Here is a 576716-nt window from a genome sequence, read left to right on the forward strand (position 1 = left end):
CTTGGGAACCAGTTTGTTAGAAGGACAGAGGATTTGCTTGATGTTGTGCAAGAAGTGTTGAGGCGGCAGTTGCCTCAGTATCTCCATGACTGTACCTGGTGCTGCTTATTCCTATCACACAGCTGTGGCAGGGGCCACACTTCCCTGCCGTTCTCCATTGCTCAGAGACATTATTCCAGCAAACCAATCTCTCTGGCTTAATTCAGCCTCTACAGATGGAAATGAAGTAATCCACAGGTTTCTACAATTGGAAATTATGCAAGGCAAAGCAGTCTAGAAATGCAGAATCTTTCTTTATAATGGTGCTAGACACACTGGTCAGAGTCTCACCAGTGACTGTTAATCTGAAAGTGGTTTAAAAGGATGAAGGTCTACTGGCAGGTACTCTGGAATTCATTCCCTCCCTTTTTCTACCAGACCCTGGAATGTGTAACTTTCTGTAAGTGCTGAAATGCTAATCTTCCCCATTCATCCATTTGGGCAGGGATGGGGATGTGGAATCTGTGTGTTTTGCCACAGGGTTACTTATGGTGGCTTACGCATTACTGTACTGTCACAAAAGCAGGCTGATACTTCATGCTTCATACTGTACAATTCAACTATTGTCAAACATCAAATCCCAAAAATATAACACAGCCCTGTAAGGAAAGGGAATTAAATGACATAATACATAGAATATGAGCAATGTCCAAAAAAGGATAAATAAAAGCCCAAGAAACACTATCTTCCATCGAGGCCTAAAACCCACACTATGTAGCAACCCAAAGTGGTTACTCAGAGAAAGAACAGAAAAGCATGTCAGGCCTAGAGTGATCCTTCTTCCACCTTCCAGCTTCTGGCAATCTGCCATTTAGGGATTTCCTGAGCCAGAGGTTGCATCTGCATCAGCATGTTTAATAGCCCCTGCTGGACCTATTTTCCATGAATTTGTCTAATTGCTTCTTGAATCTATATCTGTCAGCAATAAGTTCCACAACTGAATTATGCACTGCGTGAAAAAGCACTTCTATTTGTTCTGGTGTAAAGTAGCTGCCTGAAAATTCCCTTCATTGCCCCTTTAGTCTTGTGTTATACCAAGGGATAGCCATTTCCAATTCACTTTTCCCATGTCATTTATGACTTTACACACACCTGTATTACTTGTCTCTCTTCCAAGATGAACTGCCCTATTTTATTTAATCTCTTCTAGGAAAGTCATTTTCTAACTCTACTCACTCTACTAACTCTACTAACCTTGCTGCTTTCCTCTGTATCTTCTCTTTTACTACCATTCCTTTTAGGAGAGGATGATCAGGACTGTACACTTGTTCAAGACACGGGTGGACCATAAGTTTGAAAGTTTCATAAGACCATTTTCTATTTTGCTGTCTACTTCTCACTTAATCATACCTAACATTGTATTTTCCCCTTTGTTCTCTGGCTGCAGGCAGGTCACTTCTCGCATCTGTTTATGCTGTAAGCTCTTCAGGGTAAAGCTGTTTTCTGATCATGAGTTCGTACAGGGCCTACTGCGCAAGAGAGGGCTACAAAGTGTGGACACTCGTAACCAATTTCTATGCAGGTTGCCAGAACAACCTAGGTTAGCTATCCTTGCTGCTTGCTGATGGTGACTTATAGGAAATGGTCACACTGGCCACATACTTGCGGGGTTAATCCCAAAACTGCATTCTGCATGCAAATGATGGTACGTAATACAAATGACAGAAACCATAGAGGCAATAGTAAACACTTCTGTTTCAGTAAAGTGCTAAAGTGCCCAGCGATCGTGGGAAAACTCCATTATGAACAACTAATAATTGCACTAAAACTCCATTTCTGGCTCAGGAAATCCTGAGCCCCTGCTAACTTATGCCAGCAGAATGCACCAAGGAATTAGTGTCATAGTTTTACTCTCCTCAGAAGCTCTGTTGTTGGCCACTGTTGCTAACAGATAAAGCAACAGATACATTTTTGGTTTCATTTAGCATGTCTGTCTATACATGTATAATTTGAACCATCTTAATCGCCATGGCATCCTGTAGAGACAACTGCTTTGTGAACCCTGACATAAGGCAGCTCCTATGTGAATACATTTCATTCTAAGGAGGCACAAAAAGATCCAGACTTTTGTGCATTGTGGCCAAATAAATTTCTTGTTTGCTATAGAACTGCACTCATCAGAGCTATACTTAGCCTCCACCTCCTGACCAGCAGTCCCCAGCCAAGCACAGTGTCTTATGTTCATTCAAGCATCTTTTTTGGCCAAAACTCAACCCTTTACACCCAAATGTTCTCAACCATTGCTTTCATACTCAGCACTGTCTATCCCCTGCCTACTCATTGTCTCCAGCAGCCTCAGACTATATCTGTACTTTAGAGAGCAATTGCAAAGAGAATCAGAATTAATTTTTTGAACAGATTAGCAAAAGATACATTGAATATCTGTGTGGACATACTTATTCAGAATTAAAGTAAGCCTAATTCAATTTAACTTACTTCACTTCCAAAGTGAATTAAGGTAAATGTAATTGAGGCTACTTAAATTCTGATTAAGAGTCTTGACATCTGCTGCCAGTGAAGCTATATTATCCACCGGGAGTTAATTCACCACCACAAGTGTGGAAACACAACGAACTGCATACCAGGAAAGCCAGAGAAAAAGGAAATCGTTAGTCCCTGAATTGCAATAATCACCACAGTGTATTTATGCTAAATGTCTATTTAATTTGGGAGGCAACATTCTTACATACCAGAAAGGGAAATAGACTTACCTTGCTTAGAAGTGCGATCCTATAAAATCTTCCAGTTAAATATTTTTGTAACAGAATTATAATTGTGTCAGAATTCCAGAAAATTGGTTAAGGAAAAAAAGATAAAGTTTCATCTCAGTAAATGCAACAGCAATCAAGTTTTCCTTGCTAACTCAGTTGTGGGGGTATCCATCTTTATGTGGGCATAGTAGAGAATGTCTTAGAAAATGACAAAATGCAGTTTACAAAATACATCACAGAAAACCCATGTGTGCCCTGCTGTGCTTTTCTTCTCCCTGTCAATTTGATCGTCAATACACTTGTTTTCACCCGATGACAGAATCAGAAAAACCTCAAGCTCTTGCTGCCTTGATGCTGTACCTGTTTCAGGCCACACTGTGAATAACTCTACTGCCATTGACAGTAAGAAGCCTGTGGATGTCCTTGAACACCTCGTGCTTTCAGCTCTTGGTTCAAGGGTGCCATCCCTGCACATGATAGAATTACTTCCTATGTGGTTGGTGAAGACGCACATGCTAGATATAGTTGAAAAGGCTGTTTCTTCATGATCTGCTTTTACTATATATCAAGAATTCTGTTATTTGAAAAATCAAGGTTTATTACACTTTGCACATTATTCAGTTCACCTCATGCCATTATAATGCTGATTTTTTTGTGTACAGCAGCAGTTATTTACAACTGAACTGTGAATCTAAAACTTAAAAGCAGTTTTCCAGCTTATGTTTCACTTCCCTCTTGACAACCATAGCAGAAGTAGAATTGCTAGAGTTATGGGCCCAGCCTGGGCTTAGGAAGATCAGCAAGTGCCTGAATTAAGAGTACAGCTCCAAAGCAGCTGCCTGAGACCAAAACAAGATAGGGGTGGCCAAGGAAATAGGTACCTTCTTTAGACTGTTACACAGCCTAGTAATCTTCCCCAGCTCTCCCCATTTCTGCAGGTATGTGAAGTCCTTGTGGTCTTTGGCCAAGGCTTTTATTGTCCAAGTCCTAATTAGTGCTGTTCCATATTCAGACTGGAGGGGCATGCGTGATTCTAGAGATAAGTGAGAAGGAAAGCTGTGACCTTTTCTATCAAGAAATCTAAGACCTTTTCTGGACCAGCCCCAAACCCTGTATTGAATGACCAAAGTTCACGTTCTGTCATACATATGCATTTTTTTCTAATTTTATCTTCTAAAACCTTACAAGGTTTGACACTTGTTCCTTCCGGTACATCTCATCCCAACAGCTACATCACCAGTGGAAATTTCTCCATAGTCTCTAATATTAACACTACACATGTTGAGAACATGGGTTTCGGCCAAGAAATTTGCTTCTCTCTCCCTTCTGCTAGATTTCAGTCAGTTAGCATTGCACTGCAGAACCAAGGGTAATTTCATAAGTCTTGTGAGAAATTTTCCATAGAAATCTGAAGGCTTCTTGCTTGTCTTTCCTGCACAATTTCTCCTCAGAAAGACAGCTTAGAGATACTGTAGATAGTAACTCAGAGTTACCATGTCAGCTTGATGGGATAAGATGTAGCAAGCTCTGCACCAGCTCTCCTTGTCTACCCCACGGAAAGAGCATCAAGGATATGGCTCCGCAAGTATACTGCTCTCCTCTACAAATTCCCCAACACAGTCCAGCTCATTTCCACATAGTCCTGGAACCTTCAAACTACTTAACTTCTCTTAGCTACCTTTCACTATCAGGATATTTCTTTTAATAAAAAAGATAAATAATATGCATTTTAAATATACTGTTTGAAATCGAAATACAAAAAAGTTGGCTAAAATAATAGGGAAAAAAATATTCTTGTCCGAAACCAAAACATTTCATTTTGAAAATTTCCTTAACAAAGTCCACACTGACATCAAGTGAGAAGAGAAAAAAAATCTGCTATGTGGTATTTCCAAGAGATACACTCCTCGGAGAAAATATTTGTTGAAAAAGACAGTGAGAAAAAAAAAAAGCAGAAAAAAACTCACACAAAAAAAAACCAAAACCCAGAAAGACATGGGGGAGAATACTTCAGGGACATAAATATATAAGGTATATGAGACCTTCCTACCTCATCCCCAGAACATTTCAGAGCAAGAATAATAATACGATTTTAATGATACCCATGTAGGAATCAGTTTTCCTACCTGGAATTTCTTGCCTGACAAAGTGATCAAGGCCTCAGCCTCAGGTAACTCATAGAGAAATAATATGTGAGAAAAATATAATTTTAATGTCTTCTACCAAAAATGATGACCAGCTGTGCCCTCTAGACTGGCGTTATTACTTCATTACTTTCAGATAATGGGGAAGTAGCTTTGCTGTGTGGTCGTAAGTGAAGTAGACTGGAGTAGTGAGTTCAAAAGTGACAGAAAAAAAAAAAATTCCAAGAACTTAACTGAGAAGCTTACTGGAAAAGTGGGGCTGAAGATCTAAATGTAGGAGGTGGATGATTCAGTAATGAATGGAAGGCTCATTTTGACAGCTTGGGCTGCCATCCAAGCTAATTTGTTTCCAAGCCTTCAGTTTGCCAACTGAAGTGGCTGAGAAATAATAGGCCCCAAAAAATATTTCTAAAGAAACACAATGGCCATTATCACTGAAGGAGAAAGAATCTGTACATTTCAAAGTGAAAAAAAGAAATTCGAGATCTGCCAACTTTGGCCAGTTCCAAATGACACAGGAAAGAGCAGTTACAATGTAGTGAAAAGAAAGAAGTATTGTTAAATAAATTCAAAGTAAAAGTCATCATAAAAAATAGACACAAATAGAAGGATGTTTCTTTCAGAGAGAGATGATTTTATGGCTGAGCCCATGCAAGCAGCCCATGATAAAGAAAACAGTTAGGGCATAGGAAAAAATGAAGAAGAAATTGGTAAAGAGAAGTAATACATAATAAAATGAAAAATAATGAGATATCTTTATGTTTGACGTGGTAACCATAGAATTTCATATAAAGCAGTTTGGATGTTTTATAAATATATTTTATAAATCTTAGAGACTTAAATTTCCCCACACAAACACTTTGTAGGGCTCACTAAAGTCAACAACAGCAAGGAATGTTTTGTATTTGTCACCAAAGTTCAAGCCAGGGCTTCCTTGTCCTTCCAGCCACACAGCACCTGAATGATATCAGGTACATGTCTACATCAAGCACTGTGCAGAAATACCCAACTTAACAGGCCACGTAGCACAGGACAGAGTTGTGTTGGTTTAACACATTGAGTTGGGAAACGGAAAAGCCATGGTTCTGTCCACAGGTGAGCTAGATGCAAAGACCAGACCTGCTGAACGGGTGCTGCCTATCCCTACATCAGAGTTGAAAATATATCCAGAGCCACTCTCTGCCTTCATATCCTGTTTCTTCATGTTTACTAAGATGACAGCTCATCTAGAAAACAGAAGAGAAGCAGGAGATTTGATAAACGTTTTCCAAAAAGTGAAAGGCTTTTTTATAGTAGAGCAACCAGATGTTCCACACTAGAAAAAAAAAGATATAGCTTTATGTGCAGTTAAGCAGAATAAGAGATGTGTTGAGAAACCACTTCACAGCTACCAGCAATACCTGTGGAGGTTGAATACTATTTTTCACCACAGACTTCTGTGAAGAGGCTAGACATGGCCAGCATATATATATATATGAAGCTTTTTTGGTTTAAATTTATGAGAACACATTAAAAATGGTTATTATATGTAAAAATATTTCCTTGTTATACTTCTTTTTTCTCTGTAAGGGTGCAAAAATCCAGTTTTCTGGAATAGTGGTATCTCATCTCCTTTAAGACCTACTCAGCAAAATACTGAAGTCAGCCTTCAGCTTAGGTTTTCCTAACATTCAGCAGCTGCAAAACTCACTTTTTCACATGCTACACACTTGACACTACAAATACCTTCTCTTTTTGACAGCATTGCACAAAAAAGCAAACTAACTGTTTACTAAAAGACTTGCCAGCCTTCTGAATGATACCATCTCTGTGATGCCCCAACAACACATGACTATAGACACAGCTTTCTTGGCCTCCTAACCATGTCCCTGATTTGAAACCTCCTCTTTTCTGTAAGGTATGTTCAGCCTGCATTTTTACATGAAGGAAGGAAGAATGAAACTCCTGTAATTTTCTTGCACTAGACAGATTTCTAAGTCTCAAGTGGTTTTAGATGCACTTTTTGTGGCATTGAGGACCATTCCTAATAGATTTATACAGGTGCCCACTAACTTCATTTCCACTGGGAAGGGAATCTAGCACTGAGTTATTTTTTCTATTCTAATACAATAACACTACCAGGCTACTTAATTAAATGGGCATTCAAAGATAACATGTTCCCTCAGGGTAAATTTAAATTGCAATGGGAAGGTATGACTGCAATTTATGTAGGCATACCAAGCTGAGCTTCCACCTCACAAGTACCAGTAGCAACAAAGCTACACCTGAGCAGCCTTTGTTGCAGACTGTATCACTACACACAGTCATACAGCTGTGTCACCTCTGTGTTTTTTACAGCAGGTACATTAAAACTAGCCACAGCAGAATCAGGGCCTGCATTGGACTCATGAAATATTTGAGAAGGTAAGGTACAGAGTCCCTTCCCCTTCCAATCACCCACTGAATTTCTACCTAACAATTTCAGAGCCTTTGTAACTGTCTTCATAGCTTGCCCTTAAAGCCAATCGTGTTTCCATGTGCTCATTTGCAGCAAAGATGCACTTCTATTAAGTATGCACTGTCATACCTTGTGGTTTTTTCATGTCAGTTGTTTTCATGGGTGGTCACCTCTCCACAGCAGAGCCCAAGGGTTTATTCAGTACCTTGCAAATTGATTCTTCCTCATGAGAGGTTACTGGCTGGATGCCACTGAAATAGAAATAACCATGTTTCTAGAGGTGAGATTGTTTGCATTTATTCAGTAAGCTGCATCTTCACAATATTCTGTTATTTGAAATCCAAGTATTTTAAGAAATTAACCTTTCAACACAATTCCGACAAGGCAGGATGTTTTGCTGATAGATGAACAGTATCCTGACACACTTAAACAGATTAATATTTGTGAATTTTGACATAATTACTGATTTCCTCAACAGATTTAAAGTCTAAGTTTATCTTCATGTTAATCCAATTTCATGCCTAGAACAGAGCAAGCACAACAGAATGTCTTTCGTAACCTTCTGATATCATTAATTATTGCTACATTGGGAGTTACAGCATGGAACAAACAGGTTTTTAAATGGAAATCATTTGTCTCTCAGCAGGGAGACTCAACAGTTTTATTTCCTTCAACACCAAGCTGCATTCAAGTAATCTTGTTTCATGGTGATCCTCCCTCGACAACCTGCAAGTCAATGGTGAAATCCCATCTATTTTATCCCTGGATTGGTCAAATATGCTGCCCATAAGGGGAGGTGTCTATTTCCTCTCCTAATTGTGGAGGAAGGGTTTTCTATATGTTAAGGCCACACTTTCCCCAAGCTGTGGGCATTTGGTCAGGTTTCCTGGTGATTTTCCACAAAAGGAAATCCCCTAACTCATTAAAAAAAAAAATGGATTAATTGACCGGTTCAGTAACAAGCTGCCCCAGGACCCAATAAACTTTACAAAGGGTACATTCCAATTATGACTGGGCTCAGCATGAACCTGATAAGTAAGCCAGTGTAATCTTTCTCCAGCATTAAGATTTTTTTTTCCTTTTCCCCCATTAATTTAACTCTTTCTTGGCACTTGTGGATTGACTAACTTATTTTCCTTTTCCCTGTGAATGTTAACCCTACTGAACAACTCCCAGCAACATAATCTGACAGGTTCGATAAAACCCACCGTTGGCCTACAGCCACTTTCTTGGCACTGCTGTGGCCTTGTGAGAAGGGTTAGCTACAGTGCTGCCTTCTTCCACACTGCCTGATGTCATAGAATGGATCCAGACCTCAGATCAGGACAGGGAAGAGGGAAAGTGATCTTCTCATAGCAGAAACATCTAGTGGAGCAATCGGAGCCACTTGCTAGCAGAGTACAGCTACAAGCCTGCCTTCACTGTGTGAGAGGGCTGGGAGGGATACGGGGTCTTGTGGTAACAAATGGCAACAGCAGGAGAAGGAAAGAGAAGGCAGACATTGAGTTAGGGAGACAAAAGCAAAAGCTACTGGCTACAAAACAACAGTTGTTTTATATTCTCCTGTGTTAGTCCACCACAGCATTAGAAAATACAGACACATAAGAAAGAACATCTAAGGCTTGAGTACTCCTGACCCTTTTGCAGGCGTCCCTGTTCTAAGGCACTGTCTAGAAAAGTCTGATGTTTGGTAACACATACGCATCGGATGTGAGCATCCTGGTTAGCCAAGAGAAGAGCTCCTAGTTTTAGGACTTTGCAGTGGTTCCCCACCTGAGGCACCAAGCTGCATTTGGATTCAGAAGACCATGTGCTTCAACTCCATCTCCTCTTTGCCTCTGAGGAATATTGTGGAAGCTCAGGCTGAGCACAGGGTTGCCCTCAGGTACAAAAGAAATCATTTGACCACTCTGCCAGCATCTGGATGTGGCTTGAACAGTCACTGGGCATCTCCTCCAGAGACAGGACAGAAAGGTCAGATGGAAATGTCCCACGAATAGCATCTGCTCTGCAGAATGCCCAGCCTGACCCTACTGCCACGCAAGCCTGGCTGGAGTACGGAACCCAAAGTGTTCCACCGGACTGAACACTACTGATGCATGACAGCCTTTACTCACAGAGGCTTATTCAGAAAACATCCAGTGATTAGCTGACTAGTCATGTAAAGCAAATGTACACACCTGCCTGGTAACTACGGCTACTTCTAACACATAAAAATGCACAGAAATTCCTGCAGAAGACACTTAAACCATTTGGACCTACATCTACTTCTGTTCAGGTTTAGAATATCATTTTCATACATTTATTATGCCTAGCCTGCACTGTATTTCTTATAGGAACAAGAATAGCTGTAATTATTGTTGTCAATCAAAGTTTCTCTGAAGTCCTCAGCTTTACTGTTTCAATAACTCATTTTTACCGGTGGCAAATGTCTTCGACAAACACTAGAGCCTAATTTGCAGTTTGGTTCCCTTGTCATTTTCTGAGTCATCTTGGTGGAATGCTGTGAGGCAAGAGATTAGTTTTAGGACTTTTTTTCATCTTTCCTTTCTTTACATCTGAGGGCTGTTAAGAAGTTTGGTTTCAATAGCTCAGACATATCCAAGGCGTACTACCGGTACCGAAGGTGCAATGAAATACAAAGTTTATTCTACTTCAGTACAAAGAGAATACCTGATAAACTGTTCCAAAGTCAGCCTTAGCACATGCAGGTGCAGCTGTTATTGGTTTCACTGGAATTACAGTTGCTTACAACTGGTGCTGAATTTAGCCCTTTACAAGTAAAGTCCTCAGCATCACATAGGGCTCAACTGTGACTGCACACCCATTGGTGTAAATCAGAAGTAATTCTACCAACAATGCACAAACCTCGAGGTAAACATCAGCCTCCCAAAATAGCTGAGAGGCCAAAAATAAACATGATACAAAGCTGATGGATTTATAGGTAACTGACAGTTTCCTCCCCAGATTCTTAATCAGTTGTCACTGAAAGGTGCTAATATAATTAGGGATGAGATATGGATTAATAGGAAGAAAATATCATAACCTCACTCTTACAATAAAAGAATCTGTACACTATACTTGCCCACAAACTGCACCATTCTTCTGGTAGCATGACATTTGCTAAAGCAAAAGCCTGTTGATAATTCTCTATAGTCCTATATAGCACTCTGCCATGGCTGCTCTTCAAAAGTTCATATTTATCCCCTGGGAAATATAGCTGTATTAATATGACATTTTGTCACAAATTAATCTTAAACAGGGGTAACATTTTTGACACTGAGTTGAAACTGGAACTAAAAGGCAGTTCAGGCGGTTAAAGTGGCAATATCCTGTAGCAGACATATTCCCTGAGATAATACTGTTATGGTGTAAGTACCAATGTACTGGGATGTACCAAGGGGGAGAACTGTGCAAGTCTTTCTTCATTTTAACAACATAAAGGATCATTTGCCTTCTACTCTTTATTACAGCTGGTAGTAATGCCCACTGATCACAAACATCAGAGCCTATGGTGCCTGGTGCAGTACAGATTAACAAACCTTGTGCTCAGAAAAAGCAGCCAAGACAGATAATTAGCACCTCATCCACCATCACTATGGGCTGCACCATAGAAAAGTAGACAGTTTAAAAAATACTATTTAAAAAAAACTGTTTTCTTATTAGAATGATTAAAAGTGGCTTCGTCTGGATTTTAATTGAAGTCCCATGGCACAAGTCAGTTGTAACGAAAGGGATTGCCTGTGATGCGCTCTCTTTTTACTGCTGTAGAAGCTCCAAGGCTTTGTGCAGTTCATCAGTGCTAGAGTAAGTAACACAGTGTAATCTTGCCACTTACACCCATTTCCCAACTCATTTGCACACAGCTTCCACTATTACAGAAAATTCAGGGTAAATTCATAATCCAGATTTCCACAGGAGTTGACCCTATTATACAAAGGATGCTGTTAACATTTTTATTCCATTCCTCCAAACTACATGATGCTGATGGTCACCAAAGATGGCAGGTGATTTGTTGTACCCAAATACTACCTTATGGGCACTTCAGTGTACATCTCAGTTGTTTTTCACCAATTGCGTATCATTTGCCTTTAATGGGATCATTTTCATTAAGACTCATGTCTCCTCCCTGGCTGTTTAACTCAATTCCCTCCTGGACCTGAAGGCTGCAGCCAGAGGCCATGCAGAAATATTTGTGTTATACAAAAGACTGAAATACCTACACTTCTGATCTGTTTAATATCTATCTTTGAGATGTGATGTGAAGCCCGCTGACCACTAGCAGTCATTAAAGATCCTATGGCACTTTTTGCAAGAGCAGAGCGTATTATTAACTCCAGGATCCTGGCCATATTCCAGTTTGGATAATTACATTCTACCGCACTAAATTTCCCCCTGCAGTCTCAGTTGGGGAACTTCTGTTCTTCACTTCCACCTTTAACAACCAGAGCAAAGTGTTGCTCATGCTGAAATGCCAACATGTTCCAGCCCTGAGCTGGGATACGGGACTCAGCCCATGGGTACACATTCTGCAAAATGCTCTGGGACTCGTTAGTAAGGAGGTGCACACCACGTGACCTAGAAAACCATAAAAACATAGGTCCAGCCTCAGTGATACTGCAAGTTGATCACAAAGCTCACACATTGCTGGATTTTATTTCTGGCAAATGCAATTAACATGAAAGGTCTGGTCTGGGTATCTGTCAAAGCTGCCCTGAAAGTCCCCAGGCTGGGCCAAGAGGTTTTGCTGGTATTTTATCAACTGCTCAAGCAAGTGTAAGAATCAATCCAGGTGAAATCTAAAATCCAGGCCTTTCTATGACTGCATAATAAAAATTGGTTGTACTGAGTGCCCACAAGTTTTTAGGTAATAATTGGATCTTCTGGAAATAGTAAATACAAGCACCCCTCATTTCTGTAGCGGGGAACACGAGAAAAAATATTGATCAAAGGGCAGGATTTCTTACTTGAGCAGGGAGCCATGTTTGATTATCCAGCTGGGTTGCTTGTTCCTTCTAAGTACTATTAGCTAAGAATGAAATGCATCTGTAGTGAGGCAACGAGGGTTCACAGGGTTACCATTTTCACAACCCAGAGAGATAAAGGGAACAGAAAGAGACAATGTAAGAGCTGGAAGCACTTCTGTAACTTTGTTGAGAGAGGCAACCCACCACCTGTTTAGTTTTAAAGGTTCGTTTCATTGCTTTCCATATGAAAAAACAGTCCAGGGAAATCTAAGTCTGGGACTCAGAAATTCTAATGGCTGAATGGACCAACTCACTGAACTATTAAAGAAACCTTAAAAATACTGTTTCTGTGTTCATTTGAGAGCAGACAAAATTCTCTTCTCTGAATTCTTCCAGCTTAGCATAAGAGAGATGATACGCTGTAGATTCTGTTGCTCCAGGCAACTGATGAGAAACCTCTTTGATGTGCTTTGATTAATGCTGGCTTTCTTTGATTCAATGATATTTGGTTCCTGCTCCACTTCATTAAAAAAAAAAAAATAAAATCCTTGCTACCACAGGGAAAAACATGAAGGACACTTGCTTGGAAAACACTTGGGCTTACGTTAAGAGTTCTTATTCAAGATCAGAAAGTTTTATTGCCTGTGTTTTTCTCTCTTCTTTGAGCTCATCACCTTGACTGCAAACCTGGACACCAGGTATACTGTCCTGGGGTACCACTTTCCGTCTTTAAGGATGATAGAAAATAGAAAAACAAGACGGAAGGGGACTTCCAGAGATCACGTAGCTCCCCCTCCCTCCCAAACTACCTGATTATTTCTAGCAGACATCTATCTGTCTCTGTGATGGAGGTTTCACACTCCCTCAGAGTGATCTATTTGGGGATTTGACTATCCTACCCACTTACCCCTTCAGATAAAGGGATACTTTCAGGAAACATTAGGTCTCCAGAGAAATACAGTTTCTGTAGTAAACTGTGGAAGTTGTATAAAAACAGAGAGCAAAATCACCAGTAATGTTAGATTAAAATATGAAAATGGATTACGTATCCAGCCCAGGTGGAAAGCGATTCAGTTAGCAAGGGAACAGCTGGAACATACCAGGATTCTCTGGCTGTTCCACAACTTTGGGATTTTATTATTGTTAATTTCGAGTCCAGCAGTTTTGGATTAATCAGACCAGATCCCAATACCAAGCTATCTTAGCCTGATGTCCATTTAACAGTAGAAGAAACAGAGACAGCAACCAGAAGGAGGAAGAGGACCACCTATCGTGTTTCATTCACAGGGGCAGACATCCTCAAACTGTCAGTCCAATAAAACTCCCACTTGTTTCTGAGCGAGCAGTTCAGAAGCAGTATTTTACTGAATGGATCACCACAGCTCATAGACTAAATGCTATTCTAGAATGAGCCAATGGCATTCTGATACTGCTCTGAGTTAATATCAGTCTGCACTGCAGTGTGTATTTTGATAGTGCTTTAAGTTAAGATTTTTTTATTATTATTTTTTTTTAAGAAATGTGAATTCCCGTATGCCCTACTTTGGTAGCTTAAAGATTGTAGGAGGTCAAAAAAAAATAGGTCAGTGAAAATAACATTGCAACAAGAAATTAATTGCAAAGAACGCTTAATATGACAGGGGACTACATAAAATCCTATTATATTTCTTCACTATCCTACTCAGTAGTCTGTACTATTGCTATACTCAAAGGCCAGGGCAGTCTCCCCGGGTAAATTGCTACATTAGTTTGACATTTCTGGCTCCAATTAACCTTATATTTGAGCTATTTTCCGAGGGTTTTTAAAAAAAAATCTGTGATAAGGTTATGTTTTTCTATTAGAGCTTCAATTGCTTAATGGCCTGTTCCTGATGCCCATCCCTCTTTAAACACACCCTAGGTAAGAAAATTAGGCCATAGTTTGACAATACATTGTTTTTGGCAGCAGCACCAGCCTAAGGTATTCCAACTTCTTCCTCCTTGCCCCTGTCCTCACAGGACAACACACTGCCATCTCCTTTGCACCCTCTTGACTAAGTGCTGCAGTACAATCCTGGAACTAACCTGGCTTCAAAAGCTTGCCAACCCCCCTTTCTTAACAAGTCTGGATTGTGAAGGGATCAGAAGAACAGAGAGAATCTCCAATTTGACAAGGAAAGCAGAATAACATCCCAGTCTTGCAACTAAAGGCAATGCATCAAATCCCAGCTTAGACACTGCAGTTAGCCTGGATGTAAATATTCAGTATGTACACCACGAGAACAGGTACAGACAGGACACGTGGCCAGGTGGAGGTCACTGGGCAGGATCCCACAGCACTGTCCCCCTGAAGATAGCAAAGCCAGCAAATTACAGCTGTTGTAGTTCTGGTCTCACTACCTTTTAGCAGTACAGATACTTATAGAAATAAAATATTGTAGCTTCTGCCGTGGGATGGGCTGTGCCAGCGCTGCTCTCTTTCCCCGAGATTTAACATGCAATTGCACTACAGTCCTGATGTGGTACCATGTTACCATGAGGGAGGATGACTGCCGTATTCCACTCATTTCTAGGCATGCCCTCACACATACATCATAGGGGATCATGCAGGAATGGCATAAACTGGATTAGAGAGGTCTTCCACGTGGCAAAGTAACCTTGATCAAGAACAAACAAGATTTATCTCCCAATCTACACATTAGAACAAAATAACATGGAAACAAGTAACGCAAACTATCGTCTCAACAAGGAAAGAGCAGGACACTAAGGTCTTGCTTATACCTTAAGAATGGAGTAAAAGTACATTCACTCTGAAACTACTTGCAGCTATTACTAGCATTTTGAATAGATATCTCCAATTCAGAAAATGCTGCCAAGAACGTGCAAAAATTTGTTGGGAACCAATGAACCCTGCCCACAGCTGCAGATCCAGCTAGATCAATATCTTCTGGGTACAAATCAAAGAAAATAAGAAATTCAAGAAAGCTTTCTCAATGGCCATTTGCCCAAATAATGTTCAGTGAAAAACACTACCAGTGAAATTAGCTTTCTCCCTCTCCACAGACACAAACATATATTCACTATTTGAACTTCACCAGAAAGTAGTTCTTGGGAATAAGTCCTGCACTATAATTTGCTGGCAAGTAATTCACTCCAAGTATAAAATTTTCAAAACATGAAATTCAAGCTATATGACCTACAGTTTGGCAGATGAGTCAATTTTAATGCTTTAATCACAATTCTGATATAAATGCTTACATTTGTGAATACAAATTCATTAGCTATGAACATTTGCCAAAAAAAAAATACTTTTGAAACATTCCCAATGTCATGTCTGTTTATTTTAATGTTTCCAGAATAAAATTACTCAGGAAGTGAAGCATCTTAAATTTTATTTTTATTTTCATATTAATGTATTACAAATGGAAAGAATAATAGCTAGATTTTGCAGATCCATCCAGCTCCAGTATTAAGTGAGGGATAATAATACGGCACAAAGCATCATAGAGACAACTACAGAAGTGCGAGAGCTGAGATATGGTTGGCAAGGAAACCACAATTTACAATAGCCTGGATTTTTACATGCAGAACCTACAGCACTGTAATGTTAATTATGTACAGGAAGGCAACGCTCTGCTTTTGAAGTCAAGTCACTCCGTTGACTACCACATGAGCCAAACTAAGCAAATACTGTGTACCTCAGCACCACACAGAATTTCTCCGATAGATCCAATGGAAGTAAGTGACAAAGTTCTCCTTTATTTCAGTGGACAAAGATCAGGACCTTTAGTTAATCTCTTCTCAATACTATTTACTATCCAAAACTGAACAGTATGGTAAAATTCACATGACGCAATACAGTCCTCTACTTAAAAAAAACAACAGATTTTTGGACATACACAGTGAGAAAATAATCACAGCTAAGATTTTCAAAAGACTGATACTTAAGTTCGGTAACATAATAAGTCATGGTACGGTCTTTTAAAGCACAGGAGCTCTTGAAATCACATAGCAAACATGAGGACACTTATTTAGGTGCTTGAAGAAAGTTCAAGTTAGAGGTGAAGTTTTAGTAGCCGTCAAAAAAAAGAACACTAAAATGATACTTCAGAGCTACAAAAATCATTCACCTCAATCCTGAAATTCTGGTCGATATTTTATCAAAATAAAGTATATACAGAAGTTATTAAACCAGATTAAAGCTACTGTTGAAACACCAAGTGCAAGTGTGACTCACAGCCTATGTGGAGACGTACAGACTTACAACAAACTTCAGGCAAATTTCAGCTGCAGTTGCTCAGAGCAATTGGTCGTTGCTACTCTCCCTTCTTCTCAGGACCTCAGAATCAAAAAGCTCAACCCTAAAATAAATAAGCTCCCACTTAGAAAAGCTTTTCCAGAATTTAACTCTACACCACACACTGACAGTGCATTTCGAACGCAGCAGTCTGAGATACAGATCCTGCTAGCAGACCTAAAGCCACAAGAGATCCTGCCCTCCACGCAGACTTGCTGTGCTCTGTGGGCTGACCCCTGAGCGAGCGAGTCGTTCCTGCCGGGACACGAGGAGCCCAGCGCTAGACCCAGGACACCGCTCTCCCCTCCCTCCTCACGGCTGCCCAAGACCAACAGAGCCGACCATTATGTAATCTTCTGCCCATTTGCATTGCAAATGCCATATGAGCACCACTTTATCCATCTGGAGGTTACCAGCATATGATTTATTTATTGTGTTGTCTAAAAATTACCTTTAGAAATATAAATGCTAATTTAACTGTAAAAAGATCGCATCGATGCAGAGATTTAGACTGGGGGATGTTTCCTACATTCATTAATGCAAAATAAACTGCTCTGTTTTTCAGGAGCTAAGGATCAAGGACCGTCTTTTACATAATTAAAACTCTGAAATTTTAATATTATCTTCCCTGCACAAGATTCAGAATTCAGGAAACACCTCTCTGAGTATTAATTGTGCAGAATAATATGGCTGGCTGGCTGTATGTTCTCTCTATCCTTTGATGTTTAAATTGATCCTAGTATTCTGGAGACAGCTTCTGCAAAACTGATTTCCTCGTCTTTATTTTAGCTAGGTTCACTCAAAGGACAAAATATCTAAGCATTCAGCTTTTGACCCTACTAGCAAATATTTAATGTATGAATTAAACTGGACAGGGCTTTGCCAGAAGCTCTCTTCATGTTTTATTTCTGAAGCTATTTTTAGCAACATTTAATCGCTTAAATGTAAGGAGATAAAGACATCTCTGACAAACTGTGTTTATTGAGCTAAATGCCATCAAGGAAAACCCTTTTATTTCTTTATAATGGGTTCAGCACACTTTGCATCTCTGGCTTTATTCTTAAATACACTGTTACAATCCTAGAGGATGATATAGTAGCTAATATTACCACTAAATAAATGCACAAGTGGATGGACACAGGAGGCAACTTGACAAAGAGATGGATGGATAAACTGGAACTGCCTTTAATAGGCTCCCAGGAAATAAAAGAGTGGTGTACAATCTCCAGTTACTCTCCCGCCCTTTCTGTATATATTTACAAGGGATGGTTCTGTAAAAAACATCAGCAAGCAAACAACAGCCAGACACCTGATTAAAGGTCAAACCAGCAGCAACAAAGCACAAATTAAAAGGGAAAATCCTGAGTTTCACTCCCCCTCCCCTGCTCCCACCAACCAGTAGGCATTAGAGACCAGATTGCTGGGAGTCAGCAAAATCAAAAAAAATTTTGGACATCCAGATATTAATGATGAACTTTGGGATGGCCAGGAAGAAGAGGAAGGCAGTGAGGAGAAGAGGGTTTTAAAAATAAATAGCCAAAAGGTGGAGAGGGCAGCAGCAGAATGGAAGAATGACAAAACCAGGTTACCACCAGGTGAAAAGGGCATTGGAAGAGAACGTGATCAAGTAATTAGCAGGTGGAAGGGGAAGTTAGGGGTCAAAATCAATCTGTCAGGGGGCAGGAGGGAGGTATTACCACTGCGACTGGCTCTTGACAGAGCAACACAAGAGGAGGGCTGCAGGCTGCTGGGAGGAAATTGCTGCCTAGCGTTTGCCTCAACTCTGCACTGGCTACAGCACACTCCAGAATGGCCCAAACTTTTACTGCACGCCCACCATCGCTGCTTCTGATAGACTTGCTCATTTTTGAGGGGAAACAGGACTTCACTTGGCCCTCGGTAAGCAGACAATGAACAGGCAGTCTGGTATGACAACTAGCTTTTTGTTCATCTAAACAAGGGGACAGACATTCCCAAACTAATTCCAGTCTACAAACCATTTTAATGCAAGTAATTAAACATAATGATTCCTTCACTTCCCAGCCATCTTGGACTCCAACTTGTTTCTTTTAAATTGTTTTTAGCAGGACTTGTCACGGCAAAAGGAGCAACACAATACAAAAAGCAAGCATGAGCTAGACCCATGCGGGAGGTTTTTCCCCAAAAGAGATAAGGGGAATTTATACACTCTTCTGATTTCAAGAACACAACTGTGTCTCTGTCTTTCTGAACTACCCATCCTTTGATGTCCAAATCCATCCTCAAGTATGGGACAGAGCACTGTAGAACTGATTTCCTTGTCTTTTTTGCAAGGTTCATTCAAGGGTCAAAAATCCAAGTATTCAGCTTTTGACCCTAACTAATCTGACGGGCAGTACCACAGACAGGAAAACTACGTCTATAAAAAGACAGAATGATAAGTGCTGAGCCAGACTTCCCCACCACATGTCCTACAGGACAGATTGTTGACAAATTTCCATTTACTGTCAGGGAGAGAGCAGTGTTGTGGCAGGTGAAGCCTTCCACCACTGCCCACTCGCCCTTTGGTGCCCCTGTGGAGGCCAATAATAGTGGTGATTTTTGTTATGGGGTACTGATCTGTAACTTAAGTGGAGACATTCATCATTCAGAAGTCACAGTGGAACAAACTGCTCAATGATGACCCGAGGGCACTCCCAGTCATGAAACCAGACTCAAACAGCAAGCTGGGGATATAAACGCTTATGTTTACAGATGAGTGTTTACATCCACTCTCTCTCTCTCACTACTTCTATTGTTTAATAAATGGGTTGAGACCTCATGTGATGTTCTTCAAGAGTCTGTAAAGAGCTACACGAGTTCAAGCAATCGAAAGAAAAAGGAGACTCTGTTAATAGTCCATACCAATGATCCACTCACATTCATCATAAACAGACAAAAAAATTAAGCGTCCAAAAATCCGAAGACCAGCTACGCTGCCTTATTCTACACAGGTGCATTAATCAATTGTTCTCTTTCCTTAGGAGCCGGTTCCCAAATACTATTATTTCAATAGCACCTGCAGAGCCATGTGCTGTCTCCAGGAAAATAGAGGAGGAAAAAAAAAAAAGTTGGGGGGGGAGGGGAAGTGAAATCTTTTCCCCAAGGGGCCTCTAAATCCATTTTCAGGCAAGACCCAGCAAGAATGCTGAGATTTTTCATGGAGAAGGGCTGGAAGTCAATAAAATGCTGAGAACATTTCATGGCCAGCACACCATACGAGGGATGTTTGCGAGTAGATGATGAGGCATCTTTATGACTGTATAGTTACCGTGCCCATCTAATTACCTCTTGGAAAAATTCTATCCATCATCTACCATCTACCTTCAGTGAGAACAATGCTACTGTCCTCTCCAGTTTCCCAGTCAGAGCAGATTGCCAGGAACAGTAGCAATAATGACATCCCCTTCTGTCCTCACAGGAACTGAACACAGAAATACAGCTGCTGCGATTCTTGTGCACATTTTTGCCAGCTCTCTTGCCAGGATCTAGCTGTAAGGCAGACTGGATCCAGAGATGGCTTCATAAAGGCAGGGGGGATGGGACAGGGATGGGACCAACACCAAAAGCACCCAACGACCAGATGTGCCAAATAACTGAGAAGAGAGACCCTTTCTCTCATGCAGCTAATAAGAAACTTACAGCATTATGTGAGAAAAAGCTTTAGCTAAAATATAAAATAGGACATCAGAACTCTTGGGATTTTGCTCCCACCACTGATCTTTGTGCAATTCACTTGTCTAAATGGGGATAACAATATGCTCCCATGCCTTGGTTTTGTGAGGTTTAATCCTTATTAACACTTGCGAAGCAGATTGGGACCACTAAATGGAATGCTGAAAAGAATTTTCAAAGATTTACTACTTGAGAGAAAAATATTGCAGGGAAAAAATATCCCAGTTAGGAGCAGAAGACTGTTTCCCTTCTTGATGTGGCATTATTCAACTCTCTGGGACCAGTTTAACCCTGTTCTGTGAGGCCGTCCTCTGGCTCAGCTGACTCTGAACAATCATGCTCTGCAACCACCTCTTCTCATACTCATTACAAAAGGTGAGCAATATTTATTGGTTCAAGCAGGGCCAAGGGCTGACATTAAGCAAATTTCAAGGGTTATTTGAAGTTAATTGAGTTTAATCATATAATGATTTTATAATTAGTCATAGTTCCCAGTCTTGTACTGAAAAAGTCACACTTAAGAATTATTTAAAAGAAAATTAAAGCCAATTTAGAATAAGCAGGAGGAAACTGCATCGGTGATTGGTGAGACTGAGTGAGGGGATCAGAAAGTGTGCTGGCTAAATGCACTAACTGCTCTAGTGCACTGAACCTCTGCCTTCAGCTGCACTGAGCTGAAGTCCCAGCTGGGGACTTGCGCTAAGGGTAAGGGCAGCAGTAAGTTTCCGAATGTTAGTCATGCTGACTTGGTGGTTATTTCTCACTGGCAATGAGTTGGATGGATCCTGCCCCAGGGGAAAAGAAACTTCAGACTTTTTCCACCTCATTGGAGCCAGGTCCACCTAGATGTTTCAAAGGCAAAGACCAGGAAACTGTGTTTATACATCCTTAAGCAGGACTTGCCAGTGGAAAACTATACTCCTCAGTTATATAGGACCTGCTCTTGTTCCTCAAGACTAAAAGGCACCCAAAGTCTTACCTATGCAACTGAGCAGCCTCACAGGGGTGCTGACTGGCTCTGTGTCTTGTCCTGCTGCACACAAGGCACTGCAAGGTTTCACTGCATTCACCTTTCGGTGTGGTGTGGAAGCGCACCATCTCGTCTTCCCACGCATGGCAGCATGGCTGTGTTCCGGGCAGGCTCCGAGGACTATATGACTCGTCTGGATTTAAGAAGTCCTCCTGAAAAAGTTAAGCATACATAGGTGCCAGTTTGATAAAGATACTTATCACCCTGCATAGCAATGTAATTATTGATAAAATTATACTACTTCTCATCACCCTCTGATAACTCTTCTATAATGGCCTTGCTTATTTTTACCAAATTACAGAACTGGTGTGTGCCCAGGCACTTGGCAATGATAAGCCACAAGCAAGACTAGTTGGGACAAATTTTTTCTTTCGCATACTCAAATCAAGTGGAAAATTCAGTCAAGGAAAAAGAATCAAACGAAAATTCATAACACAAATAAAAATTAAGTAAAACACTCTATAATACATTAAAAATTAAATTATTTGATATTTTGCTTCAGAAATAAGATTTTGAATTGATCCATTCCTAACTTTGCTTACAAATAAGCATTATAAATATACATATATTCCAACTTGAAATTACTGGTTCTGCTTTTACTGAGGGAGAAAGGATTTCAGTGATAAAGCTGAGACCAGACTTTCAGAGCGGCCCAGGAAATATCAGGCCTTCATCCTTTTAAGCAAAGGATTAAATTGGAGGCAAAGCTCTATGTGTGCTGCTGTAGACCTGAGCAGTTGTAAAGCCTGACAACACTGTAGCATCTGCCCAGGACATCATTGCCATCAATGATTCAAAACATCATAATGCTGAGTGCTGCCTGATGCAAAACTTTGGTCCTTCTTGTGAGAAAAGTCAAGAAGAGGAACAAAAGGTCTGCAAGACAGGGGTGCGTTCAGCAGGGGCTGCGGCGTGGGACATGTGATGTGCCCAACAGACAGCAGAATCAGAGACAGTCAGTTTGATGGGCAACTCTTCCAGAGCCAATCCGCCTCCCAGGACAATTTCCAAAACCTAATGCCTTGAATCCAGAAGGCAGTGTTTAAAATGATGTGCATAACACCAGCTTCTTTTAAACACAATCTTATCCACTGTATTCTTACCCTCTCCCTACACCCATAAATAATACCAGTGTATTACTTAATGATATGACTTATTATTTATTTAAATAATTTATGTAGAGCCTATAACCTGAACAATTATAACAATAATGATTCAAAAACCAGAAGTAACATGAAAAGGAGAGCCTTAAATAATTAAAAGCCTCTCTCCTTTCCCGAAAGAGAGTCGAGGAGCAGTGTGGGGCTTTCTCTTTAGGTTTTTAGTTCTCCTACAAGTGAAAGGGCAGAGTGCCATTGGCTAAATGCTGGCTTAGCAAAGGAAAAACAATAAATCAGAATAACCAGTGTTACTGTAGCTCTTGTCTAGCCTTTCCTATCCATGCATCGCAGAGGAGTGTAAGTACCACAGGACCTATTTTACAAAAGGTGAAACTGAGGACAAGGAGGTGATACAAATGGTCCATGGTCACCCAGAAGTTCACATGCAAAGCTGGGCATAAATCTTTTCTTCCATCTGCTAGACCAGACCTCATCCACCAAGCCACACTACTTTCATATTTTCTCTTTTTGATTTTTTTTTTTCTTTCACAATTCTCTGCTTTTCAGGATTTACTATGTTTCTTCTTTACGCCCACCTCTCTTCCAGTGCCTCTGTTCTCAGCTTCAAGCATTCCTCCTTCCCGGTGGCCTTTCCCTCCAAGTTTACCCCTCCTGGCATCCACTTTGTACCCAGTTTTTCCAAATAGTTTTTATCCTCTGCAACTAGGCAAATACTTCGCAACTCACAGCACAAGTGGGTAATTGAGCACAGTTGTAAGTGGATTATCATTGAAATGACTGATTTTACACAATGCAGAAAGCTCAAGGCAGCAACAGGGTGCTTTGCAATTTAAACATTGTAGAGAGGGAAAATATTTTCAGGTTTCATTTTAAAACTTTTTAAATGCAAAAATGGAAGCTGATTCCCCAGTGGCAAGGCATAAATACACGTTGTAAACTCAAATCACCAAATGTTTGCCTAGTTGTATTAAGGGGAACAGATGAATTATCAGAATCAGACTTTACAGAGCAGCTGGAGCAGTAAAAAATAATGTAAAATTTTTAAAGATATTCTGGACTACTCATCAAACACGCCAAAATGACAGAAGTTCCTTGACATCAGTCTTGGGGTGCAATGAAAATATTACCGAAGTAGATGGATGACTATCTCCAAGAGAAAACACTAAATACTTAAACATTGAGATCTCAAAGTTTACATCCATGTTGTAGAGCACTCACAAAAATAGCACTGGGAATTCATGGTCTTGACTGGAAATTCCTAAAGCCAAACCCAACAGCTCCCCAATACAGGGAATCTCACTGTCAATTTAACACAAAACTAACTCCTTAGCAAAGGGATTTTTTTTAATTCTTCACTGATTTAATTGGGAGTATGGGAAGATAAATGCTTATGGATGTTTGAAAGTCTTTTCTTAAAAAAAACATATTCAGAACACTGAACCGAGATTTGGTAAACCAATTCAATACCTAGCTCTGCCACAGACTTTCTGTGTGACCTTGGAAAAGTCATTTAGGTCTATGCATCTACATCAGGAAGCTAATCCACATAGATAATGGAGAGAGACACAGACAGGCACCAAAAGAGTGGGGATGCAGACCACCTAAATAATACATAAAGATACTATTTTCCTCTACTCTTCATCTCCTCTATTGAGTATTGCTCGTTCGATGCTACATTATCTTTATGGCATAAGACTTTTCTCCCACCCCCAACAGGATCCCAATTTCATATACCATATTTAAGTATTGCATTAATACAAATAAAAATAAGAATGCAAATTCCAGACTGTTATATTTATCTCATCAGAGCTGCTTACATTTAAAAGATATAACTGTCACAGTGAACAGCTCACAAGCAATGTGCAAACTAAAAAGGCAAATAAATGTTTTGTTAAAAGTTATTTGAGGAATGATTCTAAAAACCACAATCAACACAAGAAAACCACAGTCTGCTCAGTGACCCATTGAGAACATGAAGAGATATGAAGTTTGAATGAAAAAATTCACAACTTAACCTGCCAAACTACCTTCTTTATTCTCAGAATATCAAATAAAGGAAAGCATTTGTGAATAAGGACTATTCATGACTGGAAGCAGGTACATTAGATATGGTGGACTAAGAAAGCAGACTCAGTCTGCTGGAGACAGACAGTCGCAACAATTTCCAGTGTCAAAGAAAAATCTGGCACCTTGTTAAATATTAATAAGCTGTCAGGGTCAAAATGTTTAGGTCCTTCCAACTCAATCACTTACATTTCTACTTCTCAGAAGCCATTCAATTGGAAATACCCTTTCCTGTCTTGCCCCTCCTCATCCTGCCTTCTCACCAAGAACCACACAACATCAGATGAAAATGGACAGTAAATGAGTTGGCAGCCAAATGATGTTCTTGCCTCCCCTGCCTTTGCTGGTATGCATTCTGTTATTTTTAGTGAGGCACAGAAAACTTAAATACAAGAAAAAGAACAATGTGAAGAGTTGGTTTAGCAAATCTCTGCTGCATTTTCTGCAGGTTAGTGTTATTGATTACTGACACCTAAGGGTCTGACACATAATCGATAGACCTCATGACCCACATATGTGACATGGCCTGTGGGGGCTTTAGAAACAAGAATGAACATGGCAGCTCCATCCGAAGCTTTTCATATAATATTTATTTATTTATTTGGAGGCAAAGCTGTTTCTACTCAAATTACTGTCATGGCAAAAACTGGTGTCAGAGGGGTTTGCTCATTTCTTCTCCTGGTACCTGAAGATTAGAGCAAAAATACAGTAACAGTGAAACAAAAATCTAACTCTACATCAGCGATCTAGGAGCTAAAACTCCCCTTCCCTCCCAAATTTAGTTACTCGGAATGAGAACTAGTCATCTGAAGGAGAAAGAACAGCTCAAACAAGGGAAAGAGGCAGAAGCTGTCTCACCAGCTCACCTTTATCTTTTTGAAAGGCGCCAGAGAAGCACAGACTAGCATGGAACACCAGTCTGACTTCAGAAGGCTGGAGGGGCTCTTTTCTGGTGCACAGTCCTCATAGGTAGATGGTGAGAAAAGCTTTTGTACTGCAGTTTGCAGGTCACAGTCTTCTCCAAACATAATCCTTTGTTTCATTGTTGCCTTCTCCCAGTACAAAGTGGTCACTCAGGATTACTACCGAGTCTCAAAATGCTATGACAAATGTGCTCATTTCCTTGACTGCAGCATTGTTTTTAGGTGGGATTTTATACCTCCAGAGCTTTCCTCCTTCTCGCAGGTCACTATTTGCTGTTTCTGAATGTTGCCTTCTCTCAACATTGTTCACTTTTAGTTTGAGGAGTCTCAGTGTTGAATTCCTATCTATGCAGTATTCAAATAAAGGCAAACATCTGAAACTCTCCATCTGGATTTTCAGACATTATTGAAGTTTTACCACCCTTTTCTTCAGTCTATTCTATCAATTGCCAATTACCTCTGCAATTTTTCTAGTTTGTTTGGGGTTTTACTGTCTATAGGGTGATTGCTATAAATTAGTTATTGCTTGTGCAATATTTTAAGATCAGCCCATACACATAGGCCATATGCAGGCTGCATATGATGGCACCTAAGATAAATGGAGGCATGTAACTTCATGAGCACAATGACCAATTGAGAGCACTAATGATATAGTTAGTGGATCTTGCTGGAAGACAGGAAAGCAGGAAAGTATAACATGATCAGATGGTCTGGATATGGCTCTGGGTATGCACCCTCACCCACATAAACTGATACTGCCATATAGCAGGGCTGACATCAAGGCTGAAGATCAGCAGGCATAGTATAGTCTCATGTTACTGAAGTGTGCTGCCAGATGATGGCCAGAATCTTCACAGCCTTGGAGACTTAATGTATAGAGCAGATAACGTCCTACTACAATTAGGCACCCTGCCCAACCATGGCAACTTAATTCTTTCCTGGATAGGCAAATCCACGACAGAATAGCCTAGACTTTTTCATAAGCAAGCCATGGGTTTTGTACAGTTATTGACCTTTTTATAGCAAGCAATACAGCTTGCTTTCAAGCCAGGCCCCAGGAATCACTTGTTGAGACTGTCTGAGGCCACAGGACGCATCCTGCTGTTCTCCTCCTGCAGAGTTTTTACCTCACTTCTGTCACATCGACACTTCCCTGGCATATTTTGAAGGAAAATATATTTCTGACCCAAAGCTATGTGGACTTTCAATGCTTCTTCCAAATCACAAAAAACCAAACTGCTTGAATGAAAAGAGTTCCTACCAATAGCAAATAACCAGGACAGAAGCTAAGATCTCACAGCAATCCTTTCTTACATTAAATGCCCTACAATAGCACCTAATCTTGAAATATCAGTCAGCAAAAGTCAATTTGAGAGGCTGTTGACAAGTCCCTCCACAGTCCTGTTCTCTATGCCAGCTTCTGTGTAATGCTGGAAAGAGTTCAGTTCTAATAAATCCTTTGTTCACATAAGCAAAGTTTTTATTAGGCCAGTGAAGCATGCATTCAGCAATGTTGTAGTGTACCGCACTGTCTGTTGTGGAGGAGCAAGTGCAGCTGAAGACAGAGGCAGAAATGAAACATGTGAGGGGGACACAGCCCACACTCACCTGATGGCCTTAAAACCACTACAGTTCTACAGCAGCTCACTACAGCTCTTGGTTCTCAGGACAGTAATTATTTCAAATGTTAGTGAGCAAAGTCTGGCAATTCAATGTTTTCCACTCAAATCCTTTCCTGAACATCTAACTCCAGTGCTTTTCTGCCCTCCCTTAATAAAAACATCGATTTCTGATGCTGGGCAGCTTCACCTCAGTGTTGTGCTCCACCTCAAGCTGGCTGCATTTAAGGGAGAGCAGCACGTAGCATTCTTGGTCTGTGAGGTGTTCTGAATCCTTCAGGATAGAGAACACTACACATTTTACACATCACCCCCAACCCCCCATCTTACACAAGCCAATAACCTACCTTTTTTTTCCCCCTGCAGTTTTCAATACCTTGCAAGACACTGTTATTTTATGGAGAGCTGACAAATACCCATAAGTAAGTTAGAGGCAAATAATAATCCCCAATCAGTTCACCACTAGAAACCCTATGAAGATTTTCTCTTTCCACAAGACCCAGCAATATCCTGTGCAAGAGAGATGGCCTGCTGCTACCATTTTAGAGGTGCAATCTCTTCTTTTTTTTTCATCCTTCCTGCTGCAGAAAATTCTTCATCAGCTCCTGGTAAACACTATTTCTGTTTTACCCTGTTGTGCTGCATGGGGAAACACACTGCTGGGTGCAGGATCTTCCTGCCATCTATTTTACGCCTCTGGGAGTTTTCCAGCAGCTGGCAATAATATAAAAAAGATCACCATGGACTGTGATGTGACCAATTACAGCAGACAGCAGTTATTTATAGAAAAGTCAGCAGCACCGAAGCTTTAACACCAGCCAGCAGACCCCTCTGCTTCCCATCACTTAGTGTGTGTGCTAGCATCCTGCAACACCCTGTGTAGCAAGGAGTTTTAAGGCAATTACCTTGGTACCTCACAAAACTGTAGAGACACATGGCATATGCCCACAGGACAACGAAGGACTAGCACTTTACATACACCATATCTTCGAACTGCCACAGCATATTTCATTTTCATAAATGGCTGACCTCAGATGTCACTTTCATTCTAAAATCCTTGTCCACCTACTCAGCGGCATAGCACATTAGGGCACAGCACAGTCAATGTGTGTAAGAACCTGTAACACACACCTTCCCGATTCCTGGCTCTTTGCAAAGTATCTCTTCCTCATCTTCTCCAGGACCTGCTATAAGGTCTGTCCAAACATTACAGTACAAAGAAAGACAACATGTTACCCAGCTACCTTTCTGAACTTCCTCAGTCATGATATAAACTAAACTAGTTGATACAGCTTTCAGTCTCTTGATGCAAAGATGGAAAATCCACCAGAAAGCTGGACAAATCACAGTAACCAAGGGGCAAATGTTACTTCCAAGGGTCATATATTGCCTCATTGAATGCCTGTTACAAGACAGACAATGTTGATGGTCCCCAACATGCAAATGCTCATTCTCAGAGCTGACATGCAGGATCAGGACCGGTTTGATGCTGCAGTTTGTAACTTAGGCACCTGCCACCAGTCACTGCAAAAATTTGGATTCAAAATGGAATTGCGAATTATTTTGCTTCTGGAATATTTAAAACACTATGTAAGTGCAAACCCACTCTTGGAAGCTGAGGGAAAAAGTTCATGGCCCCTTTCTGAGGTGAGCATTTATAGCAGAGCACACTGCAGAATGAAATGCAATATTGCCATCTATTGCCCAGACCTGGAACCAGCCCCTCGCTGTCTGACACATTCAGCTGAAGATGAGATCAATGTTTCAGGACAAGGAATCTTTTAATCATAATGAAAATGTGACCTTGACTGATCCGAGGTCACGTTACATTAATGCAGTCTTCAAAGCTTTTTTTAATAATACAATTAACGATTTCTGCCATACCAGGAAGAGAATTAAAGACCAAAAATCTTAAGGAGTATTGACCTATTCAGTTTCAGTTTTTAAAATAACCTCAAAGCAACATGGACTTTTTTGCTTTTTTTACCCCCCCACCCCCCTTTAAATTCCCAGATACGTAACTGTTAGATATTTTGTTCTATTTGTGTTCACAGGTATCACACTTCTAGTAAAGATGTGGATAAGACAGTAGGAGGGATCTCCACTCTGATTAGCTAACCCTGTCTTGAGAACCAATAGGTCAGGCTAGGACACCTTGCACTACACTAAGAACAAAACCAACAACATTAATTAGGAAGGACGCAACTACAGTTTGATGCAGAAAGAGACTTACTTCCACAAAGGCGCTTTAATTCATCACTCCCTTTCTCCATACCAACAGTCTCATTCTCTTCCTTAACGTACCATGTCAAGAAAGGTCTCATCTGTGCTTTTGCAAATGACTTGGAAATCTTTAAAGGAATTTAATAAAGCCCAAAATATATCCTGTCTAATTTTTGCTCAAAATGCATTCACTTCTCAGCACCAGAAGCCACAGATTCAAATGGCATTTCTCAACAAGTAGTGCTATTAGTTAGCTACTAACTTTAGTCTGAGCATCCTTGGTTCAAACTGCTGCCTTAGCAGCAGTGCACAGCATGTGACGCTGGCTCCCATGAAGATCCACTATCAGGACACAGTGGGGCCCAAACTACCCAGAAGCTGTGGTCAGAAAGGCAGGACTGATGTGCATCAATATGATTGTGTTTCACCCTGGATGAGTTGTAGCATTCAGGAAAGATTTTAGCTAAACCGGCATTATATCATGTAGAATCATAGAATCATAGAATTGTTTAGGTTGTAAAAGACCTTTAAGATATCAAGTCCAACCATTAACCCAGCACTGCCAAATAAGTGCCTCTGTATCAACTGTTCTGTTCTGTGCTTGGTCGCTTTCTTTTTTATTATTATTATGATGTATTCATTTTCAGGCATTATATATAAAACCTGGCAGTTCACGTCTATTTTTAAGGATGGATGAGTGAATCCAGGGTAAGTCATTTTGAATCAATTGAAGACACTGGCAGGGTTTTGTGAGGGAAAGCAGACTCATCTGAGACTCCATGCAGGGTACAAGAGGAGAGAAGCAGAACTGCGCCTGTGCATGAAAAATTTCAGATGAAACCAGGGGACTGTGAAAAATCTGTAACAACAATGAAGAATACAACTCGGCCCATGTCATCACCATATGAGCTTATTGTCCCGGGCAGGGGTTCAACTATGGGATTTGTCAAAGATGATCCTTTCTGATCAGTTACACCAATCCACTGCTACAAATATAAAGAATACTCTATCATCAAAGCTGCCAGGGTTGTATTTCCCTGCATTTCTAGGTCCTCAGCAGCAGAATACTGGCTGCCTCCCAGATTTCTAATACCAGTGGCTTTTTCCCTTGGCTAGGGCAGGCAATATTGTTTGTCCTGACCCTGCTAAGTTTAGAGGTGAATTATCAGAGTGTGTCTTACCTCCTGCTCCAGATACCATTGCTGGAATGGGAGGGGACAGGGAATCATCTCTGTCATTGTAATTATACTGCATCAAAGAGACTGGCTGGTCTGAGAATAAGCCACTGGAAGGCTGTGACCAGGCAGAAATACAGCAGCAAAAATCAAGCACTGCCATTGCTTGTAACTGATGTCAGCTCTTTTTGGTAGAAACCTGCCTTCCCATTCCTCTGCACGACCACAGCACCACTCCGTAAGCTTAGGCCTGCAAGTCAAAAGCCAGGCAAGGACATCGCACAGCATGGTATATCCATCTGTTGGAAGCAAAGGCTCTCTGAAGCTCTCAGTCTGAGTTACCTCAATGAGAGAAAGACGTAAGGTCCTTCCCTCCCATCCACAGCATGGCCGAGCAATGTGCTTTGCGATCTATTTGACGACTCACAAGGATATTACCTATCGAAGTGCTAGTGTCTTTGATGCCTTAACTGTTCAGGCAGGACATGCTAAATATCATTTTGCAGAAACTTCTGATGTCTACAGGGAGCAAGACCCCTTCTTGACCTTTTCTCTTGCTATTTTTCTGGTTTTGTTCTGTGCTTCTCGGAGCTGCTCCTCCATTCCAGATGCACAAAAGAGGTCAAACTAGCAGAGGTGGCTTGTGCCAAAGGCTTTGGCTTCTACCAAGAGACACTTTAAAAGGAAGATATTTGTGCTTGTGACATAGAGCAAAGAGGAACAATATGTCTTTCACTCCAATTGATTTACCCACCAACCTTCTACGCAAACAAGGATAAAAGCAGCATTTCAGTCTGTATTACAGCAGATGGGCTCTGCATGCAGCACAAGAGAAATAGCTTTAAAAAAGATTGAACCAGCCCCAAGATCTGGAAAGGGTGGGGGAATCAGAAGGCTCTTTTATATCATGCAGCTTGAACACAGCATTTACCTAAAATGCATCTTAGTTAAGATACTTATGAAAGGCTTGGAGGAGAGGGGACATGCCAAGCAAGGAGAAACTTCGAAAATTAATCAGCTGAACTAATCCTTTTAGGAAAGGTTTTTCCCTTCTCCCCCCTCCCCAGCTCCTTGCAGACAGCTGGGATGAGATTACTTGTTCCAGGTAGAACTGAAGGTATGCTGCACATCTGTATCTTTTAAAAGCAGCATGAAATTAATTCCATTAAGCCAAGGCCACTCCAGTTGACCAGAGGGCACCCATAGCTCTGAAGTGTTTCTTCTCTCATGGTCACTGACCTTTAACATACCACAGCCCAGAGAGTCTGAGCTATTAATTTACAAATCAGATGTTAGTGAATGAATACCGACATCCCCAAATGTACTCATCATGGTGAATGCAACCTCTGATCTCCTCCCCTGAGAATTAAAAATAAAATAAATTAAAAAACCAACTTCATCTAAATGTCAGGTGGCTGGGAGAAAAGAATTCTTCCAGATGGAGTTTATTGATCTTCCAAAAATGGAGCCTTCAGTTTAAATTAAAACCAAAAAGATTCCTTTTAAAAAAAAAAAAAACACACACACAAAAAAAAGACAAACCAACAACCTTCAAGCCAGAAAAATTCAATAAAGCAAGGATAAAGTCTAAGGCAAATAGAGAAGATTAAACTGAGACTTTACCATCAAGTTGGATTGCAAGAGGAAACAAATTGAAAACCAGGCTAATTACAAACTCCTAATTTTGTCTCCTGTGTACTTAAACTTTATTGCATGCTCATCTGTAACAAGAAATATATAAAGGAAGGCCTAAGTCAATACTAAACAACTAACTATAGCTGGATGCATTCTTTGTTTATACAATTGAGAAATAAATTAACAAAAGAGAAATTCTATTTGGACATGTTAATTTCACCTTTTTTCTGCAACACCCTTGATATGGAAATGTTAAGAAGGATCACGCTAGGTACTGAAGTTTAGCCTGTTCCCTCACTTCTTCATCTGTAGGAAAGGACACTAAAATGTGCATTTGAACACCCCTGTGACTCCAAATTAACTGCTGTGTTTTACTGACGTGCCAAGGCTTTCTTTAGGAACATGGGTCACTCAGAATCAAACCCAATTATATCAGCTAGGCACTCAGCTCTAAGGATGTCACTGAGCCTTTGTTTGGACACAGTCAACACAAAGGTGCCAAGTTAGTCTGGTTTTCAAACTAATGAGTTCAGACACGTTAGCTGTTTTTTCCTCCTTTGGCACCTACTTATAAGGCAGCCTTCTGGATGGCCCAACTCTCATAATCAAGCAATACAAGTGAAAAGTGGTTATTTAGAGTGTTTAATTTGTATTTCTAAACCTCTAAAAATTTTCCACAAAAACCATAGCAGAAAGAAGGCACCAGAAGTTTCTATAAGTTGACTTCTAGCTGATCCTTGAGGAGCAGTCCGTGAGTGTCCAAACAAATCCCATAATACATTAATGTCATCACAGAGGTGGGAGGGATGGATATTGGCCCAAGTTACTGATGTGATGAACTCTTACGAGTTGCACAGTGCTGCTGCCATTCAGCAGACAGATGTATCATGCCACACTAATCATGGAGAGTGATATTGTAGCCTGGAAGACTGGGAAATCACCCCAAAAACAGAGTTAGCATTGGACTTTCTAGAACCAAGTGAAAGAACAGAGAACGAGTTGCTTTGAAATGTTTGCATTACAATCTTTGATTAGGATGGAGAGCTGCCTTTAATGTACAATTTTATCTTTGCACTGAAGTTTTTATTTTATCAGTGAAATGAAACATTAAACATTTCAAAAAAATTAAGAAGAAAAATTAGATTAAATTGTCTGCTTACTAAACCTGCTCTTCTCTCCTTTGGAATGGTCACATATAAACCACTTAGCCTTTAGGGGCAAATATAGACCACCCCTGCTTTTCTAATGCTGAGAATATTAACAGCATATTACATGGTAGCTGCTGTCACAGGAAAAGAAGTCAAAGAAAGTGCTCAGTGGTACTCTGATGCAAAGTACATAGTAGACAGAGAAGGGACAGAAATGGAAAATTAGATGTTCAATTTAACCTTCAAACAACTGAGACAGAACCATCTTGCGATAGGAAACCATGAAATACAACATGGAAAAGTCCCACCCAGGCTTCCTGATGAGACAAGAGTACAAAGGGACACAACCTGGGTGCAGTTTGCATTTTGTGCTACTCTATGACTTTATCTTGGCTTCATGAATATTTGAAAACATCAACCCAGGCCCACCCGAGATAAACTCCACACATACAATGAGACTGGATGGCAAACACAAGCCAAGCCTTACCACAACCTCACCTTGCTTTCTCTGAACTGGTAACCTTTCTCTGAAGAAGTCAAGCCAACCAGTGATGTATTTAAATCTTGGGCACCATCCCAAGCGCCCAAGAGATGACAACGACGTTACGCTATGTCATGGTGCCATCTCGTGGTAATAATAAAGATGACGCTGGACAGACCGTTTTCAGTAGTATGCTGCAGCCATTGTGGGCACTAAAGACAACACGTTAAGATAGATACCTCTTAATTCCTCCGCGTCATCTAAGTTTTACAGTGCATGTTCACCATTAAGACACCCACAAGGTCAAAAGAATCCCATGACGATTACAACCACGGGTCATAGCAGCTGGGAAGTGCTAAACCATAATGGCCAGCATGATTGTAACTGGAATTCGGTCTCTGATGATGTCCAGGCTTCTAAGAGGAATTTGAAAAATTGAAAATCTCTCTTGAAGGACAAGAATTAATCAAGGTCAGGAAAATCTGCCTCACAGAGATAGATCCAAAAACCAGTGCTGTTCACTGATGCTATGATGGACGACAAGGTATCCATCCCCACACTGAAAGAATCTTGGTAGTACCAGAGCTATAGCTCAGCATTAAACAGAAAAGCAAAATCCATCTTAGGAGACTAAACCAAAATAAATGCAGACTGAAAAAATCAGGTGCACCTGTAAACACAAAACTTGAGAACAACTTGCCAATGGATGTGGCAGATTTCCCACTGCTCAACACCTGAAAATCAAAACTATCAAATCAAAATAATCTTTCTAAAAAATGGGTTGTTTCAACCAAAACCAACGATTTTTGATACAGCAGCCATACATGAAATTTTCTGGCTTACATTATGTGAAAGAAACATCATGACAGATTAATGCAATGAAATTTCTGGCCTTAAAATCCGTATGTTTACTTGTCATGAGAGCAATTAAATACCTCATTTTGTTGGCACACACACACACAGATCACGGCTAACACTAATGCTGATGTCTAACATCTTACTTGTAGGCCACACTTAAGTGTCTATGCTTATATGAACAATAGGTACAAATTTCCTTCCAGCAGGTCTGCCATCTCTCTCACACGCACACACTTACCTTGTCTCCTCAGCAGAAACAACATTGTGTCAAGCCAGAACCATCTGAGTGTAGATTCAGAAAGGGATTAAATCCAAGGTTTTGAAAAATTAACTCCAAACACTGGAATGCTCTTTTAAGCCTTTGCCAACTTTTCCAGCACTCTGAAACCATCCTATCCTTGAGCCAATGCAGATTTCTTTTAAATAAAAACTTCCCCTGTGAGAAAAAGGTGATTGTGCTGGTTTTTTGGGTGGGGTTGGTGGTTTTTTCTGTTATGTTGTATTAGACAGTGAAGATACTGGATCTGTTTCTGCTTCAGACCCTCTTAGGTTCTTGTGATCTCACTAAGAAGCGCTTCAGATTGCCAAGAATAAGTTGCAGGTCTAAGCTTCTAAATTAATCAGATACCTTAAATCAGTAATACATCAAACAAACAAAAAAAAAAAAACAAAATCAATATTCAGTCTAATTGTTCTTTAAGTCAGCATTACTGAAATAATATGGAACAAGTCATGTATACTCATGTAGCCCATGAGCTTAGTACTAGGTAGGACCTCAGAACTCCTGAGTCTAGCTCTGTACTGGATACAGATAGTGGGCAAATCTCTGTAACCTAACCTCTTACTCTACTGCTTCTGCTCTGTGTGTTTCATTTATCAGGGAGGGCAGGTGAACTGAATGTAGAACATCCCTAACTCTTAAGTTTTGATTAGAAGGATGATGTGATCACTTTCTTTGATTAGAAAGTACTGAGCCACCTGCCAACACCACCTCATCAAATGTACCTTTGCTCACTTCTATAATATGCCCAGTTGCCATCATGAGAGTTTTTGATGAAAAAGCTTTACTTAGAAAACAAAAAGCTAAACATGATCAAGGAAGACAATTGTTGCACAGAGGAAAGAAGCAACTTTTCTGCGAGAACAGCCAGTAAAGTAACTGTGGAGCAGCCACTGGATCACTGGGTAAGAGAGGTGAAACAGAAATTCATTTTGAGGATATTGAAAAATTGCTGGGTTTTTTTGTGGCTCAAAGTGTCCCCAGATACAGAATGAATTTAATCAGCTTAGGTGTCTGCCCATTCCACACACAGTACCTTATCCATCTTCTTTATTCTATTACAAATTCATATAGAGTTTCCCGGAGCCTTCTTAGAAAAAGTTTTTTTGAAAGACTTAAACCAGATTAAACTTCTTTAGTGCCCACTTGCTAGAACAACTCCAGTTTACTTCACCCTGGCAATTATAATACAGGCTGTTAAGTGCAAACTAGACTTGAGGCTAGTTTACCAGGCTACTGCAACTCCAGAATCAGATTACATCTCTTGTCATGAAAGCATTTTCTAATTATACTTAGAAGCAACTGGTATTGCAGCTTTTCACAAACATTGTATTTAAAAAATAAATAAATATAAAGGTATATACTTAACCATACATTAAGTAAGAATATAGGCTGCTGCACAGGAGGGCACACAGCTTTTAGCAGTCTTTATAGCACACCCTTTGCAACATGATGAATTAACAACCTGAAGATCAACTGATTATAAACTTGGTCCTAAATGCATTCTCTTTGAGACAAGAGAACCATAGCAACACGATTAAGGTTGGCACACAATTCAGTGTTTTAATTCTCTTGGCAAAAACTTGTAAGTTCCAATTATAGCATTTTTTAATTTTTTTTTTTAAAAAAAAAGATGCCTAGAAAGGTCTGATTTTGATGTGTCTGAGGCATATGGTTTACTGAGCGGCTCAACCAAGGAGGAGTTACTTGGATACACGAATAAATGCTATGTTAAATCACAACCTTAAACAAATACCATGGGACAGGGCTATGTGTGAGCAACTATCCCATACAGGGGGAGGAAATATACATCCCTACAGTGTATCGATAATGCCTGCCCACGGAACTGTCTCCCTGGAAATGCTGGATTAGTTTCCTGGGGGGAGGGAAGCTACCTCTCCCTGTTTCAAGTCACCCGCTTAAGAATTACAGGCTGCTGGATCTGCTCAGGTTCATCAAGACCCTACTGCTGGTCACCACTGAGCCCACCTTTTTGCAAAGCCTTCTCTGCCACTGGACTAACGATCTGATCCTTAAGAGTTTCACCTGTAATCATTAATACAACATTGAAAAAGTAAAAAAAAAAAATAAAAATAGCTAATATAGAAACAGCTTGTGGTGACAGAACAAAATTTCTTTACCAAACCATAACATGAGTAACCTAGTGACACATGTTATACTTCCAATTGAATTAAATGCAAAACATTAGGAAAGAGCCTACAGGAAAGAAAACATGTAATATGTAATCTACACAAAGTTCTACACTCTGAACTTACACATAGCATGATCACAGAGCCTGAATTTAAAGGCAGTTTAAAGCCTGTAGCTCGCTCACTGTTTTTTCTGCACCAAACTTTTTCTGCGTTAATGGAGTTTGTATGCCACCCTGTCCACCACAGGGTTTACGGCAGATTTTTCTGCTAGAAAAGATCAAATGAAAGCAATTCAGGATCAAATGTTCACTTTGAAAGGAAGGTTACAGCTGTCATTCTGATAGCGATGTGTGTTGTGGTATCTCTCTTCCATAATGCAAGATCTGGTTTCCATAGAAATAGCTTCTTATATCAGTATCTACAAGCCCTCCAATTATCCCCTTTTGGACATCTCATGCAATCCAATAAAATATTTTCAGAGCAGGGAAATAACTAGGCTCAACTACTACTTAATTACTTGGTGAGAAGAAAAAGAAAAGGACAATTAGCAAAGAAAAGCTTTATTTAAAACAAAACACAAGATGGAGAACGTGTCTTGCAAAAAAAAAAAGAAGTATCTTACCTGAAGAAATCTCTCCAATGTTACAAATTATGAACAGTCAATTACATTCTTAAGACTATACTGAGATTTTTCTGATTTTTCAAAGTGCAATTATGCTATAATTCTAAATTATTTGGTGGCCTTGTCTCCAGCTAAGCCCTCAGGGTCTGCTCTGCTCATTTTCTGAATCCTTTGCATTGCTAAGTATTGCCTGCACCTTGTTCCAAGTCCTCTTGTTCAGGATCCTGTGAATTTAGAGTCCTTGCTGCTGCTGTGTCATCTTATTTTTCTGTGGCATCTCCTGCCACTTGCGCATCACCAGGAATGTATTCAACACCCTGAAATTAGAAACGACAGAGGGAACACCAAATTACACACAAACAACATAAACAGTGTGTTGATCCTAATACAAAATGCCTCTGTCAACCAAGGCCACCATAAACAAGCCAGGCAAGAAACTTAGCTGCATTGCTTGTATAGAACAGCTTCATTCCTGCTGCTCTGCCCGAGTTCCCAGAAGTGTTAGCACAAAGAAAACTGGGAATACACGGAGCCTTGATCTGGCTGGGTGGGCTCCGCAGCCATGACCACAGCACATAACGCAAGAGTGTGCACCACAGGGGCCAGTGCTGTCATAGTTCCCCCAGGAGACCCATGTCTGAAGAAAACAAACTGATTTAATTGTGTGGCAACCAAAGTGTGCTGGGGAAACAACCCCTACAGCTCTTTGTTTTGCTTCCACTCGTCTCTCCTTTTTCTTTATTACTTGAAAAAGCTTAATTACTGTGATTTGTTTTCTCAGATACATGTACCCCTAACTAGGTTTAAGCTTTATTCAAACCTCTCAGTCTGTTTTAGGCCTCCGTCCTGCAAAAAGCTAACCATAGTCAGATCTGCAGCTCAGTAGCGAGATAAAATAATTAGGACTGTAAAGAGCTTGGCTTACTCATTGTAAAGGTGTCAGACTCAAGCCCCTGTACAGGCACAGGAAAAATCACAGTTCTGTTCAGAAAGCCATTGCATACGTATCCTAAAAACCCATATCCCTTCCTCTCTTTCAGAAAATGCAGATCTCTGACCAATTCAGATACAGGATTATAAGTAATCATTTAAAATTGATTTTAATTCTTGCTCAGTCTGCTTATTTTTTGCATTAGCTTCACAGTTACATGCTTTGTGTATATTACTAAACTACTTTAAACACCTCAGTCCACTGCCTGGTAGATTTAGCCACTAGGATCAAATCATGTTCAATGATTTCAGCTCCTCCAGTTCACCCCAGAAGAGAAACATCACTGTGTTCCTATTACTGAGACTATTTGCTGTAAATAAATATCTTCATTTTTCAAACAATAAGAATTAATTTGAATGAATTATTGCAGCTCTGTGTGACAACATGCTAAAGAGCTTTCTTTTTATAGATATATGTATACATGCAGGCAGAAATACGTGTATGTATATGTATGTCTATGTACCTGTGCACATCCAGATTGAACTATCAGTTGCAGTAAACAGAGTGCTGCAGTTTACCTGTACTGCCACTAGATGCAGCCACATAACCTTGCAAAATTTAAAATTCTGACCTCAGGGTTATAGAAACCTTTTTTGGAATATCTATGATTGCAGAATTCTTACAACAACGTTAATAATATTCAATCCTGAGTACTGGTGGGAAAAAATGTAATATGATCAGAATTTTCAATTTTTCTTCTCAATAATTTTGTTCCAAAGCATAGCATTGCAAAAGTCGATGGAGATCTAAGGAAACAGAGCAGAGTAAGACTCGTCTGTTTTCATGGTTGTTGCCATAGATCCAGATTGGAGCTGACAATATTGAATTACATTGTGTTTTGCTTTCTACATAACAGAGCAAGGAATGAAGCACTATGTTCCCAAGTGACCCCCTAAAGATAGAATCATAGAATCATAGAATAGTTTGGGTTGGAAGGGACCTTTAAAGGTCATCTAGTCCAACCCTCCTGCCATGAGCAGGGAAATTTTCAACTAGATCAGGTTGCTCAGAGCCTTGTCCAACCTGACCTTGAATGTTTCCAGGAATGGGGCACCTACCACCTATCTGGGCAACCTGTTCCAATGTTTCACCACCCTAACTGTAATTTTTTTTTCCTTATATCTAGACTAAATCTACCCTTTCTTAGTTTAAAACCATTATTCCTTGTTCTATTGCAACAGGCCCTGCTACAGGGTTTGTCCCCATCATTCTTATCGGCCACATTTAAGTACTGAAAGGCCACAATAAGGTCTCCCCGGAGCCTTGTCTTCTCCAGGCTGGACAACCCCAGCTCTCTCAGCTTTTTGTTATAGGAGAGGTGCTCCAACCCTCTGATCATTTTTGTGGCCTCCTCTGGAATCGCTCCAACAGGTCCATGTCCTTCTTATGTTAAAGGCCCCAGAGCTGAACGTGGTATTCCAGGCAGAGCCTCACTAGAGCAGAGTAGAGGGGAAGAATCACCTCCTTTGACCAACACTCTTTTGAAGTAGTCCAGGATATGGCTGGCCTTCTGGGCATGGCCCTGGCTCATGACCAGCTTTTCATTCACCAGTATCCTCAAGCCCTTCTCAGCAGGGCTGCTCTCACAGTCCCTTCATCCCCTGCCTGCATTGATACAGGACATTGCCCCAGCCCAAGCGCAGGACCTTGCGCTTGGCCTTCTTGAACCTCATGAGGCTCATACAGGCCCTCTTCTTAAGCTTATCCAGATCCCTCAGGTGCGGTTGACATTTAGCCTGGTGTCATCTGCAAACTTGCAGAAGATCTAAAGGACTGTGCATGTATGGAACACATAAGCATATAACTCAGTAGCTTCTATTCTATGCCACCTCACTTTCCTCTCTGCACCCCTATACCACAACTCTGGAAGCACAAGCAGCACACTAGGTCAGATGACAAAGTATTCCTGCACACAGAAAATGCTTCTGCTTTAGCTACTATTAAAGAGACAGCATGAAGCCCTGGAAAATTCTCTTGTTATTTCCTCACCAGCTATCAGACAGAGCTACGCAGGAGTAATCCTGCCTTTAGGACAAAGCAAAAACAGGGAAACTCTCCCCTAGTTTTAGCAGGCATTCTCTGTCCCGTACTCTCCCTTGGTATTTTCCTGGGTGCATAATATGCACGGTACTGTGATAATACAAGCACAAGAGAAACACAAGTAGATTTCATATGTAAAACATATATAATAAACGTATTACACACTGGTTTAAATACTGTTTTTACAGTGGGTTGATTTTCCACTGAAGATAGATGAAATAAAGCCTGTTCAGCACATTCAGTGGAAAGGAAAGTGATGCCCAGTGAGCTGTGCACCAGAGTGGAGAATATAATTTAAAACACAGATTTTTGTTACACATTTTAGTGCCAAATTCACTTGCTTCTGCTCCCTTCCACTATAAAGATCACATTGTAATTCACGATCCATATAAATATATATACAACATACCTCTCCCCACCCCACCCCCATTTCTGGTTTATACTTTCCCTCCTTCCTGTTTTTGTAGACATATCTCATTTACGTGCATAACTGGCTAAGGCAGCTCCAGGCCTTACACCTATTTTTTACTGACAGCCACTCTGGTGGAATTATATTTGCCCATGTTTTGGCTCATTTCTCTTTGTTTGTTTGTTTGTTTTTGTAGAAGACAGCAAAAAGAAGAAAGAAAAAAAAGGAAGTATACTGTCCTCCAGGAGCTGCTTTCTCTTTGCTGATCTGATCATAGCTCTCTTCAACTGCCATTAATAAACTGAACTTAGCAAGATGGATTAAAGGAAAGAGCAACACCAGTTTTTGTTGGTTTAAAGCATGAAGGAACATAAATATAATGGCTTCAGAGGAGCCCAGCCTAGGGCTAAATTCTGACTTAACTCTCCTGTGGGGTGCTGCAGACAAGATGAAACGCAATGTCTCAACTGAAGGTCCCCATGCCAATACAAAGCAGGATAGATGTGGGAAGGCATGGGAGCAATTTGCTCTGCAGCACTCCTTGCTGCACTTTCAGAAAGAGACAATGTGTGCCCTTCTTTTGTAACCTAGTGTTTATCACAGCTTGTGTGCATGCAGCAGAGGGGCCTGTCTGGATGCCCGAGTCAGCTGAACAGATTACATCAACAAGATCCCCATATGAACTGTCAAATGGTTTTCCCACTCTGTCACTATCTTTTGTGAAGTAGGCAAAAAATTCTCCCAGCATGAAGGATTTACCCTGTAGAAGAGTACTTGGAATCTTCCAAAAGCCATAATGAAAATGTTTGTGTTTCCATCCGAGAGTGGTATTGGCAGAAAATTGAAGGTAATTAAACACATTGCCCGGTGGCCATACAAATTTCTTCTTTGTAGCAATTTCGGAGAAACAAACCCCTCTCTATAACCCACACTTCGTGTTGTGCAACAGGAATTTTTTGGGCTAACATCTACCCTGCTGTAAGTGCACTGCAATGGGAGTTACAGCCACTTTATGCCAAGACTGTGCTTTGTTCAGTACCTCTCAGATGCTCTGTAGTTCAATTTCATTACTTCAAAATTTGTAAGAATTGTCCTGTTTACTGGGAAAAGACCAGTGAACTAGACTGCACACTCAGTAGTTCCGCCATGTGCAAACAACAGAGAAACGACCTATCTATTATCGCTACCTAACCCTTGATTTTCTTTCTTATCTTTATATAACTAACATGGCCAATTTCACAGTTTATTTTTACTCACTTCCTGAAGGGGATGACTCCATCTGAATTTTTAACCAGATATTCACTCGTTGGCTCCAATCTCCTGGTGCTTCCACCTCCCACAGTCGCTTCTGCTCCTCAGGATAAGTCTGCAAGAATTTCTGGCAAACTGAATAGGAGAAATAAAGGGGTAAAAGCATGAATGAGTGAAAAGTACAGTTGAAGAGGGAGTGTATTCTACCCCAGAAATGCTCTCAGACCTACTTTCATTAGTTCCTTTGGAAATCTTTTCTTCTCTCTTCTCACCTTCCTTTTCTTTCTTTTAGCTGGGGTTTTTAGGAGAAGTCTATGTGGAAACAACCTAAACAGGCACAAGTGAATCCTGTCCATCTGCTTCAGTCTAGATTGCTTCCTTGTGAGCACAGAAATACAGGGCTTGAAATTACTTACTGATCCACCTTCTTCTGGCATTGCATCACAGAACTATCTCCAGGCACTTAGGTTTTAGACGAACAGAAATGCAGGTTTTTTCACCCTCACCACTCTGTGATGAAAGGTGTTTCAGTATCTTCCAGCTTTAACCATTAAGAATGCTACTCTAATTTCTATTTATAAACAAAAGCTTTGTATCGGTTTGTTCTTGGACCAATAACACCCTCCATTTTACTACTTCTACCCTGTACTCCATCGCTGAAGTTCACTTACTTCTTTGGGTGTGGAAAACAGGAAGAGCTGACAGAGGAGTAATAGGGGTACCTGTGTCAGATGTACAATTGCCTTTAGAAACCATATACCCACAGACTCCTACCACTGTCAGTACACACTTAATGCTAATACAATTTGGATAAACAATCAAATTTATGTTTGCTTATGTTGTCAAACTGAAATCTGTCTTATTTAGAGGTTTCTTTAGAATGTCTGCAGAGCCAAGAGGAGGCATATGTTGTAGAACAAACAGTTCAAAAAATTTAAAGGGCATTTTGAAACTCCTTAACCACCATTCTGTCAGTTCCATCAACTGTACTCAGACAGCAATCTGTAAACAACAGAATTATTTTCATGCTCTCTTCTGTCCATTATATTTCATCATACTACAGAATGGGTAATTTATCTTCAACATTCCGTTGACTTTAACAATGGGTTATTGAAACAAAAACCCTAATTCTGGTATGTAAACATTTGCCTTACAGTAATGAGCAGATCATCATTAATTTTATTCAAGGATATCCAAACTATAGTAACCATTTCAATAGAAGCTACTGAAAGTAACGTATATACCAAAACAGAGATATCTGATAAATGTCTTTTTACTTCCTTTTAGGCCTCTGTAGCACATTAAATAAGATACTAGTGCAAACTGTATTTAGTACAGAGATTTAGACTAAAAGGTTGCACTTAAAAGGTTTGTTAAAAGTATGAGATTGTGGTTCAAATGAAATTAAAAACAGGCAGTGACTTCACTATACTCAAAACTTAACTTACAGCATTAGTATAAAAGCAGGACCCAGAAAATCTAATTAGAACACGATACAAGTGAAATTTATTCACTCTTAGCTTTAAACTTCATTGAGATGAAAGCAGAGCCTTGCAGTATATTGGCTAGCATTAACACAAGAAAATGCAGCTTTCTCATCTATAGTGTCTGAACCATTAATGCCTGGTGTAGGAAAAATGAACATTACTGGGAGAAGAGAAAGAATGTTGTCAATACTATTCCCTCCTGAATTTAGAAGTAGCAGTATCTAAGAAACTCCTAGAGTACATTTGTATGCATTCAATGGCACATACTGACCAAGAGAAAGAACAGATACAGTCAAAATGTTGTTGCCACTTACTAGGAAATGGCTGTAAAGCCATAAGTTAAGAGAAACATCTCCCAGAAAATTATAGTAAAGACTGTATACCATACAGAGAGCAACTTTGGGAAAAAATGCTTTCCTGAAGAAAACAGTTTTATAAATAATGTGAGCACAGATATTTTGTGTAAATTTTACTAGCAAAACCAGAACTTCAACCTGAACACAGAGAAGATATATAACTACTCGGTGATCTTTTAAAAGCACCAAATGTTCAAAGACAGTCAATACAAAACAAGTACTGATGTGACTAGATGAATGAGCAGAGTCTAGGTATATGGCTCATTAAATCTAATTTCTTATAAATGCGGTATCTACAAGAGCATTAGGTGCATAGTGTAGGCTTGACAAACATCTTACAATTCTTTTCCCTCGTGTCAAATAAAATGGGTACGTCTGTCTAGGGCAATGACACAGTTCTATTTCTAAGAGACAGTGAGATAAGTGAGATGAAAATGTCAAACAGGCAGTATAAGTTTTATGCTTCCCATTGTTTTACACAAATATTGGCCTACGGGAAATTTGTGATGTCTTAAGAAAAGTAACCAGTTGCACACTAACAACAGTTCAGTTGAGTTCAGACAAGTGCACTGAACTCTTACACAGTTAAGAAAATCCTGCCAAGACCATATTGAAATTTATACATTATACATGACCCTTACCTAACGTTTCCACATCAAATGATTTACCTTGATACATGGCAGCAGAAATAGGGCAGCTGATCCCCAAGGCATCCTCAGCCACGAAAGACTGACAGAAATCATGCAGCATTTTCATCCCTAGGCCACCTCTTCTGTACCTTCTCCGGACAAAAATAGTATCCAAAACCGGCAGCAAGTAACAATGATGGGTTGTACCATCACATAGGCTCCCTGAAAGCAGGCAGTAAAAACCACATGAATTTGAAATCAAAATCGGTATTGCTACACTAACTGCTGTGTGATTCTAGCCACAAATATTGCTCTGATACTTTTCCACAGGCTACGAGGACCCTAACTGAAGTATATTTGCATAGACAGTAGAACACTTTCCAAGAGGAAGATTGGTGCCATCAAACTGAGAGGCCTGCTTAACACGTGGTTGACAGGTCTCACCCTAGTATTTTCCAGACTGATTCTTCATAATCAGACTATCTAGGTACACAGCTAATGTACAGAAGAAAGTTCACCAAAAAGATGTAACTGGGCTGCAGCCCAAGAGGTATAAATATTCTGAATGTAAACTCAGTATATTCCTTAAGCTTTTTGCTATTCTGGTAAATCATCCCAAAACCTCTTTTTATGAAATACACTGAACGACACAATGCAGCATGATCTAAATGCTCAGAAGGTCCATCCTGCCTGATGCAGCTGGACAGTGGAGAAGGCCTCCAGAAAAAACTCCTAATACTGTTTAAGCTATAGTGACTGCAGGGAGGGAAGAGAGGCTCTTTTTGGCCTCTGCATACATTGCTGTTGTGTCTTCCCAAATGGTATAATAATACTCCTAAAGTATGAAATTTGACTAGCCCCATCATGTACATCTCTTTCTGACTTTTAGGGGTCAGAATGTTATACAACCCCTTTACTGCATATTCAGTCTTTGATCCAGTCCTAGTTGACTAAATTCCGTGCAAAAGAATATTTCTCTCTTTCAGTTAACTGTCAGCACATACCCAGGAGTCGTCTTCAAGCCTTTGTTGGTAAAAGAACCACACAATAAGCATTGAGGTTGCTCCACCTGAAACTGGAAACAGACCCCTAACTGCTCATGCTCACAGTGACTCCAGGCCAGAAGGGAAGTCCATCACTCGCCTCCTTCAGAAAACAGAGCAGAGGCCAGGCAGCCCCAACAACCCAGGACATAACAGGAAGGCAAATGACTTTCCAAAGAGGAAGAATCATGTCTGAGAAAGCAGCAAGTAGAATCCAAGTGACAGCTAAACTCACAGCAGCAGCTTAGGTTCAACCTTACACTGCAGCACACAAAAGTCACATCTCTGTAGGAAGATGAGTACAGACACTAATCAAGGCATTTGGGTACAAAGCCATAAACAACTGAGTGGTGCACTGTAAAAAAGTACTGTAAGTGCTCCTTTGTAAGTCACTTGATTTCTACCAAGTAGTAATTTATCACACATGCATGTGCTTCTAGTCCATCACCTGAATTACTATTTTCAGTGTTAAACTAGGGTTTTCACTCAAGGACAGTCCTTGCTAATAAACATATTAAGTCAGTCACTTGAAATCATGGGGACATGACATAATGCTCTACATGAGGACAAAATACAGAGTCCAGTATAAGCCTCCAAACTATTAAAACTCAGTTCTCAGCGAAAACTGTCAAAACCAATTAGAACCAAGGGATTTATTTTGCAATCATGTATAGTAAACTCAAACTGGAGTCAAGAGAAAGTAGATTAAAGACAGACATTCAGGGTCCACAATTTTAATGTTCTCCCTAAAGAACTTTGGGTCCTATTGCAGAGATACATTAGCAATTCACTGTTCAACCTCCATTGATTGCAGAATACCATAAAAACAGAACCTCAAACTACTTGACAGCCTAAGCCATTCAACCCTAAAATGAATGACCAACATCAGTTCACCAATTACCTACATACAGGATAAGGTCACCACAGAAACATCTCACTGATTTATTTTCACTTGAAAAAAATATATTTACAAAGATTTTACACTGCTTCTATCTGGGTCCATGGCAGTTTAAACAGAAACGGATATCATGCCTTTGTAACAAAAAAAATTAAATTTTCTTAATTTGTTGCTTAAATCTCACCAAGACCACCTCAGTTTTCTTTCTTACCACTTACAAGTGTACCACTCAATCTAGTTTTCAGTGTCTTGAGACATGAAACTTCCATCACTTCATTAAGACCTATCCCACAGTTTCACAGATCTCCTATTGAATGGCTGTTCCTAAATGCCAGTATAAACTTTTTACTTAATAGATCCCTTTTTTTCTTTATCACATCCCCATAGCTATCTTAAACTAAGGTCTACCTCTCTTCCTTGAGTTGGTGTTTAGCACCTTTTGCTGATAGTCACCAGGCCTGACTTTGAGTACTTCTTTTCTAGGATGCCGATTCAGCAAAGGATGCATGACTATATTTAATTCTAGACCCTGATTTGTCAAGGCTGTAGCTCTTCATTTAGCAAGAATCCACCATCATACATACTCAGCCATACAACAAGAGTACGTAGCTACATAACCAATCCATTCACATCCAGGCTTGGTCCACCCCTCTTAATCAAAGTGCATGCTTAACTTCAAACACATGTTCAAGCACATTGTTGGAAAAGGATGGTTTGTGGTGGCGTTTATAACCTTTCAATATTTGTAACACATGATGAGTAGTTACTCTTTTTTCATGAGCCAAAAAATTGAGTATATCCCCAGTCCCATTGTTAGCTGCCAGCCCAACAGAGATGTTGGATTCCAGCAGTATTGCACCATACATTCTAAGAAAGGGACAAACTCTTCCTCATGAAGTCAACAGCTTTAAGAATTCCGGCATGTTCTAAGTGTCCTTATAAGTTTATTATTATCTCATATAGTCTGTCTCCTAGAAATCCTGATGAGACTGCGGTGCAGCAATCCCAGGAGCTGAGTGATTTATGTCTGCGCTCCTAATTTTGTGTTGAGGACAAAAACTTGCAATGTCTAAAGGCACTGTAAATAAAGAAACCATGAAGCCATTCTTCACCTTGTCTCTGGGAAACATATTAGAAGAGTCATAACCCACAGCCATTTGAAATAAAATAAACAAACCATCCAACCTTTGGAACAAAGGCCACTTTGTCTCTAGTTCCCATCCAATGGCACAGAGGTTACCGTAAGCTAATGGTGGCCTAGAGGTGACCACTAGGTTCTCAAACATTTGGTTCAGAGGTTTGTTTCATTGTTGAATCACACAAATAGACTAAGTTTTGGGGTGAGGGAGGAGACAGGGAAAATAAGGGCATTGGCGATGGAGATGGAAGTATTCATACAGTCTGCCCTTTGAAAGCCTTTGATCTGTTTGGTTAGGTCACGGGTGCCAAACGACCAACTTATGAGCCAGCAAAATGGTAAACAGATATTACAAGGGCAGGAAAGCAGACAGCCATTAGCATTCCCAAAGAGCCACAAACTAGAAAAAACCCAATCCAGTCCCCACATCCAACAGACCCAAACAAAACAAGGTTGTGCATACTGACTATTTCCCTGCTGAACAAGTTGGCTTGGCACACACATGTTTGGACAGGCCTTAAGCAAGCTGAGTGCTTGTGTAAAGGGTGGGGAATATTTCTGCTGAATAGAACTCAAGGTCAACCCATTGTGTGAGTTTGTATGTGGGAAGGGGAACAAAGGTTCTGGCTTCAATAAAATTAAATTAATTCATGTCTTGACTGGTATGTAGTCATTTAATTTTTATTACAGCCAGGACCTTCAGTCTGTCTCAGAAATGCACATTAAAAATATTATTGCTAGAAAACAGAGGGAGACAAAAGCAATTATCCAACAAGATTTCAGCTAATTGTCAGGTTAACTTTAATTTTGATTTCATTTCCCCCCCCCCCCCCAAAAAGAAATGTATGTAATCAGTGAAAAAAAAATATTCTATTTTCTTTTTAGGGATCTATTTCTAGAGAATACCACCTGGGCCACCAAAGTATTAAAAGAAATTTGTGAAGACATGTATGAAGAAAGTTGTTAGCTTTGGTAGCCACTTCCAAAGACCATCTCTAAGGCTTTGGGGTAGGAAAAAACAGAGACTGTGCCAGGGTTGCTTTGCTGCCTACTTTGTATCATCTTAGAGTTTCTGCAGTCAGGTGTTCCCAAACTGTGATTTGTGGAGCATCTCTGAGGAATGAATGGTAAGCCAACAATGCATTTACTCTTGATTCAACTGCATGTTTTACAGTCTTCTCAGAGGACCAAATTTTTTAAGGCTGGTTTGACTCCCATCACAGAGAACACCATTTTTCTCCACAGTTTTACTACTAAGGTTTGACAAAAGGGACACAGCAAGCTTGCGAGCCTGGGAAGGGACAAGCTTTGACAACCTGACTCCTTTGCTTTTTGTACCACAGGCACCTTGGTCTGCAACTGGGCAGCTCCTCTGTGTTATAGAAACAGTAATACATAATAGTAGGAAAAAAGCTGTACATAAAAAAGGGGGGTTGTTCTGTTTTGTTCTTGAAGGGACTAAGACACTCCTGGCTCATGGTATCCTCCAACTTCCTTACTGATTTATTTGTGTTATGAATCTTCTACATTCTCCTGACATTTATGTGAAGGTGGTAAAAGCCCATTTTCAGTAATTACTAGTCCTCAGTAAATAAAAAACTTTCAGGGAGTTATATGGTCTCATTACACAAAAACAAATAGTGTCAGTAACCATGGTCATTAATCCTACATCACTACACAAAACACATTCTTTCTGAGGTTTTCATACAGATTTAGGGCATGCCAAGAAAAAAATCTGAAAGAAATAATTAAAAGAATATAAAACAGATCTCAAAACCAAAGAATCTATATGAAGGCTTTCTGCAAAATATTTCATTTTCATGTTGCTGTCTGCAAAGAAATGTACTGGGACAGGGAAATATCATTTCCCATTGTACCTTTAAGTAGTTACATTTGGTGAGGTCTAACTCCTCAGCTGTCTAATATGGAAGCTGCTGACATCGATAAAATTGGAGACATTTATCTTGGCACGTGACAAAGTGTCTTATCAGCCTCATTAGTGGCTTAGTACGTCTCATCAATCTTTAGTACACCCAGTGGTAAATGCTGCATGCCTGTCATTGGACAGGAATAGGCACATACCAGAGAAGCTAGGTTGATGATCTGTGTAGTCATGAATAAATTTTGTTTTAATAAAGGTGTTTAATGCTCGTGAAAAGCGATAGCCTTGAAGAATGAGTCTTCTGTTTATCTACACAACAGGTGCAGGACGGCCAGTGTCAGTAGTTGCCAAATTGTCTCAAAACCTTGACTTGCAGTTACTGCGTCTCTGAGCAAGGCGGGTGCTCAAGACCATCTGTCCCTCTTCAGCTAGACTATCAAAAGAGATCCAGTTAAGGATGTTTATAAGATGGATGGATGTGTGGAACTGGACCAAAATTACCAAGTTCACTTTGCACAGGCCACCTAGGAACTGGCACATGGAAATGACTTTACAATATTGCCAAGACAGTTAATTGGAGTCACTGAAGTACATTGAAAATTTAGTTTGCATAGCAGCATACTAAATCTGTAGCAAAGATAGAACAGACTACCTCCTCCTTGGTCACCAATTCTATGATTCACGCAGATGACTTAGGTTTGAAAGAGCCATGCTCTACAGCTCTGTTCTGGCTTTTTTGACTCCACTGATGCATGTTTTTTGTCATACTGTAGGTAATGGAAAATTCACAGATGAGAAATACAGTTGAATATAACATCAGCATGAGAGTCTCAATTACCTAATGAAGGAAATATAACTATAAAGAATGGCCAGGTAATTGCAGAGTATGGAAATAAAGGGAACCAGAATCACATGGTGGGCACACAGGAAAATAATTTCTTTGTCAGACCAGAAGCTGTAAAGAGGTCCAGCACAACATGAAGTCCTGCACTTAAAGCTGCCCCTACTAAATGTTCTGATCAGGACAGTAAAAGGAAAAAGATCTTACATTATAATAAAAAAAAAGATAATATCTAAAACAACCATGTGAAATACAACTTCTAAGACAGTATATTTATCTTAGCCTGTTTTGGACCTAATAAATCCATGGCTCTTCTAGAAAGTAGAGAGAATAGGATCAGCCAGAGCATGGCTGGTATGAAATTGAAATCACAGAACTTCAGAAAGCGGAATTATTTTCTAAATGCATACAGCAAAAAGCAAAAAGGGGCAAAACCAATTGGTTTCAAGCTTCCCGAAAAGGCTTTGGCAAAAGACTGCAGTAATTTGTGACACAGGCCAAAAACTAACAAATATAGCTGCCCAGAGAAAAAAAAAACAAAACACTGGCAACAAAAGACAGATGCTGACAAAGCTGGACTTGAAGAATTTGTATTTTATGTGGACCTGGTTTAAAACCAAACTGTGACTCTCAGCTTACTCAGAAATGGTTTCAACTTGGCTAATACTCCACCCATAACAGACTACTGTGCAAATTTATTTTACTGGAGCATGAATCATTACAGCCTATACAAGTGTTTCTTTCCAAAAGCTTTGCTCAGAAATATTTATGGACTTAAAGGAAAATGTACTAAGGCAATTGAAGTGTTTGCCAATTACAAACCAGTTAATCAGCATATTCACAGATACATACGAGATTCCTTTATCATAGCCTGTGACTTGAGTCATCACTGATACTACAGTAGTGCTGTACCTGCACAGTGGTGTACAAGCTACACCTCAGTCTAAGTATTTTGCACATCCCAAGGCAGAGTAAGAGTAGAGCATCTCTTATTGTTGCTGGCCTTTGAGACTCCATCAGACAAGGCACCTTCAGACTGTCCTCTGGAATCCAAAGCAATCCATATTTGTACAGGTGTCCAGCTGTTTCTTGCTCTCCTCTTTTGGACAGATAGCTACTGATTGCTGGTTGAACAACACATTTATCTCCAAAGATACCAACTTCTTTAGGTTTAAGCTGATGGTATCAAGATGACACCCATGAATCTTAAACACAGACGGGTAACCAGCTCCTACATGGGGGTACATACTCAGCTGCATACCTGGAGTTATTCTAATGAAACCTTTTCCACTCTAGACTTAGAGTTAATAGCAATGTACCTGCATTAAAACAAACGCTATTTGATAAAAGACTTTCACTAAAGCTTATACCGGTGCAAGTATCCCTAAAAATCAAATGCATTTTGTTTTTTTTCTATGCTAGTTCATCAATTAATGATTAAATCAATTAAACATCCTTTAAACTGGGAGTACCACAACTGAACAAAGCATTCCAGGATGGAATTAGTGCATACACCACCTTCCTTTACACACCCCAGCTACTGCCCCTTATGCATCCAAGGACATTGCTACTTTTTGACACCATCCATTCCTGATACACTGGTTTTCCACTGTGAACTGTACTCCTTTCTTCAGATATCATTCTTTCCAGGATGCAGCCCTCCTTTCTGTGGGTAGGCCCTACATTCTTTGTTCCTAGATGTACAACCTTCTACTTGGCTGCATTAAAGCATATTTCATTCAGAATAAGCTAGTACAGTACCTCAGATCACTCAGTGTAACTGAGAATAGAGTTTGGAACCATAGTGTTTAAATGAAAGTAATATGGATGGATTCCAAATTCTGGGAAGGTTTGTTCCCCAGATTCATTCTGAGAGAGATTTGATATAAAAATGTAAATGAGAGCCAGGGTTATTTATACTGAAAGATAAACAAAAGGATTACATTTCTAGCTATTAGGAACCAATGGAAACGTGTCTCTAAAATGACCTTACCTTTCATCTTGACCGAGTAAAATGCAACAGCCTCGCCATTTCTCCAGAGTATCTTGGCACACTCAGTGGCAGAGTGAGGTAGAAAGAATGCATCATTAGCCGAACTCCCTTCCAGCATTCCAAAAATAATGTAGTTCAGAACAAAGAGGACAATCCTTTCTCCAAATGTCTGGACCTTAGAGAACAAACAAAAACAGACCAAGGAAAAATGAAGCAGAGAATAGTATGTTGTGTTTCATAAAAGGCTTTAAAATTAAAAGGGGCTGGGAACGAGGAGGTCAGTAAACATGTGCACTTAATGTGGTGAAAATACCTCATGAACTGGTTCAGATGGAATAGCAAAAACAGTTTCTCCCAGTGTTCCACCCTATATCCAGAGGGCATAGAATAATTTAGTAACAATTTATAAAGCTTGACATATATCTTCTTGTCACAGAGAGGAATTCTAAAGCAGCAGGAAAAGAAGTATCTCGACTGTAGTCACAGTGAACTAGTCACAGATTCTGAAACAGGATCAAGGCAATCTAATCCTACCCAAATGTGAAACAAACACAGGATTCACTGTGCTACCCTGGTCACCTCTCCCTTACTACGTGTCTTGCCACAGCATCAAAGAACTTTAGTGGGCCAGGACCTTACTGAGGTAGACACTACACAAAACAGAATAAATACAGGCTGTCCCAAACAGCTTAGAATCTAGGTGTAACATGAACAATTAGTTTTTATGCCATGCTTCTTACTAGACAACCAACAAGACAGGGAGATGAAGAAATATAAAGGAACAAGACTGTATTGATAATCAAGGTTAAAAGTAGTGCCAACGTGCTTTATATGAATGCTGAAAAAGAAAATGTGTTTCTACAAATAATGATAAACTACATCTTGGCAATGAGCTAGAAGGGGCAAGTTGTCTATTTTCAGATATCTTTTCATTCTCTGTTGATTCAGCAGATGCTTGAACGCCTGAAGGCCTGTGTTTCTGCTCCTAAGTTCTATCTTGCAAGGATTTGTATCTCAAAATCCCTCCAGTCCAGTTACCCACAAAAAAGCCTACTTAATTCTGTGAATAATTAAACTTTATGTATGGCAGATACTAGGGAAAGATGATAAAGGAACAGAGTCGTTAAGGACCAAAGCTGGACACAGAGGGTTGGATAGGAAACAGAACTGACTTAATACTGTCAGGGCAACAAAAAGCTCACATGCAATAGGCATCAGACTTCTTAGCTGAAAACAGACTATAGGCTACCCAAATCTCTCAAATTATGAAAAAGTAGTTGTAACCCACTAAGATAATTTATTTGGAAAAAGGATTACAGATATAGAAACTGTTCAATAACAACCATTTCATAAAATTAACACAGTATAAACATTATCCAAGGCAAAAAAAGAAATTGTAAAAGAAATCATAACTAGCTAGTAAGACATTGTTCCAGGGGTAGTAACATCTCCCATCAGTCAGTCAAGCAACACTGACATGAAGAGTTATTACTAATGTAGTTCATTCAGTTTTTCTGATTATTCCTTTATTAAGCAGTAAGGGTAAACTAAAACCAAAGCAAAATAAATCCCACAGATTAATCAAACTGCATGCAGAAAATTGTTTGGAGAGGGTTAATGCGCATGTCACTGTGCAACGGGAGACCTGAAGTACTTGGTGAACCACATAGCCCAAATCCCACAGGTTATAAAGCATTTGCTGTAGGAGACCACAGACAACTACATACAATTGTTCTAGCTGGAAAGTTCCAGGATAAAGGCAACTATTTAAAATAGCATCCTTACCAAAATCAGCCCATCTCTAGAAGGATCAGCTGTCTTGACTACTTCTTCAACAGGCCACCAACACTGGTTCAAATAAACTGCCAAAACTACAAAAAAGAAAAAGACAAAGGAACATGTTACCAGCAAATAAATACAAAGTTGGTTCTGAACCTCTCCACAAGCAGCCTCAGATCTACTTCTCCCCACAGCTGACTCCAGTTTGATGTGCTGCAAGACAGCAGAACAACAATTGTATTTCGATTTCATCTCCATGTCCCTTGACATCCAATTTTCAGTACTGCACAAGGCATAAAGTAAAGGTAACTTTTCTCATGAATTGATGTGACTTTGCTGTGACAACCTGTGTGCCATATGAATAAACCATTTCCTGCGTAACACCTGTTCAGTAGCACAGTAACTTGAGTGGCATTTAGGACAGAGAGAGTACCTAGTCAAAGGTTACATTTTTGAAGTTTTTTTCAGACTTTCCCCTGTCCACATGCATACATGCCCGTATTTGTACCCACACAAGTCAAACGCAAAAGTTTTCATATGTGCTTTATCAAATAGCTTTTCAGCTGCCTATGTGATTGGATTTCTATATACCTGTACCTTTACAGTACAGACTCCTAAATCTCTGCATAGATAAATATTCACAGAAGTTCAAATCATATAGAGAGGTTTCTATCACCACAAGACAGACATATACATGTAAGAAAGATACACTTTGCCCTGAAGCAAAAGTGTATGACCAACCTACACGTAAGTCAAGTCCTTGTGTGGATGTTATACAAAACTTGCACCCCACTTCTTCCCATCCTTCCTGAACTTTTCACACATGCAGAAATAAGTATTTAAACCCTACTTCTATGTGTTCATCTACAGAATTCATTGCCTGCCGTTAGATTTACAAGAGAAAGACTGAAGTAGCAACAGTGACACTGAAATTGCTCCCAAGCCCTGTTCAGAAAGAAAAGGTTTAACACAGGGTCATTTCAAAGCATATAGACGAGATTTGAAGAGTTCACATCACATTTTAGAATAATCACAGAAATATGATAATTTATGACCACGAACACATCAAGCAGCAAACATTTCAGCAAAAAGAACTTTATTATTAGCTATACAGTAGTGAAATCCAACTAAAGAAAGTACATGGCCACAATTCCAGGACTGCTCAAGAACACCACTATCTTTACTATCTTCCAAGAGGGCAGCTAGCATCCCTATTTTTAGACAAAAAGATAAATTATTATATAGGAATTATGTTGCAAGGAACAGCATGGAGTTCACATCTCTTGAGTCCTAAAAGAGCGTGCTGTCTACTGGTTTTCTAAGCTACCCAACTAGGGACAAACAAAAGAAAATTTTAAAACCATCTATGAGTGAGAGACAAATTCAAACACAAGGAAGTGAAATCACTTTAACAGGATTTATCTGTTTTAGCCTCAGGTTATACAAATCACACTGATGCACACAGGTTAGCTTCCCTTTTTGCTTCAGCCTCCACCAGTTCCCACTGGCTTTAAGGCTGGACATTCTGCTTAGCTAACTTATATTTAAAATAAATTATTAAAGCATATGCCAAAAAGCATTACAATTTGTATACTGGGTTAACAATGAAGAAAGTATTACACGCAAGGGCAGATGCCTGTTTATAGCACCAGATTCAATTCATTAAATATTATGCACTTACTTGCATGGGAGTTTCATACTCCTTCTATGATGGATTCAGTCTGTTCCCTCAGTCCCTTCACTCTGCTTTCAAATGCAAGCAGCCACTGCTCCATTACATATCCATGAAACATGCAGCTACAAGGGGAGCTGAGTCAGACAAAGGGGACATAATGCGCCAAATGCTGACTTTAATGGGAGCTGCACAGAGGTTTGGCACATAGTTCAGACACATACAAGACACACAGTAAAGGTCAGAAAAGTTTATAAAAGCTTTGAGGAAAATAGAAAGATAAATAACTGTGTTATAAGGAGCTACTTTTATGAACATTTACTCTGCTATTCAATAATTTAAATGTGTGAAAGGGAACACTAGTTGACATAGCAACTGTCACATCACATTACTTGAGCAACCTTATCTATATGGATGCCTTCCTTGAAGGAAAAACATTTCTCCAGATTTCACACAAAGATATGTACTTTGCTTTTTGTTATCATTTTTCAAGTCAACATCTGGTCTGCTGTTAAATCCATCCATGCTTCCCCATATTCTCATTTTCATTTTATAATCAACTTTGAGGAACACTATTTCAAATGCAAACATGTTTTGTGAGACCACATGTTCCTTCACTCTCCTTTCCCAGTCTTGCTGTTCTTTCCAAGACATTTGGTTATGTTCACTTGATCATAAGAGATCAAGCTATTGTGAACAGTAAGATAACACGCATCAGCTGAACCCTGTGAATCGTGATGCATACGATTACAATGATCTTGCAATTGCAAGACTTGATGTGCTTGATCTTGCAATTGCAAGGCTAGGTGAAATGGATTAAGCCCAATCATTTCAGTTCACTATTAATGGAGTATATACATGCTCACTTAGGTGGCTTGCCCTGTAAGCACTAGCTTGCTAAACCTCAGTACTTTGATCACTTGCAGTCAAACAAACATATTCAGAGTGCTGCAAGAAGCTGAGAGCCTGTGAAGCACACAATTACACACCACTACGGGTATCTGGAATACAGTACTGAAAAACACTGAGTTGAATTAGGCACTAAGCAAAATGCAATTGTGATTATAAAATGTATGAAATGGCTCCTTTTGCTAGGCAAACATGGATCCCTTCCCAATCCATGTCTGGATTATATTTTTACTTTCTAGGCTATGCTGGCCAAATGTTCCCACACTGGTGTGCAAGTATTTAAATGAAATGTGCACATCCCAGGACTCTACACACAAAGTAAAGCAGAAAAATTAAAGCAACATCCAGCTTGGTACTTCTTTTTCCCCAGCCTTCATCTGAATTGCTGAAATGCATTCCTCGGTCACAAACTAAATTAAAGGCAATGCTCTATCTGAGATGTAATTTGAGTTTGTTTAATAAAAATAGAGTGTACCAGTTCTTTATCTTAAGTCATCTTGACTTTAATTTTGGCAGTATTTCAGATTAATGACACCCTTACAGAGGCTGTTTTTGCCAAACTTCCACCTTGGAAGGAGAATGGTAAATTACCCCAAAAAGTAGTTGCATGCAACCAAGCCTAAGTCAGCTCTGATACTGCAGCAAGCTCAGAGATCCTATATTAAACAGCATCCTGCAACACTGACATACCCTGAATAGCTGTGTCCCTCAGTTCCCTGTCTTTAAGATGGAATAAGAGCATTTCTCTCCCTTTTCCTAAGAGTCTTATCAAAATAAATACATTACATCTTGGGAGGCATGCAGATGCTGCAGTAATTGCAGCCATTCAAGTATCTAAGATAGATATCTTTCCTGCAACCAATTACATTTCCTTCTATAATTTGAGTTTTACTCAGTGATTTGTTGCAAATGTCTTGTGATAAATGTTCCATGGCATCTAACAGTTATTGTAAATTATTATATACAGCATACAGAAAATGCCACAATAGGGTATGTTTATTTAGTGTTATAAAGATGTTAATCACCCATGCTATGCTCTGGAAGCCCTTACAACACAATTTACATTCTCATAAAAATATCTGTGCAGATATACTAACAGAACAGAACACTCAGCCCATCAAAAATAAATTAAAAATGCTCCCAACCAAGACCAAGTCCTGTGGAAAAGCTGCCATACCCATATTCTCTTTGAAATATGCAGGTCATTTCAGACAACAAGCTATGCATCACTTCTGGACAACCCATCTGATCAAGATGTTGTTGGAATCAACCCTCTTTAACTTAGGTTCAAGAATTAAATGCCATCAAACTTTACAGCTCTTCACAGGCAAACTTATAGCTAGACTGCTAAACCCAGTATTTTTCCTGAGTCTATATTATTTTTCAAACATAAATTATTAGACTTACAATATTTTCTTTGGGAACTGGGGGGAAATAAGTATGAAATAATATCCACTGCAAAATAAGAATTATATACATCATTTTATCTATGCAATACTTAACCATTATAGAGGTAAACACATATGAAGCTAAAGAGGAAATCCCATCACATATGAACTTAAGACACAGAAGGTATACAGCTTTCTCATGGAGATTACAGTACTACCTAGGTGAGTGGCTACCCCCAGCAACTGTCAAGGCATTGTAAAAGTTCATTTTAGGGGGGTGAGGGATGGTGGGGAGCTACCAGAAACAAAGCTGAAGGAACTGATGGTGTCAGGGATAGAGCTAGAGAGGAGAACTAAATCAAAAAAGGCCACCAAGGTTTTGGCAGTCACCAGTCAGCAGAACCACTGGAGCAGAGGAAGGTTGTGGTTCGCAGGAGCAATACGATATGGTCTTAGAGCATCATGTGAGCTGTGGCAGAACAAAGCAATGAGGATTCTAACACTTGTTGCTGCTTCACTATCCACACTAGGACCTGAGAAATATACAACTAAACATGCCCTACACCCTCACTAGCTGCACCTTCTACTCTGTTTCCAATTGCTTCTCAGTAAAGCACATCTGCCCCAGCATATCCTGGGACACCCTTGGCTGCATTCCCCCACTGGACTTTGGAAATGTCCAAATGCATTGCAAGAGGAAAAAATCAGTGGGCCATGTCTGCATTAGCAAGACTGAATTCACAGAGCAAAATAATTCGGTGCAGAGAACCTGATGTTCACAAATTCTACCCTAATGCTGGAAACTAAAAGCCCATCAGTGTGCTTCTGGAATGCATCCTCTAATTTCATTTCAGCCAAAAGTAACCCAGTTCATGCACTCTGAGACAGCCCCTTGATATGAAATAAAGCACAGTACAAGGGACAACTGGGAAATCTGCTTCTAAGAGCACTCCTGGTGTGAAGTAAAACTAAAATGCAGACACATTGGAGAAAGCACACGAGAAAGAGAAGAGATCAGCTATAGCAAGACTGTTTGCCTGTCCCATATGAATGAAACTCAAGTTCACAAGAAAAGTGTAAAGCTCAAGGGAAGAAAAAAAAAAAAAAGAAGTCATGCAACCTGCTTAGTGTTTCAACTTTCTGCCCATGTCCTTGAGTAACAATGACTGAGTTAATAAATACTGCTTTTCTGTGAAGGAATTAGTTTTGAAACAATTTGATCTGTTTACTAGTCAGAACAAAAGGTCATATAGGCAAGCAAATCCACATGGACTTTGCCACATTAACAGTCTCCTGCCTTAAGAGTCAATTCCAAATCTGTGGGAAAAATATTTGGACAAAATACTTCAAATGTATATGCCCATATATATAGGTATGTATACACACCAGCAGACTTTAGATAAGTAATGAAAATTTATTAAAACTCTAGATCTAAAGAAAAAAATCACATCAGTCAAATTTGATGTGTGTAGGAAGGCTGGCCACATGTTTATAGCATATAAAATCCACAAACAAAGAACTTTTAGTAAAATCTTTTAAATCATGCTTTTTAAAGGAAATACTAAAAGCCAGTGGATGTAGGCCTTACTTAAATAACTAGATTTACTGATCTCTGTGAGACTGTTTCTGTGACTATGAGCTGGTGACTCAAGGTGAAGTTTTGCGAGGGGGTCACAGTAGTCAGTCAGTCTGTTATAATATAATTTATATTATTTATAATATAATAAGATGTTTATTCTGCTAGCTTTAAGCTTTTAATGTAGATAGCTATCATATAATTTAGGCTCCAATGTGGACTTGCTTGACTTGTTCCTGTGGGAAATCATTTTCTCCTTGTGAACATGTATCTCATTAATACTTGTTGTTCCTAATATTATTAGATCATTTAACTGAAGATTTGTGCTAAATGCACTTTCACCTGCATTTATTTAATAATTCTTAATTTTTGCATTTGCATTTTGAAGTTGTTGCAGATCCCCATTCCTCTTGCGTAGTCTAAACTAAATGCAGTTTTCCACTACATTCCTGTGAACATACAACTGCGTTCATAGACGCTTCCCTCCTTTATCACACTGTACCTATCTCTCTTCAGAAAAAATGTTAATGGAATATATAAATTAATGTCAGGAAAGTAATGCTACATCAATAGTTTTAGACAGACCAGAAAGTCTTGACTACACTTGTAACTTGGAAAGGTCTCCTACCTTCAACTATGTGAATCACAACCCGCTAACAAACATCCAATTGAAACTGTATGTAAAAGGAGCTGGAAAACCGCAGAGTTCACCTCTAACCACAGATTATTTTAATCTGTTTTTTGTTCTCAAAAGAAATTGCCTCATTACAGGGTTTGTACTGAACAATGAACATTACTTACACTAGGAGTGTAACATCGGTACCTGACACACTTTAGAACCAAACACAGAGTGCTAAACTTCTTTGCCTTGCCTTTGTTGTATTGTTAAGAATATTGGCTATTAAAGCCTTTCAGGCATAATTTATACCTTATCCTTTAAAAAAAATATTAAGTTTTTAATGACAGATGTCATTAATTTGCTGCCTCATTTGGAAGCTGAAAGTTTAAAAGGTTTTGTGTATTCTGTATTCCCTGACACAACGGGTCAATGCATAGGTTCATGTCTTTGTCATAGACAGTTCATGCTTCACAACAGTTCCAACACACCTCATTGAATTTAGGTGGGTCACAATGTGGGCTTTTAGTACTATGCAACTTGGAGTCAAGTCTCCTGTCAATGACAGTGCTATCAAGAGTTGTTACTTGTTTTACATTGCATTTTTTCACATTCCATAGTCAAAGACACTGGAAGAGTCTTTGCCTAAGAGTGTAAGTAGGAAGAAATCGGGCTGTGTCTGAAGATCCTGATTGATAGCAGTAAGATAAAACTTAGGCACAATTATTGAGCAAATCTTTAAAACGTGTTGATACTCTAAGCAATGACTCGTGAAACAGAAACAAAAGTAAGCACATGCTGACTTCTACTGCCAGTAACACAATTGTAGGGTATCCCTGTCAGGCTGACACAAGGCTGTAATAGGAAAAAAACAGCATTACTAGCAGTAAGCAAGGCAAAGCTGGTGGAGTTTAAAGAATATATTGGGAAAACTGCCAAATAAAATGGATTTAACTCAATTGCTGGGTAGGGTATCACTCCAAATTTACCCCTCACACACCAGTACTGGAAATAGGAGGCAACTAAACCTGGGACTGAAGAAGATATCAAAAAGTAAAAATAATATGAATAAGAATCAGTAAGACCTAATACAATTTCACATATATATTTCCTCTTGTTTAAGGATTTCAGAATTCTGTCCAAATTATAATGCATTAAATTTCTCATCATCCTGAATTAGCAAAATACTACCCCATTGAACAAACTCAGAAAGAATAGCTGATTTACCCAAGGTGATTTTTCAGCTACCAGCAGAGAATTATGCACAGAATTTAAAAGCCCTGATTGTCGATCCTCCCCCCTAATCAGTAACCCACCAACACAAATCCTGACAGGTAAACTGAATCCACTTCATACTCAATACAAAACCCAAAATATTTAAATACAAACAAGCAGACCATCTTAAAAGTAAACAAAGTACAACTACTCAAATTTCAAAATGTTTTGATTAATTCTAACCTGTCTTTTTATCCTTTGGATCAATTAACAGCAACAGTTTGCGAGTAGGATTATTTCGGTAGAGGGGGACAAAACACACACAGGAATCTTCAAGTTTAACCTAGAAAACAAATAAGCTGTTTTGTACTGCAGAGCACGTGAGAAGTATTTCATGTATTACATGCACTTATGATGTGTTTTACTAACATACATGGTGTAAGCTTAGCACAACACCCTCTCAGTCCTGGACTTTGAGGCACTGAAACATACCTAATATTCTAATATTATCAGTAAGTAATGTTATTTTAAAAGAAATCAAGCTACCGTAGTGAAGACATTAATGCCAACTTACTACGATTAGTACATAACCTAGCTTTGAACACTGTTACATGCAGACAAATGGTGTTACGAAAGAGGAGACACATCAAATAAAAACAAATACAACTTGCACTTCTTACAGCATTGTCCAGCTGAGTACTTGTGGTGTTTTGCAAACAATGAATTAAGCCTCAGGGTACAGGGAGTATCAAAGCATTAGGGCAGTGCCTGGGCAGTTTATCTGTGAGGCACAGGGAGGGTAGATAATTGGCACAAGGTGGTTAATGTTGAAGGCAAAGCTAAAATCAAAATTCAGCTCTCATGCTCTGTCTTAGACTAAACTTCTAAATGATGTAACACATAAACACAAAATTACTGTGCTCAAACAGTTCTATATGCATAGAGATTACGATTTCCATATGAATATCGCAAATGCTCTCATGTAAGTTTAGGTACAGGCAAAGAGCGTGCATAATTTAGCACAGTATGTACTGTACTTTCAAAAATCTGGTCCATTGTATATGTGTGGGTGTGCCTCTCTCTCTAATTGCACCCATTTGTCAGTTTGCTATGAAACTCAAATCAGTCATGTGATACATTTAATATTTCTTGGTGCATGGAACGAGTAGTATGAATATGGATTATACAAGATAACAACTTTAAGTTGAAAACAGTGTTCACTAGTTTGAGTGCCAGAATCCTGGGATCATCTATGCAAACACTGGACTGCAGGAAAAAAAGCTGAAAACTGCCTGAAATCTGTATTCATGAGCTTTCCGAAATCTCAGTATGTTCTAGGGATCCAGTCATTCTTTGCATGCTTCAAATATAACAGCACTGATGTCATCACGTCACCTGGGAGCATTACTGTAATGAAAAGGGCAGTACTATTTCCAGTACTGCTATGGTTGTTACTTTGTTTTATAAGGTAATGTGCACTCTCACAGGTGCTAACAACGAGCCAAGTATAGCTTTCTGTGTATGAATGCTGCCAATGTGCTTCCATCCCGACTTGCAATAATCCTTGCTATTTGTGTACTGAAGGCTTGACCAAGAAGAAGTTCTGTGACTGGAGCAAGTGGGATGACAGCCACTTAACACTTGCTAAATAATTATTCACGGCTGCTGATCCTGCCACTTGAAACCTCCTTTAATTCAGATGCACAGAGAAAAAAAAAAAAAAAAAAAAAAAAAAAAAGCCTGGTAACCACAGCCGTTATTCAAACACCAAAATCCTCATCCTTCAGGTTGTGGGCATACAATAGAGATTATTAGCTGAGATGTTCACTGTGGATGGGAGCTCTATCTTATTACATTTATTTTATTTTTAATTACAAAATATCAACATTCTTTGAACTACTTATTATAGAGCATAAGGAAAAAAACAATACAGCAAGAACATTACCATTACTTATGTCCTTGACTAGCTGTCTGACTGCAGATTAGATTAGCCCTGAATTAAATGAATGCAAAGGGAAATGTGTTGCTATGAGACTCAAATCAGTCATGTGATATATTTAAGGTCTGATGACAAGCCACAAAAGACAGTTCTGAATCAAAAGGCAGAAGTCCACCTTGAACTGATCTCACTATGTCTAGCTATTGCAGAAATATGCATAGGACTGCTTGGGATTTTAACTTACTCTCCCTTCTAATGGAACAGTAAATGAGCCCCTAAAAATACAACCAACCATGAAAGGCTGAGGTAAGGGCACAGAAGCCCTAAACTGGGGGGACCTCTGCATTTTCAGGTTTGTTCGTATTTAACCCTACCTGGCCCACTAGAGGGCATTAAAAGAGTATTTAAAGCTGGTTACATTCATGGCTCAAAGATTAAGCTACCCACCTGAAACAGCATTTTTCTGGAAACTACTGCATATTATTTTCCTAAATTGTAGAAAAGCCACCATATTCCAACTAATTAACTTACTGGTTTGATAGTACAGTAACAGTTAGCCCAGTACACGTTTTATGATCTAGAAAATACCCAGAATGCAAAGTTTCATTGGTTGACTGAAGTTAGAATTTTTAATAGGCCTGCTCAGTCATCTCCAATGCATTCCACCCAGGTGGCTTAGGAATGGATCCTAAAGCTTTGGCACCTACAGTATCTATACCATCTATTAATCACATCTGATCAGAATTCCTTTGGGACAACCCATATTCAAAATTGTCAGTATAAGTATTGGAAAGAATGGAAACAAAAGATAAACTATATCATAATACCTGTGTGTAAACTGTGCAGTAGAGGCAGAATATAGAGCTGCACCATGGTATAAAGGTCTATCAAATTCATTCTTGATCCAGTCCTATAAGGAAGCAGATCAAGATGCGAAGTTCAGCTAAGTACTTCAAACCCTCATCCACACTCAGAAGGTTTTAGACTTGTAGTTTAAGCTTATCTCTCATTTGTAGAATGCAAACTATTGGAAATAATGCAGAATTTGCTGATTTTAGGAGATTTCTAATCTGGCCACACCAGTTTACCCCCATTCACAGACAGACTTATGAACACAACCAACAAACTAGTTGGCAAGTATCTAACTTGCAGTATGAAAAACATCAGCCTACTACCTTTTCTCCTCCAGGCCTCAAAAAAACATCAGGAATGGACAATGATTTCTTCAGGAGTTTTTCATAGTACGTTTCAGCATCTACTTGCAGAACCTCTGGATCTCCCGCTAACGTATCTACCAAGTAAAGGCAACCTGTAGTTAAAACAAAACACAAGATAGATTTACTTTTTGAATGAACTAAGAAAACATAAGCTTTAAAACCTCTATTTCCCCAGCAGATGCTTGGTGTAGTTGGGCCCTTATTGTTCCCATTAGATCCTTTTGTATAATCCTAGTTTAAAATAGTAAGGCTGCTAAAAAGTCATCTATATGTTATTTACCTCTTGCAATGCAATTTTACAAAGTAGAACCATGACAACATCAAATCACATTTGTGTCCTTCGAATTGAACAAGGACAGTCTCAAATTTCTTTAGGTGTAAGTAAATTGCTTTAAAGCTGCAAGAGTAAAAAAGCTTCTTCAAAACAGAGCCCGAGTTTTAGTACTGTCCAGAAACATAACAGGAAAAGAATTCCAAAGCTTCCACTCTTACTTGGAAGACTGCCCTTTTATGGGTCAGTCCGCGATCTGTTGTATATCATTAGCTTTTTCTTTTTCTTTTTTAAGTAACTTCAATTGGGCACTTTCAAAACAATGAAATAATGTCAAAAATATTAAAATATTTACCTACATAAGAGTTCCCAAAATAGTAATCATCATCTTTTATGCAACCTAACTTTTAATCCATGTGACTCTATGCTGAAGGGTATTCACGCAAGTTATTTGTTAATTGCATGGAAACAAAAATTACATACATCTGATGCCTGTTACCTAAACACAAAGTCCAACTTGGTGCTCATGAGGAACCAAGCAACCTCCTTCCGATATAACAACCCAGATTCATTGGTGGTTCATCACCAGCTCAAGGTAAAGAACATCAGAAGAAACGGGTTCACAGTCTGAATAGGCTTCTGCCAGTCTTCTATCATAGGAAGGAAACAGTTTCAATTTAAGAGGCTTTCAATCAACAAGCTACACTTGGAACTCTTGTGAGGCCCCAACTGAGGACAAAATCTGCTACCACATTGCTACAGTTGGAACCTTATTCTGAATGCTCAATTTTTAATCATAGCTTGCTCTCACATGGCTGCTCCTGTGACCCAAGTTTAATGTGAGATAACTGCATTGATACTAAGTGCCAAGTAAACAGCTGAGACAATGAACAGTCCTACGAGGGCCATTTCAAGAATTGTCTGTATTAAGATTCAGAAACTATGAATCATAAAAGTACCATATTGAAAATGATACCTTACCATGTAAAAGTAGCATGGGATTTGCAGTACCAGGTCAGAATATTCACCCACGGTGCCACCATTTCTCTGGCTGTGATCAGTATCAGATTCCTCAGCAAAAGGGTAAGAAACTAGAACTGATAATTCACCACCACCCAGCACTGCTTAAAATGCTTTAAACACTCTTTTCCTGCCCTTTGCAGGCAATCAGCTCACATCCTGAGGCTTGACAGCAAAGCTATGTACTCAGAATGCTGAACAGAAGCTACTCTCTAAATGGTTTTCATAGTGTGTTTGCATGTGACAAAATGGGAGAGAAAACAGCATTGCAACACTGGCAAGTTGAGTCACACAATAAAATCCCAGCCAGTACTTAGCAGTGGCAGTTTTCTTCTGCAGCAGCCTTCCCGAGCGTGCTGTGTAACACCACCAAGCAAAGAAGCCATATAAGGGAAAGAAAGTAAAGATTATTATTAAAAACTTCAGTAGTTTACTGCAGTAAATTTACTAGTAAATTAATTCTTTGCAAAAGAGCAGCATGTAAGACTTAAGTTTAGCACAAAGAAAAACATTTGCCATGCTAATAAATACTATTCATGAGATGGCTGCTTACAAGGCTGCTTACAAGGCTGCATCCTGCCACTGTTAAGCCAAAGCAACTTAATAAGCACAATCATGTTTTCTCCTCACTGAACAAAACAACTAGTGCCTTCAAAGTTACACTAACTTTCTGGTACATAATATGCTTGTCTTCTAAGGTAACAGTGACCATTTGAAGGATGAAATAACATTACAGACTAAATAAAGAACCATTAAGAGAAAACTTCTGATCAACTTTCCATTAATACAGCTTTCCACAGAAGTAATTTTTTCTCTACAAAATGCTTTTAGACTTTCAGTTAACTTGTCTTTCCTGTGTAACACTCTGAAAATGTGAGCTAGGAGCACATATCCCAAACCTGTCTTGGCTTCTATACATAAGGGAGGCGGGGAAAAGTGTGAGAGTGAGATTCTTTTAGGGACAATACAGAGAAGAAGCCTAACTTTAGGTGTCCTGGAGTGTCCTCAAGAAGTCAGTTGTGCTAAGGCTAGCTTTTGGGAACATCCCTCCAAAACTTGCACCCACATGCACGTAAGACTAATACTGTTCTGCTGCCATAAGCAGGAGAAAAATCACTTCGAAATTTTTTTGACGTTAACTAATGTGTTTCCGAGTTTTCCCCAGTACAAAGTTACGAAATTATATTTGCCCTCCTGTATATGCCCTTTTATCTTTTTTGTGTATACAGAAACAAACAAACAAACAAACCCCTCGACAAAGTCTACCCATAACTATTGTTACTAGGCATTTGACTACAATGATAATTATTGCTGGCTAACAGGATGTTATAAAGGTTCGAAAATCAAACGCAAAATAATCTGTTAACTTCACTTTAAAAGACAAGCAGTGCTATTCTTCTGTGAGTGCTGTAGTCCGAGGCCCCTGTCAGCATCTTGTGATACCAAAACTGCAAACTTTCAAGAACAGCCTTTTAACCTCATTTGAATTACAGCATTTCATTCGAATTTCATCTTACCTAGCGGCAACAAAAGAGCACATTGTGGCAGCCAATCTGCTAGACACCCAGCGAGCACTTCTTTCAAACGGGCGATGTGCACAAAGGGTTACCGTCTGCGGGAGGGAGGGAGGGAGGGTGGGAGCAAAGGGGAGCAGGAGGGGGGAGTCATAAAAAGGGGGCCTCTTGCTGCAGCCACAGAGGAGGGGCCATAAACCCTAAGGAGAGTAAATTTAGAACGGGAGGCCTACTGCATTAGAGGGATTCCTGACATTCGCGCTGAAGTGGCTGACATCTTAAATAGCCAAAGCTGGTAAACAAGGTCAAGACATCATCTAGGTGGATTCTACAGCAGCAGTGACAATGAAGACAGGCACCAGAAGGTCTTTCACTGGGCACCAGCATTCAGGGCAAAGGAGGAGGATTTGTATGCAATTCCAGTGAAAAAAACTTACCTAGAGATAAATAAAGGAGAAATCTTACTGGCCATATTTCCATTTCAAGCATAGAGAATAGATTTTAAAGCAAAAGCTAACACTGCTTCTGCTTCTCCTCTCTTTTGTTTCCATGGAGCAGTCTGGGCCACATTCTCAAGCAAGGATGTGTTAGTGCATCTCCTCTCACTCTCGTGATCTGTCATCAATTTGCACTAAGAATCTGATTTCTCAAATGAAATGTGACAGCTAAAACTAGCTATACAAACAAGCAGCCACTGCCCATACAATTCAGTCATCTTTATGAGGTACTACCCTCCAGCACCTATAGGTACCTCAGCATAGAACATCACGCAGCTCTGCCAAGAAGGCATACACCAAGGCCCCTGTGTCAGTCCAGATCCCTAAAGTCAGCTTTTTTTAAACCCACTGCTATTCCACTTCTGATCTTCTCTAGAAGAGAGAGATGAGTTTTATGGTGGTTTCATGAAGTGGACAAATATTCCTCTTGAGAGGTAAAAGTCAGACAAAGTTCACTTCACTTAAGGTCCAAAAAGATCAGTATGTGGGAATCCAGATAGATCTGATTAACATACTTATGTTCTGCATCAGGTAGATAAATAACAAATGCAATCACAAAATAGAAGACAATATTCTACCTTAAACTAGAAACTAATTTTTGTAGATTAGAGACAGACCCACATCATTAGATTCAGCAAGAATTTCATTCTATCAGTTATAGCGAGCAGGAAATATTTTTCTGTGGGCAAAAGAATTTATTCTCAATACAACAGAAAACACATGGTGGACACACTTGTATGTGAAATTCCACAAGTGAAACTACAGACTGCTGTAAAGGCCAAAGGCAAACGACATGCTTCAATCTAATCAGATATTCTGAAGGTTCTTTTTGGTGATCTTTCTATAGCCTCTGCAACTAAACCCTGTGCCATAATAGAAATAATTTACCAGCTTATGGATAGCCACACTTATTAATATAATGCTACAGCAATTCAAATAGTCATTATATCCCCTCAGCTCTCTTTCACTAGACTAATCATTTTAGTACCTATGTATTAGTTTTACTATTTTGCCATTATCTAACAAACCAGTTACAACCTGGGACAATCAACTCTGTCTCTTTGTAAAGATGGTTTAAATGCTCATTTAAGTTTCAAATGAGTATGTACTGCCAATATACTTAAGTTCTTTATGACCATGAAGCCAATGCACAATTTATTAAACAAGTGATACCTGCTTTCATTGTCAAGAATTTTCTATTCCTGCATTCATGTGTAGCTTATTAATACTATTTCCTTTAGCCATGAAAGTTGGTGATACAGTTTTTTCAGACTAGATACACCACTGGGTTGATTAAGATGCATTGAGGTATTGCTGGTACTCCCAGGAAAGACTTACTTGTTGAAAAGCCCATTTCAGAGATTTGTAAGGGTGTTTAGAATGCAGCCAGATTGCAAAGCAAAATACATCAACCTCACCACAGATGAAGCATGAAAAGTGTTACGTCTGAAGTGAATTAATCATTTATCCTACAACTACTTTTTCATGTTCTACAAACACAGAGAATGATACTACACACATCCATTAAGAATTGTATGTTTACAGAAGAGACATCAGTCACCACAGGATTTGAATCTGGAGTGTGTATCGTTGTACATTTGTGTAAATCTGTGTATAATTTTACATGTAAAAATATGAAAAATACTTAAGCCTGATTTCTAGTGGTCCAGAAACAAGGTAGATAAAAAGAAATTAACATTTCTAACTTTCAAATTTCATTACTTCTTATTGTTTTGCCATTTCTAATGCTTGCAAATAGCAGTACTAGTTTTATTTACTTTATTTTCATGCCAATATGTTTCACAATTTAAAACAAACAAACAAAATTTCAGCAGGTTTTAAGTGTTTCTTACAGCATTGTGAGGGTTTTTTGTCCAAGAACTACTCCCCTTCCCCCCCGCCCCCCCCCCTTTTTTTTTTTTAATCAAAACCCACTTTGCAATATGAGACAAGCAGGTACCAAAACAAAATGACAGTATATCATGCCAATATTTAGGAAGGAGCATTTTTGTAACCAAACCAGACAACTGAGACCAGAACTCCTAAGATTTATTCTTAACACAGGTGTGCTTTTGTGGCTCCCAACAAATCACTTCATCTTCTGTCTGGTTTCTTATCAGTTAAGCGTATGCCTTATCTACCACTTCAAAAGGGTGTGACGTTTTTTTCCTTATCAGTGCCTCTGAAGTCACAACATAAAAAGACAAAGAAGTCATAAAACACGAATCGTTCTCTGTTCCCCTGTGGAATTCACTGCCACACTATGGCAGCACAACCATGACAGTGCCTAGGATCTAAAGACAACTTCTTCTGCCCTTCTAAATCGTGCACATACAACAAAAGTGCTTTCCATTACCCTCTCACAGGAATGGAAGCTCTGTGTTTAACAGCAGTGCTTTACATCAACTCTTCTTTCCTTCCAATGAGCTTGACCAACTCTATGCATGTGGTTATCATTAGGCAATCATATTTGTTTAACCTTTCAAAGGAAGGAAGAGGTCTTTGGCACGTTCCTGGGAGTACATGCAGAACCCGTCTCTCATGTCCTGAATTTAATTGAGCAAGTACATGTTAAAACCCCAAGTTCTAGTGTAAGTGAAACTTCAGTATCATAATGTGTGGTGGCAATGGAACTAGTGGGCAAATGCTGTGGTGTGGTGTCTGTCCAACGCAGCAAGGCAGCTCTTAACCACACGCTGTACAACATTAATGAAAACAATGTTCTTCCCCACTGCATTGCTTTTCACCATTACTAATAGAGCAATCACTCTTGAAATAAAGGACAAAAACAATGCATTAGTGTTAACAGGTTTCTACGTTTCAATCCAAAGATGCCATTTGTGTACCATTTACTATTCTATCTGTCACTTATACTATCACAATTCAAACGGCAATAAGAGTTTTAGAAGACAAACTAAATACAAGTTTCTGCCTGTAAATAATTTTCTGCTGTGGAATCAATAAACGAAGGCAGAAGGCAAATAAATAATCCTAATCCCATTCCCAATTAAGAAACCAAACAGATTAAACAGATGAGTTTAGCTGTAGCTATACATGTCATCACTACAAATTCTGTCACTCGAATGAAGGGCAGACCAAATGTCAGGCATCTCAAATGCAGGATGCTACCATATTAGCCATCCCATTCCCCCTAACACATTTTTTCTACTGATTTCAGAAAAGGGAAGAAAAAAGCTTGAGGTATACGTATATATTTAGAAGAACATAGATGAGCAAAGGCAGAGACTAGACAAGCCTAACTCTGAAAAATGTCAAACACCTTCAATTTCCACTTGCTTCAATGAGCTCTGAAGGCCCTCAGAATCTCCTATGACCAGGGTCTATAAAACACGTTACTTGTTTTCCAAAACTTAAAATAATCCACACCTTATGAAATAGGGGGGGGGGGGGGGGGGGGGGGGGGCGGAACTAAAACAAAAAAGGGAGTTAATTTATTTAATGATTTAGCTCTTTTTGGAAAAATACCTAGATGAAACCACATTATTTAAAGTGTTTTCAGAGCTAGAAAAGCAAGTGCATCTTGAAAGAATCACATAATAGCAAGTGCATATTGAAGGGATATTTCCCCCACTCTAACCTGCAGTACTCCTGTACTGAAAGTTTCAACAAACAGGTTCCAACTATACCCACTTTGCCTCAGTCACTTACAAAAATAAAGCCACACCCAACTCATAGTACAGATAAATTAAAATACATCAGTGTAAACAGGCTATCCCCTGTCCTATTATACACAGAACGCACATCTGGACTGGCATGTTTTGCATAGAACTTTGCAAAGTTCTAATCTAATGTAATTGAAAAAAGCTGAGGTGGTATGGCCCGGAAACAGACTTTATAAATAAAAACTGTAGCATACTGTTAAACCATGGAAGTGCTACCAGCTGTAACTATGACATACCAGGAATTCATACTTCCGCACATTTAACTCTCTTTTTCACAGAGCTTAGATATAAAAAAGGAGGACACTTACAGCATAATTAAGAGAAGATATAGTCCTAAAGAAAAGGGATATTCAGGTTTGTAATTAATTAAGGCTTTAAGGTTCCTGTTCACATCAGGTTTTCATCAAGGAAATTCCATTGATTCAGTGGGATTGCTGCTATTACCTGTGAACCTGTGAACATCAGAATTGAGTTCTTAACGTGTACTGGTTTTCATACAACCAAGAAATGGGTAGAAATGTTCCTGGAAAAGTCCAACATCAACTACTAGAGGCAGTGGTAAGGATTTTCTTGATTAGGTAAGACAAAAATCTAAATTTGACAGCTTAATTATTTGTCTACCCCCTAAACAAAATAAAATATACAAGAGAAATATGCAAGTTTTCCAGAACAACTGTGTCCATATCAGGGGCTTTTCCCAACAGTTAGTTATGTCAGTGCTACAACTCACTTCATCATATCCATAGCCAAAATAGCTATGCCAGAACAAGTTCATAGTCCAGGTGCGACCTCAAATTAAAGTCTGACTCTTAAAATTTAAGCAAAGAAGAAATGGGAGGCCCTGAATGACACTGAAATACATCACAGAAGTTTCTCATTATTCAAAGAGACTGATTTGAAAGGAAAATGACAGAAAAGATTCTGTGAACAGCAGCTGAGCTTTTATGAATCACAAGTTCAAATGCAGATAGTGGTAATTCAATCCTTTATAAAGATGGAAGACAGAAAGGAGGATGCACTGGTCAGAAGTCATCCTACAACTTAAGGGAAAAGAGGAAGACAATATCTCTCACAGCAACAGACAAGGAATAGTGAAATGGGCAGGAAATGACAACTGAGTTTGGCAAATGGTCTAGCATAAAGATGATTTCACTCCATAGGGAGAAGCCAGACAGACTGACAGGACAGTTTCAGAAAACAGCTGTATTTTAAGATCAAGGAGCATTTGAAATTATTACTGAAACATCCGCTGTCACAATCTGGCACCAGGGCCAGTATTTAAGTACCACAAGAAATACATTTCCTTGTTACTACCATATTCAAAAGGTGGAGAAACCTAAGGCCGTACTAAACACGGCCTTTATCTTCATGTCATACAAACTACATGCAGTGTGTGGCATACCAAGAGTACCTGAAAGCCCTGGTTTCCTGCCAGAAAAGACAATGTTCCCCAAACAAATGAAGTAGTGATGAAAATACGAGACAACTGTCTAGATTTTCAGGGATACCAGTTTCAGATACCACATAATTTGAGTTGCAAATGCTCCCACCAGCAGAGTGCATAAGTCTGCCTAAAAAAGCCCAGCAGCCTTTCTCCAAATTACTTGCAAGAAGCAATTTGTACAGCCAGAATAATCTCCAAATAAAGCAACTAGTTTGAGAAAAAAAAAGGAAAAAAAAGAAACAACAACAAAAAAATCCCTTCCCCCAGTAATTTCCACTTTGCTAAGTTTATTATGTGGCTGCAAATTAATACATCACCTGCACTAGCTATCAGAAGTCTCTTAGCCTGTCTCAGACCTCACTTTAATAAAAGGCTGCAAGTAGTGGAGGAAGTATGTAAACATCTCTTGTGTGTGCTGTTGTGTCAGCTATTCTACATGTCTTTGAGGGTGCTCCAAAATCAGCATGGCTCTGCTTTTCCCTTTTTCTCCTTTGGGGAGAAAGAAGAAGCAGAGAAGGAAGGACAGGCTGGCAACAGAAGACTAACTCTTTGCTTGTTGTGCTCTTGACAGTAAGAGCTGAGAGTGTTCAAATTCAGCTTACACAGGTTCTTCTGTAAGGACAAAAGAAACCACCGGTGGTGGTTAAAAACGCAAAAGATTTTGATTGTAATGGCTTGACAATCAGCCAAAGATTTGACCAGGGAGAAAAACACAGCAAGGCAGCTATGACCAGAATGGAAGAAACAAGGAAAAACACATGGCTTGACTTCAGAGCAGAAAATTGACTTAGGCTTTGCATAAACGACAGCATACCTCCAAGCTTGCCTGATCCACAGTCTGCCTGGAATGAGAACATGCAGTCTAAAAGCAGAACCTATTAAAAGGCATAATGTTTCTAAACGGCATCTGTTACGTACTAATAAGCATTACTTAAAGGACACAGGCCTTAAATTGCTACCAAACGTGCACTTATCTAAAACTGCTGCAAGGCAATCATTACAAAAATGTCACATGACACCATGGGAATTTGAATAATATAAAATGTTTTTATTTAGTTTGGCTTGAAATCATTATGCAGAAAAAATATGGAGGCACCTTCTGAGATTTTGAAACTCTGCAACTTCACAGGAATGAAACACTAGCAAGAATTACATCAGCGGAGCCATTTGCCATCTGTTGTCAGTAATACTATAAAGACCAGCCACCAGACAGCAGTTTCAAAGGTTATGAACACAACGTTTTTAAGCATCCACAGACCTCTCAGTAGCTGAGCAGGACATGGTTTACTTCAGATACGTGCAACCTGAGGGTCTGCCAATCACTTTGCAAAGACAACACACCAGAATTGTGAATTGCCATGCAAAGCGTTCGGGAGTCTCTCAGTATGCAACGTGGAAAATACATACCAGGCTGTTCTATATAGGTTCTTATAACATACAAGCATAATGTCTGCACACCTCCCACTTGCAAATTTAAACTGGCTAGACTTTCTCTTGTGGTGTTTGTTTTCTCGTACTTTCCCCCAAGGGAAGAAGTGTATTCACTGCAATGCTATTATGCAAAAAGACTCAGGTTTGTTTGCTGGGTTTTGGACTGTATTTTTCCTTTGGGGGAAGTAGTTAGGATTTGGCTTCCTGTTTTCTTTCCTTCTAGAACCTAACTACTTATTTATGTTAAAAAAAGCAAGGTTTCAATAACTTGCCTTACCTGGAACACAGAAAGCAAGGAGGTTATAACTCCTCAGCGTGAGTAAAATTCTACCTGTTCCATACAGGAGATTTTAGTTATACTGAAGCAGTATGCTTGTTGATAAGCCCCATCTCAGATGAGTAGCTTTTCCAGATGTGGGGACCATATTCATGATACATAGCTCCTACATGCTACCTGAATTTTGTGGTTCTACCTTCCAGGCTGCTGACCCCATGCCTGTAAATTGATTTAACATGGATTCCACAGAGGGCAGGGAGATTTCCATCTTCCTAGAGAGACAGATGGAAATTTAAGGCTTCATTAATGCAATTGTTAAACTAGACATACAGGTTTCTCATCTGGTAACTATTTCTCAGGCTCCAGAAGTCACACATACGTTGTTACTCACTGAACGTCCTTCACATACAAATCTGACTTTCAGAGTGTTCTTAAGAGAAAAAGAACTTGTGACAAGGTGGAATTGAAAACAAGAACCTCAAGTTCTAGGTCAACAGCTGGCCTGCTTCTTAATGGTAACATTTGCCTAGGCCTATTAAGGGGCTTAGAAACCTGGAAGTATAAGCAATCTTGCCCTGTGAGAAACAGTTACAGGAAAAGACTTCAAGATCTAGGTGTAGCATCTCAATTACAACATAAACTGAAAAGCATCATTTGCACAAGAAGAGCTAATGGTGGACACCCATATGCTCTTAAAGTGTGGTGTATACTCAGCCTTTTGCCAACTGTTCCATAATTATTTTAAACATAAGTATATACAATTAAACAACTAAGCCAAAACTTGGACAATACCTAAAACCCACAGCAGCTGTCCTAAAAGAGGAAGGGGATAGAAGAAGAACTGTTCTAAACATTCAATGTCAGAGTAATGAAAAACTCAGGGGAAAACCACAGACATTAACTGAAGTGCCCAACAGTACAACATTTGCTTGGACATGAAAAACCAAGGCCCATTCATCTAGAGATATTTTATTTAAAAACATCAGCAGAATTCAGAGTCTTCCAAAAAAAATCCAATAGCATTATTACAAATGTTTGACTTTCCAAAGTGTCTGATAGGAAGGCAAAAATAGAGCAATCTGACTATGGCACATTTAGCCATGAGCAGCGAGAGGAACTAATGAACAACATCATTATTTTACTGAAGGGGATGAAGTAGGTGCTTTAGATAAATGGCAGCAACTTGAAATGTGTTTCAGAAGATAAATTCACTTTCTCTCCATTTACCTGCTAGCGTGACAAATTAAGAAAGAGTATAAAAACAGAGCAGGAGGGAAAGCAGTGCAAAAGCTAACTGAGGTGATGCAATGGGCCCTTATCCAAACAAGTGCGTGAACAAGAGATTCTTGGAAGTGCTCCTAGTCAAATATAAACCAGGAACACTACACACGCCAGACTCCCTTGGAAATCCATGGCGGAACATGTGCAGAAGATCCACCTGTCTTAAAATCAGCTCCCTTCCCAAGCACTAAGAGTGTTGCCATTTGGGAAACTAACAACGTTTGCTCATTTCAAAGCAGTGTAAGTCCAGCACTTACTGAATGGCTGAGCTCTCTTTATTGGCCTCTGCTGGGCAGAGCAGCCCTTTGCCTACTGTCAGAAACACCAGCAAACTAACTTCTGCCGAAAGGAGATGAGGAGCGAGTGGCTTCTTTCCCAAAAAATTCATCACTGAAGAACATGTATTTCCCTGTTCCGCAGTCAGCTCATGATCAACAGATTTTACTGAATGCTTTTTAAAGAAAGGGTAGTATAGAAAGTCTTTTACATCTCATCTGTACACCACAATAATCCAACTAATTATTTGTCTGTGGTAAAGAAGCAATGTTTACTGCTTCTGCCCGTCAAACTACGCTGCTTTTGTCAAACCACGTTCTTGCTCAGTTTGGGTAAACACTCGCTGACACTGCCTGAGATGGTAGCCTTAAAAAAAAAAATAAAATTTTTTACACAGTATTGCCTCAGCTCATTAGTCGTTCTCAAGTACTTGGCCATTAAAAGTGCCAAAGTTGTGCACCTGTGCTGTGAGACCTCTGAAGATGCCCTGGTAGCGGGCACTCTGAGATGGGCCTTTCACCGGCATCACCTCCCGAGCCAAAGCTGATGGAAATCATCAGGCCAGGCCCCCTCTACTTCAGGACAGGTTTGGACTAGCCTAAAATCTGGGAAAGTTACCCGTAGGGTATCTTGGGAAGAATGCAAAAACCCCTGTGGCGGCCAGCTCTGGTTGACCCTGCCTTGTGCAGGGGGTCGGGGCTAGACCGTCTGCCCCTGGCGACCCCGTGAAAGCAGGGCGCTGGGAGCACGGCAGTGCAGAGCCCGCTCAGCGCCGCAGGCCACCGAGCAAAGTTCTCCTGGAAGGGCCCGAGCGTGCCGCGGCGTTCTGGCCGCCCCTGGCAAGCCCGGCGGCGGGGAGCCCGCCATTTCGGGGCGGCGGGGGGACACAGGAGGCGCCCCCGGACAGCCCGGGCGGGCGGTGCGTCAGCCCAGCAGCGTGTCCAGCCCCTGCGGGCAGGCGGCCGGCCCGGCGTGAGGGCCGGAGCGGGAGGGAGGCGAAGTGAGGAGAGAGACGGGGCAGGGCCGGCGCGGGGGGAGAAGAGGAGGCCGGGCCGCGGGAGAGCTCCCGAGCGCGCTCCTTCCCCTCTTACCAGCGGCGGCTCTTCCTCCTCCCTCGGTCTCCATCACTTCCTCTGAGGCGGGCTCCCGCCGCCGCGGCCCGCCCCCGCCCGGACGGGCTGGCGGTGGGGCCCGGGGCAGCCGCTGAGGGCGGGCCGGGGCTCGGTTGACTGGAAAAGTGGCCGTCGGAAGGCCGGGATGGCGGTCGGGGGCCGGCTAGGGAAACCAAAGGACGGGGGAGGCGCTGGTGAAGTCTGGCGAAGTTTCCGTGGGAGCGAAGGCCGGAGGGCGAGGGAGGGCGGCGGCAGGCTGAGGGGCGGCCCGCGCCTACCGCCACCGGGGCCCAGCCGTCGGCAGGTGCTTAACTTACAGAACTCCCACCACCAGTTCCAGGTTCTTCAGAAATCTGGAGACATAGAAAACATAGATTGTGACAAACAATCTATGTTTGTCACAGAATAACAAATCATAGAGCTGAAGCCAGTGTCTTTTAACTCGGGTGGCACAAGGCAAAAGGTCTGTGAAGGAAAGCAAGTCCAAAAATGGCATTTTTATAGCATCGTTCAGCCACATACTTCAGTGATCACTGTAAATGTGAAAGAGGCTTTTGGAAAACCTAGGTGAGCAGCCTGCCGTTCATTACTACAAACGGTAAAATTGAAGTGCAGAGATTAAAACAAACACACAGTTGCCAAAATTAGAAAGTAGAACCCAGGTGTTGACTCCTGGGAGCCTTCCTATCCTAAGTGTTCCAGGGCTTAATTATTTTTAAAAAAGGAGATACAAGTATCAAAGTCAAAGAGGTGAAAAGTACATGGAAATGACAGGATGTTTGCAAAGAAACAGACCGACCTTTGCACTTCAGTCAGCTGGGAACACAGCTGCGACGTGGCGACAGGGTTTGAAGACAGCGTCCCGAGTGCCTCACATAAGTAGGCGCTCCATTGCCTGTCAGCACAGCCACCAAAAACTCCATAAGGTTGCCTCTCCTTTCGAATGGTTTTAAACACATACTAAAGTAGATTTGTACTTTCTTTACTCAATAGGACAAAGTGATCTCAGCCCATACAATGACACTCCCAAAACGCAGATGTCACACAACCGCACTGCACATCATTGGATTTCAGCACATTGTCACGATCAGCTGAAGCTGTGCACTTTCCCCGACTCCCCATGTCACACACAGACCAGAGGTCTGGCTGTACCATGCTCCAGGGCCTAGTCTGATGCAGCACTGCTGTGTGACCTTGCCAGTGTTTTACTGAGAAAATTCTTAAGCTATGAGAAAGTATCCAAGCTAAAGTCATGAAAGATAAGAAGCTAAAGACGCAGAAGTGCTGTTGTTGGGATGACAGTAATTAGCTGGTGAAAGATTCAAGAGAAAAGATACATAAGGAAAGAAAAGCAGAAATGCTAAGATAGCTCAGTAATGCTGAGGATCAGCTCATACCAACAAATGGCAGAGACCAGCTTTCCCCAGTGTATTGGAAACTTCCTGGCCAGGTAAGACTCATCAGTTTTCTTAGCAAGAATGGTAAACATATTACTGTTTGGCCCAGTAATCTGTTAGCCCTAGCTATCTATTTTGCATATTGGCTGATAAATAATTACTTAAATTGTGTGTATCCTGCTTGCAGAGTCTCTTTGTGCATGATAAATGACACCTGAACAAAAGCTACCCATTGATCGTGAGTTGCATGCTCTCTTGCTAATGTACTTTCTCCCTGCATTAAACTATTATAAACAATTAAAAATAAAATTTAAAAGTCTGTCCATGCACAGCAGTTAGTTTTTGCTAATACTGCAAGAAGACCAGAATAGAAATTATAAGTCACCCAACAGCTTGACTACAATGAAATGATATAAAATTTCAAATTTTTCATTATTGCTAAGCACTGGGTATACACCAATGGTATCAATTGCAGAAGAACTAATACAAATAAGGCAGCAACATAAAATATATAACGTTTTCTATCCAAAAAAAAAGGTAAACGAAATTGCCATTACATTTTTTCATTTACATAGAGTTTGTTATAGAAGAGGCATTGGTCCACAGGGAATAGCAAGTTTTACACAAAAATCCTGTCTCCTCTCTCTTTTTGTGACATTGCATTCCATCTACCTAAAGACCAGCTTTAGTCTCTCCTGAGGATCATTTACTTTTATTAGAAAAGAAATATAGGATGTTAGATCCCAAAATTTCTATTTAAAGTCCCATTATAGTATAATGTTCAATAGCCTCTCCCTCCTCTCATTGAATGTTGAACAGCTGAGATAAAAATTGGAATATATTAAACACTCCCACTTAACAGTTTGAAACACTGGTCAGTGCCAGTCAATAACAAGAAATTAAACAATCTATATGTAAGTAATAATAAAACAGATAAAAATTAAAGAGCTGTTTCTAAATGAAAGGCCATATTCAGTTCCTGTTACCATCAGCACTAAAAAGCTCTTCAAGCAGTATTCTGGCAGGTCTGCAATGTGGTCAGAATGCATTTGCAGAAAATACGTCTTTCTCTTACTCGGCAGTTGAAATAATTTTTAAATGTATCAGACAACTGTACAGAAAAATACTCAAGGTGATAACCAGGGCTTTCATAGTTGAGTTGCTTCCATTTCTTCTTTACCTCAAGATGAGTGCCTTGCCAATCACATTTGTCTATAGCAAGAAAAACAACCAGTGTTCAGCTGAGTCAGCTGTGTCTCTGACTTGCCTTCAAATACCCAGGGCTTGGTTTCTTAATTATGGATGGGGAGATGAATTTGCACAGACCTCAAATATCCAGTGACCTGGGTAACTATTGTTACAGTCAATATATGCATATGACTGCTAATATTAAAGCTACAATCACACTTTCACAAAAATTTCAAGCATAGCTTTGACTTCAGCTGAAGAAATGGTAAAGCAAAAAAAAGGTTTAATTTCTGAATAAAATTCTCGGTAGAACTTAGGCCTAACCATAAGATTTTTAAATTTTTTTTTGAACTACCATATCCTTTATTTTCTGCTTGCTACAGAAATTTAATGCAGCTGCAATACATGCATTATTCCTCCAAGTATACTACCATGCACATAAAGCATGAGAACAAAGCAATCAATTAAATCAGTGCAAAAACTAATTTCAGTGCACTGTCAAATTCCTGGTTTATTCAAACCACCAGCATTCCTCCCACATTTCAACAAGTATATAACAACACTGGAAAGGTCTTGGAATCTCTACTACCATATCACCAAACCTCTAATTTTGGAAAGGGACTAAACTGTTGGAAGACAATGCTTAAATGAAAGTCATTAAAGTGTCAGGGTGTGTGGGTGTGTGTGTGGATGTCCCCCCAATTTTCTGCTATCAGCTTCTTCATGAAGGATTACTGAAATAATCTTCCTTGGTTTATATTTTTTCTACTCTCTTTAGAGTAGATAACAGTTGTTTCAGAGTGCATGGATCTAATAGACATATCTATGCTACACAAGAGTATCTAATACAATACCTAGTACTTTACAGCATTCAAGCAATACCCTTCATATATATCTACAAAGCAGCTATAATGTCCCAAGCAAACCACATAATTTCTCATGCCGGAAATTAATTAAGCAACTACAGACCTTAAATCTTGCTTTATTCCTTGCATGTGCTTTGTTCATTAGACCACCCTGTACTTAGATTTAATCACCGAAAAAAAAAAGGCAGCACAAATCAGAAATAACTAGAAGAAGACTGGTATGTCATTGTCCTGTTCAGTGTCACAGGAAGAGTTTTACTAACTGGTCACACAGAAAAATTATTTGGTAAAAACTGACACAGGAGAATGAAAGATGAATTTTTAGATGTAATTCACAGATGTCAGTGGCAGATTTTGCCTTATTTAAAACTGCAGAAAAGTCTGTGTTTATTGTATTAGCTGCTCCTTCAGCCTCAGTAGCTAGCAAAAGTTAATTTTGCAACTTGTGTTAGTCAGGGAAAGAAATGGATGGAGGAATCAGGGTCTTTATATTTAAAAGAATACACCAGTTCCTTTGTGTCTCAGAATAGGAGGATTTAAATGACCCACAGCTCATAGCTCCAAACCTCATTCAGCCACCAATCAATCCGAGAGGTTTCTTCAGAGATTTTTATTCTTTTTTTCTTTCCTAAGGTCTCACAATTACCAGCTCTCTTGAGATTATATAGTGGCTTTCTATTCTTAGCTTCCCTTCCCTCTCTCTCTCCCTCACATGCACACACATACACTTCCTACTCAAAACAAGACCCAGCGAAACCCTCTGCCCACATAGTTATAATTCCCAAGAGAACTTTCATATGCTTTTGTTTTGGGCAGTGACAATGTGCATATGTTTTGATTTCAGGCCCCCCCATTGGTTCTCATGCTTCAGTTTAATGAAGACAGACCAGCTATTAAACTCGCTAGTTTCAGCAAGCTATAACCCAGCTTCTGGAGTTCCTTTGACCTTGTGAGATTTTTGAACACATAGCTTATTCAAGGATATTACCGAGTAAATATTTTGGTTTAGCAAATATACATGTTTTCCTATTGGTGTTTGGTTTTAAAAGTGTAAGGTGCTAGAACTCTTTTACAAAAAGCATAACATAAAGATCAAGATTAGTAAATTAGATAACTGGTATGAGAACGAACAGTAAAGTTACCTCTGAGTTTTTTAAGTAATAAAAAGTTTAAGAACAGTTCAAATAGATATGTTTTTGTAGTTGTCATTCCTCATTATTAAAGTGAATTACAACTGTGTTAAAAATAGAATATCCACAGAGATATAATAGAATTGATTCAATTTTCTGTTTACTTGTACATAAATAGGTTTCTGATGAAAAATATTGCTGAATATTTTGCAAGAAGTTTCTTTAAGCCTTTCCTCCTCTTGCTAAATACAGTTGCATGCCTGAAGAAAGGAAAAGAAGTTTGGGGCAGTCCCAGTCAGTCAGCCGGTCAGTCAGCCTTCTATCTTTAATACAGAGCCGTAACAATTTTTGCTTTGAAAGTTACATAAATCAGAAATCATCCCTTTCATTTGAATCCAGACACATCACAGCTTGGAGAAAACAAGGTGCCCCAAATGAAGAAGTTTGCCACAGACACATGAATTATAATACTGTTTGGAACTGAAAGACAACAAGATTTCACCTTCTGAAGCATAGATTTAATGGATTCAAATTCCAGCACTGTGGTTGTAACTGGTAAGATTTTTATTTTTATTCATCTTTTAGCTAGCTACAGTATGCACACATGCTTGAACTTTGTTGTAAACAGTTCCCTGGAGGGAAAAACAGTAGCAAATGGTCATACTAACAACTCCAAATGGAAAATAAGTTGCTGCTGTGCCTTCCTCAGAAAAATCAGATGCATGTCAGAGGAAACAGACTGCAGTCTGCCCTCTTTACTGCCATCCAGTTTGGTTTGTTGTTCATTCTCTCCATGTTTTAATCTTTGTTGACATTCTCTCTGATCCAAACCACATAGCTCAAGGCAGTGCAGGCTAGTATTAGATAAAGCTTACCCAAAAGGAGCTCTGAAGCAAGAAAACCGGGTTGCATCACAATGTCACATAGTCAGTGTCCAGAATTAGAGCAACACATGGCAAGTTTCAGGGTCTCAGTTTCATGGCAAGGTAAGGCAGTTTTAAACAGGAGATGCTGCCTCATCACTGCTAGATCATTAAATTTAAATATACCGAAGGAGCATGCCTGAACATGCAGCACACGCACAAGGGACCAGATTTGGCATTTCTCTTGCTGGCTATAACTAGTGCTGAATCACAGTGGCAGAACCACCAGCTAGAAACTTCTGAGCTTTAAAATGTTAAAGCTCTTAAGGAATGCTGCAACTCGCTGTTCCTCTTGTTGCCACTGGCTCATCTAAAAGCAATCATTACACATTTCTTGACATGTGAGTTGCTGGATAATTTTCCACTGCAGGTCATCTGAGGACATAGGAATGAGGTTGAAGCTACATCAAAGAGATTTGCATCTTGCTGTTTTCAATTAAACACTTTTTTTTTTCTTTTAATAGCTGCAAGATGGGCAGAACTAGTTTGGCTTGCTCTAGACATAACTGGCATTGAGCTGAATGGGAGTGCAGGAGACAGCAAGAGGTATTTGCTAACCTCTTAAAAGGCTGATAATCTGGTTCTATCCCATGATATTTACGGCACATACCCTTGATGCGCACACTTCTTAGCATCCTAGTAGTTTTTTCCCCCCCCTTAGATAGTGATTTAGGTGCAGAAATATACTTGTTCAAATAATTGTAGACTAGTGTGTTCCATTAAAGACACAGGTGCATCTTTAAGAGATTAATTACAGAGATCATCACAGCATGCCTCTTGTCACATTTTCACCTGCCCATAATATAAACCTGCTGGCAGTGAGCCCAGTTTTTTATATAGTGCCTGATACTGTTCACTCAATTAGGTCTCCAAGTTGTTGCAGGTATTTCAGTACTGTAAAACTCTTACATTTAGTAATTTCTTTTCATAGAACAATTTTATCCTAAGCAGTAGTTTCTTATGGCCACCAGTGAGATGCATGCGTTTCATTGTGACCTTTATTGTTATAATTCTACAGTTCTGCACAGAAACACACACAACAACTACAGCTTCAAAATGGAGTAGGCATCACCCTAATTTTGCTCTGAAAGCAGAGTGGGACCAGTGAGGTTGTGAGGTTTTATGTTCCCTGTTAATGTGAAATGAGTCCTGTTTCCCCGATTCCCTCTCCCATAGTACCAACTCGAACCTGGGGAAAACACCATCAAAAATATCAGCACCATCAGGCTTTTCATAATATAAAAAAAAGAAAAGACTGAGCAGTTATAAGTATTAACAAATTGAGAAATGCTTAAAGCCTAGCATTAATTTTCCTGCCACCCAGCCTTGGCAATACTCTGCATTAAGAACAGTCATAGAGATTAATAAAGATAGTGGGAGATTACCATCAAACTTTTTCATGACAAAATACCCATCTAGCTCTAAATGAGATGTTTTGCCTTTTTATTTAAAAAAAGCATTTCACCAAAAAAAAAAAAATGCATAAAATTAAGTGTAGTACTTTGGACTCAAATAGTCCTTTTACCTTTCCTCCTCTCTTTTCCTGTGGGAAAAAAGTGAAGGAAGAGATTTTGCCCCGCACCACAAAAAGCCCATTTTCCCTGACAGAAAAGTTAAGTTTCCATTACTTGGGGTTAAAAAAAAAAAAAAATCACAAACGAAATAGTATTTTACTCTTTCAGAAATCTTCATTAAATATGCATATCTTCATCTTCATGAGCTTTAACAATAAGAATGGCACATTGACTGTGATCTGGGAGTATTTAACACCAGATCTTTTAGTAGCAGTATTTCTATGGATGATGATCCTTGCCCAAAATAATCATTTACATTGTCTGTCCTATTGGCTCCAGTATATTTGCCAGCTTCAGTTAAGGTAATCTCATAAGAAAGCCTTGACATGAATGAATATTGCAGGATTAGTTCTTATGTTAGCGCATATAAAAAATGAAAATACTATTCCCTGAAGTGTTATAAAGGCTAAATCACTCCATCTCCATAACCAAAAAATATGAAGACAAAGAACAAATACGTGTGTGCATACATGCCGGCACCTAAGCTACAATTGCAAAGCACACATGGGTTAAAATCACCTTTCTTTCTTTTCAGGTTTTGGTCCGTTTAGACAATACCTGGTTAATTCTAGCTGGGAAGCTGTGAAGGTAAGCATAAAAAAGCGGAGGGAGGGATTTCATGAAGATCCCAATGCAAACTGTTTTCAGGCTTTCCATTTCCTTCAAAAAAGTCAATTTTCATGACAGAATTGTGTCTTATGGAGAACACTCCCAACATGGAAGAAAAAGGATAATTAAGAAGTGAAATGTTATTTTATTTGCAAGATTTTTTTTTGTGCTATTTAAGCACTTTTCAAAATATTATCTTTGATTTTTAAAAAAAGGGTATTTTTTTAACCCGGGTGCCTTCTCTGCAGTTAATGCATATGCCACAGGTTATCTCTCTCTTTAGTAAACACATCATCTCATACCGCAACGCATTGTATCATGCCTGTGCAAGGTGATTTCTTTCTCATACAAGTGTAACCTATTGAGTTCTTACTGCCTACTTCAGGAACACAAAACCTAAAGCATGACAATTCTAAGTATGTGTTCACATTTCTATGTAGTCTTCCACTTTCAAATGACAGTGAAGTCTGCAGTTAAAACTGAAAACAAGATGATTTGGATTCCTTCTTCCTCCATACAGCTTGAAAAACAGTTACAGGTCTAAGAGTCTTGAAAGTTCCTGCGTATTTCCTAAATATATGTATTAGAACAAATTTAGCTGGGTGATACAAAGACGTGGCTTGGATACTTGGCTTTCAGCATAAACTTTTCTGTATAGAATTGTTTATTTTTAAATTATTCTTTGTGTGAACCCACATTTTGTGGGACACACCAGAAGTTACTATAGATAATTTTTCAGGAACAATGTTACTTGTTTTTTAAAGTATTATCTAAGTTTTAACAGTAACGTAACTTCTGTCTTTAAATATGTCTCACAAAATAATACATACAACCATTGTACGTAAGAGTATGTCTGCTGCAATTAAATAGTTTACTAGTTTGCTATTTTAGTACTCTAGCTCAATATAAAGTATGAAAGGTCATATCATTGCATATATGTTCAGACAGTTAGGAAGAGCTGCAGAGATTTGCTGAGTATGCATACAAGTCACGTGCAAGGTTAATTCATTCTCCCTAGCCCAGACAATGGCCTTTCCTTGAGTTCAGTTACTCTCATAAGGTATTTATGAACAGAGTTATTTTGAGAGGGTCTTTCACACAAGTTCTCAGCAATTCCAAGGTAGGAAGAAGGTTAACACAATGAAATCTGAAACTAGTTGCAGAGTAGTCAAGATAGTAAAACTGAATTAGAACATTGGTCCAATATCTGCAAGAAACAATAGATACTACTGGTAAAAATGGAAAGTAAGACATTTAAAACAAACTGAGGGGACTATGTTCTATTACAGAGACTGAAATTAGCCCATAAATATTTAAATTCTTCTGGACACTGAAACGAAAAAGGTAGCTGTAAGAAAGCATTAGTAGTGATAGAAAGATAATCATATTACAAGTTTTGGTGACAGCTACTGAAGATCTGTCTTGAAAATTAAGTGCAGTCGCAGCAAGAAGACTGAAAAACAAGGAGCTAGTACATTTTTCCAAAGACCAAAGCTATAGCAACTCTACCAACCCATACATATTTTTGATTCTAATTTTGTTGGGTGAAGACCACTGCGTGCAACTTGGTGTTTGGTAGAAGAAATCTATTACCCACTCAAAGTCATGAGGGACATTATCTTTGCAGGCTAACAAGAAACAAAAATACTTCTGTGATACCTTTCCATACCCCAGTCATCACAGGAGACCCATAAATTATCTTAACTCCAACTTAACACGTGCCCTAAACCGCAAATATTTGTCAGTTGACAATGTTCTCACTCATTATTTCTTGATCCCTATTGGTTTTAATTTTGGGTGCAAGATCATCCTCTTCCGGCTGAAAATAAAATACGTTCTTTATCTGCAAGCAAAACAGCCTAAAGCGAAAACACAGGATGAGATGAGTTTTCTGTAACAATGCCATGTGCTGGCTACACCAGGAAGTTAAATATCAAGGGCTACAGCATTCCATAACGACACAGATGTCAGTCCTTGCGTACGGAGGAGAACAAACCCTTTTCCCTCTGATGCGATACCCTCTGTGTGGAATTAAGTTGCATTCATACTAGGGATTCTGCTTTAGTTTCCTATTCCCTGGCAAAGGTGGTTAATCCAGACAATTCAGAGAAATTTGCTGCAAATCTGGAAGTACTTTGAATTTTGATAGGCTTCTCCACGCTAAATAGCAATCTCACGGTATTGTTCCATTGGCCTGGTTCATAAGAGTAGCCCTATGGTCTTTGGGAAGCTTATGCACATCTATTAAAGATAGCAAAATTTAGTATTTACAGCTGGAAGTAATCCTGTCTTGGCTTGGGGTTCCTGCATGGATCACTAAATTGACACAAAGCCCTCCTGCCGAGGATCTTTTCTGAGAACCAAGCAAAAGTGCACTCAGACTCATCCTTGAGAAAGTACTGAGCAGCCAGAGCTCAGCTACTAAACATGATTGCTCAGGCTTAATGCCTTTGTAGCATTACCCAGAGCTATCTTAATTAGAGCATCAAAATGAACTGGTCCCTTATCAAAAGCTTGGATACTGTGGCACACTCAGTGATGTTGTAACGCTGATACATGTAATTCAAGGGTTCACATCCCAGAAGGGTCATACCAGAAACATCCAAAACCCTGTAAAAATACATGTAACAGGAGTTCCAGGGCCCTAATTCTCAAAGCATAGCCTTGCTTCCCATGTTTTTTTGCAGTCTTTGCCAAAGAGCAATAGCTTCCCTTCTGTGAGCAACACTTAATGCACAACTGCTTCTTTAAAATCCCCATTAGCAGCTTCCCTGCAAGATGCTGTTGCACTCTGCCTTGCCGATGGGATCAGCTGTTTTCCTGAACCTCTTTTCTTGCCGTAGGGAGGATCAGAGGTCGATCCAGAGAGCACACAGACCATTCCAATGGTTGCATCCCTTCTATGACCTCCTTGGGCACTCAGAAAAATACTTGTGTGATATTATTTCTCTTACAAAGTAACTATTCACTACTACTGTTTTTGGTGAATAAGCCAATTTCCATTTTCTGAAATCCCCGGGAATCAGGTGATAAATGTTAATTTCTATTTCTGTTGTTTTAGACAGCGTATTTGTTCTGCATTCTTGGATTTCTTACCAATACTGTGTAGCAGTGCATTGTCACACATTGCCCGTTTTATCATATGAAAAAATAATTGTGCAAGAACGTGAGGAGCACCCTGGTTTTGCATGAACCCAAGTTCTCATCACAGCACCACCCAGTTCACACACCAGGCATTCACCAGCATGGCATCCACAGAGTTGGAGTCCTCATTCCTCAGCAAGTACCCCTCCAGCATTCAGGGAAAGGAGGATAGTCCAATGGCTCTGAAAGAACAGGTGAACGTGTCAGTTCAGGGTGATCGAGAAAAGCTTCAGAGCTTTTATAGACACTGTCACATGGCCCAATATGGTTGTCTAGCACTAGTAAGACAGCTTCACCTTCAGAAACCTGTCTCGCTAAGTTCTTCATGGTTCTCAAACTCCATTCACCTCCTAAAACACGCAGGAAGGCTCCACCACCAGCAGCCTTAACTGTGGAAGTGCAGGACATTCTCTCTTAAACGAAAACACCACCAAGTATTTACTTCACTTTTGCTGACAGATCATGTTGAGTTACCATGATGCGTTAGTTCTTCAGCACCATACGGGACCCTCAGAATCCCACATCCCCCAAATTATTTATTCCACATTCCACATTGATGGGGTCATCTAATAACCCTTGATCTGACCCTGCTTCTGTGTAGCCTGCAGAAACTCCTGTCTGTGACTTGGCAGCTAAATAACCTATCAGGGCAGTCTACCATCAAGGTCAGAGTCCCCAGTTAATAGGGCACAAATGTAAGTTGAGTGACAACATTCATAGTAATTAAACTATTAGTGCAAAGAACAGGTCACATTTCCAACTGCTTCTGGGAACTGTGTTTGCTATCGGGAGATGAGGATCAGATCTCTGGGTGCAGTTTTTCATCCTGCCACTAACCATGTGGTCTTTGGAGATTTGTCATTTAATCTGTCTGTCTCTCCCTCTCCGCTTTAGTTTCATCACCTGTGAAACTAAAGAGACATTGCTATTTAGTGCCTTCATTTCTGTTCTGGAACTGTCTGACATCCCTAAAGCTTTAAAAAAAGGTTTCTGCAGGATTAAAAAAAAAAAAAGAAAGAAAACAAAAAAAGGGAATAAAACCACTGAACAAACAAACAAACAAACTTTGTTAGCAACATACTTGCAGACTGACTGGGTCAACTGGTAACTTCTGGTTTTCTTTCTGCACCAAGACAAGCCTTTTTGAATGAGGTTCACAAAATTAACACAGGCAGCCCCCTGTGCCCCTCCCCAGCAACCCAAACTGATGAAAGCTCAGGCAAACTCAGTAAAATTTTCTGGAATTTTCTAGAAGTTGAAGTTGCTTCTGACACCCTGTGTGACACAAACCCACTGCATCTGAGCACTGTTCTGTGCAAATCACTTCTCTTTGGGGAGGGCCGTGTAACAACGTGGGCCAGAAGTCCAGTAAACTGAGCCTATAACCAAAACTCACCAGCAACTCAAGGTCATCAGCTGATAATGCTGGATTTGATTTCCCTTTTAGAAGAAATTACCAAAGAATCTTCATGCTTTCTTTTGAACCACTTTTCATACAAAAAGGTCCTCCAAAACTTTTGTCCTCCTTTGAAGTTTCCTTTGCTGTTTCAACTACAAGACAAGCACTTGTTTACTGAACTAACTGACCAGTTCTCATTTCCAGATGCAGTTATTCTCCTTTAACCATCTCCAGTCTCTCACCTTAAACACAAAAATGGTTTTGGTTAAGGCTGAGACTTGGCCAAGTCAAGGAACAACCCTTGTTTTTTCTTCCACATTTGCACAACATCTGGTTTAATGGGGTATAAGCCCATAGTTAGGATTCTTAGACAACAAAGTAATACACATTATTGGCAACACGCTGAAAGTGCTTAGGACATAGTGAACTATCTTCCTTTGACATAAATTCTCAGCCCTTTGCTATTAGCCAGCTTCTGGTTTTGTCCTGCACAGAAGTATTTCTGCATGTTTCTCCCATGACAAATGGTGACAAGAGAGCCTGAGTCCAGAGAGCACGAGGAGAACATCCTAACAACTTACTGCAGCTCTCCACATTCTGTACCAAAGTTATGGGTAGTCGAGTCCTCTAGGCCTTACATTTAAAAAGGAAGAATCTCATTAAAATTAATTTTAAGAATCTCATTAAAATTAAAGATGCTTTAGAAAAAAAAATGCTAATTGTGAGCCAGCTGGGGTTTTCTTTTTTGGATGCTAAGACACAGTACATCATTCTTAAGCAAGATGATGCAATGGTCTCTTAAAGACTGTCAGCGCCCAGAGGAAAAAAGGCTGGCACTGTTCTCTAAATGTGTTTACTTCCCTGCAGGCATTGTTTCCTTGCTTGTGTCAAATAGTGTATTGAGCATAGCTAATCAATGCTTCCGCTGACAAGAACATTGGAACAGTTTATATAGGAAGCCAGTGTTGAAGGGCAAATTTCCCAGTTAGCACAGCTTAGAACTGTGGGCCTCATCCACATGAGTATCCACAGTGAGTAATGAAAACTGAAGACAACAATGACATTCAGTGAGAAGTTACGGGTTTCTTGGGCTAACCAGGTACCTCTGCTGCTGACGTTTTGCCTACAACCCCCTCAGAAACTTCATCTGTACTCTCCTTTGGTAGTGATCTACTCAAACGCAACAGAGATTTTCAGCCATCATTTTACTTCTGTGGGACCAAGCTTTCTACCTCAGATGCATTCCTTCTGCATCCTGCCATTGCAGCTGCCTGTCTTCTATTTAGAGGCTTATGCCTTGCTAGCCCTGTTCCACCAACAAAATAAATTCCAAGTCATTTCCACATGACATTTATTCTTCAGAACATCTTCCAACAATGTGGGCAGTCTGCTGCTCTGAAGGGTGCCTTAGTTCCTTTCACTTCAATTCTGGGCATAATTTTTTGTTTTCTTTAGGAAAATGACAAAGAAAAAGAAAATGGCAGAGAAATAACATCCCAGTATGTAACATTTCCTTTTACTAGAGAAACATATTCTAGACCAAAAAAGAAATTAAACTCATTCTAAATATGACTCTCCTTGGCAAGTCACCACCAGCACAGCTTACCTGAACCAGTTCAAGCCAGCAGGTCACGTGTCACTGGAGCAGACAGCTCCTTTGTCTCTTGATAGTGCAAGTTTACCTACTAGAACTTTCAGAGGAACATCTCGTACCTGTATCAAAGCCTATTTAGATGCTTTCAAGCGCGGACCTTTTCTGAGAGATTTGGTATTTCATGGCTCCCCAGGCAATACCACTCCCACCCATTGGAGACCAAGTATCCCTTTGGAAAACACAACAATGGCTCCACATGGATATAACATTAGGAAATTGTTTTGCATATTTTAGTCTCTTCCAGCTAAAAAAGGGGGAGCTAGCACAAAACAAATGAATGTCACTGCAGACCAATGTTTAGAAGCACAGGTTTAGACAACATTACATTGCTCTTTCAGATGTTTTCTTAGTTGGATCAGCCTCATTTCTTTACCACAGTCTGAGAAATCCAATGCTCCTGTAAGTCCATGGTGGCTTTTTTGTAAACACAGGAGCTGTCCAAGAGAGGCCTTGGTAAAAACATCAGTCTCCATATCATGCAGCTACCGGTGGTTTACCAAAAAGCAAAGGAGCAAGTCTTCAAGATATGGACAACTCTTCAGCCACTGGTAAGTAATTGGAAAGTTACAGAAATTGTTCCCTTCATGAGCATTACTGTTCTCTGTGGATCTTTAAAAAGATCTCCGAGAGAGTACCGCACAGTATGTGCATCAGACAACTCTGAAAAGCAACTATTAAAACTGTGATAAAGGTTTCAAACTGAAATTTGGAGCACACAATAATTAGCATGCTGGTTTAACCCCATGCCATTTAAACAACATAACCACATGCTGAAAACAGGGAGGGGTGGGGGGGGGAATCCACCATAAACTGCAGAAACAATACCGCAGCTCTGAAGTCCTGAGCTGACTAGACACAACAAAAACAAACTACAGCATAATTTTGTTCTCATTTATAATATCTTATCGAAGCTTTCTTTAGGCATCAGCTAAAGCAAGACTCCCTACCTTGAAGCTTGGCACTATTGCATTACATGTTTTTAAAAACAGGTCTCATTTTTAATTTCCTGTTATTCACTCTGGTGGGAAAAAAACAGCTTACTGTTCACGTTGGGCTGGCTTCATCTGCCAAAGCACTCATCATCCTTGAGCAGTGTGGGAAGAACAAAGGCTACCAAGAGAGAGATGCTTGTGGTTTTCACCCAGAAGGTGCCTGTTGCATGGTAGATGGCCCAGAAAAGATTGAATCTACAATTAATATGAAGACTCTCTGGAAAAACATTTCAGTGGAAGGCATTGATATCACCTTTTCCAGAGATGCGGGAAGGTAAACCTTGCATATCGGGGTCTCACAGTAAAAGCAGAAGTAACTCGATCAGCCCATTTAACCTCAAAGAATCTTTGCAATGACTTTTCCTTCAACCAAAATCACTTTGAAAGCAAGGTCTTCAGAAAGGTAAAAGTATGAAATTGGGATACATTTAAATGTTATGTAAAGCAGCCTTCATGAAAAACTACAGCCAGTAGATTATTTTTCCATGGATTTGTAAATTCCAAAAGAAACAAGTTTCAACACAGCATACCCTGTGATTAACAACCCCAGTAAGCCTGAGCTATTAAGAAAGTCTGAAAGCAATACTGACTAGTAGCAGATTTTAATCTATTTTTCCCAACTGGGAGGGATACCAAATGTAAATACATACACTGAAGAACAGAGCAATTACACGCACCTTTAGAACGATGTCTGTGATCTCATTATGTGTTTCAGTAGTACTGAGGCAATTTTCTATTATGCTGGCCTTCATTTAAAAGGAAAACAAAGAAAACAGTAAGTGATCTCATTTTAAAAAATCAGCTAAATCTCGGCCCTTAATTTCAGGATTTGCACCTGCTAGTTAGAAGGTAGGGTGATAAGAAAAAACCCCTCCAGATGGTGAGGCTGTATGACTTACACAAAAAACCGTATTACTAGGCTGTAGTTTCCAGTGGGCTGTGTTACCTTTCCCATCTCACACAGCTTATAGAAGCTTGTAAAAGAATGGATGTCTTGTGATTTTCTTATTTAAAGTTCCTTCTGGGTGGGTGTCTGAGAAACCAAACCATCAGATAAGGAACATTTGTTTCTCAAACGAGGTTTATTTCAGCATTTCTTTTATTTGCATGTTTTTAGTAATTTAATAAACCAGATCTGATTTGGCTACTTAATGAATATTTAAATTTAATCAAAGTTTACTGTTCCTTAATTCAGGTTTCTGGTTTTGTTTTGTTCATAATATTGCAGGTATATCTGTGATTACACCTACTACACTTCCCTGTATTATGGCAATGGAAGAGCAGCTTTCATCCATGTGCCTCCATTATCCAGATCAGTAACAGCAGACTTTCTAGGAAAAGCATTACAGACAATTATCTTAGAGATGTTAAAACAGTGTGCAGAAGAAAGAGAGTAAGATGGATGACGTAAGAAAGAAAGAACAAAACCCCGAAAGATTCCTTACCTTTTAAATGAAGTGAATCCCAAAATTTTGTAAACCCCTACATAAAGGATTTTACATTCTGTGTTATTTTCAGTGAAATTTCCTTACAAAAACCAAACAAGTGCTTACAGCTCTTGGTGGTGTAAAAAGCTTGAGAGAAAAAGTAAATGATTAGCAGTCTGTATTGCTAACAATGGTAAAGTTGCTTCAGATTTAAGATACCGTGAAACTGGATTGAAAACATTTTAGATGCTTAATCCCAGTTCTGATAGAAAGACATTATTAAAGACCTGCTGAACCAAGCTGGCTACTTACAGCCGTAAGGACCTTCAGCACCGGATGGATGGAACAGAGGTTCCCCTCAGCCCCTGTCCAAATCCAGAGAGACAAGCCAGCCATATGAAGTGCCTACATTAAAAAAAAAAAAACTTAAATATGGGGGAAAACAAAACACATGTAGGGATCCTCTTATGAAGTTTTACAGTTATCTTCGTGACCTGCTGTAAATGCTTGTTTCCACATCAAAAATGGGCTGGGAACCCAGGGCAACTTAAAAAAAAAAAAAAAAGTAAAGAAAAAGCTGGAACCCGGTAAAAGCTATAAAGCTATTAGTAACTTGGGCTTCAACTGCTTGAAAACACCACTTACCCCAAATTCTCAGTGCCTGTCCCAAAGGAGAACACCATCGTCCTTCCACAGAGCACAGCACAAAGACAAGTCTTTCAGGAGAATGGGTCATGGCTATTCATGGACCTGCGCGTCAAAATCGGAAAGCTACCTTCTCCCAGGAAAGGCAAATGCTGAAGGCTGGTGCTGTGGGAAGCGTTACGGCATGCAATGCTACTGACAAAACAGGAACCACATGAGATCTCAAATTGTAAGACGTGGAACGGGTCAGGGACAGACCACTGCTGTGCCTCCCACGCCAGGCCGGGCTCCTCCCTGCCCACACACAGCTCTGTACAGGAGCCCTGCGCCCTGGAAGCTGGGCACAGCACAGGAGTGCTGCACCACCCCTTCGGTGCACCGGGAATGTCAACGCACGCTCTCTTTGCTGATCTTGCTAGCACCGTGACAAGGCAAGGACGAGATAAAATGAGCAGGCAATTTTCAAAAACGGTCACTACAACAGGACAGCAGCAGCTTGATCTGGACACCTGGGATTTCTCCAGGGAAACAAAAGCCCGTTCCTCAGGCATCATGTCAGCAAAACGGACAACCAATAAACCCGACAGCGCCGACAGCTGATGAAGCTCTGGGCTACCACTGTACCTTATTTTAGTCAACACTTTGATGGCAAGAGCCAGAGGAACCAGAAACACCAAGATAATGCTCATTTTCTTGCCACTTGCCTTTTCCAATGACTGTTACAGAAAACTGATAACCACATGCTGGATGGCTGAATGCCTCATCTAGGGATTGCTGTAAGGGTAAATAAATAGGCTTTCTTCAAATAAATAAAAAATAATGCAAATGCTTACCTTATTGAAGGGAAGTACCTACTGCAAAACAGTACTCCAAGTCCCGTGGAAAAAGCGCCCACAAGCTTGGTCTCACTGGACAAAAATACTTTTCATTTCAACACAACATAATGGCAGTACTGACCTCTACAAGATTTATTCAGAGTAGCTCAATTAAATGTAACTAGAAAGGGTAGAAGAAAACCAGAGAAGATTTACTCTGAATTTTCTAACCTGTACTTGCTTTGGTTAAGGAGCAACAAATTCAGAAACGGGCAAATGCATACAGAATTCTTTTATTTAACTTAAATCATGTAGTACTGAAACTACTAGAAAAAAGCAGAGTAAGAGAAACTAAAGGAGCCTTAGCTTCAGCCATTCAAAATAGACAAAGTTTCTTCTTTTCATAATGTAAAGAATCCCGAGTATATCGCAATAACAGGAATAAATTCTTACAACAGAATATACAAAAACATTTTGAAATTTTTTTTTTATCTACTGATTCATTTTAATATAAACACAGGAATTTCTTTAGGAATAATTTATACACAGCAAGTCTTTTCATGTAATAAATTGGCCATGTTATTGTTTAATTTTCTCTTAAAAAAATTTAAACAAGAAAAATCGGAAAATGTATTTGCAACTGCATCCATTCCTTAGCACTTTCTAGTTTTGTTTTTGTCCCAGAGGTAGACAACTCTGGCCAATCCTTTCATCTCAAACCTCACTGGTTCAGAAAACAGAAGAGCTGATTTTTAAACAGTATCTAAATCATCAGAACCCTTCAGCAATGTGGTTAGTCAAATTTGGGAGGGCGAAGGTGAAGGGATCTTCAATATTCTTAAATAAAAATAAATAGGGACCCTGCCCTGCTCATTTCAACAGAGCTTCAAATGGTGCTCAACATCTTTAGAGGCTGCACACAAACTCTTAAAGTGATATCTGCAAATAGTTCTTCAATAGTAATTACGAAAACTGTCTTCCCTCTTTCTCTTATGCAGTCACATCCTTCAAACCACATGGCCACCGTGAAGCAGGTGCTGAACAGCACAAGTGAGACTGGGTAGCAGCAAACCCCGTTCTGTTTCCCTGACCAGTGAGGTTCTTGTAATCCATTAAGTTAACTGCCCTAGACAGTAAAGTGAAATGACCAGTTAAGATGATCCCACCCCAACCAGAGGGCTCTGGAAGACCAGGATACTGAAGATACAGAACATTTCCCCAACTCCTTTATATTCGTTCGCTGTATACTGGGACACAAAGCTTGGGCGGGTAGGGGGAGAAGGACAAGCCATGAATTGGACAAGTTAGCGATCCTTTTTGGCATATTGTAAAGCTAGCTAGTAAACTGGTACCATGAAAAAAACCTGATAACAGACAGACACACCCATACACAGACACAGAAAAGTGCCCTTAAATTATATTTTAGGCATTTATAAACTACAAACATTTTATAAAATTATTCTACGTACTTACAAAATGCAATGAAACATTTAATTAGTTCTTGTAAACCAGATCTTCGTCAACTGACTACCCGTAATCTACTGGACTTAAAGCCCTATTGAAAATGCTAATGGATTACTAATCAACGAAACGCATACAAAAAAAAAAAAAAAAAAAAAAAAAAAAAAAAAAAAGGATGAGCACACACGCATATGCACACACACAAACTAGTGATAGTCTTAAGGTACTTGCAAAACAGACCAACTGCAAGTCGAGACCGATTCATACAGACTGATGGCAACAACCGTCACACTCCTGGTAATGAATTCAGCGCTCCAGCTGGGAAGTCCAGAGGTTTATTTACAAGTACCAACGATCAGAATTGTGATACCTGAGCTCTGATGCTGTCCCACATATCAAGCTCAGGAAACTACCTCCAACTCCTGCCAAGCCCTGTGTCTCTGTAAATACCCATCTCCATCTCTTCTGTGTTCGCGTGTCTCCACGCAAACACTTCTCAATTCTGATTTACCTGGCTGGGCTCTATTTCGGGGGCCGTCCACCGGCCCTGAGCACCCAGTGCCTGATCTGAGGCATCCTTCAAAGCCCTCCTACCTATTTACAGTTCTGTATCTTCAGCACCCCTGGCCACTAGTGTTGTTTCTACACACCGTTCTTAAATTCTTGTCTGCACAGCTACTCATGGGTTAAGTTGCAATATCTGGCTTTTATCACTGGTTAGTAAGGAGTGGATCCCTTGCACCTTCCTCCACTGTTGTTCAGCCCAGTGATTAAATACATGGTTGACAAACAACATAAGAATAACAGGAAACAAGTGTTACTTATCCTAATGGAATGAAAAGGGTTTCAATATATATCTATATTATAGATATACATATGCAGATATATATATGTATATATAGATATATATGTATGGAGTTATACCAACAATAGGAGTGTCATTCACTTAGACTCAGCTTGTACCGAACACCCCTCAGCAGTTCCCAAGGACCTGGCAGCAGTTCCACCTGGTGACCAGTTGTCCTGGGCATACTGGGCTTGCTTTCCTTTGTTTTTAAAGACCAAGAGGAGCATCAGTGCGAACAGGCCTAGAATCATACATCACTTAGAACCAGCTTTAAAGAGCAGAGGCATCACGCTGAGAAAGGCTTGGGCTGGCCTCGCTTTCCATGACGCTCGGCTTGTGTGTCTAGTTTAGCGCTCCCCCAAAAGAGCACCTTATTTAGTACCACGCAGCTGACACTTCTGTGTTTACATGGGAGCCACATTCCTTTGCAACCAAACTACCTTCTGTGCCACCGAGCAGCTTTTAAATGCGAGTCAGGTGAAAGCAATGGCCGAGCACTAAAACCAAAGCTGCCTGCTCCCTGCAGTGACGCCAATTTGTTATCCTACTTCATTAAAACATCTTGGTACCATTTGTCACAATGCTGGTTTTCAGGGCTGGGTGGGCTTTTGTTTTCAATTTACAAACAAACTGGATTACTTTAACTTTATTCAAACATAGCTGAAGTTCTAAATAAATTTTCCATACCAGACAAGCCAGTGGTCTCAGGGAAGAACAACATTACAAACCATATTATGACTCTATCAAGCCAACATTAATTCTCAGTTGTTCACATGCACAAACAACTTGATTTACTGTCCAAGGGAAGGCTGCATGAAAAACCCATGTGAATAAAGCTATTCAAAATGCACAAAACACAACAACAACGACAAAAAAAAGCTATGGAAACAAACAGAACAAAAAAGGAATTAAGCTTGAATTGCAAACACAGAACGCAATGGTATCATGAAGGTGGTTTGGTCCAGGAGAGCTGACTGCCATCACGCGTGCGTATGTGATGCCACGTGACTGTCTTCTACTGAAGTGCTTTTTGAAAAGTTTATCATGATGGGTGCTAAGTCATTAGTGTTTCTTCCTAATGCATTTTAAAACCACCTACATACAATTATAAAAACCAGTAACTCGGACAGTTTTAACAAAACCCTCCTAGCCAGCTGAAAGATCTGAGGATCTCCAGTTGTGGTAATCAGTATGTGCAAGAGAGGGGAAGAGCCACTGCACCAAAAGGTCACTGGAACTTAATATAACATGGCAAACCAAAACAACCTAGGAAAAACTTTAAATTTTGCCGGGTTCTCGGGGCTGGAGAGAAATGCTCCCTCTGAAAACTCTGTAGTCCTTAACCACAGCACTGTGCATGCACGAGGCCTCATACAACCCGAAGTAGCCAAGCACCGCATTATTCAGATACCACAAGCAACACCTGCACGAACAGCTGCCAGAGCTGGAAAAAGAGAAACATTATACATCAAGTTGATGGCAAGCTCGTGTTAGTCCTGTGTGCTTGTAAACCAGTTACACGCTGTCAGAGGGCAGTTAAAACGCGATGGCTGGTCCATCAGAATCCACAGTTATGAAGCATATAAATGGGGGAAGAAAAGGGAACTGGATTTTTACTGGCACGTTAAAAGAAATCAATTCAATGTTAGTTGTGAAAAAAAAAAAAATAAATCAGTGCTCTCGTCAAACAGAAGCAGCAAAGATCCAAAGCTGTAAACTCGATGTAGTAGTATCAACAGGCAGCCTGTGACAGGTTTTTTCACTGTTTTTTCGGTCAGGAAAGCAATGCTGTTGCTGTACGAGCCAATTTATTTTTAGGTGCTGATTCAGCCAAATGTCTTTTTGGTGCTTGTGGCATCTGAGGAAAAACTGGCAGGAATGACTTAGCCCATTCTATAGGCCAAACAGGAAGACCATTCCCTTTACTCCAGTACTTCTTCTGGACCTTCAAACATTGGAAACAATAGATTTCTGTAAAAGATTTCATCAAACGATCTGAAGTCCTCTTATCAGGTCAGCTACGCCTCCGGCTCATCTAAACACACAGCATTTTGTTGCTGACCTGAGGACTGCCGTGACAGCACATTAAAAAGCCTTCGTGTTTCCTTAAAAGAATGGTCACCCTAAGTCAGACAGCTCTTGGATTTCTCCACACAATGATGAATCTGAACCAAAAAGTTGGGAGAAACTCCTTGGAATTGAGGCAAATATCCTGAAGTGACCCTTTGTGACAGGCAGTGACTGTTCCCCTCCAGAACCTAGAGCATGTGGTATATGGAGTGAGAGGTTACCAGTATCAACGGCATTTATTGGCTGCTGAGAGATGTGAGATGTATTTTTTTTATATACACACATATAAAAAAAATAAGAGTGAGGTAGATAAATGTTTGAAAAAAATCAAAAACTGTCCCCTGTCATACTCAAAAACCCTTATCTCAGTATTTAGATTTATTATGGGGCATCTCTACAGTGATTTAAACTGATATCACAAAAATAAATAAAAAATCCTACATAGAATACCTTCTTAATTAACTTTTTTGTCTTTTTCATTTTTAAAAGGGAAAAATAACTATGGGACAGAGGCAAGAGAAGATAATGGGACCTAAACTACACAAGCAAAAAGCACTACAAACTTTTTAAAATCTCCAGTCAAAACTAGCAATCAGTATATTTTAATTCTTTGTTCTTACTCAAAAGATTTAAACATTTCCATCCCAGAACCACCTCTTCACTGCCATCATTTGGTTGGATCAGTGCTAAACAAAGGCTTCGATGCTGTAACTAACGTAAGATGAGCAACTGGTATGGCTCCTTGGTTGTAGACTGTCTGATGGCCCCCTCCTTCCCCTTTCACCAAGGCTTCTGCAACTGAACAAACAAGCTTACTCATTTTCTTTTGTTCTGAGGTTTGGTCTATGATTTAAGCAACGAGCTTGCACTTGTACAGGTTTCCATAGCTGCCAACACTTAACCGTTTGCCAGCCAAGCCACTGGCCCCAGCTCCATGCTTTCTACCCAGCCCCATGGAAATGGCATGGTGGGTTTGGTTTGGTTTTGGTGGCGGGTTTATTTTGGTGGCTTGTTTTTGTCACCAAGGGCATGAAGTGCAGCCCAGGGTGCCCTCCGTGAGGGCTTCCTCATTAGGAAGGTGAGGAGCTGGGTTTTCTGGAGCCAAGCGTTCAATGGCCACCCTAAGAATGCCTGGCATCACCAGCTGCAACTGGTATAGCTCTTGTCCACAGGGTGGAAGGGTTAAAATAGTCTTCTGAAAAAAATCAATGACCCAAAAGCCTGGTGTCTGCTGTTGTACCCAACAAATTTTTTTAAAAAAACCAACAAAAAAAAAAAAACCAACAACAAACAACATATACTTGTGTGTGTGTGTCTGTGTGGGGAGTGTGTGTGGGGATGGGTGGGTGGATGTGTGCCACAACCAAAACAAGCGGGGAGGGAAGGAGGGGTAGGACCCTTGTACAACAATGAATATAAACACTGAACAAGAATGTACTAAATATTTAACCTTTTTTTTCTGACCTGAGTTTGTATCATGCCTTGCACTGTAAGAGACTCGCATGCTGTCTGGGCAGAGGTTAGTGGGAAGGAAGGAAAACCAGGGTTTAAAAACACCACAGCACAGCACAGCTTGTGTTTCTGCGTGGGGTGTCCCTTCTTTCTCCATGTCCCCCTCAAAAGCCCTGTAGCCCACACAGCCAAGATGTTGTAAAACAACTAAGGGGGGGGGGGGGGGGGGGGGGGAAGAGGAAATGTATTTATAAAAAGGCATTAAACAGTTCATGGCAAATCATATGAAAGGTATCAGTTACTGGGAAGGAGGAAGTAAAAGTTACACACTATAGTAACAAAGCATAAGAAAATTTGTTGAAGTGGGAGGGAAGGGAAGGAGGGCAGACCTGAAGGTTTTCATAGATTAAATCCACAAAGATAAAGAACAAAAAAAATAGCAGCTTTTTTCTGTACAGACATATAGATGAGTATCTGAACCGTAAAAAAGTTATAAAAGTGACACAAAAGACAATGTGTATGCAAATGATCCATGGTCTAACATAGAACTGCAAGACCCTTCGAGAAGTCTTAATAATAAAGAGAAAAGGTCAACAAAGCATCATATACTTGAATCCGGTTACTGCTTTTTTTGTCTTCTCCAATTTATGTTTCTAGGTGTTTTTTTCCTTGCAAGCCTGTGAAGGAAGGCAGGCTGCAACGATGGAGATCTCTGCCGGTTATTTTCGTGTTTCATTTTTGGCGTGCAGTTAATTTTTTTTTTTTGTAGGAAATGTACGTGTTTATTTAGCTCACCACTGCCAGTTTTGTCCAGAATTCATTGGGATGGGGACAGGAGTGGAGGGAGGGCTGTTTCTTAACCCCATCCCTTTTATCTTCTCCATCACAAGAAAAAAAAATAATCACATTTTGTCCAGTTTAGAAAAAAGATTTAGACAATTTGATTTTTTTTTTTTTTTTAAATACCAGTGTATGATTGAATAGAATGTATTGGTCAGGATCTCTTTTAAACAGAGCAGTTGATTACTGTGCTCCTTCTATGCCTATAAAAAAAAAAAACAACAACAAAAAAAACAACAAAAAACCCAGAGAGTTCAGTTTTTTGGCAAAATTTGGCAGCGTTGAAAATGTTAACAACCTTGGACGAATGATGGCCCTTTTTATTCTTTTACATGTTCCTAAAAAGATTAAAGAGCAACATTAAAAATCCAGTCTTTTTTAGTTTGTGGTGGGTTTTTTTCTTTTTTTTTGTATTTTTTTTTGTTTGGGTTTTTTTTTTGTTTTTTTTTTTTTTTTTTATAAAGACCTACAGTGTTAGGCAGGTGCTTGCAAGGGTACCAGGGAGCCACCTGGCCTGCGATATCTTTGATCTGATAAAAGTGCTGTACGGTTGAACTTGCACGCAGATATGTTTCCCATTACGAAGCAAAGAGAGAGAGAGAGAAAGAAAGAGAAAGAAGAGAGAGGAGAGAGAGACATCAGATCTCAAGTTTTCTGTTGCTATTAAGTGTTAACATTAGAGTTTTAAAAGGCCAACTGTGCGCCCCATGAATGGAGTCCTTTACTGAAACAAACATCTGCTTGCATATTGAAAAAAGAAAAATACGATAACTTGTTTACTGAAAAAAGGGTTCTCCCAAGTGCAGCTATGGCAGTTCTGAAGATCCACTGAGGTACAGTAGGCTTTTGAATATATTGTAATTTTCTTTCTTTCTTCCCCCAATGCACGTGTTTTTCTGTGTTTTATTTCTGTGAGATTCTGGTTCTAAGGATCAGCAGGCCGAAGACTGGGGCAACGGTAAGGCCCTCTCATTCTTGCGTCCCCCGTTCATGTGTGCGTACGGCTGTCTCTCCTCGAAGCTGGCCCGAAGGACCACCACACCTGGGCCGTTCTCGGCTTTGTGTCCTGAGTGCTTGTCAGTGGGTTGGAGGGTGGAGGAGGGATCTAAAGGAATGCTCTCCATGTTTTCAGTCTCCAGGTCAAGCTCCTCTGTATCCGGAGGCTTGTTCTCTTCACTGTAGAAGAAGGAGACCTCTTTGAACGCTGGATCCAGCTCGTCTTTAATGCTACCGATGATCTCCAGGAAGGAGGGCCTCATCTTCGGATTGTACTGCCAGCACATGCGCATCAGTTCAAACCTGCACAGGAAACACACAGCAAAGCCCGTTACTGAGGTGTTTTACAAGCCCTGGCTGGAGCCTAACCATCCGTGACCCAAGCGGACCACGCGCTTTAGAAGATTGTTCAATTCTGATGGAAGACGAAGTGACAGAATTTTTACAGGCTGAGATCCCTGTGTCACATCTCGACCTCCTTTCCAATCACTGATTTACTTCTATAGCTCCTAGCGCAACCTCCTCTGCTCCCGTCCACACGCTCGCCCATAAACAGTCTTGTGGGTGCCTGACATCCAGAAGCATTTTGTACTTTTATTCTGAACTGACATTTCTCTCTTTTTCCTCCAAAATATCCTGTGCTTACTCAGCCATACAGCTACATGAGAGTGCCTCTCAGAGTATCTTTTTCAAACTACCAGTCCCTCTCCTATCAGTGTTGTCTTGGAGAGAATTAAAATAGGAAGCACACAAGGTAAAGCACTCCTTTTTTTCCTCCTGAAGAACAAAAAATTACATTAAAATTAATTGTAATCCCCAAAAGACATTTGCCAATCTCAAAGACATTCTCTAATCTTTCATTTGAAAATTATGTTGTTTTCATTTATGGCCAGGGATGCATTAATATTTTAGGGAGTGTGAGATCATCTGTTTAAGCACATCCATGATTAGATCAGTACAACGTCCCATGCTGGCAAAACAAAACCACAAAATGAAACAGTAATACATACATAATGAAAACAGCATTTTCATGACACAGCAAAATTGGATATTCCTGAGAGATCACCCTGAGCTTTGAACACAACACAAGAAAGGATTTCACTGTTTGTGAAGGTGGAATAAGGATGACTTCTGTTAAGGCAGCACAAGTAATAAGACAAATTTAAATAAGAAAAGGAAGATTAACATTAATTCTTCGAGCCAATCCTCTGTGTAAACAGTACTCAGAGGAACATGCCGTGTGTAGGAAGTCACCACTGGCCAAAACTACTACCTTCTGTACTAGAATAAGAACGGCTCTGAAAAAAACCACCGAAGACAACTCTTTCAGTTAAGGGAATGTACTGGAGAATCCTTCACGTACCCTCCAGCACTGCGACCTGCAGTCCCAGTACAGCCCCTTTCCTTGCCTGGCCAGCAGCCTGGTCCAGCGGCCAGCCTGGGTGCCTTTCCCCATCCCTGCCAGCCTTCCCGTCTAAGGTTACCCAGGGTCACCTAAGTCTTTAGGTTTGATTCTATAAAACAACAATACCATTTTCCTACCTGCCACAGATTTTCAGAAAGCAAGCAAGCAACTCGATTTTATGCTTTCATTATCTCTCACTGCCTTATGCCCCGGCAGCAGTTTACTAGATCTCTGCATCAGTGCACGGAATGGCTTTATTTCTTAATAAAAAGACAAAAACAAATGAACAAAAAAATCACTCCTTTTTTTGAGTAACACTTCAGTCCACCACAGAGTAACGTCTTACACAGTCTCCACAGTCCCTGCTCCAGAACAAACCTTTTGACAGAACTGTCATCGAGCTGGAAAACCCTGGACTCTGAAGCCTGTTGCTGTGCACCACTGCCCACCCACAGTGGGTCCGGAGAGTCTGGGAACCCTGGCCTGAAAAAAACCCAAAGGAAAACAATCCCCTCCCGCCAGAACCTCACTCCTTGGGGAATGCGTTGCATTTCCTCACAGGGTGCACTGTTCTCAGCTGCTGCATTTGGGATGCAAACACTGCTGAGAGCCCGTAACCAAAACAAAGGCAATCTCATTTGAAGTGCATTTAAAGTCACAAATATTCCTGTTGGAGCTCAGCTGGCACAACTGTGCATGAACAAAAGTCAGCCACCTGAGCACAGCCTTGTGTCACCAAAAAAGAAGCTGGCAAAACCAGTCTGTGCTGGGCGAACTCCCCAGGTGCTCAATCCTGTATTGTAACAGGCACGTAGACACGTAAACACTGCTAAACCAACCGCTTGTTTTTGAGTCTTTAATAAGTCTTTCATAGCGAAAGTGAAGCCGAACTATAAAACCGCACTATACCCTCACCCACAAACGAGGAGGAAAGCTTGAGACATAAATATATAAAATCCATTTCTGTTACTTCATGGCTGTTTCCTTTCCAGCTGACTGCTGCGTCCCTGAATAGAAGCCTTAGCGGGAGCCAAGAACACTGGGTATTCGCTGGCGCTTCGCCCTGAGGCCTAAGGGCAATGCTAAGGAGATACCACAAGCAGCGGAGTAATGCATGTGACATCAGCACAAACAAGGACACGTGATGTTTCTTGTAAGCCATTCCAGATTTAAAAACCCTACAGAGTTCCCATAAAAGGATTTTTTTTTTTCTTTCTAACTCTGTGGGTTCAAAGGCCTTGTTTACGTTATCTTACACAAAAAAAACCCCAACTTTCCAGTAGACAATGGAAGAATTTACAGGCTGTTAATACGACCTGAGCAGTTTTAACAAGTATGTTTCTGACTGGTGGCAAGCGAGCCCAAGGAAGCTGGAAGCATCATCATGAGATACAGGAATAGCCAGCATCTCTCTCATGCATCTTTTGCTCAAAGAACTGAGCAGAAACAGAGTTACTTTTTGTACCGAGAAAACAAAAAAACCAGAACATGCAAAGTTACTATAGAAGCTGCATTCCATTTGAGTGTGGTGTTCGTACTTTGCATCAGAACCAATTTGGTGGGGGAAAGTGAAAGGATCTCTCCCATTCTGCTGTTGCTACATGCTGACATTACCTCTGCACAGCAGACCCTGCTTTCTAACAGAGTGCTCACCAGAACAAAGGGAAAATCAGCAATGCGTAAATAGTCTAGTCATCTACAATACATGTGGGGGAAGCAATTTTTGCTTCAAAAACAGAGTGGAATTCCAGCCTCCACAACTTTTAAAAGCCCCATGGGAACACACTGTCTGAGAGCTTCAGCTGTAACAAACCTTCTTGCCACACAGCCATCACCTGATGAACACTGCCATAACAATGGTAGTACATAAAAACAGAATTTATTACACAGGAAGAGAAGAAAAACAGCAAAGCTTCTCCTGGCACTGTCTTATTGAACCATCTGTCTTACTGCATGGTTCTGTCTGTAAAACCATGCAAACTATGCCAAGAGGGTGTAGCATAAACAGAACTGAGTCTTGTTTCACCCTGTGCACGAATAAAAAGCCTCTCGAAATACCGTCCCCCCTGTGCTTAGCCCTTTGACAGGGATTTACCACCTCTCTGAACTGCGAGACAATTGTGCCGTAAAATCCCCCTTTGCACAAGCCCCCGATACAACCAGGCTGCAGAACAGAACCTCTCCAGTTCTTCAAGTTCCTTGGTCTCTAATCCAGCTAGAAGCTACCGGCGCGCTGCTGCCAGGGGCTAGGAAACACAGCCACTAACAAGCGTTACTAACATCGCAGTCTTAGGAGAGATGGAACATCCAAGACTGCTTGCACCACCTAGCAGTTACACGGGGTGGGGGGGTGGTGGGGGCAACACGAGGCCCGTATGAAAACCGCTGCGCTGGATGGAGCGTGCACGGCTGTGTCCCCACTCATGTGATGGTCGAGGTTAAAACCAGTAGATCGTTCTCTCTCTCATCTATCCGTTCTCATCTACGCTTCCCCACAGCAGCCCACCTCCTCCAACCGTTCTGGAGGGTTTTGTCTGTCAGTGTACCCCCCTCTCTACAGAAAGGTAAATTTGTGTTCTGCCCGTAATTTTAGTTGTTTCCCAGGCAAACCGATTTAAAGAAAAAAATAATCTCTACATTTGTAGCCTACCACATGAGATATTTGGAATTGCAGCTCCTGGCCCCCTTTCTCACTTGCTTTCACACGGTACCGAGCACAAGAAGCATACTGACTTCCCTGCAGCAGGTGGGCTTCGCTTTCCTGAATTAATGAACTATCACAGACCAGTCAGCCTCCAACAGTGAGGATCTGTGCTAAGAAATACCTTCCACTGGCACAGACATGCCCAGAAACCTGTCTTTCAACAGAATTTTTTAGCAGCCTCCAAAAAAAAAAAAAACCCACCAAGAGGACCCCCTATTTTACGAAGGGTTTCATAAAGTGCTTGACAAAGCCGTTGCCTGAAACATGCTGGGGATGCACGGCAAGATCCACACGCCATTTCAGGGCTCTTGGCAACTCTGTTCCAAGCACCCTTCTGTCCGTTCAGTAGTTTCCCTGTTACCTGAGGTGCTGAGAAGCCGGTTATCAGACAGCTGGAGAGGAACTCTGCCTACAGACCAGGTCTCCGGGCCTGCCAGCAGCGACACGCGCCAGGCTCAAGACTGGCAGCAGTTGTCAGGTTACCGAGTGTTGCACAGCATCTTAACAGCATCTTGGGAAAACGGGATGGAAGACAGGGAAAGAGGCAAAAACATGCAAAGAAAAAAGCACCATAGTAACGCAAAAGCCGTTCTTTGAGGGCCGAATGCATGTGCGTAGGACAAAGGTGAAGATTATTCCTGGAGCTCCCTACTGTTATTCCTACAACTGCCTATTTGAATTTCAGCAGGCTTAGGGGTCTGTCCTAATACATAAGACCAAACAAGCTGAAAGGGAGCTAAAGCAAGTCGCAATGAGCTTCTAAGCTCAATATGTTCAAATGTATTATTATTTTTTTTGCATTTTTGACAGAGTCAGGACATTTTATACACAGCTATATCACCAAAGAAAGATGCCACACGCCACTGGATGTGCCTTAGTTCCGAATTCAGCACTGTTCCTTGCTCTGATGGAAAGAAGTGGCTAAATCCAAAGGAAGATTCTATTTTTTTTACTCTGTATCTCTGCAATGTCAGGGTAACGTCTTGGTAGACACAACTAACATGTGAAGAGCTTCTTCATTAAAATCAGCACAAAAAAGGCCTTTGCTCTTAAACACTGGTGCAAAGATTTGCTCTGCCAGACATTAACCAAATTCTCCCGCTTGCAAGCCAGTTTCCCTGGAAGTGGGTTCGTCCAGAAGCAACACCCAGCGGGCAGGGGGTGTCTCTGAGGAGGAAAGAGAGCGGCCGGCGGGCTGCAGTAAAGAGCTTCTCGCGGTGACCCCCCTCCGTCGCCCTGTTCATACCACACCCGCCCCAGGTTAACGGGGAATTTCTAATGCTGAATCTCTTGCTGAGTTCATTCTCACTGTAGACTTGTGTGTTTTTTCCTGTGGTCTCGGGGAGCTGACCCCCTTCACACCCCCTGTTGTTCCCCCATTTCTGCCTGCTCCCCCCCTCCACTACACCGCTCTGTGTTAAACAATCCCCAGTCAATCCGACTGCCAGAAATTCTCCACAGCGTCGTGGAAGGGAAAGAATGTGAAACTGAGGAATCACATGGCAGCTACACCTCCCCCTGCATATACCACCCACCCCCCTCAAACAACAAAACAACGCTGCCTGTCATCTGAAACCAAAGCCAGCGCGCCAGCCAAAAAAGCTCTTTTCCTAAGAATCCCAAGCAGCTGAGGCCCTTAAGTGATTGTATCCCTTCTGTGGGCCTCCAACAAATTTCAATAACTGCAAGACGCAGTATTTCCTTCCCAAAAGCCAGTTTGGGAAGTATATCAAAGTAATAAAGTCTGAACAACCGAAACGGCTGTACACAAAAGCCAGCAGAAGTATTTCAACAATGTAAAGCTAAAAACCGAAGCCCGCTGCATTGCACCCCTCCCCGGCCGCAAGGCTTTCTATCGACTCCAGGGGCAGGCAAAGGTTTTTCTGTGCGCTGCTCTCTGCGCTTACGGGAAAGGGAACTGTTACCAGGGGAGATTTGTTTATCTCCATGTGATGAGCACTGTGACTGAAATAGCAGATCCAGCGCTGCTTCAGACAAAGGAACGATAGATTCATTTATCTGTGTGCTGAACTAAAAAGTTGAATTCCACAGCATTTATGCACAATGCATTCCCCTTGTCCTATGCTCTTTTTTCTCTTCACACTTGACAGAATTACTTTAAGCAGAAGAGACAAGATTGAGACACAAAGTCTTCTGCTGTGCAAACGTCGCTTATGAACTTGTATTAAGTCTAATTTTATTCAGGAACATAAAAATTAGGTTTTGTTTCCTTATTAGAGGAGATAGCCCAAAGTGAGATTCTGGCCCCAAGCAAAATTATTTTCCAGTATGTCTAACTGCTATAAAATACTAGATTGACGGAAACTGTTCAAGCAGCACCTCACATTATGATCACTCCTTAATAACCCCTCCTGTGGTAGACAGGGCAGAAGAGGACATCGAAGGGATCAGGAAGAATAAACGGCACTGAGCACAGCAGTAACTGGTGACACTTACAGCATATCAGGGCAATTGTCTGGCTTTTCCAGCAGACCTCCTTCCATCACAAAGCGGAGCACTTGTTCATTGGTCATGCCTTGGTACGGCTGCTCCGCTAACGTTGCGATCTCCCAAAGTACAACACCGAAAGACCTGGAAAACAAATCAGACCTTTAGAAAGCCAAGCAATCTTTACAAGGATATTTTTCCTAGATGATGCTGAGCAAGTAGGTGTCCATGGGTATTTTCTTTTACCAAAAAATTCCAACTGCTCAAAAATATGCAACTATGGCGACAGCCACATCACCTAGCGTAAGAGACTGTTGACTTCAAACACCTGTAGCTGATGGTGAGAAACAGGCTTCCAGTTCTGAACGACTCTTCAGAATGACCTCTGTAAGAAAAGACTGGTAATACTGTATCTCCATTTTTCACACCATACACCTCAGAGCTGGCCATGATTACTATCACTCAGTGGTCCAACACCATTTGGTTACACTGGTTCTGTACAGGTCAATCACTGAAAACAGCTCACTGCATTGACCAGAAGCCTCCTAACCCAGAGGAGATTTAAGCTGTGAGCCTGACAAGAATCAGCTTGCATCTCGCCTCCCTCTCCCATGGCTTTGAGTTCAGACTTCAGGCATACCGCGAGGTGGGAAGAACAGTGGAGAGGGGAAAAGGAAAAATGCAGGTATGGGGCGAAGAAAAAGAATTTAAAAAGCTCTGTTCCTATCTCTGCGCTTCCTGTACAGAGGACCTCAGACTGGATAGACATCTGATTGTTAAAGTCCGCAAAAAGATCCCTGTGTGGCTGGGTGCAGGGAATCAAACCTTCCAAGCAGGTGGAGAAGTTGCAAAGACTGGTTATTGAAAGGGAGCTCAACAAGCCCTGTTCCCCCAAGCCCAGAGACAGCAAGAAAAAAAATCAACATATTAAAAAAACCTAAACTCAAAATCTTCATGTAACATATCTCGGGTACTCCTGATAGCCGTTGAGAAGGCAATAAACACAGAACTGTAAGTTCTCATTCCAGTGGAAGCTGCTTTTCATCCGAAATACTTGAGTCACACAAATCCGATTTGAAAGCTGCGTCTTTTCCCCTACCGCTCGAGCAAGCCGAGAGCTAGACAGCAAATGCACGCCACACACCTGCGCATCCCGCCGCCCTGGCCACTAAAAGCAAGCAAACCAACCAACCTCTGCTCCCCAGACACAAACCCACTTCCTTGGGTAATACTTTCCACTTATCCCTCTGCTTTGGTTTCTTCCACACTCTTAAGTCAAAGGTGCAAAGTAAGGATCAAGGCATTTGGCACAGCAGCAAGCAACAAAACCAATTTTTGAAAAACACATGGAAGAAACGTGAACGTTCTCTGGCTTCTTGTACCAAGGGCCTAAATTTGCTGCTTCAGCAGCAAAACATGTAAGCCTCCAGAAGAAACTCAGTTATCCCTTTTGCAACATGTATGTAACTGCTCCTGAAAGGGAGCCTTCTGGCTCCTTCCACTAACCACAAAGGACCACAGAAGTGAAAAAAGAAGCTTGTCTAATAATAGCAATTGATTACTGGTGAAGAAAGATAAACACAGTTATGTAATTGGGTAGTTTGAACTTACGTATCGACACTTTCTAAAAATATCTCCATTTAAAATTAGTTTATTGAGCAGACATGGCTCAAATTGTCTGTCCTGCACTGAAGAGTCATCTACTTTTAGAGCTGCTGCGTGTGCAAAGAAAATCTAGATGCAGTCTTGCCTTCTGTGGCTAAAATGCTGAGTCAAGTTTAGAGAAAAAAAAGCGTAGTTTCAATGGGGTATTGTTATGAAAACAGGAGTCCAGTATTATTAGCTGGCAGTTACGGTAGAGTGGTTTTATCTTTCAGTTATCCACTGTATCTAACATGGTTTGTATTTGGAGCCAGAAGCCACAGACAGGCTTGCAATTGTTTGCCTTCCAGGGGAGGGAGGGACAGAGGGTCAACTCAACATTCTGGTGCCTTTGAAGCTGCTTTGATCACTGCAGGAATAATGAGACCAAGCCTTGCACACCTACTAGTCATATTATCATAACAAACAAACATGTTGCTCCTTCAAGATAACTACCAGCCCTGAAAGAATGCAAGACGCTGAAGACTTATAGAAATACACCCTCACCCTGAACAGTATTACCTTAATTTTAAAATGTTCTCCTTCCCTAACTACAACAGAAACAGTCTTGTTTAATTACCTCGTTCTTCAGTCTGAAAAGCAATAAAAGAATGAATTGCTAAAATAAAGCTCCACCATTCAAAACCTCCAGATATTCCTTTTGCAGTTCGCATTTTCACCTTACAGCTAGTAAATACCGGGCTCTGACCACTCGCGCAGTTTTGTCTTTTTGACATTCTGTTTCCTAAAACTCATCTTGAAGAACACAGAACCAGATGTCAAAATAACCTACCAAAAAGGCAGGAAAAAACAATCTCAACATTTTTTACTGTTTGATGAAAAAAAAATGGCCCCCAAAACAGCCAAGCTACACAGTTTACATGAAGCAGCTTCAAAACCTGAACCAATACCAGTAGTCAGGTGATTTTTCCTGGCACGAAGAGACCTTCAAGGTACAGTGTTTGGTCAAAAAGTTATCGAGAAGTAAACTGGAATGATCGCTTTGGGCATAAGCAAATCGGGTAAATAGACACTATTTCATGAGAGTGATGAGTCAAGCTCCATTACATTTCAAATTCAGATTGAAAACTCTGAATCTATAGCTGTAGATACCCACGGCAAACGCAAATGTATTTGTGTTCTAAACAAGCAGCATATTCCTCACGCTGAACCAGGGGGTTTTTGTACCTTAAGATACTACACCTCTGTAAACCAAATTTCAGAATAAGTCACTTCCAACAATTAAGCTGACAAACCATCCCAAGGGGTAGCTGTCTGAAATACTGATGAGAGCTGTGGAGCTAGTCTCCATAGAACATTTTCTTCCTCTCAATGCTTTCAAGTCAGATTTTACTCCTCCTCCTCCTCTTAAGTCTTCCAGCCTTATAATCAGTAAGCTACTTTCCTTGATGTGATTCTGGCTAGAATATTTCGCGCAGACTGTCCCGCTGATAAGCTGCCATACTGTTTGCTCAACCCTGCTTTGGACCGATGAATGCCAAATCTTGTTCGCACTGCAAGGAGAGCTCAGGTACTTCCTGCAACAGCTAAAGCACTAATTTAACTCCTGGTGCTTGATTTGGCATCGTATCTGGGGGGGTGTGTGTGTGTCTAGAATTTGAGTTATGTTTAAACAATAACGTCACTTAATATTTAGAGGTTAAAAGGAAAGCATGTATGGAACAAGTGCAGTATGTCACAGCTGAACACCTGACCCGCTGCAGTCCCACTTTTGATACAATGGCTGGAGATGACGGCTGGACTTGAAAAGTTATGGTTGTGCGGTAAGAACAGGCAGGTCTGCCAGCTCTTCAACTCCAGGCTCACTCAGCTTTACATCTGCAGATTTTCTAGCAATATATTCCAAATTTACGTCTGCTTTGTGAAGCCAATTACAAGTCCCAAAATTCTTCTCCTGCAGGGGGACTGCCAAAAGCATGCCTGCACTGTTCCATTAGATAAATGGCCGATACAGGGCTTCCCCCCTTCAACTCCAAGTGGTTATTTTCATCTATTTCCAAGTTTGAGGGTTACTGGATTCATAAATAAGTTACTAGCCGTACACAAAAAAAATTAAAGTAATGTTCTGGTGCTGTGTTTTTTCATGTGCTACATTAATTCCTCTTATGACCCTTTCACTTGAAGCCAGTGCTGTGGACGACAGTCCACTGACTCCCAAATCCTCAAGCTGTTAAAGAAAATGCAGTTTACTACTAAAATACCATTCCTACTGACTTCTAGCCATTTGGAGGCAATCAGCTGCCAATTCTGTAACAGATCAGCAGTAAAAAGATCTTGTTAGGAAGGCAGAGAAACCATAAAAGACAGAGCAGAGGTTTTGCCAGTACACGTTCATCTTCTGCCAAGTTCTCCCTACCTATCTGCAGAAGTTTGGGGGGGTGTGTGGAGGGGGAATTGTTCCAGAGTATTATTTCTTCTAAGAAGAATATTTTGAAAGCTCCTGAATGCCTCTATTAATAACTTCACAAATACAGCAACTAGGCAATGTGCTTTTAAAGAAAAAAACCAATTTCTGCATTTTGCGGTATATAAAACAAGCAAACAAAGCTCCAAATGGATATACGCAAGGGAGAACTCCCCAGAAAAAACCTGCTAGTGTACACAAACCATCTGCGGGAAAGCGGAGTTATTTACACAGAAGGTTTTGATAGAAAAGCAGGTCAGCACTATGAACCTTTCTATATTCTTGGCAACTTTTAATGCTTTTCTTGAAGGAGGGCAATTTGAAAAATGACAACTTGCTCTTCCAGGTGAAGGTAATGTTTTTCACTGCACAACTGATTTTACAACCCACAGCAGGAAACAGGCCGCCACTTCCAGTTTTGGAAATCCATGTAATTCTGCTCTCGGATTTAACCTCACAAGTTTTTGATTTTTGCAATGTAAACACAAGATATAAAGCAGAAAGCTTCACAGTGGAAAAAAGTTACCTTTGAAGAGACAGGAGAAGCAGTATAGTTAAGTCTACTAAAACAAGAGAAGAGGCTAGAAAGAAGAGGGACTAAAACAGTTTTTCGAGGCCCTTTTTTTGTTACCAGACATCGGAGTGCGTTGTGAAGACTCCATCTTTCAGTGATTCAGGGGACATCCAGCGGACAGGCAGCAAACCTTTCCCTCCTTTACGATAATAATCTGTCTCGTAGATATCTCTTGTCATGCCAAAATCTAGAAGGTATAAATGTTTTGAGTTTGCATAATAACACGATGAACATTTCCACTTATTACAAGCCACTGTGGCCAGCAGAGAATCACAATTTTGTGCAAACAATCTGCAATCCGTTACCACAACACTTTACTTTGCAGGCACTTTAGATGCTGCCTTAGGGCTGGTTAGCTTCCCTCCCAACAAAACCAACAGATGTTTTTACCGCTGACTTCAGGGGGTGAGAAGTTGGAATGACTTAAATGTATTAATATTAAAAGTTCCAGGATTTATGCTCAAGCTTTGCAGTAAGCTAAATCTTCTGAAGGCCATGTAATTCACTACTCTGTTCCCTACATTCAGTGACTGACTTTCCTTTTCGAAGAGTGTAAAGAGCTCCTTTAGCACTTAATACTATTGTCTTTAACTGAAGAATCTCACGTACAGAAGTAAATGCTTCTCTCCCACTTTTTTCCTCTCCCCAAAGGTAATTTCCAGTTCCCATGTAATACACCGTTCCAAATACTACAGAGGATTAGGCTATTCATTCGTGACTAACACAGACGATTATTAAAGACATACTTCGGGTTATAAGCATGTCCTTATCTGTAAATGCATAAGCATTTGCAAGACTTGGATGTAACAATGCTCATCTGATGGTAACTCAGACTCATTCCAGCATTTTCTGTCCGTACAATCAGTTTGATGCACACATAACTGCTGGGTCTTGGACTAGCTTATTGAAACCAGTTACTAAGTTTTTGGACACGAATAAAAAAGTTAATAAATCAGGTGGCATCACATCTCTTGCTAATATTAAATGCTGTGTGCTAACATAACAGAGCTAGGGCAAAAAATTCATTTTATCAATAGACCTGTAGGTGCCCATTTTTTTCCTGGGAAAAGTGGAGTGGCAAGAGGACAGGACTCCTCCAGTTCTCAGTCGTTATTACCACTGCATGGATTTCATTGTTACCAGGCTTGGATGAGTGATCCAACACTGATCCTCCTCATTCCTGGTCCGCTACGGACACTGGTACCCTCAGTGATTATGACTAAAAAACCCATCTGTGCAGCTATTCCATCACTCCCACATACCAGGGTGACTATCCTGGCTGAATGGAAAATTCTTTAAAAATGTAATGCAAGTAAGAAAAAGATACACAACGAGCATAGGATAGTGTAGCATAAAGCTCCTCTTCTGAGATAGAAACACTCTGAGTTGGCGTGTTCTAGTCAAGATGCTGCTAAACTGTTTCTATACGAAGGGATTTTCAATACTAGTACACAAATGAGAGCAGTGCAGCATATTTCATGAAATGCTTTCGGGGTAACCATGTACCGTGTTAAAGGGAAGAAATACACCATCTTCAGTTCGAAGAATTGTAAAACATGCTGGGGAGGGGAGGAGTGGAATGGGAAGGATTCAGGCTGACTTCCCTCAAACCTGCAGAAAATGCACAAAATCCCCCAAAGACCTTATTTCCTAATTAACTGACTCAAAATGAAATCATTTTTTCTTTTTCCCAAATGACAGGATTACTTACACAAATTATCAAAATAGCTGAGTTAAGCTTAGAGAAAAAGAATTAGTTTCCTACAGCAGAAGGCTGTTGCTATACATGTTATTTTAATATGCACAACTCAAAAACAGCCAAAAGCTTAAAATCACCCTCTCTGGAGAGAATTCTGAAAAAACTCATCTGACACTATTTTGGAGGGATGGTGAAGGGAAAAAAAAGTGGTGTTCTAACAGCAGAGCAGAAGAAAAGCCATTCTGTTGCCCGGAAAGCAGAACTTCCAGTTCAGACTGGAAAGCACCCAGCTGAAGTCAAGCCTTACATACCACTTCCAAATCAGATATGCTTTAAAATACTCCTAAAATTCTTATTCCTGAATCAACAAACAGGAGGTGGAATTATTTTTGCACACAAACAAAAAAAGCGAATGACACACCAGTGGCAACTACGCCATCCACCCAGATGTCTGCAGCATCTGCACCTCAAATCACTGCTGCACTAGCTCTTTTTAAACCCCCACACTATACTATTTCCTCACTGGAACGTAGAGGTATTCCAAGAGCTTCAACTCAGTGTTGACTGCTCACAGGTCTTAAATCACAGCAAGCCTTCATAAGGAACACATTTCGTTCTGCAGAAATTTAAAATAGAGCTAAGTTGTAAAAGCTCTTTCAAGCAGCTTTCAAAAAATTAAAATGCCTTCTAAGATACTGATTTTTCAGGATGATGCTTTTAGTTTGCATAAAAGTCACCAAAGCCCACCTCCAATTTTCACCGTGAAGTCTTCTGCCACCATGCAGTTTCTCGCAGCAAGGTCTCTGTGAACAAATTTGTTGGCGTTGAGGTATGCCATCCCATCAGCAATCTCTCCTGCCATCTGAATCATCTTCTTCAGAGTTGGAGGTGTCTGGCCAGGATTATTCTGAGCAAGATTAAGAAGATAAAACAGGTGGGGTGAAAGAAAAAGTGACTATTTCTACATCAAACTGCAATGTATTATTTTTTAAAATTTTTACTTACCCTTACCCCCCTTGGAAAAAAAAAAAATTCACATTATCACAATTCAGCCTGCCATGATCCAGGCTGAAGAGAACCTCATGATTACATACACTATAGCATCTGCTTAGTGGGAAAACTGGCCATACCAAGCTGGGTTACAAACTGAACTCCTAAACAGCTATTTTATAACAGGCCATTCTGTTTCACGGAATACAAGCCAGAAAGACTTTTTGGTATAGGGATGTTATCTTACGCCGATGAAATGTCCGTCCTTCTGCCACACAAGTTCTGAGACACAAAGCAGAGGGCTTATTTTAGAGACTTCTGCTGTTCTACCATCTTCACAAACAACCGGATAATGTTAAATGATTTTATTACTTGCTCCCCATTTCTCCATAACCAGATGTCTCCTGAATTGTTTCTATTTGTAAATAGGAAAAAAAGCTTATGGGATAATTTCTTCTGAAGCCAATTCACTCTTTAGTACCATGGATACATGGCTTCTGCCATTCTCATCTCATGGATGAAGGAGTTCAGGTACTTATACGCAATCAGTTAAGTCCCACCATCCTTACCAGTATGAATTTGCCTAAGCCTTACACCCCCTGAATAACTATCGCTGACAGAGTAAACCGCAACCATGGCGTTACATACTAAATGCTGCTAATGACAAAGATCCTAAAGCGCACAGATCGAGTCACTGAACTTCTTCACATTCCCACCCAGAGATTAAACAGTCCCTTACCCAGCCTTCCACGGAAAGTGTTCGTGTCCAGTCCCGCAACCACTTTCAAACTGGGCTACTTTGTGTTGCGATAACGAGACATACCCACCACTTCCAGGCTCCCAAGAGCTGAGTGCAACATACCTCATGGGAGCCAAGAAGATCCAAGCAAGAAAGCCCAGATGGACCAACATGAGTTGAATCCCCAGGGGGCATAGGTATGGAAGCTGCACGGTTAAATTATCAGTAATGCCAGTGGTCAGGCAAGTCCTCCATCCACACCTTGTTGAAGCATCCTGCCTTCCTCCTCATACAGGTCTCAGATGACTTTATTCCATGCTTTACATGCATATCAAGGAAGGCAAGGAATTTAGGCACAGGCCTAAATTCAGACTGCTTTGGAGAGCATCAGCATACAAGACAGAAAAGCCAGGTACAGAGCTCTTCGTTTTGGTAATTCCTATATAATGCCACTGTCTTTTTTATCAACTTTGTTGAATTCAACCAAAACTATTTCGTATAACCTGAAACATTAATAATAATAAATGCTAGTTGTTTACTTTGGCATTTTCTGAATCCTGTACTCAGTATGGTTATTTTCTGTATCCAATCTCTCAAGCAACTGTTCTTGCTACCCGCAGTGCCCTCATTCTCTCATGCACATATAATGCTCGTGTTCTGTTCCTTTAAGTTACTCACATCAGAATTTCTAGACCAAGGACAAAAGCTGCTGAGCTAATTTCCTATATAGTCTACTATGATTTCAGTGACAAGTGACCTATGTGTCATCTATATTCTTCAGACCCTGTATCATATGTGGCAATTGTAGCTGTTACACTGATGGTCAATGTGTTAGACTAGACATATTAGCTAAGGTACTAGATTTTTACTTTCCAGCAGAGACAGTAGGCAGGATATACAACATGAAACAGCTACCCAAACATGCACCCTTCATATAGCCAATTTTTTGTTTAACATCTTGACGAGAAATTAAATTAGACAAGAGACTTAATCCAAATCTGGAAAACAGGACGCAGTAACACAGGAAGGGACCTACTCCATGCAGTACATGACTGTTTGCAACGGCTAGCTCATGAAACAAAGGTGTTGCAAATCAGAGCAGCCCATGTTTTGTTATTAAAGCTTAAGGAGAAGGACAAGAAAGGGTAATTGCCTGCTGCTTCCAACGTGATGCTGTTTCATTCAAGACGATTCTAACTGAAGAAAGAAAAAAACATCCAGCGGCTCACGACTCACCTCTGTGTCTGGCCTCAATGATCTCAAGTAACTTTTGAGGTCTCCACGTGTCATCAGCTCCATAATAACCAGCGTAGGCTGGCCCTGAGAAACAACGCCAAGCAGCCGAACCTGGAAGAGAAAAACAAATGTTCAGTTACAAATACAGCTAATTAAACTGCAATAATCGTTACTCATGTTGATATGTAGCCCCAAATACCTGCGAACCTGTGGGAAAGGTTTGAAAGTAGGTTTGATTCCACCTTCTGACTCCTGTTTCACAATATTATCAAGTAGCGCAGAGCTGAAGCTAGAATTCCAAGTTCCCACTTCAGTGAGCGAAGACATGCCCTGGCCGCCCTCACGCCAATAAGCACCACAGCCGTAAGGACCACAGCCTCGTTACATTTTCATGACTTACCACGTGGTGACAGTTGAACTCCTTCATTACCGAGGCCTCGTTTAAGAACTCTATCCTCTCACGCATGCTTGCGGACTCATTGACGGTCTTGATGGCCACCCGGGTCTCCGGCTCGTCCTTCACCACTCCCTTGGCTATCCCCTCGTACACCATTCCAAAGGAGCCCTGCCCAAGCTCCCGACACATGGTGATCTTCTCACGGGGCACCTCCCATTCATCTGGAACATACACTAAGGAGAGAAAAAACAGGCCACGTGTTCCACTTCTGCGGGTGGTGCGATCACTCACTGCTTTACGATACCAACTGCCCAAACAATTTTACCGTAAAAAACACTACGCACAATGCTGAGACCTTGCACCATACATGTAAATAGTCCGTGGTCTTTCCCAGACATAGGTAAGTAGATGCTTGGCATGCCAATAATCTTGAAGAAATGTGCAGATGGACCTGAAGTGGCCTCACTAGGCTACTGATGCAAGAGGACAAAAATAAGGAACCACAAAGCACAAAACAAGGGTGGGAAAGAGGCCTGAATCAATACTTTAGGCCTGAGCTTTTCTTGGGATCCTTGATTTTCTAATTCCTCCAGACAGCATCAAACATACTTGATCATCTGTATCAGTTCAGTGCCTGCTGTATTCTCCATTAACAGATTGATTTTATGACTAGAGGGAAACAGACTCTCTGATCTAGCAGGCTCTTCGCATGAAACTATTCTAATCACTTGCACACACACTGTTGCACCAGTAAAGGCAGAACTTGCTGCCGCTGCAAGTCTTTGATCTGAGGCAGAAGAGAGATCTCAGAAGGTGACTGCCACGAGGGAGGACTGCCTCAGGCAAGAAGACATCCGAGTAGTCACTGATGCTGCTGCCTATCAGTCACTGAAGGAGGGGGCAGTTGTGTCACATGCTCTGGATGGGTGAAATGACAGGATGCAAAAATAGAGGATTATAGCATGAACACTGACAGACCTTTAACCCTAATGGCGCTGCTATAAAAAATAATCATAAAGTCTTCCACTGCTACTCCAGCTCAACCCATTAGCCTCCTGGGGGCTTTTGGAAACACTGTTCTGGCAAGAAGCCTACAGCAGTAGCACCAAACTAAACCACAAGCAGAAGAAATGACGCCTGAAGGAAATTAATCTAATATTCCAATTTCCTCCTGCGCTCGAAGAGCTCCACAGGTACATAATCCATACAGTACAGGCACATGCTCATTACAGACAACCACACCTCAAGGTGGGGGTGGGGATTAATTATCTAACAAGCAGGGGTTCCAGTAAGAACACGGTTGCTTTTTGTATTATTTTTTTACTTCATTCATTTAACCAGAAAGCTGAATTTCCAGAGTTCTCCATTCTACAACAATCACAGCACAAGGGCTTTCTGGAGACGCCGAGGATCCCTGGACTGCCAAGCTATTCAGGTCCTGCTGCTGCTCAGGGACAGCCAACACAAGAACTGGCAAGCTCATCTACACCATCAGCAGGCACAGCTTCCCGCAGTGGTGAAGTACAGGAAAGTAACACAGATGTACGGAAAGCAAAACTAAGAAAGCACACTGTTCTAGGAACAGCAATTTTGCTTTAAAGAATTTTTATTTCCTGGATGGTTTTAAAAACTTGAGCATGATCCACATTGTGTCTCTCACAGAAAACTTTAAGAAATTAAAGATGCCCCCCAAGCCCCCACATCTGATTTTAGAACTATAGTTATTTCGCTCTGTTAGCGGAGCACTCAGCACCAATACACCAGCTGGGATCTAAACACTGCCACAGTCTAATACCTCTAAATACTGTCATTGCCAAATATATACATCAGTCACAAATACATTAGGGCAGTCTGAAACTACCTTTAAAAACAGTTTGCCAGCTAGAGACAAACAGGGTTATCTATACTCCAGATAAGAGAAACAAATATGAATTACACTAAACATCCAAGTTCATTTTACGACAAAATTTCTGCATGTGGTGTGTCTAGAAGTCCAGAATATTGCTTTTCTCTTTCTCTCACTATGAAAGGTTGTTGGAGAGCTTTATTGACATGGGAAGTAAGGAGAAAGTATTTTTTTAAGCGCTACCCTTTTCCACATGAGAAGTACACAGAAACAAGCAGCGGGTTTGTTCCGATAGGTCAAAACAGGGCTTAAAAGGGCAAACATTAAAGATTAATTCATGAATTCCTCCTTCACTCCAGTGAAAACACCACTGGATGAGTAGATAATCTGACAGTGAAACTAATGCATCCAAATTAGCCTCAGCTGAATAATCTACAGAAAAAAAACCACCAGAAACTCCCCAGTTTCAATAGACAGGTGACATTCACTTATTATCAGTGATGGATTCCATGGCTATGCTAATAAAACAAAGAGAGAAAGGGGTTTTACAACATCCCTTTCAGAGTTTCATACCTTTCAAAGTCAGATACAGACTACGTGAAAGTAAAAGCATCACCAGCGTACGGCCACACTTACCATCTGAAGCGCTGAAGTACTCGGGGTTCACAGAAGCATAAAGTACTCCATTGCCCAGCCTGTCACTGTTCCTGTTGAAATATATTTTTTCTTTTTTAATCTTTAAGCCTAAGTAAATTTCAGACCACCTCTTCTACAGCTTTTCCACCATTTGCTCAACCACAGAATATTATGTACTCTATGTGGAGAGCTTTTCAGACAAAGGGGACAACCCAATTTCTTATTTTACCTCACATAATCAATGGGAAAACATCCCAGAATAGCTTTCCCAGGAAAACTGCAGCCTTCTCTATGCCAAACCAGTACCAGAAAAACGTAAACACAAGGTACTTTGAGCTGCTGAGTAAACTTCGTTTAAGAAAGGCTGCTGTATGGTAACACAACCCAGGAGACCTGGGGCTGAGAACACACTTCGACATCATCTGCTCTACTGTGGGAGAGAGGTGATCTAGCGAAGTGCAAGGCTGTTTCCCATGTGAAATCCCATTCAACTATTTTATAAGTGTTTCTATTTTATTTTACAAACACACACATACTGTCCCTAGCTGCGTCCCTCCCCGCCCAGTTTTACTGGGGTGATCCGGGGTGATTTTCAGAATAAGATTTATTTATTCAGTGTGAGAGTTCTTGCAGAAGGCAGGCTGTAGAAATCACATTATCAACCAGATGTCAAAAAATCAAAGACAAAACTTTCTTGTGGGTTAGAACAACAGTTTGAAGAAGTAGCTATCAGGCATTTCACCTAGGAGAGCCCAAGGGAAGGCCAAGCAGCTATTGTACTTCACTAGATATAAAGCCCTTTCTAGAGTACTTGAGAAGAACTGGTACTACTGTCTGCGATACTACAAGTGACTTAAAGCTGGAAATAACAGGATACTCAATGAGCATAATTTATGAGTGTAATAAAAAATCTCCATACCTAGAAAGTTGCAAGGCTGAACATTTGCACTGACTTCTATTAAGTTCTCATTATGTATTTCAATTAAATAGATTAAAAAACAAACTAGTTACAAAAAAGAAAACGGAGGAAAACAGATTAATAGAACTGCTCCCAAGACTGCTCTGTCCAGAAAGTAATTTTTCAAGTGGATATAAAGACTTCAAAAAACCTCTAGAATTTGCAAGAAATCAAATTAGCCTAAACAGAACTAAGTTTCTGTGATTTATACTGACTCATACTTCAGTCAAATCTTCTGATGATATAGGTTCGGTGTCTGCCATCATTGTCCCAGTAGATATGTTCCTGACAAGCCCTCCTCTTCCCTCTCAAACATGATACTGTAATAAAAAGCCTCTTCATATCTCAAGCAGCAGCCAGATGCTCACTGGTAACTCTAAACCACCCCCTTTTACACACCAACAAGGCAGAATCTACTTCAGCTTCTCGAGTCCTCTGAATGCCATTTCTCTTTTTAATTTGTAACTTGCTCTATGAGCACAGATTTGAAAATAAGCATTCCTCTCCTGCAGTTGTAATGTAAGCATATGCAACTCACCTCTTTTTGTTAAAGACATACAGCATTATCAGCAGTCCCCCAATGATGAGCAGGAAAGCAATAGGGAGCACTATTATCAAGTGCAGGAAGTTCCCATAGTTTGCTGCTGCAACCAACAAGAAAACAATTGTATTAGGGTTTGTATAAAATCTCCATTAACAAAGAAACATTCAAAACCCACTCAGTATATTTCCATACAGGGAAGAATCAAAGTACTCATTTCCTTGTCTGATGTGGAAAAAATGTACTCAGAAACGCTCCCTGACTGCAGATGAGTAGAACAAGGAAACAGACAGTAAAAAGCATCAATTTTGTACAGAACAGCATCTGTCTGGGGTTTCACAAGTTATGCTTAAGGACTTAAGATTCCTCAGTGAACAATATGTAATTATTTACTTGCATATTCACCTTTTTTCCACCTTTTGTTCAACTTGCAAACACTGATACTTATATTCAGAATATACACACACTGCTCTTTACTTCAAGTTCTTCCAAGTCCAGCAATTCGAAATCCAAAAAGGGACAGAAGATGGGGGGTTCAGTTTTCTGTGGGTACATCTGCTCTACAACTAAATACGGAAGTTCTTGATGGGGTCTCTGTGGACACTACGGTGGTGTTCTTCCAAAGTATAAACCATTCCCACTGCCAGGACCAGCATCAGGATGTTATCTTTATGTAACATCACTCGGAGTAGGTCATATGAAAAAGCGTTTTGATATTAAAAAAAAATCTGCCAGCCAAAAATCTAAACAAATTATTTGCTTCTTGAATTCTTTTGCAATTTAAAGCAGGTGTGCCTTATTGCCAGGGTTTTGTACAATCCAGCTCCATGTTATGGCTAACATTACATTCCCAACATAGCTGCACATCACAGGAAGCTACAACAGTGTGGAAATGCATGCATTTTGCACAAAAGGACCACACCTCAGATACACCTCCTGGATTGTCAACACTTGCCAAAAAAAATGGAACAGGAAAGAGTTCCCAAAGAACCATCAGTAAATAAGAGGAGTACTCAGAGTATAGGCAAGAGGCTCATGCACCCAGCTACATACGTAAACATCAGGAATTATTAAAAAAAGACAATAGACCCCCAGTTTGACACAGCCAAAACCCATTTGTCTTACATTTGGGTTGCACATAGAAAGAGACTGGCTCAGTCCATGACCCATTTCCAGCCAACGAAGTGGCCTGAACTCTAGCAGAATAGTTTCCAGGGTTCAGATGAGTGAGTTTAGCTCCTCCAAGCTTCTTGTATTCCTGCCTGGAAACACATTCCCGCTTTTCCTAAAACAAAAAAAGCAGTTTACAGTTCATGTTAGTATCTTCACATTCCTTCACTCTTGAGAAAACAATACAGCTGCAGGCTAAGCTGGTTTTTCTAAGCAAAAAGCCCCATCTGATTAGCTGTTCTTCACGCACCTTAAGGAGGTAAGCGGAATTAAAAAACCGTCAAAATAAACAAAATGAAGGGCACGCTGGTTGGTGCTGGGTGTTTGAAATCACAGTTTCTATCTTTGGTCTGCTGCACTGCACAGAAGCATGTTAAGAAAGATCCCACCTTGTGTATAAATTATGAGTTACAAGACGTAACTCTTAACAGACACATGTCAAATCCTCACCTCTCCATGCTGACCATATTTGATTTCATACATTAGTATCAGCCCATTTGGATTCACAGGCTCTAACCACTTCAGGTAGACAGTGTTTTCTTCTTTTGCTTCCCATGCTACTGTTCCTGGAATGTTATCTGCTCCCTCTGTAAAATATTTACAAGCAATGTGAGAAGAATACCTATGTCTGAAACAGGAACTTCGGCAACAGCTGAGGAAAATAAGAGGTTCTTAGTACTCTGTAGGCATCAAAGCATTGCAGTGGGCACTATTCAAAGATGCAGAGAACAAAACACATTGGGCTAGGGGCCCACTGGAGAGATTAGCCGTCCCTGAACTGCTGGTGGCCAGAAAACCAGCGCAGCATACACAGCTTCACCAGGTATGGGCTCTGTGTTAGTCACTGCGCTCAGGGTGCCAAACCCCCCCCGTTTATCAGCATCTGATTCTTTCTTCCAAACTTTCCACCACACCAAAACGGTGCTGGTGGCCGTTCCCACCAAATGTGGGAACCTGTCTGCAAGCAGCTATCAACGCGCCAGGTCTGCCCCACGGACATCCCTTTCCTAAAACACTCCATCTTAGGAAACCTAGCACAGCTTGAAGCCAAGTCTCATCGCAATTCAGGAACTGCTTTATCCCTATTTAATTCCTGATAATTTTATGTGGTTTATTCAAAATTTAACAGAAATATAAAGACCATTTCAGTCTAAGAAAAAAAGACCAATTCTTAAAAAATACAGTTGATAAGTTTAGAAGAAAACAGAATTGTTTAGCCTTTAATTTTCAGAGCCATGCGCTAAAAATCTGGGAACACTTATTTCCTTTTCCCTGATCTCACAGATTTCCTTATTTCCTTGAAATAAGCAATACTTTTTGCTTTTTTACAGACACAGCTGGATCTGGATTATGATACTCTTTCCTTCCAGAAACAAAACAAAATTGCTACCATTCTGCATCAAATATTCCCAGACATCTGCTAGAGTCAGAAGCTCTTTGCTGGATGCAATGAGCTTACACTAAAATCATCTCTATTCTTCTCAGAAGAAGTACAATCTGTAGAAGTCCCAAACATGAGTAGAGCATTCAATGCCTCCTATTTGAAATACTCTAGATGCCAGCGATTGGGCACAAAGCAACACAGTAGCCCTCCTGTTTCCAGGCTGGACAAATGCATGGTCATTCTGTGACAGAAGAAACATTTGGCAAACATTCCCACCAGCAAAACTAACATCTGCAAACAGTTCAGAGTGAACACAGCAAAACTAAACATTAGCTGAGCAATGTTCCCCTGTCTCCATTCAGCGTACAGGGAACTGCAGAATAAAACCTTTGAACCCACCATGTCTGTGGGTCTCACCTGTATATCTGGGAAACAGATTCTCTCATAATTGTCTCAGTAGTCAATGCACGCGCTTCGACCCTTCTCCCGATCACAGGACAGACTCAGTATGTCTCGCTCAGTACACACAAGAGACCAGTCAAGGACATTAAACTACCGTAACGAAGTTTTATATAGTTCCAGTTTATCTTCTTGCATAGAATTTTTTTATTATACCCCAATGTTTTCCTGACTCTTTTTGTACAGTACATCCTCCCCGAGGTGGATCTCTCCCCAGAAAATAAAACGAAGCTGTATACTTGTGAGAGCGTACCTGAAGGCATGGTTCTTGCAAAGACAAAGTTGGAAGCACTACAACCAAGCGTGTCAGCTTCATGGTTGCAGCTGTGAATATCAATGCGGTACAGAGTAAAAGGCTGGAGATGGGAGATCACAGTTCTCTCCTTGCCATCCACTTTGGTCTCAAAGAACGGGTATTCCACCTCACTCTCCTCTGCGTCAGAAGCGTTGGTGAAGTGATCTGTCCCAGTCGCATTCCTGTTTCGAGCGGCCAAAGTGGCATTTGCGATTCGGAACACGTCCCTTCGCTTCCGATCGGGTCTGTGAAGCAGACAGGTAGGTACAGAAAAGGTCTCTTTAGAGAGAATCCGGTTTTTCGCCAGCTCCAGGGAAACTGTGCAAAAAGACCCGGTAAAACGGGTAACTCTGCTATTAAAAAAGATAAATAAAGGAAACTGCAAAAGAAGATGAAAGCTTTCTCTCAACCTGAACCTGCAGGACGTCAGTACATCCCATTACCCTCTCGTCTGGTCAGAAACCAACCAAAACTCTGAAGCTCACACTGTGCCCCAAGATTCACACGCAAACTTCTGACCTCACGCAATAAACCAAATAGCAAAAATAGCTTCACTGTTGCCTAGATTAGTATTTAATGACAGTTACGTTGATGCTTAATATAAAAAAATCAGATGCTAAAGGTTGAAAAGGTTTGAGGAAAAAATTGATTTGAGGTTTGCTGGATGAGCAAAGCTAACTCTCAATAGGTTGAACTTTCTTTTCAGCTGCAATGAAATCACAGACCTTTGAATGTGTTGTGCTGAGAAACGAAACTTTGGAAGGCGGCTGAAGACTGCGAATGTTAACGACTGCTAACGTGTGGTAATCTGTATCTACTTCTCTCACCCAAAAGCTCTGCAAAGGAACAATCTTCTTATATGAGAAAATACAGCACTAATACTGTGTATAGCAAAGAGTTCACCAAGCAGTTTGCTTTGCTTTACTGGCACCCGTACGAAATTTAGGCAGAGTTAAAAATTTGAGGATTTACAGCAACACTACTACTTTGTCATTCTAAGAAACTGTTGCAGTGGACTGGATCAGCGCAAGCGTCAATATGAAAATACTCTTACAATCATCTGGATGGTATTAGCTAACCAACACATGACTGCCACACGTTTGACTTGTCACTTGGTCTTGTGTCAGATCCAAGGCTGTTTTGCACAGGGGCACTAACTACAGAGGGCAAGCTGGCTTCTCCAGCTCCTGCTCTTTCAGTCTCCGTGGTCTGCAGGACTGCTCACACCTGGAAAGCAATGCACCTGGGGAGTTAAAGAAGAGTGTAAGGGTCACACTACAAAAACAGCTCTGGCTTGAATCCTAGCCCACCTGAAATCCCTTAGCCAGTGCCCCTGTAGCACCAGGTCAGTGCAAGGTTATCAGGGACAGAGGTGAAGCCTAACACATTTCTATGAGAGAGCGAGTTACAAACCAGGCAGCTAGGGCCTCCCTCACACAACAGGAAGATGACTCAACAGGAGAAGTTCATTCACTGTCAAATATACTGTCTTAGTACATTCAGCCACAAAACAGCACGCTGCAGAGAGAGCCAAAACCAGGCTGACTTGGTTTTGAAATCTTCTGGCAGAGGTTGGATGAAATTTTTTTTTAGGACTTCACTACAAAATTTTCCAAAATCCTTTTACTATGTCTTGAGTAGTCGTTTTGACACTCTCAGATGCCATGTAAACCACAGCACAGAAATAAACGAAGAGAAGGAAAAAAAGCTTCCTAAGTTACTAAGAAATTGTTTTTAAGCAACATACAAGCAAATGTCTTAACTTGTCTGTGGGGTATGGGGGAATTTCATAGGAGAGGTAAGCACTTGCACCTCCTTTACACTGGTATTTATGGACGTTACTAAACCTATTCACCTTGCTGAAGATGAGTATTCATTTACTGCTTTAACTCAGCGAAAAAGAACTTCTGAACCACTAAAAGTGCACGGGATGCCAACAACAAAAGCATATGCCAATGCAAGAACCCAAAAGGCATGACTTAACCTATTACTGCTTTTATGGGATGCATGAAGTTTCAACCCTTTGGTGGTATCTGGGTGGAAGAGGAAAAAAACCCAGAAGTATTACAGGCCTACCTTGCCTTTGGGGAAAAAGATAAAGCAACACAAAACTTGCTGAGAAAACTACAGTTCTATCAGAAAGAAAAAAAGACCTGCAGGATAACCACAAGGCAAACATGATTAAAACATCAAGAGATTTGACACCACTGCTTTTTGGTCAAGCAGCTTCCTGCTTTCATGAAAGGCACAGATAAAGACAAAAAACAAGCATCCAAGGAAATAAGAAAAAGTCTAGAGATAAAAACATGAAAATTCATCTATACTGTTAAGGGAGAGGAAGGAAGAGAAATGCAAGACAAAAACTAAAAATAACACTATAAAAAACAAAATCAAATTGAAAAAAAAAGTGGGTCATTAACATAAAACTAGGTCTTCTCATACTTTATGGCAATTTTTACGTTACTTCTCAAATACCTTCTGCTACACACAGAGGCCGTCTCATCCTGCTCATTAGAGAACCAAAAAACTTGAAGAATAACTCCTCCTCCTGTGGTTGTGACTTTTCAAGACTAACCAGTCCTAATGTTTGAAAGCTACCTCACCACTGCAGTAATACACTTGGGGTCATCCAGAAGTTGCACACAAGATTAGATCAACAGGTTTTTCGAACAACCTTAAAGCCATTCAGTCAAATATTTTCATGCTGTATTATATGCTGCATCTCTTTCATAATTTCCTGGAGACAGGTACAACACTGGAAACAAATACCCCTATTGAGGCTTGCATTAACACATTAATTACAATCTCCCTTGGGAAAGAAAGTGAAAAGAACAGAAAAAAAAAAAAAGGCATAAGCAAGTAATGAACTGCTTAGATTTGTCCCATGGAGATGTCTCACTAGCTCATAATCTTTAATTTCCCTGACATACAGCCTCTTTAAAGTTGCTTAGCTATGCAGCTGTTTTCTCAGCATTGTACCTTCCTTATCTGCCCTTGCTCTTAACAAAACACACCCTTATGACAGTAAGTTAAGAAAAAAGGGAAACAGACAAGTTATCAGGAAATTCTTTGTGAATTGGACAGTTTGTTTGTTACCGAGTTCAAGGTTCTATGAATTTCCTTTGGGAGGGGGGGAATGCAAGAGAATTTGAGCGTAGGTAACATTTTAAATGACAAAGCTTTGGTGAAATAGAAAAATTCCTTTGCAACAGACTTGCAAATAGTTTAGACCCGATATGTGCCTTTCAAAACTCCTTGCAGTGCTATTTCATGAAGTTCAAAAATCAGATCACATTTACAAACTTTTCACATTGCTCAGGAATTACACCCTGGCCAGTTACGGTGGCTGTTACTTCTCTGTACCTCATCTTTGCTGCTGGTTCTCAACATCAGTAGGGAAACGCTGCACAAGTTCAACCACAAATGCTAAGTGTGACTCAAACCCAGCTCAGACAGAACACATACCACTCCCAAAGAGAGACAGTACTTAGTTCCTAATTTTCTGGATAATGCTAAGAAGCTCTGCACATATCACAGTCCCGACCCCAAACAAGTCAACCCAACACATCCTTGAATAAAGGTCCAAAAAACCACAACAGAGTGTAGTATCAACCATTTTTAATGAGCAGCAACCATACACTTTCGAGTTCTCAAACACAGCACTACACCATACACTTCACCTGCCAACAAAGACAACAAGATAACATACACGACTAAAATCTGATTGCTTATAGACTGTAACATAACAGCTACGCACTGTGTGCTAGGCCCCAGGATCCAATTATCTAAAGCAAGAACAGCTTACATGAAGGATAAATTGGAAACTCAAGGATCAAAATCGCCAATTAATTCAGTAGTAACTACTCTATGTTGCAGCATAAAATCATTACTATTCCACTTAAATGTGTAAGCGGTTGTGTTTATCATGGAGGAGTGGGCGTATTTAATACTTCTCTGCAGCACAGACCCAGGAAACCAATACGCCCTTTGCAATTAGTGCAGTGAGAAAGGAAGACCAGTTTCAGTTCTGTGAGGTGACTAGCCCTCCATTTCAAAGCCAAATAAATCTTCAGATTAGGAACACAAGCACTTAAATGGCTATTCAGAGAAAGATCACATTTGAAACCTTTCGTCTGCCACATGTTGCTCACCTCCGAAATCCTTATAGACAAAGAGCTCCTCAAGTGACTCTTGACTTGGAAAAGAAAGCATCACTAAGGTCCTTCAATGACACAGCTAAGAACACTCACTACTAGCTAAAACTGAGAAAGATACAAAAATAGTAAAAGAAACTGCAAAGTAAGGCTGCGGATTGTATCGCATAAAAGGAAAGGTGATGTCTATATGTTTCAGGTGTTATCTATGTATACTTTCATGTCCAGGAAGCCTCAGCTCTAGGAAATTCTCATTATTAGCCCCACTTGCAAAGAGAAAGTGTCCAAAGTCCATTACCTGGGGACAAAGATGGAGTTGTGAAGGAAGTTCTCAAAGACTTTCCGGTACTCTGCTTCTTCCTTCTCAGCTTGCTTTTCTGCCTCTGTCTTGGGACAAGCACAACAAGGTCCTTTTTCTCCACCGCATCCCTCTGGCTTGGTGGGTTCAGTAGCTTCTTCTGTATCAATGGTCCCATCAGCATATCTTCGAATTGGGACTTTATCTTAAAAGAGAAGAACAGAGGCAGCTCGTTTCTTTTCTCTCTGTATTACAAATACAGCAATAATCCCATGTTTACCCATTCCTTTCTACTTGCTGTTACGCACAAAAGAGTTGCAAAGCAGGGTACAGGCTTTAGCTCTGGTCAGTAAAAGCGCACCGGCAGGCTGAGTCACAGGCATTTCAACACAAGCGTGTTTTGTTTTCCTACCTTTGGAGCAGTAATTGTGTCTGTAAAGGTAACTGTCCTGAGGCTGCTGCTGCCATCGCACGATGTAGTATGAAAGGTTGCCATTGGGAAGAGAGGGAGGATTCCATTTCACAATCAGTTGGGATGAGGAGTTGGATGCCGAAATAACATCCAAGGGAATGGAGGGCACTGGAGGATGAAAAAGAAAAAGGGAAGTATTTACATCTACGGCATCTCCAGTGTATTTCGATGCAAGCTTTTGAAGTGAATCCCATTCCATTTCTAGACTGCAAGAAAAAAACACTATCCTATTTCAAAGAAAAGATTTTCTACTTATGACCCACTAACAACACTTACTAAGGGTTCGACTGCAACCACACACAGCTGCAATCCCAAGCTGTACTTCAGTTTACCTTTACCAGCAGAACAAAGTCTGGAATCCTAACTCCAAAACACTCACACAGTTCCCAATGAAAATAAAGTATAAACCACCACAGTTCTAATTCAAATCTTAATGCTGCTTTCATAATTACTGAAACCTTCTAGCATTATGCATGTCATCTGCACATAAATTAAACTTCTGTATTAACAATAGAACTTGCATAATAATACAATAAGCAAACTTGCAGCATTACCAACCTCTTACCCAAGAGCCCAAGATCTCACCTGCAGCATTGGTTCGGATATATACAATTTCACTTTTTGCTCCATGAATATGGTGGTTTTCCATCATTGTGAGGGTAACAGCCTTGACATAAATGGCATATTGAGTCCAAGGTTTCAATCCCTGCAGTAGAATTCCAGGGTTGTTCTCTTTGTTTGGTGGCAGGTCAACATCAACCATGTTCCAGCTATTAGAGCCACACGCATCTTGCCCATCGTACTCTGTCACATTTTTGAATGGTCTGAAACATTAAAGGTAAAAAATAGTACAAGATATTTATTTTTTCCTTAAAATTGTCATATATTTGTAAGTGTGCCTCACTACAATGTTGCTCAATAAAACAAATAAAGCTTACCAGCCTTCCATAGCAGAATAGAACAGAATAAAATCTGTATTTATTTCCAGGCAATACAAAATCAGAGTTCAGCTTTAGCTGCTTATTGCAATAAGGTAAAGTTCTCCATGAAAAGACTGAATTTACCTTTTTTTATCCAAACAGACAGTGAAACGCTTCAGACATATTTAGACTTCAGCTAAGCATATATGAAACAGAAGCAGCTCAGAACAGTTATTGATGGTGGGTGAGCTTTTTACCATAAACAACGCTAACTTCCATGACTGGACTTGACAAGTCCATCCAACAGGCTTTTTTCCCCCCCTTTTATTTCCACACAATACAAGCACATTATAGTAGTCATGCAGTCCTACTTTTCCTACCTTGCAACACTGCTGCAAGAGGACATAAAGTACTATTCTTGTTATTAGTTACTATAGACTCATCAGCACTAAGTTTACTGCACCACAGTACACCATCACAATGACATTCTTTTTCAAGCCATGCTGGACATAACGATCTGTGCTTCTGTGTCTCGCAGCCTTGCTCCGTATGTCATTACCAGCATTCTGAACCTCCCTTTTCACACCTCCATACTGCTTGGAGAGTATTGGTGTGCTCATTTTTATTTTTTACTACTTTAAATTTGAGACACTACGAGCATGTGCAAAGGCAGAGAGACACCTCCCAAGAAATCAGGCTCTCTCCATTAACCACCTCGCTCCTTCATTATCAAGAGACAGTAATACAGAAAACTACCAAAGCTAGATAATCTAAATAACCCCAAACCCTGAGCAGACATGTCGTCAAGATGAGCGGGCAAACTCCTGATCTGTGGTACTCTCTAGTCAGTACTACGACTTGAGAAGGAAATATCTCAGTGAACATGACTTAGAAGAGCTCCGCATTAGACCCCTGGATTTGGAATCCATTTGTAAGCTTCAATCAAAGCAATCCTCTCTTGCTCCACCAAGAAAAGCACTTGAACAAAAGCAGGACTTGAGGGTGAAATATGCAAACTGGACGAGCTATCCAACAGTCAGAACAGAATTGTCTACTACCTCTCGGACTGCCCCAGTTAGCCTCTGACGACGTCTACTTACGCTTCTTTGTAGTAAACAGTGAAACTAATGAGATCTCTATAATCTGGAGGGCGATACCGTTCCCATGTTAGTTTAATCCGATTCTTGAGCGTAGTGTTGGAAACGAAACGCAGAATGTGGCTTTCACCTGCAATACAGAAGGACAGGACAGGACAGAGCATCACATCACCCGTCAGTTTTTCCCGTCTCTTAGGTATCAGTTTTAGCTAATTAGCCTTTCCAGTAACGCCTGTGATAGCACAGTATACAGCAGCCTTTCTCTCTGTAGAGCTTCATATTTCATCCTACTACATTTGAGTGCTTAAGGGTAAGCAGTGACCTGGGCAATCATTTCAGAATGTGCTGGAGCTACTTGTTATTTTCTCTGAAGTAGATTTTCTTTCAATGCATCATCAGAAAGCTCTTGAAAACTACTTCAGACTCTCCCCGAGTGAGGAGTGGAAGTCCTGTATATTCACAGGACTGATTTAAAAGCACTAAATTCATCACTGAACTCCAAGGCACATGCAGAACTGTAACTGGCCTCTACGTTCTCACTTTCCGGGACAACTTTTGACAACTACAATTTGTTTTGCTGGGGAATGGACAACACGGAAAGGACAAAGGAGTTCACATTCCCACTCATGAGGCCGGACCAAGAACTCCAAAACTCAGTTCATATACGGCACAACCATTTGATGGCAGCAGCTTCCAGCTACTCTTCTGTACAGAGCTGGATGGAAGCCGGCAAGCTTTGAAATGAATGGCTTCCCACTACCAACTCACTGAGCTTTCCAATTCAAAACAAAATAGCATTTTAAAAACTAATTCTTGGATGAAGAAATAGTGTTCTAAGTGTCAACTGTGAGTTAGTTTCTTATGTTCCACAGAAACCTCTGAAAATAAAGGGGTTTTCACCCTCATGTACACTGGCACTATTGGTGCTATCTTTTCAAAGGCAGTTTAGCTTTTGTTGATTCTTTTCCCCTTCTCAGAGTCAGAAAGCTTTCTGTAATGGTTTTTTTAAAAAAAACAGGCAGCGGCTGGCACTAGCCTCAGTGATAGTAAGGACTGGCTGTGTGTCTGTAACTCCTCCAGGACTGCAAGCCTTTGCTCTATTGAATGTGCAAAGAATGGAGTGTGCTTACAACAAGGATCCATGCCATCTGCATTTATGCATCATGCCTAAAGAGACATTCAGCAGAGTACGTGTCCTAGTTTTGTAAACACCAGCCAGGACAAGGGGACTTGACTTATACACAAGATCCATTTTAATTTACTCGGCTCCAAGAACACCACAAATAGACCAAAGAAAAATGCACCATCAGTTCTAACAGTTTGATCATGAGGTCAAGTTTGTAAGCGTTCTGTCATCTTAATTCCTAGATGAGTGACTGCTTTTAAATGTGTTGGTTACACCTGGAGACCTGATGTGCAGACCACCAAAGCCAAAAGAGGACTTTCCAATAGCTTTAACCGTTGCAGAATCCAAAATTAAATGCAGAGACACTGAAGTTTAGGAATAGTGCAGAGCACTAAAAAGTGTTACCAATTCAAAAGCAAATAATTTGAAAATAAAGCACAGAAAACAGTTTACAAGCATTTCTAGCAACCAGGTACAATATTTGGCAGGAGCTGAAATTAAGCTTGAACGTAACAGAAACAGTTTGTTTTGGTGTCTATGCAATCGTTATTCAGCACCCTCATTAGTATCAAGAAACAGTAGATATCAGAGAATAAAATAGCTATAATGATGTACATTTGTGATGGAAACTGAGGAACTGTTCCTCCTTGGATATACCAAAACACCAGATTTTATTTCTCGTTTCCCAGGTATGTTCCTGTTGTTATAGGATGCTGCTGCCACAAAAAAAAAAGGTGTTTGGAAAGCTGTCATCTTCATTGAATGGTTTTTATAGATGAATTGGTGACTACGTAACCACCTCATTTTCCACGCATGCAAACATACTCTCACAGCTACATTTTAAAAACTGAAAAAGTAGAACAACTGAAAGTCTACTGTAATTTCTAAACTTTAACTATTGCAATGGTCAGCAACATGGCAGTGTGTTTGGGTGTTTTTTTGTGACACCTTCCTATGCAGTTTACCTTGAGATTTTTTTTTTTCTTTTTTTACTTACAAGATGCTCTCTCTCCATTGTTCCTTGGATTTATATCTCCTTTGCTTTGTCGTCCCTTGGTTCCTGAAACTTCCTCCATACGGTAAATCTCAGAAACACACAGTTTAGGATTAAATGCAAAGTACATTTTCCCCTCCTTGATCGTCAAGTTATGATGGTTCCAGTCCCACAGCTGCTGAAGATTGTGGTTGTCAAGCACATAGAAAGAATAATTCCTAGAAGGAAATTTTTGAAGAAAAAATACTGGTTTTAATTCATAGCAAATTCCAATGAAGAATACCTTAATATAAGAAAATTTTAAAACACTGTGTTTCCTCTTAATAACAAAGAGTTAAATCAGTGTTTAGCAGAATAAAGGATTTTCTTCTCCCACGTAGCAAGCTTTCCCTGAGTGCTTACTTTGGTCAGAGCGCAGGGAAATGACTGTAACACAGGACTCCAAGGCTGGCACCACACCATGTAAAGCCCGCTCCAACATGCGTTTTAATAATTGTATAGAAGCTACTATGAGAAATATAAATTCATGTCCTCTGAACAGCAGATCTCTACACTGGATTTTCCATGTTGTGGCAAACGGGGAACAATAACCTCACATACCTTATGGGAGGAAACAAACGGTGCAGTTCTGCAAATACAATTGTGAACACCGCTGTCTTGCTTACATTTACAAAAGCAACTATACCAGTGACATTTCTTTGCCTGTCTTAGCTTACCTCTTGGCTCAATGAAAATTTCCTACAATGTGTCAAGTACAATTGCACCTACACATCAAAACCTGACAGTAAACAGTTGCGCTGACTGCACAGCACAGGATCCACGCTTCAAAGTACAGAACTAACAGCGCAGGCAGCAGCATGTGCTGAGCCCAGTCCCTAAGCACAACAGTGGAATAACATGGACATCCTCTATTTCCACAGACACTACATGCAAAGTTATGTGTGTAATCCTAGTATATATTAAGAAGAAATTCCTGGTACCACTCAATTGTGCTGAATTAGAAAAAAAAAAAAAACCCAACAAACACTAACCAAACAACAGCAGGTGCAGCAGAAGATTATAAGCTCTGTATCAGCAGCAAGACAACACCTACAAAGACACTTAGATTTTGGAATAGTAGGAACAGGAATGCACAATTGCAAAATGAGTTAAAGGTCTGTGCAGCTGATGAATCTAAATCAAACCAACCCATCACACAGCATTTATTATACTTTTGTAGAAAGTCCCACCAACGTTAAGTACATCAACGTAAAAACCATTATTAACACAATAAAGCCTTGCAACTTCTGCAAGCCACTTTGCATTGGTAAGCCCACATCAACATAGTTAAACTAGGCTTTCTACAAATCCTTTTAACTACAGTTAGAGTTTTTACTGCGTAACATGTTGGAAAACCCATGAGGCTCAAAAGAAGCTGACATACTACTCATTTATCATTTTCCTTCAACTACCTGATTTAAAATTTTTCATTAATTCCTCCCTCACCCAACCTCAAGTGAAAATTGTACATTCTGGTTGCAATCTGTGTAGACATAGTTGCAGCTTCTCGTAACATACCAAAATGTTGACTGTGTTTTCAGAATAGTGTGAAAGAGATTTTTTTTTTTCTATTTCTAACTGTCCCCTAACTATCTGGGACTTGATTGCTAATGAAGTTGATATACCTGGTACTGCTTCAGATGGATGCTGAGAATAAACATGCTCACAGTTGACAAGGGAGCACACGCATACTTGTGCTTTAAATGCATCTTGCCAGGAGAGAACAAGGATGCTAAACTGCATGTGGGATTTGACAGACATCACCAAAACCTGTGTTTATTTGAGACACACACTACTCTTGTTACAGCTGACTAAAATCCCTGCAGCTCCCTGTGCACTGCTGAAAAGATGACACTTCACCATAATTAACTGCATGATTAAGCGATGGCAACTAAGCTTTCCAGGGAAGACCCAAAAAGCTGGACTCAGATTGAACACAATAAACAGAGGTGTGTATAAAAACCACCTCAGATGTTTACTGACAGCCTAGCCTGTCTCCTGCTCACAACTGTGGCAATTATGCTTTAGACAGTAGAGATAATTCTTATATTTAAGCAATGTGACTAAGCTTTCAAGAGTGTGAATAAACGAGGCAAATGAAGCACGTAGCGCTTTACACAAGTGGGCCAGAGTTGGGAGCTGCTGCAGCTCATACTTTAAAGCCATCTACACCAGTCTGAGCAGCCATCTGAGACAAAGGAAACAGGTCCTAAGGCTTCATATATACACTGAAAATATCAATTAGTGGAAGTTATTCTAGCACCATTCAAAGAACCAGGGAAACCACATTTAGAGGGCTATACACAGTCTCAGTCACAGGAGAGGCACAGCGCTGCATGGCTTGAAAGGTGGAGCAAAGGGCAACTGGAGTGCACTTAGGGCTTAGGTTATAAATAAAGATTATATCAGACTTCGGCTCTAACAGCTGCGGAAAAAATCAGGATGCCAAGGAAGATAGCATGGAAAGAATAAAAGATTCACTGTAGGAAAACAAAGCGCTGCCAATCAAACCCTGGAGACGGTAACTAAGGCAATGACTGGAGATTATGGCCTGAAGGACGGGCTAAACCTCTGAGCAGGAACAGGAGGCACATCTGGTCCCAGGCTTGCCATAAAAAGCCTCAAGGCAACCTGCATAACCCATGTGCCCCCACAGGAGAGAATTCCCACAACACGATGCGTATCCCCCACTGCACAACACCTGCAGCGACTTCATTACTGACTGGATACATTAAAAACCTGCTCACACTGTATCTGCACACGATGCTACACCTGTGCACATTCACCCACTGTAAAGCTATGAGGCAGAACATGAGAGCCAAACCAAAAGGAGATCTAGGTGATGAAAACATTTCAACAAGCTTTCAATCATCCCTTATCCCCCTCCACAGTGTACAGGACACAAAAAGCTCCTGAAAGGGGTAATGACCAGGTAGGTACACTGTTAGCAAGAGAGCAATGTGTAAAGACAAGTGACTTGCACCAAAAAGGGAATGAGAACTGACAGAGGACTGCGAATGAGAATGGTGGATGAGCTGGCTACAGAAGATGACCAGGCAGTAGAGGTTTATGGCGGACTGACCACTGTGGGACAAGATGAGCAACCCTACAAGACACACAGACCAGAAAATGTTCCCTTCTCAATGCCACAGTGATGAGAAAGACAGAACATCCCACTAGAGTGAAGAGCTGGGACATCAATCAGTAAGGGACAGGAGAAAAGGAAAACCCTTATTGCTTTACATACATGCAACATGCCACATGTTGGCTAGAAACTGTCTATTAACATGGTACATATTCTACACCTGCATCACGGGGTGACCCTGATCCTTCACGAGGACATGACAACAGAATCAAACATATAGAACACACCACCCCAATGGAGAACAGTGCAGAGGACAATACGTGAACAAAACGCTCCATTTCAAGGTCTCTCTAAAACAGGTTTGTTCTTCAGCATTTCTCTATAAGCCTGAAATTTATCAAATTTCCAAAACATTGTGGATGTTTTAATAATGCTGGTATATTCTTTTGCTTGTGCTTGCCCACCAGCACTTCAAACAGAACCACCGAAGTTACTAACAGAATACCTGTCTCTAACAGATACGTACGCACACCCTGCTAACGTAAATTTTAAGCAACTTAGAAACAGCTGGTTTTGGCCAAGGATCCCCATCTCCACCGGCAAATAAATGGGTAGGAAACTAGAGGCTTTTATATTAACCCATGGATTTGGAAGCAATGCCCCTTACTGAAGTTCTGTGTTTTCTTGTCCAGTTCGAAAAGGTAAACTGATGAGTTACTTAAACCCCCACACAAACCCAGGCTCACACCGCAGTGTACAAACTTCCCAATTCCCTTTTTGAAACTTCACATACACATCGACAGGTGAGAAAGTGTCTACACAGCCTCCTATAAAACAGAAACAAAGACAAGGAGCATTCCCCCCTGGGACCCTGCCACTGCACACATACTTTCCACCGCCTTTACTACCAGCCCAGAGGGCGTCACTCGTTCCTAAAACACTCTCACACACAGGGTGACTGCTTTGTTGAAATGCTGCGGCTAGAACAAGCCTTGCTGCTGTCGTGCTGACTGTCTGAATTCACCATAATCAGGAAAACAAACCGTGAAGTCTTCAGTGAGGAGCCATACAACAGCTACAGAACCTACTCACACCTTCCCACAAGCCTGACAGCTACTGATGCCTCTGCTTCAAAATGATGTAGAAAATGGGTGGGGTGGTGGTGTGTGTTTGAGACTGTCCCAAATTTGCTGCAGAACTTGAAACACAACATCAGCAGCTGGTCAGTGTCACAACAGGAACTCTTCCACAGTCACCATCACCTCACTTGCTCTTGAAGGCCACAAATTACTCATTTTCCAGATACCCAACCTGGAGATGCTTTGAGAAGTGCCTCACAGCAGCCACAGTTGATGACAGCAATGCACACACAGCAGCCCAGCAGAGGACAGAGGGGTCCAGCAGCATGAATGCCAGACTAGGAACCAAACTCCTGCATCAGACACTGAGACCCCTCCAGCACATCTCCATTTCAGGTTCCCTACTGCAGAGAGAATTTTTTTCCTTGTTGCGAGAGCACATGCACTACAGACAGGGTGTGCAAAAGAGGCGATGAACACTCTGAAAACAAAGTAAATTCCCTCTAAACTTTCCATTTTCTGTGATAACCAAGGCAGGCACCAGCAACTGAATAAGGAAGGAAGAAACTGTTTTGTTAGCCCAGTTCAATTAAAAAAAAAAAAAAAAAAAGGACAGTGGTGGTGGGGTCAGTTGTGTAATGAACAACTATCATAATGGACCTTAAGTTAACCTCCCTCTCATCCCCAAGGCAATGCTGGCATAAACAGCTACTATTCCAGCAGCCCAGTACTTCCCAGGTTAAGACCCCCCTCCCTGTGGTTCATAACTCTGCCAACGGAACTGTTCAAGCTCAGTCCTTCCTTGCCAGGTGCCTACTTCCACCTAGTATTTTTGGAAACTCTGTTTAGACCGTGGTGATGCCTAAATCACATTAGGCATTTTCCAAGTAAAAAGACTGCCCCCGACCCAAAATATGCAACTGCAGTAATTCCCTAGCATGGGTGAATTTTAGCACAAGTAGCTCTTTAGTATAATCTATTTTACCTCCCGCAGCCCGCCCTGCTTCCCTCGTCAAAGCTGCACCTATTTACTTCTCTGTTTGGGAATCCGATCGAAGAACTTGCCACTTCCCTTCATATCAGCTCTGCCTGCTGACATACAAGGTACCATAAATGTAATTACTACTTGAAACACAAAGCTAAACTCCAATTTGAAGAGAGCAAAGGAGAGAGGGGGAGAGAAGAAAAGACAAATCGGTAACTGGAGTATCTGTGAGAGCATGCCGCATCCTAAGTGGGCTGAATGAGCCTTGTGCTCGGCAGCGACAAGCCTCTAGGATTTGCAAATAGAAAACAAGCTTTTCTGCAGAGCCAGTGTTCTTACTGAAAAAGACAGCGTGCTTTTCAAGTGCAGGATGAAGAGCTGCCCTTTGACTTGCTCTGTCAGATGGTGGAATTTGAAGAATTTAAGGCTGACCAAAGACCAGCCTGAGAGAACGACAGAGGTTGTGAAGAATCCCTCGCGCTGTAACTTTACCCTGCCAGGGCAGATAAATCAGACAACAAGTAGCCTTTCCCAGGACCCTCCCACCACTTTTTCTTACAAGACTGCCCCAAATTGTTCATTTAACAGTACTGTCATTACTGAGGGAGGCTTAATTCTCCCAGAGAACACTGGTTTAAACCTGGGATGACTATTTGATTCAGGAAGAGGAAGAGCAAGGCAGTTTGCTGGAGGATCATCACCACACCTAAGCACTGCAAGTTTTGCAGAGATAAGAACTTTTGTCCCTACTATCTCCTACCATCATAGGAAAACAGGAGTTAGATACAGCAAAACATATCACACACTGTGTAATTATACGAACATATAACCCACAGATCAACTTTACTTTTCCTGACCAGTCTTTTTTCTGCTTGACAGATAATTCATTTAATATCAGCATTTCAAGGAGCTGCAAACAATTGCAACTTGTAAACTATTGGGTTACTTCCAGTTGCACTCCCTGTTAAGTAAAGTTCAAGTTTCCTTCCAGCAGACATTCTCCATAAAACTCTGATAAAAGCCAACATTAAAAAACTGCAAGGAAATCCAACAGTTTCTGAACAAACTCTTTTCTCAAACAGACCAAAAAGAACAAACGATAGAAAGATGCTTTCTAGAAAAACCTAAAGTGAAAAGCAACAGCAAAGTTTCCACAAAAATACTTTTAACATACTGAATTTAATATTTTAATTTGGATAGTAATCCAAATGAGCGATGACTGCACAATGGTATTCATTAGGAGAAAAACACTGCATATTAGTGGAAGAAAAGATTCTGTAAATGGTATGTGAATATTTTTTAGGAGATTTATTCTCTCTGGCTTTCTATTAAAGTGAAATTGCCTCTACAAATGTCTGAACACTTACCCGTCCACCTGTTCCTCTCCCAGAATATACCGCAGGTTCTTCAAGAAAGACAGGGAGACTAATGCATGGGAATGACGAATTTTCACATAACCCGTTACTGTCTCAATCAGACCCATAAAATTCTCCAGTTCTGAGGCGATGTTATCTACAGCAAGAAAAACACAATATTATTATTGTAGAATTCATAGCTTTAGCTGCTGTTCTGATTAATGCAGTATTAGCTCAGTAAGAGAAAATTTATTTGTTGCTTTTGAAAACGTGAGACACTGGTATTCCCTCCCCCAGTAAGAGTTGCCTGTGTGGACAGATGGTTGGAGGGCAAACTAAAGCCACAGAGCAACAGTGGAAAACCAGTCTTGCTTTTCCATACTGGTATACCTGCTTTTTCCATGGACATTGCACTTTGAAGCCAGCACCAAATGTTGAGCCAGCATTCTGGCAGGGATGAAAAGACCCTTGTATAAGTGTACACATCCATGAGACTGGAATTGCTCTTCGGCTACAGAGCAAAGCTCAGGCAGAAAGTTCCATTGGAAAACAGAGATGGAGACTGAAGATGAAGAGGTGGAAGTATACTACCGCTCTTCTCTGGGGCAATAAAGCATCGCTTTCAGTGACCCTTAAAAAGCTTTGGCTACAAAACCGAGGACTCTTGATCAAACAGCAAAGATAAAACTGAAAGGATGTCCTCAAGCCATGGAGCATGTTCCACATAGCTCGCTAAAGGTGATCTTCTATAATAAATTATTAAAACAACTGCAGACCAAGCTCTACTTTTTAATGCTGCCCCCTCCGTAGGAACTGTTCTGTTCCTGCCTAGGTCTGCAACACCCCATCCTTCACAAGGCTCAAGCTTTGCAGTCTTTAGCACCCAGCAAACCCTGGCCCATGCCCACTGCCTGGTGTCATTCTCCTGTGAGGTTACATGGCAGTTGTGAGGGTAAGTTTTTAAGCACTCGGGATGGGAGAAGCTGCTATGGGGTATGCTGCCATAAAACCCCCGAGGTCCTAACTGACGGCTGGAAAGCCCCATTACCAAATGCCAGTGGTTGGTGCCTGTACCAAATAAGCTGGGAGGAAGCTGATGCTCTTCAGTAGTCTAAGGTAACACTTCAAAAATCAATAAAAAATATCCCACACTTGCCCCAGGTAACTGAACATCTCTCATAAGGGGAGACTGTACCTGTAGCAGTGGGACCATGAGTGAAATAATCCACGTGCTGCTGTTTCTAAACTCTGAAATTTTCATTCAGCAGGAGAAAAGGAGTCAAATATATCTCAATCTTTCAACCTTATTCATGAAACCAAAAGGGACGTTCCATAGGGAGATACATTTCCAATAAAAACTAACAGTGATTTTCACTCTGCTTTTAAGAGCTCATCAGCTGTCAACACTTCCCTGACTGATGAATCACTACCCTGACAAATTTAATCCAGAGCTTGTTCAAGACATGTGACAAAGGTAGCCTGCTCGCCAACGATGACCATCCAGAGGCACAGTGCTAGGCTTTATATGAGCTCTCAACACTCTGGATTCCATGTTTTAGCAAGACACCGCACCTTGCCTTGGAAGGGGAGGATATGCAGTCTTACAGTGCCCTGCCCTACTTGCAGCCGAGTTATTTACCTACCCAGATGCAAGGATTTTCAACTTTTCCACCTTCTTAGGCCTTTATTATTCCTTTGGGACTACTGCTCATCTCACTGCCTAATCCTGGTTCCCTGTCCTGCCAAAACCCCCAACAAAAATACTTTCACTGCCTTATAACTTGGTAGCTGAATACCTATTCCATCCACACGTTGGAGAATGGTGCTACAGTCAGCAGGCCAAACCAAACAGGAGTACTGCATGGGGCTGGACAGCAGTTTGCTGAGTTTTTAATGTTCTTATCACTATGCTGACAGACAAAAAGAAAAATATTAAAAGCAGCCTTATCAGAGGTTCATAAAGAGAGGGTAACCACTTACTTCCACGACGGATGTTAATCAGCAGATTTCCCTTCAGAATTGTGCATCCCTGCAACATTTGTGCTGACGTGACGGAGTCAATCGTCTTTGTTTTCCCATCCTCACATATTTTGGGGCAAGGCCCCTCACAAGGGCTGCAGAACATGCTGTTAGGAGAAAAAGGGAGACTGAAAATATGCAATGATATCCAACTCTAAGTCCACAGACTGCTTTGAGTTAAATTTTGAAAGACATTTCCCTCTAAAGCTTAAGACAAATCCTTCAAGCTAGAACTAAAGTTACCACGCTTCTCCAGAGGGCTGCAGGTAACATAGTACACGTGGCTGATCGACTCCAGAGAGGCTGGTGCATCACAGCTCCTGTTTACAGCACCACAGGAGTGAACGAATGGACCCGTATCCACCACCTGCCAGCTTCTGAAAGGCTCTGTGGTCCTTCCAAAGTTGAAGGCACTTCAGGTAAAACCCAGCACCTTTGCATCTGTGCATTTACTCTAACTTCATTATACCCAGAAAGACCACCCTTCTCATTTTCATTTATACAGACAGCCTCAGAGTGCTGCGAAATTTCGTGCTAATCCAGGCTCAGTCTCCAAAAACAGGCCAGCCAGGAATCGGAGATGGGAAAATACTCTTCAAGTTCTTATGACGCTTGTCTCCGTGCCCTTAAACCAACATCTGAAGCTCAGCACAAGGGAATTCCATACTCCTGGTCATTTTAACTTGGGAAAGAAAACTGTGGGAGCACAACACGTTCATTCATGAATGACGTGGAAAAAGGGAGCAGTGATTTAGTCACTATTTCTTATAACTTAAGAGGTATTAAAGCAGCAAGTTTAAACAAACAGAAGGATGCATCTTGATGCAAGGCAAAAGTAATTTTCAACAGGAATTGGGAGAAACAGGCTGGAAGTCTAAGCAGGTTCAAAATGGATTATACAGATGGCAGCAAGAGAACATGTCCGCTAGTGACTACAAAACACGACGGCAGACACAACCCCGAACTCAGAAATCAGATCGCCAGAAGCTGGAAGGAAACACTGAAGCACAGGATCACTTCTCCTGCTTCTATACTTACAAGCATTCCTAAGTATTTTTTAGTGGTCAAACCTAAGGAACAAGAACTCAAGCCAGCCTAGACTTTGGCTACAACACGTTTTTAAAGGCTCAATATTATACTGTCTGCATACCCACCTCAAAACTGAACACTTCATGTGTGCACAAAACATGCCCTCTGATCACCCCTCCTGGTAGATGTCTTTCCCGATTTAAGATAACTTTTATTTTTCAATTTATTCTAGTACTGTCCTTTGTATTTCATTATTACTTACTCCACCTTATCACTTCAGAGGGGAGAAATGAAAAAGAAAACAACCCAAACCCAGCTCCAAAGACAACAGTAATGAACATGGACTTACTACTTATTCTTTTAAAAACAAACTGAACCCACTTTCTTCTGAGGCTTAAAGAAACATGTAAATTGATAACAAGTTCTTCATGCATAAACAATACAAGAAAGATGCCTCCTTTACTTAGTAGTAAGCTCCTATTTCAAAATCCTGCACTATAACGTGCCATAAACCACTAAAAGCTGCAGACACAAGCAAAAGGCATTCAGCTAAACGTACAAAGAATGCTGGAAATGCTTTCCATTCACAACTATTTGTTAGCATCACCTCTGGGAACAAAACATTCACTGGCCTTGAGTTACAGCTCCTTTCAATCTTTGCAGCAGAGCACACCACACCACCGAGACAAGATGGCCATGCGTTTCAGCGTAAGCGGTTCAAACAGCTGGTACTACAACCTCAAGGAGATGACAACAGAAAAATTCCTCAGGTGAATATCTGCGTTTGAGCAAAGGCAATGTTAAGGTGCTTACATTCAAATATCCACCAGAGATTGCCTTACTATTTGATCAGAATGACTGATGACACACAAGCGGTGCTGGTTATCAACACAACGGCCTATCAAAAAACCCCCAGCATCTTAGAACAGCCTACAAGGACATCTTTTTAGCACAGTACTGAAGCACTGTGAATCTTAGCACACTACCCTTTACTCAAAGTCTATGACTTCCAAGGGTCAATAGGCAACTAAGGCTGCTTGCTTAAACCACTGACAAAAGAGGAAAATCATACGCATGCATCACTCCAACTGCTAGAATTAAGAGCAGATGAGTGACAGTCTCACAAGAAATTATGCTGTATAATGTTGTCAGCTGCTGCATTATTTTTGTCACCATCTACATGATTGCTCCCTTTTAAAACAGCATTGTTATCTTCTGAAAACAGTGAGAAAAGGGAAGTAAAATTAAATACGCTGAAGAATGGATGTGTCTAAAATGCAAGCACACATAAAACAAATAATATGCGAAGCTAGATAACTCCTTATGGTTTGTTCTGTGTGATAATGGTCATCAGCCAACCTCCAACCTTGTGTTCCTGGGCTTTCGCCGTGATTTTGCTATTGTCTACTTGAAGATCTGGTTCCGCATTGCACTGACCTTCGCAAGTCCTTCACAAGAATCAGGGGCAACTGCTAACGCACAGGACCACAGGCAATCAGACCTTTCAACAGTGAATTCGCCTAAGCAAGCCTTTACCAGGAAATCATGCAATTCTCCATCATATGTTCTCATATCTACGCAATAATTTGCATCATAAGCTGCCACAGAACAAGGGGTGGAAAACCCCAAACGTGACAACTTTCCCAAAACCCAATGGACTTTCCAGAAGCTGCATTACCTTTGGCTCCCATTGCGTATGAATCCAGAGGGGCATTCTGCCATGCACTCATCGTTGTGAATCACAAATCTCTCATATTCACTTGTTTCGGTGGCAGGGACTTTGGAGCAAAACTCTTTAGTCACGCAGCGCCAGCCCTCGAACTTGTAGGTGTTGGGAGGGCAGGTGGGCATGCAGACTCCTTCGTAGTAGTAATTGCGGCAGGCCACGCAAGCGGTGTTGTTGTCGGGTGCCGTGCAGCTCCCCAAGCATTCGGGATGGCAACACTCATTTTGGTCTGTGCAGGCTCGCTTGCCACATGAGCTGGGGCACACTACAAGACAGAAGGCAAGGTAGCATGAACAACAGCTCTTAAATAAAGTGAACGGCACCAAAGCGAAAACCCTGACCCATACAACTCTATGCTTTCATTCCCTGGGCTCTAGAGTATCTCTGCAAAAGAACAACTCCTGTAAAAATGACAAATTAAATTCTCTTTTTCTCAGTTTTAGTAGCCTGAAAATAATTTTTCCTCAAATCAAATTTATAACATAAAACAATTAAATAATAAGGAAAACTGCTGGAAGCAAGACCAACATAAGGATAACGGAAACAGGCAAGTACTGGAATCTGCTCCATAGCCCTAGTATTATGGGAAGTTTCTTTGTTTGGGTTGGTGGCTGTTTTTTGGTGGGATTTTTTGTGGGTGTTTTCTTTTTTTTTTTTTCCTTTTTTTTTCCCCTAGTGCTGACTTACTGTCTTTCTAAGCATTTCTTGTCTTTCCTATTTGTACTTCAAATTGGTCTTTTACTGGCAAGAAAACAAGCTCCCTTTAAACTACTTAATTACACTTGTACAATAAAGCACTGCTATACTGTAGCACACATGGTTAGGTTGACCCCAATGTAGCATCCCAATGTTGCTTAAGTATGCAAAATGAGGTTTAACAAAGTACAGATGGTACACATCAAATACTGTGGAATCATGGAGCTACTATTTTCCCTTGAAGAGTGTAACAGAATTCTGCCTTATCCCCAGTTTCTGGGTTCAGAGAACAAAATATGAAAGGGAGAAAAAAAAAATGGGGTGCAAACTTATGGAGACATTCATTTCACGTGAAAGCATTTCAGCTTGGAAGACATGAACAAAGAGCAGAACTGTCAGCAGACAAGCTAACCACCGCTACATCAAAAGAAGTGGCAGCATTATATTTATGTAACAACAACATTTTGATTACAGCATTGTATGGCCTTTTAGCCATGTGAGTTTGTGTGCCAGAGGCTCTGTAAACAAACACAGATAGGAAATCTGGTTTGCATTAAGTAACTGTTTTCCACTTTCTTACTTAGCTAAAACACAGTACCAGTAATAACAGCATAAAACAAAATTTCAGTAGTACAACTATAGTGAGATCCAAGCAAAGCACCACAAGACATTTAAACTGAACAATTTGAGCAAAAAGCATACAACCAGCAAAGAAGTTAACATCGCAGCAAAGAAGTTAACATCGCAGCAAAGAAGTTAATAGCCCAAAATGAACACAGAAGCAGCAGAGCCCAGCCTGTAGAGAAAGACAATGTTTATGAAAAGTTCTGCACTGCAATTTATCGCTCAGTTTGCAACTAACTACAGTGTCGTTCTAACGCAGGGCTAAACACCCTAAAATCTTGAACCCCTCCTCTTCCCATAACTAAGATCTAGGCTTTCCAGTATGTTTTTACAGTGCTGTTGAGCAGAGCACCACAATCATGAGACAGGACCAAATAAGCCTGACAGTGCTATTAAGTAGTAATTTAAAAAATAACACAAAACCCCCAAACTCTGCGCTGCGTCAGGACCTAGACATCCTACACCACGTTTTGATTGTAAGAAGCCATTTTCTGCCAGTTTTAAGGTAGTGCCCATGTTGAAAAGGACTCGTAAAACTGCCATCGGAGAAGTTTGACCCTCTCCCATCAAAATGGTTCTACATTAATCTTGCTTAATTTTATTCATTTCGTTGGTTTTGGTTTTTTTTAACCCTAACTGCCAACCTTGCAAGTTCAAGCTTCTGGGTAGGAAGCTGGGTTCTCCTTACACAACCAAGGCTAAGAAAAGCGTTGTGGAAGAAATTCCACCTGCACACAGTCTCCAAGTAACCCAAGAGCCTGTATTAGCAGGTAGCTATGAAGTACCGTCAGCAGACCTGCTTACAACATCTGACAGTGCTATTACTTGTATATATGTAGCTGCACATCGCTAACACAAGAGGCTTGCATTCAAGACAGCTTGGATACACTGGATTGAATGCAGCAGGTCTACTGCGTGAGAAGATACTACTGAAGTTGCCCAAGAGCTCATCTGTCTTTTCCAACTAGACAAGAACCATTACTTATCCCTGCAGCCCTTTCCTTGCACATACTGCTATTATAACCCAACAGCTGTGCTCTTACCACTACCGCTCCGTACCTGTACAGTCATTTTTTCAGAGTGAAACCAGGCAGAATAGCACAGAGGGGCGGAGGGGGGAGACTGTGGAAACAAGAAGGTCGCAGCATGAGGATGGCTGAGGTTTGCCCAGGTAGCACATGTATCACATGCAGGCCAAATTAAAGAGAATTTTTGCAGACCCAGTTACTTCTAAGACTACTGAGAGCAGGAATGCAGAGGAAATCACTGCTAAATAATGATTGTGTAAAGATGCTGCATTTTTTTTTTCTTCATGAAAATGAAAACAACATATGCACCAAACTGTTACCCGAGAACAAACAAGCATGTTAAGTGAATATTCTTTTCTCAATGGTAACCTGCAATGGAGCAAAGCCTGCCCCAATGCACCTTAGTAAGGCTTCATCAATTGCCTTTCACCTTAAGATATACAGTACTACTTGCATTTGCGACTACAAAGGGATTAAAAATTAAATAAATAAATCAGTGTGCCTTGCTAGCAGATGGACTGGTGTTCTGAGCGGGTGCCAGAACTCGGATTTCACATGGTAGCTACATTCCCAGTTCAAAGCCCTAAGAAAAATAATACAAACACATCCCTGATGCCTCCACAAAGTTCATTGCTAGATGCATTGATTAATGACATAATCTTTTTGTTTTCGTCTAGACTATGTGCTAAAAAACAAATGCTGCTACACTAAGTATTGAGATGAATACAAAAGTTTTTTCTAAGAATGAAATAAACTCAGTCTTTTTCTGCTGTGTTTCCTTGAAGTCTCTGCCATTCATGAACAGTCCGCTACATAAATAGGATTCCCTGCATCTCCTGGTAAATCTGCTGACTCTCGTCTACAGTAATATAAATTGAAGTACAGAAGGATACACAAGTTCACAAGAAAAAGGCAATCAGTGAAACAGGTTTTCCAAACCACAGTGATATTTTAATCACAACCATTTTAAAAAGAACCGTTGAAAACTTTTTAAAGATAATTTTTTAAAAGCTCAGCAAACCTTGCTTTTCTCTCAGTCCTATTTTTTGCCTGTTCTTGCTAACATTGGCATAGTTTTCAGCCTGGAGACAATACGGGTATCCCGTTTCTTTGAAGAGGCAGAACAAGAACTTTTGTGCGCGTAGGATACATTGTGAACAACAAAAAGCCTCACCTGCCTTACACCCAGCTTCCCTCAGATATTCCCGTCACAAAAATCTTACTAAACAATACTGGCTGGCCCTACAATCCCATGGGCCCCATCTACCCTCCCAGCCTGTGCTACTTGGGCTGCTAGATTTGTACCCAAGCATTTAAAATGCATGTTCCAAAACACTGTTGCCAAAGAAAACCCTGAAATACGCTCGGTAACTTGTTGACTTTAGTCCACAAGAACATTAGAGACACAAACATGAGCAAACAGTGGGCTGACATTTGGGGACAGAAATTACCAGCCAGGTACAACAGTGCCTTGGATCATGAAGGCTGATGACTGCATACAAAAAATACCCCAACCCCCTGAACAAATCCTTGCTGACAAGTACAATGGCAAAAAATGCTTAATTGTCATCACATGGAGCTAACCAAGATAATGGAAAATTTCAGAGACCTTGGAGGGCAGCCATGGAAGAAGTCAAAGCAAGACCTGGAGAAGGGCAGACCTAAAGCAGCTTCATGACTTTAATAAAGAGATGATAGTGGCTTGACTAGACCCGAGTGTCCACTTACATTTAGGCAGTGAAAGTACTGAAAAATCATCAGATCTTCAGAGAAGGACATTACAAGAGTAGCAGTGGCTAAAAAAATCCAATTTACTGGAGCAACACCAGCAGCAGTAGTTTCTTTGATCATCCATGCTTCACCTTCTGATTCCTTCAAATAAGCTTGCCTCATCAACAAAATTCAGATATTCCAAATATTATTAAAAGACTATGATCACACACAAAAAAAGGCAACACATTTCATTCCAAGGTGCCCAATTACTTAGCAAATCAGATTCAGACCTCACACACAGAAAGGAGATACTTTAAAACCAAATGTAAAGATCTTACAAACAAGAGGAGCTCCAAGAGAATCTGACTCAGAAACTCATTATTCTCAATTAAAATCCCCAAGATGCTAAACCAAAATTGCAAACACAAAGCAAGGTTGGGACACCCTCAAACGCAACTCTCCAAAAAAAAAAGCAAGAAACAAATCATCTCTTTGTATTGACGGCAGTTCCTTTCTGGACAGCCTCGCACTAAGGAGGTGGCAGTTCATCTGACATCTAATACCTCCCTGCTATTGGAAATGCGCACAAAGCTAAAGCTTGCTGCAAACACTCTGCATTGACATCACGGCTACTGTACAGTTTGGACAGACCAAGTGTTCTTATCTCCAAGATGCCATGACTTCAGCAATGCTGAAACAGAAAAATCAGGTGAATAAACAATCAGTCACAGGGAGTGAAAACGCAGCCAGAAGAGGAAGACTTCTGGCAAGCTGAGGCACCAGCCGCTGCCAAGGATGGCACCGTGCCAGTCACATGTGGGCAAGCAAAAGGTTGCCAAGTGTGGGATAAATATTTTTTAAAAATACTTTCTCTCCTTGTAAAACGATATTTGATCCTTCATTTTTTTATACTGTTTCTGCTTTTTTAGAGCATCCTTCACATAAAATAATGTTTCAGAAAGAAAAGGGGGGAAGAAAAGCCTAGTTTTGAGCAGAAACCAGGGGAGGAAGGGAGTGTTTTCTCCTAGCCAACTACCAAAACAATCAGCTGTCTAAATTTATCCACAAAGACAGAAAAAAACAGTCATTTTTGGAATGTTAATCCCTCTACAGGACAGAATTTTAAAAATATTGCATTTCAACGGCCTAAACTTTGGTACGATCCTTCAAACAGCTGACTTCAAATGCTCAAACAGCCTATACAGGACCCGATCTCTTGCCCAGTGTACTGTGAGAACAGGGAGGCTGCAGATATGTTACTTAGAAAATCCAGTTCCAGTGATTCATGGCCAGGACTGGAATCGAATAACTACAGAATAAAGGCTGCAATAAGGAAATATATGTATTAAATACATGCAGAAATGTGTTCCAATCACAAAAATGTGGGTACAAGTTATCTCCAAAGAACTGAAGAGGACCACTTAAAGCAGTTGTATAAAATCTTTATATTGCTACAGAAACACACATTAGCTACATAGTAACAACTGTACCCTTCTTGCCTTTTCTGTTTCCCCCCAGCACTCAAACTTGGTCTCTCACATTCAGTGAAATTCTGAAGGAAAAAAACCACCGCTGTATCGAACTGCTTTCTAGTAGTTAATGCATAAACTTTGGGAGATTTTGAGATTAACTGCCAGATCTCAAAGGTTCAGTCCAACCCAGCACCGATACTAGGACCTGGAAGTGATCATCTCCTTCCTCTTTAAACCCCTAGTACGTAACAACCATGCCCACCAGTGAATTGTTTGGACAGGTCTATACAAACTTCCACCAAGAAGCAAGAAGGCGGCATGAAGTCTACAGTCTACAAGCTACTTCTGACTTGAGATCATCGCACTAGTCATGTGTTTCTGTGTTTACATCCTAATCACTACCATCCCATTTTTGTCTGGCAGATCTTTCCAAGGACCTTGAAATTATTCCGAAATTGTTTTGGGAATTACTTTCTTGCCACAATACAAATACAGCTGAAGTTTAACTATATGTGGTTGGCTTCCACAGAAAGCTCTTTGGCCTTTTGCTTCTTGGTATTTCAGTTTGTCACAGATACCGTACACCACACCCCGTAAGTGAAGGGGTAGGTGTGATGGAACATCCACAGCCTCAAAAAAAAACTCAGAAGATTTGCCCAACCTGACATCAGTCCACTAACTGCTCAACTTATGAAAAATCGATAAAGGAATCTACTCTTGCATCTCTTTCTTCAGGACTTTATGACTGAAAAACACCACCACACTAAATGCCTGCATAGTGAGCTGTGCAGCAGTTGGATCAATCTGCTCAGATCGAAGCACCTGTAGATGAGTCCTGAGCAAAGGAAGCAGAAGAAAGGAGGGGAGGCAGGTTAGGAGAAGAAAGCCCAGCACCACTCAGTACCTGGAGACCCTCAAGATGCCACCAGATGTGGTACGGTCTACGCAACGGAGAGGAATCGTTCATCATTCAACGAAACACTTTGCTAGGACATACGTCGTGGTGAGGTACTCCATGCCCTCCAGTTTTACAATTTCTTTCCTTCTCCGTTACCATTTTCCCTTCTCCTCATAACAGTTTCAGTGCATAACGCATTTCAGACTAGCACACCCATCAGCACGGCCCCGACGAGCCAGAGCCCACGGCATGGTTTGTAACCCCTCAAACACACAAATGCCTCAGCATAACATAACTGCAGCTCTCCTTCCCTGCTGAAAACAACAGAACAGCCCATTAAAACAACAATGAAAGCGACCCAAAGCATGTTTCAGTTGGATACATGGGAGTTTGATCACACAACCCCCCCTCTTTTGGCCACCTATCGTTCATTCCTTCCCCTAGAAGTTACCTCAAAACAGCTTCCGGGCTTCCCAGATGAGACAGGTAACAACATGTGTACTAAAACCATTTTCTTTAGAGTAACTAGAGGACGTGGGGACACTATTTGGCACTGTATAACCTCCCATCCCTTCAGGTTTTCTGCAAGTGAAGCAATCAACCCTGCTAAAAGCTCCAGCAGCGTTACAGCTATTCACATTGCACCAAAATTAGAGCAAATGGAAACCCAAGTGAAGAAAACAACTACCTTAAGAGCACAGTCAACAGGAACCGATAGATAGCACAGTTACTCCATTTGCTCCAAAATGCGTAATACTAACGACCAGGAAGGTGCAAATAAACATGACTTATTGACAAACCTAGGCAGCACAAATTGCATTCTCTTTCAAAGCAGTTTGTTGCTCAGCACAACCCAGACTGGCATCATTGCAGCTGGCACTGGAGAGAAAGAGGAAAAAAACAAGTCCATTTTGTCCCTTCCCCACCAGTATGAATTCAGTACATAAACAAACCCAGCTGAGGCATATACACAAGCATCTATCAGGCCTTCAGGCCAGTTTTACTCTATCTTCAACGCTAGCTAAACAAATCAGTTGGGAATGTTTTACCATCAGTACTGCACTGTTCTAGAAATATTTCCTCTACAAAAAGGGAAATTTCCCACTGGAAGTTGCAAATCAGAACAGTAATGTCGATGCCAGTGGGGGTGAAAGCAGGAATGCAAGGGTGACCCCACAGCGGTGAAAGCTGCTCCCCATCCACTGCACTGACCCACCACGAACGCTCACAAATTTGTTCACATTTCTGAAAGGGCAAGTAAAGTTCCTGAACTCTTCAGTAACACCCAAGGAAAGAAAAGAGCTGCTGCAGAATAGCTCTGAAGCAAATGACTTTTCTTTTTGCTTCAGATTATGAGCAATATATTGGGGCTTTGCTGCTTGTCGCTTAAAGCTAGATTTAATCTACCTGTCTTCCAAGTGCTGCAAGTGTAAGGAAATAAGCTTTAGAGGATTTAATTAATATACTGCAAGCAAGGAGTGCTGGTCAGTCATCTCCTGGCAAAACTCCAGCTGGAGGAAGAATACTGTTCACATTTCCAGATTTATTCTGAAGGAGGAAGACAGTTTGATAACATTTATCGTGCTGGCCTAAATTCCGTAGTTCTCTTAACGCTGAAGAATAACAGCAGTTTAATCTTGGGCAAAAAAACATTCAGCGGTTCAGAGGGATTCAACTCCTGCTTCACTTCAGGAATGCCCTTTGCATTTATGCATTAAGCCCATCAATAGGCTTAACCATGCTGGCACAAGCAATGAAACATAATGCTCGTCTTAGAGGCAGACATCAACACTGCTCCAGCCGAAGGCTAATTACTCTAAAAATGAAGAGAGAAGAGGGGCTGGAAGCACTTTGGTAAAACTACTGTTTACAATATATACAGTAGGGAAAATGTAAAAAGATTTTGCTCATCTCCAACTAGGACACCCCTGTTAACAACAAACAACAAAACCTGTTAAGTTTTCATCATCAAAATGATTAAAACTGAAGGGAACAGCCAGAAAGAACAAGAACATGGAAAATATTTCACTACAGAGTAAGTTTTTTTCAAGCTGTTCACCTGCTAGTGGGATAGCCCACTAAAAAAAAGATTAAGATCTAGATACCCAGGAACCTGAGAAAAGAAAAGAATTACAATGGAAGGGCAAAACAAGATACAAGAACACTGATGGTTTGGACAGTTATCAGTCACACCTGGGTGCATTTGTTTTAAATTACAGACTAGTAAGTCTGGGAGTACGTCATCACTTACGATGTTTGCACATTCCAAGTGAAGGCATCCTGCTAAGATCAACATCACCTCAAACAATATTCAGGCAATTTTGTTCAAAACAATTAAACAAAGTATTTCCTTCATGACTTCCAGAAATACAAGAGAGTGTAAACAAGTCTGACAGCTACTGAAGGTTGTGCTCTTCAGATCCACAACAAAAGGTGAGCTCTTTCCTTGGTTTTCATAATCATGAAATAATTTTTTCATTCTAAATCATTCCTTAATTATAAACACAGAGGGAATACAGGTGCCTGAGTTTGGAGGACCCAAAAGCAGACTGGAAGATTGCGCATTAATCCACCTCTTAATGCATTTTAACAAATTTACAGACAACACGGACAGCAGAAGGAATGCAACTGACCTGAAATCTGTATTACAATTAGTTTCTACTCATACAACACAACTGTGGATAGAAGTGTTTCAGAGGAAAACATCGAGTATCTTTTCAGACTCTATGCAAATTGCTTTCATAGTCTGTAAATCATCAACTGCCTGGACAGGAATTTGTAACTCTATCCTAAAAGGTTCAATCTCCAACAAACAAGAACTGCTGCAATGGCTGCCTGTTTGCTTGTGGGTTAATGAACAGCTCTGTGGCTAGAAAAGGCTGAGCCGAGTCGCAGAGCCTGCTTTGAAAGTCACAAGGATGCTCCTGCTCCAAAGGCACTGGACATCTCTGCGGCCCCAATGAAAGCCCCAAGTGAACTGCTGCACATCCAGCAGCTCCGGATCCTCAGCTCGCTCAAGCCAAGCAAAGGACTGACTGGAGCAACTGAAGTAGAAGACACTGGAAAGAAGTGACTTGGGTCAGTGAGATGCACTTGATGGGAAAAGGACATAGGCTTGCTCAGTATTTTCTTCTAACCTCAGTGGATGATACTATGCTGTCCAGACTGCACTTAGTCCACTGTCTTTACAAACATCCTCCTTTATGAGATGGAACTATTTCAGTTCTTCCAACACATTTATAAAATAGACTGAACAAGGAAAACCATGCTTGACTATGCCACCTCCCAGAAACTGCACACAGCACGATATACTCGGGGGACAAATGACATAGACATCACTGCTGGCCATGTACTCAAACACACGGAGTTAATACTTAGATATGTGAATTGTCTCTGCTCATACACATGCTTTTGAGGAATTCCTGTTAGTATGACTGGGAAAAAAATAACATTGCTGCGAACTTTCTAAATCCTTTCCCGTAGTAAGGATTTGTGATCAGATTAGGGAGTATCAGGCATTTTTATTTATTTATTTATAGGAAGGACAGTCAAGGTGAGCTGTATCACTGGATCCGATGGGCTCCAGCCTGCAGCAAAACCAGCTCAGCAATACTGCCCAGCTGCTCTGAAGTTGGAGACGGCATCAGATGGCACTTATTAAAGAAAAAGAGGGGATTCACATTTGTGATACTGGCACAAAGTGGAAAGCACGCTGCTTCCCACTCTGTTTCTGCTAGAGTTTGGCACGTTTGAGCTACACTTTTCTCCTCCGGTACCTTTTTTTGTCATCTCAAGTCACATTCACATGAACATATAAATACACAGATCCTTACGCTCTGTGTATAGCAGATACTTACATGGATGGTCTCAAAAAAGAATATTCTTTTCACACACTAAAAAAATTATACAGAGTTATTTTAAATTCAGAACTGTTTGTATATTCCTTATAAGTTTATAAAACTCTCACTGTCCTCCCATGACTAACGAAACTGGAATTGAGAGAGTATTCTATATTTATAACTCGTCTGGTTGCTCATGCCTATGGCCCTATTTCCACCCTCCGTTACTGTACACAGAGCTATGTGAGGTATTGTGGGTTCCCAAACTTCACCGATTTCCTAACAAGGCAGGCCTGTGTCCCGGAGGAACAAGCTGGGGGCTGTTTTGCTCCGGCATTGGCCGAACTCAGAGGGAGAGGCCTTGAGCGCTGTGGTTTTGGCAGCTCTTCTTGAAACTGGTATTAGAGGCCATTTCTGCGCAATTACATGCCTAACTGGCACCGGATTGTGTATCGATGCTCCTGATACACCATCTACAGCCCAGGTCCATTTACAGCCCAAACCGTACAGCTACTGCTACACACCCTATTTATTTCAGCAGCGCCTGCAAGCCAAGGCACTTGGATGCTTAGCTGAGTAGCTCCGTCAGTCACCTACGTTACAGACACGCCAAAAGTACCAGGCAAACCCAAACCACTGCAGCAAAGTCCAACAGATCATTCGTCGCTCTCTCAAAAACAAAAGGAGACAAAACCCTCAAACTTTATCCAAAATCCACCTGAGACCACGCAGTGTTCAGGGATGCTGGTACACCACAGGCCTCAAACGGGCAGCAGAGAAAGAGACTGTATCAGGTATCTACAAATGCAGCAAAATGAGGAAAAAGATGGATTTCATACAAACGAGCGCTGGGTGGCACTTATAATTTGTACGGATGTCTTAAGGTCTGCCCAAGAATCACACAACTACATCTCAACTTCTAAACAAAAATGCCTCGCTGGGTAATAAAGAAAAGTCTAAGACTTCGTCATAATAAGAGGCACCTTGTAATCAATGGATTTTTAACATGTGCTGGGCACCTGTGAGGCACAGAAACTCTTTCTAATTTGCAGGTCCTAGGTATGTTCAATATAAATAAATATTCGTACAGAAAGCAGATAGACATAGGCAGATTTTTTCAAATTCAGAGTATGTTGTGGTGGCTGGGATTAGGGTCTAACTCTCATGGAGTTAGAATAATTACGGTATTTGAGCTATAAAAATTAGGAAAAAAAAAATCAAAAAAGCCACAACTCTTCCTATGAAGCTTTGGAAAGTCCAGAGACTCTGTCAAACCAGGAATTGAAAGAAAGCAGAAAGAGTACTGGCCAGCACTGAAAGGGAAAGGAAGCATGGAGAACATTTTTCTCTTTCCATATCATTGCCTTGTACTCTAGCCTCCACCTAACAACTCAGGTCATTTCCACAACCCCCTCGCCCAGTGCAGAGCGGGAGTCAGACCACATTCAAGTTCAGGACAATGTATCTGGGAATCTCCGCACATCACATATGAAAGCGTAGAAAGGTCTGAATTATGTGTAAGATGATAAAGCCTCCATACCTACTAACCAAAAAAACAAACATTACCAGGAAACAAGTGGCCACAATGGCTAAATTGATTCAACTCAACTGAGAAAGTTTTGCTCTAGCAAAATAAATTTGTCTTTAGAAAATTCTAGGTGAGAGAGAGACAAGTCACCTAAATCACCCTATAAAGTAAAATGAGATTTCAAAAGGAAAAAAAATGGCATAGGTCAACAAAGAGACATTTTGGTTCAGCCAAAATAGCTGCTGCTTTGAAAGCTCAGCAGAGTAACACACCGCACCTGAAGACACAGATACTTGCAACATGGAAACATTACCTTAAACCCTCATGGCACGCGGTGTCTGGTTTGTTTGCACATTATACCTATGCTCAGAACAAGTGCTGGCATGGGGAGAGCCGCCAAACACATTTTGCAAACAATTACAACAACCCGAAACAACATGCTGCGGCGGAAGTCATCTCGGCAAAGGCCCCAGCCTCCCGAAGTGGCACCATTTGCAAATCCAGTTCTCAAAGGCACGTAATGGGAACACCCGCCTCTCCTTCCCTCTCATCCCAGAGTCACAGTCTTTGCTGCAGGTAGGCAGCAGTGCTGCAATTTTTTTCCCAGTTTATTCAGCCGCTTTCTTTGCTTTGCAATAAAGCTGTCAAGATTAACGGACAACTCTGGTGAGTCAGATGTTCAAAGAAAAAAACATAATCCGTACTCTCACCATCTAAACAGTAATGCTACTGGTGTAATTGCTTTCCGTCACTTTGCATACCCATAACACAAGACAAACTTTTAAAAGCTATTAAAAAGTCCTCCTACTTTACAAGGAGAAAAATTATCTAAATTTATCCCAAGAAGCTAAAGTTCACTTCACTTTGAGGGAAGGATTTAAATATGGAATATTTTTTCTTCAATCAAAATCTGGGAGGAAAATTATAAAAAGGTCTTTGAAGAACTAAATACAGTAAAGCTTAGTATTATCTTCTGAAATTATAAGAAAAACAGGTTCCAAATATTTATACTTTTTTAAAAAATAAAGTTTATGTTCCAGTAATTAAAGTACAGATGTTCTTCCACAAAAGCATTCTAACTTGACTGACCCTTTTCTAGAGTTTTTAGAATTATTTTTTACTGTTAAAATCCCACTAAGCATTTAATATATTCTGCACAGGGCTAGTATTATGGATATGAAAAGATGCAGGTTCCCAAAACAAATATGTACTATACAATTCAGTAATGAAAGTTCTTACAGCTTCTTCGTGCAGAATGTGCAGACCCCAAACAGACTGTAAAGACTTCTCACAACCTCATTTACCCTAGAAATTATTAATTTATAGGACACCTACACACAGAAAATTTAACGAATTTAAGCTTTATTTCTCAATAATACTGCAATAAACAAGATGGCAATTACCTTTTCTTCCAGTTACGGGTCTCCTTGAGCCAATATCTGCAGATATCTCTGGTTATAGAGGTCAAGTGGGTGAAAGCAGCAGCATCCTTTCCATTTTCAAACTGCTCATGATGCTACGCTGTCTTTTTACTACACAGAAGTGCATCCTCCTCCTTTTACCGAACTATTCTGAACACACCAGCCATGCCATTCAGTAAGCTCTCTAGATGTATACTTACAACACACAAAGCAGACCAAGAACAAAATATTTCTGGCTGTGCTAAGAGTTATCAATACGATATCATCCCAGAAACATTTAACGCTAACACTGAAAAGTACTGTGACAAAGTTAACTGCCACCTCTGGTCCAGATACTTGTTGTTACAGAATGAGCCCAGCAGTGGCTGGGTTTGGGCAGCCGCAGGGGGACAACGCAGTATTGCCATCAGATCACACTCAATTTGAGAAACAATTTCCAATTCCATCATTAAGAAAAAAAGATTTCTCTTTCAATGTTTACAACTGCAAAATGAAACAATGGATCTGTGTGTACTTCAGGCAGGGAAGACTCTGCCCCCTCTGCAGTTATATGAGCCTAAACTTCCATACGCATTAAATACTAAGTTTTCTGTAATTATGCAAACACTAACCTGAACACACTTTACAAATCACACTGATATAAAAAAAATAAAAATCACAGAAATCCAAATTTACAGACAGAATCTTCATTGAAAAAACAGTAAAAGGGAAGTACCAAATAATAGCAAATCCTGCTTGTTGATAGTTATGAAACAAGAAACAGGGAGGGGAAAAATAATTAGTATTCCAGGATGTCCCACACACCCCCCCCAAAACTAAAAGCGTTACATTGGATGGGAATAGAACAGCTGATTTTGCCTGCAGTCAAATCCCTAGAAGTATCATTTAAATTGCAAATTATAGAGCAACAGATAATTGCACAAAGTTCAAGGGGTTTCAGTGGTTTAGTTTTTATGAATTAGGAATGACATGGGGAAAAATAAGGGGGTCGGGCTAGCTACTACCCTTAGTACATATTTCAGCTTAAATATTTCTCAGATTCATTTGATGCACTTGGCACTGCAGCTTGTTAAAGTGATAGAAAGTAAAGCAGCTTCTCAGAGATCATCCCTAAGGATGTAGTATCAGCTGGTGGCCACGCTGGCGCTGGAGGATTAACTGCTACAGATGGATCTCCAAACTGACTAATTACTCCCTCCTCCCCACATCATGTCCTTCCCCACAAGGGAAACTTTTAATCCATTTATACCTTTCCTGGGAAGTGCTTTTCAACCAATAGTTCCTTTGACAAACCTTCCATTTCCCCTTCCTAGGTTTTAAATAGCTCCTACCTACTAATACCAGCTTCTTGGCTGGGGTTCCTAAAAATTAAACTTCACAAATGCATAGTGACAGAAAAATATATACTTCACATTTGTACGGTGCTTGTTAATCAGCAGTTCTCAAAATGCTTTACAAAGCATGAAATCTAATAGAGTGGTTGTTTTCGACACCCATTTTAAAGCAGGGGGGAAACAGATGCAGTAAAAAATGACCAGTTACTCAAGGCTACAGCAAAAGATTTAGTAACGCAGGCAGCTGTTAAGTCTTGATATGCAAAAGCCCCTGACACTACATGACTGTAATAATTTTCTTTTAAAATATAACAAGTCCTGAATTACAGACTTCAGTACATGATTATAGAACACTATTCAGGGGGCCAGGGGCTCACATATTTCCTTGCCAGGCTGTTAGTACATAACAGACAAAAGACAAAGCAGAAGTCAGATTACCTTTTAAAAATTATTTTCAAAATCGGCTTGTTTGGGGGATATTTGCAAAAAAAAAAAATCTACCAGTGGATACAGCAGTAACTACCAACAGTAGACCACAGCCTAGCCTGATACGTAAAATACCTTTACAGTATCAGAGTTGGGTCCTCTGTGACAAACCATTAAGATATTCCAGTGAAGCTTCTACAGACTTTAAAGGGTGACAACAAATTATCAACATCTTCAGCATGGAAAGAAGTGACACTTGTCTGACAAAACAGTACTGAGCCAACGGCTTTACAGTGATACATGACAGATCCACACAAGCCAGCACCATGTCACTTAACTGTGAGATTTCGCTGGAAGGAGTATTATAAACTGCATTAGTGAAAGGGATGTAAAGCAGAATCTTGGGATTCTTATAAGAAAATGTACACAAGGTATCTCTTCCAAAAGTTTTTATCTTTGATATTTTGACTCCAGGGCTTTTGGTTTTTGGAGGGTTTTTTATATAGTAAGCCAAATGGCTTAACAACTTATTTTCACTTTTTGAACAACATGGTTTCATTTGTTTTGTTCTCCTGTTTTAAGTCATTGATGCAGATGATGCCACCTGGGCAAGTTTACATGCTTACCCCATAGAGTGTCTTCAAAGTAACTTCATGCCAATAATTGTTTTTAAGAGGTATCACTGCCGAATTCGGCACTTGGGAAAAAAAAAAAAAAAGGTTAATCTAATCCTGCTTTTTGTGCTCACTGGAGAGAGATGGTGGCCTCTTCCATCGTGGGATGGACACACGTATGCACAGCATTAGTTTAGCCACCTTCAGACACACATGACTCCCATCATCTCAGTCCCATCCTTTTACCTCTGGTCCCCACTTAATTCCGCTGATCAATGTCTGATACAACCTCTACTACACAACCAGTGTCAATCAGATTTTCTCAGCCACGGCACTAAAGTACCCTGCAGTCACTGGTACCCTGCAGTCACTGGCAGATTCATTTGCCTTACTCGACACACTAGTGGTGAAGTGACAGGATTTCACCCACGGCATAAATAAGGAACCTGGATTCTATGTGACCTGCCCACAGCTGCACAGCTTTGGACACAGTCCAAACCATCTGCATCATTAACTGGGAAGATTTCTCCAAACAGCCTTTTTTAAGATTAACGAATGTATCTGGCTTGAAAATTATCATTTAGGGAATGACACTACCAGGTCAATGTGTTCCTGAGCATTAAGTACCTCCGAGAAAAGACAATTTTAAAAAGCATCTTCTGGTTCTTGGTGCAACGGATAACAAAAAAAGAATAGGCTCAGCACAAATAACTTCATAGCAATGTCTCTGGAAACCAAAATCTTTTTAAATGTAGTGTGAAATCTGCCAAGCTAAACTTGAAAGAAACCTCCAAGTCCACAAGCCCCTTGGACAGCTTCTCATTCCCTCAGATTTCATCTTGTTTGTGCAGCAGTGTATAGCTTTGCTCACATCTGTCTCATCTCTGGATAAATGAGGACCGTATGCTGTTTACTCCACCATCTCCTGCTGTACATGAGCTTTTCCCCTGCTCCCCTGTTGGCCTAAATTTTCCTTCAGGAGCTTGTACACTTTGCAGTCTCTTCCTTGAGCTCTTAAATTGCTCCTCAAGCCTCCTCCCTACTCCAGACTCCTAAAAATCCAACCTCATGAGTTATTCCCTACAAACCACTAATAAAGTGAACCTGGTACTTCCCAAACGTCAATGCAGTCTACTGGCAACCCTATCAATAACCAGAAGCTACAAAGTTCACACAAGTGCGCATCTAGTTTTTGCTGGTTTAGATCAGGCTTAGCTTGGCCAATCAGCAATGTTGACACATATCCAATAAACTAAAGGATTGCTGAGCTCCAGTATCTAAAGATGAAGTTTACAACTAAGAAGTATTCAGCTGTAAGTCTGATCTCATGATCTAAGTTGCGCTCTTAGTGAATTACTACAGCCTATATTGTTTTATGGGCAGTATGCTACTCGTTTGTAATATGTAAATCAAAAGACTTCACACAGAGAAACTGAGCTATAATTACATTTTCAGATAAATGCTTGTGAAGTCCAATCCTTCCCAGACAAAGGTTAGAAGACTGGTCCGAAGAATCACCTCGCACCCAGAGTGCTGCGGCTTCCACCAAGTAGACAGCGGGTCTAACGAACTACATGCCAGCAAACAGAGAAATCCATTTTTAATAAAACCTCTACTAATGCAAAAGAAATGGGTTAAATAGGAAGAAAAAAAATGAGATGCATGGAACAAAACTCTTTAAAATCTCAAGTATAATAACTATTTTATGTGCACCTGCATACTACCCCATGTGACTGTAAGCGTACAGTGCTTGCTCACGCTAACGTATTTTTGTCACGAAAGAAAAGCAGGCTGCAGTGCAAGTACCTGCATTTAAGAAGCTTCTTACAGGTTCAGTGACTCTTTGTGCATCCTAAACCCCACAACTGAGAAGGGAAAATAAAAAGAAAAAAAAAAAAAAAAAAACAGGAAAAGGCTGGGGGGAGGAGGCACCTTGTGTTGTTTCATTCACCGCTCTGTCCAAAACATTCAAATCAGCACCAGCTCGGAGAGGAAATCCAATAAGGATAATGCTCTCGCTGTCTATCCCTGCCCGCACGCCGCTCTGCAGGGCTGTGCAGCCACGTGATGGTTTGTTTATGAGTCTGAAGCAGCATCACATGAGGCACATCCCTGCTGCACCCCACGGGGACCTGCTCTGCGGGCAGGGGACAGCCACCGCCCCCACACCAAATCAAACCAAGGTGGCACAGCAGATCTTCATTAAAAATATCTGTTCAAAACTTGGCGCATCTACCCAGTACGTTATTACATAGGATGGAACGTTTTCATAGTGTTAACTTTTCAGCACACATTTCTTGATTTCAGACTTAAAATGAAAAGGAAGCAGAAGCAGCCATTCAAGGCATGGGGGGGGGGGCGGGGGGAAGTGCTTTTAAAAAGCACACATGCTTTTTAAAATTTAATAAATAAATAAAAAAAAATAAAAAATTAAAAAATTTAAAGGCAAATCTTACCATAACTTCAGTTTGATTCTGCAGGTACAGATTTCTCTCCATAGAAAAAATCAATAAAAGATTCTTTTAAGCCATTTGATTTCATTACCCTGTATCAAATCTCTGCTCTGAATGGAACATCTGAATCAATCTGTAAAGCTCCTACAGGCTATGCTGTTGTAGGCTTTCGAGTGTCTTTTCTCTACCTCTCTCACCACAAAGGCAGCAAGATAAAAATTCCAACTGGAGATTATTTGCTATTTCTAAACAAGTACCAGCAGATTATTATTTTTTTTTTCTCTTTAGCCCTCCCACTCTTTACACTGATGTTTCAGGAGGCAACGAAAAACCAACCACAAACTGTACAGAAGAGAGGGCCGGTTCAAAACTGCAGAAATCAGCTTCCTTGGGTGTGATTTCTTCAAGATGCACCTAGCTGTGAGAGCTGCTCACAAAAAGCTAACGGGCTTTGCATGTGTAAGAGATGCAAAAGGCGCACCTGTGAGCAATGCACCGTGTGCCTTTCCTGCCCTTTCCTATCGCCCGGCGCGCTCTCAGAAATGCAGCACTTTGCTGCAGTGGTGGCTGAAGAACTAAAATGTCCTATTTCCAGTACTGAAAGAGGGAAACATGCTGAATTAAACAAAGGCACATGTACGCTGTGCGCTCCTCATGCTGAAGCAATGAGGTTTCACCACAAAAGAAACACACTGTAGATCATTTAATGCATTAAAAAAAGATGGCACAGCGGAGTTCTGTGCAGTGCTCTGAATAATAACGAGAGGCTTACCAAAAACTGAGCACACACAAAACCAAGTGTCACAGTAATAGGTTTATTTTTTATCTGTTTTAGTCAGTATGTTACAACATAAAACCCCTAGAGTTTCAGTCTCTGGGATTCTCTCATTCCTTCCCCCATCCCTAAATTATGTCCCTTTAGTTAAATTGCTGCCTTCATAATCCAGTCCCAAGCTCCACATTCAGAAAGGTTATGATCCCCTTTGTTTCCCATTCTAAGATTGCCAGCAAGAGGGAGTGCACGGCGTAGCACAGCCTCCACATGCACCCCAAACTCTCCAGATCCACACAGGAGTCACCCCACTACCCAGCTCCGCACCACAAAAGGCTGCACTAGTAGGAAAGTCAAACAAGCTTCTCATTCCTCTTTCTTGCATTGTCATCAGAATCACTTAAAAGGATGAAAAACGTGAAGCATTTGCCTCTTTGGTACACAGACAGCTCCTGATACAATCTGTACGAACAATTTGCAATTTTGAGAAAAAAGAAAACAATTCAAAAAAACCTACATGGCTAAAGTATCAGACATAATCTGTTAAGTAACTGCTATGAAATCTATTACTGGGGATGGGGGGTGGTTTGGTTTGGGTTTTTTTTTTTTTGGGGGGGGGAGGTTGTTTGTTTGTTTGTTGGGGGGTTGGTTTTTGTTTTGGTTTGGTTTTAATATGGCTGTTCCAGATTACTGGAAAACTGCATTGTTTTACAGAATAGGGACACTTCTGTTACCTGTTACACTGTTCTGGCGAGCTGATGCATGTAACACACCACTAGTAAATACTCTAAATCATGTATCGGCACATGTATTTACATTTCAGGGGAGGCAGGACTCAGTGGGGCTGTAGGGGGGGTACTTGTTTTTTGTACTCAGAATAAGAAAGTGAAAATGAATGCAAATACCTCCTTTCTTGGCAGCAGGCAGTGCATTGTTAGCTTCTAAGCCTACTAGTCTGAGCACTGCAGCTGCCGAGAGGAAGAAATAAATAAATAAGAGCCCAACCCTAACAGCAAGGCATTTCAAAGGACAAAGGATATAAAAAGAGCAGCTGCAATAGAGATTTCAGTACAGCCACAAGTGAGATATCCTGAGTTCCTGCAAGTTACAGCCACTCTCAGGTTATTCCTTTTTTTAAAGCTCCTTACCGTAAGTGCTACTTATCAGCCATATGCTATCCACCCCCCATTTTCCACCCTGTTTTCATTTGCTGCAAAGGCCATCAACCATCCATCAACTCTCAGCAGATATTTCTCTTTCTCTGAGAAGTCATCCAATGAATCCAGAGATCCAGGTAGCAAACCCAGCGGGCTTTGGATGCACTCTTATTTTAAGTGCACTGAACAACAATTTACACCAATGCTTTTCAGGGCTGATGTTGTGGTGATGGACTTCAAGGCTTTGGCTTTGTTTTTTTGCAACATCTGAGGAGCCCAGGTCCCTCTGTAAGCCAGGTGAGCGATGCAGGAGCATTGGGCACCATGGCCTCCTGCTTTGGGTTAGAAAAACCAGACGAGACCCAGACAGAACCCGCTCCAGTACTTTTGATGTCTGCATTTGTTTTACTTGGGTTGTCTCATCACCTAGAAATGTAAACATTAGCTGGAAGACTGATATGACTTTATCCCTTTCTGACGCAGTGAGGAAATGACAACCTTGAAGATACAGGTCACAGCCTGGAGCCTTCACAGGAGCAGGGACTCCTTCCCAAATGAAAGCTTAACAAACACTGCTTGCAGAAACCCACGTGTGCTGAGCTCTGAACACAGCGCGAAGCCCATCAGCCCACACTGCCTGGAGCACCCCAACACAAAGGCAAAGCGGCGCTGGGTGCAGTCACACAAGTCAAGCATAGGAAACTGCCACAGAGGCGATGCCCAGTGCAGACAAGGGGCAGGGAGACACACCACACGGAGAGCTTCACACCAGCGATTCGCTCCATTTTACATCACATAGCCTCGAGTGGTACAATTTGAGGGGGAATTACAGAAAGGAGACCAGTTAGTAGCATATACTCCCATTCAAAAGCTTTTTAAGAATCCACCTATCACATTTTTGAAATGCCACAGAAATAGTGCTGGCCCACAAGGTGGGAGATCAATTAATTGTAACAAAAACCACATTGCCAAGGCTTTCACTTACCTAAATTTTACATAACCTGGACAAGTCCAAATGAAAAGTACGTATCTTATTAAACTGGCAGAAATTTAGTAACACAAGGCAGAAAACATTTTTTAAGTTTGTTTTTTTTTTTGGGGGGGGAGGTTAAACTTTTTTTTTTAAAGCAGTACTTAATTCACGACTTCTCAAAAGTCAATGAAGTTTGATACTGAAAACATGATGATTAGGATGATCACCTGGGGTAGAAATGCTCTGTCTAGCCTTGCACAGCATGAAGAATAGGAATAGAGTAGAAATTATTTTCTGAAGAATTTTTGCTGATTATTTTGAGAGCCAGAAATATGATCACAGACAAATGCTATTTGTGTCCCTTCACTATCAATGCAAAGATGCGATACGTTACATACAGGCACCATACAGTACATGAAAAACATTTTTTTTCCTGTAAAAGAAGAAATGACATACCTGTAATTTTTACCTAGAAAAGAGGGCGGGTTTTTTGTGGGTAACAAAAAAAGTCAGGATAGTAACCTCAGTGATTTAATACTGCTTGGAAAATTCACTAAGTAGAAATATTAACTGCTACCCTAGTCATACAGATCTTAACTTCCCAGAAGTTGGGCCTAATTCCTTACAAGTGATTTTATTGGATCCACAATACTCCACACGTTTGAGGAGCGCTGCTACAAAATATTAGACCACAAGTCAAAGGGATAAACACTAACATAATTCTTCAGCTTCTACCTAAAGACCTGTCAGGTTTGTTCATTGATAAATATGTGAAGTAACTCCTCATACTCTGGGGCTCAAAGCAGCACGTTTCACTTCTCACAGAAAAACACATTTCAAAAGCCACTGGTAAACTACCACCTGTCACTATCAATAATTTGCATTTAATTAAAAATTAGTTAAGTACATCTGTCCTAGAAACGAGTGCTATCACAACAGAGCAAGATTCTTCCATACACATATTGCCTCCGGAATCTGCTGCTTCCTCTGGAACACGTGCATCATTTATGCAACACACTGAAATTCATATCGAACAAATAATTCCTGCAAAAACTCCACAGAAGTTTCACAAAAGGCAAGTAAGTTTTATGAAAAGCAAATGCTAGTAATGAAGCTAACCTTCACTACAGAAAGCTACTAGAAATGAAAACAGAAAAAAATCCCCACCCTTATTTCAGCATATACGGACAGAAGGGTAGCTAAGCTGTAGGGTTTAGTAACTGGAATGGTCTAATGACATAAGCAAGGAATTTTTACAACAGAAAAATCTTTTATCAGATGCTGTTGGAGAAGTTGTGGTGGTGAGGGGAAGTAAATTTTGGAACATACAAGTAATTTTTCAGGTCAGATGCATCTGTTCTATTAAGGGATTTCACTGGTACTGGTTTTCAGCACAGTTTCTCTTTAGCCAGAAGATAATGCTTGTCCCATTTGACCCTGGAATGGAGCAGAGTAAAATATTTAGAAGACTTGACAAAACTGGTAACAAGAAGAACGTGTTCAAAATGACAGTGGAATTAAAACACCAGTAAACTAGGTCAAATTACTGGAGGGGAGAGTATCCTGAAATACAGCAAAAAGTAACTATTATAATTGTAATTTCCATCTCAGATAATTTAAATTATTAATAGCAAGAGTTAGCAAAAATGAATTAATTCCTGCAACTAATTCAATTTTCTGTATTTCCTTAGGGTGTCTGGATTTTTAAGCCTAGTACCCAAAGTCCTTTATGCTTTTACTGCAATACCCTGATGGACTCATATTTTTACTTTTTTTTTTTTTTTTTTTTTTTTTTTTTTTTTTTTTTTTTTTTGGCCTAAATCTCTTTCATATTGTTTGTATTTATTAGCATTTTTTCTGAAACTTTACTTCCGTGAGGACCTGCACAGAGGTACCTAAAGGATCCAGCTATGCTCCATATGCTGCTGTAACTGGAAGTAATTACTGCAAATCATCAATTGCACAGATGCAAAGGTCTCTGCCGGTCATTACATCAAAGCTGGATGTGTGCAGCAGCCCAGGTCACTAGGACACCACCAGCAGATGAAACCACCAGGCCCTTCAGCCTCCCCGATGGGTACAGTTCTGTTCAAATCCGGTCCACTGCCACGCGTATCCCAAGTGTAACCCTGCCACAGAAGTGAGCCGATTTAGAAACACACCCCTGGCACTCGAGATCTATTTGAGCACTGAACCCAGCAAAAGCAGCGCAACAGAGCACGGCACAGCTCCGCTCCACACGTTCCCAACCGCCCCGACGCAAGGAATTCGTGTCCACTGCTCCCCTCCATCACACCCACTGCAAGCACATCACGCTGCTGCAAAGGGGGAAACCCGATTCAGGCCATGGCAAACGGTAAAACCTTCTTCAAAAAGGTAAAAAATTATTTTAACGTGACGCCGCCACGCTTCCTTCCCGACGCTCCGCCGGTGCGGGGACAATCGCTTCCCTGCGGAAAGCCCCAAGGCTGCCTTTGCCCTGGGAAGGGGAGACAGAGATACCAAGGTACAGACCCCCCTCCCACCACACCGCCATTCCTCACGTCTCCGCAGCCATCTCTGCCTCAACACCTTTACCAGTGAGCAGAGGAGCTGCCCCCCGTTCCATGCCCCCCTCGGCAGGCAGAGGGGAGGTGAAGGGACACGCGGGGCTCTGTGCCACACAAAGGAGCTCAGAAGAGCAGACCCTCCCTCCCAGCCTCCACCCTTTCCCTCGCGCCTCCAGTCCTCTAAAACAGACCTTGGCCTTTTATAAAAGGTGGAAAAAAACCACCCAAAATAACCCACCCTACAGCAAGCCCATGTTTTTCCCTACAGGGCGATTAAAACAAGCTCCTGTATTAATGAGGAGAAACCAAATTTAGAAGAGGCGCAACATCCAAACATAGGCTTAAACACACCTCACTCCTGAAAAGGGTCTCACTGTTTTCTCCCCCCTCGCCCGCCCCTGAGAGGAGATGCGGGCTGAACTCACTGCCGGGGCTCTGCTTCCCCTGCTGCTCAGCAGCATCACGCATCCCACTGGCAGCGTCCCGGTGGGCAACATCCTGCTGCCCCATGAGCACCAGACCCATGCCCAGCATCCCGCTACCCCCTCAACAACATCCCAAGGGCAGCACCCTGCCACCACCAGCCTGCAGCCAGGCCCGGCACAGAGGTGGTATTTTGGGAGAAGCCAATAATCCTGCTCCTCAGGGAGGATCCCTGGGACTCGCCTGTTATTCCAGGCAGAAAGCAGTAAACAACCTCCTAGGGGCTGGAGACAGAGGTAAACCCCAAAGATGTCATGTCCTTGCTCAGGCGAGTGTTATTACAGGACAAGTACAACACCGAGCTTTTCTGAGGCTGTGCTAAAAAATTGTAAGGCAAAAGTTAAGAATGCTGCTCCCTGAAGAGGGAAAAAAAAATAAATATCCAAGTAATCTGTTTCTCCAGAAGGACTTTATGAATTTGTTTACAACAAACTATGTTCACAAACACTCTGAAATTCAGAAAGTAATTTAACTTATTTTCCATGCAGGTAAATTTTTAGAAAGATCTTACTCTCCCCTCTTACCAACAGCATTTGCTTTTGTTCTGAGAAAGAAAAGAGGGGAGGAAAAATATCAACACAATGAAATCAGCAGTGGGGTTTTTTCTATGTATATAGAAACATTCTAGCAAAACCAAGACGTGGTATTTAGCTTGATAACATACAGATGAAGGAAGAACATTCCCAACAAATCCACCCCACAGGGGAGGATTTTAAAATTTGTTTAAAATGGTATTTGACCACATTATGTTGCTATATTTGTGTGATGTCACGCTTGTTGCAAGACAGAAAATGTGCTGCTCAGACTAACATCTAAAGCAGCTCTAACCAGGATGGGAGGATTAGTTTGGCCTCTTTCAAGAGAATAAATTATTGCTGAAGATGTTTACACAATGCAGCTTCATGAGCCTGAAAGGTTGCTTTCAAGAGGCCCGGGCCCCGGCTGGAGGAATGCAAGCGCAGCCCCTGTGGGGAGACAGCCCAGCAGGGCAGCCCGAAACCCAGCAGCTCCGTTTCATCCTCTGTGTTCCACTCCAGGTGACTATTTCTGGGAAGCACAGCGTCGTGAGCGTTGGTGCTCCAAGTAGCTAGCTTTGAAAACATCTGGAATGTTTTAGACATGAATAGCGTCCATATCATGTTTTAAGACCAATTTGCATTGTAGGAAATGTTAAATAAGGAAAAAAAAAAGTAGTCCACCAGTGGCAGCCTGAAAATAAATAAATAGTTTCAAAAAATCAGATCACCAAGGAAAATGCTGTCCTCCCTTATACCACTACACAACTATACAAAGGCACAAAAGCCTAGCTGTTCTGAAGTCGATGGCAACACACAGAGTATCATAAGGGAGCACAAATTTGGCCTCAATTTATTCCTCAAGTGCTCTAAAAGAACACAGCATTTCCTAATTTTTGCACAGCTGTATGCAGACATCACTACCACCACTGCCTACATATCACACATCAAGAAACACTAAATTAAATACAAACCTAAATGAAACATCATTGACATTTCATTTCCATCGTCTCAAAACAGAGAAGCACCCTTTTGTAACACTCAAAATCAGTGTACTTAAAAAAAAAAAAGGTGGGTGTGTGCAGGAAAGGAGTAAAAGGTGCTCTCAAGTTTGTCCCTAGCTCCCTCACTACCTATTCTTTTGTTCAAAAACACAGTGTTAGACAGCATCCTGACAATCCCCACATCTCCCCGAGATTCAAAACAGAAGGGCTTACAAGGAGGTCTGAAGAAACCTGCTGTAAAGCACCTGCAAAGTAGGGACTGAAATTAAAGTGAGTAAGTACTAGGTTGAAATCTTGCCCATTAAATTCCTGATACAGTGAGGACCAGAAAACCCCTGACTGACTTCAAGGCTACAAAGAACCTCTATTACATCTCACAGCATTACTTGTGCTTAAAATTAAGAAGTCACTTCAGGACCTTGGCAAACAAGAGCCCAAGCCACCAGGCCTGCTGCGCTCACCACCAGCTGATGCCTAAAACCCCCCAGAGCAGGGAACCTCAACCTGGGCTGCACAGGCTCCAGGGAAAAATAAAGTCTTAAGAACGTAACAGTTAACAGAAGTAAGCTTATTGTCTGTAGGCTTAGTGAAGTTTGCACTTCCACTGCTTTGTGGGGGTTTTGTGTTTGTTTTGTTTTTTTTAAGGAGGACAGTGCCACAAAGAAGGCTGAAGCTATTCCACATGCACTGCAACAACCGCACTGGGAAAGAGAAACAGATGTCAGCATACCTTGTTTCTGTATCCGACAATAAAACATTTATAAATCATTCTCCTTTCCTCCCTCTCCCAATTCCCTTTGCTCTCCTGGACATACATCGTCTCTCAAAACTTACTCTTTCAGCTACTTAAGCCTGAGTTCTGATGGACTTGGCAGTGCTAGGTTTACAGTTGGACTCTATGATCTTTAAAGGTCTTTTCCAACCTAAATGATTCCATGACTCTGGTATCACCTGCTTCCTAGAGACGCTCTCCTGAGTCCCCACACAACACTGCCTGTGTGAGCTGTTGCCTTCCATCCCCAAAGGCCAAAGCTATTGTAACCGCTGTCCTAACAGGTTCTTCGACAAGGAAGCTTGGGAAAGTGGTATGATAATCTCTGGGGATCAGGCAAGGTTAGACATGCCGAGCTACTCGGAAGGAATGACACTATATCAAGTAACAAAATACCTGCAAAGCCGTGTTTCATGCATCCACCTAGTCGCGAGGAGAGCAGCAACATACAGCACCTGACTTTATGGTGTAACCTTCCATTATCCATCTCACACCAAACACTGCGGTCCCCCTCCCTCATTCCCACACTTCCTTCTTTCACTCCTCAAAAAAGGGGTGAACAGGGGGGATTGAAGGAAGGTAAGTCTCCTTTTGTAAGAGGAAAACTTTTTAAAAAGAAATTAAAACATTAAACCTTCATCTAGCAAGAGAATATTCTGAATTTATGGCTTAAATTTGTAAGCCTGAAGGCAAATCAGAGGCAAGACACCTCTGATTAACTATGCAATTCTTACCTCCCTTAAACAAAGAAACACCTCCCCTCCATCAAGCATATGGATCATCAGTGTGCCTTTTGGAAGGACAAGAGAGATTAGGTATCACCAGTTACACAAGCTGCACTTCACAAATCCCGTGTCAATTAAAAGATGCTGTGTATTCTGAAACTCCCACACTCCTCATGCCTACACATCTTCTGTAGGCTTTATTGGCAGCAAAAGTAGCGGCATTTGGCCCAAAAACTGAGCGGATGCTAAAGCTTAATTCAATCCTCTTCCCTGCACTCTGGGTGCAAACAAAACTAACAAACAGAACAAGTCAAAGCTGGCCAAAAAGTTTTCTCAACTACTACTACATCATTTGTGCACAACAAATGGTCCAGCATTTTTTATCACATAACAGAAAGCCACAGTGCCCGAGCCCACCAGAATACATATCTTTATTCTTACCACAGTTGCATCCTACCTTTGAGACCCAGAGGTGTGACCTCACCAAAATCCACACCGGTGAGGACTTTGCATTGCAGACACTACTAAAAAAATTGTTGAAACAGTGGGAAAAGAAATTCAATTATAACACTAAATGTGCAGGTTGCTCATATCTCAAATACAGACTGCAACTCTGATCCCTTCAGCTCAAAAACGGATGGAATAAAACTAGAAAAGGTACAAAGAAACATAACAAAGACCCCAAACTGTTTGCATACGCATGAAAACGAAGACTTTTTCTTCAGTACTTCAGCCTGAAGAAAAAAGCCAAAGAGAATTAAAATTCACAATTACTGACAGACTAACTGCAAGTAAAATGCTTAAACGCACATTTAATTCTTAGAAATAACCGGACTGTAGCTCCACAATTCCTTCTACTGCCCAGAGATACTGTTAGCATACAGAAATTAATTTTGCTTTTTATAAGCTTTTCCAAAACGTATTATTTTCTAGACCAAGGGGGGAAAAGAAAGCATACCATACTCCAGTTTTGTGTTTAGGGTTTTTTGTTGTTTTGTTTGTTTGTTTGGGGGTGGGGGTGGGTGGGGTTTGGTTTTTGGGGGTTTGTTTTGGTTTGGTTTTTTTCTGTGCCAGCTTTGTGTAAAAATGAAGTCTGAGAGCCAACAGGTCTCCTGACAAGTCCTATTGTCAAGTGGTGTAAATTCACATCACTGTACCAGAATCAACTACAGCTCCCAAAAGCTTACAAGAAAGCTGTAAGGCAACATTCATAGCATGGAAGGCCCTAAAATTGTTGCATGGCTCGTTTCAATTAAAAGTAATACAATTATATTAATCAATGTTCTTATAAGCCAGCTGTCTTTATTACCATTTAAACACTGCGTTTGATTAATATACAGATCAGCATTTCACTTCAGCTTTATCGCACAACCAGCAGGTATGCTGCAATTGGGACGGCAGAACTCACTGCTTCACACAGCCGTGAGCTTTTAACTGCACACATAACGAACGGCACATCAGCTTTCCCACTGTAAAATTTAGCAGGCATTACCCTTACAGTCTAATGGGCATCTAGATCCAAATGGCAACTCAGGTATCTCAGTCCCTTTTTCCCTACAAAAACAGACTAAAACATGAAAAAGGAATCCAAGTCAGAAGCAAAGCCCAGCAGGTACATCATTACACTGACTAGCTTTTAATAATCCTGTACAATACTCAACAGCAGCATCTCTTTTCCCATTTCCTAATGTCATCTGGAGCTGGACTCTGAATAACAGGGGGACTCACAAACACGTTGGAAGGTGCAGTCACTGCGACTTACGCTCCCCTCTGCTCTGAGAAGCTGAATGAACCCGAGATGCAGCTGCTCTCTCTGCCCAGCCTTGAAACAACCACTCCATGCTGGCTCTTATTGCAGGCTTACAGTTCGGTATCTCACTGCTCTGTACTTCAGCCTCAAACATCAAGAGATTGTGTTTGGTATTGTAATGACCACCAAAGTATTAGTACTTCCATAATAAGCAACCACTGGCAAAACTGGTTTGGCAATTCAGTCTAACAGGAAAACAGCCTCCCCAGCTACCCTCAAGCCAGCAGCTGTACTTGAAATTAATTTATACTTGTTTGTTACGAGTTCTCAAGGGTAGGTGTTCAGTTCACCTTTGAAGTGAGAATCAGAGCATTCAGACCCAAAATCCTGTGGCCTGACCAAACTGTCCATCATCCTCAAGGTTACACTTCATGTACTTAGTCCTATCTCCTCCTCACTCACAAAACAAGAGGATTTTTTTTCTATTGAAAAGTCTCTCAAGTCTTATTTTTATGCTCTTTTGCATAACATGTAGATGTTCAGTTCCATTAAGATTTTTATCCTGCTACAGTTAAACTAAATATTCTCATAAAATAAGAACACATTCAACTATGAAATCTGCAATTTTAATTACAATTTTCTCTTCCAATCTACTTTCAAACTCAAACCAAGCCAATACTGTTGTTTGTTCATGTTTGAACAATGTTTTTATTTACCATGGATAAAAGGAGAATTATCCAATACCACTTACACAGAGTCATAATTGATTTTTGATTAATGTTTAATCAAAACCAAAGAGACTCATCTGTGAAAAAAAGAAAAATGCAGGGAAGCAAAGCCCTGTTCATGGGAATGTCTTCTGTGTCAGCTCTCTCTAGCTCTGGGTGACAACACTAGATCCTTCCTCTTCTGCTGCTATGAGGATAAAGTACTGTTGACAGAACACTTTACAATAGCCATAGCTTCCTCTGGGAAACACTAATTTAAAACAAGATTATTTATTTTCAATACAAAGACTCTACCACTGAAAACATGGAGTAAACATTTTAAATCTCAAGCGCTCATAAAAATTAAAAGCATCAATGACAACCTTCCCTATTCCTGGCAGGCAACCAGCCGTCAAGTTGAAGGTGAACAAGCCTGAGGTACCTTCAGCTGCCTCCATCCCCAGCACCATCACCTGACAGGGTCACATGTAAAAACAGCATTAAAATTCGATGCCTCACCAAGAATGAAGTCACTTGAAATGAAAACGGAGTATTAAAGCCTTCATTGGAGTGCATGTGACTTCTCCATCAGGAGACTCAAAGAATCAGGGAAGCATCAGCATTTAGAAGCAGTCAGCATTCAAGATCAATACTGTGTATGAAAAAATACCCAAGAAAAATGAACACTTCTAATCGTAATCAAAATAATAAGAGACTATTTAACCTCAAAAGGAGGCGCTCTCCTTCAAAGCAGAAGCATATATACTATTTGGTGGTTTAAATGCCGTGTCAGCATGCCCTCGGGAGGGATGCAGGGGGGCGTGTGTGTGCACACACGTGTGATCCCAAAGCAATCCGGCATATTTGGGGTGATCCAAAAGCAATGGGTGAGCAGAAAATTTTTAAGAAGCTAGTAGTCAAACGGTCCCTTCCACTTCTGGATGGAGCCTGAGCAACACTTGAGTTAACCCACAGGATCTTTTCAATCCTTTCTCAATTTCTCTCTCTCATATTGATTTAAGAGTCCAGGAAAGCCAATGGTGCTGCTTTAAAACATTCGGTCCCCAAGCCTCTTTTTGCCAAATGTAAATACACGGTAATTTTTTTTTCAATAATTAAGATCTCCCAGAAGAAGATGGTATATTAAAAAAGTGACAAGAACAATCTTAATTATAGCTGTGTTAACACATTATGATAATGAGTACTTGTTCTTTATCAGACTTTAAAAAAAATTATTATTGTTCTGAATTATACAAAGGCTGGTCTAAAGAACAAGGATCTTTGTCTCTTCTGTCAGAAGAAATGGCAGCTTCTGAGGCCCGTTTCTGCCTTCAACTAACAGTTTTGATTTTGGCTTCAGAAAAATAACTGCATGTCCTCAGCTGGAGAGGAAAAAAAGTTCCCTCCTTCCCCCTTTCCCAGATGCTCACAGGAGAGAGGCATCACTATTTGTAATAACGCTGTGTTTCATTAGCCTTGGGGAGGGGGGAGAAAAGACTAAACCTCTGGCTTGTTCAGGTAAACAATGGGAGCTTATTACAGAGTTAATACTTTGGTTTGTTCATCATCTTCTTCCTTTTCACCTCCCGTTGGAGCCCCAGACTAGAATTACAGCCCAAGAATAGCCCAATTGTCGCCCCCGGCAGCAACTTCAAACAATAGATCCTTCCCTCTTTTCTCCACCCAAAGTAAAATTAATACGGAAAAAAATTCTCTGATTACAGGGTAAAGAAAAACATTTTTAAGGCGGAAGACAGAGAGACCCATGTATACCAGGGGATTCTGAGCTTCCTTTGTACAGAAGAATGTGTGCTCCCTTTCCCAGGCTCCTTTGTATCCCACAGCCGCTCCTATGCAGGGGAAGAGATGGGGAGGAAGGTTATGTGCTCTGGCACGAATGGCATTTCCTAAGAAGGTCATTTTAACCACTACACTGGGGTCCTTCCCTTAAGAAGTCTCACCTGTTCTTACAAATATGTGGGGGAGAGCTGGGAGCCCACTTTATTTCAGCACCACGATAACCTGGAAGTGCACGTGCACTGCCTCCGAAAGGGAGCTCACAGGAATTCACGCTACCAGGAGAAAACCAGACTGGATTTACAAAGCAAACATTTTTTTGTGGGAAAAGAGTATTTACATATAGGAACAAATATGGGGGTTTTTCCCACTTATAAGATGAAAAAATACATGTTACTACACTGCAAATATTTTGGTAACATGTGCCAAAAGCCAAAAATGAGGAGAGAAGCACCTCCTTTCAAGTAGAAAAAAAATCTCCACCTACTATAGCCATAGCTGCAAGAAGTCCAGCATCAGGTTCATTTGGTTTTGTCTGCTGAAGAGCCCAACATTTATTTCGGAAACAAAGCGATAACAAACAGTCAAAGCTGCTTTCCAAAGAAGTTCTCAAGTATTCCAAGAATTTTCTTGTGCTCTGCCAATTACCAGTCTGCTCCTCACAGGGCTCTACCGCTGCAACCAGGGCAACATCTGTTGGTTGTGGGCTGACAAGAGAAGGGAACTGGATAGTTTGTGATTTCGCAGTAACTGCAGAAGCTGCCCAACATGAAATTCACATTGATATTAATTTCAGCTTCTGCCTGCATAGTATTTACCCATGCAACAGCTAGTTAAAAGTTCTGTCCAAGTGCCTTTAAGTATTTGAGATTTGTCTCCACTAATCAAGGTTTATTCTCCTTTAGGTTTAAGAACTTACTAAATCACTGCTCTCAGTAGTTCTGACATCTGATATCTCCCTACTAAAACTATTAAGAGAGGTTCTGTCATTTGGCTATTGCAACTGGGAATATTTACAAAAGAAGGTTTGCTATCTTACTGATTTCAGTAAAAAAATCTTGTTGATTTCCAGTAAGAAAATACGCATAGAAAAACCCAGTACTACAAATGTGCACAGAGACTGCCTCATCAGCGGGGCTCCAATGTTCGCTGAAATCCCCATGCCAGTCCAAGGTAGCATGTTCTAACAACTCAACTTCAAAGTTTAATAGAAGCTTGCAGCTCACCAGGAACACCTCCACCTGCGCCTAAGGGAACCTCCACAAACCACCCGAGGGGATCGGGCCAGAATTTTTGCGTCTTGCTCAGGACACCCCTGCAGCCGAGCAGGAGCTGGGCACCAGCAGCGTGCAGCTCTCAGGCAACACTGCACAAATCCCATTTAGTATCCCGTACAGCATCCCAGATCCTCCACAGGTGTTTGGGTGAATGTGCCCAATGCCATAATCGGTAACGATAGTCTAAGGGAAAACACATAATAGATGATGTGCTTGTAAGATGTAAAATAACTGAAGAGAAACCTACCCATTGCTGATACAGTCTCCTTTACTGCTTCGAATGCCAAACCAGTCAGAGAAGGAAATGTGGGGAGATGGAGGACGGAAGAGGTTCTTGCTTGGGATATCCCACCTGGACAGGTCCCTGTACTGAACCAACTATTAATATGATAAGGTAGTCCCCATTTCACACAGACAATAGTAACAGACCTACAACACAGTTTACTACAGAAGCTGTGCTTACGCTATGTAAGGAAATAGAACCCAGCATATAACATCAATTGTTTCAACAGAACACAAGATCCTTCCCTGCCTAGAAAAGCTGTTTGGCTATTATCCTTGCACATGTGTAGGAAACAAAGTAAACACGTTAGAGGACAGACCAATGCTGAATTCACTGTATGTTTGACAAAAGGATCTGCAGTACAAGAAAGTCAGGGGCTTAGCACCGTCCCATACGCAGACGTTACTGGGTTTGCTGCTGATAAAACCATTTTTCACTGTGGTTCCTCATTCTGTCCTCCATACAACAGAACCCAGCTGTTTTCTCCTAGTGCCACAAGCTCACAAGGGGAAATACTTCCATCAGCAGGTGCCAGTGCACCAGAGCAGAGCAGCTCCTGCGCAGAGTCGACTGACACAAGGCATGGCTTCCCAACTGCCTGTTACCTTCAGGAACAGTTACAAGTCCAGAGATTTTGGCAATTAAAGGAGGGAGCAAGGAGGCACAGGGTATACAGTTGCTGTCCATAAAGTTTCACAAAGCTACCTGAGCCTCACAGTGTCAAAAGGCTGTGCTTGTATCACTTTCCAAGCGTGCTTTACCTGCTCTTCAAGCAATTTCTCAGCGATATGTAGATCCTGAAGCTGTGATTTAGGTCCTAAATTTTGAGGAAAGGGCCCATTTTAAAAATTCCAAAGCAATGCCATACCAACAATCAGCAGGCATCACGTTCTGCCACGTTCACAAAAACTCTACGTCCACCAGAAAAAAAACATTTTAACAGATGTCAAGGTGTATTTTTTAAAGAATCAACACTGACATTGTTACTTACACTCCTTAAGGGGGATTACTAACATTTCCTTGCTTCATTTCCTTTTTGGTTTACATTTAAAGACAAGTATTTTGTTTACAGTTAACTGAGCACAGCTCCAGCTGATCTGTCTCAGAGTACTTCCTGCAAGTTCACTCGGCAAAAGTCTCCAGACTGCCAAACACCGCCACACAGTCAAGTCAGATAACCAGGGAGTCGGCGGATTGGAAAATGAAACACGCCAGCTATTCTTCTTTCTCCAGCAAGGCATTTAATGAGGTGAAGATGTCATGCAGAAGTCCAGTATCTGCAACAGCTCATAAATAATGTGAAGTTTGACACTTCTCTCACAGACACAGTAAAAAAAAAAAACAACCCTACCACCAGTGGTTTGTTTATATAGGTAATTTTAAAATTAACTTCTAACTCCATTTCATTTTATGGTTGTGAATAATCCTCACTTCTGTCTGTCCTTTCCATACTTGTGACTATAAAGGAAGACACATGAGGAAACTATTCCTAGAGCTTAAGCTTCATCGCCAGCTTATCTAATCTACCAAGAAAGGAACACACAGGTAAATGAAATTATTAGACTACACAGTGTCTCTCAAATTCAGAATATTTGTCCATGAGAAAGGGATTTTGCTTACAATTCAGCCCTCTACTTTCCGGAGTAGTTTAAACTCAGTTGCTACAATGGTTAGCTACGGTATCTCTCAAGAAGTTGTTTGAGTCTTTTAGATAGCTGAGGCCATTTGAAGACCATCCAGTGCATTTTTCAACTAATATCTGCAATTCTATAGTCAAGAAAAACACATTGACTTTTCCAGTAGATCTTTATAACGGTGGTTTAGAAAAGGAAATTGAAGCACCGAAATAGAGGGACTTGACCAAGATCCCCACAGTCCCCATGGTCTTCCCAATGCCTTGCATCCATTCCACAGAATCTCTGCAGGGTCCCAAAAAACTGACTATAAACCACATGCGGGCCATGCCTTCAGCAGACAGGGTATCTTCTAACTGTCTGAAGTTTCACTTAATCTTCTACCATCTAATAGAGCCACCCTAAGCTCACAGAGCATGTGGAAAACAAAAACACAAAGCAAGGTAGAACAAGGGAACGTGACTTATGACAAACTTTGAGAAGCCTCAGACTGAGTCTCACGAGAGGGAGAAAAGACAGAAACAACCATATCCTTTTCTATACAGTATCATTAATATTCTGGAACGTGATATGGGAGGGTTGCTTTTAAAAGTACTGAAAATGATGTGTTCTGATTCTATCTTGCAGCCATTAAGTGCTCAGAGTAAAGACACTGCAAGGTCCTCCCTGCTTTTACTGATAACCCTTTACAAGCAAAAGTTTCCAGGTAGCCCTCAGCATCTTAGAGGCATTCCTCAACAAATATCTGTTTGACTCCAAAGGTCACCAATAACAGCGACATTTTCCAACAAGGCTTAACGGGTCTCAACCCAACCGGACAGAGGCCAGGACGCTGACCTGACACACATGCTGCACGTACAGAAGAGCCGCCTTGACAGGGGGTGCTGCAGAAGAAAAAAGGGAGAGATAGTAAAGACAGTGAATAAAAATATCCACCACAGTAGTATGTTTGGCTCACATGCAACAGTCTGTATCGGCCACCTTTCTGCTTCTGTTAAGTTACAGCTACCTTGGTTTCTAGGCTAGAGCAGACCACCTTTAAATCTCACTGCTAAAGCATCTTTCTTATACTCCAAGAAAAGTAACACTGAGAAGTAAGTGACCAGGAAACCCTGCACACCACCCAAGTCCCCACTCCTGAACTTCCCAACTCACACTTAGCTGCGCTTAAAATTTTTAGCAGTCTGCTAGGGTAGCTATGATCCCTCACTTCAGTTCATTTAAGGACCTTCATTGTTTGTTTTGGCTCCAACTAGCAACCATGTTTATGAAAAACAGGTTAAGCTTTTGGCACCAAAATGTTTTCAAAAAGCCTCAGCCTTTGAAATAGTGCCTTCTTCAAAAAAAATTGGTTTTCTACCTTCAGACACTGCCATTTTCTCTTCAGAGAGACATATCCCCTCCACTTCTCACCATATTGGCGTTAGCTTTTTGTGTTCCCATTAATAACTCATTTTCCTCAACAGTTCATAACTCAATCCAAAAGATTCTAAGCTAAGATTCAACACATGACATTTCAGGGAAACCTGGAGTTATTATTTCTTAATAAAAATAGATAACACTCCTACCCCATGTGACGATTAATGGATTTCAAATTTTCACAGTAGGTTTGTATAAACTGGGTGGACTTGTACACTGTGGGTACCTCTAAATGGAGGTTAGCCTTTACAATTTATTCCTTTAATTCAAAGACACCCTCCTGATGCCTCATTGCATCTAGTGTATTGCTACTAAACACTGTATGAGACAGCTGTGTGTAACAAAAATCTCACCAGTCCAAAACTGGCCACAGGAGTTTACGCTCACATTGGAGTTTATAAAAGCAGATTTCACTCTACACTCAACAGCTTCTAGTGCCAGGAAAAAAAAACAAAAACAAAAAACACCACACAGAAATCATGTCCCAGAATCATGTCCCAGAGTGAGAACCCATCGTCCAAGGGCAGATCACGCTCCTGACAAAGGTCCATGTACAAAACGCATTAGGAAATTCTGAGTACAGGTCAGTCACTTTCTTAATTCATTAAAATGCTATTTTCATTATGTTTTGATATTAGTTTAATAACTTTCTAGAGTATTTTATTAGTCTCAGTACTTGGAGGACTCATTTGGATGTAAAGGAAGGGCATCAGCTGTGACTTTTTTCTCCAGAAGGTATAGTCAGAAATGAGATGGCTGGAAGTCTCAGCACTGTAAAAACACCAAAAGCCTCTATTAAAACAAGAACCACCAACCTTTCCACCAAAAAAAAGGGTGAAAACAAATATCAACATGGAGCCTCACTGAGCCATACTATGATGTCAAGTGGCCTGATGTCATTTCTTGTCCATTTGAAATAATTTCTGTCTCCAGCATGAACATATCTAGGAAAAAATTTCCAATAGACTAATGCCAACACAATCGCCCTCCTTCAGGACCATAATTGGTACACACGAGATTTAAAAGCCATAGTGTGTTCCCAAACAGCCTGAAGCCACTAGGACAATGCTCTCTTGGGACAAAAAAAAAAAACAAACTTCCAATATTCTTCAGAGTCTACTTACTAGAGAAACAAAATTAATTAAAGCAGTCATCGTCCCTCTACAGGCAAGCATCTCAAAGTGCAACACCAGAATGAAATGCAGGCTAGAAAGGCGTACACACTTTCAAAAGGAACTGCCTGTCTCTCATCTGCACTGAAGGATTTGCATTAATTACGTTTTTGCACAGCACTGAAAGAATTAAAAGTATTTCGGGGGAGGGCAGGAAAGGCAGAGTGGGAATCAACAACCAGCATCCCACAGATAGCCATTTAAAAAACTTCTCCCATCACGCAGCGGTGTCAGGCAGCAACACCAACAGGAAGGATGCTCAGGCTGCTTCCAAGTAAGCATCCACTACGGATTTGAACCCTGGACCACATAAGCTGCATGTCCTGTGTCCTACCTTGCTCACTGCTCTTCCCATCTGTTTTGAAGCAATGAGAATTTATTCTGAGACCGCAAGGCTTCCTGCAGAGCATTTATATACCCCAGGGAAAGGCAAACTTTAGTGAGAGCGTAGCCAAGCTATCTTGTAGCACTCAGCTAAGACATCGAGCGCTTGGGGAACCGCCAGCTGTGCCACTTGTGACAGCTCTGCAGACACCTCCGCTTCAGCTGCCAACCACAGTGAAGTGGAAATGAGGAAGGAGAGAACAGAAAGCACAAATATATCCAAGCCCTTTTAGTAACTCTGTCTATCAATTTAAATTTAGTATCAGCTTACTCAAAAGTGAAGTCCAACCTCAGAATACAGCTTTGGTCAAATTACTGACATTTAAATTAAAGCTCATGCAGAATGTTAGAAGACTCTGATGGAAACAGAAGCCGTATGGTTTCAACTCCCACACTAGCGTCAGCCTATGTTTTCTAACCAACTGCCTACGGTTAAGATCCCCAGCTCCTTTATATGCCCTCTTAAACAATGCCAGCCCATGTTTTAAAAGGAGAATAACCTCATTACCACCCCGTTTTTCTACTGAAGCACCCTTGCTGTGAGAAGAAGGGACTGCTCAAGGTGTAGTGCACAAGCTGAAAGTAGTATGGATGTCCAAACCATCTGGCAAAACCGGAGTCATCTCCACCTACCATTTGGGTGATCACCGCATCGCCTAACGCTGATGCTACAGCAGGAAATCTTCACTCCACAAATCACCACATTTAACTATTAAAAGAGAACCAGGCCATCAAGCACATGAGCAAAGTAAAACACATCAGTAATAGTTCAAAAATTCCTGACGCACAACCCAAAAAGCAGAACCAGCATTCAAACGTGGACTTAAGAGCACTGCTGACACGCTTTCCAATTCACGCCACTCACAAATCCAACACAGTAACATAAAACTGTATTAAAGAACCTCAAAACTCAGTTTTGCAAAAGTTTAGCATATTAACATTTCAACAGTTTTACTTCACAAATAAGCCATTTCCTATGTCAGATTATTAATTCTATTACCACAATCAGGAAAACTGTTGACTGCTTTCAATCGCCAAATACAAATAAGGAGCAAGGACGCACATGCACTTAGCCACCGCGCTTGTGCCACACTGGATGGTGCAACTTTCTATCGCGCCTTTTCAAAAACTCTTATCTACAGTCTTTGTGTTGGCAAACTCAGACCCACAACATCGCCAATTTGTGTTACAACACAAAAATTACCATTTTAATGCTTCAGGAATGACTTTGAGTCACAGTTGCGCGTAGCAAAAAGATCACTATGTCTAGTCTTCGGTTTTCAACTCAGCTATGTAAGACTTTCCCAGAATTAGATAGGCTAAAAAGGGAAACACTTAAAATGTATTGGTTTTGCTTTCAACTAACAAGTGTTCCTCCAGGAAACCGTAAGAGATACCCTATAAATTAAGATTTAAAAACCAACCAGTTGTTGATTTTCAACAATGCCCTAGCTCCTCTGTTTAAAGGAGACTCGAGATCTGTTTGGGCTTCACCTTGCTTGTTACAGAAGCCCTAAAGCATCCATCTAAGCTTGCCACAAGCAGAGGAAACAGCCAACAGCACAGTAGTAATGGTTCCTCTCAAAGCATCTTCCCCTGCTTATCCCACATGAAACACTTCCTGTGCCTTTGGCTCATTTCATTTTCCTAGGAATGTGAAATCCACGCTCCATGTCTCTATAGACACACACACTTACATACAAGTATTCACACCGACAGCTGGAATATTTCACAGTCTTTTTAAGTGTTTTGAGCTGTTTTGGTACATAGTTGATAGTCTGACAGTTGTAAAATACGGTAAACTACTTCCTACCCTCAGCAACAATGCTGCTAAACCACCCAAGATGAACTTAAACGCATCACGTTATTTTAATTATTTTTCTAAAGCATTTTATTCTGATGTCAGTACTTGTCATTACAGCAGGATTCTTTACAACAAAGAAAACTATGAAAAGGACCAAAACCTTAAATCTTCTCTCCTGTTAGCCTAATGATACAGGAGATCTCCATACACCTGGCAGCAAAGAAAAAAAATAAATTCAGAGGTGCCTTTTGATTTATAGGTCCAGTGTGGTTTCTTAATAATACAGCTCTCCTAAGCTGTTGCATACATTTAAAAAAGAGTCAACTTCTTCAGAGATGAATTACAGTAGCTGCATCTTTAACTGAAGCTCACATAAATCTCTTCTTTTTTCCTCCAAGAAAACAATTACAAACCATTAAATCACTTTTATATTGCACTATGAAAACAAAAACCTTTAATTTGGGTCATGACATGAACGGTTTTCCACGCCCACCAGAGGACATGCAGGCTGCTTCCCGGCTTCGCTTCCTGCCTGCAGCAACTCTGACTTACCAGCCACTCGCCACAGGTCAGGAGGAATCAGCTGCTCACAGCCTTTCACCTTGCAATTTCTGTTTCTAAAGACAATACGTCTCTTTTTATCTTCTCACTCCTCACAAAAGTCATCTGAAGCACAACCCTTAATACCGCCTTTGTACTGTTTCCCAGGCCTCACGCTTTACTCTCATTCCAACAATAGTTTTAGGTATCCCAAATTGGGTTGCACGTCCATCCATAAAGCTGATCAAACATCTCCTGTACATGCCACGTGAAATCCAATCTAGACTAAAATAGGAAAGAGACTCCAGTACCTGGACTGGAGAAGATCATCTTACCCCTGAAAACCTAGAACTATCAGTGCCCTCAACACTACTTCTCCTTATCCCAAATGCAGACAACACCTATATGACAAAACCTATAGCCTTCCTTCCTCCTTCTCACTGTTTACATTTCTGCAGGGAAAAAGAAAAAAATAGGAGTAGCAGAAACAACAATACAGGACCCTACCTACCCTCTAGAGACTAACTTTTTGTTCTAGGTCTGTTTGCTCACATCTTTCTGCTCTGGCTGGTGCCAGCGGTGCCCTCACACAGTATAGTATTTTCTTACTTTTTTAGCCTACCTCAAATTGTACATACAATGATTGTTTGGAGTATCAGAAAGGGTGCCTCAGCTCTCTGATTTGAAAACCTATTACATTTCACTCAATAAACATCTCTTAGAGCCTCCAACAGCTTGAACCGCCAAGATGTTCAATTCAACCTCTGCTAACATAGGTGGAAACAGAAATCCTGTGAATAACGCAGAGCTTATCTATTGGATTTGCTAACGAAAAAATAAAACTCAAATGTCTAGCACAAAATAAATAAGGAAATAAGAATAGTGCACCATACATACCAAAAGTAGGAAACATATATCCTACCCAGCATGCAAAGTGCACAAGAGCAAGGGCTGGAAAAAAAAAATAATTAGTTTGCCTGCTCATCATGTGTTTCATGAAAGAGCTGTAAGAGCTCCCACACAGCTCCACAGTCTGGGAAACTTCTGAATCTCTTGAACTGCAGCAGTGATGAATCACGTTTTATGTGCACTTAACTCCCAAATAATAAACTTCAAAAGGTTTGATCCTCAGCAGTTCCTGGTGGTGAGAAAGGGACAACTGGTGGGAAGGGGCTGCTGCTCTTGTCCTGCGGGCACGGGGGCTGCCATTGGCTGCCAGTGACATCATTTTATTATTCCGCCTGGTGTCTGCATTTCAGCTTCCCCCTTTCGGGGACCTCCAGACCTCCCACCACTCTGCCAAGCCGAGAGGAGCCAGGCAGCATGCCCCAAGCAGCACACCAGAGCCCGGACCTGCCCTCCCCACCTTGGGGCTTCCCCGCACAAAAGCCGCAGCAACACGGAGGGGCCTGCTGCTTCTGTTACACTGGTTTTCTGAACTGGAGAAAGGGGGATAAGCGCTGGAAGGCTGACCAGGGGTCACCAGCTCATAGCAAGACAGCAAGAGTTAAAGCAAAACTCTTGAAGGTATTTGTTGCAGAAAAAGACCTGAAGAGTGGAAAATGGAAACCATACGCAACGTAACAACGGAGACCCCGTTAACAACACCCATGCACACGCGGAATTATACACAGATACGCAACATGTATGAGGAGCGTACAAGCAGGGCGAGTTCCGGCAGACTGCTCAAGAGCACCCCAGTATCCACCCTGCTGTCAGCATCCCTAAGCGATCTAACACGAAGCAGTCCCACCTCCTGTTTACCCCTCCGCAAGCCAGGCTGCCTTTGTTCCGCCTGAACATCCTGCTTCCCCCTACCCACTCGCCCCTTCTGAACTCCGATGCCTGTAACCTGATACAAAAGAATGTTAATTTCTCAAGTGATTTTATAAAAGCACAGAATGAAAGTAACTCGATATTTTCCCCATCTTGAAAAATATTATTTTATAGCACATACAACCATAGGAAAATATATCTGGTCTACAACAAAGCTTTGGAAAAATAAACTGAAAAATGGGCTGCTCTGCCTCTGTGTACCTACTAAACCGTATGTTTTCTATTTAGCACACACACACTAGGATGTGGGTGCATGCATATATACAAATGCATATATGTATGAATTATTCATGTGCACATGAACACAGATCAATGAGGCACAGTACAAAAATATGTTAACGCTGAGCTTGAGTTCATAACACGGCATGGAGAGCAAGTCATCTCAGACACAGCTTACTGTACTTGCCTAATAATGTATTAAAATGTTTAGACAACACCCACAATTTAAAAATGTTTTATGAACACTTTAAGCAAAAATGATTAAGCAAATACAATCGTGCTCCCAGTAGCTCCTGGATTTACAAAATGCATTTTCTGCACACTTCCAGCACCGTGCATTCGAAACGTATTTCCCGTAAAGCATGCAATCCATGTGTCCTGTGGAAAGAGCGCAACCCTAAAGGAGAGCCAGTCTACAAATCCTGAGCCTGTGACCTATTCCCATGCAGGTCAGACAGGCCAGCATCATGCCACACGGCAGCGTAACTTTCAGACAGGCTGCACTGCTATCCTAACACATCCTATGAAGAAAAGCTTTCAGAAAACAGCTTACACATGAAAGGTAGTACGATATGCCACTATAGAAATTCGAGCCAACGTAACTTTAGTTCTACCTAAATTCATGCACAAAATCACTAGCCTAATCATTTTCACATTATGATGCAACTATTTCTTCTACATTAAGAGAGTATATTTCAAGACACTAAATTAATGTGTTTGGTTTTATTTTAAGAAGTAGCCCCAAAACCCCAGAACTACTTTTAAGACTGTGTCCTAATAGTTTAAGTTTTAATACATACTGCTTCCTACCTCAGCGCATTTTACCAGGACAGTAATTCAGCCCTCCTTAACGGCAAGGAAACTGAATGCTTTTATCTGCAAATGAAGTAACAATGCTATAAAACTGTTCTGCCTTAAACTTCCAGCCAGTCACAAGGTGGGGGGAAAAACGCTGGTGAAATTAAAAAAATACAGAAGTGAGATCTTCTGTTTACCTTGTGTGGTTTGGAATATGGTAGCTCATAGGGGTATTTTCCACCAACTGTGACCTCAGAAATCAAAGTTTCCTTGCTGCCATGTGAGAAATGACTTGAAAAACGCAGAATCTGTTCTCATCAATGCATGTCAGTAGGGGTTAACAGGGTAAACTCCACATGCATCAGGGACAACACAGGTACAGCTCAGTCTGTCTGATCTTCTGCAGCCGACACCAGACAGCTGCCAGAAGATAGATACACTCTTTGCTACTACCGCAAGGGAGTAGGGTCACAGAGCACCACAGCGAGCCTTCTGGCTCGGCAGGCTTTTCCTGACTTCAGCAAAACAGGCTGCAAACATTAAGCAGGACCTAAAACATAACAACCTCTTCATTTATCACACACTTTCCAGAATGCTCTAGAAGCCTAAGTGGTCCATTTTGCACAAAGCAATGCATTTTCATCACTCACAAACACACACATTCTTCCCCCACACGTCTCACAAAGAGCAACCCCAGCAACATCCAGCGCTGCACCTGAGCACACCTTGTAGCAGGAACGGCCTTGGAGAGCTGTTCTACAGTTTCCAGTGCAACGGCACTTCTTTAGCTCCTTTGGCAACGGGAAAATGTTTGCTCCATGATCTGATATAATTTTTTTCAAAGAATTATGAAGTTGAGTTGCTCTCGCTTTGATTTTGGCTATAAGGCTGTAGATGTTCCCAAACCTTTCCTACTAACCACCACAATTTATGATGAGCCTTCATGACATTCCCACAGCCAATCAATTACAAGTGTCAGCCTAAAAGTGATTCAAGGAGGAGGACTGGAGGAGTCACAGCTGCAGGAGGACTCTTCCATCACATGCCAGTGGCAGGAACAGGCAAGACAAGGCATCATGAGCCAGGTCCTATAGAGAGGTCAAACACCACAAGCACGGAAGTTTGCAAATCCACCAGCTAAAATGTAGTTTCTCCACGAAGTACACATGAAGCAAGCTCCCACAATTTATGTGATGAAGTTATACCGGCGAACATCAGTCTCAGGTAGGTTTCTTTTGGAAACCATGCCATAGCAGCCCATCAGTCATCTGTAACAGAGTTTTTTGATTTCAATTCAAAAAAAACTAGAAGGACCACTTGGCCTTTAGGAAAATGGTTCTGAGACTTGTTTTGCGCAGTACTGCCACAAAGTGAAAGGTATTGGAAGCGCTGGGCATTTACTCCCTACTTTAATGTTTTATAGTTTAGTTCTCTTTTGCAAGTGTGTAAAGACTTGTAACTATTAGTATCGCTTTTAACCTACACATCTTCTATGTCACCTGCAAAGAGGGACTCAAGCTGAGAAAAACGTGTTCAAGTTTTGTCATTTATTTAGACCCTCTCCATCAGGATCATCTTCTGGATCCTCCCTAGCTCCTTCCTTCTCTCACTACACCTACAAGGAAAACCAACGAAGATCACGATGCAGTGCATAGAGACATGGTTTAGCAGTGCACTTCGACTGCTGGGTTAATGGTTGGACCTGGTTATCTTAAAGGTCTTTTCCAACCTCCATGACTCTGATTCTGTAAGATCTAACATTTCCAAATGCTACCACTGTAAACCATACTAGACAAAAGCATAAAGGACATGAACGAAACCCCTAGAAGGAGCTTGTGGGTAGCTTTATTTACAATACCAAATGAAGTTCTGTAGAACTGGGGTGTGCGCATTTGTTTTAATAGCAAGACTTTCACCGTAGCACAGGCTACAGGCAGGGGCACCCTTTGCTCTTTAGAAAAGTTTTGGAACAACTGGACAGGAAGAACAAAAGGAAAAAAATACTAACTTCCAAATAAGAAGAGAGGTAAATTCAGTCTCCCCCACCCACTTCCACAAAAACATCAAATATTTTCTTTCATAAATAATTGCAATAGGATGCCGTAGACTTTTCCAAGCAAACAATAGCTAGATTGTGTAATGTTTTGCCCTAGGCAGGGCCTGGGGGGAGGGGGACACAAAGGCTGGCTTTCAGGGCTTGGGGCCTCTCGCTCCTGCTCCATCAGCGTTGCTCCCTTCCTATTCCTTCGCCTTCCCGTGGCATCCCTCTGCTGGGACTTTGAAGTGGCAGCCATCTCAGGCTTCTGCTACAAAAAAAAAAAAAAAAAAAAAAGAAGGGGGGCAGGGGGGGCAGAAAAACAAACAAACAAAAGCTTGTCATAAAACCCCTCAGGCCCTGCCACAGACCTCACACAGAGCAACATTTCCTATTTCCCCAGAAGGGCACCCTACGTTGGGGGTGCTGGTGACCTAAAACAGCTATCGTCACGCACCCACCGACACGCACCCACTTTTGCACGTCTGCCCCACCATGCTGCTCTCCCGGCTGGACAAGCAGCTCCTGAACGAGCACAGCCTCTTGCTTTTCCTTTTTTTTTTTTCCTTTTTTTTTTTAGATAAAAGCTGTCTAAGGGCAGCCACTACAGGCCAGGCAGGGCTGTTCCATGGATATTAAAAGAAAACAATGAAAGACCTTTTCTGCCTATAAGGTGTTTTGAAAGAGTCACCCATTTGAGATGGGAAACCTGAGAGCTGTAATTCCCGTACTGATTCACCTACCTCCTTCACATTAGCAATTAGAAAACAACCTGCCCCAGCAACATCAAAGGAGCACCAGTGCTCCCCAGTACCCAGCCAGCCACCACAGGCACTCCCGCCTGCTTCACGTCGCAGACAGCGCTGCCAGGACACAGCTAGTGAGGAACCCAAACCCCAGCTACAGGTCTAACCGTCCCGGGGCTCCAGCCAAATCACTTCTTCCAAACAGATTACTCAGCTGGCTACCCCACCTCGTAGATAAGCACGTTCAAAATGTATGCATACATGCATATATATGTATATGTCAACTGCATCAGGAAGTACGCAGGCTGGGAAAAGACCAAGCCGAAGTAAGAGGAGTGCCCAACCCTGCCTGCCTGCAATGTGCATTAATTCTACTTAGCACTAGCAGCCCATGCTAGCCCTGTCTCAGCACTGTAATCTCCCCAAAGCTAAATGTTTACCATAGTACACTATTTATATACAACATAGAATATTACTCTGTGTAAACCAAACATAATAGCATTAAGTCAGCTATGACACCAAATAGACTGCTCTTTATAACAAATGAAAGCAGAGTACACACGGCCAGTTGTAAGAGCACAGATAGTTACGCCAAGTTTGCATTAAATCAGGTTATTTTGTTTGCTTTTTGAAGCGCATCAGAAAGACTGCAATAAATGCACCGGTGCAGGTAAACTGATCTGAACTATACTTCCAAACACCCACCACACTAGGCATAAAGAAAACAACAGGTGCTAGCCAACAGCAAATAACCCGAACTTACGCAAAATGCCTGCTTCAAAACTCACAGAAAAAACAGAATATACAATAAAAAAACATGGTCAGAAAACTTGCCAAGCTGCATCTACGAATGGAGACAGTGCCTGCTTTTCTATAAGCTAAGGCATAAAGAGGCATACAGAAAATGGGAAAAGCTAATGGAGCAAAACCACCTTATCACTGACCTTATCTGGTCATGCTTTTAAAAACATGCTTTGAGACATGACAGTGTATTTGAAAAACGTTCTCCTCTTCTACAAGAGAAGAATTTCTTTAAGTCACTCCATAACCACAGAGCACACTTGAGCATCTGAAGGCTGACAAGTCCCTCCTTGCCCCACATCAGGGCTGTCTGGCTTCACCTCCGCCAGCCCCAGCAAGGCAGCATTGGCTCCTCGGTACCCACCATGACCCCTGGAGATACTTCAACCCCAGTTCCTGTCCACTTGATGACATTAACCCTTACAACATGTTGGAAGTTTGGATGCCCATACCAAGTAAACTAGTAGAGACTCAACCAAGCTTCACTAAGGCATTTAAAAAAAAGACAAACCACAAACAACAACAGTTCTCTATGAAAGCACGATTAGGTTTTTTCGGTCAGAACTATTTTCCCAGCTCTCTACACATGCATTTCTATTTTTAACTTCAGACTCATTACTGATAATTTGCAGAGAGATTTAAACCACCACCCATGAACCAAGTACTAACATGTTTCCACAATACACATATGTAAGAGCTTAGTTTGGGAGCACGGTGATTCTACCCGTTTCCCTCTTCTCAGGTAACAGAAGGTTCTGGGTGAAGCTGGAACTTTTACAGGTATATTTGACAGATATAGTAATATCATGTATATATTAGAGTGAAAGACAAGTTGGATAAAAACAGTGTTCCTCAATGGACTCTACAGGTAACCAAATTAATCAAAAACTGCTTCAGAGTTTCATTTAAGAAACTACTTCAAACAACCCCTGTCATGACAAGCTCCAGCCTGGGCTCAAGTAAATCCCCTGCCCCTAATTCAGGCTTAGTAAAGAGCCAATTAATATTTATTTTAAACAATAAAATTATATAAAAAACAATTTAAAAAAAAGTTTTAAAACTATGAATTTAGCAAGGCTGCCTTCCTTTTCCATTTCATAAATAGAGTGATTTGACAATATGCAATGGCCTGCATTACAATGCATTAACTCATCAGATGGTATGCAAGCACTGCAACGTAGAAGTGTGAGTAGAACAAAGGGCACCTTCACACGGGACTTTCCATACTTGCATTGCCCAAGTTCAAAAGGTTATCTGGACATCACAAAACCCTAAGCACAGTTAGAAATCACAACAGCCCATCCTCCTGTCTTGTTCTGCTCGTGGTGCCTGGGAGAGTTAGGGTGAGGCAGTCACACAGTGCAGTCACACCTCCCACCAACGCAACGTGAAGGAGACAGAAACACTCTCCATCTCCAAAGCCAGCCTTCACCAAAACAGCTTCTTGGACAGAGGTCTGCAATCCTACAAGTTTGGGCATAAAACTTTACTGAGCTTGGGAGAAGCACTTACTTTTCCAATTAACACCATGCTTAGTAGTAATAAAGATTTTTGTTAGAGACTCTTTATTATAGCTCCCAAAAAATTGAATCTTGTATCAGAATTTTGTAATGCGCTTCTTGGTTTCTGACATGACACTTGGAACACAAACTCTCATATGCACAGGTAGGCAAGTTATCAGCAGAAACAAAGACAAAACAAAATATGAGTTAGAATTAACACCTGCCAATGGTCGCTCATGATTCATAAAACCTAGGCACTAGTGATCCCCTGGATTTTCAATGGAAAAGATTACAATTTTCCATGAAAAAAATGAAAGCCATTATCCAGATCTCAACATGAATGTTCAGCATCTACTGGTGGTCTCTTCTGTTCTTTTTTGGTGGTTTGTTTGGGGTTTTTTGTGGTTTTTTTTAAGTATTATTACCAGTTAAAGTTACATCACAAGTGGTATCCACATTTACCAAACATACCATCTCAAAACATCACTAGAAGTTAAAAGGTTTCAGTGCAAGCATTACCTTAACATTCTGAGGAAAATGTGTGAGGTATAAATACTTCCTACTGCAGGGGTCTCAGCTACGAGTTAAATAAAAAGATACAGGTGTGCATGGAAAATTTTTATGTATTTCTAATATTTATAAAAGTGTGTTGGAAAAAGACTGACTCCACTTCCAATAGCTAAGAAAAAAAAAACAAACATCCAAATGAATAATGAAGCAGATTTCTGCCTACTCCTACTGCTTTTTGCTTTTTTTACATGTTCACTACACTTTAAAACACATTCAGGAAACTCACGAGCGCTTTACGAAAAGCATTTAGTTAACAAAACATTTCATTTCTGACACCAAATTCCGTACTTCCTAAAAACCTTTATCCAGAGATCCTAACTAATATTTAGATGCAAGGCACACCTTATACCACCTCCGTTCAGCACAGGGATTGAATCCTTTAAATGAAAGGCTACACGTGTGCTGTTCTTGACTAGTGGGAGTCTGGGCTTTACAAGGCATCTTATTGTGAGGACAGGTTCTCTCAAGATTCTCCAATCCAATTTCTAAACCAAAAAGATAAAGATAAGTATCTGAGCATTTGCAATGCTTATCTGCTAGCTGCTCTTCTGTTCATTTCTGCCTTGATGTTCTGTAGGCCTTCACAATGAATGTCTGCCTAACTCTAAAGAAAACATCGTGGTTATGCAAGTTAAAATACCTCCACACGTACAGAAAATTTAGAAGGAAATCTCCAGTGTTTCTCCGGAGAATGTAGAAACTACATCTCCCTTACTTACATGTGGTGCAGCCCTTTGACAACACTGACAAGAACCTCCTACATCTCTGTGCATGACCAGTGTTATGGTCTCCATTAAGTTTGCCCTTAACTTGCATGCACAAATTGCCAGAAAAAGACGTAACTTTCTCTTGTAACTTAATTTTTTTAGTTCGACTACTTAAGAGCTAATTTCTTGGCATGCTTTGTTTCTGTGAACTTGTAGGGTGAACTACTTACCACAGCAAGAAGCTCCTCACCTTTCTCAATCAAGCACAGCCCCTTAGGTAGCACTGTTTGACCTGGTAACTTTCTTTCCCTCGTGATCCCGGTGTTTTTCCAGCTCTTAACGTGTTGCCTTACTAATACAACTCTCGATGTCCAACAGCAAGATAGAGTATTTAGCCTAGGTTAGGACCATGTGCTTAGGCCTATCTGAACGTGGAAACCCTGTTTTGCAATGCAAGGTAGTAGTTTGTGATTACATAGCGCGGTGCTCTCCTTCAGAGGCAGGTACCTTGCTAACAAAAACACTTGGGGTACAAAACCAGAAAGACTGTGCAGCAGCTCGTAGCCAACCTGCAATACAAGCTACACTCTGTGCAAGCCTGGCAACCCAAGGTTTTTATAAACCACTTCAGACCCACAAATACAGTGCCAGCTGGGAGAGGGCAGATCGCATGTTTAAGCTTTATAACGAAGTGAGAAGGTAAGATACAGCAGCTTCTGCAAAACACCTCCTAATGACAGCCCACACAGCCATTACAGAGGCCAAACATATCAGCTTCCCACTCAGCAAAGCTGCCAGAACTGAACTCAAAGCAAAATTTATATAAATGGAACAAACAGTATCATATTCAACTATCACTTATGACTGCCTTCACTTTGAGAGCAAGTAAACCAAAAGAATTTTGAATTGCCAGAAGAAGGGGGGATGTCCTTTCCCACCCTCACAAACAGAACAATCCTTCTGTTACCCCATTTTGAAATTTCTCAACACTCGAAAGCAGCTCTGCAGCCATAAGGACTTGCAGCATTTCAAGATAGTAGTTTCTTATCCCTAAAAACAAATCAATGCACATAACTGAATGCTCTTAACATTAATTCTCCTTGTCTTCACACCCCAAATGTCATAAGCTTCATTAGCATCTTATTCCCTGTATTCTTCTTATTGCCCCTTATTCGTTAGATCAAAGACTTTACTGCGAGCATATCAGAACACTAATTGAGGAGCATTAGTATCATACATGGAGAGCATCCTGGAAACTCACACTGCCCTTCCAAGTTCAAACTAAATCCCTACAATAACACGTGGCATTATCTTACCAATTGACACATTAAACAGAGTAACATGGTGACCACTATCTGGATGTTTTCAGGTATTATGTGTAGTCATGCTCAGTCTTGGGGTTTCTAGCATTTGAGACTAGGGAGGAAATGTTTCCGTGAGCATCAAAAAAAAGGTTGCTTATACATTGGATGTTTGTCAGATGGAAAAGGCTTGTGCATCTAATACTACTTATTTTTTACTTTGGTGAAGGGATGAGCTTACAGAACTTAAAATTTCCAGCACTTTGTTCTTAAATTAAATGATACTACTGGAGTCAACAAGTTAGATCACACTTGTCTCGCACCCAAAATATATAGAAAGATACCACGACGAAATAAAGAGGGTGGTGCAAATAAAAACAAATGTTCCATGAATAAAAGCATTACCTAAGAGCCAGCTTCCCCTCTCAGTATTTTCAAGAAATTTCTATGAGGATTTGCAGAGTTAAAGATAAGGACCAGAAGAGAGATAACAGATGGCAATGGAAGGAAAACAGCATTTAATAACTTGATACGGTACATTCAGTACTCTAGTACATTAGAAGAAATCCAGAGACAACTTCCACGTGCATGTTGCTTGGTTCCCTATTCATGAACAGTAACATGATCAAGGGCTCATCACATAATATGTAGTTTTGTATCTACCCGTCTCTGTTTTAGCAGAGAAGCGTATTATTCAGTTCCCGTCTTCCAGACCTTGATTATTGTTTATAAAGAGGCAGCATCCCAACCCCTACTGGAAGAGGTACCACTTCAAGTGACAGAGATGGAGACAAACAACCAGCAGGAAGGAAATGCTGTATACTGTGTTGGTTTAAGATTTCACACACTGTGTGTTTATAGAGTTTGAGCTTCACCCCAATTCCCCCCTCTCAGCTGCCAGATAACGCACAAAAGGCCAATGCCTACTAAACTTGCATTTACTTTCATGTTTCCGGAATCTATCCAAATAGTTTATTATTTCACAAACCGTTCAACCACATGGAGGTAGGGGGTAACAGTTTGTAAGCCAGTTGGCTCAGGCAATTACCCACCAAACAGGGCCTTCCTGATAGGTAAGGTCCTGTAAGAAGAGACTTTGAGCAGCTCTGCCTCAACACTACCTTGCCACCATCCTGGGCTCCTCATCCCACAGAGAACCCATGCAAACAAAAGCTATGCCTTCAGTGAGAGGCACCTAAGCTAGTAACATACTGCTTGCAAACGTCCAGCGTTGAACTCTTTTTGTTTCTGTTGTGGGGTTGGTTGGTTGTGGGATTTTGATGGGGGTTTTGTTGTTTTGTTTTTTCCAAGGCTGCATTTCAGAGCTCTGTGTTTTTGGAGAAGCAGCAGACATTCTCCTAGTCCTGCCAAGCAACCAAAATATCACTGGTCAACACCCTTCTCTGCCATCTCCACAATCATCACTTTTTTGTTTGCTTTAATTTCCCAGGCTACAAGTCGAGGCTTTCATAGGCAATACACTGCAGTTGAGGTAAAGGCTGGAGATCCTGCGTTCTTCTTTACATTACCAGCCTCACTGCCCTGCTAGAAACACTACTGAAAAACACAGCTACTTCTGCCTAACCAGTTTATCCTGGTCCACCCAAAGGAAGAAGTCAGTCTGTCATGGCAGGCACTGACAACCTCTATTCCTGGGCCCCCATGGTTGTTAATTCCAGAGCTAGAGGCACATGAGTGTCTACCCTGAAAACCAGCAGCGAGCAAAGACAAAAAAACAAAAAGCACATCTTGATCCACGCATCAGTATTACAGCGCTACAGAAGAAAAATGGAATAGGTCTGAACCTGTACCTGGAGAACTGAAACATGAAGATATTTTGCATCCACATAGCAGGGATACCAACAGACACACAAGAGGCAAAGCTGTGAGCTGCATGTGTTTGGGCTGTGGAGGAAAGAGACACGCAGGGGAGACAAAACTGCCATAAACTTTTGCTGAAAACAAAATTCATTTATTTCTGAACAGAACTCCTTCAAGACCGTGTTACAGGAGCAAATTCCTAAACAGCACTGAAAAACTACGTGAACTGTACAATCCAAGGCTGCCATAGCGTTTTGTGCTGCCCTTCCCATGAGCCTGCTTCACAGAGTTTAGTCTTTCAGTGAAGTCAGGGTTTTCAAATTTTGATAAAAGACCCTCATCCTTGGCCGTGACATGTCAAGTCCCCAGTACAGTTATGATTATTTGAGAAAGACAAACTGCAAGGTTATTGTAGATGGGGCCAGTTTTAACCAAAGCAAGTCACCCCCAATTGTAAGCAATTGCAGTTCTGACCCACACCCAAGCTCATCTTTTCATTTGTGAAGAACACATGAGCATGGAGACAAGTAACAGTAGTCTAAAAAACAAAACAAAAAAAAAGGGGGGGGAAACAACCAAACACCACACAAACAAATAATACTCAACCCCGCTCCAGCAACTGCAACACAGTCTACGCGTCCATGTGACCACAGAACACAGATGCACTTACCAAGCCAAGCCAGCACCTCCCTAACTGCACTTGTCCCTTCCAAGGTCACTTCAAAAAGCTCTCTAGGCTACCTGGCATAGCTTAAGCTGCTGTACAGGATCTGCTCTTAAATAAATACATATATTTAAGAACCTTTTAGTACAATGCCAGCCATTTCTCGTGTTTATTATGTTTCTGTTCACCCAGCTGCACCCAGACATGCTTAGTAGAAAATACAGCTGTGTAGAAATCCCACTAAGGAGAACAGTTACATTTTTAATTACCTCCAAGGCAAAGATTCCAGCACACAAAAACACAGAAGGGCCATGTTTTGCTTTGGTGGTAGGTTTTGGTTTGGTTTGTTTTTTTAATTAGTTTTTAGAAGTGCTCAAGTCAGTGGCAATTTAAAAATTCCTGCAGTAGCTTAGAATCAATGAAACCCCAGAACAATCCATAATAATACCATACAATATCACCTTATTTATCAGCCCACCGCTGCCGAACCACAGATAAAATTCTGCCCCAGACATAAATAAGCGAGGGCAAATATACGTCATGCAAGAAAACCTCTGCAATGAAAGAAATCTGTGAGACAAGCAGAGATACAGATAACATGTTTTTTTATGTTCAAAACAACAAACTGGTCTGGAAGCATTGCAGTAAGCGTGTATGCTACAGGAAAAAGAATTCACATAGAGATCACATAGGGATATTTTAAAACCAGATGCACTGAAGATACCAGAGGACTGAGTTTCTTCTGAAACGTGTGAACTGAGAACTGTATGCAAGCCAGTAGTTTGTGCAGCAAGGTCACAGCTCCACATACCTACACAGACTGCACAAGCGGCCAGCCTTGGCCCTTTCCACATGGTTTCTCTCTGAAAAATTTGAATAGTTCATCAGTTTACCCCATGGGATCATTTTGAATCTTTAATTTTGTTATGTTCAAGCTGCTCAAATGGAAATCACCTAACAAGCACAGAATAGAGGCTTAGTTCATACTAGATATAAAGGTTAGAAAATCCAGGATTTCCCCTATGACCTTTTAGTCTTCATTTAGTCTACCACTGGCAACAAATGAATTTAATTTCAAGAAAAAATAACCACAAAATAAAATAATATGTATTTTCCACATAACAAAAATAACTGACAATGGTTATGGGTTTGTTTGTTTAATAATATATTAATATGAGGAAACTAAGAGGTATTTTCCTTCTTTGTTTCAGCTCAGTTTCACTACGTAGCTTATAAAACCCCCAAAGAACATGTCTGAAACTGCAAAGCCACAAACACATCCCTCCCCACTTCCCTTCCCAAATCCTAGTCCCTAACGTGCAGCTAGGTAAATCTCAGAGAAGGAGAAAGGAGTTTTATTAGCAGAGGGCTCAGAATTGGAGGGCAACCACTGAACATTGCCTGGAGCTAAACCTCTAAAGTTACTCTTTGGCTAAGTGTGCCTGCCTTTGATCGGCGGAGTTCAGAGCCCGCTTACTAACCTCGACAGGAAGAGCTCACTTACGTGGTGCAAGATGAGCCCTTTCCTACACTTTCTTCATCAGTTTTATAAAAGTGGCATACTGACAGGCTTTGCACACTTCCAAACATTAAAAATAGCTAGGCAAGAATTTACAAGCAGCAGTATCGCTAACGACACAAACCATCTACCTCCCAAACTGTGGTTTTTTTCTGAGCCAGGTCCGCAGGAGATCACAAGGTTCCTGCATCAAGAATATCTCCTGAACCAAACCCGATAAGCCAAGCCTCGCAAAATACTTAAGAAGCATGTGCTTGGTTGAGCATCCTACCAACATAAATGATACAGAACTGCTGAGAGACAGACTGAGAAGGTCCTTCCAGAAAAGAAACCCAAAACATTCCGCTATCTTCCTTGTTTATAGAAAACTTAACTAAAAACTGGCCCCAACAAACTCCCTGAAACATTCAGAGCAGGATTTTGCACATGACTGTGCAGCACTTTGGTGGGATCATATTAAATACTTCTGCAGCCTACATTCACACGGTTAACAGTGTCAATTTGGTTGACTCTCAGGGAAAAAAAAAATACGCAAATAACACTATATGCAGGCTGGGGTGTAAGAACAGCCAAGTCTGCCTGGTTCTACAACTCAAAAGCTTTCAGTCTGCTGGGTCTTGAAGGTGCAACTCCTGTGTTCACACTATGCCCCAAGTACCTAATTCTTTACATGGAAGCTGATTTCTGCACTATGTTCCATTATTTGTGTATTGCTCATCATCAAAAAAACTAATATAATCTGCAGACATCTTTTGTAGCAACTTGAAGTCTCATTCCAGTTGCTATTAGCCAGCCTTTCATAGCCCACAAGCCTCTCAAGTCATCTCAGCTTACTCATCCCGCAAGGCTTTTCTTCAGACAGAGATTTGTGTCTACATTAATGGATGTGAGTCACAAAGAAGCCCTTAACTCCAGTACCCAAAAGGATATGGATCTTTGGGAACCAGATTACTTCATTTTCCATCATTAGAAGTTTATCGCCGCTTGCTTTGCTATCACCAGAATGAGAAGTCGTCTGGCCAGATTTTGCTCTGAGAAGAGGAGCTCATTTCAGCCCTGTCTGCCACAACCAACGGTGGTGTTTCCACCTTCCCCTCGTTCAGCAACAACTGCCATCAGCCATCAGAGCTGCTCAACGCCTTCAACCAACAGTTCAGCACTTGTCTTCAAAATGTAAAATGTCTAACCGGTTTAAAAATTACTTTACAATCCTAGTACTAACAGGAAGAAAGCAAGATGATCTTTTCCCCCCTACCCCTGGGACAATTTATTCCCATTAGATACGATTCCCAAAGGATCACGTACAAAAACCCAGGAAGTTAGTTTCCCTTCACCACACTTCCCAACCTTTTCATCAGTTTCTCATATCCAGACAAATAAGCCGTTTTAAAGTGTCTTTCTGAACTCACATGCGAGCCTGGAGACCCCTGCCCTTCACTGAGATTTTCCTTACTGGAATACTGCCCCCCTACATATATTAGGCACACCAGAATACATACAGTTTTAAATATCTCTTAGAAAATTACCATTTACTTAGCACAAGGTTAATTGGATTAAATCCTAGCACATCCTCAGATGTCTTCAAAATGCAAACTTCTTCGGAAATGACAATAAAAGGGTTTTGTTTGTTGTTTTAATGCAGCATACACTACCCTTTAGTTCAGTATGGTTAGAAAAGAGACTGAGCTGTTAGTCAGGGGGACGGTGAGCAGCAGCATCAACTTGCCACTAACTGGCACAAACACGTTCACTCCCCTACAGCTGATAAATGACCACTGCAGTGGAAATTACTTGTAAAGCTTCCCATCTAGGCTAGGAGGATGAACTTACATATGGAGTATTTTTGGCCGCTTTATGGCGGTTCTTAAGAGACTGGTTACAGAAAAACACTGCACTTAATATACTGTAAGTGGAAAATGACTAATTATGTTTTGAGACTTCAAAAGACAGGAAGAACAACAGCTAACACCACAGCTTTATTGGGGCAAATGAAAACTGCAAGACAATATAAACTCAACCAAGCGCTGCCTCAGTATTTTTTCAAACCACTGGCTTAGCTGTCAAGGCTGAGGAGATACCCTTGATGTTGTAACTTGTCATCTCTTATGGACCTGGCTTGGGTTGTAAAAAATAAAACAGAATTTGGTAAGTAGGTGGTTTGTGAGTTGGCATCAGTGATATCAGTACTTGTAAGTAACATTCAGTATTTAAAAAAAACAACAATAATTTAACTTGCGGGCCTTAAATTAAAGGGGGATGCTGCACTGGCTTTAAAAAGCTTACTGCTGGTAATTAGGTTTCTAGTCCTGAACAGCCTCCACTGTTACAGCTCAAACAAGCATCTTTAACTGAGTTGCCCATCTCTTTGTGTTTTTGTTTTGATAGAGGCTCAATTATGCTCAGGACAATGGCCTGTCTCTTCATTTTGCTGTGAATAGGAAGCAAGGGTGCCATTGTCACCCGGCTTCAATTCAGTCACAACAAAGGGGTCTGAAGTGCTGAAAATAATGGGCTACCTAGAGTAGCTCGAAGGAGGAAGGAGGGGGAGCTCTGCACTAGCCACTGTCCCCCTGCATCCAGCCCTCCCAGTGCCTCAAACCAGACCGATGCTTCCTCTGGCAAGAGCCCTTGTCAGGGGTGGTGATGCAGGACAGACGCAGGGCGCTGCTGGCGGGGGGCACAGGAGGGGAGCTGAACCATGAGGTGTGCAGCTCTGCCCCACACTTCCTAACGGTGGGAAAAGAGAAATCGAGTAGCTGTGCGGTTTGTTGATTTGTGTTAAAAAGCAAAACCCGAAGCCATGACCTTTAGCATATGGGTGGGCTCCAGGGCGGAAAGGGAAAGACACACAGGAAGGCAACAAGATGGAAGAAAAGTAAATCACACCACAGATTCAGTGAGAAAAAAAGGAGGAATGCGTTTTGTTTAAAGAAAAACGGGGCACAGTATTATTAAAATACAGCGTCAGTTACACTGAGATTGCAAGGAGTGAATGAAACCTAGTAGCAGGCTGTTATTGTAGCCGAAATCCCCTCCTCCCCCTTCTGGTGCCTCATTCATAAATGGCTGCTCGGGCGCTCCCGGTACCGGTGCGCACACGCAGCCACGCGTGCCCCTCGCTGTCACCCAGCCGCAGGGACCAAACTCGCGTTAAGCAGCATTCAGTTACTTTTCCACGGTCGTTCCCTCTCCCTCTCCTCTCTCAGGCACCTTCCTCAACCTGGAATCCAGGACGGTGGGAAGCCTTCGCAAGCTTCCAGCAAGCGCAGCTTTAGGGCTGGCACCCGGCGATGGAGGTGCCCGCGCCCCGGACCGGAGGAAGGGCAGCAGGTTCAGCCCCTGCCCGCCTGACTCCTCAAAGCTTGCCTTTGTCCTCGCTCTGTGTAGGGGGTTGCTAAGAAAAGAACCTTTAGATAGATGTGATGTATATAGAGACAAAAACTAGACAAGACTTCAAGAAGAAATCATCACCTCGCATGTTGCTAGCTTAAAGGCAATGAAAAAGCTTTCCTATGCATCCCCATCCCGCATGCACGTATAGCTCTTACCACTCCTTACGTTTGTCTTGGTGTTTGCAGCTCAGAATTCCATCAGAACATTTTAAATCGGTAGAACAAGCCTCAAACGTGTCATAACAATATCAGTACTAATAAATCATAAGTAATACAGTATACTGTTTGTAGTTACAAAGGGGAATTTCCAAAATGTTAAAAAAAACCCCAAAAAACAACAGAAAACGTGCACAGGAGTGAGGAAGATGCAAAAGGAAGGTAAAGGACCTACCTGTTATGCTTAGGATTTACACAGATGTAGGAATGATAACAAAAACTTCTATAAGCGTTGCCCAAAACTTGGGTAACTAATGATAGATGGTATAGGAGGGCAAGGCCTAACCAAGGACCTTATTTCATTACCAGAAAATGAATTAACTTATTGAAATTGTCACCATCAGCATGAGTTATTAATTCCTGATTCTCCTGCTAAACAAACATAAATTCCTGCTGAACAATGAACAATTCTCCTGCTAAACAGTAAATCAGGAGTTTTAATCCACTTTTTACAAAGCTATTTAATAACAGACTTACTTTTACAGCCAACTTTCCAGGAAGGTAAGTAATTCCCTTAAGAAAACAGTTCCTTATTCCAAATTTTGAATAATTTGACAATGTAGAAAATGACAAATGATATCTCTCTTCCGTTTTGCTAAACCTCCAGAGGGGCCCCCAGCCCGAACAGCATGCCACTGAGAGCAGGCATCTGACTGACTCACAAGCAGGAAAAGAAGGTCTGCCCTGTTAATTTGTTCATTTTAAATATAGAAGAAAGTAAGGATCACATTTACACTAGTGGGAAAGTAGGTATTGCAGAACTAATCCCAGATCCCTACAACCTTTATCAGCAAAACAATCTTCTCTTTAGACTGAGGCAGGGGGCCTTGAAGTAACGCAAGTTCAAACTTGAATCAAATGGATTAAAGGTGCAGGTATTTCATTGTCAACATTTCATAAAAGTGCCCACAGAATACTTTGAGATGATGCAAGAGCCTAAGCAGCGATCCATCATCTCGCAGGCATTTCAAAAAAAAGCAGGGTTTCCAAACCTTTAGCCAGATAACCGTTACCACATCTGACCCACCTGGATGTATTCAGTTACCAAAAAGAGGCAGTAAATCTCCGGAGAGATGACTGTTTACTCCATGTACATATCCATCAGCCCAGAGTCACAAAAAAGGCACCCAAAAAATGCAGGAGCTGTCTCCACCACTCCCGCCTCTTATCACCTCCCAGGTTCAATTCTTTCTTGTCACACACCCATGAAATCTGGAAGACTTTTTTTACCCATAGTCATGGCCTCTGAATAGCAGACATATTGTTATGAGATCCAAATACATAAACCACAGCTGGCATATCTCCCAAAAAAAACCTATTTGTAAAATATTTTGAGAGTTGCCTATATAAGTCTAAAGCATACTTCTGGGGTGAAATTCCCACTGGTATTTGATGAAAACCATTTGCAACTGTTGTTCCCCACAGGTGTGATCACCAAGGATTTTATAGTCCAGAATAAATGGTTGAACCCACAAGCTCTGCAGGAGAACATTTCTTGATGAATACTCCAGCACCAATTTTCTATGGACATGTTTTCCATTTATATTTATGTTTTAATTAAAACAGGACTCACACAGACAGAAAATTCTTAGAGTAGAACTGTAACACTGAACATGTGGGTACATCACCTGTGCCTCCTGAAGTACAGGGCACTTCAACAGCAAGGAGGAAAAAAACCTCCATGCATAACTCACTAAGCAGAACACATTCCTGTATCATTACTTTAAACAGAATAAGAGATAAATCAGGGGGTAGCACCCATTCAGCTGCTTGTTTGGCCTGATTTGTCTAGACTGATTTTTTTGTTTGGCCAAGACACACACACCAAACAGTTACACTTTCTCAATGCCCAAGGCCACATGCCTTGAGCTAAGCTATTGTGCAGTAACCACATTTTTAAAGTGCCAACTAAAGTTAGCACTAATATTTTATTTTTGTATGTGTATGTATATATACACACATAATGCATATATACACTCACTATATATATGTGTATATATATAAAAGAAGAACCACTTTTATGAGAAAAATACAACACTGATCAACCTTTTTCATAGCACTGCCTTGAAGCTTTGTTGTACATAAACCCATGATCATTGCTGCATAGCACACATTTCAGGACACCACCTAGTCAGAGAAGTTGCTTGATTTTCCTGAAATTTTGTGCATCTGCCCCCAAAGTAAGTGCTTTGGCAGAGGTATTATGCAATGAGAGAAAAATCTCTGGAGAGCCTCAGAGGTAAGTGAAGCAGCCTGTTCAAATCACAACACTCCTCACCACCCCACCCCATCCCCCAAGAGAAACCAGAAACAAAAAAACAAAAAACAAAATAAAACATACCAAAAAAACCCCAAAACACCCCAACCACACACAAACAAAAACCAAATCAAACTTATGGAGTATGGTACCCTTTAAACCTCTGCAATACCCTGCTCTTTAGTATCAAAAGCAGATCAAACTTTTCAGATAAACAATACATTTGGTTGTTTTTGTAACCTGTAAATCACAGTTCTTCCTCTAGCTCGTGAATCAGATAATTTCGGTATGGAAAGTATGACAATCTGAAAGAGTCACTCTCTGTCTTAACCTCAGTCCTCCACAACTTCAAGCTGCACAGAGATATGCTTTTTGTCCTGGAAGGTCCACAGGATAGCCACATCACATGTACCCAAACATCACCAGCCACAAACCACTCCCAAACACCTGATAGCGAACTGAAAACTTCTAGTACAAAAACTAGAAGCCACAAACTGCAAGTGTCAGTGATTATATCTTGCAAAAGGAAACTTGGTCTCAAATCTCAGCAATCTACCAAGACTCAAGACAACATTTAGCAACAGAAATAACTTGTTCACCTTGAACCAGAAACTCTCGAGAAGCCAGCTTAGTATTTAGTAGTCATCAAAAATATTAAGTTTTGCATCCAGCCAGAAAGCCCACATATTTTTCTATTTTTTTTTTCCTGGGGGTGTCAGCTCGAAGTCTCTTACATCGACTGAGCACTGGCTTCTGACTAGTAAACCAGCTTCGACACATTCTTCTTCCACTTAAACATCATTATGTACCTCCTTGGAACTTCACCATGATCAAAGTCCTCACTAAAGAGCAAAAGAAAATGACAGACAGGATGTACACTTAGAACTCCAGTTTGTGCTGGCAAAACACGATACCATTTACATTTCATTTCAGACCAGTTTCTCCAAAAAGTAACCACCACAAACCATATTATGTTCATTTTGACAGATGGGGAAAAAAAAAAGGATATGATACACAAAAACAGGAAAGCAAATAAGTTTCCATCTCTATCAAGAAATAAGAACTTTGCTTTCTGTTAGCAAAGATAGAGCAGCTAAAGACAGAAGTAAGGAATTAACATTTCCTGTCACACTGACAACAACCGGTAGCGTCAGAAGGTGTACAGTTAGGAGCCAGACTTTTCTGCAAAATACTGGAGAGATCACATGCAAGAATCAAGCAGTATCAGCTGCTTCCCGTGTCCAAACACTGAACTCCTGAGCACAGTGCTCGAGTCACAGCTGGAACAGGAACTTCACTTACCTCCATTTTATCTCAGCAACAGGTCACCCATTTTATTGCTACTTGGACACCGATATTCTTGTACTTCCAATCTTTTCAGTCACCTGTCAGTCCACTCATCATCACCTATAGTTAATATTTCAACACTGTACTGATAACTGGGACTGCAGGCATCACCACTTTATCTACAAGGATCTGTGTGCAGCTCACTCAAAAATCCACTGGAGCATCCCAGTACTTTCCACAACTGATACCAGAAAAGAGAAGCTGCACACCTTACAGAGCACGCATTTGTTTTTGTATGGAAAGAACCAGTGCCAAATGAAGTTAGTTCTCACATCCCTGGAGCACTAAACTGGTATCAACAGGACTACTCACAAATTTGAAGTGTAGTACATTCTTAAAGCGTTTGCTTAAGACAAACATTCACATATCAGTTTCTTTTTTAACTGAAACTCTCAAGTAAATGATTTTGCTGTGTATGGCCACAACAGGCCAGATGGAACAGCAGGGGAACTGGCTTTCTCTCTGTGTGTGTCATGTTCTGATACTGTTAGAGAGCTGCTTCATAATATGATTACATTTACCTATCAGTTTCAGATGATTTTTTTGTGCTGTCATACTCCTACAGGAACTCCCTGGGCATCCTTTTCCCTTCTATTGCACCACATGGAAGACTCTCCCTCCTGACTCACCAGTTATCTTCCAATTTTTAGGAAGTTCTCTTCCAGACCCTTGTTTTTCATGTTGACCACGAGTCACCCAACATACCATGCACAGTACGCATGCAGATAGCTCACCATTGCTATACTAGCAAGATTTGGATGTACCTACAAGGAGGGAGATCATACGACTGCTGTAATACTTAATCCTGCTTTCTCCCTGCAGCTCAGTACCTCAACTCGCTGCGGCAACAACAGCTAGCAAAGTGGAATTTTCCTATTTAGCTCAAGAATTACCCAATGCATACAATAGTTTTAGCAATTATCATAAACCAGTTTTGCCCCAAACTGTCAGCTCTTAACAAACAGTATGTCCAAGGCGGGGGAACTTCCCCAAACTTATTTGGGCACAGTATTTAGCTGACTTAATTTGAAGCTGCTTTTCCTTTCAAAACATGCACGCCTACTCAGCAAACCGTAACCACAGCTGACTCAGAGAAGGAGGACAGGCTCCTCAGCTTTCTTCTTCCTGTACAAGAGAAAAACAAGAGGGCACAATATTCATTCCTCCCTCCTTCCTCCCAATCACAGCCAGCTCAAACAGCACTGGCGTATAAATAGAGCCAGGAGAAACCTCTTTCTGGGATGCAAGCAACAATAAAACCTCTGGTCTAATGGCAAACAAGCATCCTCAGTTCAAGCCTGGGGAGGCTACGGGTTTAAAAAGCTGTGTGGAAGGCCAAGCTCCATGTCATTCCTCTTCACGCGCGCACACACACACACACAAAGGGCAGAAACAGGCCACCCTTCTCCTTCCCCCCTTTCGAGGTGCCTCACACCGACACGCTTGCTGAGGCCCGGTTGCAGTGCCTGGAGCAGCTTAAAACAGACACAGGGCCTCGCACAGGCGGGAGAAGGAGGCACCCAGTTACCCTCCCTAATCACCACTTATAAAAACACACACTCCCTTGGTCTCCTCAGCGCTTCATCTGCTGCACCCCTTTTGTTGTTGCTGTTTTCTTGACTTCCAGTACAGAAAGAGCCAGCCTGCTATAACCACACCCTGAATTTAAAAAAAAAACAAAACACAAACACAGACTTATTTACATGCATGCATTTCTTTGAAAAACACATCCTTGGCACATAAAAATCCTCTGGTACAGGAAAACACCACCTCTACGCAGACAGCTGCAGCACAGAGAACCTGACTGCGCAGTCAGCCACCTGGAGCAGAAATCCCACTTCCAGCCTCCCAGTAACACGGAGCAGGAATCCTCCCCAGGTATGTGTGAAAGCAGCAACTCTGGAGAGACATCACAAGCCTTTTAGAGGAGACACTCAACGATCTTTATGCAAAAGAAACTCTGATCTCTCATAAAAGTGCAAGGAAGGGAAAAAAAAAAAAAATCACACCAGAAATACAATCACAGAAACCTGTTCTCTGAAGCATTAAACAGACTTTCGGTCAACAACATTTACTTTCTAAGGAATCAAGACGGCAAATGAAGCACAGAACACAGCTTTTTCTGAGGATACAAAAGCATTTTCTGTGTACAAGATTACAAACACTCCAAGATGGTCACTTTTCATTTCACAAGGCGTATCTATGTTTCCGTTTTCCCCTATGGTACCACACAATTTCCAAGCCATCAAAACAAGCAGGGAAGACAAACAGTTCAGACTTTGTCTCATCACTCCCTCACTCTAACCTCATGCATTAAACCCGAAGTGTATTACCAAGGTTTCCAACTGTTGCTTTAATTATTGATTAGACTCAGGAAAAGCATCCCACAAGGCTTTGATGCTCCCATCACACCAGACTCATTCCTCGGGCTGCTGACCGTTCCCTGCAATGCTGTATACCGGACACACAAGCCTCCGAACCGACCACCTCATTACGGGACCCATTTACAAAATGACAATGATGAAGACCTACTCGCCATCGACGCTTTTATACTTCTGAAAGTCAGTAGAAACTTACTTTTCCTAGCACTTTTGACTTTGCAGTGCTTTAAAATCCACACACCAAATAAAACAGCAGCACACTATTTCTGTATGGGGTGCAAATCCATTTCAACCCCACTTGGCTACTCTTCCAATTTCACGGATTTTAATAACCACTGGAAAATGTACTACTGCTAGTTATAGCTACATTTAGATCACTGTATAGAGAGGTGTAAGCAGCACAGCCCTCTGCCCAGGGGCTACGCAAGCAGGATTTGCATAGAGGAACTTGTCATTTTGCCCTTGCAAGACAATGAGACACTCTGTCAGGCTGCCATAAGCCGTCCACTTGGGCCGATACTTACTTAGCTCCCAAGCCACAATAACTAACTTATTTCAGCAGCCCAAGGTTGCATGTTACCACCAATGCACTATCTTAAGTACTTTCTTCCACACTTTGAAATGTGGTTAAGTTCTTTCAGCCAAAGCACAGTATCAGGGAAACCAGCTATTTTCAGAAAAAAGAAGTCCAACTTAACCAATTTGCCTATTACTAAGACACAAACTAAAATGCAGTTTTGGAAATCAACAGCCACCACTAATGCTACTACAGTTAAAAACTTGCATTATGAAACCTATTCTAAGAAGTTTACTGCTTAGCTTTCACAGGACTTCCTTTGGGCTGTAAGTTACTCTTAAGTCTTAGCCCAGAAGTATTTTTAACCAAAAATCTTTGGTTTAAAGATCTGTCATTTAACTTATGTCAAGTACAAGAGAAGCTTTGGGGACAGCTTAAAATTACAATGATGTTATCTTTTTTACAGGTCATAAACTCAATGCAGAAGACTAACCATATCTGACATTTGGGAAGTAGATTAAAAGACAATAGTTCCTCCAAAGATGTCATAGCAGCTAGCAAAAAAGAAATGAGCATACTTACAGTACACCTATGCCATATGCAGTTTTACTTCAAGTACCTATTTCTTCATTCCTCAAACACCTCCCTGATTTTGAACAGAGCATTACTTTCCTCTGAATGACATAATTAACATTGTCAGCATTTACTGACAACTATTTTTCAGATGTTTCCCAAATCACACCTCAGAAATTCAGGGAAAAACGCCAAGGCTGGAAGGGATCTCCTGGATCTCTTAAGCCTTACCCTCACCCACTCTCCCCACCACAGCATGGGCTAGATCACAGCTTATACACCACCTTCCTCCAGTTTCAGAAGCAACAGAACCTTTCTAGCTACTATTAGGAAACCTCCAGTACAGCACAGAGCTGTGCATACTGCGGATGAGTTGTGGAAGAACTATTTCCAGCAATGTGATGTGAAAAGATGTCCTGAAACCATAAGATATTTGTATCAAATATTCCACTAAGATCAACTTAGATTTCTCTGAATTCCCAGCCCCCACCCACCCACCCACCCACCCACCCCCCCTTTTTTTTTTTTCCCAACACAACCATTCAGAGCTCTCTACCTAACAGCACCCACTCCCGGCCTGCTCTCCTGCATGGTGGATTTCCTGGATTTTCGTGTTCAAGGTAGAAGGAGCTGTTAGAGTTATTATGACCTTAATTACACTACTGAGCTGCTCATCATTATCAGCTCGATTTCTGGCAGCAGTAGGTCCCCACTGAGCAGACGCTTACAGCTGTTAGGCTTGCTGCTACTCAGCGATGCTGAGATTATGAAAAGCAGTTTCAGTTCTCCCCCCACCCCCCCAAATTAATACAATACTACTAGGAGAAAAAAATAAATATTAACTGACAAACTGCCATCTACTCCAGTCCTCCTCCCCTCCTCTCCTGCCACAAGTTCTTACCAGTACAGACTTGTATGGACTACTGAAAGCTAGAGAAAATGGTGTCATCACCAGATAATATAAAATATCAGACTACCTGCTCATTTCAGCTACAGAAAGAACTTGTTCATAGAAAAGGGAACTAATAGAGAGCGATACAGGTTCTGAGCAATTGGTGGCTCCAAGATGCCCAGCCACGTGTTCAAGCTCAAGCTTCTCAAAAGCCGAGGACATACAGAGCTCAGATCTCAGCCTTTCAAAGGCGCTTCTGTGTACAACAAAGAGACAGGAATCAGTAACTTGCCTAACAGGTAGGAAAACACATTGATCCTATACCCAAAATACCAGCACTGCTATCTGATCACACAGGCATTGCTGTCTGTGGCTTTATATGTAGTAATACAGGTTGCTTCCGTACCATCAACAATCTCTAAGTTAAATTAAAAAGATAAATTAGACCACTGACCACTCTGGAAAGATGGCATTCCTAATGCAGGCTCATGCAAGGGTGGGCATGTGAAATGAAACTGCCCTCAGTAACTGAAAACAAAGCAGCTTAGCAATCAAAGCCAGCAAGTCCTGCACTGCAAATCAAGTCTTCAAATCTCCCCCATATTATTTCCCCAAATTTCAATTTGGTCTCATCTGTGCATTTAATTCATCACCACAAAATCATCCAGGCTCTTATAGACAGATAAAAAAAGCAACACTTAGGTCTGCACATCCTTTACAGCCAGAGGAAAAACAAAAAGAAAAACCAAAAGAGACACAACCAAAACCAACCAGTCCCCATTTCATCAGTTTTCCAAGCCCAGTCTCTCAATTCCACACAGCTGAGCAGTTATAGTTAAGCAGCAGATACACACTACGCATTACATACCCCTTCTGTAAGAAGGGTACCGTTCAACATGCCACACCATTATCTGTTGCTACCAAAACTAAGGACAGACTGGGTAAGTCAGGAAGTTCAGGTGTTTGAAGCCACGATAAGAACTTGAATTTTAAAAATGGAAATCTTCACAATGTGTTTTGTTAACTCTAATTGCACAATGAAAACAAAACCCTCCATAAAACAATTACTTTGAATACAAGAACCATCAAGACTTTTCAGTAAGAAATAATTGCTAATGTTAAAGAGCTTCCTTGGGGGATTATTAACTCTCATTCAAAAGAATAACACAGTTAAAATTTTAAGATTATTTCCTGCAGCCAGTTAGGCTAAAGATGCAGTTAACTCTGCACCTCCTCAAGTAGGCAGTGCCGGAGCTAGGGGGTTAGGTAGTTCTTGAGCTACCATCTAGACTGTTGTCAGCTGTGACAATACTTTTTTTCCTCCCCGCTCCCCCCCCCTTTTTTAAAAAAATAAAATAAAATAAAATAAAAGACTCATTCACAAGTAATAGATTGACTGACCTGAATTTTTTTTCCACATGCTATACTTCATTGTCCTTCACTTCAAAGCTCTGGAAATTTAGAAGCCTGAAATACGGGAAGTACTATTAACTGCAGTGTTTCTTAGATCTAATTACAACTTAAGCCACCACTGCAAGTTAACTTCTACTCTGTTTTGGCTCTTCCACTACCCAAAACAAAGTTCCCGTTTATATTCTGAATTCACTGACTACATTTGCCTAATATAAATTAGCAGAAGTTATTTTTATTGTTAAAAATAACTACCATAAATCAGTTGGGAGTTGCACTAAAAATGCCACTTCACTGTATGATAACTAAACAATAAGAAAAGCAGATGATACAGACTGCAACCAGACAAAGCAGAACTTTTTTCTCTTTTCTAAAATAAAGACCTAGAAACAAACTACTTACCAAGAATAAACGCATTATTCATTTATATGTAAGACTGCACACAGGCACAGAAGCCACTATATACTCATACAGGATCACAATATATTCCATCTGTAAATTGAATTAATGCATTTGAATACCTTATATTTTGAACTGGTCAGCAGCACCAAACAGCCACAATGGAACAGCCAAAGAGGGGGTTATTTTCACCCCATTGAGGGGAAAGCTCTGATCACAAATTATCAGTAACTCTACTAAATGCAACACAGAACTGAAAAGTCTGAACAATTAGAGAAGTACTGAGATTAAAGGCTGAAGAGTCCAAATGCCAACTACTGTAGCAGTGAGAGATCCCAAAGAGAGAATTCTGCTAGAGGGGAGGGGAAGTATCTTTCCCTGGAGAACAGAAGTTGAAATGGTTTCTACAAAATAGCTTATTAGGTAGATTCAACGTCAGGAAAAGTTACAACCTGCAACATTGCTTTGCAATGGAAGGAAAGGACTTACCAGTTCTGTTTGACCCCACTTCGAAGCATGTGCAAATATCCTATGGCCATCAGAAGTTTGGCAAAATTTAAACATATTAAACTGTCTGGATGAGAAAAAAAACACCAGTAACATGAAAAAAGTAAAACCGCAAAAGTATGGACAAACCAGCACCCCATAACTGCGACTGGCCAGTGAAGTGTGTGGAGAAGAAAAACTCTCCACCCTCCACCCCCCTTAGAAACAGGAATAGTTGTCCTGTGGACCAGTCATCAGGAAACCGTAGAGGAAACGAGCAGGTTTATCTCACTGAGCCCCTAAAGACTTTTCAGGAAGTAGTCCAGGAAGCAATGAAAGGCTTCCCAAGCCAGCCGTGGCTGCCAGGAGAGATCCAGCAGCCAAGTGAGGTCTAAGAAGGGAGGGGCAGGGGTCCAGGTGGTAGATCTGAAGCCTCCTTCCCTCCAGGGAGCAATAAAGAGGCTTTACCATGTGGGATGTACTCCATCCTCTCTCAACAGGCTGATTTGGCCAAGTGCAAAAACCTGCCACTGATTACCGACCAGAATCTTAGCCAACATACAAAGGAATTAAACTTGAGTAAAAAAAGAAAGTAACACATTTACAGTCTATTTCCATCTCTTTCTATGACACGAGACACTTCTCATTCCAACAACAAGCAAATGCTTTCAACAGAGTGCACAAAACATTAATATCTTCTGTTGTATGGATTTCAGAAGTCTTCTATTGCCTTAAGGGAAACGCAAAACCACTGTTCAGGTACTGTATGGCTTGCGAGCCATCCAAATCCTCTGCTCACCTCTCTAGCACCAGACAAAAATGCAACGTTCAGATGACTAAAGCCATCAGGTATGCTTCCAAGCGTTACCAACTGTTGCTCCAACTGCTGCTCTGGCAAAGCACTGAAACGGCATCTGACACATTTAGAGACATTTACCAGGCTCAGGAAATGAAACCAACCAATGTTGCTACTCTAAACGCAAAGCACTGAATTTCATACACCCATGTGGAATCAGGACACCAGTGAACAAAGCACGGAAGGAAAGTGGTCTCAGCAACATTTTGTAGACAAAAAGGGAAGAGCTGTGTTACAGGTTCTCCAGCTTGAAAAACACTAATTGCAAGAACACCTGTATTTTTAAAAACACTCAAGGCCATTTTCAAAACTTTTTTTTATTGATGTGTACACACACGTCATCGATTCCTTAATAAATTCAGAAATACTGAAATGCATAGGTACATATTAAAACCGTATCCTGGGCTGCATCACAAGACGCACGGCCAGCAGGTTAGCAGAGGAGATTCTCACCCTCTCTCCTGCTCTCATGAGACCCCACCTGGAGTACTGCATTCAGCCCTGGCGGGCCCAGCCTAAGAAGGACATGGATTTGCTGGAGCAAGTCCAGAGGACACCACGGATGGATGCAACACCTCTCTGAAGAGAGAGTTGGGGCTGTGCAGCCTGGAAAAGAGAAGGCTCTGGGAAGACCTTCCAGCACGTGAAGGGGCCGGCAAGAGAGCTGAAGAGGGGCTTCTTAAGGGGCATGCGTGACAGGACAAGGGGGATGGTGCTGAGCTGAAAGAGGGCAGGTTTAGGTTAGATATTAGGAGGAAATTCTTTTCTGAGGGCGGCGAGGCGCTGGCACAGGCTGCCCAGAGCAGCTGCGGGTGCCCCGTCCCTGGCAGTGCTCAGCGCCAGGCTGGATGGGGCTGGGAGCAGCCTGGGCCAGCAGGAGGTGGAATGAGATGGTTTTTGAGGACCTTTCCAGCCCAAACCGTTCTGTGATTCTATGAAAAGCAATTCACCTACTCTTCACAATTTGTACAAAGCGAAAATCCTTGGCACATACACAGCACCCTTTGACTAGCAAATTTGCTTTGGGGAAAATAGATGCTGTGCCCTCTCTCCAAGGCCATCTTACAGGGAGCTGTTGGACACCAAAGGGAGTCAAATCTGCAGATTAAGTTTACCTAACATAAGTGACTTTGAGAGTTGCGAAGACTTTTTGACTCATATCCTGTTGCAGTGTTCCAAGAGGCTTTCAAAATATATAGTGATTCTAGAATTCCAGAAACTGAAGAAAAGGGCGATATAGATGTTTGCACAACTCAGGACGAACTCCTTAGAGCTATGAGATACTCAAGGGAAAAACACTCTCCTTCCACTCCTCCCTTCAAGAGCTTGAAGTGAAATCACCATAGGAACAAAACCCATCCGAGTCAAGAGTGTGCTTGAAAGACAGTTGATTAGTCATAATAAAACAAAATGCCTATGCCAGATAACAGCCACATAAAAACACCCACCACACATGCACACACACCAAGCAAAACTTCTACAATAAATTTGTAAATAAAGTGACACAACTTTGTTGGTGGTTTTGGGTTTGGTTTTTTTTTTTTCAAATCACCCATTTTTTGTCTACCCTGGCAATAAAGCAGTATCACAATACACTACACTGCTGCTTGTTGCGTTGGCATTTGTGGAATTTAAAGACCAGTACATCAAAATTAGTATAGATCAGCAACACATAAGACTAAAAGACAAGTACTGAGATTATTTGATAGCTGAATACATGTGGCACAGGCTCTGCTTCTAATACAGCCACAATGCAAACTACAATTCTTGAGGGGAAAAAACTCCAGAAGCAAGACCACCACAGGATGCTGTGCCATGCCCACAACCCAGCCTCTGAATGCACGGTATTTTACATCACCCCACTGGGTTACCAAACTGCCCAAAGTACAAGCATTTCTGTGAACCTCTAAAACTGCAGCTGAATCCCTCCTCCTCCTTTCCCCTCACTGCATCCTTTTCCCAGAACAAGCTGCAAATCTACTGGACTCCCAGGAACAAGAAAAAAAAAAAAAAGAAAAAAAAAAGGTTTGTATTCATCTCATGCATTAGCTTTTCACAAGCTCTGTTACAAGCTGTCCATATAGCAACAAAAATTTACCCTTTAACCTTAACTCCTAGCAAAATAATAAAATTCTGGTAGCAGCACCTTTGATGCTTTGAAATCTATGCTGACTTTTAGACTCAGTGGAAAACATATCTATGCATTGCAAGTCAGTATTTTTCATTTCTTGTATTCAAACTCTACGAATTATTTCTGCAGTTGAAGATTTTGGTTTTAGCCAAGAGGGAAAAAGCTTTGCTATACCTCAAGAAGGAAAAACAGCAGGCAGAGTGCAGACAACCGGACACCAAAATAAATCCTTGACAAAGTCTACATTCGTTCAAGTAATTCATCAAGAGCAGAAAGAATTTGAGGAATACCTGCTTGATAGATCAAAATTCAAGTAAAACGATAACAGAAACATTTAACTGTTTACATTCACTATGTTTTCAGCCTTTTTTTTTTTTCTTTTTTTTTGCAACTGCTGTACTACATTAAGCAAACTAACTGACTTCAAGAAAACTGCCAATTCCTCACCCTGTTTTATCAGGCGGACCATGTTCTCCATTACATCCTGTAACACCTATACCTTCACCTGACTGTATAAGGCCTTTCATACTCAAAACATGCTCTGTGCTTAACTAAAACTGTGGGTGGTGAAACTTCCATCGTTACTTCTCCATGCAGCTTTCTCATGTTCTCAAGTTAGGAGCAGTCATCACTGCTCTAGAATGCACTGGGGAAAAATGTGTCTGGTGGTTATGTCAGAGGACAGCGAGTCTGCCATTGGACATCTATTTCAAGCGATGCCAAGGGCTGTGACCTTGAACGAGTCACTTCACCAGATATTAAGGTACTTCAACATGCAAGGAGGTGTTGTGATGCTAAAAGTTTTAGATTCTCCTTTCAAAAGCAAGGAGTTACTCTAAGAAAGGAGTGTTTTCGAGTATTGGATAAATCATACTGTAGATACTGGGGTTTTTTCCTTCACTCAAATTCAGACATTATCCAAAGAGAATGAAAATATGCAAAGCTTGTGCCTATAAAATACTACATTTTTTAAAGCTAGTTTTACAAACTGTTGTTCCTAATTGTTCCCCTACTTTTAGTCAACCATGATAACTGAAATCCCCTTGAAATGCATTTTGTCTCTTTTCTTCATCACTACTTTTTTTCTACTGCTTTTCAGTAAAGTTAAACTTTCCCCACCCCAAAAAGTCACACTTAGCAGTTTCACCTTTCAGATTGCAAAAGCATTCCAGATCAGTGCTGCTTAGCTGGGGCTGATCCCTCCATGTATGAGAATATAAACCAACATTTTTTAATTAAAATAGAAAACATTCTTACTCCTATCAAGCAATTCTACTGCCTTCTTTCTTTTCTTACTTTTTAAGTAAACAGGACTTTAGAGCTAAAACTAAATTGACAATGACCTTGTTATAATAACAGTACTTAAAATGCCTTACCGTCCAGTGCCAGTTCAAAGTTTAGATTCTGGCCAACTGACCATTGGAGAAGTAAATTAGTATTTCATTACAAAACCAAATTTAAATAAACTATTGTGGTTTTAACTCCACATCTTTATCAGGAACACAAGGCAAGGCAAACATACTTTTAACAGAAAAAAAAACATCCATAAGTTCAAAAGCAAACTGTAGGTTTCAATGATGGAAAAATATTATTCAGCATCCCAGTTAACCACAGAATGTCACTGCTGTTCAGCTCTCAGCACACCAGCAGAGAGGTACTTAATTCTTACTGGGATTTGTTTCAGCCCCTTTGCTCTATGTAGATCGGAGCTGTCAGATTATCAGAAACGAGTTTAAAGATCATTTATCAAATACACAATGTTGTTTGACACCACCACCACCACCCCCAGTCAATCCACAATTTCAATTTCTTTTTAACCACAGAAGTGCAGAAAACACTAGTCTTAAAAACAGGGCTGTGATTACAAGCCTCTGACAACACACAGAGGGAAAAGGCTGCTCTGTACTTTGGTGGACTCACATGTCATTCCAGACAAGGTTCCTTTATTTACAAAATTTGTGTGGCAGAACACAGCTTCAGTCTGGGATTATTTTCTATTTCCAGGTAGCAAAGCTGTCCCCGAACAAACTGCACTATTTCACAGCTATCTATAGCACATACCAGGCAGCAAGTAATTTTAATCCCAAATCCTCTTCCCCCTTCATTATCCCCAAACTGACACCAACAGCTTTCAGAAAAAGCATCTCTGACTGAGAAACTTTGATGAAACAGAGTCTTTGGATAAAAACAACACTAGATTATTTCCTGCACCTGAATGTTAACCATATAGGCTTTGTCATGGTCTTTACTTTTGCTCTTGCTATCACACAGAAAAGGGCAAGCCTCCGAAAGCAATGCCTTTTGTTTGCATCTGGAAAACTAAAATCACTAAGCCCCCAAACTCCAACAGCTTTACATAAATGTATCTCAGCCCATGATACCAATCCAGCCTTCTCAATGCATGTAAAAACAACTCCACCTGTTCACCTGAAACCAACAAAACACCCTGCCACCCTGATCAGCCCATTCATACCCTTTTCAGATTTCATTATTTATATAGCATCACAGGATGCTGTTCTCATGGAGTCATCTTACACAGTCTGCGACTTCCCCACAAGTTCCACATCTTCCTTTCTTGCCTTCATACCACCTCACTCTCAGCAAATCTCCCAAAAAGAAAATAAGGTGTGGACAGATTTATTTGCCAAGTTAAGTATCCGTAACTTGTTCCATGTCCCTAAACCCTGCTTAGAAAACATAACCTTCATAACTGAGAATTAAATATATGCAAGAAGATAGACCAATGCAAAAAGCAGCCTCTAATTTTAGGTATCAAGTTCATACTAGTCACATCTATTAACCTATAAAAAGTGTTTCAGCCACTTCACCTTAGGGTTTTTTTTTTTTTCAGTAAATACTGGTAAAGTTTTGTTAAAGCTTCCCCCTTAGTCAAAGCTTAATAAATAATAGCTTGGGGTTTGGTTTTTTTAATTTAGGAGTAAGAGCATTTACAGAGCTCAGAGATGCCCCAAGAACAAGACTGGCAGAATGAAGAAAATTATAGATTATTTCTTTTTCTTATTTTGAAGAGTTCTGTAACTACATTTTATTGACTAGCCAATGGGTGCTAGTCTTCGTGTACTTCAGCAATGGTCTATTTTCCTGTATCAATTACTAAGAAGTTCACAAGTGAGAACTGAGCTCTACATCACAAGTTCTCACACTCCCACTGAGTAGCTACTACAACTGAAGAACTGCAGAATTTCAGTATTACAGCACAAGCAGAGGAAAAGAGCAAGAAGGAGGGGAGAGAAGACGACCACACACAACTAGCTCCTCTGTCCACAGAGTGGCAGAAGCTACACTGCAATCAATGGCACCAGTCTTAACCTGTGTTACTGAAATTATAGCTGATTGGGAAGGAAGATTTCTTTAGAGAGGGAAAGAATCCTAAAAAATTAAATTCTTCTCTGTTTTTCCTTGAGGACTCAAAAAAACTCCAGGATTCTGAGAGATTTCTGACTAATATTTCTACTTTTATGCCTACTCTCATTCCAGCTGAACCTATACTATTTCATGACTAATACAGACCGATGGATAGAGATGCTCTAAAGCTGGCTACATTTCAGTAATAAGAGCACAAATTTGGATCACTTTCTCCATTTAAAACCATTTCCAGGTTACAACTACAACAAGTCTATTCCATGTTCCCATCACCCAGCCAACGTTAACTGAACACAGACTTAGAGGCTTCCCTGTACTCCAGACAAAAAGGTCACATAAAACAGCTTAAGATCTCCAAACACTCAGAGCCACAGACCAGGTTTCAGCCCTGCCTCTCAAATCCTTGTGTTTCAAACCAAATCATAATATAATCCCCTAGATACTTAAGAGTTTCCTAAGGTTGTGTTTGCTAAAAAACAGAGCGCTAAACAGAATTCCTAGGGATTTTGTCCCTGTACTTTGACTACCTCCAAATTAATAAAGACGTTCTGTCTTCACAAAGACTCCATCCAAAGATTTTTACTAAAAGAGGGACAAAATAACTAAAAAGAAAGACTGGCTTTTCAGTCCATGAGAAGTAATCTGTGGGAAATGCAGATTTTTTTTCTTTATTCTTTGAAAAAGACATCGAATACATTCTGTAGTATACCAGTCCTGTGGGACTGATTTGAATACAGAAGTCATCACCAAGATTATTGACCAATCTTTACAAAGCCCAAATCGTCCTCCTTTATAGACATCATGGGACAGAGAACCTTTAACCTGGACAGTACAACCAGCACATCGAAAAGAACAGAAACCTCAACTCATCTTTTTTCTGGAAATTTGCACCCTCTGGGATAAACACCTGTTTAAGCTCCTACTCTTTTACTAACAACAGTCTTCCTACCACAACATGCAAAAGCCCTGTTTCACACAGGTTTAAGTATTACCATGACATTCTTGTCTCTTACTGCCTCCAGGAAATCTGAGCAATTTGTAGAAAGCATTCCTATGTTTCCCTCCTCCTCTACTACAGCAAGCTGCTAGAGCACTCGAACACTGGTGCATTTCAAAAAAAAAAAAAAAAAAAAAAAAAGGCTCCCAAGGATATAAAAATCCTTTCTCTAAATGCAGTTAATGGCAACGACAGAAGCCGCTGCCACCCCAACTGCAAAGACGAAGGAGGAGCTGCAGGAGCACTCCCAACCCACTGCAGAAGCCTGAGCCAGCCCCACTCTTGCCATCACTTAGGAGGTTTAGGGAAACCTGACTGATTTTGCCCGGAGGAAGTTAGCACTCAGATTATTCCACCAGCTCTGGAGAGGAGGTGGAGCAACTGCTGACACAGGAGCAATAGAAAACAGCTGGGAATCAGCAAAGTCACAACAAGCACAGGATGTAGATGGACAACAGCTAAATTCATTTACTAAAATGACTTAAGCTCTTTTGTAAGCTTTAGCACTGGCCTCAGCTACGCCAGATGATACCCTGGTTACTCAATCTCAAGCATTCCAGGCGAGGGAGAATGAAAACATCGAACACCCTCCCCTTCTGCAGCTCATCTCACCCAACACCCGAAAATCCCCTTACAGACTCTACACAGGTTTAGGGTTTCTCCAAGGGAAGAAGAAGAAAAAAAAAAAAAAAAAAGAGAGGGAGGGGAAAAAAAAAAAAAAAGAAAAAAACAAGGAGGAAAAAAGAGTTGCAATTCCCTCTGTACTGCTTCTTAAGAAGGACTTATTTAAAAGCCTTAAAAGAACCCATAAACTATTACATCAGGGAGAGGTAACCCAGTATCTTGCTCAGAAAAGTCAGAAGCAGCCAGTTCAGGCAGTCAGAATTTCCACTGACAGTTAACCCTCACCGAGACAGCATTTGGAGGGAAAGGTATCTGTGCCAGACAGCAGGAGTTGCAAAGAGGTAATCCAAGCGGGGCATACAACCTGTCTTAGTGAGAACTCTGTGCAGAAGAGGAGACAACTTTAATTTCCTCCAGCTCAGCTGCAATCTGTCATCCTTTTTACCAATATACCTACTTGACCCCCACAATATAATTGCTATTTTTAAATGTTACAGGAAGCCTTAAAGTGACAGATCCATTTGATATATCGAACTCACCTGTTTATAAACAAGCCTTCTTACTGATCATGAGGAAAAACGTGACAATAATAATCAGACCTCAGTATGACTTAGCAGCAGTCCAATATAATGGTACCTGTTCTGCACTCAACGGTTCAAACTTTGAGATTCCCTCTCTACAGCAGACTTGTGCTTTGGAAGCATTAGCAAGAAGATTACTCCTAGATGGTATTTCAGTATCGGCAACATTTTTACTACACTTATCTCCTACTTCTGCCTGACACGTCTTTACTAAATTTAACCCACTAATCCTAACACACCTGAGAGAGACAGCAGCAGCTAACACTATCACTCCTTGCTTAAACAGGAAAGCAAACCACAAAGTAAGATTACTCAGATTAAGCGATTGACTTGAGGTCACAGGAAGTATATTGTCTATCCCAAATTTGAGCTTTGGCTGCACTAACCTCCAGCCCTGAGCTTGAACCAACAGACCACTCCGGCTTTTTGCGTGCAAGCTGCTCTAGCAACCCAACACCTCCTTTCCCGCTCCCCCTCTCAGCACCACCAATACTCATGCATACCTGCCTCCGCGCTTCAGCACAGCAGATTTAGGGGCTGTGGCTGCCTCTGTTACTATTACTCGGGCCAACGCATGCTCTGAGAAAGAGCCACACAGCTGCACGGTCCCCCTCAACACAGAGCACAGAGCTACGCTTAGCTCTAAAACTACGCAGCCCCACACTAATTGGCTTTCCACAGCCAGCGAGACACCCCCTCCTCCTCAAAGCAAATTTTTTTCACCATGCACTGGCCCCTAAGGCAGCAACCCCTCCCTGCCAGCCCCCCTGTCCCACCGGCAGCCACACAGTAGTCAAAGGAGAGAAACGAGGAAACATCAGCGAGACCACTTAACGTGGTCTGAAGGAACTCACTGAAGTTTCCACCAAGCAAGCCGACTTCATGGGGTTTTTTAAATCATTAGGAAAAAGAGGTATTGGCAGCATCTCATAGCACACCAGCTTGCAGCAGGAATCCAAAAGGGCAAAGCAAAACCATTCATTTCTAGTATGCAAGGAGGATGAAAGAGCTCATAGTCTGGAGCAGCACTTGGCATAGTATGATTCGATATATAACCAGCTTTTCCAGTCACCTTGGAAAAGACAAGAGACCTCCACATCTACCACAGTATTTCAAGATACTGACCAGTGCAACTAAACGGCATCTGGGCACTATGGGCTGACCAGGCAAGTCCCTGGTTAAGATTAGAAATAAAGTATAAGCAACAATTAAAGTAACATCAGACGTGATCAACGACTACTAGCTTGGAATTACTCAGCCATGTAAACTGACAGTCTTTAGGGTGACAGAGAATAATTAAAATACAAAGGATTCACTAGATCAATCACCATGCACATGACAAAACCATGTTGTGTGCATATTATATGGTTTTTGTTTTGTTTTTCAAAAATACAAAACAAAGATGTCTGCATATATCACACAAACCTCTCCTACACGGAGTATGGTACATTCAAGAACATGAATGTAACAGTCTGGTGAGCTCCACAAGGTATGTCAAAATTCCTCATACTTAGAAGGTTGCATTGGGCCTACAAAAAGAAAACGCTGTACATTAAAACAAGATGTCAACTTTTGCTGCTCGCCTGATAATGTTGTTCTTCCCTCTAAGGCTGTCAGGGGAGTACCTCAGCTACAGATGCAATGGGAGACATACACCCTGAAGCCCCTGTTCGAAGGGAGTACTGTAATAATACAAACACACAGGTCAATGAAGCACTCTGATATGCTGGAAGGGTTCTGCTGGACAAGATTCATCATGCAACCAGATATTTAAAAGTCTCTTATTTCTGCTTGAACTCACAGATACAAAGACTTTAAAAACTTTACTTGGGAGACAAGACCATGTATGTTGTATTCCTAAACAAAAAGGCTACATATTTTATTCACTAGCCACTCTTTTTCTCTCATTTCTTTTTCATTCCCTTCCTGCCAAAGCATCAAAATCACAGGAAAAATAATTCCCCAATACCAAGTTTCATCAAGTAGTCATCTGCACACCACCACCATACCAGATGCTTTTGAGATACTATGCTCTTTACAAGTGATAATCCAAATTATTGAGATGGGTCAAAGTAATAAAGAAATAACAGCTCTGAAAGTCACCAGAGAGATAAGTGTTTTCTCATCTTATTACTTGTTCCCCTCTTACTTTTCACAGAACAAAACAAATATGGCATGAGAAAGAATTTTTTTAAATCACTGATTTTAATATTGTCTCATTTGTAGTTGCTATGGATACAGGATTTTGTTCTACTCAGATGCAACAGTCTGACTTTTTAGTCTTACTTGACTCATGCATCCTAAAAATGTGGAGATGCTGGAAACCATCATCATTAAGCATACGGGAAGGTGGGACCATACAGGATTCAGCACTAACTCTGAAAATTCATTGTTCATCTTCAACAAATTACTGTGGTGCAGATACTTTTGGTGTAGAATTTTAAACATGAGGAAGGAGTACACTTTAATATTAAAAATTTAAGGACCTAACACTTTTCCACATACTTTTAATTCAAATCTGCCAGAAGAAGCAAAGAATGAAAAAATCCCCATACAAACAGCTTTTCTCTTGCCTGATGCATCTTGGTCCAACAGCTTCCTGCTGATTTCTGTAGTTAAATGTTTGACCCTTGCCAGGAATGGGACCCAAAGTGAAAAGAGTCATAGTTTGCCAAGTGAAGCAGAATCCACAAACAAGCATCTCACACTGGCTACACATTGTTTCCTTTGAGAGATTTAAGACAGCGAAGGGACGGAAGCCATACTGCGTTAAGTCTGTGTATTCTTATGAAACTTATTATTTACAAAATAGAAATTAATAAACAAAAATATATTAGCAATGAGAGGAAGGCACCCAAGCTTACTCTCCAAAGCCCAGTATGTTTTTCATCTCATCTCCCCCCACTCCCACAAACGCACATTTGCTCCCCAGCAGCCACTGCCAAACACTGTCTAACCAGAAAAAATTGCCACAGAAAAAATTCAGTTTCTCAAGATGAAGCCTTTTCTCTGTCTATACACTGTCGAGTTGTACAAGTCCACTGGAAAATAATGTGCATTATTTATTATACGTAACACTAGGAAATCTGTAACACTTACAAAGACCATTATGATGCCATTAAAAAGATTTCATGTTCAGCTTTCTAGGCATCTTGGGCACACAGCCATCGCTACAATAATTATTATATTTATCACTATGTAAACTAACTGTAATGCTTCATTAAGATAGAGAAAAATGATATCACTGAGGTCCCTGCAAGAGCCAGTAACATTCTCCTCTGTTTATGTAGTTTCCTATCTGCAGCTACTTACTGCATCTACTGGACTGCTCAAGAAGATTTTATTCTGCTAAGCAACACACGCTGAAGAGGGTTCTGAGCTACCATGTATGGCCTGTGAAGGCATTTATGGAGTAACTGTGCATACTGGGCTCTCCTGAACACCCTGGTATGTAGTTTTAAGCTTGGGTGGTATACTGCTCATATGAAAGATGCTGACCTATAGCCATGTATCTTTTAATACCAAAAATCCTTGACAGAAGCCTTTTAAGATGATCCGAGAAGTGAGGGAAGCCTCAGTGTTACATACACGTGCTGTACATCCATGCTGAACTGGGAAGAGAAGGCAACAGTTCTGGGCCTCAATGGGTTAAAAAGATCAGACCTATGGGCATGGAAAACCTCAGCTTCCTGCTATCTGTTTGACCTAACAGCCTGGCAGGCACAGGCAGCTATTGTCTACTGAACTGTCCTGACACATGCATCCAGTTTGAATCAGAAGGATCCCTTCTAATGTGGAAAACTACTGACGCGGACTTCAACGTAAGCTATAAGCTTTTCAAACACGTTTGACACTGATGTGATACTAACTTAAAACTCTTAAGATCCACAGGGACAAAGAGTTGCTGGCAAAGCCTCACTCTCCCTTTTGAGTTTGCGCAACCGGAGCCTTCAAACACAGTGACATTTTCCAACAACGACAAAAAAAAAAACAAACACACAAACAAAAAACCACCACCAACACTGGTGTGTTCTCTGTTTTCCCTCTCCCTCCCCAGAAGACTCTGGTATAAGTCAGAGAGCAGACTGAGCCCTTTGCTGGTGGGTTTACAAAACCACTTAACACCAGGGTTTTTCGTTCCTCACAAAGTGATAGGGACAGTCACCAAACCCAGCCACAGGACACCAAGGCCTCGGTGCCTGACCTTACAAGCTGGACATTCTCCATACAGGTTCCACCTAGCCTATCAATAAAAAAATAGTAATAAAAAAACAAAACCAATACCCCACACCAAAACCAACACTTAAACTTCTAACCCAAAACTTATAAATGTGCCACCTTTGGAATTTTATGTGATTAAAGGGGTGGTGGTGAACAAAGCTAAACGTGGTGGTGAACAAAGCTAAACAAGGCAACTGAATCACACCATCATCAGTTAACTGTGTCCTCCGCACCAACAGAATTTATATCAGCCCAACCACCACAGGTACCGGATCTGCTTGAATTTATATTACTAGTAATGACAGAGATGTTTACCGCCCCCATATTCAACCACCAGAAAGGCATGTAGTCTAAAAGACCCAAATCCTTTTTTTTTTTTTTTCCCAAGCATTCTTATCTAAAAACTGTTATCCTCCTTCTAAAGCAGGATTTAAACAGACAGAAAGTCAGCAAGAACTGCAGTAATTTCCATTTATGACCAGCAAAATTTGCTCTCAAAATCAAGTCAGTGTGGCAAGGTAAGAGAGAGTGGCCACCCAGATCCAGATCGACTGGTCACTAAAGCCCTGTCACTACAGATAAGGGTCATTTAGGAAGCACAAGCACAGAAGAGGAATGGGGATTTGCAGCATGAGGAATTCCTGAGGAGTGACAGTTTTAACCTTCTAAAGACAGGAAAAACAGGAGAGTTGATAAGTGTTGCAGTTCCTCCCTGCCCGCACAGAGCAAACACTTCTAAGAGGCCACGGTGATAAAGCTTTTCCAAGCAGACCAGATTATCAGAGAAGGATGGGGAGAGGCTTCCTGCCTCAAGTCAGCCCCCCTCGTTACTGTCAGAGGGGACAAAGGATCAACTTCAGCATATTTTGTTACAGGCAGCACTATGTAGCAGAACACCGAGCATCTAGCCCAGCCGATAAAACCCCCAGACCTACTTCATTTCATTCTGCATGAAAAGGACGGAGGGGTGTTTCTTCTCCAGGGGGGAGACGTGGGAAGACAATGTAAATTTCAAGCGCTTGATATGCAACAAAGAGATGAAGTACAACCTCACAAACTGACTTCACAGCCTGCTCGCCTCCCTGCACAGAAAGCAGAAGCAGCTGCTACACAGAAAGCAAGCACCCTGACTCCTGCATTTGGGCCTCTCACGCATTTCCTTACTCAAACCCCAAACAGTATTTTACAGTCAAATACTGTTATTTACTGAGGAATGCAAGAACTAAAGAATATGACCAAGATTCCATAAACGTTCTTGCTTTCAAGGGCAGGATTCCGAGCAGCAGCAACATCATGGGTATTTCTACAGCCTCTCCACCAAGAGAGGCACCCCAGCATCTGCATGCTAACTGAAATGTGGCTACCACCGGAGAACATGCCACATGCTACACAACAGGAGTGGATTTCTGTACAAGAGAGAGCATCATCAGGAAAAAAAAAAACGAAAAAAAAAAAGAAAAAAAAAAACAAACCACTGCAATGTCAGCTACAGGCACGGGAGTCAAGCAAAGTTCAGTTCTTATACATGAGGAAAAAAAATACACACCCTCAGCTCACAGATAAAACGGTTATGTTTCAGACAGAGCAGCACACAGAACAAGCTCATCATCTATTCCAAGACATAAAATTCCATGTCTCTGCTCTAAATCCTGCTGCCCAGGTAAACCACAACACACTATTTCCTAAGCTAAGTACATAATGCCAATACCATCGGATTTTTTTTTATCCCTTATCAGTAAAAAATACAAGACAAATACTGGAAGCTTTAGAAACCTTTTCTTATTGCAATATGAGTCTCTTTTAACCTGACACCACAGGGATGGGGACATGAGAATACACACATACATGCTACACAGCTCTCCAACCACACTGCTTTCTGCAAGGTAAAAAAAAAAAATTAAATGTCACAGTGACCTGGAGTTACTGCATATCTGCTCCTAACCACATAAACATTTTTTAAAAATGGTGATTATCAGTGCTAAACTGTCACTGTGTCCAGCAGGGCTCTTGCTAGCTATACTCTTAGTTCACTGAACTTGATGGAGACTCCCTCCTCCCCACCACACAGATCTCAGTGATGCTGCAGAGAGCAGGGACATCTCTGACTTTGCATTCAATGAAAGCAGCAGGATCTGAGATGGAAAGGAAGCCCAGAACAATCAATAATTCATGGATTAATGTGAAAAACTACTCTTCTATCTGTAAATGCATGAGTGGGAAAGCAATTTGATTCAATTCTTCATAAAAATACATCAGTAGACTAATTTAATTGGTGTAGAGTCTATCCCTATAAATCTAGGCTGGGGAAGGAAAGGCAGCACAAGCAGCAAGGCTGATTTCCTGGCTGGCACGGTGGCAGGCAGCACCGAGCACTGCAGTACGGCAGACGATGCAGGGAGCCCCATCTACTCAGAGGAGCAATGTTCAATGTCCCCTGTGCCTGGAAGAGGGAGTAAGGATGCAAAAAGATCAGCTCACAGCCTTGGGCAGTAGTCATCTACCCTGGCAACATTTAAAGCAGCTTCTCAGACCTGGGTAACTCCGGGAGTGATTACAAGGTTCATGCACAACAAGGCAAGGCAACGATCAGCAGTTGCAGCCAGTCAAGTGGAAGAAACTCCACTGCACAGAACAGTGACACGTTTCTCAATACAAAAAAAAAAAAAAAAATACTCAAAGTTCACAGATTGTAGCTTTATTCATCTCATAAGTCAGAATAAGAATTTATCAGGGTGCTATGCCTTTCATCTGCAGTGCCAATTACACTCCATTCCCAACATAAAATTTCTCCTAATGTAAAATGACTGCCCAAACCAAGAAAGTCTGCTACTGGTCCCATTTTATTGACGGGGCAAGTCGATGCTGATCTCGGAGATGCATGACAAAGAACAAAATGGAACTCTTAACTGGAGTTTTTGTTTATTGCCTTTTCTCTTTTTAATATGAAATCAACGCAAAAAAACCTGGAAAATGCAGTGTCTTTATGACAATCAGAGTGTCCTATAAATGGTAGCCTGTTACCCTAATCCAGTCCACAAACCTAGACACAATACACTGAGCAAAAGCTATCACACTACCCCCATATCCCTAACAATTAAAGCCAAAATTGGAATTTATTTCTGGGACAAACTGAGATCACATTCCCCAAACAAATGGGACACAACAGCTTCTAGCACTTGGATTTTTCTAGTCACCATAATCACTTCTCAGCATCAACAATGAGTATGAGAAAAAACCCATATGAACTGAACTAGGACACAAACTCACTCCAGCAAGGGCACAGATTCGCACAGCATTTGCCTCCCAGAACTCAAGATGGCCCCGTTACAGAACACTCACTGTTCAAAACCTTTGCAGAAAAGGTAACAGATTTTACAAACTTCATAAACTTTAGCCTCGCTGTTTTTCTTTGCTTAGGTAGTGTGACTCACTAGCTTGCCAGATCTGGCACAGCACTAGGAGAATCAGCAAGGTGCAGTCTGCCCAAATCACCCCCTAGCCCTCAAACGACAAAGTACCCTACGAACCAGCTCTGTCAGCAGCATGATGGCCTTTGGGAAACAAAGCAGGAGGCACACTCTTCATTTCAACTTAAAATCACAGCTACTTGCAGCGTTTGCCTGTCCCAGCTGCAAAGCTATCCTCAAACTGTTGCGCCCACCCTGTGCCGGAGATGCCCAGAGGCACTCCAAGACTTCAGACTAGTATCATCTGTGTTTTGGCACTGCAATGAAGCAGAGTTTGGCCAGGGAAACACTGGAAAACACTCATCCTGATGGCTGCAGAGGGAGAGCTGCAGAAAGGCACAACAAAGGCTTGAGAAGCACAGTCTGAGGTAACCCCAAGCAAACAGATTTTCACTTCAAGTGAGGACCCTGCTGGTTTTCAGCTCTGACTCGGGTCAGGCCAGCAGTAAATGTGAATGCAGAGCCATACTAGGCGTAATCCCCAAAGGAATACCAAAATATGAGTAGGAACCAGAGTTGACTCTGCAAAGACTGTTCCTAGTAAAGACTACAGAGAAAAACCAGGGCAGCTGCCATCAAAGAGTTTAGATAGAAGAGGATGGCCTTGAGAAACTATTTCTACAGCTTTCACTCAGAAGCCATGGCCCAAAGTCAACGGTTTCTTCTGAACTGCTAGCATTGCCTCTTTTTATCCATCCCACTGAAACTTGCATTCTATTACTCCACCAAAACCCATTTGATGCTTGCTACTACTGTCCCTCTCTATTTCATACCCAAACTGACACCTTACATGTTAGGTTCTTAGGAAACCCACCACATCAATGTCACCACACAAAATTTCTCACTTGGATACTATAAACAATATTGCCCGATTTGGTCAGGTAAACAATTTATGGCAGACACCTGATCAAAGAGTCGAAGACTAAGAACCACTCACCTAATCTCTTTTTCCTAAGTATTCAAGGAAAGACCCTCTTGAACTTGGAAGGCAATGTGGTCTAACATGTGTATTTAAAAAAAAAACCAAACCAAAACAACAAACCAGCGTATTTCTGAAATCAGCATCTTGAAATTACACAGATGACCCTAATAACCAGCTCCTACATTACAACAACAGTCCAAAGTTTTGAAACAGGTTGCAAGCCCAACCACGAAACCCAAGAGCACAGGTTGAAAAGGAGCCTCCAACAGTGACACATAAGAGTGTGCTCCTGTTAAGAAACATGGGCAAGCATCAAAGTGCAGGTACAGGACAAACTTAAGGAAGAAAGCAAACAATCTGAACTGTTTTCAAATGAAATGCTAAATCGAGGATAATTCCCCCACACTAGGAACAGAATGATTAAGAAGGAATTCTCTCCCTGTTACTGGTAACCAAAGTGCTACATACATCAACTGTAAAGAAAACAACAAAACCTGCTAAGTTTAAAAAAAAAAAAAAAAATTATTGTGCACCCTTATTATAAACCCATGCAGGTCAATCTCCAGCAGAAACTAGCCCCCGAGGAACCAACCATACTAATTAGAAAGACACAAACAAAACTACACTAGAGAAGGACTTTATTTACTCTGATACTGTCATAATAAATTTCTTCTCCAGGGTGCACTGATCTTCAAACAAACATTGTTCTCTCCACCTCCTCCACTGCTGCTACTCTGAAGTTTTTTGTCAAACATGTTAGTCTCTAATACGCAACCCACATTTTCTTTTGGTAGCACACATCCACAAGTAGTTTCAATTTTTATCCATGAGAGCTTTCAGGAACTTAGATTTATTTATTCTCACCTGAGAAATGGAAGGGAGTGTGAAATCGGGATACCTCTGAAAACCATACACATCTACCAAGCCAGCAGCTAGTCAGCACTTCTTACAAGCAACTACTTAAAAGTTATGCTGATGACAAAGGCAAGACGACAGATAATTTTGACTACAGCAAAACAGGATAAATATGTTTCTTAACAGGAGAAAAAAAAAAAATCAGACATAGAAAAACATGATCGTTACGTTAAAAAAACTGAAGCCCTGAAGAATCAGATAATATTCAGGTATTGGGACAAAGAAACTCTCTTTATAAAGTCCCCTCACTTGGAGTATTCCACTAGTAGCAGTGCAGATAAACCTTCTGTAAAACCAACTTTCTCATTGTTTCATCCTAAAAACTGTAAAATCCAGGCTCAGGCTCATATCATACAAAACAGAGTTCCAAGCTAAGTGCTGCCAAGAAAGCTCATCACCCCTAGATAGTATCTCTTTAAGTCCTGTCCGCTTGGAGCCCCTGATTACTGTGTCATTCCAGACCACAGACTGAAACTGCCTCCAAAATAACCAGGGCCAGTTCCACAAGAGCTTTGCAGATTACAAACCAGACCTAAAAAACATGTCTGATAACATACAGGAAGCATATGTAGTATCTGCCATATTAGGAACCGAGGCATCCCATTGCTAGACCCTAACTGAACTAAAAGGAGATTTTGCCATGCTACAAGAGTTTTGTGAAACACAAAAGGGAAATTGTTTCACTCCGCTTTCCACTTCTAACATTTTAAATCACATCGCTTAAAAAAAAAAAAAACACACACACACAAAAAACAAAGAACACCCCCTCACATATACCAACTTCCCCCCTACCCCAAACCCAACCCTACATCCTAAATGGACTCACTGTTTCTAAAGTGCTGATGGCTGAGCTGGGAGGTGACATTCAGCTCTCCCTCCCAACTGACCCAAGGCAGACCCAGTTGTCTCAACCAGATGGATTTTCAAGACCACGAAAGCAAAACCCTACAAGCCCACGGTGTACACCTTCACCCTCCTCCCCACACCCTGAAACAGGATAACGATTTAAGCTGTACCACAGAGAAGCCTGAAATTAATATCCACATTCATAACAGCCCTCTTGCAGAATTTACATGTGAAAGGCAAGATGTGGCTCACTCCTTACCAACTACGTATTTGTTTCTTTTTTCCCTCAAGTGTATGGGAAGCAGAGCTCTTCTTTATGCTAGAACTGAAAATGAGGCATTTTTTCCTTCAGAAAAAAATCCAATTTTTACCTGCTAAAAGCAAGTCCAACAGACCCGGACTGTTTCTGTAATACTGCTGGGGCTAGAAGATGGCTCAGCACATTTTTTTCTAGGGAGCGAAAGACATGTGAAAAAGGCCACCTAGGGTGGGTGACAGGAGACAACAGACAGGCAACTCATGGACCGGCACATCCGATCAAGTGGATGACACGCACTTACACCAAAGGTCTCCACTGAGTGACACACAGTTCACTGGCAGCCCTTCGACATCTCTAAAAGGTATGGTATTCTGTCCCCGCTTGACAGGCCTTGAAAACCATCCTACCTCTTCAGCAGAGACCCACTAAGTACCGGAGAAGAATGCAACACGTACAACTACTTCGTGAGCCTCCGGATTTTAGCATTTCTCCCTCCCGTCGCGCACCAGATGCTCCCAAAGCCGTTCCACGAAAATACCTCCATATTAAAGAAAAGACTTTTGTTTTCACAATTATTATTGCTGAAAAATAGGCCTTACTGCTTAAATACGACAATATAAAACATGCTACTTCGTTAACAGAATACTTAGCCCTCAAAGAAGCCCCAAACATCCACAAAGCGTATTCCTCTGCTGCAAGCTGGGTAAAGAGGAGAAATTTATTTCCTTATCTGCTCGCCAAGCCTACTGCACTTGGGGTACAGCACAAAACCCGGCTTAAAGCGCCCCAGTTGCACCCAAGGACCCCCGCAGCACCTTCACACTTGTGTCACTACAAGTGTCTGCAGGGCTGCACAGTGTTCTGGATCAGGAAACTTGATCCAGGTTAAAAATACAGTTTATTTTTTGGGATCAAGTTATTTTTAACCCAGATGGAGTTCTCTGCTCCTAGTCACTGCTTGAGCCCATAAACAATTGTACCACCACAGAGGTTGGTACAGGGCTGGGAAGCATTTTAAGCCAGTCATGCTACTGAGAGAATGAAAATTGGAAAAATGAGGGTGGGAAATACAAGCTCTTTCTGTACCACTGTACTTGGGATTGATGATTGGCATCTTCAAGGTATCTTCCTTTAATACCAATGAAATATCAATTTCATTGCCACTGCAGTAACCCTCATGCAATTCTTATATTCTCAGTTCCTACAAGAAAGTCATCAGATGTTCTACCAACTCTCAACTTTCACTCTTCTGCGACCATTAACAACTACGGCTCCATTTAAGACAAGGTCCCTAGAATTCAAACCAGGGGTCAAGGGGGGAGAATGGGGGCAAATAAACAAAAATGCAAAAAAAACCCACAAGCCAAAAAAAAAACAACCACCCACACATCAAGACTTACTTCCAACTCCACAGGTTTTCGTTTCCACACTGTCTCTTCTTTTTTGAAGGTTTTCTTCGCAGTAGTAACAGCTAAAGGATTTTTGGTATGTCAGCCTGACTCTGTGCAACAGGCGAAACCCCCCACCCCCCAGCCCCATGCTGGGAAGCATAAGCTCATGTCCTCCTGCCCAGCTGTGTGGAGGAGCATCAGCTTCAATGGAGACACAGTGCTGCCAGTATGGCCTTCGCTTTGATACCAAAATTTAAGTAGTCACAGGCCTAAAATATTTTCACTACTGTTTCAAACTTATACCGGTAGAGAACCATGTCTGTACCCTAAATTAACACTAAGCAGCAGCAATCAGCCTTTTTGCTAGAGATTGTTTTGTTTTAAAGGAAGTCATCTCTTTGCAGGTGCTGATGGGACACACACAAAGCATATTTTCCTTTGTAATTTGATACTTATAAAGAAGATCAGGACATGAGTCTTCAAATACAGATGTAACAGTGTCTTTACTCTTACAAACTCAAAGTGCTCTGCCTTTTTTAATATTTCTAATCTTGTACCTCACTCCACTGGTACTTCAAAAGTAGATTTGCACGTTGCAAGACAGGTTTGGAGTTTTCACTATTTCAGCATGCATTACAAAGAAAGATAATCCCCCAGATGAAGTTTTGTTACTTCCAACACAATCCCAAAAACTAACATTCAACACTGATTTACGTAGGTGTGGTCACAAACAGCAACTGAATGCATGCAGCTGCTGGAGCACGTTTCCCTGTGATTATGCTGCAACCCAGCACAAAATAAAGGAATTTATCTTGTGGTGGGTGTGGCAAACTTGAAAAAACAATGGGTTTTGGTTTGTGTTTTGAGTGTTTTTTTTTTAAATAAAATTGCTCCCAACTACAAGGATGAAACTTATTTTTTGCATTTCAAAGTTCAAGAAATTTTAAAGGCAGCTATGGGCAGATGAGTCAGAAAAACTAATGTGGATTAGAGCTGAAGCAACAAAAGAGTCTTTTAGCTCAATAAATGCCTTTATGGTTACTTCAAAAAATTGCCAGGTTAAGTATGACTAATTTGTAAAATATTTAATTGTTTGAAAGAATGCATTGTTTTCCTGCAAATCTGAAATCCCAATACCTCACACCATCTACTTAAGCGCATATAAGCATGGGTATTTTTTTTTCTTTTTACTTGCTTGATTTGCAATGACTTTTTTTTAAAATAAGCATCACAAATAGAACTTCAAGCATTTTAGGGCTTCAGATTAGGCAATATGCAAAGGTAATCTCTTGCAGAATATTAACATGATCCTCACATACAAGCACTCTCAAACATTACATTGTTGGGTTTCATGTGATGGGGATACTTTCTTTTTTAAACACAAAACTACCATTCTAATCCTAAATTCATGTCTCAGAACATCATTTTGTAGCACACTGATCAAATCCTTCACAAAAAGACCGTCTGATCTAAATGTTTATTAAGAGCTCTGCATTTCAGAACATCCCAATATGCTCTGCAAACAATATCACTGTTTTCACTCACTTCTTGAGAGCAACATAGCAGCTGCTTTTGAAGTGATTAATAGTACATCACAGTTAAGTCTACAAAGCCACGATGACACTATTTAATTGAAAAAGTAAGGAAAACGTGACATAGTTGCATACTCTGAACTACTTAAGCTTACAGCTTCTAAAATTCTAAAAAAAAAAAAAAAAGAAAAAAGTACCTTCATTAAGTGCTGATTCAAGCAGTGAAGATCTCCACTGAATAATACTCAGCCAAAAAGATACCATTTGGAGCACAACAATGCCTCCAGTACTAAGCTGCAGCATCAGTAATTAAAAATAGAATACCAATTTCAACCAGTCAAGTTTAAGCTTTCTTTGAAGTTCTCCCTTCCAGTACTGAGCAAGCCTGACCCTCCTTTGCTTACAAGATCTGACAAGGTAGCAGCCCAAGGTAGCACGCCTGCAGTAGAAGAACACAAATATGCCCACAGCACATCTAAAATGGAACTCTTAAAATGCAAAAAACTTTGTAGCTCAGCACACTGGTACTCACAAGCTTTGGAATGCTTTGCATATTTTTAAAGGTTTACTATTTTTGGCAGGAATATGAGGGGAATTTAGTAATCTTGCTTACAGTTCTGCAAGTTGTCTGAAGTTTGCAACCTTCACCTTGCTGGTGCATGGAAACAATAACACTACCCAATTCAGAGGAAGGAGGAGCAATTAAAATAGTAAAACAGTTTCTTCCTCACTATCCACAGTCTTCCTTTCCTGTAAGTCTCATCCAAAAAGCAAATCAAGCCAAATGAAATGAATAAATTCACAGAACTGTGCCAGTAATACTCAAATTGGCCCAGTTTTAGTAAAACTTAACTGCTTTCAACAACCAGCCACCTCCAACCCCTCTTTTTTCCCTTAGGCATTTCCAGGAGAGATCTCCATGTAAAACAGGGACAAGGAAGATTACTAAGTAAACTTCTGCCAGTCACAGGTTCAATACTGCCCAGCCTTAGACTTTGGCAAAGCAGCCACGCCAGCCCGAAGAGCTTAGTCCACGTGTGTCAGACAAGAAGAAAACACCAAGCTACAGCCCAGAAACAGCAATCCTGATGCCTCATCTGCAAGCCACAGCAAAACAGAGAACTAACTCTTCACCACCTGCGAGCTGCAAAAACAGCCCATTGTTTCCTCCATTTGTTTGGATTCACTTTCATTGCATTGATAAAAATTTTGCCGGCCAAACTCATCTGCTGCATAGCTAACGTAGGCTTTCTTTGTGAGTAAACTAAAGGATGATGCTCAGACAGTGGATTACAAGCCACACAAAAGCGATGTGCTTTGCAGCCATACAAACCCAGCTACGGGGAATCCAAACAGAGCAAAGAGACCACTTACAGTGCTCCAGCCAACTCGCAGGGAAAAGAGCCTTTATAAACAAAGCATTATGAATTCCAGCTAGGGCCTTGGAAAACATGTTTGTTTCTACAAATGTAACCTGACCAAGTCAATCTTTTTCAGTCAATGCAGTACACAAAGATGACTCCCCAGAGAATTTATCTGACAGACTTAAGCTTCTTTAGAATTAAAGTTTCTGCTTCTTTCTTCTAGTTTCAAATGACATGCTCGCTATCTGCGCACACTTTGGTAAATCCCCAATTTTAGCAAGTGAATAAAGGAGCAAGAGAAGCAAACCCTGCCACCGTCTCACATTAGTGTGTAGATTGCAGTTACATTTGAAACAGATGCACAACAAAGGTTTTTTTAGTTTAAAAATCCACAGGTATAACACGTTCACAGAGGGAACTCACAGAAAGCCACGTCCTTGTCATTGCTACTAAACTGGCAAAGCACAACCTTCTAGCTGGATTACCAGACAAGCAGCATGTGATTCTCCTTCCGCTATTACTTTCTTAAGCATGTGAATCTGATCAAGTCACTTAAGTATTTTGTATCTCATTCTCCCTATACACAAGCACAAATTTCCCCCTGTCCCTCCAATGGCATTAACTCACAGCCAAATACTTTGCAAAATCATTATCTTTTCCCCAATGTGTAGATCAAGACTCACTCATTCTAGTTGACTTGACCTTCACCTTTTTGAGCTATACCGTATTTTCTGAAAATGGATCCTACAGGAAGAACTCTAGTAACGTGCACTCCTAGAAATGTACATAGATCTCAGTCTTTCCAATGTTCTTCCACCACAACATTCAAATTTCTGTATTTGCTACCCACAATCCTGTTACTCCCAACAGAAATTGTTCCACTGAAAACAAACAAAATCCCCTCTAAATAAAATTTTTGCTTGCTAAAGGCTTATTACAGGAAAACCCTCCCCAACTCTTCTATGCTCCAAAGAATAGTCATGCTCCTAGAAGACTACAAAAGGATGCTCCTAGATACCAGGTGACTCGAGCCGACTATAAAAAAAAAAACATATCAGCAGCATTGTTTTGTTTCTTTAAAATTGAAATAAATATGCATCAAAACCTTATTCATAATATATTCCTGAGTGATATCTGCATCAAATGAATCTGACCAAATTTCTCCTCTCGTGTCAAATGGTGCTTTTTCTGCACTGTCTGGAGTGGCCTCTTGATGACCGATGGCAGATCAGACAGCAAGTCAGACATTGCAGGATGCAGGACTGCGGCAAGGCTGACATGTTTATGAAAAAACAGAAGTCAGTCACTCTTCCTTTCTGCAGGGTACCCACTAACTACCACTGAAAGACAGACTTTATGTACAGAACTGACCTATTTTCCTAGGCCAAATATAAGTTACTCCTTCATAATTGAACTTGGTTTGATAAATACACTAAAAGGAAACAAAGTTTTTATACCACTTAATAAAACTGAAAGAACAGGGACATTTTGGCTACAAATTCAACAAAAAAGAGAGTTCATTTGTGGTTCTTTTTTGGCAGCCATGTCAGGTGTTATTTTTTTAACCATCTATTCCCCCTCACAATGAGGAAAAAGCAGTGTCAGGACGCACACACATTGCAGGCTTCTTAGCAAATACCAGAACAACAGTTCATGTCCCCAAAGACATACCTGCATTTTAGCAGATAATTGACTTCACCTTCCCATTCACCTTGACCATTCAATTCTAGATTAACATTGCTTACATACTTTTTACTCCTAACTACTACACTGGGCTTAGAGATGAGAAAAGAGTCTGAAAATTGTCTCATTTTTAATGCAGACAGCATTAAGTAAAACAGATCATTTCCTAATAGAGCTGGATCATGAATGAATTATAAAATAAGATGCTTTACTTATTTTCAACCTTTTAGAAGAGATGGAGTTTTATTCATACAGCGTTTCATTCAAGTTGCTATCAGGTAACATTAGCCTCTCTTGCCGAGACGCATTTTTAAAAAGCAAACAAAAAACCCTGCAAAAAACCTAAAAAAAATTTTAGGGATTTCAGATTTACCAGAGCAAATACAGTTCATTCACATTAGCTATTTCTCCACTGGCAGTGATAGAGCAATATGCATTAATATGATAAAAATTAAGGTAATCATAATATTATCTAAAAAGGCTATTTGTGTTCCCTTACTCCAAAAAACTTAAGTGTATTCTGTTCTTGCCTTAGGTATACAAGTAGACACATGAAAGAAAACAGGGAGTTAAAAAAAACTAACAGAGAAGCAAGTGTTCCTTCTTGTGTATATTTCCTTCCTCTACAATACCTCAACTCTTTAAGAAGTATGCTGGAAGAAAAATCTGTAAGCTGTCCTGCTGGGCATTTATGCTCCAGTGATGAATGTAAGTCTCTTTTGCTTAAATGTGCTTTACATGTGCTTCCAAAAAACCTCTAGCATACCCACCCAAACAGATTTATTTTCCACAAGCAGAAAGCTTCATCACTGTAATATAGTCCTGCACATCACTGGTGCGGTGCAATATAAGGAAATAAGGTTATATAGTAACAAAAATGAATTTAACAATAAAATTTCCAAGCAAGATGCTCATCAAGCCTTTACGTTGTATGTAAAAAGCATGTACAACCACTCACAAACATTAATTGGTGCACCACAATACTCACATTAAATAAGATTATCCTCCTTATTGGACAGATGGAACCCTGCAACTTAAAGTGACTTTCCCGTAAAGCAAGCACAGGACACAGATATAAACTGAGCCCAGTCTAACATCTTAAAGTGCAAGATCATTTTAAACAGCCACCCATACACAGAACCAACAGATACAACACATCAACCAGAAGATTGGCAAAGACCTTCAAAATGCAGACACGTGACAGCAAGTTCAGATTAATCTAAATACTGTGATATAATTAATGATTTAAAACTAGTAGAAAAGGGAATTAAAAAAAAAAAAATCAGTTTGGGCATTATCCAAAGTATTTTATGTAGAGAACAATAGTAATAAATTAGCTTACTTCTCTTACCAGGGATTTAAAACCCATAGCTATGTAAATTTCTGTATACAGAAAACATTAAATATCAAACAAGCTGACATGTTTCAAATCATTATCAACAGTATTTAGCATATAAATTAACACAGACATAAAGCATTGACAAACATTTATTTTAAACTGTTGGGAACACAGTAAATTAAGTATTTTTCTTTTTACACACAGGAAAAATGCAAGAATATAGAGCACAAGGAGCATTGCTCAGCATCTTTCTAAAACTAATACATTTAATACACATCAAACGTGCTGGGAGAAAGGGCTTAACTCTTGCAAAAAAATATCTTTCAAAAAAACAACCAAATAAAAAATATGGCAAGACTAAACATTCATCAGTTGTGTCCGTTGATATTTTAATGATACCAATCATCTAATGATCAAGCTTTTGAAAGATGTAACAAGATAAAACTAAGTTATTCTTTGAAGAAAAGTATATAAGGCTTCTTTCACAAACTTCAAGATTAGCCGCTCCAGCTCTCTGCACTTTTGTTTTAGATGCTTAAAAGCAGGCAGCATTATTTTCCCCCTTCCCAAATCAAAACTTTCCAAATGAGGCATGACAAAACAAGACGAAGTCCTGAGTTAACTTTCACAGCAAGCTACAGGCACGCAGGGGAATCTGTTGTGCCAGTGCAGTTCTCAACAACATTGTTATCAGAGAAAGCGCTGACATCCAACATTTAATCTACCATCAAAACTGAACTCTACGGTCTCTCTCACCAGCACCTCCAAAACTCATCTGCAGTACAGACTGATCCGTGCTTTAACATGACATATTAGAAAGTAATTAAATTTATTTTCTGGTTGATTTTTGGACTCAAATAAAACATGTCCCTAGGCTATAACCAGCAAGAGATTTTTCACTTGGAATTAAATTACTGGTTACTTTTCTGCACTCCTTGTTGGGGTTTGGAAAAAAAAAAAAAAGAAGTGCCTGAGGTTCCACAAGGCCTTTCTCCTGCCATAAAACAATCAAAGCTCCATGGCCATTTTCCCACCCAAACAATAAAAGCAATAAACACTATTCAGACATTCCCAAAACTCATGGATTAACAAAAGAGGATGAAGGGCGTGGGGGGTAAAATAAGGTCTGACAACAACAAACCCTGGGGAACGCACAGGACTGGGGAGATTCCACAAACCCAATTACAGCCACCTGACCCACGCACAGGGTGAAACTTCTCTCAAACCTACAAAATCGGAGGGGACTTTACACATGGGGACAGAGCACAGCCTGCCTCTCCGTTTTCATCACATATTGGTGAAAGGCAGAACAAGACAGAGCCTGCGCAGGTGCTGACTCTAACCAGGTAGATGCGGGAGGCGGAAGCAAAGGCAAGGGGGGAGAGGAAAAGCTCTCCTGTCGCACTGACAAGAGGCATCAGCTGCTACAAGAGGGCCGTACTAACTCCTAACTTCCCCCAAAACTGAATTATTCTGGCTGCTGGAGGGGGAGCAACTCTGGCAGGTATGCTTCTAAAAACAGCAGCAGCATTTCTGACGAGATTGCTCCACACTGGGATCCGAGTGCAGCATCTTTGCAGTCTCTCTCCACTTCCAGGGCAGATCAAGATGCAGATGCTGGTTTTGGAGCTTCCATCACTGAAACAGTGAAATCACAGTGTATACCCACCGGCAGGCTCCAGTGGGAGTTGAATGGGACTCAATTCCTCAGTTAGGCTGTTTGGGTTATTTTCCCCAGCTACCTTCAGAAAAAGCCACAATAATCAAAAGCTCTATGCCTTCCAGGTTTAATAAAAACAAAACAAACAAAAAAAAAAACACACAAAAAATAAACAGGAAAGAAGGAATGGAAAGGCCCAATAAAACTCCTGTTGAAGTCAACTGGAAGATTAGTTTTAAGGTGCCTGCTTAAATAAATAAATCCAGTGTAAATCAGCAATCTAGGAGTTACGACTATAGATTAAATAAGCCCCTTTTGGTTGGCCTGCTCTAAACCAACCAATTTAAAAATCAATCAGATATACAAATGGCATAAAAGCCTGGGTATAAATAGCCATGTCAAACGCATTGTCTATCTTCAAGTAAATTATATTAATGAACTAAAATTGTTTGGTTCCTTTTCACACGAGACAATGTTTACACTTGGCAAAATCCCCTGGCCTAGATTTTCAAACAGGACTACCGGTTTCAGGCACCTTACATTTGAGCTGTCACCCTGCCCATCAGAGATCTGTGGACCAGAACACTTCTCAATATAAAGTAAAAATCAATCAATCAGGATATCTCACTGAAAACCCCAAACTTTACCACTTTCTTTTTCAATTACCATATGCAGAAAGAGCTGAGCCTCTCCTCCAGGAAATGTTCATAACACACATGAATCATAAAAAACGAGAATCCAAATGTTACATTACAGTATGACACCACTGCTTCATATATAAAAAAAACCCCACTGATGACACCAGGAGTAGGAAAGGAGGTAAGAAATCAGCGGCAAGGCTGCGGCACATTTCTGTCAATGATATAAAGCTGATATACACAAAAATCTTTCCTATAGATTGAAAGATGCCTTTTATTTTATCAATATTGTCCTGGGATGGAGCAAGACGCAGCACAACGCATTCACAGAGACATAACTTTGCATGGGTTTAGAAGCCCAGGTTTGCCAACTGGTTTTGGCAGACTGCCCAGAGCATAAGAACATGACAGGAGCAAGAGATGCTTCTGTAATGAAGGTTCCCTTGATGAGGACAGACCTCTACAAACTCATCTCCATCTACGCTTTACCTGAAGCTGCTGATAAGCACGCCATCCTGACTCAAGCTGCCAGTTTGTCCATCCAAGGCACAGCCCAAAACAGCAGCAATCAGGGATGTACAAAAAGGCTTGTGCAAAATAATATTAAACACTCTTTCTTTGTCATTTTAGTCAGGCAGTAGCCCACAGATGCAACCTTTCTGAAGGTTGCTTGCACTCTTCGTGTTTTATCAATATCTGCAAAGGCCTTTCACACCAGTGAACTGGAGATCAGCATTTCATTTGTTTTGACAGGAAGCAACAAGTTTGTCAGTGTTCAGTTATTCCACACTACAGAATGCAAAGGTTTTGAACCATTACTCTACTCTGGAGGCTTTCTACAGCTCCAATTCAAAAAACACAGTGCTGAAGACAAATCTAACAGGCCTCTGTAATGTGCTACAAAGCAGGCCATCTGGCCCAGATATTTTTCTCTCCAATTACTATTTTCTTGCCTAGTCCCATACAATAGGTAATGAGAAAACAGACTAAAACATGTCAACAGAGCTCTTCCAAAGGAAATGCGTATAGAACAGACCTTCAGGAATACTTTCCTCACCTGGACACAGGACTGCTACAGATATCAGAGTCATTCAAGTACAGATAATGATTTATCTAGGAGACACTTTAAGAAGCAATTCCCTCATATTATTAAGGCAGCTTGGCTCAGGAAGCACTGAGGCAAAGTCAAACAAACAAGTCTGCAATCACTGTCTGACTTGTATCCATTGCTTGTGTTCAGAATAGAATGGCTTGCTAAACCAGAGTGCCTGGGCCCTGTTTAACTGGTTCATTGCTTGCCTCTGGGTGTCCTATTAGCTCTCGCATCTGCAGCAGCAAAAACACTGTGCTTTTATTATTTCTGCTAATCTTATTTTCCACATGTTATATAAAACAGTCTAACTGTTCATTACTGCAATATATAGGTAGGTTAAGCCACACCTGCTCCACAAGAATGGAAAAATTACTAGCACAACAAAGCACTTATGAAAGTAACAAAAATAGTTCAATACCTGCTTCCCCTAATTTTACTCAAGAACACATTACTATAATCACATCTGTAAACTCTTCCTGTATTGGTTACTGCAATCACTACACTTCTTCAATTATCATAACCTAGAAAGCTATTGTTTGCAGACTGTCTTTCCAAAAGTACGACAACATCTACCTTCTGTATCCACTCCTCTCGGTTCAAGGTCTCTCTAGATACTTGAAATGCTTCATGACAACAGCCCAACCTACCCGAGAGATTACCTCTCATTGCTCTCTGACTGCAACCTCCCACAGCAGCTGCATTTTTACTAGACAGTCACTGGGAACCACAAAAGAAAAAAAAAAAAAACTTAAAAGCATAAAAAGCAGAACTTTCATGTAAACTGACTCCTGAAAGTAAAATGACCAAAGCCCTCACGCTTCCAAACTGACACAGAAACATCTTCCTTTGACTCTAGCTCTCCTGCAATTACTTTTTCATCCATGAGACACACCCACTCACCCACACAAACCAAAACAAGCCCAACATAAACCCTATAAATTTAATCAAGGAAGGAAGAGCAAGCATGAGATGTTTATTTCTATTTTTAAATACTTGGGAGGCGCCCCAATGCTCCTTGCCTGGGTAGATAACCAAGTAGGTGCTCCAGAACAGTGAGATCCAGTGCACGATCTGGCACAGGCAGGCAGATCCAAACAGCAAAACATCAGAGCAGCTAAAAAGGCTATTAAGAAAACTATTAAGAAAGGCTTTTGAAATAATTGCTTCCTCTAAGCCAGGACAGACAGTAACTTGGGGTGTTGTTGCAGAAAAGTGTGTGTGTGTGTGTATACAAATACATACACACATATATATCTGTACGTATTCAAGCACACCAAAATGCTCTAAGCAGCACTATGGTTTATGAAGAATAAGACAGTCTCCTCCTTGTTCCCACAGTTCGTTTCTGCCTCAAGCGAAGTTGGTTGCCACTCTGGTTGCTCTCTCCCTCACCCAAATGGTTTGCATAGCAGATTTGCTGAAACATCAAGTTTTAACCAGGCCCTAATCCTGCTGACTTTTCTCGCAAAACTGCTGGAAAGGAATTCCTCCTGGCAGCTGCAGAGCCTCTGCTCATTAGTTTACCAAGCAGCAGCAGAATGAAACAGACAGGCACATCATTTCTGTACTGCTGCAAAGAACAGCAATAAGGACCAGGCAGGCAAAGGGAAGGCTCCCAGTTTCTCAAATATGTATGCTAAGGGGAGGACAGAAAAGGCAGAGGTCTTTAAGGAAGACAGGAGCAGGGCTTGCAAGAACCCAGGCAAGTTACTGCCGCACTTGCCACTGTTGCTGGGAATACAAGCTAGGAAGAAACTCTCCTTTCCCTTGAAGCATTTACTAGTAAGATTTGGGGGTGGGGGATGTCATCGCTGTAGGTTGGTGGTGGTTGGGGTTTTTTTTGGGTTTTTTTTCCTAACTCCTGCTTTAAGGCTTCGTGTTTAACCAGGCACGGCACAGAGTTAGACGCACCAATTCCAATGTCTCCTGGTTACTTGAAGAATGAGTAGGATAACATTGCAGAATAGCTGTCCACTTGCTCACGACATTCTTTGTCCAGACAGCACATTCGCGTACAGGTCGGATCATGCAGCCCACTCAGCAGATACAGAAAAGGAAATGTGTTTACTTCTTGCTATGTAATTTCATTGAAGTAACCTTATTACAGATACTGTTTATTAAGCTTGCTGAACGTAAACAAAGTACATCTCTTGAGAGGATCTGTGCAGAGCTTTGCACCATTTATGGTGACTGGTAAGCCCTGTGTTGTTCAATAACACTTCCTCCTCCTCCCTCATCCCAGGCTGGCTACGATTTTAATAAATATTTAATAAGTAGACAAGAAAAACAAGAAAGCTTCACAGCTTGAAGTTTTCAGATACTACATGCATGATGTTGAATTTACCTAACTGGGAAGCATATGGACACTGTATCCAGAGCCCTAACAGCACACCACAGCTACAGCACACTGATTTGAGTGCAAGTAGAACAGTGCCATGCTACAGCCACTGGTTCACAGAGCAGAATGTTCCTTTTAGACCAGGCAGCCCAGTTCTCAAGTCACAAGAAGATAGAGGCTGGGACCCACGATCACCACAGATTTCAGTGCCTGCCACTTTCTCTAGGCACTGCCCTACTGAAAGATTTCTGCTGCATTCCCCACTCCACAAATGTGCATGTGCGCACACACACACACACCCCACTCTCTCTTACATGTATTTCACTTCTCTCCTAAAAAGATCATCTGCCACGTGCAGACAATTCTAATCATGTGAAAAAGTTTCCTAAGGGTAGAAAAGAATAAAACCTTTGCCCAGGAAGAATATGAATTTTTCAATCTGTAAGATATATTAAATTACTTATATTCTCCTGTAAACCAATTGACCCTAAACCAGCCCTTGAATTTAAAAAACTCTACAGCTGGTTTGCTGGAAGGGGTATTTTTTTTCCCTGCCACCACTCTCTTACTTTTCTGGAGCAAGGTATTACTGATTATTTTACTTTCTATTCTACAGAAGAGAAATGGATGCACACGAACAACTGCAGAGAGTAGAAGAGGAAGAACGCTTGATCTCTGAATTAAGGATTTGCATACTGGGTTTTATCTTTAACACCCACTGCAGTATTTTATCCCAGACTCTCTGATCACAAAAGACAGAGCAGACAGTGACTCACTGCAATTTCAGTTCTGCATGTAGTGTTTCACGTGGACCAGTCAATTCTGATTCTGCCAAGCAGACTTCATTAAGCACTTAAAAGTAAACCATCTTCTCTAAGAGAGAATTCCTATTCATCTGCTGCCTTCATGAGAAAAGCTCCAGAGATGGAAGGGAATTTACTCAATGTTTCCCCTTTGTGCTGTAATGATTTAAGATTCAATTAATACTACATGGGGAGGCGCTAATTCTGAAACACCTGCCTTCGTGATAACCGGATTAAGACCTCCAAACTTGCTCCACTCCGAACAGCAACAGCCTGCCAAATGACAGCAGTTGTCAATATCAACCAACTGGAGGCTGGGTTTTCCGTTACATCCTAGACCACTTTTTAAAGAGGATTCCCTGCAAAACAGGAGGAGGAAAAAAAGAATTTCGTTAAAAAAAAAAAAAAAAAAAAAGAAAGAAAAACACACTTGACAGCTCTGAATTTGTTTAGCCAGAAGTCACAGCTCCTCCTCTGCACACTTTGAAGGCTGGAGACTGGCAAAGCTCCTATCAGATCCTTTCAAACCCCTCAAAGGGAAGAGATAAAGCCAAATAAAGGGTAACGCCACCCACAGACGCAGACCCGCTCTCCTGCGCACTGGAGGGAACAGCCTGAAGACAGGTTTTGGGGCAGAAGGCTGGGCAGAGTGGGAGCAGCGGGGCTGAGCAGCTGGTTTCATTGTGAGAAAAACCAGGAGGTTGGGGTTTGGTGCACTGTTCTTCCTTCTCCACCCCCTCCCCTACAACACAGGGGTTTCTCTGGATGAGTTAGGGCAGCATGAAGCTTACCGCACGAACGCAAAGTGCCTCAAAATTAAGACCATGCTTGTCTGAAATGTAGAGAGAAATCTCTAGACCGCTGTGCCAGCCCAGCAATTAACACAGCAAAACACTTTCCCACCTTTTTAATGCCACAGAAGCTATTTCAACCACAGAACAAGGAGCAGTTTTTTGGGTTTGTGTTTTTGGTTTTGGTTTGGTTTTTGTTTTTGTTTTGTTTTTTTTTTAACCTTTACACCCCTTCACCACACTTGCATATTGTGACCTATTTGAACCACACTTAAAAGCTGGATCCAAGTGCTCAGTGATACATAACTTCCATTTTAGTGAAACAATCCATCTGCTCCATGTGACTCAGAGCCTGCCTTAAGAATGCAATACTGTTTAGGCCAACGGTTGCACCGCACAAAGTGTTTTGTTCACATGCATTCCTTTGGGATGACAGAGCCTATCCACGGCCTGTAACGGTTGGGGCCTGTGGTTTTTTTCCCCCTCATCCGCTGAATGCTGCAGTGACTAAGCTGACAAAAATTCCTAGCCAATTATAAACCCACTTAAAGAGACAGGCAGTCCCCCTGCAACCTTCTCTTGCCATCCTATACGGGAAGTTTCTATACATAGAAAAACATCTCCTCCTCCCAAGGCCTGCATTGATATAAAAGACTTCTCTCTGCGCGCTCAACACTTCAAACATGCTTCCTAAATGGCATCATTTCCCAAAACTATAACCTTCAATCATCCATATATATCCCTCACGTATCAACCGGGAAAAAAAAAACAAGAGAAACAGACCCTAGTAAAAACTTAAAGAGAAGCCATTAATGGAGGGACGATGAGTGTGCTCGGAAGAGATGAGTCTCGGCAGCTATAGAGCCCTGTTTATTAAGAAGAGAACGGCTAAGCGCCTATAAACCCAATAATGTTGCAACAAGGAAAAAACACATCAGAAAGGTCACACTGGTGTACAAACTAGGAGTCTGATCCACCTAAGAGCATAAGCTGAACTTTAACTAGCAAAACGGGAACTTTTGAGTTGACTCTCAAATCCCGCTAAAGATGCAAATCAACCAAATTCCAAAATACTCCAGCCTTCCCAAGAGGGATCCTCAAGTCATGTGCTCAATTCATCCTCGCCTGCACTGTCAAGGGCTATACAAATGCACTTAATAATTCACCAGGGCATCCAGAACTACACTTTGGGCAGGTAACTACAAGTTCACTTTGTCCAGCAAGAAACAGTAAACAAAAAACCCCAAAACACAGAGAATGGCATATGGTTTCCAGTTTTGAAAACTCAGGTTACGGGCACCTCAGACCCTTACTATTTTATGGTGGGCAAACTACTTGCTAAATCATTTTTAGCACTCGGCTGATAGCACGTGCACATTCCATCACAAATGCTGAAAACTTTGCTGGGGAGGGGGGGGAAGAGTCAGTCAACAGCAGAACAGGCTGAGCTCACCTTAGAAGAAAGAGGCAATTGAACAATCTGTATTAACATACTATTATCCAAGCATCTTCTTTATTACAAGTTAATTCTCAGAGCCATTAACAGTCTTGAGAAGGAAATCACACTATTAGTGGGAAGGAAGGCTAAACAAAGGCTGTTTCATCACTGTTTAACACTGAAAAACTTGTTTGCCACATGAAAACAATTTATGAAAATGCTTAAGGACAATTCATTCCTGCATTCATGTGTGTTTGGGGAAGGAGAAACAGGAAAATGGTGCCTACAAATCAAAACTTTTAGAGGGCACGGTTTCTATCCAGAGTTGAACCTCCATGTTACCTTTACGCCTTATGAGAAGTAGGCTGGCAAATTCAGTAAGTTTGCTCACATGCCTGTCCACCTCCAAGCCTCCTTCTGCCCATTTCAGCCAAATTCAATTGCAGGTAAGTCATCACAAAGGATGTATTTTCTACACATTCCTTGGAAGTGGACAGCTGGGTGGAGGACAGCTCTCTTTAGGGCCCCAACAAGATAAAAAGACTACAGCTCAAGTTCACCCCTCGTTAGACATGCATACAAACATTAACTGTCAAAGCAGAAATCTCCAGGAAAGCTAACTCCTTGCATGGATAAGAGCCACAGACAGAACTGCAGAAAATACTAAGCCACGCTGAGTTTGCCTTGTCCCTGCGATATTTGCAAGAACACAGCAAAAACACAGCTTTCTTTAGGTTTTACACTTGACATTTCCCTGACATTTTCCCTATAATGCTGCTAGCTATTCCCAGCTCTCAGTTGTTTTGCAAATTCATCATAAAAATAAAGTCTTACATTACACGTAATTAACTATCCAATACAACTGTCTATTCCATTAACAAACATTTGTCTAATTTGTATCAATGGGCCCTGGAAGTCCACATTAAGCAGGTTAATCAAAGATTCAGTTCACGTTCAGATGCATATTTAATTTCATAGATTTAAAATGGTACTGCTGCATAAGAAGGTAAAGCAAAAAATAATAAAAAGTAATTCTCTAAACTTATCCTCGGTCTCCAGTAGGATGAAAGCAAGTTGCTAAGAACAGTAGATTTCAAGAAAAACCAAAAGCATTCTGGTTCCAATCCCACCTAGCACAAGATTATCAGACTTGAGAAACATCACTAAGTACCTTTAGAATGGTACTGAGGTTTTTAAGCTCTTTTTTGTTCGTTTGGAATAAACAAATAACATCTTAGAAACCCTCACTGAATATGACTGTAGACATCACTTACCTATCCCCCTTTGCTCCACAGCCTCAGGCCCACTGAGCTAGGAAGCACATTCCCTTTTCCCATGAGCCCACATATAATGAAAGGTTAGACCAGGACTTCTTTTCAAGCACTACACATTAAAAGACTGAACACTGTATGCATGACAATCTAGTGATGCTTTTGTATCTTCTTCTAAGAAGGACTGGCATTGTTTTTCTTCCCCACCCTTTACCACAGAGCATCAGAGAAACTCAACTGAGAAATTAACATACATGCAACCCATAAAACCAAGGAATGACTGTTTCCTGTAAGTGATCTCCAATTATATTTTTATAGTTGTTTTTCTGACAGTGAAGCAGTTGCTTGGCATGAGATAATTCAAGCAAGTCCATATTGTAGTAGCAATAAAGATTACTCAGGATTTCAAAGTTTCATGAGGCAAAAATCTGAAGCCATGGAATGACAGGCACAGTATGGATCCAGAAGGTCTTTCTGTCCAGCCAGGTTTCAACCACAGCACACTCTTGTTCAATTAGAAGTATTATGGTGTGTTTACATAAAGCACAAAAAATTGCCTCTGCTTCCTAGCTCAAGCAAGTTTGTTGTGGGATTAACTTTAGAACCACTGATCTTCATTTTTCCTAAATCAGTACGGTGTCTACGCAAAACAGATTTAACGTTACTCAGAATAAATGGGCATATACATTTAACCACAGTGACTACCACTTACAAGGTACAGCATTCCACTGAAATCATGGCAACATTTACTGTATCATTCTGCAGCACATTGACTACCCCTCCACATTATCAGAAACAATACAAAAAGAAATAAATTTCTCCAGCAGCATAGACAGTCACTACAGTATGTCTACACATCACCTGGTGAACATAAACACACCTCTGGACTGACAAAGCAAGTCAAAAGAAGTGTGAAATACAATGTAGAACACTAACTTTTTTTTATTCTTTATTCCAGAAAGTGGGGAAAAGGTCTAAGGTCTTTAAGGCTTTTTAAAAGTTGGGGGTTTTTTAACCTACAGCAAAGTGTCATTGATGGACCTAGTTAATTACATCAAGTCTTTCAATACTGGAAAACAAAATTCTGAAATGTGAAGTAATCTCAAAAACACCACACATCTTTGTGCCAAAAGGAACTCGGAAGCCAAGGTGAGTATTCAACATTAGCACCTAATTTTTGGTAACTAGGGCAGGCTGCAAGATTCAAGATATTCTTCCCAGGTTATGGCATTGTGCACCAGAACAAAGAAAAATGGCAAGTATATATTTGTTTAATTTTAGTCCTTTTCTCAGAATATAAACCACTGCTACAGTAATTAACTGCAGATTGGCCTCAACTGCTCTGCGGCCATTCCAGCTTACTAATTAAACATGCACTCACAGCCATAATAAAAATTCTGGGAAACCTCTGGGCTGAAGAGCAGGTTTTGCAGGAGGGGAGCGAAAGTCAGGCAAAAAACTTCATTCAGAACAAAAACACTAACAAATTTTTTTAACATGCTCCAGATTTTTCTAACTCAGTGACACCAGTCACTGTGTTAGTGCCTCTTACAAGTATTTTTTTCTACCCTTCTCTTTTATTCCTTTCAGCAGATGTTTATTTGCTAGAGAGTTTGCTTACCAACCAAATGGACAAACAACCTGTCCATTTCAAAGTAAGTTCAGGTTTATATGGTACTTTTATTTTTTAACACAACAGAGGTAGGATTGGCAATACACATACTAGCTTTGCTTAACATTATACCACATCAAATTCATTTGCTGGAAGAGTAAAACTTTTAAAGCATCTTGGCCTCTGCTGATACATAAAATTTCTACTATGTTTCAGAGTTTAAAAAAAAAAAAAACAACAAACAACCAACACAGAAAACCTTAAATGAAGCAAACAGAAAAAAGCATGCTGATATAAGTAAAAGCACAATAAGTGTTATCTGATTCAGTACCTCCGGCTCCCAACTTTTTCCTCTCTCTGCATGTCTACAGTTTGTGCACGACTGATATTTCTGAAGGACTGGAGAATATAGTGATTACTGCTCAGAGAGGGAAAAACAAGGAGAGAAGGGGGGGAAAAAAATTCCAAAACATGGTTTTCACCGCTACTCTGCTGAAATCAACAGGGAGCAGATTCCCAGATGGCGTACACTGGTAAGTAATGCACAAGTCAATGAAGCTATGTCAAATGACACCACTCAACTGCATTATCTTTTGAGCTCTGTGTAAACAAACAGGAGCAGATTCTGAATATTTGTGAGAATACATCATGTTACTGTCTCCATATGTTTAAACATTTTAGTAGAAGGTACATATGGACCACTCTTCCCACTCACTGTCATTCTCTCCCTCCCGTTCCTCATTCCCCACATAGACCATATCTTTTCAGGCCACTGTCAAACCAATTCAAAAAGGAATAAGGATACATTTTCATTAAAAACATTTTGTGCTTAGCTGCCATCTGCTTCTTTATCAGCCTCCAAATCCTCACATGCCTTTTCCATGGTCCTCGGTTTCACACATTCGGAAGCTGAAAGTTTTCTTCTGTTGTTATTGCAAAGCACAGTCTATGGGAGCTATTGTTTTTCACATCAAATTTGCCTCTTTCAAAACAAGTTTTTAATGCTTATGACCCTAACCCATGTTCTCTCTACAATGCCAATTTAAACCCACATTCTTTTATGCCAGTGGCAAATCTCATCTTGGAGATCCCTCATGCACTTCAGATACTCACCTCCACTGTTTTTATGAGAAGCACGGTTATTTCACCCCCTTTGTGTGGCACTGTAACTTGCTCTGGACCGAGACTTCCAAACTGCACTCTTAGCTTCAACTGCAGCTTCTGTGCCAGAGGACGTTACCCCTTATAGTGAGTATTAACACTCTGCCCTCCCGGTAACCAGACCCCTAGTCTTGCTTTTATCCAAGTAGGAAAGGAAGGGTTTCTGCTAATACCTGACAGAGAGCATCTCTAATTTAACTGGGGGGTGGATGGAGAGCAGAAAAATAATTAGGATGAAGTTAAAAAGAAAGAAAAAAAACCCCACCCATACACTACATATACATGGGTCACTGCTAGTTTTGCTATTATTCCCACATAAACACTTGGATTAGTTCACTTCTCATGGCCCCAGCAAAGGCAAAAGTGTCTTATGAAGGGTTAGCTGGACTTGTCTGAAAAACAACACAAGGGTTAGGGTAGACAAGGGATCCTGCAGGCAGGCTTTCAAGGTTTTAATTTACATTTGATTTCTGCAGGCTTACAAAGGCCTAGTGACTAAGGCAGCAGACCTCAAAAATTAATTATCAGCAAAAGGAATATAGAAAACAATGAAAGTTTTCTTTACAGTAGATCAATGGACAGGCAAAGCAAGCATGTCAGAGACTAGCCTTTCAATAGGTACAGCAGGAACCGTTTTTCTGTGTGATGAACCATCACATCAATCACTGAGCAAGATGCAGGCAGCTTCTATAAACATTTCCAGCAGTCACGACTGCCAGGAGGAAAAAAAAAAAAAAGAAGAAGGAAAAAAAAAACCAAACAAAACACAACACAAAAGGCCATAATCTTATTTGTATGTCTGGACACTCAGGTTTTATCTTTTCCAACTCCACCTGTGCCCCAAAGCACAACCACTGATGCCAACAACTTCAGTACTCTCCTTCTATCTTGGAGGATTCTTCCAGGTGACCCCGCAACCCCAGTGAAGTACAGCTGGCATTTGATATGCCAAAAGAAAAGTAGGTGCAAGTCAGAGAGATGATAGCACGCCAAACCCAACACAGGATGCCACAGCTCCAAAGTGTGCAAACTAGTAAGGCTGCTGCCTTGGGGCACTTCAAGGTAAAGGAATGAATACTACACAGAAACCAGGGCAAGAAACTGGCAGAAAAGCTGCTGACGCTTGATGCTGATCCTTAAAAAAATAAAATAAGTTACAGCTTCTTTGTAGCTTGTTCTACTGTAGAAACGTCAATGGATTATTCTGTCAAACACAGCATATCCTTCCCTCTCTCCTCCCTCCACCCTCAACATTGTTCCTGCACAAGTTATATTGAAGGAAGCACAGGGTTCTTCCTTTGTTTGTGAGCAAGAAAAAGAAGGAAAAAAACAACTTCCACTCAACAGCAAAACTAAACAGAAGCCAGACTACTTAAAGTACTAAGCGTTCCCACACAACATTTACCCACCAACTTCAGATCTTTCAGCGTAAAACCTAAACAAGGACAAAAGAGATTTAATATACACTCCTCCACACATCCAGAGCGAAGAAAAAGGCATAAAGGAACCCTGAGTGATAGACAGCATTTTCAGTTTAACATTACTGGGACACACAAGGAGAATGTCAGGGTTAAATTAAATAGTACACTAGAAAAATATTCCCTGGGAAATAACATAGGTGTCATATCTCTACTGGTATGAAAATGCTGACTGAAACACTCAATAACTTAACAGTCCTTGCTCCTATTCTTTTTCATGTCTTCTGTCATTTTGCACTGCAAGAGCCCTCTCCAGATCAGGAAGGAGTTCATTGCCAAAGCGTCCAAGAAATGTAGCAGGAGAGACAAAAAGCTTCCTTTTGAACAATCGCACATTTATACCTCCCTTGTGTTTCTTCAGAACAGGAGTACTTCTGGGTTTTGTGTTTGTTTTCCTTTTTTTAGATGAATGGCTGGCAAATTTAAAGTCTTCTTCCTTGAAGTCAATGGCTTATCACAGCGAACAGATTAAATAGGTCCAACTTGCTCACCCTTTTAATTGATTAGAACTTGATCATTTCTATACACACTCTGCATCCTGAAATACTCTAAACCTTCGTTGTTTTTCCACAGTGTAACGCTCTTAAACCTTTCAAGGCTCTTTTCCAATACCTTTCTTCTTCACAATCGCCCACGAAAGGAAGATGAAAGCATATAGGAAAAGAAAAACACTATCTACACCCTTGCCTTAAACATGCTGCCATCACAGTATAACTGATCTCATTTTACTTAAAAAAATCTCTTCTCCTGTTCATTTGGGATCCAAATTATTTTAACACTCCCCTAGAAGTCAACAAGCTTTTCTGCACATTATTTTTGCCTACTCCAAATAGCCAAAGCACACAACAGAAAACAAGTAAGTTGTTACAGGTCATTAAATACACTCTAGTTACATCCATTCAAACTACTGAAGGCAATGAGGTTGCACAGGAATCACACAGGTCACCCTCTGTAGACAACGGAGTTACACTCTTTTAAATCACAAAGTCTCCCAGTAACAGGCTGAGGAGTCCTCTTTTCTTTGTTTAAAAACAAACTTTATTTCCTATAAGAAGTATCTGCAAAAGCACAGCCCCACAAATGCCTTTATTCAGAGGTATTTTTGGCATGTGTTGACTGAAACTGCTCGACAGGGTGCTTCAATTTCAGTTCTAATTGGACGTGAGGGCTTCACAAGCAACTGATGAGCCACTACAGGAAAAAAACGTGTCCCTAAATGAAGGTAACCTGAACATAGCCCTGGTCCTGTTTTCTCTCACACCGTGGTGTTTCCTACCATTATAGCAGTTTTGGTCAAGACTGCATGCAGAATTTAGGGACTGTTCCTCCCAGTGATGAGTGCTTGTAATTAAGCCCTACTGATACTGCAGGGCTCAGCTTTCGTAAAGTTACAGGATGAACTCAAAAAGCCTGCCATATAATCATGTTATTTGAGTAAACTATGTATTTGTTTATTTTTAAAAAGTGAGAAGAGATCAGGTTTTGCTTTTGCTAATACTTACTATCAGAAAGACATAAACCCTGTCATGCCAGGTAAGAACAAAACGGGCAAGGATAATTTCACTGAGTCAAGATATCCATTGACTCTCTGACACTACAGACTGTAACGTGAAAATTGATTTCAGTAAAAAAGTTCTTACATACAGAATTTACCATAACAGGAATTTCTGAAGGTGCATGCCAAGGGAAGGAAAGAAAAACGTCAAAGTCTGGTTAACAGCTTCAGTACAGCAATGACTGGCACACACATAATGTCACTTCAGCAAGGAGGAGACAGCATTCAACAGCCACCTCCTGCCAAAGTCCTCAAGGAAGGTAAAACTGGTTCCAGCTTTGCTATAATGGGTTTAGTTTTACACTTACTTTGCATCTTTTCCATAGGGAAGTAACCCAGAAAGTTTTGGGGGTTTTGTTTTGGTGGTGGGTTTGGTTGTTGTTGTGGTTTTTTGTGTTTTTTTTTTTAATGAAGTGAGATGATCCTATACTGGTTAAGAGGGAATCTATTTGTGGGGTAACTGGATACCTCATTACGTGGACTACATACAACTACAATAGAAGTTTAAGTTGCTAAAGAATTTAAAATAATCAGAAAATTAAACCTTTACTTCAGCAAGAGGTGACAAAAACACACTATCTACTCAAATCTTACTTTTCTGGCAGTGGTTCGTGGTCCAGCAGCGGTAGTTGTACTCATTGTTAATAGATGTCTTCTCACACAATGGCTTCTCTTCCATCGTTCCTGGGCACAAGTCCCCACATTCCTTTGGAGGTTTATTCCCAACGATGTAGTTATTGGACACTGCATCTAGGATGAGAGACCAGTCCACTGTGGAGAGGTAACACAGGTCAGAGTTCTTCTCAATCCGTATGGCCCCGCGGGTTATGTTCCTCAAGTTGTGAAGCCCAATCTCTTTAAGATTTGTCATTTCAAAGATAACCAAGGCATAATTGTAGAAGAGGTTCCTCCCACGAATGACTGTGAGGTTGGGGAAGAGATCACTGAGGCTTTCCAAGCCTGCCACACGGAACAGCAGCAAATAGTCAGTTATGACAGTGAGCTTTGGGAAGCGGAAGTTGCGGTAATCCTCTGCTTTAGAGATGAGCAGAATTTGAAGGAAACCCTCAATTACCGTACAGTTCTCCAGGCGTTTCAGCTCATGGATATCATTGCGAATGTCAACATTTGGCCCGCAAACTGAAAAATGTAAAAGGAGAAAGAAAAGTTAGTAAATGAGGCCATTGTAAGCTTTTGAAATTGGAATGCAAGTAGGTTATTCTGATGGCCATATTTTTTTTTAACTTCTTAATTAGGATGCAATGTTAAAATAGGAATTGAGTACTTGATTTACACCTATATTGAATATTCATCTCATTTAACCTATCACTATAAACACTACCAGGACCAGCGCAGAGATGTAAGCTATCTATATTCTGCAGCAGACCGAGAAATGTTTTATTGTTGCTGTTGAAAAGAGCTGCATTAGACTGAAGAACGTAAAGATAAAAGATAAACCTAATGCATTTGCACACCCTGCTTCAAGTAACACCATGACATGTATGACCACACCAGGGGCTCAGCCACATGACTTCAAACAAGTTCGGCAGCAGAGTGATCCACTGCTCATTGCATTACTAATATCCCCCCACTCCCTCTAAGATACACGCACATAAAGGGGAACACTTTCCGGAAAATAACAACATATTTCTCAAATCGGTCTTTCTTCCCAAGGTCACAAGCCAAACTAGCCCTAATTCTTGAATGCTAGTCTCGCAATAGATTAGCAACAACACAAAATGCATCGAAAGCTGGTCAGCACTTCACACACTGTGACTGGGACGAAAAGGAAGTGCTTGGACTTGTAGCTAATGCACAAAATTCCAGTTTGCATGTTCCAGGGAACCAAGTTTCGCTGATTTTGACACCAAGACTAAAAAAAACCAACTTCTTGAGTTCTAAGAAACACAGGATACATTTATTTACAAGAACATACAGCATCATAGTGAGGAATTTCCCTTGTAAGCAGCAGACTGAACTCAATGCACTCAAGAAAAGAATGACCAAAAGGATTATTCCCTAATAAATCTGTGTATTAGGTTTTTCATACTAGACATATAGACAAAATAATTTTAAAGGAGCTGGAAGAAAAGTGTACTAATAATGTAATAATTAGACACATAAAATGCATTTTAATGTAAAACAAAGTACTACGGAGTGTAGAAAGCTGTTGTACTTGGAAAACCTCAGAACCGGTCTTCTGTGGAAAACATGGAAAAAAGATTCCCTGGAATAGACAGTAAGTTGCTTGTAAGCAAAAACAGTAAAATGCCCATTTAAGCAACCCAAAACTTAAATAAACCCCAAGCAATTCAATTTTGTGGAAAGGTTCTCTTTTTATGCATGCTAGGCTTAATTATTTTAACAACGTCTTTTCCTCAGACAAGGAAAAGGTCTAAACAAACACTGGAGCCAAAAAACTTAAATTCTAACCCAGACAAATTGTCCAGAGATTCAGAAATTGCACTGACACCACCAAGCAGCTCTTCCATCCCACAACACTTATCTAAGGCTAATAACTTAAGCTAACAAAGGATCCAGAACATGAGCATGCTAAAACCACAGCAACTCTAATACCCGACAAGGACTTAAAGACTTTTAAGTCTTTAAAAGACTGAAGGACTTTGTTGTTAGAGGGACAACGTAAAAAAACAACAGGCGAGATCTTTGTTAAGAAACAGATGTTTTCCACACAAACTATTACCTAATCTTCCTTCTGTGAAGTTCCAAGCTGAAAGCAGAGCCTAAATGTGACTTGCTGAACTAGAAGCAGCTATGTGCAAGAAAGTTCATTCCCTAAAGCTTTAAAAAAAAAAAAAGTAAAATACACACCACCAAAACTAACATACCAACAGTAACGCATGGCCATCACGACAGGAAAATCCCCATTTTAGTATATACTGACTACAGAACAACTGTGTATTACTGCCTGGAGTACGTGTCAAGGCTAACTTCAGGAAAACATTAGAAAAGGTGAATGGGTTGGCATTACCCAGCTTTAAAAGCCAGATGGGAGAGAGGAAACGTTAAAAGAGCTCCAAGGTAGCAGGGTCTGGTAAGAGACACACTGGCTGCACGCAGCCGAAGTGCGGGCTTCTCTCCTGACTCTGCAGGAAAGAGAACCTCAACTCAGATTAAATTCCTTTAGTAAGCTGGCACCCATGTCTTGCTTTCAGCTTCTGAAATTTTCTTCTAGAGCAACCATCCCTTCGTCCACCCTCAAGGGGCTGTGTCCTCTGCCCAAAGCACAGCCCATCAATAAAACGAGTATATTTACACTTCGACATTCAACTTTTAAAAAGACAAGTTACAACACACAGTGTTTTTCCAATTAAACTGTTTTGGTTTCTGTCTCTACCTGCTGGTAGGACAAGGTGAACAGTATGGTTCTTGTTATGGCAAAGCAAAAGTAGCAAAATTTATTTTACTGCCATAAAACTTTAGAAAGCCTAACTGCTCCAAGCCCTTTATTTTGTTAAAGAAATAAAATTTGCACTTGTGCTGACATTTTGTAGGCAAGGTTCCAGAGTGATGGGTTTAAAAACAGCTGAGTTACAATACCCTAAAGAACAATTTGTAAGAGAAATGGCAGCAACCGTTAACTAAAGCATTATATATCTGTTCATGCATCTATTCTGAGGCTGGGCTTTAAAAGTCATATTGCTTTTAGCTTTATGTTTGTTTCAGCTTGAAAGTTACTTAATTTTACATGTTTAATGCTTTTATAAATCAATGAGATTTCTAGAACTTTATGGCGAAAGTATGCACTCACTTGCCTCAATTATGAAACATCATCCCCTTAATATGGAAAAGGATAAAGTCCAGTGGGCTCCAATATTAGAAATTGATTACAGATGAGCATGCTGTTGACATTTTTTATTTAAGAACTTATTAATTCATCTACTGAGTTATGCTTTGCAGAACTTCACGCATATAATGAGAACTGCAGAGACTCAAACATGAAATAGGGTAAGCACCTTGGTCCATACTAACATTTGGAAAAAACAGTTCCAATTAAAGTAGATGTTTTGTTTGTTTGGGTGGTTGGGGTTTTTTAAAATAATTTTCTTTAAAGTTCATATCGTTCACGGAAGTTAACTGCACCACAATGCATCATCTTTTTCTCACGTTTTTCTTGCTGCCCAGAAAAGGATTATATGAAAAACAAATTAATCAGAGCTCAAAGTCAACTACAGTTTCCATTTGGCTGTGCTATGTTTTCTTTGGATCCCGTTTTAGAGAAAGCATATATGGACTTACAATATAAACTGGTCTGTCAGACACAATAAAGTGCACATAAAATGCTCTTTGGAGCATTTATATTCCATTTAACAGTTTCTGATATTCAACCTTATAGGGCTTTTTTAATGTGACTAGTGCAACTCACCTCTGTTTCATGTTCAGTTCAGAACTGGAAAATAACTAGTATGTATTTATTTTGGTAACAGAAAATAAAATGCAACATCTGTTTATTAACCTGTCCAGTACTTTTGGGTAGTTTATAAACACCCAGGATAATTATCAGTAGTCTGACTCATGCTGTGGTCATTCAGCTGCTTACAGATTTCCAAGCATTTCCTTCAACTGCCTATCATTTCTCAGATTTATTGTAAACTAAGCACCTTATTCTCAGTGAGAAATTAGTTCTTTAAAGAAATTCGTATTTATTTGTTTAACAGGTAACTCCCCAACACAGTAAAATACTGAAAAGCAGCAATGCGTTCTCTACCTAGATGAACACAAATGCCTCCCTGGAAGTAGCACTTCAGTCCAGAAGTCCTAAGCTTCACCTACTATCCAACAAGAAGCCCACCTGTGCTTTTTTTTTTTTTTTTTTTTCTGAGAGCATCCCATGGGCAAGCTGCAGGGCACATAAAATTCCAAAGATAACAGAAAAACACACTCCACGCTACAGTCTTCCTGAGGACCTACAGCACATTCCTAGTCAGAAGACGGATCCAAGCCTGATCATGTAACTGAGATGGGGTCAATGAACTACCAGGAAAAATGATTGCACGTAACAGGTTCATACGATGAGAGTAATTAATGCGACCTGCAGCCTATTCCTTGCTCTGGCAGAATCTCCTGGCAAGTCTCCTTCCTAAGTGCTGCTCCAGGCTGTGGCACCAAGGAGCAGCACAGAGGCTGTGAACGAACACACACGCTGCACAGCACACAGACAGTGAGTTCACACTACTGAGTGCACACGGATGCGCAGACTAATGCAAAGCTGCGTGTGACGCTAAGAACTCAGAGTACAGTGATCCAGTAGTTTCTCCTCACCCTTAAGTATGATTTGCTAATGCTCACTTTGACAATTACAAACATTTTGACCTGGAGAAGAACCTTGCCACCTTGAGAAACACCTGCCATTTAATCATCATCTATCATCAAATCATCATTTACTCCATGCAGCAAGTCTTTATTCTTTTTATATATCCACTAGTTATTTCAAGTCACTAGCTATTCCTAAAAGGACTTGCCTGTTGCCCTTCAGTGTTTCAAAGGAACAATTCTTTTTACAAAATGGCATGCTACAAAACACAAATCAGCAGAAAGTCTGCTGTTCAATATTCAGCCTCTAGTATAACTTATGCACAGCTGTAATTCATAGCAGTTAATTTGTTATCTGTACCAAGGTGTTAAAGAGGGTAGGACTGACAATTCACACATTCATTGTTTTTAATAACTGAAATAATTTCCTACAAGAAATCATTTAATCATGGTGTAGTTCTTGCTTCCAAATTTTGTATTCCTCCCAATGACTCCATTTAGAGGTTCTAAAGGAACACAACTGTTCAAGTTTTGCTTGAAAAAATACACACCTGCACATTTTAAGCCTTGCCTTTGACACTTTTGCAGGGGGGTGTGGGGTGTAGTGTTAAAGGGCTGTACTGCACTGGGTGGTCTCAGTATCCTCTCAACTAGCCAGAGGTTAAAGACAGAGCAACCATCACTATCTGGCTCTCTCAACACCAAAAAGTCTTGGACAAAAGCAACACTCTCTGAGTCATCAAGTCAACCCAGCACAACCCTTTTGCAAGTTTAAGGCCGTCTCAACCTGAGTCTGCTCCAGCTGGGTCAGGCTTTCCCCAGCAACAGAGACCTGTTCAGCCTGTGCAGTCATTTACATTTCTGAAACGAGAATCAGGATAGACTTCAAGATTGCTACTTGCATGTTAGCGGCAAGCAATCAGCTCCCATTCACCTTTCTCCTGGTTTGTATACTCGCCGACTGCTACTGAAGTTACTATTTCCCTTAATTTCCCCTCTTCTCACTTCCCTCTGGTGAAAATTGCTTCCTTTACTTCAGAGTAGAGATGCAATGTTTATCTTAAATGAGGAGCCTGGACACCTTCCACTTTTCCATTTTTTTTTTTAAAAACAAGTTATCCCCATACACCGGTTGCTGAAAGTAGGTGCAGAAATTGTTCTAATTCCACGTCGTCTTCCTGGCCAGGGGTCAAAACACCCATTCTGAGGACAAAGTCTGTGATCCACAAGGTTCAAAAGGGTTCTTTTAAGGGAGGGCATGAGATTGCTCAACTTCTCATCTACCCTGAAATTCTGCACAGTGGTAACATGTACAGTATGTTACCACCAGCGCTGGATGATTTCCTACACAAAGAAGGAACTGCAAGGCTTAATACAAAACACAATTGTGGCTAGTTCTACTTTTAGAGTAGCTTGCTCACACTACCACCACCACAAGAAAAACCTCACTTGGCCAATAATGGCTTTTTCTGAGCACACTCCAGTGAGAGGTCTGCTTTCCCAGACAGCTACTGCTAGCTACTCTCTGGTCAGCTAAGAGCTGCTGTTACTGAACACAGCAACGTTGCTCTCTCCCAAACTCCTCTAATGACAGAGGCTTGACAACATCACCCCACAGCAACGTCAGCTCAGAGCTGTGGGTCTTACTGGGAGACCAGCACATCTTCTAAACACCGTTGTTGATTATTCCCAACAAAGCCACTCACTTTTCATCATGTGTTTTTTAGTTTTTATCTATGGCAGGTCCTTATACATAAAAAGGGTCCAAAGCAGCTCCTGAGTGGGGCTGAAGTCCAGCAGCCCTCATCCCAGATCCACAGCATGCAACACCCTTTGTGAGGCAAGCATCCCCAGAGTTACCATCCCTCTCTAATAATGATGAAGAGCAGGTTTATTGCATTGGGTGGATTTAGATCTGCATAACATATAATGGCCTGCATATTGACATGGTTACTATATATACTGGATCAACTCAATAGAAGGGCTGTCTGGCACACTGGAAAAAACCCAATGGCTCAAAAAACCCCAAATCCTTGCAGATGCTTGAAGGTTAAAGAACAACATTGGCTGATGACAGCATTCTAGTCTCCATGTTATCTGAAAAACTGGTTTGAATCGAATCAGGAAAAAGGAACTAAACATATGATAAAGCCCATCAGCAGACTTAAAAGGAACCTCTTTTCTACACAACTGCAGCTGCTCAGAAGAAAAGCAGAAGGACACATCAGTGGCCAGAGAGAGAATAGTCTGAAAATGTTACTCCTATACAGATTATAAACAGCGAAAAGTAAAACTTGACCTTAACCTCTCTCTTCATTCTTACTGCTAAGTATTATGCTTGTTTGAAAAAAAACATCAGGACTGTCATACAGCCCTGAAGAAGAAAAATCTTTAAGCATTCTTATTCAGTCATCAGTGAACAGGGAGGTACTGCAGTCCATGGCCTGGTCTTAAGCCTAATTTGCTCCTGCAGTTTCACTCCAAGACTTGGAAGGCAGAGGTAGAAAGACTGAGAAGGAACAGATTAGCAACCACAATTTCCCTTCAAGCCTGTGAAAAATTTCAGAATAGTTGCACCATCTGCAGACACGGGGAAAAAAAATTACTACAGAAGTCTAAGGATTCTTTAATTGCATACTATGCAAAGAAGAAATTAAATGTGGAGTTCACAGAAATCAGTGGTTGGAGAGATTGCTTATGACACTTTACATTAACACAGGATTCCACCACCCACTGAGCTCTTGGTTTTGCCTTCGTAGTGACACTATGAATGAAATATATATTTTAGTGTCTTTAATGTACTTACACAACCTCCCACAAAATTTCTGTACTATCTAAGCTCACCTATCCTGCATGCGTCACATCAATCACTAGATCTCTTCCCAGGGAAGCCAGCTTCTGTATTACCTCTTGGGATGTCAGAACCAGTAACAAGGAGAGAACTAAATCTACACCCCACAAGCCAAGCTGTCTCCCTAACCACTGAACTACTACTCATCATCAAACATACTACATAAACCTCATTACATTTACCAAGATTTCATGATGTTACACCCCTCTGCTGGGGGTATAAAAGATAACTGGCACCCCACAATCCAGAGAACACCAAAGATTTTCACTTTTGCTAAGCAAGCTGATTTTCAACTTCTGTGTTCCTAGCACAACGCTGCCATCTTTGGCTTGCAAAACATGGAAGGGAATACTCAAACCCAAACAAAAAAAAACACCCTTCCATTTAAATGTAAGTCTTGAGAACATTCTTGTTTATACATCTAAGGCCCAGGAAGAGGGCTTGGGGTTTTTCTTCATTTAATTAGAAGTTAAACTTTGGAGGAGAAAGCCAGACCACTATGATCTTCTAAACACTCAAGGGACTGGAGATTATATTACAAAGTAGCTTGTCATTTCTGAGAAATACAGTCTATTATCATTAACGTACCTTGTGTCACTCATCAACCCAAACAACCTTTTACCAAATTATTCTCTCCCAGATTTGGAAAGAAAAAGTGGTGTCACAAGAGGCCAACCAAATCTCGTGCAAATACCTCAAAAAGCGACCAGATTCCCTTTCTCCACAGATGTTCTCGTTCTCTCCCATAGCCATTAGGAAAATACACACATCCTATTTTAACTTTCTCTTCTACCACTCACTAACTATATATTCCAGATCCAAGAGCCACTGTGTTACCAGGCTGACCAGAACAAAACATTCACAAAAATAACACACGGAAGGACTGCAACCCACATCACAAACTCAAAACTGTCTCTGCCTTTTTGCTCTTGCAATTTCAGCTGTCATTGGCTAAAGATATCTCTGGCATTGCTGCTTTCCATGAACTTCCTCTAACTTCCCCATAAGTTTACATTAAAAAAATTTCAGAATAAATCACATTTCTGTCCCTCATCTCACTTGCTTTCTCTCTGCCAACATTTTACTTTGAATGTCAACAGGAACAGCAGCTTAGCAAAAATGGAGCCAACAAAATGAACTGCAACCCTTTAATAATATTGATTGATGCCTTCTCTGCACAGCTCACCAGAGCAAGTGGGTCTAGATTTAGCCTAGCTCACGTGAAAGCATCCTCATGACAAAGTCATCCCCAAATTAATCCTCTCTCACCAAGACTGCACTGACCCAGCTTCAAGGGTTCCTCTGAAGCCACATCTGTTACCTACTACTACTGAAATAGCATAACATGAGTGGCTCAGTTGGCATGAATTTGTTTGTCCTCGTGGGTACACAGGGCAAAAATGGAGGAATGTATTATAGAGCTAATAAAATCCATGTGGCTGAGCTTGCATGATCACTCCAGAAACCCTGGCTACCTAACCAAGTAAAAGTAGCACTAAATTTTTAACCCTGATCTGTATGGACAAAGCCTGCAAGATTCTCTGCCACTCAACCGAAGAACAAGGAAAAGAGACAAAAAGCTAACAGAAAGATCAAACCTACAGTAAATTCCTCACCCATTAATGCCCAGTATACATCAGACATTGAAAGCCACTGTTTGAACATTACGCTTGCAGCTGGATGCTCCAATCTCTGGCAAGATGCTCCTGTGTATTTACAAGGAAGGGAAAGCTGTTTGAAGCACCAGCTGAATGCAATGCCAAAGTAATTCCACCAACTACACTGCAACACTTCAGAGCCACAGTACGGTCAAGTTTGCCAGCCTGCAAGAAAATTACTGAAGTCAAATGAAAAAAACCTGCAGAAGCAAGCAAGTAATGTCTAAATCACTGAAGATGAGCCCCATCCTCACAGGAGGGCAGATTTCAAACCTCTGCACTCTTTCTCATCCTGCATTATCACTTTTCTGATAGCGCCACAAATTAAGAGCATGCCGTTCTATACAAAATACGTAACATAGAAGTGAGTAGGTGGCGTGTTATGATCAATAACATTTGAGAGTAAAACATTTTTTTAACTGTGATAATAATGTTTAAACCCCTATGCCAGCAGCTTCAGTCTAATGCCTGCTAAAGCAAAAATGGAAGACTAAAATTACAAGCTGTTTATAACATGAATTTATGTTTCACAATCTGTGATGACAATAGAGCTTAACAGAAATTGTCTCTCCTGGGGACTGTTCTTCTCCACCTTTAAAAAAAAAAGTTGAGTGCATGATTTTATTTATTTATTTTTAAAACAGTTGTCTACAAATCCCAAGTGACTCAGCAACTGGCTGACAGACACCTATGGGATATACATTTAGGTAGCCGGGATAAGCAGCCAATTCTTTCAGAATGAAAATTCATCATGTGGCTGGGCTCAGCAACTCATATTTAAGGAGGCTTTACTATGCTTTTAGCTGCCTGCTGAGTTGCCATCCTGCAGTCATCTAGGAAACTTTTTTTTTTGGGGGGGCGGGGGGGGAAGACTTGCCAACCAGGCCAGATTATTTAAGCTTCATTAGACCAAACTGACAAAACAGTATCATAAGATATAATCACATCCATAATGGTCAGCGAAAGGATTTAATAGAGTCATCAAGAAATTCTACTTGGATATACAGAAAAATTAGAATTCTGATGCAATTACTCTTAACAATATGCAACACGTGTCCCTACTATCCTGTGCTAACCATCTATTATGTGACGAAACACAGAAATCCTACACAGCATTCTCTGGCTTTCCACAGTAATGTTTCTATTCTAACAAACTGAACTAAGACTTGCATTAATCCTGTATTTCCGCCTGAAGAGAGATTTAAGATAGTGAAAAAAAAAAAAAAAAATCATCTCAATCCACAAAAGAAAAAGATAGTGCTATCAAACTTGATTTAACAGAACAGGGAGCTCTCCTACCCCCCCCTTCACACAGCAGCTACGCAGCTTAAGATCACATAAGTCGTGCTGTAACCTGCTTTCTCAAGGCAGTTGAAATACTACCAGCTTGCAATCCCCAAAAAGGGCTTTAAAAGTATTAAATTACATATATGCAGGTGCTGTGGGGTTTTCCAGTCATGAGCTAACTAGATTGAAAAAAGAACCTTCCTCTCCAAATACAAGGTAAAACACGTGGGTTGGCACCAGAGAGAAGGTGACTAGTAGTTCAGGTCTTATCCACCAAAAACAGTTCCTCCAGAACACAATTTAAGGCAAATACAAACCAAAGTAGCTACACCAGTAGGAATGGACTCACTCTTCTGTGAGTGGATGCATTTGACTCACTTTTAGCATCACAAACACAGCCCAACCAAGGAAAGTGTCCTTTATGCTAGAAGCAACATTCACACAGGGTGTTTATTATCTCAGAGGCATCACAACACAAAAACCAGGGAGTAGGGAGGAAAACTACCTCTGTGATACCAGTCAAGGTGAGTCTTGTCACAAAGCACCCTTAAAGCACACAAGTGAGAAGCACCCAGATAAACAGGGTTAAGCATGGACAACTAGAGCCCTCCCAGGCACAGTCAACCACCACAACTTCAAAGTTTTCTTTTCACTGAAGATAAAGAAAGGCTTCCAATCCTAAGTATAGGATTTTCAACCTATCTATGCAGATCTTCTGTTCAGCAATTATTTGACCTTCACTGTAAAATAGTGAAAATTAAAAAAAACACCACACACAAAAAAAACCCAACAAAACAACAACCACATGAAAACTGAATATATACCTCATTAAAAAAAAGTGCCACAATGGCTTACTCCAAGTCACTTGCTCACCCTTGGCTTTTAGGTTCAAGGTGACATTTCAGCCTATGATCTCCATTTTACATTTATATACTACCCAAGGCGTTGGATTTCCAACCCTATATACAATTTTTTAGACACTGTGTATAAGCACTGTGGGTGATGCACAGTGTTATAATTCTGGTTAACAAAACAGTTTAGGTATTTAATCAGCCTAGCTGTACTGACGGCTATTGCTTGGCAACTGCAATTGTCACCATATCCACTTTTGTTGTAAGAGGACTGGAATGGCAGAGCAAGCAGGAGGATTACTATTCATACTCTGACAGGTACTTCTGGAGAACCTGGGGTGCAGAAGGTTACCCTAATGCATTTCTAATAAATCTACCCATGAGAAAGAGGTGGGTCTAACTGGGTGAGAGAAATACAGCCACAGCACATTTCATTCAGCAGCTCATCACCAGGGTTTGGCTATTCTGCTCCTCTTCTAGCCAAAAATAGGGAGTGCTGGAAGAAAGGGATGCAAGAAGTTACAGATGGGACTTAGAGGCAAACCAAACAGCAATATCAAACCTGGATGCCTGAGACACTCCCAGCTTCAGGCACCTCCCTCCACCGGGATCTGCAGCTGCACACACTTACTCCAGAAGGCACACCAAGGCAAGGCAGGGATGGAGATCTCAGTCTTCATCATCATTTTTACCTTCTTACTTGCATATACAAACCACTCCTAGCTGAAGGTGCAGCTGGAGAACATATACCTAAGCTGAATTTTCCTAACTCCCTGGTATTATTTCACTATTTTTTCTGGTCATCAAGATGACAACATAAGAAATCTGAAGATATTTGAGCCAGAAAGAAAAGACTGATAACTTCAAGGAGAGAAAAACAACCAAGTGAAAGAGCATAACAGTGGACTAGCTCTAACCAAAACAACTCAATAATTAAGTTACAGTTATTTAAATAAATAAGCATAATCATTTGACACCAAAGTTAACTATTTTACTTTGCATTTATGGGGGGGGGGGTGCACACACTGGTTGGCAGTTTTTAAGTTTATTGGGATTTAGTAACTACTAAATGATGCCAATTTTTCACTAAAAATAGATTCCTTGTTCACTTGGTACTTCTGCTAAACCAAAAGATTAGTAGTATACTTACTTAGTACTAACATATTTGTCGAATTCTACAGCTATACATTTATTGAGAACACCACAAAATTAGAAATCTGATCAGAAGAAGGGAATGCAGGACATTTTTAAAGCAGGTTTCAGTTTCTTTTTACAGTGGATATTTACAAAGAGAAATATACAAAACAAGATCTTAGCTTGGAAAAACAACCTTAAGGTCACCTTTAAACTTAACTTGTTGCATTAACTAGGAAAAAGTGGATCTAAACATGCTTTACTAGGTTTAACCTGAACTGATTCTTGAAAAGCACAATTATTGCAAAGATCATGATCTTAAAAGATGCCCTCCTCACAAAAGCCAGTTTTCATCGGGGGGGGGGGGATGGGGATGTGGGGGGCGGAACAGACAGGACACAACACGGACAATCTCTCCAGACTCAATTTTTCATAACTGAAATAGAACTTATCAACCAACATGACCTGGCTGACCGAATTAAAAGAAAAATGTCCCTCCTGGAAACTTGTGAAGTGGGCTACTGCTACCAAAGCTGGTGTAACACTAGAACACCTGGAACCACAGCCTGCTGAGCAAGTGTGTTTCTTCAGCAATGTGTCTTTGTTAACAAGTGTGTTCTACTTTTATTTAAATTATTACAGTATTTTTATAATTAACCTATGATAAGAAAGCCTTCCTTAGAGAACTTAAATAAAAACTAACTTTAAATAATCAACTTCATCCACTGCAACAAATAAGGAGCTAGACAAGAAAAGGGAAGGAAAAGAAACCACATGAACCCTGTAATACCCTCTTAAATATATAAACCTAAATGACATGTTCTTTTGTTTCACTGATTTCTGAAACACTTTTATCATGAGTAATTATACAGCCACTTTGTACTGTGCAAGATAGACAATAAGTATTACCTGATGTTCAATAACTACCACCTCTCAAACGAAGGGACCATCAGCAGAGGTAATTCTGCAAATCCCTTCACAAGAAGGGAACTATCGTATGGGTAGAAGCTGCTCTCAAGACTTCAGAATTAGGCTACCGGATTGTGTCAAAGTAAATCTCTCTCTGGATCCAGACTACTTTATATTCAACGAAGCGTTGGCAAGACAGCTTCCTTTGGACACCAGGTTTCACCAAGCTCCAAAATCCCGGAACTAATTATAGCATCCCGCATCCTCCCCTGCCAATGTATAGTAAAATCAGCTGCCAATCCTGTAAGCTAAAAGAATCTAATCTTCACTGCAAAGGATGTGCCACTACAGCCACCACAATAAAAAAAATGAAAAAAAAAATTTAAAAAAGAGAAACGGGGGGAAAAAAAAAAAGAAGTTGTTCTGTCCCAACAACATTAAGCCACACCAGCCAAACAGCTCCTGCCAACATAAACTGCACCTACGGGGTGGGTGTTCGATGGCATAACTACATTGGGTAACAGTGCCACATATGCGCTTACACACAGCTGTATTGCAAAGCTTTCAACTAAGTCTGATCTGAAAAAGAAAAACATAAATGAACAGAAGAAAAAAGAGCTTAGGTAAATATGAACTGAACAAGACGACACCAAAACCCCTTCTTTCCAACTGCTAGCTTGAAGGCAAACAATCATGGGGAGAGCAGGGCTGATGGACAGCCCCTGGCCTGTCCTCACGTGTCTGACAGCTCCACTAGCCTCTCGCTGTTGTTGTGAAAGAAAACCACGGTATTTGTCCAAGGCTAGTTGGTTCCATGTTAAGAAAACACATCTGAGCGGACTGTGCTTTGCTTTACCACATGCCAGCTTCCTTCAACTTCAGATTCAGAAACCAGGACTTAGTCTCCGTATTTCCTCCAGTTAACCAGCAATTCAGGACACAGAGAAAGTCCTGAACTGGCCCCAGGGCCATGAAAGGTCACACACCACCTTAAAGGGAAAATTTTCTATTCTGATTTGGAAAAGGCAGACACACAAAAAAGGGGGTCTCCCGGTGACAGGCAGGACTGTGTCGGGTGGCACCACAGCCACAGTCATCTCTGGTGAACTCTGTGAAAAACAAATGCAGACTTGCCCCCACATCATCTCCCCTTCCCGTACTCAGACTGACAGAAGAGATCCACCTGCCCTTCCGTCTCACTCTCTTTTTCCTCTCTACTTGACCAAGACACCGGCTCACCCTGACAGAGCCAACAGCTGCCACACGTAAAAGTGATTTTGTGCACCCCTGCATCAGGGCTGACAGTCACACACACTAGTGTGCCAGCTGCCCTGGTTTCGCACAGCATCTTTGCAAAAGCCCATACCTATTAGCCACCTCAGTTGAGACAAAGCCGCAAATTACCAAGTCAGCATACCGATGTATTTCCGAGCTGTAGAGGACACAGGAAGACAGTATTCTGTAAACCACACTGAAGAGCCATGCTTTAATCTCAATTCAGATACCCAAAGTCGAGTTAAACCAAAAACGATAAAAAAATATAGCACACATCAATCAGAACGGAACTTTTAAGTGCCAAAGTGGAGTCCCTTAAGTTATGCTTGCCAAGGTCTGAACGATCTAATTCCCAACCCAGGTCATATTTTGATATTCCATACCAAATTAATCAAAAAAAAAAAAAAACCCACAACTAAGACTTGTGCAGGAAAAGGGAAAAGGGGAAAAAAGGGGAAAAAAAAAGAGGTCATCTAAAGTAACACACCAGTCAGTGTTCCTCTTCAAAATGCAACACATGGAACAGACTCTACTGAAAGAAGTTTATAATGGAAAAGATAAAACAAGTAATTCAGTGAGAGACTGGGAAGTAATTTTTTGTGTGTGAGAATATGGAAACAACCATGCTGGGTGAGGTGAGAGACAAGGAATGGATCTTTGCGAAAGCTGTTAACTTACTACAATGTCAAAACAAAACTAGAGTAGTGAACTAACAGATCAAGTGAGCTCCAGTCACACTAACCAGTCCAAAGGATGACATTTTGACTGAAAGAAAAGGCCAGTCAAAAGGAAGTAATGAACAAGATATCCATCAAAGAACAAAAAGTAGGTCTGAGCATAGAGCCAGCAGCAAGACCGCACCAAAACTTGCAAATGAAATGTAAAACATCAGACTTTGTAATCCTGCTGCCAAGGAATTACGCACCACATGACGATCAATATTACAATACACACAGAGATATGTATTTTTATCTCAACCTCTATTTGACCCAGTGGGAGCTACAGACACTTTCTCACACTAATTCACATTCTTCAAGGAGAGTCAAGATGGGGAAAAAACGTTGGAAGTGTATCAGGTTCTGTCTCCTTCCAGCCGATTTTCACTGAACTGTACCAAAACTCTCTTAACAGTTCAGAACCTATCTGTCCTACTTGAGCACCTGGTCAGTAAAACAAAACACTTCAGGATCACAGCAAGACGCTTTGTTCATGCAATAAGCCAAGCCCTGGCTTCGCTGTCAGTCCTTTCAAGTTGTTGCCCTTCCCTCATTCCATCAAAGGCAAAGCATCTTTAAAAAATTCCTCTGAAAGGCCTGAACAAGTGCCTGAACTTCCAAGATCTGTTCTCTATAGCCTTGAGCAAGAGCGACAGGAAATAAACTTCTCTCTTCAATGGCTGCTTTTAAGGTTTTTTAAAAAAACAAAACAAAAAAAACCAAAAAAAAAACCCCACCGCAATCAGCACTAGACTACTACAAAACTGGGAACTGCAGATCAGGAAACAGAGAAGGAAGGGAAGGCAACAGAGAGAGGAAGAAGAGGGTTTGATTTTTAGAAAACCTGAAAAATCCTTACTTCAGTGAACTGGTAAATAAGCAATTTCAGTTATTTTACACATCTTGCATTACTTTCTGAAACATAACCAAGCTCAAGTGAAAAGGGTTAATTATATCCCTTATGCTCCAGAGTATTTCAGCAGGCTATGCATTATGTTCTTCTGAAGGGCAACTTGTTCTTTTGTTTATTGTTTAAAACAACAACAAAAACACAAAGTGTCCAACACTAAGGTGGTGATTACCAGTTTTACTAAAAGAAATACAAGACTGCGGGCTTTCTGCTGCTATAAAGCATTTAAACCTATTCTGTTTCTCTGACATTTTTTTTTCCCCTTGCTCTTCTCTGATAGAGATCACAAAAACAACTAAGACATCTGACATACAGGAGTACATCCTGCTGATTAAGAAAAAACAAGAGCACATTACTCTTGAGAGGATACAAAGCACCACTTCCTAATGCATTCTACTTCGTCAGCACAACAGGCTTCTTGTCATTTCAAAGAGAAACTGGCCGTATTGATTTTTCCAAAACACAAGTATTATAAAAATATTACGCATTTAATTGGTTTAACAAAGCACTTTTGTACTGGGACGTATCAACACAGACCCTGTAAGACAAGGTATAAGGTACCAAGGTGTGGCTTTAAGTATTTGAAGATTCTCTACAAGAAACAGCTCTGAGAACTGCCATGATCACTCCCGACAAAGCTCTCCTGCCGCTACTATAACCCCAAGACAGACATGTCTTTTAAGTGCAGCAACTCTCACTTCTGAATTCACAACGCCCTGAAGAAACATCATACTTCTCTGAAAACTGGTGTCTTTCCACACTTCACCAAATTTCAACCACTCAACTCAGTGCTCCATGTTTGCCCAACTTTTTCCTAGAGGAAAGTTCTTTACACCCTCTCAGAGCGATTTATTTCTTTAGTTGTTACCTTGCAAACGCCAAACCAATGTGAATGTGTTTTTCTGAATGTGAAAACCACACACCTGGCTTGTCAAGAAGTCTGGAAATTTTTTTTCCTGTTTTGTTTATAAATTTGAAAACCAAACTGCTCCCAGACAGCAAGATTAACTATCTCTTCCCCCCCTTCTCAGTTTTCTACAATCCTAAATATGGCAACATTGGAAAAACCTTCTATACACTTTCCAAGGGAAAAGTATATTTCTCCTTCTCCTAGTTCTTCATTTCTGTTTTCATACAGTGTATCAGACTGTACATCCATGGCAAGTTCCAACGGTTCAAAGACCTTCCGAATAGTCGTAAGACAGAACACAGACTGTTATTTTGCCTTCCAAAACACCACTTCAGAAAAATTCTTGAAATATCAAAATTTTGTGAGGGATGCAATAAACAGAGGAGAAGGGACAGTCTTACCTCCCACCTCCTCTTATTCCTCCCAGGAACTAAACTCAATTTTCTCATCCTGAAGTGGTACTTCAAGACTTCTTTGTAGCTTGCTTTCAAATCTAACTCAGAACAGTATATATCCTCCCTTTAACTTCTTCCAACAAATACTCTTTCAGCAGAATTTATTCTCACATATGCAGTGTGGGCAGAGTCTAGTAATGTGAGTTAACAGTCCCTAACAACAAAAAAAGAATATTTTTTTTTTTTTTTTTGCTAACAGTAAGTTCTAGGAAGGAGGAAATAAAAAAATAAGATTTTAAATCTCACTTGCACATTACCAGTTTGCAATTAGTATCTGTGAAAGAGCATTAACCCCATACAACCCATAACAAGAACAAAGCTGCAGAATGACAAGATCAAGGATTCATCAAAAGATAATTATAAATAATAACGGAGAAATGCAAGGTTTTCTCGCTCCCGCAACACTGATGTCCCTACATCCCATTCTCTGTCACTGTGCAGTCTGACATGCATTCTGCAGTCACGCTGCAAAGCGCAGGAGACTTTCACAAGTACCTGGGAGCAAAGGGATTTCAGAATAGAACCTTCTGAACCAAGTCACAGAAACACAGGTCAACCAGAAGAGATCTCCAGTACTGAGGAGACTAATGAAAAGTTTAAGATTACGCTTCTATCAGTAGCCACTTAAGAAGCCTCTTCCCCCCCTTACCTTGCTGAAAAGCGTATTTTAGTGCCCAGACTATCATTACTCCTAGGCAAATGAGCTAGCCAGACCATCACACTTCAAAGCCTCCCATCTCAGACACACACCTGTTCTCACTATAGACATTTTTGTACTAACACCCAGGGCAGCATTGAATTACTTCAGATAGAGTCACTTCCACATTCCACCCTCAAACTCCCCTCCAAGAAGTCATCAGTCACTCTCGGCTTTCACACTTCAGTAATTTTGGAATCAACAGGAAATGGAGATCAATTGTGATTTTACTAACTCAATAATGACTCATCATTCAACTCCCCTTAGCCTTCAAAATCATCTGCGAAGACACATGATAGCGAGGCCAAATTAAAAATAGCTAATCTGGCTTGCACGCAATTAACACTCACTTGTCCATCAGATATGCCACGGATTGTAACATATTCAGGCATCTTGAGATATCGCCACATTATGACCATCTTTCTTATCTCCTTGTCAGATTCCAAATGCAGTTACAATTTGGCTTTCTTAGCTTAACCAGGAAGAATAATCAATTAATAAAATTTATTATATAAACTCATTGTACCACATTCTGTAACATCCATCACTCAGTTTGAACATGTCTAAGTAAGTTAACTCTGCCTACCAGTGTCCCTAGCTAATGACAATTAATCTCCTGTTCTTTATCATTAATATCTTTCTGCTTACATAACCTCCAAGCAAAAAAAGAAATTGCATTAAATTAAAAGTCAATAAAAAACAATTATTTCATTTATAAAAATAGAAAATCATTTTATATAAACCATTTAATGCATTCTTCTAAAAATAAACTTAATTACAAATCTAACATGAAATTATAACAGCATATATTAGGGCAAATGCCTACCGTAATTTAAATAAAATAAAAATAGTAAGCATGTAATTTACACAAAGAACGTTTGGACTGGTGAATTTACTGTTCAGTGCTCTCTTGGAGCCACCCTTTGTTGAAATGCTAAGATAGCTTTTACATTCAACAGCTACTTCTGCAAGTGCCTCATTTCAGTTTACTCAAATGGTTCAGTTCAACAAGCACTTAATCCCAAATTAAAAACGACTCCTGCATAGAAACTTGAGAAACACTCTGAGCAAGATCTATTAGCTCTGAACTTCTGAGAAACAACAACAAACTATTTTTTTCTGCTGATGTTTGGGGTTTTTTTTAGATCATGCCTGTCCATCCATCATATTTTAAATTTTAAATTGTCTCAAAATACAGATGATCTGCATTTCAATTAAAACTCCATTTTTCATCCAAACAAAAAAGTAACCCAAATGAGAAGTAATCTACCAGAAAATAAATGTGAAAAATTAAGGATCCAAGTAAATGTATCCAAGACATCTAATTATTTACATGAATGTGTAGAAAAGGGCAAACACTACTCATCAGCAAAAAAGCTTTTATTTTCCAAAAAGGTTGTATTTGTGACTCAAGGTGTTCTAACAGCTGTCAGCCAATTAAAAAAAAAAATCCAAAAATCTCATTTTGCATATTTTTAGCTAGACTAAAAACTGTGTACTTAAAGCAAGCCCTCCCAGCTTGCTGTTTTAAGTCACTATCAAAATCGCTCAATCTCAATAAAAGAAAAAAATTGTAATATGCTAGTAGTGCTCTAAGGCCTTCACACTAAGGAGAAAACAAGCTCTGAAGGACAAACTGGACCAAAATTCACATTTCCACCAGTGTTACAAAGCTACACAGAGTTGCAGTGCCCAGTGGAAGCATCAGAATTGTTTTTAGTTATGTAAAACTATTAGATTCATCAAGCACTCAAGTCTACATCTCTCACCAAAGCATACCTTTGCTAAACCAACTCCCCATATTCCAATAAAAATGATTCAGCTGCTTCAAGGCTTCAAGGCGACGACACTGATCCTCACATTTAGATTCACAGCCATTTCAATAATCGGCCCCTGCCTCTGCCAGCAGCTGCCCCTGGGCAGCGGGGGTGGACTGCAAGGCTGCACCGCAGAGACTTTCACCCGTGTCCCAAACACTCCCTAACTCAGAGGAAGCATTTCCCCTTCCAGTCCCAGAGCCCACGATGAAGGGCTAAGCCACCAAAACCCAGCTCTCATGCTACAGACACAGAAACACAGAGTACTGCTCGCAGGAGAACTGCACTAAACCATTTGTTTCGTTTCTGCTTTAACCCGTTCTCAACCACATGATGCCATCCCCCTCAGGCTCTTATCGAACCCTTCCACCAGAGCCGTCGTAACTCGCATCAGCTGAGAGGAAAATGCACTCTCCGACCATCTCAGCAGTTGTGATCACACGCAGCATCCCACCAGCCCACAGCCTAAAACTACATTCGTCACTTCCTAGGCACCAGGCTCGACACCAAAACCAGCCCTGCAGTCATGGTCGTCTTCAACTAAATCATCAAGGAACCACAAAGCGAGCATGTGATACCATCAAAAGGTTGAGCATTGATGAAGAGGGAGAACAGAGGGGGACACACCCAACGAAGGTATGTAGATGTCTTAAACAGAACATTCCTCCCTCCCCTGCAAAAATCAGTGGACATGACAATTATGTCCTCAGCCCCTCTGCTCTTCACTTGTTCCTCACCCACTTCCCCCTGTTAAACACGATCCACATCATCTCATCACGTCTGAGAGAAGCTGCGAGGGTGTTGAAGACTAACTCGAGGCATGAGACACTATGGACAGTGACAGTCGCCCTGAGGACAGAACAGTATTTTGATACTGCAGTAAACAAGGCCCACGGCCACCCATGCAACAAGCAAGACACTGAGTAGCTGCATACTTCTGTGGCCAGTTGCTCCTGAAGAATGAAGAGCAGTCCTACAGAACAAACAGAGAACATCCCAGCACGTACGTCCTTGTAGGGTGGCCAAACCACGCTCAACCAACACCAAGTTTTGTTCTTTTCTAGCTACATGTGACACCAGGTATTCTTCAACAGTCACCTGTGAAGATCCAGGGTTTATTTTTAGTGTAATATACTATCTCCTTATCAGCCAGCTGATTCCAACACCTCCACCCCTATACTTCTGCTAAGAGTACAGTCTTCTAACACCTGACAATGCACAGCCTCCCAGTGAAAGTGCCTTCACCTGGATGACAAAGTCACACGAGCATCTGAAGTCACATCAGTGTTCTAGAAAACCAAAACCAACCCTCAAGGATAGCATTTCTCTGTATTTTACCAGTGGGGAGGAGCATACAAACACCCGGAGGAGGAATACAATTTCTTCCCAACCCTTGTATACTGTCAGCTTCTGCAACAAGAGACGTGATCACTCCCTATTTTAGCATGCATGACTACTAATGCTGTTGCTCACAAAAATTATCCGGTCTTTTTTAAAATCCAGTTGTAATATTTAACTTCAGGCTTTTCTACCCAGCTAGTGGATGGATACAGGTGAATACAATGATAGCAGCATCTTGCTCTGCTTTATTTGCTGTTCATAAAAAAAAAAATAAAAATGGGGGTGACCTTTGATCTCAATTTATACTTGTCAAATCAGTATTCAAACAAAACCCAATCTGGAAAGAAAAACAAATGCGAACACAACTGTGTGGCATTATGATACAACATCTGATTCCCACATTCCAATTCTCTTGCTCTCTAACACTGCAACGTATTGTGGACAAATGTAAAAATAAAGTCACTGATCTCAACTACAAAAACACCAAGAAAATCCTCAGACAATGCTGGCTTAGCTAGTGGAATGTGTAATTCCTGTCTTCACACTATCACTTTCTTTCATGAAAAATACTGGAAATATCTTTTTGCCAGGTTAACCAACTCTGACTTCAATCTCACTGACAAGAAAAGTATAGCTGAATAATTCCATTCATATGCAAATTGTACAGTAAGCCGCCAGTAGCAGCACTTGCAGAGACTCCCTCGCAGAGATGAGCATTTATTCTGCCCAAATCTAATCTGTACTGACGTATCTGAAATGAAACAAGGCCGAAAACATACAGCCCCAACAATTTACAGGAGGTGTATTTTCAGCCTTGATGTTGTTTTTTTCTTTTACTTTGTGGGGTATTTTTAAATATTAAAGAGATGAAAGAATAGAGAACTGAGATTGCATCTGTTGCCATCACAATTTAACCACAGTCCATGTATTTATACAGTGGAATCTCCAAAATAACACTGCATCTGTTAAGATGACAGTGTTTTTCCATGGGCTGTGCTGTGTTATAGTGGAGTTACTCCAAAGCTATTGCTTTTGAAGTGCTGATTGCGATCCACCCCAAATTCTTTTTGTAATCTTCCTCAAATGTATTGAATTGTAAAGCTGTTGTTTCTCAGTATGGCTTGGGAACAACAAAACCCTAACACATCTCATCAGCAGGCATTTGGCACTGAAGCCTTACTGCTAATGCAACATGTTTATTTAAACAATGAACTACCAAAAGAGATACACAAAACACAAACCATGTAAAAACAGATGTCCATTTCACATGTGTTTCTGCTGAAGTCCAGAACCACCACCACATACACACACACTCAAATGCATTTTTCTCTCTCTGTGCCTGATTTCTGTAGGGTAACAACAAAACCAACTGGAAACGACCCTGGTTCATTCACTGGTAACGCTAGCCACATTTTAGAACCACAGCCCATCAAAGCATATACAAGCTCAAATTTTAAGAAGGACTCTCATAATCTGATTTAAGTATTAAATACATATTGCATGCCTGTTGTTGAGACACAGTATCAATGAAAATATTTGCCCACATAATCACCTTACTCGAACGTGACAGAAATACTAACATTTTAAAGCACACACACAAGAAATCGAACAATCAAAAACTTCAGTCACTCCTAGACAGCATCCAGGCAGGCTCAAATCAGAGTCTCAAACCAAGCCAAGTGTCAAGTTTGCAAGAACAAATGTGCTTTCCTTACATCCCCTTTTTGCGCTTTTGTACAGTGACAAGTGCATAGACTCAGCCCCCATCATGGGTGTAGCCACTGGAAGAACTGCACGGGAATATCAATGTAACTTAATAAAACAAATTCAAGGTGCAGGAGCAACAGGACTATAACAGACCCTTCCGGCATCCTCCTCCACAAAAATGGTCAGACATCCTATTGGTTTGCAACTGTCCTTCCCCCCGTCTCAGTACTTCTCAGGTCTGGGAAAGAGGAGCAAAGTACACACAGTAACAGCATCTTTACACAGCTGGGTGTTCACTCTCTCCAGCCTTTCCAGGAGGCATGGCATTGGCAATGGGCCAATAAAATGTACATCCATCTGAAAAAAAACCAACAAAAACCAAACAAAAACAACAACAAAACATCCAAAAAAACACACTTCAGCCACAACAAACTGGAAAAATGTTAACTGCAATCAATACAGAACCACAAGCTGCTTCCACCTGCTGGGGACACAGAACCACCAGAGAGAAGAAGCAGCAGCTAAAAATCCCATTGTGGGACCAGAAACCATCGCAATTCCGGTAGGCTCCCCACTCCACCCCAATGGGTCTGTGAACTCTTAACACAGTTTTCGACATCATCATGTTAAGGTGTATCTCTTAACCCTGGTTCTCAGCTAAAAGAAAGGTAAAGCCACCTGAAAACAAGAACCTTCCACATTATTTAACCCCATCAGTATCTTGGAGAACAAACCACATCCCCAGTGGGATACATGAAATTTGACTAGAAAAGGCAACAGTAACAATGTAACTAAACATCAAAGGCCCCAGGAGAAAGCAACAAAAACATGGCAATAGAACTAATTTCTGCACCTGGGAAGAGCACAGGGGACAGGACAAACAAGGTACTTCCACTGCAACTTCAACAAGAACACCACAGCCAGATGTTACTTCAGATCAGCTGAGCAGTGCAAATACATGCTTGTTCCTACAACGCAGTGTCACTCCGCACACAAGAGGTCTGCAACGTGCTTTTAAGCCCTTCAAGGTTCGTACTACTACAGATGGACCCAAAGGAATGTGACAGGAGCGGCAGGGAAGCAACACGTACCATGTGTAGAAGGACAAAATGTGAAGGCAACTCTAAACTGAAGCCAATGTAAATAATGAGGAAACCACCCCAGTGAGATCGATCCAGGGGTAAAGCCCTTCCACAGCACAAGCCAATTCCCTTTTAAAAGTTTGGTTACAGACGGTTTCCAGGAGCAGCTGTCACCAGACCTTTCTCCAAAATGCTGTATCCACTTGGTTAAGACTCAAGATTTGAACTATCCATCTTCATAAGATGACCTTCCACTTTCAGAAAAACTTCTGATGATTTTTGAGGGCTGCTCTACCACACACCATTTTAGGGTCTTTTCTACATTATAAACTACTTCGGGAGCTTGCTTCTCAAATATAACAAGCTGCCTGTCTACAAGATCAGGAAAACCAGCACCATGTCAATTTATGTTTGCGGAAGCTGCTTTTGCATCCAGGAGATCTGGAATTCTCGTTCCCCACCAATAACCTTTTCCAAACACAACACTTCAGCTCTTGCGAAGTTTCCCTCTGCATATATATCAGGAAGACTTCTCAAGCAGAGTACCATGATCCATAAGCAAACCAGATATAGTGTCCCAGTAAATATATATATCCTCCTACCACCTTGCTGAAACACTTCTTACAAACCCACAGCACCCTAACAAAAAAAAAAAAAAATGTAACTATGTGATGCCATCCTAACCTTGCTAACACACAGTTACTAGCAGACCCTTTCAACTGCTGCGCTTAGGGAAGTTTCATCCCATCAATACTCTCCAGGTTTCAGCAGAAATGTGTATATAACTAAATACAGAGTGAACACCTCAGTCCGCCCTGCTACTTCATCTCATCCATCTTATCTAAGAACTGCCACTATAACACAGTTTGAAGATAATGATGTACTCCACACTTGAGAATCACACATTCAGCTGCAGCTACCTACTGTATTCCAGTAGTAACAAATGGAAGAGGTACTTCAAAGAGCACATTATCCCAGCTCTAATTTATGCATGCTCCCTCTTACCATCAAGCCATTTATTTTAAACCTGTCAGATATACTTGTAATGTAGCATCATGAATAATTTAAAAAGTAATCTGTATAAACCAAGTTTATAAACTTAACAGCAGGTACAGTACCTTTCATTCAAGCAGACTGCTCTCTGATAAAGTACAAGGGATCTTTGACTACTTCAGCATGTATTCATTTCATGCATTCTGAACTTCAAAAAATTCTTCTTTCCTGCCTCCAATCAAATCCTCTGCTATTTGAACTGTATTGTATAAGTAGTTGACTTAAATGAGTAGTGTACTAATTTGTGAACTGTTCATATTGAAGGAAAAAAACTAGAAAGTTTCTGGAAACCATCAGTAAAAGTGACCCGTCAACCCATTCAACAGCAGGAAAAAACCCACACACACATGTGAAGTTTGCCTCCATCATTAAGAAATCCAATACTCTCTGCACATCCCTGATGTTGTCACATTTAGACACTGCTCCCCTCCACAGAGAGAAAGGATGTGCAGCAAAAAACTCCAAAACAGCCCACCTGTTAAGAGAAAGTGTTTTGATCAGAGGTGATGCTCACACTTCCAGGTAAACAGAACTATCTTTACAGCATGTAATGGCACCAATAAGAGGTTTGCAGATAACATTCGTTCGGACTGGTCACAGAGCTATTTCAGTAGCATGTGCCTCACTGGCAACACACAGCAAACAAACTCATTAGGTCACTGGACTTGCCAAACACACATCTTCACAAACGAAGTAGTCACAAGAGCAGGACACACATGTATTTTAAACTATTACAATAAAGCACATACATGTGCCGTTCACCTATTTCCTGCTTAAAAAGTTTATTTGTATAGCGCACACTTCTTTTTAAGTCAACTGCATAGCATGAAGTTCTCGAAGCACAACTTGGTTAGCACTTCTCTTCAGTGTCAATCTTCATGTGAATTACTGCTCCCAGTTATTATTAAAATGACTTTGTGTTGCTACAAACGCATACATGTGCTGTTTTACCAAAGTATTTACTAGTGGATTTGTTCCTCTAGAGAAACAATCTTTGCACTTCAGTGGGGTGTGAGGTTCCTTCTCCCCAGGTAGGTCAAAGATGACAAGCGTCCTTGAAGAACTATCTGGGGAGGCACTCAAACATACAAAGTGCTTATTTCTGCTCATACCACCAAGTTTACCACAAAAGGAACACTGTGGTAGGAAATGCACACATCTGGATATTCCAAAATTAATAAACAAAAGTTTATTACATTAAAGCTTACAAGTCATATGCAAATCAATCTGTAAATAAATAACAATTTTGTTTTTCAGCACATTTTAAATAATCTTGTGCCACAACAGCAACTTCTTGAGGATATCAACACTGAACAAGTTAATTGGTGTCTTGAAAGATATCCCTAAGGGAACTGTTCATATTTAGCATTTGCAAAGGTTAAAAAGAAAAATTTTCAGTAATAAATGCAAGCTAAACCTTCAGAATACACCACCATGCTAACACTGGTTTTGCCAGAATGCATCTCCTTAATTAATGAATATGCCACACTATTATAAAACTTATTTAGCAAAAACAAGTAGTCCTGCCTAAAAGAACTAGAGCTTATTTTTGAGTCTGAGGACTTGGTCCAGCTCTGTTTGCAAGCACAGAACTATACGAATGAACACTGTGTGCTGCTCATCATTTGCTGGTCCTCGAAGTTTGTCTCAGACGGTTCAGGACACAAAAAAAAAAGACAAATATATTACAACAGAAATCAGTCCAGACTGTACCTGTCATGGCTTGGCTAAGAGGGAAAACAAAAACAACGCAAAGAAACCACACACAAGACAGGCTGGCTAACAACCACAAACATGTCTTCATCAACTACTGTTTGTTGAATTCTGCTTTTGTACAATAAAAAAATTTTTGAAACTATTCTTTTTAAAGTGGCTTTCATAAATCATAAAAACTAATCCAACTAACCTACACAAAGAAGCTGTCTATACAATTTACAGTGATAGAAAAATTATACATGTCAAATATATCAAAATACTAAAACAGTATTTCTACCTTTCAAACACATAATTGCATTCCCAAACACAAAACTCTTAAAAGCAGCATGTTCCATTACCACCTAAGCCCAGGAACCTTAAATGCTCAACTTTGTCAAAAAGATCTGAAATAAACTGAAACTACAAATCTGCAACAACTTTAATTATGAGACTCTCGAGACAATTACTCAAACTGCAGCTTTTTTAAAAATTTAGCATACACAATAGTTTAATAATAAACTGCAGATTACCCATTCCTATGTGCACACTCACACATATAAATAAAATACAGCTGCTACTTGATAACATCACAAAGCCAAATGTGAAAGCTTTAGACTAAAATCCAAATAAGAATGTATTTCATTCCAGAAATCAACATTCAGAAAGTCGCCATTGCTTGTCAGTCATCACCTTTTCAAGAAAATAAAATAATGCTCACCAACTGTAACAATTTAACTACAGGTAATCTAGATAAATACTCCTTTTTTAAATTATTAATTTAATTCAGTACATTTTGTAAGTTCTGATCTTCAGGGCCATTACTTACAGATGATGAGCTAGATAAGTTGTTTTCTGTGTGGGATCACAAAGTTAACTTCCAGTGTGAGAAAAACAGGTTTCCTGCATACATTATTTCCTCTCTCTCAAAGTTCAGGACCATAAACAAACTTCTCTACAATGAAGTCTGTGGTAGCTCACAATTCACACAGATTGAATATACACACAATATAATTAATCATTTAACAAAACTGCCTCTTCTGGTCTCACCGACTTAATAGTTCCAGTGATCACTGGTAAAATCTACCACAAAGTAAAAAGGAAAAAAAAAATATTTGAGAAGAGAAAAAAAAGCTTCAGTTTAAAGGACAATTTCAATTCATGTTTAAGCTAATAGTTTCAGCTCTAAAATGTATTTTAATTCTAAATGTTAGATGCTTAAAAAAAAATAAATTCTCCTCACCGAAGACATTTTCTTCCAGTATCTTCTTAGTAAATGTCAGTTTAGCAGAAAATTAAACAGCGTTTGAAACAACTTTTCCCAAGGTAACATATATTGATATAAATTAATTATTCACCAACGAAGACAGATTCAAAAATCACCGTATGGTAACTGCTCAACACTAGATTTTGAACATGTATTTCAAGATGACAACTACTTCAGCATTACAGCAGTTGCGCTTTAACTATACTCTAGAATCAGGCTGAAGGAACAACCGGTCAGGGAAAAACTGACATAAAAATTAACAAAATAGTTTATCAGATCTGAGCGATTTCCTTATTGAATCAAATAAATCATGCCTTCTGTTGTACTGAATTTAAACTAATTTATCTGTCTTCTCGCTCTCTGCAGTCCCTTCCTCACCCCACTTCTCACAACCTACTTAAGAACCAAGGTAAATGTCCTTCACTTTACACACAGAATATTTCTCTCTCTCAAATGTTGGTTCAGCACTGAAGCTTCTAACACACATCATCTTTCCACACCCATTCCTCTGCTTTCTCATGTTCTCAACACATTTTGCCTGTTATTAGCTAAGTCACTACCATTTCCTAACCCTTTCAGTTTCTGAGTCATGCAAGCCTTTGCTCCAATTCTGGTATGGGAACACTTTGAAAGTACAATCTAACACAATCAAAAAAAGTCAAAGTACTGCCTGGCTCACCGCTCCTTCCCATGGACCCCAATCCCCATCACTCCCCTGAACACTTTCCTCCTCTCCTCTTTCTGGTGAGCCAGACTGACACCAATTCCTTAAACGCTCTGGCATTTTCTATTCACAGCCTCAATTAGAGAAGGAATTATCCAACTCTCATTTAACAACATTCACTAACCACTAGGCGTATATGAAAATGCTGATGTTAAAGCTAGGTGTGCTTAACACTGGCACTCAGGAGGTCATAAGGGTTTTTACTAAGCAACCTGGGAGAGAGATTAAACATACAGCACGAGCTACTGTTTATTAACATCAGAAACATAAAATATAGCCTGGATAGACAAACAAAAGCTTGGAGCTAACATGAACAGATCCATCAAGATATCTATCAGTCTCAAGTATTATCAGACATAAAAACATAATTTTTATACTGAATGTTTAACCCACTCCCTTTCTAAATGTACATGAGGGTGAAAATCGGAACCCCACCAGGCTGAAAGTAGAAAAGGAAGAAAACATCACGTTTATGCTTCATCTTTAACCCACCCCTATGATGAAATAGCCTCCAACAGCTGTAGTTCTACACATCAAATGCACTGTTACACCAGCATACACTTTATCTTCATGAAGGGTCTTTTTTTATTTTTGTGGTCTAACAAAATCTCAGGGAAATCTCAGAAATTTAAAAGGCTTTTTGTTTTTTTTTTTCTTTTAAATCACAAGCTTTCCACGGAAGCTACCTGTATTTTAAAGAGGTTTCTGTCACAGAGCATGAACAGATTTTATATGATTTAGCATTAAAGGGATGGGTCTCTCCCCTCCAGTTGTAACTCCTTTGTATTCCTATTTAGGAATGCCTTGCTTGTTTGACCGAAAATGGAAGTGCCTTTTAGCTATGACACAGTATATATGAAAAACAAATAAAAATTAAGATTAATCTTCCTTCCACTATTGTGGGGAGAGAGAAGAATATGAAGAGATGCAAAACATCTGCTCTGGAGATCATTTTTCCCCCTAACAGCAAAATTCTTTCAGCAATAACTCGTGAAAACAAAGGCTATTAAACTGTAAACTACAAAGACGATCGATTAGAGGCAGTATTCAGCTAAGACAAGTTTTTCAGCCTATCTTCCCACATTTAAATGCCTAGATCATCTTCTTCAGAAGATATTTCATTTGGGAGGTTTTTAATCGGGTCATTTTAGCTAATTGGCAACTGCAAACACTTCAGAGAACTGGAACCTAAAATCCTAAGATACTGTTCCTGCATTGTTTTATTGACAGAGCTGGGCAAGCATTTTTATTTGAAGGTGTTCTGTACCAGGTAAGACAAGAAAAAGAAAAAATTCTAAGTGTGTATCCTAGTAGTTTAAGGATACACCAGATCTCCTCCCTCCTCCTCCCCTGTTTCTCCACACTACTCCATCCTTTGTAAGCCCTTCCCCGAAGAAGGGTACTGGGGTTTTGTTTTTAAACTTAAGAAATTAATCTTCCCTCTTGACAACAGCTCTAGCCAAAAAGTTCAACTCGTGGAAGTAAGTCTGCAGCTCTCCAGCTCTAGCTGGCCCTGCCACTACAACGCAACAGCCAGAGCTGGGCCTTAATTTGCAAGGAGTTAATTGGCATTCGCTGGCTAATGAAACACAATATTACTCAACATGCATTACAGACTCCATCTATGCCTTCTTGCTCGCCTTTTTTTTTTTTGTTTGTTTGTAGTTAGCCTCACTGTCAGTGCACCCAAAGAACTTGCCTTTCTTTTCAACCTGAAACTACTACTTTTATAAAGAGAAGCCTCTCCAGGCTCCTGAATTCCTTCCCTTTACATTTAAAATGGAGAAAATTGATCTCTCCATTCCTTCCCTCCAACAACGGCATATCTTTTTGAAAGCGAGAGGCACACAACAACGGCTCAAACACACAGCGGAAGAAACTGAAGCATCAAGATGCAGTAAAGGAACATCCCCGTTTCTGCAGACACCGAAGGAGAAGGAGCAGTTTTTAAAATGGTTGGGCTCCAAGACACATTCACCATCTCCCTGTCTACAGAGATACTCCAGAAAACAAGGGAAGGCTAATTTCATGCAAGAGAACCTCAATCCAGCGTGAGCCCGACATACCAGAAGAAAACCCATCAGCACCGGGATTAATATGGTGATGATTGCAGTCTAATCAATTGCAGCGCCAGCCATCCATCCCTGCCCCCTTTATTTCCCCTGCGCCCGAAGGGGGCGGGCACTGCAATATAATCACAGGTTTGAAACGCACAAAAACAAAGCCGGGGCTTTTGCAACTCCCAAGCAAGACAGACAGACAGGGCGATCCGCAGACGATAAACGAGGGAGGGATCCAGACATCTCCGTGCGCTGGGGACCCGGCTGCTGGCAGCGCGGTCACGCACAATGAACCACGTTTTTCTCGGTGCAGCACTCGCACACACGGAGGAAGCAGCTCGCACGCTGCCAAGTCAACTGCACAAACCTTAATGCTAAATGCAACACAGCTGCTTGGAAGAAAAAAAACAGTAAGAAAATCACCTTTAAGAATACAGCCCATCCGGCCGTCAGGCGTTTATGCGCAAACGTGAAGTATCAACCTAGACGCTAATTTAAATAATAAAATAAAAAAATAACCAAACACCAAACCAAGAGCAGACTGTGACCTTTAGATTGCGGGATGCCACCTTAATTTTGCACCCCGAGCACAGCGAGTGAAACCCTTCCTCGGGAGTAAAGCGGCAATAAAAGGCAAGGCGCTTATTTCCAGGAATTCTTCACTCGCTATGGCAGGTTATTGCATACAGCCTCCAAACACTGCCAAAGATCAAGCTCTTTCCATGCGAGGAAAGCAAGCACGGCTCTTCCCTGCCTGCAAGTGTTTACTACGCAGCTCGCAGCCCCGGCTGCAGAGGTCTAAACACTGCACCGGGCTCCGGAGGGGGTCAGGAGTAGTAACGCGGGTCAGGTGGGGGGAAACAGAAAGGAGGGGTCGGATGGGCATCACGACCCCCTCCTCCGGCTCGGGGGCTGCGGCTCCGCCGACCCCGCGTGTAAAACCAGCCGGGCACCCCCGGGGGAAGGAAGGGATGGGAGGGAGGAAGGAGACGTGCAGCCCCGGGTTGTTCAACGTGCCGGAGGAGCAGACGCGTAACAGGAGGAAAACACGCACATCCCCGCGGGCAGGGGCGAACCCGCTCACCGCGGCGGGAAACGGCCCCTCACGGCCCCCCCCGCACACCCCGCCGCAGCCCCCCCGCCGCCCCTCACGCACAACGCCAGGAGCCCCTCACACACACCCCCCCTACGGCAGCCCCTCCTCACACCTATTCAGGCAGGGACCCCCCCTCACACACGCACGCACAGAGGCAGCCGACGCCCTCACAGGCAGCCCCTCACACCGGGCACCCCCGGGGGCCCCTCGCCGCCCCCCCCGCCGACACGCACCGTACTCACTTTCCCCATTTGTTGGCCACAGACAAAGTGCGGCGAAGACGAGCAGGAACCCCCAGAAGACGGCGAGGGACCCTCCTCCAGCGCCAGACTTCATTCCTCTTTTTTTAATTGGACAAAATCCCCTTTTCCGAAAACAACAAGGAAAAAAAAAAAAAAAAGTCCGAAATTGTTCGCTTTCTTTTCTCTCCCCGTCCTCTAAAAATAACGAAGGAGGCAAAAGGCGGACGAGAAGCGGGGCAGGATAAATAAATCCACGTTGCCTGAAGAAATGAAAAAAACAAGACCCTTCGGACTGGTAAACCGGAGGGTTTTTGAGGTCCCTGGGTGTTGATCTTCCGGAGCAACCACACCAAAAATACACAGATACTCAAGATGTATTAACGGCAACAACAACAAGGCATGAAAGCCCCGGGGCGACGCTGTCTCCGGGGCGGCGGGGCGGGCTCCGGGGCGGGGGGCGCCGCCGTCTCCCCTCAGCGCTGGCTGCAGTGGTACATCGTGTACAGGAGTCGCAAACATGAGGCACATCGGGGCTGGCAGTCTGCATCTTCAACCTCCATTTTCAAACACCGCACACAGAGGCAGCGAGCACACACAGACACAAAAACTGGGAGGGCTGCGGGGGAAAAAGGGCGGGGGGGGGGGGGGGCGACCCAGACAATCTTATTACAAAACAACAACAGCTTCTTCGTCCCCCCCGCGCGGGGACGGGGCTGCCCTGGCGGGATCCCCGCGGCTCCTCTCCCCGCTCGGCGAGGAGGGGAGGGGGGGGGGAACACCCCACGCAAAACCACCACCCACAACAACAACAACGCCACAAGTCCGGCTGGCTGCAGAGGCTCGAAATGCAGAATTTGGAACGAAAATGAATTAAAAAAGCTCCCCCCCTACTCCTCCTCTTCCTCTCCTCGGCGCCGCTGCCACAGGCTCCTTCTCAAAAAAAAAAAAAAAAAAAAAAAATCCAGGACACACACACAAAGCAGCAGCAGGGCGAGCGGAGCAGCTCAGCACCCCGCCTCCTCCCCCCGCAGCTCTCCTCCTCGCATCCCTCCGAGCCGCCTTGCCATCGCGGCGGGGGTGGGGGGGGGACGACGACGACGACAACAACAACAACAACAACAACAAAAACCACCCAGCGAATTTGTAAATCCTTTTCCTTTTTTTTTTTTTTTTCCCTCCTCCTCTGGGTGTGCGCGCGCTGCAAACCTTCCCCTCGCGCTGCCCAGCCCAAGGCAGGGGGAGGGGGAGCGGGGAAGAGGTGTGGGGGGGTGGGTGTGTGCGCGTGTGTAAGCCGGGGGGGCGGCGGGGGGACGAGGAAGGCGATCCGGTTTGCTGAAGGTCAAAGCCCAGGAGCTTGTTGCGAAGGGTCTGTAATTCCTCCGGGGAGGGAAGGGGAGGGGGGGAAGGGTCTGCTGCTCCTCCCAATTAATTCGCCGCTCGCTCGCAGCAGGGTTCGCGGCGCTCTGCCGCCGCGTCTCCCCCGTCTCCTCCTCCGCGCTGGCTCCCTTCGCACGACGGAGAGTGAGCGCTGGTAAACAAGAGCCCCGGCGTCGCTCCGCCGCGCCTGCCGCCGCCGCTGCTTCTCCTCTCTGCGGCCGCACGGGGACGGGGCTCGCGCCCGCCCTCCCTCTCCCGCGCGCGCGCGCACGCGCCCTCTCTCTCACAGAGGCGCGCGCTCACGTCCCCCCCCCGCGGGCTCCCCTCGCCCAGGCGGCGGCGGCGGCGGCGGCGGCGGCAGCGGCGCGCGCGGAGGCGGCGGCGGCGGCGGCGGGGCGCGAGCGGGCGCGAGGCAAAAGCCGGAGCGGGCGCGCGCGGAGCGGAGCGGGGCGGCTGCAGCCCGGGCGGCGGCGGGCAGGGGCGGCCGCCGCGCAGGGCCCCGCCGCTCGGTCCCGCTCCCCCGCCGCTCGGTCCCGCTCCTGCCTCTGCGCCGGCGTCCCCCTAACGGGGACGGGGGAGCAGGCGGCGGCGGCGCCCTGGCGGCTGCTCCGAGCATCTTGCGGGCGCAGGGGGGAGGTTCGGCGGGGGAGGCGGCGGCGGCCCCGGCTAGTGGGAGCGCCTCCGTGTTCTTCGGAAAGGAAAAAAAAATATGCGTGCACGTGTCTGTGGAAAGGGACCGCGTTCGGGGGAGTGAAACGCGCAGCGCTGATCCGCACATGGTGCGTTTATTTATCTGCCGCATGTAACTGCAGGCGCTGCTCGGGCCGGACACCGGCGGGCGCAGGCGGAGGGCCGCGCCGAGGCGCGCTGCTCCCGGGGCGCAGCGTGCGCGGCTGGGCTCACCTGCGGGGCCACGCACCCGCACCCGCAGCCTGCGGCCGCTGCTCCTATGCTGCCTGTGCCACGGCGCTTCCCCGCCGTGCGCTGGGCAGGGGCAGGGGCACCGTCACCCAGGACCCAGGTGGGGGGGACTCCGGGGCAGTGACACCGTCACCCAGGCCCCAGGTGGGGGGGACAGGCCCAGCTGAAGCAGCGGAGGTTCGGGCTTTTCAGAATCGGGAACCGTGGGCCGTGTTCCCACTGTTGCGCCGAAGCTCATAGTAGCCATGCTGCACGGCATATGGATGTCCTGGGTAATCACAGATTTGTTGCAATACTTTGGCAGGGGGAGATACCAAAATGATGCTGAAGTATAAGAAAGCAGACATCTGTGAGCATTAGCTACACTGGTGTTGCGGGGTTTTTTAAAAGCTACATTAAGAACTCCGCTAATGTCACATTATTAATGGAAATGTCAAAATTAAGTTTTTGCATTTAAATTCTTGAACATTTTGTATTGCAATACCCTTCGCTTACATTACTGCATCATTTTCCACAACCTTATACAAGCTTCTCTTCTGGTAGTTTCTCCATCCATTTTCACACCATTTGCCCCATCAGAACGGTTCGGTATTCCTGTCTTAGTTACACATTAGCTCTCATACCCCTTAGGAAAGATGGAAAGGCTTTACTCTGCGTCACAGCACTTAGGGGGAAAATCATCACTGAATACAACAGGGGCAGAATTGCCACACAGGCACGTGTACCCAGGGCTGTGTCAGCATCCCAACAGTAAGTCAAAGCACAGGCACACGTCCTTCTGGGTGTAGCACAACCCTCTCGAGGTTCAGGGCAGGAGAATCAGGCATTTACATACGAAACTCTCCTGGACTGCCATGTGTGTGTCTGCCATAGACTTTTATCAACTGGACGCAGGCTTTCAAGGCTTCACTTAAATGGGACCAGAAAGACCTTCATGTCCAGTAAATTTTTCCTATTGCTGTGTACAGCTGTGCGTATTACTAGTCCTGGATACTGAGCAGAACAAGTGTCCTTTCTGTGCGTATTATGGCGTTGATGCAGTATAAATTGTAATGTGTTATTTACAAATTAATGTATTGTTGTCTAAAGACAGAGCTGAAGTGAGAACTGGGTGTCTATCATTTATCATGCTGCTGTCATAAAGAACTTTTATTATTGTAAAATAGCCTTTCTTTCATTACTTTGAAGAATAGGGTAAGTCGTGGACAAGCGCGTTGTACTGGATGCTGTACAAACAGAGAACAAAAAATGTGCTGTGCCCCCAAAGAGCTCACAGTCTCACACAGACACAGTCCTACAGGTGTTGTAGCGAAGTTTGTTTCTAGAATCCATCAGGTTCCTTTAAAGGGGAAAGAAAAAAAAAAGATTATGACAACAGCACAGTGTTGAATTGGAGGCATTCGCAGTGCTTTCCATCCTCCCGAGGTACCAATGTGAAATTCAGAATTTGGAATTACCTGGCTGGATTCTGCTGGGATGTCTTTGCCTTTTGTGCTATGGAATACAGAGGAAGAAGTGCTTTTTCTGTAAATGCTGAGGCACCCATAGCTCTGTACTCTTAAGAGGTTAAGAGGAGAGCTGTGCGCAGTGTTCGCCTTTCCTCACCTTTGACATGTTCAGCAGCATTCAGAGCCAGCCGTGCGCATTCACGTGCTCAGCTGCAGTGCACACTTAATCAGATTCAGCTCCTGTATGTTCGCATCTTTCTCTGGGAGTGGTCCAGTTATTTTCAGTGGAAACATTTCAGTCCGGATCTTTCAACATGTACAACCACAGCGTGGCGACGATGAAAACCTCAAGCAAACTGTACTATGTGCACCATGTGTGAAATCGAAGAGTTATAATTTGGACAAATTTAAGTTAATTTTCATGATAATGTGCAGAGGTGCTTCATAATGAAATCTGTTTCCTTGTCAACAATGTCTGCCTCTGCTTTTATCTATAGACCTGGGCAAAAGTGGTTGATGTGAATGGTGAGAAGTTTTCGTTTACTGGGAACCCAGATATGGCATCCTATGGCTGAACACCACCCAGATCCTAAAAGCAGCTTAAATAGCTTAAGCCTTTCTTTGAATCAAGGAGTGATTAAAAATGTTTTGTTGGAACTTCGTCACAGGAAGTATGAGTGCATATAAAAATACCCAACCCTAAAGGGAAATGCTTCAGCCAGTGGATTAAATGAGGTGGTCAAAATGCAAAATTCCTGTAGATCATAGCCTCCCCAAGTCCATCTGAATACATCAAGGATGTGTTAGAAGGCTTCCTGAGTTGTGGCCGTTTGCAGTCTTTGCTGAGATTTGGGAAAACCATCACTCCATTTTTTTCTAACTTATTTTCTCGGGTCATTCTCCCACTGACTTACACTTCATTTCCCCATTTTCTGCCCACTTCATCTTGCCCAGCTGCAGCAGTCACTGTTCCTCTGTTACTACCTAGCAATTCACTGGGGTCCCAGTCCTTGACAATGTCTCCTGTACAAGGCCACCAGTAATAAATAAAACTTTTTTTTAAATAAGGTGTGCAATGTTTGATGTATATTGTGTGTCTAGATTTGTGCAAAGTTTTCCCCTCCTTTCTTTTTGCATGTTAAGTCTTAAACTGTAATTTTCATTAGTGTAACAAATCATTTTGTCATGACTTAATCTTCCCTGATGATAGAAAATTACTTTCTTCTCTGTCCTGTTGGTTCTACAGTCGTTGCTCCTCTCTGTTTGCACTGGGCTTCATGCCTCCTCCCCTTTGTCCACTGCTGGTTTATGGTCCTTGAGATAGACAGATGGACAGAAAGAAACACATGAATAGGTACACACACACATCTTACCCTCTAGAGTGTGATGCCAAATGCCACCAGCATACCTGCGTCCTGTTTAAAATGCCGCTTAAGTGGAAAATTCAGGAAGTGTGGCAGTAGGGATGAAACAACGCAGTTAAAACAGCCACTGACCCCAGTCTCTCAAAACATATATCTGCCCAAGGCAAATATCCTAATACTCAGCCATATTTTAATTTTAACAGCAGCCTTTACCGCTGCTTTCTGGGGCCACCACTGGGGAGAAAGAGGCCTCACTATTTTCCCTGCCTCAGTGCTCGTACTCCGCATAGGCTTGACTAGACTTTATTTTGGCTTCTGCAATGCTTTCAGGGCAGACTGACCTCTTTAGCAGACGCTAGCTTGTCATAACCTTTCAGGATCTGAACATTTTGTATTACCGGCGTAAGGAAGTAGTTGAACTTTATTCTCCTGCCTTCTCCAGCCATGTCAGCTCCCCCGGACGAAGGTCAGCTGTCACAGAGCGTTGCTTGTAGCTGCTGAGGTGCTGCTGCTTCGGAGGTCTCTGCAGCTCCTTGCATGGCCTTTGCCAGGCTTGCCGCAGCAGAGAGCACCCTCCATAGCCACCTCCTCTTCTCCAGGGGCTCCTGACACTGCCAGCTCACCTTGCGCAGGCTGTGGTTCAGGCTGAACATTTTTGTTGCAGGTAGTGTGGGTAGGTAAGTGTGCTGGGTAGGGACCATGTTTGGGCGACTGATACATCTTCTACACAACTTGGTTGAGAGTGATTTGTACACTTGAAGGGCACATACAAATCCTTTCCCCCAAAAATCTCCACTTACAAACTGCGTTTTGTCGGCTCATAACAAGCCCTTCAGCATTAGACAAGATGTGGGTTGCCCATTTGTACCGTATCTTCCACGTTTTGCCACTTTTTGCTCTGCTGTGAACTGCATCACATACCAATGACCTTCATGGGCTCCCGAACGCAGGAAAATGCTCAGTCTCCTCTTGGCAAGGGGACAGGAGCACAGCACACACTGGGATGGACGCTGGGTGGGCAGGTCGCCGTTAACTCCTCTGCAGTGGTCAAGGTGTCTGTAGAGCCTCCCCATCCACCGGCTGTCTTTTCTTTCCCAGGTCTGCAGCGCTGGACAGGATCTGGGTAGAAGTCACCACCTTGCCGTAACGGCGAGAGGGCTGAGCAGAATCCCTGCAGCTGCAGGAGACCAACCTATTCAGACAAGTGGAGGCAGAAAAAAAAAAAAAAAAAAAAAAAGATTGGACATGTTTGAGATGTGCAAGACTTAAATACCAGAGTAATAATCAGATAGACCCAAATGAAGTACACGTCTTTGGCTCTGAGTGATTTCTAATTCTCCTGGCCCTAATATTACCGGAAACCCTGGCTCAAGATTGGTCCCTTCTGGAGCAAATAAAAAGCAGAAGGGAAGAAAGGGTATTGTTTATGACTTTTTTCCCATACACGTCCCTCCTTCAAACAAAGAAGTATGCAGTTACATGGACGATTTAGGGGCAGCAGCTGAGCAGGAATAACTATAAAATTCATGTTTTAATAACAACAACAATAATAAGCACACAACAGCATTTATAACCCTAGTTACAGGCCTGAGATATCATATCCATAGCAACTGCAGCAAGTGGTGAATGCCATATATTTAGAGTTCCCGTGCACCTGCCTAAAATAGCCACCGATAAATTATGCTGATGTTTGTGCCTTTTTGACAGCATTTTAAAAGGCTGTCAGTGCACTCTGCAATCGCGCCGAGCCGCCGTGGCGCGGCACAGCAACGGCAATTTCACTTCCCTACCAAACCTCCGCGTTCTCGTGTTTGTCTTCCCTTTCGTGTTTCTGAATGTGACAAATTGGTCGAGAAAGACACCTCGAAGGTGAGTGCAGCGGCGCGAGTGAGCGATAGGTGCAGGGGAACAGCTGCCGCCTGCTTCCAGCAGTCTGTTGGCTTCCCCGCTCCAGCACCGCGGCTGTCAAAACGTGCCTACCGTTAATGTATTGAATTAATAAACTGTTGCAAGTAATTAGGGCTCTATCCTGCTCCTGTTGCAGACGGTGGCAACGTGATCACGCTGTATATTAATGGCGTGTGCGTAAATAGTTTGCAAAGAGTTAATGAATGACTGAGAGGTGTTTGAATACATGGCTAGTCAGTTGTGGAGATTGTTACAGAGTCCAACAGGTCAATTGCGTGCTTGTAACCATGGCTTATAAGCATCTACCAGACCATCTGTTGATGTGCGTATTACATTTTATAACACACAAACTCCTGATGTCTGCAGCATGCTTATAACAGTTATTAATCTTGCATTATTAACTCTTTCAAAACAAAATCTCTTTCAACTTTACTATTGTAGTATTTACCAGCAAGAATTCCACCAATCTAACTGGGAGAGGGATCAGACTTTTACCCCATGTAGTGGGCAGAAAGGATCTGTCCCTGCTATATCATATGATGTTTGCGTTGAGCACTTTGGATTTTCACCTCTTAAGCTCTGCATGTGCACGAATCCCACTGAGCGTAAGCTGGGCCCACCCGGGTGCCCCCTGGGGTGATGCGATGCTGACCCACGGCAGCGAGGGGCACGTGCTGGAATCATACCAACACGTGGGAGAAACTTGCTGTGTTTTCCAATCGAATAGTAACATCCATCCCCAGATCTTAAAATGTGTTTATAGGCAATTAAATCTCACAGTTCATTCGTAAGGAGGATAATTATTGCCACTGGGAAGAAAGAAACACAGGTGCAGATTGACTCTAGTGACTTTGAGCTCACCCCTTTTACCTGCAGGAGAATTAAAAGGACCAGGAATGCTTCTAGGCTTTTGGGGGGTTGTGTTTTGGAGTTTTTTTAAACCTCAGGTATCCAATCATTAAAACAGATCTCAACATAAACTTCTTGTTTCTTTCTGTATTTGCAGTTGGCTCCAGATGAGATGGATATATGAAAATTAAGATTATTTGCTCTAGTTTGACAGAACATATAAATGGAACCTAAAATAAAGTCAGTAGTGGGTTAAATTATGGACTGTAGTTATCCATTTATACCAAATCTTTGATAGCATTCTATACAGAATAAAAAGACCTAAACATTAGATGTGCACGATACAATATATATGTTTTCACTTATTCATGTTTCCGTCAGCACAATGACATGCTAGCATCAAAACTCCTTGAAACATAATGAAATCCAAACTATCTTGCATTTGCAAGGAGGAAAAATAAAGTTTATTCAAGAAGATTATGGAAAAGCACAGCCTTAAGACTAATAATTTGGACCTCCAGCATTAAAAGCAAAAAAATGTTTCTGAAAATTGTTGAAATAAAACCCCTGACTCCTTCTTGGTTGAAATAGGATTTTTGACTTCCTATAAAAAACAGGATTGGGCCAGATGTTTTTTCAAAGAGATCAAATTGTCGTTAGATTTTAGGGTAAATTAACGTACAACTGTGAATGGCTGCATATATATTTAAATGATACTGAAAATGTTTTAAAGCAGTTGGAACATATTTCCAGGTGGTTTGGGAATGTGTAAATATTAGCACATTCTGAAGGTTGGTTTTAAAAGGCCCTTCATACTCGATAGGTCTTGACATCAATTTTCCCCTAATTTACTCTGGCTCTGTGTGTGCGCGCGCGCACATTAGCATACTGTACGACCACCACATATTTCAAAATGGGTGACTCATATAGGTTCAGTGGCAGCAGAAGGAATATTGGTCTAGTGGTGAGGGACGTGGAAAGAAGGTTGTTAATCATAAGCAGCTTGGAAAAGAAATTTCTGAAGTGTCTTTTCCAGAGCATGCCAAATACAAGAAATTACAATATTCCTTTGAAAGATGGCTTTCCGTCAGCACCTGGGTACTCGCTGCCTTCACTCCGTTTCCCTGCCTTTATTCTTTATACTACATATGAGCATTCCGAGAGGCACAATGCCCATGCTATGGATTGAATATGTCCTTCTCAATATGTTGCTTAGAAAACTACTGCATCTAAACAAGTAAGTTGAAGGTATAGAAAGCCCTTGTTTTCAGTGTTAAGGAAATGCGCTTGAACCAGAAATACCAACTTCAAATCTTTTCAAACTTCAGGCCAAATGAGAATATAGGATCTAATGTTGGTTTTGTTTAGAATGTCAAAAGAATTAAAACTGTCTTTGCTTTCTTTTTTTTTTTTTTTTTTTTTTTTTAATGTCGGGGCTCCAAGATTCTTTCTTGCATTGTAGTCTTAGTTTTCTCTTGCTGTACTACCACTACCTACAAACAACTTGCCAAGAATGCATGTGCTGTGTGAGGAGACTGGTTCCATAACAGAGAAAGTACTTAAAAAATGGACTTTTCATCTCAGTTGTTTAAATCCCAGTTACCAGCCAATTACAACCCCAACAGAGACAAACTGTCTCCTTTACATAATGCTTTTGTTAACTCCTCTGTATTCAACGCCACGTGGATATGTTCAAGCTACTGTTTTTTTCTGGATGGACTCCTCTAGCCCTGTCTGCACTTTTATTCTGCCCCTGGAGACAGTCACAGCTAAAATTCAGTCCAAATTGGGAAGACGTAGCGTAGCAGCTCTTGAGACTAGCCATCAAATAGCTTGTATATATATAGTATACCTTCCTTAGTGACTTAGGACCACTATTGCTGCAAGATAAATAATATCTGGGATAATTAAAATATTTACCCCAATAATTTGGACAAACCAATCAAAGCATTTTCCTTAGCATTTCTCCCAGCCTCACACTCCACATTTTCTTCTCTCAAAGCATTTCTGAAGCTGGTATTCATGCAAATGAACTGGGGGAACACTGAGAATTTGTCCTTCAGCACCGTACGAGCTTCTGGATTTGTTTTGTGGGAGAGAGTTGTCATTTGCCTGGAAGTTCCCATAGTGAATTTATTGGTCTTCTGACGTTCCTGGCGCCAGGTCTGCATTCCCATAAAACAAGCCAGAAGAAACTTTGGAAACAGAACCTTTATAGTAATCCACATATTGGGCCATATTCAACTCCAAAGTCAGCAGGTGCAACTCCCATTGATTTCAGTGGGAATTCTGTCTGCTTACGCTGGAGCTGAACTTGGTCCATAGTATCTGGGCATGCTTCCCAAAAACTCTCTTCACTGAATGCAGGGAATGAACCAAAGCTTAATACACTTCTCTGCTGTCCCTAGGAAAAGAATCAGTCTGTCTTTTCAAGAGGTTGTAGGGAAAAAAAATACCTGCTAGTCTCGCAAATCTGCTTTTGCCATTGTACCCCAGTGTGACTCCCTGAAATGTTCTCATGAACTCATGCCTCCCCTTGTTTGAAGATTGTCCTTCCAAGATCACCTTTTCTTTTGAGGCTTAAAAGGAAGAATTAATTTAGTCTCCTTTTCCTCCCCATGACGCAGTGTTTGTTATGCAATGATTTTTAAACGTCACCAGAAAAACCTTCTAACGCAAATAATTTAAGAAAGAACCTCTCCTGAAAAGGAACCTGATTTTGTCTGAAGAAATGCTTTTTCTGCTAAGTCTTACAGAGAAAAATGCTCAGTTGCATTAGATAATATTTTACTTACATCTCTGAGAGGGGAAGAACTCTCAAGTACATTTGTAAGACCCTCGGTCTTTAGGATGTGTCGCTGAAACTGAACATATGCTTAAGTGCATTCTTAAATAAGACACTTTTGAATGAGGCCTTACATAACTGTATCTTCGTAGCAGAGGATTTGCATTTTGTAGTATTTGCTACAGTAAGTGTAGAAAAATTAAAATAGCATTATAATCTCCAGGCAAAATGATGTGTGGGTTAAGGCATGAGGTTCCAATTTGTCAGCAAAATCTGGTGAGAGCAGATTTTTCGGGCGGATGTCGATCATCGCAGGGGCAGTATCTTATCAGAGAGGGCTGCTCTCACAAGAGTTTGGCATAGATTAGTTTATGTAAATTCAAGATAAACTGCCGAGTGAGATAGGAGGATGTCTGGCTACTTTCTCCACCTTCTCAATCCAGATGGAAATAACTGAGCTGAGGCCACGCTGTTACCTGCTCAAGTTGAGTCATCACAAGGTTCCTCCGATCATTTAGCTGCACCATATTCACTGTCAAACATGCCTTTGAAAAATCCCCTCGTATGCTTCCCGTTGGCATAAATCTGCCCGTGTCTGTTTATGAAATGTCAGTTTTCACTTTCCAACACACAAAACTGCCGGAATTTTCCCGAGGAGGCAGCAGGGGCAGCTCCATCCAGGAGAGCCGTCCTGGTGAGTAAGCAAGCTGCGCAGCAGGGCTGCTGGGGAGATTCGAGCCATTTTCTCCCTGCCCTTCTTTCTAGGTGGTGGCTTTTCCTTTGCTCCACTCCCAACACTCATAGTAGCAGCTATTAGTCACAAATCAAACAAAACCATGCCATAATTGTGGGATCTTCTAAATTGCTCTTAATCCAGGTTATTGTCTTTTGTAGGTGTACTCCTGAGAGCAGCTTTCTGGTGTAACATACTAGCTCTGCAGTCTCAAGAATCAAGAACAAATGCGTAGAAGATGCACCCCTGTCTGGTGTGTTGAGGGGAAACCACAGCAGAGGACTGACTGCCTTGAGCAGGAGGGAGGATTTCTACAAAGTGCCTTCCTACAAGGAGCCAGACGGCAGCAGTGCCACTCAGTGCATCATGCACCTTAAATACACCATTTAACTGATAAAATATATTAAAAAAAAAAACAAAACCAAACAAAAAACCCCACTAGTAACTTCTTAGACAAAGCCAGAAGAACCTTGAGCAAAATGCCCAGGAAAAAAAGTTGTGAGTTTTCTGAGTCAAAAGATGGAGCAGGCAATGCTAGAAGACGTGGTCCATAAAGGAGCCTTTTTCTTTTCAACCTTTTTCTGCTGGTGGTCCTAAACACCATTCTGCATCAGTTCACGCCAAAGGTTTTTCTCACTAGAGATATTTGTGCAGAGCCTGGCATGAGGAAAAAAGTATTTTATAAATCACTGTGAGAGGCATCTTCTGATCTTACCAGGTCTGAAGTACCTCAAGAAGAAGCTTTGAAGAATATTAGCCTTCCAGAGGGTGTCATTGCTCCTGAAGAACAAGAGCGGACCTGTATAGTCACTTTTTTTTTCCTGATCCCCTGCATTAATCCCGGCATTTAAACACTGAAGCCTCCTTCCTGGCTTCCCCACGTGGCCGTGTCCCCACAGAGCACAGCATGAGCCACTCTGGCTGTACTAATGATACAGTAGTTTTATCACATGTACTGTAATATTGTCCCTTGTAAAGCATAACACTCTTGAGTAGGCATAGTAAACTGAAGACAATCAAGATCTTAAAGGGTAATATGTTTTTATGTGTTTAGTAGCTTATGGTGCTATATAACTTCAGAGCCCAAATGCAGCAGCGGCCTCTCTAAATCACACTATTAAAATCATATAATGAGCAGTGCTGCTACTCTTGAATTCTGGCACACCAGAGGGTGATTTCCAGCACTTCTAGTCCCTAGTAAAAATGTTACCCTCTCTACTGTGGAGATGCTTAGTTTGTGCTGGGCAATGCTGCTCAGGATTGCAGTGGTGTCACTGTGACTGAAGGGGAGTTTTCTGCACTGATGCTGCTGTAACCAAAGATAGGAATTTGGCTTTTTTCTGCCTAGAGATTACCTAAATTGCAGTAGAAGAGACATTTTCAACTGCAGAATAAGTTTTCTTTGCTCATGGGACTTCTCCAGGATTTTTTCTTTTAAGAACTGGCTCTCCTCCCTGCTTTAACCCCGAGTCAGGACACAAAGCATCTCCAGCATTGCACACTGTGACCTGACACGTCCCCGCAGTCTGAGCAAGGCTTTGGGCATCCTACCCAACCTCCCAGATAGAATCAGCAGTTTTGAGAACTTCTTTCCCTTCTGCCCCGATGAGAGCACTCCTGGAGTGCTCCCGAGCGCTCGCTCAGCTTGTCCATGTCCACGCAGGGCTATATTGCTGTGTAGTGATGTATTGAGCACTGCAGTGTAGCCAACAGCCCTTTTCCCACCCAGCGTAGATGTCGATCATGCTCCTCTCAGCTCTGCCATTCAGCACTTGTGCAGCCTCTGGATTTTTGTGAGGGTCCAGAGAGCAGAACATGTCTCCATCTTCCCATCTGCTCTCTGAAAATAGCTGGAAATTAAGGTTAAAGACTGCCTTGCCTTTGGGGTTTACTTTGCCTCTCCGTAGGAGTCACAGGAGCATCGTGCCTGGTGCTACACAAGCCTTAGCAGCTGATCATGGGTCTGTGTGCCTGAAATCTTTTCTGAGATTCCACATGAAGGTGTCTGTAGTACGCAAAAAAAAAAAAAAACCAACCCTAAAAAAAAAAAAAACACCCAAACCGAGAAACACCCAAAACCAAATAACGCCAAAAAATCTGCCGGAGAAGATTTTCAAGATTGCTGTTGGAGGGCAGGACCAAGCTCTGCACAGGCAATGCAAGCTGTTTTATAGGGTGCTACTGTACTTATGAAAAGTCAGTTTTAAATGACTCTTCTTTCTTTCCCTTTTTTTTTTTTTTTTTTTTTTTTTGGAAGGATGACTGAGCAAGAAGCAGCATTGTGCCTGCAATGCGTCCCTTATTTGCCATCAGTAAGAGGTATGTGAACAGCAGTGGAAAACCACAGTAGCAGTGTTTAATGCATTGCCACTTCAGAAAATTTGGTTTCTGGTAATAAACTATCACATATGCAAGGCTAACACAAATTAAGTCTGTGATACACCAAATGTCATCACATTTTCAAATTGAGAGCATCTTGTTCAGAAAATCTCTTTCATTTTGGGTTCCCAATGCCTTAAAACAACTCCTCTGCAGCAAACACGTCCCAGCACCTGGGCAATGAGTACAGGACAGAACAGAATAGTAGAGAACAGTTTTTTTCCCCATTAGTGGTATTTTGCTCCTTCCTACAGTAATTGGAATTCAGATAATGTTAATGTTCCCATTCTTATGTTAAAATTAATAGTAGACTGCTGGTATTTCAGCTAGACATTAATTGTATAATATTCATACGAAAAATGCTATTAGTTTTAGAAATCTTCCAGATAAACTTATATAAATTTGTCACCACAAACCCATGAAAAAAAAAAAAAACTTTTATGCATATTGATTAGGGCTTTTCTATAGTAATACCAGAATCCTGAATAGTCCACTGGTAGCTGCCTGCTTCTAAATAAAAAGGGGAATATCCAGCTGCATCACTCCATTCTTTCAGTCTTTTTTTTTTTAATTGTAAGCCTGTCATTTCTCACCAGCATGTAACACTGGAGAAATTGCCTTCATACCAGGGCTTACTTCCACAAAACATGTTGTATAACAGGTTAATCTTTTACAGTTATTATCTAATTATTGTTTGAATTTGAGTGATTAGAAAAGGAGAAGAAAATACATATTACACATAAGTCTTCTGTAGAGATTTGGTGAGTGGCTGACATAGGCTTTCTAAAAAACGGGATCTGCAGCAGGAGTTTCCACGACATTTCCAGCCATGGGGAACTCCAGGAGCCCAGCTCACCCCAGTAACACCTTCCTGCTAGCAGCAGCTTGCCAGGGGCCAGATGCCAAGCTGAGCGATGGGCCCTCATGTGGGAAGGAAAACAAAATCATTGCAGACATGTGTCAGGGGGAAAGGTCCAGCCTTACGTGTCACACCAGCCATGTCCCAGCAGCCACTCTAGCCCATCCTTGTCAGCCTGGGTCTCCTCCAGACGCTCAGCTGCCACTCACATTAACAACAAACCAAGAATCGCCACCTTGGACATCCTCTGTGTTTCTCCTATTTTGGCCATGGAGAGAAATGCTAACCACCTCCTCCCTACACCATACACACACAGGTATACTCTTATTGCCCCCTGCTCTTCACTCCAGCTGGGTTTTCTCCACATCACCCACACCTGCATGGTATCATCATAAACCCCCCTCCGAGTCACACATAAGAGAAGATCCACAGCTGGCATAAGCTATCAGAGATCCATTGAAGTCACCTGGCTGATGATCTTCCTGGATATTCTATTGTAAAAACTTAATAGCATGTTTTATTGTTGTGCTATTTGCATTAGAGTTACAGGCCAGCTGTTAAGATCGTTATTCTGTTGTTCCTTGACGATTGTACCAACTATTCTTTTCTTCCAGCTCACCGCTATTTCCTCAGCTCTTCCATGGCTTACCCACACAAGCGTTTAAAGGGTCAACTTATTTTCAAGGCAAGCGTGCAGTTTTAATCCAACCTTCTTCTCCTATAAAAGGATGCACCAGCCTGGCTATGAAGTGCAAACTGGTTCAGTAGAAAACGCACTCAAGAAAGTTTTTTTACAAAACTCCAAAAAAACCAAACCAAAACAAAACCCAGAAAGTTGAAACTACTTATTTTAGTAGCTGAAATGTGGCATATTAAGGCAAATAAGTACATAGCAGCGTACAAAATCCCAGAGACTCATAGACCTCATGACCGCTAGAAAATTACTTTCACAAATGCTCTGCAATGCTTTGTGTAACCTGAGTTTTCCCTTCATTGTATTCCTTTGTGCAATTCAGATTTGTAAATCATTCCAGGAAACTTTTTATTAACTCACAAGAGCCCTCCGAGACAATATCCTGTAATTTCCACTGGTCTGAGTCAGACCTAGTCATATCAGCTGAGAAATATCCATGACCTTTTTCAGTCATTTTTCTTCTGGTGATCACAAAAAAACAAAGTAACTTCTGGGGGAAGGTCTGCTTCACAATTTTGGAGGGGAAGGTCTTGCCCATTCGTGCAGCCCAGCTGAATTCACACTGAATAATTTCATTATGCCTCTGTAAATTCCTCTTACAGCTTAAAAGGCACCGAGTATTTTTCTTTCATTGATTACAGCTGAGTAGTCTAACGCAGCTGCATTTCAATGGAAGTGAAGTGATTCCTTTATATTACAGCTATTTTGCCAAGAGCATATGATGTGAGGTGGATAAAAAGGACAACGTTACAGACAGCCACAGCAGAACCTCAGCTGTCATACTCTGAACCTCCCATAGCACAGTTTTTGTGTCTCTCCATCACAAGCCGACTCCTCCTTGCCGGGATGCTCAGTGACAGCAGCACTCACAGTGTCCCCCAAGCAGCTCAGACATCAGATCCTCTGCTTCATTTCAAGCCCAGCTCAGCAGAACCCGTTCCCTTTCCAAGAGCAAGAAATGCCGGTACATTATGGCTGCAGGGGAAACATTAATGAGGGTGGCTGTGTTTTCCCATCCTCTCTTAGGCGATGTTACACAAGGTACCCCGGTGGGAAGCTGCTATTGATTTCGGGAGGGACTGGTGGCACAGGGATGTGAGGGCCTCTGTCCCACCAAAGCCACAGGCTCTCAGATCAATTTTCACTGTGAATATGCCCTGGGCAATGAACAACAGGCTTCAGGGCAGCCCTTCACACAGCGGGCTCATGTTTTATTTGTGGCAAACCCTGCTGGAGAACATTCACTGATGTACCCAAAACCTTCTCCTGACAAACAGGCTGCTTCCCAAGAAAGACAGAAACTCATCCTCTTTTGTTTTCATCCGTTTTCACAGTGTACTTCTGTTGAGCTGACTGACATTTGAATAAGCCCCAGGAGAATTATACCTAGGACGCTTCTACTAAATATTGCCATTGCAGTAGGAGGGTGCAAACGCAAGGGAGGCATTTGGAACAGACTTGTAAACAGTTGCCTTGGTACTACCTAATTAGAGTGTTACATTGTCTGGTGGGATCCACTCCCAGGAATGTGCATAGCCCGGAATAACTTTTCCAGAGCCAGGGTGGTAGACTGTAAGCAGTCAAGATCAAGAAATCATTTGTAAAAGGAGTTGGGTCACTTTTGAATCTCTTTTCCTGGGGACTTTTTTAGTGGTGAGCAGAAAAGGAGACGTTTTGCCTGACACTGCAGCAGCTGTGCCTGCACGACTGAGGGGTCCAGGTGCTTTAATGAGAAAACCTGACATTTATCCTGTCGGTGGGGTTGCTCATATGGAAAGAAGCGTGGTCCAAGGAACCATCTCCAGAGGAGGATTTCAGAGTCCTGGCATTTTCTGTTAAGCTTGCTTTTGACCTGTTTGGCAACCTTGGCCAAGACACTTCTGCCCTTGCTCAGACTCTGTAAATTTTATTTTCCTGGTCCCGAGGCTCTCCAGGTGTCCTTATCTGTACAGGAGCCAGGGCACCTGAGGCGCTGCTGCAGCTCAAAGTAATACAGGCACATGGTGACATGTCTGAGGAGATGTCAGGACTGTAAAATCTGGGTACCATTTGAAGCATCCTTCTCTCAACACTGCCAGGAACTCTTCCGCAGATCTTATCTATGGTCAAAATAAGCTTGTGATTTTCAGCTCTTTTTTATGTTCTTTTATTCACTTAGTCTATCGCACTTGCTTATGTCAGCACCCGTTATTCCTCCAGATTTTCCTACATACGTCTATGGAAGAACCATGAGGTGAGTATGTTCTGAGCTGCTTCCCTCTCCGATTTTAGTCAATGGCTTGGTACTTGAAGGCAGAAATCACATGGCCACCAGCTATACTGTCAGGGAATATGGTAGTGCTTCATCCCTGAGAACTCTAAGGAAAAAAGGATCCTGATTTTCTCCCCAGTCAGAATTCCCCAGAACTTTCTGGAAGTCTTCCCTAGGCAGAGGACTGCTGAGAACACGAGTGCGGGTACTTGAGGCTGGATAGAAGGCGTTGTGCGTGTAGGAGATGTCCTGGAAAAGGAAAAGAAGTGTTCTTATCCCTCAGGAGAGAATCAACAACACTAGGTGATCTTCCCTGTGCGAAAGATCAGACCCGAGATAGGATATATGAGAGATTTCATTAACACAGTCTAGCCATTTATTGCACATACTAATCACTTACTTAATGGTATTGCCATTTTTTTAATGGCTGTAGCATCCCTACAAAAAGAATGTAGATCATTCTTTTGCACATGCTTAAGTGTAACAATTTCTAATCAATTACATGGCTTTGGATTTCATATTACTATTTTAAATTTTAAAAAGAGAGGTTAAAGATAGCCATTTCAATAAATTCTGGGATTCCTGAGATTTTTTTAAGTCTGTTTGCTCAATTAGAGAGGAGAAGTATTTCCAGGTTCTGAATTCTGAACGTACAGAGAGAAAAGTGCTGGAACCAGCTCAGCCCACAGAACCGAGAGCAATATTTCTACAGGGCTTCTGATAACCATTTTTGTGAAAAATTCTAGATGTGATTTCAGCAGCTTTCCCTGCCATGAATTTTTCTTCTGTAATGGCAGCTGAATTTGTTACTCACTGTATTTAAGGTGATTCAAAAATGTAAAAACTACCCCCAAAAATAAAATGCAAACTGAATGTCACGCAAACTTGACACCACAGATCTGACTGCGAGCTCATCTAGCAGAACATCCACTGGAGATTTAATCAATTCCACAATAAATTCTTCTTTTATTAATGAGTAGCTGATTGGATTTGGTTTCTGTGAATTGACATGCATGAGTCCACCTGCCAGTTTTTGTGACTTTAACCAACATATTTTCGAAGGTTTTCCCTTCTCACTCTCTTTACACCATTACGAACCGCGCCCCCCCCCCCCCCCCCCCCCCCCCCCCGAAGAACAAAAGGAAACTACCTAAGTGACTGCACGGTGGAAACACTGAAACCAAACACCCTGTCCGCAAAGTGATACCACACAGACCAAGCAAACAACCTCGAAAGAAAGAGATAAACCCATTCTTCTCATCTCTTTCCATTTTAGTCATCTTAGATGTTCTTTTCGACCACAGCAAAAATCAGACAGAAAGGTAATTTTAAGAAGCTTTTAGAAAAAAATGCGGCAGGGCTGCAGTGGAGCTGCTGGCAGTTCAGCCCAGCGAGAGCCAAGCCAGGCTGGGCCGGGTCAGGATGTGTCCCTCGTCCCCAGGAGCCCCGGGTGGCGGCGAACTCAGGCTGTTCCTTGCTCGGTCTGAAACGGTTCCTTTATATTGGCGTTGAGTGAGTCACTAGCCAGGAACTGCATATCATGCGGACCATATGCAGGGAGCTGCAAAGATCTGACTCAGAGATGTAAATCTGTGTCGTGGTGAGGCACCGGGGGGTTTAGCGACACTTTATTCTTTCCGCCTTTTTTGCTGTTGTGGGGGTGGCAAGAAAAACCTTTTGTCATTTCAGGGACGTTTACTTTGGGAGAAATCAATTTCTTCTTTGTGGTTACGATCAGAGGCACGTGGAGAACGCGCCGGAGCTGGGATGCTCCCGGGGTCAATCGCCTACAGAAAAATCCCTGGAGGTCTCCAGCGCCGCGCTGAGCAGCAGCGAGATGATACATGAATCCGATCGCTCGCATTCCTCTCACTGAGACCACCCACATCCGATGGGAGCCATGGAGGCATGGAAATCATTTTGCTTGCGGGTGTGCGTGTGTGTGAGCGTGCAACCCCAGAGCTACCAGAGCCAGGCTCAGTTTTGGGGCACCAAAGCCAAGGCCAAGCCACCGACCCGCGGCTGGTCCTCAGCCGGCCGGGGATGGCTCAGGGGCTGCCGGGAGGTGCCCGGTGCTGCCCACATCCCATGGGAGTTGGTGGTGGTGGGGACCACCCGGGTGGCTTTCCCCAGCTGCTCGCGCTAGGCTGCCCGTGGTGCCCAGCACCCATGGGTCTCCCTCCAGGTCCCGATCCCACCCGAGCAAGATTCCACTCCGGTTTTTAGGTCGCCGCATATTTTGCTCATGACATATGGACTGGCTGGGGGTTCACGCCAAGAGGTGGGGTGGACTTTGCTTCAGGAAACCTGGATCCTCATTGAAAAACCCTCATTCATCCGGAGCAAAGGGAGGAAAAAGAAAACCCAACCCAACCCAGCTGCAATGCCTGCAGGCAGGCTCTGCTCCGCTATAAATAGATGCTGTTTATTTTACACCAATTTACCGCACCGCACCGCCGGATCGCGAAGCAGATTTCTCCGGGTGCGGGCTATCTCTGCCTTGGCTACCTGTGCTGGTGCCAGCGGGCTTTGCCTTGGTTCCTTTGTTTTGCTTTGATATGTGGAATTATTGGCTGATAAAATCTTCCAAGCTGGGATGCTGAGGAAGGAGGAAATGAAAGGTGTGGGATGTTAAGGGGGATCACTCCGAAAGAGTGGCTTCTTCATGTTATTTGGAGTCCTTGCGACCAGACCGCAGGTGGGCATCCTGTTGACAAAGTCTTCCTTAGCACGAGCAAAATGTAATGCAGTGCCTTTCCCATACAAAATTGCCCTTGTGATCAGATAGAGAAGCTGCTGCAGGCTTCAGCTGGACAGAGGAAACCTAAACCAAGGAATCGGTTGGCCTTTTAAATCTCAACTATTAAAATCAGACCTAGGGAGGAAAGAAATTCTAAAAGAAACTGGCATTTCTATTGCCTTTTGTCTCATCTCTGAGGGCTGACAGGGCTGCTCAGGGCCCCCTGACGTGGCTTAAGGTTGGGTCCTTGGTATTGCAACTACCACAAAAACCTGTGCAAGAGCTGCTCTAGGCTGGACCATTGCATCACGCCCGTGAACTGCAGATGGATTTTGCATAACTCTCCAGTTTTCCTTCTGTTGTTAGGCACGCTCTGGATGTCTGCAGTGGCTCCTCAGAGGAGTGCATGTTCAGAAGCTTTCCAGAGGCTGGAGCAGACAGATCTTAATCTCGGTGGTGCTGGAGCTGCAGGGCTTGTGCCCTGGGGCTGTGCAGGAACTCGCTGGGGGCCTCCTGTAAACTCGGGGAATTTCAGGACTGTCCTAATCGTCTTTCTGCTTCTCCCTAACCCTCCAAGGCCGAGCAGACCCTGACAGAGTGAACGCAGGCTGCACATCTGGCTTTTCTGCCAGAGAAGCCCGTTAGCAGAGAATAGACTCAAATGGCCACGTCTTTCCAGAAATCCTGACAAGGAGGTATTGGTGCAAGACTGAAAATCAGATGACGGCTGCCGTGTCCAGAGGGATGCACAGGAGCGGGTGCAGCAGCCGCACCACGCGCAGGGCAAGAGGAGCTTGCGGAGCCCGTGTGCCTCCTTCCTCCCACCTCCTGCTGCTGGCCCTGCCAGGGAAAGTTGGATTTCACTTTGCCACTCTAGAGAAAAGCAACTGGAGGCTGAGGGTGCTTCCCGGCAGACAGGGCGCGGGACGGGTTGGGTAAGGCAGAAATGATGTGCAGTGGCAGACAGAAAGAGGATGGGGGGAAGAGCAGGAGCTACAGGTCTGGGCACAGTCGTGCCTTTGGTAGGAATTTTGCAAGTCCCTGTCTGCATAGTGTTGTTGTTGATTTTGCCATCTTTGATCCAGGTAAACAGGACTTGTGTGCACAATGAAAACAAACAAGCCAGGCTGGAAAATATCATGAGTCAATAAGGCTCTTTTGGTGCCTCCACCTTTCTTAACTGCGAGTCAGCAAATGCTTAAGTGCTTGGCAAATGAAGGGAAGAGCCCAGGACTCCAAGCTTGGGGCAGCCCAGCCTCCACGCTGGGCTCCAGCCACCTTCTCCTGGTTAATTAAAAGACCATCAATGAAATGTTTAAATACTGGGCAATCAGCATCGTAGTGTGAATAATCATACTGACACTGCTGGGAAGCAGGTTCCCTCTGCCGCTGAGCATTATGCTGCCGGTGGAGGATCCTCCCAGACTGGACCTGGGGACCAGCGATGCGCGATTTCTCACTTGGCAGCCAGGCGGGTACCAAGCCATTGACTAGCACAGAAGAAGCAAGCAGCTCACTCCCAGTATTCCTTCTCACCTCTTTCACATAGATACCATCAGCCAGAACTCACACTTGTGCTCGGTGCAGATCTTTTCTGTCATCTGGAACCATCTCTCAGGATGATACAGAATTTGGTTGTTTCTGAAAGTTTTCTACATCAGGCTGCTGATGAAAAAAAAAGGAAGAAAAAAAAAAAGGGAAATCTGAAAACCATTCTCTCTTTTTGTATTTTACTTTGGCTGGATCACTTCCTACATTATCTTTATGATGAAGCACTCATGCTTTTTGACATCAAGACAAATGCTGGCAACTTTCCAGGAGCCCAGGAAGCACCATGCATGTTAAAGCTGCTCTGGCTGTCTTCTGGTGTGAATGGAAATCAGTTGGGGTAGAAGAAGTCTTTCCTGAGCACCAGCTCTATGCCCTCTAACACGCTCCCTCAACTCTGCTCCTCAATACATCACTCAACTCTGCAGCCTGGGATGCTCAGAAAATTAAATGTATATTATTACCATGGCGCAGGCCAGTTGTGCATTATGTGGGTGCTTAAAATTTAGTTCTAGCAATCTTTATTCCCTTCTCAAAATGTGCTCACCCTCTCCCTGGTATAAGCCAGAAGGGCCTGGCATCTCTGAGCAGCATTTAATTGCTCATAAACCTCTTTCTATTACTTTTTAAGTTGGTTTTTTTTTTTAACTCTGAGGACAGTAAGAGTGAAACGCATACTTCTCACTATTAACCCTTTCCTGTTTTATCTGTAGGTAAAAACTGTGGCACCCTCCCCCACTCACCGGAGAGGCAACAGTGACTTCTTGGTCCTGCTGAACCTGTGTGGCACCGTAGGAGATGGGCCAGGGGACCCGTGATGGAAACTCCCCACATCCCCCCCACGGAACAGCTGCTCCCTCCTTAGTGCCCAGAGCATGAGGGACATGTCTTTGCCCAGCATCATCCTCCCCCAAGGGGATGCCATGTCCCAGCCTTTCAAAAAGCGAAGCCAAACCCTGCTGGGAGCAGTTTGTCCTTTCCAGCATGGTCTTCACGGCTCTTTCCGCCCTCCTGATTTGCACCTATTTTCTCTCCTTCCTTGTAAGCGCAGCTGCTTCGCCCTTACAGACCACGGACCAGCAACATGCCCCATTCATGGCTTATCAGCCCTGCTCCTTAACCGGCTTTTTCTAATGCCCCGATAACTCTGTGACAGCCTCACGAGAGAGAGCATAAAACACGTGCCTCCCATGTGGCAATACGGGACTATCGCGATGAAGGTTCAAGATTCCAGGAGGAAAAAGACGTTGGAGATTGCTCCGAGACACCAGGGGTGGGTGTCACCTCGACACGCTGCTCCCCTCCCCATCATGCCCCACAGGCAGGGAACATCATTTCACTCGCAGGGAGACGCTGGTGTCGAAATGGCTCGATGGCAGAGCTTTTTTTGTTACTTCAAGTTAATCATGAGTATTGGATATTTGGGAACCTACAAAGAGAACTCAGGCTCTGCATGTATTTTAAATTATATGTTCAGTTAAATAAATTAACACAAGGCACTGAACGCTTTCTCATTTCTGGGTGGTTTTGAATAGACAATAAAAAACCCCAAGATACCAGATAACATTTTATTGCAGAATATAAATTAATCTCTGTTTAGCTAAGCAGAGAATATACCACTCAAAAATTAAATGCTGAACTCCTAAAAAGGAATAAAATTATTAAAGAACATAACTAATAATAAGGATATCCCACCGAATTATCTCTGTTTCCATCATATGTAGCTCTTAGATGCACTTCTGATTATTCATCTATTTTGTTTTCTTGTTGGGGAAAAAAACCCCAGAATTTTATTTAGTTATTTCCATATTAAAAAACCTTGCCCACAAATGAATTCAAACTTTTTTTTATTGCATTGGTGAAATTAAGTAACATTATTTCTACCCCAAAAGCATCATATGTAGAAGTATGAAAACTGTAGTAGGAAGAGAGCAGTAGAACTGGTCTTCTTTTTGCAACATTTGATTTATTCTTTGGAACAGTTTTACCATTTTCAATAGAAATATGTGTCCGTCCATTTCATGAAGAGCCATTAATTGTAACTAGTTCCTCAGCAAGTATTTTAATATTTTCTTTTAAAAAATAAATTATTTTTAAGCATGTATTTAACGTAACGCTTACCTAGACCATCAATTGCTGTAGTTAAAGCATGACACACCCATCAATTGACTAGAGAACCATACAGGTAATTCTTTTTTTTCAGACTAACAGAATATGTTGGTGTTTTCTTTGTTTCCTCTAGAAAAAGAACAGGCTTTTGCAATTTAGGATTTTTAAGGGAATAGCCAGTAAGTGGAATTAAACATATTATGTTTTCCAAGAGAGTTCTGCAGAGGCTTTGTGAAAAACGGTCCCATACCCAGGCTGTTCACAAAGTTTGTTTTCCATTGAGTGTAACAGGAATTTGTCTGAAAATAGGCATGAGGCTTTGCTTTGAGACAGAGCTGGTTTCTGCCTCAGTACTACAAGAGTAAATTGGGTGTAACTCTGCTGCACTGAGTGGAGTTGTACCTGTGTAAAATCACTGAGAGAAAAGCTAGAAGGTGAGTGCTTCAGAAACGCAGCTATTTTCTTAAACAGGAATCCAACTTGTAAAACTGATTTTCTCTGATAATCTTTAACTGCCTTGAACTTGTTCCCCTTTATTTCTAAAGCCCAGAGCTTCCTGCTATGTTCAGCCCCCGAATTCCCAGCCAGCATCCAGCCCTGATGCGTTTTCACCCTCCGCAGCGGTGGTGGGGATGTTGCTGATGCTCATCCTGGTGCTGTGTGGGCTGGGTGCAGGCTGCGGGGTTAACGTGGTTTAAACCTCCCTTTTGGGAATGTGTTTGGATTTCAGTGTGTGTAAAATACTTCCCTGGAGTTGAACTCCTAATTCCTATTCTACACTCTAGTTTTCATTTACAAGAAAAGATGCCCCAGTTACTTGCTTTTAAAGATACCCAGTGCCAGTCGACGCGGTGGCAGCAAACAGTTTTTAAGGAGAACAGATTCTGGCCCTCTGTATCCACCACAGGGGTAACCAGTAACCAGGGCCATGATAAAAAAATCTGAGTAATTTTGAACATGTGTTACGAGGAGTCACCAAAATACCAGTTGTTAAAGAGCAGTCATGGCTTTCCTGGCGGCAGGGGTCTGCCCTGTCCCCGGAGCATCCAATCCTGGGGCCAAGCCTACGCCTCTTCCACTTAAAAAAATAAAGGCAGATGTGGCAGACTTAGTCTGTATAGTTTTATTAGCATGCTTTTTTTTTTTTAATTGCATAAATTGAGCCGTATGTATAAGTGAGGAGTTTTAAAAGCTTCCCTTCTGATACCTGCGTACAGTCCTTCCACGGCATGAACAGTCATCATTGGGATTATTAGAATAATGTCTGGAAAACCCAGCTATGAAACGTGATGCCAGTGTCCCAGAAGCTGCACAGACTCAGAGCCAAAAAGATAATCCTTGAATTCCCCAACCTAAATAAATCACAGTGGTTTTCAGGAACCGTTTGCAGGATCGGTAGGATTTGCTTTAAAATATTATTTGGATTTAAAATTTGTAATGGCAAAACTACTGGCTCAAATGAAATTAAAACAAAATCACACCCTTCTGTAGAGTCACTCAAAAGTTTCCCATCACAGTTTTGTTGTGTATATTTTATATATATATTATATGTACTATGTTTAATATATTGTATTTATTATATATAATTTAATAAATATATTATTTAGGCTTGCATCAAAATGGTAAATATAAATACTAATGTTCTGCATTACAGAAATTTTTAATAATCTGAAAAATAAAAAAAAAGTGTAAAACTAATAGGGTTTAATTAACTTTTTTTTTTTCCAAGTAAATTAGTAACTTTTCAATGTGATATGCATTTTTCCCACTGTCTCCTGTGTTTCCTGATTGCAGCCTTGACCGAGGTCAGGAACAATAAAATTCAATGAGAAAGGACAATTCCCAGAGCTTTCTGAGCCGATGTTATCTGCCCCAGAGGTTGGGATCATTCAAATAAAGATCAGCATGATATCAGAACTCTCGGTTCTTTATCCAAACAGCTGAGCCTTTTCCAGCTGGCCCATCACAGCTCAATAATCATATAGAGTTATATCAGTGATGCTCATTCATATTTCACAGGCTATAATAAACACAGCAAAAATTAGATGAGGTTCCATTTGAGGTTAAATGTTTCCATGAGATAATAATTTCTGTTTATAACAAGGAAAAAAAAAAAAAAAAAGAAAAAAAGAAAAAAAAAGACCACTGGTCTATTTTTAAAACCTAATTTAGACCCGGTATCCAAAATATCAGCTCACAACAGACCACGAATGAGACAGGACTATGCTCTCCTCTTCGTGGTTCTAGATGTAACTGAGGGCGCCCGCCGGGAGCCCCGCGGTGCAGGGGCTGAGCGAGAGGGAGCTGCGTGCCTGCATCTTCCCACTTTGCAGGTGGTTTTCATTGTGTCATGCCCAACGATTCTCACAGCAACAGATTTTCCTGCCCTGGCCAGGGCAGAGCCTTTACGCCCTCGTGCCACGTTCTGGTTTGTTCCTAAAACTTGAAATCGTCCCAAGGAAAAGGCACTGCATCCCTTCTTGCTACTGTGCAGCCACTTGGGGGTCTTGGGGTCCAGCCCTGGGGACCTCCCACCAGTGCCACGGGGAGGTGGGACATCGACGGCTGGGCCATCAGCATCACACACAAGCACAGAAAGAGAAACGGGGAAGAGACGACAGAAAGCTCATGCTGGGAAGGATGCAGCCTCCTCTGCCAGGGTGCTCACCCAGGGCCGGGGGACAAGGGCATGGACAACATCTGCCGAGGAGCGAAGGCTCCAAACCCAGGGCTGCCCAGTGTAGTTTGCTGTTCGATGGTGGGAACCTTCACACAAGCACTTAGAAAGGTCCCCCCACCAATTACACCAAAACACGCTGCTGTTCGGAGCTGTAGGTGAGCAGGAACCTAGCAGGGAGAGCAATGCTGCTGTCGAGCTGGAGGAAAGCAGGACCAAAGAGTTATCATTAATTGGACCTTAGCGGTGTGTTCAAGGCTCGGCTGAAGTTTGAGCTGCAATGCGCTGGGTGCTGAGCAAATTCACCAGCAGAACACGATCCCTTGCTGTGAAGAGCTTCCCAGCGAGATCAAAGGGTGAGAGGTAAATGCATTAGTCTTGTTTTGCAGTTTGGAAACAGCGGCGGCAGAATGTTTGCCAGTGATTTTCCCCAAGGTCCTACTAAAAATCCAAGATAAAGGCTGAGCAGACCTCTGAGGCTGTGCTCAGCGCCATAACCACCTGGCTCTTCTCCCTGCGTTGAGCTTGCAGCGGAGTGTCCTGTCCTCTCCTTGACTTCGATAGATTTTTAGGGCACACAGAGAGTAAAACTTCCATAATTACAGGCCCTGATGTGTTAAAGAGCACTCCAAGTGCTTTTCTCCGGTTTTGCACTGGAGCAAGAAGGTATAGTTTCTTTTTTCTCTAATTCATGCGCCTATTTGGAGTTTAGGTATTTCTGCCTACAGAGCTGTATGTTCAGGTCTTATGCCATGTTGCTCGTGAGCCATAAGCTGCAGTCTCTTTTCAATGAGAAAACAATAAAATTACTTGCTTTTGTTTCTTTTCAGGCACAGAACATTATACCAGCTAAAAAGCGCCTTTTAGAAACACAGCTTTGCTGTAGAAGAGGGCTATTAACTTGTTACCCTGTCCTCCAGCAACTATAATTCATTGTGCCATTAAGACGGTGGCACGGGCTGATAGCAAAAAAAACAGCCATGAGAAAACATTCAGTAAATTATTTTGCAACTTGAGTTTATTAAAAGTGTGTCCTTTAGCCTGTCTGCCTTAGAAAATTCTGATTTTCTAAGCAGTTGATCCTGCTTTTCCTGGAGCGGACGGAAAGACGTCCTGGGCAGCCCAGCAGGTCCCACCACGATGGTGCTGCCAACGCGCCCGCGGGACGGAGCCCGGCGCATGGCATGGCCTCCCTGGTCACGCTGAAGGTGGCTCAGGCACGAGGCTTAAATTCCTGCTCTACAGAGCAGGTGGAAACCACCTTGGCATGGCAGGAGCAAAGGAATCTCACCTAACTCCAGCAACCTGACCCCGCAAAAAACTCCAGTCAAGGGTCCCTGGGGGAAGGTGGGGAGGAGGCACCATCACCTGCCATCCTTGTCAGGCACAAGTGTTTTTAAAAGCTGAAAGCTTTTTTCATTTTTTTCCAGCTGATTTTTTTCCCCAAAAAAATTTGGAAAAACGGAGAGCTGGTTATGGCGTGTTCACATGAAAATCTCCAGTTCCAGAAGTTTTGTTGTCATAGAGCCAGATCAGCTCAGAAACGTGAAGCCAAGGTTTCCAAATCAGACAGGCAGTAAGTGCTTTTTGAGAGCCTGCAATCTGGAAGCCCTGTCTCTAGAGACAAACGACGAAGCTTCTTTCCGCCGAGGAGGATCAGAAGCACCACGCTCCTGCTTAGCCGAGGGCACCAGCTGGGGGGTAGCTCGGGATTTTTCAGCCTCCAGGTAGCACTACCAAGAAAATTAATAAAATTAATATCCCCTGCAGTGTGTTTTCATGCCTCCTTCCAGTGAGACGTAGCTAAAAGAGACCATCTTATGTCATAATTTGAAAAAGAAAAATCGGGAATCGTGGGAGTTAAGGCTTCCTTCCAGAAAAATAAAGGCAGTTTGGCAGAGGAAGGTTTCCAGGCAGGACATAGCTGCCCATTCAGGCAGGCTGAGGGAGGCAGGGAGGGATCTGGGACACCTGAGCAGTGTTTGAATCTCATTAGACGTGGCTTTGTTTTAAAGCGAACAGGTAACCGGGAAAGTTAGACTCAGCCCAGTTTGGGACTGGAGATGCCCCACAAGCTTTGCGCAGCACCCTCACACTAACCATGCTCACCAGGGGCTCAGCCCCCCGCTCTCTCTGCTCCAAACCCCCCCCATGCACCAGCCCCCTCCCGCAGCCAGCCCCGCTTGCCTCCCCAGCCCCCGCGGTGTGGGCAGGGGGCCCGATCCTGGGCTCTGGGGGGTGGGGGGTTCCCACCAAGCCCAGCAGAAAACAAATCTCCCACGGGCAGATTTTACACTTCCAGGTGAAAAGGCTCAATGAGGTGGGAAACGAAAAAATCCTCAGCAATTTCGTTGGTTTAACAACTTCTAAATGGAATGGCATTGATTATTTTAGTGATGAAGTATATTTGGAAGATGGAGACAACACAAAAGCATGAATGAAGATTAACTCTTTTTTCCAACCCTAGAAAACGTTAAAAAGAGTTACCAGAGTATTTGAAAATATTTTTAATAGTTTGGAACAACTAAATTTAGCTAAGCTGCAGATAGGCCTCTCTTTATTACAGCTAGAGTTACTATGGCAACATGCTACAATTATTTATCGCCATGACGATCCACTGTAGATTTTTTAAATGCATTATCTATTTTTGTTTGCATTGTCATTCCTGCCAGGGGAGGGAAGACACCAATTTGGTGCGCTGTGAAATGGTCAACATTTCATCCAGGCGATCACGGGGCGGAGGCTGGGGGAGATTTTAAAATGAGCAGCAGCAAAAGCCAGGGGACAGCCATGCTCAGGATTAATTTTTTTCCCCCCCTTTTTTTAATCTAAAATAGGTTACTGCTTCTAACTGACAAGGGAATAGGAGCTTGGTCTTTGCTGGTCTTCCTCCTGGCTACTCTTTGATAATCTGAGGTACCAGAAACAAACGTGAATGAATGAAGTTCCGCGAGACCCATGACCTGTTATTATCTCTGCCACAGGGAAAGGGAAACGCGAACGAGCTATATTAGGCAATTTCTTTAAGGTCACATCACCAGGCAGCGGTAAGGACGTGATTAGGACCTGCTTCCTTGGCCACGTTCTCTGGTTGGTGGCAACATCACGACTGCAGTGCCACCGTCACAAGTGCTCTGTGTCTTTGTTATATATATATACACACATATATATATATATAAATAAATACACCAAGTCAGGGGAAACTGGAAAAGCCCGTTTATCCCTAGTTTTCAGGAGAAAAAGAAGGATACCTGCTACATACTGCAGCTTCAGTTGTTAAGCTGTGACAGTACAGGTGCCCCACCAGCTCCCTAATGCTTGTGAGACTTTTTTGGGGGTGCAGAGAGGGTTTCCAATGGCCTTGCTCAGCCCACATCAGTGTTCCAGGGTGCTGGTAGCCATCTGCTCCAACCTGGAGATGTCTGGCCCTGGCAGAGGCACAGCAGACCTCCCTCCATCCTGGGACACAGTGCATGGGCAACCCTGTCTTGTGCAGGAGACAGACAGACCATCCACCTCCCTGTACCCTGCTGGGGAAGATGCTGGAGTGGAGCAGACATGCTTGAGGAAAGGCTGGTGGATATTGTTCTGACACATCCAAATAATGCCCTGCTGGTCTTGTCCGTAGTGGTGGTTAAGTAATCCTAAGGAGGACTTGGAAAGAGCTCCCTTTGTGGCTCTCTGACTAATGAAAAGCCCTTTATATAATCCTGCAATCAACAGCATGGGGCTGCTGGGACTGGTAATTGGGCTACAGACGGGCGTCATTTACGGGAGATTATGTAATGTACCGTTCTGCCATCGTCCGCTCCCAAAACTGTGAGTCTTTCTCCAACGCTTACATTCCCAGAGACACAAGTAATGATCAAGACCAGGCTCTTCGCATCTTAGATCACGAACAGAATCTTTACAGATGCAGCTAGTTTGGATTAAACCCGACTCCCTGGTGCACTAAGGAGCAGCCAGAGGCAGCTCCTGGTGGGAGATTCCAGGTTTTCGCTCTTGTACAGCACGCGTAGATGCAAAAGTGATGGGCACTCAAGAAATTATTAGACAGGCAAGCTAGACAGAGAAACAGGGGAGACAGTGCGGCTTGGACTGTATCCCAGCTTCTTTCTTATCAGTGGGTGTCCCCTGAGGGCTTTGTACCGCAGGTAAAATAAGAAAGGCATTTTAGGAGAAAGAAGTACCTCAGTAAATAAGGACACAGCATGCAGAGATAGAAAATGCTACATTACCATCCAAATATTGGGCTGGCAGAGAATTTGCAGAGCTGCTTGAATTAACAAAACATTAAAGAACACGTAAGTGTTACTTTTATTAGATGAAATGTTCAGGGTCTACAGACAAACCATGACTGCCCACTAACAAATGCCAATGACAACCAGTGAAACTGGTGAGGAAAGCTCACCTGCATTACACATTGGCAAAAATGCCCTGGAGAAGCAAGAATCATTTTGAAATACCTCTGTACCCCTCTGAACCTAAACCACATCATTTTAATGCTTGAGGATATGGGCTTTATTGGAAAAAAAACCAACACCAAAACACCCACTTATATAGCTGTTTTGAAATTATAATCCAGCAAAGACACCCTCCTGCTAGGGAGCTCTTGGGTCACACATCTCCTGTTCTTCAGTCTGATAAAGCAGACGGTGCTGGTGCTCCCCCAGTGTCTCCTGGTACTTTGTGCTGCAAAGCAACTGGAATTTGCTGCTTGTGAGGGTGTTGGAACCAGGTCTTTATCCGTTAGCAAAAAAGCAAGGCACTGTGCTTCCTCCTCCTCTGTTGCCAAACACGTACCCAGCAACATCAAAGCAGAGAAGAGTTTTTACAACAGCCCCAGCAGTGACTCACCCGTTTGCTTCCTGGTCCTTATCGGGGCAGATCCACTTGGCAGAAGCAGCAGCGCTGCTCCGCATCCCTGGGCCCGCGCAGCTTCATCTTCACCACTGCCTCTATCTACAGGTTCCAGACTGCAGACAGGGCAGCATTCCCTGGAGCTGGCTCCCGTAATTTGCAAACTCAAGCCCGTGTGTGAAAGATGGAGGGAGAGAGCAAAGGGAGCGGGATGAAAGGGTTCACAATAATCATTGTGGGGTTTTGCATGGGTTTGGTAGGTGCCCAGCTTGCAGGGTGGCAACCTGCTGCTGTCAGGTGTACAGGGATTTATGTGAAATAACAAAAAAGCCTGACCTGACCGTCTCCAAGGCACAGTTTAGTGTTGGGCTGAGATGCTGGGACTAGCTCTAAGCAGGCTTGTGTGATGGGTAATTCATTCCACTTCTCAGAGAGGCCTTTCAGTCCAAGCCACACATCTCGTGAAAGCGGCTGTGGGACTTGCTGTGCCTGAGCGGAGCCAGACAGACATTCCCAGGGCGTCGCGCTCTATTTATGACACTATTTCCAATAGTCTTCAAGGGGGATTTTGCTGTATGTCAGCGCTGCAAGACCAATAACCAGACTGAAAAATATCAAAAACAAAAGTGAGAGAGGTTTGCTTTCCAGCCCTGTTTCTGGGGTGACGGTTCCCTACTTTTGGCACAGACACTCCCTCAGAGCAGTACGTGGTCCCGCCTGCCAAGCCCCCATCCTGTGGCAAATCCACCGAGATCCACGGTCAGAGTGAGCCCCAGCGCGCTCCTGCTGTCATGTCAATAATCCCTGGGCAAAATGAGTTTGGGAACTGCTGTTTTAGACCAGACGGGTTAACAGTCATCAGTTTAATATTTTTCCTGCACCTTCCAAAGCTGATCCATTGATGAGTAGATGCACTCTTTTGCTTTCTCCCCTGCCTATATGAACCACGGATCTGAGTACAAAACCCAGTGGTGATGCTAACAAAAGCCTGAGAAGCATTTGCAGAAAGCCTGAGCACACCCAGGCTCTGTGGCAGGAGCGTTTGGGGGGTAATGGTTGAGTTACACTGGAAACCAATCTCTTTTCCACCTGGCAATGGAAATACCACTTGAAGAAAAAGAAAGAAACAGCACCAGAACTGTTAAGACCTCCGAAGTTCATTGCTGCTGAGAGGGTCCATGAACGGGAGCATCTCTGTTGCCATGGTTGAGACCCTGAGGACAGGGAAGGTGAGTTGGACTGAGCAGGATTTCCCTGATTTTGCAGGCTTGGTGCCAGGATGGGGGCAGGGTGAGTGCACCCCTGATGTCGATGCCCGGGGGGACATGAAGCCACTTCTGCAATGCACGCCATGAGATGACAGCCACAGCACAAGCCCGTGCAAATGGGAACTCTGCAAGTCACTTCATCCCGGGAGTTGCTCTGCTCCTGTATGGGAAGGTGTGGATGTAGGTGGATTATGAGTTTTGGAGGACAACAGAAAAGCTATGAGGAGCTGGGCTCTTGTACTAAGCACTGCAAATATCCAAAGGGAAGGAGAGTATCTCTTTGCAGCTACTTATGATCTGTACAAAGAAAGGTTGGGATTTCAACAGGAAACTGGAAACATGGGTATATTGAGTGATTTTTCACAGGTGACACTCAACAGAGTGTTTTCTTTGCTCAGACTATTTACTGATGTGAAAAACAAAATCCTGCTTGTTTAGAAAAGTGTTTTCTAAGAATTAAATCTGTTTCAAGTCCTGAGCCAGTGTTTGCAGAGATGATTGTATTGGATGCAGGAGGACAGATTTCGTTTTAGGCCAGGTCTGTGGGGTTACAAGGAGCCCTCTGATGTTTCTCAAGTGATGAATTATTTCAGGGAACAACCTGGGCTATAGCAACCCCTGTGTCATGGTGGCAGGGTGAGAAAGAAAGACTTTTAAATGTTAATTAGTAGGGAAGAGCTGTCTTGCACACTAACCGCAAAGATCTCCGGTGGTGGCAGGAGGCAAAGGAGAGCAATAGAGCATTTCATTTGTAATGCATGTTTTTATTTCACCTTGGAGATCTGCTCATTGATGGATTTGGCATGCAGATAATGAAACTGCATTGCTGTAGGGTCCCTGACTGCAAGGTGCTTAAGCACAAAAGGAAGCCCCTAGGAAACCTCCTGGCAGGGGGCTGGAAGCCTGGCATTTGGCAGGGATTATGGGAAGAGGTGGCAGGAAGGTTGTACCTGCAAGCAGGTGAGAAACAGCAGATGCTGACGCTGCACAGTCCCCAGCTGGGCCAGGGGAGGGTGAAATGGCAGAGGGAGGATGAAGCAACCCTACACAAGACGGAAAGGATGAGCTGGGTAATGGCGCCAATTCAAGCTCACATGCTCCTTTCTGTTGCTTCCTTTTTCATACTGAGGTCTCACAAGCAAATCCCAGTCATGCACCGTTGCCATCAAGCTGGGACCACTTTCCAGCCCTCTGGCTTTGCTTCCCCCCCCCACATCTTTTGCATTAAGTGGACAGAGGTGCCACAGCTCCACAATGTGCAGTTTTTGAAACGTGGCCAAACTGGTGGCACGGTTCTCCTCCACCCTGCCCCGGCATCACATTTTGCTCCGGGGAGGAGCGGGTGGGGAACGCTGCTGTGTCGGAGCGGTTACGGCTCTGAGCGCCACGCGGTTTGGCTGGGGTGGTGATGTGCCAAGCGCCGTACTGGCGGCCATCTGCTCGCAGCAGGCTCCAGCTACTGCTCTGCTTTGGTTCCCTCCACCGGGGTCAAACTTGTGCTGCCGTGAGGGTCGCCCCTGCCCCGGGCTGCCCCATGGCACACAGTGGGGTAACACCCCCCTGCACCCTGAGCCACGGGGCACCTCCCAGCCAGTGACAAAACCCACCTGCAGGCCCCTCCTAAACCGGTGTAAATCAGGAATGACTTCACTGACATTAGAAGGGCCAAACACAACGTCAGACGAGAGTGAAGAAAAATATTCATGCCTGAATCCTTCCCTCTAATTAAAATAAAAAAAAAAAAAAAAAAAAAAAAAAGAAAGAAAAAAAAAAAGAAGGAATGGGCCAAGGAACGAGCTGTTACCGTGCACGGGACTGGTCCAGCTGCTGGCAGCACCTCGCCTCAGCAGCAGTTGACTTCAGCGGCTGCATTTTGTTCAGTTGCACAGTTTTAAAAGTGCTTTTTGATCCCAGGATGAGAAGTGCTGTATAAGTGTAACATTCCCTGGTACAGCTGTCTGTCAATCCCCAGAGCGCGGTCTGCAGCTCGCTTATTTTCTGCAGTTAAGGGGAACCGCAGTTACAGCACTCCTGCACGTTTAACACCATTTCAAAGTCCCTCTTGACTTCCCTTTTCATCCTTCTTCAGGGCTATGTTTAGACTCCGATTTCCAATCTCCTGGACTGAGATTGTTATTAAAATGCAGCACTGGTAATGCTCCATGCAGCCCAGCCATAACAAACCACTGCAGGCAAGCACAGCGCTGGGGAGCTGGGGGCTCTGAGTGATCGCATCGTGTTTAGGCTTTAAAACCAGACAGGCTTGCTTTGTTTATAGGGATCTAAAGACTATTCCCATCTACTATATACAAATATGGCAACAGGGAAAGGTGGGGAGAAAGGAGGGGTAAGAGTGTAATCTGCAGAACCAAATGTAAGGGCTATAATTAATCAGGTAATTGCAGTATTTGCATGGAGTGTCTGTAAATATTACCTTTATTTCTAAGTATAGTACTTTGGACCACGTATCTTATCGGGAAACAAACCGTCAAATAGAAAACACATCCACTTGACTGGAATATAATGAATATTAGGTCAGCCAAAATGCAAACTGGCTAAATTAATTTGTAGTTGTGTACCAACTGATGTTGGTGTGATACTCTAATGAAACCCTTCCAATAAATATCTGCTGGAAGAGCAATGCAGAGGAGTGAACGGAGTGTGCAGGGAAGGATTATGAGGGTTTTGTGTGATTGCAGACGGATGTCCCAGAGAGCAAAGAGAAAAGAGGGGTGATCTTGCAGAGCAGGGGGAGGATGCAAGGGCTGAGCAGGGAACCCCAGCAGTGCTTTGCAGAGAGCCTTGGACCTCAGAGCTGCCCCTGAAGGACCTCAGCTGGGACACCCACGGCTGGACTCAGCCCTCCAGAGCAAACGTGACGCAGGCGGAGGCTCCATGGGTGGCCCTTGGCTCACGTGGGGTTCCGGCTGCCCCGACACCATGCCGTGCCACTCTCCGGGAAAGCCGTTGGTTGGCATGACGGCAATTTGGAGCAGTTTGAGAAACGCTGTCTCAGTCCTGTGAGAAGTGCAAAGCAAAACACGCAGGTTTGAATCCTGCTTTAAATGCTTTCGTTCCTCAGGCAGATGATTTAGGGATAACTGGAAACCAAAACGCTCTCTCTTTCTGCCTTTTTCATATCCCTCTGTTTCCTTTGGGCAAGGTCAAAATAATCACTGAAACAGTCCATTTGCAGAGCTGCAGTATGTTGATCCCAATGGGAATCTGGGGGCAGAATGAGCTCTTTCTTGTTGAAGGGATCCGACGTCTGGCATGGGAGGGATGCTGCCCATCACTCCAGCACAGGCTGGATTGGGTGTTATTTTCACAGAAAAGCATAACTGAGAAATAGGGTGCACAGACAAGACCCTGAGCGGTGCAGCGGGGCGCAGGGCCACCCTCTCGCAGCAGCCCTTCAGCCCCCAGTGCAGGGCACAGGCCAGGCAGGGCTCCTGCTGGGAAAACCTCCCCAAGCACTCGTACTTGCTGGGGCTCTCACACCGTGCCAGTGACAGCACGGGAGCTCTGCAGGCTGGAGTCGCTCAGCAGGGGGGACGAGCAACCAGTGGGAAATGCGGGTCCTGATGGTGCCATTTCCCCCAAGCACCCCACTGGCAGGTGGGGACCCCAGCTGTCCCATGTGCTGCTGGGGTCCCAGCACAGCAACGCAGCACACCTACCCTGCAAAATCCAGACCCGTGGCCTGGGAACCCGTCTGCCTCTGAGCTGCCATATCTTCCATCGCCAACCTGCTCCTGCGGTGCCACGGGCCAAGAGCAGCTACAAGGCACCAGCTGCCTGCTCGCAGTGGGGTCTGTTTCCTGCACTGCCCCCAGGGAATGCACTTTGCTCTATGTCCTGAAACTCAGTTTCAATTTGGATGGCACATAGAAAGGAATGGGTGGCTTACAGCGAGAGAAATGGCTAAGGAATGACTTGTCCTATTCTAGTAGTTGGTGAGTGGAAAGTTCCCCCTAAAAGCTAAACACACGTCTTATCTCCAGCTCAGCATGAGCATTTCACAGCGGTCAGAGCTGCTGCCCCATGGTCGCAGCAGCGAGGGGGGAATCCCTCTGACCCAAAAAATTCCAGTGCTGTGTTCCCAGGGGAGCACAGTAGCTAGCTTAGTGATGTTGACATTGTAGAGATGCCCTTGAAGTGGGATTATAGGGCACATGCTGAATTTATTGGGGGGGGGGGGGTGTCTGTTAATTTGCCCACATGATGTGTCATACGACTATCTGCTAAGTTTACATCAGCTATTCACAGTAATATCAGGTGCACTTTATCAGATTCAGCATTAGTCACCTCGGAGTGAAACAGCAGAGGACCAACTGTTAGGGGCTAATAAAGTAACAGCTATAACGATAATGGGTAGCAGTAAATAACAGTCATGTTCGGGGGGTCCAATGTCAGCCCAAATCTGGGCAGAGTGGAGTCAGACAAACAAGTAATGGAAAGTCCAGGCAGGGTCACGCCAGCACAGACTGAGCTGGAGCTGCTGGGGTTCGCAGTCGGCCACACTGCTGACCCAGCACGTGTCCCACCAGGACAGCCTGAAGCAGAGGCCATGGAGGGCCTTGCTCCCACTGAGGAGGCTCCAAGCCACCTCTGCTCCTCTGGGATGCAGGGGATGATTGTGCAGACTGATGCTGGAGGGGCTGTGCAGGGTCCTTCCCGCAGCTCCAGGGCTTGTTGCTAAAGCAGCCAACGGGTAGGAGAGCAGCAGATGGCTGCAGGCAGAAGCAGGGAGCTGGGCTGAAGGCTGAGGAGCAGACAGGGTCATCCCAGGTACAGGGGCCCTGGTGGCCTGGGCTGCAGGAGGGGAGAGGGGCAGGGAGGAAGGCAAGCACACATTCAAGGACAGGCGTAGCTGCAAGACTGCACGAAATGCACCTTTGCCACAAACCAGAGGACCCAATATTAACTCTCAAACTCGTTATGATGAGAAATACCCTCCCATATCACCAAGGGGTGAGAGAAATAGGGTAAAAAAAAAAAAAAAAGATTAGGTGCATAAGGATAGCGAGAGAAGGAACTGAGGGGCTTTCTTAGCATGAAGGCACTTACCCCCGGCAATGAAGGTGTTACTGTCCCCACACAAGCCAAGGCACTGCCATCCCCTGTTGCTGCACTTTGACTGGTGGCTGTGGGTATCCTTGACAGTTCCAGCCTCTACATTTACCCCATTTGGCAGGCGGGATTTGTTGGGTAAGCACTGTAGCTGCGTTCCCGAGGTGGCCCAGGGTGTGGGCCATGGGCTCTCCCTTCCCCCCGGCGATCCAGATGCTGCCCAGTGAGGTCCTGGGGAGGTTCTTTCTCGCCAGCCGGCTCTGCTGGCTCTGACATTAGCGTTGCCATAACTTGAAGAGCAGGAGGAGGAAGGAAGCTCTCCTCCTCACCTTGCTGCTCGGCTGTGGGGGCAGGGAGGGGAGGATGCTGTGGAAGGGCTTCTCCAAAAAGTGCCTCGGAGGCAGAGAGAACCACCTCTGTGCAGCAGCCTGCCTGTGCCAGTCCGGGCAGAGCCGCTCATGACATCAGCTCACAACCAGCTTCACAACAACACGCCGGAGGAGACCCTGCCATGCGCTGCGGAGGGAACCTGCCCCCAGCCGCGGTGGGAGCATGCTGCAAACCAGAGACAGCCTGGCCCTGGGGAAGCTCAGGGAGATGCTCTGTTCTGTCCCCAAAGCCTCTGGGACTCTGCTCTGCCAGCCAGATCCCTGCCGGAGGCACAGGGGATGCTCCTGTGCGTATGGAGGTGGGCTTCATCTTAAGCAGTACTGGCCTAACGTCGGCTTGAAGCGCCCTGGGACAGGCCTTTCGATACCTGGGACTTTCCTATCAGTTTAACCACTCCCTCAGCCCCCCCAGTGAAACTGCCCCTTTTACTTGCACCTGATTTACACAGCAGCAACCAAGGCCAGACCTGGCCCCCAGCCAGTGAACCAGGATGGTACCAATCCTGTTGTACTGATACTGATCTGGGGGAGCCCCGGAGAGCCTCTGGAGTACGGCTGGGGCTTCACAGCTGTGACGTTCCCTGGCCTCATTCAGGCAGAAGCTATCCCAGGAAAGCTGTTTTCATGCTTTTGCTTCTCCGGGTCCTCCCAGCCTTGCATTTAAGCCGGTCATCAAGCTGACTATAAAATGGCATCAGCTTAACCTGGCTGTGAGCACCTGTTTGCAAACGTGACCACTCTGGCTCTGCTTCGGGGTTGTTTCCTAAATGCACCCAGGAGAACTGAGCCTCCCACCCCATAATCCTTGCCAGGCAGGAGGCTTTGCTGGGAGCGGTCAGCCCGCATGGGCCCCGGCTGCCTGCCAGGGAACGAGCCCTGCCTGACTGCGGGCAAGGGCCTACAAGCCCACAGGAGCCCGGGACAGGTGTTTTTGCTGCTCTCGCTTGTGAAGGCATTGCAAAGTGTGGGAGGGTGCTGGAGACTCTGTAATTATAGCCTGTGAATTTAAATCCCACAGTGTGCAGGAGTTCTGGGATATTTCATGCAGCGTAAGCTCAGCAACACCTTCATGACAACATGAAGACTCATAAGTTTTTGCCTCACTGTAGCAAGGTGCAAGTTTTCAGTCATTAACCCTCACACAACCAGTGACGACTCCTCACCTTCTGTAAATGATGGGAAAAAAGACAGAAAAGAAAGAGGAAAAGGTGAAGGAAAACACCCAGAGATGACTGTAGCAACTGCAGAGCTCAGGAGATGCCTTGCCTGTTCCTGGTTGCCTGCTTGCGTTTGTTTCTGCCTCTGAGCACAGAGCAGTAAACAAGGTGAGAGGTTTACTTATTCACTTTGAATTTTCTCCACCTGAATTAATCCCGGCTGTCTGTACAGAGACACAGTTCCTACCACTCCGCATTAAATCCCCCCTCATGCTCACCTTCTTTTTTTTCAAAGCATTCCCTTCAGTTTAGAGGGGCTCGTACTGGGCTCCCAAATTCAGGGACATCATTTGGAAATGGGATCCTTCACTCCCTTCATTTCAGTTTGCCTCCTGCCGGGGAGAGCAGCAGGACTCCACGGGTTGTTTGCTAATATGTGTAAAGCACTTGGAGAGGTTAATGATTTTCAAGCAACAAGCATTACTTATGCACATTGTTTCAGCATTGCCTATTATCTTAGCATTTTTATTTAATAAATATATCTGTACCCACTACTTCAGAGGCAACACTTTGCCCTGTTTGTCACCTGCAGCCTCAGCAAATGCTTTTGTTCACCCTCCTGCCATGGTGCTTCACTTGCTCTCTTTATTTATGCAGTCTTTCTCCCGATAAATGCGCATGCCTTCACACCCCAGGTTTGCACACCAAATCGGGGATGAGGTGCATGGGGAGCAGCCGCAGGCAGCGCAGGCACCCTGGGCAGGTTTCCCACACCTCCTTGGCCTCCTGTGCTCAGCCAGGGGCTCCGGAGCCAAAGGCACCATCTCGCTGCCCCACCAAACTCCTCGGTGATGCTAATTACCACCAATGTTCCTGTGCTTTTTAGAATGTATTTAGCTTTGAAGAAAAATAGAAAAGCCATTTCCATCTGTGGCTTTATGCAGCACAAGGGAAGGAGGTTGTTGGCCACTTCTCTCGGAGGGCAGCTCACCCTGCAGCTATTGCCAAGCTCCTCAGCAGTCTCCAGCAGTCTCTCAGCTGTGCAGCCTTCTCCAGGAGCTATGGGAGATTTGCTGAAGGTAATTCCCACAGACTGGTGAGTACAGTAATGAATTATATCTTTATACCTGAGTTTTCCTTGCTGAAACTGAATATGCGGAGGCTCGGGCTGCCCCAAGTTTGAAAGTCCATCATTCACCCTCTTATCATTACTCATGGAGCCAACGGGCTGTTTCCTCCAGAATAATAAATATACCTTGAAATGGAGGTTAAAATAGGGCCAGAGAGCGCTGGGAGCACCAGGGCAGGCAGTGACATGTTCGTGTTGCTCCTTCTCCTCTCTCTGTATCAGCAGCTGCTCTTCCCACCTGAGTCCTGCCCCAGGCCTCGCATGGACATGTGGGAACAGAGATTTTTGGTCCATCCTGGGCGAGGGGAGCATGAGGTGACAGCAAGGTAGGAGCTATGGTGTGCGAAGGTCTTCCCTGACCTGGTAAGGAAACCAAAGAGATGCATTGCAGCTAAGTAACATCACTGCACAAAGCTTTGCCTTAAGCATTTTGCTCTCCCTGTCCTGAACATGGATGGGGTGACCCACAGATGCAAAGATTAATGGAGGAGGGAATCTCCCCCATTCCCAAAACTGCTTGGAATTTGGGTTTTTACATTCCTAAGCACCGTTGGAAAATGTTTGTGAATAAGATACCTAAGTGACAGGTGATGATTCATATGTACTGGAACATCTCTGCTGCTCTGTCAAAAATCATAGTGAAGTTCAAAAACAACTGTGAGGGGAGAGGGGTGCTGGGAGACAGACATAGAAACTGTCCGTGTGCGACCAGAGAAAGAAGTAACAGCCTGCAAGAGGCAGGTGAAAACATTGGGTGAGCAATGATGAATTCTGCCTTTGTGTGTGCACATCCTTCTGCGCGGCTCTTCAATACACCCAGAGATGCAAAAAACAATATATGTGAGCTTGAACTTCCCCACAATCTAGGTGTGAGTGCTTCAGACTGGTTAGTCGTAAGAAATAGCAGGACAGTTGGGAGATGCTGGGAGGTTTTTTTAGTGTAGCATGATTCTACCCAGCACTTCAGCAAGGTCACGTCATAGATAAATGGCTATTTTTCCCCGTCATGGCTGGCGTTAGCTTGCACTGCATTTGTGAGAGCAGAGCGGCAGGTCTGAGCATCCATTGACGCGAACTGTGAGACTTGCACGAGTGAGAGCAGAGTTCGACCTCTGGCTTTGAAGTATCCTTGTCCCAACAGATTTATCACCGGGGCCACACGAAGGCCTTGAAAGAAAGGAAGCAGTTTTGTTTTGCAGCCCTTTCTCCCCACAAGTTTGTTTGCAGTTGTCCTTTTATCATTATTTTAGCTCCAGTGATTACACACGTGGGGCCCTTCATGCTTTGAGGTCCTTCTGCTTTTTCAGAATCTCAGGGCTATTAATGAAAAGATTATTTTAGAGGAGAAATTGCTTGTTAAGTGGGTATAGCTCGTTGTGGACCTGGTATCTGATTTTACTTGGCAAGTCATACTTAGCCATTGCATAAGGACTGGTGAGTGGGAGGCAAAGGGTTACAAGCAAATGCTGGAGAAAGGAAAGATATGTATCATTAAATAAAAATGTGACCACCCATGATTACAAGTGTTGTAGTCCTCCTTTTAACAAGCACAGACCGTACTTCCATTAACCCGGGCCTGCCTGAATAGCAGCCTGTCTGGCCGAGGGGGCAGCAATTTTGTAAAAGCTGTCCCTAATGACAAAAACAGGCCACCTACCCTGAACTTTTCTCTATGACTTTATTCTTCAGCAGTGCTCAAGTGTAAATAAACTTGTTTACTCCCATCAGGATGGTAATGATAATGAAGCCTTATTTGTTTCACCACAATGACAAAGTAATTTGTGCATAGCCCAAGCGGGGAATGGGGGGGGGGGGGGGGGGGGGGGGGTGTGCGGCATGAGCGCAGCTCTGCTTTATGGTCTCTCCATAGGCAAAGTTGCTGCAGTCAGTGTTTTCCTTTGCTCTTCATTGTGTGTGACGGGTCAGCGAGGGAGAACTTCGCATCCTGAAGCTTGCGAAAACAGAGAAATAATAAGGCAGGAGTGAAGTGAGGAGTCAGACAAGCCTATCTGGGAGGGAGAGAGTGACTAAGTGAGAGGGAAGGGGAGTTATCTGGTCAGGCTTGTGAGTCACTATAGAAAATGTACAGAGCAGCATAACCTGATGTTTGGTTAGGTTTTTTCCATTCAGACTGGTGTCTCCGAAGCATTAATGAATCACAGCAAGGGCAGCGAGAGGATGTACACAAGGGGGAAGGGGAACCTGAAAGAGGATAGGCAGAGGGTGCAGCCCAAGGCAAGCTGCAGAGGAGGGCCAAGGGCAGAGAGGCTGTAAGGGGACCGGGCATCTCTAAGGGAAGAGGAAGATGAAGTGAGGGTGTACTCATGGGTGGCTCAAGCTGACCTTTGTGACAGCTGTGACAGAAAGGGCCCCTCCTGGCTACACTCACCCTGATTGTGCCCTGTTGCCTCTCCCTTGCCCGGTGTTTGGGCAGCCTTGCAGGTGAGGACCTGACCAAGATGGGAAACAATCCTTTCATTTTTTGGTATGGTTGGTCTTCAACTGATCATGCCAAACTGGAGAAAGCCTGTATGGAAAAAGATTTGTTTTAAATGTTAAACCAAACAGTTTTAAACTGGCTTTTGTAATTGTTGCTGGAACTAAGAGCAGAGATGGGGCTCACCATGCCCATAACAAGGCAGGCAGTGCTGATTTAGTGTGTGTTTATTATTTGTAACTTCCTGAAAATAACATGATTAGTTGAAAAGAAAAACATAATTTATAAAGAACACCACCACCCTGAAAAAAAGCCCGGAATTGCAGGAGGGAAGGAAAAAGCCAGCCCCAATGAAATACCCATTGGCAGGCTCCTCAGGAAACCTAGTCAGCGGCTGCAGAGTCCTCTTCCAGACTTGGGGAGGCCGATGGGTCTAAAAGCTGGAGAGGATTTTGCAGGGGACCCATTCTGTGGGGTCTCCCACACAGGGGAGCAGATAGAGGAGCGAGGGATGGGGAACTGGAGGCCAGCTCATAGATGCAGAAGTACCCAGAGCTCTGCAGGTATTCCCAAGGACAAATGGGTTTTAGCAGGAGTTTAGGTGGGGCTGGAGAGCAGCAGATACCTGAAAGGTGCTGAGACACCTGAAATGCAAAATCCCTTAGGCCACAGCATGTTACATTCCTGAATTACAGACAAGTATGTGGTATTACTCCACCACAGTGTCAGGGTGCAATCTGCTCCAAGCTATACCAGAGAGCTCTGCATTCACACTACCTGAGTCAGGACCCTCCTAACTGTAACTGGCTTAAGTGGCTATACACCCCTGAAGTAGCTGGAGATTTTAACAGCAGTCTTCTAACAGCACTTTTGGGGGTGACCCTTACATCCAAGGCAGCAGTGGATCCCCAGTCCCCCCGCTGTGCAAAGTGCTGTGAGCTCTCACCCAGTCTGCGCTGCTGGCTGCTGCCTAGGTCTGCACAGTGCAGTGCCATTTCTTCTTAGGAATTCCCTCCATTTTGCCTGTGTAAATCAAGCTGTTGAGCTTTCCAGAATGTATTCCCTGTCTGGCTGCAGTCGCAGAAGTTTTGCTCAGCCTTCCTCTTGGTGTCAAGGTGACTTTCTGCAGCACGGGTGTGCTGGCAGAAGAACTCTCCGGGAGGCCATCGCTACAAGAGGACCTCACTCCCTTGTTCTGGCTTCCACTGAGTGCAGCGAACACTCACAGCCGTGACTCCTGGGCAAAACAGAAACAGTTAATCTGAGGTAATAACACTTTGCTCCTCTGTAGCACCTTCTTCAAGGACCTCAAAGTGCTTTTCAAACATTAATGCATTAAAGCTTTGCAGCCCTCCTGACGGAAGTGAAAAGGAAGGCGAAACACAGCACAGCAATGCTACACAAGCTCAAAAACTCTCCAAATTGTTTCCATGGGGACTGAAACGCAGTCCTCTTCGCTAACAGCAGTCCGGATCAGCCCACCCCTCCGAAATGCCAAGGGAGCAGGAGCATGGTGCTTGCCTGGTGGGAGATGGAAATCAGGGAGGGCGTGAGTAAGCCTGGCTGGGAAAAGACCTTTCTTCTGAGGAACATATTTGTGTAACTCTCTCTTTCTGGTCAAAGGTGTCTAAAACCCAAATCACAGAATCCTCCTGCGCAAGCACCTGATCCAGCCCCTCTGAGAAATGGTGATTTACATGAAGCTTCTTAATTTGTAAGAACAAGAAAGTCCAGGTGAGGCTGAGAAGCTATGTGTGCAGCGTAGCCTTAAAAGCTTCCTATGCTGCACAACACGCAGCTCTGCTCTAGCACCAGCCACCCAGCATCCCTAATGACCTTGTTTTCTCAGCTCACCTGAGACAGCACAATGCAACACCCTTCCCCACACCACCTCCGCTCTCGCTCAGAAAGAACAAGTGTCACCTACAAAACCTCTGGCACCACCTCTACACGCTTCTTTGACCTTCACCCCACACCTTTTTGTCTTGTTTTGACATTGCCAAGCAAGGAAAACCTGACAGGAACCCTAACACAGGGACATACAGGATCCAAATTCCCTGCACAAACCCCCTTTGCTGCATGACCAAGGATGCAGATGCCCTCAGACATCTACACCCCAAAATCACAATATCTTCACACCTCTTGCCTTTCCAGCAATCTGTCCAGAGCCAAGTGCTTTACTTGCCCTCATGTCTGCTACTAGCAGGGCTGAGTGTCTGGGTTTCCAGTTCTGTACCCTTCGACTGCAACACTGCAGCCTTCACCTGCAGAGTTGAGGCTGGTGACCAGGGCCAGGTGACTTTGCTCTCTGTGCCAGATTTAATATGGGAGAAAATGGTTCCAGAGCAAAAACTAAAAATTGGACTGGGACTCTGAAACATGAAAAAACAAAATAATTGCATGTATTAATCCCCCTGAACGACAAGAATTCATCACTCTGATGTGGCTAAGTGTTAGTTCCTAATTCAGATTTGTTTCATCCAGTGAACTGGAATAATAGTTAAAATAGTAGATCCAGCCTGCTTCATAGGCTTCCCAGTACCAAACCAGAGCTAAATCTGACGAGCACCAGTAAGTAAATGAAAAGGTCAGACAGATTATTAGAAATGAGTGTAACAGACATAATAAGCACTGCGATCAATAAAAATAGCACAGTACAATTTATTGGTGGGGGTCTATTATAAATTATAGAGTTATTTGTATTTTGGAATTGATTGCCACAATAACTGCCTTGCAGATGTTCTTGTTAAATCTCAAGGCCTTGAGTGGGACAAATGGCTCAGATTACCATTTATAAAAGTGACTCCTTTCAAGGCTTTTTAAGCTTGTGATTAAATATTGTCCTAAATGAGGATCCAAGGTTAACCGTCAGTATTGCTGGAATAACAAATTAAACTCGCCTCCCTTAGCTGACTGTCAAAATAGGTAAGGGCATGGGAGGAGAAGCATTAAGATTTGTCCTGCAGATCTAATTGCTTGAACTTTATACAAGCCTGAGATAAAACTGGAGTAGAGCTGAGATGGTCTGTCCCACTACTGCCTTTTAGAAAGCTGGCAATAATTGCATGGCTTGGAAAATGCCTTTCTTTGTGCATGAAGAAATTTAAGGCTTGCCTTCTATATGCATTCCCAGCCAGAACAATACAAAGGGCTGAATGGGGTGCCAAGAATTTTGGGGACAAGAGGTCGTATCAGCACATGGGCTGAAAATATTAATTTTGAAAGTTTTAGCCAAGCTACCAAGGCCAAGCGGAGACTAGAGCCCAGCATGGCCCCTGCAAGCTGCCCTTACCAGGTGAAGTGGGACCACCAATGTGGGTGGACCTCTGCTAGGAGCACGAGGGCTTTTAATCTTAAATATAAATCACAGCTGATGCTAAGCCATGGCCAGAAGATTGTAAAGACACAGGAAAGCAAGATGATAAGGCTAGTGACAGAGGTGATGCATCTGTGTGAGCAATCTACCACTTCTCCCCACGTTTGCCTGCACAGGCGCCTGGCTGACAGATGAGGATAAGAGAGCTGCTGCTGAGGCTTCTCTGAATATTTTGGGCCTGATTAAATTCTGAGTGCAAATGCTCTCAGCAGTTTCCTTGCAAACAACCTGCTGTTAAAAAATGTGATCAACAGCCTCTCAGGTGTGTTTTTCAGAATCTAAAATAGCCTAGCTGTGGTGTGCCCTTCGTCAGCCCCCAAACAGGGGCAGCCAAAACGTGGCAGGAGGATGTTAGAGGCCAAAAAAGTGTAGAAGGCTGAAAAGGAGTGAGTGGCTGAAAAAGGGCTGCAACTGGGGTGCTGGGCCAAAAACAGGGTTACAGGCAGAAAGAAAAAGTGGCAGACTGAAAAGAGGTTTGCAGCCAAAAAGGATGGGAGGTTCAAAAAGGGGTGGGAGGCTGTAAGAGGGGCGGCTAGCCAAAAAAGGGGGTGGGAGATTAGGAGGGGTTGGGAAGCAGAAAATGGGTTGGAGGCTGGTGGTGGGTGGGAGGCTGAATAGTGGGGTGAGAGGCCAAAAAATAGCCAGAGGCCTGGAGGCAGTGGGAGCTGCAAAGGAGTTGGAGGCCAGGAAGGGTTGGGATCCCAAAGAGGGTATGGGGGAGTCTGGAAGGGAGTGGGAGGCCAGCAGTGAGTGGGAGGTTGAAGACTAGGAGGCCAAGAAGTAGGAGGGGGACAGAGGTGTCCTCTGAGGAGGCTCAGAGTGTTGTTTTTTCCCAATGCCTCCCATGTTGTGGCAACAAATGTCTATCATCCATGCTAAAACTGGGGGATATAAATCAGAAAAAAGAAAAAAAAACAAACACAAATGATATAAGAATGAATCTTCACACCCACCTCCAGCATCTGAAACCGAATGAGGAGAACATTGCATTAAATCAGGACCCAGCAATAACCACGTGGTTGCTCAGCCCCCCTCACATCAAGCAAAAAAACAGGGTCTCGGCGGGAGAGGTACTTCTGATGGCATTTATGGGCCTCTCAGCAATCAGGAGGAAAAATCTCCTAGTAAAAAGCCAAATGAAACCCTCTAGCAACACACTGGGATAACCACATGAAAGCCTAATTCCTGTGCGGTGGCCTTTTGTCAGGAGTGTGAGATGTCGCATGCTGCAGCGAAGCAGCCCAGGTTGCACCGTCGCTCCTCCCTAGGCTGCTCCTGGAGAAAACAGGGTATTTAAGCAGATGTAACAAAGCTATTTATATCCTAAAGTGTTCTTTTATGCTCGGGAACTGAGACTGTAGCCTCAGCATCAAAGATAACTTCATAATAGCCTTTTAGTGGAAATAACCCTTATTTACAAGAAAGTTCTATCACTAAGCTGAGATGTAAAATAAAAGCAGTAGATATTACTCATAATGCACTAGAAAAGTTGACTCCATACCAGGCCTTTTTTTAAACTTCTAAAAGCAGTAATTTCAGGTTAGAATTCGTGGAGAAAATCTTGGACCCACTGAAGTCAGCACAAGCAATTTCCTTACCTGTGTTATGAAGAATATTTTAGCTTATGAAAGCCCAGCAGATTTTTTGAGTTAACGTCTTCGTTACAATTTATTCTATTTGATTACTTTTTGTATGTTTCACTTGGATGTTACAAGCAGGTTGGTGTCTTTTCTGCTCCCAGCTAATTTCACTGTACCATTCCTATGCCCAAGAACAGTGAAGACAACTATATGTTCTTTCGATTTCTTTAAAAAAAATCAAACACCCCCCCCCAGAACAAAAAGCAGCAAAACCAAATGGCCCTTATCCCTAGTCCCAAACTAGTGATACCAATTCTCTATGTCCTCCTTGCTGCTTTTCTAAAGTGACCAAAACTGGGGGTTTAAATTATCTCATGTTGTTTCTTGAAGCAGGGGAATGCTGACAGTCAGAAAGAAACCGCTCCATTTCAAGCAAGTCACAAACTGTATCTTGGCTACTTGGTTAACCAGGGTATATCGCTCACACTCATCTGGTATGGAAGGGTATTAGAGAGTTAAAACAGAATAACATAATCTGTGACGCTTGCTCTTCTCAGACATACTTCTGTACACTTTTCCTCCAGACTATTAAAAAACAGGTAATAAAATAACATGTCCAATGATAGATTTTGATTCTTACAAGACAGAACAATTCTACAAGGTCTACAGTGCAGCCCAGCCTAGCCCTACACACGTCATGTGTAACTGCCTGGTTATTGCACACCCCACAGCAAAGTAAATCTTTACCTGCTGTCATCTTACCATCATGGTAAGAGTTGTGCCTGCTAAGACGCAAATTCAGGCTTCAGGGAGTTGTGATTGTCCTCCATGACATAGATCTGAGAGTCATCTTCTTTATAGTCCGTCCTGAACTGTAGTGCTACGTATTTAGAGCAGCTGTGATGTGCTGAAAGGGGCCTGGGGTGTGAAGACCATGTTGGGATCACTTAATTTGCTTCGCAGAAAGTTTTAAAATCTTAATTAATATTTGGAAAGAGTTCTTTAGCTTTTGGGGCACCGTGCCCCACAGAAACCATCTTAAAACAGTCAGGAATCAGAGAGCAGCATCCTACAGCTCTCACAGAGATTCAGAATTTTAATGTTAGACACTCGCTAAAATAGTTCTTTCCCTCCAGAGCTTCATAACTCCAATCTATGCTGCCCAGAGAAAAGTAGTATCAGTACTGTGGACGGAGTTAGCTCTTGCAACACCACCACCATTTTAGCCTTGTGGCGTTACCCGTCTTTGCTCCTTCCATTTTTCTTTACATTCAAGTACAAGAGCAGAGGCATTGTACTCGGAAAAAATATTCTGTTTTAATTTGGTTAGCACAGGAATGAACCCGGAAGACGTGCAATGCCAGTAGATACGTTAAATAGTAGATACCTTACATGTCCAACCAAATGTGCCATGTGATACACCTTTCTGAAGCATCTAAGTAACATATTTTTAACGTTTTTGCATTACACTGCAGCTAGATTGTCATGTTAAGAAAACAAGGAAATACTAAAATCTGTGTGGTTTGGTTGGAGAGTATTTGCAACCTCAGACAGACAAGCAAAAGTTATGTAAAGGCCCAGGCATAAAGTTCTTCTGAGTAAAACGCACCATCTAGAGGTGGACACCACTTCTGCAAGTGCTTTTCAAAAAAATTGCAGACAGGCGGTTAAACTGCGCACAGAAAATAAACCTCACCTTGATAGGGGCAACAAAAATACCTTAATCAGGACCTTTGCATTCTTTGAAATAAATATTTGAGGGAGTGTCTTAAAAAGACACTTTTGTACCAAGTGAAATGAGGCTCCTGTTTTCAAAGGCCTTTTGGAGAGAAAACCAGGTTACTGCTCAAGCTTCTAACACCCAACGGTCACAGAAGGAAGGTGCTTACCCCCAGGGATGGTACAGCACAAACGCCTCTGCAGATAGGCTCGTGCTTTTAGGTTATATATCTGCAAAGATCTACCCAAAGAGGTGCAAATATGACAGGATGGCATATAGGGAATTGATCTTCCTAGGTACCTCATGCAGAAATCCTTAAACTGTGAAACTCCTGCTGAAGTCAGTGAGGGCAGTGGAGACACAGCAGGGACTGTGGGAGTGGCAAAGTACCCCCCCTGGTCTGGAAGCAGAGAGATGACCCTCAGCTCCAGCCTGTGGAGAAACATTCCCTCCCCTGGTGGCATTTTACCCAGTTTTTGAAGGTTTCCAAGCTCCATAAAGCCCAGTAAAGGGGATGCAGAGAGCTGAAGTCCAGCCTTCCCCAGTACTGAGGAAGGATCTGACATTAAAATAGGCAGTGGCTGGTGTTTGCTTTACTATGTCTATCATAAATGCAGGGTAGCCATGAAAGCCAAAAGGTGAGGGTATACTGCACTTCACATTCCTTCCTCACCCACCATGGGGGGAATATTCCTACACTGATCTAATTGCAGGAACTGTCTGTAAACAAACACATGTTTTGAAACTCCCATGTATATGGGAATCACAATATCTTGCACCATTTTAATAAACTGTGTTGTCTTGCTGTCAATCTTTCTCAAGTATGTCAGAATCGGAACATTTCCCCAGTGACAGCTTCATCCTTTAAACTCCGCAGATGAGAGAGCATGCAGAACAATCTGTGCTGAAGTAGGATTGAGAGTTACCAGGGTGACACTTTGTAGTTTGTAGGATGCTGCCAATGAGCCTCTCAAAAGCACAAGACCTTCACTGGATCGGAAGAGACCACGGAGACCCAATTTGCCTCCACTATCACTGAAGTGGCAACAAAGATTGTAAATTCCCCTGCCCTCTCCCTCCCCAGATCTTTGCTACTATTGCCTGTGCATTACAATTGACTTCCTAAGGGCAGGATGTGGCCCCTGGCACCAGGGATTTGCTTCAGGAAGAGGGATGCTCCACACCATTGCTTGTTCCGGTTGTGCCAAGGGTCTGCTGCTTCGTGTTCTCTTCTGTCAGGCTCTCCTGCTGCCATCTTCAATGTCAGTGACAGCAAAAAGTTGTGGCTCCACCACACTTCTTGCCACAAAGAAAGAGAAATATCTGTGGCAGCAAAAGCCTCTGGGTGTTTTTCATCTGCCCATCATCGGTACAGTCCATGGGGTTTCTTTCTTTCTTTCCCTTTTTCTGCAGGTGCAAATTAATTCATTAAAGTATTCAGGGAAAAGGACTCTGATGATCTGTTTGCATTTCAGGTCTCCACATAAATGGATTCTCAACAGGCTACTGAGTGTTGAAACCCGGTTAACAGAACTTCAAGATGTTTCATAAATGGCTTGCCCAAACTTTGCCCATTTTCAGTCATTGCCTGTCCTAGACCACAGATTCCTTGCCTAGTTGCAGTATCAGGCCCAGGAATTACCTGCAGGCCATTTAGCAGACATCAGCATATACAGCTCTGATGGAGAAGTAGATGTCCCAGCCTGGAAAGCTATCCAATGTCTAGAAAGAAGTTTAAGTTGTTTTCTCAAGAAAAACAGAGCTTCAGTCTCTACTGTGTTTCCAACAATGAAATCATAAAAGTTTATGAACACAGTTGCAGCAAAAAATTAGTCAAATTGTCAGTAAGAAAAGACAGTGATAGCTTGACATTCGCCAGGACATCTGCAGCGAAGCCCCAAAACCTTGCTTAAACCAGCTGCCCTGCTTCTGCCAATGCAGCAGTGTGGCTCTGTGCAGCATGCTGGCTGTCCGCGTGCTCTTTCCTTGGGGTTTGTAGGATAACAGTGACATCAGAGGTAGAAAAAGCCTCGTAAACCACAGGAACTTACCTCTTCCCAGAAGCATAGCGGTTTCCCTCATAAAAGAACAGCAGGTGTTAAAGTGTCACCAAGGGACTTGATTTTGACCACAAAGCCAAGAAAAAGCAAGTGTCTTTAGTAAATCTCAGCTTCTCAGTGACCTCTGACGGAGCAAATCTGCCAAGGCTAAATTGGCTGACTTTTAGGCCAAAGCCAATGATTTATCTATGTTGGTTGGGCTCAAATCCTGGAGGCTTTATTGAGATTAGAAAGAAACTCGCTCAGCAGAGAGCAAAGCAGCAGCCAAAATTTGGCCTTTCTGACAGCATGGAGATGTGGTGCTGAGGTGGAACGTTTGAGAAGGGTGGGACAGAGCAGAGAAGGGGGTGCAATGCTCAGAGCAGATTGGTATGGTACAACTGCGCCCTGAGCCCAGCTTTGCAGGGCTTGTGCCAAATTCCTGTCCTTTCCAAATTCCCGTCCTTTCCCTGGGCAAGCTTTGGTTGGGAGCAGCCCTGAGAAGTAAATGCAGAGGTGGGAGCTGTGGTGCCTTATGCAAAGCAGCAAACCTCTGCAAAACTCTCAGTGCTGCAGCGCTGGGTGAAATATAAGTGTGTGTGCATGTCTGAGAAAGGGAAGGAGAGAAAGGATGCCTGGGGAGATGAAAAAGGTTGAAATGAGTCACCCCTCGTCTTTTTGTCTAATTTGGTAGATAATACAGGGTGTGATGCTTCACTGCCTCCTTGCTGAGCAGCTCCTGCAGAGCCAGTTCCAGTGCAGTCAGTGACAGGACCTCTCTGGATCCAACCCATATATGGTGCAAAATAAGGCAGAGGAGAACTGGGCACGGGGATGCCCCGGCTGCCGGCGCTTCTGCCGAACGTGCGTTGAGCCCGGGAGGTGGGATGCTTGTCTGTTGTGCAAAGATTTTGTGAGTTGTGACACCAGCTGAAAATTGGAGGCATTTCAGTGGCTTCCTCAACTTAAAAGTGGCGTTTTGAAAAGGCATTTGACACTTTATATTGACTTAAGCCCTGCCACGGTACAGTTACAGCAGCAGATGGATCACAAACCAAATAAATACCTCCCGGGAAAGAGAGTCTGTACAGCACTGTGATGGAAAAGCAGGTTGAGCCCTAGGCGGTACGGCCCCACATCGGGGCAGAGCAAGAGAGCCGAGGAAGGAGTTTCATGAGAGTGGGGCTCTGCTCCCTGAGTGGGGCTTTGCTCCCTAAGCCGTGCCCCGCTCCCTCAGCCCGGCTCTGCTCCCTGAGTGAGGATCTGCCCCCTCGGCCGGACCCAGCTCCCTCAGCCGGGTTCTGCTCCCTCAGCCCGGCTCTGCTCCCTCAGCCGGGTTCTGCTCCCTCAGCCGGGTTCTGCTCCCTCAGCCCGGCTCTGCTCCCTCAGCCGGGTTCTGCTCCCTCAGCCCGGCTCTGCTCCCTCAGCCCGGTTCTGCTCCCTCAGCCGGGTTCTGCTCCCTCAGCCCGGCTCTGCTCCCTCAGCCGGGTTCTGCTCCCTCAGCCCGGCTCTGCTCCCTCAGCCGGGTTCTGCTCCCTCAGCCCGGCTCTGCTCCCTCAGCCGGGTTCTGCTCCCTCAGCCCGGCTCTGCTCCCTCAGCCGGGTTCTGCTCCCTCAGCCCGGCTCTGACCCCTCAGCCCGGCTCTGCTCCCTCAGCCGGGTTCTGCTCCCTCAGCCTGGCTCTGACCCCTCAGCCCGGCTCTGCTCCCTCAGCCGGGTTCTGCTCCCTCAGCCGGGTTCTGCTCCCTCAGCCCGGCTCTGCCCCCTCAGCCCGGCTCTGCCCCCTCAGCCGGGTTCTGCTCCCTCAGCCCAGCTCTGACCCCTCAGCCGGGTTCTGCTCCCTCAGCCGGGTTCTGCTCCCTCAGCCCAGCTCTGACCCCTCAGCCGGGTTCTGCTCCCTCAGCCGGGTTCTGCTCCCTCAGCCGGGTTCTGCTCCCTCAGCCGGGTTCTGCTCCCTCAGCCCGGCTCTGCTCCCTCAGCCGGGTTCTGCTCCCTCAGCCGGGTTCTGCTCCCTCAGCCCGGCTCTGCTCCCTCAGCCGGGTTCTGCTCCCTCAGCCCGGCTCTGCTCCCTCAGCCGGGTTCTGCTCCCTCAGCCGGGTTCTGCTCCCTCAGCCCGGCTCTGCTCCCTCAGCCGGGTTCTGCTCCCTCAGCCCGGCTCTGCTCCCTCAGCCGGGTTCTGCTCCCTCAGCCCGGCTCTGCTCCCTCAGCCGGGTTCTGCTCCCTCAGCCCGGCTCTGACCCCTCAGCCCGGCTCTGCTCCCTCAGCCGGGTTCTGCTCCCTCAGCCCGGCTCTGACCCCTCAGCCCGGCTCTGCTCCCTCAGCCGGGTTCTGCTCCCTCAGCCGGGTTCTGCTCCCTCAGCCCGGCTCTGCCCCCTCAGCCCGGCTCTGCCCCCTCAGCCGGGTTCTGCTCCCTCAGCCCAGCTCTGACCCCTCAGCCGGGTTCTGCTCCCTCAGCCGGGTTCTGCTCCCTCAGCCCAGCTCTGACCCCTCAGCCGGGTTCTGCTCCCTCAGCCGGGTTCTGCTCCCTCAGCCGGGTTCTGCTCCCTCAGCCGGGTTCTGCTCCCTCAGCCCGGCTCTGCTCCCTCAGCCGGGTTCTGCTCCCTCAGCCGGGTTCTGCTCCCTCAGCCCGGCTCTGCTCCCTCAGCCGGGTTCTGCTCCCTCAGCCCGGCTCTGCTCCCTCAGCCCGGCTCTGCTCCCTCAGCCGGGTTCTGCTCCCTCAGCCCGGCTCTGACCCCTCAGCCCGGTTCTGCTCCCTCAGCTCGGCTCTGCTCCCTCAGCCGGGCCCTGCTCCCTCAGCCGGCCCCTGCTCGCCCTCTTGGAGCGGCTTGACGCAGACGAGCGGATCCCGGCAGGGGGCGCCACAGGGCAGCAGCGGGGACGCGGGGCGGGGCTGGGCGCGGGGGCTGGGCGCGGAGGCGGGGCGGGACGGGGCCGAGCGGGCGGCGGGACGGGCGTGCAGAGCCCGCGCGAGGCGGCAGCTGCGCGGAGCCGTCAGCGGAGGGGCCACCGCGGCCGCGACCCCCATCCCGGACACGATGTGGCGGCGCTGGGAAGCGGGATGGGACGAGAAGAGGGAACTGCAGGAGCTGAACTCCCGGCTGCGGGTCTTCGTGTCCCGCGTGCGGGAGCTGGAGGAGGAGAACCGCTTTCTGGCGCGGGAGCTGGCGGAGCTGCGGGAGCAGGAGCTGATCGGGCTCCGGGTGCCCGAGCAGGAGCTGGCCTGGCTGCGGATGCAGCTGGAGGAGCTGAGTCGGGCGAAGCTGGAAGCGGAGCTGGAGCGGGACGGGCTGCGGCGGGAGCTGGAGCAGCTGCAGCTGCTGGGCGCCGAGGTGCTGGCGATGCGGCGCCGCCTGCAGCCCGAGCTGGCCGGGCAGCGGGAGCTGCTGGAGCGGCTGCGGGGCGAGTGCGTCGCCCTGGAGGAGCTGCTGCTGCAGCTGCGGGCCGAGCACGGGCACCTGGCGGAACGGCAGCGGCGGGAGGCCGCGGAGATGCGGGAGCTGCGCATCAGCCTGGCCGCCTTGCCGCCGCCCTTGGCCGGGCTGAGCCTGGAGGAGCTGGAGGAGACCTATGAGATGCTGCTCAGCCAGAGCTGCCGGGAGACCCTGCTGCGCTACCAGGAGCAGATCCAGGTGCTGCAGGAGCAGGAGGCGCAGCGGAGCCGGGAGGACCTGGAGCTTCTGCGGGCCGAGAGCCGGCAGTGCCGCCAGCACCTGGAGGACCTCCACCGCCAGGGCCGGGAGCTGTGCGGGCTCCGGGAGCGGCTGGAGCAGGAGCTGCTCGCCTTGCAGGACCGCCACGGCGCCGAGGTGGAGGAGTACCAGGTGCGTGGCAGTGCCCCGCCGCGTCGGGCAGGTCCCCGACCCCTGTCCCCGCGGTGCCGGGCCTCTCCGAGCCCCCGCCGCCAGCACTCTCTAGCCGTGCCGCTTCCTTTGGTGCTCGTATGAGACCTCCCCGCCCCCGCTGGCTTTTCCCCTTCAGTCCTGGCCCAGGGTGGGATGCGCGCCCACCTCCCCTGACCCTGGCGCTCCGCTGCCTCCCGCCCCCCTGCTGCGGCATGTGCCTAAAGCCCCTGCGGGCTCCCCCTTTGGTGCCCCGCAGTAGGACCCCCCCAGGCTGCGAGAGGAGGTGGCCCAGCAAGCACTTGCTGCTGCTGAGCCCTCTGGATGGAGCGGGGAGTCCCTCTGAGACCCACTGCTCTGTCTGGGGAGAACTGGGTGCGAAGGGTGGGGATGGAAATGGAGACAGTGACCCTGAGGACATCCTCCTGGTGACAGGTGCTCCGTTCCCAACCTGCCCCTGGCAAGTACCCAAAAGCATGGAGCTGGCGCGTGGGCTTGCCAGGGCTCCTGCCTGGCTTGGCGTGAGCACATGGGACATGGAGCAGTTCCTGGGAGCGGATGAACCGAGTCCCTGTGTGGTGGGATGCGAAGCTTCCCCTTTAGCTTGAGGCCCAAGGTTGATCTGTTGAGATCAGAGAAACGATCTAAATTTTCTTCCTGCTTTGCATATGCTCTCGTGTGCCTTGAACCTAGAGAAAAGCTTGTGGGCCCCAGCGCAAAGAAAACTTGTAGTTGTGTAAAGGCAGGAAGACTCATTACTGTGCTGCAGGCAGTGAACAAGTGGGAATCTTTCAAAATAAAACTTCATTGATGGAATCTGTTCAAGGTGGATGTTTGGTGGTGATAAACAGAGAGTTAGAGCTTCTGTAGCTGAGAACTTGTTTGCTGACAGGATAACGTTTGATACAACAATGTATAATCACCTTATGCAACTGCTGGAACAGCAAAATACTGTTAATCAGATTTAGAGTGGAGAGCTCATATTAGATCATCCAGACCATCGATCAGTTTCCTGAGGGCAACATCTCTTTTGTTCATTGTTAGACCTTTTATTAACACTTTGCTGCAGCTCGGTGTTTGCTTGAACCCCCTGTGCTAATGATAACATTGTGTCCAACAGCCACGGTAGATTATGGAGATGCTGGCAACTGGGAAAGGACTGGGACCTGTTGCTGTATGTGTGTCTGGTTTTCCTATGTTGCTAGATTGTTTGCAAGTTGCATAGTTTTCAGATGATGTGAACTGAGGCAGATTAGGTATGTAAGAAGTAATCAGGCTTTTAACTTTTAAATTTTTCTTTTCCACTTTTGGACAGGACAATTCATTCTTCCAGTCATGTATGTAAATGTTTCCAAAGCTTAACAAGAAGATGTGGTATGTAAAGCTCTCATTAATTAAATCTATCTGTCAGTCAAAGCCAGGTGAAAATGTAAAGAAGAAAAAGAACCTCTTTTTTTTTTTTTCTCTGCTTTTTAAGGTGTATGAGTTTATATGAATGTACGTAAGCCTACCAATATTTAAAGTTACTTTGATTTCCAAACTACATCCTCCTTGCTGTCTGTATTTGTTAGGGATTTATAATGTCAATGATTTTTCCATCATCATTGCCCAAATTAAAAACCTTTAAATATGGTGTTATTTTAATAAGAGCATTTTGTATAGCTCACTACCCATGCTACAAGTTTTTCTTCCAAAGCTGGTTAGAATATGTGTGTTCATATATCTAACTCTTTCAACTCAGCAATGTGTTTTCATACCACTGTGTTGTCTCCGCAACCGGTTGTATTATTAAAGTATTTTATTCAGAAGAGCAAGTGGAGGCAGAGCAACCCATTGTAGAAGTCAGACAATAAAAATCAATGCATGCCTTTGAATTGCCCTGATTCAATATTCAAAAATAATGTTATATTGATACCAACATAACAAACTTCTGGTTTACTCTCATGAGCCTTTGGCATGCTTTGCATTTCACAGCAACAAGAGCTTCAAATCTTGGTAATACAAGAAGGAAGAAGTGCTTTGATAGCCAACCTGAAAACATGTGAACTGTCTTATCTAGATAATATTTACATTCTGGTGAAAAATATATAATAAGGTTTATAACTTCTGAAAAATTTCATATTTAAAATGTTTGGTTTCTAATGAGAAAGGCCTTTTCCAGTAGCCAGCCTACTGCATATGAGAAATATCTTTTGCTCACATCCAGGAAGACAAATTACAGAATGTGTAGAAGCAGCTGTTCCAGGTTTTGTTCATGTGATAAACATCTTTTTTTCCTCCCTCTATTTCTTTTGTTGGTTAAAGTATGTTCAGCATGGATTTTAAACTACTCCTTTTTAAAAGGTATCTATTCCATGCTAACTTATTGTGAAGTGTCACATAAAAATAATCTGTATGTCCAGATTTAAGTCAAGTGATTATTGTTTGTTGCAGCTGCAATGACAATGAGATTTATTCATATTTTCCATATATCATCCAGTCGCCTTATATGTCCATCTTTCCCTCCTGCACTGTCCTTACCCTCACTAAAGCTTTCAGCTATGTTAAATAGAAATATGTATTTGGAGTTACAGTTTAGCTGAACCAGGCAAGCTGTAAATCATACATTGTTTGGAAAATTTTTGCTGCGCCTGGGTGCTAAAGGGATGAACTCAGTAAGTCTCTTACTTGCATAATTTTAGCTATGCACTGTGACAATACTTTAGCAAAAACTCTCAGTGATTTGAGAAAGCTCTGTATTTTTTGGGTGTAAAAATGGCCATGGCTCATCCTGCTGCTTTGAAATGAGGTAGATGTTTTTCACTAATGCGGTGGGTTTAGGATCAGTTCCTGTGTCAGTGTTGTCAGCTCCAGAGAAGAAGAAAACATCTTGTCAGTGAACATATAGTATCAATATGTCATGTGCATTTTTTGGTGTACCAGTTTCTAGCCAGCTAAGTGGGGAGTGTCAGTTCCTCCCCTGCTGAGCCACAGAATGTGCTTTGGGATCGGTAAATAGTACCAGATGGGAAGGACTGGAGCCTGGAATCCTCTCTTTATTCCCTGAGTAGGTGCTGCTTGGACAACCCAAGTAAATTCTTTTCCCCCTACTGTCCTTCTAAAATTTCCCTCTGCTGCCTGGAAAGGAACATCTGGGGGATGAGAAAATTACTTCTGTGCAGTTACTTAGTTCTAGCAGGACATCACTGGGATTTGGGGGGACATGGGATTGATGGGCTTGAGAAACAAACCTTTCCAAGAAAGTTGTGTGTGAAGCAAACACAGGTTACTTTTTGCAAAATGCAAGTTTGTCAGCTTGCAGTCTCCTGAAATTTGCCGGAGTGGTTTAGGTACTTTTTGGCATGCCTGGAAGCAGGACTTAAGACCAATTGTCCTCCACATTATGTTTAAGCATCAGTGACTGGAGGGCTAGACAACTGGCTGTCTGCCATCGAGTCTATACAATATCTGCCCCTGTTGGAATGAATTCCTCTGTAACTGTGACACAGCTGGCTGAGTTATGTAGCCCCTTATGGCAATCATTAACTCAAAACTTTTGGATCCTGAGTGCTCTCCCAATCCAGTGGGTAGAATCTAGGTAGTTTTTCAAATCCAGACTACAGAACTTGGGGGTGAGGTATTGAAGCTTGTGTGTCTTTAGGTAGGTGTGAATATCACCAGTCTTTCAGAGCTCTGCAGGCTATAGTCCCAAGTGTACAGATTCTTCTGGGACATAGTGCAAGGCCTGTGCACTGTGAAGCTCTTTTTAACATAAGCATGCACATGTGTAGTTTAGTCTTTTATGTTTAATCGAGGAGGCAAAAAGTACCTGAATCACTTCATGTTTTGTATTGGAGCTCTTACCACCTTCAGGGGTTGGTCCCGTAGAGATTCAGTCTTGTCTTTTGCTCCTTTTGCTGACTCCTCTGGTTCTGTCAACACCCTGCCCATCCTTGCTTGATAGCCTTTTCTTTTTAAAACAGAACCTGGTGCTTTTCTTCCCTTCTCATCTTGGGATTTTGCTTTGTGGTAGTTCTTGAAGAGGATTGTTGCCTCAAAGCCACTAAAGGTCAGTGGTTCTGCTTGTCACTGTGCGTGACCATACAGGATGTTACCTCTGCTGCAGTCTGGATGAGGCTGTTGGATGGCTTTTTCAGATATACAGATGTGATTTGTCTTCTGTCATAAAAAAGGAGTTTTAGGTACACCGAAGACTGTAGGCAAGGTTTTTAATGTCAAAGAAAACATCAATGTAAACATTTAACAACAGTTGCAAATGAAGAAATAGATTAACATGTGTTACATAGACAGATATACCCACATGTATATGAAGATACAGGCAGCTTCCTTAATAAAGTTTTCTTCTTACTTTTACCTAAAAAAAAAAAGCCCCAACTATGAATGTTTGAAATGCCAGCATTTTGTGTTCTTAGCTCTTAAATCTTACTTCTGCCTAGGATATCATACTGGCGTTATCCAATCTGGGGAGTCCCCTGCTGTATCTTCATTTTTATGCTCTTGCCCATACTGTCAACTTGAACACTTGCTGCATATAAATGATGTATTTTGACTTTTTTAGAAGTCCACTATTAGTGTCTTGATTTTCCAGTTTGTATTGCAAAGCGTTTGTTACAATGCAATCTAAAATATGCTGTCATGAATTCCTGTCCAGTGTTGTACGTGTGTATAAGATTTTGCTCTGTAAATGACAGTTCGGTGTCCTTTCAAAGTGCAGAGTGATGTGGACAAAATAGAATCAGGCGTTTGTTGAGATTTAATTTTTGTCTTGTAGTTACTTGTAGATACTTGTAGTTCTGAGCCTGTACTGAACAAGTTCCTCTCAGTTGTCAGGGGAGGGTTTATTTCCCGGAAGATGGAAGTTTGCCCCTCATGTGAGAGGTAACACCAGGGATTAAAGCATTTGCTTTCTGCAATGTTCATTTCAAGAGTGTGAGACTGCTGTCTTGGTCTAAATCAGATCTTGATGTTCTGTTGGGAAGTTTTCATTGCTTTTTCTGTTGTGCACAGTTATTCAGCATCTAATCTTCCATTAAGCATTTCGGAGTATGTACAAATTTAGTTCATTTTGGACTTGAGTATTTTTCTGCTCATCAGTCCCTTTCTCCATTTCCAAAACTTGTTAAAGAAAGGTGGGCAGGCCTTCCTACAATCTTATCAGTGCTGCCGCTCTCAAGTTATCTGTGGGTGCCATATAAACTGCACTCTTCCCATACACACACAGAGCTATGGAGGAACAAAGTTATATTTAGTAATCAAGATGAAAATGAGCAATCTTCTGAGTAGCAGTTAGGACAATGCTGCATGGGCTACGAAGCAGGTGTCCAAATATTGTAGAAAACTTGGCTTGAAGGAACTGCTGGAGGTTTATCCTTTGCCTTCTAGACACTATGGATATCTCCAGACGCTAGAATCCAAAAACTGATTTGGATCCCCATGTCTATAGAACTGAAAATACTGATGGAGAGAAATAGGCCAGGTTCTCATAGCAAAGCAATCGCTGAAATTCCTGATCTCAAGTATGATTTAAGCATGTGCATCTACGCTCTTAAAATGACAAAATGAATCATGTTTATAAAGGAGCTTACTTTACTTGTTATGTATACTTGATAACTTTTGTGTAGGGCACCTGAATGGGTTTTACTGAAATATTTAACTATCTTAGTAAGGCATAAAATGAAATCTTAGCCTAAAACTCTGCTTCACTAACAGTCTCTTTTAGATAGTATATGGGGGAGGTCATAGAGCTGATTTATTCTCATTTTTGAAGTAATGGGACACACTGATTTATTGTTCTTCAGATGATTTTTTTAATTAAAAGTTTGAGATTATTAAGCATTCAAGTGTATAGAATCTAATGTTAGTTCTAAACTAAAAATCAGTATTTTTGTTTAGAGGATAATCGACACTCTTGAAGAAGAAAAGCAGTTCCTGACCAAGTCGATCACAGATTACCTGAAGGACTATCAAGAATTACTGCAGGTGAAAGCAGGCCTCATCCTTGAAATTGAAACCTACAGGTAAGAAATGCAATCACACTCAGTTGTCTAATCGGAGGAGAATTTAAATCCCTTTTTATAGATATGGGAGCCCGATTCATCCTCTTTCCAGCATATAAAATACAGACAGTTACTTGTAGAGTCTCAGATCAAGACTCCTTGTATGTATTCAATATCTTTATCAACTATCTGGATGAGAGGATCGAGTGTACGCTCAGTAAGTTGCAGACAACACCAAGCTGGGTGGGAGTGTTGATCTGCTCAAGGGCAGGGAGGAAGGCTCTGCAGAGGGGTCTGGGCAGGCTGGATCGATGGGCTGAGGCTGGTTGTGTGAGGTTCAACAAGGCTCAGTGCCTGGTCCTGCACTTGGGTCACAGTAACCCCATGCAGTGCTACAGGCTTGGGGAGGAGCAGCTAGAAAGCTGCCTGCTGGAGAAGGACCTGAGGGTACTGATTGATGACTGGCTGAACACGAGCCAGCAGTGTGCCCAGGTGGCCAAGACGGCCAAAGGCATCCTGGCTTGTATCCAAAGCAGTGTGGCCAGCAAGACCAGGGCAGTGACTGTCCCCCTGTACTTGGCACTGGTGAGGCTGCACCTCGAATCCTGTGTTCAGTTTTGGGCCCCTCACTGCAAGAGGGACATTGAGGTTCTGGAGCGTGCCCAGAGAAGGGCAATGAGGCCGGTGAAGGGTCTGGAGCACAAGTCTGATGAGAAGCAGCAGCTGAGGGAACTGGGGGTGTTTAGTCTGGAGAGGAGGAGACTCAGGGGAGACCTTATCGCTCCCTACAACTACCTGACAGGGGCTGTAGGCTGGGGGGGTCAGTCTCTTCTCCCAGGTAACAAGTGACAGGACAGGAGAAATGGCCAGAAGAAATAAACCAGGGGAGGTTTAGATTGGATATTGGGGAAAATTTCTTCACTGAAAGGGTGGTCAAGCATTGGAACAGGCTGCCCAGGGAGGGGCGTGGTTTAGTGGTGGACTTGGCAGTCCTGGATTAATGGTTGGACTTGATGATCTCAACGGTCTTTTCCAACCTAAATGATTCTACAATTCTATTGTGGTTTGTTACATGATGCAAATGGGCCCCTCGTGACAGTTATTACCTTGCTGTTGGCTTGTTCTGTGACATGGGTCACCATGCCATTCTGTGCTTGACTGTGCTGTCTGTGCAAGGAGGATAACACCCCTTCAGAAGGCTGCTAAAAGATGTGGAGTTGCCTGAGATCTCTGGGAAAACTGTAAGAATAGTAAAATACTGTTACTCATTAGTAACACTGATAAGAATTAGCAGTGGGCCGAAGTGACTGAAATTAGATCACCTAGGCAAAACTGTCTCTGGTAGTAATTCATTCTACTCCTCTGTCCTCAGAAGAACATGTTGAACAAGCCAATAAAATTGATAGGAATCCTATTAACTTTGTACAAATATAGTGATATGTAAAAACCCTTCTTAGTTCTGATCAAGTTGATATCAAATTGATCTGAATTGTTGATGCAATATTTGATTACAAGCTGAGGAGCCAGTATCCCTCAATTGCAATTAATAAAACATGAGGTAGTATAGTTGCCATCTGTCAACTTACGCGGCACATGTCATTGTTTGAATATGTTGATTATTGTCTAAAGTAGTGAGTTCCCCATTCTTTTTTCAGTTATAGGATAGTGGGAAGATAACAGAAAAGTCTGTTTGATTAAATCCTAGCTTTCTCCATCCTTGGTTTGTTACGGAAACATGTTTGGATCAAGTGTGAGATACCAGCAAACTTCTCTGCTAATGAATCTTCAGTACTGTTTATCTCTCCAGCCACTTAGTAGCTGAGGAGTTGAAAAGCCAGAGTAACTCTCCTGTCTGGAGAATCATGATGTATCAGTTCACACGTGACATAAAAGTGATTAGGAAGGAAAAAAAAACAAACTAACTAGAGCCTATGAACTGGAGGAAGATGCTACCTTATTATAAAGATCATGGGTTTTTTTCTATAACTAGCAAAATATTTTCATTAAATTTCATGGAGACACTTATCTTCAAATACAGAGAAATGCAATTCTTATTGAGCAAGGTAATAATTTGCAAAAATTTAATGTCAGCCTACTTTTGTATTCTTTTTAAGGAGTATGCCTCAGTCATTAGCTTGTCTATATTATGTGCGTTATTCATATTCAGTCTGTGTAAACTGACAGTGGTATTAACAGTCCACTGATAAATATGAAATTTAATTGTAGTTGCATAACTTAACTGAAAGTATAAGAAGCTTGAAACAAATTAGTGAGCCAAGAATGTCTGTAGTCCATTAAACGGTCTGTTCAAGATGCCCTGAGTATTGTGTGCTACGAGGTACAGACCGAGGATGAGATGAAATCTCAGGCAGTATGTGGGACAAGGAATTTGTAGTCAGCTGGAGAGCAACAGTACCTGGATGTTTGTTGGCAGAGTGGGATCCCTGTGATCCTTGGCAAGCCAGTAGTTCTGGAGCATTACTAGTAGAAGAGAAACTGGAAATGGTAGAGTTGTGATCCTTACCTCTGCGTGTTAATTCTGTTAATTTTGCTAAAACCTATGATTCTTCTAAGTTTAATCCTAGCTCTGATGTTGACTTTTACTGTTGTCACTTAAACATTCTCCCTCAGTTTATTCATCTGCAAAATGGGATTAGCGCTTTCACAGTAACAGAATTGTTTCAATGATTAGTATTCATCCAGCAGTAGGAATGATAATGCCCAGATATTTAGTTGTCGGGACACGCTCTCAGTCAACAAGTGAACCATCAGTGCTTCTGCTCTGTAAAACCTTGTAAGCCCATTAAATTCTGGAAATTCTCCAGAGGTTGTATCACTGGATTCCCTGCCCTCACTAATGAAAGGAGAACAATTCATTATCACCTGCAGCATGTGTTTGTTGTCCAGTTAAGAAGCCCCTTAACCTGTAGGGTTTCTTATCCGATTGCAGTGAATGCAACTTGTATCACTGATGGCATTGGCAAGGCAGACTTCTGTGGACAAATGAGCACCTACCTACTGAAAAAGGTCTACAGATAAAAATGGAGAAATGGGCCGTGCTACAGATCAGAAAACATGCTATCTAATCCCTGTAAACAAAATTCATTTAAAATATCAGAAGCTGAAAAGCGATTGTTTTGATTTGTGTTTTTACATTTATGCAGTTTTACCTACTCTTCTTCTTACTCTCCCTTCACTTAAGAAAATAATGCCTTCCCTACTGTATGCCTTTATCAGCACTGCTGTGGGAGGGAATCAGTACGGATCCAGTTAGTAAGCTGTCTAGTAGGGGAATTCTGGACTGCTCCTCAATGTACTTTTTCAAATCTTGTTCCTCTCCCAGATATTTTTATCTGCTACAGCCAGGGCATGTGAAGCCAGCTTCAGTTTGTTTTCAGAAAGGATGCTGGCCTATATCCTTGCTTATGTATATTGGAAATGAAAGGCACCTAGTCACACTTAGTTCAACATCCTGAAGTTTCCATGAGGGCCTTGGTACCTCCTCTCCTCCTGGCATTATAGGTTAAGGGTGTGGTATCTGTTTTACTTCTTGGAGCCACCATTTTCTCCCACCATTTTCTCTTGATTTTACAATTCCCACAGATCCTGTTTTAAAGTCAGTTCTTTCCGTTAGTCAACATTGCTCCTGGACTGGCAAGAAGGGTTATTGTGGCAGAGAATGCCCTTTCCCAAGGATCAAGTGTACTTCCTCTCTGATTCTGCTCACCCTTCCTGCCCTGGGAGCTGAAGCTCACTCAGGAAGGGAAATATATGTGGCTTTATGAAGTTATACCTCATGGGAATCTTCGTTCCCAATACTTCTTCACCAGCGTTGAAGTAAATATTTATCAAGTGTGTTGCAGTTTTAGTTTTTAGTTGCAAAACCGTAACTACTTAAACTATGCTTAGGTTTTATTTCTAGAGAGAAGTGGTGAATTATTCACTGTGTAACACTCTTGATTTTAAAAAGAGACAGAAAATCTGCCTAGGATCAGAATTACTATCAAGCCTTTCTCCTCAGCTGTCAGAAGCTGCTTCTCTGCAAATAGTAGAGGTTGCCCAGAGCCTCTATTATAGGTTAAGTAGTTTTTCTCCCCTCTCTAAAATGTGTTGTTGTTTAAGCGTAAAAAGTTTTACTTTGAAATCCTAGTGTCATGCAAACGTTCTGTTCTAGGTTATTACCCTGCATTTTGAAGCAATGGAGGCTACCAAAGCTGGTGTTTTTTTTTTTTGTTTTTTTTTTTTAGCTCTTCCCTCCCCTCCCCACCCCTTTCCTTTTTTTTGTCAGGATCTCTTAATACACTTGTCAGGCATACTTTCCAATCCTCCTTCAGCTGGTTTCCTCCATCAACACTTGTTCTGACCCTTTCCATGCCTTCCTCTCAAGAAATCATCACCAGCATTAAGGCCTCCTCAGCTACTCATCACAGCTTTTTCAGTTAGTTTCGTTATTCCCTGTTTACAACTTGTACCATCCAGTATATCTGATTCCTGTATTTGTTTTATTTTGAGAACATTCTGAATTTTCTACACCCCGGGAGTTTAACATGCAGTCAGTTACCTGCTGTTCTTAATGCAATCCTTGTCCTCCCATCCTGTGATGGAAAAAAAGATGTGAAGTGGCCTTTACCCCTAAAAACGGTTCTTACAGTCCACTTCCTGGAAAGTTTGGGGTTTTTTTTCTAACTTCTTACAAATACACAGGATAGAGAGGATGAGTTTTTATGGCTTGCTGGCTAACTGCCGCCATCAAAGATTTTGGGGGTTTGTAGTTGAAACAAAGTCATTGCTATTGTGAATGACCATGATAACATTTGCGCTGCATCCTTTTTTCTTTGTAACTTCTCCCCAGTCCAACCAGTTTATCTCATCCACCTGCTTTCACAGAGTTATTTCTGTTGTTACCCAGCACACTGCTGGGCTGCAGGCTGACTAGCATGTTGCTGCTAACTTTAGATAAATGACATTAAAGATGAGGTGAGGTAAAGGTGCAGCTGGAGTGTTTTCTGGCAACACTTAAATGAAATATTAACAAAATGTATATATATGTCACTTGGGATCTGATTTCCAGGAAGTAGCTGACATGGTTGTTTTTTAGAAGAGTGCTGCCTGAGGAATTTTTTTTGTTATTACTGTGAATACTTCAGAGTTCATACAGTTACAATTAACACCCTATTCTTCAGGCAGTTTAAGTGTAAAAGCAGTCCTCACCACAGAGAGGTTATAGTTTAAATTACTAGTATTAGGAAAGGATGCAAAGGAACAGAGACGCAAAATTACTTTTATAAATTGAGGTTATGGAACATAGCTGAGGAACATAACCAGAGTTTGCTGGCTTCCAAGCCAGTGCTCCGTACACTACAGTTTCTCATGCTGGTTTATTAAGCCAAAGTCAGTTTGACATGTTCTTGTTTATCTGATAAGCTTGAGGACATACATATTATGAACTGTGTACAGTAAAACACTGACTCACTGTCCGGTTTTATAGAGGTTTCATGAAGCTTTGCCTTTCATTTTCAAATACAACACATTTTCAGTAGTAATATTTCAGATCCAGCTTTTCTGTGTGCTGTTGCCCTTTGCCATATATAGTTACCTCTTGGAACTTATTTTTAGTGACTTCATAGGTTGCTGCAGCAACCGAACAACTGTTGTTTTAACAGCAGCCAGAAATCCTTAGTCAAACTACCCACATTCCTAGTTTCCTTCATCATGGTTAACGCTTTCATTGCCAGCTCCCTGATACGTTTCTGCAATGTCACCACCAGCTTCTCTAGTGGGTGTCTATTGGAGCAATTTGTTTGGCCCTCACTAGCTGCATCAGATCAGATGTTTGGTCTTGGGAATATTCTCTGTGTATTTTCAAGTCATCTAATTCCTGTAAAGCTGCTCCTAACACAGAGAAAGATAAATTGTGTTCACTTTGGTTTTTTGACTAACAAAATAGAAGTAAAGATGTCCATCTGAGCCAGTTTTAAGGGGAAAGTAACCTGTAAATATGTTGGGTAATTCTAACCTGGCTTTTCTGAATCTAGGCAAATCCATGATTGACAAGAAAATCTTATTAATGATATTTTGATGATGTCGCATTGCTCTACTGAATCTAGAGGCAGTCAGAAACCAAAAGAAGCATAAAATGTCCAAAGTGATCAGTCATGTGAAGTGTGAAATCTACAGGTGACACTTAAAATGCCACCCTTTTTAGGTGGTATTTGTTATTAATTTTGACAGAAATGCCCAGCAAATGTGTTTATAACAGTCCTAAATTGCTTTCAGCTCCCCCTCTTAGGGAGTCAGAAGCCTTGGCTATCATAATCTTCCAGCCTTACTCTTGACAACTTTCATGTTGCAGCTGTATGTTATCAGTGCAAAACATCTGGCATTTCCAAAACTGGAAGTGATGAAACAGGTTTCTTACTAGTAGAAGTATGTATAAAAACACTAAAGTTACTGTACTGATTACAGCATTCCAGTGCATATTGAAAGAACCTGCTACAGAATTCTAGGCTGTTGCACCAGAATGCTGCAGTTGAGCACTTTTTTTGTGGGATAACATAGCTTGTGGCCCTGCAAAAGTAAATGGGCAAATAGTTTTGGTTTTGTTTTTTTTTTTTTTTAAAAAAAGCAAGCTGAACATGTTTTATGTCAGGCAGAACAAACATATAGACAGCAGAAGGGAAGGAAAGCATACAAAAATTTCCAGAGAATTTATCAGGAATTCTGAGACTTAGTCTTACTGGATAACCATCTCTAAAACTTCTAGGACTGAGTAAGATCACCCTAATACCTAGTTTCTGTATTTGATACATGGAAGAAGCCAACAGTTTTGGTTTTTTAGAGCAATCGAGTAATTCTAGAGAATGCATCTAGTCCTTCCTGTCACCCATGAGGACAAAAGTATGCTGTGTGCCTATTTGAATATTCTTAATGCAGTGCAATTACTCTTGAAAATATTTTGCCCCTCAGCGGTGCTAATCTCTGTGGAAAACATATCTCTGGAGTATCTTTCACCATTGTAGAAAGGAGAAAATGTAGGGTAGTAATCTTATGCAGGAACAGAACAAGCCTGTGGCTGCTGTCAGATGGGTCATGAGTGAGTGCGGTCCTTGGACGTGCTTGCTGTACAGGGAACAAAGTTTGTCGTGAAGGAAGGATAGCCAGTGTTCTCTAGCTATCAGCTGGGTATGATGTCTCCAAGTACAGCTACTATGTCACCAGCATAAAGAGGCAAATCAAAGTCTCCGTTCTGTGCATCAGCACACCAAAAATAGGTAGTAGACAAAATTATGAAGCAGATTATCCACAGTTGTTGCCTTCTTCTTCTGTTTGCTTTTAGTGATATAATTTCCATAATGTAAAGGTAAGCAAATTGGTGTCCAGTCCATTCTGATCAACTGTTGCTGAGCTAACGTGATGCCTTGGTTGGTTGACAAGAGGAAGCCTTGACCACAATAGTCCTGTGGAAATGCTGGCTTTCTGGAACTACAGAAGCTATTAGAGAGCCACTACAAAGAAAGAATGACTGGAAGGCTGAGGAACAGAGGGGAGAAGCACAGATGTCATTCAAAGAAACCAAACAGTTTCTGTCAGAAACAAATTTCTTAGTCCTTTGTTGTAAAATATGTTGTGTTGATTTCCCATTGAATCGGAACTAATAGTTATTTCAATACTGCAAGTTGTTTCTTCCAGCACTAGCCAGTGTTTGACAGTAGAAGTAATCCTTTCCTTCAATTTCCATTTCAAAAGGATAGAACTTAAAATCCTGGCTGTAAGAGTTCCCTCACATGTCATACTGCAACAACACCTTTAGTACTGTATTACCAGCTGGAAAGATGCTGACTAAGTGCTTGCAAATACTTTTTTTTTATTTTTGCCTTTTCTTTATAAAACATCTCCATGTGTTTCTTTGAAAAAGTGTTACTGAATCTCTGTTAACTTTTATGTGGCTGTATAAGTTTGTATATAACAGAGTTTGTATAACTCTTTTATAAGATCATAATTCTGGAAAAAACTTGTTAGCTTGTACAATTCCATAGTGGAAATCAGTAGATACTGCTTCCTGACATGAACAATATATTGGCTAATGTGGAAGACTGGATCTAAAATTATACCGTTACTGTGGCTGTCACCTGCTGTAAGATTATTGCATTGTTTGCAGGGACTGGACTCTGCAAACTAAGAGTCTGGAAGATGCTAAGGATTTCTCATTCCCAGTAATAAAAATGTGGGGTGTTAAAAACACTCAGGATCTGACCCAGCTGCAGGATAACAGTTTGAGTTTATAAGACTTGTAAATATTAAGCACGATGATTATTCTTATCAATATTTTAATGGAATGTCTTTTTGTTTGTTTTGCAGAGCTTTGTTAGAAGGGGAGAGCAACCAGTGGATTATTACACAGAGAGATCTATATACACGGAAATTGCCTCAAGGTAAAAAATTAAGATTGAATGAAATTAAATATAAATGGAAACTATTTTTATCATATTCCTGAAGAATGCTTCTTATTAGTGTATTGAAAAGTGAATATTGAATTGGGTTTGAGTATTATTATTTTAAATCCATGTAGTGCTACTCTATGAGCTAATTTATAAAATCAAGATTTGAGAAGGTAAGTAGGGAGTGATGGATGTTTCATGGCTCTAACAGTGCAAGAACTTTTGGATGCGCATAGGTCTTAAGAAAGAAAGTTTTTAAGTATAAAGGAAGAGGCGTTTAACAAAACATGTAGTTAAAAGCATGGAATTCATCATCATGAGGCATTGTGAGTGTTGAAAAGTTTATGTGGGTTTATAGAGAAATTTTAGCAGAGTAATGAAAGAAAAATCAAAGGCTTACTAAACATAAAGATACCATTTCTATCTTAGGAGCTGCAAATCTCTGGAGGCTGTGAGAGTATACCAGGGAAGTATCACTATTTACTTGCCCTGTTCTTATGCTCTTCCCTATGTACCTATTGTTGGTCACTGTAAACAGGTTACTGGATAAGATGGACCTTCAATCTGACTGCTATGGCCATTGTTATTAATAACAGAATTAGTTTTGGTAATATTCTTGAGTTTAATAAGTTGTGGTTTTAAAATTCTAGACTATCATAGACAGTAGTCCCAGAAGAGATTTGAAGGCTGTGTGTGTAGTAGTAAATTAAACAGACTAGGGCCTCGGCTGAAACACTCATATAGAATTGCCTATGCTTTTAAATTCTTAGCGCTGTCCCTGGCACAGTGTTAATCTGGACTAGTCAGTACTTCTGCAGACAATGCTCAGGCATAACCAGTGGTTACCACAGACCAGGAAACACTACGAAAAGTCAAGGCAGATGTGTCTAGCTTTTTAGGAGTAGGAGATTTGAGTTGTGCGGTACTGGTTGGTCTTAGAGCCAGACAATGACTCCTGGTACATTTTATTAAATTGTATAGATATAGCCTAAAATCCTTGTTGTACTTTGTTGTGTCTTGTGGCTGTGAAGAGTTGTATTTATGTCTTTGATTTCCAGTATGTGGTGGCAGGTATGCCATAAATTCTTAATAGGAACTGAGAAATTTCAGGCCACTTGGACTAATGAAGCAAAAAAAGAAGCCTAGGCTATTAACATACAATATTTAATAAGAAGTTGTAAATGTAAGTGAACAATAATATAAATATGAAAGGTGTAATTCTTAAGTGCCATAATACCCAGTAGCTCCGAACAGGTAAAATTAGCAAGAACTTCCAACTTCGTAAAAAGCTTCGCTTTCAGCTTTGATATAATTGATACATAGACATTAATTATCATGCAAAACCTACAGGAATGCCTTTACAAAGCTCCACTGAAAATGAAACCATTGTTTCTTTCAAAAATTTAGTACAAAATTTCTTAGTTTGTGCCCTCTATTTTATATTATTTTAGATAGAAGCCATTATTTTAATGTTTTACCTATGCTCTTTTTGCAGATATTATAAACACGTCATATAACTACACTGATACATACTCTACTTATCAAGAAAGAAATAGAAATAAAGCTTCACCAGCTATCAGGATCACTGATACAAGACATAGAATGCCCATGAGAAATACTAGCGGTTTTGCACATTATTCAGCTCGATCAACACAGACTGGATCAGACACAACAGCGAGTGGAAGAGCTTTTGGAAAAGATGTACTTGGTTCAATATATCGCCCTTCAACAACTGTTATGAAGGATGAAAGGATTATAACAGACCACAAAGAACTAAGAACATTTACTCCAGCCTACAGTAGCTGGAAAAACACTGAAATGCAGCAGAAAAAGATTCCAGAAAGAAAGAAAACTGAAGTTACAACTTCATCCACAGTATCTTTTTCAAAAGAATCAGCACATCCTGAAAAATCAGACAAGGACCACAAGCCTGACACAAAGCCAGGGATTTCTGAAAATATAAGAACAAAACCAAGCTTCACTAGATTTCCAGCTTATGAGCTAAATACCAATTTTAAACCATCTAAATATGAAGAAATCATAACTGAAACTCGGACCACGCTAAAAGAAAAAAGAGGCAGCAGCAAACCAACTGAAGAGAAAAAATCTCTGCTGAAAGAAAAGGATAAGCTAGAGAAACAAACAAAGGAGGAGATAAAGAAAACAGATGAGAAACCTTTTATAGAAGAAAGAAGTGTTGATTTTGGAAGGAAAACTGAGCAGAAAAAATATATCCACGAGGAAGCCATTAACGAGAAGTTAACAAGGAGTGATATTTCTAATTCAAGGACTTGGAAAAGCGAATCAACTAAGAAGGATACAAATGTGACCTTGGAATCAAGAGGCAAAGAAGTCATTGAGATACCTATCAGTCTTGAAATGCCTGCTCCCAGCAAAGAATCTCAGAGTAATAAAGAAATAAGGTTACAAAGTTTTAAAACTTCCATAGGAAGAGAAATAGATGACCATATAACTAAGCCTGCTGAAATTCACAAAGTGAATATTTCAGAAGCAGAATCCAGCCTGAAAAATGAAGAGCGAATTAGTGACAGAAGTCGTAAAATGGGAACTCTGTCAACTGAAAATATAGCAGAGAACATTGTTGCTGACATTCTTAAAAGTTTTACACAGCCTTCTAGTTCACAGATATCAACAGACACAAAAGTGACCTATTTTAATAAGAAAAAACAACCAGATGATGGGAAAATAAAGACTGAGATCACAGTGCAATCTCAAGTTCAAGAAAACATAGATGTTTCTGACGAAGCTGGTGTAGGGGGTCTATCAAACCAGGATGTTAGAAAAGTGGTTCGAGAGGGTGTTGAGGGAACTCCTTCCAAAGAGGAGATAGAAGATATAGTACATCATGGCCTGAAAGGAAACGAGGGCAGAAAGAATGTATCTGTTAATGTTGAGATTGTTGAGGAGCCACTAGATTATGCCACTGATGAAAGGACTGATTTTTCAACACCTTTTGAAGTAGAGGAAGTGGAAGATACATACCCTGAGAGAGAGAGACGTTATGGTGATGAGGAGGAAACATTCACATATGAAGATGTTAAAAAGAAGAAACGCCATGAGAGTTTCACTCATGTGGAAGAAGTAACTGCGGAAGATGACTCGCCTATTGAACAAAAATATTTTGTATCTGTTCCTGATGATCACCCTATTAATGAAAAAGATAATGACTCAGTCTATGGGCAAATTCATATAGAAGAAGAATCAACTATTAAATATTCTTGGCAAGATGAATTTTTGCAAGGCACACAAACTAAGAGAGATGAAGGTGTAAGCTCTCCAGAAGAAACGTATCAAGTGGTAGGGGAGGAAGCAAGTGCACATATTTTAAAAGAGCATCCTGAAGAAACATCCCATGTTGAATCCATTGTTATTGAAAAAGAAATTAAAATTCCTCATGAATTTCAGACTTCAATAAAAGGGCTTTTATCAAAGGAAACAGAGGACCCTAAACATCAATTGAAGGAAGCTTTGGAGCAGTTGGAGGGCAGTCTCCCAGAAAGTGTCAAAGAGGAGCTGTCTGTATTAACAAAAGAAACTAAAGCTGACTCTAGTAGCTTAGAATTTGATATCAAAAAAGTTGATCAAACTGGGGAGGGTGGCTTGGTGACAATTGTTGCTGAAGTCAATCTGTCACAGACCCTTAATACTGATGAATTCGATGTAGCTCAGCTTGATGAAGTAATTGCAAGTGAGAAGGAGAAGGCAACATTGCACTCCCTGAAAAAAGAGAGCTCCAAGAGAGCTGCTGATGGTAGAAGCAATATAGAAGTAGATGTTTCTTCCTGCAGTGATAAATACACTCCTTTGGCTGATCAAGAAATCTATAACTCATCTACAGTAAGGAGGAGTGGTGGCACAGGGTATCATACCACTGAAAAAGTTATTTATGGCGGTTCGGTTTTGGAAACTGCAGATTTTGGAGAAGTCTCTCGCTCATCACAATCAACTGATGAGAGCAAATCCATAAGGCATATTAAGGTTCATCCAGCAGAAGTTCAGAGATTTGAGCAGATTGCATATGAAGGGCCTGGTTCTGAAACCCTGGAGCTCAGTGCTACAGAAGATCTTGTTCAGGCAAAAGGATCATCAGAGTTTACCCGATCTGTGAAGCATTTTAAGCTGGGTCCTAAAGAAATGCAAACCACAGAAGAAGTAATTTATACAGGCCCTATTACTACAACTGTAGAAGAGACTGATTCTGGAAATCTTTCCCAGAAGTTTTCAACAGACTTCAACAGATCCACAAGACATGTCACAGTAGGAACAAGGCAAGTAACTGAGGAGGTCTCTTTTGAAGGGCCTGTTTCAGACTCTCTGGAGCTCAATAGCTTGGGTAACCTTTCTCAGACAGAAGGGTCTGTGGATGTCAGCAGATCAATAAGGCACTTCAGGTTAGGTCCAAAAGAGATTCATACTGAGCAAGTTATCTTTGAAGGACCAATCTGCAGTAAAGTGGAGGTCAGCGACACTAGAGACTTCGCACAGACAGAAAGTTCAGTCAGCCACATTCAGTTGGGTCCCCAAGAGTTTATGACGGCTGAAGAAATCATCTACCATGGACCCATCTCTGAGCACGTTAAAATAAGCCCTGTAGAAACTCATGCTGAGCAAATAATCTTTACAAGACCTATTTCTGAAACGCTGGAAGGTCTTTCACAAACAGAAGAGTCGTCTGAGAGCAGCAGGTCTATAAAGCATATTAAAGTAGGATCCAAGGAAACATCTTTCACTTTTCAAATGGATGTTTCCAATATAGGTGGAATATCTGTAGTAAAAAGTGGAGAGCAGCAAGCAACAACACTCATGTCCAATAAGCAAGACCCTTCTGTTAGTCAGTCACAGACTGTAGCTGAAAGTGACCAGATTGTAGAAAATGAAGGAGGAGGCTATGTTCGCTCCAATTTTTCTCAAGATCATGGTGAAAAGGTAGTGGAAAAATCATTTTTTGATAAAACTGTGCAGTTGCAAAGAATGGTAGACCAAAGATCAGTTATTTCTGATGAAAAGAAAGTTGCTCTTCTCTATCTGGACCATGAGGAGGAAGATGATGATGATAATGATGGACAGTGGTTCTGAAAGGACTTTTTAATGAAGTCTACTTAGTGATTTGTTTATACATATTTTTGATCATCCTTTTTCTTTTTTAAAGAGAAAAAAGGGATGGGGAAAAGCTCGAAGTATTTAGATTATTAACAGTGGACTGAGAAGTACTGAATCCAAGACTCTACCTATTCAGCACACTCTTTATTGGAGATTTTATTTTTGGGAGAAATCATGCTTAGAGACCTGTGTCAAATAATTTCAGATTTTTCCACTCAAAGAGACAGGAATTTGCTATTGGGGAATTAAAAGGATTATATTTTTTGTTTGGTTTATAGCAGGTCCATTAATATGTGTGTTCTTGAATAGGACTTTACTATTATTTTTTTAAATACTGTATTGTATTTGGTTACTAAAATACTCTGCAATCCTATCTAAACCTCAAGCTACTAACCACAAATATAACAATATAATATAACAATATAAGACTAACAAGAGTGGTAAGTAGCTAATTTTCAGTTTTGTTTCTGTGTATTTACATGGAATACCTAATGAAAACATTTTAAGATACAGTTATTACAGCTATAAAATAAATATGATTCTGTAGGATCAAACTAAACATAGCAAGAATTGACAAAAATTATATAATTTGTATAGCTAGAATGCAGTGCAAAAAAGACAGAGGTAACACTGAAGCAAGAATTTCTCACACTATTCCTAAGGAGAAATAGTGATTTTTCTGGTTAGACAGTAGTACATTTAATACCTTTCATAAGAAAAGAAATTTAAAAGATATGCTGGATAGTATTTCCACTGAAGTAAGAATTCTTTATAGCTTCAGTGGCTATGTACACTAATAACATCAACTTCCTTTGCAGTATATGGGTTACCTTGATACTAGGTATTGTTAAAGGTAAGTGTGAAGTGTCAAACATTATTACACGATGCCTAATTTCTTAACACAGTGAAATTAATGTGTTCTGTTTTGAAGAAAACTTGTAAAAATGGCATTGATGACATTTATGATCATTGTGTGTCAATAGTTTCCAGATAATCCTTTCTTTGTTTACAAATGAGAAGATGCCTTTTTCAATTACTACCCCTGCAAACCCAACCTGAGATAAGAATTTTATTTGTTCTTGTTGTTTTGGGGTTGTAATATTTTCCTCAGGCCAAAGCTAGTTTCTACTTAAATCATTTGAAAATAAGCTAATTTAACTTGGATTGCACATTGGTTAAATGAAGAACATAATTTAACTTTATAATTATAATTCAGTGCCTTCGAAGTCCAGATCGGAAGCCAGCACCATTAACTGTACTAACTGTGCAGTGCTAGAAGAAGCAAAAATAGCAGCCAAAATATTTTTGTCACAGGGGCAAGAAAATACCGTACTGGACACATACAAGAAATAAGATACACAAATGAGAAGCTGCTATTTTTCGTGCACACACATGCACATTCACTTGCTCACTCTCCACTTCTGCAGAGCAGAAATATACCTGTATCCGGACGGCTGTGTTGTGCGTCCGGTCGTTGCTGACTCAGATAGGTTTTTTTTCTTCCTGTGGTTGTAAGCATAGTTTTGTGTGTGCTAAATCCATATTAGGATCCAGTTAAACTATCTTAGTCTGGCATGGCTAGTCACTTTTCAGATTCCTGAATATTAACAAAAGCTGGATTTTTGAAAACTGCTACTTTATAGTATGAATGTAAATGCAAAGCAAAAGAGAAGCTCTTTGCTGACTGACATAGCATGCTGTTTCAGATATGGGACAGTTTAATTGTGTGCCTTGGTTACTAAGTTTGAAACTGTACAAAGCTATTAAAGTTCCAAAGATTAACTCATGAGGTTTGTCTGCACTGCAGAATTTTCTGTATGTTTTCCTCATTTTGTGTAAGTGTGAGTACCAGTGTACTCGGGATTGGATATTTTTCAGTCATGTACTGTGAAATCATTTGTTGAACTTGGAAGTGTAACCAACAGCTAGAAAATGAACAGGAAGTGGGAGTTGTGTAGAAGCACTAAAGGCATGTATGCTAAGTTTATTTATACTGTTCACTGTGTAATGGATAATATTTTTTCAAAATTTCTCACATATGCTCAAAAAAGTTGTGCTTACATTTATAAATGGGGTGTTATTAACTGAAATACTTTTAATATCATCTTATACTATTGTTGCCTTAGCTGACCCTGTGATTTTAATAATTGTGTATAAACCAGAATTTTCCAGATATATTCCTAACAGCAAGCAGTCAGATTCTTTACTTGAAGTATTAAATAACTGCATAAAGAAAAAAGTCAAGTCTGTAATAAGCAATGGAGTTTAAAAAAATGTCACCAGTGTTAGTTTTTTGAAGTTTCATTCTGAGCTGAAACTTAAACATTCTCTGTAAAACAGATATGGAAATATCTGCAAAAGAAGTATTTTTTAATGAATGAAGAGCTACTTACAATGTCAAACCCATTTATTGATGCCTTGTGGAATGCTCCTTGTGATATGCTCCTTAGGAACAACTATACCAACACTCAGTTCCATGTTTATCTTCACCTGCTCAGAGGATTATGTCAGATGAAGGAATAAACCAGTAAGGAGCAAATGAATCATAAAATGGAGACAGCCTTAGCATTGAAGGAAGGTGGGGTGGGAAATCGTATTGTTCTCACTAAGCTCTTCAAAAACTCCTTTATGCATCACTGTCAGATGTAATAGGTTATACCAAGATATATTTCTGTTTTGATTGTCGGGAGGGGAAAATTTGTTCTGTGTACTTCAGTTCTATTTTAGATCAGGATTTTAATTAACTGTTGGAAAGTTAGTTTATTGTAGGGAATTGGAAATGTGCATGGCATTTAAAGATATGCACAGTTCCTTTGCATGAATACTTCAGGCAGTGAACACAAAGATATCTCATGTAAAAAGGATTTAAGTTTTAAAAATGTTTGTGTAAGCAGCCCATTTTCTGTTTTATTCTTGTTAACATGAGACACTTTGACATCATGATAGCTTTTGGATAATACTACCTTGAGGCAACAAAATGTAGTTAGGTGGACAATTGCGTCCTGCAGACCTAATGGCTGCATTTGCAGAATCGAGGCCATAGGTACATGCGTTACTAGTGAGAGCAAATATAACCTGTCTGATGTATTGACTGATCCTATATGATCACTTTCTGCATAAGTATTATAACCTATGGCTGAAAGGATTGGCTATATAACTGCGGTCAGCATGCACTTCTGAAGCTTACTCATATAAATTATGCTTTTCATTTAATAGAAGTAAGAACTTTACTGCTGAGTTTGGATTAAACAAAATGCTTTTAAAATACCATTAGTAATTTGGGGGGGGGGGGGTAAAAACTATGTATTTATATGCTGATACAGATCAGAAGTGGGGCACTGTTTTCCAAATGGGTAAACCACTGGTCTAGAAAGCAAATATAGCATAGAATATAAAGAAAGGTGTGTGAGAATAGAAGTCTATTGACTGATGTTTGTGACTAGCAAGTGTTTAAAAAGACGGTAAGAATGTTGAAACTGGGTTTGCTGATGTCAGCTGCGTGAAACTTTGCAGGCAGCTCGTGTTTTGGTCATTTGCAATGAAACTGCATTTTTGTGGTGGTATAAGCTTTGTGATTTTACACTTTTTCACTCTCGAGTATTAAACAATCAGAATCAATGCACATGTTTCTCTTTCTTCCTATCTGATGTTTTTAAGGCTGCATTATCCAAGAAAAAGGACTTTGTGTCTATAAATGCCTTGCCCTAAGGCCTCAGACTGATGAGTTAATTTTAGTTCAAAGAATGAACATAATTTTTCATTCCAGCAAAGGCTCTTTCATGTTGATAATAGAAATGATGGCAAAACACAGCATATTCTTTATTGCAACTGCACACAACATGGGTGGACAAGCAGTGGTTCTTGAGTTCAACAGCAGGTAGTGGGAGAGGCAGAGTATAAACCAACACAGAAGGTGGAACTCCTGGAGCTGCCAGCATCGTAGTTGTCCTTGGATCCTGGGATTTGACTAAGGTAAGTCTTAACTTACACAGTTTTCTAGCAGAGGACCATTTTATGCATGTTTAGACCTTTGATGGAAAAAGGTATTTTTTTTCCCCAATGGTACCTATGCTGTGAAGTTAATTTCTCTCTTTAACCACGTATTTGATCTGTAATGAGGAAAATTTTAACCTTTAACCTGATTTTCTCTGGATTAAAGAAACAGGGTGGTAATGAGCTTTTTTGTATGAAAGAGTGAGATTTTTCTAGAGAGATCATCCACTTATAATATGCTAGAGAAAAAACACATAGTTTTCCATTTCTTGCTGAACAGGGGAAAACTGTAACTGAAGCTACTGGCTAAATCATAGCATATTCTGAAGGTGGTTGAGATCAGCAGAATAATTTCCAGCAAATCTAGCAGCCTCTGTCAGAAAAACATATTTTCAGCCTATATCCACTAAGTTAAGTAGTATTTCTGTTCAAACTGTGACTGGTGAAGATCTCATTTCTCTGAAACTTGAAGCCTGTCTCTGAATAGTAAGGAATGGGACTCACGGTGGGTTGGTGTTCAATACACTGTTTAAGATTTCTTTTCAGTTTTCTGGTTTTGACACACTTGTCAGTTGTGATAACAATTCAAAGATGCAGTGAAAATATGGGGGGGTCTAGATGTTAAATTCTAGAAAGGAGTGCTTAAAATTAATTATTCATACTCCAAATTCAAATAGTTCCAAAGGTAAAACTTTTTTCATGATGTATCCCTGCAACCAAATATGAGCAAAATAACAAGCAACATGTCCATCAAACAAGAAGAAGTTTTTCTTCAGCTAGGAAAAACTCTGGCTTTTGAAAGCTGTTATCTCCAGCTATTGTGTTATCACAAACCACTGATATTAGTTTTGGCTTTCATTTCCAAATCACAATGTGAAGTTGGTGTGGCAGGAATTCACAGCTGGAATCAGGCCTACTTTTTGTTCAAATACAGACCCTTTTTCAGATGAGAAAGTTTAGAGATGCTGAACACTGTTACTAGGTAGAATTTGCTTCAGGTTTTATCGATGGGATAGGAAAAGCAATATACTTTAACCAAAATGCTTTGACAGGCTAAAATTTCTACTTTCTTTTTACTTTTGTGATTCATTCTACAGTAAAGAAATTGCCTTGAATAGACTACAAAACTAAAATGTAGATGTATATAAGGAGGAGTTATGTGGATTTGTAATCCACAAGCAGATATGGCTGCCTGAATTATATCTTTATTTTACTTTTGTACTGAATTTCAGAGGTTTTTTTGTTTACTAAAGGAAATAAAAAGTGACTCGTCTTCTGAAAACACAAAGAATGTAGGAAATATGCTCAAGCGTAAGAACTATGCTCACCTACATTAATTTTATTCTTGTACTCATCTATGTGACCAATCAGTCTTCAGGGAATGGTTTTAAATTTTTTTTCAGTAGTTCATGCGAAAGGGACACTGGGTCTTCATGATGAATCAATTTGTTCCCTTTCTCCTATCCATCTTTGTTAAGAATGAGAAGCTTGTCATACTGACCTTGTTCCCTGGTAGTAATGTGTTTGGGGACAACAGAAGGAGACTCATGGTGGGTTGGTGTTTCAGTGTATTGGTCTATCTTACTTGATCTTTGTTTTGTCAGCTTTTTTTGTGGCCCTGAAAAACAGGCAGGGGGATGCAGGTTATAGCTTATTGTCTGGTCAACGTTGTTTGCCGTTTTAATTTTGTGTTGCAGAGAATGTATGCCTGCATGATACCCAGCTATTTCGTACAACTCTTTTAAAAGGCAAATTCTTTTTGTAATTTTGTAGTTGGAATCTGCTGCTTTCAGTTGGTTGATTTTTCTCATTATTTTGGCTTTACTTTCGGTTAATGTTGCATTGTCCTGTGAGAACAATGAGATGCTGTAGGACCACCTCTGTCACTATTTGCTATTATCAATTAAGCAGAGGAGTTAACTAAGAGAATTACTGATTTTTTTTTTTCCTACGAGTTAGAAATAAAACTGAAGCTGAACACATTCTCTTCTTATTTTTCACTTGCTGCTTTGATTAACCAAGAGGAGTGATGGTGGCACATAATCACATCTCTTCAGGCAGTGGCTGTTAAATCAGTGACACATCTGACATTTAGTGGAGGGAAAAGTCTGAAGAGGTAGTGATCTGAACTGCTGCCCTGGGAACTTTCCAGCAGTTTGACTCATCTGTCTTTTCCATCAGGCATTTATGTGACTCTTGTGCCTAAATATGTCTGAGAAGTGGAAAGGAACATAGATTCTAACAAGATGCAAAAAGATGCTCAGCCAAGAAGAGATCTAATTAAAAACTCACTCTGAATGTCAGCAGTTCCTTGAATTGCTATCAGTCCTTTTTTTTTATATTGTGGGTGCCAAATGAGACTTGTAAGTGAAGGCAATACAACATAGAATTCAACGACATACATTTCTTAGACTCTCGCTGGAGCAAACGGATAGAACTCAAATACAACTATTTTCCACCAGTATATACAGATTTATTGAAAAATACTGTTACTCTGAGTAATACAGTTAGCCCTATGACAGTCCAACTAAATAAGGATACGGTTAATTTCATCAAACTTCTCAGCTTTCATAAAAGCATTGCCTCTGGAGCTGTGTATTGAGACAGAAGTGTGATTAAGATAACTGTATTTGCTATCACATTACTGGGAATACAGTATCTTTATTGTAAATTACTTTGACTATACAGTGGTGATATATAAATACTGGTTGTTACTTGGCTATCATTGATAGTGAAGACCAGGTTCTCTTCAGCAAGGGGTTTTGGCAAGAGCTTGGCCAAAGGATTATATATTTTATTCCAGGCAAAGGAAACTGCTCTTACAGCAGAGCCCTAGAAATTTGCATTAGGATTTTTAAAAAGAAATTGCTCTAAAATCCTTAGATTACCAACCAAAGTCAGGAAAGAACACCCCAAAAGTGAGTAAGTTACAGTATTGCTACCATGGTTTTGGTTTTTCTGTTGAACCCAAGCTGATGTTTGTCTTTTCCGTCATTTATTGTGGAAATTTTTACAAGTCAAAGAATGTTTAGAGGGACTGAATAATCTGGGGTTACAGTATTAGTCTTTAGGGAGTTGGGGGGTGAGAGAGAGTTTTGAGGCTCAATGTTTTAAAGCTGCATTTACTAAATCTGAAAGTAAAGGTTGTAGAAGAAAAATAGGTTTCTCCAGATGAACTCATGCAGTTAGAAAAGAAAACAAATGTTTTTACATAAATGGTTCTTTCCTGTTCTTGGGAGACGGGCAAAATTATTTATTCTCGTTTATGTGATACTTTCCTGTTGAATGTAGCATGTGCCTACTGTGGGTCTTATACATCGACAAAGGTGATGTGGTGCTATTCATTCAGAGCCTGCTTCATACAAATTTTAAACAAATAGTACAATAAAATTATTTTTAATAACTAGTTTATGATTGGTTTTACATGTGATACTATAAAGCATTAACCTTTAATTTTGCTGTTATCACTTAGACAAACTTCTGAGTTTTCAGAGATCCATCTTTCAAATGCCAGTGATACTTCATAGAAAGGTAGATCTTGTTCCTGTAGTGGGATGAAATCCGAATGCTTTCAGCCCACTAGCTTTAAAAGTCAAGGTTTAATTTCAACACTTGGTGTGTTTAAAATAAATCATTTGCAAGCACCTCCACATACTTTGAGTGGCAGTAACTGAGAGATGGACATTAATAATGTGATAACTGGCACTTTACATCTGAAAAATCAAATGGGTTTCACCATCTGACTGACTGTTCATGGTATAATGTACATTTAAGCATCCTGCCTGGTTTAGGGAGTGGGGACAGCGGGAGAGTAGGAAGAGGAAAAAAAGCATCTGGAAACTAGTACTGCAAAAATACTCTACGGAACACCAGAGAATATGTATATCTCCCTCTCTGTGAATACTCTTCTAATAAAATAGTCTGAATTCCAGATTAGGTGAGCAAATTGAAAAGCTGTACCTTTTTCAATCAGTTTTTTAAGCTGCTACTCTAATTCAGCAGGTACTTCACAATTGACATACAGTAACAGAATAGGATAATCTACAATGGTAGACTATACTCACCAAAACTTCAGGTAATTGTAAGGTAATGCACAGACACTGCTCTGTGTTAAACATCAGTGTTTCTTTGAAGGGGGAAAGAGATAGAGTTTAGAATTCCTATAACCTAAGAACTAGCAATGTTATAACAATGCTTTTCTGAAAGGTACATTGTACACTTGCAGAATTTATTTATTCCATAAGCTCCCATCTCATTGTGTGGTAAGTAATTTCATTGGTTGGATAGCTGGTAATCTTTCTTTGTGTGAAAGAGTAATTGTATATAACATACAGCATTAGTGGGTACTTTTAATGTGTTGTGAGTATAAAATCCATTTTCTGAAGCCTCAGTAGAAATCCTTCTAACAATATAGATTATTAGAAAATTTGTATTACTGAGAGGGAAAAAGAAAACCTTGGGGGGTGGGAGTGGTGAAGAAGGCTTTGACATATTTTTTTTTGTATCACTCTCCAAATCAAGCCCTGTGGAAACTATTCCAGTCTTTCAGAGCAGGGAGGTTCTTTGAGCTGAGCATTGATTAAAGCTGCTTACCGCTAAAGCACCATAGTCTCAACTTGCAATTTGTTTTTTTTGCTGAAGAGCCAGGCCATTTGGCACACTTGAACCTTATATCTGGAAAAACTTCTATTGAAATGGTTTCCAAACAGCTATGCTGGAAACTACCCCTGCAGCTGCTGTTACAATGCAGAATGGACAGTTAAAATAGTCCACAAAAACAGCCTATGCTAAGGGACTACTGGCCTCGCTTTTTGAATCCTGAATCAGGCAACTTTCGCAGCTTGGATTCAGCTTTGTGAGTTTTGTCTTTTTGTTAGATGCTGCTACTCAGCATCAGGTTAGTTTTTACAAAGGAACAGTTTGCACAGTTCTTATTGAAAAATCTGTTTCTAAAAATTGGTCAAGTTTAATAAATTTCTTCCCATTAGACCAGTAACAGCACATTATGGTGTAGAATAGTAGAATTTTCTTGCAGAAGGGAAAGATCAGCTTTTGAGCAATGTAATGTGAAAAAAAGCCCAACTTACTTTAGTGTTCTGCATTCTTTAAAAAAAAAATAAAACTGAAGTGAGCCATAGTATTTCTTAGACTGCTGTAGATGCTTTTGAAATAAAGTAAAAGACTGCACCTCTATAAAATCCAACAAGCTACTTTCATTTTTTTCCAGGAAATGTTTGTAACAAGTGATTGTTACTTTGAATACTGAATTTACCAAAGAGGGGAGGACTAGCAGGCTGATTTCTTGCTTTGTTTTAAAGAAAGAAAATAAACAAAATATAAAACATAATATTAAATCCTTAAAGGGAAATGTTACACAGCCCATTTTTTCTTTAATAACTAGCTGTACATCTTATTTTTCACTATGGTTCAATTAAGAGTAAATAACATAGCAATAGGTTAAACTGCTATTAAAATATTAATTGGAGATCTGCTGTTTATTCTATGTGACACCAAATATGGTTTTGTTTATTTGTAGCTGAAAATAGATTAACCTCCTTTGAAGCATGGGAATTCACTTTAAGTGTAATTAACACTAGGAAAAATCAAAAAGATCAGTAAAACTTGTGCTAGCATTCCTAAGTGGATCTAATTATCTGTCAGAACAAAACCATAGGGTTCTGCAATAAATGTATTAGTTTTCCCTTTTCAGTAAACTTAAGAAGGACATGCTCATTATTAAAATCACTCTGCTGAATTACTAAATGAAAGTAAAATTGTTTCATGTAAACCAGTTTCAGGCATGCCATTCAATATATTGATGGCTTACTGGTCCCTCTTATCCTGGTATAAATGCCTTTCAGCTCAGGGAAGCTGTGGGGAGAAGAAAAAAAGCATGTTTCCTAGCAATTATTTGAATATTGTATCATTTGCAAAGAATGGCTGATAGCTGGGCCCTGATCCCACATCATTAAATAGGAAGTGGTACAAGTAAGAAAGAGATGTTAAGTAAGCAAGAAATGAGCAAACCCATAGCAATATAACCTGGAGACTCCCTTTTAGGACTTGTATTCAGAGGAATAAAATTGAAAAAGATTATTTTTGTGAAGGAAGCAGTGACAACCCCTCTTCTTTTGTCTTGAAGTAGAGCAAATATTTTGTGATATCATAAATAAAACACTTCCTGCTAGCAATAGCAGAGGAGAGGAACCTCCCATTATCAGTGCCTGTGAACCAGCAGCCAAATTCCCAAGAGTGTAGGAGGGCTCTGGCAGATGGGTTCTGTCACTTGAGGAGATTATTGCTCCCAGTTATCTGCCAACAATTAGCTAGCGCTGTATCAAGGACAACGGAAGGGGACACATGCAACTTCTTCAGCTTCTGCAGTTCACAGACATGCGTGTCAGTGTCAGCTTAGACTGAAATAGGTAATGGTTAAATGTCTGTTTAAACTATAGAGCTGGCTATGAGTTCCAGATCTGAGCAGATGAACAGCATTCTATGCTGCTCCAGCAGGAACCTGGTTTCTCAGTCTTGTACATCTATGTTCGAACTGATGTCTGCTTGTGGCTACAATGTCATGATTCACAGCAGGGGAAAGTAGGGAAGTTAGCAGAGTTCGTGATGAAGTCTAGTGTCCCCTACAGAAAAGAGTACCTGTCTCCTATGACAGCAAAGTTTTCAGAAGTGTTGACAGAATAAGAAATAAATTGGATACAGGTTAATGTTAGATGGCATAGCTGAAAAGCGTAACTTTTTCCATGAGTTAGACTGCAGATGCCAGCATCAGATTCTCCAGCAGAATAAGTCAGCAGCAACTACAAATATGCAATTTATCTTCGCTGCTTGCTTTCGCACTTCCCTAGTTCTGTGGATGATTTGGATGAGCCAAGTTCCTGTTACTGAGATGAAGAACCCTGGTTTATTACAAAGAGTCAGCCAGAATAAGGTCTGCCAGGGTATAAATTGCCCATCTGAAAAGCATCTTTATAACATTGCCAACTCTTAGGCTAATGGTTGTACCTGGTTAGGTTTCACTGTGGTGTATTTGTGTGCCCTTTTACCCATTCTGTCACTTCTAGGTGCCCCTCTGTCTTGGTATCTTCTGGGCTAAGATCCCTGTATGTAGCCATTCTCATTCCTGGCCCTTCTTTCAGAAGCACAGTTGCTTTTTGTAAAAAACAGTGACCAAAACATTTAAGAACTTGTGGTCAGAGATGAGAGGGCAAAAATACCAACTCTTACACAAGCTAATTAATTTCAATTTTTGTTATGAAAGATGATGAAAATAAATCCTACTTATTACGAAACCCAAATCTTCTCTCAGTGGTCTAATATTAAAATGCTGTCAGTTAAGACAGGACATGAGTACCTAAACTGTATGTGCTATATAACATCAGGTGTTGCCACCTAAATTTCTTTATTTTAACACAGGGGAGCCGTTAAGAGAACATGCTTTGTGATTCTTTATTTCTGTTGTGCTGTCCCTGTGCCCTCAAAATTGTGGATATGTTATACTTTCTCTTGTATGTCAAATGCTTTGTTTACCTTTCAGCACACTTTAGACAGGCTTTTCACTTGCTTCCAGAGAAGGTTTAGGGCAGCAGATGGGTGATGACTGATCTTGTACACTTTCAAAGAGGTATGTGTAACGTCTGTGCTTCATTTGCTCAATTACAAAGGAAACTAAATTATTTGTGCATGTACATCTGAAATCTTATTTTTCTAACTGAAATGAAGCTAAGAAACATTTAACGTGGTCCTGCTCAAAGCAAATAATCAATTGTTACTTCTGTGTTCATGTTACTGAGTAGCGTTAAGTTCTGTTCTTGACTCATCAGTTACCCAATTAGAGCATTAGCTCACTTTCTAAGCCCTTGGCATTTGGGCCAGTCTGTAACTGGTACCTCAGTGGTAGCTATTTTAATCTTTACTATGATTACTAGTCACTACCTGGTGAAGTTAGTTCTTTCTTAATTTTATTCAGGTGCTATGCAAGTGGAAGGAAGCATTACTTCTGCAACTCTTCATAGTTATCTTAATTCAGTAAATGATAACTGAGCTCTGTGAAGGGGTTAGTTGCTATTCTGATATACTCTGTTTTGTGACATTTGTTTGTACATACAAATATATGCATCAGAAGTGCCTTTCTAGTTTGTTGTACTCAAGCACATGCTATTTTAGGCTGACATTTTCCAACCAGGCCTGAGGGAGTTAGATGTCTAAATTAAATTCAGTTTGACTGATTTGGACACTGAACATCTCTGAACTAAAATCCTAGTGATAGACAGTGGGTCTGTGTTAAAATTACATTATTAGTTCTTCAATAATGCAAAAATGTACATCTATATCTATTTTTTTCAAAAAAATGTCCATGTAATTGAATTGTGAATACAAATATAGGACTTGAATACTGGGATATTTTAAGTGAACAAGCAAGATACATACACTGAAAGTGAAGCTGCCATAGTGTTAAAACCACTGAGCTGTTTTTATTTGGAGATGATATAAGCACTTCCTACAAAAACACCTATGTTTACATCAACATGTATGTATTTTATTGAGTGACGAGAAAGTAACTCTATAGCTGGGTCTCTCATGAAAAAGAATTTCTATTTTTGATGGTTGGCTATTGATGGTAGAGATTAAATGTTGAAAACCAATGGCATTATACACGATCCATGTTAAACCTCTGATCATTGCTGCAGACTAGTATTATACCATGATATTCTGGACAGAAGTGAGAACAATAATTTGGTTCTATTCCCAGTTATGAGCATTTTTAGCAAATGATAGGAGTATTCTGAATCCCAGTTTAACCATCTCTCAAATGAGTTAAAAAAACCTAACAGGCTTAATGAGGCATAATAGTATTTAGGAAATGTTTTTTAGATCATCGTATTAAAGGTGCCACAAAATTGTAATACTATATTTTATATCATAAATTTTAAGGAAAGTACTAATGTACGTGTTTTGCATAGCATAATGGATGACATATATAATAAGTGTGAAATATAATTTGGGAAAGTTTACAGCAAATAGAACTGATTCAAAAATGAGTGTGAATATGGCCCAAATCTGCTATTGAAATCCAGTACAATTAGCTTTGTACTGAACTGTGACAAGTGCAACCTGGGGAAGAACAGCAGGGTTAAAGAAATGTGTCTCTGTCTGGTGCCTGCTGTGTTGTGTGGACTCTGTATTCAAAATGCTCTTTAAAGAACACAGTCTGGAAGGGCTCAAGCATTGAAAAACAAAGGAGACAATTCCAAACAAGGCTGCCTGTGTGCAGCTCTGTTTCTGGTATCCCCTTCTGAAGGTTTCAGCTGAAGTACTCTGCCTCACAAGCAACTTCAGATTAATATCTTTTATGGAAAGAGCTATAAACAACAGGCAAATGTCTTGAATGCTTTTCAGTGCTGGGGAGAAGTGTTATTATAAAAGTCTGACACCAGCTGACATTGGACACCCTGGTAAGGCTAGTCTACCTCAGGTTATCATCATTTTGCAGGCTAGCATAGTAGAAAACAACTACAAGACTGTAATCAATTTACTTCCCCTCTCTAAACTGACTGTGCATTCAGAAGAATTGTACTGAAAAAAAAAAAAAAAAAGATGACCAAAATTTGTCTGTTATAGCTGTTTCTGCAGTCATCTAAACCAGTATGAGCAGTTACTCAGTACAGCCTGTAAAACTTGAAACTGGGACTGAATGCATTTACATTCTAAAGGTTTAGGGAAGATGATTATTTGTGGTCTGTATGTCTTTGTGAGTATTAGGAAGTCTAATAGAAATAGTGGTGATAATGACCTCAGAATGGACATCTGTGCCCTTGCATGCAGACCAACCAGCCACCACAAGCGTATATAAGCATTAAAACTTGTTTTGAAATGAATGGAAATTTAGGATGGGTGAAGTTGCCAACATATTCTACCTAAATGTACACTATCAGTTTGCTTTTGGTGCAATTCAATTACCATTTCATAAGCCCTGATTGTTCTGAAAGCTGGTTTATCTGTGTGATCCCCTCTCATCAGCCCTGTTAATTAAGAAAATCAGGACATTGCTTTTAATGTCATCTACAACTGACTGTCTTTTGGAATTGACAAAAAAGTCTTTGCAGAAAGTTCTCACCTCAGGGAATGACTGTTCACAGGACTTCTGTGCTTCAGGATGTAGCCGAAAACATTTTTAATTTTGTTACCCTCTTTCTTCCATCAGCCGAACAACAGAAGGACAGTGTGACCACAGAAACTTTTCTGGCTGCAATAAGAGCAGTGGGTTTTCTTACCCTTTTAAGGAATTTCTCTTTGTGGTCTCGATGATTTGTAAATAGCTCCAGGAAATTAAAGCACTTAAAAATCTCAAGTGGACAATTTACATGTGCAGTTGCAGTTTTCTGGGAAAAGAGCTGACTAGCAAGCTGTGCCTAGAATTTATATGGTACTGCAGTCATCAAATATTGCTAACCTTATCAGCTGCACAGGTGAATTTGACTTTGGATTGTATGCCATCTTAAAATGTTTATCACTGTCACCACAATGGAGATTCAGTGCAGCTGTATAGTCCCAGCAGTGATACAAGTCTAACCCAGGGTTTATCTATATTGGTATGTTAGTCTGGAGCCCAAACTTTGATCACTGCACTGGCTATATATGGGTTCCTTCCTGTCTCTCCAGGGAGTGTTAGACATGGAGAAAGGCTTGTACCCAAGCCCTGTACCTAAGGGTTGTGTGGGTGCCAATAGTTGGAAATATACAGAGCCATCAGCAAGAGTGCTCTTCTGAATATAACACAGATAGAACCAATGGTAGATATGCCCAGAGCTGCAAATTTGCTGGAACAGAACAGAAGTGGAAGGGGTATGGTGCTAGCTCATGAGGGGACAGCCCCCGTTAAAAAACAAACAAACAAAAACCCCCAAACTACAGGAAAGCTCTAGCAGGCAATAGATGAGGTATGAAAAAGGAGGACAAAGATACTGTTGTTCCATTCACCATGAGTTTGGGATTGAATCAAGCCTGTAGTATCCTGATGTAACCAAAGCTCCTTTCTCTGCCGCAGTGCTCAACAAAAATTAAGAATTTTCTGCTTGGAAGACATTGCTGTGTTTCTTCCAAAGTTCTTGAAGCAAGAAAGCAAAACTCCTAATAATCTAATTACTAAGTTAAAATAAGAAGGCAAATACACAGAAAAGCACAAGGGAAATAAAATGGTTTGTTGGCTAAAACACTGGTAGGAATAATGTAAACTTAGATATGATAATTATCTTTTCTGATTAGTGCGTATTTCTACTTCTGTAATTTCACCGGACTTAATATCTAAGCCTTTTGAAGATAACTTATCTCTTCACTGAGCAAAAGAAGAAAAGTCTAAAGGATCTGAAAACAGCAGAGAGTGGCTAAGTGTCATGAACAGTGCTACAAGTTTGTTTATGTCTATCACATGGGTTGGAAAAGTCAAATATTGCTGCAAAGGGGTTTTATTTCCCTAGCATTTACTTTCCTTTTATAAACTTGCAATCCACAAATCTTTCATGGCCTTCCTGTCTCTGGTCACTTGAAATAGCCTTTTAAAATATGCATGAAACTACTTTGCTAGCAGCGCTCATATAAACCAATGCAATACTGAGCATAAATCATTCCGTGGAAATACAATCTTCCTCCTACATGTTGCATTTAACTGATCTGCTTGAACTGGATAGCTAGTGCATGCAGGAAGGTTAAAGGATATGGGCCTATCTTTATCTTTGAGTGACTCTGTCTGCAGCAAATGAATTAGAAATATTTTAAAATAATTTACTCGGTTCTGCAAAATCCCTGTTTTACCTTGGTTCCTTCTTGATACCAATTCCTATTAAATAAATGTAGTTTCTTCCTTGCAGTAATATTCGCTGGAGTTTTCTTTCATTGTACTTCCAGAGATGAGTCTGTGCAACCCCTTGGCCATTTCACAGTATCGCAGTTAGAGCTACAATGTGGAAAGCAATACTATGAAGGAAATTGTGGTGTTCTCTGCATTGACATGAATTTCAGTTTTACTGAGTAATGTCTTTTTTGCAAAAAGATCCTCCCCTATTCTAGCTTTATATAAATAAAAGCATAGAGAAACAGTACTAGCTTTTGAGTAGAGTTGCAATGTTGTTCTTAAAATATCTACATATTGCCAAGCTTTCTGCCACAGACAGAATTTAAGGTAGGAAAAGAAAACTGAAAAATCCCAAGAAAAATTTAAAAAATCAAATAGGACAATATGCTAATTGTGGAGGAATCCTAAACAGACATTAGTTAAGATGGGAAAAATTGATGTTGCTGCCCTCAAGATCAATGTTCTTCAGCTGCAGCAAAATTGTCCAGCAATTTACTCAAACATGTGGTTAGTTTGATGTTAACACAAAGCTAAGCCTTATCATTATTTTACGACCTGTCCCAAAGTAGCTGGGCATGTTATTTTTAGTCCCTCTATAGCTCTATCCTTTAACTTAGATGATGCTCATAAAAGCCACGGATTAGATGAGTAATACATAGCACAGAAAACTGCCAAGATGCCCGGAGAAAAATCAATATTCCATCAAAAGTACCATGGAAAATGAAGTAAGAGATTTTAAAAGTTGAGATATTTGACTTAATGACACAAATATGATTGCATTCTGTGGGATAAGAAAAAAATAAGCCAGCAGTAGGAATATCTTTTCTGAGGAAATCAAACTTAATAAATGCAATGTTGTATGCATTCCAACATGATTTATCTCATTGCCTTCAGCTGACTTCATTAGCCATATGAACCAGCTTCATTCTGAAGTAAAGGGTAGTTTACAGAGCAGCTTCTTAGCTATTTAGTTAATTTGGCAAGTTGATACGTCATTTATGAGACATAAACTCACCTACTTTGTAACAGTCACTGAAATGTTTAACAGAGGGGAAAATAGCTAATTTGTTCTTACTTTCATACCTGAGTTACTGTCGTTCACAGGAAAGTGTATATATTACAGCAACCAAAAAAACAATTTCAGCAGTATTTTGAAAAACTCAAATCAGCAACGTGAATGGCAGTAATCATTTTTAACATATTACAGAACTTCTGTTGTGAGTTAACTCCAGCAGGCAGCTAAGCACCACATAGAAAGAAAACTTGGGAGTTGAGATAAAAATTGTTTAATAAATGAAGGAGAAGCGGAAGAAGACAGAAATCCATTGCACAGGTTATTAATGAATGTGAAACACTGCATAAACAAACAAGCCAAGTGAGGAAAGCCTCTCCAGTATAAAGGACAGTGGCTGCGATAACCATACGGGCAGGCCTTGCAGATTGATTACATCACACTGCCCTGAGCCTGCCAAGGAAAGTGTCATTTGCAGGCCTCAATGCTATGCAAATGCTGTTCAGCAATAGCTAAGACATTAGTGTGCTATCAGGGTTGTTTTGGTCACAATTCTAAAACGCAGCACACTGAGCTGCTATGAAGAAAAACAACTAACTCAGCCAGGCCCAGTACATTTTTTAAATCTGCCAGATGCAAAAATATTTTTAAACTAGTATACAAACTGTGCAAAAATACTCTTCTTCCAATATTGAAATTAAACAGTTCAAGGACTCAAGAGTGCTGTGTTATAATTCACAACAAAGACTGAAAAATAAAACTCTCTTCTTGAAGAAGGAGAAGGAGCATACTTAAATATCTTAGCATGGAGCCACAGTACTAAATTTAATAGTGCTTTAACAAACACTCATTGCTAGTTCTTTGAAAGATGGTGCTTCTGCCTGAATAGGGCTTCCATGCTTACTTAACAAGAAAATTCCCCTTTACATGCTACATCTTCTGTGGGTTTTGGATTCTTCTTCTATTAGGTATTGCACAAACTCAAATGCTTTATGACAGCAGCAGAGGTCAGAACATTAAGACTTATCTATGCACTTATATTCTGATGCTTTTATCTACTTAACTTTGCTTCTTTCCCCTTTTGCTCTTACCTTTCGGTGTTGCTGATGTGCATTGATCCTTGACTTTCTCTTTCAGCAAGGAAAAGTACTGTCCTCCCCCTAAGGAAGTGAAGGAAAACAGTCAGATATTTTTCAGATGCAAAGGATTTGACATTCAGCCTGTATGGCTTTGAAAATCATGTACATGTGGTGAAAGAGGTCAGGGAGGGAACATCTGCAAACGGAAGTAGGAAAAAATTATGTGCTTCATTGACGGAGCTTTCTCTGCATCAGAGATGGCCAAGTCAGTGAGAGCTAAGCCCTGTCTTCAGCAAAATAAAACTTACCTTGTCATCAACCCATACAAACTTGACATATGCTATTAAATGCTGGCATGCTGTACCACATACATCTTCTGTGGAAGTGTGCTTCTTCATTTCTTAATATCAAATTATCAGTTTCCTCTCTTTCTCCACTTATATGTATTTTTTTATATATATACCACATATACTCAGTGCAAACTGGTTTCCCCAGTCTATAACAAGGATTGATTAATGCTACACAATGACCACATTAGTTATAGTAGCAGCAAAATCACTGTCCCCATAAAGGAACTCAGGAGGCCAACTGGCCCACCCCCATTCTGCTTTGAGCAGAACAAATACAGTGTTAAATCAGGTTTCTCACTACCCTATTTCCCCTTATTTATAAATTATCTAAAATATAAGCAAGGGTGTGGAGATTGTCTATTATAATGAACAACTTCTCTGCAAAGTTCTGTGTCTACAGCTTAGAAATAGAATTCCTGTCAGATGGCTATTTAGCAGCCTGATCAAAGTGTTCAGGAACACACACAAGAGAACAGTAACAGAACTGATAAATCTAGCGCAAGCCTGTGTTTCTTTAACTATATACTTTGTTTTTCCTGATTTTTGCTTTATTTCCCTAGATTATATTAGCCTGCAGAACTTGGTCAGCTGTTCTTTACATAGGCAAAGGAAAAAAAAAAATTTCTATTCTTGTTTCCATAAAGTAATTGGGATGTGCCAAAAGAGTAAATGATTAAATGAATAGTCCCTTTGTTTGTTGAGTAGAATGTTAAAGTCATATAGTAGTTACAGTACTTAAAGAGGAAAAGTAATGATATTGTCTTGGAAGTTTTGTATCCCAAAAAACACCTGAGGGGTAAACATGAAATGAACAGATCTTCAACTGTGTCAAAATAAGGAATGAAGCTGTAGCAGTTTCATAGTTTACTTTACCTGATCAGTCCAAGGAACTATAACAAAGTGACCAATACATAAACAAATTCCAAGATACACATCTTTTATTGCAATTTCTATGGAGAGATTAACCAAAGCATTTTTACATGTTGTGCCAAGTTTTGGGTTAAAATAGTCTCTGCTGTGGTGCCTATGTGTCACCTGAAGCTGTATTTCCTTTGTCTACCAATATCAAATTCCTCAAGTTAGAATGCAGTCTGAATTATGGCTCTATTTACAGCTTGATTCTTCAAAACATTTACTGCTATGATTAGACTTTAATGTAGGGCATACTCCTGCTCACATACAAGGTTATTGAGTACTGGTGTGCTTGAGATACTGAGTACAAAAAAGATTATTTGATTAAAGCAAGAAGTAAATTTTTTTTAGAGATTTTTACCCCACATTTGATAATGGTAACAGAAACATACACTGAACCAATATATGCTCTAAAATATTTATATTCATTAATGTATTGACAAACTCAGATCCCAATTTAGTTCTTTTTTTTCCTGCAATGAAATAAAAGGAAAAATTGCTTTTGACTTTAAATTACAAATTCTAGCCCTGATTAAATTAGAAACATTATAATCTTGTGGCAAAATAACAAATAGGTGGGTCAAAGCATATTTTAAATTAGTCTTTCCTATTGTTCTAAGAGATTCACAGTAATTTACTGAGGACACACTGGCTGACTGATCCACCAATTCAAGGCAGGGTAAAATTAAAGAGAAACAAAAGTCCCATCTATGAAAATTCCTTTCCAGTTGCACGAAAGAACTGCAGCATTGGTACACTGACAGATGTATTCTCCAGCAGCCAAATTTTATAAGTGTTTTGTATGTGGTTGTCTGTTTCACTTCTATTTTATGAAAGCTACAAATATTAATCTAAGGATTATAATAAAGTAGCAGCTATACTTCTTTGGTAGTCTGTATTGGTAGGGCTATCTCTAATTTGTCACTCTATGTATCGATGGATTACTGTCATAAAGGTGCAATCATTCACTAGAGGGCAGCTGTTCTAAGTATATCAATGTGTATTTAAGAAACTTGAACTCACAGAGCATGACTTTAATGCTAAAAGCACTAGGTCACTAAAAGGGTTTAATAGACCTAATTACTTCACTGTTCCAGAATTATGGGGCATTAATCCCTGGAAGACAATGAAAAGCACATGACTGTTTTTCCTGTACCATTGGTAAAAAAAATAGTTTCAGTGTGAGGGTCTAGTTATACTCATCTGAAGTTACCCTGAGTCTCTATTTCAGATTTTGAATGGAGGCCAAATTAGCTTCTTTTGTCAGACAGAACATGTTAACCTGCTACAGGCATATGGTCTGGAATAGTTCCTAGGAGCAGAGCTGGTGCCAGGCACAATGCCATGTTGTCCAAAACACTCCTTACATAAGGAAAATGGGAGCTGGTAGCTAATCTTATGCCACAATTTTATAATTTGGAAAGGTCTTTATCAATGCTGTACTGCAAATGTGACAAAACCAGCAAGGAGGTAAGGACTCAAAAAAAAAGTACATATGCTAGTCAAGATTGCAAGACTCTTAACTGACCACTGCCTAAGAGTCTCCTCAAACCCAATTGTATGATGTCTTTTGTTACCTGTTTTAGCTCAAATATTGACTGTTAGACTTCCCAGTAACAAAGTGCTCAGGAATTCACATGAAAATTTTCTGAAAGGATACACAGAGCATAACAAGAAAACAAGTACCTTTGACTCTTCTAGTTTGCTCTAAAAATTCTGCATTTAACAGAAAGCAGTCTATTGAGTGTCTCCCCAACATGTGGAACACCTAGGCATATATTTAAGCTATTCCTAGTTTGCTCAATAAAAAGAAAGGTCAGACCCCAGCTTTAACCAGATGGATGATTTATATGAAAAGGAGAAGCCCTGCAAGATCTCTAAACGCAAATGGCCCACTGGTCTCAGGAACAGAAGATTTCTATATTTGACAGCACTATAACAGGATCCACAATATGCTTGCATAAATCAAAGAGCTGTGTATACACCATGCTTCCCCCTTTCACTATTTATATTCACTCGGAATGAAAAATAGCTCAGCACCTGCCCCATTTCTATCATAATGCAACAGGCCACAGAGTTAACACCTTTCTGATATGAATGGCAGAATAAAATTTCAAAAATGGTCGCTCTAACACAACCAAGATATCTGTTACCTTGCTTGGAACTTTTCCATAAGAAATACAAACATCTCATAAACATATGAAAATGTTATTTCAAGTATGTGTATTGTCACTAAAAAAAAAAAATTGCAACACAATTCCATTTCAAGATTACATGTAATAAAATTGTGGAACTGTGTGGACAAGAGTATAAAGATTTAGTATTTAATCAAAGGTTTTAAGTAAATTTATATGAACAATGAAGTTTTACTGACCATATGGAGTCTCTCTACAAGGTACGACTTTGTTCCAGCACACAGAAAAACATGAGACTTCTCCTTCAGAAATATAAATGGCTGAGAGAGGAGGAATAAAATGACATTAGGCAGCCATAGTCATATCAGATTAAGGAAATGGAGTAAATTTGGTATCGGGAATAGGAACAGCTTCAGAATAAGCTTAAAATCACTGTTTTCAGGTGAATGAATAACAACTTTTGGTTGATTAGATCCAATGAATCCTTAGAAATACCCAAGAATCTTTTGACAATTATTGCAAGCTCAGCAAATGTGTGGGTTGAACTGAAGTGCAGTGAAGATGAAAGGAAAGCAGATCTTGGGCCAGGCAGGCAGAGAGATAACCACAATACAGCCTCAGTAACAGCAGAGTGCAGTAGTAAAAAATGTTACTGAGGTCATATAAAAATAGACCAAAGAACATTTAATGTCATTTGCTGCCTGAAACTAATAAACATCTGTGGGCTGGCTAAATTTTCTTTCTAAGTTTTACTACTTTTCTAGTTTAAAGTGAAGCAAAACTGGAGAAAATACTCAAAGTGGCTTTAATTGAACCAAATCCACCAAGTTTAAGGAGTTTCACATGGTGAATTCCAAAAGGCAAAATTTTATTCAATAATGCATTTGTGACATACAGCACTGTTGATAAGTTGAAAAATAATACTTGGTTAATCAAAATTAATTTTAAAAGTCTTGATTATCTTTTCAACAAGAGGTAGCACAAAATATCTCCGTATCAGCTAGACGCACTTTTAACAGTCATTTAAGAAGGACTAACAACTGAATAAGCCATGGAGAGCTGGCTGATTTGTGGTCATCCCATATTGAGATTTCTCGATGAAGCGGAGGCAGAAATGTTGATTCTACCTATTGTTATATTTGCTTAGCGCATTAACAGAGGAATTTGGTTTCTGGGGCAGTCAGTGAGGCATTGTTCTTTTCCCAATTGAGATTAATTAGATCAGTGGGAATTTAGAATGAGCAGAAACTGCATGATCAGGGCCCAAATCCACTGCTCGTTTTTTCTGTGTTAGGTTTGTTCCATTCAAACTGCAGTTTGTCCAAACTACTAGTACTTTCCATTACTTCTTAGGAAATCTATTCCACAACATAATCAATGTGACTACCAGGAAATTTCCCACAAAAATTAATTCAGCCCAAACTAGTGATACTCTTAAAAGCTGCTATTTTGAGCAATGCTGATTTGAACCATACCAGCAGTACAAATAACTTTTTTTCAAATTAGCTTTTTCATTAGCATTATTGTGCCATTGAAACAGGGGTCAGTTAAAGTTTAAAAATACAGAAGCAAATAAACTTAAAACAAAAAGACTTCAGCCAAAGTCTAAATGTCTATGTTTAGACATCAATGGATCATGTCTAAACATTAAATACTGGCATGTTGGCACTTGCCATGCAGGAGCTCCATCTGCCTTCCACTTTTTGGTACTGCTGCAAAAGCCAGTTTTAAATAAAAGGTTTATGGAATCAAAGTTAGCAGTACTGTGATGAGTCACTGTAACTTTATCCCACTCAAATAAGACAGCTTTGTCACTACACAAAAATTACTAACTGGAAGTTAGGAAAGACTTTGTAAGAAGATTCAGGACTTTCTGGAAAACAGATTCTTTCTCCATCAGTAAAACTAGAACATTTTAGTGAGTTTATTTCTTCCTGGTATGAAAGGGGAATCAGTGAATGTATGTGTAAGTAAAAAAAAACCCTCCTATGGAAGGAACAGATCCTAAATTCTCAAAATTCATACCAATTGAGATATTGTATCATTGTATATATGAAAGCTGTATATACTGAAAAAGCGTTATGTAAGACATGGTACAGTGAAAACAAAGGTAAGTAGAATTAATAGAATTGAAATTCCAGAAGAATACAAATGCAAAAAATCTTAGCAGCAACAATCACACTGGCATATCTTGTCTCCAGTACAGTAGGAAAGTATACTTCTTAAAGTCTCAGTTTGCAGAATCTCGTGATGACACAAGGCCCTCAGCTCTTGTTTGAAGAAAAATGTAAGTCAGTAGTCCTCATAGATGAGGGGAAAAAAACACCCTCAGTGTCTGCAAGAGCAGAAAAATGAAATTGTGTACTCAACTGCACGAGAACTGTCAAAATTTTAAGCAATGTATATTTTCTAGGGATAAGCAGAAGTCAAAAGGACAGCACAAACCATCAAGCCCCCATACTGGAATCCTGCCATGTAAGGGAGAGCTCTGCCATTTTCCTAGAGTATTTCAAATATCCCAAGCATATGTTAAGCAGATTCTTCTCCTGTCTGACCACAGAAAAGAAGTTCACTAGCTGTGAGACCTGGCAGATGTTCCAGACAGTCCACTGAGTTACTACTGCTTTCCATGCTTGTGCATGTCATATGCTAACACTAGTACACACCAACCCTTCAGTAAGCAGAGCCTAAAGAAAGCTGAAACTGCATCTGTTGATCACTCATCTGTTGTTTCCTTGTGCCTACAAGATTCCTCCAACCCTCTGGACCTCTCTGTACCAGGTATAACTGCATGGGTTTCATGTTTAGTGTTGGATTTTTGCTTCACTGTAATTCTCAGAATACAGTGATGTCCCAGAAAACCCATCTTGTACTGCTAGTTAACGCACTAAAGAGTGATGGTTAACAACATTTGGTAATTATCCAACCTTAAAGGAGAAGCACTCTTCCTGTCATGCATCAGCCACACTAAAGTTTCCTGCTGCTAAAAAATGACTTTTAATTGCTCAGTGAATATTTTGATCATAATCCAAACTTACATCATCTAATTTAATGCACATGATTCAGTGTAAGTGGTATCCACAGTACTGGGTGGAAAAGACTTACCCAGGATTAGGGAGGCTGAACCTCAGAGTGTTCAGAACTCAAATTCAAAAGCTCAGTAAGACATTTTGGATCTCCTAGTTCTGTGAAATTGAGAGCTAGGAATCTTGTCACAAAAACCTCAATAAAAAATAATTTCTTCATGTTTCGCTTGGCAAAACAAAAGAAAATGGTTGCATAAAGGTTTACTATATAAAGATATTTCCAATTGCATCTTCTCAAAGTTGTTAGTCTCAAATAAAGACCTTGTGTAATAAATCTGGTAATGTATCATCACCTCTTTTTATTCACACCACATTCATCTGGCCTGTGTAAGTCTGCCACAAACAAGGGATCGCCAGTGAAGCTGTGCCCGTTCGCTCCAGCTACTGGATTTGTTCCAGTAAACCAACTGATGAAGATGCTCTTCAAGACACCGGCAACTGCAAATTACTTAAATAGATCTACTTCTTAAAAGCTGCACTTCAAAACAAGTTTTATGAGTTTCTTTATGTAGGCTCAGATAAGATCAGTCATCCTTCTGAGCAAGATGTAAATTTCAAGCCCCTTTGTTCCTTGCTCTCGATTGAACTAGGGTAAAGAAACAGTTAACATATACTTAGCAAAGGGTATCCCACTAGTCTCACTTGTTAAATGGGAATGACTTGGCAACCACGAGGCAACCTTAACACAAGATCAGATTCCAACGCCCCCTACTCTGCTCATCATTTTTAGCCCTATGACTACACAGGCAAGACTGTACACCTGTGCTGTGCAGGATCAGAGCTTCAGGGATTGGCTTTCAGATCTGAGAGAGCAGTGCTTTTTAGAAGCATTGCACAAAATTTGATGACACAAGCCTGGGAGAGCGTGATGACATTGGTTAAGGAGAAAAAAAATCAGACTGAGAATGAATGAGTGTGACAATTGCAAGCTATGCAAGACTAAATAAAGACAGAATCCCGAGTGACTGCTTATGGAGGAAAGATACAAGATAAAATAATGTGTAAACACTCAAATCACATTAGAAATTCTAATGAATATCATAAAGCTACAAGGTAACTGGCACTTACCTCTACATAGCTGATATGAAGCTGATACAACTCTAGAACAAGCAAGAAAAATGTAATATATTTGATGTGGGTGAGGATGTTTATTTGTCTTGGCAAAGAATAGTTCATCTCATTCTACAGACTTCTGAAAAGCAGTCTGGAGGGAATCATATACATTACTATTATCAGTAGGGAGAAGATACTTTAAATGCTGCTAGTAGAAACCCTCTCACTCATAAAACATAAAGGAGATTTTAAAAAAATATCTTTCAAATCCTCAGTTTTAAAACTCCCCACTGAAATATTGACAGACCCAGTACTTTATAAGTATTATTAATATCATTAACAGTTTCAGTGATCCTAAACTGCTCCTGTAGTTGTAGTTTACGTTGAATCCATGTGTATATTATGCTTTATAATCACTGAAGGCACACTCTGAGAGATGAATTTGTTTCCTTGACAGAGCAGAACCAAAGACATTTTAGCATTGCTGTAATCTCTTTAGTCCCTTTTTTGGTGTGAGCAGAAAAGAAGAAATAGACAAAAGGTTGCTCTCAAAAATATCAGAGTTCATTAATCTTATCTCCTCCCTCTTACTGTCCCCAAAAAATCCCCAGTGAAAAAAGCCAAAAACTTTGGAACCTATGTGTAAAGAAACACATTAAGTATCCTGCCTCTGTTAAGAGCTGGTCTGCAAAGAAGAAAGCTTCATCTTTCCTGTCTGTACTTTAGTGGACAAAGGCAGAAACAGTTTCTGTCCTGATCAATGACAATCCTGGAGAGGAACATTTGGTTTGACACATCACTGAATTCCCTTTGAGGAATGTGTTGCTAACTGTGCTCATATTCAGCTTCTACTTTGGTCTGAAATATGCTTAACTTGGAATTTCTCAAACATCTATAATGTGGGACCAAAGTGACATTAAGAAGTGTGATGTAATTGCTGTTTTTATAACAATGGTGGTATACAAGCAGGCCACTTTCTGGAGTTTAACATCTGGCTGAGAAAAACAATCACATCAATAGTCAAAAACATCAATCACAGTAAGAACAAATGTGTGCAATATGATATGATAATGTCCTGGTTTCAGCTAGGATAGAATTAATTTTCTTCTTAGTAGCTGATACAGTGCTGTGTTTTGGATTTAGTATGAGAATAATGTTGTTAATCAATACCAGTGTTTCAGTTGTTGCTAAGTAGTGCTTGCTTACTCCAAGTCAAGGACTTTTCAGTTTCCCATGCTCTGCCAGTGAGCAGGTGCACCAGAAGCCGGGAGGGACCTGAGCCAGGACAGCTGACCTGAACAAGCCAAAGGGATATTCCATACCATAGAACATTATGCTTAGTATATAAACCAGGGGAGTTGGCCAGGAGCCACTGATCACTTCCTGGGGACTGCTGGGCATCGATCAGTGGGTGATGAGTAATTGTATTGTGCATCACTTGAGTTTTTTTCCCCTTGGGTTTTATTCCTCTCTCTCTCCCCCCTCTTTATTACAATTAATATTATTGTTGTTGGGTTTGGGTTTTTTTGTTTCGGGTTTTTAACTTTACTTCAATTATTAAACTGTTCTTATCTCAACCCATGGGTTCTACCTTTTTCCAGTTCTCCTACACATGGGATGGGGTGGGTGGAGGTAGGGTGGTGAGCAAGTGGCTGCGTGGTACTTAGCTGCTGGCAGGGTTAAACTGTGACAGATGAATATGGAGAATTGTTGAATGCTGAAGGGTAAATTATTTCATCTCAAATTATTTCAACAAGATCCAATCTATTTATCTGAAAAAACAATCCCCAAAAGACTGCAAGTGGCAAGTAAGACCGATCAAGTATGCTTGTCAAAACCAATTATTGCCTTTCAAGTGCAGGAAAACGACAAATGAGCAACTAAGGACTTCTATTCTTTATTTAGAACTGAAAAAAAAGAGATAAATGAGTTTGCAATAAAATATCCTAAGTTTTTTCTCCATGTTGCTTTGCTTCAAGTCAAAGTTCTGTGAATACATCGGACAGAAGAAATGCCTTCTGCATGGTACTCATCTTCTACATTCAGATTCTTGGTTCCCCTGCAGACCTGCTATGTGAATCTTGTTGAGACAAGTTTATGTTAATTAGTCTGTGGGAACTAGAAAGAGGATTTCTGCAGCTAGGATTCCTTTTTTAGGTAGCTGATAGGGCTAATATTCAGTAAAGAAGCACTTTTTGATACCCAGTAATATTAAATATTCTGAGTATAAGGGACTTTGCTGTCATTAGAGTACTGACGTAACAGAAGAGCTTCCCTAGGATAGGGTTTATATATTGGGTCACCTCAGATGTGTAAATACACATAAAGCTAAAATCAGGTGAACAGCATGTAGGTAAACTGAGCTTCCAGAATTCCCTTGCCTGTTTCAACAAGTCAACTGTCGTGGGTAAAAACGGTTGTGATAGGCAAGTTGTGGGTGTAGGCCGGATTGCCTAAGGATCTGCTGTTAACAAAACTGCGGCACCAAAACTGGGCTGGGAAGATGGTCTCTGTCCACCACAACTTTTACCTGCAGATGACGTTCTCCCTCCAAAGCTGTTAAGCAGGGATAACTCTTGTTGACTCTGCATTATAGACCTGGGAAGATGAACCGCGCCTACGCACCGCCCCAAGCCCGCCCGAGAGGGAAAGACCCGCCCGCCCCCACAGCCGGTCAGGCCCTCACAGCCGGCCCCGGGCCGCAGCGGGAGGCAGGCGAGGCGCTGAGGTGGGGCGCCCTCCCATTGGCTGATAGAGGGCGATAGGTGAGGGATGAACTTGTGATTGGGTGGTGGACGGTGGGGTGCCTTGTGATTGGGTGAGAGGCGGGGGGGCGGTGAGGGGGCGGTGTTGTGGCGGGGCGCGAGGAGGGGTGGTGTCTCGCGAGAGTCGTGTGGTGGCCGCGGTCTCGCGCGGTTGCGGCCCGCTCCGCCCCGCCCCCGGGTGCCTGTGCTGGCGGCGGTGCCCAGTAGAGCCGCTCCCCGCTCCGGCGGCACCGGTGAGTGGCTCGTTCTGCGCCTGGGAGAGGGACAGCGACAGCCCGGGTCGGGTTCTGGGGTGGGTGGGCGGGCGGGCGTGGGTGCCTCCGCCGCTCTGCTCTCTGCGGGCACGGCGCCTTCACCGTGAGGGGAGGCGAGCCTTCCCGCCGTCGGGCCGAGGCGCTTTCCTCCTTGCCCCTCTCCGGCGCCCCGCAGCCCTGGGGGCGGCCTCCCGCCGCCTCCTCAGCCCTCACAGGCCCCTGCCTGTGGCGGCCGCCCTCACACATCGGCACAGCCGGGGCAGGCCGGTTCCCCTGCACCCACTCGTGACAGACCGGTCTCCCCCAGTTCCCGGGCCCAAGGAGCACAGCCACGGCGGCCCCGTGCACCCCCCCGCAGCTTGGTTCTCTTGTGCCCTGCGGCTCCTCCAAAGTTTTCGTCCGGCTGCCTTCGCGCTTTCCCCCTGCTCGGCTGGCAGAGGCCCGCAGGTTCGGGGGGTCTCCTCAGCCTCCCGCTGTCACCCCTTGGCCAGTCTGCCCATCGCCCCCGCTGCCTGTGTTGTGCTCAGCGCCGGCTTCTGTCTCCGCCATCCTCTGCGAAACGCCGGGGTCCTCCGAGTGCCCTGGCTCTTCACAGGCCATCATCACTGGGTGTTATCTGTCCTCATCCTCCCTTTCTGCCTTCCTTCAAGACCACGATTGTGTGTCTTCCTTTTTGGGAGTGCTGTGTCTTATCGCTGGAAAAAAAGATGATTTAGAGAGAAAAAGTTTGGCTGCTGGTGGAAGGGAGTGGGAGGTTTTTCCTTTGAAGTAAGAGCCAAAATAGAGTACGTTACGGAATTTGCATGTGTGGGCTTGCATGTCTGTGTATTCATGAATGCCATGGCTAAATGTGGTCCACTTGGTAAATGGAGGCACAACACTGAAGTGAAGTCCGCAAGTGCAGAGCACCTAAAAAGCACCTCTGGACAAATGGAAAGGCGATTGGATGTTTATGCATGTGTCTTGTGACTTTGTAGCTTTTCATTTGGAAAAAATACCTTAGGGAAAGATGAGCTTTCCTTTACCGTTTCTTACATTGCAGCAGTTAAAGCTCAAATTCAGACTGTGCATGTTAAAAATTCTAATGCTTTTCCTTGAATTATTTTAATGTTATAGTTGTGGAGTTTGTAATTGTAGGAGCTTAATTTCCTTTATCTGTTCAGCTAAAGTAGCTTTAATGTTGCTAGTGCCAAGGGTCAGTAGCATGTGCACCCTGACTCCTTAAGATAGCTGATGAAGGCATCTGTTACAGCCACGGTTCTTCTCATACTAATACTGTTTGACCAAAGTTGGACTGATACTTAGTAATCTTATAAGGGATTCTCGTAATCATTTGCTTACAGAACTGATCATACCATGGCTTGAATTGGGCATAACTCAAGACTAGAAAAGGTGTGCAGGGTATTATACCTAAGTGTGATTGGTAACGCTTATGGGACTCTCAAGAAAATAAATGCTGTATCCTTCAAGAAGGACATGGGTCACTGGTAAAAGCTGCTTATCTGCATATCAAGGGAATTACTGAAACTGATGAAGTCACTTGATTTACATGTATAGTCCAATTGTCAGTCTTCAAATGGGTAAGGAGTTTTGTTTACGACTACCATATAGTCAGACAGGGTTCTTGACTGTAAGTCAGTACCTTCACTTCCAATATCTGTTATGATTCAAATCTGTCCTTCAGTGAAGGAGTGAACTAAAATAGGAAATGTTATTGGTGGAAAGCAGTTAACACCTTGTCTTTCATTAATGGCAATAGATTTATACAGATAAATCTGAAGCAAAAACTGTTAGCTTCACATTATAAATGGTCTGGATTTATTGTGTTCTCCTGACTTCTGAGACAGTTGAGAAGATACAGCATTGCTGCTGTTATCTAAATGTAGACAACATAATAATGACTAGAATTTTGGCTAGACATAAAAACAAGCTAAATAAAGTCTCGTTTCAGGTAGGAGTTAATTTTTATGTCTTCATATGTATGTTCAAAAGTATGCCTTCATACTTTAGGGTTTTTTGAAATTATGACTTGAAGCTTGACATTTAGTTCTTTCTGGTATTTTTAGTAAAGAGTGCTGAAAATCTGCTGTCACATCTAGCGCTCTATAAATTACTGCAAGTTTCAGATTTCTCACATATTAATTTATTATTTTAAAATGGCCTTACTGACTGACCATCCCCAATAACTTTTCCAACTGATAAATTTTTCTGGTAGTCTTATATGGGAAAGCTTAACAGACTTTCGTTGCCTTTTGTCATTCAGGTTTAAAAGCTACATAAAGGCATTTTAGTCACCTGCATTCTAAGTCCTCTAATAAATTGTGCATTTTTCTTATCTGTGGGTTCTTCTTTTTAGCGTTCTTCACAGAATAGATATAGGACATAGGTAATGCTTTTTAGGGAGAGGTTTCTTCCTTCCGCCCTGCCACTTCTTGTGGTGGCAACTTTAACAAAATTATCTGAAAGGTCCTTTGAAGATGGATGAAGAAGAGCATTATACCTTAAAATCTTTGTATTGACAGTCCAATAACATGCTAAAACTTAATCCAGAAAATATTGTGTGGATGTTCTGGATACTTTATGTATTAACTGAAACAAGTGTGTTTAGGTAAATTATCAGATAATACGTAATAAATAATTCTGCAAAAGAATGCATGGCATACACCTTGATAATGGTGGGGTCTTTTTCTCTTTTTGTTTCTTAGAAATGGGTCTGCTTTCAGAAGACGCAATGCACTAGATGTGGTGCTTGGAACAGGAATAGTCATGGCGTCAGAACTATGTAAAACAATCTCTGAGGCAAAACTGGAAAAGCACAAGAACTTGTTCTTAAATTACCGAAATCTCCATCACTTCCCTTTGGAGTTACTGAAAGATGAGGGGCTGCAGTACTTGGAGAGACTTTATATGAAAAGAAATTCCCTGACCACATTGGTACGACAACCTCTTTATTGTAATGTTTACTTGTATGTTTTAGGAATTCTGATATTTTGGAACAGAAAAAACAAGATAATTTTTTAAAAAGTAATGATAATCTTACAGCGAATCTGATCTTGAATGATGTCATCCTTTGTGAAATATGAGTATTTGCTTGTATTATGTTTGAACTTGCATAGGTAATGTAGAGAGTAATAAATGAAACTTTGACATTTTATGGTTACCCTTTTGAAGCTCTGTGAAGATCTGCTGGGGGTTTTCTTGTGAAGTTTGTTGTTTTTTGGTTTGTGTTTTTGTTTTTTTTTAACTGCCATAAATTTTGCTCATGTAAATCATCAGGCCTTTCTACTCTTAGGTGATGCTATTCAGTCTAGTCTACATTCCTTCATTAGGCTAAACAGCCTTTACTTTGGTGCATGCCTGATTTGAAAGGCATCATCAGTCCTACTGATTTAATTAATCTTATTGGCTCTAATTTGAAGCTTACTGTTAAGGTGCCAATGAAAATTTGTGTCTGTGGGCTGCTGTTGATAGAACAAACAGTCATGGTTGTGGGATTTTCTGTGGTGGTGTCTTTTTGTTTTGTTGTTTTTCCTTGAATTGAAGAAATTCTCACCCTGAATGAATGTTGTGACCTCAGAATTCAGTGTGGCGTAGTTAAATAGCTGTGTAACACATCCTGAGCTGGTAAGACTATAGAGAGTCAAAACTTGCCACTGTCAACAGGCTCGAGTCTCCAAGTAATTCATGGGGTTTTTTGTTTGATTGTTCTTTGGTCTGTGTGGGTTTTTTTGTTTGGTTTTTTTTTTTTTTTTTTCCTTGGGCTCTTCCATGGCATGATTGGTAAAATAATAGCCAGGGCAGAAGTGCTGGAGGGCCTGACTACTTAAAATTCACCAAAATTAGATGGTTTTCAGTGCTTCCTAGAAAGAGTCCAGTGTTCTAGTTTAAGGAATAGTATCACTGTCAAACCTTTACACACATTGGAAATCTTCAATAAAGTTTTCACTTCATGGGCCAAAGCTGAAAGGATTCTGAAGATTTTATGCCTTTTCGTCATCTTGAATGGGTCACTTCAGTTTGCATGTACTGTAGAGAATTATTTTGGCACTCGCCATTTTCTGGGCAAGTCCTTTGCTTAATAATTTATAGGATTCATGGTTACAAATTAAAGCTGCCTTAATAATTAAACAAAGACTGTAAACAGTTTTGTTCTGACACGTTGTGAAATTCAGTTATTATTGGGACTTGTAAGGTTCATGAACTGACTGCTCAAAAGATGAAACAACAATAATGAGGAGAGTTTTGCCTATCACTTTCTTTATGTATGTGTTAAGACCCTGGTTTTGTTTTCCTCAGTGCAAAACAGAAACCAAAACAAAGTCTTGCAAGTAACGGTTTAGTTCCCTTTCCCTCTTAATGTCTGTTAATAGTACCAGCCAACAGATGTGTAAAATGGCATAAGAGTAATTACCCATGGTTACTGTCAACAGAAGATCTAGCAAATATGGAAGGCAGCTCTTGCCCAATACTGTTAAGTACGGTAATTGAGGCCTGGGATAAAGGAACTGAAACAATACTTAAAATGTAGATCATACCTAGGCAAAGTGACTTGCAAATAGTGTGAAGTAGAGCATTAGGATTCGGAATGATCAGGATAACTTGCTCATAATAGACTTGGTGGAATATCATTCAAATGCATAGCACTGTAGCTAGGAACTAGGCAAACAAAACAGGTTCTCATTCACTGAGCAGCAGAATAGATGTTGGAAGTTGCAGTGGACCAAAACAGATGAAACATGTTATTAAGAAAGGCAGATGTCTTTGTGAAATTTTCTGTGTTCCAAAATCTCCAATGAACGCAGAAGGAAATAATTATTGGATACTGTTAAAGCATAAGCTGGGGCAAGGAGTCTGGAGTTTCGTACCTGGGAACAACCTAGGTAAATTGGAAAGAACCTAGAAAGCAGCAACAAGGGATCTTTAGAGAATGTGCTGCAGGAGAGAAGGTTGAGAGATTTGGGTTAATTCCTCTTGCAAAAAGAGAAGATGGAGAGGGGAAAAAATAGGAGGAGTGGGGGAGAGCAGCAGTTGTCAGTATTTCTACAAAGCAGTATTTTCATAATGAATTTTTTTTTACGTTCATTGCTCTCATTTTCAGTAAAGAAGTAATGTTACACTGCGGGAGGGGGAGAGCTCATCTCATCTGAACAGTTGAAAACAAATGGGTTATTGAAGGAAGAAGTTTCTTTTGGTCTTGTACTCTTGATTGATTGCAAGATGATGAGTATTAGCTCATCAGGAAATACTTTAAACTGTGTATGCATTATGAGCAATCATTGCAACTAAATCTGCACCATATTTTTTAAAATTTAGATGGTGTTTTTGTAGCATCAGTTCATCCTTCAGCATTCTGAAAAATGTTGACTAAATCAGCTTTTGTTCTTTGCTCTACCAAAATGACTAGTCCTTGACAGATGGCTCCTGTGAAAACATCTGGAATAGTTATGCTGACAGAATTTACATATACTTTCCCTGAGAATAATTTCATTTCTGTCTTCATTGGCAAGATGGAAATGATAGAGGGCTATGACATAATGAATGGATTGAAAAGCCTATATAGCACACCTGTATCCCAGCATCAAGTCTTCTAGCTTCTCCTTTAATGTTTGACTGATAACATTAGCCCTCCAGTAATCCTATTTCCCCTTTTATTAAATGGAAATATGAATTTGGCTTGATGGATCTGTCAGAATCACGATCTACCCATATCAAAGAACGATTGTTCTTAATTTACTAACTCAGAATATGCAGTGCTGTCTTGTTCAAACTGATCAGGTTTACTTTTTGAATTACGTCCACTGGGTGTGAGGGCAAGACAGTCTTCACTAAACTGGTGGCAGAATGGTGAATCCTTTATCATCCTTGTTTGTTGTCATGTTGGCAGTAGAGAACAGAGTTTGTTTAACCTCTCGATTGATGAATAATGCATAGCGTTTTTTAATCTTAATTTCATTGTGGGATGTTATATTGAACAATTTTTACTCAGACCCATTGTTTTTGTGGTACTCAAGAAGATAAGCAGGACTTCTAGTATAGAATTGCTAAACTGTAGTCTCTCTCATGAGTTTAGCGGGCTTACAGTAAGAAGCAGTTAAAACAAGAATAAAAGTATAACCTTTGTGTATAGTGTGAAAATAGTTTGCGATTCAGGTCAGCATCCTTATTCTAAAGGGTGTAGGATGAAAGTGCTTTTGTTTTTTCACATTCCCTCTTCATTTTTTTTAAATTAAAACTTGAGCTTTTTTTCTGTGCTTGAGCGTGTTGCAGCCTTTGTGTATTTTCCCAGCCTAGGCGTTTCCCGTTGACCAAGTAAAATTCTGTGCCGAGAAGATGACTGTCCTGTGACAAACCTGCCAGTAGGTGGCAACAACTGATTAGTTATAGCCTGTTTCTTGAGTCTTGACGTCAACGGTTTCATTTATTGAGCCATCGTTTGCTGCTCCATAGTTAAAAGCAGACTATTTTTTGTACTGAGATCTGGGATGTGGCATGTATGCTACAAAAGAATATTTTGATATTACTTTTTCAGGTTAGTGAATTCAGTCATAATAAATTTATACACACAACGTATTTTAGATAATAATATACCTTAAGTTTACATGACAGTGAAAATTGCTAGGGTTTTTTTGGACAGGAAATTGACTATGTGATCAAGCTGCTCTTAAAATTTGTTTGGTTTTGCATATATGTGTGTTGTAAAAACTTTTTTCAATAAAACATATCTATGTTTAAAATAGATCTCTTAAGCAATAAAACTGTCTTAACTTTGAATAATTTTGAGTACATACAGTTCTCGACATGACATGTGAAACTTGTGAAGCCGATTTTGTGATACATGTTCATGGTTATTAATGCCATCAAGGAAAAGAATTGCAGGTAGGGATCACTCAGCAGTTAGAAAATTATATGCATGTTAATATGTAGATATGGAAATCTTAGTTTGATGGATTCAGCACTTCTGGCTTGGTGATAATTGATTAAGCTACACAAAAGTTTGTAGGTCATTTACCATTTAGCAGCATTATGAAGTAAAACACATTGTGGTTAGACATCTTGCATAATTCTTTTTCTGCTTTAAGTCTGTAAAGGCTGCAGCTTCTTAGCAGTCTCTTGGCTTCACCGAACAGTTATTTGAATTATTTTCAAAAGTAAGGTTTTGGTAATCTATCTTTTTAGCCTCAGAATTCTGACTACTGTTTGGTTGAGGACATGTTAATGTCACTTCTGGGCTGTAGTTCCATTTCAGTAGTAGAAATTGCTCACCCTTGATATATCCCAGATTGCACTGATGGAGAGTGTGCGGGGGTGTGGAAATAGGGTATTGTATGCAAACTCCTTGCTGCCCTTTTTTCTGTGATTGGCTGCTGACATGTTTTAGTATGGTTATTAAAATGAGTTGGGTACACAATATGTGTGTGTCTGTTTTTTGTTTTGAAACCTAAAAAAAATCTCTAACTCTTTTTCAGCCAGAAAACCTTGCACAGAAGCTTCCAAACCTCGTGGAATTGTGAGTTTCTGTAGGAGTTCTAATGTTTTTATTATGCTGATCCATCTTACCTAAAAAAAATTCTAGAATGTATTGCTTGCATATAACCTATCTCTTGAAGTGTGAAAGGTTTTCTTGGAGGGCAGGAAAGGGTTATTTTTTTTTTGTTGGGTTTTTTTTTTTTTGTTTTTTGTTTTTTTTAATGCAGTATATCCAGATGTATTCCTTTGCATGTTAATATTTTGTATAATTTCTTGTTTATTTTATAACAAGAACTGTTACGCAAATGTCTGCGCTGCTGAGGGAAAAAACAATTACCCCCCAACTCCTGTGTAGACTGTTGTCACCCTGATACAGCACTAGAACCTCCAGATTTAATGGTCAGATGGTTGTGACAGAGCCAGAGGAACAGGTTACTGCCTCCAGCCCAGCCCTCGTTGCTCATTTCCACCCCAGCTACCAGGGGTATTATGATTTCAGTTTTGGTGATTGCAGTAATAAGTTTTTTTGGAACCAAGTCACAGATTGTCAAATAGGAGCAGGAATGAGCAAGCAGGGGTAGTAACTATTGATGACTGCTGTAGGCAGAGTAGTTTATCCAATCTTGTCCAAAGAATAGATGTCACATGAACTGTATAATTTTGGCAATTAATTTTAAGCTTTAAGCCCCTGAGTCAAGGTTTTCTTCCCTCCCCTTTTCTTGTAAGGTTATGATTTCCTTGTGTCGTAGCATGGGAGGGGGATGGGGAGGTGGGGTTGGTGGGTAAAAGGGACATCCTCTTTTTCCCTTTTAACTCATTTGATTCACTTTAAGTTGAGTAACTGATGAACCATTGATTCTGTTTATTTAATGAAAAGCTCCAAACAGGAGGAGGTGTGTATCTGAGTAGTTTTAATGTATTCAGCTGTCTGATCTTGTAATCTTAATTTGGCTCTTGAAACCACACCTTTCTGGTACACGCGACCGCAGTATAATTGAGCTGTTTTGTAGGTCACTGCAGTCTCCTACTTGCTTAAGAGACAGTCGTGTCTCATCATGCCTTGGTCTTGAGAGTAAGTTTATGCTCTGAAGCAGTAAAATAAACATTTCTGTATTTGATATACTCTAGTATGTAGTTATTTGCCATGGGGTATCAGGAAATCTCCTTGTTATCTGATGGTGCCTTTCGGAAAACCTGGATAAATTACAGCTTAAAAGAATCTCTTACAGACGCTGAATTGTAGGAGTCAAATCTAATTAATTGGTGTTCAGTAAGCTTAGTTGTACCACCATTATCCCACACATTCTGGTGGTCTAGGGAGGACTGTGGTAGGCCTTTAGTTTGTGTAGCTCTGATAATACAAGTCAGTTTTTAATCAGATGGTAAGAGATGTTTTGTTGACAGAGACCACAAAATACAAAGATTTATTTAAAGAATTATATGTTACAGTAGCTTTAAATTTTTAAAGACAAACTTAACTAATTTTCATTTTCCTGAAAGTTAACATTCTTGGTGATTTCACTTTTCAAAACTTTCACTGTTGTCTTTGTTTCTTTATATATCATGTCCCTCATGCTGGGAATACTAGATGTAGATCCTCATATTTATTTTTTCGTGCTTGAGTGAAACAGGTCACAAGCATTTATGTCTTTTTCCTTGTTCTGCCTGTATCTCCGCCAAAAGACAGGCTTCTACTTTAGGAAGTGGTGTTTGAATATAGTGGAAAAAAATAATGCTGTGCAAATAATTCCCATGTGTGTCTAAGCAATTGGACATTGAGTACGCAGTATTCCTTTACAATTGGAGATCAATATTTGAAAATTTTGCTACCGTTATTTTCTAAAAGACGCATTTGTTCATTTGAAGCAACGTTGATTGAAAACTAAAATGTGTAAAATCTAAGAAGAGTTTTTATGTTACTGGTAGTACTAGAAGTACTTCAGCAGAGGGTGCTGAATATTCTTAGTGAGAGATCTGGTCACCTTCAGTATCTACCTAAATGACCACGGGCAAGATCAGGTTTTTCTTTTGAAAAGTGTACTCTAGGTTTGAAAAACCCACTTGCAGTGAGTAGATCGTGTGCTTGTTTCTTCAGTCAGTAGAGTTGTAACAGTTTATGTGTAGGGGAAAGTGTTTGTAATCTTATAACTTGTGTGGGTTTGGGTTTTTTTCATTTCTTGCCCAGCATTTAGTATGGAATAACCTGGTGATCAAATATGGTTCACTCTGGTTATTCCTTCTGCTTTATTCTTTTTACTTTTTTTTTTTTTTTCTCCCTCTTAGGACTCTCAAAACTAAAGACCTTTATTACTATAACTGTGAATGCTTTGTTTTAAATAATTATATGTAATTCTCTTTTATTTTGGTATTAATCATTTAATAGTCTAAGTGAAGCTTAAGTACCTGTCCATTGCTGGTTTATACAGTTTCCACAGCTTTTGTGGTCATAGAGAGGAATGGCTTTTGAGGGTGCTCTTTCAGTCTGAAATTGGATATTTTGCAAACTGATTATGTAGCAGAAGTCCTTGAGGGTAACAGGTGGTGTCCTCTGCTTTTTTTCTCCTCCCCCCAGGTACCTTCATTCAAATAACATAGTTGTTGTACCTGAAGGTAAGTAATCTACCAGCTCACAATAAGTGGCAGGAATCATAAAATATTCATTTTTCTTCTTTGAAGAGGCCTATTTTTCCTTTATTTTCCCATAAAACAGAAAAAATTTTCATAGAAAATATGCCAGTGTGGCTCTTTGTCAATAATATCCTTGTTTATACTATGTTAAATTATTTTAATGAATTCTCAAATGCACCTTAATGCTCTTTGCTTCAGTTATAATTGCAGAAAGTGAAAAAGCTAAATGGTACTCATTGACAGAAGCAAAAATGGGGAGTGTTTTCTGCTTTCAGCCAGTTACACACAGAATACTCTGCTGGTTTAGCACATGACAGTTTAAAAACGTAAAGTATCAAGAACTTGTACTAGTTTCTCTTTCTTAATTATAGAGTTATGTGCTCGAGTTCAGGGAAGTACTTCCGGCGCTCTCTAAATATATAAATTGGATAGACTCAGAACAAAGGAGTGGGAGAAGTGACTTCAGAGCAGAATCGTTTGAGGATAATCTAGAAATGAGAGTATTCTGTACATCACTTATTTTCTTCCCTGTCTCACTGCCAGCAGTACTGTTTGTTACATAGATAAGCATTTTCACAAATGATGTCATTCAGTTGTGACACTGGCTTTAATATGTCAAAATCTCCTCAGATACAGTTGTTAGGTACTGTGGCTTTTTATCCTCTCATAGTCCTATTAAGATTTTAATGTTAATGTTGGGTCACATTCATGTTTTAATCTGTTCTCTCACAAGCCATTGGCTCCCTCGTTAAACTGCAGTTTCTGGATCTAAGTGATAATGCCCTTGAAATTGTGTGTCCAGAGATTGGCCGCCTGAGATCTTTACGTCATCTTCGCTTAGCTAACAACCAGCTGAAATATTTACCTGCAGGTGAGTACAAATGGGTGCGGGATTACAGTAATGACAAATTCCATTTGAACTTAATATGCATGGTGATCTGCTCTGTGTTTATTCGTATCTTACAGTTGAAGCATGGTAAAACTTGTACTTAAAGACTAGGCATGGATTGCCATTGTGTATGTATTGTATTAAATATACTCTGTAGTTAGAAAAAAGTCATGCTGTATGTACTTGAGGTAAAGTCCTGAAAAATGCTTCTCAAGTGGGGAAAAAATGTAACTGTTGAACAGTCTTTGTCGTTGTATCAAGAAAATATTGAACTGCCTTGAGAAGAACCAAAATGCCAGTGACAACTGTCATTACAATAAAATGACGTGATATTTCTCCCAGTTTTCCGGACTATAAAGGATTCCAGTCCTTCCTTTCTTTCTATTTGCCCAACAGCACCGTTCTTGTATTTTCTACAAAGACACATGTCTAGTAGGTTTGCCTATGGCAGTTATATTTTACTATGACAGTAAATAACAAATGTTAGTCTTGCTAGTTTATAATAAAAAAGCAAAATTTCTTCAAATTAAATGTGATACAAGGCCAGAAAAAGTTGTCCATAGGCAGATTTTGAATAATTTTTTTTTGCTATTAAAATACTTTGATAAGGGCAATGGAAGAAGTTATGTCTGCTTATATCTTTCCACATAAGGTGATGGTGATTTTAAAATATTTTAAAATTACATTATTTTTTAATCTTTTTCTGGCATATTTTCATTTTCTGATCTGCAGAGATGATAAAAATCCAAAGCCAGCTTTTAAAAAAACTTGTCTAACTGAACAGGATTATCTTTTGGCCCTAGTTTTAACTAACTTCTCAATGTGACCTTTGTATGTTTGTAAGTTCATATTATTCTCAAGAAATGTATTGCAATTGCTCCTTGAAGTTTTGGGTACAGAAATCTAGCTGTCCTTTCCTTGTACTTTTCTAGGTATAATAAGCTTAAGAACATGTCAAAGGATGATTATGATTAGAAAGAAGAAAATTTATATGACTATGTAAATGCTCTGGAATGAAATTAGATAAACCTGTTAAACGTTATGACCCAAGGCCAATAAAATTTCCATCAATTCTCAGATGTCCTACATTCAAAAGGAAGGGGTGATTGGAGTGCTTTATGTTCCTCAAAGATAATTTACCTTATGGTGCTGTACCATGAAAGAAAGACTTGTTCAAAGAAAAAGTGACACATTTTCTGCAAAACTTCACACATAACTTAAAAAGGTTCCAAAAAAGACTTTCAAAAGGATAATTTACATTACTGAAGAGTTGATTTCGAGTCTACCACATTTGATTAGGAACTGGTATCAGCTGCATAGGCACGCTGCATTTAACTTCTCCTGAAGCTCACAAAATTTGGTGTGGAGCATTGTTGCTAAGTGCATTTTAGTTTTGTGTGCATGGAAATTTCGCATGCTTAGAAATAATACTACTATTGCCTACTTTTGAATCGGAGAATCCAGTGGTGACTGGTTTTGCTTTTCTTGCTGGTAGTGTACCGTCAGTTTATATATATGCCATTACTGCTGTCTTTACTAATCCTGTCTGTTCAAATGCTGTCACTATCAACATGACTGGATGTCATACAGCTTGAGTGTTACCAGTCTGAGCGAGATTAGTCGTTCACTTATACTGGAGAGTTTGCCCACTGGAGAGTTAATCTGCTGCACTGAGAGTTTTCCGAAACACAACACTTCCTGAATAGGGCTTCCAAGCGTATTTTCATAGTTTATTCTTTGTAAAATTGCAAAGATTTCAAAGGTGATTTTATAACAAAATCTTCTGAAAAGAACACTTACATTCAACAGCTGAAAAAATAGAGCAAAATAATAAGCTTTGATTTTTTTATCCTTAATTATATTGGTAACAGAATCTTCATAGCAGTGTTAAATATCATTCTGTCAGAAAACCTAGGAAAGTTAATAAAATAAACTAGCATGGGACATGATTTTACTGCAGTACATCATTTTACTGTGTGTTAACTGCTGTCTTCACAGCAGATATTGCATTGTAATGCATTGTTAAGGAAAGACAGCACTTAATTACTCTTTATAATGAGTAACCATTTAAGATATAATTTAGCTCCTACTAGTGCAGCTTGTGCAGAATTTAAACATCTGCATTAAAAAATAGCTTTCAGCTATAAGTGATGGTCATTTACAGAAGTAACTTTTCAAAACTTGTGGCCATCATTTTCTTCCAGACTTAGTTCTGCACATATCACACAAATGGCAGTGAACGGTTTATCACAGCAGAGGACCCAGTTAAGGAAGGCTGATCAGTATTCACCTTGTGTAACTACATAGGCCAACTTGCAGCATAATGATGTCATCACATAAAAAGCTTACTTCAGAGTTGTTGCTGTCATTCCTCTTGTGTCTCTTTTCCCAGTGTCTGGTGTTCTAAGTACCCTCAGTTTTTGTTGAAACTACAATGGATATCTAGGAGGATCATCTTAGTAGTATCCTTAATTGTTAAAAAAATTATCTCCCTTAAAACTGCTCAACAGTGAGGTGGTAAATGTTTGCCATTAAGTGCCTGAACACCCATGCTTTTCTATTGCATTTTATATTTTAAGAATTTTTCTCTGTTGTGTTTCCCTTGTGAATAAGAACTGAAAGAAACAGTTCAATTAATAGTATATGTTGATTCATTATCCATTTTTAATGGTTTTGTTCCACAAATGTGCTCTTAATAGTCATTTTTAGTATTTGAGATATGGCTAGCATAACTAATTTTAAAACAACTGAAATGATATGCATAATGAAGGACTATAAAGATTTATGTCTTCAGTCTGACCGTAGACATTTTTCAGGCTCTAATAGAGGTTGAGCCCGTGGTGTGGTTTACCTTCAATGTGATGAGCAAGATTTCAGTCTCCAGGTATAAATTTTCATAAAACTTGTGAGAGTTTAGTAATGAAGGCCTCACTTGTTTTTTCTGGTTTGGTCATGATTGTCCAACTAGCTTTATAAAGTTACTTTTAAGGGAGGAGATCGGGGAAAGTGATAAAAATACATGCATACAGCATGAATATGTAAGCCTTAGTTTGCTGAAGAAATTGGGCAATACAGGACTGATGAGGGGGAAAAAGGGCATTGGGTGAAGCATGGAAATTGTGTTCCTTGGAGATCAGAAAGCACATTCTATGCTGTGGCACTCTTGTAGTGCAAATAATAATCCTACCTTTGTGCTAAGCAAACACTAACAAATCAGTGTCACTCATGGATAAGATCATGTACTTCGGCCTCAAGGCACTTGGTTTAAGTGTGCACTGCCACTGAAACAATGGGGCTTCCATCACGCATCATTAAATTTTTGTGAGGATTTTTTGAAAGGTCCCTAAGCTAAACCTGATAAGAAGTAAAGGGAAAAATTTGGTCAGAATAACCATGTTGAAATGGAAATATAATATAAAATGGCTGGAAGAAAATGCTTTGAAACTCTTGAAGTCATGTTTTGAATATACTTTGGGTAAGGTTAATAATTGGATCTGCTTCTGCTAATGCAGTCATCAATAGATCTAGGTTCTATTGTAATCAGAATCACTAAGAGACTGTCTTTGAGAGGAGAGCTGATCAGAAGGATTGCAGATGGGTAAGAAGATGAGATTTAACACTAAAAAGTTCATGGAGTACTTTCCATCGTTGAATTGCACAGCATTTTTTTGTTCTGCAAAATGAAAATCTTGTAGCTTCTGTCTAACAATTTCTTGGTTCTTTTATTTGGCTCTGGTATATGTAGTTTTTGAACACAAAATTTTCTGTTATTTAACTATAGCACTTCAGTAATCTAAATTGTGATTTGGCCATCTGGAAATATGTAACGATGGATCTTGTTTGAAAAAAATCTTAGAGTTGCAGCATGAAAAAAGGTGGTTATTATTTCATATTATTATATTTACGTATAAGCTTGACTTAGTTTTGAGATTGTTTTCATAGTAACTTACCTTTTTTGTAGAGATTTCTTTTTATTCAAAGAATTGATCTAATTTTAATTTAGAACTGTAGAATTAGTTCTATACAAATGTGCTGTCAGAAGTAAATTTTCTAATCTTCTCACTTATGATTGAATAATTTGAAAGTTCCCCTTTGTTTCTGATGTTTGTAATGCATATGATATTTCAACTCCTGTTTTTTCTTTCTGTAAGAATTATTGCATTATTTGAGGGGAAAAAAAACCCCACAGTGAGCTATACTGTAAAATTATATTTACAGCATCCCAAAGCCAAGGTCATCTCTGTTTTGCTTGCTGCCATTTATATTTGAGTTCACTTCAGCCTTGGAAACTGTTTTTGTGAAGTGATGGCTCTTCAGGTTTACATTTTGGTCTTGTAGTTGGTGAATGCATGTTTGGACAACAGATGACTTGAAAGAGGGTGGGTTGTACTCAAAGTTGGACTTCAGTTTCACATCTGACAAGGATTAGATTTTTTTTATTGCACATTACTTAGGAGATACTTCTCCTTAGAAATGGCAAGTTGTATCATCTTGTTCTAAGATTTAATTAAAAATGAGGTTATGTTTACTCAGCACATGTTGGAGTTAATTATAGATTTACTAAAATGAAAAGGTTAATGTTTTGCCAAGTCAGGAGCAAAAGCTAAGTAACTGAACAAAGAATAGGGTATGGTTTATGATCCCAGCCCATCTTTTGGCAAAGTTCCCTTTAAGAAAGGGAGGAGGGAAAAAATAAAAATGAAAATCAGCAGTTGTCTTTACATGGCCTAGACCAACTTTCCCTTTGTGTTTGTTTAACGGGAACTTTAAAAACCAAAAGTTGAGTATGTTGATCAGGCCAACCCCCCCAAAAAAAAGCAAAATGCCATCAAGTAATACCAAACTTCATGTAAACTGTGCAGTGCTATTTCTTCGATCTGTAAAGTGAAAGTGCAGGGAGCACCAGCAGCTGCTGTTGCTGAAGGGGGATATAGATTTCTGCAAGAGTCAAAGGCAGGGTTAGCAAATGCCTGTTCTTCCCCACATGAGGAAATGTGTGGCTTCCATTTCAAATTGACATTTCTGTGTTGTCTCTTGAGACTCCTGCATATTGCATCCACTTGTTGCTCTTTTGCTTCATTTAGGTAGAATCCGAAGGAAAATTTATTCATCTGCCTTTGGTGTTTTTTAAAGTACAAACTGCAACAATATTCAGGGAGGTTAATAGCACATATACTCTTCCTTTCATTTCTGTTCAAATCTTTTGCCTTTCTAAGGCAAATTGTTTTAGAAATATAGTCGGTTTAAGCCTCATTAAAATACATTTGTAGGCTTATAAAACTTCATCTTCAAAGCACTTGAGAAAGATCCTGTGAAGCTGATAAGGGAGTGTTATCCTCCCTCATTTTACAGAATGGAAAAAAGTGTTTTTAACAGAAGTGATTTGCTCCAGGCCACAGCAGGAGTCAGTGTTAGCCAGAAATAGAACTTGGGTGTTCCCATTCCATTTGTTAAGACCACACCTTTTTGAGGTTGATCATATTTAATATTGGGGAGGATTGAGTCTTTCCACCCATTATTAGGAAATTAATAATTATCTCTCCTTAATAAATAACCCTCTAAGTTAATAGGAAATTAATAGTGGTAAGGTCAGTGAGATTTTGTAACTGAAACAACTTGTACTTCTGGAAGGCTCGAAGAGGTCATGCAGAGGAATTTTGAAAAATATAGCTTACAGATAAATATTAATTTTTTTCCCCTTGTGTAGGTAACTTCAATGGTAGTGACAAGAAGGGTTCAGTTGTTATTAAAACTAGACATCAAACTATAATTGTTGATTACTGCTTTGTCTATTTATAAAGTAATCCTCCAAATGTTAACTGATTGTTGCCAAGTCTTTTGCATAGGGATTTGCTTTGCGAATTGGGGGCAAGAGAAACCTTAAGACATGAAAACTGCATATTCATTTCTCTCACTTTTTTAAAGTTGCTATAAAGTACAATATCTGTATTTACTATTCATACTGGTATTTCACTGGTAAAGACTTCTTGAATACTCAACGTAGGGATTCTGAATAGAGCTTAATATAAGGTATTTCAGTAAGTCTTAATTAAAGGCATATAAACACAACTTCTTACTTAACCTCCTTTTCACAGTAGATTTCCACTGATCGTAGGTACAGCATGCCAGTTATTCTGTTCTGGCATTAAAATATGTAGTCCAAACTAATTTTTTAAACTTGTTTACCGTATTTTGATTTAGAGCCTTCAAGGGGGGGTGGGGTGGGATATAAATTTGTCTCTCCCCCCCCCCCCCCCCCCCCCCAAGTATTTCCCTTTTGCTTTTATTACCATCTCTGATTAGAGTAGATTGCTTTGATACTTAGGTTCAGGTTTTGTAGTAATGATTGTGACTTTAAAAGTAGAGGCACAAACTGACGCAGACCCTGTTCTTTTTTCAGAGTTGGCATAACCTTAGTCCACTCTGCTTTCCTAATTTAGTAACATGTATAAAAATATGCACGACAGGACAGGTTTGGTACACCAGGCACCCATCCAGAAGTTGGTGTTTTTAAGTAAATCGACTTGTGGGGATTTGAGAAAAACATTGACTAGGTTACATGAGCTTTGTACTTTATGAGTATGTGACTATTTAAAGGAGCATGGACTCCTAAATAAAAATATCTTTTAATTATTATCATGATACATTGTTTTCCTTGAGGTAGGTTGGTGTCTGATTATTAAAAATAAGTTTCTTTGCACAGATCTGAAAAATACATGCTCTGTTTTATAATTCATTTCTAGATTCAGTGTACTGTGTAAAACTGAGTCAGTGTCCTCAGGATTATGTTAGCTCTTAGGTTCAACAAAAATAATATTTTTGTCTTCCCCCCCTTCCCCTTAAATCGATGCCTGTTAACTGCATTGTGTTTTTCACATCAGGATTAGTAAGGCTTTGGTAATTATGCTGTAGTAATGTAGAAGCACAATGATAATACCTGATAGTATCTTTAAGACATTCTTTGCATTTCCAGGAGGAAAAGATATTTTACATGTTTTGATCTTACGTAAACTTCAATAAGGAGTAAGGACTTTGAAATTATAGTAGAGTCATTTATTCAGAGCTAGGAAGAAAATGGCAATGTCGATGGTTACTGATTGTCATTGGACTTTGTGACCTAATGGGAGGTGACCCAAGCACAGGTAGTATATTGTACCAGTGGTATCCTTACAGATTAGCTTTCACACATGTCCGAGCACAATGGTACCTATTTAATTAAAGGATGTTGGTTGTGTGAGATTTTATAACAGAGTCTGCCTTGCTCAAACACTTGGTTTGGGTTAAATTGTCAGGAGGTCTACTAGTGCTTCTGAGAGCTTTAAACTTAGGTGGAGGGAAGTAAAGACAAAGAATAAAAAAAAATCCATTAAATTCCTGGAAATTTTCATTAGCATAAGTTTTTCCTTTATACTCTCACCTGTATAGTGTGTCAGAATGAGCCACCTGTGTATAGAGAGCTGCACACTATTCTGTGTTTGTCTGTTTGCCTGTTCTTACAGTTGTGTTGTGGGTTGTTTTCCCCCCTCCCCCATCGAGGGGCTTTTAAAAGCCTCTTTGTTTATATCGTACAACTTTCTAGTATACCACAGAAGATTTGTAATGTCACTGGATGCTGGTAGCAAAAACCATATAAACATATAGTCAGAAAAATCCTAGAGCTATTTTTTAAACTTAAAATGTTTTTCTAATGTATGCTTTTGTCCCAACACTTCTTGCAGATATGCTTCTATTGGGTGTACTGGAACTGAAATATTTCCCGTAACTGTAGCAGAAATGACGTTAAGAAACAAAAAACCCCAACAAAACTATCTCTTTCAACAATGGTTTGTGGTATTCCTCATTATGGTGTTGCACAGCAGGTTTTCAAAAATGCATGTGCTAAGTATGTATGTGTTGTAATTCATTAATCTGAAAACTAATAGGAAACAGTTGGAAGAAGCCATCAATGTCTTTCATTGTAACATTTAAATTATGTATTCAAATATTGCTTTGTGTACTAGGCTTATTGGACTAGAAAATTCCATCTTCAAATTTGCTATTCTAATTTAGCGCAATCACTGGAAAAATATTTGGAAATTAAGCTGTTTTAATGAGCATGGTTTTAGTTAAGAAATCATGATACAGCTCAGTGCATCATATTTCCAAGTACCTGCAGATTTAGAAAACACGGATCTTAAAACAGCCTCTGTGGTGATTACGTATCTAGAAAAGTGATCAGGGGCAAACTGAAACTGGCATTGAGGTTTCATGTCAATAAATTGAAGGCTAAAATCCTGTTGTAGCAAAAGGCAAATGACCAAGCTTTTGAGTTTTCTAATATTAGTTCTTACAATATTGAAAAGTCGCTCGAAGTTGTAACATAACTACTGATTCCAGGTTTTTTCTTCTTAGGTATTTCAGAAAGATAATGATTTTGGATCAATGACACTTTTTCTTAAGTCCATACTTTAGGTTTGGTGATGCCTTAACTTGGAAGAAACTGCCTGCTTGAGTTTTGACTGTATTTAAAACACAGTGTGCTCATGTAATTACTACAGCTCAAGAACAGATCCAAAATTGTCCGAAAGTTGAGTGCTGTGCATTAGTGTTTCAGACCATGTTAATTTAATTTGAGTTCTTCATGTGATCTGGGCGGAGATTGACCTGTGAAGGTTCCCTTTTTACGTGACAATTCTTACTGGCCACAGAATCTTAGTGAAAGTTATGGTGGCATCACATGTCTGGAAAGAGACACCTCTTGGAATGACACCACGTGAGTTCTGATCACTAAAATACTTCTTTATTATATTAATGGATTTGATTTTAGAGGGTAAGACTATGTCAGTGCAAGGCTGCCGGTGATCTGCTGTTGCCCGGTTATTTATTTTCAGTCTTTTATTTCCTCTAAGCATCCAGATGCCTCTTCTCAGTGCTTTGATACTACTTTCTAAGAATGGGCCAATGTTGCTGTTTGTTCCTTACTAGTCCATGTGGTATCCTTGTGAAAGATACCATGCATCAAACTTGCAGCATCTGGCTCCACCAGCCCCATAATTACACCCCCAGCCTCTGCACTGTTCCTTTCCTTCTCTGAAAAGGAGTTAGTAAGAAACCTGGTGAAGTGTAGGTAAAATAAGGATGGAGCAGAGAAGAGACAACCTAATTATTTATTACCAGTGGTTCTCTCCAGCTTGTTGTGCTTCTGGCTTTGCAGTACTCATGAAATGTAAAATCTTTGCAGGAACACATATTTTGTAAGCTCTGGGCCATGGGCTTTTCCCCGGCTAGCTGTCCCCCTCAAGGGCTTTTAGATAGGAGATGAAGGAGTTGTGCCAATATAAAGGAGTTTGAGTGCTGCTTCTAATGGTGAGGTATTTGGACAATTTGTGCATTCCTGAGAGCATGGGAGCAGATTTAACTGGATTCTCTATTGTTATGACATTTGGTACTGCCTCTTGAATACTGGCTCATGCTTCTCTTCAGCAGTCCTTGATTTCTCAAGTCACTGTAAGTGTTGTTTCTCCAGAGGTTTTCCTTTTGTGTGGGAGAGGGGGTGGACAGGAATTTTGAAGATATTTTTAGAGTCCTTTAAGTAATTGTGACAAGCATTCTATGGAGAGGTTGGAGATACTACATGTAACTGTGGAAGCATGGTAGTTACGTCGCTTGTTCTTATGCCTTTTTATTAAATAGGAAGTCTTAAGCAGAACTCATTTCAACACAGTTCATTAAACATAAATTTGCATAATGTTTTTCTAGTAAACTCAATTTGATATTTCTCAGTAAATTGTTAAAATACAGATTTTTAAAAAGTTTTGCATGTCCAAGTATCTTCAGAACTTTGCTTTGAAAAGTCAGCCAGTCACATGGGATATGCAAAATAATTAATTGAAAGGAATTTATAATGAAGTACTGATTTCAGTACTAGAGTGAGAAAAGGTCTTTAGATGACAATAAAATCAGTAATAGGGTAACATGGAAATGCTGCTACCACATACAAATAGTTCATACAGTAATGTACAAAGTAATCTTTCAAACATCTGACAGAAGAAATTACAACCTGAAGTTTCTAGGGTATATGACAACAGAGCCCTGATGGAATTATCTACCCTGCTCTACTCTCCATTCCTGCAGTCATTAGAACTGCCACTTGGGAACGGAGGGCTTCTGAAAGAAAGTCTCTTGACCTTTGAATATACTCCCAATGACATGCTGAGCCGGAGGCCACAAGACAAAAGTGGGAAGTTTATGCTTCAATATATAACTTTAAAGAACATTAAGTTGTCATTGCTGCTTTGATCAGTGATAGAGTATACTTTGATAAAACTCAGATAAAGGGCTTCAGGCTGTAGCATCAAAACAATGCATTCTGTTCCTTTTAGTTTGAAAAATGTATTTCTACAGTCTGTTTTTAAAAAGTGGATTGTGCTTGTGAGAACTGATTAAACCTGGCACAGAGACCCAAATAATGAAGGTCAAATAGAATTACTTGTTTTTTCATGTTGTGATTGTTTGAGATTTATGGAGAGGACTCATAGTGACACAGTTATATACCACAGAAAAAAATAACTCTGGAAGTGGCCACATTTGTGTTTGAATTCAGTAATTATTCCATTTGTGGTGTTTGTTTTATGTGAGTTTATTGACTGCATAGCAGAGGAGAGGAAGGAAAAGTGGACCATCTTTAGCTGCTTTTGTTCAGTCTTACTCCTGTGGAGTTGAATCTAGGATGTAGTAAAGCAGACTAGCAGGAATTTAATTTTGTAGGTATGTAGTTGTGCATTGTAGTCTTGTTCTGAGTGCTTGAAGGTGTTACAGAAATGTATCTAAAGACTGTAAAAATGAACATTCCTAGTTGCTTTAATTTTACGTATTACCTGTGTGGGGTCTAAAGCTCTACAGATTGATTCATAGCTATGGCAAATCTTTTCCTGCCCCTCAAATTCTTGGTTGCATCTCTATAATCTTCATAACTGAGAAAGTATGATACTTCATTGCTTGTCCAGCTGATTTGCTGCTGTACAGCTGTTTTCAGTACTGCTGAAAATGAATGCAGTCACTGTTGTGTTAATTGTAGGAGAAGGCTTGGATCTATGTTAAGATATGGGGGAGGAGGTGTTTGCTTTTGTGCGTAAAAAAAACCACCCTGAAACGGAATCTTTAGGATTTTTCAACTTTATTCCTACATAAGAAAAAGCTACATTAAAATAAAATTCACACAAGTTACTGTAACTTTTTTTTAAGGTGTCAGTCCCCTCCTTTTGGAAGTTCCCTCAACATGCTGAATCCTCTACTGAGAGCACAGCAAAGCCTCTTCTTTGGAATTTGATACAAGGGGTTTTCCATGTTATGGCTGGGAACAGTCATGTTCTGAGCAACATACCTTGGGGCCGTCATGAGGTGGATTCTCCTTCTTGCGCAACGCGTGTATTAGCCTGTCTTTACATTGTGAGAGGAAGAATGTGGGACTTCTAGTAAGTCTTTTCCCTTTGACTGTTCTTAAAAAAAGCATCGCTTATTGACAGTTAACGTATTTCAAGAAATTAACCTGAACTTGAGTGGTCATACAGAGGCTAATATCAGACTAGCTTCGTAAGTAAAGGAATTCCATTAAAAGTTGGTTTGTAACTCGTCTGCCAACACTGAATTCTTCTGATGATGATTCTGATAGTAAAGATACGACTTTACTGATTGCCTGGTTCAGGACACGTGTGATATATATGAAGTTCACTTCTGAAGCTTCAGAACATATGTTCTTTAAAATATTTCTAAGTGTCTTTGTTTTAGAACTGGTTCTGAACGTAAAACTGTACTTAAAGAGTTTTAAGATGCTCAGGGCCTCTCTCATAAACATTTTCCAATAGCTGCTCACATGGGTGAAGACAGATGTGTATTGACAGGGCTGAGACTAAACCACAGAGATGGAAAGTTGGATGTGTGCTGAGAAAGATGTGTTTCATATACAAATGGTGTTTGTGTTTTTGTATTATGAAAACTTCTTTAATACAGACAGTCTGTTCAATAGTGTTTAGTCAGGCTTTCAAAGAACCTCAGCTTTGAACAGATATTAAACTCAAGGTCTTTTTTCTCTGAAATTTTTCATTGGTTTGTAAATGTGTGAAAAAGGAAATGTTAGTAGTAACTGCTTTGCAAACGCCAGTTTACAGTAGAAATGCTTTACTGATTTCAGTCTGCTGTACTGCCAAAGGTCTCTAACTTTGTTTTGCTGCACTGACTTAATTCAGGAGGGTCCTAAGCAAAGGCAAAGTAAGCCATACAAGCAAAATCAGCTTTTCAAGATTATGTCCATGCTTACTGCCTTTACCACCGTTGTTTTAAAGGCAAAAAAATAAAAAATAAAACAGTGGTCAACAGCACAGTTCATTGTAGCTATCACCACTGTAACAAGGTTGGTGAAAGTTAAGAGTGTATATCCGCTATGGCAGCGCATGGTTGCAAACTTGATCATGAAATTCAGTAGATGTTAGTTGATAGAACGTATTCAGCTATTTAGTTCTCAGAAGAAAATTATCTGTTAACTAAAATAATCGGCTACTAATTTTTTTCATGTAAAACCTCTTAATAATTTGAAGTTGTCAAGATTCTTTTCTGTTGCACCAAATTAACATTTGTGACAGAAAAAGTTAGCTCTTGAAGCTTGGTTTTTGTAGTTTTTAGGGTTGGGTGCTAAAAGTTAACTTGTTTTCCCCTTAAACTCTGAAGTCTTTATAAATAGTTATCTATGAATGTACTTTTGTCTCTTTGGTTCCCTTGTTTGATTGGGGTTTTTTTGTTCCCTAAGCTCTCTGTAACTTATGTGCAGTGATTAGGTATATTAACGGGTAGTTAATTTTACTTGTGCATTGAGCAAATGCAATTTACTAGTAGGACTTGAGTGTTCAGGGAAGATTGGAGAACAAAGTCATTCAGTCTTATAAAGTGAACAAACACAGATTGTTAGTGCTGTGCAATAGAGGAATTTTATAATGTATTGATTTCCATTTTGACCTTGCTGGCCAAATACAATTTTCTTTTATACTTACTGTTGTGAGAGTGTTAAAGTACTACTTATCGACATCCTTGTTTTTACTCAGGTAGTCTATTAAATAAACTGAGGCAAAATAAAATGCGTCATTTACTGACACTAGATCTAAATGGAAAAAGACTTTAAAGAGAATGTGTAGAACTGGAGGTGTTATGTGAGATTAACTTTCCTGTGGTTCATGTCACACACACAGAGTTTGATACCTGTATTTCAGTTATCTTAATTTTATTGCAGTAGTATTTAAAATAAAGACCTGTTTACACCTTAGTGTTGTCCAAATCAGCATTAAATTGTCATTCTTTATGGAAGGCTTTGATACCAAGCAACTGCAAGTAGACTCCAGTTGGTAATTATTTGATGTTTGAGAGCTTTATGAACTAAGACTACTTATTTGTGTAGCTAAAGGTATGTAGTTCGTAATGACAGTGAGGGGTTTTGGGGTATAATTGCAAGCCTTACTTGTCTACTTGGTGCTGATTTGAAACACTGAACAGCAGTATCTTCCACTGATTAAGATAAGGCTTGTAGTTCTCTCAGCTTTTTGAAAATCAGGACATTGCTAGTAGAGTTTGAAGTCAAATGTTGTCTTTTTTTGGTGATAATGTTAGTTAGAAGCTGTTAGTAGTTGGTACATATAATTTTCTCAGTAACCACATCATTATAGTAGTAGCTCCTGCCTACCCTTTTCAGCTGGTGAATTAGCTAGTTTGCTAGGTGACTGCAAAGACACTGCTCAGCACAAACAGTCTGGGCAAGTGAGGAGGAGCAAGAGAAGCTACTGCTGCTAGAAAAGGACATTTGGATCCATAGTCCATATTTGAGAAGGATGCACCTCTATTATAGTGGGCCTATTTGCTGTGAATGTTTAGTTAGTCCCTTCTCTGTAATTACTGTTGCAATTTGTAGTAACTTCCAGTGGCGTGGTAGAACTCTTTGTATTTTTTTAATAGGACTTTCAGTTAAGACAATCCTATCCATTAGTATTCCTTTGAAAAACAAATACAGTGGCTCCACTGCCATAGGCGTTGTTCCAAACTTAAGTTCTTGCTTTGAGTCTTTTCCTTTCCCTCACCCTACTCAAATTGGTAGCTGCTTTTTTTGTTGGGTTTTTTTTTTTTGTTTTTGTTTTTTGTTTTTTTGTTATAGAGGCAGAGGTTACCTTCAGGGAAGAGGGTTCTTTGATATCTTCCAGTATTAAGATTGAGCATAACTTGGCTTGATATAGCATAATACTTCCACTGAAAGATGAAAGTCTAACCTGGGCCTATTGCTTTTGTTATGCATTTAGGTACTTCTTGGAGAGGAAGGGGGGGAGGGGGGAAAGAAGAACCTCACTAACCTCAAGAAAAGGAAAGAAGGATGTGCCTGTTTTGACTTGGTTGGAAACAGTTGATATTAACAGTCACAACAGCTAGGTCTTTGCTTGGGTTATTTAGATACGAGTGTAGTAATGGGTTAGGAGCTACTAATCTGCGTTTGTCAGAGACCAGTCCATTGTGTTCATCTGAAGTTTTTCCTTTGAAGAAGAAGAAAGGAAAAAGCTGTCCTATAATTTATAGCCAGGACTGGCCCTGTCTCTGTGGCTTCCTGAGCTATCCTTAATCTCTCTTTAGGATGCTTATTTTGTTTGCCTTAGTTTTAAGTGATTACTGGTTTGTTGTACTTAATCAAAACAGGCACTTAAGTAGCCATCTCTAGCTGGCCAGCATCTTGAGTTCAAATCATTTATCTCTTTATTTTTATGCACAGAGTTTTTCTAGAGGGCTTTTTTCCCCTTTCTATACACTGATGATAGTGCATAGTGAATTGTAGACAATGTGCAGCAGTGAAGATGGCAAGACATAAACAAGAGAAACATAACAGGTCTCATGCTTTATTCATGTCACATTTGTTTATGTTCGTACCACCCAGGAACACCTAGAAAAAGGAAAGCAGCTGCTCCTCAAAGGAAACACAAAAGCAAAAATACATCACTGCCTAAATAAGAGACTTTTCTGTAAGGTGCTAGCAGAATTTTTCATGCAATGTACTATTCTGTCTCTTCACACTTCATTTTGACTCCTTTATAAAAAATTTGGGATATCAATTAGTAAAGCCATAGAATAATATTTATATATTAATTTCACATCTATTATTTATTTGCATAGCAATAGTACCTTGCGGTGGGGCAGTAAAGTGCTAGGCAGAGTACACTAGAACAAAACAAAAGGATAAGTTGTTGTCTTACAGGAAAAAAAAAAACCAACAAAAAACCAACCAAACCCTTAAACAAACAAAATCTAAAACCAAACAAAAAACCCAGCAAACCTGATGGTTTCATGGCCTTGAGTTACCTTTGTGCATAAACAATTTGTTCCCTCCCCTACCCCTCTTGCCCTTCCACCCACCTTTTCCACTTTTCTCATGCATGTTAATTTCTGGTATGTTTATCATCCGATTTGTTCTGAGTGTTCTCATTGAGACCACCAAATTATGGAAGAAAATGGAATTCCAAACCTGCACTGAGGGGAAATGCAGAGCACAACCTAATAAGCACTCTGGATCTGTTCTGTGGTGCTTCAGTGCTGATGGGCTGATGTTGAGGAAAGCACAGACTGCTGGACCCATAAAATACAGAAGGCTGCCAGTTTTGTTAATTGAAGTTTAATTGTGGTAAAAGATGGGGTACCACTGACCTTTGGAAGAGTTTGACTTAATGAGACCCTCATGCTTGTTTGTTTTCGGCTGGTTTTAGCTGAACTAAAATTACTGATTGGATTTAGAGAGCCACTTCTCTCACCTTTGCCTGTGAATGATGGTACAAAATAAATAGGGCTTGGTACTGAATTTGCATGTGACATTTAGCAAGGTTGAGGAAAAAAAAAGATTCTGTTTGGGTGTGTTCAGAAGTATGTATCTTTCACTTGGGTTTTGTTTGCTGCTTTGGTGTTTTGGAGAAGAGACAATATAGTTTATGGTTGAAGTAGGTGGAACTGAGAATTGGGTTACGTGGCTATGTTTATTCACAAGACAATCCTGCCCCAGAAAAATCTTCTGCCCTGTTCTTTCCAGCCAGGATATTTATGTGAAGAGCAGCCATGAGTATTGCCTTAAAAGTAATAGATTAAAGTTTGATCAGCTGGGATAGAGGTACTTTTTTTCAATAGATTTTTTTTATGGGTTTGAACTCATACTCAGGACCATACTTAAAAACAGATTATTCGTAAAATAGTTGCTGCAGTATTACAACATCTCTTCCAGTTCCTCTTCTTTGTTAAAATACTGAGCAAATATTAGCCTACATGGGAAAAATACAAAAGAAAAAAAACATCTTCAGGTCTCTTAGGCTTGAGAAACAGAACATTCTTCAAACTCTCTCACTAACAATACAGTAAAAGATCTGCATACAGTAGTGTCAAAATGTAAATGTGATTCAGTTTGCCTCCCCCTTTCTTTGTCCTTAAATCTAATGATACCAGTTTTCAGTTACTGTCAAACTTCCTTGTTTGAGGATGGCACAAGTCTATCATAAGTGCCAATTTGTGCTAGAAAATTTAATTTTTATAGGCTATGAAATGTGAGCTGTGTGGTAGGACAGTAAATGTAATGTAATATATAATAGGCTATTTAATTTGTTTTAACCATCTTAAAATCTATTTAAGTCCTCCTGAGACTTCCCAGAGCAGATCTGAAGGAGATCTTTTCCATCAAGCTCTTAGTGATTTAAACATGTATTTCCTGTCCATTACAGTCTTAAACTGATAATAGTATCACAATTCAAATTCACAGGCATGTACAGACTTGCGTTTTTTGTTTCTAATGGGACAGGTAATAAGCTTTGTAAGTATTAAAGACTTCTAACACCTTTTACTCACCATTGCATGGTTTTACAGGTCTAATAGGGAAGTGCAACTTGTACTTGGGTTCGTGGAAGTTGATTAATACTTATTTCAAGGGTGAAGTATAGTAGTCACTTTTAGCACTTCTTTTCCCAAAGCCACCAACTTTCTTCTTGGGTCCCAGGACAGAAAAGGATCACTGGTGCGTGAAGTTCAGTGCTTCACAATTGCGGCAGTCATTACAGTGCCTGATTCTGTAAGGATGCGTAAGAGTACATCCCTTCAGGTACCACAAGTGGGGAAAACATTACTCCGTGGTATACAGCGGAGATTTTTAGTATAGAGTGCTGCAGCCTTGGAATGCTGCTGGCGTTGCAGAGTGGATGGCAGGCAAGAGAGAGGATCACCCCCGTGTTAGAACCCTTTGGTGTTACATGTGAATGTTCGTACGGTAACAGCAAAACTATCATTGTTGCCTTCAATACAAAGGTATATTAACATACTTCATTGCTCCTAATAAGATGCTGTCTATAAATAGAAATTCCTTATTTTCACTGGTGGCTTATTTCCATTCAATAGTGAACAGGTAAGCCCAGTCTCTGCCTTGATTGTTTCAGAGGCCTGACTTGAGGCACCTTCTTACCATGCTTAGTTTGTTATTCTTCATTCCATTTCAGTCACTTAAGTCTGAAAGTTCTTGCTCTTTCCTGTATGATACTTAAGTTCTCTACCACGTTACCCGTAATTTAAATGCTTGTGTCGACAACAAACCAAAACCTAGTGGGTTGTTTTTTTTTTTTACCAAGGTACAAAATGGAAATTATAAACTAAGTAGACCCTTGAGGAACAGCACCACGAGTAATTTTTTTTCCATCTGAGTAATTTGCCATGAGATGTGATACTTAGGTGTTACCATTAACCAGGAAATTGTATCACAGAAAGATAAGCAAGTACAATATGATCTACACTCAGAAAGATTCAGGTTGCACTTACGTTCTGCTTTCTGTGTTCCAATCATTGGTTACTCTGGCTTGCTCTTTCCCCTTAGCACAGTTGTTATGCTGAAGAGTGCCAAGTTCAGGCTTCTTTGAACACAGGTTCTACATTTCTTCTCCAACCCTAGGCTGTCACCCCAGAAAATTCATTGAGAATCCTCATGCCTGAGTTTGCAATTTTGATATATAACCCATTTTTTTCAGTATTCTTGGATGGAAATTTTTTAAGCAGCCTCATTTCATTTTCATAATGGATGTGGTAATTTCCAGTGCTTTGTCCTTGTTCCTGTGAGGTATTCTGTCTCTGTCCTCTTATGCAGCATTATTCTTACAGAAAAAATGATGCAAAAAGCTGATTTAATATTTGGTCTGTCCTCCCAAATTTCTACCCCTTATTGACACCAGTTCTTCATTCCTTGGTCTTTATTTCTTGTTGAGAAACCTTTTGTTTGTGAGTTCCCATTTTCTTGGCCTCCTGGCAGTTTTCATTAAATGTCTGCAGCCTGACCTCTAAGTGCCAGCTCCCTTTGCTGATCAGTCCCTTTTTCCATTCCTTGTAGGTTGTCTGCTTACTCTTAATATCCTGCTTTGAGGTGCATTCTCATGCAGGTAGGTCTGTAGCCCTTTCCTCTCCCCCTTTTTTCCTTTGCTTAGATGGAAAGACTTAGATAGCATTTGATTTAAAGTAAATCTATGCCTTCCATGCACTCAAATCCAATTGTGGATGTGTTTCATATATCTTTGGATGAAATGTTGGGTTATGGCCCATCAGGAAAAGGTGGGATTGCTCTTGAAATGTGAAGAAAACTGTTAGTTATTTTTGAGTCATGCAGCTGGTGAGGCCTGTGCCCCCAGAAGGTTAAGGAAGTTTGAATTGCCTTTGGCAATTACTGTATGTTGCATAGGCTGCTTACTTCCAGATGTGTTTTTTTTCCTTCACATAAACCCGTGAGAATTAATTTTAAAAAGTGGTGCCTAAACCACCTGAATCAGAAATAGATATTTTTTTTTTCCCCTGATGCGATGCTCGGTATTTTTATACAAATACATTTAGTTTTGTTGGAAGGCCAATTCTTTTGGAAATTTTCTGAAATTCGAGGTTTCACTTTATTTTTTTTTTAAAGGCAATTTTTCTTTTTTCTTTGAGTTGAGAGACAGATCTATTTGGCAGTTATCTTTTGAAGACCCAAACACATAAGATGAGTGTTCACTTGTCCCTTTCTCCAAGTGGTTGGGAAAGCTGTTACAATGAATGCAAAGGCTGCTTTTTGGAGCCACGGTAATTGGTTCTGAATGTTCATGTTACTGAGGATGAAAAAGATAGAATTAATTACGCAAGCACTGGCAGTTTTAGAATACAGCTTGAAGTATTTATATGTATGTCTGTGTCACTGAAACTACCTTCAGAAGGCTGTAGGAGGACTCTCACTATAAGCCTGTATTTAAGTTTCTATGAGGTAAGGTAGTGTGTGGATTTACAGTCTGTCAGCCACTTTGTGTGTACTACGCCATGAACACATTTGTACCATATGGCCAAGCCACAGAGTTGCCCAGCTATATGTGAAGGCAGTAATCCGTGCAGATGGACACAGCTGAAATAGTTGAGTCCAAGAACCAGCACAGGAATTTCACATTTGGACTCTGTGTGCCTCCACAAATCTGGATCATGCTGAGTTGGGGGTTTAGCAAAGCTACTGAGGACTTTTTTTTTTTTTTTTTTTTTTTTTTTCTTCCCCTGGGCTTCTGGTACCAAAATGGGGCTGAGTGCTCTGCCATGTTGATTTGGATAGTGTTAATCCTAGAGCTTATAGAAGTTTAAAATTACACATATATGAATTTCATTGAAATGTAATTGGAACTCTTCAGTGTGTTTTAATGGTGATGTATAATGACTGTCTCTTTCTTATCCTTTTTTTGGCGGGGGGGGGGGGGCTGTAGGAATCTGAATAAAAGCCCCTTTGTCAGTTCTTTTTGTCTGGGAATAGCTGTTCTCTTTTCTGGGTATGTCTGAAATTTCCAAAGTCCACCTCTCATGTGTCTTGGTGCTTGATGAGGTGATAGCAGGAGAGGGATTTGTTAGTCTGTGTTTGTTAGCTAAGGCATTCTTCAGTGTTTATGTTGCAAGGTTTTTAAAGCATGGATAATAGTATTTATTAACTAAAAGCTTGAAAAACTTACTAATGGGCTACTTAGATTTTGTGTTATTCCTCTTTATGGTTTTCCTTTGCTTTAATGAGATTGATATCAATTTATTGTCATTAGTGAATGTCTGAGCATGTTCTTCAAAATGAGCTTTCAACACCATGGTGGGGAATCTGGGGGTTATATCTTTAATCTGATGGCACTTGAAGTTGTTCAGTTTACTTTTTAACTTCATTATGGGTCGGTGGGTGTTTCTGTAACATATGGTGCTGTATGTTGAAAGTAGATGTTTACATCTGGTACACATTGGAAGATTAAGGTAGAGAGGATGAAGTTTTGGGCAAGTATGTGTTTTTTGGATGAAGGATAAAGCGAGAATACTTTTATTTCCGCTTAGATTTGAAACATATCATTCTAGCAATGCCTTTGAAACTCTGCCAGCTTTGCCAACCATAACATTTATGGGCTTTTGGACCTAAACTGAACTAGAAAACTGTTTTTAGTGGCAGAGAAAAAGGTTAGTGCATGAAAATAGCTAGGTCTATTATTGACTGCATGTGGTCAGTGGTTTGGCTGAATGTAGGTGGCTCTCTTCCTGTCACTGTTTTCAAGCATATGGCTTTGTGATGAATATAAAACTCTTTAAAAATGAGCTCTACTGCAGTTCTTTTGCACAGTATTCTTTCGCTATTTAGTAGTGATTATTTTGTTTTGCCGTTCATTTTCAAACTTGTAGTTAAAAACCCACACACAACAAACTTTTAAAATCTTATGATACCTCTGACATCAAAACTAAGGTTTGAACAATATGATTGTCTGTGTATAGCAGCTGCTTCTGTCAGTAATGTTTTATAAAAGGATGCATATACTATGTTGATTCTTTGTTGTAGTTAATGCTGGGATTGTGGTGGGTAGAAACTCCCTTTAAAATGTGCACACACATTTTGTTTAATTAGTAGTTCGAAAATGTCTAATACTGAATTAAAACTTTCATTTTTTTCCTTTTTGTGTTTTCAGTCTTGAAAGTAAAGTTTATAGCTGCCTTTCCCAAGGTCAACTTCAGATCGGCCATTTCTTTTTCCTGTTGTGGAGAAGACAGCTTGCAGTGAACCTAGTGTTTTGTTTTCTTCTTTGGGTGTAGTATACAAGGTGCTACCTCAGAGCTCAGGGAATAGCAAATTTTCTAGCTCCTGCTGCAGAGAAAGCTTAAGGGCACAACAGGTTCTATTTAGTTTTAACTTGAACAGTGTTACCCTATTTATATCTTTTTTAAAAATTCTGGATGATAGGTTGTAAATTGTGCAGATTGTCTGGTGTTTTCAGTGTAGAACATTCTAGTGAGTCTTGTTTTAGTAGCTATCAGATGCAAGATGCAAGAACTGGTTTCATTCAGCCGAGAGCCAAGTACGTTTGGCTCTGCGAGATGCTGAAAACTGTAGTAGGACTTGGGGGCACCAAGCACTTAATGAGTCGGTTCCATTGCTGTAGAATATTTAAAAAGAAAGCAAAACTTTACAGTTTCCCCATGTTTGGGGAAAATAATTTATAGAATTACCCAATTTTTAGAGGAACTGTTAAAGAATAACTAAATCCACTGAGAGTTTCATGTTCTGATCACCCCATCCCTACTTCCAAGAAGGCTTTTGGGGTTTTTGGTGGTGTTTTTTTTTTGGTGTGAAGGAGATAGCCTGTAAAGCTGCTTAATATATTTGTCAGTCAGTCCTTGAAGTGCATCCTGGTCCCACAGGCCAGACACAGGGAAAATCACTCTGTTGTACAAGTGAGGCTACTTGTGTAATCACATCTTGCAGACTTAAAAACTTGTTACCTACATAAAAAACCCCTATATAATACTATTTAAAATACAAAATCTACTTTTAAAATTCTCAAAATGTTAAAAAAGAAAATCTTTGGAAGCTGTAGTTATTGCAACTATAGGTTAGGACTTACTGTAGTATCTTCCTACAAATATAACATAACAATATAACTTACAGGTTATTAAGAATTCTTTTTCCTAATTTAAACTAGCCTTTTGAATTGTCTTATGAATAGAGAGCTGTTGTTTCGAAGTGTGCTTGAGTGAAAGACTGTCACTAAGCAAGAAATACTATGCATGTGTTTGTAAGTCTCATTGCAAGAGAATCTTAAGTAAGATGGATATGAGCAGTGCATCCTCAAATGTTTAAAAAAAAAAATTAGAATTTGCATGAGTTTAGGGTCGTGCAAAACACCATCAATAACAGCAAGCTATGTATTATGTTTTGTTTCGGATTGTTTTTTCCAGTTCTGATTTAGGACCAGGAAATTGCTTGATATTTTTGACAGTAGTAATTGTCACAATTCAGGAATGCTCTGTCTTGAGAGATGTCATATTTAAACTTACAGCCTAACTGTTCTTTGTCAAAAAGATTTTAAATATGAAGATGATGGAGATAATTAGTTTTGGTTCTCAACAGGGATTGATAGAACAGTGTCTTAAGAAAAAACCACAACAGCTAGGTGATGAACTTTGATTTTGATCTATGTGAGGTTTTTTTTTTTTTGCAGTCATGTTTGTGAGAACAGTTACATGAATAATTCTGAATGCCTTCTGTTTGGATTGTAGAGGTTGGAGACCTGAGGGAGCTGCAAACACTGGACATCTCAACCAACCGTTTGATAACATTACCTGAAAGGCTGCATATGTGCCTTTCGCTGCAGTACTTGACTGCAGACAGAAACCACCTGTGGTATGTTCCCCGCCACCTGTGCCAACTACCAAGCCTCAATGAGCTCTCCATGGCTGGAAACCGCCTTGCATTTTTGCCACTTGGTGAGTCACCACTGTTGCTGGGCTGGAGAGTGGGTTAGAGAAGAGACAGGAAAACAAACTTTCCATCACACCCCACACACTCCCCCCACCCCACCCCCCAAAAAAAAAATAAAAAAAGGGGAGTAACAAGTGATTTTCTTCGGCAGTCTCTGCAAACTGTTTATGGAGTTGTCACAGTGATCATAATGTTGGAAAATATGTTAATTCAAAAAAAATTCAGGTTGAGGTTTCATGTCTGTTTTAAAGCAATAGGTCAGCAATCAAATTTGCTTTATTTATAACTAACTGAGGGGAAAAAAGTTTAAACAATGTTGTGTTTAAATATGGTACTATGTAATCTGAATTGTACCACTTTGGGTAATGATCTGTTTCTGTTTGCTGGATCTGATGATTTAACTTAAGATTCTTCATGTCTGGTGTAAAACTTGTTGTGGAAGTCCAGTAATACCACATAAATTATTTTTCATCATTAGGAATGTCAGTAGTGAAAGTTTAGTTTGTGCTGTGTGTAGGCATCCATCAAAATTTCCATGGTAGTAGTCCAGGAGAGAATTTATCTGCCATTCCTCAATCCTTTCGAAGTTCGGAAGTGTTGAAGCAGGTCTTCATGAGTAGGAGGTGCAGTCAGTGTGTGGTGGTTTATTGTGGGAAATAGTTGTTGTCACTAAGTGTGGATTGTATATTCTGCTTGTGAAAAGCAAGTTCTCTTCAGTTTTTGTTACTTTTTAGCCCTGCCATGGGCTAATCTCTGCTGAAATATAGACATGCATACAGATCTGACATGTCGTTTGAATAGACATTAATAATTTTTCTGAGAATATAATCAGAGTTTGGTGTTAATTGGGTGCAGATGAAATTATGATAATCACGTTGAAAAGAAGCTGGAAATTGAGGTGGCTAAAACTGAGATAATTTCTAATTTAATTACATTGTGTGGGTTTAACTTAATTTTTTCAGTACTTGCAGTTTAGTCTTCCAAGAAGTCTATGAACTTCTTGATTTTTTTTTTTAAATGTTTTTTTAGCACCTTAGTTTATATTACTGGAGAGTAAGTGCAAATAATATCTCCAGACATTGCGTTTTAGTGATGTCCCAGCATATATCATTCTATAAATGAGAAAACGAGTTCCAGGATGCATCATCCAGCTTCCACAGTACTAACTAAAACAACCGAAGTAACTTCTGCTATGTTGGCAAATATTTCTAGCTCCCTTTCATGAGACAGGAAGTTGAATCTTTTTAATTTTGCAAAAATGAGATGCTGTTCAGTAAGATGAGATATGAAATATTAAAGGGTAAAAGTTTTTGCTACTTCTGCTCTAGTAGCTTATCTGTGAGTGAGCTATGACCTGGATGAGCCATAGATCTGCTGAAGTGTTTTAAGTTCAAAAGGAGGAAATAAATCTCTAATATAATGACACACCTTCTTTTTTCTTTATTTTTAGACTCAAATTCAAAACATTCAAAAGGAACTTTTAAAATAACGGGAAACATCAAAGACTGTCAATTGACCTTGTTCAGTAGTTCTTAATAGTGACTCACTGGTGAACATTTGGAGATAATTTGCTATCTGTGGATATGAAACTGAATCATAAATCCTAGAGTTCAGAGGAAAAGCAGCACAGTATAAATGTAAATGTTTAATCCTTCCTCTGAAGAATCAGGCAGCTTCAGAGTGGTCAAGATGTGATGAAATAAAGTAGAAGAGAGAGTTAGTGCACTGAAAAGCAAAAAGATTAAATCTGTCTTCTGTTGTATGGGAAAATATTTTTCTTGGAGTATTACTGAAGTTAAGGCATAATTGTAGCATTTTTTCTGCTAGCTGCACATGTTGTTGAAGTTTTTTGTGTGTGTGTGTGTATTCTTACATCCAACTTCACTTTACTAGTTAATGACTGAGTAAGGACATAAAATAATAGTGAAGGATACTGTAGAAATAGCTACGATATCTATAAGTGATATTCAAGCCAGAGTTGTCAATTTTTTTGATGAGGGAGTTGATTTCAGAAGCAGACATCTTATTCATCTGACAGAATATGGTTTTTTTCTCTTTCTCATCTCCACGTTAGAAGAAATAAGTTTGTAACATACTGCTTAATGTTTCTTAAAGTGTGTTTTATTTCATATAGTGGTTGACATCTAATATGCCAAGGAATCCATTCTTCCTCATCTAAGTATGTCCCTTGTAGCTGCTAGTAGAACTTGTTGTTAAGTGTAATGGAAATCTGTGTTTTCCTTACACCTAGATTGATAGGTGTAAGATTTATTCCAGCAGTACACACGGCACTGCGGGATAAGGTGCTATTGTAGCATTTTGTCCTATATGTTCTTCTAAGGTTGCAGGCACATGTGTCTCAGGAAAAAAACAACTGTAACACCATTAGCCAATTTTTACAAGATACAATAAAAATACCTGATCCCATACTCTGACTTTCAGAACTGGTATAGAGACAAGGAGATGGGTAAACAATAATGAATTAGTGATTTATTCTGCAGAAAACACTTAATTCTTGGATATGCCAGTATTTTTTTTAAAAAAATATTATTTTTCTGCTGTTGAATATTCCACTCCAGTTTCAAAGAAACAAGACTGTGTGGATCTGAGCCTTTGGACCTTCCTAATAAATTAATTTTTTTAAAAAAAGTAATTTCTATGTGTAAGTTGAACTGGAAACTGCATCCTGGACAATCCTGTTATTGTTAGGATAGCTTTCATGCTGCCCTAATAAATGGTCTTAGGAATTCTGTTCTTGAATGGCAGATGGAACTCCTGGTTATTTTATATCGATCTACTTAAAATATAAATTATCCCTTGACAGAAATTTAACTTTAAAATTTAACTGTTAGCAAATGCTTCAATGCCTGAAAACAAATTCCATTGCAAGCAGAAATGTGAATCTAATGACATTGCAGAAATAAAAATGATTTATGTAATAAAGTACAAATATAATTAAAATAGGCCATAAATTCTCAAGTGTACTGGCAGCACAGGGGATGTTATGACAGCAAATATTCAGTGTTATATCACTTTATTGAGGGTTTATGTGCACTTTTTGTTTAGAAAATGGGTCTAGTAATTATCAGCGCACAGTAAACAATGGTCTTATTCTACCTCGGTATATGCTGCTTTTGTGTCCTTGCCCTCACATTATGGTTAAAAGAGCATCAGTACAGACACACAAGAGCTTTTGTTCCATCTTCAGCCATGTGGAATGCATATGCCAGGCCCCCGAGGTTAAAAAAAAAAAAAAAAAAAAAAAAAAAGGAGAAAAAGAAAAAAAAATAGAATTGGGGTTTGTTCAGGACTCATGGCATTTGGTCATTCTGGGAGAAAGGTCTTTGATCTGGGAGCCTAGAAGGAGGAAAGTGGAAATGTTTTAGACACAGTACAGTGCTTGCAAAAGCCACATGAAAACCTTCTTTGTAGCTTTAGCCTTTTCATAGATGGACAGCTTCCTTATTTTACCAAGTTCTTCAGAAGCGTGTTTCCTAGAGAGCTTTTAACAATATTTGTTGACTGATACAAGACATAAAAATCAATGTGGATGTGATACAAAGAACTTTTTAAAAAGTGATTTATTTAAATTTCAACTTCATGGATAGTGTTTGAACCTGGAAAAAAATCTTTTGGGGACTGGAAGATGCTTGGTTATTTAATGCAAAGAAACTATATCAAAGGAACATTTATAGTTACAGGCTATTTGGCTTTGGGAATTGAATTTTTCCTACAGAGATATTTTGTCTGACATCCAAAAATTTGCTTTAATTACCTAGGAAATGCAGTCAGCTCAGAACTTAGAATAAAACTTAGCATAAGATAAAGACAGAGGGAAGAGATGAGATGCAGCCTAACTCCCCCCCTCAATGTATATGAAAAGAACAGCTTTAGGGCTTTTTTTGACTTGCCTGATTTTCAGCCCATTTGCATACATCTGTGTAGACATTAGCAAGATGAGCCTCTTTTAAAAATTTTCTTCCATTCTCTAAATTAATAAGTTAAACAGTAGCATATGCAAGCTACCCCAGCAACCCATAGTTTTCTGCTCCTTTTGGTGTAATTGGCTTCTGCAACATGAGGAAATATTCTCTTAAGTGTTAGGTGTGCCATGCACATGCTATCTGCTTCAGATTTTATTGCCTGACCCTTTTCCAGCCTTACAATATTTTATGGTGTTATAGCACTTCAGTATTGCAATATTTTTATTCATTGTAGGATAACAATGATTTTGTTTCATCTAAAAATATCCCAGAACTTTGCTAAACTATTTTCAGCCTGCAGCACTGAGCCAAAATAAATCATCTTTTTGAGGTGTTAGCTCATAATGATGCACAGCAGCATCTCACAGCAGCGCCCATCAGTCAGCAGAGATATTTGTACTTGTTGGGGCAGGACCATTGATGGATGCAGCATGTCTTTGGGACAGGGTCAAAGAAGGATGTGATGGTTAAATGTGTCCCCTGATGTCCAGTGAATCTGGTTGGAACAAAGCCCAGATTATGGTCCCTGAAACCTCCATAGATGGTTGCAGGGTAAGGGCCTGTACTAAAAGAAAACCCCCAAAACTCAGTTTTTCTATGTTAACATTTTTATTTCAGAAAAGGAATCTATTCGTTTTCTGTTGGTATCATCATTTGTTCTTTGTATCAAAGATTTGATAATGTGACACCCTCTGAAGCTCCTCCTTGGCATGAGCTTTTAAGGTTTCTGGTGCTTATGGCTGCCATTCAAGTGAGTGACAGCTGAAGACATTCTGTATATTCTAAGGTGGTCAAACGTTTTTTTTGGGGGGATCACTCAAAATATCATTTGCTTTATCTGAGCTAAGTGATTTCCAGAGCTTTTGTGTACAATAAAACTGTTCAATAATAAAGAAAGGATTGTATTACCTATTGTCATAGTAGGGAATGATAAGAGCTCATTATTCAGAATAGAATTTCTGAATAGAAATATCATGGAAATTGTTTTAATTTTTATTCTCTTCTTGGCCAAGTTTACAAAAGGGACAGAACCTATGCTAATTTCTTTGTTTATCCTTATATTTATGTCAACCAAGGTAATTGACAGTTGATAAAGATAGGAAGTCAGCATTAGTTGATATTAGTATTGTCTTGCAATGTGACTGATGCAGCCAAATGCTTGATTATCTTGCCTAGTTTCTATAGCATACTCATAAAAGTTTTAAGAAGTTGAGAGGCATACAGATTAATTTATATTTTTTTCATAATGCAATTGGTCTGGGTTGCAGCTATCCCCTCCCAGGCAGAAGGCTTTCAAACGTTGTTCGCTTGATTTGTGCTTTGTATTAAATACGTATGTCTTTCCCTAATCCGGCATCTTGAACAGTATAGGAGCTGCAGATGAAATGGCCTGCCCAGATGATTCTACATATCAGCTTTCTTGCCAGTTCAAAACTCTCTTAGACTATTCTTTTTAGTTCACAATTTGCTTTGTTGTTGTTTTTTTTTTAAATGTCTCGAGCATGTTTTTCACTACTTCTGGTAGCAGGCAGTTTTACCACTGACTAGATCTTGCTGATGAGCATCATTCTTGTTTCTGAGAATTCTTCCTAAAAGCCTAAATTTTCCCTTTTATTTTTTCTCCATTTCCCCACTTTAATTTTCTAAACAAAATAAAATTATTCCATACCTATATGCTCTATGTGGAGGTATTTTAGTGTTTCTAGTCTATGAAGGTATTGCTTAAACATGCTGTACTTGCTGCTTTTGACTGCCAGCCATGAATATTTTAATAGAAATAATGTAAGAATCACACCTTCAGATGTATCGATCGTTTACTTGTACCAGAACTTGTAGTATAATATTCTGCACTTTATTGTATATTTTCCTGTGTTTTGTAGTTTACTGCACACAGAGACTTGTTTCTGAGTGATACCTGGTTGGGTTTGGTTATGGCTAATGTAATTGAACAAGTATCTTTTCTTGGAGAGTGGTACAGACTAGATTCTTGTTTGTGTCTTTACCACGTTAGCAAAGATAGTGAAGCTGTGATTTCATTGACATGAGGCCAGTTAATGAAAGCAGGTTTGACCTTATGAACTTGGAAGTATGCACTGTAGACTTGAAATCAATTGTCCCTTTGCTTCTTCAGACTGACTTCAGAGTTTGTCACTGTTAAAATTTAATTATTTATAATGGGATTTTCAGGGCTACTGAAGAGGGGTTTGGTTTTGTTTTAGTGGTATTTGCTAAACATCTTTTCAGCTCATCCATAATAAAACCACTGGCTGAAATTTTACAACTGAGAAGCACTAATTTGTTTGCTTACATTTGAGTCTGATTAGCTTATTTATAATTAAAGAGAATTGCTTTGCTTATAATTGTCACTGTCATCCCTTCTCGCCCTGACTTTTCTTGTTTTCTAAACCCAGATTTAGGTCGTTCTCGGGAGCTACAGTATGTTTATGTGGATAACAATATTCATCTGAAAGGCCTCCCATCTTATCTGTATAATAAAGTCATTGGTTGCAGTGGGTAGGTATGAATTAATTCAGATGTCTAGCATACCTGTTCCTTGTAAAATTTCTCATAAATATCTTCCTGTATGATACAACTGATTATTTTTGTGTGTGTGACTGATACAGAACTGATGTTACTTTGAGGGGATTACTGGAGCTCCCAGTTCTGTTTTATTTTTGTAATAAATCTTTTGTGTTAATTGCTGACATGGAGTATTTTAGTATTAAGTTGTAACAGTCAGTGCAGTTATTCTGAGGGAATTTGTAATGATAATGTAAGGCCTAAAGCTGAATCCTAGCTGCATTTAAAGGTTCTCCAAAAACGTAGCCTTAATAGAATTTTCAGGACTAGAGAATTAAAAAAATGTGTTTTTTAATGTGTTGCAGCATCTGTCTAGTTCATAAGTTCTCAAGTTTCTGTAAGTGATGGGCCATATCTTGGAATGTCACATGCAGCTGCTTCACTCATTTTACATCCCAGTATCAGCTTCTTGTAGGTCTTGGTACCTACTAACGAAAATAAGTAACTTTTTTTAGGAGTTACGGATTGACAGGTATATTTTTACATGTGGATTTTAAAAATATCCTAGGCTGTCTCATGTTTGTGGTTAGGATGTGAGAAAAAAGTGGTCTGTCTAGGACACTGGCTTAATTCTTTTTCTACTGACACTAGCATAAATTAGGATCAGCACCACTGATGAATGGAGCCTTACTGATGTAAAACTGATCAGAAGAGGATTGTCCCCGTTACCATCTAATTATAAATTTCTGGTACGCTCACTCTCAGCAAATCTTGCATTAAATATAAATTCCCTCTCTACAGCCTGCACTCTACTGCAATATGCGAGATGCTGAGTCTTGGCATTTTAAGGTTTTGCTAATATTCCCATGTCAGCTGGTTGTGTGATATTTAAATACTTGCAGTTGGATTATAGTTCTGATGAACTGTGTGCAGTCAGTCTCAAGATTCTACTAATTTTATTTTTCAGAAAAGAAAATCTAGTCTTTGTTCTTTCAGAACTGATTGTAAATTGTAAGACAGATATTAAATTGACCCTAAAGGTAATAACTGTATTGATTGCGACCAAAAACATTAGTGACAAGGCAGGAAATGTTCCAACCATTTGGTCCAATTGTCCTGCCTATTTCAGGTGGTTTTAAACAACCATGTCTTATTTTTTTTAATGTTTTAAGTCCTTATTTTATACTTGGTTGAAAAAAAATTTATCTTTGCACTGACCTTTTGTGAAGATGTTACCCGTTCTTTTTGCTGTCATTACACGTACGCTGCTGGTGAGGCTAGCTGCTAGTATCTCTGATGGAGAGTATTAAAAATCTAGTAGAGAAGAAACCAAAAAAGTTGGAAGTGTTGCAATGAAACTGATTCTTGTAATGCTTCTGTGGTATAAAAAAATGATCATTTTTTTTCCTTAATAAAGTATATAAAAAAATCTGTTGTTAGTAAGCGAAATAGTACTTGTGTTTGTCTACCAAGCAGGTATTTGTCTTTATGATGTGAAACCATCCTGAAACATCATAGATTATAAAGAAAATTTTCAACATAGGAAGGGCACTATTTAAGTTATTATGTTATTAAGAAACCAAAGGTTTTATTTTATAATGTGCTGAGTGATGTTACAATCGTGGACTAATGGTGATGTGAAGAATTTCTGTGTTCTTTCCAAGAAAGCATTAGTAACCAATGCAAGGTTTTCGTGGGTCAGGCAAGAGTTGAAAATCCAGCCTTCAGTGCTCTGTCTGGTCATCCACTGGAGAATAAAATCTGACATGCTGCTGTTACTAACATAAAGCTAGATTTCTGAAAATAGAATATAAATTGCATTGTGTAAGTAATGAATCTCTGTCTGGGAATCCTGCAGTCAGACGGACTGAAAAAGTCTTTTATGTAAGAGGTGATGATCTCAGCACTCAAAATAAATTTTGATCTTATTTTTTGCAGATTGGATTTCATAGTCTCCAGCTAGGTATCTGTCAGTCTTGTTGAAGGCAGCAAATAGGTGGTCATGGATTTCCCCCCCACCCCACCCCCCGGTTATTTATTCACCAGAGTTCTTCTGCGGCTCCATTTTTTTCCAGCTAGTTAGACCATCCTCTATTCCACCCATTAACCTCAATGGATTTTTGTGTGGGTTTTCTTTTTAATTCTTTGCTCTTTTGCACCAAGTGTTACTTGTACGTTGAGATTCATTCCCTAATCCATCCTGATTTAAGACTGTAAATGTCTTGCATTATTCCTCTTGGTGGTGTGTTTTGCTAGTTTACTCTATTTTTCAGCCTTGTGGTCTGGTGTTAGTAGCCTCACCCTTTACGTAAAATAGACCAAATGGCCCAGCTCTGAACTGCAGAAACTGTAGTGAGTTTATGGATGTGTTTTCTAGTTCGGTTGGTAAGGGGTTAATCAGCTTGAAAATACAACATTATAGATCTATTTGTTGATAGCTGATTCATTGGGAATGGATTGTTGGAATATTGGATCTCTGAATTTCCAATTATATATTAAACTTGTTAATGGTTTGTAGGAAAGTATTAAGTATTTAAGAAGAGGCTTATTGACTTGCTGTTTGATGCAGCCCTTTTTTGTTTTTCCAGGGAAAAACTCTAGGCTGTTTTTCCTTTAATCAGAAGAGATGAGATTGTTTGTTATCAGAGGAGTGCTATGAGATTTCTTTAATATCTGATAAGGTTGAGTGTAGTTACCTCAGTTTTAGGTCCAATATCTGGGAAGGCTGACAATTTTGCGTTTCTGTTCCAGTTGTTAAGACTGGCCCTAACAAGTTGCTCTTGGCTTCAAATTTAAGTTGTCATAAACAATTCCGATTCCCCTGTTGACTTCCCCAACCTCTTAGTAGAATTTTCCTATGCGTGTCTCTTTGGTATGATAGCTTGCAACAGGGATCATCTAAAGAGTTGTTATTTTTACTACAAGCTAAGTTTCTCTTCTTGGATGCAAATAACCTTCCTTTTCCTTGTATGATTTGGGAAGGACAAGGCTAGTAGACTTATTAGAGTATTTTCTCACTACAGCTTAGTTGTTTGTTCTTATTTTCCCTTCACCCATCCCCCTGCGCCCACCAAGGGGACTCTGTGGATAGGGAAAGGTGTATTACAGAATCACCTAGTGGCACTTAAATGATATTTTTTGGTGGTCGTATTTTGCCTCATGTATTACACTTGAGAAAACTGTTACCATTCTCAGCTGCTTGATCCAAGACACAAGAAGCTAACTGTTAGGTATGAAATGCTCCCCTATGTAAAAAAATTTAGTAATAATAGTATTCAGAGGCTAAAAGAGATGAATATATTGGCAAAGCAAGGGACACATAGTGCACTTGGTTCACCTCCTTGGGATCGCGTCCTCATTTCTCCAGCTTTTGAATGTTGTTTGATAAGTAAAGATCTCCAGATGTCCCATGATTAACCTGTCACAGAAGATGGGAATCTATAGAAAATGTGTGTCAGCACAGAACTACCGAGCAGTTTGGGTTGGAAAGGACCTTTAAAGGTCATCTAGTCCAACCCCGGCACGTATTGCGCTCTGCAAAGGCTCCCTGAATGGTGCTACACTGAAAAACAGTATCAGGCTTAGTTTGGGTTGGTCATCTAGGTTTCCCTGTAAAGCTACTTTTACTATTTTTTTTCTAACCACTTTCTAAATGTCTTGTGTCCTTCTAGTTGTGGTTCTCCAATTCAAGTTTCAGAGGTGAAACTGCTCTCTTTTTCATCAGGCCAGTTAACTGTGTTCCTGCCAGCAGAGGTGAAATCTATAGGGACAGAAACAGATCATGTGCTGCCTTTGCAAGAACTGGCCATGAGGACCCTCTATAACACCTACTACAGGTTTTTAAAAGGTATGAAATTTATGCATTCTTCAGATTACAGAAGGAGTGGAAGTGATTTTCTGGCAGTGATAATAGGAACATTACAAATAGCCCTTCAAAGAGCTTGGCAAGAATTAGTATTTTAAAAGACTTATTTAATCAAATTGTTAGAAATGCTGTATTAGAACAAAAATGTCCAATATCAAAATACAGAGATCCAAAGACTATTTCTAAGGTCGAGTGGTGCTTACAGATGGTTTCTTCTTCAGGACTGTATAAAGAAGGATGTTTTTTGCAGGAGAAGCTCTTTAATAGAAATATGAGATGAGAAATACAGTTCCTGAGGCGAGATTAGATGCATTGGCCAACAATGCAACTTCTTGCCAGGCAGCACGCTCCTAAACTGGCAGACTTGTTACACATAAGGCAAAAAAAATGCTAGCAGCCCTTGGCCATTTCAGTACAGCGTGACAGCTGAGCTGTTTTAGTTCTGCCCCAGTTCAGACTCTTTGCTGTAAAGAGGCCCTTGGCTCATCTGGTTATGCATCGTGCAATCACGTGAGTTAGCAATACCTGATGATAACCTGCAGATTTGGATTTTGTCAGATTTAGTTGTGTTGTGACTCCCCCCTATTCACAGCACCTTGGGAATTCATCCGCTTTAGAGGTGGAAGTAGAAAGCAGAAGGGTGAAGAGTTACAATGGAAAGATTAGAGGGTTTGTGCTAAGGAGTGACTGGTGCCTTGGCCGCTAGAGTAAATCCTACCTGCTGAACCATTGCTTTGCCAGGAAAAGGTACAAGGAGCAAACATGCTGTAGGGAAGAAGCTTCATGTTGAGGGATGGGACAACCATACAAGGCTGTTTCCATAGGAAGTGGCACTGCTTCGTGGAGAATGTATTTGGTGACGTAGAGAACGTATTCATTGACCAGTTTGTGGTTGTGTAGTTTTTCTATTTCTGCACATAGTGAGGAGAGGGTTTTAGTTGTTTATTATCTGGATATCAGCTGCACCAAAATTACACGGTGCCAAATGCTGTTTTGTTTTGATTTGCAAAATTGTAGTCTTTGAAAAGGACTTTGAGAGCATCAGGTATGGAATCTTTTAAATGATCAGTAACTACTTTTCTCACCAGTTATAACTTGCACATTAATTTCTGGAATATGACTCTATGAATGTGGTTCCTGAAGATACTGATGAAGTTTAGCTTGGGCACAGCAAGATAGTATTGCAAGATCAGTTTAAGAAATGGTTTGTAGATGGTTTATACAAGGCTGTGAGGGTTATACCCAGTTGCAGCCAAGGTGCAGAACCTGAAAAAGATGGTGAAATTTTTTTTTTAAATGTCTTGCCTATTTCTAGTTTGCTACGCTGGACTATGTAGTCTTTTTTTATATTTAGATATACATACACACACATACATATCTATATGTAGATCTTATTCTGAGTGACATTATTAAACACTATGTGCATGACCACTGGTGACACCCACATTTCAGTGAGGCAGCAGTAATGCATAGTTCAGACAGGTGTAAGACAATGTTGTGCTGGGGAAGCAGGTGGCACATTTCATTACAGTAGCAGATTTGATCTATCACTGCCTAAATTTGCAGTTTGAAGGGTGCTGTTAAATACCTGGTGGCTGCTAGGTATGACAGAAGTGACTGGACTACTTTTCCTCAGTCTTCGCTTGGTTATAGAATGTGACCTTTTCTTTCTGACGCAAATGTACTATTCATGCTTGTCATCTCAATTGAGGCTGTTGTGGTACATCGTGTATGGGGTTAAACCTTACAGTGTTTGAAAGCTGAAACTAGTGTGACATTGGAAAGCTGATTTATCAGGTACTGCATCTTGTCGTGATTACTCAGCACCTAAACTCATTCACCTGTCTTGGCTGTCTCAGTTTCTAGATGGAGATTAGCATGTTGGTTTTAATGTATAAAACACTATGTGGCTTGGGCCAAGCCTGAGAAAATGATTGCTCTTTCCCATGAAGTGACCCTGGAGTCTCTTTTGGTGAAAATGATGGTATCTTGTAAACTGTGGGGGCGCACTTAAGAGATTATGAATGTATTGATCTTTTTAGAGTGGTCTCTTTGGACCTATGAGACTTATGCTGGGCTGGATTGTATTTCAAGTAATTTTAAGTATTTCCAATCCCTTTTTGCTGATGGTAGAGTTTGGGCTTTTAGTGAACTTAGCCAGCCTGCTGGATTGGGTGCTGAAAGATTTTAGTAAAATACTACTGATGGCCTTTTCAGAGTATTGTATTGGTTTTAATTACTAAACACCTTTCTAGATCATCTTTGTGTCTAAAAATGCTTTATGATATATTGCTGGATTTTATTATTTGCTTGAGCTGCAATATTTTCACCTGGGTATTGGGGCTCAGTTCATCTCATGCCCACAGATGGTAAACTTACGCATTTAATTTTAACTTTTTTGAACTTAAGCATGGAAAGCACCATGTGGTTCACCCTAATTGTGGTAATTTGTATTACCTTGCTGTTTTTTTGACAAAGTCTTAAGAATGTAAGACAGCTGATTTTCTGAGTTGTTCATGGATCATGCTTGTGCTTGACTTTATCATGCTATTGCAATTGTTTTGTTACAAGCCTTTTTTGTTTCTTTTCTTCTTTAGATTTGAACTTTTTGACTCCAATCTCGCTACCCAAAAGCCTCTTGGAGTTGCTGCACTGTCCTTTGGGACACTGCCACCGTTGCAGCCAGCCTATGTTTACCATCGTCTACCCAAAGCTCTTTCCCTTGAGGGAAACTCCAATGGCAGGATTGCATCAAGGGTAATTATACAGGAAATTACACTGGGGTTTCATTTAGGAAGAAAAACACCTTATGATACAGAGCATATTTTTAAGTTGTTGTTTTTTTTTTTAACTTGGCAGCCTTTCAGTTGTAAAGCCCCTGTCTTATGATTGCATGTAAAAGTCGACAAATCTTTTATTTTACAATACAACCAGAATACTGCTGTTAGATAACAAGGGCTACTACACTTGCCTGTTCTAGGCAGCTGTAAGATAGTGAAGGGTTTTGATATGATGGGACTGACTTGTTTGTGGTAGTGCAGCACCCTGACTTCAGGAGAATGCCACCACCAAACAAAAGTGCTGTAGGACTAAAGATGGAGGAAAGCTCTAAAGCCACAGCTTAATTAAAATATTCTGCGGTAAAATTCTCTTGTTTTTCTTTCCACAGTAATTAACTTGAGATACACTGTGGAAGCCTTCTGCATTGTTACACACGTTTTGTAGCAATACATCTTTCTAAAAGTGTCTCAGTTTGTGGTTGTAACAGTCGTGGATGTGTCTGCAGGATTCACAAGTCATGTAGACAAGCCTACACAGGCTTCCTGACCTGCTGGACAGTGGTGTCATACAAGGGACTCAAAACTGGGGTAGGGTTCAGGGACTATTGCCCTCATGTAGATAAAGATTTAAAATATCTTTAAGGTGAGCACTGATTGCTTTGCAGCTCTAACCCTTATTAGTCTGAGTTGATACTGTAGTGTGCCATGAGCCATAATAGCAATAAATCCATTTTCTGCAATGGAAAAGCATCAGCAGAGAAATTTCATCTGGCTCTACCTGGACAAAAGTACACTACTGTTAGAAACATAATAAGGTTTAAAGAAGAGTCAGTTGGAGTTAAGCAAGCACATGTGATGTGTAGGTTCTTTTTGGAGGATTCAAGTCAAGCCATTAGTTAACGAAGCATAAGCCTAAAGGTGGGGAGCGTAAAAGAAAGGTGCTTAAAAAAGGAATGTTTCTGAAATTACTTGTCAGTATATATAATGCACAGGAATTCCACTTAGTTCTTGTCCTGCTGAAATCTATTTATTTGATAGTTATCTTCCATAAAAGTAAGAAACTGCTTTTCAAGAGGAAGATCTTTAAGAAAAAAGATGAGACTAATTGGTGTTTCAGGTTGATGGTGCCTATTTTTCACTGCTGTATCGCAGGTTATTTTGCTGTGAATTCATGGCATAAAGGGTATCTGATTTGTAAGCAATTCAGCTTTATGAAATGAGAACAACTTAGGTATGCCAGATCTGGACAGCAGCCAGAAGGCTGCATAAATGCTATTTTGGAAGAGTCATCTTTCTTAGAAAGATGTGATTGTAGAGATAGCATACTTCAACTTGCCATTCCGTTACACTTTAGTCTTACGTTGAAATGCAATGGATTATATGTTGAGTAAAATAAATTGCTTCCACATTACAGTCTTAATATTCAGAATGGCATAAGATGTTATAATCGTGCTGTAAAGAATTTCAAGCATTGGACAGTATAATTTTCTAAGAGAGTGATGGAAAACTACTTGCTGGTCGTAAATCCTTATATTATCTCAAGTAATCCAACAACAGGAGAGTTTGGACTAGAGAGTTCAACTTTCTAATTGCTAAGCATTACTCATTGTAGAACCTAGTTACGAGATGATAGACATGTCTGTAGACAACTTTAAGAACTATTAAAGTTACGGCTCAGCAGAAACACACTTCAGGGCTATTTTGGAAGAACACTATATTAATGTTCTAAAATATATTAATTGAAAATACATATTTCTGCATGGTTTTCACTTGTTTAAGAAATGGTTATCATTTCTTCCTTTAGGCAATAATGTACTGTTCTGCAAAATGCTTTAATGAATACAGTGTTAAGTAGCTAACATTTGATGCAAATCCACAAAAAATGAGATGTAAACAGGGTAGTCTGTCATCCTTACCTCTGTAGCTCGTGCACTTGACATGGTAAGATTATATGCAATTGTGGAGGTGTGCTAGCTGGTTTAGAAAGACATGAAGGACGGGGTTTCTGTTCTAAAGAGCTTACAGTGACCATGAAAACACACACAGTAGGGATCCAGAACGTTTGAACAGCACTGATTAGCACATGCCACATCCATGCCAGTAACTTCTGTCTGGATTTCCATATCACACTCTGTAGCCTCTTATAGGAAAGGATAGTTAAGTGTTGAAATGGATTTCTGTATCTGAAAAAGCACAGATGACATGAGCACTGGGTAAACTGTGCTTTCTGGGTTAGTAAAAAACAGATCTTAACTTTTTTAAAGCGGGTATCTAGGTCCCTGCCAGGATGGGGGCAGGAGGAGGGTCACAGGGAGCTAGTATCATGCTTTCATGTTGCCACCCCTGCTGCAGTACCTGGCACAATGCGACACGCTGCCCGTCGATCGTCCTTTCTGAAGATCTGGGCCCTGTTTGTTCACTTGGCTGAATCAAAGGAGGACACCGGACTTCAGTTATTTCATGCCTACAAGCAGTCATTTAAGAAACACATGAGCAAAGCTGAAGCAAAGAATTACCCAGCTATTTTCCTTTTAGCTGTTAAACCTACTGGCTGTAACACTCAGCCACACCCTCCACAGAAAGAAAAACCACATGCTGCTTCGTTAAACTGAATACAAGAAACCAGGAAGGTTTTTGAGAACCCCTGCAGCGTTTCCCTGCCTTTTTATCAGGCACTCATATAAAGCAAATGAACCTTCTTTTTCTGAAGTGGTGAGATCTGCTAATCCTGTACTTTACAAACCAGCATATTGTCTGCTGTGGAATGGGGCCAAGAGCTTTAATCTTTACTGACAACTGTTCCCCCCCCCCCTTTCTTTTTTTCTAGGAGGACAACTGTTAGTTTTGTGGCATACTGCTGCTCCACCCAGTGTCTGCAGACTTTTGACCTACTGAGTTGATAAACATTTAAAACTGCTCAGGAGTGCTGCCAGTGTAAAGCTGCATTAGATGTCGTATCCCATTGGTACTGGAATACTGTGTGTGTGCGTGTGTGCCAAAGCAGCAGAAGTGCCCAGTCGGGAACACTAAGAGGCACTTAAATCATGTCCTATCAAATTTGGATGAACTGCAGAAACTTTTTGGAAGTGTAAATACCAAGCTTTTAAAAGTATTAACTTCTTGCTCCTCTACGACAGCATACAAACCAAACAAATTCACAAGCTCTGACTTCAGGATTTCCAGTATTTTTCAAATGTGGCTGTCTTCAGGATGACTTACGGCATCATTTGAGGCAGATTTCATTCCTCTAACAGGAAAACAAAAAGAAAGGGGGATTCAGTTATGACAAAGGAGTTTTTGCTTACCTCCCCACCATCCTCTTCATCCTTTCAGCTGGATTCAGGTGTATAGATCTAAGCCTACAGAAATCTTTGGTGGATCCCAGTGACTTTTCCATAGCATTTAGCCTTATTTTCTCCCTCTCATCTTCATACTTTCTCCAGCAGAGTTAATCCCAGTTGTATACCAAGTCTTTGACAGTTAAATGTAGTATTTAAATCCACATATTAAAAGCAGATCTATCTTTATGGTATCATTGGAAGCCGCACTGATTTATTTGGAGTAACAAGGATATGTCTGGAGACTAAAGATCCTGTTTCAGTGAGGAAGGCTGGAACTGATGCCTGCACCGAGTGGTCTTGCTCCAGCATGTTTGAGGGTGTGTTTTCTTTATTTTCATTGCCTGAGTTTTTTGTTTTTTAAAAACACTTCCCCTCTTGCTTCTTTGAGTTTTTCAGGAAGAAGATGACTTTGTGTCAATTTCACTTGAAAAGAATAGTAATATGGTAGTAAATATTTATCTATATTTATTATATTTTTACAGTTGCAGGCTGTAGATTTGCAAAGAGTTGGTCATCTTTTTCTAAGTTCAGCATTTGGCTGACTTGAAGAGATCTTATCAGTGGAGCGTCTGCCTCGGAGAAGGCTGGCAATACCAGGGGAGGTATATATAGCTCCATGCATAGGTATAGATGCATACATAGATCTTCACAGAAGAGCTGTAACATACATTTTTGTATACGATTGGCAGATTTAGCGCAAATTTCCACTCACTGTCATATTTGTGGAAATACTTTTTTCTTAGATCTTGTTCATTTCAAATGAAGGACTAAGGATGGAAAAAAAGCCCAAAATGCCTGCATGACTTAAAATTTTAATTTTACAGTGAAACAGTTAATAGAAAATTAGCCTCTCTTGACTTGTTTTGGAATATATAATTATTTTCCTGTAATATAATGTGTTCTTTTTTTTACTTTCTATTTCTTAGCTATAAGCTACTTGTTGGTTTAGCACAGTGTGCTACTCTGCGCAGTAGGTAGTTACAAGCTGAAATAGATATGAATGAAACAGTTTGTTATAAAAATGGCAAGATAAAGAGACTTATTTGGTAGTATATTAGCATATGTTGTGGTGAGGTGTGCATAGTTTGAAGGGAGGAGGCATTAAAATGTTTTCCTTTTGCCAAAGAAGCATTTGTTCCCGCTGCAGGCTTCCTGGCATCTCTTCAATAAATAGAGTATCTTAAGAGCTTAGAAGAGTACCAAAAAGGCAGTTTTGAGGGTGGAATTTTTAGGTTGTGCATGTTACTTGTAAAAGCTCTGCTGGTTTTATTGGGTTGGTTTTAGAGAGTTGAATTAGCATTAAGAAATGTAGAACTTAATCCTTCAGGAATGCAAGTATCATCTGCTGTTTAAGAATTGTGAAACTTTCTAAAATAAATCCCATTTATTAGAACTGCTTTGCAGTAGGGGAAAGAGCCATGTCCAAGCAGGCTTTGTACTATTGGATTTCTGACTCTGTCATTTCACTAATTTGTTTCAATGTTGTATCCCCAACAGGCCTTCCCACCCAGCGGGGTTTACTGCTGAAGCAGCAAAATGAATCTTCAGCTTTTTTCTTTTCCTTCAGTAGCTTGCCCCTGTACAATTATGCCTATATCAGAAATGTGCAAGTATAGTACAGAATCCATTTTTTTTAAATGGTTGATGAAAGAACTGTGGTAGTGTTACAAACACTAGGTTTTGATAGAATACTCTGATCAGGAATTTTCAGTATTGTTTTTACTTCTTTGAAGGAGATGTTTTGGTGGCAGTTTATTTGTCCTCTTTTTATAGCAGTTTACAGACTTTAGAACAGTTTCTTGAATTCAGTCTGTAAATATTATTTTGGAGTTAAACCTTTTTATTACCTAAAAGGCATTAGCATTTTTTTTATTAGGAGTCAGATAGTAAGAGTTGAGCTTGATTAATTTTTATTTTTTTTCTTTATTCTTCCCATAATCATTATTTTTTATTGATTTCATATCAGTCTATTATTGTCTCAAGTGCAGTTCAGAAGAAATTTAGTCTGTTCTATAAGCAGGATGAATCTTAACTAACACTTTAATAGATGATATTTCAAGAATGGAATGTTCAATGAATAAATGACTTAAACATGCAGTTAAAGCTGAAATGTCATACCCTATTTTTATAAAACAAGGAAGAGGAAAGCAAATATATAGACTGGAAATGCAGCTTAAATTCATGTTTCTCTGATTTATTTTTTTTAATACAAACAGTGTTTGTATTCATCTGTATCTTTGGGTGATACTGTTCTAGATTAAAATAACTCCATTCTCACTTGTCCACATTTTTGTAAAGTTGTTCTACTATAAGAGTATTTCATAAACAGCTGACATGAAAGCGGGCTATGCAAGTTGCAGAGGGGAGATGGAGCTTGTTGCTGATTGAACTGCATCATTATTTTTTTTTTCAATAGAAGATGTCACAGTACTTGGACTTTTTTTAATGCATTTACTACTAGGTAATTTTTGATTGCTTGCTCTTGTCAGGTTAGTTCACACTGAAATAAATCTTCCCTTATACTGCAAACAGGTTCAAGCCGTTGAAAAAAAATGACCATCTTTGAACGTTTTTTGCCATAAAAGTATGTCTTAACTGTTCGCTTAGGGTGATAGCAGGAGAAGTTTCTGGGGTTTTTTTCTAGGTGTTATAAAGAGGTGCAGATAGAAATGAGAGGGGAAAAAAGGTCTTTAACCCATTTATATTGGTATAAATTTTTCTGAGTAAAGATTAATGATGTGATTAGGGAGCATAGGCATAATTTTAATGTGATAACAAGTAACGTGTTCATAACATTGGGACCCTACTGCTTATAGAGATAACTTTTTGTTCTGCCACAAAGGAATCCGGAATCTCTGGCTTTGTTTAAAAAAACCTACTTGAGCAGTTTTACCATGAACACTGCTACATTTGGGAACCTTCCTGTTACTCCCCCAGAGGATCAGAAATACAAATGTCCTTTCCTGTGTGAAGAACAAGGTCAAATATCAAGATGCATTTTTCTGTTTTGGCGTGATGTTTGTCTTGGGCTTTTACTGAAGTTCATTACAAACCACCTATTTTCTTCGTTGCGGTGAGGTTAAGATCTTACACTGAGCAGAGTGGAGCTGTTGATTGCCAAGTTGGCTTCAATTGCTATATATCGAATTCTGCTGAATCCCGTTTTCTGGCATGAAGGGAGGATGAGACTGTTCCAACACCCGTGTGGTAACAGCGTGTCAGGTTTTACTGACATCAAAGCCAAACTGAAGCTTGGAGAGTGACAAACCTTGCACTAGGGGATGACTTTTTTTTTTTTTTTTTTTTTTTTAAGGCCATTGTGGCCTCATCAGAGTACCACTGATAACAGAGGAAGTTTTGCCTGGATGTCAGTGAAGGATGGGTCAAGTTTTAATTGATGAGAGAGAAGAATATGGTTTACCATGTTTCTATTTCTTCAAAAAACTGGGACAATGACACTGAAGCCCATGCTGCTTGCTGCTAGGCAGCCTCTCGATTTGCAGCTGAACTTAAAGACGTAACTATCTTTGCCTCTTACCTCCCTGTTAATACAGCTCATGTTGCTGCAAAATGTTACAGTTAACTTGTGATGGAAGAGGCTGAGTAAATTGAATCCAGAGTTTTTATTACTTTTTGTATTACAGACCTATTTTGTAAGAGACCAAAGGTCTGGTGGAAAGAAATGGCAAGGTTCATGTGAAGTCGTCTTTGCTTTTGCTTTTGTGTGCCCTTCTTTGGATTACAGCTTGAACTTGGATTGCAACTGAATTCATTCTGTGTCTGTTGAAAGCACGTATATATTGCTTTTTTGCTCTGTATTAACCAAATGTCACTTAGTGTGAAGGTGAGCTTGCTAGATGTTTTATTTAAAGTTAGTGGTGCAATTTATTGTATGTGTATGCTTGTTAATAAACTTTATTTTTGGATAGAATTGCAGTCCATTAAGGTTAACTAAATTCTTGCTCCTGGAGCTATTAAGCTATGTTAGGATGTAGTATTTAATTTACATTTTAGTTCATTTGCATAGTAATTACCTTATAATAGTCTCTTGTCCCAGGGCTGAAGAGGTGGGGTGGAGACACCTCTTAAAAGACTACCAAACCCAAGACACTACTTTAATTCACTTAATCCCTTTGTCTCAGACAATGTAGTTCACCAGACCTTGCATAATAGGAACAAAACTCATATAGAAACATTACTTTAGACCCTTCTGTGGATTGCTGAAAAGAAAAATATCTTTCAATAGGCCTGTATTAAGTGCCACCCTGATAATCCATAGATGTGGCTGTGGTTCATCTATTATTGACTAAGCAGCATTCAGCAGCTTTTTTTCCCTCATCTAGCAGATATCATAGGAACAAGGTTGCCAAAAATAAGTAGAAATTAAGCATCTGGTTTTCCAGTTATTTCACTGATTGTGGTGCAGCATTTTGCTTCAGTCGGAGCTGCTACTTTGTATGTGTTCTGATGAGTTCTTTTGAGTTGGATGCAGTCTGAATTGTTGTATGTGTATTGGGTGAACGCTAGCATAGTCATTCTTAAAGGATGCGTATGTTGGTCACGGTGACTCTGAACATCAGTTATAATGCATATCTGGAAGGGTTTAGGTATCATTCAGACTCCTCTGATGCTTGTTTGCTACTGAATTTACAATGATTTGCCTTTTTAGTATTTTACAGATGGCAACGTAAATTCTCCTACCCCTGCAGTATCGGTAACCTCTGTTTGTGAGGCAGCAGGAGGAGGATGCAAGTCTGTTATTAAGCGAGAGGGGAGGGAGAACAGCCCTTAACCTATAACTTTTACCAGCCACTGCTGTGTCCCTTATGAATTAGAAAGAAAAAAATTGGGAGAGCTTAACATCCTTTTCCTTTGCAATTAAAAGTACTTGGCATAAATGCAAGCTAAGTGGAAACTTCAGTGGCTGAATAATGCCATTGTATGCAGGAAATGAGAGGAGCCGAGATCTCACTTGGAAAGGCACTGGATGTTTTGTGACTTCTAAGCCAAGATTTAGGGCTGTTCAGTGTGGTGACATTTTGGGAACTTGAGAGCTGAATTGAACGACTGCATCTGCATCCCCCAGCTTCAGTGATCACTGGCTACTACAGTAGAGCCCTCTCGCTTCGGCAGTGAAGAGCCCTACCGCTGTTCCCTGTAGCTGGCTCAGGAGCCTAGTAGTGGCCGTTTAGAACTATCAGATTTCTGTCTGCTATTTCAGTAAGAAAGAGAGCAAGAGCTGACCAAATTCTTTCTTCACCTTTTGACGTTTTAAATAATAAAACCCTTATAGCATGCTTTTTCAGCACCCGTTATGCCCTTCAGACATCTCCCACTTCCAGGCAAAAGACCTTGACACATCTGTGAGAGTTCTTGAGTCTCAAGAATAAAAGCAGTTCTGTTGTTGGAGGTGCTGAAGTGATTTGACTTTCTGATGATGCCTTCCGAGTGGCAATCAAGGGCTAATTTCTCAAGTACCCTGATGCTCTTTTGTATGTTCATGAGGAATGTAAATATTGACTGGCGCTTTCTGTCAAATAAAGCTGTCAGTCATGGATGCCTGTTCTGTTGCTAAATATGACTACAACCGCAGTATGAGAACCACTGCCTTGAAGGTGTTCTGCTGTCATTATCTGTGAACCTCATGAAGTTACGAGGTTTATGGTTGGGTTGTTTTGTTGTGGCTTGTTTTTTTTTTTCAGATCAATTGAGAAAGCTTTCTTGTAATGAAAAATGCAATACTCAGTTTGTTTATTGATTGGTACTATGAATGTTCTCTAAGTGCACTATTGTAACAGCAAATCAAGCTATTCTAGTAAGAAAGCAAAAACCGCGTTGTTAAATTCCATTTTGGTGCAGGTAATGTCCACTGGCAAGCTAACATTTTAAGAATGATGAACAGCTGGGGCACATAATTCATGATAAAATAGAGATACAGTCTGGAGATGCTGATGACATTGCCTAGATCTTACGAAAACAAATGTTTCAAAAGAACCAGTGTTCCTTTTAGGGGTAAGTATTAATTAATGGTGGTATCGGATATGCCCTATTCTGGTTTTGTTGATCCACCTTCTAGCTCCTATAATTCCGCACTTGTAGTTACTATATCAATCTTAGTAGGTTTCTTGTATACTTTAGAGTTCTAACCATTGATTTTTATTGTTAAAGCAATTAGAAAAATCAAGCTGAATATTTTTGGGTCAGTTTGTGATAACTGTGATTGCTTTGCTGGCACTGAAGTTTTAGAACAGTCTGAGCAGGGACTTGAATTTGGCTGCCTTTGCTTTTGCCTTGTCTCTCTGTCGGTGCTCTGATTTCATTTTGCAAAAAGCCAGATCAATGTAGATAATACATGAAGATTAGAATTACTAAAGAAGGCCTAGCTTGGAGGGCTGGCATAGTCCCTGACGTGAATTTGAGGTAAGTGCTCCTTTTAAAGTAGGATGAAAAACAGTGAGCTTGTCTAGGCAGTAGAGAACACCATGTCTAAAAGTACAAGGATTAAATGTTTTGTGTATTCACACCTCACTGTTCTGTATCTTTTTTTCCTAAAAAACCCCTAACTGCCACAATAGGGAGTTAGTTTGTATCTTGTATCTTTGTAGAATTAAGGTTGACTTTATACTTCTGCTGATGCACTCATTACTCTTCCAGTGTAATACCTGTCTCTGTTTCTTTTCCTCTGTAGTTGCAAATAACAGCCCTTCTTTCCCCTCTCAGTCCCCACTCCTGACTAGAAAATGATGCTCTGTTCTCTAGTCAGTACAAACTTTTGCTGTGGTCCCATTTTCACTAACATTAAAACGGTGTGTTAACCTGCACAGTGACAGGGGTTTGTTCTTCTTCAGGCAAAACCACTTAATCACATTTCTGTAAAATTGCCTAGATCACAAATATGCATTCTATTCTGGCTGCAGATGAATAGAGGGTATCTAACTTAAATTAATGGATTCATTTATATTAAATCACTATTTCCTATCGTTTTTTTAGATCTAGCATTATCTAATCCTGGCTCTAAAGCCTGCATTATGAAACACGGGGGCCTGGATTTCTGTAGTAGCTCTGTCTAAACTGCAGCCAAACTCATTTCTGATTCCTGTAAGAATAGTTGGGAGAAGGTTTGAACTGAAACCCTCTATTTAATTACATCCTTTCTCCCTCCTCCGTCAAGGAAGCACAAGTGTGCAGGAACCGATACCTACTAGCTAGAAGTTTCTTTCCAGGTCAGTGCTGAGCCAGTTCCCCTCCCTGCTGTGTCAGGTGGCACGCTGTCTGACATCGCTGCCCAACTTGCTGCTCTCTGGCCCCAAGCTGCAAAGATGAAAAACTCCGATTCCAGTCCATCTCATTGAAGTATTATCATGAGGTGTTCATAGACGTGCTGGGACTAGTTTTTTACTTACAGGAACATTTATCCAGGGGATCTAGTGTATTCCGTAGCAAGAAGCTGCAAGAGGGAGAATCAATTTAATGTTTTCATTTACAGTCAGTAGCCTGAGACTTTACTGTGGCTTTAGCTATTGTTGATTAATTTCATATGCGGATGCTCCTATTCCAGAATAAAAGTGCCTTGTTGCCAAAGAATTTAATTCCTTTAATTTCATTTGGGAATAAGCATATCCACACACCTGGTATTTAAGTCTGAGATAACTATTTCTTTATGAATTTACATGCTGCTCTGTTCTGGATCAGATCTCGTGTGTAGCTAAATCCTTGTATTCATTTTAACAGGACCTGATTTCTTGTTTAAAATACATTCTTCTGGGAAGTACCTGGTTACCTGGTTGGAAAATAAAAATTCTGCTTGCAAGGATAAGACTGGGAGCAGGGGAAAATATAAAAATTCTAAGAACAATTGGTTTGGAAGCACTGCACTGGAAAACATTGTTACATGTTAGATCTTATGTTACTGCTTTATTCTGAAACATCTGTCTTTTGACATTTCAAAAATATTTACTTCGATATATTTCAAATTGAGAAACACAGCTTTAAAACAGGGCTTGGAATATTTAAGTGTTCTGCCATGAAAATGTCTTATGTCTCCACCACCACATTTTCTGATGAAAACACAACTGGCAGGAAGGGTTTGGAGTGACTTTGCTCTGCCCAGATGGCAAGGTAAGAAGCTGCATTCAGAACTTGTTCTCTTACGCAGCCCGCCTTGCTGGATGTGGTTTGAGTTCCCTTGACACAACCCAAGGCTGCTGCGGGGTCTCAGCAACTGCTGTTAGCTCTGTGTCCCTTGTGACGTTGGTAAGGGAGGAACTGATCAGGGGATGTTTTCCTCCCTGACCTGCCTTCCTCCTCTGGCTCTGAGTAGCAGTGTCCTCAGGCCTGTTTGAGGAGCATGGTGGTGCTGGTGATGTGTTTCCCTCTTTCCCAATGTGGCTTGCTGCGCTGGTGCAATGCTTTAGTTTAAAGCTTACTGCTTTTGAGCTGCATGGATCCGGTTCAGCTGCCGGAGGGGTCTTGCTGTCAGAGGAAGGATGTGCATTTCCATAGTGCAGCATGTGCACCGTGAATGCGTAAGCACAGGGGAGAGCTTTCCTGAAGATGTATTGCTAAGCTCTTTAAGATTTAATACTGTCTTGAAGTTCAAACCAGTGTAAGGGAAGGCTTAAGCAGCTTAATGGGTTAAAATGATCCATGACTGTGTCTTTCAGACAGTTTAAAGACCCTGCAGCAACCCAAGCGGGCCACCTGTTCCTCTCCCAGACAAACAGGTTACCCTCCTGACCTTTATTCTGCCACCCTTCAGTTTTGCCTGGCCTGGCTCCATGTGTGGAGTGATTGTTCTGAGGTTTGTCATTGTTTAAAATGCCACTTGCCAGAGTTTAATGTGCACAGCTGCAACCTGAGCCGTTGCCGTGTGTTAATAAGACTAAAACCATTGGGCTGACACCAAAAGATCTGCTTGCACTTGGCATGTCATAAATTAACATCATTCTTACCTGCCAGGGATGATTCAGTGCTGGCTCAAAGCGTATTTAAACTTTAGAGGATGCCAACAAACTGGGCGGTGGTTTGACCTGCCACGTGGCCCTAGACTGCTGCTTTTCTCTCTGCCTCTGCCTTCCCTCCCTTGCAGTGTGTTGGGAAACAGAAGCTCTTTATAGCATTATGAGAGCTTGTGTTTGTGTGCTGCCCTGGCCCTCCTGCCCCCATCTGCCAAAGGGCCGGCCGGTTTGTGGGAAGATCCTCACTGGCTTTCAAATTCCTAACTGGATTGTTACCACTGGTTTTGGGAGTGGTCCTGGGGGTTAATGCTCGACTAGACTGTAGCCTGCTGTTGCAGCAGCTTCTGAAGGCTGTCTACCCACACACCCCGTCTACCCTAGGCAGGCAGGGTTGTGATGGCCGCTTAGCATCCCAGAAACTGCATATAAATTTCATGTTAGAGGAGCACAGTTGACCAGCTAACAGCTCACAGCAGGTGGGTGAAGCTGGTGCCCAGGCTGGGTAGCTTAGGAGGCGGAAAGGGATGCCCCACGTGGAAACGATGGAGATCGTATTGCAGGGTTATATGCCAGAGGTTGAACGTGCTCCTTGGAGCCCAGACTCTTGGGCTCCAGTGTCACGGTGACTGCCCAGCAGTGGGGTGCTGGTCTGTCCCGAGGGACTTGCTGAGAGCGGAGCGTTGCTGCTCACATGTTGATTCACTTGCTTCCCTCCGGCACCCAGGCAGCTGCAGTGCCGCCCTGGGAGCGGGAACAGGTCCCCTGGGATGTTGCAGGGCAGAGAGAAATAGGAGATACCAAAGGGACAGGAGACACATAAACAGGGTTTTGCCCTTCCTCACTGAAGTCCATGGCTTAGGGGAGGAGGTGGGTGTCTCTGGTGGATGCAGGAGGTATTTGTCTCCTAATAGAGACCAGGTCTTTTTACAATGAGATTAATCCTTCACACTTCCCCCTCAGGGATAACGTGTTCCTCATAAAATAATGTGAAGGCATAATGTGCTCCTTCAGTTAAAAGTGCTCCTTAGTTTTCCGATGGTGTCTGCATTGCCTATTTACCTTGTCTCATCCAAATCATTTGTTAAATACCAAGTTTGCATAAGCAGCCCTGTGTGGACTTTGGACCCTTGAAGCCTCGCAATAGACATCAGGAGGGATAGAAACAGGCCCCGTATCTGTCTGAGATGTGTTTGAATCTGGAAATCTTAAGTGTTGTATGGAACAGGGTGTAACCATGAGTTGGTTAGGGGTAATTATGGTAGGCAATGCCAACAGCAGCCTGCAGTCCATCTCATGTTCCCCACCACAACTGCACACAGGCTGGCAATTTAACCCTGATGTAACTATTTCTATTATAGTCATCACTTCATCCACTACCTTTTGGGTTTTTTTTCCAGCAGGAGAGAAAAAAAAAAATCACAAATGGTCCACTATGTATAGGTAAGAAATGAAGAATCCTGGAAATGGGTCATCCTGTTCAGCAGGATGGACTGGAGACCTGAGCCTGCAGCCCCAGCTGACCTAATGACACGATTCGGACTGCAGCGCGTTCACCTCCTGCATCAGCACAGCTGAAGCACACTCAGAGCAGGAGCAGAGGTTAGACAGTGTCTAGGACAAGGACTGCATCTCTCCTCTGCTCAGCTTGCAGACACGTGGTGTTTGCTGCCTTAGCTGCATAAAGGCTTATGCTGTCTATATTTTATTTTGTGTGTAGTGCGGGTTGTTGGGTTTTATTATTTTCTCTTTATGCGAGGCTAACATGGAGCGCAGAGCTGGTTGCTGGGCAGTGGGGATTGCAGTTGGTAATAAAGGTCTGTTTTCTCACTTCCTCTATTTTTGTCTCTGGGCAGGATGAGGCACATCAGGGGAAAATCTGACTTGAAACAGAAGCTCAATTTTAAGTTGAAGTTAGACAGTCCTGCTGGGAGAGGTTTTCTTACACCACAGCTGTCTGTCATCTCAGGACACACTGCTGTGACTACTCACGAAATGGTCACCCCTGGGGCTGGGTGCCACTTCTGTCCTGGACAAAAGGTCTAAAGTAGGATACAATATTACAGCAAACCCTCATCCCCTCATTAGTGTGCGAAGGGGTGTTTTGACTCCTGGGGCAGGATGCCTGCCTGGTTGTCCCCCAGCTCCCGCAGGTCTTGTGAACATGTTGGAAAGGTAACATATCCCCTCCTGTGATGAGGGGGTGGTCTTTATCAGGCATTGGAGTCAGGACTCCTGGGTCGTACACCTTTTCATCCTGTTTCAGGCATCTACAGAAATTCTGTGTATCCTGTCAGCACTGAGATGCCTCTCTGTCTGTGAGACCCTGCTGGTGGTCTGTTATTTGCAGAAGCATTTTTTGCTTGCAAGGAGAATTTTGCAACCACCAAGTGAAAACTGCTCGTGGGAAGAACTCTGGTTTTGGTACAAGCCTCTGAATCTCTTCAGGTGAGTCTGTTTTCAAAAAGGTCACTGGATATCCTCTCATCTGCTCAGATGAGGAGATGAGTAAATCCAGCTGAGCTGCGTTTTCACTGTGCCCTCTCTAAAATGAACTGCAGAGCTGATAAATTCTTTACCCCTCACCCCTGCCAGCTCTGCGAATTGCAGCTTCTTTCAAAGCTCAAGTGAAAAGTGCCAGACTGCCGCAGCACCATTGCAAGTGTCAGCTGAGAGACAGGCTGCAACAAGCCTAGACACATACTGGAGTCACAGCTGGGTCTGGGGGGGAGATGCCAGCCATGCTGCTCCATGGACAGCGCTGGGATGTTTTCTTGGAGCTTCAGTTTGAGGCAAGGGAGAGTCGGTGCTCAGCACTGGTGGAGGTGGAGAAAGGGCTTGACCCCTCTGAATTGCTGGTCAGTAGATGTTGCAGCAAGAGTCTGGGGCTGATATTACTGGATTTTGCTTTTTTGCCGGTATAAAGAAGATCAGAATCTGGCCTAGGGTGAGGGTGTTTGTGCTTTGGCAGAGGGTGTGAAAGGAGAAACTCCAGAGGGTTGGGCGGCAACATGCTAGTTCTGTTCTCTTCCGTAGATGGCCTTCCGGAGACATGCTGGGTGAGTGGAAAATGTAATGAAATTCCCAGAGCCTCCTGGTGCAGTACCAAGGTATTCCTGCCAGCTTTCCAGCCCGAGATGTTGGTGCAGCTGTAGGGGCCCGTTCTGCAGATAGAGCTGATTGCAGATTAACCCCCCACCATAGCAGGAGGATTACTGGGAGAGAGGTTTTCCTCACCTGAGAAATCGCACACGCTATAGCCATGGTTGCCTTTGGGGTAAAATGAGCTGTTTAAAGGGCTCACAGTAGATCGAGCTCTTTTCAAGCTGCCTTTCTTTTTTGAACGCTCGTTTGTTTGTTCTGGTTCACAAACTGAGCAGTACAAACAGCAGTAAAAATGTGATGCATCCCAAATTCTAGCTGTGAGGATGGGTTTCATGACCACTGCAGTCTGCACAAGGTCTTTTAGATCTAAACCATCTGTGGGGCTCAGACTGTGCAAACTATTCATGTTGTCTTAAAGATTTAGCAGCGAACAGGGCCTTAATGTGCCAGAATCTGTAAGAAAACAGAGACCTGCACCACTGACAGTACTGAGGGTCTTGTTTTAAGCTTCTATTGAATAGATTGATCATTGTCCTGCAGCATTTAGTGGTGGAGAAAAAAGCAGAAAGGGGGTTTAACAAGTGTCTCATATGGTTTGTGTTGCCTCCGCTATGCTGAACCTTTCTTTCTGCTCACACAGCAGGGTTTTTCTTTGCCTCTATTTCCTTTGTGCAGATGGTTGCAATAGGTTTCGTTCCCCCCCGGCCCCCCAGCTGTCAAATTAATGGCCTTGGCGAGCTTTCATTTGCTGGCTGGTTTTGGGTGGTGCTGGAGGATTGCTCCACTCAGTACATTTCCAAGACTGGCTTTTTAACCCAAGCTCTATGAAAACAAACTTGTTTGTTTGTTTGTTTGAGAGAAGGGACCTTGGGAAAACAGATACGAAGTTTTCTCTGACTGTATTTTGTCTGCTGAAGGAGTTGGCTTTGAGTTGCATTAGAATAGCAGATTGGTTTCTTGCACAAATCTGCCACAAGCAATGGGCTGAATTGGGAAAAGCTGGTGGGCAGAGAGGTACTGGAAACAATCTTCTGCAGTGTTAAAGCACCCGCAGGAGAGGCTAATGAAAACTCCAGCCTGGTATCTCCAAACTCCACAGCAAAGCTTTCCAGTCCACAGTTGCACTGATCTGCTTCAAAATATTCAGATATTCATAAAATATCTTGAGCTTGTAAATTTGCAATGGGATTTTCTTTTCTTTCCCCCAGTCACAATCATCCAGTACGATATCGAAGAGCAATTGCAGAATGGCAGCCCCTCAGCATTCTCCAGTGGTGCTAGCAGCAATGTTTAGCTTGCAGAGAAGTTAGTGGTCTGAACTGCTCCATTGATACACATGCTGATGCAAGTGGATCCTAACTAGGAACAGGTGAAGAATTTTTTGTTGTTTATAAATGTAACAACCTAACCCAAAGGAAGTCAGGGGAAGTAGGTTTCCTAAACCCTTATGGAAGGCCTATGGGAGGGACATAAACTAAGCTAAGTGCTCCCAAGTCCCTTGTGTCTTTACTATATATGAATAAATTGTGTGTCTGTGTATACTTCTAGTATGCATGGTTTATATGCTAAGGAAATCTAGCACAAATCTAAAGTTCTTTTCATTGCCTGCCTGCGTGCCTTTCTGTCTTAAAAAGCTCTGCTCTTGGCATCTGTCTGTAGTACAGCAGCATGTGTGGGCACATCTATATTGGCAGCTTTGTGCATATTTGGTGCGTCTTCACCTTTTGGGGTTTACTTTGTGGCAGAGGCCTGTAACGTGCCAGAGACTGCAGGACCCAGGCTTTTGGTTATCTCCTCTATCTTGAGGATGTACTTTGAAATATTCACTCATCAGGTGTTTCATTTAAACTTGGTTCTACTTGAAAAAGAACCTATATATCCAGCATACTGCCATGCCAGGAACAACAAAAGGTACAGAGCCACTGCTCAGCCTTGCATTTGTTCCTCACATGTGTTCCAGGACTGCTCTCCTCAAACCTCCTCACTGGTTGTTTTCATCTGTTGCTAGCGCCGTATGTCTCCAAAGGAAGGACCAGCTCTGCCATTTGAACAATCCTCCTCCATCTGCTGCTACTGCTCCTGTTACTGTAGCTCTGTGTGAAGTGGCAACTCAGTGACACCAGGCTTGCAGACACTTCATCAGTCTATCTGTCATTGCTTGTGTGTTTCCAATAAACCGTGCTAGGTGAGGTCATCACAGACTTGTATTTTAGTGCTAAGCTTCAATGGTTTAAGTTTGTTCGGAATAAGACCCCTGCCATCGGCGATTAGGCTAGCTAGGATAAAAATTCACTGGGTGTTCAGACCTGCTGTTGTTGGGAAAACAGCAAAGTGCTGTTGCTGTGAGTTAGCTCCCAAGTGTGATCTTTATAAGCCTGTCCTCAGTGTGAGGCGTAAGACCGTGGTCAAAAATTAGTCAGATCTATTCCATTGTTTGAGTTCTTTGTAGGCTAAACCTATGCTCTAGGTTTAATTCCCACCTTCAGCTAGACTTCTACGTTGGTGGAAATGGTCTGCACAGCTGGCCTCAGATTTCACGGGAGGGTATGTAAAAAGGAGTCAAAGATGCTTCTGAACTTTTCTGTCCTTATCAGTGTGCAATACTAAGAGTAAACCAAGGGATCTCAGAGCGTCAGAGAGGCCAGAAGGTCTCCTTTGCTCTGTGTGGGGTTTTATTGAGATGGATGTGGGCAGCGCAGCCTGGAATGCAAGTTGTTTTTAATTTACAAATTAAAAATAAAACTCTGTTTATTTGCATCAGTTGAGGGGTCTTTTTCTCACAGCTGCTTGAAAAGTGAGCTCTAGCTGCCAAGTAAAATAAGGTTTAATGTTACAGTGTGCGTTGGGAAGGGCAGAGCTGGTAATTACTCTGCAAGCAGCAGGCTATTAGTAGGTACAATATATAGGAATCCATGTGAAATGCAGAACTCTGCTGTTGCTTGTGGCATAGACGGGACTGAGGTGCAGGAAGGTGTTGTAAAATGGCAGCTTACCTACAGCGAGTAACCCCTGTGACTGTGTAGGTGAGGAAGCTACGTCCTTGGGGAGGCTCTTGGGAGCAGTCGTCTCTTGCCACACACTAGCTGCCAACCTGTGTCTGGCATTCCCGTTAGGAAAGCCAGTCAGGAGGGGACTGGAATCCCTGGTTTCCTTTTAGTCCTCTCTTGTCACGCTTTGTTCTCTGGCGATCGCTGGAAAACATGCCTGTTATGTTGGGCAGTGGCTTGCTCCTAAACATTGACGAGGAGAAAGCTCATCTTCCCAGGTCTGCTTTCCCCTTTTGCTGTGTGGACGTGTACGGTCTCTGTGAGGTCTGCGTGGGCTTGGCGTTGGGGACGTCGCTTTGCCTACGAGATGCCCACAAGCCTGCAGGGAGGGCAGTTGTCAGACAGGGATCCGGGTTTTTTTCCATCTCTGTTCGATGCCGATGAAGCGGTTTGTGGGGCAGTGATGGCTGGTGTGGTCTCAGCTGTATTTCATCTGACTCATCTGGTACAGTGGAATAAATGACCAGGATCTAAATGTTGTTCTACTGTGGCTGAATCTGAAAGCCCGAATATCAGTACGCAGTGTGGTGCTAGGTACTGTATTTATTTACAGACAGAGACTTCCCCTGCCTTTAGGGGATAAATGCAGGAAAAAGGGAGTAGGCAAGTCAGACGTGGCCCGGAGAGGCTGGACTGCTTGACAGCTACATGTAGGAGGCAGAAGTTCAAGCCAGATCTTTTGACACCTACCAGGAAGACTGTCGTTTCTCTTGTCAATGACAAGGAAACATGGAAGAGTCTGATGGATAGCCCAGAGTACATGGAGATGCTGTTCTCTCAAACGGCCAGAGGGTCTCGGACTGGTTGTATTGACTGGACTGAATGAGGAGAGTTGTCTGCAGAGCAGCATACAGTTTTATTACCTGCATCTTGTAGCACAAGGCTTATTCCTGTTCTGTCTTGGTGCAGCCAAAACTCTTCTGTTGCTGGCTCTCCTCGGCTCTGGATTGCTTTGTGACCAGAATTTAGCAAGGCAGTTTACAGTGGCTTTGACACCATTTGGCTAGATGAAGCTGGCTCAAAATGCATCCACCCACTTGCTAAACAATGCCTCAGGCTCTGAATGCATTAACCTGTTGCTCTGCTGCCTACATGCAGCCTTCCAGGTGGAGTTTGGTTTTGATGTTATCCATCCCCCGTGATGGCTTGTGAGCCGGCTAACTCTGACTCCACCTCCCATCTCTCCTGTCTGTAATTTGTATTATAATTTTTGGGAGCTTCCTTGTTGTGAATTCTTGTGCAGACAAAGAACAGTCTTTGTTTCAGAAAATGTCTCCGTCCTTTCAACTGGTCAGTGAGTGAAAAACCAGGAGCCAAGACTAATAAAAAAACTAAAGGACGCTGTACTTATTTGTTAGAAAACCCTGTGAGTCTGGTTAAGCACTCATCTCGTAGGGATGCTGAGATGGCCAGCATTACTGCAAATTCTATCCCTATTTTGTTTAAGAATTGGTGACTTGGTGCTGGATTTGAGTTACTGGAATTGCAGAGACATGACATTTTGAAGAAACCTTGATTTAAGTTCAGTTTGATGTGACAGAGATTCCAATTCTGAGTAAAGCTTTTTTTTTTTTTAAAAAAAAAAAAACAACAAACAAAACACAAACAAACAACCCAACAATCATCCTACCAACAACTACTTTCTTTTTTTAACCAGAAGCATATAATCTTCCTTGGAACTTCTCTTAAGCACCAGAAGGATGAAGAGGTAGATATTGTGAGCTAGCAAAATTGGTGACAAGGATCATGCTTTTTTTAGACTTTACTAATGTAGATCAACGTGTATATATGTTGAAACTTACAGTGAATAAAGAACAAACAGCTGTCTGCCATATTGCCAGAGCTGGCTGGGAAATGGCCCAAACACAGAAAAGTGTTGGGTTTTTTTTAAAAATAAAGAGAGAGAAAAGTAGCAGTCTTCAAGTATGTTTGAAATAAGGAAAAGAACTGATGTGCAAAGCGATTAAGAGATCTTTGAGGATCAAAAGCCTTGATTCAGTTTTGCCAATGGAACGAAACTTTTCATCTGTTCTTATGTGGACCTTAAAGTAGGGCAGAAGGGTTTAGTTTTTAAATTATTTCATTTCAAAATTTACTTTGGGCAGGGGGAAAGGGTTCTTTCTGTTTGTTCTTGCTCTTGTTATTCAGTGTCCTTAACACAAAAGGCCAGCCTGGCTCTGAAATGAAGAGCAGGGTCGTTCTATGAACTGGTGGTTCATTAGTCTCCTTTTGATATGTCAGAACAGTAAGGGACCCTTTTATTTTTTTCCCCTTTCTAGTAATGCCTGTGTTCTTAAATCAAGACATCTTCCCTCATCATGCTGCAGTGGCTGGATCTTTTTCAGAGCTTTCCTAAGTGGGTTGTAGCAATAACGCTAATCTTGTGCAGACAGACCATAGAGTCAAAAGTGGGATGCATAAGGAAGTCAAAACCAAAGGTTTTCAGTGCTCCGGGCAGTAAATCCTACTTCACAGCTTCATGTTTATTTGGAGCTGAATGCCCCCCACCAGGTTAGCTCTTGTGTTTGTTTTCCCTAGTAGCTTCTTGCCAGCAGGACCATAGAGCAAGCGTTGCCTTGGGAAGGCGCGATAAGGGAGGCTCAGAAGTGCAAATTGCTGGGTTCTAGCACTTCGAGCTGATGAGCAATGTGTCCTTTCTTTGGGAAGGGGTGATGGAAGTAGCAACAAAAGAAGGTGAAGGGATGCGGGGCTGTGAGAGCAAAGACAAGAGATTGGGAAGGAGAGGACAAAACTCAGGAATGTCCTTGTCTTTGTGTTTCTGCAGGGGACAGGGGAAGAGCTCCCTCTTCCTGCTTCAGCCTGCTCTAACCGTTGCAGAAAAAGCCTTCCTTGCAGGCTGGAGTGTCTCAGTGGTCCCCGCATCCATGAGGCACTGTATTTCTTGCAGCATGGATTTGCATACTGAAGGATCCACAGGACAGTGGGGATTTGCTCTGTAGGTTCACCAGACCAGCTCTGCTGCATCACACACTGCCACCAAAGGGTTAGTTCTCAGCGCATTCGTGGCTGAACCCAACAAACCTGCAACTCGGTGACAGAAATCATCTTGATGGTGGAAGCTGTGCGTTGATCTTCTCTCCTTGCAAAAGAACTGGTGACAGCAGAGGGGTTATGTGTTTTTGTTTCCATTGCAGATAATTTATTAAGTGGGCATCTGGTGCCACAGCAGCACGCGTGCTTCCTGAGACCTGGAGGTAATGTACTTCTGCTGCGTGGTTTCCTGATCTGTCCTAACTCGGGTCAGGCAGTAGGTGTGCTCTAACCTGTTCAGTGGGGCTTCTGTGATAAACTGGTTTAAAGCCTGTTCTCTCCTCTAAAACTTTCATTAATACAAGTCATATTTTGTTGCCACATGTGCAACAGAGATGGCAGCTCCCATTTAGGCTGCTACAGGAACCACATCCATATGCTACACAGACTCTGTCATGCTCTAGCGACATACCAATAGCAATAGGCGGAAACCTGAAGACAGCATCAGCAAAAGCTGAGAACTTTGTATTCCCATGACAGAGCAACGTTGTCAGTTGCGGGCTGGAAATGTTTTGCTCGTGAAAATTTCTAGCAAGGTGTGGAGCGCAGAATGAATTAACCTGCTTTCTTCTTTGACCTGTTTTTTAGACTGGCTCTTTCTGGCTGTTCCTAGTACTCCTATGCCCGTATCGGTGGCAGGAATGCAATGTCACCATTGATACAAGCCTGGTGTAAAAGTTTGTAATTACAAGCCATTTTGTGAGCAATATGATGGGTGAAAAAACGACCTCCAGTGGGCTGGTGATCTCCACCCTCTTGCACTTCAAGCATATGTTAAATCGCTGCATACATAAATTTGCTGCGTAATTTTTGTACTGCTGTAACATCATTGGAAGCCTGTGTCATTTCAGCATATTATCAATACTAGTACAGCTGTGAGCATCAAAAGAGAGTAAAGAGAGTCTTCGTGCCTGCCTTTGGGGTTGAGGGGTGGAGATTAGATTGTCCATGTATTATGTTTTGACAGTAGCTTCTCTCCTGGTATTCACGTAAATAGTTATTTTTAGGAAGATCATATATTTCCCTGTAATTGTTTTAAATGCATCAAAGAGCTCACTGATACAAAGCCTGTGACTTATGGGTTCCCGCTACTTTTTAATAGCTGAATTTAAATCCTGGATTCACTGAAGCCATTTGGAAAATTGGGATTATTCCAAGCTGGAGCAAAGGGAGGGAGACTGGTGTTTTGCCAAGATCAGCAGTGATTCATTCCTACATTCATGCTCAGCATCCAGTGAAGGGCAGAAGCTGGGAATGCTGTAAGGAGAGCTAGCAAGAGATTATCGTGTTGAAGGTGAATCTGCCCTACTCGCTCCCTCTGCTGCTAGATAAGGTCTTTTGAATGAGAAGGACCAAATTCTGTCATGTTTTTCTTTCATCCTCTCCAAAAGCTGATTTATTCATAGAAGCCCCAAGCCAACTAACTTGCCTCCTGTCTGTAAGGCAGAGACAGAACGGAGTGTTTGCTGTCCTGAAGAATGTCCCCATAGGGGTGAAGGACTGGAGGAGCACCTTAGGATAAAATACACTTTGGAAATCCCTTACAAAGAGATGTTTTAGTGACTGCTTGGAATGAAGCAATGCCCGTATCAGGTTAGCCCAGCAGTCTCTGGCAGTGTGAGTAGGAGCCCTGAGGGGACCTGTAAAGGGACAGGGTGGACCCAGGACTCACTGCTGGCACATTCTGTCACGCTCCAGTGATATTTGGCCCCTGGACACCCTGAGTGAGAGGCGATCAGAGAAGAAACTAGATTGGTGATAGTATAATTAAAATTAGGGGGTAAATCTTGAAGTAATACAAAAAGTGGAAACTTGCTGTGGTGTAAGATTTACTAGGTTTTGTTTAGCCTGAGGATGTTTATGCTCTCAGTGGCTGCACGGGTTCAGATTCCATCTCCTAGGGCATACAGCTAGACAAATAGTCATTAATACATGGGTGTGAGGAATGAAAGGGGCTGTCGGTCCATCCAGGAGCCTGTCCTTGCTCTTTCCCTCCCTTGTCTGCGCAGCTTTCAGGGGCTGTGCTCCTGCTGCGTGTCCAGTAGCCATAGCTGTGCTTATGGGGAGAGCGAGGCTTTTACAGCAGGGCAGCTGAAATACTTCTTAGTTGTGAGCCCCTTGGGAACTGTCTTTCCTCAGAGAGATCTGTCCTCCTTGTCCTCAGGCCAGCTGACAGTGGAGTAAAATTTCTCATCGTGTTTTAGTTCTCCTAGCCCTGGGAGAGAAGCTCGGGGAGATGGTAGTGTTAATGGAGCCAAGTATCCCAGCATGGTTCAGTCCCAGCAAAAAGGAAAGGACTTCTTTTTTTTTTTCTCTCTTGCAGAGCAGGGGCACAGCCAAAAGAAGTGTTTTCTTCTTTTCCTGATGTGATCATCCCTGTTGTGTATGTTTGAAATACAGTAATTCTGAGAGCACTGCTGTCGTGATCAGGAGGCAAAAATAAGCACATTTATATTTGTGGATAAGAGGCAGTAATAAACCCCTGAATTTCCAAAGACATAAAGGAGCATTGACATCTAAATACCAGAAATTCTAAGCCCTTACCTTGCTAATTCATGTGGCATTTGGAGGGGCTGTGGATTTTTATTTCATCCTGGTATTTGAGGTATTTCCTGCTATTAGTATAGGAAAACCCTTGTGTGGTAAATGCTGGCTTTTTCCTCCGTTGGTAGCCACTGAGACTTGGGTTCATGAAAGGCAAACCATCCTTGTCAGTATTGAAGGATCTCAGAGGTACCTGGGAAGGAGAAATCTCACTGGGGTTGAATAAGGGTGTTGGTACTGTGAGTGGCTGCTAGCTGAATGGCTGTGAGCAACATGAAATCTTGTCTCGAGGTCCAGGAGTCTGGGGCTTAAAGTTCGTTGAGTGGTTTCAGAAGCTATAGTTTGTAAAAACTGTTGATAGTCATTTTATCGCAGCCTCTTAAAAGTGATCTGCTTATAAAGGTTTCAGGTACAAGCGTTGGCCCGGGTCAGTAACCCAGCCTTCAGAAATTGCTGGGTTTATTGCAGATTAAGCTGTAGATTGGGCCATTTAGATCTGTAATGGAAAAATATTAGCCAACGTACTTTCCTCCCCTCCACCCTCTATCATCAGGGCATATATCAAATTGCACTATCTGGCAGGGAGTTCCAAATGTTATTTGAGAAGAGAGAGGAATGCAAGCGATGTCAGCAGAAAACAGCTGAGTAGCGGTTAAATTTCTTTGGCCTGAACCTGCTCCACAGGGAAAAAGAAACGCAACAACTGGACCCGTTTCATTTCACCCCAGCACAAACCATCCTTTGGAAACAGATGATGTTTGTGAGCAACTTCTCTACAGAAGCTGGAGTTTTGGGATGCTGCTAGGTGGACAAATCCTGCTCTGCTGTGGACGTGGCAGGTTGAGCTCCACAGGGCCAGCACTGGCTACGGTCCCTCAGGGAAAGCACCGGCCCTTGCGGGGCACCGGCTATTACTGTTCCTTTGTCCAGCTGGAGCCTGTTACTTTAGAGGGGCAGCTTTAGGTTGCATCTCCATGGCCTGTTAAAACTTTTTATCTACGCTGGCTTCAAAGATGAAAGCTTTTAAGAGCTGGCTCAAGTGAACTTGCCCGATGCTGCGAAAGAGCAGTGGAGGTGCGTGCAAGGATACTGTTAGCTGAGAAGTTGGACTGAGTTAAATGGTACCCTTAATCCCCTCGATACTGGCAGAGTCAAGTTAAAAGGTCTTCCCCACTTGGGGTGAAGGCTTTGCACGTGTAGGTGCTGGTTCACTTCAGGGCAACGCTGTCTCCACGGTGGAAGAGCCCTCTACCCTGCTGGCATTTGCTTTACTGCTGAGGGGAGAAGTCCCTTCAGCAGTGTCTCGTGTCAAAGGCTGGGGATGTGTGTTGAATTTTTGGTCTGTGGAGGCTTTTTAAATAAACAACAATGGAGCCAGCAAATGGCTAGAAGCAGAATAGCTGAACAGGAGGAGAAAACAAAAGTAAATACAGCCCTTGGTTCTTTTCTACCAGTCAGTCTACAGTGTTATCTGACTTCTTTGTCTTGCACTCCCCGTTTTAGCTGGATTCTGCCTGGTTATTCACATAGCAAAGATCCACATTTTTCTTCTGATGCTCACAGCTGTTGCAAGCAACAGGAGGTTGCAGTCCCCTGACATGGTCCTTCTGGGGATCTTTCTTGTCTGACTGGCGTTTAGGGTCCCTTCCCTTGCTGTCTTCTTCAGTTTGCCCCATTTCCTGCCTCTGGATGCTCTGATGGAACAGCGTGGTGGTCTCTAGGATGAAAACCCAGGTGAGCAAGGGAACAGGAGACAGCTTTTCTCTGATTTCTTCCCAGCTCTGTTACAGCTCCCAGAGAGAGATTTTCAGCAACAGCTACCCAGCAGTCCTACTTAGATACCCGAGTCTGTTGTTTTGGTTTTTTTAAACTTGTTCCTGATCTTTAGGGTTGTCTCTAGTGTAAACCTGTGTCTGTGCTTCACAAATGTTTCCTACTGACATATTTTCCAGGTGTGGTGCCCAAAATGCATCAGGTACCTTGGCCTAATTCCCATTGACTTCAGTAGGACTTAGGCAGCTGTCATTGCAGAAAGTGTGGACAGGTGTTAAGGGCAGGTTTGGGAGATTTTGTAACTCGATGCAAGAGGAGCAAAACAGACAGGAGGAAGCCATGGTTTCTGCGATTCTAATTCTATTGCAGTCAGAGAAAGTTCCTCCATTAATTTTAACAAAAAGAGAAATAAAGTACAAATTGGGAAATCAGAGGGAAGTCAGATAATTTGCCAATGAGTTTACTTTTCTTAGGGGTATGGAATAATTTTCATAAACCAAGGGAATATTCCTGATTGTTGAGATCTTCATTCTACATTAGAAATAGTGTGGCTAAGTATTTTTGTATGTGAAATTAAATTCTTCAAAAAAAATTGTATGAATAATTTTTCACAAGCAACTGCAAGAATAATACTGACATTCTGGAATGATGTAGTCAAGATCCTAAACTAAATCCTGTTTAGTACTCTGAATCTTTTGTGTTTGAATGTATTTCCTCTCTTCCTCAACCCAGTTGCTCGTGCACTGGTTATATTGCCTAGTACGGCCTTCTGAAACAGACACATTTTTATTTGCATGCAAATTGGTAGGAGGCAGCTTGCCTCTAAATACTGTGCTAATCATTACAGGTTCCTTGGTTCATCAGGACTCTGATGCCTAATTGGCTGCAGGATTGCCTGTAACTCTCGACAGCCTGATTCCGAGCAATAGGAATTGTTGAATCTACATAATAAAGCAAGTGTGATGAAAGGTGAGTGCACACCTACTTTATATGTGCGTTATCATTCTCGTCAAGGTCAAATAATTTTTTTCCTTCCAGATATACATATTCATAGAGCCTGTGCACAACTAATGAGTTGGAAGATTAAATGGTTGTGGATTAAGAACAAACCCTACTGTTCTCCTAATTAGACTAAAAGTTACTTAGTTCATCTGATTAGAATTCGGAATTCAAACCAGCTAACGCACCAGCACAGTGCTCCTTGGCTCCTTGCAAAACCTGAGTGTAGGAGTCACTGGAGCAGATGAACAGTCGATTTCATCCAGTGCCCCCACATGTCAGAGAGCCCAGTGCCACCTCCGCAGGATCACTGGAATCCCCCCCGAATTTCTACAGGGGAAGATTGACCCGGGGCAGAGGGGCCGTGCTGACAGCGTTGGCTGACACACAGGATCTCCAGCCAGGATCAATTTCATGTCAGGCTTTAATATTGTAGCAGGGACATTACTTCTTCTAGTTCCTGGTAATGGACGTATTACCTAAGATACTAAGATAAGTCCTTGCTCTTGCTACTGCCAAACATTAAAATGTGTCTTTTCGATACGTACTAAGTAATATAATTACCAACCATTACTCCAAGGAGTCCTTGCGCTAAGCTTCAAGTGTCACACTTTTCCCCTAAGCTTGGAAGCAGTTGTACTGGTCCCAGGGCTGGGAAGGGGCTGCAGCAGCATCCTCGGGCTTAGAAAACCTTGGGAGACAAATAGCCAGGTCTAACAATAGGCGTGAGTCAGTCATTTTGCAGCTAGGTGATTTGATTTCCTGTTGCTCTGCATGTTTTGGGGAACAAAGCTTTATTAATGCTTTATCTGCAACATCCTCACTTCCACCAAAAGGATCCCTCTGTGCATTATTTTCCTGACGTGTGCAGTGTATCACTTCCTCCCGCTCCCCAGCCGCGCAGCTGCTCCTGCTCCAGCTGCCTGCGCAAGGAGTTTTGGCAGAGCTCCTTAATGAATGCGGCTCCAAGATGCTTGGCTCAACTTCATGGCACCCATGAACATTTGTCCTTTGCCTCTAATCTTCTGAACTGCAGGAGTGTTCAGTTTTTGGGCTTCAGATGCTTCCTGGTTTTATTCAGGTGTAGGAAAGGGGAGAAGGGAGGGTAATAGAGGGTCTGTTTAAATGTAAAGGAAAAAGATAATGGTTTGGGGCTAGGTTGTCCTAGTTCTTTCTTTTTTTTTTTTTTTTTTTTTTTAATCTTGTGTGTGTGTGCGTGCGCGCATGCATTTATTTCAACTTCTCTGTTTGAAGGGGGGAGCAGACCACAGGGTCTGACCTGTGTATTTAACGAAAGGAGAGCACTGAATGAGAGAATTTCAAGAAGTTTTCACAGGTGTATTAAAATAGCATAAGCTTCGTGTTTCCTTAATGAAAATGGGAGCAATGTGTGTCTTTCCACAACAGATATGAAACAAAGAGAACTAAGAAATGTGTTGGCATTCAAAAGAGCAGGAAAGTAACACTGTTCCTGTCGCTGTTAGAAGGTTAAAATCCTGCCTGGCAGCCTATAAACTATTTAAACGATCCTACAGAAATTCCACTTACTGAATCATCTGTGGGATTTATAGCTAAATCCTTCACCCCAATTGAAGACCCAATGTACTCACAGTCCTGCCGGAAAATGCACCTTAATGAGGGGAAATTGTAACACTGGACTGAAAAAAAAAAAAAAAAAAAAAAAAAAAGGAAAAAAAAAAAAAAAAAGCCCTCTTCAGCAGAGGTCCTTGCTGCAGTCCTCACTTCACATGGCCATTGAGATGATGGCAGCTGTGCTGCTGTGATCATATGTGACCTAGATTTTCCTCACAGTAGTCCTGTGCTCTCCCTGATCTTGTGTAGACCTGAATGAATTGAATAGAAACATTTCTGGATGCTTTCAGAGAGCAATGATCTCTTTTTCTTCTTCTCTCTCTCTTTGTCTTCAAACCACAGCATCTGTTCCCCTTGTGGTTTTGTCTCTTTGCTCTCACGCAGCGGTGGTGAAAGAGGACAGGGCTGGCGGAGCTTTAATTTGGGTAATGGTGGATGGGGAAATCGGGGCAGGTGCAATTCCTCCTCAGTGTATGGCGGTAAGACTCGAGCCTGTGGATTTTAGCATGGAATGTGTACAGAGGAGGATAGGAGGGCTGTTGGGAAGGTATCTTGGAGGGGTGAGACTTACAGCGTGAGGAAGCCCTGAGTTCCTGCACTGACCGTGGGGCTGAGCCTGGTCAGGAGTGCTTTTGGATGCTATTCATAAACTCTCCTGCCCAGACTCAGAGATTACCCTGATTCTCTGTGGGAGAAAGCCTGGAGAGGCTCAGCTCCTCGCTCATGCCCAGGCTCTTGTTCGTGCTGTTGGGCTGGATGAGGCGTGGGCAGGAATAAGCTGTTGCGTTACAGCTCCCAGCAGAGAGTCCGAGGCCATCCCCGGCTGGTGGTACGGGGGCTGCTGGTCCTCAGGCCCGTGGTTCTCCTGGACATAGCTTTATGACTCCTCACTCCCCAGCTCAGACACCAGTACCATCTGTGTACGTGAACAGAAATCACTCCATTTGGCGGGGCAAGGGGGGTCTTGGTTAAGGTACTTGGAGGAAACGAGACAGATCTGGTTTGATTTCCCTAGGGGGTACAGCAAGGCCTTGCAGCAAAAAAGGCTGCAGCAATCTGTAGGGCAGACTGCTAGTATTTCCTTCCTTCCTTCCTTCCATGCAGATCCTGCTGAGTCTGTTGAAATTTCAAGTTTCTAGGATTGGATGCAAGTTTTTTTTAAACTTAAATCAAGCAACTAGCACTTACAGTCAGAGTCCGGTGGAGACTTTTAGACAGCATTCTGATAGGAACAAAAATAAACACTACTTCTCTGCTTGGGCTCATATGTAAAATAAATTGTAATGATCCCATCGTTTGCTTTGCAGAGAGCTGTGAGGACGACTTCTCTTTAGTGCTGTCTTCAGTTACAGAGCTGTTCTGACAGTGGCGAGTCAGTGTTACAGGTGGTGGGTGGGGGTTCCTTCCGAAAGTTTATATAACTCCAATATTATCTGTTTCTGTGATTGACTTGACACATGAATTCAAAACAGTTGGAGCTTCTCTCCCACTCTGGTGTAGCAAACTGGATGTGAAAATGACACTTCCCCCTGGGAGCTGATAGTTTGCCATGCGGTGCATGGTGTTGGGTTCCTTTGTTCGCTGAATGTGGCACTTGGCAAGTGTTTTTTGCCACTTCAGGATTGTCAGTTCTGTCTGCTGAAGGCCAAGATAAAGCTTCGCAAAAAGCCTTTCTCTCCAAACAAATCTTCTCCGTAATGTACTGACTCAATGACAAAGGAACCAGGGGCTTAGAGGTGGTTTGGATATTTTTCCACCTCGAAGTGTGCACTCTTCCCTTGTCATGCTTTTATTTTAATGTGGTATTTCCTACCCTGCTGTAAACACCAGGGTGGTGTTTTTTGTCTTGTGACTCGGCAGCGTTTTGCCATGACATTCCTTTCATAACGTGTTGCTGATAGCACTAGATGTGCTGCTGGCTGCTTCCAAGGCTTATCAGAGGGTTTGTACCGAGAGCACTTAGATAATCCCATGAGGGGATGCATTAGCAATAAGAAACCTGTATGAAGCACTGTTGTGATACGTTTGCGACGGAGGGGTATAAAATAGATGGGAACAAATCTGTGGTCCTCTAGAAAGTTGTTATTTCAATACAGCATGGTGAAGCAACCTGCATAAAGTGTCTTGGTCCGTAATGGTGCTGGTTCATCTCTAAAGTGACCTCGGTTACTTACTGACAGCGTAGTGCCAGGGGCGTAAGGCTGGGCAGCAGCATCTGTTCTTCGGAAGCCCAGTGTGAAAGGCACGTTGGTCATTATAAATGTAAGTAACAGAAATGTGAGAAGTATTCTTACCAATGAAACTTGCTCGGCTCTTGGTTTTAGTCGAAGAAAACAGATCAAATTTGTCGTAGGGTTCACAAAGGTGTCTGAATACTTCAGTGATCCTCAGCAGCTGTGACTTGATCCATCTTAGTGGAATTTTTCACCTCAGCAGCTTTGCCTGTTGAGGTGAAGCCTCACCATTTTTTCATTGGGTTTTATTCTGCGGTATTATTCCTTATGCACCAACAGCTTGAGGCATCAGACATGCATTCAGAATTACTGTGCTTTCAAATCATATGCAAATGTTCCAACCAAAGTCATAAATTGGTGTTTTGGCTTGGTTTTACTGGCTCCTGTAACACAGAATACAAATCACAAGCCACCCGAAGATACTGAATCCTATTTTGTGCACCATGTTTTTCCCTGCAATTTGGAATTTGTATGCTCAGCTCCTAATGGGGGAGCGAGGGTGATATGTGTATAGGGACAAGGCAAAAGCCATAATTCATGGTCAAACAGGAGTGAAAGGAAACGCTTGTACTGAAGGGGACCTCTCCTGTGTGTTGTCGGGACTGTCACAACCTCCAGCTGCCAGAACAACCTCTAGGGCAGTGGGATAAATGTCTAAATGTAGGAAGACTGCAGCAGTGGGCAACAAATCTGCAAAAATGGAGGTAAAATACATGCAGTCCAACTGCAGATCCAATTATAATCAATGTAGGTTGTTTTAGGGACTTTGCAGAAACCAGGATTTGACTTCACAAGATAAAATGAGAAATTTAACAGGGATGAAGAAAGGCGTTACCACGCTATTCATAACACTCCTTGTTAGAAGCTGCCAGCTTCTTCCTGCATAAAATGAAGGAAGCTACAGGTGATGGAAAAATAAATTGGTCCCTGTGGGCACAGTGCTTTTGACTATACATGTGTATTAGGGATGAGGCTGGTGTGCTCCGAACTGCAGGTGAAATGGCAACAGTGGTGCATGGAAACCTGGTGTGCCTCAGTGATGCTGGAGAGCTGCTCAGAAATGGTCAGAGTAATGCCACATTTTGTTCAGGCTGAGGCTAAAATAAACCTTTCCAAGAACACAGAAGTTGCTTGTTGCCAGAGTAAGTGGCAGATTGTGTGAATGCTGCTGAATTTTCTGCTCCCTTCTCACAGTTGTGCCTTGCAGTGTGGGGCTTGCCGAAGCTGTAGGAGAACATTGTGGTACAATGGGGAATTGGATGTAGCTTCCCATGGGTCAAGCCAGCTCCTCATTGCTGGCTCATCTCCTTGGGTGCACTTTTGAAGCACCGAGTTGTACATGGTGCTGAAAAATGTCTGCAGCTTTTATACACACGCACACACCCCCCATACAGCTTTGGCTTCAGTGTGAGGCACAGTTACGTGGGCAGGGAGAAAATGTTCTCTGAATTAATCCATCATAAACATAGCGCCTGTCCTGTAATAGTTGGGATTGGAGAATAACAAACTAATAAACCAAAGTCTTCCATTTCATCCCTTCTTGTAGATCGCATGCTGAAGGCTTCTGAAAAGTGCCTCTGTCTCAGCCACAAGCTAGTAGCAGAGACGACCTTACAGCTTGCATTAGTCAGATGTGCTGAAGAAGAAATATTTGCTGGCTTTGCCTGGAAGCTCGCAGCTGGGGTAGGTTTTAAATTTAATTGTGCTGGGCCAAAGTTTTACAGTAGCTTTCTCTTGTCTAGAATAGCAATATTTAGAGCAGGATGCTTCTGATCACCCCACTGAGGCTCTCTAGTCTCATGAAGACTTTCTGGCCTGTAGTTATCCCTGGATATTTAGCACCGTGTAATACCACAGAGCTACTGCCATGCTCGTGTGGCCATACAGAGCAGCTGTAACTGGGCTATGGGTACTGGACTGGTGTGGTTTTGTCTGGACTGGTATGAGGTGAGCGAATGGTGACAGAAAGGGAGCAGGCTTGTCTGGAGGACCTGGATTTGCTTTCCAAGATGTTGAAGTCCCAGCAAAATGTGAGAGATTTGAAAGCTGCTTTCATGTCTGTCTGTGCTGCCCAGAAAGAGCTGAGTGTGGCCAGATCTCGTCCGCACTGCAGGTTTCCCAGTGAGCTGAAGGTGAAAAATAGCTTTCCTTAACCCTGTTCCAGCAGGAGTGTGTGAGATAAGCCCAGTCCTGGAAAACACAAATGCTTGGCTGGTTATATGTATGTAATATATATACACATGCATGCATGCACACACACACACACGTGTGTGTGTGTATATATAAATAAATATATAATAAGATGATCCTGCTATCTAAGAGAACTTAGCACCTCTGTTCTCTACCCTTTCAGATGGTGTCTTTTTATCTTTCCTGTGGCCAGTTTTGAGTTGACAGCTTTTTTTTTTTTTTTTTTTTTTTTTTTTTGGTCCATGGAGTCTTGTGAAGCTTCTCTCAGCTGTGTTACAAACATGAAGGTTCTCTCGTACGATTCAGGTGCACAAAGCTAATAACTAAATGGCAGAGGAGAACTGGCCTTAGGGGGTTAATTTAGTGCCTTCTTTCAAGCTACAGCGTGTGATACTCTTCTTTAGTAACAGGGCTCTAAGCTCACCTAGGGTAGTCTGTGGGCCTTCTGATGATAGTCTGTAGGCTTAAACCAGTTTAAGGAGTAAAATGTCTCCTTCCAAGGGAGCTCAACATATATAGGCGGTGCTCGAAATCATCTGGATGCCAAAGCAGTGCTTGTATTATAACAAGAAAGACTGGAAATTTTAATCTGGGTATCCAGGTTCATATCAAATTCAAACAGGTTCGACTTCAACTATGGAAAATAAGACTTTCCGTGGCAGTCTGAAGGCCAATGAAATCACAAGAATTACTATCCTTTTCTCCAGGATGATTTCATATTGTGGTTTATTGCATTAATCAAGTGCTCTGCACCCCAAATCAATGGGAAATTGACTTTGCAGTGAATTGCTGTTCATTCACAAGATCCGTGGTTGTGTTGGCTTTTGGCAGTACCAGTCTCCTCTTCTGTGGCCTCTGAACTCCTGCCTGGCTTGTCCCAGTTTTTTTATAAAATCATCCACTTGTCCTGTTGGCCACATCCATCAGCTTATTCAATCCCTAAGGAGCTGATACATTCCCTCCAAGTTCCACAGCTCTCCCATCTGTTCTATTGTCCTTCTGTTTTCTTCCTCACTATCTTTCCTCTGCAAAAATTGTACCCAGAATGGGGCGGTAGGTTTTGCATAGCGGAGAAATCACACAGGGTGTATCTACCAAGTTGTTGCTTCTCCCTCAAGTTATTTCTTTCACTGTCACTTTTCACCCCAAGCTCTTGCTGGCCTCCATAGACTAAGGACAGAGATATCAGGAAAATGCAGCCTCAGATGAGTTTTTTCTCTCCAGTCCTCCTCCTGTATCTCCACGTTTTCTCTGTCTGGTTTCTTGCATGTGGGGACAAAAATTTTTTGATTCTGTGTGGATAATATGATGGTGAAATACAACATTTGCTAAGTGGACCACCTGTAATCTTGTCTTCACAGCTCTTCTTCTTATGCTTACATCTTGAATGTGAGATGTAGATTTGTACTTTTTCCTTCCCCTGCAGCAGAGCCACCCTGGAACAAAGCACTGGCTTTATTGTATGTAACAGGTCCTAGAAAGTTGCTTAGATCTTTATTTCTGAGCTTGGCACAAATAATGTGGCGTGAGCATTTTCAATGGTGTTCTCATTATGAAGGTAGAACTTTTCCCTGGAACTGTACAATCATTTTTAGAAAAGAATGGGGAGCAATAAAATGAGGATGGAAGCTCTTCCCTCAAATCTTTTCTGTTAACTGACAAGAAAGGATGCCATTTGCTTCCTTTGCAAATAAAATGGATAAAATGGTACTAGTGATACCTGAAAATATCACATAAAATGTGGTAATAAAAGGCAGCCTTGGTATCTGTTGAGAATGGGCATTGTTCTTATTCAGTCTCAGTTGTGATGAGAAACTTGTCTTCCAGACCTGACTGCATAACAGGCTATTTTGAGGAGATTGTCTCTTTACATTGCTTGACTGTGTTTTTACAGGCTTTTAAAAATATATATTTAAAGCAGGCAAAAGGATTATGTTACAAAAAATTGCACATGGAAATGAAAGCTCCTTCAATCTTTGAAAAATCTTTCTTAATATTATATAATAAGAAATACATAACTGTGCCTATTTTTGCCATAATTTGCTTTCATTTGATGATATTCAGTAGTAAGATTTATTGTTACCCGCATGGAAAATATCTTGCCTGGGGGTGGTTGAAATAGATCCTGCAGACAAGTCATCAATCAGCTCATGTTTATCTCTTCAGAGATCAGTGATATCAGTGACAGGAACAATTTCAGCCAATCCAAGAGTATTTACTGATAATAAAAGGAAATGTTCATGTGGATTTATACTGCATCTCTCACCAGAGGTCACACATTTTTATTTTTGCAGGAGGGCCAATTTATTGAGCTTCATTTAACGATAAGGCATGGAGGGCTTGGAGGTGCCCGAGCCCCCTGCTCAGGCAGGGGCAGCAGCCCTTACCCCGACACGTGCTCTGGCCGTTGCTCTCTTCCTGGGAGAGGGTCTAACTTTGCTTGTGGAGGGTGGCATGCAGAGAGCTTTAGTGGTAGCACTGGTCTCCCTGTCCCTATCGCTAACGAGTTCAAAGGATTTAAGACTAAGGCAGACAAAAAGATCTTTTACGTCAGATGAATAGCATGCAGAATGGTTGCCTTACATTTCGATGAAGTGAATTGTAGCTTCGAACTTAACTCTGCTATAATTTTAAAGCACAAGGTCTTATATTTGTGTCCCTGATAGAGAGGTTTTTCAAAATTTTATGACAACATGCAGAATATTTATAGGTATTGACTGCAGGGTTCAGGACAAAGATCTGTTGTCCTTGAGGCAAAATAACAACCCTGACTTTACCTACTATTTGCCTCTCAGTGTAATCAGCCTGGAACTAAGACTGCAGTTGTTATTTAACCTGTGTATGACAGAAGTTTTCTTTCTCTCACTTCTGCTTTATTTCTTTGTAAAAATCAGTATTTATACTTACTGAAACAAAGAGCACTTTGAATCACAACATGAAGTGTGTGTTCTTTAAAAAGTTATAAAGGAGTCTTTTTTTGTTTGATTTTTGTGTTACTGGAACATTCATTTCTGTTTGAGAGGAAACTTGCTCGATGTGGACAATAAAGATGTTAAGATCAGGATGAATGTCTGAGAGATAATAATCGTGAATAAAAAAAATGCAGCAGTTCGGGACTCATATTTTCCAGGGACTGCAAGAACTCAGTTCTGGGCTGTGTTTTAAATCTAAGTCCCATTGTTCCTGACTGGGTTCTGAGTCTGTCCGAAAGACGACTTCTTTGTTGCTTTGAGCAGCTTCAATCTGAAGCACTTGAACTGGTTTCATATTGTAAGCAAAAAATTTTAAGATGTACATGTATTTTCATTCTTCCAGCTACAGGATGTAAAGCAAAGCATCTTTTCACTGTTTCCTGTTGAACACGAGCGGAGTACGCTGACACCGGCACAAGTAATTTGACCTACGGTGAGCCTGTGTGTGGGGTGGCCAGCAGTTATCAATGGTACGTGATATGTGCCATTAATATATTGCTCCTCTTATGCCAGGGAACATGCCTTGTGAGGCAACACAGCGCGAGCGAAAGCTTCACCTCAGGCATCCCGACAGCCTGGCTTATGTGTTGTGGCGATGCTGGCTGTACAAGCTGACAGGATTTGTTCTCCCGAGAGATACGAGGTAGGCGAGAACATTTTTTTTCCCTCTTGACTGTGTTGCACTTGGTAGCAATAATCATACACTTGCAGTGTCAGGACCAGAATTTAGTTGTGCCCTTTTACAGGTGAATACCCTAGGCTGGCAGTACAGGGTTGTTTTTCTTCTTTTCTTTCTCAGTCAATATGATTGTGTTTGGGGTTTTTTTACAAAGCAAATGGTACTTCAGCTGTGAAACACTGAGCGTGACCCACCCTTGGATGCTTTGCCATTCACCCTGGCTGTGTGCAGGACCCTGGGAAGCTGCTTCCCGTTCACGGACGGGATTTGTTAGTGGGTAAAGTTATTCTCCTTGTAAGAAGTTATTTGGAAATGCTGTCACCCACCCTTTTAACAGTCACCAGTTAAACTTCTTCCCTTTCAAAATGCCCCCACAACATTTCCTGGCCCAGCCCAGCACCTCCCTTTTGCTTCTGTGTCTGTGCCTGTCTCCAGTGTCACATCATGTGTGAAACAGCCTTTCATACCAAGAACTACGAGAGTCCCAGATTCCTGTGTCACACTGCATTTGTAAGCCTAACTCTGCTATTGACAGATTGCTGGTCTGTGAGACGGCTGTGACAATACAACCTGGCAAATATTAGCCTGGAAGATACTCGGGGGGGGCTTGTTGCCATCAGCAAACCTGGGGTCCCTAAGAGGTCATTGTCAGCAGCGTGCGGGGTGAAGCCATCCGGTAGGATCGTGTTAGTGCTAGCACAGAGCATGAACTCCTGAGAGGGGACTTGGCACTGGCTGATGCTCAAGGGCAACTGTTGGAGCAGCTTGTGAACAGGCAGCTTGCCAGCTAGACGGGCATAGCTGTGGACAGCTAATAGACCGTGTGTGTGTAGGGAAGGCAAGATGCACAGCTGGGAAATGGGGAAGAGATTTCTGCAAACTTCTGCTCTGAGGGGTAAGAGTACGTTCAGGCGATGCCAATCCATGGAGGAGTAAAGAAATGATTTCTGGCAGCTAAGACAGGTTCTTGGTCCGGCTGAGTCTGACAGAATGCTGTGGGGGAGAACTGGAGATGTCATGGTTAATGAGTATGGAAATTATATCAGTAGCTTGGCCATCTAGGTTTTAAATGTTGTCAATCTATAACATACAGTACTTCAGTCTAACATTTTCTGGCTGCCTAGTTTAAGGCATAAAAGCAGGCAGCCTCTCTGTAATGAGTCAGTATCTATAGACAGCAAGCTGTTGCTAGCAAAGCAGAAATCTTGGCTTGTCATCTCAACATGTTTAAATTAATCAGAAAAGATGGGGGGGCAGGAGAGGAAGAGGGGTGGGTTTCTTTGTTTTCAAGTCTTTGACTCACCTGACAAACTGAATTCCCCATGATTTTTATGTCTCCCTGCTAGGCCCGCAGGAGTGTTATCTTAATTCCTCTCTTCTCAGCTGTGTGCACTCCAGCTCATGAGCTATTCGGTGACCCTCTTGCCCAGGTCATCTTTACATCCTGGAGTGGATTTAGAATCTGTGCCACCAATGCTGGGATAAGGCAAAACCCATTTACTGTAAACACATTGCCACCCAGCATTTCGGTCCTGCAAAGGATAATTACCGAAACTCCAAGGCAAAGGTGTTGTGTATTTTTTTCAACTGGTGTATGGAAAGGACCCTCTTCGAGTCTAATGAGTCTGTGGCTCTTGCAGACATCCAAGTGAGCCTTGCTGTCTCCAGAAGAGACAGAAAGTGACTCTGGGAAGGCAGAGTGTGGAATCTGACACTACTGTGTAATTGAGGAAAAAGAGGCCATATGCATTATTTATGAGCCTAAGGCTGGGCTTAATGTTAACAAGTGAGAAGAAAGCGGCTTCAAAACACTGGCTTTCTGCTCTTCCCTGTAAGAAAGGCTTCTGTTTTAAATTGCTTGCATTTTAGAGCAGGAGGGAGACAGAGCTGTTATTTATACCGCGCCTTATTTCATGTGCGTGGTGGTGTACAGGATTGAGGGAGAGGCAAGGATTGCCCCAAGGAGCGCACTCTGTTCGCTCATGCTGTGGCAAAGATGTGTCACACATGCTGCCCTATAACTAGCTAATCCCAATCAGCTCCAGGCAAAAGATTTCACTGCAAGAGAGAAGCAGGCAGAGTTGCTACCCATTTGGCATTTCCATTGGGCCGGGACAGTTTTAAAAAGCTGAGGCATTTTCTCTGAATCACTCTATCCACCAGATGCCCTCTCCTTGCAATCACTGTCCAACTTTGGAGTTAGATGAGCTGGTCTTGTGGCTTTTGTTCTCTTATGGATCCCCTGTCAGCAGGGTCTATCCTGTCTGGTGTTAGGGTACAGGCTGGAAATGGCATGAGCAGTCCAGCTCAGGCTTTTGCAAAGTCTCACTGCAAAATTCCGCAGATGTGCTGGGGGTTTGGGTTTTTTAGCTGTTGTTTTCTAGAGAAACCAGGCCTGGCTGGCTAATGTGAAGTTTTGCTATTAGTGATGGCAATGTGTGATTATGGGCAGCAAAAGGTATTAGGTACTAAAGAGCATGGGATGCTGAGCTGCCTCTTTTCCTGGGAAAACACGGTGCGGGCAGAGGTGTAGGGCAAGTGTCTCCCTGTGGAGAGTTCACCTTCCTTACTGAGCAAGTGTTGCAGTCGCTGTCTGCATGGCAGTTGCACCTGGAGGCCCCAAGCAGAGCTTGAACTCTTGCTGGACTTCTTTCCAGGTAAGCATATCCATTAAAGACCTCACCACAGCAGGGTAAAGCTCTTCTCTCAGTCCCACCCGGCAGATGTAAGTGACACTGGCTGTTGGTACCCGCTGGATGTAGCCCTGCTTGGGTTGGAGCCTGTGGTTGGCATGTTTCTGTTGCAGATCTGACACCCAGCACTAATCCATGGGCTTGTATTTCCAAAAGTTGTATCCTGGTATTTTCTGCAGGCCCTAAAAGGTAAAAATACCCACCAAAAAACCCCACTTTCTGCTCTTTGTAAAGGCCACGGGCTTATCTTGTCACCATTGCTGCATTACAGCCAGCTGTCCTTTCTATGGTACAAAATTCAGGTGCTTTTTTGCTTCCTGGTGTGATCCTGAGCAGCTGGTGCTTTGTTTCTAGGAGGAAAATTAGCCCGGTGGGTTAAGTTGAGAATAACTAGGATTCTGTAAAAGTCAGGACGCAAAAAGTGAACACCGTTGCGCTGGAACTGATGGGGGGAAAAGTACTCTGTGCCTTGATTTCTAACACTGGCTCATTGATTCTTCTCTTGGTTCAATCAGCAGTTACTGCTTCTCCTTAATCCGGGTTTATAACTACTTGGTGGAGTGGGTTCTTAACAGAGATACCCCTGAGAAATCCGAACAGCGGGGTGGCGGGGAAGCTGAAGAACACTGGGATCTCACCTGCGGCCCAGAACAAATGTATTAGGGCAGGGAATTGGTGTTTCTAATGGGTTCCACTTGAAAGTCACTTTGCAGGCAGCTTTGTGGCTGCACAGCTTGCATGATGTCCAGAGGGGCCAGAAGGCATGCACCTGAGTGGGGAAAACCAATAGCACTTTTTTTCTAATATGAAAACAGGAGTAGTGTGAAGTTTTCCCTGCCCCCGAGCTTATTACAGCAAAGAAGGTAATGGCAGGAAGGACTAAAGAATAAGGATGATTTTTGTAAAGGTGGGGTTGGAATAGGAGAGGCTGGAGGTGAGGCACGGTGGGGGAGGAGGCAGCCTGTGTGGGGACTGGTGAGTCACGCATCCTCCAGCAAGCAGCACTGACTCACTGGGAAGATGATCGTGCTGCTGTTCCCTTTCTGCTAAGGCTGAGGAACAGTCAATTGATTCTCAACTTTACTTTGCAGGCTTCCCAGTTAGAGAGTGAGATGTAAAAGGGAAGAAGCTGGAGATAATGGAAAACTGAAGCGAGAAGCAAAGGTGAAGCCAAGGCAAGTGCAGCCTGAGCGGCTGGCGTTTCTGCAGGGGATCTCTGCCGCAGGGGGAGGGGAGAATCCCCTGGTGCATGGGCTGGATGCCGAACAGCGGTTCAGCTCCTGCAGCCAGGCTGTACACCAGGTCTCCAATACCCGTTTGTGTTCTCTGTGCTGCAGGGTCAAGGCTCGGGTGCTTTCAGCACTGCTGCTCCCAGCGAGGCACTCCTCGGAGCCAGACTTTGTAGCATGCCACCTGGGAGAGGTGCCACCCACCTCCGCTGCAGATTACAGTTAAGTGCGATCAGTGAGGGTGTAGTTCTGGTGTTTGTTTTCTCCTGTCCAGCTTGTAATGCTTAATAGCTAAGGAGAGCCATCACTTAATCTGCAGTATCTGCAGATTTCTAGAAGAAAATGTATCTTTTTATTACTTGGGTACACAGGAGACTAATTCTGCGTGGCTGAGGAAGGGGACCAGAAGGCCATGTGGTTTCTTCCTCCTCTGCGAAAGGAGGAAAGAAAATGTCTAAAAAGAATCCAAAACGATCCTAAAAGCTGGCTCACACTCAGCTTGTTACAGCTTGAGAGAGATTTCTTATGAGCACAGTGTGAAGAGCCCTAATACACAATGTGGTGCTGTAATTATTTTCAAAGCAGCGAATGACTCTGGGTGTGTTTGTGCAGCGAGTGTTGAGGGCAGGGGCTGTAACTGCCCAGTACAGCCAGTCCCCAGCTCTGGGATCAGAAAAAGTGATAGCAATTGCAAGTCGGTGCTGCAATTTTCTTTCGCATTACAAGTTTTATGTGGGTAATGTGAAGCAATTAATGAAGCAGAGCAGTGCTGCAGAGGGGGAATAATTTTAACGCTCTTTTTAAAGACACTACTAAATCAATGGGGCAGTTTAAAAAGGAATGATAGCCTGGAGATTAGGGAACTTAATACAAGAAATTAGGCAGGGTTTCGAGAGCGATCAGATCTCAAGTAGGCCGGTGCGTTGTGATCTGCTGCGTGGACATTTGTATGTTTGGCACACACCAGCAAAGGCAGAACTTGCTGACTTTTAGGCCTAACTAGTCAGACTTAGTCAGAAGTAAAGATCCCCAGGACTTCGAAAAGGCACTGAGAGATTGCGGAGCACAAGCTACACTCCGGCTTTCTACTGTGCAGGAGCAGTATTTTTCCACTCCTGTCGTAGGTCTTCTGACTACCAGCTACAGAAGCGATGTCTACATGGTCTTTTGAAGGCAGATACGAGCTTACTCTGGCTGCTGTCCAAGAGAACCAGAAGCCATGTAGCTGCAGCTAATGTGCTACATGCCCAAATTATTGTGGCCTGCTGAGAGGCAGGATATTAGCTTGAGCTCAGGTCTCTGGCCGACGCAGACCATGAGTAAAGCAAGTTTTCACGTGCATGCGGAAAAGCATGTAGACAAGGATAGGCAACTTGCATAGGGTTTGGAAAGCCATTTTTATTATCAGTGAGGGCGGGTTAGCTGACCCTGTGAAGATCAGGCAAGCACAACTCGCTGTGCATCCTGCCCTGAGCACAAAGAGCAACACCACGTGGCTGGCCTCGGAGCCAGCCAGCTTCTCAGGGGCCAAAGAAAACTCCTGCGTGAGCCTGGTCCAAATTCTGTGGGCCTCCAGTTGGCTATCCCTGTTGTAGGCATACCCAGAGTTTCTCTTCTGTTTTGGATAGCAGTGACTCGTTACGGACAGGGAGGGTTTGAATTCAGTCCTCACTGGCTCTGTGAGTTTCTGCAGGAGCTGTATAATGTGGCACCTGATTGTCCGCGTTGAATTCTGAACGGTGAAGGTGTACGTGCGCGTATAATGTGTTTGTGCAGTCCAACTCTTAGGAAAGACTATCTCCGTTTTGGATGGATGTCTTTGCTGGGTTTTTTTCTTCCTAAAATTTTTGATTTTGTTAATTTTGAAGACTGCTTTGCTTAGGAAAGTTCACCATGTATTATTATTTAATGTTAATGAAGGAAGCACTGTGTGCATACGTATATGTGCATATGTACACATGTATAATACAAGAAAGCAGGTATGTCTGTGTGTAAGTATGTACGTAAAATTGAGGTTTGCCTATCTTAGAGCGATACATAAAGATATTAAGGATCCACATCAAAAACTAGGAAAGCATTGTACTGTGTACTAGGCAGTGCCATGGTACGGTGAATCAGGGACCTCTTCCTTTCACTCAAAACGTGTAGCCCTCGTCTCTTGCTCTTATATTTCCCCATCTGCAGCATTTCTGGAAAGCCAGAGCATTTGAAAAGCAGGAATTTGTCTTGGTTGGTGAGGACAGAACCACAATTTGAACAGGAATAATGTTTAATAAAAACAGAGCCATCAGGTGAAATCCTGGACCTATTGGGGTCAAGGGCACAACTCCATTGTTCCTCCACAGACTCAGGATTTTGCTCATATCTTGTTAACATTTGCCTTTTCTGAATTTGAGGCATTAGTCCTATAATGGAATAGATAAGCTAAAAATAGAAAACAGTCTGACCTAAAATAGTTTGACATCCATATCATAGTACTTATTGTCTGAGAATACATCTAAATGACATGTTGATTAATCCTGAACCGAGGAAAATGTGATTCATTGGAAAGAACTGGGATTGTACCAATAATTCACTACCAGAAGCTACACAGCCATCGACTCAGTGTGCACTGTTTCCAGTAAAACTTTTTATTTGCAAGCTGTCAGATTCATCTGCCATTTTCCCAGCTACTTTGGTTCACTTCTGAGTGGCCTGGACAAAATACTCCAATCCAGTTCATGTGGGCTATCAGCTACTTTAGTAAAGCAACTTTTCCCCCTGCCTTTTATTGAAAACAAAACAGTCACATCAAGTCAGGTTGCTGTGAGCAGCTTTTAAGAGAGACGTCGGTTGCACTTAGTGCACAGCTGGGGCCAAAGTGAAGCTGTGTAAGTGCCTGAGCTATTCAGCTGGAAATTACATCTTGTGCAGGAACCGAAATGTCAAGTTCCCCAGTCCCCCTCACAGCCAGAACTCTGACAACTCCCCTTTTCCCATGACTCTTCCTCACTTTCTTACAGATGTAACTGTGCTTTCCTTCAGATACAATAAATCATATATGGGAATGCCACAATCTAAAGCAAAGCGAGCTGTCACCCAGGACTTCGGATGACAGCCACATTAACGAGTAAACAGAGCCCACAGGAAAGATGCCTTTTGAAATGCACTGTTTGTGTCAGCAGTGCTAGAACTAAGAAACCAAGAAAACAATGAGGGGGCAAAAAGGGAATCATCAGATGCACCTAAAGCTACGAGCTATAAAGTCAGATTGGTCAAGAAAAGCTCAAACATGAGCAAATCATTGGGACAACACATAAATTATATTTTCCATAAGCAGTAAGACAGCGTTGTGACGAGAGGAAAGCACTAAAAGAAAGACTAAATGTAACCATGTGAAGAGAAGGGAGCAGGAATGAATGTGTTTCTTATTTTGGAACCTTCTCATGGCAAACAAGCAAGACTTGAGCCAAAAATCTTCAGGACACAGAAGGAAGTTGGAACCGTTACACTGCCGCATGGCTCACGAGCAAGCTGGCATGAAGAAAGGGATCAGCTATACATTGTTTAGAAGGAGCCACGCAGAGCATGCAGTATTACATGCATCCCCAGGGCATTTGGAGGCAATGACTATCAACAGTTAGTGGAACTGGTCCAAATTTATAGCAGTGTAACTGAATGATAATTTCATTCTTGATGGAGAAGCAAAAATGTGCACCAGAACAAAAGAAACAACTGGTGGTAGGGTATAGAAATGGTGCTGGGGAAATGGCTTGGCTTTACTTGCTATTGCAAGTTCCCTCAATTCTGACTCCTGTAGCATATGCTCTGAAACTAGTTACTCTTCCATTGAACCAGTCCTTGAATAATAATTCTCTGAAGGAGCCTTTCAGATCAACATGATGAGAGGCAAACAGTATTAGCTGCAGTTCTCGTATTTGTGGTTACTTCATGTTGATACAAACAAAAGTGCTTGGTCTTGGATTAACAATAGCTGTGGTTTAGGTTTTATTCTTTCAGTGATCCCCAAATTATGCTTGCGTGCATAATTTGGTACTAGAGGCAGAATAAACATCAACTGTAATAGCTGAATTTTTAAGGTTAATATTAAGGCTAAGTACATAACATTCATCTTCTGCTGAAGAAAGCACGTATACTCTGGTTGAGGGGGAACATGAAAACCATGTCTGAGAGAGCAATGGCTGATGGCTTAGTTCTGCATGATAAAATAAATAACTTCGATTAACTTCAAGCTCCAGTACCTCAGATGTTTGTTGTCACAGAGCAGCAGCTTGGCTGATTTGCAGCTCTGGTTTAGTCGACATGTGTTAACAGAAATTGCTCAATTTACATGGAGTACTTCAATCTGCTGTTTTAGAAGTTTGTCTCACATAGGCTAGCATTTCAGCTTTTGAATAAATGGAGGACTTGTAAGGGTCATTACAGAAATTGCTAAAGCTTCTGCAAATGTTATAGGCCAGATTGCTGGCTGAGATGCATAGCATGCACATGTCCCTGCAGATACTTCCCAGGTAATGGTACTGATTGAGATTTTAATCTGGACAAAGTGCTGGAGGCAACTTTCTTTCCGACACTCTATTATCCTGATAATAATATGCTTAATTTTTTCCTGTTCAGAATGTGTGGTCTGCTGCAACTGTGCAGTGTGCACACAGTGCTGTTTGGAGCAGGGGGAGGAACAGCAAACAAAATTCACGCTGCAGCAAAGGGCACTTACAGCACAAGTCCCATCGCATGGAGGACAACGTATTTTTACCTTGGATGGATAAGCCAAGTAACCACCACGGGAAAGGGCTGCGTTTCTTCCCACCGGCTGCAGGGCGACTCCTTGCTGGTTCTCAACAGCCACATAGGAATACATTTGAAGCACAGCCTGCTGCTGGGACTATGTAGTGTGTTGTAAGGGCATATCATTTTATTGTGCATATGCATCTTGCATCCTCCCTAGTGAGATGCTGATCCATAACAGAGTCTTCTAAAATCTCACACTACACAAAGAATTCAGACTAGTTTCCCACGACATTCTCCATAAAAAAATTTCTTAGAAAAGATAACTCAGTCAGGAAGTGGGAACTAGGGGGCTAAATTCCTTCATTCAAGTCAGTCTCCCATTGGTAAAGGATTTAAAAAACTGTCCCTATATGACTACTCCCAACTATGCTTCCCTAACTTCAGTAACAGTTTCTAGAGATGGAGGGTGAAGCTATTTGAGAAAATCAAACTTTATTTGCTTTTTATTCATTAGAGATTTTTCTGCTAGATTGAATTACTAATAACACTTCATTATTAAAATTTATGAAACCTAGATTTACTTTTCTGTATCTGTATCATCTTCTGATCCTTAGTACTTTTCATCAAGCTCAAGGAATGAAAACAAACTCAGCTGTCCCATGTTTGTTCGCAATTACTTTGACCAGGATCATGTTAGCATTGTTGCATACTTGTTATTAAATGATGGCAGAATGCACGTTTCTGGGACAATGCAGAAAACCCGTTCTTACCTTCAGCAGTTTACAGCTGAAATTGGTGGAGTGTACCAAATCTGCTGGAAGAGCCAGAGAAGGTATTGCTGCTTTTACAGCTACTTCTGTACCTCTCTCTACATTGTCTGCAGAGATAGCTGTGAATTTGGCAAACTTTCTTTCTTTATGTGTCCAGTTGTATCTGTTGCTTGAAGTGAATGCACATACCCTAGGCAATGCACATAAGATTTCTGGTTTTTTTATGGCTAGTTGAAAGTCTTTCAATTTAAGTTAGATTAAGCTGTATTGGATTTAGTTAAACTAGCGCTGGGTAGCCAGTTCTATTCTGGACTAAGAGTGATTTGTGTCAATTTACCTTAAATCCGTTCCTAATTGACTTGCGCTGAACTGAACTAACACCTGATTTATGCCCTCAATTATCCCATTTTAACCAACAGCTCAGGCATGCTGTCCGGTTCCAGCAGCCTAACGAGTTACCGCACATCGGTTGAGGCATGGTAGCTGCAGTATGCCTTTCTTTAGCCTGCAGCAAACGTGAGGTTCACTGTGTCAGCTTAACCTCAGGCCCAAGAAAAAGAGAAGTCTAAACTGGTTTCTTCCATCTGAGATCGCCACAGGCTAAGAGCAAACACACATGGTCAATTACTGTGGCTCGGTTGGTGCATGGTAAGTTGTCAAGCATGTCAGTACGTGAATGAGATCACTCATTCATGTATTCAGACTCTGAAAGTATCTTTTTAAACTGGTGTTACATAAACAAGTGTAACTATGGACATGGACACATGGACAAATTAGTGTGGGGATAACAAGTCTTTATGTGTCAGCTTTTTCCATATGCGTACCTGCATGAAATGCAGGGTCACTTGAGGTAGCCTCATCCTCTTTTACCCAGGGGGAAGGTATAGCTAAGGCATGGTAAATGCAGAGCCTGGCTTCCATTGCAGTAATGGTTTTAATCTAGTCCAGAACAGTTCAGCTTGGTTACAGTGTAATAAGACAGATTTAAACCACTTCTACACCAATTAAACTATACCTATTGTGTATTTTACTCTCTGCTTAGGTGGCACAGTTCTGCAGGTCTAATCTCTGAATTAATAGGAGACTTTCCGTTGATTTTACAGAGCAGTTTGAAGACCCTTCATTTTAGAGTCTAATTTAAAGATGAACTTGCATCTTTTTTTAAAAACCATTGAAAAAACAAGCTCCAAGGTGAACAAAAGAAACCCAACAATCCCAAACTTTCAGCTTTCCTCCCAGATAACACTAGTTTTCTTACTCCACCCTGTGGGAGAGCTAAGAAGAAATTTGTTTTTTTGCCAGAGGAACACAACAGGATGTGTTAAACTGAAATTAAAGATGCAAAAGTACCAAACCCAGGATGAGTCTGGACCCTTTCAAACTAGGACTGGGGCCAATGAAACACAGGATCAAACAGCAAAATTTTGGATACTTTTCCTTTTTATTCAATAACTTGAACACAATCTCAGTTATCTCTCTCTGCTTTGGTATAATGAAAGGAAAGATGATTGATTAGGTTGTGTGAGATCAGGGGACTGATCCAACACATGGCTGCAGGACCAGGCATTATTATCTTGGCTAACTTGGACACATTTTAAATGCTGCTTCTCACTCTGCTATCAGCCACCACCACCTCTGCAGTAATGTGACAGCAAGAGAAAAAGGATGGGAAGGCGATAAAGTTTGCCCACGCAAGTAGAAAAGAACTTTCTGTCTAAAGCCAGCTGGCTTGGCTTGGAAATGAAATGGCGTTTTAGCACGAGGTGACCTGTTTACATGTGTATTGGAGCTTTGTCTCAAAACACTTGTCCTAGATGCAACAACAGGGTCTGTGAAGTAGTTTATCATCAAGTAACCACAGAAAACAGGTGAGCTGCCTCAGTGCCAGTTTGTCTTCTAAACTGTTTGACAGATAAGAAACCCTCCCCAGAGACTGCAACAAATGTGCTGCCGCATTTCATGGTTAGAACTGAGCATATTTTTAGTAAAGGGTTGAGAAAGTATGCAATATTCCTAAATCACAGCCAAGAAAACCATAAACCCTTAACAAATGCCTGTTCAGATACAGCACTCGGAAACGCGCACCAGTTGATCCATGTTAACGCTTTGGTTACATCTTTAAGGCTTGTTTTCCAGACCTCCAGCAGAGGATGAATGGCATTTTTGCCTTTTACCTGAAAGGGCCAGAGGGAGCAGGGCATCTGATGTCTGTTATTTATCCTGCGGGACACAGACCAAACAGCCTATGTGTACCCCCAGAGAAATCAGTGGGAAATACACAAATGACATATTTGTACTGAGGAGTCTGGACACCATTATAAAAGACCCAAAATCCAAAACTGCCCCAATTTCGTAAGTTAACTGCTTTAAAGGTTTATTTGTTATGCCTTGTATGTTGTAACAGATCATGGAGAGCCATTGTAGGCTCTGTATATGAAGCTTACGAGATCAGGGCAATAAAATATGCCTTTTCATATGTGCAGTTTGGTCAGTGGAGTTTACAGTGAAGCAGATAAAAAAACCCCAACACTTAAACTTGCATTTTAAGAGCAGCACTAGCTGGTTGCTGTGGGAGAGCTGAGGGTGCTCTGCACAAGTCAGGAGCAACCTATCTGGCTTTTAAGAGTTCCACAAGTCTTTTGTCACTTGAAGAGGCCCCATCATCTTCAAATCTACTTTAAAAAGTAGTTCAAAGGCTTTTCAGGTATTATGGTCTCCTGCATCTATTTCTGTCCCTTTTGTTTCCGAACAGCATGGGATACTGACCACACATACTGCTGTCAAATATAGAAATTAAACTTAGAGGACAAAAGGAGACATTTTCTCTTTAATCTCTTGGAAAATTTTCCAGAATAAAGCAAAGTTCTTAAATTGATAATATCCCTTTAAGAATTTATTTGCCAGGTAATGTTAGAAGAAAAAAGACTTTAAGGTCAGTTTGAACATTAAAAAGACCCCCTTTTAAATCAATTTCTAATCTATATTAGAGATAATGGCAAGCAGTGTTTGAACAGGTCTCCAAATGAAAAAATATATTCTACGCCTTAAAAATGCAAATAACTTTAAAATCCTTTAAAGTGATTTCTAGCTCTTTGGCAAAAAGGCAAGATCTATCCTAAGAAATATTTTGTTGTGTAAAAATAGTTTGGTGTTACAATATATGACAGTCATAATATGTGTTAAGCTACAAAATTGCTAACAGATGAAGGCCTGCAGTTTTTGAATAATGTGGTAAATATGATTGGTTTTTTTAGAGGGATGAAATAATATGATACCATCAAAAGAGAAAAGTACATTTTAATAATGAAAATATTGAACATAACTATTTTTCTTTAGATCTGCTAAGCAATCTGTGTGTTCTCTATAAGATGTCAAACTATACTGTGCATATGTACACTTTGCTCTCTCTATAAATATACATGTGCATGACACATTTCTAAAAGCAGTAAATGAGTGCTGGGGAAATACAGAAACAATGAAGTTCCTAAGAGAGGAGGCTTATTTTTTCAAGTTATTAAAAGAAGGTGGCAAGCATTCATGAGGATATGAAAATTTAAAGCTGTCTGCAGGAAACTCTGAAAACCTCTGGTTAAGGCTGCTGCCAAAAAATCTCAGCTATGTTATGTCAGAATGGTTAATTGCAAGCTGCAATTTTAATGAATGGAAAGATATGGCAAAAGCAGGAAGTTTCTGAGGCAACAAAGAGCAACCATGAAAATAAAATACCAAAGGTTGTAATCTTGAATGCTGTTGGATGCAGGAATTTCCATCCCTGCTCTGACTCCTTTTCCTACTGTGCAGTTTGCCAGCTGTCTGGCTAAGGGAAGAGGTAAGCTGTTCTGGATATCATCTCCTGGGCTCAAGGCAGCACTTGTTATGTCTGTGTGAAGAAGTCAACTTCTTTGCGTTTGTCATCATGGGTGTTTACAGAAATGCAGCTTAGGAATAAGGGGAGGAAAGGCAAATGTCAGAGTGCATTAAATAATGTATTTTCTTTACTTTCCAAGAAGCTTGCTCGCAGCACGATGTTACTATTTATATCAGAACTCTTAAACCCAGCTGTTGGTTCATGTTAACATGCAGGATGGTGAGAAAATCCCAGCAGAAGAGCGTGAATCCCTGAGAGACTTGTGTTCTGTCGTTGTGAGGACCTATAAAATACCACAAGTTTTGCTGAGGTATGGATCAAGCGTGCAGTGGGTGATACATGCAGTGCAAATATTTCCCGTGTTGATCCTCCAGTATTAGAAGGCCAACAGCAAAGGAAAACAAGAAGTGCCAAATGCTGCAGCAGACAACTTCAGATAACTGAGCTTGAACCCCTGGCTGGAAAAGTTTGAAAGAGAACTTTTACCTGTATCTAAAAATGAGCAAATATACTGTACACCCACATTACAGCATTCTTAGACAAGCTGTGTCTGATCTAATCTTATGTACCTTGGCCACAAGTTTTGGAAAAACAAATATTCCCAAGGCAATCAGATTACTGAATGTACTGTATAACGATGTGGAAATATTAGTGGTTTACAGAGAGCAGTTTATGAAATGGATTGAGTGAATTTAATTCATGCATTGTCAGGCAATTTCGACTTAACTAAAATAAGAAAATCCTTACTTGATTGTATCTGTCTTGAGTGGAACATCAGAGCCAAACAGTAGTGTAACAGCAGTGCTCCGAAGCACAGACAGGGAGGTCAGGGGAGTTTGTTCCAAGCCAGCTTTCTGAGCGTGAGAAGTCTGTGTCTGTACTGAAGTGGTCATTCTGGGGTTAACAGCGTTACCCAAAGCCTTCATGGAAAGAAACCATTATCTGCTCCTCTCTGATTTCCTGCTCCCTAGGTGGGAGTCCCCCCTGCTCCTATCCTTTGTTTCTAACACAAGTTCCCATCCTGAAATGCTGTGAGTACAATTTGGTTTTGTTGCAATAAGTAGTGCTTTACAAAATCTTCATTCATAAGAGTATTTCCACCATTGTAAGTGAAACAATGTTAGGAATTAATCTGGCCTGTGATTTTAAGAAACCTTGTTCTTAGACCCTCCTTCCCTGTCAAGGATAACTTAATTATTAGGTAAATACACAAAAGCAAAGTGACATTCCCTATTCCTCTTACCTATAATTTTAAAAGTCCTGCATTTTGTTTTTATACAAAGTTCACCTTTAGAAGCTTGAGGCCAAGAATTTTTCTCCAGGGCATAAGATGAAAAAGCTGATTTCTAGACTATGAGGAACATTTGAAAGGAGGCCTGAGGAACAGCCATGGTACATCTCTGGAGTGTTTTGTGAGAAGGTCCTAAAATGTAAGCTAAAAGTTAGTGGAGATAATGATTTTGGTGGTAGTGCCTCCAAAGTACCTTGAATGAGTGGGTGGAAATGCACTGGAATAGAGATGCAAGGGAAAGCTTTATTGCCATAACAACTGCTGGATGATGATTCTGACTGTGAGGCTATTTAGTTACAATTGAGAATACTGGTGTCTCTTTCCCCCCCTATATTTTTCTTCATATTTCTGTTGCATATTTCTCCTTGCATATCATGGAAATCACAATGTCTACTATTTGGTGGAGGGAAGAGAAGTCAGGTGGTTCTTCTTTGTCTCTGGGTTGTACATAAGATGGGCAGGAATGTGTTCAGCAGTTATTCTTTTATATCTCAAGAGTGATCCTAGCAGATGCTTGTGATAATTTTTACTCGTTATATTGAAACTCAATGTGATGTTCTCTGGGGTTTTGTTATGTTCTAAGGTCTTATAAAGATCGTAACTTTTTTCTCTGTAGTCTGGATTTTTTTCTTAATCCAAGAAGCTTTGCATCCTTTGGATTATCCAGGTGCGTTTGGCCTTTGCAGTTGTCCTGGAAATCAAACCTAATGCAGAATGTGGCCACCAAGCCATGCAGTGATTTTAGTCATTTCGATACGTAATTTCTTCTACAGTTTTATTTGTGTCACCCTAAGGGGTGGTATTTTTCATTTATGCTGTTGTGACATGTGAGAATATCTGTGACCTCCCCGCCACCCGTTCTTTTTCACTAGCAGTCCCAAGAGGGATCTGCAGAAGCAGATGTAGCAGCACATCATCGCATATGGAAAACAACATCTGTACTTCCAATTGGATACCGTATTTTGCACTTCCTTTTCTCAATTGTTACATAGAACAGTGTTTCAATTGAGGGAGGAATGCATTTCAGTGGGAAGGACACTGCTGTGTACCCCTTAACTATTGTTTGCAAGGCATATATGGAAATCCCTTGAGCAACACATGCTATGCTTATTCTTGTAGTGCCACTGAAAAGGACAGGTTAGAACCAATTATTTATCTCTTTGCTTTCCTCCTCTTTTTTTTTTTTTTTTTTTTTGACATCTTAGAATAATGTGGTTATGTACTGAAAATAATTAATGAGTATATCCAGAAGCCCTTGTTCGGGCCTTGCTTCAGTGTCTTGCTCAGTCTCCCACTGACTTCTATAATTTAAATAAAGAATTCAGGATTTCATCTAACATCTTTTCAGCATATTGCTGTCTGGGAAGATGTCATAGTATTAATTATTAGATTCTAGTAGTGGACCTTACAGATATTATGGATGATAGGTATAGTGATGAAGAAGAGAATAAGCCATATTCATATAAAAATCAATGACATCTGGACTGTTCATGTTGAGAATTGTAAGAAAACTGTATGTATTAAAATATCTTCCTGATTATTATACTTTAGTAACAATCGGCTTGAAAAGAGGATAGTAGATGGCAATATTTGTATTTGATTTTTTTCTTTGTCTTCCACACCTCTTACTACCTTTTTCCCAGATCCACAGTGAGAAGTGCATAGATCTACATTTTGCCTTTCAATCGTGTGGCTGTCACACTGCACGTTGGGTGTTCTTGTCATCATTTTTTTGCATCCTGTTTTCTAAACATTTGTGGAGCTACTTTTTTTTTTTTTTTTTTTTTTTTTTACTCAGTTAATGATAACAGTCTTCCAAATATAAAAAAAAACCCACCCTCTGTTTTCAGTTTTCCAGAGAAAGCCCCTTTGGTTCTGGTGTCCTGAGGCAGAGACGTGCAGGTGCCACCAGCGATGCAGTGCGCTGCAATGGCTCCCACTGTTTCACTCCGAGACTGCGGGTATCTTTCAGGATAAATCCAGAGAAGCTGTAGAGTGCAGATGATTTTTGGCAAGTATCTTTTGATCATCCAAATTTTATTTTTGGGTCATTCTTCAGCTGCTACCTTCTGTGAAGGAGAAAGATGCCAGTTTTATGTCTTTTATTATGTATTCCCGACTAGTCTTTTCTACTTAAAGCAAAAATTAACGGGACCTCTAACAAAAGATAATGTGAGCTGGAGATGGATGGAGGAGGAACTGAGGTGGACCGCCACCATTGCCTGAAAGTGAAGACAAAGCTCATGTGCTTATAAAGCAGTCATTTCCACACGCAGCCTGTCCAAAAAAAAATGAAAAAGAAAATTATAGTGGGGGTGGTGGGTTCTGTGAGGGTGATAGAGGTTGTGGGTGGCAACTGGTGTTGGAGGATGTAGCCAGAGCCCCAGTGATCAGGCCTTGGAAGAGGAGCAGGTACCGCTTACTGAGATAGTTTTAATTAACTTTAAGCCGGGCTTTGGCCCCCGGGTGCAAAGCTTTGCCTCGCTGACAGCAGGGGAATCCGCCTTCCCCCTTCAGGCTGCCCCTCCGGGGGGGCCGCGGGCCCCGACCTGGCGGCGGGCGCCGGTCGAGCCTCGGCCCGGCCGCTGCCGTTGCCCCCGGCAACCCCTCAGCACGTCGCTGCGGGGCCCGGCCCGGCCCGGCCCTGCCCTGGGCGGGCGCGTTGGCGCATGCGCCGCTCCCCGCTAGGGCGGGCCTGGCCGCGTGCGTCACTGGCGGCGAGGCGAGGGACGGAGCGGCGCGGAGCGCGGCGGCACCCTTGCACGCATGCGCCGTGCCAAGGTTGGGCAGGAGGGGGCACGGCCAAGGGCTTCCTCGGCGGTAGGCCCGCACACGCTCGGCTTTGATTGGCTGCTGCGTCCCTCTCCGCCTTTCTGGTTGAGCGCTCTGCCGTCACTCAAAGCCCCCACGTTTCACTGCGCCCCGCCCACCAACTGCTCTCGGGTTGGCCGGCCCCTTTCATTTGCTGGCACCGCGATTGGCGCCTTCGCCCCGTCACTCCGGCGCGCTGCCCTATCGGCTCGCGGCGCCGCGGGATTGGGTCGGCAGTGAAGAATGTAGACCCGGCCGCTCCCCATGGTAAAACAAAATAATCCGGCGATGTTGGGTGTCCAACCCCGGGCGCTGCCAGCCCCGCCGCCGGGCGCAGCCTCCCGCCCCGCTTCCCTACGCTGCTCTCTTCTTCCCGCCCCTGCCTGGCTCGGCTGAGCTCCCGCGGCGACGTACGAGCCGCCCGGAGAAAAGAGCGGAAGGATATTGTTGGGAGACGGCTGCGCCTGAGGAGAGAGTGTGACAGAGGAAGTAGTTCCGGCCCCGATTGGGCCTTGTTTCCCAAAAATAGCGCCCAGCGGGTATCCGTGCGCCGGTGTCAGTGTCTCCTGAGGAGCCTCAGCGGGGAGGAGGCAGGAGCGGCGACGGCGGGGAGCGAGGGGACGCGGGCGGGTGAGTGAGCGAGGGGGGTCCCTGCTTTTGGGGGCGACCGTGAGGGCGTTCCCCGAGCCCGGCGCCTTGGGCTGGCGGCGAGGAGCGGCGGCGAGCGAGCGGGGTCGGGGGCTGGGGCAGCGGGTGACGGGCGGGGGCAGTCGCCTCGGGGGGCGGCCCGGGGTTGGGGGGGTGGGGAAGGAGGGTCCCCCCAGCGCTCGTTCCCGCCGAGCCGAGCGGGGCGGGGGGCGCCGGCGGGGAAGTTGGTGCGGGGGGCGGGCGGGGGAGGGGCGCGGGCCGGCGGCGCGGGGGCGGCGGGCGCGGGGTCCCGCGGGTGGGCAGGTTCCCCGCGGCCGGGGCCGCGCCACAGGGTCCCGCAGCGCTGCCGGGGGCAGAGGATGGACATTTATGGGCCAGGCGAGCGGAGCCTGCCTGGGGGCTGGGGCTCCGGGACCGGAGGGTGGGGTGCGGGGCCCTGGCGTGCGGGGAGCACCCAGGCACGATCGCCTTCGCCTGGGTGGCCAACTTCTCCGCGCGGGGTGTGCGTGGCTGCAGAGGCGGGGAGGAAAAGTACCTTTTGTCCTGCTTTTCGGCAGCCACGTTGGGAAAGCGATATCACGTTGAAAAACAAACAAACAAACAAATCCTTCTCCGAGTCGTTCATGTTGTACGCTAGCGATCGGGGCGGGGGGGGGGGGGGGGGGCGGGAGGTGAAGGTAGGGACTGTTAAAGTAGTTGTGCACCGCATAAAGGTGTGCGGCGGATGGGAGGAGAAACTGTTCGCTAATGGATAAACTAGAGGGTGTTTTGTCCAGAGGAAGAAGACTGAAGGTCCAGCAGTGTTGTACTGCAAGTAGGTTTTTGTGTTCGGCAGCTCTGTGCAGAAGTCATGAGGGTAAGAAAAGCAGCTGCTGGGTTTCTGGCTGCAAAGACAGTACATTTTACGACTTTATGGAGCTGTTTTTTCCAATAAATTTTTACCTGCTTTTGAGATGCTAGGTGGCGAGGAGGGTGGAATTGCTTTGAAAAACTAAGCCGTGGTGACTTGTTTGACAGGTGATTAATTTCAGAGTTGAGAACCTGGAGCTCTACAGGGGAAAAAAGACAATTTAAGAAGGATTTTTTTGGTGCTTAGCATAAAGCTGTTGTGTCCTATAGTCATACAAAGACCAGATTTATTACAAACAGTGGGGGAAGGAGGTTTTGGGAAGTACAAAGGAGTTACAAAAAGGAATAATTTGTAAACAGTAGTAAGGAAAAGAAAAAAAAAAGGGTTTGTATGGAAATGGTAATATACACTGTATTTATATTAAACCTTTTTCAGAGTCTGGTAGATTTTTAGGTAACATACGGGAAGCTCTAAGCTTTCAGACTTCATTATGTTAGCTGTCTACGCATGATTGTTCCTTATACAAGTTTTTTTCATTTTTAGGAACTAGGTATCTATATTTTGGTAGATATTTTTGTTGTCTTGTTGCTGCTAGGTAGTGTTCAAACAACGTGTGCAAAAGGTGTCAGAGCAATATTCCTATAATCTATTCTGGTGTTTTTGTTTTTTAAATTATTTAAAATGTTTGGCTCTTACAGTTCAGAGTGTGACATCTGGGGTCTTTTTTGTTTGTGACTTACATTTGGGGGAGAAGCGTGATGTTCCTCTCTTAAACTATGTTTTTTTCATTTAGGTGCTAGAGTATGTGCAAAATGACATGTCTTTCAGTTATGTAATTTGGAAGAATTGCAATAAAGGGTGCAATGTTAACACTTTTGGTCACTAAAAGGCGTAATTATAAAATGATATTTTAAAATTCTGTACTTGTTTAGCTAGCAAAACCAAAACAAGAGCATGAAACAATTTGCATTGATAGTAGGGGATTATAGTAGTGCTGGACAGATGAAGATGAGCCGTTTTTTGATTGAGGGCAGTTTGGAATTTAGGAAGGAAAATAACCCAGTGCCCTGGTTAGTTATTTTTCTCCTCCACAGTTCTCTTCTAAATCTGTAGTTGACGTAGTCCACCAGTAGTAGTAGAGGAGTATCATCAGTAAATGAGAAGAATCCTTCAATGAGAGGGACAGGATCTACTTCAGAACAATTTTAGCATAGATGGCAGTCTCTCTTTCTGCCAGTGCAGCTCATCTAAACCAGTTTTAGTATTATAGCATTTCTAATTTCTGAGATGTTTGCAGATTGTAAACTACAGTAGAAATATATTAGCCTTTAGTTTTTACATTTGCTTTTTTTGTTCCGTTTTTGAAGTGTGAATTTAAACTCGGGTGGTTACAGCTCATCTCTACAAAGGGCCCATAGAATGCTTTGCTTATGTGTAGATACCTAGATTTAGATTCCTGCGATTTCACATAACTTTAGTTTCTTTGTGAAACAAGGGATGAAGAAATGAGTGAACGCTGACTTTTATGAAGCTAGGTGAATTGAGTCATGTTGGACTGGTAAGATGAGAAAGATATGGTTGAATTAAAACTCGAAATAATTCTGGACAATAAAATGACTTATTATGGTAGAAGACCTGTCTTATTTAGAGACCTTATTTGAGCTGAAGTGTGTGCGGTTTACCTTAGACTGGTTAATGTGGCAGCAGAGCTTTTACGGGGTTTATTTTAGAATGTTAGCCAAGTTTCTCAGATAACTTGTTGATGTCATTCTAAGTATTCTGGGCCGAAGTGCTGCTTCAGAGAGAGTAGAAGCACCATGCAAGTCTGTGAACAATGCCATGCTACCTTGCCTGCGCTCAGTCATGGCATGCGTAATGGAATATAGCCGATTAATTCTCTAACATTAATAAAAGTAGTGTCGTATAACTAATGCTGTATAGTGTGCGTATCTGTATTAGCTTGGGAACTAGGTTTCTTGCCTAAATAAGAAATATCTTGAGTTGTAATAGCTGTAGTTTGCTATGCCTTGCATGAGAGATGTCTGTGTGTTTCAGCTCACTTTTTAAAAAATGTTTTTTTAAAAATAGTATGAGCACGTTTTATTCACCTCACCAAATTCTTCATTTTTATAAAGACCACAGGATTAAATACTCTGCATTAATACTTAGGCTTTGGGCCTATTCAGTCATGCCAGCAGTCTGATCATGTATGCAAAACACTGGGATGTACTTTTCCTTATCATTAAAATTAAACTTATTTTGAATTAATTGGAGTATCGTGTGGTAACGTATATGCTGGGACGTTAATGCACAAAGTCACTGTATCTAAGTTTTCACATTTCTTGTATTTGAAATATTATTTCACGTGTGTAATAATGTGTTCTTCAATTGATCAAATGGAACAAAAGTCAAAATGTCTGTCTGTGATAATACAGGTGAATATTGGTGCCTCTTGTCGTGTGTTCAGATTTGATTCCTTCAGCTCTGCTAAACTAACCAGGGAAAATAAATGCACCATTCCACTTTCTCTCTTGTATGCTTTGCTACTAGCACTGAAAGGCTAATGCAATAATTATTTGAATGGACTTGCCACTGTGTTACTGAAGTGGTACTGAATGTGGGCTTAGTTTAACTCTTTCTCCTCTCACGTGGAATGAATAGTGTCTCTAAAGGTGCAGTCAGATCCTGAAATAACGGAGTGAAGCTGGCTTTTCCTCTGAATGTTTACAATTACAAAACAAGGTGGTTTTGACGTCTTACAAAGTTTGTGAGGTTACAGCAAGGCAGCCTGTTGTGCTTTTTCCCCAAGTTAATTTTGTTGACCTTCCTTCTAGTCAAAGACTTCAGGAACTTTTTTGGGCAGCTAATCAAAGTATTTTTTAGGTCATTGATACAGTGTCTAGTGAATGAACAAAATAGTATGATTAAGAGTTAAAACCAGATTTCAACTGTGTAATATGACAGTTACCCTCCCCTCCCCCAGCATGTGTTCTGTGATAGAGTACCAGTTAATAAATAATGCTGTGGATGGTTAAGTTTGCAGCCTGCAATAGTGTATTTTGCGTTGTTTATTTTAAAGTAAGCATCTGATCTAGATTTCTCCCTCTTACCAGCCCCCTCATATGGTGCATTCTTATTTTAACACTTGATCTTTCAAGTTACTGCTTATGAAGTTGAAGGGATTTTTTTTCTTCCATATTAAGGGACTCCTTATTTTTCTTTATCAACTGTATTGTTTCGTCTTCTCTTCAGTGGGTTCTGAGAGATTTTTTGTACATTATTTTTAACTCCTATCTTTTCCTTTAGGAATGTAAACCCTGGTACTGTATGCTGTTATTTCCATTTGACACAAAAGAGGAATTAAGATCTTGCAAGACAACTTTTCCTGAGATATCAGTTCCTCCACACCAGAACAGTCACTGAGTTGTTGGAATATTTTAAATGGTATATATGGTAATATTCCTTTTTATCCTTAATCTGAGGCTGTAGTGAAGAATTAGGCAGGAATCACTGTTGGGTGAGGACAGCTAAATTTTGTGGCTAGTCCTTTTTCAAAATCTTGATGCAGGGGGAATACAGAACCTTTCCTACAGAAAGCACTATGCTTTTTGTTCCCCATGTGTTATAACAGCGCAAGCATGCCTATGTGGTGAGAAGAAAATACAGCCTTCCTAATAAGAGTGTGATTAATTGAATTATTTTTCAGGGAATTAACTACTTTATATTCAAAATGTTAGCGATGCTTAATTAGGTAGGTCTCCCAGTTATATTTGCCTCTGTCCCTGAAGGGCTTTCAAATTCTGCCAAAGTCCTTATTGGCCAACCTAGAGACTTACAAGTGCATTCTGTATTGCTTTGTGCTCAGCTGGATTTCACTGGTAGTTACTTAGTATTGTTGCATGCTTATTTTAAGTATACCAAGGTAAAAAGTAAGTGTTAGGAAATACTAGCCAAGCATAGTTGTGGAAAGGTGCTTGCTTTAAGTACCTGTGTACCAGACATTGATGGCAAAGCATCTTTTACTGTCGTTTATTATTTTTTTTTTCCAAAAAAAAAAATTAAGTAAAGAGCTAAATAACTGGGAGAAAAATGTGTTTGTCTTCATTGTGGTGGTTGGAGATCACCTAAAAGTGAGGTGTAGAACGGGTGGGATTGTGCTCATGATCCTTTTATGATGATAATAGAGGGGAAGAATGACTTCTTCCATTTACTTTAGATCCTTTCAAGTGTTTTTGAAACTTACCTTCATTTGAAAATCAGATTGCTTCCAACACTGTAATTTAGGATTTTGTGGGTTAGACTAATGTTATTTTTATTGTTTGAAAGCTAACCATAGATGTGTGAGACTATGTAAAGCGGATATACCATACCTGCAGTAATACTTGCAAGTTGTGGTCAGTGTCAGCATGGAGTGCTGCACCAATGTACACAAGCCTGATCTTGTACTTTTCTGTGATCACTTAAAGTGTATGGAAGGTCGAGGGGGATAATTTATTAAACCTTTAGCTATGTAATTATATAAACACATCTATAACTGAGCTGTGCTGTAACTATGCTGTTAAACATTTCTTTCTTGAAGATATTGGCGTATGGGGTTGAGAGAAAGAATTCAGAGGAGATCATTCTAATATCCCTTAAGATGTATATGGAGATATTGTACGTGTAAAAAGATGGGATATGGAAGCATTACAAACAGTTGTACAAGAGAGTAAGCAAGTAGTTGAACCTTGAGAGACTCAACAGTTGTACACATGCATGCAAAAAGATGAGGGGTCTTAAAAGGCAGAACAGACTTGCCTTGGCAGTGTCTGTGAAGGAAACTGCTGAAGGATGTCAAGACACCTTATACAAGCCCCCCGCTGCTGTATCATGCAAAATCTGCAATGCTTTTGAGTTGTATTTAATTGACCATCTCACTGTTGTGGAAAACTTGGATAGCATAGCTGAGAACACATTGTGTGAGGTTATCAACATTAAGGACAACTTCTTTTTGGTATCATCCTTTCACAGCAACTGCCCTCTTCCTGATATGACTGCATGCATCCTGTTTTAAAAACTAAGCTGACAAGAATGACTGCTAATAAGTTGGTGTATATAGCAATTAAAAAATGTTGCTTTTTCCAGTGTGAGCTTTCAAAGCACAGAGTCTTCTGAGAATATTTGAGAAAACGGGATGTTCCATCATCACTGTGCTTGTATTACATTGTCATCCAGTGAGGGTAACAAACTAAATTTTTCAGTAGCTAAATATTTTTATTTTTCCTTGAAGCTGTTAAAATTGGTGTGTAATGACATGATATGCAATTCAGGTGTCATAAGCTTATGCTCAAAAGCCCCTTGGTTTCAGGGTAAAAGAGGGGAAAGTAAAAGGTACGACAAGAGATAAACTGTTCTACGTGACGTGTACAGAAAGGGAAAGTGCCTTCTGCTAAAATTTTTGAGCCTATAGGCTGTCAAATTATGTTTGTTAGCCTGAGTTTGATAATGCACACATTAACTTGCTAGTTGGCTTTTGGGATTTGAAGTTTTTGAATGCAGAAGAAGGATTTCCTCTGAGAGACTTCCTTAATATCCTCCCATGTTTCTTTTGGAGCATTAGGGGTTTTGTGGTTTGTGTGTTGTTGATTTGTTTTGTTTTGTCCTTTTCTTGTTCTCCTTACCTTTGTTTGTAGCATTGCAGATGGTGGTGTCTTAACTTTTTGTCACTGAAACATACATGAAGATCTTTGCTTTGAGAGATGTTGGGCTAGACTACGAAAAAAATGCCAGCAGTAGAAGTATTAATTGTTTCCATTAGAAAGCACTGAATTAGAAAGGAAAGGAGGCAAAATTGTGGGTGGCTGAAGAGAGGTGTGGTCAGTAGGTGGAGGCAGGTATTCACTGGATATTGGAGATACGGATATGGGTATATTTGCAGAATTTCTAGTTATTAACACAAATACTCTGAGAATTCATGAGGATTGTGTAAAACATGTAATAGCATTGTAGAATATCAAAGAATAATACTGAGTTTTATGTAGCTGCTTGTTGTTTTCTTGGTCACAAATGTGCTAACCTGGATAACTGTCCAAAAAAGTAATGGGAAACTATTGACTGAATTAACTGAAATTTACAAAACCATTGTATTTTACCAAATCTGTGTTACAAAATCAGACAGAAATACAAAACACTTGTTCTAAGTGAAAGACACACAAATTCAAGAACTCCCCCAGACTTTGTCATGGGTTTCATATGAATTGAAATTTGAGGGGAGGGAGGAGAAACCAAAAGTTATAAGATAATTGTCAAATGATTTTTTTGTTTTTTAAAAAAAGCTATTGGTCAGTGTTTCTGTTCACCACTGTTAATTCAGTAGCTTCAATGAACTGGTAAAATGCGATGTTCAAATGATTGGAAGTTCTGAGTTTTAAAACATAAGTTATTAATGCTTCTGAATACTGGAGTCATTTAGATGCATTATGCAAAATAGGAGCTAAGTACTTTATAAGACTAATGAGTTGTTCAGGAGCTGAAATAGGGTTATAGGAGAGTTGACAATTTCAACTGCTATTACTGTCTTAGCATTCTGAAGGATTGTTGAATTGTTCTTTACAGGCTTATCTACCCAGGAGACTTGGATTCACAGTAAGATGAAATGTAACCTGATAGCCCACAGTTACCCCACTAGCTACTTTTCAGTAAATATTTCTGTGGATACTTTTAGCATGCCCTATACAGGAGACTTCTCTAGTTCAGTGGGTTGCAGCATTTTTTTTCTCAATTTGTAGATTCTCCATATGTTTTTGCTGAGGAGATGGTCTTCTGTACTGTCAAGTTAAGCCTAGAGGTGACATGCTTGTTTTTATAGTTGTCTTTTGAGGGTGCCCTAGAATTAGTCCATGAACACTGTTGTTGTCAAGTACGTGCATATTTACAATGAGTAGTGTGTTAGCACAAGATGCTTATATAAAATTTGCACCAGATTCTATCAGAAAATAAGTCATTCTCTTCAGAAGAGGTGATTGGAGAGGAGATCAAAATCTTATGACTACTAAAAGACCAAAGTAAAAACCTCTTTTTTAAACTAAAACAGAAGAGCACTTGCCCCATATTAGAAAGTTGTGATCCAAGCCCCAATCTACTTTGTAGTCACGTTCTGAGCCCCTGCAGCACCCTCTGGTGATCCAAACGTGCTTGTGCAGCAGTTGGGGTCCTGGGTGAGCTTCTGAATGACTGTAACCATTAGGTCTTGCTACAGGGCTGAAGAAATACTTCAGAACAAGCCTAGGCTACAACCAATTTGATCTTACTGGTGGGTGATGTTTGGTTTTGCTGCCCTTTTTTTCTTTTTTTTTTCTTTCCACCTTCTAATTTTTGTCTAAGCGGAGATGGAAGTCATTGAAGGATCTGTAGACTGTTAATATTGGCTCTATTCAAGCATAACCAGGGTGATTGCATGAGATAAAAGGATTCCAGCTTTATGGCTGGGTTGCTGAGGAGCAAATGAAGCATGGTATGGGGAAGAGGGAAGAACAAAGACAATGTGTGTACAAATTCTTTTTTTCCTGTGTACTATAGCCCATTTTATTTACAATATTAAAGTACGGCTTGGTGGAGTGGTGGAAATAAATTTAAAGATAGTAAAGTAGCGGTTTTGCAAGTAATAAAACATCTGTAACTTCCATTTCCCTTATTTTTTGACTCTTCTGTTATTCCCTGATCTTTCAGAGCATCCACTCTGTACAGTGTATTTCTCTTACGTTCTTTAAGTATCTTAAATGGCCTGCTAGCTGTGGCCAGCGTGCGTGCAGGTGCCTGCTGACTGCCTGAGTGATCCAACAGAATCTGCTGCCTCTCTGGTCACTGCAGAGCAGTGCTTTGCTTGGGGGCTGTGTGCAACCACCAACTCAAAAATTCTGCAGCACTTCTCATAAAGTCTTAAAAATAATTGATACTTTTGTTGTTGCACTTGGTTGTAACTGGGTGATTAATTCAGAAGCTCTTAAAGAGGGACAATGGACTGTGATCGTGTAAACCTCATTTTATTAGAAAAGTAGGTTTAGAAAGCTGTGGGTAATAGACAGTTCTGTCTTCAGTATTTTAGTGCCATCATTGGTAATGCCCTAATCTTTTATCAGTAAACACTGTTATTTTCTTAAGTGTTTTCATTTAATTTTATGAAAATAAACTTAAAGGTAGGATGATCTAAAACTCTTCACTCAGTTTCCTAATTTGCTTTGCTTTTAATGTATTTGATTTGATCTAAATGGCCTATTAGGCTGTGATTCATTCAGTCAGCAGAATAAAGTTAAATAGATCTTCATTTTGATGATACCTCTTTGTAAGTGTATGGAAAGATAGTTTTGTAGACCACTTGTGATTTCTTCCTACCTCCCACCCAGAGAGTCTGGTTGGGATGGTGTTTGCAAAATTCTGTAATGGTTTGGGGATTTTGTGCAGGAAATTAACTATGCAGCATTTGTACTTGGGATTTGATTCTTGTGGTCTAGGATAGAAGCTCAGTGGGTTGTTACTGCAGTGATCTGTCCTCTGCTTTTCCCCTGCCAGACTTTGGACCCTAACAGTATATGGTTTTGGACAGCAGTTTGCTTCTTTTATGCATATGTACTAGAGGTTGGGGAGCAGGAGCTTATTTGCATCAGAGTAAGTCAGAAGACCTGTTTGTCTAGAAACCATTTAGATTTTTCCATTTTAACACCTTGTGTGTAATCTCCCCTGCACTCCACCCTCTCTCCCCCTGCAAAACAAAGGAACAGAGGAGTGGAGGGAATACCTTGTTTTGTTCTTAAGGTACTAATAATTTCTTTAAAATCCCTCTCCCCACCCCTCTGTGCAAGGCTTCATTGAAGTTTTAGGATACGGGATCCTGGTTTTTTAAACTTGGTATTTTTAAGGCTGAATTGTTCAGTGATAAAACCAACCACAATATTCTGAAGATATTGGCTGACTAGTTTGCAGAAGAAGTTTCAACCTGCTTTTCCATCATGCATTCCTTTAATGAAATGTTAATGAGGAGATGATGTGATAAAATTCTTGAAAACTTTCTGTACAACAAACTCACTTATAATCTGAGGATTTTTCTTCAGATCTATTTCTTTTAAGGCATCTGTGTTTCAGTAGCTGTCTGCCTTGCATGCATGTAGATAATGCCAGCAAACAAGCTGCAAAGTATTGTTCTTCTAAGGCTTGAATGCCTAATTTTTGAAGGTGTAAGGAACAACAGCCCTTCATGTGAAGTTTCTTTTGTGCTTGTTAAAACTGTTAGAAGCAGGAAAAAGTACACACTAAAATTGGGAGTTACAATCTTGATGAGGAATCTCCAGGCTTCTTATTGTGAATAGTTCAGATCACAATTCTTGCTTCTGTCTTATCTGTACTTCACTGCTTCTAATTCTTCATGGGCTCTTCTGCCTAATCTTAATGGCTTGTAAGATACTTCACTGGCATAATTAGCTTATCTTAAAATAGTCTGATCTGTTAGCAATATTGGAACAGTGAAGGGACAGCCATCCCAATCACTGGGTTTCATGTAGTGCACCCACAGAGATGTGTCAGTGTTTGGGCCACAGGGGAGGAAGGAAGGAGTAGATGGGAATTTTTTGAAAATATAACTGGATCTTGAACATGAATGCTTCAGCCCACCTGTGTGAGGATTTACAGATGTTTTCCTTCAGGATTTTGACAATAACCAGTTAAAATGACTAGAAAGCAGCTTGTGTTCTGTTTCAACCATGTTACAAGTGGAATGAAGATAGAAAATTGAGTTCCAAGGGTGTTCCTTTGCTAAGGTTGTTTTCTGTATTTGCAGCTTGAGTTATGGCTGGCTTTGTTTGTCAACTTTTCTGCTTGAGAATGAGTGATCCTCATCTTTCCTGAAACTTAGGAATGTATCTGGTCTCATACCTTTAAACTTTGAAGTCGTTGTTGTATTACTTACAATGTCCTGTCATCGTTGTATTACTTACTTGAGACTTTGTATCTGAGTTTGACTACTTTCTGTAATTGTCTTGTCCTCTTTTTGCCATTTCCATCTCCTTAGACAAATACATATTTGGGCAAGGAAACAACTGCATATATTAATGAAAAAGATTGTAGTAGGTGTATTAATTCTGAAGGGTAAGCTCCATGTCTAAAATACATATTGTTGGAAGAGCTTGTGCTACAATTGTTATTGTAGTTGCTATGATATTGACTAGTAGAATGCTACTTGTTTCTTGTTACTATACAGGAGAAATAACATGATACGCAGTGCGTTCCGGATGCTGCTTGTGATGTGATTTATTCCATATTTTCTGGAAGATGTCTTTTTTGTTTGGATTTCTGTAGAAAAGTACTTTCTCTGAAGTTCATAAAAACCCAAAATTCTGTGCCAAGTTGCCATGCTCTTTGTAGATTAAAAATGGATTTCAGCATTCAGTGTGATATAACTGGCAATTTGGTGAAATATTCAGATCCTCAGTAGCTGATGCTAGGTGTACAAATACTGGCTGCTCTTGACTTTAACCAGAAAGTGTAGTGTTGTTATTTCAGTGTGTAAAATGCTTTTTAGGGAAAGTTTGTTCTGTGTTTGGATTGTTAACTCTGTTCATTCTGGAGTCTAATAAAACTTCTATATTGACATTTTTAGGTCCTGTATTTTGATCCCTCGAATCCTGCAAAAAAACCCTTATAAGAAATGCTTTTATTATGTAGTGTTTGACTTTGCAGACCATCATTGAAAGACTTAACTTGGACTCTGTAAGATGCAGTTAAAAACAAATTCTCCTGATAATGTTTGAGTTGTATTTCCAAGTAGATTTTATATACTGACTCCATGCAGGAAGTGAGAAAAGTAGTTTTAACTGTACGTTAATGTCTTGCGTGGGCTGTAAGACTTCTTGAGCTTTCCTGTAAATGGCAGGAACTTGGCAAGTCCTATGTGTAGAATAGGTGTTTAATGTTTAAACTAACCGTAGTTTTATTTTGCTGGTATTGCTGGTGATCTTATGTATACAGATAGAATTGCAATATAACTGAAGACTGGGAGGTGGAACTTGCTTTTCTTCGTGTTAGAGCTATGCATCCCAAAAGCTTGGTATAGGTATCATTTTAGTATTGTTCAGTTTCCTACAACAAAATTCATCTGGTGAAAACTTCTAGATCAGGTTAGATGAAGCCAGCTTTCAACTGATTTTGGTACATTTCTTGTAATGCTTGGGCTTTTTGTGTTCTCTGTGTGTGTGACTCCCCCTGCCCCCCTTGTTTCTTGTTTCTCCCACACTCATTAACTGTGCTTACAATGAGTTTTCAGTGAATTAGTTTCAATGTTGGAGCTAAATCCTTGGCTGTAGTGATGGCTAGTAGTGGAGATCGGATTCTGGTGTTCTTTCTACCACGTTTCCTTGTGTCTGTTCGACCTATTTAGATGAAAATGCTGTAAGCTGACGACGTTGCCTGTGTGCTGGTTCCCCATTATAGTATTAACTTTTATGTCTTAGTAGTAGAGGAAGTCCAGTGCAGAAAAGCTTCCTGTACACCACTTGAAATAGTGGTGAATTCTAATGGGGTTCCCATGGTAGTGAATGTGTTTTAACACACAATAGTTAGGTCGTGCTCTTGTCCATAATACAGCATGTTGGCTGTATTACAGTCAGTACGCAAGCTGCCTTAGCAAAACGTTCTGAAACACTGACCCTCCCCCCCCCACCCCACCCCCCAAAATGTAAACCCATGTTTGGCCAAAACCACTAATGGTTCCTGAGTGTGTAGGGAACTGTCTTTCTCTCTTTTTGGCATTTACCTAAGCTTTTTAATCCAAGTCTCAGTCTCTTTCTCCTCTGCTGTATTCCCGTACTAAATTAAATTATTTAACTTTTATTTTAGCAATAGAAGATAATTTGAGCGTAATTAATGTAGCTGTCTAAATGAGTGATACCTAATTGGATTATCATTGTTTAGAGAACAGATCTGTAATCATTCATTGCGAAACTGTACATTTGTGTTTGAGAGCTACAATAAATACTGAAGTCTCACTGTTCAATCTAATAAATGTAGCTTTAGATCTGCACTTTCATTACCACTTTTAATTTCCAGAATATGCTAGTGAGTCGAGGTGCTGTCCTGGAATTCCAGGACTTTGGTGAAGGGAGCTCTGGCTGGAGTTTAGTGGCAGAGAGAGGCACACACCATTTGCCCACTCAACCCTGTCAGCACATGGCCAGCCCTTCTCTCCTACTTTGTCTGCTGTACCTGTTACAGGAGGTTTCAACCCTTCTGCTGCCCAGGGTTCATACTCTGCCTGCAGGAAGATGCGCTGCACCTAGAGATGCTTAGAGTCATTTGGATAACGAGGGAAGACAACATCCATACTGTTGCCATAATTTTTCTTTAAAAGGTGTTTCTGGGTTATAGTGCTCTCTTTCTTGTCCTAGGCAATTTATATAAGAAATCTCTCCTAAACCCAGAAGATTCTTCACTCAGACCTTAGACCTGTGCGTCTGATAGGTCTGTGCAGTGTGGTTAGATAAGTTACAAGCTTATAGACCTTGCCAATTTTTCCTATACGGCAGCTTCCTTGGCTTACCTTAATAATGCTGTCATTAGAAAGACTGGCTAAGGTACTATACTAAACAACATATGATGGGAAAATGTTACTAAGTAGATCTGTCTTCCAGATTAGAGACCAAATTCAGGAAAATAGTCTCTGGGTCTGTTTAGCTGCATTTCCTGAGTTCCCCTCAAGTCAAAGGGAAAGCTGTGTTGTGATAGATATGTGTAGGTAGATGTATGCAGGCTACCTTTAAATTAATTTAACGTAGCTGTGTAAGTCAGTAGCATGGTACAATACCCACACAGAGAAGGCTTTTATTTTTTATCCCTACCACTTCAAAATCCATGGTGTCACAAAATGCTCTTTAATTGTAGTGCCTAAAATGGGGCAAACCCGTTTCCTAATGGAGAACACACCTTAGGAGTAATATTTGATATCTCTTAAGTCTGTGGGAAACTGGGTTAATATGTTCAGTTACGACTATTCACTAGCAAGATGTGGATGGCAATGCACCTGCATTTTGAGGTGGGTATGTCTTGTCACGTGGTCTTATGTGGTTTGTAGCTGTGAATTCCTGTTTCAGCTTTTCTTCATATCTTTAGGAGAAGAGTACTGAAACTATTTTGATATGTTCCAGTAACACAAGTGACAGTCAGCACCCACCGACTTCTTTTCTTTCTCCATTTGTTTCTTTATTCAATGTGGTTTGGTCATTTTTTTATATATCGCAAGAACATATTAAGGGTTTTTGATTTAACAGGCCTTGCTGCATTAAATGCCTTCAAAAGTAGGCTTGAAATTCTTTGTAATTATTGTGTGACAAACTTAAATCAGTCATCCTTAAAAAAGAAAAAATAGTGGATCTGTGTATGTATTTCATTTAGATGATTAGACTACAATGAAGTTTGTGGCTTTCAGTAAAAATTGTTGTTCCCAAATTTGTCTGTGGTCTAGATTGATGCCTCTATTCTAAGAAGAAAGTTGTGGCCTTTAATAAATCGGGAAAACTGGGAAGGCAGAAAATTTTGTTTCATTTTGATCTGTATGTATGACAGGCTTCTAAACTGTCCCGTGTACAGGACTTGTGCTGTTGGTAATGGTTGGATGATGATGGTGGTAGTTTCTACTGTTGTGATTTGACCTGACCAATTGGATGCCTGGCTCTGAGAAGTCTTAGATTTAACTACGGACTTTATTCTGCCCAGTGTAACTTCTGTCAGCTCTTGCTATTTACAAATATGAAAGATAAACAATAAGAATCTTCTAGTGAGAGTGCTGCATTTTTGTGTTTGATTTCAGTTTTCCAGTTGATAACCTGTAGGTTAAATTAAAAGTTCAAATTGTGACCTGGAGGACTTCTGTGCCTCAAAGCTTATCTCCTAATCTATTGCTGTAGTAGCAAATGTTACTTTTATTGGCAAACCTTGCCTTCTTTTGAGTGTTTTGCTGACCAGGAAATTTAAGTTCTGTGTCTTGCCTTGCCTTTGAAGTTGGTTGATTGCTTTCTGACCCTGGTGCAAATGCCTTAATCCTCGTCTCCCTGCCTAGGTGCAATTTAGCAATGTCTTGTCCTGTTCTTTGTCAGTGTGACAGGGCAGAACAGTATTTTGAAGAGGAAGTATGGCATGCTGGGTCACTTGGCAGAAATGAAGCGGTGTGAACAATTAAAGCTATGTTGCGTATGATTTTTGGTGTGAGGATCTGGGAAGAGTGAATATGTCAGATTGCAGCTGTTTATAATTTGTTGGGGTTTTTTGGAGAGAGTTGCAAGGAAACCAGAAGTATTTCTGCCACCCCCCACCCCTTCTATCTCTCTGCTATTTTTTTGGAGCTTTCATTCTCCGTGGGTAGATTATGAGTTTTCTGTCAGATCTATCTATTAAAGTGCTAGCGGTTTTTCTCCTGAGGAAGAAAGAGCATATCTTGCATATTCTACTCTCAGTAAGTATCTATTTTATTTAATATCTTCCCTTCCATTTTTGGTTTGTTTTCTAATGCTGTCATGAATAAAGTTCCAGATCAGTCAGCCAGGTGTGTTGCACGAAGAGATTTTTGTTCCTTATTTCCACTTGGGGTCTTGAAAAGTACATCCTCCAGAACTGACCAATTGTATACCAACACTTTTGGAAAAACAAAACAGTTACTATCTGATCTTAAAAACAGAGCATCTGCATAGTTTTACATTATAGGAGCTATGCTTTTATTATCATGTTAGGTAGGTTTTGATTTCTGTTGTTGTGCTTGTGTTTGCTTCTGAAATAAGAGTAACTTGTAACCCATCAAACAGTTGCAGATAGTCCTCACCAAGGTTATTTATTGTTCTTAGTCAAAACATGTTTCATGTGATCTGTTAAGACCGTAATTTTTCTCTGTAGGACCCTAATAATTTGATTGCAGTAGAAACACTGTTTCTTTAGTTTTTACTAGATTAGTGAAATTTGGAAGCTGTATTTTTAATGGTACAGTCAGAAACCTGTTAATTAGGTCAAACCCATGTGTTTTTGCAGACAAGTTTTATTTGTTGATCCCATTTCCTAGTTTTGTCTTCATGTTGTAGTTTACTGGTTTAGTTATGTCGTTACTTTTCTGTACATTTATCTGTAGCTCTTGGTTTTAGTCATGAGTTTGTTTTCTTTGTGAAAGGAATCCAATAAAAGACTGCTCTAAATGTGTTAACTTTTGTATACTTATAATGTGCTGGTACTTTTGTTTTTAGTGTGTGTTCTTTAATGCTGTGACTCTGCTAATAGCAGGCCAGTATAGTATGTAACTCTTAAGTCATCAAGATGGAAATAAATTCTAGATAAGATGTAATGAAAAAATGCATTTAGATCTGATGCAGGTAAGGAAGTGACAGCTTAAATGTTTCAGCAGTTACAAGTCAAATTGTTGTGGTTTAACCACGCAGCTGCTTGCTCACTCCTTACCCATGGCAGTGGGATGGGGAGGAGAATCTGGAAGAAGGTAAAATTCATGGTTTGAGATAAGAACAATTTAATAATTGAAATAAGTTTAAATGTTATAATAGTAGTAATGAAAAGGAGAGGGAGGGAGAGAGGGGGGAATAAACCCTCCCCCAAAAAAGTAAGTGATACACAATACAGCTTCTCGCCGCCTGCTGACTGATGCCCAGCTAGTCCCTGAGCAGTGATCAGCAGGCCCTGGCCAGCCCTCCCCCGGTTACTGAGCATGAAGTTCCATGGTATGGAATATCCCTTTGGCTTGTTCGGGTCAGCCATCCTAGCTCTGCTCCCTCCCGGCTTCTTGTGCACCTGCTCACTGGCAGAGCATGGAAAACTGAAAAGTCCTTGACTTAAGAGTAAGCACTACTTAGCAACAACTAAAACATTAGTGTGTTATCAACGTTGTTTTCATACTAAATCCAAAACACAGCACTATGTCAGCTACTAAGAAGGAAGTTAACACTATCCCAGGCAAAACCAGGACACAAATGCAAAGTTTAGCAGAAGTAAACAATTGGAACATGATAATTCAGCTAGGCTCACGTTTTGACAGTCATGCAGAGGTGAAGCATGGTTCTTGAGGAAGTGTGTGGCATGTGGTTCTTTTTTTTTTTTTTTTTTCTTTGCAGTGACAGCTCCTATGCTCCCATGGTTTGGGGGGTGGGGAATTCTTACCAGCAGCTGCACAGAAACCTGTAAGTGCAAAGATGGCCCAGATTTCATGTTAAAGCTCTCAGGCAGAGTACTGCTGTGTATTAGCACTTGGTCAATACTACAGTATTTGACCAGATAAAGTATCTCAATTGTGCTTCTGTGTGACACTACGTGAATACATATTCTGCGTGCAGCTAGTATAAATGTTTCTCCTGGTTCATTAAAAAAAATCTCTTCTATATTAGAGATGATTTGGTGCCTCCAATGCAGTCCCATAGTGCAGAAGTTGTAATGTCAAAATGAAACCTGGTCAATGTATCAGGACCATACTGTAGACTTCAGATAGTTGGGTGCTTAACCTCTGAGTGACTAAAAGTGCAAGTGTTATAATACATGTCTTCTGTAAAAATGTGGTCTTCTGTATCTTTCTGTCTGTATTATTTGATAAATGTTGGTGTTCTCTGCAGACTAATTAAGGAATGACTCTGAGTAATGAGCTAGTTTAAAGTATCATCTACTCAAAATCCAACCATTTATTACAGCATACTTGTACCTTTGGCTCTTTGTTCTCTTGATATGCCCATAGCATATCTTTATTGCGGATAACTCCGTTAACTGTTGATAGTTCTGTCTGGTTTTCAGGTGGCCCCCAGCCAGTGGGAGGGGAGGATCAGTCATATATGAACAATCTTGCAAAGTTTCTACTTAAGAACAGCAGTGTCAGGATGTGCATATAGCAGCAAACATTCAGTTGCAGCTTAAGTAGGTATATGAGATAACTTTAAACTAGCCACTGTGGATATGGTTTCACTAGAGGAGCAACAGCCTGAGATTGTGGGCTAGCCAGCTGCCTAAATATTGACCAAAGGTCTGTATGATTCCCCCTGCCTTCAACTTCAGTGCCGAGGCTTACTGTGATTATACTCTTACTGATAAGTACTTGAGTATGAGTTAGACTTTCCTCTATGCTTATGATGAAAAGGATTAATGTGTGTTCTTCCAGCAGAATACAGATACTCTTCTAAACCAATCTTGATCTCTGTGATCAGGTCTATCCCCTTTTATTTTAGCATTCTCCAAGGCAGCAGTCTGAAGCTATGAAACACATCGTCTGAGATGTCCCCCTATGTTAGTTTTATAGGCAGCTTTCAGAAGAGATTGCCTTCCTTTCCCCATTAGGCTGGCATTCTCTGTAGTGGTATCCTGGTTTGTAGTATGACATAGGAAAGCATTGTGACAGAGGTTGATAAAATATTTCTAGTGTGCGCTCCATTAATTTTGACAACTCATATTTGTTTGTACTTTTTATATGCCAGTGTGTATATTTCTGTATATGTCAATATATGTAGAGACAATGTGTGGGTTTTTTTGTATGTCAGTATCTTCTATAGAGAACATCTGCTATGAAATTTTTAGCACAATATGCAATGATACTTATTTAAAATGTGTTCTCGTAGTTACTGTGTACCCAGTTGGTTTAATAAACCAGCAAAATATTTCAAATGTAGCTGAATATCCTACCTAGTTAATAACATGTGCTGTTTTGAATTTCATCAGTCTTACATGTCACGTATTAGACTATAGTCTTGTGACCTTTTCCTTAAATTTTCATAGCAAGAGAGTAAGACAAACCAGTTAGCTTTGGAGTTTTGAATCTTAAAAATTCATAATGTAGATAACATAAATGTAAGGCTTACATGTGTGTTTTAAAATAGTAAATGGGTTAAAGTAGCACTGGCATACTTAGTGCTCTGTTGGCATACCTTTTCCCCTCAGATGGTTGTTTGGAATGCAAGGCCTCTTCCTGTATTTGCAGTAGCAAAGCTAAATTCTAATGTCACTTATAGGAGAAATTTAATACAGGCAGCTTGTACAGAACTGACCTGCTGCCATGATAGCATACAGTATATTTAGCATGCATGTGTCTAGTATCCATGTGATCTTATGCAAGTTAATAAAACAGCGAGACTCTCAAAAGTTGTAATTTCTCTGAATGTTTTCAGAGTTCTGTTAATTAAATAAAATGTTATCAAATTATTTGAAGAGGCTTAGTTTGTAACTGAGGTGTAACCAACTGCAGAATTTGGAATACTGCAGCATTGTGTCTGCATATCAGAGTTAGAGAGGACCGAGAATTCAAAAGTAGTTGGATTTCTTAATCCACCATGATTTTTGGAGTATTTTGTTTTTTAGACTGTTATGCTTTAAAGATTAATTTGTAAATGAAATCTGAAAATAGCAGTCTGAGCCTCAGGTGCTTAATCTTTAAGAAAAGCTACAAATGTAAATTCTGGCAATGCTGTGATATTGTCAGAATTTCTTGGTATCACCTGTGCTTAAAAGCTAAGGTGTCACATGCCTTCTGCAGATTTAACAAGTCATCATTTGGGAGATGATATGAGGGGAAGAGTGGCATGCATAAGTCCTCTGTCAGGATAATGTTACAAGGTGAATAATCTCTTTAATGGAATATAATCTCTCTTATGCAAAATCCTAATAAAGTTGAATAACATTTTCTCTGCTGGTTTGTTGCAGAAAGTATGATATTGATGTTGTTTTACCATTTCAAGTTTCTTCACATCTTGTGCTGAGCAGAAAGAGTGACATGGCTTGCTCTCCTGTTTGTTGCACAATACCATTTAGCATGCGGTAGCAGGATTCTTCTTGGACTGCATCTGTGGGCCCAAATGAATAAAATGTCCTAGGTGGGATCAAAGCACCAGAGTGCAGCTTAAATACTGAATTATGGGACAGTGTCTCTCTAACAACCCATTGCTAAGGGATTTACTTAGTCTCAGACTTGCATGATTGCATTCCTTAAGTTTGAAAGATGCAAGTGGGTTCTGAATGCTTTGGGAGTTCTTTTCTTCTTCGGGTCCACTGGTCACGTGTCATGCCAATGAGGCTTGGCTAAAAGCAGAGGAACAAAGGCTTCTATCTCCCCCAGCTGTGACTTAACTTGTAGGTCTTCCAGATGGTAGCTTTTTCCACCTCTTCTGGTTGAGGAGACTCCGTAGGCACGTTCTTCCAGATAATGGGTTGTTGAATTTTGGTTTCTGATAATGTATTTCTAGAAACACTGTCATTATGGACTAGAAAGCGCCTTCAAAAATTGATGATACTTTCTGCCAAATTCTCTGGGTTTGGTAGATGCTGCATTTGCAGAAAAATTACATGGAAGCTCAGTGGATTTTCTTTTGAGTTCTTTAAGGGCACACATAGTAAAGCAGCATTACATTGTCTTAAACATAATAGAGAACCAAAATTATTCCATAAAGCATAATGATACTGTGCACGCAGAGTTACATACCTTAGCATACATACTGTTTCTTAGCCCTGCAGAGTGTTATTGTGTTGGAAGCTGTTGTTGGTCTATTTAAGTGTTCCAAAATATCCATAATTCTCTTGCCCAAGCTTCTGAGTTAATAGTGTATGAAAACAACAAGGTCCCTTTAGAGTTCCCATTTTGTTTTCCCTTAGCAGCCTGGATCCTGGATCTGACACATTGCAGAACCACTAGTGAAAACTCAGATCTCTAGCAAAAGCTGTGACTTTTTTGTTGTGGGTTTGTCAGTGCTGTTGAAAAATACTTATTAATTTCAGTTTCACGATTTAGCTTGGTTTTTCTCATGTCTCTTCTAAATTTTTATTGCAAGAACTGAGTCTTGTGCTTAATTGATTTTGCTTTTAGAAGGCCAAAGAATACCATGTGTATCCTTGAAAGACCTTCCCTTAAGGTGAAATCCTTAAAAGTGAATGAGAACCAGTTTCTTTTCAATGTCTCTTTCAATCTATTGAATTTAAAAAAGCCATGTTCGTGTCTTTGTTCTACTCTTCATGGCATCAAATTGGATAAAAAGGCAGACATAAAACTCCCTACAGATAAACTTATTGTTAACTCTTTCTCCATCATGGTTTTTCCTCTGCTTTTGGGGATTTCTCCTTCTCTTTAATGCCTTTCTTCCAGCTCTATGGGGTGAGCATCTTCAGTGAAGTGGACTTGGACTCATTCTGTAAAAGAACAGTGAGACTTAAGAGCCATCTCACCTCTATATGGGAAGATTGTAGGGAATATTACCATGCTGTTCAGGAATATTTTGGCTTCAGTTCCACCTACTGAAATAATTAGGCAAGAACAACAATTTGAATAAAATGAGATTTTTGAGTCTGAGGATTTGCTAGCTAGACCAGGTACTGCTTTTCCATGGCCAAAATGAGATCTTGGAAATAATGTAAATGGACTGACTTGGTAGCCTTAAAATGAAACAGCAGAAATCTTAATTTACTGTGTTTAAACCAAAGCTCAGTGCCTTGCTGCTTTCTAGATGCCCCATACCTATGCAATAAACCTAGCTCATGCATGCTTATCTATTACCGAACTCTGCGTTCATGGAAGTTTTAAGATTTTATGTGGTAATTTTTCTGATGTGGAATATTAAATGGTCTGCATTTTTTTTTAGTGATGCATAGAAGGGGGAGTGCCTGCCATCTGTAAAGCCATTGCTGATGTTGTTACTCAGATATTACCATCAAAATTAAATATATTCAGTGGTAGACAAAGAGGAAGGAAAGAGCTACAAGAAGTTAGAAGGAAGAATCTCTACAAATACTGGTTGACATAACATGTTACGAGTAGTGGCTGCTAGAAGTACAGGGTAAGCTTGTTTTGATTCCTATCTTCCTTTTGAAAGCAGGCAAATGTTTGTAGTGTGGAGGATGTCTCCACCCCTCCCCTTAGTGGAGCTGTGTGCGGGAGAAAATGATGACACTGTATGTTGGTGAATTCTTACAAATCTAAACATAGACCATAATCACAGGTGTGTCTGTGTAGGTGCAGAAATCTGTTGGCTTCAGATGAAATCATAAGCTGAAGTTTTGAGAACTAGGTCTGACTCAGTGGTCAACATTTTTGGTTATACTAAGAAGTCTTTGTTTCAAATCTGATTTTTAAGAATCTGTTAGCTTTGCATCTGGGGGAAGTCTGCTAAAGAGCAATTATCAGTCTGCAGTTTATCAGAACTGCAGAGTAAATTGCTGGAAAGATACCATTCTTCCAGTGGGAAGGGGGATAGAATTTTGTAGTCACAGAATCATTGTGTTTTGTTTTGGGTTTGATTTTCTTTGCTTTAAGTCTGAATGCATTTCCTTAGAGCTTCTGTAATCCTGCCTCAAAGCAGAGGGTATGAGATAAGAACTGAGAGAAAAGTAGAGCTCAGTCACCAATACAATTGCTTAATTAAAATCTGTTTTACTAGTTCTTTCTTCCATTTGTTATGTGCTGTCAGGAGTATCTCATATTTTGGCATGCAGCTTTTCCTCTGCTGTGAGTTGGCTAGTTTTTGTTAAGCAATGTGTGGCCTCCTATGCAAAACTTGCAAAGCATCAGTTACGGGAGAAGGAGCTAAGCTATGCAAGAGCATGAAAGGCTGGGACAGGATGCTGGAATTTTCTTGCAATATGATTTGTGGCCAGAGTTAGAGCTTTGTTACTGTGTATCTGTGTGTTGCAATGAGAATTAATAGATAATCAAAGGTTTTGGCATGGTATACCAAAGCAGGTGTGCTCAAAGGTACACCAGTCTTATTGAGGGGAAAATAAGCTTTTAACCCGGGCAAAAGCAGCAGTAATGCAGATCAACATTAGGCCCTGGTTACACTGTCCCTTCTAGGCTCTGTCTTTGCTGATGCAGGTGAAATTGGAGACTACAAGCGCTGGTGTCTCTACTGTTTGCCAGCTAGCTGTCAATATTTATTGCTTCAGCTGCTGCAAGGCTTCCAGTCAACATGTAAAAAGAAGATGGTTTTAATGTCCTGAAGGCCAAGAGTACTCAACAATAACTTTTTAAAAAGAGAAGATTTCTTGCAGGTGCAAGAATACTTCCAAGCAGGTTCTTGAAAGCTGTGTATAAACTGCTTGCCAGTTCACTGTGGTTCACTTTTTCATTCGTACAAGTCCTTGCAGTTATGTTCAGAGATTATTTACTTAGAATTAATAAAATGAGGTGTTGTAAAATAATTAAGATAGCATCTGAATCCAGTATACAGAATCCACTTTCATGAATACAGTTAATACATGAGAATTTTTTGCTTAGGGAAATTTGTATATAGGGTTTGTCATGAAGAGAAAATGCTTTATTGTCATACCAGAAAAGAATGTAAAAGATTGCAGAGTCTTCCTCAAGTGCTCTAGCTGATACTGTTAGAATTAAAAAAAAATAAATCATTTCTGTGTCTCAGTAAGCCTGTCACTTCACATGAAGGAATTTAACAGGAGCTTTAACCACTCATTCAACTGATGTGTCTGAACTTGCACATTGCATTTTCATCTACCAGGACTACAGGCAGTATCAAAGTTTTATAGTGGGATGCAACTGCTCTTACCAAAATAAGATGTTGCTGTTAACATTAAGTGCAGCAAGTACAAGTAATACCTTCAAGGAGAAGACATTCATGTCTGACTGCTGCGTCTTTGCTTTACAACTGAAATACAGTTTGTAGGTCTCTTAGCTAGGTTTTTGTCAGAGGTGAATGAAAAGATAGTGTGGATGGAAGGATTCCAGCATTGTGTGTGAAATAGCACTGTTTTCTGTAATTTTCCTAGTGGGTTTAAAAAATTGATGCAATAATTAAATGCAGAGAGGTCCACTTTGACCATCTAATAGTGCAAGAGGCAGAGGCTGGTAGTGCAGTCTTCCCTTCTGAAGTGGTTTCAGAGCTGCTTCTTGGCTCTTCTGGCAGTTTCTTTGATAGTGACGATAATTATTTTCTCCTTTTCTGAAATCAGGATAGTAAGCTGTGTGTGACTGGGGGTTTTGTTTGTTTGTTTTTGGTTTTTTAAAAGTTTTTAATAATAATGGCAGGTCTGGGTGGCCATCTCTGGTTCCTGACTGATCCTGCTTATTGTCAGGCAGTCATGCATCAGATAGTGCTTGGCTGACTAAGTAGGAAAGACAGAGATGTCTACCTTAGAGTTTCAAAAAGCTTGCATTTGCATCTGGTGTTTCATGTCAAAGTTAAATGAATATACTTGTTTAAATGGAAGAGGTTTTCAGTGAGGGAAGTCTACGATAATTTGAGCCTGTCTGGGCTTCTGCTTCAGATTCCTGGCTACTTAATGCAATTGAAAATAGGCCAGCTGCCTTTCAAATACATTAAGATCCAGCTTTTGCGATACCTTGTTTTTCTCAATGTTCCTTGCTCTTGCGTAACTCTTCAGTGATGCAGTAGTTTATCAGAAGGGCTTTGTATATTTACATATGGATCACTTAATTGATTCTTGCTTGGTGCCTCGATTAAATTTTTCTGGGCCTTCACTTAAACTTGTCAGCTGTATCTTCTCATAAAGACTTTTTTGGTGGCTGTGTTCATGTAAGATGTGTGTCAGGGTTTGTTGACAGAAACAGAAATTGAGGTCTTTTTGAAGTTTTGCAGATTTCTGTTTTTGATACAATAATGGGAACAAATGCATCAGACCGCTCTCTTGTTTGTAATCATGGAGTATTTCGTTCCAGAAGCTATTGAAACAGATACTTTAATACATTTTGCTGTCCACCACTTGAATCATGTAGCTTCACTATGAAGCAGTAATGTTAGTTAGGGTCAAATGACTTAAGTTTTCTATGTGCAGCAATCTGCAAGAAAGATGAAATAAATAGATTTTATCATTTGCTCTGCCTTGCAGGTATGGCAAGTAACAGTTACTGTAGCATCATGAATTTTCGCTTGTCAACTAAACCTCATTAACTGCCTGTACGCTGGTTTGTTGCCATTGCTAAGGAAAAAATAGGTTCAAAGTTAGTTTTAGAATTAGGTTTCTATTTAGAGAACAGTTTATATTCAGAAACAGTTCTTATCTGAAGATGCAATGTACTGTAATCTGTGTAGCTTAGGTAACGCTTTTGCAAGTGAATCAAAGTGGCTAGTTAATGTTAATGACATGGATGTCCAGACTACCAGACATCATCTGCCAATAAAGGAAAAAATGTATATGCAGGAGCAGAAAATGTTCTAAATAATATTGTCACCTCTTTTTGTAGTAAAAACTGAGTTTACTACAGTATGTTTAGGTGTTCTGGTATGTATCGTAATGTAGTTAATTTTGTTTTTAGTGGCCTACCCCATGCTTGATTGGGACAGTCTTATCTTGTGATTGCTTTAAACAATATAGACATCAAAATGGAGGGCAGTAACACCAGCCTTGGAGGTAGGGTGGGGGGAAGAAAGAGGGTTGTGAAGGACTTGGATCAGTGACATGTTTTAGGTTGTAAGGAATTTCATTCCAGGCTGCTTTTAAAAGTGGCTGTTGAAATTAGAGAGTTCATGGGAATTGGACTGTGTCTTGGTCATGGGTGCCTAGTGCCATCTTCCTGAGTTCACTGATGTTGCCTGTATTTTACCTGTATTTAATCTTTTTCCAATATATCACTCCTGTGATGTGGCTGAGTGAATCCTTCTCACTTGTATGTTATTTTAGTTAGTTGTCACTTGTCTGGCTCAGATTCTGACATCTTTAGATTATAAAGCAACAGTCTCCATGCATGTTTGGAAAGCACCTGCCCTGTGATCTGCTGTAACACCACCCCCTACCCCCCGACAGTAATGGTGTTATATTTTACTTAATTATAAAATGACTGTTTGTTTAAAAGGATGCAGGGAAGGGAATAATTCACTGACATTTGCTTGTGATATCTCTGAAGCACAGTGTGGTGATGATGATGGTAATTATTATTATTTTTGTTTAGAACTTTGAACTGGTATATCTGAGTATTAAGAGAGAGAGTTTTGAACAAAGGCTGTGGCAGCCACAGAAAAAGAATCTTGCCGCTAATCTTTGTTAGAAATGTGTAGGCGTCTTCATGGTTTATTGAATGTCTTACTGAGGCATGCAGGCTGTTTGAAGCATTATGTTGTCGTGTCTGTCTGGTTTATAATTGCACTTCAACAATATGACTGCATGCTGTCGTTTAATCAGACATCGAATAAATTATCAAGAAAGCTTTCTGGATAATTGTTAGAGTGATTTAAAGCTTCTTATGGATTCTTTGGTGCGTGATATTTCTTCTATTTGTTCTTGGTTTTCCTGTCCTGTTACCTTTAAAAGGGAGGGTGTGCCTTTATCATGTGGAATCTTCTGGAAGACTGGAAATGTGTATTTGGTAAGAGAGTATGCTGGGGAGGGAAATAGTTATGGAGACTACCTGTCATAGCAGGTAAACAAAAACAGAAAACCCACCAAAATCCCCACCACAAATGGGAGTTGAGCAAGAAGCTTGGCGCCTGCAGCTTGTGCAGAGCATGAGGAAAAGCCGATATGTAGGATTGGCAAGAAGCAGTTGGTTAAGAATGAGCTAAACCTCAGGAAGAAGTTTCCCAAGTACGAAATGGGAACGTATGGTGCTCGGTGTCACAGAGCCACTGTTGGCTGAAGCCAAACTGGGAAATGAAGACCTGTCTTGCAAGAACACAATGTGCAAGGAAGAATCATGTTTATAATCCTTCTATATTTCTATTCCGTCATCTACTCACATTTCTCCCTTGCTAACAACTTCAGTAAAATCTGGCATTTTTAAGTCTGAAATCTGGTTTGAGGAAGCTCTGTATAGGACAAGGTGTAAGCAGAACCATGTGAAAGCTATGGCTCGCCTTGTATCCCATTACATTCCTGAAGTCAGCTGTAAATGTTTTTGATTGCTGTAATGTTTGTTCAGTAACATGTGTTGAAGTTGCTGTCATGTGGCTGTTTGTTGCATTACCTCAACAGTTTGTGCTTTGTAAGCGGAGTGGATAAGTTTCCTCATAGTGAAATGTAACAATGAATTACTAGAAGTTTAGTCATTGCTGAGTGTTCAGAATATCGCTGAGTTTTGGAAGTCTTGCTGCAAATCACAAGGTCAGTGTGCTGGAGTACCAAGCTTGTACAGTTTTCAATATTAGCTAAATGCAGTGTTAAATAAGACTATCTCACAATTTACGTTCTTTGTTTCTTCCAGTAGAAGAATCTAAAGAACAGGGACAATCAAATGCTTTTTATATACATACTTCCAAAAGAAATACCTGCCTTGGTTTCTACTCTTGCCTTGGGAAACTGTGCCAGTAATACACCAGTCAGTTTTAACATACTGAGAACAGACACTTTTACTTAACCAGAGAATTGCTTATTTGGCGTTTGCTACAAGGAAACTTACGTGCAGCCTGCAAAATTTGAATACAATTTTAAAGAGTAGTTGAAAGATTAGAGTAATAAATCTCATAACATTGCCCTACAGTATGTGCTGCATTTTGAATATGTTTTCTACCTGTCTTCATTTCTATAAATTTTAAATCTTATGTCAGAATGCTGTTAGAGATAGCTCAGTTGGCACCTTGTTTAGTTTTGTTTACTGAGTGTAGTACTTTTCTGATGTTGCTTTCAGGTGTTTATTTTATTGATGAAGAATCTAGCAGTGAGATGTGGTTGTGGTGCTTCAGAACTTATATATAGAGATATTTTTGTCTAGTTTTTGGTTTGTGAATGTTCAGTTTTTTACATGTAGGTTATTTGTTGAGGTCCTAAATGATGGTAAAATTATCCTCCCTCAGAAAGCACTTACTAAAAACTTTGGTGGTACTTGGAAAGGATAATCTATATAAGTCATGTAGTTCTCAGAGCCAGAAAGAAGGACAGTACTCCTTATAGAAAAGGATGTCCAAATAGAAATGCCAGGGACCTGAATTTTTAAGGTTACTTTGATATGTTGTTGCTTATGTTTAAAGTGCTGCTCCCGCTGAATTCTGCCTAGCATGGGCATGTTAAAATCAGAACAAAGCTTTCAATTTAATTATCTAGAAAATGATAAAAACAGTGAGTGACCACATATATGAAAAAAACGGGTGGTGGAACTTGTCTAGAATGTCACAGAAATCTGACCAAAACAATTTAGTGCTTTAGAACAGTATTCAGCTGTGGCAACTGAAAACATCTTCTGTCCACTTGCAGTCCCCAGTCTTACTCACTGTATGTACTCAGATTTGCTCTACTGATTTCCGTAGAGATAAATATAGATGTGACAAGTGGGGCAGAGATCCTGTGGGAGTTCAGAGATAGTGAGCTATACCTTTGCCAGATGCATGTTGTTATGCAAAGTAAGATTATCTGTATTCTCCTATCTATTGATAAACTGAAGTTGAGATGGGAAAAGTAATGAGCCAAGATAGCAGTAATTAAAGCTGGAGTGTCACTGCAGTAACTGATGAAATATGAAGACTTCTGGAAATAGATTTCCCAATGATAATACTTTTTCTTAAAGCCATGACTTAACTTAGCAGTATGTAACATGTTTTAAGTGTTATCTAAAGATGCAATAATGGGCCTGAAGAAGATTGATCAAGTTTTAACATGTTGGAAAACCAGAAGAAAGCTCCTTTCTGGTTGGTAAGTGTATTAATTGGAAACTGATCAGTCCTGTGTGTGTATATTTTATTTTCTCTTATTGTAAGAGGAAGAAAACCACTAAAAGTGTGAACCTTTCAGTTTTCCACACTGTTAGGTGTGTGTTGTTCAGTTAATTACCAGTGAAGGTACTTGTGAAGGTGTCTTTTCAGCTGATTCTTGCTGAGTCATTAGGCTGGCTTTAAAGAAGGGAAATTATTTTCCCAGCTGAGAATAGCAGCATGGGTTTTGGTGATTTCCAGCCTGCTTCCAGCCTGCTTCCAGCCTGCCCCCCGCCCCCCACAATGTAAAAAGGTTGTTTCACAGGGTTCTGTTTTGTCTTCTGTAACAGAGGAGAGAGCTCTTTTGTAGCAGCTTTTTGTTGCATGTGAAATGGTGTATAATTTAAAGCTATGCCTAGTAGACATGGTCCTGTCCGCGTTTTGAAAGGTACATCCTGGTGGCTCCCTTCTTCTGAGGCAGAAAGGAGTTTTGATAAGAAGACGTGTGTGGCTGTGTGCCACATGGTAATTAAGTTCCACAGCCATTATGGATTCATAATAACCTTGAGGCAGATGTTTTTGATCTTCAAAAACGTTTAATATATTTCATATCTATATTTAACTTCAGGAAAGAAGCCTGCCTTCTGTGGGTTTAAAACCTGTGCTTAAATGCTTTTAGTTGCACTAAAACTTTTTGGTTGCTTTTAGTTTAGCTTGTCATTGAAAATTACAAAACATGTAATGAGTTTTAAAATAACTAAATACCCGCCAGTACTCTTCTATTTTGTTATGGAGCAATCATACCTGAACTTAAATTTTAGATTTTTGCATCTAATTCATTAATTTTCCAAGATCTGTAAATGGCAAAAAAGGGAGGATTATCCTGCCAAAAGATCAAAAATTGTGATCAAACTGATGTAGTTGTTGTAAAAGCTGTGCTTCATTCACTAGGAAGTTAGTCTTTCTAGCCATAGCTTTTAAATATTGGGGTTTTTTTTGTTAACAGTGTCCAGAATCATCTTTGTGGCTATCTTTGTGTAACATGGAAAAGTCCTATCTTTCAACAAATTATGATAAATAAAGAACAAGTTTCTTCAGAAACACTCCGGAGCATGTTTTCCAGACTGCTATTCAGTAATGTAGTTATTTTCTTGATCTGTTTGTACAAGTCTGGCAACAGAATTCTTGTGATGACTTAATGTTTTAAGTTCTGCTTCTATCTAAATTTGGATTTTAATCCAGTATTGAAAGTTCAGTTCTCTTTTTGTGGTCTTTCTCCACTGTTAGCTCATCAGTTTCTAGATCCTATTTTCCAACTGCGTTCTAACATGTATTTGAGAATGCAAAGATAAATTATTTTAGAAAATATAAAGACCAAATTTATGGATGGGAATGATAAAATAGAATTTAGTACCACTTGAAAATATGTGGTTAAGATGTACGCTTTTAGAGATAGCATAATGGCTGTTTTGCTTCTAGAGAGGGTATAAATGCTCGGAATAGGACAATACATATTTTTTGGACTTAAACAGTAGTCCAAGAACAAAGTTTATTGCAATACAACAGTGTGAAAAATAGTTGGGTGTTGAGTTTAACAGAAATGTGAACCAATTGAATTTGAAATAATTAACTAGAGCAGAATTTGTGGTTGTGCCTGATCCTGCACAAAGCCACATTTGTCATATTATCTAGGAGTGCAGGTACTGTCATAGCTGGTGCTGATAGTCTGTCAGCTTGGGAAAATCCATCTTTTCTTAAAAAAGTGCATTCTAGGAGTAATAAAACTTGTTTTAAAAATAGACATCTGAATCTTAGTTCATTTTTCATACAGCTTAGATTTCTGTAGTTCTGTTCGCAAGAAAATACAGTTATTCAGCATTATCTTAGGACTTACTGCATGTAAAAGAATGGCAGAAAAGGCCATTTTGAGCAACAGTATATTTAAATAGCATTTGGAAGTTGCAGTTCTTCAGTAAGACCATATTTCTTGAAAGTACTTTGAGGTCTTTTTTCTAATATGCCTTCAAAACTTAATTTGAAAAGCTGTATAACTTAAAAAAAATAGAAGAAAAAAATAGATTTGATTTTAATGTGGAAAATGAGTACACGTTCAGTTGCAAAACTTCACAAATCCATCCTTAGAAGTACAATTTACTTAAATGATCTAGTATCAAAGATACTTGTTGTTCTTCCCAGCTGAAAGAAACAAGTGTTTTGTGATGCATAAAAAAAGAATATCAATAAAGAATTGTTTATGGCTTCCTGCTTTTTATGTTGTACCACTTTTTAAAGAAAGTTATTTTGGCTAAGGGTTGTATTATTGTTTTGTAACAATGCTTGTGTATCACTTGCTAGCTGAGGACCTTGGAGCTCTGAGGCCAGTGTCATATACTGTAATACTCTTCTTGGATGCAGAAGAATGGCTTCTAAACTGAGGATGGAAAATAAGATTTATTTCCTAATATTGTGATACAGCAAGAAGTGTGAGATAAATGACAACATGTAGCCTTGTTCTGAAGGGGCAGGCCATGCTATTTGCATTACTTACAGCAATGTATGATGACAGGGCTATAGAAATGTGGCTGCAGGAGATGTTTTTGTTACTGTTTTTGCACACCTCTGCAAAATCCCCAGCAAGAATCTGACAGAGTGATCTCTGTTAAAGTGCGAACATATAGGTAGGTGGTGCCTTTGCTTGAAATCTTGATTTTAAAATCTAGCTTCGAAGTGGTAGCAATGAATTTTGGAGCAGGGGTGGTAGAATAGAGCACAGTAATAACATCCCATGGCTGTTGACGTGGTTCAGTGGAGATTTTAAGTCTGAGTGAATATGTTCTGTATAATTAGTGGGGGATTTAGTATACAACTCCAGACACCTTTTCTTTTTCCTTACTTTACATGGGTTTGCATTCTTTTTGAGGTTATGAAGAAGGAAATGTTCTTATCTTTCACTTCTGGACAGTGAAATGGAGTCTGAGAATCATGTTTGACCCAGCTCCGTACAGCCTTTTGATTAATTATTTTGATGAAGACATTATTTGACTCTTTATTTTTTTTCCTAGCTATTTCCACTTAGTGCTACAGTGCAGGGAGGAAGGACACTTACGTACGTGTTTGTAGGTACTATGGAATAATGAGATATTCTGTGTTATCTGCCTTGTTAACGTAGAACAGTCGACACGTGGTGATGGGCCTCATCTCCATCTTGATACATATAGGAATATTTTTATCCTGGTCACATCCATGGTAAGCATGTGAAGTGTTAGAATTAGCAGTGGGTATGCAGTTTGGCCATGATTTGGTTGTGCAGTCTATGCCCATCATTTCGCGCTTAGGGAACAAATCTACAGAAATACCTGCACAGGCTCCTTTTAAGACTAGAAAAAGACTTACTAACTTTGATTTGGTAAAAACTACTGTCTGCTATTTAGTGAGCCTTACCTAAAAGCTTACCAGTGTAAGATGCATCTATACAGATCTGTGTTTTCATGCAGCTGTGGCTTTTGAGAGTTATCATGCAAATTATCTGACGTCATGACACTCATTTCTTTGTGTGCATTGCAGTAAATGAGCTGTGATGAGACTCATGCTGTCAAGTGTAACCTGCAACCGTGATGGTGAAATGGAAGCTCAAGGAAACAGAGGCAGAGGGAAATTAAGGGAAAATAAGTGGAAGGAGTCTAATTCTGACACAGTTTTTCCTAACCTGTTCTGCCAGAAGGCTTCCAGACCTTGTGGAGTTCTGCACAGACATAATGTGTTTCCACTGAACCCTTGAAATAATCTTTTTAAATAGGTCAAATATAGTTTTCTTGCTTTAAAGTTACGTATCTCTCACTATTTATGAAACCATAAGCAACCTTGAAAACGAACAAACTGATCTGAGTTCCTGAAAATATGCAGTCATGTAGGTATATTTTTGCATATGGTTCTGTTGTCTTTCAGTACTTAGTATTGTGTTTTCACGTGTTGGGACAGGGAGTAAATCCAGAAAACTTGGAATAAATTTTATACAATAGTAGAGATCTTTACTTGGACAGTTAGAAATATAATTTTTCTTGCTATTATTGCAAGCTGCCATTATTTTATGTTTGAAGCTGATAATGAAACTCATAGGTTTTTTCCTTTTTCTCTGCTTATTGTTTTTTTAATAAATGCCTGGAAGTAATCTTAAAAAGAAAAAAATTCCTTCTGTGTGCCCATGCAAGTAGTGCAAAGCAGTTTTGGTGGCTGTAGTAGGATTCTGTCACTTAAGGAAGTAGAACTTTACCTTCGTCAGGGTTACTTCAGATGAGTGTCATGTTTACTTTCAGAAATAAATATGCATTCAGCTTCACATATATCTGCTAGATTTCTTTTATTTGGGCACACGTTTGTTGATGGTCTAGATGAAATGGCTTTAACTTATGAATTTTACTTAAGTATGTTTGCAATGCAACTAGGGCTTAGCAGAATTAAAACTTTGCTAGTTACACCTTTTAGGTAACCATGTAATGGACATAGCCTTATATCTTACCTTGCATAGTTTTATTGCTAGTCAGAATGGAAAATAAAACAGCAACTCTGACATAATCAAGGATTAGAAAAAGGAAAAGTCATTGCTCCCATGAGAAATGTAATGTGGGTTTGTCATTGGTGGTAACTTCCCATTTGGATGTTCTGAGCACACAAGAAAACTGGCTTTTTCTGGCCAATTTACTCCGATTTTGCAGTTACTGTCAAGAACCTTTCTACCCTAAGCTCATACCAAACTTATGTTTCACCTCTTAGCTTTGAAATTGTCTCATATGTGACTTCAAACTGAAAGAGATGCTGTATCTCAGAGCTGGGTTGCCTTTGGCAAATGTGTTTTGAAGCCAGGTTTCTGGTGTCCATAGCAACCTGTGGGAGAGGAGGAGAGGCTGGACGAAGATGGGGACAGACATGCAAATAGGAATTTGCTGAGTGAGAAAAATGCTTGAGGTTGAAGAAGGTAGCAGACCTGAGAGGCAGCAGTGGACCGATTAAAGAGGGCAAAGCAGAGGTGGTAAATGGGAAATGGGTTGAAGCATTTATACCTAACGGAGCATACTAATTTAAAAAGACCTGAAATAACACCCCAAAACTTTAACAATGTTGGTGAAAATTAACTGTCAGTTTTCCCATTACCCTTTGTGTGATGGTACATGGAGCAGGTAAGTGTTCCCCTGCTGTTGTTTCTTCCATTAGCTCGTGGAAAACATTTGTGCATCTCTTATTTGGTATCCTTAAATATGATGTGAAATTATGCAATATATATACTTCTTTTTCTCTCTACCCTATTCTCCCATGAGCCTCTTTATTCACTGCATAGTCTTGCTTTTGAAATAGGTATTGCAGAAGAGCTGAGTTAATGAGAAAGACTGTATGAAGAAAGTGTGTGGTCCCACACAGGTCTGTTTCCTTAGGTAGATTTTAAGAACTGTAAGTTTACCTGGGTGTAAGTCTAGTGTAGTGGAACATAACGTATTGTTATGCTGCTGCACAAATTTATGGTAGTTTATCATAAAATTTTATATAACTTTTATACTTTACACCGTAGATGTCCTTCTGTTTCAGAAAGAACAGTGTGTAACTGGAAAGGGTAGAGAGGAGGACGGGATGGCTGGCCAGAGAATGGCTTTTGTGTAGAACTGGTTGATTGGACTAGGGTTCTTTAGTTTTGAGTAAAGAAGGAAGGAAGATAAAATACAGGCATCAAAATCAGGACTGACATGAAAGGTGAAGATGACAGTTTACTGCCTTGTATAATGAAAAATCTGTGGATACCAAATACAGTTAGTAGGATGTGGCTTAAATGAAAGGATGTATCTTGTACTCTGATGCATAACTAAGCTGTGGAACTCCTTGCTTCTAGGTGCTAAAACATTATACAGATTCAAAAAGATCTATTGAAAAGCTTTAAATACAAGATTTGATATATGACTCTAGAAGTTCCGATTCAAAAATCACTGAATGTCTGGAGAAAATGGCTTATAAATATTGCTTTTAAATGGTACATGTTTATTCTATTCCTGCGTCCCTCCTTTACCATCCTAGTGATATTTACTAATAACCACAGATAAAATGCTGGACAAGATGGATCTTTGGTCTCACATGTGATGGTTATTGGTAGCTACTAGCTATGATGATGAGTGCTTTTAAAAAGCAGAGAAAGGAATGTGGTAATTCTGTATTCAGAGAACTGTTTCAATAATGTATGGTTTATGTGAAAAAGGAAGCCATACATGAAGGAGATGACAGATTTTAAGAGCTCCTTATAGAGACCCTCATATCTGGTATGTTCAAGGAATGCAACCAGATTTTTGTGGAACTAAATGTAATGTATGATCATAGCATGAGCTGAGATTTTTTTATTATTATTATTATTTTAATAGTGTAGGGCAGCTGACTTAAGACTAAATGTTTTATGAATTGAAGCTTAGTGTCCAGTAGATATTCTTAGAGCATGGCCTTTTTTTTGTTGTTTTTTTTTTTTTGTTGTTTGTTTGTTTAACAAAAAAAGGTATGAATTCATATGCCAGTGTTGCTTTCCATGTTCATCTTGGAGGCTCATTCATCTGGACATAGCTACCTGTTAATACCTTTTTAGGAGTACATGGGAAGTAATTTTTTTTTTCTTGAAGAAAATAAAAGGAATATGATGCTGATGTATGCTTGTAAGTGTTTTACCGTATAAACAAGATGCACATTCTTTTGATCAGTGGACATCATATAATCTTGGTGTTGATTTGATCTTAAACTCCATGGTTAATCTTAAACTCTATGGAACAGTATTTCTAAACACTGTTGGGCATTTTATGATGTTTTACCAAAGCAGTCCTTTGTTGATATCAGGTAAATATAAAATGACATCCCTTCATTTTGTCATGTTCTTCCACCTCTTTCTTTTTTTTTTTCTTTTTTTTCTCCCAAGCTGCATCAGAATGTCATAGTTGTTTCCTCAGTGTAAATTGAATGTATTGTGAAGTGTAGCCTGTGACTAATCACCTCTTGCTGTCTCTACTTATTAACTCTCTGATGGTGATGTGGTTGCGCTGCTTTCTACACATGGCCTCAAGGATATGGCATTGTGACACCCATATTAAAATATGCAAGGCTTGATTTCACAAGACATTTTGGGTTGGAAAGTTAAGAGAGGTTATAAGCTAATATTGTGGCTGGTTTTACTCCTTTTATTTTAATGAATATTATATGGTAATAGAATAAGGTGTTTCTATTTCATGTTTATACATTCTAGTATACAACTGATGTTTTAGAGGCTATTTATTTTCAATTGTTCTCCAGTTTTTTTGAATTAATGTTATCCTACAGTCTAAGCAGTATGTTTGGAATATGGTTTAACAATTTTTTTTAACCAAAAATTACTTTAAAGTTTTCTAAATATCAGTGTTTTACAAGTCACTTTGGTGCATTAGTACCAGATTAAAAAACAAAGACGGCACATTGGCTTTTCAAGTTGCGTGCACCTTTATCTTTCTAAACAATATAATAAATTAAAACAAGTGCTGGACTGGTAATTGGGTATTGGCAAATGTGGAACTTACTAGTTCTTGTAGAGAGTGTAACTGTGTGAATGTGTTTATTATTCATTGGTCTTGGTAGCTGTGAAATAGTTCTGTCGTGAAGATATTTCTGTGGTCTTCATCCTTTTTAAGTAAAGATATTCCCTCTTTCCTTTTTTTCTCCCTGCTGCTTCCCAGTGTCTTACCAAATGGGATGTAATTTAGTTTAGGAACAGAAACTCCATATTCTTGTGGCTTTGTTTTGTTATTGTGGTGATAATTTTACAAAAGGAACAGGAAACACAAAGTGGTTTCTCTATAAGGTTTCCTAAAATAATGAATGGAGTTTACCAGAACCTTGTGGGTAAATTTTTGAAACCTCAGATAACTCAAGGCCTAAAGTACAGAGTGGTGAGCACCACCCCCTCTTAAAATGGTAAATTTTTAAAGCATCTGTTTGGAAGTGTATGAAATTATTGGTCATTTTAAACCTGTAGTGTGTAGATTGAATCTGGCAAACTAATTGGAGTTTGTTTAATTGGAACAAAATACGTAGTATAATATTTTACCAATGAAAATACTTGGTTCTTCACTGAAATTATTTATTTCAAAATTTTATTTTTTAGGTGCTAATAAGAAGAAATAGGAACCTTTTCTCAAGCTGAAGACAAAGTAAAAGAAAACTATATCATGTGTTAGAATACTGAAGAGTGATATTTCTTGGATTAGTGTATTTCTGGATTGCAAAACAAAAGAAAGAAGAGGCTGAAAATGGGGAGAAAGAAAATACAGATTACAAGAATAATGGATGAACGGAACAGACAGGTGAGAAAGGAGGAGCCTGCATGAACAAGTTAATCAGTAATCCTGAAAATGAATGCAAACTTTGACTATCTTCATCTTAATTCACTCTTCTAAAGCCAAGCTTTGTCTTCCTGTATCTACAGATGGCATTACCAGAATACAAATAAGAAATAACATCTCAATGGTTGTACTACTGTTTGAGGGAAAATTGTTAATTAATATAATATCAATTACTATTTTAAATCAAATTCACTGTAAAACTACTATTCTTATTTAAATGGTACACTAATCTACTTCCAGTAGACTGGAGGATTGTGTTGAAAGAGACACCTTACTTGATCTGATCGCTACTAGGAAAGTTTAGTAATAAAGACAGAGAAAGGATGAGAAATTCAGAAAGGATGTAATAAAAGTATTTGCCTGCAGCCTCTTTGAGAGAGACATTTGACATAGCTTTGGACAGTGATCTACAGTGCTTTGGGTACAGTAATGAATTTTGTTAACATGATTCTCTTTTAAAAGCATTGATTTATATTCCTTGTAAGAGCTGTTTTCTACAAGTCTCTAAAAACGGTCAGCCAAAAGGGCAGGGTACTCAGAATTGCAGTGTTTTAGGGAAAGCTGCTTACTTGGCTGCTCTTTGCCCTATTAAAGAGGTGTCCTATGAACTAGAAAAATACAAAATCAACGACACTGTGGAAGTAGTGTTTCCTCTCAACTTCAAAATTGCTACATGAGACAGGAAATAACATTTTAATAGGTTATTGAAATGTAGAGTGGGGTCTCTGGAAGCTACCATTTTTAAGGAATAGTGTTGTAGATGACTTAGGATCTTTAAGAACAGTCATAGTGGGTCAGACCAAAGATGCTGCTAGGCCAGTATCTTTTGTCCAATGATGGTCATAAGCAAATAAGTGTAGGATGGAGATACACATGTTACACTACTCTGTAATCCTCTTCCAGCTTCTAACTATTCTTAGCTCAGGGATTTCCTGAGCTGGATGTGGTTTCCGTATATTTAGTAACCATTAATGGATTTTTTTTTTTTTTTTTTTTTGCTTTGTTTTGTTTCCCCATCCCCTGCCAGTGAACTTGTTCAGTTATCCTTTGAGCCCTTATAAAGTTGCAGCTTTTACAACATCTTTTGTGTAGGATTTCCTATAGGTCTATTATCTGTTGTTTCAAGAAACACAGTTTCATTTACACTTTGTCATGATTCTGCTGCTTGTTTAGCCCCTGGATGGAAGAGGCAGCAGTCACTTCCTATCCAGTCTGTTCATCTTGTTTGTTATTCTATGGAACTCTGCCATTTTTTCTCACTTTCTCTTTAAGTAACTTTGTCCCCCTGAAGCACCCTTGCTTACTTAGCTGCTTTAATACAGAGTTTATTCCACACCTTTGAACATTCTTGCTACTTTTTACTAAACCTTCTTGACTGTTGCTACATTGGTTTTGGTGGCAAAGGGACCCAGAACTGCAGTGCTCAAGACGCATGCAAAATGTGGACTTGCAGAATGGTATACCTATGTTTGTTCTCTGTTCCCCTCCTAGTATTTGATTTGCTTTTTTTAATTTCTCCTGAGTACCAGCTTGATGTTGGTGTAGTGTCAGAATTCCATGGGACTGTCTTGCTGCTGACACATCAGCTCAGAGCCCATTGTTTTGTTTGTGAAATCAGGATTGTTTTTCTCCCTGTATCACTTCAAAGCAGTGTAAACTTGGAGAAGACTATATATAGCAAGAAAAGTATTATTGGAGTTTGGGAGAAAGCCAAGTATTGTGTTTGAACAGCTTTAATCACACAGTGACTGTATGTTTGATGTAGATAAATGTCTTAAGTACAAGTAGTAAAAGTAGATGAATTAATAAATTAAGTTCTTTCACTCTTGCTCTAGGACTTCGGGCACATTGAAGAGGTGGAAAATGACCCACCTCCCACCTTTTTTTAACTTGTTTGGAGTAAGTTGGACAACCTTGGTTTTGTTCCACTTGAAATACAAATATTGTTATACTGTAATGGTGGTGTTAGGTTTTTTCCAAGGGAATTTTTATCAAATTTTAGCCCACTTGTACCATTGCTGTGACTGAAGTAAAATATGGGGATTAAATTCTAAGTTTTGTTTCTGGCTGTCCTTTGGCTAACATTTTTTTTTTGGGGGGGGGGGTTAGTGACTAGGAAGAGGCTTTAAACTTTTAACTTAAAAATGGAATTAGGCTTGCCCTACCTTTTTTCTGTAGAAACTTAGAGATTATAACATACTGCATCTTGTTTTTAAAAGGTCTTAAAGAGATTAAATAGCTTTTGTTAGTGGAGCCAAATTTTTTTTTTTGCCTGTGTAGAGGTGCTGGTTATGTTCTTTAACCCCACTGGTGTCCTGTGGTTTTGGTAGCTAGTATATAGAGGTTTAACCTACAAAAACGTACTGGTGCATTGAGTATTTGTTAGATATTAATATACTTGTGAGAGTTTTTTTCATTGACTCAGAAGAAGGGCATTTAGGTTGTGTTTTTTTTTTTTTTTGCAAAATGGGAAGTATAGTTCAGTTGTGTTTCGTCAGTTTTTCTGTGGCATACATAGCTGGTCAGTAGGTCATTCATGAACATGCATATGGTGCCCTGTTTAGATGTTTAGTATAAAGGTTAGGGTTTTTTGTTTGAAAATGTGAGTAGAATGTGTAGAGCTTTTCCTGCAGAGCAAGTTCATGTAACTTATGTGGGAAGAAGAGCTATTGTTTTATCAGAAGCATCTTATTTTTGATGGGATTATATGTGAGCTCAAAACAGAATATATAGATCGTTACTCTGGGGGATTACAATTGTCATGAGACTGTCATTGTATTATTAATTATTCTGCTTGAATGAGCAGTAGGACTTTTGTCTTCATTAAGATGAAAAGGATAAAGTACAGTAAATTAGATATCAAAGGAGCTCAGTCTTGCTGCTTTTCTCTCTCCTCCTCACCCATTTTTTGAGAAGCAGTATCAGAATAGTTCTGAGGATGCCATTGGCCCACAGTAAAGAGGTATATTTTTTATTTTAGTGTGGTCCTAAATGGCACACTAAATGGCAAGGGGAAAAAAAAAAGAAATTTGCAGAACTAATTCTGCTTTCTGAGTTTATAATAATCTATGTGCATTAAAGTAAGGCTTGGGTCTCCAGTGGTAGTGGGGTTTGTGCTAAGCACTGTCCAAACACAAAGTGAGAAACTGATGCTAGCTGAGAATCTCAAAAGTAAAACAGCCTTACAAGAGGCAAGAAAGATAATGTTTCAGTAGAGAAGTTAAGATCTCTTGTCCAGGATCATATGGTCCTCAGTGGAACTAAGTCTTCAGTTATTTAATGACTTCTGAAAGTAATGTAGTGCACACACACATTTTGGTTTTGATGCCTTTTTCCTGATAAAACCTAAACAGTAGTACTAGTCTATACCTGCTCATACTCAGGTAATAATTTCTTAAGTGTCTTCTAATTAAAGTGTCAAAAGAACAACAGCTATTTAGGAAAAAAACACCACATTTTCTCCAAATCCACAGAGGAATCCAGAAAAAAAGTAATTCTTTATGTTCCCATCCAAGACAGGATAAATAAATACCAAGTGTTCTGAAAGAAGGCGTGCGTAAAGTGACAGAACTGCTAGGAGACTTATGCAAGACTTTTTTTTTTTTTTTTTTTTTTTAAAAAGCAGCTGTATTGTATTATATGTGGATTGTAAAATTTCCACCTGCATTTGGGGAAAGTACATCCCAGTAAAACCTACACTTGTACTTGGTCAACTTGTTGAATTGATAACTGAAAATACTGACAGAAGATGCATTGGGGTAAAGTCTCAGATTTTTTTGGCATTTTGTCTCACTAATGTACTGTAAGTGTTAAACGATAAGTAGGTGAAAAGATCTGCTTACCCTAGTTTAACTTTGAATGTCTTACAGCAGTCTTACATAAAATTGTTTCAGAGGTAGTGCTGTATCTTAATGGAGCTTCTCACCAAATGTGCCTTAAAAAGGTTGAATAAAAAAAGTAATGGTAAGTACTCACTTTTCATCTGAACACAGATTATTCATGCCTCACAAAGGGCTCTGTGATTAGTGGTCTTCAAACCCTGTGAAGTTTGAAAGTTGAAACACTGCACAGGAACTGAGTGGAACTATAGTTATCATAATATGCCCGACATTCCATGTCTCATCTTTCTAGGTCTTCTGCTCCATTCCTACTGTGGCTAAGTTTTAACAATCCAGGTTTTCAAAAATCATAGGCACGGTGCATTTTTGGCGGGAGGGGGACATGTTAAAACAGTTTTGTGTTGTGGGTTTTTTTTGGTTTTATGGTTTATTGTTTTGGACATGGATACTGTTTCATAGCTGAAGAGGTATCTCAGGTTCACAGGGCACTTTGCAAAGTGCATATACTGTTTTAATAATACAGTTATAGTCAGCATGCTGAGTACCCAGTGGTGTTAGTATATGTGTCTCTATCCCTCTGATGCTGTATCGTGGGAAGGGTAGTATGTGTTTTGTATTATGGATAGTATTAAAAAAGTTAATAGGCATGAGATACTCATCTCTGGAAAAATGCCTTGAGGTGTGTATACTCAGAATTTTCCCATCTATCGTCCAAAAACTTGATGTACACCTAAGTAATTAACATGTTAAACTATAAACCGCAATAAAACAGGTTTGATTGTTTCTTGTCTTTTACTTCATTCCTATCTTGCAAAAGTGTACTGATTATTGTCTGTTAAACATATAGAGCATGTAGGTCCCTCACTTGTCACAGAGGCATATACTTTGAATTGTAATACGGGGGTGTGAATATGGCCGTAGGCAGGGGTGTTCCATTTTACGCTGAACTTCAGATTGAAATGAGAGATCCGAAAAGAGCATCTTTATTTAAAAGGTGTCAGAACATTAACTTTATAGTAGTAGATTAAGTGCCTTTTTGAGACACTTAAGAGGATGTTTAGTAAAAATACAGTCCTTTAGAAGTTGACCTTAGCATCAGACCTGTGTTTGATGCAACTTGATGTTGAATACATTGATATTTTATATCCTTAACTAACCGAAATCTTGTGAAAGGAATAATATTTTTTAAACTATTTTTTTCATAATTGATGGTGATTTTTAGAACTAAGTGTCTTTCCTCCTTCCCTGATGGGCACATGTTCTTTTGTGATGGTCTGTAATGGATTTATTTCCCCACAGTGGTTTTGACTGGACAGAATAATCGTTTCATGATCTTCCCAAGTGGCAGGAAAACAACTCAACATTAGAAATGAATCTAATTAGATGGGTTTTTTGAGTTTATTAGATTTAAGGTTGTAACTTGTAAACTAGTTACAGAATAACCAGTTGTCACGAAAGAAAATAGTGTAATACCTGGAAAGACAGTGTTGGTTGAACAGAAGGTAATATGGTTAGAGGATCCTACAAACGTTAATTCTCCTTGATCGTTATACCAGTGGAATAGTTGGGAGGGTGTAGTTGTTTAACTTAGTCTAACATAGAGTATTAGTCCTAAAAGTGACACTCAAATATGATGGCCAGTTAGATAGTATGTTAGGCTTATACATGTTTGTGTTACTTATTAGTAGGAATAGTGTAGGCTCAACTGGTATATTCCTTGAATGCTGGATTATAGTCCTTCAAATGGCGGTCGTGGTTTTTAAAAAAAAATTAAATCATTATTCTTTCTTCTCCAGGTCACCTTTACAAAGAGGAAGTTTGGATTAATGAAGAAGGCATATGAGTTGAGTGTACTCTGTGACTGTGAAATAGCACTCATCATTTTTAACAGCTCTAACAAACTTTTTCAGTATGCCAGCACTGATATGGACAAAGTTCTACTTAAATACACAGAATACAACGAGCCCCATGAAAGCAGAACCAACTCAGATATCGTTGAGGTAACAATTTGAAAAGATGTGTCAGTTTTCTTATCTCCTTAATAGTTAAATTATAGAGCAATATAGAGTATTGTAAGACACTTTAATCAAACGTGTTTTAATAACTTGAAAATGTTGTCATAAAGTGTAAAGTACTGCTTTTAGCCTGGTTTCTCTAAGGCAATGTCATCTTTACAGCCATGTTTTTTCCCATCTGCCCTCCACCCCCCTGCCGGTTTCTGGGAATCATGTTTGATTTCAGCCAGACTTGGCAGTGGAAATAGAGGTGTGGAAGATAGTTGTTTTTCCAGGGGAGGGAGGGGGTGAATTGTTCAAGGTTTTCATGGAAATAATTGATTGGATGGAGAATGAGGTAAGAAGAGTGCCCTCCACCTGACAGTTACAGTTGGCCCCTTTTCTGAGGTAGTAGCCGCTTCATGGGTCAAACGCTGCACACAGATCAAATCAGTCACAGCCTCTGCTGCCCCTTGCTCAGCCACCCCCCCTGCCCCTGGCCCTTTCCTCCCTGGCCCAAAAAATGAATGTGTAGAGCAAGCGAACTTAATTAAATTTGTTGCCCCGTCGCTCTGTATGTCAGTTACAACATAGCAGTAGAACTACTTCAGTTTCTGCAGTAATAGAATAGCATGAATATATTTACTTGAAGGTATTGGTTTCATCTGCTTTTATTGTGCTTTAAATAGAAACTCTTTACAGTACATAACTTCTAAATTAGATGCAGTAGAAATCAAGGATTTTCTTGGCAGTTGGAGCCTTTATATACTGTAACTGCGTTTCAGATAAGTCATGTCTCCAGTAGTCCTGTAAATAGACCAAAACAGGTGGCTGACTTAAGTGTTTCATTTAAATTCTGAAGTTGTCTTCTGAACAAATGCCTTGCTTTTTAGGAATGATTTAGAAATAGCCTTGTATAGCTGAATAGTTTATTGCCGAGGGGACCACAGAGTATACAGGGAGGATACTAGCTGATCTTGTAAATAAATTTTCAAGCAAAAGTCAGATTGACAAAACTGAGAAATAGACAAAAGCCTTATTTCTTCCTGGGAAGATTCTCTGCTAATTTGTCAGCTGCGTTTTATGATCAGAAAGAATACTTGCCCAACTCGTGTCTTCAGCATTGAGTACTAGTGAGAGGGTTAATAGACGCTATGAAGAGTTGAAGCAGTATTACTTCATCACTGGCTTAGTATAAAGGATAGCTACTGTAGAGGAAGGGAAAACCTCATTCTTTCAAGATGAGCTTTAGATTGTGACAGATGTGAATTTGAGATAGGGATGCAGGTAAGACAGCCAGGCTGATTTTTTGTTCTGTATCTAAGGCCTCTTTGTGTTAAGACTTGTGGTAATAGTGCTTCCTCATGTCACGAGATTAAGAACTTCTTCCAAAATAATTTCTATGCAAGGCTGCCTTGTAGCTTTTCTTAGAATTTTTTGTTGGTGGGCTTTTTTACCAGTGTCAAGCATTTGACTCCTGGAAACTACATAAAAAAGTGCAGTTCATATGCAAGTGCTTATCTGGTTTCTGTTCTGGGGGAACATGCAAGGACTTATCTGCAGATTCTTTCTAATTTTCCTCTGTAGGTTTACTGTATTACACAAGTGTGGGAGTTGGAACTCTACTCTCATTTTTCAAACATAGTACAATTAAGGAGTGCATCTTCGAGTCTCTCCATATTAGCTCTGTGCACTCCTCAATCTGAAATGTTTTTGTTTCTGTTCTTTTTTCTTGGGAAGAAGTTACTTAGCCCGAAAGGGGGAGTGTATACCTTTTTGTAGGAAAACACGGTCTTTAAACTTATGGCTATGTTGTGAATAGAGTTAAATTGGTAGGATGAAATATTTACAAGCTCATTATATGTAAGGTAGAGTGATGTTTTCTCTCTGTTGGATTGCAGGGGAAAAAAAGGATGTGTGCAGTATTTCAGAGAGATACTCTGCAATTTCATTTTTTGCAACTGATTGCACTTCAGATTTGCTCCACCTGTGTGGTAACTGTGTAGTATATTAGCTATTGTTCTTCAGGTGATTAAGAGGTATCATTCGTGGTTGGGATTGGGATGGTTTGCTTTCCATTATAAGTAAACTATGTCTTTAATTTAGAAAAACATACTAAGTGGAAAACTGTCTACTACTTTGCTTTACAACAGAGCTGAATAGGTTCAGTGGAGAATATGGTGTGCTTTGGAGCAGCTGCAGTGGCAGGTACAGCGTAGGTAGGGAGGAACATGGGAGATGAGATGGGGAGAGTAAGACTCCTGTATTGAAGCAGTAGCAAGCTGCCAAAAGCTCACTGTTTCATGTAATGTCACCGTTGATGGATGCTTGTGGTGTGACAGAGGTAAGGTTACAGCACCAGCCTTTTGGAAATGTTCTGAAAGAACAGCATGAAATGGCTTCTCTTTATTGTGCCTATGTAGAAATATGGTTTTAACAAAAATTACAAAAAAACCCACCACCTGAAAATCTGTCAAGCTTATTCTAAATTGATTTAGTATATGTAATTGTATTTTATGGAGTTATAGCTGATGTATATATCTTAATAATTCACTTGCCTCCTTGAATATGACAAATGGTATTGCGATGTAGGCTCACCATGAGACTAGTCTTGATCCACTGTAGTCCTGATATGTTCGACAGCAGGGTTGTGGGGTTTTTTTTTGTTGTTGTGTGCATTGTTCTGTACTAGAAGGAAAGCTAATTCTACACAGTTCAGAAGCTGTACAAGAGAAGAAACAAATCTACTGATACTCATTTTCAGTACTGGATAGATGGCAATGTTGTAACTGATTAAGTGAAATCGATGAGACATCTTCCCCTTATAGTTGCCTCCTGTTCAATTTTGGCATAGGAATTGCTTTTATATGCCCAGAGCTTGGTATCTTCTGTTGCTTCTGGAACGTTTGTGTGAAAACATAGTAGGAGGGAGAGCACTGACATCTTAAATGAATACTAGGAATTTTTTTGATACTTACCCTTATGTCTTTCACTGTACATGTTATTGTAGATGTGAATGCTCTGTTGCTGTCCTGTACCTATTATTTTCTAATTTCTTTTGTCTCTTCTATGTGTTTTTGGTGGTCCCTTTTTCTTTTCAATTTCTGTTAATATTTCCTTGTACCCCCACTACTTCTTTTTTTTTTTTTCCCCCTCTATTCAGTTTCTAAACAGGTTACCTATCAAATCATTGGCTTCTGTACCTATTTCTTGCTATGGGTATTTCTCATAACATTTTTTTTTCTTTCATAGCTGTTTGGTAACTAGTAACTGATAGGGGTGTAAGGAATATGGTTTTTCGGCCATCTTGGCAGAATCATAGACTTTTGAATAGCTGGAATTGGAAGTTACAGAATTTCGTTTTAACGTAAGTTTTTAGTTTTCTAACTATCAGTAATATACTTGGAGACATTCCATTCCCTGACATTTGGTACTTTTAAGGGAGAAGATCTTGCAATAGCTGGCCTGCAACCAGTTTTAAAGGATAATTTGTGTGGCATTTTTGCACTGGTGCTTAACCTCTGTGATATGTGACTTTTTTGCTGTCTGAATATGTTTTACAGCATTGGGAAAGAAGAGGTAAATAGGGTAAAACATGATTGTGTGAAATGCTTAAAAATCTTCAGAAATACTAAGTCTGTGAAAAAACTTCCTTGATGATCAGGACCAGGCACAACTGGTCTAATGGGGGTTTTTTTTAGATTAATTTCGGCATCCCTTTGAAATATGAAAGGTGAAAACAGGTGATGTTGGTGAGGACAGTGAAATTTTGCTTATGATGGCTGATCTCCTGACCTTTTAGTAAAAGACATTTACTCAAGATGTAATATTTCCTTTAAGCCTCATGAAAGGGAAAAAGAATTCCAAAATAACCTCTTAATACAATTTCAGAAATATAAATTATAATTCAAAACGATTCTTTCATGTTTTTTCCTCTTGGATAATATGGTCCTTTTCACGTCAGATGAGAGAGGTCTTGTTCTGTTGCACAGTAAGGTTTAAATCGTCTTGTTTTTTTTATAGTTGAGTTGAAAGCTAGTGGTCTTGCACAGGTTAGATGGGCCATGTAGGGATATTGAATAAAGTGTAACTCTCATTCAGTGTGTGCTTTGAATTCTTGAAATATTAGGATCATGTATTTAGTTCTACAAAGCCATAATGGCACAGTTGAAGGTTGTTACACTGAAGCACTGTCTATGATTTGAAGGACTTGCCGTAGGTGTTACAGCATTTTATGCTTTAATATTCATGGACTTTTTTCTGTAACACATTATTCTTGGCAAGTAATTATTTTTCCTGAGGAAAGAAGTAGAGTACTTCTGCAGAGTAAAGTGGGAAGAATTTCAGGTTTTAGCAGGATTCTGTATCCATATGGTCAACAAAATGTTTTAATGTGTAGAAGGCAGTTTGAGACATTGAGTGTTCATTCTTTTTTGATGGAAAGGAAAAGAAGGAAATGAACATGCAGTCACACTCAATCTTCTTTAGTGTAGGGTGTGTTAAGATTATTACAGATTATCTGCAAGGTCACACTTCAATGTTGGGTCCTTCTGTCCCTCAAGAGGGCCTCAGAAAGCAGCAGTTGTTCAGTTGTTCCCTCTCTTCCAGCCTCGCCTTTTCTGGGAGTCAACAGCTGAAGACAGGCTCTTCTTGCCTGTGTAGCTCAGATATTTTTTTTTATTGTTGTTGGGTTTTTTTTTAATCTCTTTTTGCGGTTTGGTGTTCCTTGAGTGAATACAGCAAAACAGGGTTTATTTTACCTACACTTGGCCGTGGGCGGGTTGTGCATGTTCCATTATATCACCTCATCAAACTGAAGTGATTTCATTTTTTTAGGAGCCTGTCTAAAATGTGACCTACTTTGCCAGTTGGCATCTGTGCCCATGAGAATTTCAGAGGTGTCAGTTAATGAGCCTCTTTGTGCTGTATAGTTTAATGCTGTTTTCAGTGTAGTGTAATGTGCCGTATAATGCTTAGGTTATATCCCAGATATTGACAGCTGTCCTTGAAATTTGCTATAATCTGTAATAAAAATCATAACTAAAAAGTATATATATATAAAATCTTCTCCTAAACTGTATCGTGTAATTACTGTAAACGTACTCGTTCTTGTAAAAAGACTGGTGCATTGGAATAACCGTAATTGTTTCTTCATGTAAGTTACAGCAAGTGATTTAGATGTTTGTGTTAAATCTCTTTAACATGGGAAGTGCTGACTCTGATAGAAAGTAACGTTTGTGATGGCTTGGTGTGGTGGTGGTCATGTCATAGTTTTGATAGAAACAAGACAGAAAGCAGGTAAATGTACCTGCTGCTGTTTACAGTAGTGTAAATAAGTCAGTTTAGTCTTAGAGAAGCTGTATTCAGTGCATCATCTGGCATTAAAATACCAAATGGGCACTCTATTTCTCTGCCTTTTCACAACATTTTAATGAAGAGCTGTTACAGGAGCAATATGTGTTCTTTAGTCATAGACATATATATAGCATCAGAGATGAGATTGTCAGATCATAGCTTTGAGTAAGCATGTAGAGCTCATCAGCACATGTAGAGCCTGTAGCATAGAGAAGCAGATGCATCTCCACAGCCAGATGGAGCATACGCCAAGAGAAAAGTGTAACAGTGTGGGGAACATAAACAGAAAAGTTGGTGTTGAAACACTCTGTTTATAAACCAAAAGCTTTTGGGTTTTGTTTTTTATCCAGTTTTGTCCACCTCCCCAGCATTGCTGCTTTTCCAGGCTATGGATTACCAACGTGTATTTTGAACTGTTATTTATATGTTGTACAGTACAGTAGTTTGTTAACCATGGATGTTACGGTATTTTGGTAGCATTTGAATTGGTTCATAGTTTCTTTTTTTGAATTTGAGTGAACTTCATATGAAATTGGAGATCTAGGAATTGTGTCTCTGTACATGGATGTACACAGATGAGGAAGACATTCAGTTGATTGATCCTGCTCCCTTCCTTGGTGGATACCTGGTGTAGCCAATCTAGATACGCATTTGGCAAGCAATTTGGGCTTCCATATGTTACTGTTGAAAGTTAAAAAGTAAGATGGTGGAAACTGGATCACATCCTTCAGAAATACATTTCTTTGAAATGTTCTGTAAGAGAAGTTATATGGTAAGTTTTTAAACATATTTTTAAAAAGGAAGAGAATGCTCTACAACCAGCTTCAGTTGAAAATGAAAACCGATGCTTAATGTAGGTGACTAAAATCTCCAAATTTACATGAAATATCAACACAGCTTTATAGAACTGAGTTAGTACTGAGAGGTGGTACCATGCATATTGATGGTTAGACACACGGTAGAGACTGTAGGAAGGTTGACAATGCCAGTTAGTTACTGTTGTGTTGCCTTCGTATTTGATAGGTGGAGAATTGCCAGTTGTGGGCTAGAGTAGGGCGGGGGGAAGAAAAAAAAGCAAAAAGCTTTGAGCTGATAAAAGAATACGTGAGTACTATGAATAGCATTGTCATGTGGTTTTGTTGTTTGGACCAGTTGCGCTGGTCTCCAAATAGCATGGACCACACTGTGGAAATCAGCAGTATACATTTAAAAGAAGGAAGAAGCTTAAAAATGGTTTCAGTGAAGTAAGGAAATGACTTTGTAATCTGCAATCTGCTCATGATGCTGAGAAAATGTAGGCATTATTGGACTTGATTTGCTAAATGATTATGTAAATGTAATTATACTGCATATAACGTTTCAAATAATTTGAGACGGCACACAAATGCCTTTGAGACATTTTAAGGAGGTGATTGAGGAGGATTTATGTATGGTTAAGGACTAAAACCTCACTTTTAGCTTACCTTAAAAAGAGAGAAAATGCATAAAAACTCTAGTGGTCTGGAATATGGTTAATCAGAAACTTGGATATCTAAAAATGTATGTGTGTGTATATACATGCACAGTAGCTTTAATCTATTTTTTTCTAGTAAAGTATGTACTATAAACAGGGCTTCTAAGCAGGTTATGCTTTTTCCCACTCAGGGTTCAGGAAGAAATGGCTTCCTTGAAAAGTTCAAAATGTGGTCAAGGTAGCAGATATTTATTTAGAATATAGTGACAGAAGACACCTGTGTATTTTGTGCTGTGCAGAACAGTTACCAGTCACAGTGGTGTCTGGCTCTGCCTCTTCCCCTTCTCCCTGCCTTTTTTGTTAAAAAATTTGTCAGATGAAGTCTAGCACTTTATCCCCGAAATTGTTTTATTTGAGCTGTTCACTGTTACCATTAATTTTTCCATATCTTGCATTTGGTAATATTGTTCTACTTTAGCATACTCTTGTAATTATTTGGCTGTGCTGCAGTTGCTTTGGGCAAACTGGTGACTAGTGTTGATATGTCTTTTTTTTTTTTTTTATGACAGATTGTTGGGTGACTTGAAGAAAGCTGACACTGCTAGAAAAAAGTTTTTCTTCCTAGTTACTGTCATTTTGTGTTCCTTTATTTCTGATACATGTAAAGAACTGCCAGAAGTAGAATAGACTTTTTTTTTTTCTAAACAGCTTTGTCTTGCCTGCAAATAATATAAAGCTACACTTTCCTTATCTAAACCAGTGATTAAATTTAGTGTTTGACAAGGGTTAAGAATGCTAGATTTCTTCTACCTCTTAAAACAATGCTGATGTTTCAAATTTACCGTGCTATACTGGTATTCTGAATTTTTGAATTCCAGCTTTAGTAGCTAATTAAAGTGCATATATATATATATATATATGCATGCATATGCTTAATTTGAAGTTTGTCTAGAATGCATCTTTTATATACAAAGTTTCAGAAGCCTCTTGCTAATAATGGTTGTGCTTAGCTGTTGTATTACTACTGGTAATTTTATGTAGCTCCAGTTCAGATTGCTCTGTGCCCTATGACAGTTACATTAGTGAGATTATCTTAAAGGTGTGAAATCAAATTTGCTGTAATGTTCTAATTTTTTTAATAAACTAACAGAAAAACCTCATCACTTAACTGATGAATGACAGTTTACTTGGCTGTACATCAGTAGAATCTCAAATCACATCAGATGGCTCTCCAGGAGGCTATGCTGCTGAGAGGACCAGAATCTTAAAACTGTGTCAAAAACTTGTAGAGGGCCTTTGTACAGTACTTGTCTACCAAAAACTCTGCAGAAGCAACCCAGCAATAGGTGACATGGATGTACTTTAGGAGCCAGGATAACTATGTGTTTCATCTAGAAGAGACAGCAAGAGTTGGAGGTGGTCGTAACAGCATGCTTTTCTCTTCAAGAATTCCCCCCCCCCCCCTTATGTTAATCTCTCTTCAGAGGGGAATGAATGATGTAGGTCCAAATATCATTAGTAAAAAGAAAATAGCTGCATCTTTCTAGGCCTCATTACAAGCTGTCAGTGGTTTGACCTGGTTGTCTTAATTAAATGGTTAATTGTCCTGTGAGCTAGATATTTGGCCAGTGTTTTAAATTCTGTTCATGGACGGGAGATCATTTCTTCCCCTCTTTTCCGCCAGCTTCTTAGAGTTACCTGATGAGAAAACATAACTAATATACTAAGCTTTTTCCCTTCTCCTCCTACTTGCCTCCATCAAATGCTGTTAACTTTTTTTTCTGAATTTGACATGAAACCAAACGTAACAATAAATAGGTGTAGCTATTAGTAAGTGAATTGTTACAAGTCATAGTCTGGAAGAAGTAAGTTCTAAGCAGAGCTGGAGTGGTGCTTTTGGGGGCATTTAGGAAGCAATATTTCTGAGCACAGATAACTATTTTCTTTAGAACAGTTTAAAGCATCGCTTGATTCAGTTCCCATCGCTACCTGTGTGTGCAGCTACAGAGTACTCCTAACCAGTAAAGTTCCCAGGGATGTGCTTTAGTTCTTGGAACAGTTCTGAATGTGACAGACATGACTGTTCAGTGTCCTGCCCTGCCAGTCCGTGGTGTAAGCCTGTCATTGTAACCCTGAAGTGTAGGCTACATCTAACCAGCAAGCAGTACTATTGAAAGCTGCTTTCCTCAGTTTCTAGCAGTAACATGGGCTGTCAGTATTTCAGTTTGGATGATGTAAAATTTTCTGTCTCGTTGAACTCCAGACATATTAACGATTAAAGACAGACATAGCTAACAGTGCTAATGAATATAATGAATATTTTGGATTCAAGTTACTTAACTGCTTTTAGTTTGTGTGATTTTTGTGCTTTCCTTTGCAGTGTGCAGTATCTAGATGTAATTAGAATAAATCAAAATATCTGACAGCCTGAAGCAATATGAGCAAAACTTGTTTTCATTGCACCTGTGTAAGTTACTAGGATGAGGTTTGAATAAAGAAAACTTTCGCTTTTGCTCATTTCATTGTAGGAAACTTTGGCCGTTGTGCTTTTGAATGAGGTCTTACAATGTAAAACTGTTATGTGGAATCTGTGTCATTTTTTTAGGTTATGGCTATTGTAAGTATTTCTCATGTGTTTCCTATGAAAACTACCCTTGACTTTGGTTTACATTGCAAATTAGCTGATAGTAGTAGTATATTTACTCCATTTTTCCTCACAAATCTTTATTAAAATATAAATTTTGAACTGTAGAAGCTAGAATATGTCAAACGTTCTAGACATTTGTAAAATAAAGATCCACTTTGAAGTGGAGGAACTATGAGTGTTTTGAGAGGTTCTTCAAGGATCCATCTTGCACTCTGGCTCATGAGGGTTTGTTGGAGTGATTCCTATATCCTATACCTCTTACTTGCCAACCTCTTTAGAAGCAAAGGGCAATTAAGGCTCCATGTTTATATATTTGTCTTTAGTACAGACTTGGGTAACGCATTCCAAAGAATCAAAACTTAATGAAGGAAGCTTTTTTTTCTAATATTGCATATAGCTTGTATTCTTGGTGAATAACACATACTTCTTTGGAGTCTGTTTTTAGTGATAGGTGCTGTCAGTCAACTACATAAAACCAGTGATTCTCCTCTGTTACAAAACCCTGTATTTGTTTCTCAGTGGTGCAAGTGATGTTTTTCCAACTGATTCTGCAGTGTGGTTGGAGAATTTTTTTTATTTTTGAAATACATAGGGCAGACATACAAAGTCCAGTTCTCACACCCACTGCTTGCGAAATGCATGTCAAAGATCCAGTTTTGGATTTAGCTGTTGTGGAGATGTTCTGTTAAGTAGAACTGAAAATCGACTGCAAGAAAATCTGTAACAGCTCACTGCTTGTTAATGCTGGAGTTCATGCAGGCAGTCACACAAAGACATAATTATTTACTCGTATTAACAAGTTCTTCAAGCTGTGCTGGTCTCACATATTCTGAAGCCCTTGTGTTGCTGCAGAATTCGATGCTTTTGAAATTCTGCACTGACAGTTAGAAGAGTGTATTTTTACTTCACAATTTCAAAGCGAGGACCGTGGCATCTGTTAACCAAGAGTGAGTGACTTTACCCAAGCTGTGCATGGAGGAATAGACCCCAGAACAATGTGTCTCCTGGAACTACAGTAAGATGAATAACTGTTCTTTCTGATGATACTCTTGATTTCAGTGGAGAGTTAATGTAACCCAGCTCTTGACTTTCAAGCTTATGGGTTTGGTAGGTTCAACTGTCAGCCCTGCCAATCTTGCAGAAGGGACAGCAGAAGTGCTAGCTTCTTGATCATTGCTGTTCACCAGCCAGTGTTTTAGCATAAACTTAAAAAGGAGGGAGAGTGTAATCTATAGGATGCTTCACTCCTGCTTGCCTTTTGGACCTCAGCATGTTTACATGCTGTGTCTCTGTTGAGCAGGTTTTAAATACTTTGCTTTTGAATAATCTTCTTGTTTGGGCCTTAAACTGATGGTGCTTCAGCAGAAAAGGACTGGGGGAGTCTCTAGCCTCCAAGAAAAAATGGTCTAGATCCTCATAATACTTCCCAGTCATGTAACCAAGATGTGGGTGTGGTGAGATGCTTCTGATCATAAAATGGAGATTGTGGTTTGTTCGTTGCCAGTGTTCTACTGCGAGTAGTGTGGCCCATCTAGGCAGTAACATTCTCAACAGTCATCTGAACAAAAGACTTCATGTTGATCCTTTCACCTGGTATGTTTTGCATAGTAACTGTTTTATCACCTGACTGAAGAAAGCATTTATGGTGATAGTTCTTGTCATACAGACCTATGAATCTCGTAACAGTCATTATAATATCACATCATTCTTGTTCTTCATAATATTTATAAATCAATACCCATATAGCATTAATGTCTTTTTGTGAGTTACCAGTGATAGTTATTAGATCTTGTTAATGTCATATCAGTGATGTAATATTTCATGTGGGAGCTTCTGTAATTCATAGTGTAGCTATGGAATGCTAGTTAACTTAGTTAAATTAACAGTAGTGTGAATATTAATATTTAAATGCTGTTTTACTGGAATTATTTATCTGTGACTTTCAGTAGGAAGTGAATAATATATTTTTAATTAAAACCTCCCAGATTCATTGGGAATATTGTAAAGATTTTTTTTCTAGATCAAAGCTCTTACACGTTGTCCTACTGGAAGCTCTTCTAACTGTAACAAACTAATGCCATTTAAAGCCCTGCTTGTTTTTGCATTAACTTACTGTTCAGTACTTGCTGAGCATAGTGACTTGTTAGAAAGAAAAAAATCAAGCATGCCAGAGCCAGCCTTTGTCCAATGTTGACATGAATTACACATGATAAGACTAAAGCTTACTCATATTTCACTGTCCCTGATTCCCATATAGTCTTTCTCTCTAACTCTCTAGATCCCACCTTTGATTTCCCACCCCCTTTTCAGGTTAGGTAAGGACAGTCTTCAAAGAAGTGCTTTGGCTTTAGAATAACTTGCTCTTAAGTGAGGGTTATGCAAGGAAAAACATATTAAGTGTATTCCTTCAACACCTAACTGAGAAGTTCAGTATTCAAAACATGGGTTGTGACATACTTATTACTGCTTTGTGTCTTGAAGTTCTAGATTCTAATTATTTTAGTTCAGTAAAAATAGTGATGTGTCTGCTTGTACCCTACTTTTTCTTTCTGGAGGGGCTCACTGCTTCCCGTTGTACATACCTCAGCTGGTGTTTCAAGTTATCTTGAATACCAAGACTTTTGAAATAGTTTCTGTTACCCTTTCTAATTTTCAGTCTGTAAGGAGAAATTCAGGATGAGAAATGTCTGAAATAGTGATACTGTATATGCAGGTAGACCAAAAGAAACCCATTCTTTTTATATCATTGAATGGTAATCGGAGTTCAGAAATTTTTTTCTTGCCAAACTATGAGTAGGAGATAATATTTTTACTACAGAAGTTCTAAACGATTATGAAGGATATTATGCAGATGGGTTGCTATGCTTGGAAACTTTTCATGTTCCATATGGCTTATCTGCAGTATACTGTTGCTGAAAGGAGGCATTCAGTTGACTACTGCTGTTGCTGATTTATATTTTTAACTATTGCAAGTATGTGAAGAGATATATATGGGAGGATGTGTATGTACATATGTGTGTTGTCACTTGAGTAAGGATTGAAAAAAGTATTTACGTACCATAAAATATGGTTTTGAACATTTTAACATAGAACTGTTTTGCTTGGTTTTACCATTAAATTTGTTTGTTGCAGACTGCTTTTCCTGAAAGGACTATAAAATATATAATATTTGATGTTAAGGAATAGTTTCTTCTTCTTGAAGATGAACACTGATCTACTTTGTCTTTCGTTTTTAATAAAAAGATTAAGATCAACTTAGACTAGCAATTCAGTACTCTCTCTGGAAAAATCTAGTTGATGGTACTTTCTGTAAAACATGTAAAATGAAAACCTGCTCAGCGATAGAAAATTTAATGAACTAGTAAGTTGTATAGAAAGTAAAACAAAAACCAGTGCATCAAATATCATATTTTGAGAGCTTGACTTAGCTTTCACTGTAGAAACAGTAGTATCAGTGCTCATGGATTAGTAATAATTTTAAGTCTCAAGAAGTTCATTTAGGAATGAGCAATCCAGCTTGTTGGTAGGTCAGCAACTACATTGTAAAGTCTACAGTTTACAGATAGTGTTTCTCTAAAATTGCAAGTAAATTCCCTGCCTATACCTTCTAGTCCGGTGCATTGTGTAATATTCAGGGGGTAAAAAGAGGAGTGGATTTTATAGCCCATAAAACTGTTGTTCTTTAGTAATTGCTTGTGGTTTACCTATTTAAAATAATGTTTCACAGCAAAGATGGTTCAAGCTAGGATTTAAGCTTCATACCATATCATGTCTAAAAACCTTTTGTATGTGTTATTTTATATAAACGAGAGTTTGAATCCTGAGTGCCATCTTTATCATATCTTGGAGGAATTTGACAGCTAGCTTTCATGCAAGCCAGGGATACATGTTAAAATTTGCCAGATACTGGAAGTGCTCCAACATTTGCAACAAGACTGTCTTTTCTTAGAGTGGTATATAACAGGGACACTGATAAAACTTCAGATCATGAACATTTTTCATCTGTAAATGATGAATACCTTTGCCTAAAACTGAACATGGCAGAGCATTACTTGAAGGGCTCTTCCTTTTATTTTATGGGCTAATGCTAGGCAGGCCTGCATTTTTTTTGTTTGTAAAACCCTTTGGCCAAAAAATCTTGTCATTGTAGCAAACTTTTGTTACTGTACTTTGGTTTACTGTAGGGTTTTTGATGTCTAGATATTTTTGCATAATTTCAGTTGCTTACTTTTGAAATACCACTACTAACAGAGCACAAGAATGGAAAATACTATTGAAGTAAGCTAAAAGTAGAGTATGTGAATTTTTCAGATTTGACTTAGTACACATTATTTTGGTTGGGGAGCCTATCAGAAAGATTGGTGAAGTCTTGTTTGTAAGGAGGTTAGCTCTCCAAATTGCTTAGCTCGTGGAAATGTCTGTCATAATCTAATTTGACCTCCTGTGCATTTCAACTGAAGTTTTGAAAGCTGGGCACCACTATGCTTTGGGCTGTTTTGGGATGTATGTATTTGTGGCTATATTTAGAACGTGAAATTCTAACTGATAGCATAGCAAAATATAATTGAAAGTGTGTCAGGGGTACTGAAAGGATTAGTATTAGGGCTAAACTTAAGTAACTTCCTAACTTAAAGGAAAGGAAAACAGCTTCATAATGAAATTTGCAGATGCTTCAGTGGTTGAAGTTGAGAATATTAATAGAGCCTGAGGAAAATTTGTAAACATTACATAGATTAATCCAGTACATCTAACTATGGAAAAAGAAATTGAAGCCTACAGAAATGATATTGATGAGCTTCAGACACAAACCACTGTTACTGAATTGAATTATACGTTTTTTCTTTGGCTGTTCCCTTTTGATGTCTATGCTGCACGTAGGATTCAGTCCTGCTTGTATTTTAGACAGTGCTAAAATTTGTATATCGAGCAGTGCAGAGTCAAGGTCTGACTTTGCAGAACTATGTTGTTACTCTAGAGAAAAGAAAGAGAAATTACGTGCTTCAGAAGCCAAACTGACCTGCAGGAAGCGCAGAAACTATACACAACTTTCAGTGACTAAGAATACTCCTTGGATACTTGAATATGTTTTATATATAATAGTGGAGAAATTACTGTATGTAAAGGATGGTACACCATAGTATTGTTCAGGGTGATGAAAGTGAAGTATATTGTGTTATAAAAGAAGAAAAATCCAGTCTGATTTTGGGCTCAACTTCTTGGCAATAGTATAACAGGAAGCAAATAATAAAGCAGTTGTCATGCTTTCAGCATGACTTTTTGCTATATGTAAAGTCTGTAGTGATCCATGCAGTTCTTGCCAGCTGAACTCTTTTCTCCGCTGTGGGAGGGGAGCTGAACTGCATTAAAGGAATATGCCCTGTTTTCTCTCACTGATGTTTCACGTTGTAAGAATGAAAAAACTGGGTGGGAGTCCGGTGCTGTGACTACTGTATTTGTCCTTTGGTTTGTGACTATCTCAGAAAAAAGGTGTGACTTTTAAAGTAGGATGTGATTATCAGTGGTGGCTGAGGCAATGGTTTGCTGCTGTCAGAAAGGACCAGACCATTCCTTCTGCCTACTTCGTATCTGCCTATGGTGCTCAGCCTATAGATTGGAAAACCATGTTATTCCTGCTACAACTGAAAACAAACCCAGCAAAAATAAGTTAAATAAAGAATGGTCAAGGAGAATTTTCTGTCATTTTAGTGAAAAGAAAAATTACTTATTTCAGGCTGGAGCAAACATCAGAGTTGGCGTAGGGATGGTCTCTAGGATCCTGCACTTTCTGTGGCAGTAAGTTGTTACTGTCAGTCAGCTTGTCAAACTGCTCCCACAGAGATTTCAGCCGTTCCCTTAAAGCATGGAGAAATAACCTTAAAGCACGGATCTCTCTAATCATCTACAGAGATGGAATGTGAGACTGATCCTGAAGGCTGTGGGTACCACTAAATAGCTCGTGGTTATCCTGGGATCTCTATTTTAGGAGTTTGTTTTCTTTGTTCCTGAACACTGATAGGAAAGGCACTGTTGCAGCCTGGGCTAATGCTACTGGCTTTTGCATTTTATTGGTGTGACTGCAACTTCACAATCTTTTGCCTCAGTGATCTTATTGCTGTTCCCATCGCAGATGACCATGTGATGCTTAGTCCTGTCCTGCACAGAGCTGTGTGAGTGCTTGGCAGCTGTGTTTGTGGGTGAGGAGCCTTTGGAATTTGATGCAAGTGGCACTAGAGTCCTCTCAGGCTCCGCTATTGCGTGGCAGCTCTCTCCAGCATCAGGAACAGTTTAATTGGTTATCCTTTTGATAACCATGCTGTACGTGCCTACTGGAGAAACAGTAATATTTGGCAGTACTGGTGCAGCCTTTCCATTACTTCAAGCCTGAGGAATACTTACTTTCTAAAAAAATGTGATTTCATAAAGTGTATTTACTCCAAATTTGGGCTGCTTCACAGCTTTTCTGTGCTCTGACTGCAACAGCAGAAACAGCAGAACTAGACACAGGTTTTAAGTCAAAGGTTTGTTTTTCCAAGGGAAATAACTTTTCATTTCAATCTTAGTCAAATTTTGGAAATGTTTTTCCTGGTGATTTGGGGTGAAACACCCAACAAAAATCCTGTTTGGCCGGCTCCAATAGTAAGTGCAAAAAATAGAGCTGTTAACATGATACATAGTAGCATTGATAGCAACAACCATTTCCTTTTTGTGTAATATTACAAGAAACCTAACACTGAAAATGTTATAAATGAACTGACACTTTTTTTGCACTGCATAATACTTTATGTATGAGATCATCCTACTTTTTTTGTTTTAAGGCAGAAAAATATTATTTCCTGAGGTGGCGATGAATATAATCAAGGTCTCTATGGTTTTGCCAAAGCTGGCAAGGAGCTCAGATCACTAATATCAGAAGTCTTGGCTTTTTAACCACACTCACTCAATCAGAGCACAAAACATGCTGATTGTGCTGTTTTAACCATTAGCAACATGTCCTTTCAGAGTTGGATATAAACCCCAGGATCTTTCATGGGGAGGAGGACAGTTGGGGGTTGTCACTTAACTTCATCTCTGGTAGCAGTAATCTGTGTTTATTAGTTCAGAGTTTCTGGTTTCCAGAACTGCTGCTGACCGGTCGATTGAGCCAGTTTAAGTTTTTGTGTGAGAGAAGCTGTGTGCAGCTGGGCTGGAAGGAGCCGTGGAGAAGGTGGTGACTTGATTTCATGCTGTGGAGACTCAGCAGGCTTAAAGCTCCTGCATTTCATGTTTCTCCGTTGGATTTTGTGGAAGGAAGCTTATGCTAAGATAATTACACTGTGGTGGTTGAATATCATCTTTGTTTCCTTATGGATCATACAATAAATAACTTTATTGTATTTTTGTACTCTTTGGTATCTGTATTATTGGTTTCAGTAAAATTTATGCTGAACTGTAGCGAGAAGCTAATTTTTTTGTTATTTTCCAAGAAGCCCTTTTTCTGTTTCTTAGATGCTTCCTGCCAACGCATGATTCTTTTCTTAAATTAGCAAAATGCAGTGCAATTCAAAAAGTAGTTTGCAGATGTGTGGGCGAGTTCAGAAAAATACTGGGGCTCTTTCACCATGTGCTTGAATTTAATACTTAAACCTGTCATAGTTAGTCCAGCTGTTTTCTAAACTCTGCCATTTAATTTTTTAAAAATAAAAAAATATTTATCTAATAGTTTTAATATTTGCATATTTCAGTTTTACACCATGGAACAAAAGCAGTTTAAAACTTCTGGGTCGTTCTGCAATATCAAGATGACCACAGCTGTCTGAAACACTTGTAATAGTAACTTTGTGTATCACAGAACTATATTGTTGTGTTTGCTTCATTCTTTTTAAAAAAAAAAAATCATACCTATCTAGGTTCCTCATTTTTTTTCCTTTGCATTATTTTCTGACAAAAATCAGTACTTTTCCCTCATCGGTGAGTTAATGCAGTCTTAATATCGAAGTGATACAATCTCAGTTACTGAAGGCACAATACAGTGCGTTGGCAAACATATTGGAACAATTTCCAGTGATTTTGGCCAAGTCTTAGAGGAAGTGGAAAGTAATACAGTTTAACTCAAAAGGCTGCACATTTCCTTAAATGATCTGGCTTTTTTTTTCTGTTAACGCTCCCCCCCCGCAACCCCCACTCCAGTCTTCAGAGTTAATAAAATTGCAGTCTCCGTGATATCTTGGAAATAGCTCAAAGTGGCGAGTTATTAATCAGAGAAATAACAAATTTTAGTTATAGAGAATGTTGAAGGCGGAGTCAGCACTTGTTTATGGAGTCTGGCTTTCCTGCATCCCCACAGAGTGATTCCCAGCAGTCATGGCCTTCCTTGTTTTCCCGTGAGCAAGGGCCTGTTATCATGTCTTGCTCGGTAGCCTGTGAGAAAGCTGAGGCTGGGCTGTTTCGCGTAGGCTTCGCCTGGCCGTGTGAACAGATTACAGCATTCCCTTGTTAGTACGAGCCATGGAGCAGAAATGTTTTACTATTATGTTACTGGGCAATGATAAAGTTGGCAGTCTTTTTATGGTTAGGTCCTCAAAGTGACAGTTCATGTTTTAGTGATAAGGAGACAGAGCTTTGGATATCAGACCCAGACTTATTATCTGTAACAGTGAACCGTGGCTTAAATCCTTCCACAATGACAGGAACCCCATCTGGAGTGAAGGTTTCCAGAATCTGAAACAGGAGATACTGAGGCATTTTCCTTCCTCATGAGTCAAAGCAGAGTTAACCCCATTGTTAGCAAAACCAAACAAAAAATACCAGTTGCCAAGAGGAAGGATGCATTTTTGTTTAACTAAATCTCTTCCTTTATATTAGAACTTTGGAGTCTAATTTTCAGAGAGATCCGGGAGGATGAATCGGCAGCATTATGCTTAAAAGCTTTCATTTGATCGTTTTAGAATGTTGAAAGGAGGAGCGCTAATGAAACTCTCACGCTGCAATAAAAATTGCTCTAATGTGTTTATCAAAGGAGGTGAACTAGGCAGTATGTGTATTTCTTGCAAGATATTTCTTTATAGTATCTAAATGCAGCGTCTAATTGCGTCTTGGGCACTGCGCGTGCTTGTTGACACTGGGCACCATATAAAGACATATTTGGATTCTATTTCCAGTATTCCGTGGGTTGCAGGGGTTAAGTGTAATCCAGATTATACAGTGTTAACATTTTTCCTACTGATATCAAAGTGTAGAAGACTGGCAGGCTGACTTGTTGGGAAGGGCTGGGAGAGGGATAACAGGCTCCGACCTTGAGAGGCCGAACAGCCGGCCCTTGTATGGCCAAGTCCATATACGTGTCCAGCTGATTGGTTCGAGGAGCAGGATCAGTGCCGTGACAGGTGTTAGAGGGAGCTACACCTGTTTTCCCCATATGCTGATTTAGTGATTACATTTTTGTGGGAGTTCCAGATACTGTGTGGGATCCACGGAGCAAGCCAAGAAACTTGAGAAGGAATTATAGCTTATGGTGATCTGTGATATTGAAGAATTTCAGATGGCGTAATTGAATTTGCAAAGTACTGCTTTAAAACTGAAGTAGAAGCAGGCAGTATTTTTCATGTATATGAATAGTGGGAAAGTCTTGTGTACTTTTTATTGTGCTGAAAATTAGTAGACAGCGCTTTAAGAAAAAATGCCGAATACTATAAACTAAAATGTTTGGGTTTTTTAATCAGAAATTCAGTGTGTTATGGAAATGTAGTTTCTGTAGAACAAATGAAATTTCTTGATGGTGCAGAAAAGTCATCTTGCAGATTTCAAATCTCTAGGGGTTTTAGTGTAAAAATTATAGAATGTAGATAATTCCTCACAAAAAAACCAAAACACACAGCCCCTCTCATGCCTGTATAGTCCTGCTGCTGCCTTATGTACTGCTAATGTGTACCTGTTTAAAAATTTATATTGCTTTCGTTTTGAAACTTTTGAAACACTGAAGATTTTTCCATGGGTAATATTTTTAATCTTGTTCTGTTATAAATGAGAACTTGCAAAGAAAGATTTTGGATTGCGTAACAGGATGAAAAAGGGAAACCAACAAGGAATACAAATATCCTTTTAAATTTGGTCCTGAGACCTGCAGTTTCATATCCTGTCTTTCAGTAGCTTATGGGTAATGCCTAGGTTGTAGACAAGGTTGAGGTTTTTTTTCCAGGGGATGTTGATGTGAGTTCTCTATCAGAAAACAGGAACTCCAATAAAGCAGTTGCCTCAAGTTAGTCTGAAGGAGTCTGAAAAAAACTTACATTTAGCAAACTAAGGCATTTTAGAGAGGGATTATGTAATTCCTTTTTATACATTTTTGCAGTTCTTGTTATCATACAGGATGACAGAAGCGCAGGAAAATCCTGCCTTTACAAACTACTGAGACCGTGTTACATATATTAATGTACTGCAGTTATTGGATTTGATCTAAAATTTTAGCTACTGTGTTTCTCAGAGTTTAACTATGTTCTTTAAAACCTGAACATTATTGGATCTTTAATAAATTGATTTTTTAAATTGGCCTTTAATTACCAGTGATGACATTTAACTCCTTTGCCATAGGCTTTAATGTTCCTTGTGTATCAGGTGACTTTACTCCATCAGCCAGTGTCTGAAAATGGTTTTGCATGGGACACTGGAGAGATGAAGTAGTTGTAGGTTAAAGTTACCCATGAGATGGCACCTGGGAGAGTCTGTGCCTCTGAATGAACCTTTTCTCTTTGTGTACTATGCCACTATTTTGAAAGACTAAGCCTGTCTGTTGAACAGTGAGTTTTGTCTGTGAAAGTTTCATGTAGTTTCAGTGGCTCTGAATGATTCAGTAGTATACAGAACTTCTTGGCAAGTTAGTATGATTTGTATGTGAATTTTCCAATTGTATTTCAGACCTTAAGAAAGAAAGGCCTTAATGGTTGTGAGAGCCCTGATGCTGACGATTACTTTGAGCACAGTCCACTATCGGAGGACAGATTCAGCAAACTAAATGAAGATAGTGATTTTATTTTCAAGCGAGGCCCTGTAAGTACTTTTATTTTATCTCTACTTTTTATTTGTTGATCCTTTTTATTAACTTCATTATTTAGGCTCTGAACAAGAAGGAACACAGAGGGTGCGACAGCCCGGACCCTGACACTTCATATGTGCTCACGCCACATACAGAAGAAAAATATAAAAAAATTAATGAAGAGTTTGATAATATGATGCGGAATCATAAAATCGCAGTGAGTACTAAAGTATGGTTTGTGCTTCTATTACATGCATGAGAATTTTCATGGTGTTTCCTTACCACTGAAAACCACTGAAAAAACTAGAGGATGTGACGGTTTGAGAAGGGAATATGGAGTTTTGAGGGAAAATGAGATGCTGATACTTGATCTTGTTAAAATACATTTTATCTTAAAGAATAAGAAGATTTATCTCTAGCTTCTGGTTTGCACTCACAGTTGTTCATAACTTGTGAACATGAGGTAACGTTTCTGAATTTCAGGAGCCTAACTGCATTGCCTAATCCTACCTGATATATTTTTATAAAGATAGATTTTTGTTGTGGGATGTAGGATAGTTTATTTAAATCTTGTAGCTCTTTATCTGTCTGTGATCAACATAAGTTTTACAGTACATTACAAGCAGGCAGATAGAATTGGATTAATTTTGTCAACAAATCAATGGAATTTATTTTGCTGAAGGCTGGATTTAGAAAGCTATTTAGATATTTAAAGATAAAGACTGGTGCACAATGGGAGCCTGAAAAGATTGGTGTCTTACTCCTGTTGAAATTCTAACAGATACTTCCTTGGACACTGAAATATCTTTGAAAAGATCCCAAGTGCCTAACCCATTTGCAGCCATTAAGTCACTTGGCTCCAGAACCCAAGAAGTTTGGGGATAACAGCAGAGCAGATTTTGCATGGTTTTCACAGAGGTGTACATGATGACATTTAATTCCCATCTACAAAACCCAATTAGTGTTGAGTATTACAGGGGAAGTATTTTCAAAGAAAACTAATACAGGTCTCTACCACAGCCTTTGAATTTTTAACACTGCAAATCTTGTAGCAATTAAAGTAAATGGACTGGCTAGGTTAATCGGCACAGACCCTGGGGCAATTGAGTACTGCGTCCCCGAATGACTTGCTTATGCTAGAAATTATGTCATTGTTCAGAGCAGTAAGGCCATCTCTGGGTATTTAACAGCGAATGACACCCAGCATCACTTGTTTTACCAAGTTCTTTATGCTTGAATGAAGCCAATATCTTTTGTTCTTGCTTTGCTTTGAAGCTTTTGATATCCAACATTTCTGTGTTGAGACATCTTCAGGCTTCATCTCTCAGTAGTTACAGCTGAATTGCTCTGCCTTGATTTTCTGTGGACTTCATGAACAGCCTAAATTGTCTGTGCCGACATCAGTGTAAATAAGAGAGACCACATAATTTTTTTAGCTTTTTCGTTCTGTAATTATAGCTTAAATTGGACCTGTTATGGTTATATTTCCAGTACTTCTGGGTCTGTATATGAACATAGTTTCTTTTGCGCTAGTGCACTCATTACTGTCAAAGGATAGGAATGAGGCAAAGCGTGAGGAATTCAGTCATAACCAAATGAGTACCATAGATGGGCAGAGGCAGCCTTTATTGTAAGGTGTGGGGGGAAGCTGTCATTTATTAGTTCTATATTGAGAAACCTACAGAAAAAATGTTCCAACTGTTAGCTTCTGGCATTGTTTTAAAGCATACTGCAGGTATTTCCAGTTTAGTTTGAATTACTTGACAGCATGCTGTTTAAAAACCTTTTTTTTTTGTAGATATTTAATAGCTTCTTGAAGTAGTTTCCCGTGAAAACAAATACCAGTACAACTTGTCATTAGATAGATACTGTGAATGATTTGCTAGCATTATGTTGCTATGCTTCATTACTTTTTCCTTCTGCCTGTGCCAAAAATTGGTAATTATTCTTAGAATGCTTCAGTAGGGACACTGTTGTTGGCTCTCACCAGTAAGAGATTTTGTTTCTTGTAGAAAATGTATTCTGCTCTTTTAATTAGCACAGTTATTGTTATGTTTCTAATATTAATCAAAATTGTTGTCCACAAGTATCATTCTAAGTAAATATTAAGCTGCATGTGACAAAAGTGCCTCTTTTTATGTATACTTGCAAGGTCATGAATGTTTGTCATATGCATTTGACCTCTAAATCAAAGCTATTATCTCTGTCTTCTGTCAACAAATACTACTGAATTTTTACCCTTAAATTGTACCTGTCATTGTTTTGTTTTCAGTAATTACGAGAGTTGTGAAACAAAATAGTCCCTTTTGTTTCAGAAATTCATCACTGTCAAAGGATAGGAATGAGACAAAGGCCAAAGAAGTTAGTCATAACCAAATGAGTACCATAGATGGGCAGGCAGCTAAGCTTTTGATTCAAACAGCTGTTCAATAACAAACGTATATACTTCAGAAAAATACTTGCCTTTTAAACAATGTTGTAAAAATCAGAATTTTTAAAAAATAATGAAATTTGCAGAAAAGAAAGATGGTTATACACAGCTCAGAATAATGACAACTGAAATGTTTAAATTCAATTACTGAACTTAATTTTCTAAAGATCTGTTTACCTTTTTTAGTCTGTTGAAAAAGATTAGCAGCAATATTTTGGCAAGGTTAATAGAAAATGTTATACTAACTTTCTTTTTTGTGTAATAACTGACTATTTTATATATGTGCATGTTCATGCTTACATGTTGAGGGTGCAACAGTTCATTGATTTGTAGACATGTTTAGCTTGTCATTGCTTTGTAATAATCCAAATTAACTGGTAAAACTGTATTTCTGAGCTTGTGAATTGATGTGAATATCTTCAAATTTTTGTATTTGAACTTACAGTATTTTAGGACTTCATGACTAATTCTATTGAAACTGTATTTATATGATGTGTAAGAGTTAAACACGATACTCTGCAACAAATTGATGTTTTACAATTGTATGCTTAATAGAGTTTAAAAACTAACATAATTAACTTTTTTTTTTTAACCTGAGTAATTCTTGGCAAACTTTAATATGTATTTTTATAATGTGCTGCTTCTGCAAACATAGTGATGCTAATGTTGTTGTCTTGTGTGTGTTCCTCATCTTCTTTTCTCCAGCCTGGCTTGCCTGCTCAGAACTTCTCGATGTCGGTTACAGTTCCGGTGTCCAATCCCAACACTCTAACCTACAGTAACCCAGGGAGTTCCCTCGTATCCCCATCACTGGCAGCCAGTTCATCATTAACGGACACGACCATGCTCTCCCCACCTCAGACCACCCTGCATCGGAACGTATCACCTGGGGCCCCTCAGAGACCACCAAGTACTGGCAATGCGGGTAAGATTTCAGTACTGTTATGCTTTCTTTATATATTCTCTTTTTGTTTTTAATTAAAAACCCCACAAACAAAAAAAACCCCAAGTAACAAGTTCTTAATGGCATCAGTGCATTTTCTGTTTTTTAATGGCTTAAGTACAAAATGATAATGATCCTGTAAGGGGGGAGAGCAAGTTAGTTTAATGCTGTGGCTTGCTTTTATTAGGTGGAATGCTGGGGACGACTGACCTCACAGTGCCAAATGGAGCTGGTACCAGTCCAGTTGGTAAGTGCAGTATCATGCCTTTGTTGAAAAATAGTATTCTGGTTTTAGTTTCACAGTTATTCAAAAACAATTTTGTATTTTGACTCCTTTTTCAAAAGTGGTTCTGGAAGAGCAAAGGTTGTAATTTTCTTAGTTGCTTTCTAATTGTCAAGTCGTGTAAATTCTTACCAGGCATTTAACTTTTTTTCTGCCATGCCCTTTAGACTTCAGTTATATTTGCATTTTTTTTATTTTAGTGGTTTTCAGTAGTAGCTTGCTGCTCTTGCTTTTGTATTTCTCTACAGCTATAATTACAGTGCTCTAAAGAGATCTTACATTCGCCAAATTTCTTACTTTGAATTAAATTCACTGTGCTTACTAAACTATTACACTAAAGACAACCCGGCTGTGTTCTCAACCTTAGTATTCCAAGACCTGGATGTTTGATACTGGTTGTGGTGCCAATCAAAATGAAGAAAACACAGACTGTATTGTTTGTATTGCCATGTGTATCTTGCTAATGGTTTTCTAGCAGTTATACAAAGAAAGCAATAAATCTTGGAAGCTGATAGTCTTAATTTTGGAGGATGATCAGAATTTCTTTCAAAAACAAAAGAGAGATATTGCCAAAAATCAAATTCACAGTATCTTTTGGTGTTCGGTAAAAAGATGTGATAGCACTTTTTCATTTAAATAGTATTTTTGTCTGCCCTAAAAATTTAGTGCTATGATAGAAGGCAAGCAGCCATTGAAATTTATCACACCACAGAAGGACAAAACAAATGACAGTTCACGCACTTCCTTCATGTTCTGTCCATGCCTGGGTGACTGAAGTTTGCACATACACATAACTCTCATTGGTATGTGTTCATAGCAAGGAATTAGAGAAGCAACTGCTGACCTTTAAGTATTTGCCCACTGGCTACTTACTGTGGCAACTGGGGGGAAAAGTTCTTTTAAAATAGTCAGGCAATTGAATTTATGAATAAAAAATGCTGCAACTACAAGGCTGAAAGCACAGGATTGACTTTCCGCTCTTTATCCATTCTTTGGCTATGTGCAGCAAAGATATGAAATATTAAAGTGTGGTTTCCATCAGGTAAGCAAGATTCTAAATGGAGGAAACTTCCTGAGCTGAAAAAAAGGTGACTATTTTTAGAAACTGTGGAGGTCAGATGTTGATTTCCATAGTATTTCTCAAGTCAAACTAAATAAGTTTATTATCACGCCGTTTCAGGCCTCTTCCAAAATCAGGCTTTAGTAACAGCAGCCTCAGATTTAAGACTCCTCCTTTCGATAGGCAAATAAAACAGTTGTTTACAGCACTTGCTATAGAGTAGTAAACTGTCAAAATACCCAGTTACAGTAGCTTGGTGAACATATTTAATGCAGTAAAATGTTCTTCTTCTTGCATTTATTAATAGTTTATGTGAAAAGTCAAAATCCATCATTTATCTCTTCACTTTCCAGAACATCGCACCCAAAATGTTATACCCACTCATTTCTAGAAAGATTTTTCAGACAAGTAAGAGTTGTGGCTATACAAGAACAGTGGAACATGGATAAGAAGTACCTCTAGCAAAACTCAGATACCTAATTAATGCCAGAATGCTAAACCACAGAGCACCCCAAGTTGTGAGAGCTCCTCTTTCTACTAGGATATTGTATGGCTGCTTCCGAATACTGTCAGGTGCACAGTAACCTTCTCAATTGCAGCCAGAATCACAAAACCATATATAACCAGATTGAGTAAATCTGCTAACTTGTCAATTTGAGCTTGACAGCTGCCATTGAAGTGTGTATATCAAGTTAATTATGTCTGCAGACAGCAATGGTTTTAGTTTCTTGCTACATGTGTTACAGAATTCACTTTAAAAAAAAATTCTTCTTCTAGCTTTCAGTCTTTTAAACTTCTCAGAAATGGAGAATTCTGCTCTGGCTATAGTTGTGAAAGGTCATGTGTCAAATTTCCAGCTCACAATTTATAGGAGAGATGTCAAAGGTAAAGGTGGAGTACTGTCATACCCATATTCCCAGATATTTTCTCATAGACAAAGGAAAAACCCAAATCTTACTAGAGATTATGGAGTTTGGAGCATTGGAGATTTTGTTCTCATTTCATTGAAAGATACATCTTTATCTCTAGGTAAAAAGCAAGTAAAGGTTATCTTGCATAGTTGGGACCCAGTTCAAAGCAAGATGTTGCATAAAATGGCTCGTATTTAGTTCACATGAGTCTTTTTCTCAAGTCCTGTGTAACTTGATTGGAATAGGTAATGATTTGCTTTAGCAGTCAATCTGCCAGCTTAACAGTTTTTCTGTGGAAAATAACTTTGAGTAAAAATATCTGTGTGTTGTAGCAAAGATTGGTAGGTGGTTTTTTATGTCTATAAAACGATCACAAAATTTTCTGTTCTAATACTGAGAGCTTACTTCACATGCAGCTGTCATAACTCTGAAAAAGCATTTTTATTTTGTAATATTTTTAACATTTTACCCACCATAGAAAAAACATCACTGAAAATCTTTACTTGCCAAGTATATCAGGGTGGGGTTTTTTTGGGGGTGGAGGAGGGAGAAGTACAGTGTTACAACAGTGTTTGCTTTTGAGCTAATTTTTTTACCCCCCCTGTTAATTAGAGCAAATGTTTTGGAGCTAGAATTGTCATGATACTGTTGCCCCTGGTTGGTGTTAAACCTTGGTCAGTTTGTGGTGGGTATCTAATATGCTTCAAGAATCTCCTATCACCAGGATGCATCCAACTTGCTATCTGTTGCCAGCATCATCATGGCTTGAACACGTGCTGCGTGTCTGTGTTACTCCTTTCAAAGGGCCGTGCATTCTGATCAGGCAAAGTATAGCCTCGCTTCCTGAGTACCCAAATGTGGGGGAGAGCTTCTTTGAACTGAAGGGACTTGATGGAGGGATCACTTTCGAATTTGTCACGAGGAGGGCTGCTTCACTGCATTCCAGGCGATTTCAGCATTACACCTTGAATCATCCAGAGGCTGCCAATGAAGTTGTACTTCCCGTGAAGGAAGTTGTCGCGTCCTTGGGGACTTCTGAGAATCAGAAGGGCTCAAAAGAAGTACCACTGTTACCCAATCTGTACGTTTTCTTCCATACCTTTCACATACGGCTTTGAGCTAGAACCATGCAAAGGACCTGAGCTGGCTTTCATTGCCAAGGCTGCATGAAAACCGTCAGCCCTGAGACCTTTAGTGTAAGATGAGTTCCCCAAGTTCTCCCCAGTCCTAGGTGATTCTGAAGTTGTTGGAGGAGGAAGAGGAGGCTCTTAGGATCTCAGAAAGACACAATGTTACTGTCTGTGCATGTCCTTGTCAGTGAAGTAGCCCTTCTGGTCAGTAATGCAGATTATGGATACATTTAATCTTCTGGGAAATTATCTTTACTCTTACAGTTTTATCATCCAGAGAATGGATAAGAAAGATCTAGACTTCTTGAGTACTGAATTACTCCTCTTTGTTCTAGAGCTGTATTTTCTCTAATATCCTTGCTAATCTTCAGATTCTGAGAATGCAAAGTAACTTTAGGAATACTGAATTTCTTTGGAATAGAGCTGAAGGATATACCTGCTTGAAAAACTATTTTGTGAGCTATTGGATCTCTATTAAGACCCAGTCTAGATCACGTGTGATCTTTTATCCTGGCCTCAGGAAGGATTATGCAGAGGTACAACTGACAGCTTGCATGCACCTGTAAACTGCTTGTATGTTTCCAGAAAGGGATCAAGACAAAGAACTGTGAAAGGCCACACCTGTAAATGGTTCCTTTTTGTCTTGAGGGCTTGGCTGGTTGGGAGAGCCTTTTTCTGCATGTCTAAGGATAAAAGAACCTTTCAGCTTGGTCTTTCACAAGTCTTGAGTCAAGTGGCTAATACACTGCAATACACCAGAAGGCTTCAATAACAAAACAGCTTTCTGTGCATACCTTTCTATTCATGTTGTTCTCTTTATTAAATGAGAGACAACCCAATGAGAAGTATCCAACTAACTCTGGAAAAACATACCTCTTTGCAGGAATTTTTCTTGAAACTGGGTTGGTGCTATCAGCCTCTTCCTTAAGAAGACAGACTTTCTTCTCCTTCCACCCCCGCTCTCAGACTCACCAGCCTGTGAGTTTTGAGCATCAGCTCAAAGAATGTATGTTCAACTGATGCTAAATATAGTGAACAAAGGATCTTCCTCTGTAATGTCAGTAGTGTTGGCATAATGTTTTGCCTTGTTTTGACCTTTAAGATTATGCAGGTAAATACAACAGTCAGTGTTTCACCCTTCTCCAGGGAAGAAGTTGAAGGATCCTTGAAGAACACTGAGAGCAGTCTATTTACTCTTACAACTTCCAAGCTCTTCTCAAGGAAAGGAGTACTGAAAGCGCACTGCAGACCAGCAGTTTCACAGGGTGCAAGCTGAATCCTTTTCCTTTGCCAGACATTGTCAGCACATAACGAAGTTTGATCCATCAATCATATTCTGATTAGATCAGCTCACAAGAAATGGCTGGCTGAAATCAGCATGAAAATTATGGTGGTGGAGGAAAGCATTTGAGTTTGTTTTTTTGTGTTTGGGTTTTTTTGTTTGTTTTAAACTGTAGCAATTTCTCATCGGAAACCACCCATTCAGATGTACTCAGTCAGCCCCTGAACTACCCATAGATTTTAGTTGAAGTTTGATATATTGTTATGTGTGTTCATTATCTCACCATAGTTCCTGATCTGTTAAGAGGTAGAAGGCAATTCCAGTTAGAATTTGCCACTTTTGTAACAAACCATTCATCTCCTAGCTGGATTAAAGTATTGCAGCATATCTGTTTGTGTGAAGTCTCAACATTTATATAATGTCACCTTGGCAGGATATACCATCGCACATCCTCAGATATTCTAAACATATCCCTGCTGTCATCCGTTCTTCACCGTTCTTTACATTGGCTTTGTATAGTTACACAGAAATCAACAAGTTCAGAAAGCAGAACTCCGATTTCATTAACTGTAAAACTGTTCAGTTGACAAAAGACCTAAAAGGCAGCAAAGTGCTACTGCTAATGTTTCACAAGAAGTTGAATAACATTTAGATGCAATAGCAGTTATGTCTTGGTTTGCTGCTGCATTCTGAATAATAATCCTGGTTTTTAAGAAAGCCCATTTAAATTCTAAATATCCTTGAAAATTGTTTCTCCTTTTATGTAGCTTTAGGCAAAAAAAATTAAAAAATATTCAAGCAACCTGGGAAATGAGGGGGTTTTTTTATATTTTGTAACATGAGTAAGCATTCCCTTGACACTTAGTTATGTGTATTTCTTTTTGCTGCATTTTGATATCTAAAATACTGGCTTAGAAGTATAAATCTTACACATTAGACATGGTTCAAAATCTTGGATTACTGTCAGAGGTATATTTTAAGTCTAATCATAGTACTATCTGAAGCGCTGATTTGTAAAGATCAGTGGAAATACACTTAACTTTAGCTTCCACGAGATGTCACAGTAAATTCTTTCCAAAGCTAGCAGAGAATTTAGGCTTTTTGAAATGATGGCAATATCAGCAGTGATTTCTGTGCAAAGCTGAAAATTATATGAATGGCATATGCGGTTTTGTGTGTGGTGTTTTGCTTTTTTTAAAATCTCCACTTAACGCTGTCCTATAAAAAAAATAAGTAGAGCAACTAATACACATAGAAGTGCTATTGTTGTATTTACTTGCAGTATGGTGTGTGTATAAGAGTGTGTGTCTGTCCCAGGGTCCTGCATGTAAATGCTTTTCTTCAACAGATTTTGTCTGGTTGTCTAGATGCATAGTGAATCAATGGCTTATTGCAAACACAATTTTCAGTGAAATTTCTTGGGTTGTATGATGTCATTTGAGGCATAAATATTTATTTACTGCCATTCTTATTTTTGCTTAATCTTACATTGCTTAGCTGCTTGACCACAATTTTTTTCCAAAACTGTATAACTGATCAGTTTCTTGAAAGGTGAACCACAAAAAAAGATTAATGGCATCAATGACTATAATTTATTCCCTGAGTAGTAAAAAGTACATGGAGTACTTTCCAGCCACATGTGTTCATTGTTTCAGCTGATGTGATTTATATAGTGAAATATGAGTCTGGCTCACGTAATTTAATGCTACGTCTTGGGCTGCAGGACAGTAAATGAGATTAAGCTGTATGACGTTTCTGAAGGCAGAACATACAGTTGTTAGAATTGGTGGGGTTTAACATTTAGCTTCAGAGAAGAAGTTACTTCAAAAGCAAACATATTCTGACTAACAAAGAAGTAGGCTAATGTACGTTGGCAGTGTTTGTTATCATAAAATCTAATGAAATTATGATTCATAATTGAGAGCCTGTTATCTTTGCATTTGTGTCTGTTTTCCAAAGAAGTGTTTGGAACATGCTTTAATAGTCTGCTTTAAAGAATTAGAGTTAAATAAAACTCTTCCGATGGAAGTAAAAACAGTAGTCTTATTTTACACTTGCATAAGATTTTGTATTCTGTTTCCATTTCTCAGTTTGATGGTATTTTTAAACATAAAGCAATTGTCTTTGGGGAAGATCTGTAGTGGGTGGGGTAGATACAATTTCTGTATTACACAAAATAGTAAGTAGTATTTATGGGGTTATTAAAGCCTCAGCTTGGCAAACTGCTGTATAGTTGCATCATCCTGTAAGCATTATCTTTTTCTGGCTCCTGACCTTACTCTAAGAAATACTGTGCTTTTAGTTATCCTTTCACTCCTAACTTATAATTTGATTCTCTTATTAGATTATTAACAGGAAAAAAGGCTTTACGTTTCGTATTAAAAATGAATATTCTACAGTCTTATTGCAACCCCAGCATATGATTCTTCAAATAATCAATATAGATACTCCAGTGTTTGCTAAATGTTCAGTTCTTGCTGTTTATAACAAAGGGCTGCTACTGGATTAATACCCATGGTATTACACTTGCGACATGTTTCGTTTCTCCCATTCGTAATGTATTTTTTCTAAACCCTCATTTTAAGAAGTGCTCAGGCTTTTGTCAGAGCAAATGCTTTGACTCTGCCCTGATGCCACATGATATTGTGCAGAGAGAAGGCAGTGGCAAGGACTTTGTTGTTTTTGACAGCACCACTGAAAGCATGAAATGTTTCTGAAGGATTGGCAGAGCCTTGTAATAAGGGCTGCAGGAAATGACTGTATTGGGTGTGGAAGAAAGACACTGTCCAGATTTAACACATGAGCTACTGAAATACTTGAAAACAGAGGACAGGAAATGGTATCATAGGATAGACTAAAACGCTGTACAGAACTCCATTGTTTATACAGGGTGTTATTGTTCTGAAGTTTAAATTCAACTGAGAACACTGCAGCTTTGGCATATAAAAGGTAACGCTGACAGCCTAGTGAGTAATAAAATGCTGTTTGTTATTAGATTAAAGCCCAGACTTCACTTTTTTTATAACAGTAAGTTCTTGAAATGTTCTGGCATTTTTGCTGAAAATGGAAGATACTGTAACAATTTTAAGATAGAATTTGGTGAAAATTGTGCTATTTTCTAATGTTTTTTCCTTTACATCTCTTTCCAAATCCACTTAATGTTTGCACCTGTCCATTGTGCAAGATTTCTCGTCCAATCTGGTGCTATGTAGGCCGTCTTTAACTAATGTTTACACTCATTTATAATGGATAGGTATTGACCTATAACTGTATTTAACAAAACCATGTTTCTATGAAAACTGTCTCACAGTTTCACGAACTGTAGGGGTAGTACAGAACTTAATTTCTCTTAGTTAAAGAGTTAAAGGCTGGCTAGTTTTGCTGTGTCGCCTAGCTGTGGCTAGTTTTTCCTTAGCAGTCAAGAGTATATTTAGCTCTAGTATCTCAGCTCCGGCCCAACTTTTCAGCCACTTTAAATTCTACCACCAACCTAGACGGATCCAATAAATTCTGCTGTTTTCTGCTGAGGAATGTAGATGCTTTAATCATGAAATGAGGTTTTTCTGTGGTTTTTAATACAGAAGGAAGAATGCTGACATAAAAAGCTGTTTCTTCTTTCTACTGTCTGTGTTCCTTTTTTCCCCCCTAACTTCTGAATTAAATGATAGAATTCTCAGAAAATGTATTCCCATACCTCCCATACAAATGCTTCAGGAAAGTACTAAATTAGAATAACTCCTCCTCGCTCTGTTAACCTTGAAAAACTCAAGGGACATATCAGATCATTCGTATATGGTCAGGCTTTTGACATAGTAGGAAATCCACAAAGACAGTAAATCCAGAATTTGAAATCCTGGCTTTAAAGTTGTGAATTTACTGTAATGTGAAATAACATACTCATCCATATGAGAACAAGAATACTGTGGTTGCAAAGTCCAGTAAGTTTTACCTACTTCAAATTATTTTCTTTTAAAATATTTAGCAGTAACTTTCTTTCCAAAAGACCTTAATAAAACTTGCTAGAATATCTTCAGATCAGCACAAGAGCTTTGTTACAGTTTTTACATTAATCTTTGCTTTTTCCATTTCTAACTTGATAAAACGGTATGCCGGGTGCCATTTATGGTGGACGGGGAAAAGGTGAGGATTGCATTTGGCAGTTCCCCCACCCCATCACACTGGCATTCCGGTGAATTCACACCCAGCAGTACCAGTCCCCTCATGAAGTGTTGTGCGGTTACCGATACATGTTACTGTTCTTCGTTCTTCCTGAGATTTTAAAAGGCATTAACATTTTTGCTAAAGAAGCTAGAACGTGACACTGACAACTTTCTTATTTTAATTGCTTTTAGATTAATATGTACTTAATGTAATAAAATTGGATTGGGCATAGGGGCCTATTCAAATTAGAATAATAATACAAAATTCATACCGGTATGGTGCTACAGGCTATTAGAAGAGATATTCCCACACAGTGAACTTTGTGTAATAGACTTTTTCCCTGAATTGTGACTATAAAGGCTGCTTTCAGAACTGCAATGTTAGTGTAAACATAATCTTGCTATGAATTGTATTTATTTATCCACACACACAAGTTCTGTAGTGTGAACTGTAGGGTTCCCTGTTGCAAAATTCCCCTTGCTTAACAACCTTTCTTCATTTGCAGCTGAATAAGGTGTTTGTATTTTGGGAATTGTTGCTATAAATATGCTAAAATCGTTGGAATGTGGCTTTAAATTTTTTTCTGAGAAATACATTTTGGGTAACATGGTTGGTGCTGTTGTCTGTACAGGAAGGCAGAATGCTAGGCGCTTAACTGTTTGACTGTCTTGTTACTTTTTTCCGGTCTGTGTTGAGTGTAAACTAAGGCCCATATCGGGAACGTGTTCTGCTTTTTGGAGATTTCAGTGCTGCAGCCAGTGCCTGTAGGTTTTGGCTTTCTAGTTCTACTTAGAATGAGCATCGGGAGTAAGGTAGAGAAAGACCTGTGTAACATAAATCGATGGGCATAAATGGCACGTGTATCTGTGTCCAGAGCTTGGAATGAATTTGAAGGGAAAGGATTTGTTCCTCCTGGTTGCTGAATATAATAATTGGACAGTATATATTTTTGAGATGGAAATTAATTTTATTAGAGGCTAGGTACAAGAGTCCTGCAGATCTTGGAGATATTTGAAGAATACATTTTAGAAACAGAGACTTTAAGAGCTGATTTTTTTGATTTTCACAGGCAACAATACAGTATGATTGATGTTCTGTGGGGGTGGGGATGAAGTGAGGTTGTGCAAAAGTGCACACTTTTTTGCAAGCTCAGCCTGGAGGAACTTCGAAGGGCAAAATTAAAAAAACACAACAGATGTTATTAGAAGTGGTTCTTCGGCAATACGCTCTTCTCAGCGTTTAAGCTGCCACAGTGTGCCCTTGAGGTGATATTACCTTTACGTATTGATCTTCTGGTGAAAGTGGCTTTTGTTTGTTCAATTATTCAATAGTGCATGTCTTGCGAGGAGTTTGTTACTGGAAGTTTAAAAAAAAAAAATCTGTAATTTGTACACGTGCACCAAAATTTTGTATTGCTCCTTCTCTTTAGTCTTAAGGTACGTTTGGTTTTCCTCTTTCAGGAAATGGGTTTGTGAATTCTCGAGCTTCACCAAGTCTGCTTGGAACTACTGGTGGTGGGAATGGTTTAGGCAAAGTCATGCCTACAAAGTCTCCACCTCCACCTGGAGGAGGTAGTCTTGGAATGAACAATCGCAAACCTGACCTCCGTGTTGTCATCCCACCCTCCAGCAAGGGTATGATGCCACCATTGGTAAGTTAAAGCATTGGTTCTCTGGTTTGCTTTGTAAAAATGAACTGTGCTGTCCACATATAGGAGAAACTGTATCTGTTTACCATAGGTTACAGTAATAGAAGTCTGTTTGTATTCTGAAATATCACTAACAAACTTCTAACTTAGAAGTTGTTACCTGGGGAGAAGTTAAATTTGTAAGGAATTTTCTTTCTAAAAAAAAGTGTAAAATAGCAGTCTGACCCAAATGCTGTTTGAGTGCAATCCTAGAGGCATAGGGTAGGATTTTGTTGTTTTGATTTGATATCTCACTGACTCACTACCGAGAACTTTGTTGCTTTGGAGGATGTGGCTTTTAAAAAGGGTTATGCATTATTCTGTGGAGGAATGGCTGATCTTATTGGTGATGTGAACTGTATTAATGTGCCCTAAAGCACACTTTGTACCTGTTTTTCCTGGGTCGTAATGGTTGTGGGATGTGAAATGTAGCTTCAGTGGTAATGATGGTCTGAGAGAAACGCTTGTTTGATGTGGTGTGCTGGAGTGCAACCTTGTGTGTCCTGTGGTAGATGTCATGTCTTCAATGAAGGCATAAAAGAGTAATGAGGATTGGGCTCAGTCCCTGTTTGTGTACTTTTCAGTACTGCTGTGCAGTTTGGCATGTGGGTAGTGATGTTTGTTCAGCCTGAATTTGGAATAGCACACAAGTTTCGTGTCAGGCATGAGGCAACCCACAACACTGAGACCAGAACAGGTCTTACAGGAAGAGTTACTCTGTTCCTCCTTTAATTTGGTTGGCCAGATCCTTTGGTCTTGGTCTTTCACTGTCACGTAGAAGTTTTAAAACATCAATGTGTATTTTCTGGTTTCTGTGTATGGAAGAACAAACCGTAACCAAGAGGAGCAGGATATAAGCAATAACAAGTACTCTCTGTATAATTCTTACTACTTTTTAAGATGCCACAAGTGCTTACATTCGTTACTGGTATTCATGGTGAATAATACGAAATTAGTCCGAGCAACAAAAGCTGTAATTATCCTTAGAGGGATGATTCTTGAAGTTTCAGGTTTTTCTAAGACTAGTGAAGTGTAGTAGGAAATACACTGGTTTATGGTTAAAGTGAAAGTTAAACTTTTAAATTAATTGGAAATAGATACAAGAGGATCTCAACGCAGCGGTTCTAATGTTAGTAGTGTACAGTAGCTATTTACTATTGTGGTGTTAAAAACCCAATTAAATACTCAGTTTAGGTTTTGTCTATCTTTTTGAGAAAATTGGAAAGAGATTTTTGGCATAGAAATGCTGGTATGGTAGGATGGTTGTATGTGAAAAAGTATCATTTTCATGATATATTTTTGTATGTGAAAAATGTATGTGAAAAAAAAATACGTTTTTTACAGAGCTGGATGTTTACTGGATTGGTCCAGCCAGAAACTGCTGTGCTCCATATCTACGTGTGTCATCAGTGTGTAGCAGTGTCCTTGTTTTTTCAGAGCTCTTCCTGCACTAATTTTGCCAAAGTGTGTGTGCTTTCAGTATGGTATTTTTTAATTGACCAGAATTACATAAAGTATTTTACTTCCTAGTAGTATTATTTACAGAATCAGGTGGCAAATTCACATTATTAATTAAAATAAATAGAAATCCTGATCACAAACATGACTTTCTCTTTCATTTTTGAAAGCAATGCTATTTTTAGTAACTGTGTTATCCCTCTTGTTTGCTGAGTACAGTCGGAGGAGGATGAATTGGAGTTGGTGAGTTTGGGCTACTGTTTGATGAGAGAGTGCAAGATGCTGAAAATGTCTTTTACTACAGCTTTTTAACTGTAGTTTCATTACATATTTTAAATAATTCCAGTGTTCCCTTGGTAGCAGACAAAAATACATTTGTTTTATCAAACTCAAAACCCAACCAATTCAAGTTTAAAACACATCCAAAGTCTAGTGCTTTCCATTTGTAAACTTCTGGGTTTTTTTCCTGAAAATATTTCTGTTTTTCTTGGAGGGAACATTGGAAAAGAGCCTTACAGAGTAACTGTCCATGTGTATAGGATATTTACTGCTTTTATGTAAAATAGAAATAACCACTTATGTTCTAAATTATTGGAATATTTTTAGAAAGTGGCTTCACTCATGAAGTTCTTCAGATTGTAATACAAGCCCTGTATTACTTCTCTTATTTTCAAAGAGATTACATCATTGCTGGTGAGGTCACCTTTTTGGAGTCTAGAATTATTTCATCCTGTGTGAGATTATCAAACCACAGGGGTGTTCCCTGTTTACCAAAAGGAATAGAGAATTGCAAATGAATATTTCTACCTTTTTCCAGTGGAAAGATACTCTGCTTTTGAAAGGAAGCTCTTGGGATTCGTGTCTTCCCTATTTTTTCCAAAAGGTTTTAACGTTTGGCATTCTGTCTGGAAAATTAACGTAAGGCTAAAATAATTCGTAACTTATTTTTAGAGCAATTTGCAAATTGCTTAGCTGCTGTAGCACAAACCATGCAGAAGATGCAGCATCAGAGCACAACCGTAAACATACACAAAGAAGTCTGCTTATTTACATACCTTGATTCAGTTTTGAACATGGACCTGTTGCTAATATGAGGCTCTAATTGCATGAAAGCATGGAAAATATAGTGATGTAGATAAATCTGTTGTTGAATGCATGCTGTGGGTTGTTTTTTACTTTAAACGTGAGCAATAGATTTACGGAAGTAAGGGGAAGTGATTTCTGGAAGTCAGTAGTGAAGTTTTGAAGGTTTATTGGAATGACTTGCTAGTTGAGCAGCTGAACAGCTGTCATGCATGCTCTTCTCAACCTTAATAGAGAAGTGTCTGGTTTCCAGTGCAAGAAATAAAGCACTAATTCAGCGTAAAAACACTTAAATATCATTGCAACCGGGATTAATGCTAAAGCCCTTGAATGAAGGTGGCCGTACCTGCTAGAGATGGCAGTGCCGGCCGCCGCGGTGATGGGTCCCGTGTGGAGGTGGGACATCTAGTGGCGGTGGGGCCCGGCCTGGCAGGGCAGGGAGCGCACACAGACGCAGCGGTGGCTTCCTCGAACGCGGCGAAGCAGGTACACCTGCAGTGTTCCGTCGCTCGCTGTGCTGATTCCAGCGGCAGCTAGCAGCTCCAGGCGAGGGCTGCGAACGCTGATTCCGCACGGTTGGAGCTGAGGACTGAATAGGGGAAAAAAGATACGAACAGTAGCATAGCGTGAAATACAGATGCTGAATAATTCCTGTTACTGCTATCATTAGCACCAGTATTTTTAAAAAAAAAAAAGTTCTGAAATTTGTCATGAATCTTTGGCTGAATCTCCACGTACAATGAATATTGGACACGTCTAAATATTTCTTACTGACTGTGTGGCCGAGTGTTTGGGAATTATATTCGGAAATAAATGACCTCAGAAAACCACCTTTATTAGTTACTTAAAAAAAAAAAAAAGGGATAAAAATCCCATGGGGAAATCCTTTGGTCTGGATTGTTTCCCAGTATACTCCTCTTAACTTTTCCATTATACCGTAATCCCAACTTTATAGGCTGCCATCCAAGAAAGCTTTGGAAAAAGGTCAATTCCTGACAGACACAAAAATCTGCTCTAATAACATATCTTTATGCCAGATAAACTTGGTCTAGCAGAGATTTTCAGAGGTACGTAAGTGATTTAAAGGGATAAATTACACAGAAAATCGGTGGGACTTTCTCTGTGACTTGATCTGCCAAAGAGCCTCCAAATTCCTGCAAAGCTGAAAGGTGGGCTTTCGACAGCAGCCAGACAAAAGAGGGATCAGAAGCTGGTAGCCTGTGGAAGGTTGTCGTTAATTTTATTATGGTAGCTGTGGTATACTTCTTTCTTTAAATTGGAAAGATAGAAGCCAAAGATTGATAACCTTCAATTCATCTTCACAGGTTTAAGCTTAAGATTGATTACAGGCCTGTTTCTGTACCTGCTCGTCCCATTATTATAAAGGGAATCATGCATTTTTAATAGTGCTCGCTCTCTCAAGATCAGAGTGGAGAAAAAGAATTAAGTGCTGCAGATACTGAAATACTTATATACCTGTCCAAAATACGGAAAAAGTGGTAGTAGCGTCAGTCTTTTAAAGCTAGGAAATGGAACTCTACCAAAGAGATGAAAACCTGCTACTTTTGTAGCAAATATATATTTTTTTTTTTCAGAGAGAGAGAGAGGCTTGCTTTAAAAACCTATTTTCAGCAGTTTGAAATCCAGCTCCCT

At 40.8% G+C, this 576716-nt stretch overlaps 7 protein-coding genes across 33 annotated transcripts in view; 5 read left to right on the forward strand and 2 right to left on the reverse strand.

Moving 5' to 3' along the window:
• Positions 1 to 37521: 37521 nt before the first annotated feature.
• Positions 37522 to 85373, reverse strand: LOC308067799 (protein FAM169B-like). Of its 4 annotated transcripts, none has more exons than XM_080397250.1 (8): positions 83131 to 85373; positions 64827 to 64960; positions 61956 to 62055; positions 54343 to 54428; positions 52558 to 52732; positions 44802 to 44984; positions 42297 to 42425; positions 37522 to 37916 (listed from the first exon to the last, which is right to left on the reverse strand). In XM_080397250.1, the coding sequence occupies exons 1-8, from the start codon at positions 83165 to 83167 to the stop codon at positions 37909 to 37911; spliced, it is 852 nt and encodes a 283-aa protein (XP_080253376.1). In that variant the 5' UTR covers positions 83168 to 85373; the 3' UTR covers positions 37522 to 37908. The 4 variants fall into 4 exon arrangements, with proteins under 4 accessions (XP_080253376.1, XP_080253377.1, XP_080253375.1 ...); XM_080397251.1 differs by lacking the exon at positions 83131 to 85373 and adding an exon at positions 77654 to 77844; XM_080397249.1 differs by lacking the exon at positions 83131 to 85373 and adding an exon at positions 74112 to 77646.
• Positions 78012 to 95451, forward strand: PGPEP1L (pyroglutamyl-peptidase I like). Of its 3 annotated transcripts, XM_080397258.1 has the most exons (7): positions 78012 to 79124; positions 82508 to 82561; positions 82655 to 82810; positions 85288 to 85340; positions 91990 to 92106; positions 92595 to 92824; positions 93779 to 95451. In XM_080397258.1, exons 3-7 carry the CDS (start codon positions 82777 to 82779, stop codon positions 93945 to 93947), a joined length of 603 nt encoding a protein of 200 aa, XP_080253384.1. In that variant the 5' UTR covers positions 78012 to 79124; positions 82508 to 82561; positions 82655 to 82776; the 3' UTR covers positions 93948 to 95451. The 3 variants fall into 3 exon arrangements, with proteins under 3 accessions (XP_080253384.1, XP_080253382.1, XP_080253383.1); XM_080397256.1 differs by having other exon boundaries at positions 82508 to 82810; XM_080397257.1 differs by lacking the exon at positions 82508 to 82561.
• A 6569-nt stretch (positions 95452 to 102020) lies between these two features.
• IGF1R (insulin like growth factor 1 receptor) lies at positions 102021 to 290662 on the reverse strand. 7 transcript variants are annotated; one of them, XM_080397196.1, is made up of 21 exons: positions 290539 to 290662; positions 258125 to 258670; positions 146981 to 147293; positions 144235 to 144380; positions 142267 to 142411; positions 135715 to 135929; positions 133595 to 133721; positions 132160 to 132398; positions 131515 to 131682; positions 131103 to 131307; positions 126609 to 126895; positions 124963 to 125099; positions 124468 to 124627; positions 123340 to 123442; positions 121844 to 121914; positions 119365 to 119594; positions 118965 to 119075; positions 116747 to 116906; positions 114358 to 114487; positions 109670 to 109804; positions 102021 to 103406 (listed from the first exon to the last, which is right to left on the reverse strand). In XM_080397196.1, the coding sequence occupies exons 1-21, from the start codon at positions 290630 to 290632 to the stop codon at positions 103040 to 103042; spliced, it is 4089 nt and encodes a 1362-aa protein (XP_080253322.1). In that variant the 5' UTR covers positions 290633 to 290662; the 3' UTR covers positions 102021 to 103039. The 7 variants fall into 7 exon arrangements, with proteins under 7 accessions (XP_080253322.1, XP_080253321.1, XP_080253326.1 ...); XM_080397195.1 differs by having other exon boundaries at positions 123340 to 123445; XM_080397200.1 differs by lacking the exons at positions 258125 to 258670; positions 290539 to 290662 and adding an exon at positions 215184 to 228142 and having other exon boundaries at positions 123340 to 123445.
• Positions 290663 to 290937: 275 nt separating this feature from the next.
• LOC308067798 (uncharacterized protein) lies at positions 290938 to 298662 on the forward strand (the record flags this gene model as incomplete). 4 transcript variants are annotated; one of them, XM_080397246.1, is made up of 3 exons in its annotated part: positions 290938 to 291681; positions 296091 to 296325; positions 296747 to 298662. In XM_080397246.1, 2 exons carry the CDS (start codon positions 290938 to 290940, stop codon positions 296295 to 296297), a joined length of 951 nt encoding a protein of 316 aa, XP_080253372.1. In that variant the 3' UTR covers positions 296298 to 296325; positions 296747 to 298662. The 4 variants fall into 4 exon arrangements, with proteins under 4 accessions (XP_080253372.1, XP_080253373.1, XP_080253371.1 ...); XM_080397247.1 differs by having other exon boundaries at positions 296091 to 296312; XM_080397245.1 differs by having other exon boundaries at positions 296091 to 298662.
• A 46471-nt stretch (positions 298663 to 345133) lies between these two features.
• SYNM (synemin) lies at positions 345134 to 369219 on the forward strand. The gene is made up of 4 exons (XM_080397194.1): positions 345134 to 346028; positions 351939 to 352063; positions 360401 to 360474; positions 361976 to 369219. The coding sequence occupies exons 1-4, from the start codon at positions 345243 to 345245 to the stop codon at positions 365575 to 365577; spliced, it is 4587 nt and encodes a 1528-aa protein (XP_080253320.1). The 5' UTR covers positions 345134 to 345242; the 3' UTR covers positions 365578 to 369219.
• Positions 369220 to 369356: 137 nt separating this feature from the next.
• Positions 369357 to 461041, forward strand: LRRC28 (leucine rich repeat containing 28). 3 transcript variants are annotated; one of them, XM_080397240.1, is made up of 10 exons: positions 369357 to 394085; positions 396812 to 397040; positions 401573 to 401613; positions 404146 to 404183; positions 404935 to 405072; positions 427675 to 427881; positions 434271 to 434373; positions 438051 to 438226; positions 440842 to 441001; positions 443852 to 461041. In XM_080397240.1, exons 2-10 carry the CDS (start codon positions 396873 to 396875, stop codon positions 443922 to 443924), a joined length of 1104 nt encoding a protein of 367 aa, XP_080253366.1. In that variant the 5' UTR covers positions 369357 to 394085; positions 396812 to 396872; the 3' UTR covers positions 443925 to 461041. The 3 variants fall into 3 exon arrangements, with proteins under 3 accessions (XP_080253366.1, XP_080253365.1, XP_080253367.1); XM_080397239.1 differs by lacking the exon at positions 443852 to 461041 and adding an exon at positions 443377 to 443844; XM_080397241.1 differs by lacking the exons at positions 438051 to 438226; positions 443852 to 461041 and adding an exon at positions 443377 to 443844.
• Positions 461042 to 494817: 33776 nt separating this feature from the next.
• Positions 494818 to 576716, forward strand: part of MEF2A (myocyte enhancer factor 2A) — a 93152-nt gene continuing 11253 nt past the window's right edge. The window contains exons 1-9 of one of the 11 annotated variants that reach the window (XM_080397224.1): positions 494829 to 495529; positions 532101 to 532299; positions 537974 to 538177; positions 558517 to 558648; positions 558714 to 558851; positions 561771 to 561990; positions 562196 to 562255; positions 572296 to 572486; positions 574200 to 574223. In XM_080397224.1, the coding sequence (XP_080253350.1) occupies positions 532246 to 532299; positions 537974 to 538177; positions 558517 to 558648; positions 558714 to 558851; positions 561771 to 561990; positions 562196 to 562255; positions 572296 to 572486; positions 574200 to 574223 (1023 nt within the window). In that variant the 5' untranslated portion in view covers positions 494829 to 495529; positions 532101 to 532245. Of the gene's footprint in view, positions 495530 to 499711; positions 499851 to 515036; positions 517199 to 519143; positions 523953 to 532100; positions 532300 to 537973; positions 538178 to 558516; positions 558649 to 558713; positions 558864 to 561770; positions 561991 to 562195; positions 562256 to 572295; positions 572487 to 574199; positions 574224 to 576716 lie in introns of those variants that run through there. The other 10 variants (XM_080397222.1, XM_080397229.1, XM_080397230.1 and 7 more) reach the window with 10 other exon arrangements.

The sequence above is a fragment of the Falco punctatus genome (genome assembly GCF_963210335.1).
Source record: "Falco punctatus genome assembly, chromosome: 7".
Lineage (NCBI taxonomy): Eukaryota > Metazoa > Chordata > Aves > Falconiformes > Falconidae > Falco > Falco punctatus.

Bases quoted from the DNA above. Each gene is read 5' to 3' on its own strand.
- LOC308067799 (XM_080397249.1), bottom strand. From the start codon at position 74,154: ATGTTCTCATTCCAGGCAGACTGTGGATCAGGCAAGCTTGGAG. The intron at 64,961-74,111 runs GTATGCTGTCGT...TTTTAACTACAG, and splicing joins TGGATCAGGCAAGCTTGGAG to GTTGCCTTTACTTGGTAGAT. The intron at 42,426-44,801 runs GTAAATCATTTG...TCTCCTATTCAG, and splicing joins TTCTGCTGCCATGTATCAAG to TTTGCCAGAAATTCTTGCAG.
- PGPEP1L (XM_080397256.1), top strand. From the start codon at position 82,777: ATGGATTCAAATTCCAGCACTGTGGTTGTAACTG. The intron at 92,107-92,594 runs GTAAGTAATTGG...GGAAAAAAACAG, and splicing joins GGACAACTCTTCAGCCACTG to CTTACTGTTCACGTTGGGCT. The intron at 92,825-93,778 runs GTAAACCTTGCA...ATAATATTGCAG, and splicing joins TTTTCCAGAGATGCGGGAAG to GTATATCTGTGATTACACCT.
- IGF1R (XM_080397195.1), bottom strand. From the start codon at position 290,632: ATGAAGTCTGGCGCTGGAGGAGGGTCCCTCGCCGTCTTCTGGGGGTTC. The intron at 135,930-142,266 runs GTAAGTGTTCAG...ATTTCCTTCTAG, and splicing joins GGAGAGGAACAGGTGGACGG to GAATTATTCTTTCTATGTGC. The intron at 116,907-118,964 runs GTGAGTCGTGAG...AATCTTGCTCAG, and splicing joins CATTGAGGCCAGACACAGAG to AATAATCCTGGCCAGACACC.
- SYNM (XM_080397194.1), top strand. From the start codon at position 345,243: ATGTGGCGGCGCTGGGAAGCGGGATGGGACGAGAAGAGGGAACTGCAG. The intron at 352,064-360,400 runs GTAAGAAATGCA...TTTGTTTTGCAG, and splicing joins CTTGAAATTGAAACCTACAG to AGCTTTGTTAGAAGGGGAGA. The intron at 360,475-361,975 runs GTAAAAAATTAA...CTCTTTTTGCAG, and splicing joins TACACGGAAATTGCCTCAAG to ATATTATAAACACGTCATAT.
- LRRC28 (XM_080397239.1), top strand. From the start codon at position 396,873: ATGGCGTCAGAACTATGTAAAACAATCTCTGAGGCAAAACTGGAAAAG. The intron at 438,227-440,841 runs GTATGAAATTTA...TTTCTTCTTTAG, and splicing joins CTACTACAGGTTTTTAAAAG to ATTTGAACTTTTTGACTCCA. The intron at 441,002-443,376 runs GTAATTATACAG...CCCCTGCTGCAG, and splicing joins ATGGCAGGATTGCATCAAGG to TACCTGGCACAATGCGACAC.